Source organism: Muscardinus avellanarius (assembly GCF_963383645.1).
Source record: "Muscardinus avellanarius genome assembly, chromosome: 1".
Lineage (NCBI taxonomy): Eukaryota > Metazoa > Chordata > Mammalia > Rodentia > Gliridae > Muscardinus > Muscardinus avellanarius.
The window spans coordinates 28,964,058-29,540,773 of NC_137786.1; the positions used below are offsets into that span (position 1 = coordinate 28,964,058).

At 38.4% G+C, this 576,716-nt stretch overlaps 1 protein-coding gene across 4 annotated transcripts in view; it reads left to right on the top strand.

Annotated features, from left to right (window-relative positions):
- The window catches only part of NPR3 (natriuretic peptide receptor 3), a gene marked incomplete at its 3' end in the record, with an annotated part of 96,365 nt that extends 74,577 nt beyond the window's left edge, over positions 1–21,788 (top strand). For 2 of the 4 annotated variants that reach the window (XM_080700992.1, XM_080700990.1), the window contains exons 4-8: positions 9,964–10,099; positions 16,270–16,364; positions 18,790–18,925; positions 20,616–20,703; positions 21,677–21,788. In XM_080700992.1, coding sequence (XP_080557118.1) covers positions 9,964–10,099; positions 16,270–16,364; positions 18,790–18,925; positions 20,616–20,703; positions 21,677–21,788 — 567 coding nt within the window. The remainder of the gene's footprint in view (positions 1–9,963; positions 10,100–16,269; positions 16,365–18,789; positions 18,926–20,615; positions 20,704–21,676) is intronic. The other 2 variants (XM_080700993.1, XM_080700991.1) reach the window with 1 other exon arrangement.
- Positions 21,789–576,716: the final 554,928 nt, after the last annotated feature.

Sequence of the window (576,716 nt, forward strand, 5' to 3'; positions counted from 1 at the left end):
GGCGCATCTCTAGGATGGTGCTGGGACAGTAAGTCCAAGGAAGGACATCACTGACCTGCTCATCTGAAAGCCAGGGACAATTATGTCATGAGGTATGTGCCTTCTCAACTAAGCCTTCAAGCAGGACGAGTGAGGAGAAGCATCCATAAATGACGTGCGAGTGACACATTCAAAGGGCAAAGGCATCAGATGATTGAACTCCCTGAGTGAGCATTATAGAATTTCATAAAAGTCCTTCTCATTTGCTTTTGTGTCATACCCACCCATTGCCAAAGTGCAGTGTGGGGTCTCCCCCACTGCTCCCCTCCAGGAGTCTCTGGTGGTTTTTTTTTGCTGAGGGTTCTTGTGTCAATGGATTCCCTGCATGAGCCCAGTGGATGGTGTCCTCAGCTTGTCATAGGAGAAGAATGAGAGGCTTATTACTTTACTTAATGGTCTTCCTAAGATGGATTTTGTTTAATAAGCCATTCTATTACAGGCAATGAAGGAGGGAGGGAGGGAGGGAGGGAGGGAGGGAGGGAGAGAGAGAGAGAGAGAGAGAGAGAGAGAGAGAGAGAGAGAGAGAGAGAGAGAGAGATCTCCTATCTGCAGGCAGCTGCCCCTGGGCTATAAGATAAATGTGCTAACCCAGGGCATTGCTGGGAGAGTGGAGCTGAGCCCAGAACAGAGACAATTGTTTGGAAAATTTAGGCCAAATTCCCACCTTGAGGAAGAGATAACTTCAACTTTAAGAGGAAGGCATCTGATAGGCAGGACAGCAAGGTCTGGGCCACACACAAGGATAGGTGGAGACTTCAGCCCTCTCTCTGTCTGCTGCTTGACTGTCCCTTGCATTTCCTCAGAGTTCAACTAGGATGAGTGGCACATGTTCAGCTGAACTTCCCCGAAGGCTTAAATAAGTCAGCAGGTGTCCAAGTGTGCATTCCATGATGGTGGGCCCAGTACAGAGGAGCAGATATGGGGGCATCTGTCAGGAAGGGTGGGCCCCTCTGTTTGGTGCTGAGGATTAGGGGATGTCACATGGTACAGGGCAGTGGCTGCTGTTACCCTCAATTGCAGACACTGGATTTTTATGATTTAAAAGGAAATTGAATAAAAATAAATACTATTATCTTAGGATATAGAAGTCACATGTAAAGTTCATCAAATACAGAATATTCTTTGACCTTTGGGCCACCCCTACACAATTCCCGGATCCTTTTGCTATCTTCCATCTCCAGTAGCCTGGGAGGTTAGGACAAAGTTCATTTGCAGATTTCCAGAGTCATCGTCTCCTCCTCCTCCTCCTCCTCCTCCTCCTCTTCCTCTTCCTCTTCCTCTTCCTCCTCCTCCCCTCCTTCTCCTCTCCTCCTCCTCTTCCTCCTCCTTCTCTTCCTCCTCCTCCTCCTCCTCCTCCTCCTTCTTCTTCTCTCTTTTGCTTCTTCTTCCTCTTCCTTTTCTTCTTTTTTTTTCTGGTACTAGGGATTGAGCCCAGGGGCATTCTGCATCTGAGCTACACCCCCAGCCCTATTTTATTTTTTATTTTGAGACAGGGTCTCACTAAATTGCAGAGGGCCTAAGTTGCTGAGGCTGGCCACAAACTTGAGATTCTTCTGTCTCAGCTTCCCAAATATGGGGACTATAGGCAGGCACCACCACCCCTGGCTTGCAGGGTCTTCTTACTAAATGGACCAGGTGATACTGTCATTGTCAGCTATTAAGGGGAAAGGGCAGGTCATGGGCTTATATCTTTTCTTTCCCGCTCTCCAAGAGAATTTCACTTTATTCCATCTGCCCTTCAACCAAAGGGGAGATTAAAAAAAGGCACTTCTTTTTCAAAAGACTCTTGAGAAGTTGTGCCAGTACCCTCAGCTTCTCTTATTTGTGTTGGGAACCATTGGTCTGTGGTGAGGAAGACAGAACCATTGTGCAACATGCTTGAGTTCATATGCACACCGCCAGCGAAACCTCAGGATGGCCTTGCCTTTCCTTGAACTTGGGTTGCTGTCTTCCAGCAGCCTCTACCTGGGAGTTTTCCAGGCTTCCTCTGATCTCCAGGCGTCCTCACATGGTTCTCTGCTTTACAGGACACCTGAGGCATGGCCACTCTGCTTGTTTGCAACCTAAACAATGAGGAATTCACCTAAACATGAATTGGTCCCTACCCCAGAGAAATGGGAAAGATACCGTCCACAGTTGCAGACAGGAGCCATGTCGCAAAGGCCAACTCTCTATGCTCAGATAAAAAAAAAAAATTAAACTCCAAGATTTCTATTCACCTTTCTTTGTGACAGAGGATTTAAAAAATTACTAATAACAAAAGTTGGGCATGGTGGCGCATGTTTGTAATCTCAGTACTTGGGAGTCTGAGACAGAAGGATCACAGGCAGGTTCAAGACCGGCCTCAGCAACTTAAAAGGACTCTCAGCAACCTAGAGAGACCCTCTTTCAGAACAAAAAAATAAAATAAGTCTGGAGGAGTAGCTCATTAATCGCATTAATAAGGAGATGTGGCTGGCAGCTGCTGTCAAAGAGGAAGGCCCCCATGGTGGCCCACGTCCTGACTCCCGTGTCTCTGGCCCATGTACTGTGCCTTTGGAGTGGTGGTGTGTCTTGTGGAGATCGTAACCTGTACTGTCTGTTAATCCAGCTCGCTCAGTGTCTATCGGGGGGAATGGCTGCATTTAGGAATTCAGTTGAGATGTGTGGCTAGTGATGGTATGGAAGAATTTGCTGGCTAAAAAGGATGCTAAGTTCTAGAACAAGTATCTCAGTGACAACATACGCCTCCCTCCTTTCCTTCTTCCCATTTTTGTACTGTGGATTGAACCCAGGGGCATTCTGCCTTGGAGCTCTACCCCCAGACTTCCTGATTTTATTTATTTTTAAATTTTGAAAGAGTCTCACTAGTTGCTGAGAGCCTCAGTAAGTTGCTGAAGCTGATTGCAAACTTGCAATCCTTCTGTCTCAGCCTCCTCAGTAGTGGGATTACAGGCGTGTGCCACCACACTCAGCGGGCACCCCATTTTCTGTGTCTGGTAACAACATGATTCGTGTCATCAGGACTTTGAGGGTCAAGTTTTGTTTTGTCTGGAGGCAGGGGGAAGAACAGACCCAATGACCTGGTTCCTGTCAGCCCAGAAGTACAGTGGAAAGTGTTTCTAACACAACTCATTACTCTGCCCCCCCCCCCTTTTAATTTGCACTTTCAATTTTCAGTATCTATAATGTGCGAATGGGCTTTCCTCCCATTAAAAAACACGTGTGGAGGTGAGAATGTTCTCTAGGGGTTTGCTTCTGGCTCCAGGTCCTATGAGGTAGGTGTTATGAAACCTCCTCCGCAGCGGGGAGGGGTGCCAGTGAACCCAGGATCAACAGCTCTCCTGCTAATTTTGGCAGGAGAGGGAGACACGGCCACAGTGAGAGGAGAGATGGCAAATGTGTGACCCATTTGCAAATCAAGATAGGATGAGTTTTCAGACCTGGGCATGTGTCCAGAGCCCATCGATCCTCTTCTATCATGCAACCCATGTTCATCCTTTAGGGCTAGATGATTCTTCTTCGTATTTTGGCTTATAGCAGATATATATAAGATAGAGCATATCAAGAAGGAAAGAAGAAGAAAGGCCCTTCGGGTGGTGCCAGGCCAGTGGCCAGTGCTTCAGGTGGCTAATGTCAGTCGGTGGCTCTGGCTTAGGATTGAGAAGGAAATAGAAGCAGGAGGAGCAGAGGTGGACCTGCGAGGCATAGCAATGTGTACTTTACAATTTAGGCAAGATGTTCTGGGTACTGCACTCAAAATTAGACCTCAGAAAGGCAGAGGAGAAATGCTCTCTGGGTCTTTAGAGTAAGGAGGATTAAGCGAGGGCTTTTCTAAGGCGCCTGCACTTCCCTCATTCTACAACCCTGGATCCTGTGACTTCCTGTGTCACAAGGTTTCCATACAATTATCAGAGAAGACATTTGAAAAAATTTTATTGTGGCTTGAGAATTAAATGACACAGTGAAAGTCTACTTATTAAAGTTACCAGCACAGTTTTCTCACGCTGTGATGACTTCGTGGCCTGAGTGAAAACTTCATATTCTTTTAGAAAACGGAATTAGCAAGGTCAAAGCAGCAGAAAATGATCTTTGGTTAGTAGATATTATTTCTACATCATTCTTTGCCCAAGAAAATAATGGTTCTGAGACTTTAGCTCGATAGTCTTAGATTGAGAGCTGGCATCTGTCTACCATTTGGTCCCAGGAACTGTTTTAGGTGTTTTGCATGCATTTGTTCACTTAATCCCCAGGAAGGCTCTACAGGGTGATTTACTCTAAGCCCCTGTTTCACAAATGAGGAAGTTGAAGCCTGAAGAGAGGAAGCAGTGCCTCAGGGCTGGGGCTGGACTGGATCCAGCGGTAAATGTAGAGCTCTCCTGTGAACCAGCTCTCCTTCCTCCCCGCATCCTCTCCCTGAGGGACTGGTCAGCTGGGGCTGCACCCATCACACTGGGCAGAACCAAGGTCTTTGTGGGAGTGATCTGTCTGGCATACCAGAGCAAGAATGAGGAGACTTAGTTTCTATTAAATAACGAGTCAGTAAGATATGCTATATCTGTAAGTAGAATTGTTTTCTGAGTGCTGCTAGTAGGAATTAGAAGGCAAGCAGGCTTCCAAGACATGTAAATCTTCATTTCTAGGCAATTGCAACAAAAGCTAACAAAATGAGTGCTGATTCTCTTAGACACTATTCAAAATCATACATTTAATAATTCATTTAAGCCTAACATCCACCCATGAAATTGATACTATTATTTTCTTCATTTTCTGAAAGAGAAAACTGAGGCCTAGAATGTGCAGAAACAGCTAGAAAGTGGCAGAGCTGCAAAGGCTCTTTTGAAATATATTTTTAGCACCAAGTGATGTGTGCATGTATGTCCCTACCACTCTGGACTATAGTATGACGGAAAACTATAATGCACCAATAATAGTATATAAAAAATTATTCATTTTTATTGTTGCTTTGTCATGGCAGAGGATAGTGAGATTCATAGTGATATATTCACGTACGAACATGACATTACCTGGTCTGTTTCCTTCCCCAATCCTCTTTCCTCTTCCCTCCTTTCTCCCATGATCCTTTTCTATTACTTTACTGGTCTCCTAAATTTTTACAGGTTCCCTTTTCTTTTCTCTCTTTCTCTGGATTCCACGTATGCCAGAAAGCCCACAGGGGCCTGGGCTCTTTCCCCATTATTCTCACTGCTTTTCAGTGAGACTTTGGCCAACAGGCTTCTGTTAACTATAAGCAGGACTCACCATCCTGAGGGCGGCCTGAGCCGAGCCTCCTGTGAGTGTGTGGGAAGCAGGCGCTCCAGGGCCAGTGCGCTGCCTCCAGTTGGGGTTCTCTCTGGAGATGGTGCAGGCAGTGCCTCAGGCAGGAGCCCCGCGGTGGTTCTTTGGGAACACACTGTTTCTTCTGCCGCCTTGGCATTCTGTCGTTGATACTTTTTCCTGAAATAAGAAGGCCTGGAATTTTTTTTTTTTGTACTTTCTTTATGAAATTTGTTAGTAAATTATTCATTATTTCAAGATTGTATTTGCTCATTTCATGTCCACTAACTATTATAATAGTGATAAATGTGGTCTCAAGACTCACCAAAAGTGCTTATTGTTTAGCTAGGAGGGGAAATAGAGTCAAAGTGATCAAAGGCCTGCTGAAGATAGCCCAAGCTCCTCAGGATGGCCTCCTGGTCCTCAAAGACCGGCCTCTCCATACCTCCCTATCAGGTGTCTCAGCGTGGCCGGCCTCTCTGCCCCCAGCTAGCAGAACATTTTCAGTTCTTAGCACACCAGCCTATCAGGCTATGCGGTGACCCTATGCTTTGCTCCTATCACTCCAACTGCAGTGTTTCCCACCATCTTCCACCCTATAAAACATCTCTTCGTTTAAAAACTCAGTTTGAATCTGTAGATCAGTTTTGGCAGAATGGACATTTTGATGATATTTATTCTGCCTATCCACGAGCACGGGAGGTCTTTCCATCTTCCAAGGTCTTCTTCAATTTCTTTCTTTAATGTTTTATAGTTTTTGTTGTAGAGGTCTTTTACATCTTTGGTTAGGTTTATTCCTAGGTATTTTATTGGTTTAGAGGTTATAGTGAATGGAATTGATTATTTTATTTCTTTCATTGTGGATTCATTGTTGGTATAAAGAAAAGCCTCTGATTTCTTTAAGTTGGTTTTGTATCCTGCAACTTTGCTGAATTTGTTAATTAACTCCAGAAGTCTTTTGGTTGAGTTCGTAGGGTCTTCTAGGTAAAGGATCATGTCATCTGCAAATAAGGATAATTTTAATTCCTCTCTTCCTATCTGAATTCCTTTGATTTCCTTCTTTTGTCTTATTGCTGTGGCAAGAGTCTCAAGGACTATATTGAAGAGGAGTGGTGATAGTGGACATCCTTGTCTTGTTCCCGATTTTAGGGGGAATTCTTGCAGTTTTTCCCCATTCAGTATAATGTTGGCTTTGTGTTTGTTGTATATTGCCTAAATGATTTATAGATTCAATGCAATTCCCATCAAAATACCAACTACATTCTTCACAGACCTAGAAAAAGCAATCATGTACTTTATATGGAGAAAGAAAAGACCCAGAATAGCCAAAGCAATTCTCAGCAACAAGAATCACACAGGAGGCATCACAATCCCAGACTTCAAACTATACTATAGATCAATAGTAGTAAAAACAGCATGGTACTGGCACAATAACAGGTACACTGACCAGTGGAACAGAATAGAAGATACAGAAACAAATCCACACACCTACAGTCAATTAATCTTTGACAAAGGGGCCAAACTCATACGCTGGAGAAAAGACAGCCTTTTCAACAAATGGTGCTGGGAGAACTGGCTAACCATTTGTAGAAAGATGGAACTAAACCCCTATATCTCACCATGCACAGGAATCAACTCGAGATGGATCAAAGACTTAGAAATCAGACCAGAAGTTATTAGAATGTGAAGTTATTAGAGGAGAACATAGGCTCATCACTACAACATACTGGCACAGGCAGTAACTTTCTCAACAAAACCTCCAAAGCTCAGGAAATTAAAGCAAGAATCAACAAGTGGGATAGCATCAAACTAAAAAGTTTCTTCTCATCAAAGGAAACCATCAAGAACCTAAAGAGGAAGCCTACAGAGTGGGAAAAGATCTTTACCAGTCACCACTCCAATAGGGTGCTAATAACCAGTATATACAAAGAGCTCAAAAGACTCTGCACTAGCAAAACAAACAACCCAATCAAGAAATGGGCAACTGAAATGAATAGACACTTTACAAAAGAGGAGATACAAATGGCCAATAGATTCATGAAAAGATGTTCTTCATCATTAGCCATCAGGGAGATGCAAATCAGAACTACGCTGAGATTCCATCTAACCCCAGTCAGATTGACAAGCATAAAGAAATCAAACAATAATAAATGTTGGCGAGGATGTGGGGAAAGAGGAACTCTTTTACATTGTTGGTGGAAGTACAAACTAGTTCAGCCACTATGGAGATCTGTGTGGAGATTCCTTAGAAAACTGGGAATATATCCACCATATGATCCAGCTTTACCACTCCTGGGTATTTTTCCAAAGGGGTTCAAAACAGAGAAATACAGTAACATATGCATACCTATGTTCATAGCAGCACAATTTGTAATAGACAAAATTTGGAAACAACCTAGGCCCCCATCAACAGATGAATGGTTTGCAAAGTTATGGGAAATACACACAATGGAATTCTATTCAGCCATAAAGAAGAACAAAATCACATCATTTGTAAGAAGATGGAAAGGTCTGGAAAGCATTATGTTAAGTGAGATCAGCCAAACACAGAAAGAGAAGGGACATATGTTTCCTCTAATATGCCCAAACGAGTGAGCATTGGGGATACCAGAGGGACTCCAGATAATGGAAGGGAAATCTCAGCAAAGTTTGAATGGAAAACTAAGAGAGGAAGGAGGCTGAACTTGACTGATGAGCGGCTGTTTCCAAATAGGTGTAAAAGTACAAATATAGCAAGGTTAGCCTGGGTATTAAGTATCGGGAGGGGGGAAGGGAAACGAGGGGGTGGAGAGGGCACCAAATACAGATTAAATGTATAACATTTACTTTCTTTTTTTTTTTTTTTTTGGTGGTACTGGGGTTCCTGGAAGCCCTTCTTCCTCCAGGCTACACTCCCAGACCTATTTTATATTTTTGAAACAGGGTCTCTTACGCCAGCACGGCTGGCTTCGAACCTGCGCGATCCTCCTGTCTCCGCCTCCCAAGCGCGGGGATTACAAGCGTGTGCCACCACGCCCGGCTTATAACATTTACTTTCAATAAAATAAATTAAAAAAATAAAAAATAAAAAAAATAAAAACTTATTTTGATATAGCCAAAATATGGAACCAATCTAGGTCTCCACAAACAGATGAATGGATTACAAAATTATGGGAAATATACACAATGGAATTCTATTTAGCTCTAAAGAAGAATAAAATCATAGCATTCGCAAGAAGATGGAAAGACCTGGAGAACATTATGTTAAGTGAGATCACCCAAGCACAAAAAGAGAAGGGACATATGTTTTTTCTAATATGCCCAAACTAGGGAGTATTGGGAATATCAGAGGGACTCCAGATAATGGAGGGTAAATCTCAGCAAAGCTAGAATGGAAGGATAGGAGAGGAAGAAGGCTGAGGTTGATTAATGGAGGAGCTACATCTGAATATGTGTGTAAGTGTGAATGTAGCATGGTTAACCTGGACACTCATTGTTGGGAGAGGGAGAAGGGGAACTGGGTTGGGGGGGGGAGAGGGCACCAAGCACAGTCTAAATGTATACCATTTTTGATATGTTCCACATATAAATAAAATAAAAAAATAAAATAAAAAACCAAGGTGTGTTAAAGAAGTAATGAAAGACAAATGCACAAAAAAACCCTCAGTTTAACTTTTGCCACCACTGTTAAGCATTTCTTACCCACCTTCTTCAACCCATAATAGTGCGCTGTCTCTTTTTTATAGTCTCACTACTTCATGAGCATTTCTCTTAACACAGCACTGATAACACTTTGGAGTCCATAACATAGTCATAAGAGCATCGGCTTATATCCATTGGGTGCTTGATATGTGCTTGGCATTATGATACTAAACCTTTTTTTGCTCCTTGTGTCATGATTCTGGCAACTACCTGTTGGAGCAAGTACTAGTCTCATGGTCAGTATTCAGATGATAGAAACAAAACTCAGTGTGATTAAGCAACTTCCCTAAGTTCACACCGGTGTTTCTTTTAATGAAACTATATAGTTTTGGAGGGCAAAGCTTTCTTCTTTGATCCAGAGCTCAACTGGGACAGCCCATCCCCACATTCCATTCCTATTCTTGGAGCTTGGCAGGGGCATTACTGCTAATAGAGGAGGGACACAAACACTGGCATAGACAGGCAGAAGACACAGTGTCCACTCTTCTTTGTATCTTCAGCACTAGCACGTAAGTGGACCTTGGACGTAAGTACCAATGAGTGGATCTCTACTGTTTTAGTATATCCCACATTCAGAGCAGGAAGAGATCCTGAGGCTGTCAAAGGCTCAGAAGAGACCTCAAGGGGGAGAGTTGACACATGTTGTCTTGAAGTAGAGGGCAGGCATGGAAAGGAGGGCACCTCTGTGGACAGATCTGTGGGCCAAGGACAATGCATCTGGAACACTTGATCTGGCCACGGTACAGTTTTCTTGGCTTCTGTAACATCTTGTCTGTTCTATAACTTCCCAGCTGGTGAGGCGTTTCATTCACTAAATTGGTGCCAGGGAAACCATGACTTGACTCTTATTAGTTACCCTTCTGCCTGCCTCTGCCACTGAGCACAGACCTCTGGCCTCATATTCTTTAATCCTTTTTTCTGCTTATATTACTCACAAATGTGAGTCATTTGGTGACTGTGCTCACCCAGCTGGGGTTTTCTTTACAGGTTAACATGTTCGTTGAAGGATTCCATGATGCCATCCTCCTCTATGTCTTGGCTTTACACGAAGTCCTCAGAGCTGGTTATAGCAAGAAGGATGGAGGGAAGATCATCCAGCAGACTTGGAACAGAACATTTGAAGGTGGGGATTTGGTCTGCAAGCCGGCATTGCAGCCAATCAGCGGCTTCCTCTTTGGTTCTCTTTCTCTCTGTTGCAGCTGTGGGACCTTTTCAGTGTTTTGCTTTCCCTAGTTTTAAAGTATATATAATAAATCAAGATGAACCCACCTCCTAGGTTTCTGGGGAAAAATTAAATGAGACAATGCATGTAAATATGCTTTGAAAAAGTCCCAGCAATATAGGAAATATCTTGTTTGCTTTCTGATTAATTAGGTAACAATTAAATGCTTCTTCAAATGACACCCAACATAAACCCCATCTATATCAGAACAACCTATTTGGGAAGAGATCTGTGATCAGTTTTAAAATAGGTGTAAACCTAAGCCGGGCGTGGTGGCGCACGCTTTTAATCCCAGCTCTTGGGAGGCTGAGACAGGAGGATCACGCATGTTCGAAGCCAGCCTCAGCTACTTAGTGAGGCTCTCAGCAACTTAGTGAGACCCTGTTTGCAAGTAAAATATAAAATAGGTCTGGGAGGGTAGCCTGGAGGTAGAAATCCCCTGGGTTCAACCCCCAGTACCACACAAAAAAGTGTAAACCGCAGATATACCTTTCTTTGTTAGGCCTATCCTGGTTTCTCTGAATCTCAGAAGATACCTGTGTCAGTTAGCTTTTTGTAGCTGTGACCAAGATACCTGATTAGAACAACTTAGAGGAGTAAGAGATTATTTTGGATCATGGTTTCAGAGATCCAGTCTATGATCAGTAAGTTCCAAGGCACAAACATGGTGGCAGGACCCGGTAGAGGATAGCTACTCAGTGCTTGGCAGCGGAGAAGCAGAAAGAGGGAGAGGAGGGGACCAGGGATAGACATAGTCCACAGGGTGACAGTACAGTGACCTACGTCCAACCACATTCCACTGGCCCACAGTTACTGCCAAGTAGATTAATCCATTCCAGTGATTAATCCTGAGGGAAGTGAGAGGAGTCACGTAGGTATTTAGGACGGAGCAGCAAATGCAGGGAGCCTGAGTGCATTTGTTGGGAAAGCGCAGTGTCCTCTGAGCTGCTTGCTGGGAGAGCTGTGTCGCTGACTTCCACAGTTGAGGGGGCAGTGGGAGAGAAGCAAGGCCAGAGAGCAGTGGGGGCCAGGCCCAGTGGAACCGGGAGCCTTGCTGAGGAAATGGGCTCCACCTGGGTGCCATGAAAAGCCACCTGAGGGTTCAGTGATGTTCTCTGTCTCATGGCTGCTCTGTGGGAAAAAAAACCCATAGTATGTGGATGGGCATCTTTTGAGTACCATTCACAAGGAGCATGAATGGCTAGGCCAGCAGGAACCGACATCCTAGCCACGATATCCAATCTCAGTCCTCTGAGCTGCTCTTTCTTCACCTGTGGGGGAAGGAGGTTGGACTTGTTGATGACTGGTGAGGACTCTTTTAGTTTTGCCTCATGCTAGCTTTCCTTGTGAGCCCTCGTGTGGATTGGGGCATGCCAACATTTACCTTTGTAATCACACTGGCGAAAATGTGCAGTGACAAGAACAAGTGCTGCAAAGTCTAGATTTGGGGCACACTTATTTTTTTTCTCCCCAGGAGCGCCTTCTAGCCACTCCACTGTCTTGGTTTATCTTCAGTGATTAGAAAGGTCAGGACAGAGGAGAGATTTTTTTTTTTTTTTTTTGTGGTACTGGGGTTCCTGGAAACCCTTCTACCTCTGGGCTACACTCCCAGACCTATTTTTAAATTTTTATTTGGAAACAGGGTCTCCTAAGCCAGCGCGCGTGGCTGGCTTCGAACCTGCACAATCCTCCTGTCTCTGCCTCCCAAGCGCGGGTATTACAAGCATGCGCCACCACGCCCGGCCTCAGAGGAGAGATGTTTTAGTCAGCTTTTCTATCGCTGTGACCCAAATACCCAACCCAAACAACCTAGAGGAGAAAAGGCTTTTGGGGATAACGGTTTCTGAGGTACCATCCATAGTTGCCAGGCTCCAAGGCAGACATCATGGTGGCATGATGTGTGGCAGAGGACAGCAGCTCATATCATGACAGCTGGAAAGTAGAGAGAGACCGAAGTGAGCAGGGACAGATGTAGTTCCCAAGGCCACCCCCAGTGACCCACCTCCTGCAGCCACACTCCACCTGTCTAAGCTGCCATCCAGTAAATCCGTTCCAATTACTAACCCTTTGGTGGACCTATCTACTGATGAGGTCAGAGCCCTGATTCAATTCTATTGCCTCTGGACATTTTTGCTTCACTGATACGTGGGTTTTCCCAGGGACATTCTGTGTTCAAGTCATGACAGGAGGGGTCAAGCTCAGCTAGACTTGTCTGGGTAGTAGCTACAATGGCCATTGGTGGATTTCATTTCTTCTTGGAGGTTTCAGTGGATGCCATGTCTTACCCCATACTACAATAACACCTTTAACTTTAGACAGTAGGATGTGGGTGAGTGAGCCTCCATGGTTATCTTACTAGACTTCTGACTACTTTAGCCAAGGAGCTGGAGTCAAATAGGGTAATTCAGGGGGCATATTAGGACGAGGTCAAATTTCCCAGAAGTTGTGCACAATACGCTGAGAAACCAGTGTGTGGGGACACAACCTTGGTCGGCTACATCCCATTCTTAGCTATTACTCACTGTGTGGTCTGGTCATTTGTTCTTGGTCTTTTGACAGAGGGACAGGAGCCAGAATTGGAGATGCTGGAGGGCGCCACTGAGGGAGGTTGTTAAGGGCAGGGCAGGTGCCCACAATGGTTGGAATGAAGTTTTGTTTAGCGCCAGGGCATGGGGTAAATTTTCCCATCGGCCATCTTGATGTTTCTATTCCAGGGCCAGGTCTACATAGTCAGTATGAAATGGATCCTGAAGCAATCCACTTTATAGTTCAGTCTAAAATTAGAATTTCATTTGTCTACATCTAAAGCTATTTGAAGCCAGTGTAAGTTTGGGGTTTGAATGGTTTGGAGAACCCATTTTATTTGCTAAACAATGATCTATGCAAGGGTAGGGCTCCAACGAACTTAAAGATATCGACATGAAAGAAAACCATAACCTTTCTAAAATTAAAAGCAGTTTTAATTTTGGTGGTTACCCTAAGTGACCATTAAGTTGTCAAGGTAAAAAAATATTCTGGATGTAATTTGACAAATTTGGATTTTATTGCTGTGAAACCTGTGATCATCTCCCAAGACTTTCAATAAATGGCCTGGGAAGAAGCTGAGCTTCCTCTGTGTGAGAGGTCAGAGTGACAAGGTAAATAGGACTGTGGCTCAGACCTTGAGCTGCTCTACAGGCAAATAGAAACCAGTGTGGAAAGTCTCCTTTCTTATGTGCAGGAAAATTCTGTCAGCCCAACAGTCTCACCTTAGGTACGATACTCTCAGGTGAAGTCTCACTTTGCTAATCAGCCACCCTGAAGGTTCTCACCCCCTTTTTTGGCAGAATTGTCACCACTTAAAGGTGTAATGAGGTCTTGGATTACTAGGGCTGCGCTGTCTTATACTTTCTAAAACACTTAGCTGGATGCATCATCCCAAACATCTCTGAAAGGGATGAAACATGGTTTGGGGTAGCCAGTATGTTTGGAGATAAATATTTACATCTCTATATTTTAGCATTCATCACTTAAACTTTTATAGGCTGTCAAGGATATACAAGTTGGACATAGGTGTATCCTTTGTAACTAGTACACATAAAGAAAACAAAAAAAAATCAAGATGAATGGTAGTTCCATTCTGTTTCCAGAAAAGTAGACCAAAGTCTGGAAAAATCAGTGGGCCCTCAAACCACAGCCCAAAGGACAGTAAACCCAAATACCTGCCGGCTCCAAACCACTAGGGGATGGAACTTTCCCTTGGGATGCTTCTTCCTAGTCATTTTACTACGGGAGTCAGTACTTCTGGAGAGAACCAGATCAATAGAGAAACTAATTAAGAATTACTCTCAACTCCCCCCACAAAGAAAACAAATAGCTTTAGTTAATTAGAATGTGGTTGCTGTGTGCATTCTCCTACTTAGTGGATGAGAATGAAACTGTAGATGTGTTTATCAACCAGTGGGATGTGGTTCTTCCATAGGTTTTCTGCCACTGTTGGCCAAAGCAAGTGGGCACTCAAGGCCCTTCATATTTTGGCCACGCTGTTCCAGGCTTATATCTGTCTCACCATGTCCCTTCATACACCTGAGCCATATCCCCAAGAACCTCATGGTTCCTCAGGTTCCTTTGGGCTGGTGTGCCTTTGTAAAGACAAAGGGCCAACTTTTCTGTCTAGTCATACTTCCTTTTTTAAAAAAAATATTTTGGTATTGGGGATGGTACCCAGGGGCATTCTACCTCTGAGTTACACCTACAGACCTATTTTTTATTCTTGATTTTGAAACAGGGTATCATTGAGTTGCAAAGGACCTCACTAAGTAGTAGCTGAGGATGTCCATGAACCGGTAATCCTCCTGTCTCAGCCTCCCAAATGCTGGGATTACAAGCGTGCGCCACCACGCCTGGCTGGATATACGTCTTGATTGCTGCTTGTCAGAACACAGTATTCCTCCACTGTACCTATGAAATCTCAGGTCTTTCAGGATCCCTCTCATTCTCCAGCTTGGTGTACTGCCGTCCCCTCTGAATAGCTGGGCACAGCCCGGTGTCCTCCACCAGACTTCAGGCATAGCAGCAATAAGAGTAATTTTAAAACAAATACAGAAGAAACATCCCTAGCCCAAACATCTGAAACTCAAAGTGCTCCAAAATCTGAAACTTTGAGTATTAAAGTGACAGAAGTGGAAAATTCCTCAGCATGAAGTTTGTTTCATCCATGAACTTATTTAAAATGTATAAAATTACCTCCAGGCTATTTTTATATTTCTTATATGAAACACAAATCAGATTTTGTGTTTAGACATGGGTACTGACCCCAAGATAACCTTATTATATATGCAAATATTCCAAAATCTCAAAGTATTTGAAATCCCGGGCATTTTTCAAACATTTTGGAAAAGGGATACTCAACCTATAGTAATAACAATAGTAGCAGTACTATTAACAAAAAGAGGAAACAACTAACTTCTCTTGTTAGCACTAGAAGCGCTTTACCTGTTTCTTCTATTGCAATCACCTCCACAGCCTCTCGGGAGGGAGGTATTATGATACCCATTTTGCAGTCATGGCACCTTGCCTCAGATCATAACGGTAGTAAATGTCAAAGGTGGAATTCAACACAGTCAGATTCCCATGTGAACAAGCTAACTCCCCAGCCCAGGTCATCCCGCTCTGGAGCAGGGAATGTGTCTCATTCATCCTAGTCTCAGCTGCCATACTAATTCAGCACCTAGGAATCTTCCAGACAAGGTTTGAATAAATACTGAATGAACACAGCTGGAGCCGGGCGTGGTGGCGCACGCTTGTAATCCCAGCATTCGGGAGGCTGAGACCGGAGAATCGCGGTTCGTGGACAGCCTCAGCTACTTAGTGAGGCCCTCTGCAACTCAGTGAGACCTGGTTTCAAAATAGAGAATAAAAAATAGGGCAGGGGGTATAGCTTGGAGGTCGAATGCTCCTGGGTTCCATCCCCAGACCTGCACAAAACCAAAACCAACCAACCAGCCAACCAACCAACCAAACAAACAAACAAAAAAAGCAACCCCCAAAAACAGCCGGGATAGAGAAGAATAGCTTTTCTTTAATTTAATTTTGGTGACCTGTAAAGCTCCCCCTGCTCTCCTGTGATTAACACGGCTTGTGTCCTGCACGTTTACTGAGCCTGGGCCTCGACTGATGTTTTAAAATAATATTTGGCCGGATAATGTGCATCTATGACAAGGCAATAAATGTGCACCTCCTCCACTTCTCTCTCTGCCATGTCTTAAGAAAAGTTAATACAAAACTAGAATAAACATAGGGCTTTCAGTGTTAGCCTTAGTCTTTTTTTTTTAAATTTATTCCCCAAGGATGATCATTTATTTCTTTTTCTTTTCATCTTCCAATGGAGAAATGTTAGGAGTTTAGGAATGCAGACACAGATGAAATTGCCATGTCTTCCCAAATGCCAACAAAAACGCTCCAAGTCTGATGAGATTCCCTGTGGCATGAGTTTGTTTAAAACAATCCTGTCAATTCATTTTCTTATTTTCCTTGGCAGAAAGAGGGATTTGAAGTAACTGACATGGGGTTCTTCCATTCTTGTCCTGCAGGTATCGCTGGGCAGGTCTCTATAGATGCCAACGGAGACCGGTATGGGGACTTCTCTGTGATCGCTATGACCGACACTGAAGCAGGCACCCAGGAGGTGAGCGAACGGGACTTCGCATCCGTTACTCCTTTGGCTGGTGGGAACTCCCAGAGTTTGTCTTGGTGTCCAAGGAGCTGTTTCTTCAAATAAAAATGAGTTGAGAGCATAGGAGTAAGTAGGCATAGCTTACTTACTTACCATTGGTTACGGGGGTCAGGGACAACATCAGGAAATGGTTCTGTGTCTATTCTCCCCGGGGACTCCTGTCAAACAGTCAAGAATTACACCATCATCCTGTGCAGCTAACTGTACTGGATCAGAGGTAAAGGGAGAGGGCACCAAGTACTGTCTGAATAAAAAAAAAAGAAAAAGGAAAGAAAGGGGCAAAGGGAAATGGTGTCCCTTAGCTTTGGGGAGTTTTTTGGAGGTGGTTGATTACAAACTCTACACATGCTAATATTTCAAAGATGGTGTAAGGAGAGCATCGCAGAGACACTTGTGTCCGGGACACCAGGATGAATCTCTGACGCTTGCCTGGCTTGCAAGCTCTCCATCTCAGTCTCCAAAGCTAGAACATGGAAATTATAATGTCTTCCTTGGTGACCTCACATAACTATTGTGAGGACCAATTAAAAGAACTCTACAAACATTGTGACGACTGTGTGTATGTGAATTACACAGATCTGCAGCGTTTCAGCAAATAAGGCCGCCTCCCCTCTGTTTCTCTGGTCATTTCTCATCTTGGCACTTCTGCATCCTGACACACGAGGCTTGCTGCTTTTCTCCTCCTACAACTATGCCTGACCTTTGGGTGGGGGGCAAGGCAGCAGGAGTCACCCCCACGGTTTACAATGGACCGGACCTCATCTGTAGTCAAGTCTTCCCCTCTGCAAAAGGCGGGAAGTGTTAGTCCTTCGGAGCATACAGTGAGGTTGCCCATGTGAAGGTGTGTAAGACTCCTGGTGACTGCTCCCTGCACATCAGCGATTGCCATTTTTTTTTTTTTTTTTTTTTGGTACTGGGGATGGAACTCAGGGACCTTCTACCTTTGAGCTATTCTTTTAAACAGGGTCTCACTGAGTTGCAAAGGGCCTCACTAAGTAGCTGAGGCTGTCCGTGAACCACGATCCTCTTGCCTCAGTCTCCCACATGCTGAGATTACAAGCGTGCGTCACCACGCACAGCTAGCAATTGCCATATCTATATATCTCTATCTATCATCTATCTATCATCTATCTATCTATCTATCTATCTATCTATCTATCTATCTATCTATCTATCATTTTTTTGGTGGTCCTGGGGTTCCTGGAAATCCTTCTACCTCTGGGCTACACTTCCAGACACCTATTTTTTAATATTTTTTATTTGGAAACAGGGTCTCTTAAACCAGCAGAGGCTGGCTTCAAATCTGTGCGATCCTCCTGTCTCCGCCTTCCAAGCGCGGGGATTACAAGTGTGCTACATCAACCCGGCAGCAATTACCATATTTTGATGAAGACCTAGAATTCCTTTTACTCTGCCCTGACAGATCCTGTGAGAGCCTGCCAGGCTCCAGTCAGGAGCGGGAGAGGCGATGTCACAGGCCACCAGACGAGAGGTAGATGAGGCCTGAGCACCTGGTTGAAGGGTGCTCCCAGATCCTGACTCAGGCAGCTGAAACTGAGGGGTGACTGAACCTGATCATAAAGAGTAATGATTTTCCAGGGGCCTCAGGAGGAAACTGAGAGAGTCAGCCTGGTAATAAGGATACAAAATGAGTGAATTTCCCAGAGAGGAGCGTGTAATCTCCAACAGAATGGTGTATTAATTAAAGAGGTAAAACAGGAAGTTCTTAAAAGACGCAGTTTAATGCTTTAATTAGATGCTGAGCCACCTGAGGGTGTGAGGACCTGCCATAACCTGGGTGTTCAGGAGACCCTGGCCCTCCCTCACACGATCCTGATAGCAAGATGAGTCTTCAAAATGGCTAACCCAAATGGCTGCTCTGTGACTGGTGGGTGGGGCAGTGCCTTAGCTGATGAACAAGGGAAAAGCTATGAATCCCAAGATTATGAATTTCATAGGGAAAAAGCTCCTTTTCTGGTAGGTAGCAGCAACTTAACACCCAGGGAGAACACTGCTGGACTGAGCCTCCAGCGTGGACCGGTCCTTGGTGGCACCATCTTGCCTTGTCCATACCTTCTGAGGCTGTGTGACCTCTTTCCTGCCGTGGGGAGCCTTGGTTCTCCACCTTGATGGCAACATTAGTGACTTTGAAGCTTGATTTACCAAGGCCTCAGGAGCATCTGGCTGTGGTGATTGCACCTGGCAGGGGCAGCCCGTGCCCTGCGCGGGATGAGCTGGAGGTTGAGCCGCTGGGGGTGGCCGTGGCTGCCTTCCTCATTGCGTGGTGCATTTTGTAAGACCCTAAGCTTTGTTCCCCCTTTCAAAACAGATACCTTTGTCCCTTCCTGTTGTAAATCTGTCTTTCGCCTTTCTGTAGGTTATTGGCGATTACTTTGGAAAAGAAGGTCGTTTTGAGATGCGGCCCAATGTCAAATACCCGTGGGGTCCTTTGAAACTGCGAATAGATGAAACCAGAATCGTGGAGCATGGCGGTGGCTCTCCTTGCAAATCATGTAAGTTCAGAGACTTAATTTGCTGTGTGTCTTCTCATCTCTAGGCTTGAGGTCCTGCGAGTCCTCAAAGAAGGACCTGTTCAGAAAGCTCCCACTTCCTTTTCTGATGTGGTAAAAACAAGGGACAAGTCACAGACTGCGCCACTTTGACCCAAGGCTTCTGGGTCTTCTTTTCCATCCTTTTCTCCCAAAATGGCAGAGGGCTTTTCCTGGGTTTTATACTCCTAATATAACCTCTGAGTTATCGGATATTTTGACTTGTAGGGGAAAATATCAATTGCTACATGTCACCCACTTATTCATCTCTCCTGGCAAGTCTTATTGTGATTTTCAGTTTTAGCCATCTTCTGAATTGGCAGAGTCAAAAGGATAATGCCTTTTAAACATCTGAAAAATTTAACAAATTGGCAAATAAATGCACAATATGTTATTTATGATCAGCCTCTATACATTAATAGAAAAGTAAAGGTACACTCTTGTAACTAGCATATGAATAGGAAAATTGTTAGAAATAGTTATTTTAGAGAGACTTTTACAAACCATTAAGGAAGAAGAAAATGAGTATCAGTCTTTCAGGGCAGTGGATCATTTTAGGTGAATATGCACATGCTCATTATATTTTGGGACCATTTTTCAAATTATAAAATTTTTATGCCCATGCAAGAATTATGGGAAGGAATGAGGAATGTGTTAAGAATATAGTTTCTGGAGTTATTGGACTTGGATTTGAAATATTGCACCTGTCACTTGCTGATTTTGTAGCTCTACGAGTGTTTCTTTAACTCTTCAAAAGCCCCAGTTTCTGTGTAGATAAAATGAAAATAATGTACTCAACTCTTAAGTCCTTGGTTTTGAGAAAGTAGATAGTACACTGATGGCCGTATACTAAACTCTGTATATACAAGTTAGCTATTTATCATTTTTACATAACTGGGACACTACCAAATATTGTTGCAAATTGTTATTCACATTTTCACAAAGCTATATAGGACATTTTGACATGGAACTATGGCTTTGGTGAGAGAACATCTAAAAACAGAACACTGACCCAGTGAATTTTTCACCAGATTTCTAGCACCTTGAAGTGTCACCACCCATCCGTGATAGGCAGAAGTGCTGGGTCAATGCTTTGATCCCTCTAGGTGTCTTCTTTGATTATACACTCAAAAGCATGTGGATCTATCTGAAATCCTTAGTTTCTAGTTCTCCTCAAATTCTTCTTGAATCTATGTCTCTTCCCATTCCATTCCTTCTGTTATTGGGGTGTGTTTATCTAGTACTCTCTCAAATGCTTTTCTTAAGCTTTGCACTAGGAAAGAGAAAATATTTTCTAGAAAGTATTTATTAACTAGAAATGAGAAAGAAAGGAGCTAGGCATGGTGACACAAACCTGTAATCCCAGTACTTGGGAGACTGAGACAGGGGGGTCATAGGTTCAAAGCCAGCCTCAACAACTTAGTGAGGCTCTCAGCAACTTAGTGAGACCCTGCTTGCAAATAAAAAATAAAATGCAGTTGAGGATGTAGTTTGGAGGTTGAATACTCCTGGGTTCAATCCCTGGCACCCTACCCTGAAAATAAAGAAAGGAAGATTTGCTTTAAGTGGGAGATTAAGAGACACAATGAATGAAACGTGGTATTTCTCCTTATTTCCCCAAATGAACTCTGATTACCTGTGTTTCTTTTTTAAGCAGGTGGCCTAGAGGAATCAGCCGTGACGGGCATTGTTGTGGGGGCCTTACTAGGAGCTGGTTTGCTGATGGCCTTCTACTTTTTCAGGTGGGGACCACTCATAAAATTAAAATTCTCTCTACGGCCTTTGCCATGTGTCTGCAAGGTGCTATGATTTGTCCACACCTTTCCTTTACCCAAGAAGCCTGGTGGTTAAAAGACCCAGGCCATTGCTTTGGCATGGTGTTGGGTTTGGTGATTGTAGGCTAGCATAGTGGGTATTTGGGTGAGGAGTTTTTATTGTATTTCACTGTGGGTCAGAGAGCTGATGAGAGCCTTCAGTCTCAAACATTGTGACAAGAAATCCTGCCACACACCAAATGCATAAGTAGAGAGGGACTCTGGTTAGAGTGTACAGTGAATTTCCCTGTTCTCAGGCTTCCTCGAATTCAAAACAGGTGCCCGTGTTCACCTTAAGGAGGAAGAGGGAGGTCAGAGCTCTGCACACTCTGACTGACCCATGGTCTGTATTGAGAATTCACATGCTTAGTGTAAAGCTATAATACATGTGTGTTCGAGGTACCGGGCACTGTGAGGGAGGTCCATTTCTTTGTAATCTTTGGTGGTTGAGTTTGTGGCTGATTTTTAAGTTACCCAAGATTTCTTTACTTGTACTTGGAAATGTAACTCTGGGCATCTGTGACCCTTTGTGCGAACACTTGTATTCCTGTTCCTTCGGTCACACTGCTCTTCCTCTGATCTTTAATCGAGAGCATGTCCCAGGAGTAGGCAGAGCTTCTATAACAGAAGAGACAAGACTTAACCCACAAAGCACCCAAGGAAGAGGGGGAGGCTTGTTCTGTGGCATTTTGGAAAGCATGCCAATTTCCCTCCTTGAATAAGAACATAAAGCCTGGGGGCACGCCACTTTAATCTCTGACCACGGCTTCATATTCTGTCACTTCTCATTTATCAAACCAAACCCAGATGTCCCTCGAGGGCATTCTTTGTAAGGGAAACCATAGTATTTTGTAACCAAGCTGAGTTTTCATGACTACATTCACTTTCCCTTTAAACCCAGGAAGAAATACAGAATCACCATTGAGAGGCGAAACCAGCAAGAAGAAAGTAACATCGGGAAGCATCGGGAGTTACGGGAAGATTCCATCAGATCTCATTTTTCGGTGGCTTAAAAGAAGCTTTTTTCTTTTTTTCTGTCTGAGATTCCTCAAGGAGATAGATGGGATGAAAGACATCAAGGGAACAGAAGGGGCGTTCTGGAAGAATTCATTCTTTTAAGCAGTTAGTAATTTTGTTTTAAAATTTCTTTAGAAACTCAGGAACTAGTATTCATCACCATCAGCCTCCTAGCCTTTGATTTCACAACGAACAAATATAAGGATAAATGGCACTCTGCTAAATGTTCATGCTGCTTGGAGGGCATATAATTGGACTTAACCATTTTAAAATCTGATGTCTCCATATCTGAATGGCTTTGGGGGACATTGCACACAAGGGTAAAAAATGTGGTTTTCATAAATGAAATGTTTTGTAGCTAGAATAAAATCATTTTTACAAGGAGAATATTCTTGGAAAGAATTCAGCACCCAATAGAGGAAAATGTAATCAAAACTCTCAAGGTTGGAAATTACACATTCCTCCTCTCTCTGGAGCTGCCGGAAAGGTTTGTGTTTGCGGGATTTTCTGTCCAACGTCTACAGTCAAATCTGACTTTCTATCTCAAGAAAGGTTCCTCCCTGTCTCTTTCAGTGTCTCATAAAAGCTACTCTGGAAAGTTGTAAATATTAGTGAGGCTGGAGGATTTTTACAAGAAAAGCAACTCTAAAGTTTCTCTCTCTCTCTCTCTCTCTCTCTCTCTCTCTCTCTCTCTCTCTCTCAATATTTTTTTTTGATGCAAAAAAGAAAAGCCCATTTCACACTAACATTTTATTTTTAAGTATTTTAATCTTGTATTTTGGTATTAGAAAAATGTGTCTATTTTTTCATTTTGAAGATAGAATTCACTTATATTTTAAAAGCATGGGAAAAGTGTACAACAAATCAATGGCGATTCATTGTCAGCTTTAAGAAACTTCTGTGTCTCCCTATCTTCCTCCCCCCCTTGTTTGTAGTCAGATGCTAAATGTTGCCTTAATTACAGGGATTTAGAAATGTGTTCATATCATAAACTCCATGGGAGTCATTTATTTTAAACCATTTTGCATTTTTAGCTGTTTTCTGTAAAATAATACAAATTATTTTAGGGTTATAGCCCTTCTACTTCTATCCAGATGATGAGTTGCAAGACTGGTAATGAAAAGTTACTAAAATTAAGCAGAATTCCCTAAAAGGAGGTAGCCCTCTGTCCTCAAGAACAACTAAATAGAATTTGACAATAAGCATCGAAATGTTAAATTTAAAAACACATTCATGACATTTACCAAAATTCACAGGGATGATTTTTGGCTAAAAGAGGACATCTAAATATCTACTATGCCCTCTTTGTGTTAGCTTCACAGAGCTCTGTAGCCATCCACCAGTCACCTGTGTTAATGGTGCAGGAGGTGCAGGTACAAGGTATTTGGGCAAGGTTGCCGAGTATTTACTGGGTATCATCTTTGCACCCAGTACTGTTCACAGAGGTTTAAACTCAGAATGCTGCTTTCACTTATCATTTGCGGAAAGACACCGAGGGAAGGATGGGAAGCTGTCCCATGAGTGTGCTGTTTTGCGATTGTGCTGCCTGGGTCTTTGCTCAGAAAGACTAAGCACCTGAATCATGCTTTAGAAGAACATCTTCATGCCTACAAAGGAACATGAGCAGGGAAGAACACGGGAGAGTCTGAGCAATTCCTTGGTGGATATGGTGTTTGAAGTGCACAGAGATGAGGGAAGCCCAGTGAATGCAGTATGTCCTTGATGTTGTCTCAGATGTTGTCCTGGACATGCTTCCTGAGAGGGGACTGTGTCTGATACTCCCACTTTAGCCAAAGTGAGCAGATGATTTCTGTGTGGGCCTGTTTACACTCAATTGTAGAAAATAGGATGCAGGCTACTGGGAAGGTGTGATAAAGAATTAACCATGATCAACAGAAACACTTTTCCAAGATGGATGCAAAAGAAACCATGCTGAATTCCAAAAAGAATGGAAAAAGAAGGCAAGAAAGGTAAATACCAGAAGTTCTAATGGCGGAAGAGAGTTTAAGAAGTAAAAATCAATGAAAACAAAGTGTTTGATGGCTTGAGACTTCTCAAAGGGAACAAAGAATAGGGGGATTGCATCCATCTTAGTTACAGGTATCAGAGAGCTTATTTCTCTCTTATTCTTATTTTTCAATGATTGTTACCACATATTTTAGAGATACTAATTTTCTGTTATCTTGTGCTTGTAAATAATATTTAAATTTAAGCCTTTTTGCTCACTAAAGGGAGAAATGCATTCTACTTGATTGCAGTCATTGGTTAAAAACACATATGACCTTTTAAGGATTTACACAGTGGTTCATTAACTTCAACATTTTTTAGAGCAAATATCTTTTATTTCTACTTCACATAGAGACATAGTTCTAAATGTAATATTACATCCCTATATAAGATCTCAAAGATAAGTGAAAATATAGCTTTTTTTAAAATGGCAGGACAAATCGTAAGGTTTCTGGTATGAGGATGTCATTCTTTTCTAATTTTAAAGAATTCTAGTGTTCTAAAGATTGCTTATTTATATTGCTACTGTCTATTTTTTTCTTTCTTGAAATCTTCATATGGGTTAACAAAATGCCATTGAATGTTGAAAACACCACTACGATGGGAAACCTTTGCTAAAAGTGTAGATGTTTGACCCAAGGTTGTCCTGGATTAAGACCTCTGGAGATTATATTTTGGGATTTAGGTTTCTAATTGCTAAGCCACATGTCAACAAGTAGTCATTTATGCTCTGCCAGTAGCTATATATTATTTAGTAAAATAAACAGTGCTTTAGTTCTTAAATCATTTTGTAAAAGGGATATTTTATCAGTATTTCCTCATGTGGTTAAACATTGATACATGCCAGATTGTGCACAGACTTTTTGGTGTTGGAAATAAGTATAGGCTTGATGGTCATTATTATTGTCTTAGATTTGGGAGAAGAGGGGAGGAACTCAGAAATAAAAACTTCCCCAGGTGCTAACTGCTACCTGGGAAGAATATTCATACCGAGTCTGTATCTCCCCCAGCCTGACCACCGGCTTTGTGAGGAAGCTTCTGTAAATATGGCACTTGCTGAAATGCCATCAACCTGTTCTTTCTAGAGCTTCAAACATGACTCCAAAGGCCTTACAACAATTCTTTACATTTCAGAAGCCACATTGGGTGGAGGGAGGGGAGAGATGTATGAAAGAGAACAAATACCTTCTTTTCTCCTCTTAACTTCAACAGTTTTTGCTTTAGAATGACAGGTAACTTCTCCCTACTCACAGGCTTATTGGATTGTTAATTTGTTCAAGGCACGCATATGTTCTTTGCCCCTGACTTACCATTTTTCTTCTGATTGGAATAATTTGGAGTCCTGTGCTGAGCAATGGGTAGGGAAAGTCAGGGCCATGGTGCCTCTTCCAGAGAGCTGTGGGTTAGAAGCTGTCTCTCGTTGCATCGTCTTGTAAGTGAGCACATGCTAATGATTTATGACCCTCTCTCCAGGAGACCAAATAGAATAGTATGCCCCTGGTATTAAGAGAGTGTTTATGACCTGGAAGGAACAAGTGCCTATGTTTCATGAGACACAAAGAACTCCAATCCCCAGTGGCTTCAGTCATAAACACAAACACCAACCTAAATTAGGCCCCTTGATCTATGTGTCATGGGTTTTGTTTAGTTACACCCTGTGGTTCAGGGCTTCCTAAGGAAGCTGGTAATGAGCTGAGTTTCTTGTTGAGTGGAAAAAACTGAAACTGTCTAAAAACACAGGATCTGTTTTAGGGGGCTGCTTGGAAGCAGAAGGAAAAAGATAATGATATCCAGAAGAGTAAGTTTCTTTTTCAGTGGGACTTTAGAACTGAAGGATAACCAATAATTTGGTCCCTCTTCAACAGCTAGACTCTGCAGGAAGGATCAGGAGGTAATCCTCTAAAAGAAATGGAAGAGGGAAGTTTTGCAGGCTGTCTTTACCACTCCATTCTTCTCAGTACTCATTATGGTTTCAAAGATGCAGGTGAGAATTTGTGAGCAGGCTTCCGCCATTTCCTCTGAGGGAAAAAGATGAAACAGTTCTGATCGTAAGAAGGTTGTTGGCTTGTTCTGGTCATAAGAAGGTTGTTGGCTTTTAATCAGAATGCTTATACTAGCGTGACCACCTGTACCAAGGGGACAGTTCAAGCCTGTGCTGTGCACCAACTCCAGTGAGCCAGGCTGGTTTTCGTGTGCAGATTTCACAAATGGCCCTTGCAGGCATACCCCATGGCTAGGCTGCAGGATTATAATGGCTTCCAAACGGTATTCCAAATTTCTCATTAACCACTATGCTAATTCATATCAAAGGCAGAGCATTTAAAACCAACCAGTGCAGTTTATGTTGACATTTTAAGCTACTTCAAACAAAAGGAAAGGGTTTCAATGGGAGCCAAGGCTCAGAAGTAAAAATTCCATATGTTATGACAGCTCTTTGATATGTCAGGTCAGGTGTGGGATGATTTCTAGTGGAGAGAGATGAATGAGTAGAATTAAGTTAGTAAAAATGCTACATGGCTTTGACTCATGTTTAAAGATCTTAATGTCTATGCACAAGGAATAAAGGTCCCACTTACCAAGTGTCAATCACAGAATAGGCTACCAAATTTTTTATTTGCTGAGAGAATAAAGCTGTCATAGCACATAATTGATATTGGACAGAGAAGGCGGAGAAAGGGGGATATTTGGATTTCAAAACAGGGTGTCTCATTTACTACCCCAGGCCAAGATCTGAAGATATTCAGTGTGCTCTACCTTACAAGGCAGAAGTAAGTGTCCCTCAACAGCATGAAGATGCTGTAAATTTGCCAGTTTTTGTGTTGGTCCTGGAAATTGAAACTTTGTTCCTTGTGCAAAACTGAAACCAAGAAGACATGGAATGGACATTGTCGAAGATAAATTCTGTGGTCCTTGTCTTCTGGGACATATTATTCATTGCCAACTTAAACATAGGATTACAGATCAATACTGATCTACCACAAGTCTGGTAGAAAAGTAAAAGTAAAAGCTGCACAAGCTACATACAGTTTATTATTCTAATGTAAGTAGAACTATCTGCATATAATGTGATTTTATTTATTGTTTTGTGTAGAAAATGAGAATTAATGACTGTGGATATAACCCCTGTTTTGTATAATATATTTTATTTCTGGTGCAAACTGGTCCTTTATCTACTTCATTTGGTGTTTGGATATAAATGTGTATGTGTTCTGTAAATGTTTCTATTAAGCAAGAATGCTACATACTTGGTGTATAACAATGTGTTCTCATTAAAAAAAAATACATCCCACAGACGCCTTTTCCTGTTTATAATTCAACCAACATCCATTGCTCATATCCATATTCTCTGAGATCAGTTGGTGGCCATGATGAATTGTGATACTTTGATGATACTCACAGGAAGACTCAAGAGTTTCTGCCCAGCAAAGGGAAATTTACAGAAAAAAATATATTATTAAAACAAGGAACGAACTTTGAATTGGCAGGTCAAGGAAGAAACCTTCACGAATGATCACGGCTGTCTTGAGTTTCTGCAGCTGGAGAATATACTGGTTCCATCAACCATGATGTCCTGGCCCCACTGTCTCCTTATTGTGCCCCCAGAGATACTAGCTCCATTTTGTCACTCTTAAAAGCTCCCCAGAGTCCAGGGGAACCAGCCTGAACCAGCCTCCGGTGTCTTCACTTTGCCTCTGAGATGTGAAAGTCGGCTTCACTCTTTGGAAAGTTACTCATAATCTCTCTCTTTTTTTTTTCAGTACTGGGGATTAAACCTGGGGGCATTCTATCTCTGAGCTACACCCTTAGCATGATTTTTTATTTTTTATTTTGAAACAGAGTCTCACTAAGTTGTGGAGGGCCTCAGCTACTAAGTAGCTGAGGCTGGCTGTGATCCTCCTGTCTCAGCCTCCCAACTACTGAAATTACAAGTGTGCATCACAGTGCCCAGCCTCATAATCTCTCTCTCTCTCTCTCTCTCTCTCTCTCTCTCTCTCTCTCTCTCTCTCTCTCTTATTTATTTTTGCAGTACTAGGGAAGGAACTCAGGGCGGGGGGTGGGGGGGATCTACATCTGAGTAATATCCCCAGCACTATTTTTTATTCTTTATTTTGAAACAGGGTCTCACTGAGTTGCAAAGGGCCTCACTAAGTAGTAGCTGAGGCTGTCCGCAATTGTCATCCTCAGTCTCCCAAATGCTAGGATTACAAGGCTGCGCCACCACGCCTGGCCCTCATAATCTCTTAAATTTTTTGCTGGTACTGGGGATGAAACCCAGGGACATTGTACCTCTAAGCTACACCCCCAGCCCTATTTTTTTGGTCATTTAATTTATTTATGTATTTATGTATTCATTTTTTGGTGGTACTGGGGTTCCTGGAAACCCTTCTACCTCCGGGCCACACTCCCAGACACCTATATTTTGTATTTTTATTTGGAAACAGGGTCTCTTAAGCCAGCAAGGCTGGCTTCAAACCTGCGTGATCCTCCTGTCTCCGCCTCCCAAGCGTGGGGATTACAAGCGTGCGCCACCATGTCCGGCCCTTCATAATCTCTTTTAAGCCTGAAAAACACACGAGGATTCCAATGGTTGGGACAATGTTGCCCTGGCCCTGCTGCTGCTGCTGCCAGTGAGGGCCCTGGAAAACACCACAGTGGACACTTACCTGAGGGTCTGTGTTGGAGGACACTGCACCAGGATGCTGATTGGGGCTGAGAGAGGGTGTGAGAAGGTGTTGCAGGAATAGAAAATAGAGCTGGAAAGCCTCTTTCAGGAAGCAGCTTTCTTGCTTTCTTCCCATCTCTCCCTGAGGACCACGGCCTCCTATCTACCCATTTCTACCTCCCAACCTTCTCTAAGCTTCATATACACCCAACACCTTATGCTTGGCTAAAGATGCCTCAGGACCATGGGACACTGGGGCTATGTCCTGTGAAGGAGGCCCCAGGGAGTTCTAAATGCTATTTATTACAATCCTAAATCATGAGGTTCTGGTATTGACTTAAATAGCGGCTACTGTCATGAGAAGTATCAATGGCTGCATGTCTTTAAAAATGTAGCAATTTGATTAACAAAAATTAGAGCCAGGAGAAAGAATTCCTTTTGCAGGCCTTGTGCAACTGTCATGATCATTAGCTGCAGAAGCTCTGGAGGAGAAAATGAGTAAGGGGGTGAGCAGGAAGGGCTCTCTGCTTTGTGTTAGCTACACCATTTGCTCCCCATGACTCTTACACTGTTCCTGTTGCACAGATGAGTACACTCTGGACTCAGGGTTTATAGCCTGGCTCTGCTGGTAGCTTGTAAGAAAATAAGGATAGGACTGGCCCCAACCTTGCTGGGCTGCTGTGAGGACGTCAGACTTAGATCCCTGTCTGGTGCTTTTGTGAAACATTCAATAGAATTATTATACTTGCTTGTCTCCTCGGAGAAGGATAGAAGCTTCCCTGTTGGTGATTTTTGAGACAAGAAGAGTCCCCACTGTTGAAATTCCAGAGCCTCAAATTCCTCTCTTTTCAATTTGTCTCGATGACAAGTAGCCTCTGCTTCTTAGAGGAGGAGATGAAAGACAAGAGCCCCTTTTCTGTGAAACTGACCCCTGCAGAAGGTGTGGACAAGGACTGAGAGGAGGACAGTGATAGCCACAAGCTCTCAAAGGACCATCTGTTTTCTCCTGGAGCCAGGTGTCAACCCTGGACAAGTGGGTCATGATGCCTCTTCCCACCTCCCCTCCTGTCCCTCTGGCTGAGATGGCCCAATATATGGCTCCCTGAGTTCACCCCGAGGGCAGCGGTGATAGGCTAGAGCACAACCCCTTTCCCAAGTGTCCCAGAGAACAGCCTTCCCACCAGCAGCCGCCTTCAGCCCAGGTACTCCTTGAGAATACGGCCAGGCCACTTTGTTCCCAAGGCGATGGCAGCACCTCATTAAGGGCAATAGGGAGTGGTGAACTTCCCAGTATAGACAGAAGGTCACATTTCACCACTACTCCAATGGGCCAAGAGAGGCCATGTGTCAGGCAGACTGGTGAGGAACACCACCTCAGAGTGACCTCCCTGGATCAGAGGCCATGTGGTTCCCAGAGTCCAGGACAGAGATGACATTTCTCCTCCAGAAGGGCCCTTGACAGTTCAGCATGAGGCTGCATTCCCATCCACATCACCCCTGCTGTCACTGAGCAGTGGCCAGTGCCAGGCGCCTTCTGATGGTTTATAGATGACTCTGTGGGGTGCTTGAGCAGGACCCACCGTGCAGGAAGAGGGCCATGTCTCCTCAGCAGGAACGTCTTGAGTGGTACTGAAGATGTTTAGTGCTTTCAGGCAAACATTCAGCAAAAGACCATATCTAAATAGAACTTGCAACCTTGTATCTCAATGATGTACTATTTTATGACTATTCTTTTTCTTGTGTGTGTGGTACTGGGGATGGAACCCAGGAGCTTTCTACCCTGGGCTACACTCCCAGACCTACTTTCTATTTTATTTGGAAATAGGGTCTCACTAAGTTGCTGAGAGCCTCACTAAGTAGCTGAGGCTGGCTTCGAACCTATGCGATCCTCCCAAACGCTGGGATTACAAGTGTGCACCACCACGCCCGGCTATGATTATTCTTATCATTGTATTCCAAAGAAAAATAAAGAATGAAAGCTGACATGGGAGGATCAGAGGTTCCTGGCCAGTCTCAGCAATTTAGTGAGGATATCTGCTAAGACTCTGTTTCAAAATTAAAAATAAAATAGGTCTGGGAGTGTAACTCAGAGTAGAATGCCCTGGGTTAAATTCCCAGTAAAACACACACACACACACACACACACACACACACACACACACACGAGCCCGAGTGCATGTCATTCTGAATTCAATGCTAATTATTTATTTATTTTATTGGTGCATTGTAGTCATACATCTTAATGAAGTATAAGATGTTAGAGGCATTTATACACACATCACTTTAGCCTTTTCCCAATTCCCACACCATTCCCTCCCCTTGTTTGGCTTAGTGATTGACACTGATATGTTTGTAAATGTACATCATGTACATCAGGGAGTTTCCCTTTCCCCCACCCTATCACCCCCAGTTAGGCCTCCTTATTTGCTCATCTGTGGTTTCTCCTTCTTCGTCTAGAGTTCTTCCTATGACCCGTTTACTCCCTAGCTTCCACGTATTAGGGAGAGCATCTGATTTCTTACTTTTTGTGATTGACTAATCTCACTTAGCATAATGTTCTACAGTTCCATCCATTTTCTTGTAAATGATGTAATTTTGTTCTGGCTGAGTAAAATTCCATTGTGTACATGTCCCATAGTTTTGTAATCCATTCATCTGTTGATGGACATCTTGGCTGGTTCCATACTTTGGCAATGGTAGATTCTGCAATGCTAATTACTGAGAGCCTCCTACAGGCCAAAATTAGGCCAAGGAGCTTACACGTGTTCATTTATTTAACTCGCAACATTCTTTTGAGGTAGGACCATAATTTTCCTTTTTTAAAAAAAATCAATTAATTTATTTTTTAAATTGGTGCATTGTAGTCATATATCAATCACATTGGAGTACAAGACTTGAGAGAATATACAAGCACACATCATCCACTTAGCCCTCATCCAACCCCCATCCCATTCCCTCCCCCTCTCTCGATCCCATGCTTGTTTGGTGATTAACTTTGTTACATTTGTTTGTGTACCTCCTACATTTTAGAGGCTCCGTCTTCCACTATTCCATACCCTCTGATTGGTCACCTTAGTTGCTTCACTATAGGGCCCTTTTTATAGCTCAACCTCTTCCTGTTGCCCCTTTCCTCCTAGTTATTGCTGATTAGGGAAGCATCTGATTTATATTTTCTGGGATATTTCTCTGTGCATGCTGCGTTGCAAGTACTGATCCCACTCTTGACGGCCCCAGTAGTGGCCTGGCTACTCAGTGGACTGATCCAGACCTCGCTGGCTCAAGCAGCGGCCTTGCCTCATGGGAGGCCCCAGTTCTGGTCTCGCTGGTCCCCACACCAGCCTAACCCCTCAGCTGGCTTCGATCCCGACCTCGGAGGCCGCACTAGTGGCCTTGCCTCACGGCAGGCTCCGATACTGGCCATTGGCCCCGGCACCAGCCTAACCCCTTGGCAGGATTCCGGTCCCAGCCTCAGAGGCCCCAGCACCGGCCATACCTCACGGCAGGCTCCGATGCCGGCCGTGCTGGCCCCAGCACCAGCCTAACCCCTCGGCAGGCTCTGATACCAGCGTCAGAGGCCCCAGTACAGGCCTTGCCTCACAGCAGGCTCCGATGCCGGCCTCGCTGGCCCCAGCACCGGCCTAACCCCTCGGCAGGCTCTTATCCTGGCCTCAGAGGCCCCAGTACTGGCCTTGCCTCACGGCAGGCTCCGATGCCAGCCTCGCTGGCCCCAGCACCCGCCTAACCCCTTGGCAGGCTCTTATCCTGGCCTCGGAGGCCCCAGTACCGGCCTTGCCTCACAGCAGGCTCCGATGCCGGCCTCTCTGGCCCCAGCACTGGCCTAACCCCTCCGCAGGCTCCAATCCTGGCCTTGGAGGCCCCAGCACCGGCCTTGCCTTACGGCAGGCTCCGATGCCGGCCTTGCTGGCCCAGCACTGGCCTTACCCCTCAGCAGGCTCTTATCCTGGCCTCGGAGGCCCCATAATTTTCCTTTTTACCATAGAGATATGTACACTGAAGTACGGGGAGGTAAATAACTTGTCCAAAGCTCTACTAAGTGACAGATCTGTGATTTGAAGTCAGGCTTTTGGATCTAGACAATGGCTACCCCATACACGCCATACTGCTTAATCCAATAGATGGTCATTTTCCAGTCTTTTCTACATTGACCTCTTTTCCTTTTTATCACCTTCTATGGTCAACCTCATCCCATCACTCTCAATTTTTATCACCTAGTTTCCTAATTAAGGTCTCCAGGCCAGAAATGGTGTTGTATGCCCATAATCCTAGTACTTGGGACAAGAGGATTGCAAGTTCGAGGCTAGCCTCAGCAACTAAATAAGCTTTCCAACACCTTACCCCAAATAAGCAGGAAACAGGTTTACTCTTCTAAGTTCCCTTCTTTTCTCACATAACTGCCATCTCAGCCAGCCTAAAATATTTGATTCTACTCCATAGTATTCTTTCTTGCTTCATAACCTCTAATGCCCCCTATTCCTCAAAGGTCAGACTCCATACACACTCTGTGCTGGTGTCCACAGGTCCATACCTTCTAGGTCTACTAGTCACTAATCCTTTAATCCAGTTAAATTGTGCTGGATTTGACTTACGCAAATTGATTCATTTTTCACCCATGAAACATTCCCTGCATGTCGGTGCCTAAACTTGTTATTCTTACTGTTGTTTCTGCCTGGAAAACCCTTAATCATCTAATCAAGTCCATCTCTTATCTGTAGTTCAAATCTTATTTCTTCTCTAAGCTTCTCTTTGCATCCTAGCTTTGAAAGAGCTCTACCTTATTTGTAAGCATTTGTCATCTCAGGGGACATGAATGGGTGGGTGGTCTGTAGATGTGTTTGAGGGTAGTCAGTATTTGGAAAAAAATGAAATTTGAACACCTTTGGATGGAGCAAATACTTTCCACTTGCCTGAGTCTCTGCTCTCCCAGTGTTTTACATCCAGTTTTCTTTGCTGATTTATATGAGGCTTCAGGGCTTGCGGCCTCTGAGAGTACAGCTAAGTGGGCGAATACATAGCTTTGTACCATCTCTCTTCTTGCCACCTTATTTATCCTTTGAACAACATAGCTTCCAGCTGCTGGTTTCCAAAGAATTCCCTGACACTATAGATTTGTTTCTCTCCCTTCAGCTTCTTTGTCAAGTACTGATTTCAAAACCAAATAATTCTTGCACCTGGAGGATTATTGCTCGAAGCAACTCCATAGAGTTTTTGCAATGTCAACACTTGCTTCAAAATGTTTCTGCTTGCAAAGTCAGACTTTCTTCAAACTGGAATATTCTTCAATGGCATTCCATAAGAAAATGTTTAGAGCTTGAATCCTGCCCTTATTTACCTTACTTAGCAGCTGTGTGGCCTCTGCAGATCACAGGACGCTTTCAAGGATCAGTTTCCTCCTTTGTATGACCAGAAGAACATTAGCATTTTTGTGGGGGGTTTCAAGCAGTGCTTGATGTAAACCAAAGGCTCTGCAAGAGAAAGCCATTCATATTGTCTTGAGATAAGTCTTACTAAGTGCCCCTCAAGTTCCGGGGCTCTGATAACCAATCTTTATTCTCATTGCACAGCTGAGGACGCTAGGCATACACAGGATTGCGGGTGGGAGCCCCTGGCTCAGAGCTCAGCTGTATGGCACAGATTTTCTGCCATGTTCTAAGTGCTGTATCCCATGCCGTTGTTACCACAGTCCCATGAGGTTGGGACTGGAGTCATCTCTGAGATACAGAGGAGCTAGACGGCAGGCCCCAGTCAGTCATCTAGAAAATGACTGAGTCATCATACGACAGTGGGGAATCTGGTCATGAAACCCAAGAGCTTGTAAGTGCTGAAATATGCCCCTTTCCCCTTGTTTTGTATCCCAGGCACACAGAGATATCTGTTGCTAAATCCCTGCTGCCTGGTTCTTTTAAGGCCCACACAAAACCTCTGTCCCAACTCGGATTCCAAATAGTTGATCTCTGTCCTCCTTTGAGAAATCCCTCACTATCTGACAGTTAGTGGAGTGACTAATAAGTGACTCTCAAATCAGAACAGTTGGCAAAACAAACAACTCTTTCCTTGGAAGTTTTCGTAGCTGTTTCTCAAAATGAAGTTTTAAATACAATTACAAGCAGATTCTATGGTGAAACAGACCAGGACTTATCCGCTTATTTTAATAACAGCAATAATGATAGTGATAATATGCCAACACTTTAGATAATTTTCTACATGGACTCTACTAAACTATGACACCAAAATCTTTTTATCTTACTTTATGCTTTTTTAAAACTTAGTTGCTGTGACTTAAGAGAAAAAAGAAAACGTTCCTGACTCCAAATTTTGCATATCAGTATGGCTGCTTTTTTGCATTTGATTATCATTTCTATTCATCCAAGATTCTGTATCTTCTCATTCAAGTAAGTCTTGGCTCAAACCTACTTTAGATTTTATTTAAGAATTAACTGGCATGCTCTGTTTCCTTTTGATCATATAAAAGAAACCACATTCACTGATGGTTTGATGGAGTTGACTCACAGTGGCTTAAGAGAACAAATGATTAAATTCTCAGGGATTTTGTGAGCTGGTTAGTAGACAAGCCTTTCTTAAAAAAACAAAATTACACAAACTAACAGTTAAATATTTGAAAACAAAGATAATTAAAAAACTTAAAACACAGTCTGGCATGGTGGTGTATCCCTGTAATCTTAGTACTTAGCAGGCTGAGACAGAAGGATTGCAGGTACGAAGCCAGCCTCAGCAACTTAGTGGTCTCTCAGCAGCTTAGTGAGACTCTGTTTCCAAATAAAAAGTAAAATCTGGCTTCTGGTGTAGCTCAGAGGTAGAATACCCCCGGGTTTAATCCCCAATACCTCTTCTTCCCCCCAAAAAAGAAAATAAAAATTCTAAAAATATTAATTGATAATTATTTGACTAAAGTTTCCTATGCTGTTGAGATTGTTTATATCTGTTCTATCTGAATGGTGGAAATCATGGCACATAGCCCCCAGACCTCATGATTAGGAACTGACCAGCATATGGCTGTCTACCATTCTCTTCTGCTGACTAGGTGGACCCAGACACTTCTCTTTCACAGATAAAGAAATTGATGTTCTGGGAAGTTAAATGATGTCTTCAAAGTCTCACATCTTATAAACAGTAACCCTAGGACTAGAGCACAGGGCTGCAAAAGCCTATCTGGTGTTCTTTAGGCTAGAGAATGAGGGATACTTCAGATCCTAAAAAGAATCTTGAATTTTAGGAGAAATTTCTCAGAGTCATACTGGCCCTGAAGAAAATCTGCTAAAAGATTAAATATTTTAATTCCCATAACAGACTTCTTTAAAAGACCAAGTTACTTATAGGATCTCAGCTGAAAGTTGCATACTGTTGTTCCATCAGAAGGCCTCAGTATTTTAGTGAGGTTTATGTGTGCCCTGCAGACTGGAGGATGGCTGGGAAGGGAAGGATGGGAATTACTAGGAATCTGATAACAGGAAGGTTTGCTGTTCAATCTTCCAGGCCTCCTACCTGCTCCTAAATTTACAGTCCCCACCCCACACCACATATACACCTGATACAAATGGTAAAATTGCAAACATGATAGAAAACACAGAAAAACAAAATTTAGTTTAAAATGATTGAGATACATTGATTCTTTCAACAACTGAGACATAGTGGGCCTTCCAAGTAAAACCTCAGTCTCTACCTCTGCATAATATTATCTCTTGTGACATTTTAAATATGATATTTATAAGGTAGAACAAATAAAAACATACTCATACTAAGCACAAGTTTTTTTTCTTTTTTTAATTAATTAATTAATTTTTTTAAATTGGTGCATTGTAGTCATATATCAATCACATTGGAGTACAAGACTTGAGAGGATATATAAGCACACATCATCCAATTAGCCCTCCTCCAGCCCCCATCCCATTCCCTCCCCCTCCCTCCATCCCACTTTGATACATTTGTTTATGTACCTCCTGCGTTTTAAAGAGGCTCCGTCCTCCAGCATTATATACCCTCTGATTGGTTGCATTAGTTGCTTCACTATAGGGCCTTTTCTATAGCTCAACCTCTTCCTGTTGCCCCTTTCCTCCTAGTTATTCCTGATCAAGAGGAGCATCTGATTTATATTTTCTGAGATATTTCTCTGTGCATGCTGCGTTGCAAGTACCGATCCCACTCTTGATGGCCCCAGTAGTGGCCTGGCTACTCGGTGGACTGATCCAGGCCTCGCTGGCTCAAGCAGTGGCCTTGCCTCATGGGAGGCCCCAGTTCTGGTCTCGCTGGCCCCTGCACTGGTCTAACCCCTCAGCTGGCTTCGGTCCCAGCCTTGGAGGCCGCAGGAGTGGCCTTGCCTCACGGCAGGCTCCGATGCTGGCCATTGGCCCCTGCACCAGCCTAACCCCTTGCCAGGATTCCAATCCCGGCCTCAAGGCCCCAGCACCGGCCTAGCCTCATGGCAGGCTCCAATGCCGGCCTCGTTGGCCCCAGCACCGGCCTAACCCCTCGGCAGGTTCCGTTCCCGGCCTAGGAGGCCCCAGCACTAGCCATGCCTCATGGCAGGTTCTGATGCTGGTCTCGCTGGCCCCAGCACTGGTCTAACCCCTCGGCAGGCTCTTATCCTGGCCTCGGAGGCCCCAGTACCGGCCTTGCCTCAGGGTAGGCTCCGATCCCGGCCTCGGACGCCTCAGCACCGGCCTTGCCTCATGGCAGGCTCTGATGCCGTCCTCACTGGCCCCAGCTCCGGCCTAATCCCTCGGCAGGCTCTTATCCCGGCCTCGGAGGCCCCAGTACTGGCCTTGCCTCATTGCAGGCTCCGGTGCTGGCCTCGCTGGCCCCAGCACTGGCCTAACCCTTCGGCAGGCTCTTATCCTGGCCTCGGAGGCCCCAGTACCGGCCTTGCCTCATGGCAGGCTCCGGTGCTGGCCTCGCTGGCCCCAGCACTGGCCTAACCCCTCAGCAGGCTCCGATCCTGGCCTCGGAGGCCCCAGCACCGGCCATGCCTCACGGCAGGCTCTGATGCTGGCCTCCTGGCCCCAGCACCAGCCTAACCCTTCGGCAGGCTCTTATCCTGCCTCAGAGGCCCCAGCACCGGCCATGCCTCATGGCAGGCTCCGGTGCCAGCCATGCTGACCCCAGCACCGGCCTAACCCCTCGGCAGGCTCCGATCCTGGCCTCGGAGGCCCCAGCACCGGCCATGCCTCACGGCAGGCTGCAATGCCAGCCTCACTGGCCCCAGCACCGGCCTAACCCCTTGGCAGGCTCTTATCCTGGCCTTGGAGGCCCCAGTATCGGCCTTGCCTCACGGCAGGCTCCGATGCCGGCCTCGCTGGCCCCAGCACTGGCCTAACCCCTCGGCAGGCTCTTATCCCAGCCTCGGAGGCCCCAGTACCAGCCTTGCCTCAAGGCAGGCTCCGATCCCGGCCTTGGAGGCCCCAGCACCGGCCTTGCCTCATGGCAGGCTCCAATGCCCGCCTCTCTGGCCCCAGCACTGGCCTAACCCCTCGGCAGGCTCTTATCCTGGCCTAGGAGGCCCCAGTACCGGCCTTGCCTCATGGTAGGCTCCGATGCTGGCCTCACTGGCCCCAGCTCCGGTCTAACCCTTCGGCAGGCTCCAATCCCAGCCTCGGAGGCCCCAGTACCGTCCTTGCCTCATGGCAGGCTCTGGTACTGGCCTTGCTGGCCCCAGCACTGGCCTAACCCCTCAGCAGGCTCTTATCCTGGCCTCGGAGGCCCCAGCACCGGCCTTGCCTCACGGCAGGCTCCGATGCCGGCCTCACTGGCCCCAGCACTGGCCTAACCCCTCAGCAGGCTCCGGTTCCGTCCTTGGAGGCCCCAGCACCAGCCTTGCCTCATGGCAGGCTCCAATGCCGACCTCGCTGGCCCCAGCATCGGTCTAACCCCTTGGCAGGCTCTTATTCTGGCCTCAGAGGCCCCAGTACCGGCCTTGCCTCATGGCAGGCTCCGATGCTGGCCTCGGTGGCCCCAGCATCGGCCTAACCCCTCAGCAGGTTCCGGACCCGACCTCGGAGGCCCCAGCACCAGCCTTGCCTCATGGCAGGCTCCAATGCCGGCCTCGCTGGCCCCAGCATCGGTCTAACCCCTCGGCAGGCTCCAATCCCGGCCACGGAGGCCTCAGTAGTGGCCTTGCCTCACAGCAAGCTCCGATGTCGGCCACTGGCCCCGGCACCTGCCTAACCCCTCAGCAGGTTCCGATCACTGTCTCTGTGGTTATTATTTCAAAGGTTCCAGGTGTAATGTATCAGATGTCTGCCTCCCCTGAGAACTGGCCACTGGCATTGCCACTGCCTCCACCATTTCAAAGACTTCCCAGGCTCTTTTTCCACTCTGAATGTTGTCCAGTGTTTCTAAGCTTGCGTGATGGTAGCATTCGACATTTGGTGTAATTTCTCCAAAAAATAAGGTTGGTAGGATCCGGTTTCTGCTTCTCCTGAATACAAGTCTCCACCACCATCGCGGAGAACTCTTTCAACACTGCCTTTGTCCTTGGTCTCCACTAAACTCTCTCCTTACAGGTGATGTCTGAGATTCTTAACAATATAGAGAAATAGTCCCCTTTCACGGGGAATTTTTCCATAAGTTCCAGTGCATTTAGATAAGTTTTGTCTGCATCTCCAGTGTCCTGGCATCCATAACGGCTTTCTTACCTCCTCTCCGATATTTTTCTTTTTCTTTTTCTGTTCCTTTTTTTTTTTTTTAATAAGAGAAGACAGTATATGTGGTTTGAAGAGGTAGTGGGATCAGGCACTCAGTAGCACTGTAACCCTGTTGGTTTCCCCATGGGTCCAGAGTGATCTGCACTACTCCGCTTTGGGCCCAGGGTCCCATGACCCGGGCCCCAGCTGGCGTGGTCCGCGCGACCCCTGCCCGGAACCCAGGGTACTGAGCCCAGTTTCTCCAGGGGTCTGGCGTGTTACGCGCATTTCGGCCCGGGGCCCACAGTCTCGTGACCAGGGCCCTGGCTGGCATGCCCCGCCTGACCCCCGCCCGGGTCCCAGGGTACTGGGCCCGGTTTCTCCAGGGGTCTGGCGTGCTACGCGTGTTCTGGCCTGGGCCCGGAGTCCCGCGACCCGGGCCCCAGCTGGCGTGCCCCGCGCGACCCCCGCCCGGAACCCAGCGTCTTACTGGGCTTGGTTTCTCCAGGGGTCTGGCGTGCTATGCGCAGTTCGGCCGGGACCCGGGCCCTGGCTGGCGTGCGCCGCGCGCAACCCCCGCCCAGAACCCAGCGTCTTACTGGGCCCGGTTTCTCCAGGGGTCTGGCGTAAGCACAAGTTTTTTAAAATAGGTTTCCTTGGGAGTAAGAACTATAATTTCCTTACAAAATTTAGAATTTAGTCTTAGCCTCCATTTTGAAAATCATTTTCTAAATCCTAGGAGGCCAGCCACTGTGTTTTTGTCCTTTTATTTAACAAACTTTTTTATTGGTACATTGTATTCATACATCTTAATGGATGCAAGATGGTAGAGACATATATGCACACATCACCCAGTTAGCCCTTACCCAATTCCCACCCATTCCCTCCCTCTCCTCCTTCACATGTTTGGTTTGGTGGCTGATATTGATATGTTTGTTAAGGTACATCATGTGCATTAGAGAATTTCCCCTTTCCCCCCTCCTTCCCCTTCAGTTCTCCTTATTTGTTCATCTATAGACTCTCCTTCTTTGTCTAGAGTTCCTCCTATGACCCACTTTCTCCTTAGCTTTCACATATTAGGAAGAGCATCTGATTTCTTACTTCTTGTAACTGACCAATCTAACTTAGTATAATGCCTTCCAGTTACATTCATTTTCCTGTAAATGACCTAATTATGTTTTTCTTTATGGCTGAGTGAAATTCCATTGTATACATATACCATAGTTTTGTAATCCATTCATCTGTTGATGGACATCTTGGCTGGGTCCATAGTTTGGCAATGGTGAACTGTGCAGCTATGAACATAGAAAGGCATGCATTAGTTTAGTAGTTTGGTTTCCTTTCTTTTGGGTAGATACCCAGGAGTGGTATTGCTGGATCATATGGTAAGTTTCCATTCTTTTGAGGATTCTCCATACTGGTTTCTAAAGTGGTTGCACTAATTTGCAGTTCCACCAACAATGTATTAGAGTTCCCACTTCTTCACATCCTTGCCAGCATTTGTTGTTGTTTGTGTTTTAAATGATTGCCATTCTAGTTGGAGTTAGGTGGAATCTCAGGGTGTTTTTGATTTGCATCTCTCTGATTGCTAATGACATTGAGCATTTTTTCACACATTTGAATCTCTTACTTCATGAAATGTCTATTTGGTTCCCTTGCCAATTTTTTCATTGGGTTGTTTGTTTTCTTAGTGCTGAGTTTCTTGAGTTCTCTGTATATTCTAGATATTAGTCCTTTATCATAGGAGTAGTTGGCAAAAATCTCCCATTCTGCAGGGCGTGGTGGCACATGCTTGTAATCCCCGTGCTTGGGAGGTGGAGACAGGAGGATCGCGTAGGTTTGAAGCCAGCTGTGCTGGCTTAAGAGTCCCTGTTTCCAAAAACAAAAAAAGTATAAAATAGGTCTGAGAGTGTAGCCCAGAGGTAGAAGGGCTTCCGAAGAGGAACCCCAGTACCACCAAAAAAAAAAAAAAAAAAAAAAAAAATCTCCCATTCTGTTGGCTCTTGGTTGAGGTTTTTGATAGTTTCATTTGCTGTACAGAAGCTCTTCTGTTTCATGCAATCCACATATTGATTTGCTGTTTAGTTTCTTGTGCCTTTGGGGTCTTGTTGAGAAAGTTTTTTATCTGTGCCTCTGTGTTGCAGTGTTGGACCTATGCGCTCTTCAAGGAGCCTCAAGGTCTCTGGTCTAATTTTTAAGCCTTTGAGCCATCTTGAATTGACTCTTGTGGAGCATGAGAAAGTAGGATTTATTTTCATTTTTCTGAATATCGTTAACCAGTTTTGCCAACACCATTTGTTGAACAGGCTATCTTTTTTCCACTGTATGTTTTTGGACCCTTTGTCAAAAAGTAATTGGTTTCATGTGTGTGGATTTGTTTTTTAGTCTTCTATCTGTTCCAATGGTCTATGTATCTGCTTTTGTGAGAGTACCATGGTGGTTTTTTTTTTTTATTACTATAGCTTTGTAGTATAGTTTAAAGTCAGGTATTTTAATTCCTCCTATGTGGTTTTTGTTGCTGAGAATGATGTTGGCTATTCTGTTTTTTTTTTTTTTTTCCAAATGAATTTAAGGATTGATTTTTTTATGTCTGTGAGGAATGATCTTGGTGGTTTAATGGGTATTGTGTTGAATCTGTAGATCACTTTTGGAAGTATGGCCATTTTGATGATGTTTATTCTTTCTATCCATAAACATGAAAGATTTTTCTATCTTCTAAGGTCTTCAATTTCTTTTTTCAATGTTTTATAATTTTCTTTGTAGAGGTCTTTTACCTCCTTGGTTAAATTTATTCCTAAGTATTTTATTATTTTGTAGGAAATCCTGAGTGGAAGTGTTTTCTGGATTTCTTTTACAGTGGATTTATGGTTGGTATACAAAAAAGCTTTGATTTTTTAAGATTGATTTGGTATCTAGACACTTTGCTGAATTTGTTGATCAGTTCTATAAGCCTTTTGGTTGAGTTTGTTGGGTCTTCTAAGTATAGTATCATGTTATCTGTAAATAGTGGAAATTTGAGTTCTTTTCCTATTTGTACTTCTTTGATTTTCTTTCCTTGCCTTATTGCTCTGGTTAGAGTCTCAAGTACTATATTGAAAAGAAGTGGTGATAATGGACAACAACAACAAAAAGAACCTCAAAACAACATCAACAACAAATTAATGCAACTCTACAAATATATAAATACTCAGCAGACTGGGCCTCTGCAGTCTTTCTCTGTGCAGACACTGAGTGCTACCAGGACCTTTTCTGCTGCAAGCCTGTTTCTTTGAGTCTTTTTAAGTCTATGCAGATGGCCTATATCAATGGGGCTAGATCTAGTGTTAAGCGCAGGTCACCCTCCACATTTTCCACTGATATGGAGTCTCGGGTTCTCCCTGCCTCTATAGGTGACAGATGCCTCTGAGACCAAACTCATTGTAAGAGTCTATTCTCCATAGCTAGGGCTGGTCTCGTCTGGATTCTCCCCATTCACATGATTGGGTGTTCTGTGGTGATCCTTGAGATCCTACTAGTTGGCTCAAGTGTTAAGAGTAGGTCCCCCCCCCACACTTTCCACTGATGTAGAGCTTGAGTCTGTCTGAGCCTCTGCTATGTCCAACAGCAGACTCCAGCCTCACCTTTTTTGAATTGAACTGCAAAGTCTCAGTCCCAGGGAGTTTATCGCGGCTGCATGAGTCCTTGGGGGCACTATGCTGAGTTGTTCTCCTGTGGAAGAATGGCAGCTTCACTTACGGTATTTTTGTGTACCAGTCTGAATCTCTTGAGGGCTTGGTGGTCTTGGTTGCCACTGCTGCAAGTTATAGCCGATATTTGCGCAGGAGGAATGAATGACTCATAGTTCTGATGATCCACAGATGCCCACTTCAGGTCCCTGGTTCCATCTTCTGTTCATCCCTGGAGTCTGGTAAAGGGAGGCAAGATGGTGCTGGTGTGGTGCCCCTGGCCCCAAGGTGGGTGGATTTCCTCTCCGGTGCTCTGGATCCCTGGAAGCTTCAGCAGGTGTTTGCACAGGAAGAACTGATGGCTTACAACTCTGATGGTCTGCAACGGCTCACTCCAAGCCCTTGGGTGCTTTCCTGTTTGTCTCTGGAGTTGGGTGCTGTGAGGCAAGATGGCATCGGTGCAGCGCTTGTGGCCACAAGGTGGGTGGGTTTCTTTTTAGCTCTCTGATCAGTCTTCTAACCTTTCTTTTCCTCCAGCCTTGTACCTATCTTTTTATTCCTCTACTGGTAGTATTCTCTGGCTATGTAGAATTCTGTTTCCGAGGCAATGGAGATCACATGTCAGCAGGACTGGTATGTGCTGCTTCCTTTGGTTGCCATCTTCCTGGAAGTCTCCCAGCCACTATGTTTTTAAACAGATCATACGTTTTTAATATGCTTAATTTTATTCCTATAAAATTAATAAACTGGGTGTGGTAATACATGCCTAAAATTCCAATACTTGGGAGGATAAGATGGGAGGATCAGAGGTTCAAGGCCAGCCTCAGTAACTTAGCAAGACCCTAGGCAACTTAGTGAAACCCTGTTTCAAAATTAAAAAAAGGGCTGGGGTATAGTTCATAGGTAGGCTGTTCCTGGATTCAATCCCCAGTACTGCCAGCATCTCCCACAAAATTAATAAATTTAATAAAATGAATTAATAATTGATTAATGACTTGCCTCATATTTTCAGGATATCATTTTTTTAGTACTGGGGATTGAACCCAGGGGTATTCTACCTCTGAGCTACACCCCCAAGCCCTAGTTTTTATTCTTTATTTTTTTGGTGGTATTGGGGTTCCCGGAAGCCCTTCTACCTCCGGGCTACACTCCCAGACCTATTTTTTTTAATATGTTTTAATTTGGAAACAGGGTCTCTTAAGCCAGCAAGGCTGGCTTCGAACCTGTGTGATCGTCCTGTCTCTGCCTCCCAAGCGCGGGGGTTACAAGCGTGTGCCACCACGCCCAGCTTTATTCTTTATTTTGAAACAAGGTCTCACTAGGTAGCTGAGGCTGGCCATGAACCTGCAATCCTCCTGTTTCAAACTCCCAAGTACTGGGATTGCAAGCATGTGCCAGCACGCCCAGCTTTCTGGATATTATCTGCACATCTCAGTTATTACTCTCAAAAGATCAATGTTTTTCTCTCTCGTCTCACTGGTCAGGCATACTTAGTGTCTCCATAGGCATCTTATGTAGGCTTTCATCATGGTATTTCTGATTCATATACAATATTCCACAACTCAGATGTTATTTTATTTTTTATTTTTGGAACTCAGGTATTATGAATGTTTTTCTTAATAACCACAATATAGGCACCGGGCGTGGTAGCACATGCTTGTAATCCCCGCACTTGGGAGGCGGAGACAGGAGGATCACGCAGGTTTGAAGCCAACTTCGCTGGCTTAAGAGACCCTGTTTCCAAATAAAAAATATAAAAAATAGGTCTGGGAGTGTAGCCTGGAGGTAGAAGGGTTTCCAGGAACCCCAGTACCACCACCACCAAAAAAAATAATAACCACAATATAGTGTTAATAATAGTGTCTAGATGCCATATCATGCTAGATAAAAAAGGGCAGAAAATTTTCTCCATGCCAAGCTACAGATTAGGATATTCAAATTGCAATAATCCTTGAACTTCTAAAACTATGAGAGATGCTCTCTTGTATACAAATGAAGGACTGGGAGTAAGAAAGAAATGGAAGACTAGTTCATCCAGGAGTTCATTGGCAGATTGGGGTCCTTTAGATGTTCACATGATTTTCCTCCTATCATTTTACCCCCAATGGATACTAGGTGGCGTAGAAAGCTTATACTGTTTAGTTTATCACAGAACATGGGATGAAGAAGAGATCTCTCTAGGTAACCTAGATAGGTTTCATATTACCCTGCTCATTAATCATGTGGAAGATATAAAGTCTAGGCATGTCCCATCTCACCGAAAGCCACACTCTCACGCTACACTCCGTTTAGTAAGGATTCCCGATGTGACCCGGACGTCTCACCCTTTGCCTGAAAACCCCGTGGTAACTTAACTGTGCAGCTAGGTCCCCACGGGCTTCATTCTTTACGCCCCTTTCGAACACGCATTGAAGACATTCCTGCAGCCTACTTAGGAAACTATTTCTTGAGGAATGGTCATCGCATTTCTGAAAAATTATGGTGGCAGCTGATCCAAAATCTTGGTCTTGAACTCCGGCCAATGTTTTCTTGACTCTGAAGTGTCCTGCCAAAACAAAGTAATTGCACAGCTGACAGAACCTCTCTTGTTACCTCTCAGGAATGACCATAATTTACAGCCGGCAGTGCTGATTGGGGGGTCTCCCGGTGAACATACAGCTACTCTGGTGCGTTTCAGTGAGTCATCTCAGGGCTGACCTTCTCATATTTACCTTCTCAGGGAAACACGGAATTCCTTGTTGGTGGAGTATGAAACTGCTGATAAGGAGCTCTGTTTTTACTGTGAGCATGCACTCTTTTTCCCTTCCCAGTGCCTGCCAGTTCCTTGCCCTAACAGTTTGGTGCCATTTCCTGCGACCTTTAATTCTCCCAGGTGCTGATCAGTATGAGCATTCATTAAAGAAAAGACATCGTATTTGGCTTTAACAAAAGGCAAAGTCATTCCATCTAAAAGGAAGAATTCTCTGAACCAGCATTCTAAGATTGACTATTCTTTTTAAGTCAAGTTAGATTGTGGGCTCAGAGTCTACCAGGTTGTAGATTCTGGGATCTAGAAGCCTTGAAATGGGAGTATAAAGGAACTGTAAAAGATGTATTTCTTTTATTTTTCTCATCAAGTTAGATTGTGGACTCAGAGTCTACGCGGTTTTGGTTCTGGGATCTAGAAGCCTTTAAATGGGAGCATAAAGGACTTGTAGATATATTTCTTTTATTTTCTCATATTTTCTTTTGTTTCTATTATATATCTATCATCTATCTATCTAATCTATCTATCATCTATCATCTATCTATCATCTATCATCTATTTATCATCTATCTATCATCTATCTATCATCTATCTATCATCTATCTATCTATCTATCTATCTATCTATCTATCTATCTATCTATCTATCATCTATCTAATCTACCTGTGAAGAAAGAGAGAGAAAGAGAAGAATAAAAGATATATATTGTACTGGGAGTTGAGTTGAACCCAGGAGCATTATATCTTCAAAATACTATACCCCAGACATTTTAATTTTTAACTTTTAAAAAGAGTTTCCTGCTGGGCGTGGTGGCACACGCTTGTAATCCCCGCACTTGGGAGGCGGAGACAGGAGGATTGCACTGGTTCAGAGCCAGCCTTGCTGGCTTAAGAGACCCTGTTTCCAAATAAAAAAATATAAAATAGGTCTGGGTGTGTAGCCTGGAGGTAGAAGGGCTTCCAGGAGCCCCAGTACCACCAAAAATAAAAATAAAAATAAAAGTAAATAGAGTTTCCCTAAATTGCTGAGGCTCGCCTCAAACCTGCAATCTTCCTATCTCAGTCTCTCAAATCCTGGGATTCAAGCGTGTGCCACCATGCCTGGTTGAGGAGATGTACTTCTCAACTTTGTGAGCCTGGGTGAGTAGATGATTGTTGAAGACTCTTACTTAGCTCAGGAAATGCTGGCAAGGCTAGAGGCCTCAGAGTCTCTAGGACCTGTGATTATAATTATGTGTCCACCTTCTAATATTGATGGATGAATCCAAAAGAAGCACAGAGGTAAATTCATTGTTTTCTTCCTTAGGACCAGCCAATAAGAAGCTGGAAGTCATCCAAGGTCACCCAAGACAGGCATCTCATCATGGCACATGTCCTCTGAAATATTCACTCTCTCTTCTAGCATGGCTGTTAAACACTGCCTACCCTTGTGCCTATGGTAGTGGCCTGTTGGCTCACACTCCTTCTGTTCATATGCTCAGATAGCTCCTCCTGCATTCAGGCCCATGAAGCTTTCCTTTAACTTTGGTGAGTACAGTTATATGCATTTACAAGAATGTTTGTTAATGTTTATCCAGTGTTTCTAGCTGTTCTCCAGTGGACATTTCCAGGTAATCTTATTCTATGCACTGCAAGAAATGAAGTCTACCCACTCTGATCTCTGATGTAATCTGAAGATCATCAGCAACAGATGCCCTTCCTTACCATCAGCAGGACATGTCACACCTTTTTTTTCTTCTTTTTTGCAGTACTGGGGATGGAACCAAGGGGCATTCTACTTCCGAGCTATACCCCCAGCTCTATTTTTTATTCTTCATTTTTAAACAGAGTCTCACTGAGTTGTAAAGGGCTTCACTAAGTAGCTGAGGCTATTTGTGATCTACAATTCTACCAAAGTCTCAGCCTCCCAAATGCTGAGATCACACGCATGTGCCATCATGCCTGGCTTATTTTCTTGAATTAGAGTAGCACTATGGAGATCCTGATCTTAGGTCTTGGTATTTTCTCAACCTGAACTGGCTGACTTCTTTGGGAAGTCACAAAGACCACTTTGACTACTCCTAAGGAATGACCACAAGCATCATATCATTAAATTACCTTCTTGCTCATAAATTTCACTTGCAATTAATTTTGAATCAGAACCTGGTATGCTTAGCTTGGCAGTTGTGTGTTCCAATCAGCATCATGTCATTTCCAAGGAGTGAAAGGGAGGTACCTTGGGTATCTCATGCTGCCTTTCAGTCCAGTATACCTACCCTTTAAAATAAGAAATATTTATTATTTCTAAAATAAGAAACTATGCTTCTTTTTTTTCAGTACTGGGGACAAAATTATACTTCTTATGTTCTTTTTTATTATCTCTTGATCAACATAGCAAAGTTTATAGCAAGGAAAAATATATGACCCATGAATGATGAATATTTTATTAGGAAACAGCCCACAGGCAAACATCATATCAATATACACTTATCCAAACACAAACATTTTAATCAGATGCAACTAAATGCTTCTGATCTTGATCTTCATTGACTTTTGGTGCTTTGCAAATAAGGTGGTATGCGATTAGGACACATTTTGGTCATGTGAACAGGGTTGTAGTTCCCAAAACTGTACACACTGGTGAGGCAGCAGATCCTATGAACATTGTCTTCTCACACTTGAAAATTCCTTACAAAAATATCCTTGCTATAGACAGGCATGGTAGCGCATGCTTGTAATCCCTGCACTTGGGAGGCAGAGACAGGAGGATCATGCAGGTTTGAAGCCAGCCTCGCTGGTTTAAGAGACCCTGTTTCCAAATAAATATATAAAATAGGTCTGGGAGTGTAGCCCAGAGGTAGAAGGGTTTCCAGGAACCCCAGTACCACCAAAAAAATAAAAATTATATACATATATCCTCACTATTTCTTTTTTTTTTTTTTGGTGGTACTGGGGTTCCTGGAAGCCCTTCTACCTCCGGGCTACACTCCCAGACCTATTTTATATTTTTGAAACAGGGTCTCCTAAGCCAGCGCGCGCAGCTGGCTTCGAACCTGCGCGATCCTCCTGTCTCTGCCTCCCAAGCGTGGGAATTACAAGCGTGTGCCACCACGCCTGGCATTATCCTCACTATTTCTAAGAGAAAAAATGAGGGTACTTCAATAAAGAATTGACATAGAAATATTTTTTATAACCTAAATTGAAATGAGCATAAACCAGAAATTTTTACTTACTTTTTTATTTTTTAAAATTGGTGCATTGTAGTAATACATCTTAATGGAGTACAAGATGGTGGAGACATTCATATACAAATCACCCAATTAGCCCTTACCCAATTCTTGCCCCATTCCCTCCCCATCCCTCCTTCCCATGGTTGGTTTAGTGATTGACTTTGATATGTTTGTTTAAGTACATCATGTGTTTTAGAGAGTTTCCCTCTTCCCCCCTCCCATTCCCTCAGTTAGGTCGCCTTATTTGCTCCTCTCTAGAATCTCCTTCATCTAGAGTTTCTCATGTTACCCATTTCTCTCTAGCGTTCACATATTAGGGAAAGCATCTGATTTCTTATTTTTTTGTGACTGACTAATCTCACTTAGCATAATGTCCTCCAATTCCATCCATTTTCCTGTAAATGATGTAATTGTCTTTTTCTTTATGGAGCCAGCCAAGATGTCCATCAACAGATGAATGGGTTATAAAACTATGGGATATGTGCACAATGGAATTTTACTCAGCCATAAAGAACACAATTGCATCATTTACAGGGAAATGGATGGAACTGGAGGACATTATGCTAAGTGAGATTAGTCAGTCACAAAAAAATAAGAAATCAGATGCTTTTCCTAATATGCAAAAGCTAGAGAGAAATGGGTAACAGGAGGAACTCTAGATGAAGAAGGAGATTCTATAGAGGAGCAAATAAGGAGACCTAACTGAAGGGATGGGATGAAGGAAAAAGGGAAATTCTCTAATGCACATGTACTTTAACAATATATCAATATCAATCACTAAGCCAAACATGAGAAGGAGGGAGGGGGAGGCAATGGGGTGGGGACTGGGTAAGTTCTAATTGGGTGATGTGTGAATGTATGTCTGAATCATCTTTTATCCCATTAAGATGTATGACTACAATGCACCAATAAAAAATAAAAACAATCTAAGAATTGGTCCACTAATATTTGATTGGTCCACTATTCCTATGAGACAACTGAATAAAGTACAGAATGAAATATGAAATTAAATCTACATTGATTAAAATCTTCTATTTTCTGGACTCTTAAATATTGTTATTTCATTCAATCGGATAGATGTGCACATTTTTATTTTATCTATATGCTTGTATGTAATTAAAACTGATTATTAGACCATTTACAATGATCAATTTAATGTCAAGAATTAAATGATTTTCAGTCCTAGGTTTTTAAGAAATCTAAACTGCCTTTTCTGTTTTCACACATCCAACAGTCCCTCAAAATTCCCTTTTCTTCAGCCAGCAACCATTAAGTTACTCTTAAACCCACACTAAGTACTATTTCACACAGGGGACAGAAAGCCAGATAGGTCTGGTTTTTGGTATCAGTGGTGTCTTTGTTGTGGAAAGATGTCGGTTCCCAAATTCTCGCTATGCTGTACAGACGTGTGTACCTCAGGCAACTTTATAGCTCAAGCCCTACTCCTTGGGGACGTATAGCAACTTGTAAATCCATGAGGAATTTTTCAGCAAAGTTCTATTTCTTAGTTTATTCATGGATTAGGTTTGTAAGAGTAGATTCATTCTAAGACTCTAATGAGCAAGGCTTTTTTTTTCACACTGGAAAGAACACTTGCTTCTCTTTTTCCAACATTCAGCTTACGATGGTTTTAGGATTTATGTTCTCAGTTCTATCCCCCATTGACTTTGAAAATGTAGAAAATACTTACCATGGTACTTCCAAGAATCCAGTACTATTCAAAGCCTTTCTTTATATAGCATTAGAAAATGGAGACCCACAAAACGGTTGCACACAAGTTTGTTGCTCTGGTTTACTTCTAAGAACATTGGCTCCACTCTGCCACCTAACCAGAAGTTAAGACAGCGGTTTAATAACCAAGCGCTGTCTGTTATTAGGGGTGGAGAGCGTGAAGAGGATATCCATGGTAAGATTCTCAGAGTTGGGCTAAGTGTAAGTTCTTTTATCTTTCACTGGAAAAAACCTTGAGTTAGATATTGATCAGTATGAGGTCTCCCAATAGTATCCCTGGAGATTAATTTCATGTTAGCCTTCAATACTTGCTTATTTCTGTCCTATTACTTCCAGTAATTGAAAATTATTTTACTTAATTCCTTTCTGCTTCACTTCAGTTAAGGTAAATTTCAAGGATACCTTTCTGCTTTTGGACCAGAGGACATCGTTCTTTTCCCTAAAAGTTCCCTTGGAGTTCCCCAAGTACAGTGTCTTCATTCACAGACGTGATAACTTAGGCACAATGAAAGGAAAGGAACTACAGGTCATGAAAATACTTACTCAGATTTGCCCAGTTCCTAGGTCTTCTGAGTACTGGTTCAGTCAACTGACAAAGAACCAGGACACATGTTGAGAGGTTTGTTTCCTCACTGTGTGACCCTGTATGAGTATCCCATGCTGTGCAATGATTGTCAGACATGGCGACTTAAAACAACATATGTTTACATCTCATAATTTCTAAGGGTCAGACATATTACCCAGGCTTAGCTGAAGCCTCTGGATCCAGGCTGCAGCAATCAAAGTCAGACTGTGTTCTCATCTGGAGGCTCGACAGAAGCTTCCCCTTTCAAGCTCTTGAAGGTGGATGGCAGAATTTATTTCCTTGTGGGTGTGAGGGCCCTGGATTCCTTCTGGCTGTTGACTAGAGACTGTCCCCAGGTCCTGGAGGTCATTTTCACCTCCTTGCCATTCATACCTCCTAACATGTCCACTTCCTTCTTCCAAGCCAGTAGTGGACAAAGCCTTCAGCAAGAAGGAGTCTTATGAGATTTAACATAATCCTGGGAGAGATTTTGCATTACTTTTGCTATATTCTATCAGTTAGAAGCATGTCACAAGCAGCTCTCAAACGCAAGGGGAGAAGATTACATAAGGTCCCCCAAACCAGAAATGGGGATTATCATGAATCACTTTAGGTTTTGCCTACAACCACCCCAAACAAAGGGTTTGCTTGGGCTAACATGTTGAATAAAATCCAGGTGAATAATATTTTCACTGTAGATCACTATTAATTTGAAAATAGTGCTGTATCAGAGCTCTGCCTCCTCTGCCATTAAATAATTATATTCTTTTAATCAATAATTCTATAAGGATACAAAAGATGAATATTTCAAATTTATAGGCGAATGAGATCAGAGCATTAGCAAATAATTTGTATGACACAATTGGTTCTAGTTTTACTTGTATGCTAATGTGATGGACATAGAAATTTTGATGCATAATAACTTAATTTTTTTGTATTTGAAGCTTCCTGACCTGGGCTAGGTGGCATACACTTGTAATACAAGTACTTGCTGAGACAGGAGATTGCAAGTTCGAGACCAGTCTCACCAACTGAGTGAGACCCTGTTTCAAAGTAAAATATAGATGTGTTTGTGTTGTCTGATTAGGTGATCTATGCTGTCTTGCTACAATATTTGAAAATTACTGTACAGGACAGTCACAGCAAAGAAAGCAGTGTGACTTTCATGTGTGTCATGTTTAACTCAAATGTGGGTTATGACATTTTTTTTTGCAATACTCCTGGATTGAACCCAGGAGTATTCTACCTCCAAGCTACACCCTAGCCCTATTTTTTGTTCTTCATTTTGAAACGTGGTCTCATTAAGTTGCAGAGGGCCTCTAAGTAGCTGAGGTTGTCCTCGAACCCATGATCCTCCTGTTTCAGCCTCCCAAGTGCCAGGATTACAAGGTTATGACTTCCTTTTTTCTTGGTTCTGGTCTGGAAACTTTATATATGGCCGTTGGTGTGTGTTACTGAGAAACACCAATCTGATGCTCATCTGGGGCTGCTGAGGCTTTGCTTTTGTAAGTTTTCCTCATAGGCCCAAGAGCAGTCTCACAACAACTTGCACAGGTGTCCTCTGAACTTCTCTTCTTCAGAGAGCATTATGTCCTCAGTTGAGTCTTGTTTTCACCCCTCTAGTGTTTGCTATGGGAGCTCCTTCTATGATTTAATTGGGTATTAGTAAATTTTCCTTCACTGACAGTTATTTCCCTCATAGAACTCTTCTTTCCCACCTCTTTCTGCATCTAATTCCTAATTCTTATTTTTGGGTCATAAATGTAGCTAGTCACAAATATGTAAATGTTAATTTTAAGGTTGGAATCTTTTGTTTCTTGTAGTTTAAGGTAATAGATATTGTAAGCTTATCTGAATTTTACTCACTCTTATTCTCATAACTTCTGAAGTTTCTTCAGAATGTGGTATATTTTCTTGTGTTTTTATGTAAGATTAAAATTATATTTTCAACATTAAAATATTGGGCTGGGGGTGTAGCTTGGAGGTAGGATACCCCCGAATTCCATCTCCAGTGCCACTAAATAAGTAAGTAAATAAACAGTAAGTAAATAAATATAATTCCCTGTATATAACTTTCTCTTAATCAACCAGAGACAGAATCCTTTTGCCTTAGAGCAAATTAGGGTTATTGCAGTAGAAATGCAAAGATAAAGAAAAAGCTTTTATATTCCATGATGGAAGTTTTGAGTTTACAAATTAATCATATTTTGAAACGCAGGGTTTGGTGAGAGGACATAGGCTGTCTAAACTTTTTTAGTGCTCAATAATATTTTTAATCATTGATTTTTAATGTAAGTCACCGGGGAAAGAGAACTTAGGTATAATGTCACAGAACTTAGGTGTGATACCTGTTTCTAAATGGAGATAAAGTTAACCCCCTGAGTCCCAGTAGACTGTAGGAAGGAGAAAGCAGTCACAAGGAAGAGACGGAGATCAGATGCTAAAGTCCTTAGGTATCTACTTCAAGGTCAAAAGTTTAAGGGCTGCTGAAATGTACAGATAGGGTTATGGAAGCTCAGTCATACTGGGGCTGATTGGCCGGTTTCCTAGTTGTAGCCAAGATAATCTGCAAACTTCAGGGTCTGCCTTCATAATCTGCTTCACAGACATCATTTTCAACACGGTGTATCAGGCAAATTGAGATATGGCCCTAAGGTGCCACTCCCAGCCTCCTAGGATCTGTGTGTATTATTCTCACGACCCAGAAATTCCTCATGACCCAGGGAGGGCACGAGGAAGTGCTGAGCACTCAGAATCAAGGTTGACAGTGATGGTGCTGAATCTAACCTGGGCCCCATGTTCCCAGATAACAAGTAAGAGTAAAGAAATCCCATGTCACAGTAAAATCCATTCTTCTTTTTTTTTTTTTTTCCTGAGTACTGGTTATGGAACCCAAAGGCATTCTACATCTGAGCTACACCCCCAGCCCTATTTTTATTCCTTTTATTGAAACAGGGTTTCACTGTGTTGCAAAGGGCCTCACTAAGTAGTAGCCGAGGCTGCCCACAAACCATGATCCTCCTGTCTCAGCCTCCCAAATACTGGAATTACAAGTGTGTGCCACCATGCCCAGCTTGAAATCCATTATTCTTTATATTTAAAATGCAGTAGCTGGGTGTTATGATGCACACTTGTAACCCCAGTACTTGGGAGTTTGAGACAGGAGAATCACAGGTTTGAGGCCAACCGCAACAACTTAGCAAAATAAAAATAAAAAATAAAAAAAATAAGAATGGTGTGTAGCTCAGAGGTAGAATATCCCTAGGTTCAACCCCTGATAAAACACACACACACACACACACACACACACACACACACACACACACATACGAATAAAAGAACTCCCTTCAGCCCTATGTATTCTGAGAAAGGACTTACTGCAAAGAACCATTCTTCCACTTATGGCTTAGATAAGACTCATGGCTACTATCTGTTTATCGATGACAATACCACACACAGACCCTCCAAACTCTCATTCTCATCATAAATGACCAGCCAAACTGTATGTGTCCACTGATGAATCTAATCACTCTTTGGTTAGGAGTTCCTCCTTTCCACAGGTCTCCAGGGCAGCATCAGCCCCTCCTAAGAACAAGCCAGCTATGAGACAGATGACCTCTGATTCATTCCATCCCTCTACCCTGTCATTCCACCTCCACATACCTGGATCTTTTCTGCCTTGTTTATTCCTCTCTTTAAAAAACACCCTTTCACCTAACTCTTGAGCCTTGTAGAACTTATGGTCACACTATTATCCTTATCTCTATGGTTCCTTTCCCTTCTTGTAATAAATCTTTGGAAGAAAGTCTTCTTACTAAGTCTAGACTTGTCTTGGACAACAGCATATAGTGAGTTTATGCCCAGAGACAAATGGCCAAGACCACTGTCTCTGGCCAGGTGTGAGAGAGTGTGATGCACAAGGTCTAGATAGGGCTATTTCTGGGGTTAAAGTTTAAGAAGTTGCCCCCTTGTATATGGACCAGTGAGGACCAGAGAATGTCACTTAGATTTGGAATTCCTTTTCTGTTTCCACTAGGTCTTATGAGTCCCTCTCTTAACCACATGACATTTTGGAGAACATGGGTTGATGTGCTCCAAAGGACTGATAATTTACTAAAAATAAACCAAGTCACTTTCTTCCAGCTTAAAAGTCCTTTTTGGCTGGGTGTGGTGGTGCACCCTTGTAATCCAAATACTTGGGAGGCTGAGACAGGAGGATCACAGGCTTAAGGACAGCTTTATCTTTATCTCTATAGTGAGATTCTCAGCAACCTAATGAAACCCTGTTTAAAACTAAAAAATGAAACAGTGATGAGGATGTGGCTCAGAGGCAAAACTCCCCTGGTTCAATCTCCAATGCCACAAATAAATAAATAAATAAATAGTCTTTTTTGAAGGAGATACTGTTACTGATTTTCCCCCTTGCTACTCAGCAACTAGCTATTACTAAAAATTGACAAAAGCCATATTTCCTTAGCAAAATGGACAGTAGTGTGTACAGATTTGTGACCAGATACCCTAAAGTTCTGAATCAAGTAAAGCAAGGTGACATTCCAAAGCAGTAAATGTACAAAGACGTGTAAGTACAGGATGCGAATATTTAGTTTAGGAACAACACAGCCCTACTGAGGAAGAAAAAATTAAGGGTTGTATTAGTCAGAAATTTTTTGGTTGCAACTTACAGAAACCCAGCTGGGATTAGGCAAAAAGGCAAAAAGAGAATTTATTGGGTCTTGGAATCCAAGAACAACCAGACCTAGAGAAGGCTTGGTTTCAGGGGTAAATGAGCAAGGGACACCAAAGCCCTGGGGCGCTCTCCATCTCTAGTCTTGGCTGGCCTCTCTTTGGGTGGTGCTCTTGTTTTAGGGGTTTATTCTCTCTCACTACAGACTAGCCTTCTGCACAAGGAAGGATTATGGTCCTTAAATGCCTCTGGGTTTCACTTCTTCTGACTTTTTCTATTGAACTTGTGAGAGGGTAGTGGTTACAAATATAGCCAGCAAAACATCATGGGGGTATTTCTGATAGGAAACCTTGTAAGGGACCCCTTGTAGTCAGGAGGAGAGAACTATGACCCAAAAAATGAGGAAGAAAAGGAAGAAGAAGGAGGAGGAGAAGAAAAAGAAGAAAAGAGGGAGGAGGAAGAGGAGGAGGAGGTAGAGAAGAAGAAGAAGAAGAAGAAGAAGAAGAAGAAGAAGAAGAAGAAGAAGAAGAAGAAGAAGAAGAAGAAGAAGAAGACAGTTCTAAAAATGTCTATTTAAATAAAAATATTTGTAGGGATGGTTGTTTCAAAATTTCAAGAAGTAAAGAGTTTCCTGAACAAAGAACTTCATAAAATCCACTCTTCAGTGTGTGGTTAGTGGTAGTAGGAAGCCAATCACAGTGTGTTTTCTGGAGATGCTGATATGGTTAAAGGCTGTATCTGTGGGCATATGGAGTTTAGAGTGTAGCTGTGTTTTTATTTTGGGGGTCACTCTTTTTTATTGGCACTGGGGAATGAATCCAAAGACATTCTATATCTGAATACACCACTCCATCTCAGCCCCCCTTTTTATTTTTATTTTACTTTTTAAGTGGTGCTAGGGATTGAACCTAGGGTATTCTACCTCTGAAGTATACTGCAAGACTGATTTTATTTTTTTGTTTGGAAGTGGGTCTGGCTAAAATTGTTGAGGGTCTCTCTAAGTTGCTGAAGTTTCCTCAAACCTGTGATCCTCCTATCTCAGCCTCCCAAGTACTGGGATTACAGGCGTGCACAACCACATCTGGCTGGGGTTCACTCTTGAAAGAGATTATAGGCCACATCAAGGGTGTTGTGAAGAAAGCAACTAGACTGGAGGGACAATTAAAATCATCCCATACATTTGTTTATGTTGCTATGTCAAGGTTCCCCTAAAGAACCAGGGACACTTAGACGGAGAGAAGGCCTGGGACATAGGAGTCCAAGGAGCTGCCAGCAGCTGCTTCTCCTCCTAATGCAGAAACTTCAGAGCAGAAGACTAATTCTACATGAGGACGTTCTCATGCCTAAGTCCACACTGGGCTGGATGGGCCTGCTTGATGAGACCATGAGATAGCAATGTATGGCAGCAGAGGATAGACTCACTTACCCATTCCTTCCTCCCTTCCAGCTGGTATTTATTCCCTGACGAATGGACAGCATTATCCAGTAGCCAAGTTCTCTAAGAGCAGCTCCTCCCCATCTTCTCCACATTGGCACAGGACCTGACATTTACTAGCATGTATTAATATTTGTGAGTAAATACATCAAAATATTAATATTTGTGAATGAGGCGTGTGGCCCCTGTGCTGTGTGCTGGAGGTGACTGTAGGAACCTCAAGAAACTAAGACTCTTCTACTCTGAGGCAGCCAATTAAACCATGGCTGTGTTCTGCCTGTGCTGCTCTGGTGGAAGGATGGAGTGGACTCCTATGCTATTGCTGAGAGGTCCGGCAGAGTTGAGAGCTTCTTGTTGGAAAAGGTGTCCAACTTGAGAAGAATGGAAAGAACGTTCCTGGGGGTTAGGGGGTTGAGGGGAGAGGGCAGAAATGAAAAAGTGGTATGATCATCCTTCCATTTCCACAAAGCAATTCCCAGATATGTACAGAGTGGGACTGCCAGGAAACTCTGGGTGGGTGAGGAGGCCTTCAGCCGGGGTGCCGTCCTCCTACATGTGGGAAGCAGCAAACCTAGGATCTCTGAGGTGCCCTGACATCCTCAGGAGAACCCTTGCCCCACTTCTTCCTCAGAGCCTTCCTCTCACATCAGCACATCCCTGTGCGGTGATGTGCTGATGTGAGTGGTAATATAACACATCACAGGGTAGACTCAACTTCAGAAAGGTCTGCTTGCTGGACCAGTTTTACCCTTCAGTGTTCATTTACATTTCAATGAGGGAGCATTTTTGGCCAAAGCAATGACATCCTCAATAGAGATGGGAGAATGTGGAAGACATATGGGTCATGGGTTGGAAAATCAAATTTGTGAGTCACTATAGTGTTTTTTGTTTGCTTGTTTGCTGGGCTAGGGATTAAATTCTGGGCCTTGTACATACTAGGCAAGCACTGTGCTGTTAAGATACACTCCAAGCTCACAACTAGTTTTTTTTTTTAAATAATTAAATAGAAACGAATAGAATGGAATAGAAAAGACAAAATATCAGAGTTCATAGTATATAGTAAGAGTAGTTATATTTTATGAAACCTTAAAATGTGTTTATATCTGGGTCACATATGTAAAATATATATCTTTTGCTTTGGGTTGTAAAGCAACCATTTGAAAACCCTATCATAAATTTACCCTCTCAAAAAGTGCCATTTGGCATTGGCCTGAATAATTTGTCTTTTCTTAGAATCAGGACAGTTCTAGAAGGTCCAGTTCATTCTGTGGTGAGTTCTAAGTCACTTGAACTTTTCTGTGTCCTGGATCAGAGGAGTGGAAGTCACTCATGTTTTCCAAGTGCTCTCAGGAAACATAACAAAACAAAGTATTAACAATTATTTCCTACCTACCTTAGCAAGTAATTTTTGCTGAGATTTCTGTTGTAACTAGAGCAGATGAAAACCTAACTCTGTGTTCCTGAGTACTTTGAGGATGAGAGTCATTAATGATGCATATCTGCCATCTGCAAGAGCAAACACGGATTTCCTACTGGACTTTCCCTTTTGCTGACGGCAGAAGGCTTGTTTAAATTACATAAGATCACCATTTGAAGAATTCATCTCATGGAAGAGAAACAAAGGCTCTGAGTAGTGTTAGAAACCTTGACCTTTTCCCCGGGGCAAGCTGAGCAGTCCTTGAGTCCGGAATACCCAATGATTGAGCAGAGGCGTGTACCGGAGTGGGTTTAGTGATAATTCCTTTGAGAACAGTAGTCCTAGAGGAACAGCTGTGTGCCACGATAGCCTCAAGATCTGGAGAAAGGCCTGGGAAATTACATTTCATCTAGCCAAGAAGATGACTGCAAAGGCCAGATCTACCAGGTTCAAGATGAGACAGATTCTCTGTAAATTCAGGATGGGCTTGAGAGTTTCTGCCCTAGGGAAACCACCCAGGATTATAAACTAGATAATGATATGATGAAATCTGCCCTGAGTCTATGCCACCCAGACGCAAACCAAACCAAACAAAATCACCCCCGAAACCCACAACCATTCTTTGGCCAAACTGACAATGAGTAATGACTAACACAATGTTCTTGTCCTTGGCTGGATGCCTGGGAGAAAGATTCTGCTTCTCCTAGGTGGCTTAAGGAGGACTTTGTGTGTTCTCTTCCTTTCAAGAGAGGTGAAAGTGGAGCTACTGCCTTCTGCTAGAGAAATCCTGGGTTCTAGGTGGTCCTACACATCAAGCTGCCTCCTAGGTCCATCCTGATCACTTCAAAAGTGAAACTCCAGGAAGTAGTGGAGCAAGGGGAAGTTCCTCCCATGTCTCAGAGTCCTCAGACCCAAGGTAGTTGGTGGCCATTAGAGTGTATTCCAAGAACTTCAGAACGTATGCTTGGTTCTTTCTCCAAGTCATGAGATTCCACATGACTTGAGTCACAACTACATTGCAGCATTCTGGAAGGAGTCACCTCTAAGCTTTATCTGGTATCTAAATTTTAACTAACTAATTTATTTATTTTGGTCCTTGAGACTGAGCCCAGGGGTGTTTTACCTCCAAAATATACCCCCAACCCTTTTTTATTTTTATTTTGAAACAGGGTTTCACTAAGTTGCTGAGGGACTTTGCTAAATTGCTGATGTGGCCTTCAACCTGTGATCTTCCTGTCTCAGTTTCCCAAGTACTGGGATTATAGGGGTGAACCATCATGTCTGACTCTTTAGATAAATTTTAATATAAAAGATTTTTGTCTGCAAAGGTGTGGATGGGAATGGCTGGGGATACCCAATATTATCAGTGCTGAGTTGTTCAGAGAGGTTGGCTTCAAAATGAATAATCTGTCTCAGATCCCTGCAAATTACAGGAATCACATCAAATATGATACAACTCTCACTGGAATGGTTTATGGACCAGAGAAGTATGTTTGGAGATACAGTTGAAGAAAATTTAGTAAAAGTTATGAAATATAAACATAATTCTGGTTCCATCTCTCATCATTTTGACCTACTGTGAATCTCTCTTCTATGTGTCCAGGGCATTTTTGTGTGTTCTGTATCCTTGAATCTCAACAATGATTAGGAGTATGAATAAGATTTTTAGATAACTGTTTGCAAGATGGGAGAAAAAAATTAAAGAGAAGGAAAAGGGAAGGATATAAAGGTAAAAATATAAATAAATAAAAGAGGGGAAAAGGAAGAAAAATGAAGAAAGAAAGAAGGAAGGAAAGAGAAGAAAAAATAATTTCAACTACAGTCTGGAAAACAGAACTCAATCAGAAGGAATTGGGTTTCATTCATCCTTTTGCACAATCTGGCTGAGGCTAGAACTACAATCTGGCTGAGGCTAGAAGTGGTGTCTGCTTCCTTGTTCTAGGAGCTGGGGACAGCTCTTGTCTCGAGGCCTTGGAGTTATGACCAAGCATGGGATTCTAGAATAATCAGGGTCCAGAGGGCTTTTTTAGAGAAACGGTCAATTGGAATGAGTCTTAGAGAAGTAAGAAAGAGCAAGTGAGGAGGCCCAGAGGGTATGGTGTGGGGATGGAGGTGAGAAGATTACTGATCATCATGGCAAATGCTCTGCAGTTGTGCTAATAGTCAATACGTAAGGTTGTAAGCATCTCATATTGAAGGTTAACCAGAAGTAGCAGGGTACAGTCTGATTACAGAGTCTGGCAGTAGCAGAGAAGCAGGTGCTAAAAGGCTTAAGAAAATAAATTAGTTTCAAGTATTTAGGTTTCAAATTGATGTGCCAATTATAAATCTTTTTTTTTGTTTTTGTTTTAACAAAGCTGATCACTTAAGGATGTTGTTGGCAAAATGTCTTTTTGTTTGTTTGTGGTGTTGTTCCATGGTGGTCATGGTATGGACAACTTTTAAATTCAAAACTCAGGTATTTTAATTGTTTTGGTACTGGGGATTGAACCCAGGGGCGAATTCAAGCCATACCCTCAGCCATTTTTATTTTATATTTCAAAACAGAGTCTCACTAAATTGCTGAGAGTCTTGCTAAATTGATGAGGCTGGCCTCAAACCTATAATCCTCCTGTCTCATGCTCCCAAGTACTGGAATTATAGCATGTGCCACCCTGCCTGGCTTTCAAGTACTTTCTTTTTGTGATTTAGAGGCCAAGACAGAGACTTAGCTCCCTCCCTGATGGCATCACTGCTCCTGGGAGGGCTTACCTTTCCCCCTCCTCATTTCCACTGTCAACCAGCAAGGAACAGGTAGAATGTGGGCTCCTGATACAGCTTGACCACACTCATGGGAGACCTGCTTTTTGCCACGGCATCATCCAGAATCTCTCCATAGCCCTCCTATCCTCTTTTCTGGTCCTGTCTCATTGCCAAGAGTCCTGCTGACCACCATGGCTGGATCAGAGAGAACAAAAGGCAGCCCCAGTAACCACATCCTAGAGTTCCCAGTTGGGACTTAGTTTTACTTCCAAAAGCAAAATTGAAAGTGGTGATGAGATTTCAAGGTACTATTAGTGTAGCACTATAGTTCAGGCCCAAAAATGAGTTCAGAAGGCATCTGAGGGTTGGCTCAGAATCTGACCACAATGTTTCTATGGGAAATTGGTTACTAATTTGCCAATAATCAACTTAGAAAAGACCATTAGAATCAAGATGTATTTGCTTAGAACTAAAGGAATTGAATATGGCCTAATGATTTCACATTTTGAATTCTGCACAAAATTCAGATGGCTCTAAGTTGTCTGAATTAAGGCCTTCAAATAGTCTATTGAATACATCCTATTTTGACAGCTTTGCCCTCATCCCGGGCAGCTCCGCCCACAGAGAAAGAGGCAATAAAGTCTAATATGCTGGTGGTACTAACACCTTCATGATGTTTGTAGAAAGAGCAATCTTGGGCCAAGTGCACAAAAAAGAGGAAGTTCCCGAACCACTTCCAAAGGTTTGAGGCTGAAGAGCAGATGTCTACGGGCTGCCCACATGTCTGCCACATGGCCCAGCAGTGCTACCACGGCTGAAACCCCAAGTCTACAACTCAGGGTGGTCTGGAAAGGAAGGATTGTTTTCCCGAGAGTGGTTTCAAGAATGTAGCTCCTCACCTAATAAAAGGAATGTACAACGATTAACTGGGTCTAATATTAGTATCTGCAAACTAAAAAGCAATTGGGCCCAGTATGAGAGAGAACAAACCTTGCATGCACCCGCTGCCAGGTAAAATCTGTTCTTGTTCAGTCATAAATCTTTCCTGGACACCAGAGAAGAATTTCACTTCCGTCAGAAACACTGAATGAACCAAAGAGAAAGAACATGTTGTTTTGGAGATGAAAGCATCCTGAGTTTAAAGCTCTCGGTGTCTTTTCTGCCTGTTTTGCTGGCTTCTCCCTCACGTTGTCCTTGGCTTGGCCACCACTGTATTGTTTTGCATAGGAGGGAAGCGCAGTGAGCAGAGGTCAGAATGGGCCTCCTGCTCCTAACTCTGGCTATAGTCAGAGAACTTGCACTTGACATGAGACCTCACTGCTCTCCAGTTGGGCCACTGGTTAGGCCTCTTTGAATACCAAACCTTTGATAATTATGCAGACAACATAAATAAACTTTAGGACATTCTGAACTCAGGAACACCACTAACTGCAATGCAGAAGTAGAACTGCCTTCATCAAATAAGGTTACCAGTGTCATTGAATTGAGATTCAGTAGCCATTTTACTTATATTACCTAATCTGCCTTCAGGAATCCCTTTGATATAGGTCACTGTTTCTTAAAGTATGGTCCTTAAAACATTGGCATCACCTGAGAACTTGCTGGAAATGTACATCCTTGGATCCAGACTAATTAGGCCAGCAAATTATGTTTTAGCAAGCACTGTAAAGTGTACTGTAAAGTGATTCCAATGCACACTGAAGGTCGGGAACTACGAGAGTAGGAAAAACTATCTCCATAGGATTTATTTTTTGCCATTGTGCCCTGAATCTTTGAAGTTCCTTAAAGTAAAGCATTCAGTGTTAAATTTTGAATTTCCAAAGATTTTTAGCAGCAGGCACTCAATAGACAATCAATAAATATTCTATATACATGTATACCTTCTTTCCTTCATTTCTTTCTTCCTGTCTGCTTCATGTCACTTAGAGAATATCTTCTTTATGTATATTTTAGGCAGGGTTGATAATCAAGTAGATCTTGCCCCACCTTCTACTTGGCAGCCACTTAACCTATAAATCAAAGCGACCAAGTCCTGGGACGGAGTGATTGGCTCAGAGACCACAGAGGGTCACAGGATCTTCGGGGATGAAGAGCATGTGAACTCTATGATAGGAAGACTCTCCACATTCCTAAACTCGTGAGCACCAGATGAACTCAAAACTTCAGAGAGCACATTCAGTTCCCCGTGAGGAAAGTCTGCCCAGAATTGAAGCCAACTCAGAGAAAAGCACTCTTGAGAATCTGTCTTCCCTGTGCCCTTGATACCAGCATCGGCTTATTCCTTAAACTTCATATTCAACTCTACACTCTCTAGGAGTACTTTAAACAGGATCTTGGGTGCAATCATATTAGTGATATTTGTTTCTTGATTTTAAAAACAAAAAGTGAAAATGTGAACTTGTATTGTCCAAAATCAGAGTACCATGTAATTACCTACAGTACTATACAAAACAACTTTTGTATATATTCCCTTTGCTTTTCCTATCGATATGTGAATGACATGGGCTGTTAATTAAGAGTTCTCTTGCTACATCAGTTTTGCTCGAGACCCACAAAGCCAAGATCAAAATGTTAGGTACCAGCATCTACATTCTAGAGTGAGGTTAATAGACTTATGTGGGACTTGCAAAGTCAGCAATCTAGGACTGGATCTGCCATTGCTAACTCATGAAAGGGGGTATATAGACAAGGCTGAGATTTCATGAAGATGACACCAAGGCCAGTAGGAGAACATCTCTTGGAAACATTTTAGCATGGTGGGGATAAAACCCGTTCTTGGGATAGAGGCAGAGAATACTTTACTCTTATCTAAGTGACATGGGAGAGAGGTTTCAAAATTTGCTCAAGGATGTTACCTGTGTCTGCTGGAACCTGGGGGAAGGTGCAGTGTTGGTTGACTCATTCATTCCTAAAGCTGGCTGATATTGTCTATAGGTCAGAAGAGGGAAGAGATGAGACATAACTCATCTCTCTTCTGCCTGCTGATGTTTCCAATGTGGAGTCATTGCAAAACACAATGGTCAGGGCAGGAGGTATCTGTCTGGTTTAGCTGACACTTGGGAAACCTTTGATCACATTCAATCATGGATTTCTCTTCCAAGCCAAAGCCCTTTAATTTGTACTCTCCTGAGTTATTTCCCCATCCTGTATTACCTCTATACAACAAACTCAGACATAGAACAAACGAGTTACAATGAGCTACTGGAAATCTTTACAACAATTCCCAGGTCTGTGTACGAGCCAACACAAAACTTTGGAACTGCATGTCATTTTTTAAAAATTCAAGTCAGGGTCTTCCTAAGTTGCTTGAGGGTTTTGCTAAGTTGCTGAGGCTGGCCTGGAACTTGCAACCCTCCTGCCTCAGCCTCCCAGATACTTGGATTGAAGGTGTGCACCATCACACCCAAGCTGAATGTCTTTTCTGACTGTGTATTTATCAACCTTTCCATCCCCAGTTTCCTCTCGCAGAGCACAAATGAACTCTGCTACCTAAATCCCTGAGTTCTGTCATCTCCCCACACTGAATATCTCCTTTGAATATTGAATACCTGGGTTTCACTTTGTTATAAATATCATAAGAATATTTTATAACCTCTTATTAACTCTACTTACATGCATTTTCATCATGTAATCTCATTTATTCCTCACAGTATCCCTCTGAGGTATTATAGTCTCAATTTTGAAGATGGAGAGCTGGAAGCTCAGAGGGGTTGAGTGACTTGCTCAGTCACACAGCAAATTTTGAAATTTAGAAATCAGTCACAAAAAATAAGAAATCAGATGCTTTCCCTAATATGTGAGAGTTAGGGAGAAATGGGTCATAGGAGGAACTCTTGAAAGAGGAAATCCTATAGAGGAGCAAACAAGACAACCTAAAGGAGGAGAAAGGAGGGTGGAAGAGGAAAATCTCTAAAACACATAACGTACTTAAACATATCGAAGTCAATCACTAAGCCAAGCAAGGGAGGGAGGGATGGGGAGGGAATGGTGTGGGAATTGGGTAGGGGTTAAATCAGCGATGAGTACATGTTTGTACACACAAGTTTTTTACCCCAATAAGTTGTATGAATATAATGCACCAATAAAAAAAATAAGCTAAGAAATGTTTATTTACATATTAAAAAAAAGAAATCACTTCCAATTGCTGTCACACAGCAAATTAGAAGTGACGTCAGGATGAGAATTCAGATTTTCCCTGATTTGTAAAGTCTTTCTTTCCTTATATCATTTATAATATCACTTATAACATATTTCTTTTCTTATAACATCTTGAACTGTCTGCTCTCTGAAGCCCCAGGATTATACTCAGTTTCACCAACTTCAACTATTCCTTTTTGTCCCATATATTCATCATTTCCTTTTAAACTCCTTAGAATTACTACACATTTTTTAAAAAAGAAATTTCTAGCAGATGCATTATATTTCACTTTGACTCTGGTCATACTAAAGAATTCCACTATGCAAACAAATTTAGGAGAGTAATTTCTTTGACTGATCAATTCAGTTGGAATACTCGAAACTTCTTAACTTTTCCTTAAAGGTATTTTCTTTTCCTTCCTTCCTTCCTTCCTTCCTTCCTTCCTTCCTTCCTTCCTTCCTTCCTTCTTTTCTTTCTTTCTTTTTTTTTTTTTTTGCAGGTCTGGGGATGGAACCCAGAGGCATTTGACCTCCAAGCTACGTCCCCTGCCCTATTTTTTATTCTTTATTTTGAAACAGGGTCTCTCTAAGTTGCAGAGAGCCTCAGTAGGTAGCTGAGGCTGTCTGCAAACTGTGATCCTCCAGTTTCAGCCTCCCGAATGCTGGGATTACAAGCGTACACCACCATGCCCGGCTAGGTAGTTTCTTTTCTTTTTTTTTTTTTTTTCATTTTTCTTTTTTTATTGTGGGTCTGGGGATGGAACCCAGGGGGCATTCAACTTCTGAACTACATCCCTGCCCTATTTTTTATTCTTTATTTTGAAATGAGGTCTCATTAAGTTGCAGAGGGCCTCATTAAGTAGTAGCTGAGGCTGTCCACGAACCTCTGGTCTTAGCCTGCCAAATGCTGGGATCACAAGCGTGCGCCACCATGCCCAGCTTTCTTTTTTAAAATAAAAAAGATTCCTTCTGAACAGAAAAGAGTCGGAAATTCTCATTTGTGAGATAGGTGAGTTAGTTTCTTTCTTTCTCCTTCCTTCCTTCCTTCTTTCATTTTCAAGGAAACAAAACCAAAGCATAAAAAAGGATTTCTGTTTTTTTCTAAATAACTTGATGTAATATCTGAAATATGTTAGTAAGTTAAAATAATTTAAAAATTGTTTTAGTGTCATATGTATGTCGCATACTTTTCCTACTCCCATTTTATTTTTACCTGTTATCTGTTGTGGTATGATCTTTGCTCCATTTAATTGTTATTGATAATGTTGGAGTAAAAAAGGATGCAGTTCAATAAGATTTATTTTTTTGCTTTCGATAAGTGACATCACTTTTAAAAAGGTGACATTGCAAAACATTGGAAATAAAGAACTACGTAGCATGCATAAAGGGCTACTCTTGTTTGGATGTAACTACTTTAACAGATGCTAAGTGATTTTTACAACTGATTTCAAAATTCAAATAATCTTCTAAAAAATACACTTTCAAGCATATTCGTTTTAATCTTAATCTGTTTAAATATTAGACTTCCTGGTTTATATGTTCACTGCAAGTGGCTTGGATTAACAACATTTATTCTGGGTTTTTGGAAAAAAAGTGACATAACTTCTGAATTTCTTATGTCCAAAACGCAAGACTGAAAACAGCATTTACTGTAAATGTTTACATATGTAACCTCATTTGACCTTCAAAATAACCAAATGAAATATTATCATTATTTACAAGGTGAGAAGCTGAAGGTTAGAAGGCCCACATTCTGCAAATACAGTTAAGGTTTATAGGGCCTAGGAGAGGAAGGTGCAGTGGGGCCATTTGGTCCAACCTGGGAGCTAAAGAGGGATGTTCATTTTGGCTGTTGTTGACTGGAGATTTTGTCTCTGGAAACAGGGTCTGTCCTTGTTTCTGATGCCAGCTTCAACCCAGAATTACTCTTCTATCTTTCTCAAAAAGCCACACTGCTGTCACTTCAGAAACTGTGACAGTCACTCAGAGATGGCAAGCTGGCAGGGCTGCCAGATAAAATATAGGACACTCAGTTACATTTGAATTTAAGATAAAGAATGAATAGTTTTAATATAAGTATGTCCCAGGTGATAGTGGGGCATACTTACAATAAAAAATTTATTCACTGCTAATCTAAAACTAAATTTTAATAGGGTGTTCTGGATTTTTATTTGCTAAATCTGGCAACCTTACCAACTTGGCGTCCTCGGCAAGAAGCTTTGAGGCTCAAGCTTTAAGGACAGTGAACCCACTAATAACACGGGAGAAGGAGAAAAGCAGAGAGGCTGAAGCTGACTCTGGCTTGGGGTCTGTCTTCTGATTTCATGTTTACTAGCTTCCTGGCCTTCTTGAGCCTCAGTTTATTCCTGCACAAATTAGTGAGCAAAAGCAGTCCTTATTTCCTAAGGAATGTTGTGAGACTCAAATAAAATAATCCAGAATACCCATCATATGGTAAATACTTCAAAAATTATTTTAATGGATTTTATATAGTATTTGTTCTTTTCGGAGAATGTGGTAACAATAATCTTTGAGTTACTCAAAATCTCTCTCTCTCTCTCTCTCTCTCTCTCTCTCTCTCTCTATATATATATATATATATATATATATATATATATATAATCAGGAGTTACTTAACTAGGTAGGGCCCATGTATTTAGTAAATATTTATTTTACAAATGTTTATCCATTGTTAGAGTATTTTGTATTAAGTTATTTGTATTTATTATTGGTTTCAATTCAGGCTCATGAAAAGAGGAAGTATATTATATTGTTTAAAATGTGAGTATATATGTATTTAATTTTTTATGTTTTTTTATTGGTGCACTATAGTCCCACATCATAATGTGGATCATGTTGGCAATGGGATATATTCACACAGTACATTGGTAATCCCCTTCTGCCTCCACTTTTCCCTACCTCTCAATCAATACTGTGTCCAGGTTAACAATGTTATTATATTCACATGTATACACATAGTTGAATACAGCTTTTTCATTAGTTAACCTCAGCTTTCTTCCTCCCCTATCTTTCCTTTCTAGCTTTGCTGATGCTTCTCCTCCATTATCTGGAGTCCCACTGGCTCTCTCCTTCTTCTCCTTTCTTCTCCTTCTCCTTCTCCTTCTCCTTCTCCTTCTCCTTCTCCTTCTCCTTCTCCTTCTCCTTCTTCTTCTTCTCCTTCTTCTCCCTTCTTCTCCCTTCTTCTCCCTTCTTCTCCCTTCTTCTCCCTTCTTCTCCCTTCTTCTCCCTTCTTCTCCCTTCTTCTCCCTTCTTCTCCCTTCTTCTCCCTTCTTCTCCCTTCTTCTCCCTTCTTCTCCCTTCTTCTCCCTTCTTCTCCCTTCTTCTCCCTTCTTCTCCCTTCTTCTCCCTTCTTCTCCCTTCTCCTCCCTTCTCCTCCCTTCTCCTCCCTTCTCCTCCCTTCTCCTTCCTTCTCCTCCTTCTCCTCCTTCTCCTCCTCCTCCTCCTCCTCCTCCTCCTCCTCCTCCTCCTCCTCCTCCTCCTCCTCCTCCTCCTCCTCCTTCTTCTTCTTCTTCTTCTTCTTCTTCTTCTTCTTCTTCTTCTTCTTCTTCTTCTTCTTCTTCTCGGGTCTGGGGATGGAACCTAGGGTCATTTGACCTCTGAGTTACACTCCCTGCCCTATTTTTTATTCTTTATTTTGAAACTGGTCACACTGAGTTGCAGAGGGCCTCACTAAGTAGCTGAGGCTGTCAGTGAACCGCGATCCTCAGGTCTCAGCCTCACCATTGCTGGTATTACAGGCGTGCACCACCACACCCAGCTCCACTGGTTTTCTTAATAACCCTACCTTGAGCATATTAGAAAAAACATATGTCCCTTCTCTTTCTGTGCTTGGCTAATCTCACTTAACATAACGTTCTCCGTGTCTTTCCATCTTCTTGCAAATGACATGATTTTGTTCTTCTTTATCGCTGAGGAGAATTCCATTGTGTGTTTCCCATAATTTTGCAATCCATTCATCTGTTGATGGAGACCTAAGTTGGTTCTGTAATTTGGTTATTGCGAATTGTGCTGCTATGAACATGGTTATGTATATGTTACTGTAGTTCTTTGATTTCAACTCCTTTGGAAAGATAGTGAGGAGTGGAATAGCTGGATCCTATGGTGGATCCATTTCCAGTTTTCTAAGGAATCTCCACACTCATCTCCATAGCATCTGCACTAGTTTGCACTCCCATCAATAGTGTAGAAGAGTTTCTTTTTCCCCACATCACTGCCAGCATTTGTTGTTATTTGATTTCTTTATGCTTGCCACTCTGATTTGGGTTAGATGGAATTTCAGTGTAGTTTTGATTTGCATCTCCCTGATGGCTAACGATATTGAACATTTTTTCATGTATCTATTGGCCATTTGTATCTCTTCTTTTGTGACATGTGTATTGAATTCAGTTGTTCATTTTTTTAATCGACTTATTTGTTTTGCTAGTGTAGAGTCTTTTGAGATCTTTGTATATTCTGGATATTAGCCCTCTATCAGAGTGGTGGCTGCTAAAGATCTCCAATTATGTATGCTTTCTCTTTAGATTCTTGATGGTTTCCTTTGATGAGCAGAAACTTTTTAGTTTGATGCCATCACACTTATTAATTCTTGTTTAATATCCTGTGCTTTGTAGGTATTGTTGAGGAAGTTACTACCTGTGCTTATATGTTGGAATGTTGAACCTCTGCCCTCCTCTAATAGCTTCATAGTCTCTGGTCTGATTTCCAGCTCTTTGATCCATCTTGAGTTGATTGCTGCGCATGGTGAGAAGTAAGGATTTAGTTCCATCTTTCTACAAATGGATAGCCAGTTCTCCCAGCACCATTTGTTGAAAAGGCTTTCTTTTCTCCAGTGCATGAATTTGGCCCATTTGTTAAAGATCAATTGACTCTAAGTATGTGGTTTGTTTCTGTATTTCCTATTTTGTTCCATCCATCTGTGTGCCTGTTATTGTGTCAGTACCATGCTGTTTTAACTACTATTTCTCTATAGTATAACTTGAAGTCAAGGAGTGTGGTGCCTCCTGCATGGTTCCTATTGCTGAGAATTTCTTTGGCTATTCTGGGTCTTTTCTTTCTCCATAGGAAATTCATGACTGATTTTTCTAGGTCTATGAAGAATGTTATTGGTATTTTGATAGGAATTGTATTGAATCTTAGGTCACTTTTGGCAGAATGGCCAATTTGATGATATTTATTCTGCCTATCCGTGAGCAAGGGAGCTCTTTCCATCTTTCAAGGTCTTCTTCAATTTCTTTCTTAATGTTTTATAGTTTTCACTTCTTTGGTTAGGTTTATTCCTAGGTATCTTATTGGTTTTTTCTTTTTTGGTGATACGGGGGTTTCTGGAAGCCCTTCTACCTCTGGGCTACACTCCCAGACCTATTTTTATTTTTGGAAACAGGGTCTCTTAAGCCAGCACGGCTGGCTTCGAACCTGTGTGATCCTCCTGTCTCTGCCTACCAAGTGTGGGGATTAAAAGCGTGCACCACCACGCCCGGCATCTTATTGGTTTTAAGGATATTGTGAATGGAATTGTTTTTTTTTATTTCTTTCTTCGTGGATTCATTGTTGGCATATAGAAAAGCAACTGATTTCTTTAGGTTGAGTTTTGTATCTGTTACATTGCTGAGTTGGTTAATCAGGTCCAGTAGTCTTTTGGTTGAGTTCTTTGGGTATTCTAGATAAAGGAACATGTCATCTGCAAACAAGGATAATTTTAATTCCTCCTTTCCTATTTGGGTTTGTTTGATATCCTTCTCTTGTCTTATTGCTGTGGCAAGGGTCTCAAAGACAATTTTTAAGGGAAGTGGTGACAGTGGGTATCCTTGTCTCATTCCTGATTTTAGAGGAAATTCTTGCAGTTTTCCCCCATTCAATATGATGTTGGCTTTGGGTTTATTTTATATTGCCTTAATGATGTTGAGATACATTCCTTCTATTCCATTTTTCTGCAGAATGAAATGGGTGTTGAATGAATGGGTATTTTAGCATGAATGGGTGTTGGATATTGTCAAAGGCTTTATCAGTATCTACTGATATGATCATGTGGTTTTTGTTCTCAGTTCTATTTATGTTGTGAATAACATGTATTGATTTGTGTATGTTGATCCAGCCTTGCTTTTCTGGGATGAAACCAACTTAGTTGTGGTGTAAAATTCTCTTGGTATGGTTTTGAAAATGTACACCTAGTATTTTGTTTATATTTTTGCATCTATGTTTATCAAAGATATTGGTTTGTAATTTTCTTAAGTTATCTTCATTTGGTTTTGGTATTAATGTGATATTGACCACATAGAAGGAGTTTGGAAGCATTCCATCTCTTTCAGTTTCCCGGAACAAATTGTGAAGTATTGGGATTAGTTCTCTGAAAGTTTTTTAGAAACCAGTCTGGGTGGGCCTGGGTTTTTCTTTGATGTCAGAATTCTTATTGCTGTTTCTGTTTCTTTGCTATTGGTTGATTTAAGCTTGCTATATCATCTTGGTTCAATTTAGGTAGGTTATATGTGCTTAGAAATCTATTGATTTCTTTCATATTTTCCAGCCTATTGGAGTATACATTTTCAAAATAGTTTCTGATAATTTTTTGAATTTCTCCACTGTCTGTGGTAATGTCTCCTTTTTCATATCTGATTTTAATGCTTTGAGTTGATTCTCTCTTTCTTTTAGTTAGGTGGCCAGGGTTTTTCAATCTTATTAATCTTTTCAAAGAATAAACTTTTTGTTTTGCTGATTCTTTGAGTTGTTATTTTCTTCTCTATTTTATTTATTTCTGCTCTGGTTTTATTTTCTGTCTTCTGTTGGCTTTGGAATTAGACTGTTGCTGTTTTTCTAGGTCCTTAAGTTATGTCATTAGGTTGTTTACTTGGTGACTCACTGCTCTTCTTATGTGGGCACTCAGTGCTATACTTTCCTCTTAACACCACATTCAAAGTGTTCCATGGATTTTGGTATATTGTGTCTGTATTTTCACTTAATTACAGAAATTTCTTTATTTCTCCCCTTATTTCTGATCTTACCCACTTCTCATTCAATAGTGCATTATTCAATCTCCATGTATTTAAATAGTTTCTTTTGATATTCTTATTGTTGATTTCTATTTTCATTCCATTGTGATCTGAAAAGGTGCAAGGAAGTGTATTACATCTTTTGAATTTGCTGGTGCTTGCTTTGTGGTTCAGAATGTGATCTATTTTGGAGAAGGTTCCATGGGCAGCTGAGAAGAATTGTACTCTGCTGTTTCTGGTTGAAATATTCTCTATATGTCTATTAGGTCCATTTGGTTTATAGTTTTCTTCAGTTCTGAAGAGTCTTTACTCATCTTTTTTGCCTTGACTATCAATCTAGTGGCATGAGTGGTATTTTGAAGTCTCCCAATTTTATTGTATTTGGGTCTGTTTGAGATCTGATGTCATGAAGGGTTTGTTTTACAAATATGTGTGCACCCACATTTTGGGCATAAACATTTACTATCATTAAACCTTGTTGAATTGTTCCTTTAATAATATAAAGTGCCCTGCTTGGTCTCTTCAGATGTTTTTTAGCTTAAAGTTTATTTTATTGGATATCAGCCTTGTCACCCTTGCTCACTTTTGGTCTCCATTGGCATGATATATCTTTTCCATCCTTTCACTTTGGATATCTTTGGCTGTAAGGTGAGTTTCTTGCAAGCAGCTCATATTTAGAATATGCTTTTTAATCCACATTGGCAGTCTATGTCTTTTAATTGGTGAATTAAGTCTTTTGACATTCAGTGTTATTATTAGATATGTGCTGGAGACCCACTCCAGGCAGGCCAGGGGTCCTTGAAGGAGATGTGGAGTCAGTGGAATGAAGACACAAGAAACAGAGCTTCTACAGCAAGGCAGAAGGCACCTAAACACATTGACTGAAATATCAGATTACTTTCTATAAAACATTATAAGACTTTAAACATTCTAACCTTTGTAAGACTAGTGGTTAAGCCATGACCTCCTCCATCTTTTCTGAGAACTTAGGCACCTGCCTCCCTTCCTTTTAGTCTATTAGGTACTACTAATTTTAGGCCAGGTTTTATGTAACCTATTTCTGTTAATCATTAAACTTTCAATTTTCCTTCAACCTTTTACTGCCCCCTAATCTTAACAATACCTACTGCTAAGCTATTTACTCATAATCTCTAATACAATTCCTACAACATACTTTCCTATAGTAAGTATTTAACTGCCTACCGAGGCTATTTATCTGATGAATACTCTACAAATACAAAGGGGGCCCAACTTGAGCAAACCTATCCATGAAACTTAAAGTCTGTTCTCTAACCCATTTTCCTTTTATATATACAATCCATTGCCCCTATATAGGCAATAAACTCCTGCATATGGCAAAGGAGGGTCTGTAGGAGGGGGATGGTATAAACATTTGCTCTAGCTCTTTGAGGCTGATACCACATATGGCCACTGATTTTGTAAGTTACATGAAGTGTTTTTTAAACAGTAGGTACAACCAATCTTCCAGGAAGTTTAGTAATTCCCTTAACTGGCAATATCCTAGGCAAAACTGATAGTGTAACTGGTGGATCAGAAAATTCTAGCGCCCTTAATTTTTTCATGAATTCTCTATCAGTCATGTTTTTAGCATTTGGGATTTTACAAATTCGAGGATATTCTGTTTTTTTCCCCCTGAAGTTTCACCTTGTGTTATCCTATGATGGAAAGAACAATATTCTTCACTAAATCCTTTGGAACCAACATATATCTGAATGTTTAGACTCAGGCTCAAAATAATAAAAATAAACCCAGATGCATCAGGATCAGCACAATTATTATCCTTCTGCCTTGCAGGAGTAACATGGCCTTCACTACATATAATTTTTGTTTCCTGTTATTTTCTGTTCTATATTGTTTGATATAATGTTATTTTGTATTTTCTTAGTTGCCCCACTAATCAAAGTCATCTCTTCTCTGGTTCTGAAATTTGCATCTTTTTTCTTCTTTATGATTTATTTCTTTAAGTATTTTCTCTAGTGCTGGCTTAGTATTCATGAATTTTTTGAGATTCTGTTTATCTTGAAATACTTTTATTTATCCATCAATTTTGAATAATAAACTTGCTGGATATAGCAGTTTTTGTTGGAAGTTGTTTTCTTTCAGGGTCTGGATTACATCATACCAGTCTCTCCTGGCATTCATGACTTGGGTAGTAAAGTCTGGAGTGACTTTTATTGATTTGTTCCTGAATGTCACTTATTCTTTCATTCTCATTGCTTTTAAGATTATTTCCTTAGCCTCTATGTTGGACATTTTGATTATTACATGGCATGGAGAGCTCCTTTTTTGATCTTGTAATAACAGTGTTTTGTATGTCTCTTATATGTGGATGTCCAAGTCTCTTTCCATGTTAGTAAAATTCTCTGAAATTATTTCTCTGAAGAGATTATGGATACCCTTGTTCTGTGCTTCTATCCCTTCTTCAATGCCTTTTATACATAAGTTAGAACACTTAATATTGTCCCATAGTTGTTCAATGTTTAGGTTATATTGTTGTAATATCTTCTGTATACTGTTGACTGTCCTATCAGTTTTGAATGAACTGTCTTTTAACAGTGATATTCTATTTTCAATTCCATCTAATCTTCCAGAATTTCTTTCTATTGCTGTCTTCATTTATTTATTGACTCTTTCATTTTTTTTTTTTAGCAGAGGCTGATGGTAAACCTAGATCTTTTTCTCTTAGCCTCACAAAAGCTTGGATTACAAGCGTGTGTCACCATGTCCAGCTTAAGAAGTATTTATTTTTGATACTGGTATTTTTCAAATACATTTTTTACAAATGTTTTTCTCCCAATCTGGTTTCTTTACATTTCTTTAAACAGTTTATTTTGAAGAAAAAAATGTTTTAAATGTTAACGGAGTCCTTTTATCATTTTCTTTCTCATGAACTGTACTTAAAAAATATTTTTTTGGTGCATTATGTTCACATATCATATTGGGATAAAAAAATTGTGTGGACATACATGTATACATCACCCATTTAGCCCCTACCCAATTCCCACCCCATTCCCTCCCTATTCCTCCTTCCCATGCTCTGCTTAGTGGTTGACTTTGATATCTTTAAGTACTTTGTGTGTTTTAGGGAATTTCTTCCTTACTCCCTCCCATCCCCTCATTTAGGTTGTCCTGTTTGCTCCTCTATAGGATTTATTTTTTCATCTAGAGTTCCTCCGAAGACCCATTTATCCTTAGCTTTCACATATTAAGGAAAGCATCTGTTTTCTTATTTTTTGTGACTGACTAATCCCACAGTTTTGTAATCCATTTATCTGTTGATGGACATCTTGGCTGGTTCCATAGTTTGGCTACAATGAATTGTGCAGCTATGAACATAGGTACACATGCATTAGTTTGGTAGTTTGGTTTCCTTTCTTTTGGGTAGATACCCAGAAGTGGTATTGGTGAATCAAATGGTAGATTTGTTCCCATTCTTCTGAGGATTCTTCATACTGTTTTCCAAAGTGGTTGCACTAATTTGCAATCCCACCAACAATGTTTTAGAGTTTCCATTTTAACATATGCTCGCCAGCATTTGTTGTTGTTTGTGTTTTGAATGACTGCCATTCTAGTTGGAGTTAGGTAAAATATCAGGGTAGTTTTGATTTGCACCTCTCTGATTGCCAGTGATGTTGAACACTTTTTCATGCATTTATTGGCCATTTGAATTTTGTTCATAAAGTGTCTGTCTGCTTGCCCATTTTTTAAATTAAATTATTTGTTTTCTTAGTGTTGAGTGTCTTGAGTTCTCTGTATATTCTAGATATTAGTTTGCTATTGGAGGTATAGGTGGCAATAATCTTCTCCCATTATGTTGGCTCTCAGTTGAGGTTCTTGACAGTTTCCTTTGCTGAACAGAATCTCTTCAGTTTCATGCAATCCCACATATTGATTCGCCTTTTAATTTGTTGTGCCTTTGGGGTCTTGTTGAGAAAATGATTATCTGTGCCTATGTGTTGCAGTGTTGGACCTATACCCTCTTTAAGGAGCTTCAAGGTATCTGGTTTAATTTCCAAGTCTTTGATCCATCTTGAATTGACTCTTGTACAAGGTGAGAAAGTGGGATTAATTTCCAATTTTCTGCATATGGTTAATCAGTTTTGCCAACACCATTTGTTGAACAGGCGATCTTTTTTCCAGTGTATGTTTTTGGGCCCTTAGTCAAAAATCAATTGGCTGAAAGTGTGTGAACTTGTTTCTGGGCCTTCTATTCTGCTCCATTGGTTTATGTATATGTTTTTTTTTTTTTTTTTTTTTTTTTTTTTTGCCAGTACCATGCTGTTTTTATTACAATGGCTTTGTAGTATAGTTTAAAGTCAGGTATTGTGATACCTGCATGTTTTTTGTTGCTGAGAACTACTTTTGCTATTCTGGGCTTTTTTTATTCCTAATAAATTTAAGGACTGATTTTACTATATATGTGAGGAATGATATTGGTAGTTTAATGGGAATTGTGTTGAATCTGTAGAGCACTTTTAGAAGGATGACCATTTTAATAATATTTATTCTGACAATCCATGAACATGGAAGATCTTTCCATCTTCTAAGATCTTCAATTTCTTTTTTTATTGTTTTATAATTTTCTTTCTTTTAAATTTTTAAATTTTTTATTGATGCATTATATTCATACATCATATTGGGATAAAAAACTTGTGTGTACATACCTGTACACATCACTGATTTAACCCCTACCCAATTCCCACCCCATTCCCTCCATGTCCCTCATTCCTTTGGTTGGCTTAGTGGTTGACTTCGATATGTTTAAGTACATTGTGTGTTTTAGAGATTTTCCTCTTCCCCCTCCTTCAGAAAATGTTCTGGTATTACTTCCTTCAGAAAATGTTCTGGTATTACTTCCTTGAAGAAAATGTTCTGGTATTTCCTTGATGAAAATGTTCTGGTATTACTTCCTTGAAGAGATTATTGATCCCTTTGGTTTCACTTTCTTTTCCCTCTTCTATTCCGATTATTCTTAGGTTAGCTTGTTAAAGTGGACCCATATTTCTTCAATGTCAAATTCCTGCTGTCGAATTTTTTTCTAAGTTATAAATTATGTATTCATTTTTGGAGTGATCATCTTCTAGGAGCAAGATTCTATTCCCCATATGGTCTAACTGATTGTTTATAGTTTGAATTCATGCCTTTACTTTAATTATTGCATTCCTTATTTCTTTTATACTCTCTCTAAATTATTTTCAAAGGTCCTGTATTATTTCTACAGTTGTATTCCTGATTTGTTCTTCTGGAGATCTCTGCGTTATCAGGTTCTGATAATATGGGGTCATGGGCATTCATTGCTCCATTGTTGTTCCTCTTTTCCATGATTTCAGACGTTTGTGCCTTCTCTTTGTTCTTCCCCGGGTTACCACGACTTCACTTAGGTTATTCTGGATCTCAAGTTTGTGGTAATATCAGCCGCCACTACTCCTTTACTGGGTTGTATTGCAAAGTCTCAGACCCAGGGAGTTAATCAAGGCTGCGCGAGATTGCGGGGTTACTGGGCTTGGTGTTTTCCCATGGGAAGCTGCGACTAGGGTGTGGTATCTCTGCCACCACTACTCCTTCACTGGGTTGGACTTCAAAATCTCAGACCCAGGGAGATTATCAAAGCTGTGGAAGTCCCTGGGGTTGCAGTGCTGGGATTTCTCCTGTAGGGGCCACAATTTTACTTATGGTTGTGCGTGCTGATCTGGAGCTGTCAGGGCGTGGTGATCTCACCATCACTGCTGGCAATATGGAGCTGCTGCCACGCACTCAGATGTAAGGTTGGGGTATTTCTTTTCTGGTTTTGAGCTACATTCTGAGTCCCTAGAGGGCATGATGAGCTTGGACACTGGGAGTTTTAGATGTTCTTTGTGCTGAAGGAACTGCTGAATAATAATATGAATTATCTGCAGCTGCTCACTTCAGCTCCTTGTTTACCTTTCTGCTCTGGAGCCTGGTGTGTTGAGGCAAGATGGCACCGGTGTGGTTCACAGTTTTCTGATTCTGGATTAAGTTCATGTGAGGCCAAGATCTGAAGCTCAGGACATGGTGGCTGGAAGCCAAGAGATAGCACACAAAGCTCCACCCTAGCATCATGGAGGATCCAGAAGCAAGAACAAGCATAGCAAGGAGAGAACCTGATATAATCTCCAAGGACTTGCCCCCCAAACCCTCTCCTTAGCAACCAAACCTGGATTTTTACATTGTTACCTTGCTTCTGTGATGTCTAGGGGGATATTTTAAATCTAAACCCTTACACTATGACCATGACCCTCTAGATTAAATGGTCACCTCAAAGTGCAAAATGCATTTTGTTCATCTCCAAGACTTCCCACAATCTTAGCAGTTCAAGCATCACCCAAAAGTCCCAAAGTTCAAAATCTCCTTTGAGACTCAAATTCTATGAGTCCATGTAAGATAAAATAAAAATAAAAAGCAAGTTAAATGCATCTAATGTACAATGGCAAGGAGTAAACATTAGCATTTCAAAAGGGACAAATAGGGCTACAGAAAGAAGGAATGGGATCAAAACCATATCAAAATATAGCAAGGGAAGCTTTTGATTCTGCAGCTCCACTTTTGGCATCTGGGGCATTTGGTGGTGAGATCTAATATCCAAGGAGCCTTCTATATTTCTGGCATTTTAAAATCACATTGGCTTCACTCTCACACGTCCACAATTGCTCTGTTAGGACCTGCTTACAGGGATTCTGACCCTGTCATGCATTGTTTGGCTTCCAAGCTCTTACTTTGAATTCTGGGGACATAAGAAGGGGGAAGATTCCATGGTCCCTTTTTTTCCCCCATCAAAGCCAGAATTATCTGAGTGCCAAGATCGACCACCAGTAGGATAAGTGGTCATGCCTCTTTAATCACTGCTGCTGGGCCTTCCTCCATCTTGACCATGGCTGAGCCTATAACCAGGGAAGGAATCTGAGTGCCTTTTTTCAAAATCATTGCCCTTGTTTCTATGGTTACAAACTGCCCTGACCTCATTGCTTTCTTTTTATGGATCTTCAATTGCCCTGACTGAATTTCTCTCCCTCTTCTCCTTCTCCTTCTCCTTCTCCTTCTCCTTCTCCTTCTCCTCCTTTTTCTTTCTTTTGGTGGTACTGGGGTTTCTGGAAGCCCTTCTACCTCCGGGCTACACTCCCAGACCTATTTTTTTAAATATTTTTATTTGGAAACAGGGTCTCTTTAGCCAGCGAGCCTGGCTCTGAACCAGCGCAATCCTCCTGTCTCCGCCTCCCAAGCGTGGGGATTACAAGCGTGCACCACCATGCCCGGCTCTCTCTTTCTTTTTTAATCAAAGTATTGGGCCTCCCTTAAGTCATCTTACTTTCTGTTACAGAACTATTTCTCTGGGTCCCAGCTTTACACATGCCTTTCTGGCCAAACTGAAAGTTAATAAAGTCTCTCTACTTTGTCTTCTATTCCCCAAATTTGGTCTACAACTGGCTAAATGCAGACTTCAATGTCCATAATGCAGTTTGGATATTTTGCTATTTTGAGATTTCCTCTAGCAGCTTAATCAGTACCTCATCGTTATATATGGTCTCACAAAGTACCAGGACAGAGGCAAATTCTTTTAACTTTTTTTTTTTACCAGAATATAACATGTGTGGCCACCACTCCATTTTCCTATGGGGTATTCTTTGCCCTCCAAAATCTCCTGAGCACATTTTCTACATTTGGCCTTTCTACCTACATTCTGGCCTTTCAAATTTCCTCTCAGCATTTCCACAGACTCACAAAACACATGGTTAGACTTAGATATATAACAGCAACCCCACTTCTCTGGTGCCAATTTCTGTCTCAATCAACATTCTCTTTGTTGTAATTGAAAATACATGACCACACAGCTTAGAAGAAGGAAAGTTTGTTTGCTCATAGTTTCCTGAAAATTCTGGGTTCAGTCTATGTGAGACCAGGGTTTGATGCTCAATGCAAGGTTGTGGGAAGAAGAGAGAGAAGAGACAGAGAGGGAAAGAGAGAGAGAGAGAGAGAGAGAGAGAGAGAGAGAGAGAGAGAGAGAGAGAGAGAGAGAGAAAGGATACAAAGCTCTGCTCTCACATCATGGAGGCCAAGAATCAAGAGTAAGGAATTGGAGGAGAGAGCCTCATATAATCCCCAAGATCACACCCCCAGTGACTTCTCCTTAGCAACCATATCCTGCTTTCAATGTTGCTACCTTGTTTCTGTGAAGGCTAGGGGGACATTCTAAATGAAACCATTACAACTCTGAATAGTGTAGATATTACAGCTTTACCAAACATTATTTTCTCTCTGTGTATATCTACCTCTTTAACTTTAACTTTATTTACATGTATATAATATAAAGTGTTCTGGATCTATGTCTTTATCTTTAGTCTAAGATTACTTTTGTGTTTGGATAAGTGTTCCTCTCTCTGCTCCATGTAAAGGCTTGTCTTTTTAAAGCTTTGTTCCCAGATCTTGGGGCTATTGGGAGGTAATGGAACATTCAAAAGTTTGGGATGGGTGCAGGGGAACAAGCCTGTAATCCCAGTATTCTGGAGGCAGAGACAGGGGGATATCAAGTTCAAGTCCAGCATGTGGTAACTTAGCAAGACCCTGTTCAAAATAAAAAATAAAAAGGGTTAGTGGTTATAGTTTAGTGTTAGGATGACCCTGGGTTCAATCCCAAGTATACACATACACACAAAAAGGAATTCAGGCCCAATAGGAGGTCTTGAGTCATTAAAAGTGAGCCTTTGAAAGAGATAATAGAAACCCAGTCCCTCCTTCTCTTTTGCTTTCTAGCCATGAGGTAAATGATCTTGCCATGTACTCCTGCCATGATGCATCCACATCCAGAGGCCTGAAAACATCTGCATGGTCATGACCTGAACCCCTCAAAATTGTTTGCCAAAATAAACCTTTTAGCTTTATAAGTTGATTCACTTCAGGTATTTGTTATAGGAACAGAAAACTGACTAGCATAGTACCATATGATTCTGTCTGAATGTATCGATATAATAGTAGCTATAATAGTAGGAAAGTGAGAGAATAGGTTAAGAGACCTCAACATGTACAAGCTGTTTGAATTTTCCTGATTCTTTAGGTGATGATGCCTGTGAACCTGTCAACAGGGGAACATGCAAAGCTGAATGGAACCCAAGAAATTTATAATTTGTTTGCGGGTGGAGGGATGGAGAATAAAATATTTGCACATGTAACCAAGGTGCCAAGCAGCAAGTAATGAGGCCTGGTGATGAACACATAGGACATATGCTGTGGAACTAGATATATTTGCTCAGTATTGATGACAAGCGATAGATCCAGTTTCCACATTCAAAAATGATAAATTTAAGGTCAGATACTTTCTCATTGAAGCTTAAGTTTTCCATTTTTTAATCTGTTATGTCTTTTTCTGTTTGATACGGATTTTTCCATTAAGATCAACACAAAAGGTAACATTTAAAAAATAGTATCTGTTCCATGATATTACTAAACAACATGTTTAAGGTTTTAAAATTTTGATTGATTTACAAATTGCAAAACATTTTAGACATACAAGAATACATAAAATACTGTTTTGACTCAAGTGCAAATAAATTTTTTCCTTGTTAGCTGTTTTCTTCATATTAAATGAACCCTTTTACCAGTGTATAATGCAGTGCCCAAGGGGACATAGTCAACCTGTCCTGTTGGGATTTGCTGGTGCCACTGGAAGTTATTATACTTTTGTCTTTGTCAACATTTTCACTACTATAATCCAAGACAACTGATTAAACAACTTAGAGGAAGGAACATTTATTTGCTCACAGTATTTTGGAGATCTCAGAGTGTCGTCTCTATCAGGCTGGATCTTCAGAGCTCATGTCATGGCAATGGGAAGTAGAGCGAAAGGGAGAGGCTGAGGCTCTGATCGCTAATCATGGAGGTCCAAAGCGAGAGAGAAAGCAAGCAAGGGGACTCAAAGACAGAATCACAGTCCCCAAGGCCACACCTTCAGGGACCCACCTTCCCTGGCCACACTCCACTGGCCTAGGATACCTGCCAGTTAATCCATTAGGCTGGATTTATTTACTGATAAAAATACAACCCTATGACTTAAATTATATTGACTCTGAAGATTAATATATGAGCTCTTCAGGGGACATTCTATATCTATCCACAACAACTTTTCAGCCAAGTGTTTTGTTATTATGCATCAAGAGCCCCAGGAATGTTCATATCTTTGTCTCAGTCATCCAACATCTGAACAACTTGTCTAAGGAAACAATTTGAGCCAGTCACACACACATGTAAATGCATGTGTAGGCATAGCCATTTGTTTATCTAAATTTATATGTTTGGGGAAAACTTTTGCACTTGTCGTGCTTATATAGCATTTCTTGCATCAGGGAAAGCAAGACTGGCTTTGCAAGTGGGCCAACTTGCGCAGTGTATCCACTTGGAAGGGGATTCCATACTTGGGGTCTCATGTTCTGTGGCTGTCATCTTGTAGTGCTTAACAGTTTTGGCTTTGAATTTGTACTATATCAGTGAAGTCTGGTGAGACAAACGGGCATGTGCAGGGCCTCTGGATCCTTGATCTATGTGTATTCCTTTGTTCTGCTGTGACCACTGGATGGACCCTCTGCCTTCCTCTCCCATGAAACTATCCAGTTGCTGCTGTCCAGGTTGGGGCATGGCATGGATGAGGGAGGCTTCAGGCCACATGCCTGCTCCTCCACATGCTCTGACATTCCTGTTGCATTTGAGGAAGTGCAACATAAACGTCATAAAACAAAACCAAAGAAACAGAAAATAACACCCTGAAGAACCAAAAAAGAAAACACAGAAAAAAAAGAAACAATTTTCCTGCTTTTTTTTTGACAAGGATCCACATTTTCACTTTGTTTTGTGTCCCATAAATTGTTTAGTTGGTTCTGGAGAAAAATACTAGGAGGTGAAATTCAGAGTTCCTGTGGGTCCCAATATAGCCTTACCAAGAAGGTATTTAGATAGAGGAGGACAAAGGCAAACTCATTCCCTTTGCTTTAGACCCAGACTGGGGTTGCAGGAAGTCATCTGAGAATGCACAGAATGTGTAGAGAGTAGAGGACTTCCCAGGGTAGACCTGTCAGCTTCTTCCACGCTGGTAAGAAAGTTTCTTCCACTCTTGGTCCTGACAATCTTTACCCTTCTGGAGTGTGTGTGTGTGTGTGTGTGTGTGTGTGTGTGTGTGTGTGTAGCCAGCACTTCCTGAGTCATATTCTGCAATATTTCTTGTGGCTTTCTATTTTGTTTCCTTTTAAACTTCATTTAAAAGTTTTTTTCCATTAAAATTTTCCATTTTAAAAAATTTCCCATTCTCATTGGAAGAAATTCTAATGAGAATTTCTTAGGCATATAGATTTTTTAGTAAAAAAGGTGGGGGGAGGGCAGACTCAGTGTACCTGGCAGACCCATCAATCTTCTCTGTAATTGGGTCTGCCACTGGAAGTAGCCACTTGGGAGGAAATGCTCACCCATGTGGCATGAACGACATCTTTCAGGGTGCTGGCCTCCACGGAGGCCCCACCATGGCCTCCTGCCAACCTGGCACAGCTGCAGGCTCAAGTTCAGACCCCAGAGCAGTCTGTTCCTTGGGTCAAGTAGATAAGCATCTGTTTGCTCTTCCTCCCTCTTCCTGGTTCAGCAAGGACAGGGTCTTTTTAGAGAGGCATGGATGTTAAACGCCTGAGGGCTTTTGGTGGCAGGAATAGGGAAATGGGTGCAGTGAGGGCTTTGAGTGCCTTTGTTTGGCGAAGGGAAGAGCAGGCAACAGTGGTGTCCTGACGTCAAGGTGATGAGGCCATTCCTCCTTCCAGTCCATCAATTTCAGGGTCATTTGGAGCCAAATGTTTACAAAGAAATGCCAGCTCTCTTGGCAGTTTCTCTCTGATTGTTCTAAAGAGTTGGCATTACTTTTCTTTCCTCTAGATACTCCAGATAATGCTTTGCTGCCTATCCAAATCAACAATGTGAGAGGGTCCCCTTTATCCAGCAGAGGCATTGGAGATAAATAAATTGATAAGGAAGTAGAATTCCTGTGTTTATGCGTCCAGACGGTTTCACTGAAAGAACATTCAGCTGCCACTCCTTCCTGTTTTTCAAGAACCCCCTGTTTAAGAGGCCAGTGAGTTGGTTCATATCTTCAGTATTCTGCTCAAGATTCGTCAAGACAAAAGCCTCTTTCTCTAAAGTGAACCCTCTGGCACAGCCATGCATACACCTCACAGTTTCTGCTTAAAATGGCTTAGTACCCTGGAGAAATCTAATCATCTTTCTGAGAAGGAGACTATGGTAAAACAATAATAAAATAAAGAATTAATAGCATTAGGTAAAATATACTTGGGACTTTTTGAGCCCATCCAGGAGAGAGGATGGAGAGTAATGCTCTCTGGGAGAAAGAGCTGAGCTTAAAGGGCAGAATGAAGAGTCTAAGGCTAAACTGTTGAGATGAGCCCATCATTTAACTGAGGACAAGACGGTTGGAAAATATTCCAAGAGCACTTGGTTCCAAATCTCATAGCAATAATCACCTTGGATTATGGTTTTGTGTTGACTTGCTGATCTCTCCCATTTATCTAAGTCCTCTAGGCTTAGTGTCTGGAACAGAAGCAATCTTTAGAGGCTTAGTGAATGAAGGGAAGAGTGAAGAGACATTTCTTGATGCTGTGAGGTATAGAATGAGGAGGGGTGGTCCAGGTGTGGTGACACCTCTGAGTGAAGCTCATGAAATATTTCTAAGGTCACTACCTCAAACAAGCCAAGATGAAGACATTCAAGGGAACAAAATGCTCTCTGAAGGGAAGGGTACACTGGTAACACCCCAAAGTGTCTTGAGCAATATTAAACAACTTACAGCTCTTGAGAGATGAGCTAGGAATTTGGAGCATATATACCCCTGGGAAATCAGCCAAAAACACTCCATGACTATATATTTTTAAATCTATAGCAACAGCTTGGACAAATTGAGTTTTTTCTCAACTTTGACCCTTGCTGGGCTCCTCCCTAGCCCAAACTGCTTTTTTTTTTCCTTCTGTGTTCTCATTTTACTCCCTGGAAGAGAGCAGAATGTTCTGCCTGCTGTTTTATCTTTACCTTTTTGTGGCTGAGGCAGAGTCCAAGGGCATGCCTCAGAGAAATGGAAGGACCCAGGTATTCCGGCCTCTTCTTTTTCACAGCATCACATATTTGACAGATTAATAGCCTCAGTCATGCAAACTGAACTTGGAATCTTTATTTGACTTGGGGTAAATCACGTTTTGAAGAACAAATTCTGTGCAGTTAATCTCTACTCTAGCTGTCATAGCCAAATGCCTTAGTTGTATTTTTCATTCATCTTCTAAGTAAACTCCTGAAAAGCCCTGTTAGTTGCCTAGAGTAATGCTCTTGCACTGGCCAACCCAACAGGACAGGAACATTTATCAAGGGATGAAATTCACATCAGATCTGACTGTACTTGGCCACCTCTTTTGTTGCTGTTCTTTTTAGACCTGAGCTACACAGTTGGTCAGCTGCTACTGTAGGATCTGAACATCCTTCTGACTCCTTGGAGGCAGATTAAACTATCTTTCTCCAGTTTGTGTATCATACAGAGAAGAATAAAACTTGTTGGGTTTGGCTAGTGGCATGGAGGAGCAAAAGAGTAAGAATCAGGATACTTTTTCTTCTGGGAATGTTTAGTGGGACTGATTTACACCCATGATATTGAACATAATGGAATAATGGTTCCTCTAGAGCATCCTGTTCCTCCCAGATCTCAGAAGTCTGTGTTGGGCTTCAACCTGCAGCTATGCCCTAGGGTAGATACTGCATACTAGACTCCTCTGAAGATAGGATTTTAGTGAACAGCCCTTTGTTCAGAAGATTCCGACTCAATGAGGATATCCTTCAAAGCAGAGGAAAGGGAGGTCAGCAAAAGGGGGAAGGGTGTAAGTGCTTGTAGTGTCAACAGGACCTAGCCAAGAACTTGAAACTCCCTTGGCCAGGCCTTCCCTGCCATTGAAAACCCTCTGAAGAAAAGCCATGGCCCCAGTTGTTTGATGTGGCATTCAGAGTCTCCCTGGTAGGCTCTTGATTACTTTCTTGCCTAATCAGCCTGGAATTTTATGCATTAGCTACCTTTCTTTTTTAAGATATACTGAGTCAGATTTAGTCTCTGTTTTTGTTCACAATGCTCATAAGGCTCCTGCCCATCACATTTCTTTGTCTGGCTAGCATCTTCTTTAGCCTTTAGATTCAAATTGAACATTACCTTGTCCAGGTAATTTCTTCAAGACTCACAACTCTGAATCAGGTTGCCTTTCTGAGCACCCGTATACCCAATGCTGGCCAACCTGACGGTATTTTGCATAATTATCTGTCTCTTCTTCTCTTACTATAAGGGACTCTGACCCTCATCAGCATAAAAACAGGAAGTTTCCACCATCAAACCCAGATAAGTTTAAGTTTGAGAGCTCACCTGAGCTTCCGAACTCTGGGCAGAGTGGGCTGAGGCATCCACTGAGACTACATCATAGCTCAACTTCTCCTTGGAGTCCATCCTGCTTCCTTTCCGACTTTCCATGGGTGTTGGTTTCAAGAGAGACCTAGTAAATGCTGATCTCCATTTCAGAATCAGCTTCCAGGGGTTCTGTTGTGAGATACCTAACTTCTTCTGATCTGAGTAATGTGACGAAAGGGACTGCACCTTATTTACCTCTGTATTTTAGCACTCAGCAAAGTGCTTGGCATGATTATGGTCTCAATAAAGATTGACAGGCAGGTTGAATAAATTAGCCTGAGTGAGAGAGGCATTTGGTGTTGTTTAAAAAAGCTAAGGAGACAATCAGGTTTCCTCTAGGTGTGTAACTTTATCATCTGATAGCTCCAACCATTAAACAGGGGGAGAGGCCTGGACTTGGAAATCAACAGATGTGGGATCCATTGCTGCTCTTCCCCTTATTCAATAAGGGTGTGTATAGCTGGATACTGGCCATAAGTGGATGGTACACTCAAACCACGTGATCTGAGAAGAGTTTATTAAAGGGGCCACTGTGGTTTGAATATGTCCCTCAAAGTTCATGTGCTGAAAACTTAATCCCCAGTGTGACAATACTGAGAGGTGGGACCTATACGTGGTAACTAGGCCATTAAGACTCTGTGGTTGTGCATGAATTACTTCATTCATCACAGGAGTAGGTTAATTATTCCCAGAATGGGTTCTTGAGAAAAGGTTTAGTTTGGCGTCTTCTCCCTCTCTCTGATTTGCTCCTTCTTTTTCCCCCTTCCTCCCTCCTTCCTTCCCTATCTTTCCTGTTCTCTTGCCCTTCTGCCTCCTTCCATGGGATGAGGCAGCAAGAAGGTCCTTGCCAAAAAGGGGTCCTTTGGCCCTGTGCTTTTTAGCCTCCAGAACTGTAAGAAATACACTTCTGTCCTTTATAAATTATTCAGTCACATGATTTCTGTTAGAGCAGCACAAAACATAGTAAGATAGGGACTTTTTACAAAGTGAGGGCTGGGTTCCAGCAAGTGCCTGTGCAACAATGGAGCTGTCTTAGCAGGGGCGAAGGGAAGGGGCTGAATCTGAAACCCCAAAGGAGCCGCCCAAAAGGAACTGTGGCCTACAGAGCTATATAGCCCATGAACTAAGACCTGGCAGTAAGGCAACAGGGAATTAATTCCCCGGGATTTACTCTCCACTTTCTTCCCTTCTCCTACCTGTGCCTCCCATTTGCAGACCCAGGGATAAGACAGACACTTAGGGCATCCTAGTTGCATGCCAAAGAATCAGTCTCCCGGGCTTAGAGGAAGACTCAGATAGGGAGAGAGAATGAAAGGAGAATGTATTTCAACTGGCAAATAGGAGGCAGCCCAGGGACCATGGAAGACCCAAGAGTTTTAGTGATTCACCTCCTTCCTGGGGAGGGGAGCTCCGCTTAGATTCCAGGATATGCTAAATAACTAAAACATGTGCTGTAAGCTGCAGACTGAAATTTATGTATTGCATGTGGTTCACATGGAAATACTTATTGTTCCTGAAGGTGGGTCTGTATACAGTTCACCTCCTGCCCAAGTAAAAGGGGACAGTGTTTCTGATGTGGTAAATGGAGATCACTTCCATGCCTGCCTGCTGGCTGAGCTGCATTAGGATTAATGGGGACCAGGGCTTGGAAAGGCCACGTTTCTGAGTCCTGATCATGTGGCCTCAGATTTCAGTTCTCCAGTTCATACATAAGCAGGGAACATCTTTTCTTTTGGGAGGGGTTTAGCATCACAAGTCACTAAACGCTGCTAATGCACTTCAGCATTATTTGGAAGAATATTGCTGCTGTATTTATTTGGCCCAGATTCATTTATTTGCTAGTTTCTCATTCCTCCCATAGCCTTTACCGCCAGAGTAGCAGAAAGTGGCTGGATTTTAAACCTTTCAAAGAAAACGTACCCTGACTTTATATTATTTGTGAAAGATAACTACATAAGAGTTGAGTTTAGTTTTTTCAAAACCTAAAAGGTCATTTTTAAATTTGATTTTATTTTTAATTTTTATCCTTTCATTTTTCTTATAAACACATGTATGGATATAGAAGACCTAAAAATCTGGAAGGTTTGAATTTTCCCTCTCTCTTTCTCTGTCCCCCTCCTTCTCTCCCTCTTTCCTCTTTCTTTCACTTACAATTGAATTAATTTAATATGTATTTACTGAATACCTTTCACACATAAGCAGTCTTTTAGGTAGTAGAGATACAGTAGTGAACAGAGAAAATATGGCTGCTGCTTATATTAGAGGGGGAGGGCATAAAATAAGATATATCAATTAAAAGATGTATCCAATGTTTGCAGTTGCTTAGGAGAAACTAAGAAAGAGAAATTTGTAGAGCAGGGTTGCAATTTTTCAAAGGGTAACCAAGAATGTTCATAATTAATACTTTTGATAGCACCAAACCATTGCAATATGATGTTATACTATGTTTTGCAAACAATTAATTTTGGCTCTGAATACTTTTATCACCTTGGAGTAGCTCAGGGACATTTTCTGAGTCCTGCATTTCTGATATCCAATGGAAGAGGGGATAGGGGCCAAGGAGGTAGAAGTGCTCTACTGTAGTGAAGTGATCCAGTATAATATGCAAATGAGATATTCAGGGTTACTTTTACTCCTCCTGTTCTTTCCTGGTCCATCAGACAATGTTCTGCCATCAACACACGCCCAGAATTGGACACCGCTGCCACTTCCTTGGTATTGCCTGACAGTCATCTGCATCTTTGCAATAAGCTCCTGCCTTCTAGCCCTCCCATGTCAGCTAGAGAGGGCCTTGAGGGGTCAAGTCTCTTAGGCTGGGGATGTAGCTGAGGGGCAGAGGCGCTGGGTTCAATCACCAGTACAGCTATCACCACCACCACCACAAAAATTCAAACCCCCTCGACCCTTTCTGTGGTGGCCATCAGGGTCTTCCCTAGCCCTACCTACACTCCTGCTCCCACTCACTCTCACTCTTTTCTGACCTCACTGAGAATCTTTCTTGAATGTAACGGATCTTCCTGCCTTTGGTGCTTCTGCTTTATCTCCCCCTGGCCTGGATGACCCCCCCTACTTACCCTTGGCACATCTCCCCTCTGGCCTCTGCTCACTTCTCTCCTCAGTGAGGTCTGTGTTGAGCACCCTAATGATACCTTACAGCTCTCCCCTCACTATTCCAGCCCCGGAATGCTAGCTATTTTTAAACATCCAGTACAACTTGCTAAATAATTTACTCTGTTAATGTGAGTCTCCAGCTGCTAGAACATTAACTCCCTAGGACAGACACCTTTTCTGTTTTGTTCAAGATGTATCCATATGCTGGGTGTGGTGGTGCATGCTTGTAATCCCAGTATTTGGGAGGCTGAGACAGGAGGATTATGGTTCACCAATAGTCTCAGCTACTTAGTGAGGACCTTGCAACTCAGTGAGACCCTGTTTCAAAATAAGGAGTTAAAAAATAGGGCTAGGAGGTAGAATGCCCCTGGGTTCTATCCCCAGTACCACACACACACACACACACACACACACAAAGATGTATCCATATGCTTAGCCTAGGTGGGTACTCAATAAATATTTGCTTAGACGCTGAGACAAGAGGATCGTGCAGGTTTGAAGCCAGCCTCAGTTACTTAATGAGGTCCTTTGCAACTCAGTGAGACCCTGTTTCAAAATAAAGAATAAAAAAAGGGCTGGGGGTGTCACTTGAAGATAGAATGCCCCTGGGTTCCATCCCCAGTACCCCCCCAAAAAGAAATGACTAAGACCCTCTTGAGTTTGCATGTCTACTACATACACACATGCACTTATGCATGTACATTTACTTATACATGCACAACTCTCCTACCTCTGTTATCTCTCATGCTGTCTTTGGTCTGAAGCTTCCCTCACACTCTTTAGTCATACTTTACTGTTATGGGATGAGTATTTGTTTCCTTCCCAAATTCATACGTGGAAGCTATAATTTCAATGCAGCCATATTTGGAGATGGTGTTCTCTAAAGTAATTAAGGTCAAACCAGGTCATAAAGGCCTCGTTCTGAACTGACAATATTAGTGTCTGTAATAAAGGGACACCTGGGCTCATTTTCTGGCTTTCTCTCTCTCCACATGCAGCACTCAGGAAAGGCCATGAGAACAAAGAGTAAGAAAGTCGTCATCCACCAGCCAGGAAGAGAGCCCTCACTAGGGACAAGAATGGCCAGCCCTTGACCTGGGACTCCCAGCTTCCAGACCCATGAGCAGGTACATTCCCGTCACGTAAGGCACTTAACATATTTTGTCCTGGCAGCTCGAGCAGATGAACATACCTACCCATGTTCTTCATCTCTCCTTAAACTTCTCCTCCTCTAAGACACTGCCAACTATATTAGTCCGGGGATACCCATTTTCTGACTTTCTGCAGTATTTTTTGCTGCACAAGAATTTTTATAATTCAAGTCTAATTTGCTGCTTTGTTTATGTGTGTGCACTTCGTTACTCTGCATAAAGTGTAAACTATTTTATGGAGTCAGAGGCTGAGACAAATATAAGTCCATAGTGCCGGGTCTCATTTGAGGAAAGCAACTGTGTCTTATTTATACAGAGTATTTTAGAATTATTTTGTTAGGTCACACAAATGGTGTTGAAACAGAAGTGGACCCAGTTCTCCTAAACCTTAGTCCAGGACTCCACTTTTGAGCAAGTATAAGGCCTTGAAGACAGAAGTTACTAAAAAATGATGCTGTATTCATAAATAAGGGATATCTTAATAAAAATTGATTTATAACAAAATGTAGTTTATAAGGTCATCAGAGTATGTCTTCCTGACTCCTGGCTAATGAATAGAAATTGAGATGTCAGAAGCAAAATCCTGTTTTTTATTTCTCTATCTCTCAATTATCTGTATGGTCACACATCTCTCTTCATGCAATGTGCGCAAGCCATTAACTGGACTAAATAAAGGAGGGACAGGGGACAAAGGGAAGGAGGATGACTTGTGCCATTGTTGATCAAGTGGTCAGGCAATTAATTGAAAGAGATACAAAGATAAACATTTAAATGATTATCCTCATGGGAAAAAATTAGTGACGGCCTTAGGTGTAAAAGATTATGGAAAAATGAGACTTCTGTCCTGATTTAAACAGGATTGGATAGACTGACAGGAAAGCTTATCAATTTTAATGTTATACATTACAAGTGTTAATCATATAATTTTTCATATTTCATCCACAAGCTATGCAAACTATAAATAGGGATTTCAAAAATTTATTTTTCTGAGCTACCATCACATATTTGGTGGCTGAGTTCCCCGGTGAGCCTGAAAAGTTCTCTTTAACCAGTAATACATATTAAATATTGTAATTTTGGAATAAAAATTAATCCAAACAAAATGATACAATTCAATAAAAATTTCAAAAAAGAAAACTAGACTTCAGCGACCAAAAAAAGCAGCGTTTACGAGTCCTGTTAACATTCGATCTCTGTTGCCACAAAATCAGCACTTTTCATGGCCAGAAAACACTATCAGCAGAGAAACAAAAACTGTAAATACAAGGGACAGAGAAAAAGAAGACTAGAAGAACAACCAGAAGTCAGAAAAGAAACCAGCCCACGTTGTAGCACTGGATGCCATGCCGGCGCCATCTTCCCTCATAGAACCAGGTTCCAGAGAAGAAAGGTAAACAAAGGAGATGAAGTGAGAAGCTGCAGACCATTCAGGTGTAATCCAGCAGTTTTTTCAGTGCAAATAACGTCTAAAACTCCCAGTGGCCAAGCTCATCACGCCTGCCAAGGACTCAGAATGGAGCTCAAAACCAGAAAAGAAATATGACAGCATTATGGCCAAGGGCGTGGCAGTAGTGCCATATTGCCAGCAGTGCTGGTGAGTTCACTATGCCTGTGACAGCTCCAGATCAGCGTGCACAACAACTGTAAGTGAAATTGGGCCCAACAACCGTAAGTGAAATTGGGCCCCTAAAGGAGAAATCCTAGGACTGCACCACCAGGGACTTGAGCAACTTTGATAATCTCCCTGGGTCTGAGATTTTGCAGTTCAACCCAGTGAAGGAGTAGCAGTGGCAGAAATACCACACCCTAGTCACAGCTCCCTGTGGGAAAACACCCAGCCAGGCACCCCCACAGTCTCGCACAGACTTGATTAACTCCCTGGGTCTGAGACTTTGCGATACAACCCAGTAAAGTAGTAGTGGTGACTGAGATTACCACAGACTCGAGATCCAGAGTACCCTAAGTGAAGTCATAGTGACCCGGGGAAGAACCCAGAGAAGGCACAAACTTCTGAAACTATGGGAAAGAGGAATAACAATGGAGCAATGAACACCCACAATTCCACAATATCAGAACTTAATAACACAGAAATTCAGAGATCTCCAAAATATCAAATCAGGAATATAACTGTAGAAATAATACAGGACCTTCATAAAGAATTTAGAGAGCGTTTAAAAGAAATAAAGGCTGCAATCATTGAAGTAAAGGCATCAATTCAAACTACAAACCATCAATTAGACCACATGGAGAATATAATCTTGCTCCTAGAAGATGATCACTCCAAAAATGAATGCATAGTTTATAATTTAGAAAAAAAAAATCTGACAGCAGGAATTTGACATTGAAGAAATATGGGCCCACTTTAACAAGCTAACCTAAGAATAATTGGAATAGAAGAGGGAAAAGAAGGTGAAACCAAAGGGATCAGTAATCTCTTCAAGGAAGTAATAGCAGAACATTTTCCAAACATAGAGCAAGAGGTCGATACACAGGTCCAGGAAACTTATAGAACTCCCTTTAGACAGGATCAGAGAAGAACTTCCCCATGCCACATAATTGTCAAAATGACCAATGTGGAAACCAAGGAGAGAATCTTAAAGGCAACAAAAACAAAGGGCCAAGTGACATTCAGAGGCAAACCAATTAGCACCACTCCAGACTTCCCAAAACAAGTCATGAAAGCCAGAAGGGCTTGGAGTAACATATTCCAAACTCTGAAAGAAAACAACTTCCAGCCAAAAATTTCCTACCCAGCAAAACTATCTATCAAATTAGATGGGGAAATAAGAAGCTTCCCTGACAAAAAGAAACTGAAGGAATGTATGTCTTCAAAACCAGCGCTAGAGAAAATACTCAAGGAGATTAACTACAAACAAGAAATAGGTAACACACACCAGAACCAGAGAAACAAGATTTTCCATCCAGCAGACAACTAAGCAAAGAAGAATAAACAGTATCTCAAACAGAAATAAAATCTTAACATGTTAGGAATTAAAAATTACCTCTCAATAATCACACTGAATATAAATGGCCTCAACTCCCCAATAAAAGGACATAAAGTGGCAAAATGGATTAAAAACCAGAATCCATCCATCTGCTGCTTATAAGAAACACACCTTACAAATAAAGATAGGAACAAACTCAAGATAAAGGGCTGGAGCAAGGTAATTCATGCCAATGGAACTCGAAGACAAGCAGAAGTAGCAACTATGATATCAGACAAGTTAGACTTCAAACCCAAACTTGCTAGAAGAGACAAAGAAGGTCATGTTTTACTGGTAAAAGGAATAATCCAGAAAGAGGAAATAACAATAACCAACATCTTTGCCCCCAATATAGATGCAGCTACTTTCATAAAACAAACTCTTTGTGACATGAAGTCACACATAAATCCCAACACAATAATACTGGGAGACTTCAACACATCTCTCACAACATTAGACCGATATTCCAGAAAAAAGGTAAAAAAAGATGCCTTAGAACTAAAGAACACCATTAATCAAATGGACCTGTTGGATACATATAGAATATTTCACCCAAATACAGAGGAGTTTACATTTTTCTCAGCTGCTCATGGAACCTTCTCCAAAATAGATCACATCCTGGGACACAAAATGAGCACTAGCAAATTAAAAAAAATGTTACATACTTCCCTCTGTCATTTCAGACCATAATGAAATCAAATTAGAAATCAACTATAAGAAGACCCAGAGAAACCACATAAACATGTGGAGATTGAACACCACACTTCTGAATGAAGAATGGGTCATAGAAGACATAAGAGGCGAAAAAAAAATTTCTAGAAACAAATGAAAATGAACATACAACATATCAAAACCTCTGGAACACTTTTAAGGCAGTATTAAGAAAATTTATAGCACTGAGTGCTCATATGAGAAAAACAGAAAATCTTCAAATAAATAACCTAATGACGCATCTCAAAGCTCTTGAAAAACAGGAACATTCTAACACAAAAGCCAGCAGAAGACAGGGAATTATTAAAATTAGAGCAGAAATTAATGAAGTAGAGAATAAAAAACAATACAGAAAATCAACAAAACCAAAATTGGGTTTCTTGAAAAAATTATCAAGATAGATAAACCACTAGCCAACCTAACTAAAAAAAGAGAGAATCAACCCAAATTATGAAGACAAGCGATGAAAAAGAAGATATTACTACTGACAGTGTAGAAATCCAGAGGCTTATCAGAAACTACTTTGAAAAACTATACTCCAACAAACTGGAAAATCTGGAGGAAATTGACACCTTTCTAGATAAATACAACCTTCCTGAGTCACAAAGATATAAAACACTTAAAGCAACCAATAACAATAAAAGAGATTGAAACAGCAATAAAAAGCCTACCATCAAAGAAAAGCCTAGGACCAGATGGTTTTCCACATGAATTCTATAAAACCTTTATAAAAGAGCTAACCCCAATACTCCTCAAACTATTTGGTAAAACAGAAAAAAGTGGGACTCCTCCAAATACATTCTATGATTCCAACATCACACTAATACCCAAACAGAATAAATACAGTTTAAGTAAGGAAAACTACAGGTCTATATCTCTGATGAACTTGGATGCAAAACTATTAAACAAAATACTAACAGCATGCATTCAAAACCACATAAAGGAAATCATACACCATGACCAGGTAGGGTTCATCCCAGGAATGCAAGGCTGGTTCAACATATGAAAATCAATTCATGTAATTCATCATATAGACAGAATCAAAGAAAAAAATAACATGAACATTTTAATAGATGCTGAAAAAGCATTTGATAAAATCCAAGATACATTTATGATAAAAACACTGCAGAGAATTGGAATAGAAGGAACATATCTCAACATCATAAAGGCAATCTACAGTAAGCCCACTGCCAACATCATATTAAATGGGGAAAATCTTCAGAATCCCCCTAAAAACAGGAACAAGACAAGGACGTCTATTATCACCACTTATCTTCAATATAGCATTAGACACTCTAGCCAGAGAAATGAAGCAAGAAAAGGAAAACAAAGGAGTAAAATTGGAAAAGAAGAGATGTAACTTTCATTATTTGTAGATAACATGATACTATACTTAGAAGACCCAACAAACTCAACCAAAAGGCTTATAGAACTGATCAACAAATTCAGCAAAGTGTCTGGATACAAAATTAATCTTAAAAAATCAGAAGCTTTTCTGTACACCAACCAAAAATCCACTGAAAATGAAATTCAGAAAACACTTCCACTGAGGATCTCCCACAAGAAAATAAAATACTTAGGAATAAACTTAACCAAGGAGGTAAAAGATCTCTATAAAGAAAATTATAAAACATTGAAAAAAGAAATTGAAGAAGATCTTAGAAGATGGAAAGATCTTCCATGTTCATGGATTGGCAGAATAAATATCATTAAAATGGCCATTCTTCCAAAAGTGATCTACAGATTCAACGCAATGTCCATTAAACTACCAAGATCATTCTTCACATATGTAGTAATACCAGTACTTAAATTTATTTGGGATAACAAAAATACCAGAATAGCCAAAATAGTTCTCAGCAACAAAAACCATGCATGCAGAATCACAATACCTGACTTTATACTACAAATCATTGTAATAAAAACAGCATGGTACTGGCACAAAAACAGTACATAGACCAATGGAAAAGAATAGAAGACCCAGAAACAAGCTCACACACTTTCAGCCAATTGATTTTGACAAAGGGGCCAAAAACATACACTGGAAAAAAGATAGCCTGTTCAACAAATTGTGTTGGCAAAACTGGTTAGCCATATGCAGAAAATTGGAAATTAATCCCACTTTCTCACCCTGCACAAGAGTCAATTCAAGATGAATCAAAGACTTGGAAATTAAACCAGAGACCTTGAAGCTCCTTGAAGAGGGCATATGTCCAACACTGCAACACACAGGCACAGAGAAACACTTTCTCAACAAGACCCCACAGGCACAACAAATTAAAAGCCGAATCAATATGTGGGATTACATGAAACTGAAGAGCTCCTGTTCAGCAAAGGAAACTGTCAAAAACCTCAACCGAGAACCAAGAGAATGGGAGAAGATTTTTGCCACCTACACCTCTGATAGAGGACTAATATCTATAATATCCAGAGAACTCAAGACACTCAACACTAAGAAAACAAATCATCCAATAAAAAATGGGGAAGCAAACTGAATAGACACTTCACGAAAGGAAATTCAAATGGCCAAAAAATGCATAAAAATGCTCAACATCACTGGCAATCAGAGAGATGCAAATCAAAACTACCCTGATATTTCACCTAACTCCAACTAGAATGGCAACCATTCAAAACACAAACAGCAACAGATGCTGGCGAGGATGTGGAGAAGTGGGAACTCTAAGACATTGTTGGTGGGATTGCAAATTAGTGCAACCACTTTGGAAAACAGTATGGAGAATCCTCAGAAGAATGGGAACAAATCTACCATTTGATCCCGCAATACCACTTTTGGGTAAACTACCAAACTAATGCATGTATATCTATGTTCATAGCTGCATAGTTCACCATAGCCAAACTATGGAACTAGCCAAGATGTCCATCAACAGATGAATGGATTACAAAACTGTGGGATATGTACACAATGGAATTTTACTCAGCCATTAAAAAAACTCAATTACATCATTTTCAGGGAAATAGATGGAACTGGAGGACATTATGCTAAGCGAGATTAGTCAGTCACAAAAAATAAGAAATCAGATGCCTCCCCTAATATGTGAAAGCTAAGGAGAAATGGGTCATAGGAGGAACTCTAGATGAGAAAGGAAATCCTATAGAGAAGCAAACTAGATAACCTAAATGAGGGGATAGGAGGAGGGAAGAAGGAAAATCTCTAAAACATACAATGTACTTAAACATATCAAAGTCAATCACTAAGCCAAGCAAGGGAAGGAGGCATGGGGAGGGAATGTGGTGGGAATTGGGTAGGGGTTAAATGGGTGATGTGTACATGTATGTCCACACAAATTTTTTACCCCAATATGATGTATGAATATAATTCACTAATAAAAATTTTAAAAAGAAAAAAGAAAAAAAAAGAAAAACACCTAATTTTTACTGCTGTTCACTGATGGGGAAATATTTCATTGGAGGAGAATGAAAAAAGTTGATGCACAGTCTTATAGAAATTCAGGGGTGGAATTTTGGGTACCTCCAAAATTTTGAGTGGTCTAATCGTTTATGTTACCCTTTTTCACCTGAAAAAGCACTTTCTATTTCTTTTGACGACTGCCTGCCTATTACTACCCTTTAAGACATTGAACTATCAAACTGAACAAATAGGGGGAGAATGGATAGAAGTAGGAGAGGATTTTTTTTTTCATCAGGCAACCTAATAAGAAAAAGTAAAGAGGCTTGACAAAGTGTGGCTGTGTTCAAGAGTATGCATGATTATAAGCTAGTAATAATGCATAAAAGAAGAAGAGGAGGTGTGGATAAGTCAGTGAAGGTTAATGGCCAGCTCAATACTTTCCCAATACTGGGGAGGCTGAAACAGGAGGATTGTAGGTTTGAAACCAGCCTCAGCAACTCAGCAAGACCCTATTTCCAAATTTTAAATAAAGGGCTGGGGGTGTAGCTTGGAGGTAGATGCCCCTGTGTTTAATCTCCAGCAACACCACCAAGGGGGGGGGGAGAAAGAAGTTCAATGCTTTGGAAGCCAATGAGACTTGGATTTGTGCAAAATAAAGACAGTCTTGGTGTCCTCGGATGGGTGTGAGGACCAAGTGAGAGAACAGAGCTGAGATGGAGAGTAGAGGAATCCCTATGGATTCACCATCTGACTCACCTACCAGCATGGTGGGTCAGCAGTGTGTGTGTGTGTGTGTGTGTGTGTGTGTGTGTGATCTGGAATACACTGAAGCAGGAAGGTGGGTCATCTTGGAGAAGGCATGGGAAAAGAGTGGAAGAAGAGTAGGTGCATGTATGAGCTTTTCCCATGTTAGATGCCTGTGTGAAGGGAATAAATGAATAATGAATGCATTCTACTATGCTCTGTTCTGCAGTGGAATTTAGCAGAGTCTCAAGTCCCCTTTATTCCATTGAGAAAGTAGCACAATATCTCTGGGGTCTTTATCTGCAAGCACTATTATGCTGTGCATGTTGAAAAGAAGTGAGGGTTGCAGCCTCAGGGTACTGCTTCTGAGGGCCTTTGTGATGTAGGGAACAGTAGGAACATTGCTCAGTAGAGCATGTATTTATCGTCTCTCCAGGCAATGTAACCGACTCATAGGAGGTGGTAAACAATAGGGATCATTTTACTTTTCCTCTATGAAAAGTAAAAAGTCTTTGCTTTGTGTCTGGTTTGTTCAGCCCACAATTCTGCTAGCCTAGCATGGCTTTTTAATCTTGCTTCTTTTAGCATGGGAGTTTTCAACTGGTCACTCCAGCGGGAAGCCTATCAGAAAGAGCAGAGTAGCTTTTCCCAAATATGCCTGTCAGAAGCTCACCCATGGGGCCGAGTAGCTGCTTCTCATTGGGCTAAACAGCAGGTCATACCCAGACTTTGCCTTTCCTTTTACGGCTCATAGCCACTGCTCAGACTCAGGAATGCCTCATCTTCTACCTGGACTTGTGGAACTTCCATTTGAGGCTTGACCTCCAGCCCTATTTTTTTTTTATTCTTTATTTTGAAACAGGGTCTCGCTGAGTTGCATAGGGCCTCACTAAGTAGTAGCTGAGTGTCCGCGAACCGTGATCCTCCTGTGTCAGCCTCTCAAGTGCTGGGATTACAAGCATGCACCACCACCCCCGGCTTGTCAGCCCTTAATCTAACTTCCCTAATTAATCTGAGCAAGTGATTGGTATTCAAAGGAGCAGTGTGGGTTTATTGTTTAGCTATTTATATTTTCAAGAGGCAATTGCACGTAACTTTGCAACTATTTGAAAACTTCACTGAAAAAGAACTGCAGATTCACCACACAGCACGATTCCATACTCCAGCTTTTTCCTGAAGCTATGATCTATGGGTAGGAGGGAGGAATTAGCCTGTGACTTCGCAGTGTCTCTGGCACTGTTCCCTGCAAAGGGAAGAAGAGATCAATTCATGAAGGACAAAGGGACTTGCCAGGCTACCGGAAGCCCCTCTCTGGGGCACAAGAGTCATGTCTGTTTTCCACTCACTGTAATGAAGAGCTCACAGGCCAAGGCATGACCCAGATATATTGTTTCAAGGCAAGAAAAACCTACCGGGGTGTTGGACAGAACATTCTAAGAATCTTTAGAGTCAACAGCTCTGTCTCTTGACTAGAGGAATGTGCCCTCCCCGGGGATGCCAGGAGAAGGGAATGTGCACTAGGCTCCTCCATTCTCCACTGGCCCTCACTCCACACCCTTGGGCTGGTCCTCGAGCTGGCTGTTTGATCTGGCTCTTTGAGCTTTCTACATCTGCACGGGTGAAACTGCGAAGTGGACTAAAAGTGCCTTTCATTTCAATCTTTTTCTCTTCCAAAGAATGACAATATGCACCCTTGTGCTGCCCCCTGGCTGCTCAAAATTTGTTTTGGGGGAGGCATGGTATCTATGTTTGCAGTCGGATGGTCCATTTATCGATGTTTGATCACAAGGATCTTTTTCTAATACTGGGTATTGAACTTAGGGGTGTTCTACATCTGAACGACATCCACGGCCCTATTTTATTTATTTTTTGAAACAGTGTTGCTAAATTGCTGAGGGCCTTGCTAAGCTAAGGTTTTCCTTGAACCTGTGATTCTCTTGTTTCAGCCTCCCAGTTACTGGGATCACAGGCATGCACCAACACTCCTTCTTGTCCTTCTTTTTTTAATTACAACTGGTTACCAATATTTGGAATTCAGGAGAATAAAATTCCAGATTCTCATCTCTTAGAAACATCCACAGTGGTAGCCTTAGTACATCACATTTTCCCATGTCATGAAGTATCTCCTTTAGACAGGGTCGGCCTGTAGAGTTTGCTATAGTTTTTGCTTCTCTCTCATATATTAAGCCATATATATATATATATATATATATGTATATATATATCATATATCATATATAATATATAATATATATATAATCGTGTATATATACATATATTGTGTGTGTATATATATGTGTGTATGCATGTGTCTGTATATATATGTATTTTTTGTGGCATTGGGTGTATGTATATATATATGTATTTTTGTGGCATTGGGTTGAACTCAGGAGATTCTACCTCTGAGCTACACCCTGAATTCTATTTTATACACTTTTTTTTGGTTTGTTTTTAAACAGGGTATTGCAAGGTTGCTGAGAGTCTTAACTTCATTGTTGAAGCCGCCCTCAATCCTGTGATCCTCCTATCTCAGCCTTCCAAGTATTGGGATTACAGGCATGTGCCACCACACCCATCTATCCCTCATGTACTAAAGGAATCTACTTCATTAAATGATTATTATTACCTTTTTTCTATATGCCCACAGATATTATGGCTTGCTATTTCCCATGTAGGGATGTGGTTAAGCACACATGCATTCATTAGATTTGAACTCAGCTTGTGCCTCATCTTCAAAATGAGGATATTAACACCTTTTAAATAAGTTATTATGGGGATTATATGAAAACATTTCTGGATTCCACATGAATGGTTCCTGGCTGATAGAAAATTAATTCCCAATTAAGGACAGCTATTTTAATTCATGTAAGAGGGCACTTCTGTCAAAACAATTATGTGTTACATCTTTTCTACCCCTTTCTTTTAGTTTCCCTTCCCCTCTGCTTGTCTCCAAGTCATTAAAGAAAGGCAAAATTATTTTATCATGCATTCCAACAAATTTAAGATTATATATCAAGTGAGTGTCGCAGGGCGTGGTGGCGCATGCTTGTAATCCCCGCGCTTGGGAGTCAGAGACAGGAGGATCGCACCAGCCGCGCGTGCTGGCTTAGGAGACCCTGTTTCCAAATAAAAATGTAAAAATAGGTATGGGAGTATAGCCTGGAGGTAGAAGGGTAGAAGGGTTTCCAGGAACCCCAGTACCACCAATATATATATATATATATTCAAGTGAGTGTCAATGTGTTAGGTACTGGAGGAAGTAGGATGCAGGGGAGATTCATCTCCATGGATATCAATTTCATGTCATGTCTCCAGGGGTTCACGACTTATTGTAGAATTATGTTATATTTGAGCTCTACATAAGCCATGGAAGGACCAAGGAAGACAAATAAAAAGTTGTAATGACTACTTCTGTTTGCAAATGGTGCACTATAAACTAGCTCTCAAAAAATAATAAGAAGTTCCAGTAGCATTTGCCAGTATCTGTGATGTAAATACTTCTACCATGGCCAATTTTGAGCTACCAATGGCTTAACAATTGGCTCTTGTGAGACAACAGGAGTTAAGCTACAGCACAAACTATTCGTGGGCTTTCACCATATAAACCCCTTCCTATGTACTCTTCTATACACATCTCTAAGCAGGCATAGCTAGATTACTCTCCAGTTCATAAAAAGAAACTGAGGCTCAGAAAGTTCTTTGGCTTTCCCAAGATTCCAGAGAAGGTTAATATAGTACCAGAGAAGAAGGCTTCTGGGTTGAGCAGAGCACGCCTACTAAAATATGGCTTGTAAAGGACCTTTCCACTTTTTCATATGCTCAAGGATTCCAAAAGTTTACTATCTACACATCTATTGTGGAATGCTCCGAGAGAACATGCTTCACTAAAGTGAGAGAATTACAAAAAAGGAAGAAACTGATACTGGGAATAGGGATTCTATGGAAGAGAGAGGTGAAGGTAATACAAAGGATATTTAGCATCTCACCAAGAAGTCATCTTATGGGGATAGCCTAGAAACTGTTCTCACATTCAACAATTAGAGACTGAAATATGTCAGAGGCTCTAGGAGAGAGTTTCTCAAGAAAAAAAAGTTAAGAATTAAGTAAAGGGATATAAACATATCCAGATGAAATTTATCAAATTGGGGAAGGGTCTGTAAATAATAAGCAGATAGGAAAATAAGCAGATGAAAGCATGAGAGAACTATTAACTCCAGGAAAAATAAAAAGCAGTACAAATAAAGAAAAAGTATTATAGCAATCTATAGCTCAAATTTGGATAGCATTTACAATAGTCAGAATTATGTAAACAATATTTATTGAATGAATATGATGATTTTTAAAAATCTTTTTGAACTAGGGATCAGACCCAGGGCAGTGCACTTGCCAGGTAAGCTCTTTGCCGCTGAGCTATATTCTGGCCCATGAATATGATATTTAACTATACAGGGAGAAGAGAAAGTAAGGGTATATCTAAATGGTAGAAATGAGGTAGGGGGGAAGGAAAGAAAGGGGGTAGAAAAAATTTTAAATATTTATTTATTTATTTTTAAGTTTTGCAGTATTGGGGATGGAACCCAAGGGCATTCTACCTCCGAGCTATACCGCAAACCATAATTTTAGTCTTTTAAATGTTTGTTTGTTTGTTTATTTATTTATTTATTTATTTATTTATTTATTTATTTAGTGGGTCTGGGGATGGAACCCAGGGGCATTCGACCTCTGAGTTACACTCCCTGCCCTAGTTTTTATTCTTTATTTTGAAACAGGGTCTTACTAAGTTGCAGAGGGCTTCACAAAGCAGCTGAGACTGTCCATGAACCACTATCCTCAGGTCTCAGCCCCTCTAACGCTGAGATTACAAGCATGTGCCACCATGCCCAGATTTTTAAAATTTTTTTGAAACAGGGTCTCACTGAGTTGCAAAGGGCCTCACTAAGTAGCTGAGGCTGTCCACGAACCGATCCTCCACTCTCAGCCTCCCAAATGCTGGGGTTTATTTTTAATATTTAAAGCTAAAATTAAAAAATCATAGGATAATGCTATCCTATGAATGCATCAATGAATGATAATTAAAGGTATTGATTACCTTTGGATGATAATTAAAGGTCTTTGGTACTATAAAATCATGTCTGTGTAGTAGAAGAGTTTAAGTCTTTAAGAGCAGAGGGCAGCCTTTTTTTTTTTTTTTTTTTCTGATAGCCAGCAAAAAGCTGGGCCAACAGTTCTACCATCACAGGAAATGAATTCTCCAGTAACCTCAATGATACTGGACACATGTTCTTACCCCTGGTTAAGCTTCCAAAGGAGAGCACCGCTCCCTGACACTTTGATGGCAACCTTGTGAGGCCTTTGGTATGATCTAGAAAACTCAAACTAATTTGTGAACAAGCTGTTAGAATTAATAGAGAAATATCGTGAATTTGAAAACAAGTTAAACACATAAAAAGACAGTACCTGTCAGCAGTAGTCAAGTCAATTCTTAAATTTGACACAAAAATAAAAGTAATTACACACCAATATGCAAAAACCCCACCTAAAACCATAAACAGAAAATACAGGGGAACACACTTGTACCAAGATGTGGAAAATATTTTCTTAAACAAGACTCAAATGAACTGGTCATAAAGAAAATAAATATGTATCCCACTATGATGTATGAATACAGTGCACCAATAAAATAAAATTAAAAAAAAAGTTATATAAAAATTCATCATAATGTCAAATGACATGGGAAATATTGGAAGAAATATTTTCAATACCTGTAACATAAAAATTACTTTACAGATTTTATATTTAAAAATTCTATGTTTAATAAAGGGAAATATACAACCAAAAGAAAAACGGGCCAAAGCTATGTACAGGGAATACAGAGATGAGCTAAAACTGGTATTTATATATAAAAATGTATATATAAATGGCATTTAATTTCATTAGTGATCTGACAACTAAAGCAACAAGATACAGTTTTCCATTTATAGATGGGTAACTAAAATATTCTTTTATTGTAAAATTTTCAATTGTGGTTAAAAACACATAAAACATAAAAACATAATATTTACCATCTTAACCATTTGAAGTATATAATTCCATATTATTAATTATATTTACAGTGTTGTGCAAAAGATCTCTGCAACATTTTCACCTTGAAAATCTGAAATTCTATGCCCACTAAACCACAATCTCTCTCTATCCCCTTCTCCAGCCCCTGGTACCACTGTTCTACTTTCTGTTTCTATGAATTTGAGTGATTTAGAGTCTTTATGAAAGTGGAAATGTATAGTATTTGTCTTTTTGGTGCCTACCTTATTTCACTTTGTATAATGTTTCAAGATTTCTTCATGTTGTCAGAGGTGATGGGATTTTCTTTCTTTTTAAGGCTGAGTAATGCATACCATTGTCCTGAGCATTATCTATACTCTCTGGTTATTGTAAACAGTGTGACTATGAACATGAGTATGCAAACATCTTTGGAAGATGCTGATTTCAGTGTCTTTTGTATATATCAAAGAGCAGGATTGCATGTTCTATTTTTAGCTTTTTTGTGGAACGTCCATATTGTTTGACATAGAGGTTGCACCATTTTACATCCCCCTGATATGGTACAGAAGTTCCCATTTATTCCACATCTTTGTCAACAGTTTTTGTCTATTTTTTCATAATAATCATCCTAATAGGTATGACAGGGATATTTCATTGTAGTTTTGACTGATGATTCTCTGATGATTAATGATATTATGCATTGTATCAATGTTTTATAGGTTTATTGGTCATTTGTATATCTTCCTTGAAAAAAATGTCTATTTAATGTTTGAGAAAGTACTACAAGATTATCCAAGACACCAGGGAGGGACAGTAAAAATAAAGGTTGAGCTGGGTGTGGTGGCACATGCCTGAAATCCCAGTACTTGGGAGGCTGAGACAGGAGGAGCACAGATTTTTGTCCAGACTCAATGACTTAGTGAGGCCCTCCACAACTTAGTGAGACTCTGTTTCAAAATTTAAAATAAATAAACAAACAAAAAAACAAACAAACAAATAAATAATAGAAATTAGGGTGGTGTAGCTTAGAGGTAGAACACCCCTGGGTTCAGTCCCCAATATCACACATACAAAATAAATAAATGTTGAGTCTGTGAGTGGGAATATAGAAAATCCTTGTGCTATATGAGAAGGTATTTAACATATCTTTTCATGTCTTTGTTGAAAGTTTGATGCTTTGTAGATTAAAGAACAGAATTTGAGCACTGTGAGCTGACATGGCATGCTTTTATTTTGGTCATTGATATGTGAGATACATAAAGGTGAATATTTTCTTGATACTAAGATACAAGTGGGCATAGAAGAGAGCAGAGTTCCTGAGAGCCAGCATCTAGAATATAAACCCTTCCCCAGGAGGCCAGTTCTATCTCTGACTGGGATTCAAATCACCCTGAGAGGAGGGAAGAAAATACAATTTTGAAAATAAGGATATAGCTCAGAGAAAAGAAATGCCTTGAATGTTAATAGTTAAAGATGGAAGGTGGAAAGTGATGGAAATGTATTTCTTTTTCAAAGATTCAAGAGTTTGATTCATAGTATAGAGTAATTTATTGACAGCTCTGATTGAGGAATCTGTCACAAAGTATGATCAGAAATAGTAAAGATTTTCTTTCTTTGTATTTCATTCACTTATCTGGAATTTTGAAAAACAAAGAAATGAGCAGTTGCAAAATATTTTTTCTTTGCAATTTTTGTTAGCCATTAACTCAGACTTTCAAAGGATACAAAAATGTAAATATGGTATTGAACATTTGTGAAGTTATTACATGTCTTCACTAATTTGCACAAACCCATTGGAAACAAAAAAAAGAACAATTTGTTTTGTTTTGGCCATGAGAAAATTCATTGGGAGATCCACTGTGGGCAACATATCACACAGCAATTCATAAACTGTGAAGAAAACAATGCCCCAGCTGTGTAAATGATTTCAATAGACAATATAATTCAATTCTTAAGTTCAATTACTATATCAATACTGAAAAGTAATAGTAATTTGGGCACATTTCTTAGGAAAAATACAAAAATTTAATTTAGAATTATTGTGATTTCTCCACTTCTGTCTCATTTTCATATCAAATCTAATATTTGAACTTTAAAGGATGGATCATGATAAATATTTTCAATATATTCACTCATTCATTTAGTCATTCATTCACTTATTCAGTCCACCACCCAAGAGATTAATCTATCATCTCTCATAGGCCAGGAACTATCCTGAGTACTGAGGATATAGTAGTGAAGAAGTAGAAAAGGACTCTGATCCCATGTAGTTTAGAGCCAATGACCCTGGACAAATAAATCAGAACCACAGATTGGTTTGACAAATCTGTGAGACATGCACGCAAATCCCAAGGCTTCTTAAGCATCCTTGTGAAGAGGACTTGGTTTCTGAAATCACAGAGGAAGACGGTTTAAGACTGTTATTGTTCATTCACAGGAATGCAGTTTCTCTTGAAGGTAGGTGACCTTGGAAACACCCATTACACTTATTTTAAAAGGAAAAATAAACATTTCTACCAATTCAGGTTGGCCTTTAATTTAAAGGAAGAGAGTTGAGATGGCTGCAAATTGTGCCATCCTGGCCCAAACCTGTGACACTTACCCAACATCAAAGAACTTAACATGCTAAAATTAAAGTGTCCCTGCCCAACACCAGGACGAAAATATCCCTGCTCAATTCATGAATGGTTATGTGTGTTTAATACCAGGCAAGAGGAATTTTAAAATGCATCATAAAGGACCTTGGAAAATTCTGTTAAAGTTTAACTATCAGTTACATATCTTTAAAAAATCTTGTGACTTTACAATTATATTTAACTTGGAACCAACGGACTATTGATTCTCTTACCTTAAAAGAAGATGAATGTCTTAACTCTGTTCTTTTGGTCAAGTGCAGTGACAAAGTACACATAAAGAACTATTGGCTATTGAAAAACCAAGTGACACCAATTGCAAAATACTGAAAAATAGAAATTGAGCAATAATAAAGGGTTCTTTGACACTTATTTTGTATAAAACATAGGAATTTTTAAAGTTCAAAATGGGAGAAAAAATGGAGATGGAGTATATGCAAATATAAAGGCTGTTACACAATTTTCTTGAAACATGATCATGGTTTTCTTCAAATACATGTGTTGCAAATAAATCTGTGTTGTATCTAGGCATGAGAAAGTCAGAAATTTCAAAATTTATGTCTCTCATGGTATTAACCTCCTATAACAGCCTTATTAATCTAAATCTACAAGATGCCAGTAGCTGGGTTTAAGAGACATCATCACACTGAAAGGTGGACTCTGTTGTAACCACTTATTAAAAACAAACCAAGCCAAACTTGTGGTTTACAAATTGAGAACAGATGAGGCTTGATAAGCGTGAAATGCTTTTGGTGTTACAAACGAGAACCAGGTGTGGAGATAGAGGGCCCAGGGCTGAACAGGGCCACCTACAAGCAGACTCATCTTCCTCCCAAAGAGTGAGTTGGTGACCAGCTATACTGCCTGGCCACAGCCTTGTCTTCCTGGGATGAGATGTTTATCTTCAAAGCAAAAATGGGACGTTAGAAAGTGGAGGAGACCATGAAGGCTGTTTCTTTAAAAACATAGGTGTGTTGAAATCAAACCAAACAATAGAAGACAGGGAGGGAATGAATGACTCTCTCAATAGCAAAGCAATTAAGTGAGCTTCTGGATAGAGTGGCGGATTCCCACATATTCAGTAGCCAGCTGCCTAATCATGAAGTGAGCCATCAGCAAGGTGATTCTAACTTTTACCTTAAAAAGCATTCTCCCTCCCCTCTGCTTCCCTCCCATGTCCTCCCCTCTCCTTCTCTCTTTCTGTCTCTTTGTCTATTTTGAGGTATTGGGGATTGAACCCAGAGATGTTTTACCAGAGATATCCCTAGCCCTTTTTATTTTGAAACAGGGTCTTGCTGTTTCTGTGTGCTGGCCTCAAACCTGTGATCCTCCTGTCCCAGCCTCCGAAGTGCTGGAATTAAAGGCCTGTGCCACTGCACTTTTCTCTTTAATGAACCCTGGGGGATAATTTGGGAACTTTGAGTAGATCAGTTCATCTCTCGGGGCCTTAGTTTTCTCATTTGTAAAAAGTGGGGATGGAACGTCTTTATCCAAATTTACTTTCAGTGATAGGATTCTATAGTATTATCTCCAAAACTGTATGTACACGGCAGCAATTCAAATAATACTTGTTTATTTCAGACAGATGTCAATCTTTAGCCACCACAGCCCTTTATATTACTGGCTCCGATTTCAAAGGATCAAAATAAACAAAACCATTGCTCAAGAAAAGAAATTAGTTCAACTCTCTCCCCCTGTATTTATACAAGCCCATTAAAGAAATGCTCTCCAAGCTCAAATATCTTCCAGTTGTCTTTCAGTGTGTATCTACAGTAAATAATCCATGCCTAGTTGGGAAACAGTAGAAGGAAGAAAATAATCAGGAGACATGGACCCAGTTCTCGAGGGTTGCCATAGCCAGGCATGGTGGCGCACACTTGTAATCCCAGCATTCGGGAGGCTGAGACCGGAGGATCGCAGTTCGCAGACAGCCTCAGCTACTCAGTGAGGCCCTCTGCAAGTTAGTGAGACCCTGTTTCAAAATAAAGAATAAAAAATAGGGCAGGAGGTGTAGCTCAGAGGTCAAATGCCCTTGGGTTCTATCCCCAGATCCGCAAAAAAAAAAAAAAAAAAAAAAAAAGGGTTGTCATGACCTAGTAGTCGCCAATTTTCAGCACATACCAAAATAATCTAAGGGTTTATTATAACACAGATAACTGGGCTCACCTTTATAGTAGTCTCTGATTCAGTAAGTCATGTGGAGACAAAGAGTTCGAAGTTCTAACCAGTTCCCAGGTGATGCTAATAATGCAGGTTCAGGGCTTCCGGTTTAAGAATGAGTGCACACTGAACCTCAGGGTGCCAGTAGTCTAGGTGACAAAATATGACACTTTTCTCTTGGCACCATGATTACTTCTATTGTCATAGAACACTTCACTCTGCTAGATGTACAAAAATAACTTCCTGTATGAAGACATCTTAAATGTATGCTGATCGCCATACACAACTCTGTACTTAGAACGACCATAAATCATAAAAGTGGTGGGGCACCTTGTTCAACAATTAAGAGTCAAGGTGGTGAGCCCAGCATACTAAATGAATCATGGGGCCCTTCTGACCAGGTAACAGGAACATGAAAGTAGCTCCTGCTTATTTTTGCATTTAAGATTATAAAGTTGAGTTCTATAAGAAACAGCTGTTAGGAGTAAGAGAAAGTACTTGAAAGGCAACTGACGAGACAAGGACAGTACAGCTTCCACTTGGGACCCGAGATCATTTATCATCATAGCAGAACTTAATTACCAACTAAGTCCAGCCCAGTTTATCATTTAAAGGGAATTAAGACTCAGCTCCTGCCCTAGAAATATTCAATTTTTGTTGGGAAAAAAGAATATGTGTTTAGTGTGGTATGGTGGCCCATGCCTGTAAGACCAGTACTTGAAACTCTGGCTGAGACAGGAGGATTGTAGGTTCATGGCCAGCCTCAGCAGCTTAGTGAGATTCTCTGAAACTTAGACTCTATTCCCAAGTTAAATAAAATAGAACTGGGAGTGTAGCTAGGAGGTGGAATGCCTCTGGAACTTAATTTCACTTTTTGTTATGACACGATGCATGTATCTCTATTTCATTTATTTTAGTATGTTTTTCTTGCTGTGTTGTAGTCTCATGGTATAATGTAGCGCTTGGTGATGGTGACATACATGAACACAGCACTTGCTGCGCTTCCCTCCAACTTCTTCCCCACCTTCTTCCCTTCCCCTTACAAAACACCGAGAATGGCACTGACATGTACACATCATGAGTGAATGTATTTTCTTTGTTAATCCCCCCTACCCTGGACTGCCTCCCTCACTCTACTGGGATTTCTCTTCCATTATATAAAACCCTCTTGTACCCTGATTACTCCCTAGTTTCTGAATATGAGAGAAAACACATGACCTTTCATTTTCTATGACTGACTAATCTCACTTAACATAATGTTTTCCAGGTTCATCCCTTTTCCTAAAAATGACATAATTTTGTTCTTCTTTATTGCTGAGTAGAATTCTGTTGTGTGTTTATTCCATAATTTTTAATCTATTCATTTATTAATGGGCACCTGGGTTGGTTCCATAAATTGGCCATTGTGAATTATGCTGCTATAAACATGGATATGTTCATGTATCACTATAATATTCGTCCAGTCACTATTTGTGAGAATAAATATTTGTGAAGCCTCACTCTTAGCCTCCTGTCTCAGCCTCCCAAATGCTGGGATTACAAGTGTGCACCACCACACCCACTGGGATCTCAATTTTTAAATGCTGGAAGCTAACATAGAATTTGAAAAACACTATAAGGTTGAGTAAAAGGTAATCGTGGACACATCTAGCCTGTGGGATGCCTGTTTGTCCTCTGTGGCTTAGAAGGAAGGATGAATGTGTACTAGTTGGGCTTGGTGACACTGGGGAAGTATGTCATTAACAGAGAGGAAGAGTCAGAGTCTGAAGGAAATTGAGTGGCAGGCCCTACTGGACATCAGGGAGCTCACTGGCTTTGTTTGATTGGATTTCTTTTTGTGGTATTGTGGATGGAACCCAGAGGCCTTCTACCTCCATGCTATACCTCCAGATCTATTTTATATTTTATTTGGAAACAGGGTCTCACTAAGTTGTTGAGAGTCTCACTAAGCTGCTGAGGCTGGCTTTGAACCTACAATCCTCCTGTCTCAGCCTCCCAAGTGCTGGGAGTACAAGCATGTATCACTATGCCTGATTCTGAAGTTAATTTTTTTTTTTTTTTTTTTTTTTTTTGGTGGTACTGGGGTTCCTGGAAGCCCTTCTACCTCCGGGCTACACTCCCAGACCTATTTTATATTTTTGAAACAGGGTCTCTTACGTCAGCGCGGCTGGCTTTGAACATGCACGATCCTCCTGTCTCCGCCTCCCAAGCGCAAGGATTACAAGCGTGCGCCACCACGCCCGGCTTTCTGAAGTTAATTTTAACACATAGCACACACACATATTCATCCGTTCATTTGGAAAATATTTAGGATTTTCTATGATGTGTCAGGCACTATGCTAAGCATGGCATATGTATAATGAGTCTTCTTCAGAGGTTCAGACTGCCATAAAAAAAAAAAAACACCATAGGCTTGGTGGTTTCATTTCTCAGGGTGCCAGCATGGTAGTATTTTGGTGAGGGTCTTTACCTGGCTGCATATGGCTATCTTCTCGCTGTATGCTCATGTGACCTCCTCTCTGTGCACACTTGGGGACAGAGAAAGAGTAAGGTTTCTAGTATCACTTCTTTTAACTCCAACATGCGGACTTCCCCCTAATGACCTCATCTAACCCTAATTACCTTTCAGAAACCCTAATTGCAAATGCTATCATCACCATCATCACTTTGGGAGTTAATACTTCAATATATGGACTTTGGGGGAACCCAAGTACTTAGTCCATAACAATGAGTAAGATACTGTTTTAGTTCATTTTCTGTTGCTAGTAACAATCCCACAGACTGTGTAAGTTGTAAAGAAAAGAGGGTTGTTTGGGCTCACAATTCTGGGCCAGGGTTGAAGGGCTGCATCTGTCAATGCCTTCTTCCTGGCAGAATTCCAGAGTGCACAGGCCATCACATGATGGGAGATGAAGCAGGTGAGAGCTCACCTGAGGACGCAAGGGAGCTAGCCAAGGAAGCTGCACTTGCTCTGTGATGACCCATTCTCCTAACAGCTAATGCAGTCCCACAGGATGTGAGCCGCTTCCAGGAGAGGGCAGGTATCTCTTGGAGGGTGGGGCATGCATGACCTAGTCACCTTCTACTAGGCTTCACCTCTTAAAGACGCCTTTGCCAACTTCTAGCAGAAGAAGCCTTAGGGGATACACTCAGACCATATCCAAACCATAGTAGTGAATTTCTGCCAAGTCTTTAAAAGTCTGTAAACTTGAACACAAATAGTTGGGGGAGGGGTGAGGAGATTTGAGATAGTGGAAACAGCATATAAAAATATAAATATTAATGGAAAATATTTATAGGGGATATTGGAAAGTTTCATTTGGCTGAACACAGTATGGCCAGTGGCCAGATCCCAGGGTGATTTTAATTGTAGGCTAAAGAGTTTGGACTTTATTGTAGAGGCAGGGAGGCCATTGATTTTTGTGGTGAAGAGTAATATAATCAAAACTGTATGGGATGATTAATCTGATTGTAATGCATGGGATAGGTGGCCAATAAGAGGAAGAGAGCCATGGTATTCTTAGAGATCCTAGTAATACTCTTGAAGGGAACAACAGAAGCTTGATCAGCTCAGCAGCAGAGGGAAGGAGGAAGGAAAGAATTTCACAAGACATTTAGAGCATCAGATGACTTTGTTAACTGTCTCCTGTGATAGGGTCCGAGAGAAAAGAGTGAAGAATGCTTCTGGGGTATTAAGTGTGTCTGGTTAGACAGATGCTGGTGATCCAGACACAACCCCGGAACGCAAGAGCGGGAGCAGGTCTGAAAGCTGGAATTCAGGAGAGAAGAGGACACATATGTTAAGTTCTGTTGTGCACATGCTGATTTTGAGGTTACACTATGAAATTGGGTTGAGATGAGAAAGAAAGGAGTTACAAAAGCAGGACCAGGGCCAGAGATGTCTACTCGAGAGTCTTTCACATGATGGGGATCCTTGAAGTGCTGGGAGGGAGCTAAGTGTCTCCAGATGGAACAGGAAAAATAAAAAGAAGACACCTGAAGATGTGGTCACACTGATCAGGGAATTTGGTTGTTTGTGAAGTAAAAGAGAATGAAGACCAAGGAATACATGGCCAGAAAGATCAGAAAGAACCATGGTGGTGCAGGGACTGCTTTACTTTTGTTCAAAGAAACAAAAAAGAGTTCAAAGAAAAGGGGGTGGTGTAATTAATGGTATGGAATACCGCCAGATCATCAGGAGACTGGGGACTGAAACACAGCACTGACTTTGCCAATTAGAAACTAACTGGTGACTTTTGGGAGTGGTGTTAGCAGAGGCTGAGTTGCAGTATTTTTCTGCATTCTTAGAGAGGTCCAGCTTTAACCAGCCCCACTCTGTTGATGTGAATGCGTGTGTACTGGATACATACACATGCATTCACATCAACAGCAATACACATGCAACAAATTCAACACCAGTGCACAAGGCAGCCACAAATGCTTTATATAATTTCTCTTCTCACCTTAGGCAAGAGGGATACACAATGCTTTGCTATTCGGAGTGGAAAGACTGAACACTGGCACTTAAAACTAATCAATAAATAGTTAAAAATTCTTACAATTTCTTTGCAATTCAGAAGACCTATGCATCTGAAAGAGGGACCTAAACCTGCAAGTAGAACCCTCAGGTTGAACAAATGCTCAGTGAGTGCCCACATTTCTGTGAGCTGTCTGGCAGCTGAACATATTTATGAGCTTTTTTTCAGAAAGCCTGCAAAGGTATAAAGGCATGCAGAAAGGGCATGCATTTACCATGTAGTGTCATCATGGAAATCTCACTCCCAGTGTCCCAGGCCTCCTTGCTTCAGCACAGGGCACAGGAAACTCAGAACCAGAGTTGCAAATGCAAACAATTGGCCAGGCTTTTCTGCATAAAGCTTTGTTTTTAAACATTGCAGAAAGTGTTAACACACCCCAAAGCTGCCAAGGGCAGCCTCCTGATGGATGAATTCTGTGCCAGGAGAGAGGGGTTGGATTTTTTATTCAGTTGGTAATTATACAGCAGTGGCTATTTCATGCATTTTTAGAAGTGGAGAGTGGGGCGAGGAGAGAGAGGCAGCCACTTAGTGCAGGGAAAGCTCTGGTTGCATGGCTTGGCCTCACGGGCACCACCGCAGTCTCTTTGGGGGCAGCCTGTCCGGCACTGGCCCTGGCTGGCACGAGGTCTGAGAAGAAATGAGAGGGCAACCTGGCATTTTCTTATTTGTTTATTTTAACCTCTCAGGCCTGCTGAAAACAACTGGCATCTTCTGAGTCGCTAAAAGCACATAGGCTTCTTTGACGGAGCTCTTGGCCCCTGCCACCCTAAAGCCACAGGGATTCATTGATTAAGTCGTTGGGTGGACTATGCCCTCTGTGAATTCAGGTCAGACCAGAGGCAGTGGTTAATAGCTGGCAGGTAACTGTCCCTAATGCGATCTTTACTATAGCCTTCAAAGCTCAACATGAAAGAGGATTCCACTGAAATCCAGGCTGCAGATTGGGAAATGTTTTGAGTCAGGGCATCTGCCTGTGGAAATGCTGGGAAAGCAAGATAAAAAGGTAGAGAGCAATGATTCACCACAGCTGGAGAGGATCCATGCAGATAATCAAGGACCTTGTGAGGAAGGGGGTCAAAGGGAAATTCAGAGCTTAATTATTTTTTAAAAGGATTAGAAGTGTATCAGGCTGTGGGATGGTGGATTTTCAGGACTAGTTCACACCAGTTGGAGGTTATCTTTTGTGATGGCCCGTGGTGGGCCAGCCAATCCTCACTGGACTGCCTTTTGTGCTTCTGTTTTTCCTCCAAAAGGAAAGAAAGAAGGGCCTACAGAGTGAGCTATTAACCTGTGGGCTTGTTAGGTTGGTTTGGCTTTGACTGAGTCTTAGGACCAAAAGGAAGGCTTTGTATAGATCTGCACCCCTCAGCCTCCCAAGTTCTTTGTAGTTCCCATTAATGAATTAAACCAAATATTACAGAACTCATCAGGCTCCCGAGAAGTTTGTCAGATCCGTTTTTATTTTTACTACTGAGAAAACATAATGGGCTTGGATTTGGGGAAAATCTGAGAATTTCAGTATTCAAACACTATTGGAAAGCTGAACTAATAATTAGCCATGTGGCCTAGCAAGGCAGTCCCCTTTTCTCAGTGATAAAGACCTACTAAACACTGAGCACTTGCTACCTATGAAGCACTGTGGCTTGGGATCTTCTGGTGTTACCCATGTTTGTCTTTACATACTCCTGTGACAAAGGTACCCAGTGGATCTCCAGTCCACAATTTTATAGAAATGATGTGAATACAAGAATCAACTTCTCTTTTGTAAATTGAGAAATTAGAGTAGAATACTTAAAAAAAAACTTTCCAAGTCTGCTATTTAGCTGGGCCTTTAAGCTTTAGAAGAGTTCCAACCAATTGTTTTCTAGAAGTTGGAAAGAATCAGGAGAAAACAAAAACACAGAAAGTGATCTAAATAACTTGAAAACATTTGCAGAATATAAATAAAAGCTACTTTGCTGTCAAATGCAAACACATGCATGTATGTCTTTAGTAGCTAATAGCTTTTCCATAACAAATTACCAGTAACTGGGTGGCTTAAATAATACAAATGTACTTTTCCATAGTTTTAGGGTCTGGGAGTCCAGCTAAAAAAAATCAGCAGGTTGGTTTCACCTAAAACCTCTCTCCTTGGAGTTTAGATGCCACCCCCTTTTTGCTCTGTCCTCTTATGTTCTATTCTCTGTGTCCATATATCCCTGGTGTCTTTTTATGTGTCCAAATTTGGAGGGGACAGAATTCAGTTCATAACAAATATATTGATCATTAACACAACACTTTAGACCAGCAAGTCAAGAGTACTTTTGACCTTACTTTACAGGTGAGAAAAATAAAAGTTAGTAGTGTTAAGTAACAAGTCTAACTTTACTCAGCAAGTGTAAGTGTCAGGGCTGAGACTGGGATTGGGTTTCTAGAACCTAGTAGCCTTTGCAGAAGGAGGATAACCTTATTTTAGTCTCCTTCACACTGAGAGATTTTCAATTTGAAAGAGTCTGAGAGTATTTTTCTCTCTTCCTAATTGGGGAGAAGTACTGCTAACTCCCAACTGAAGAAAGAAAGATTTAGAAAATCTGGATATTTTAGACCAAAATATGCATCATTAAAACCCTTTAAATCCCGAGGATATAGCTTCTGGATGAAGAATGTTTTAGACCATCTATTTTTTTCTTTCTTTCTTTGGTACTGGAGGTGGAACCCATGGGCATTCTAACTCTAAGCTACATCCCCAGCTCTATTTTTCATTCTTTATTTTGAAACAAAGTCTCACTGAGTTGCAAAGGGCCTCACTAAGTAGCTGAGGCTGTCTGTGAATTGCGATCCTCCTGTCTCAGCCTCCCAAATGCTTGGATTATAAGTGTGTGCCACCATGCATGGAAAATCATCTATTCTTGAACCACAAGAACTTCTTTTTCAAACCTGCCAATTGTCTCAGAGGTCTATATACACCAAGTGTTCTCTCCTGATTTTCAATTTGACTTGTCCAATGGATTCCTGCTGCTTTTCTCAAGCTGCAGATTATGGCCTTCCCCATCCCAGGCCAGGCCAAAGAGCCTGCCTCCTTCTCTCAGGGGACGTTTGTCTCTGACCCATCCAAACCTGGTCCTGTTGGATCTTCCATATCCCTCAAACAAGCACCAAAATCTGTTGAGTCTCATGTTCAGGTCCTAGAGATACTCAGAGTCTTGCCTCTGCAAGCTTGCCAAATCCTATCAGTTTATGCTCTACCTCTGAGGTTTAGAGGTGAGTTTAATTTGTCAAAGTTTAGATAATTCAAAATTTCTTGAAGTAGTCATCAGCAATTAAAATGTTTACATATCACACACACACAGGAGTAGCTCTGTAAACCAATTCATATATCTGTCTCCCTGAATTAGCCTCATCTCTTCCCATTCCCGGGCTGAGGTGTACTGTCTGATGTGTGAGTGTCCAGGCCTGGCAGGCTGCACTCTAGCATGCAAGCAACTCCTCTGATGCCTGCCAAGTGCCTGCTTAGTTCAATTGAAAATGCCATTGAAATGACGCCAGTTACATATTCTCTAAATTGATGAAATAGGAAGGTGAAAAGAGAGTTTCTAAATGGAATACATAGGGAAAACAAGATGAACACAAACTTGTAAGATGGTTCTATTAAATCAACATGGGCAAGACAATTTGCCAAAGACTGAAAAACACTATAAAATATAGAAGAAATCTGCCCTCATGTTTTCACTTTAAAGAAGCTGAAACTAAAAATTGCAGATGATTTATTGGAAGGAAAGCATATTGGAGAGCAGTGGTGATAATAGACATCCTTGTCTTGTTCCTGTTTTTAGGGGGAATTCTCGAAGTTTTTCCCCATTTAATTTGATGTTGGCTGTGGGCTTACTGTAGATTGCCTTTATGATGTTGAGGTATGTTTCTTCTATTCAGATTCTCTGCAGTGCTTTTATCATAAATGGATGCTGGATTTTATCAAATGCTTTTTCAGAGTCTATTGAAATGATCGTGTGATTTCTGTCTTTGGTTCTGTTTATTTGATGAATTATATGGATTCATTTTTTTATGTTGAACCAGCCTTGCATCCCTGGGATGAACCCTACCTGGTCACGGTGTATGATTTTCTTGATGTGGATTTGAATGCATGTTGCTAGTATTTTGTTTAGCAGTGTTGCCTCTAGGTTCATCAAAGATATAGGCCTGTAGTTTTCCTTCCTTGAACTGTCTTTATTTGGTTTTGGTATTAATGTGATGTTGGCTTCATAGAATGTATTTGGGAGAGTTCTGTTTTTTTCCCTATTTCATGGAAAGCATATGCAGAAAAAAATGTGTAGAACTCTAACTGGGGAATTCATATTTCATTTATTATGGGTAGTAGTTCCTGATAAAATATATGGTCTAAAATATTTTTGTCCACTTTTTTTATAGTTCTGGGGATGGAACCCAGAGGCTTTCTACCTTCGGAGTACACTCCCAGACCTATTTTCTATTTTATTTAGCAACAGGGTCTCACCAAGTTGCTGAGAGCCTTACTAAGTAGCTGAGGCTGGCTTTGAACCTGTGCATCCCTCCTGTCTCAGCCTCCCAAGTACTGGGATTACAAGCATGCGCCACCATGCCCAGCCTTGTCCATATTTTAGGATGCTGTTTTTTACATATATCCTTTGATATATAAAAAAAGTTAATTATTTTTTGCAGTACTGAGGATGGAACTCAGGAGCATTCTATCTCTGAGCTGCACCTTAGCCCTATTTTTAAATTCTCTCTATATTTTTTTAATCCTATCATAATAGAATTTTAATGTATGTATTTTTTTAACAATTTTTTATTGAACATAAATAGTATACATTTACACTATATTTGGTGCCCTCTCCCCCCCTCCCGCCCCCGTTTTCTCTTCCCCCCTCCCACCAATGGTTGTCCAGGTTAACCATGTCTTATTCATAATTTTACACATGTTCAGGTGTAGACCCTCATTAATCAAGATCGGCCTTTCTCCTCTCCTATCTTTCCATTAAAACTTAGCTAGTATTTCCCTTCTAATATCTGGAGTCCCACTGGTATCCTTTGTGTTTTCTAGTTTGGGCATATTAGAGGAAACATGTGTATCTTCTCCTTCTGTGCTTGGCTGATCTCACTTAACATGATGCTCTCCTGGGCTTTCCATCTTCTTGCAAATGATATAATTTTGTTCTTCTTTATGGCTGAATAGAATTCCATTGTGTGTATTTCTCAGTTTTGCTATCCATTCATCTGTTGATGGTGATCTGGGTTGGTTCCATATTTTGGCTATTACAAATTGTGCTGCTATGAACATAGGTCTGCATATGTTGCTATATTTCTCTGAATTCAACCCCTTTGGAAAGATACCCAGGAGTGGTATAGCTGGATCATATGGTGGATCTATTCCCACCTTTCTTAGGAATCTCCACACAGATCTCCATAGTGGCTGAACTAGTTTGTACTCCCACCAACAGTGTAAAAGAGTTCCTCTTTCCCCACATCCTAAATTCTATATTTTGAAACGGTCTCACTGAGTTGCAAGGACCTCACTAAGTAGCTGAGGCTGACCACAACCTGGATCCTCCTGTCCTAGACTCCTGAATTACAAGCATGGACCACTATGCCAGGCAAAAGTTGTTAATTTTGATGAATTTCAATTTATCTTTTTTTTTTTTTTGCTTGTTGTTATAGTGTTGTCTAAAAAGAAAATCATTGCCAAACCCAAGGTCATGAAGAGGTTAGCCCTATATTTTCTCTTAAGAAATTTATAAAGTTAAGAATTTTATAGTCTTAGCTTTTACATTTTGGTCATTGATCCATTTTGAGTTAATGTTTTTATTAGTCTGTTTTTGTTGCCTTAACAAAATACCATAGGCTAGTGAAAGACAATAGACATTTATGTCTCACAATTCTGAAAGTCAGTAAGCCTAGTTAGTATCAAGCTGCCACCATGGCTGGTGTGTCTTAGTGCCCTCTTCCTGCCTTACATATGGTTTCCTTCTTGCTGTGTCCTCAGAGGAGAGAGAGAAAGCTTTCTGATCTCTTCTAAGGTACTAATCCTATCATAACCACACTACCATTTAACTTCATTTAACTTCAATGACCTCTCAAAAGACCTATCTCAAATATCACTACTTTGGGATTAGAGCTTCAGCATATGAATGGAGAGGTGCACAAACATTACAATGTTTGTATAGGTTGAGGGTGTGGGTACAAATTTCATTTCTTTGTCATGTAGATATCCAGTTTCCTCAGGACTATTTATAGAAGAAACTATTTTTTCTTCCTGAATAGTTTGGGCATGTTTGTTGAAAATCAATTGACCATAAATGTTTGAGTTTCTTTTTGGACTTTAAATTTTATCCCATTGATTTATAATTCTATCTTTATGCCAATACCACACCGTTTTGTTTACTGTTTTTTTTTTTTTTTTGCAGTAGTTGGAATGGAACCCAGGGGCATTCTACCTTTGAGCTACACCCCCAGCCCTATATTTTATTCTTTATTTTGAAACAGGGTCTCACTGAGTTGCAAAGGGCCTCACTAAGTAACCGAGGCTGGCCATGAACCTCAATCCTCCTGTCTCAGCCTCCCAAATGTTGGGATTACAAGCTTTAGAATAAGCTTTAAAATTGAGAAGTGTGAATAATTCAACTTTATCTTTCTCAAGATTTTTTTGGGGGGGTACCATGCAATTCTAAATAAAATTTTTCATTTCTGCAAAAGCAGGCTGTTAGGATATTTTTTAGAGTTTGTGTCGAATTTGTAGGTTGCTTTGAAGAGTTGCCATTCTAACAAAATGAAGACTTTTCACTCATGAACATAAAATTTTTTAAACGATTCATCAATTAAAAGTATGTTTATATATTGTGTTCATGAGTACTTACATAAGTATATATGAGAAGCAGGCAGTTTACTGTTTTTTTTTTTTTTTTTTTTTTTTGCAGTGCTGGGGATGGAACCCAGAGGCATTCTACCTTTGAGCTACACCCCCAGTCCTGTATTTTATTCTTTATTTTGAAACAGGGTCTCACTGAGTTGCAAAGGGCCTCACTAAGTAACCGAGGCTGGCCATGAACCTCAATCCTCCTGTCTCAGCCTCTCAAATGCTAGGATTACAAACTTTAGAGTAAGATTTAAATTTGAGAAGTGTGAATAATTCAATTTTATTTTCCTCAAGACTTTTTTTTTGGGTACCATGCAATTCTAAATAATTTTTTTCATTTCTGCAAAAGCAGGCTGTTAAGGATATTTTTGAGGTCACGTTGAATTTATAGGTTGCTTTGGAGAGTTGCCATCCTAACAAAAATGAAGTCTTCTCACTCATGAACATAAGATTTCTTAAAGTATTCATCAATTAAAAGTATGTTTATATATTGTGTTCACAAGTACTTACATATGTATGCATGAGAAGCAGGCTGTTTTCCTGTTTAGTTTGGCCTTTCTTTAGTTGGCTATTTTACCATTGATTTCATTCTTTAATTTCTTTCAGCAATGTTTTACGGTCTCAGTGTAGAAGTTTCATATCAGCTTGGCTAAACTCATTCCTAAGAATTTTATTCTTTTAAATGCTACTATAAATAAATTTTTGTAAACTTCTTTTTCAGATTGTTAATTGCTACTGTGCTAGAACCAGTAATTTAACAAAGGCTTTGGACAGACATGAAAAACTTGTGAAAATATTTATTAAAACTTTAAGATGAGTAAACATGATGTTTAATGAATATCTGCTCCAAAGTGATTTTCAACTAACCAGCCAACCAATTAATCACATTAAATGGAATAATTTCATTGTATATTATAATAATTTGCATTTCTAGGATATATGTACATTCTAAAAATATAACCAGCACACTAGTTAGAATGTTGTTTGTTACTATTGATAGGAGTAGATGATCAAGACTTCACTGGGCTAAATTATATTTACTAGTAACTCATATAGACAAATTGCTGCGGAAGTCATTTTTAGCCTGCATTTTCTGCCTTTAATATTCAAAGAAGACACTTTGTAGATATTAACTGTGGCCTTCTCCTCTCTCCCAGGATTTAAGAAGCAGAAAATAGGATGAGAAGATGTTCAGGACCTGGGTTCAGGCTCTAACTCTGGAGTTACTACCTACATGATTTCAGCTAGAGGGGTCATTTTGTGGTTCTGAACTTTAATTTTTCTTATCTCTTAAGTGGGGGGAAACAAAAAGTGCTTTGCAGAGTTATGAGAATAAAATGGGTACTCTTCTACAAAAATGTCTGTTGCATAGATGCACAGGTGTACAGAGTGGACGATATATGGAATGCCTACCATGTTTCCCTTTCCTCAAGAAGAGTAGTTTTGAGAGATTTACTTTGTTATGATTATTTTTTCACCTGTTCACTCTTGTCAAGTCCAAGTTAGGACCAAAAGCCAATTTCCAACAATTGCTGTATATATCCTATATATAAAGTATGTACTAAACAAATATTGCTGTTCATGTGATTAATAAGGAGTCAGCTTTCCTCATTTTGGCCATGGAACCCAGGAAAATTAACTGGCCTGAGCAGAGATCAGGCATCTAGTATTGGCTCCATAATTACTGCTCTGTCAAACAGAAATAATTGATGGAGTTTGTGATGAAGTAAAAGGAAGAGACCTTCTAGGCTTATGACACACTTTCCTATATGCACATGGCTAATCAATTACGTCAGAAACCACTCATGAACTTGATACTTGTTATGATTCTTCAATAATTATTGTTCCGCATGAACTGAGAATTTTAATAACTGGTATATATCTTGGTTACCCACTATCCCTTCAATATGTCCAAGTCTTAGGACATGAAACCCAAAGAAAACGGGGAAGATACTCTTGTTTTATGTCTGTTTCATAGATGCAGAACTTTTTGAACAGCTCTGCTACAACATGGGACTTTATTTGAATTTTCAAAATATGAAAATATATTTGAAAAGATTATGTGTGATTGAGGTGAGTAGCTCCAATAAGATGTCCAGGACATGGTTCAGAGGGTGAAAATGTGTACCATATGACGTGTGAGCCTCACTGAATATAAGGAATCCAGGGGCTTTAACAGATGCTTTGGTAAAGCAAATCTCTTAGATGGAGCCAAAATCCCCAGGTAATATTAGTCCAGTCTGTTTGATCAGAATGTTGTGCCTGTATGAAGAGTGTGAGCCAAGAAGGACATTTGAAAGAAATTAAGCTTTTCTGAGATGTGTTGGTTGGAATTCCCATTTACAAAATATCCCTGCCAGAAGCATCAGGCTGCCATGTAGCATAGATAAAGAAGATTTTCTTTCCTGATAGGGATCTTTGAACAAATACAATGAATGTAATGAACCTTAGGGAATTAGTACAGATTAGCTGTGTACCCTTGTGTATGGATGGTTTGGAGAGGGAAAACATGCAAGATAATTCCATTGACCTTCTCGGGGGCTACGTATTGTTTTCAGTATAGAAATGGAGTTGACATTTCTATGCCCTACTCCCCTTCCTGAAATTCTTCCCAACATCTGGATGGCAGCAGTTTGTGAACAAGATAACTCCCCTCCTCACCAAACTTAAACAATGAACTACACTCTTTTCACATGAATTTCATTTCATAAACATTAGTTTCTTGATTTATTAACAAGTAGTGGCAACCCTGAGCCTCCCAGTGACTGGAGGTGGGAGAAGAAATGAAGAGAACTCTTCAGAGAATCTGAAGATCAAAAAGAACAATGGCTTCATTTATACTGTGGGGACATTTAGCAGTGGCGATCAAAGTGATTTGAGTTGACTGGCAACAATTCAGGGCAGAGTTTATTTTTCACTGAAGAATATTTTGGAGGCATATTGATCAGAAGAATGTAGGCTATGTTCTGTTAAGTAAAAACCCTCAAATCTCAGTGGTTTCAGACAAAAGTGTTTCATGTCGTGCACCCATTTGTATTTACCCAAGGACCCACTCTGATGAGGGCTTTGTCATTTTACAAGCTAAGCTTCGTTTGGGCAGGAAGAAGCTGCAGGTCTCACATTGGCATTAAAGGCTCTCACTCAGAAGTGACTCACAACCCATTGGCCAGCACTGGTCATAATTCTCCTATGTTTTCATAAGGAGAGACATACCCAGTATAGAGAAACTTCACTGTGGGAAGGAAGAGAATAAGAAAGAAGTGAAGGAAATAAAATTTTTATATGGTAAAAAGCCTTGGAATGTTTTACTTTCATACTTGGGATAAGATCCATGCTAATTATCATAGTCTAGATAAATGTAAGATCTGGCTCCTACTCACTCTTACCCTCATCTCATTCTCTCACCCTTTCCCACCTGAATTTCTTGATGTTCCTAACATATGCCAAGCTTGTTCTTTCCTCAGGGACCTTGCATTGACTTTTCTTCCTGCCTTAAATTCTCTCCCCACAAATGTCTTTATTCTGGTTATATAGAATTATGCTGCAATAGCCTCAAATAGATGTTGTTGGTCACACAACCTAAGTAAACCAGCTATTTTAATTTTCATTTTAGTATTTATTATCTTATTTACCTCTTTTGACTGTTTATTTTCTTCCACTAGAATATGTTCCATGAGACTAAGAATCTTGATTGTCTTGTTTAGCATTGAAACCCTGATACACAGTAAGCATTTAACAAATTTTGTACAATGAACAAATTCAAAGTGGGCTGAGAATCATATATAGGCTAGAACCACCAGATAATGCTATAATGTTTATAGAAATATGCATTTTCAACATGAATTTCATACATCATCTGAAACCAAGGAAGAAGAAACATGTTTGTAAGGCCAAAGAGAAGAAAGAGCTACTCAGCTTGGGTGAGAAATAACCACAAACTTTAAAAGATCAAATATCCCATAAACCTTGGATTCAACAAGTAACTTAGCTCTCTACAAATATGTTGCCTACACAAGTATGATAGCCATCTACTCAGATGGGCCCTAACAAGCTTACCCTCCTGTTATTCATGTAGTTTTGAGATCTCCCCTCACATGGAATCAGGGCTGGCCTGCTGTGATCAATGCAGTGCAGCAAGGTGAAGGCATGTGACTCCCAAAGCTAGAGCACAGAAGGCACCAGAGCTTCAGTCTCACTCTCTTGGATCACTTGTTCTTGGGGGAGCTAGCAGACATGCTGTGAGAACACTCAAGCAGCGCTTTGGAGAGGAGTTGAGACCCCAGTCAAAAGCCAGCGTCAATTTGCCAGCAAAGTATTTTCCTGCCCTTTCCAACCCTTCAGAGAACTTGGACCACCTGAGAGAACCTAATCCTAGGTGGCTTCACTGAGCAGAATTTCCATTCTGCAGAGACCATGAGAAATAACAGTTATCATTTGTTTAGCTGTTTAATTTTGGGATGATTTGTTACACACTCACACTAACTGGAACACTGAGGTTTCCTTAAAAATTTTTAAAAAATACTGCTTTCAAGGATGTCCATCCTTTTTGAGAATGAGAAAGAATATATAGAGAGGTACAGTATTGCAAGTGTGATGGGCCTGGTCAGTCCCATGAACCAAATCAACTCTGCCCACTGAGGACATGATGATATCTCAGACAGATGGTTCATCACATATTCCTACCTTTTGTGGCCTTGCAAAGTAACTGTAAGCATAAGTTATGCCACCATAATGCAAAAATAATAGATGAAAATATGTTGAATATGTTACAGGTTGTGTCAACACAGTGGATGATTTTAAATTTTATTTTTGTTAGAAATGATAGTTTCTTTAATGTGTAAGACATCCTTGGGCTAAAAAATTTCAAGCTAGCCCCCACCCGGAAGGCCCCAGAGGTCAGGGCTGCATGGCCCATACCCCAGGAGGGTGGGCTGCGCAGGCGGGGCACCCTTAGGAGATCCCCCACCCGGGGCGGCATGGCCCCGACCCCGGGAGGGCATGGGCAGGGCACCCTTAGGTGACCCCCACACCTGGAAGGCCCTGGAGGTCCAGGCCGCATGGCCCAACCCTGGGCGTGGCACCCTTAGGAGAACCCCCTCCCAACCGGAAAAAAAAAATTTTTTTCATTGCTACTGAGTGCCTGATCCCACATCCTCCCCAAACCACACATACTCTCTTCTCTTATTATTATTTTTTTTTTTTAAGAAGAAGGTAAACGAAAAAAGAAAAATATTCAAGAGGGGTTAAGATGGTCCCGGCGGCAGCTAGAATATTGGAGATGCAGACAAAATATATCCATATGAACTGGAACTTTTGGAAAAATTCCCCGCGAAGGAGGACTGCTGCTTCTCTACATCGTTAAGCATCCTGGACATCACATGTAAGGAGAGAATCTAGCGGAGACCTAGGAGGAAGGGGGTGGCGGCAGCAGTTGCCGAGATGGCGGTAGAGACTTGGATTTGGGAGAGGCAGACATCTGATCCAACCCACCCTGATCCTCTGAAGAAATTACCCCAAAGGTCGAATGTTACTGTCACGCATGCTTAGGGACACTGGACATTATGTGGTATAGGAAAAGAGCTTGGGAAAGATTTGAAATGATGGAGACAGTCGCTTTGGCAGTGGCTAGTACTCAGGGGAGGCAGAGATCTAACATAATACACCTGGAACTTTTGAAGAAATTACCTCGGAGGCAGAATACTACCACCACGCACCCTTGGGAACGTGGGACAACCTGCTGGGTGAAGAGGGTGCTTGGATCGAAACCAGCCGAGGGGTGAGGCCAGTGCCGGGGCCAGCGAGGCTGGGATCGGAGCCTGCTGAGGGGTTAGGCCAGTCCCGGGGTCAGTCAGGCCGGGATCAGAGCCTGCCATGAGGCAAGGCCGGTGCTGGGATCTCCAAGGCCGGCATTGGAGACTGCCGAGGGTTTGGGCCGGTGCCAGGGCCAGTGAGGCCCGGATCGGAGCCTGCCATGAGACAAGGCCGGTGGTGGGGCCTCCGAGGCCAGGATTGGAGCCTGCCAAGGGGTTAGGCCAGTGCCAGGGCCAAGGAGGCTGGGATCGGAGCCTGCCATGAGGCAAGGCTACTACTGAGGCCTCTGAGGCAGAGATCGGCGCCAGCCAAGGGGTTAGGCTGGTGCCGAGGCCAGCAAGGTTGGGGTCAGAGCCTGCCATGAGGCAAGACCAGTGCTGGGACCTACGATGCTGGGATCGGACTCTGCTGAGGGGTAAGGCTTGTGCCAGGGCCAGAGAGGCTGGGATAGGAAACTGCTGTGAGGCGAGGACAGAGCTGGGACTTGCGAGACCAGGAAAGGAGCCTGACGAGGGGTTAGGCTGGTGCCAGGGTCAGCGAGGCCGGGATCGGAGCCTGTTGTGAGGCTAGGCCGGTGCTGGGGCCTCTGAGGCTGGGAGAGGAGCCAGCCGAGGGGTTAGTTTGGTGCGGGGGCCAGCGAGGCCAGGATCGAGGCCTCCCATGAGGCAAGGCCGGTGCTGGAGCCAGCGAGGTCGGAATCAGAGTCCTCCAGGTGGCCAGGCCACTACTGGGGCCATCAAGAGTGGGATCGGAACTTGCAATGCGGCATGCACAGAGAAATAGCACAGAAAATAAAATCCAGATGCTTCCCCTAATTAGCAAGAACTAGGAGGAAAGGGGTAACAGGAGGAGGTCGAGTAGTAGAAAGGGCCCTTTTGAGAAGCAATTAAGGTGGACAATCAGAGGGAAGGGGGTGGGGGAAGATGGAATCTCTTTAAAACTCATGAGGTATGTAAACAATTATATCAAGGATAATCACCAATTAAGCATGGGATAGAGGGAGGGAGAGGGAATGGGATGGGGATTGGATGAGGGCTTATTGGATGATATGTGCTTGTATATCCTCTCAAGTCTTGTATTCCAAAGTGATGTATGATTACCAAAAATAATAATAAATAATTGCCACACAAAAAATTTTCAAGCTAAAAAATAAAAAAAAAATCTAGATTTTCTGGTGTGAGAAAGAGATCCCAGTTTTAAGGGTTTTTTGGGTAAGGCTTTCAGAAGTGTGATTTGCAATTCCAAGCTTTTCTGACTTTCATAAAACATCTGATGATGGATCTGGTGACAGGTTACATGTGTCACTTTTAGGGTTGAAAGCTGGAACTTAAAATGTCTCTCTTAGCTGGGTAGGTGGTGCTCGCTTGTAATCTCAGTACTTGGGAGTCTGAGACAAGAGGATCCTGGTTCATGGACAGCCTTAGTTATTTAGTGAGACCCTCCACAACTTAGTGAGAGCTTGTTTCAAAATAAAGAATAAAAAATTGGGCTGGAAGTATAGCTCAGAGGTAGAATGCTCCTGGGTTCAATCCCCAGGACCACAAAATAAAAAATTAAAAAATGCTTCTTTTGACGATTTTCCCATCACTTGAAAAGCTGACCTATTGCTTATATACATACATTTATGGCCTTTGGCTGCCCTATGAAGTGATCTTCCAGTTCTTCTCCAGGCTTTGGGGGAGTAAAAATGTATATTTCTTGAAGTTCTCTGAAGTTCTGGTTCCCATGCTTGCCTTTGATATTTTCTCCTCCACCCTGATATGCTTATCTTAGTGTATTTTTGCAAGAGTTTTTAGACGTCCGTAGGAAGGAGATTTAATCTCACCAGTTTTCACCAACAGAGTGTGGTTCTTGCAGGAATTACTCTTCTGTGTGGCTATGAACATGGCTTCCTATTGGGTGGTCTAGCCTTCCGACCTATTAGGTCAGAGAATCAGAAAACGGCCTTGCCTCCACTTGCATTTTCAAGGTATTCCTCAGACTCCTATAACCTCTTAATGAAACCATTCTTTTCATGCACAGAAGCTCTTTTGACCTCTTTTGGGCACCTACTCTAATATTCTGTGGCTCTTGTTCATGTGAACATTCTTTTTCCTAATATCTAGTCTAAACTTTTCCTTCCTTGGCTGAAGGCTTTTTGTTCCCCAATTTTGGAAACTACAAGTGATTCCCTTTCCTCACTGAAGACTAAACTTTATACCTAATGGCTAAATGTCAAACAAACATTAATCTTGTCTCCTGCCTCTTTACAGATGGAGGGATGCCCAAGAGCAATTAAGCTTTAGACAGCAGAAGTATTTGTGTAGTGTTCTTTAACCTCTGATGCATCTGCTCAAATCATCTTGGCTTAAATATTATTTCTCAAGGATGCCAACAGTATAAGAATCTACCTTGAAACTTGATAATCATTCCATACTCCTACATTTCATTTTAAATTATGGCTCTCGCTTACATAAACTACCTACTGTAAAAAGGATACTTACACATTTGCAAAGGACCATTTATGCCTTAGCGATACACGTATCGGGTTTGAAATTTTCCCGTCATAGATAGGGTCCACTCTAAGACCACTTAATATGCGAAACATTCATAATTTCCAAAGAGCTATGTAAGGGGCAGTTGTCTACATCCAGACAAACTTCCCCACTTTTCTCCACTCCAAACACACATACGCATGGGCCAGTTACACTGAAATTCCGCCTTTGGGAATGTAACCTTTAGGGATAACTAGCTCAAGAGTTTTAATGTACATCCTTGAGGAGGACACTGGAAGTTCTTGATATTCTCTGTTCGTACTTCTATTATCACACCAAGGGGAGGAATGCCAATGTGAAGAGCTGAAAATGGAATGAGCTAGTTCCGAGAGCCAGCAGTCATTTATTCTCTTTAATGTGAACTCATTCGACCTGCTCTTTATTCTTAAGATAGGTCATTGAAATCTCATTCTTAGGCTAATGAGAAATTTAATGGGTAAGATAATGGTGGAGGACTTGAGTAGGAGGTAGTAATGATGAGCACAGGGCAATTTGTGAGTAAAAGGTCTGACCAGTAAAAGATGCTTTGATAAGGAGTCAGGTGGAAGAATTGCCAGGAAGGGCATCTGTCCTTTTCCCCAGCTTGAATCTGTTATGTTCTTCATTATTCCTACTGCATGCGCTTGAAACTTTAAAAACAATTATGTGAAGGCTGCTGGCTTTCCCCTGTAGTGAATTTCTCAAGGACAAGAAGAAATATGCAGTGTTGGGGAGGAGTGAGGCAATACGAATGGGACCGGAGCAGAGAGGCCTGGAGGACTAGAGCGTGTGTACTTGTATCACTTTGAACCTCACCAGCACAGATCATTACAATTCCCCAATACAAGTGTAAAAAACCAAAATGTAAATAAGTTCTGTAATAACAGCTACAGAAAGTAAAGTCAGATAAAAATCCCAATGACATACCTCATTAGCCAAGAAGATTTTCTGTGGTGTTGATGGTAGCACATCAGAACATGGACTGCACTGTGGGAAGTTTTTTGCTCATAGAAATGGGGATTGAAGGCCGGGTATGGTGGCGCACGCTTGTAATCCCCGCGCTTGGGAGGCGGAGACAGGAGGATCGCACTGGTTTGGAGCCAGCCTCACTGGCTTAAGAGACCGTTTCCAAGTAAAAAATATAAAATAGGTCTGGGAGTGTAGCCCAGAGGTAGAAGGGCTTCCAGTACCACAAAAAATAAATAGATAAATAAATAAATAAATAAATAGGGATTGAAGAGTGGAGAAAAACTGCTCCAGATGTTGGGACTAACTTTATGGTTGAAAAAGAAAAGTTAAATGCTTTAGAGAAAATGGACAGTTTGGATGGTCTGTTGAAATGGTGAGGATGAAGACAACGACGAGGCTGGCAGAAGCACCATCATTTTCTAAGCATTGATTTGCTGTGTGTCCTGAACAGGGCTGAATTCATTCATGAATTAGTATTTAATCCTCACAACAACCCTGTGAGGTTGACGCTATTATTATTATTCCCACTCTTCAGATAAGAATAGCGCTGAGGCTTAGGAGGATGAAGTGAATTGTCCAAGATGACAGAAGTAGAAAACAGAAGAGGCAGAAATTTCAACCAGGCATCTTAATTTGAAAAAGGGGTTTATTTTTTCCCTTTATTCCATTGCAGAGGGCTTATATAGGTAATAGCTGTGCCATCAACACCTCCCTGTATAACCTCTTTAAGGGCAACAGCACAGCTTGTGACATGTCTACCTATGGCTAAAAGTACATAGATTGCAACTATAAATGTTTGTAGTGTTTGTCTGCAGCAGCACACTGCCACCCTGAGACTTCATATCTGTATCTCCAGCTCACCACAGTGATCCAAGTCAGCTGGTACCTTGCCAGAGATAACCTGTTACTAATTATCAGAATTATTGCAGGCAAATGGAGATGATTTTGAGGGTTTTTTTTTTAAGTAGTACTAGGGATTGAAGCCAAGGACATTCCACCTCTGACCTCCATCTGTACCTTTTATATTTTTTATTTGAAACAGGATCTTGCTAAGTTACTGTGGACTGGTTTTGAACCTGCGATCCTCCTATCTCAGCCTCCCTAGTACAGGATTATAGGCATGTTCCAACACGCATGATTTTGAGGAAATTTTTGGCAACACTGGATATAGTATAAAATCTAACTACTGATTTCCCAAGACTATGTTGCCATGTGAAAACTTTAAATATAAAAGAAAAAAAAAGAAAAATCCCAAGAGCAGGAAAAACATTCTTGAACAATTTTTTTCAAGTGTCTTTAAAATAGTTTGGCATTTCTTCATGGGTGTCTGTTAGACATTCCTCACATAAGATCGACTTCTTTCCATATACTGAATGAAATTAAAGCAGCTGTCACAAACATATTTTTATAGTTTAATAATTTCTAATTTTATATTAAATACAGTTTTATGCTTTGTTTACTGTTTTGGCTAATTCTATAAAGTTTGCTTAAAATATTTTCTATGAAAAAATGAACACCTGGACCTTGAAATGGAGAAAGCTGACAAACCAGGTTTCATGTATATAATTGTTACTTTGGGCATATTTTCCATAAATACCCTATAATATATCAAGTTCCGCTTGTACTCACTACCAGAAACTCACTACTATTAGAACTATAATAAGAATGTAGTTAATGTTTCTGAGGATGGTGCTGTAGCTAGGATTCCTCTAAAAGCAGAGATCAAGGCTCACATGTGGATGGATTATTTGGAATCTGAGTCCAGGGAAGGACAGTGGAAAAAATAAGAGAAGGAAGGAAAGATTTTCTTTCAATCTGAAGAACTTCTTTTAGTAATTTTTTTTTTTTTTTTTTTGGTACTGGAGATGAAACCCAGGGGGATTCTACCTCCGAGCACAACCCCAGCCCTATTTTTTTATTCTTTATTTTGTTTTTTTTTTTTTTTTTTTTATTTATTTTTTATTGGTGCACTGTATTCATACATCATAGTGGGATACATACTTTTGTAGACATACATGCACACTTTTCCCAGTCAGCCCCCACCCAATCCCCACCCCATTCTCTCCCTATCCCTCCCTCCCATGCTTGGCTTAGTAGTTGACATCTAGTATTATGGCAATTTATCTAAAATTAAAAATGATAATCTCACATAACAGTTTCATTTGTCTGATACCAAGCTTTTGATGACTTAAATATAACATTTCAATATTTCTTTTTGCTTTCTTTCTTACCAGAGAATATTTTTTTCTATTTTTTTTAGGTGAAACTATCATATATTTATATATTTATTTTTCATAAAAAATCTATCCTAATATGGAATATGGACTCTAGGTACCCAAAACGATCTTGAAAAAGAACAAAGCTAGAAGATATATATTTTCTGATTTCAAACCATATAAAGCTACAATAATTGAAACAGTGTAGTACTGTTCTAAAGGCAGATATATAAACCATTGGAGTTAAATAAAAGCCTAGAGCTAAATTCTTCCCTATATTGTCAAGTTATTTTTGACAAGGTTTCCACGAACATTTGGTGGTGGAAATAATAATCTTTTAACTAAATATTGTTGAAAAATAATACTTACATGGAAAAGAATAAAATTGGACCCTTACCTAATCCCATATACAAATATTAACTCAAAATAGATAATAGACCTAAATATAAATCTTAAGACTATAAACTTTTAGGAGAAAATCTGGGTCATAAAACCTCACAACATTGAAATTGGCAGTGATTTCTTGGTTATGATTTCAATGGCACAGGCAACAGAGGAGTATACAAACTCCCTAAAAAATAAAAAAAAAATGTATATCCAAAGACAATGTAAACAGAGTTAACAGTTACTAATAGAATGGGATAAAATATTTCCAAATGCTATATCTGAAGGTATATTAATATTCCAACTAGAAATGCTAAAAATTAACAACAATAAAGGCAAACAATACCCTTTAGAGATAGGTAAAAGACTAACATAAATAATGAATCTCCACAGATAACCAATCTTAGTTGTCTGTTGGATGGAAAATCTTGTTTCTCTAGTTCTGGAGTGTGTTACCTATTTCTTCTTTGTAGTTAATCTCTTTGAGTATTTTCTCTAGTGCTGGTTTTGAAGACATAAATTCCTTCAGTTTCTGTTTGTCATGGAAGCTTCTTATTTCTCCATCTAATTTGATAGAAAGTTTTGCTGGGTAGGAAATTTTTGGCTGGATGTTGTTTTCTTTCAGAATTGGGAATATGTTACTCCAAGCCCTTCTGGCTCTCATAACTTGGTTTGGGAAGTCTGGAGTGATTCTAATTGGTTTGCCTCTGAATGTCACTTGGTCCTTTGTTTTTGTTGCCTTTAAGATTCTCTGCTTGGCTTCCACATTGGTCATTTTGACAATTATGTGGCGTGGGGATCCTCTTCTCTGATCCTGTCTAAAGGGAGTTCTATAAGTTTCCTGGACCTTTGTATCAACCTCTTGCTCTATGTTTGGAAAATTTTCTGCTATTACTTCCTTGAAGAGATTGTTGATCCCTTTGGTTTCACTTTCTTTTCCCTCCTCTATTCCAATAATTCTTAGGTTAGCTCTCTTAAAATGGGCCCATATTTCTTCAATATCAGATTCCTGCTGTCGGATATTTTTTTCTAGATTAGAAACTATGAGTTCATTTTTGGATTGCTCATCTTCTAAGAGCGAGATTCTGTTCTCCATGTGTTCTAATCGGTTGTTTGTGCTTTGAATTGAGGCCTTTACTTCATTAATTGCATCCTTTATCTCTTTTTGGCTCTCTCTGAGTTCTTTTCAAAGCACCTCTACTATTTCTACAGTTATTTTCCTGATTTGATCTTCTAGAAATCTCTGATTTTCTGTTTTATCGGGTTCTGATGTTGTGGGGTTGTGGGCATTAATTGCTCCAGTATTATTCCTCTTTCCCATGATTTCGGATGTTTGTGCCTTCTCTGGGTTCTTCCCTTGGGTCACTATGACTTCCCTTAAGGTGTTCTGGATCTCGAGTCAGTAGTATCTCAGACCCCACTACTCCTTTACTGGGTTTTATCACAGAGTCTCCGACCCAGAGAGTCGATAGAGGCTGCTTTAGACTGTGGGGGGTGCCAGGTTGCACATTCTCCTATGGTGTGATATCTCTGCCACCGCCCCTCCCCCACTGGGTCAAGTCCCAGGGATTTCTCCTCTGTGGCCCGCAATTTGACTCACTGTTCTTGAGTGCGCAGATGTAGCTGTACTGGCCTCGCTGAATTCGCTGCTGCCTCCGCCGGTAGCAATATGGCGCTGCTGCTACGCCCTCGGCTGTGGGGCTGGCGTTTTTCTTCTTGATTTTGATTTCTACTCTGAATCCCTGCAGCGTGTGCTGAGCTCGGCCACTGGGAGCTGTAGATGCTCTCTGCGCGGAGAAATCTCGCCTAGCTGTTCCGCAGTGGCTCACCTCGGCTTGCTGTGGCCGTTTGGTGAATTCACCGCTGCCGCCGGCAGTATGGCGCTGCTGCTGCGTCTGCCGCGTCCTCGGGCGTGAGGCCGGTGTATCTCCTCTGTGGCTCTGTTCTCAGTCCACTTTCTCTCTGGAGCCTGGTGATTTTTTGTTTCACTGGTGATGGTGTTTTCTGGCTATGAAAGGCGCTGATTTTGTGGTAATGGAGATTTGTTGTTAGCGGGGCTCTTAAGCCCCGCTTTTCTCGGTCGCCATCTTCCCGGAAGTCCTCTCTTTATTTTGAAACAGAGTCTCACTGAGTTGCATAGGGCCTCACTAAGCAGCTGAGGCTGTCTGTGAACCATCACCCTCCTGTCTCAGCCTTTCAAATGCTGGGATCACAAGTGTGTGCCACTACGCCCGGATTAGTAATTCTTATAATGAGTTTGTTGGTATTAAATTTGTTCAATTTTGTTTGTCTTGGAGCATCTATATTTCAACTTAAATTGAAGACTATTTTTACTGGGTGTAGGGTAACTACACTGGCAACATTTTTTGTCTCTTAAAAGATGTCATTCTATTGTCTGCTGACTTCCATTGTTTTGGTTGAGAAATCAACTCTAGTATTTATATTTATTCCTCTGGGGGAAGATAATAGGTTTTTCTTTTCCTTTTTCTCTTTTAAAATAAATGTCATTGGAATATAAAGTTTATACCATAAAATTCCCGTTCTGAGCTTCTTTACCTACCTAGGAATTTTGCCTTGAGTGCTAGACATAATAAATATTTTGCACATTGTTATATTCTGCAGTTAGAATTCCTTGTGTATCACTTTGATCTTGCCCAAGATTGTTTTCAGGTTTTGTTTTGGAAAATCAGTTTCAATGTTTGCCTAGTGCTTGACTGTATTCCCATTTCATGGTTCATGATTTTTGGGGGATCTCAACACAGTACTCACCAAAGCCTCACCCCTCTGGCTCAGCCAGATGACTACCATCTCTGAAATATTTTTTCAATTCTCAGTATCCCATTAACTGTTCTTTAATAGGCCTCCTGGAATCTTCCCTTGCACATATGTAACTCAGCACTCAACTATAGGGAATTTCCATGCAATCTTTTGGCGCTCCTTCTCAGTGACTCCCTTATCTTGGTTACCTTCCCCACCCTCACTTCTAGCCACTTTAGCCATCCTTCCTTCCTTCCTTCCTTCCTTCCTTCCTTCCTTCCTTCCTTCCTTCCTTTTTGGTGGTACTGGGGATTGAATCTAGAGGTATTCTACCTCTGAGGTACACCCCAGCCCTATTTTTTGTTGTTGTTGTTTTGAAACAAGGTCTTGCTAGGTTCCTGAGAGTCTCATTAGTTAGTGAGGATATCCTTGTGATTTTTCTGTCTCAGCCTCCCAAATACTGGGGTTACAGGTGTGTATCTCTACACCCCATTCCAGTTTGGCCTTTCTTAGTTCTTATCCTTTATTTTTTTTTCTTCCTAACAAACTACAACTCTGAAAAGTGCATTCAGGGAAAAGGTGGGGCTCACCTCATATGGTTTCTTTTTCTCAAGTTTGTAGGCTAAAGTTGATTTCTGTTTTGGATTGTAAAATAACATTTTCTGTATTTTATCTAGTTTTATGATTGCTTACAGCATGAGAGTAATTCCAATACTAGCTACTTCATTATGGCTAGAGCAACAATTCCTGGCTTAGGTATCGAAGATATTGCTTTCACTTTTTTCTTGAGAAGTGATTGAATGGGAGCCAGAGAAGAGTGAGATGAATTGGTGACGATTTCAGTGATCCATATGAGAGATGGCAGTGGCATTTCCAGAGTGTCAGCAGAGATGTGGCAAATACTGAGCATAATTGAAATGAATATTTGACCAGAAATGTCATAAATTTGGGAAATGGTCAAATATTGAACATTTTGCAGATGAAGATGAAAGGGTTTTGATGGACCTGATAAGGGCTGTGAGAAAATAATGGGTGTGTAATGGCACACAGAATTTTAGTCATTGCTCCAAGGAAAATGAGGCTGATATTTATTGAGATGGGAAGACAGCAGCAGCTGGTAGTTGAGAGGAAATTATGAGCACCTGGAACTGGGCCTATTAAAGATGAGATGCCTGTTCCACGTCCAAGTGTGTAGTCAGATAGACAGTAGTACATACATGTGGTTGAGGAGTTCAGGAGAGGATGAGCTGGTGACACAAATTTGGGAGTCATCAGCATATAGATTGCATTTGAAGTCATGGGATTAGATATGGTCACTAAAGAAGTAGACATATAAAAAGTTCAGCTGAGCTTGGTAGTATATGTCTATAATCCTAGTACTTGGGAGAATGAGATTGGAGGATCAAAGGCTCAAGGTCAGCCTCTGAAATCTAGCAAGCCCTTGTTTCAAACTAAAAAAATAAATAGGGCTGGGGGTATAGCTCAGAGGTGGAATGCCCCTGGGTTCAATTCCTCGTACCTCTCCCCCTAAAAAAAAAATGTTTAAGGGTTAAGCCTTGGTGAAACATTAGCAACTTAATTATAGATTTTATAAAGTCTGATTTAATTTAATCAAAGTCATCTTAAAAGTGGCCTAATAAGGAGTGGTGAATCCTCATTTGGGAGGATCCTCTGATAAAAGAATTCGTATTTATTCAAAAATTTTTAATTTTGTGTACATATAGAGACTACAAACTGACTGCGTGCTTGAACAAATTGCTCCCTAGTTCCAGGTTTCTACCCAGGCATGAGACTGTGATTAGAAATTAGCGGTAACATTTCAAAATAATGAAAACCTATTTGGAATCAGTTTAATAAATGTAGAAGGCATTTTGTTTGAAAGTGTTTAGCAAATCACAGGGATACACATGTGGAAAAAGAATAAAAATAATTTATGACTCCAAAGACACCGAATTTTATAAAATGGCACAAACTCAGTAGGACTGAAAAGAATTCATGAAATTCCATTCAGTCCAAATTTTAAAGAAATTCCTTACTAATCATATGCATAATTTGATCCTTCTGAGAACTGGACATTTTCTCTTTTGGAAGAGCATATTTGGGCTCAGTCAACTGTATGTTTAAAAACAACGCATAAAGTGAGAAATGCAGTTTTCGCAATTTGGAAGGCTGAGCTTCAGCATCTTAGTTTATGAAATCAATCCAGTTGCTTGCATATTTCAGAGTGTGACTTTTTCCACTCTTAGTTCTGTTCTTCATCTCTTGCAGTTGTTAAGGGACAATAATCTGAAACTGTAGCCAAAAACCTGACACAGCCAATAATGAAATGGCTTGTTTTTTTTTCCTTAAATACATTGTCTGATTTTTCTCTAAGGATAATGAGATGGATTTTGGACCAATTGCTTCAAGTGACCCAGTAAAGTAAGAACTTTCAGTGACCACCCCCATGTTCTGCATTATCACCGCCCAGTCATTAGAAAGAGTCTGGTAGAGGGGATGATGGAAACTCAGCAGGGCCAAGGGCCTGTAGGAAAAACTTGGTGTAATACTGAAAGTTTTATACACAACAGTAAATCACGCCGAAGAACGCCGAAGGTCAGAAGAACAACCCTGAAGACATTAATCAAATGAGAAGTGGTCATCTTAATGGGGGAATGAGGCCAAGATAGGCGCAAGTCACCATGGGAAAGCTGTAGGAATTAGGAAACTTCAAGCTTTAGCAACTGTGGTTATGTTAGGGAATGTCTATACTCTTAGACATACACTGACATATAGAGCCTGATGCCGCCTCCTCCTCCTCCTCCTCCTCCATATCCTCCTCCTCCTCCTCTAGAATAAAAGATGTCCAGTAAGCATATGATATATGCAATTTACTTTTAAATGATTAAAACCAGGGACAGTAGGAAAGGGGGGGGAGAGAGAAAGGAAAATAGAAGTGCACGTTCAGGTAGATGGGGACAACATGCTATCAATAGGTGACAGTCTTGCAGCTTTCCTGAGTACTTGAAGTTACTTCCACAAAGTTGAAATAAGAACACATACACGTACATGCACACACAGATTGAGAACAATTCCTGTTGAAGATTGCTGTTCCTCTCGGATGAAGAGTTCCCTTGAGGATGTCTGGCATCTATCTGATGCCCAAGCTCCTCCCACTTCTTTAGAGACTTTAAAGAACATCAATCTTCTTCGTCATTCCTGATTCTTTCTCTGAAGGCCACGACTCCTATGAAACTTGATAATGCAAATCTGGAGGTAAAGATCTGGTGCTGATGTACCGTCAGCGTTTTGCTGGGGCACTGGGCGCTTACATGCTCACATCCCCCAAATTTTCAGGATCCCGCTGTAGGTCTTTCTTGCCTGGCCAGGTGTCTCTGCTAATGGCCCACAGAATGGAAATGGTCTTTCTGTTTCCTCTCTCTAGAGTTCAGTTTGAATTGCATGGGATGGGCCATCTATTATGTTTTCCAGCAGAAGAAAATTTGTGTCAGAGTTTAAGTTTCCAAACACAGATATCAAGTTATATTAGTTTGTTGATTTGCAAATTTGCTTTAAAAAAGGAACATTTAAATGTCACAAAGAAAGAGATGCCAATGAGGTGGTATAGAAGAGCAGAAGAAGCTCAGTTTAGAATGATAGGGGAGTCTCTCAGACTTTAAAGTGCATGCAGTTTTCCTACAATGTCGCTACATACTGCTGCAAGTGGTAGACAGAAGTGGAGCCAGACATTCTGCACTTCTAAGCACCTTCCAGGTGATCTTTGCTGCTGCTCCTTAGATGGCACTGGGTAGTAGGAGATATGTTGCCCCAGAGGAGGGAAGGCTTTGTTACTTGGAAAGCTTCATGGAAGAGGAAGAGTCCAAATGGGCAGTGGGAAAAGATCAGAGTTTACATAGAGGAACAGGGGAGATGGCATTTCGGGTACACGGATTGACTGAAGAAAGCTCTGGGTCAGAATGAGCTTTGCCTGCTAGGAGAGCTCTCAGCAGGAGCCTGCTAGAACAGAGGTCTTGTGTGGTGGAGAGAAGGAGCAAATTTAGGTTGGATGCATGACATACCAGAATAAAAAACATGCACTTTATATTCTAAACAATGGAAAGACAAGAAGATGTTAGAGAAGAGGATGATATGACAAAGTCTGTTTGGACAAGGCTACCCCAGATATTTATACCTCCAAGGGATATCGTAATTATAATCCCTTTGCTGTGAGTGGCATGTTTGAAAACCAGTAGATGCTGTGAAATCATTAAAAGCGATCTTTCTTCTAGATAAATAGTTATCTGGCTCCCAACTTTTTTCTCAGATCATGCCAGATAGATAATTGTTGGGGACAGGGTTTAAATGAACTATGCTGAAGTTAAACTAGATAAGTGATCAGTGTTTGGTTGTAAATGAACTCAAATCAGAGTCTGAATATCTATAAGATGGGATGGAAGAAAGCAAGATCCAGAATTCTTCATAAAGATAGGCTTAATAGGAATCAGTTGTGCAGAGCTATGGTTATTAATTCCAAGACAATAAAATCTGCCACTCAGGCATATAAATAGGAGTATATCCTAAACAATTCGTAAATTGTTCTAATAGCCCTCTAACTACTCTTGGAAACCAGGTCTTTTGAATGAAAAAATAGATAACATAATATTAACACCATAGTTACAGCTGTAAAAGCAGAGATTGATATTTAATGATATTTTCTGTCTTTCCTTGCTGGAGCCAGCTGGCAAAAGTCTGGGTTCTGAAGAGAGGCGTGAGGATAAAGAATTCAACTCTTAAAAATTTGATTCTCAGAATATTTAATTCTAATGTGGGGGGAGGGGTGCCAGCCTACTATCTCTACTGGCTGACCCCTGCTCCTGGGTCAATATCTCTACTGGTCAACAACTACTCCTGGGTCAGTATTCTCTTTTGGGCTGACCTAGTGGCCAACGTCTACTTCTGGATCAATATAATCTCTCCTCATCGACCCCTACTCCTGGGGTATTTATACAGCTACAGGTCAATCAGTATTCTTGTTCTATCACCACTGGAATACAATACAGACCAGTCCAAAGCACATACATTACAGGTAGGTTAATCAATACCCTCGTGCCATCACCACCTGATTTTCTCTCAGACTTTTTACTTTGAACTTTCCATGACCCCAAACCTTGTTGACTCTGGGCGAAGGACAGTCAGCTGAGTCAGAAATATTCTTTAGGGGAAAACCTTAATGGCTTCCCACATTTCCCAGTTTTCCTTGTTCTCTCTCCAGATTTCTCCATGTGTCATAAAGGTGGGTGTCAAGTCCTTCGTAGGTGCCTCCCCTGTAGAGAGCATCTGTTATGTCTTCCATATCTTGAGGCAGCTTAGTACTCAGGATGTATTTGGAGATAGGGCCTTTAATGAGGTAATTAAGTTAAAAGTCATTAGCGTGGGGCCTATAGAATATAACAGGTATCCTCATAAGAAGATGAAATCTGGACAGAGCTGCAGATGGTAGATTGTGTGAAGATACAAGGGGAAGATAACCAGCTATTAGTCAAAGAATGGGGCCTCTATGGACACAAATCCTAAAGACACCTTGACAATGGGCATCTTACCTCTAGAACTACAAGAAAATTAATGTTTGTTGCTTAAATTATCCGATCTGTTGCACTTTGTTATGCCAGCCTAGCAAATGAAAACAGTGTCATCTGTTCTTTTTCTCTCCCTTTGGTCAATTTTGAAACATCTGTCAGGAATAGGTAGACATACCTATACTAGGCATGGAGGGTGATAGATTAATAGGATAAAGTAAATTATAGGACACAGGTTTGTATTAAGAAGGCGCCATTCTATTAAAGGATACAAGCTATACACTTACTTTAATAGGTATGTATTTTTAATAGCTAACAATAATAGCTATAATTACTCTATTCATTCATCTACACATTTGGCCAGTCTTTTAGGAGCATTCAGTGTACTAGCTTCTGGGATAATGGCAATGGATAAAATGGACAAAAAATGAGTTTATACTTGAGGCTATTTATATAACATAAGTTACATATAATAAATTATATTATAAGTTATATAATATAAATCATATATAATTTATCAGTTGGTGTGAAGTATTTGGGGAAAAATATAAAGCAGATTAAAAAGAGAGAGATAGCTGGGTGTGGTGGCACATGCTTGTAATCCCAGGACTTTGGAGGCTGAGACAGGAGGATTGCGCAGGTTCGAAGTCAGCCTCAGCTTCTTAGTGAGGCTCTTAGAAGCTTAGTGAGACCTTGTTTCCAAATAAAATATAAAATGGGTCTGGGAGTATAGCCTGGCGGTAGAAGGCCCCTGGGTTTCATCTGCAGTACCACACACACACACACACACAAAAAAAAAAAAAAAAAAGAGGGAGAAAGAGTAAAGGGAGTAAGATTTGAGGTAGGTTGGCCCGTGAGGACCTATGAGGTGGCATTTGAGCAGAAACAAGTAGATATATTTGAAAACTGAACATACATTATGCTCTAAATTCTGGGGCTGGGGATACAGCTCGGTGGTACAGCACTTGTCTAGGAATGTACAAAGCCCTGGTTCCAATCCCCAGGACTGCAAAACAAATAAATGAAAAAATCAAAATAAAATAAAACATCCCAAGTTCTGTGTAGGATCAGGAAAATCAAGGAAGAAACCCTGGTCCATGGGAAAGTGGATGTTTAATCTGAGAATTTCAACATATGTAGGTAGGTGTTATAATCAGGTCAAACCTAATAAAATGCCAGATAGTCATAGTTGGCACTCACTAAACATTGGGTGAATGAGTGACAGATGGCTGAATGTTAAACACAGTGAGTATTAGGGGCCCAGAGAGAGGAGGGCAGTGCTTTTGAGTTTCATCACTGAGCTTTGATTGCCCTGGGGGTTCCATGAGGCCCTGTCTTAGGTGGTTGTGGGGTAATGGGGGGGAACTGGAGATGACAGATCAAGTGGGGCTCTGAGCATTTGACCTATGTTTCAACGGACATTTTTCCTGCTTTACCTGTTGGGTGCCAAGAGAAGATTGTAAGTGAAGGGAATTGCAACTTACAAACATTTGAAAAGCATTCAGCTGGGGATTGGGTCCCCCCCCCCCCAGAACATTGAAGCGGAATAGAATTTGAATAAGAAGTCCGGTGCCAGGACAGAGAGCAGCATTGCGGTACTGCAATACAAAATGGGGGTGTCCATACCACTACTGCCATTTTATCCAAAGCTTAACTTGAAAAGAGCAAGGTTTCAGGAAGCACTGGAACAAAAGAGGTGTAAATATACCTTGCTTACTTGCCTCAAATCTCACAAAACCAACAAGCCCTGGTCAGTTTTGGGTTTAGAAAGCTAATGTAGTGTAAAGCAGTGACTGTGCTTCTCCATTGTAGCTGTTAACACTTATGCGAGAGTTGTAGACAGCGAGACTGATCAGAGGCCTGTAAACATTCTTCCCACAGCTTTTTATCTTAAAGGAAAGTGGTTTGTTTTATAAGATGGGGAAGGGGGCCAAAAGGGAAGTTGATTGTGGACAGTGTTAGTACAAGCATTCTGAGAAGCCCAGAATGAACTTGTTACCCAAGCAATAATGGCTTTTCATATCTCCTCAGCTTTGCTTGGTTAGTGCATTTTAAGGAATATTTTCAGAATATCTTTTTATTATCTTGTCTGTTAGAGAGAAGATACAACAAAACTCAAGTCAGATGTGGTCATGTAATTGGTCTGATTTTCAGATAAATAGTCATATTTGGATCTGATTTTTTTCTTTTGTGGTACTAGAGATTGAACCCAAAGGCATTCTACCTCTGAGCTATATCCCCAGTCTGTTTTTAAGTTTTTGTTTGTTTTTGAAACAGAGTCTCACTAGGTTTCTGAGTATTGATAAGTTGCTCAGATTGGCCCTCAACTGGTGATCCTCCTGTCTCAGCCTCCCAAGAATTATAAGCATTTACCACCACATCTGGCTTTGGGTCAGATCTTTAGGGTAAATATAGAATTTAAAAAATCAGAACAAGATCATATATTTTACATACCTAATTTCTCACTATCAGTATTAGGAAGGAGGAACATTAGTCAACACTGATGAGTAACCTTATGGTTCCAGGAATCGCAGAGAGATGTAGCAGAAAGTCTCTGTGTTTCTATGAACAAGACTGCATTCAAGTGCCCAGGGCAGATAGGCTCTTTGAACTCTGAGGTCTGAATATTCTCATACTTGGAATAAATTCTGCCTAGTGATCAGCCTAAATCCCTTACAGACATAAACATTCTGTCTCATTAAAAGAACACAATTAGCCGGGCTTGGTGGCGCATGCTTGTAATCCCCGCACTTGGGAGGTGGAGACGGGAGGATCGCAAAGGTTTGAAGTCAGCCTCGCTGGCTTAAGAGACCCTGTTTGCAAATAAAAATATAAAATAGGTCCGGGAGTGTAGCCTGGAGGTAGAAGGGTTTCCAGGAACCCCAGTACCACCCCCCCAAAAAAAAAACCCCAAAACTTCAACAACTCTACAGTAAAACGTGTATCAACTTAACATGATGTTAAGAGAATATCTGGCCAAATAAGTTACTTTTGTTACCAACAAGACATGTGTCTTTATTTTCCTCATGAATTCTGATCATACCTCAATTAGTTGGTAGGATCTCATATAACATTAATCCCTAAAATGACATTCATTCCTAGACTATTTTAGTCCTAATTTTCTCTTGTCTGTAAAAACTGTGAGCCGACAATAAAGTTTTAGGTAACCATGAAAATAGTTACTACTTAAATAAGATACACAGTTAAGTAGGTCTCTACTTAAATAAAATACATAGATATTACTGAAAAAAAGTTTAGGTTTATATACTGTAGGAGTGTGTTATAGCAGCTGTAAAATGTTAAAGAAAAATGTCATAGAGAAAGTGAAAGGTGGCAGGCACTTCTATCTGGGCTCTTTTTTATTCCTTCAGATTTTAGATTTAGGTTAAATAGCTTAAGAAAGAAACTCTAGGCAGGGTGTGGTGACACACACCTGTAATCTCAATACTTGGTAGGACAAGATAGGAGAATCATAGATTTGAGACCAGCCTCCACAAATAGTGAAACTTTCAGCCACCTAGTGAGATCCTGTTTCAAAATAATAAATAAAAAGGACTGAAGGTATCGCTCAGAGGTAGAATAATGTCTCAGAGTTCAATCCCCAGTACCAAACATACACAAACACTGAAGCTAGTAAGCAACTCTCGCCAAAAGCTATTTCAGGTAGAGGGGTGTTGCTCACAGAGAGATTTTCAGCAAAATCATGACTGTTAAGTGGATATGGGTGGGATTTAATGATTAATCCCATTGAATTTCCTTGCTTTACAGAGGAGGAAGTTGGGCATATAGGGAATAGACCCATTTACTGCAGATCACATGGCCTGATAAAACCAGGGAAGAAATACAAACCAAAGTGTCTCCAAGACTCCCAAACCAATGTTTTTGTGTGTTTCACCATGGGGGCTATTTGGAATTCTTATTTTACGACTTTATTGGGAAACTTAAGACAGGAGGCTTAAAAATACTATTGATATTATTTGTGAACACACTGCAGAAACATTTGCTTGATGAATGAGACTAGTGATCATTCTTCCAAAGCCTCTTGAGAACCTAGATAACCTCTTTGCAACCAAGATCCATTTCTATGCTTGGGTCTTCAGTTTGGAAGCACATAAATAAAATGCCGATTGGCAAAGCATATGTCAAAAGGCACCTACAATATAGTCAGAGGATTCCTTAGCTGAACCAGAAAATCGCGTACCAGGCAGCTGTGTCCTGATCATCTGATGTCTTTGCTCACTCAGGAAGATTCCAGAGCTTCCTCACTAACTTGCTAGGTAACACTGTTCAAGTCGGCAGACTTTTCCATGCTACCCCTACCCATGTGTAAAATCAGGCACCAGGTAGAGTAGTTCGTGGCTACGATCTATATAACTTAGGCTATAAATGATCTAATGCAACCGTTTTGAGATTGCCTTAAAAAAAACTGGAGCAACTCTCATTGTAGATTCCACCCACAGGCAACATTCCATCATTGTCCCAAGTCCATTTCTTTTCGCTTCTCTCACTGTATCTGTGTCAATGGAATGCGTGACAAAGGATTATGCCCTCAGGAAGCTTTGTTTCAACAGATCCAAGGCTGAGTTGCCAAGGGTCCCTCACCTCTTCCTTTACCTCTTAGAGACAGCTGAATGCTGCAACAAGGTGAGGCAGAAAGAGCACCAGTGCCACCACCTGGATGCAGGGAGAATGAGGCCCACACAGGAGACACCCGAGGTGTCCAAGGGTGGTCCTGGACTTGCTTGATATCTTGCCCTTCCCTTTCCAGCTCCTAGGAGTGATTGTCTTTTTATTCATCATCACTTTCCTACGTGTTTATGCCAACGCTTCCTCAGTTTTATCTACCATCCCTCTGTTTAAGAAGAGGTCCCAAGAATGTTGAGGGGCCCACTCTAAAGGGGGAGAAGAGGAACTGGAGTTAGGTACCCTTTGGAGAACGTATCCAAGGAGCTTAGAGGTCTGTTTGCACGTTCCCGTGGTCACTCAGTTTTCTGGCCTTGATTAAATCTGTCTTCTGCCACCTAAGCTTTAGTTATGCTCTGTCAGAGCCTTCACCCTGAAATTGATGGAATAGTATCAGACATTATCTTGTTCTGTGAGGACAGAAAGACAATGTGCATCACCGTCTCATCTGCTCTGTGACCTGTGAGTTATGTAGAGCTCCGTGCTACAAGCTTTGCCTCTATGTAACTTGATTCTGTGGATTGTTCTAACCAGTGGTTTAGGGCAATTGGCTACAGCTATTCCGTATGTAAGAAGTAGGTAGCGACAAAACCTTCCCAAGTGGACTTTCTTAGTTACTCAGAGGCTTTTCCCTAGACACTTGGTTCTAAACATCTCTAACTCTGATGGTTATCCAAGTCATCATGGATCACCCACCAGAAGTCAGGTGCTGTTCTTGGCACTAATGTAGAAAGCAGAGAGAAGGGACCAGCTCAAGCTTTCTAAATCAAGGTTAGGTTTTAGGTTGATAGTTTAGGTAGCCATTTCTGTTGCAGAATATTCCTTTTTATTAATTCTACTTCAGACCTGTATTCCCAGGGTGTCTTGGAGATAACCATGGGCCATGGAGGGATGGTGGGGGAGTCTGGGGGCTTCTCAATTAGAGGAGCTGGACTCCTATCTTTTTTCTGCATTGATATTCTGAGATTTATTGATTTTTGAAGAAGTTTTCTGAGGACTTTATAAAATTAAGTATAGGCAATTATGCTTGGTGGAATTAACCCTTAAAATGACAAAAATACCCAACAAAGGTCATGGGATTGATCCAACAATTTAGCCTTTGACAATCAGTGGCAATCCATTTTTAGCATCAATCAGCACATGTGGGTCCAGTTCTCTTTATTTTAACTGGCTTATTTGGTATGTTTTGTTTACATTTTAAAAAGTCCAGGTTGGATTAAGGGTTAACTTCTATCAGGCTGAAAGTTTTTTGAATAAATTTAGTTGCATCTCTTTTGGAGGAATTATAATAAAATCTGTGCACTTTCTTTAATCTTTATATTTTAAAGCTCAAGATATAAAAATTGAATGAATGAGCTCTAAATATTTTTACTTTGACTTAGACTCCCTCTTTTGAATCTTTCATAAGCGTACTACAAAGATGGGTGTGTAATATATGTTTAACACATATAGTAGTTGGGTTGAGCTGAAAATTATAGACTCTAAAAATGAAGAGCATTAAAAGTGAATAATTTTAGAAATAACAAATACTATAGAAGCCCATAATGTTCACCTTTGTAAATTTGTTTAGATTATTACTGATTGTGAGAAGTCCATGGCAAAATTCTGGGGGAATTCTCCTCTCCTCCTCCTCCTCCTCCTCCTCCTCCTCCTCCTTTTCCTCATCCTCTTCCTCCTCCTCCTCCTCCTCCTCCTCCTCCTCCTCCTCCTCCTCCTCCTCCTCCTCCTCCTCCTCCTTCCTCTCATCAATCAAAAAGCGATGTGGTAGGCCGGGTGTGGTAGTGCACACTTGTAATCCCAGCATTTGGGAAGCTGAGTCAGGAGAATTGCAATTCATGGACAGCCTCAGCTACTACTTAGTGGAGCCCTTCACAACTCAGTGAGAACTTGTTTCAAAATAAAGAATAAAAAATAGGACTAGGGGTGTAACTCGGAGGTAGAATACCCCTGAGGTATTCAGGTAGAAATGTTTGCAGTGATAACAGTGTCCTGTATCTTGATTGTGATGATGGTTTGCACTGATTGTACATCATTGCCAATATTTATGTCAAACTGTATTCTTAAAATAAGTGGATCTTATTATTTGGGAATTATATCTCAATAAACATGAGGAAGGTGATAAAGAATGATACTTTGCAAAGTGTGGCTTAGTGGTTACTTATGCAGCATAGGAGTGAAAAGAAGAAGAGTAGCTTCTCTTTTTTGTCCTTTTTTATTGGTGCATTATAATCATACATCTTGATGAAGTTCAGGGTGATAGAGGCATAATCCTTTTTCAGAATTGTTGAAATTTATTTTGGCAAACATGTTACTTTTGTTATTATAAAACTAGTATTATGGTTATAGAAAGAATAAGATTTTGAACTCAGTTCCAAGTAAAATTTTCAGAAAAGACCACATTTTTTTTTTTTTTTTTTTTTTTTGTACTGGTGATGGAACCCAGAGGCATTCTACCTCTGAGGTACACCCGCAGCCCTATTTTTTTTCTCTTTCTTGCGGGTCTGGGGGTGGAACCCAGGGGCATTTGATCTCTGAGCTACACCCTCTGCCCTATATTTTTATTCTTTATTTGAAACAGAGTCTCACTAAGTTGTGTAGGGAGGGTCTCACTAAGTAGCTGAGGCTGTCTGTGATCTGTAATCCTCTAGTTTCAGCCTCTGGAATGCTAGGATTACAAGTGTGCACCACCATGCTCCCAGCCCTATTTTTTATTCTTTATTTGAAATGGGGTTTCACTGAATTGCAAAGGGCCTCACTAAGTAGCTGAGGCTGGTCACGAACTTGGCTCCTCCTGTCTCAGCCTCCTAAATGCTGGGATTACAAGTGTGTGCCACCATGCCTGCATTTTATTTTTTATTTTGAAACAGGGTCTCAGTAAGTTGCTGAGGGCCTCGTTAAGTTGACAAGATTGATCTCAAACCTGTGATCTTCCTGTCTCAACCTCTCAAATACCGAGGTTATAAGCGTGTACCACCATGCCCAGTTAGGAGTATTTTTTTTTAATATTTGTCTTCTTTCACATGGATGATATTTTTGAGATTCTTCCACATTGTTGTATGTATCAATAGTTTATTTTTTTATTGCTGGTTAGCAAGCATATCAAAATTTGCTTAGTCATATACCGATTGGTGAATATTTGGGTATTTTTGGTTCAGAGCTATTATGAATAATACTGTTGTAACATGCATATTCAGGGTTTGTGGACATTTGTTTTTATTTCTCTTTAAAATCTTATGCTGTGGGATTACTAAACCATTTTCCAAAGTAGATACACCATTTTGCATTTCCACCAGAAATTTGTGAGAGTTGGAGCTGCTCTACGTTCTTGTTAACACTTGTTATTGTCAGCGTTTCTAATTAGCCATCCTGGTGGGTTTCTGTGGTGTTTTATTGTGGTTTAATTTTGCATATCCCCAGTGACTAATGATGTTAAGTATCATTAGCTGGGCTTTGTTGGTCATTTGTCTACCTTTTTTCGATGTGACTGTTGAAACATTTTTCACATTTTTATTGAATTGACTTATTACTGAGTTGTAGGAATTCTTTATATAATTAGAATGTAAGCACTTTGCCAGATACATGCTTTGCAAATATTTCTGTCCAGCTTGTGACTGGAGAAAGGGTCTTGCTAAATTGCCTAGGTTGTCCTCAAAATTGCGATCCTTCTGCCTCAGACTTGCATGTATCTATGATTACAGGTGTGCTCCATTGTGCCCTGCCCAGCCCATTTCACATATTTTTTGTTCCATCTATAATACATTTTATGTATACATTTATGTATATAGGCTTTATCATGTTGAAATAATACTTCACAGATTTAAGAAATCTTCATCTGATCAAATAGTCTCCTAGAAATGTTCTAGCTGTAGGTTTTGTCTAATATTTATGCTTCAATTTGAGTGAATGTGTGTGTGTGTGTGTGTGTGTGTGTGTGTGTGTCTGTGTGTGTGTGTGTCTGTGTGTCTGTGTGGTACTGGGATTGAACCTAGGGTTACTCTATACCCCCTTTAAACTACATTCCCAGACCTTTTTATTTTTAATTTTGAAACAGGGTCTTGCTAAGTTGCCCAGGCTGGCTTTGAACTTGTGCGTCTAGGTCGGTCTCCTAAGTGCAAGGATTACAGGCATGCCTTAGCATGTTCTGTTATATGTGGTAAAGGTATGTATCAGAGTTCTATTTTATTATTTCCATATAAATATATACTTGTTTCAGCACTGTCTGTTGACTGCTTTAATTAACCCTTAATTGCGTTTGCATCTCTTTAACAAATTGACCAGATATGTATGGGCCTATATCTTTGTTCTATTTCATTGATCCATATATTTATTTATTTATTTTATTTTATTTTGCGGTGCTGGGGATAGAACCCAGAGATTTTCTACCTCTGGGCTACACTCCCAGATCTATTTTATATCTTGTTTGGAAATGGGGTTTCATTAAGTTGCTGAGAGCCTCACTAAGTAGCTGAGGCTGGCTTCAAACCTGTGCGATCCTCCTGTCTCAGCCTCCCAAGCACTGGAATTACAAGCGTACACCACCATGCCTGGCCTCATTGACTCACCTTTTCTATCTTGATACCAAGAGTATACTTTCTTAATTATTGTGGCCCTTCAAATGAGGTAGTGCAAGAATCCCAGTTTTGTTTTTCCTTTTCAAAATGATTAGGTTTTTCTAGAACCTTTATTTTTAATATAAAATTTAGAACCAGTTTTTCAATTTCTATGCTAGGATTTTGATTGATACTATATTAAAATATATACCACTCTTGGAGAAATTTGACATTTTAATTTGATGAACTCTTTATCTGAGAAGATAAAGAGTGGGTCTATTTCCTTCACAATCAGAGTAAAAATATACATATTTTAAAAACCACCAAAAAGGTAGTGTACAAGTTTTCAAAATTAGAAGAAATCAAGTCTGCACTTTACTTGGAATTAGTCATGTCCAGCCAGAGCACTAAAGAACTGAAACTCAAAGAACCTAGAATTATGGGGTCATATTAGAGTTTATTAAAAAAATCCACAGCAGAGAGACTGGAGGGGAGTGGAGTGTGAGAGAAAAGAGGGAAAGGCAGGGTGGCCCATGGTTGGGAAAGGATCTTGCTGAAGACATTTGCCAGTCTTTCTAGTAATAATATTATTGTTTTCCCTGATAATCGTTCTGTTTCTGCCAGTGTCATTGTTCCTCAGTGACATGGGAGATAAAAGGTGGACAGATACGGGACACATGGTAATGTGGGAAATCTGTCCCTTGTCACAGAAGAACAGTCTTACCTCTTGAGACATAAGAGCTTTGACTCATGTCTCTTCAGAGGAGCAGGGTCTACATTTAATTTTTATTTTGGGGGGGTTGGTTAAGTCAATTTATATTTTTATCAAAGTTTAATTTTATTAATATACAATGAAACATAAAGTTCTTAGGTATCTAGTTTGATTGTAATCAGATTTAGAATGAGAAAAGTCCTCTTTGCTGTCTTTCCCCCAAATTCCCCTGACCTCTTCCTCAATTGCTTTCTGATTTCCGCCACACAGATGGACTTTGTCCTCTTTTTATTTCCTTCTAAAAGGAATCCAATAGTGGTACAGAGCAAAGAGTGATGACTTAGAAGTCAAGTTTGAAATTTGTTGCTTAGGCAAGAGTTCTGGGGTGTTGCCAAGTACTTCATGCAAACAAGTATGTATTTCACTAAAACAACAATTACAATGAACTTAGAATTGCTTTTTTCTTTTTGATCAGTTTTCCTACATGGGAACTTCTGACCCTTAAGGTACCAACCACTTTCAGGATGATGGAAGCTGGATGTAAAATCAGTTACTTGGATTCTATTCCTGTAGATTTTGTTAACTAGTTTCACAGTCCTGCTCAAGTAATTTGCTTAATATCTGTTCTCGTTATTTCTTTTACGGTTAAAAATGCATAAGTCTAATAGAACAGAGATTAAGCAAATAACTTGAGCAGGACTGTGAAACTAGTTAACAGTGTTGTTATAGGCCTTCCTCTGACCTATCTAGAAATGGTGGTGAGTTTGTTTGGTTTGGGCTACTCCTGCGTGTTGACCCACACCTTCCCTTCAGCTCCCAACAGTCACCCCAGACCTCTGCTTCACTTTCCTCTGGTCAACTTCATAACAAGATTCCACAGGACATTGTCACAACTACACACTTGTGCCAAGTATGGACTCAATCTCCTTTAATTCTCTCCAGGAATAGTCACAACAAAGCTGCAATATTGAACAGAACTGCTGACTGCCTGGTGGTAACAAAAGTACTGCAGGGGTTATTTTAGAATCAGGACACATTTAGATTCTTTGGGGAAGGAAGTTTATATAATTTGGTGCCTTCTGTAAGAAAAAAAGAACACATAAGTGTCTTGTCTTTGCAAAATTTTAAACCACAACCATGCGCATAAATTTCTAAGTCTCCTCTCAAGACCTTTGAAGGGGCTTGATAAAGTGAAGAAATTTGGAGATTAGGCCTCATTTGCTCCATAGTGAATCATCTCTGCTTGTAATGGTGCCTAGAAATTTTTAGACTCAAACTCTCAGCATATTTAAGAACTATCACAAGTTATGATGGCAAGATACTACTTTTCTTCAAGGAAATGCTACCCCACACCTCCAAGATGCAGCCTGTTCCAAATAGTATAGACATGGCAATCCCAGCTATTTATCAAATAGGTACCAAAGCCTGTGGCCTGGGTAATGAAGCTCTTCTTGACACCATATTTTGGGAAGTCATTGGTTTAACCAGTGTACTCCACACATGAGCTGAGTGCATTTTATAGACTTTTTAGGGTGATGTAAATCTCAGGATCAACCTTATTTGCAGCCATTTACCTCTTTCCCATGAGCTAGTGTTTAGGTAAGGACATTGACACTGTCTCAAGGAAATACGATATTTTTCAACACAAGAAATTTAAAACAAGTATACAAAGTTGTCTAAATCTTTGGAGTTAGTTCCAGTCTTAGACTCATTTTACATTCTGCAGCCAGATTCTTTACATTTTAATCTATCAGGATTTCCAAAGAACTGTTTATAAAGTACCGCCTTTTATCTGCTTGACAGTGCTCCCCAAGAACAAAGGCAGGCCCCTTTCTAAAGATAAAACGCACTTTCTCCTAAAATGCACCAGCTGCTTTCAAATGCCCCATGTCCTAAAAGATAACACTGCAAGTTCAAAATCAAAATTACAATTCTCCTAGTACACTTGCACACACTGTATAACCACATCTTATTTATTTACAAAGCAATGTGATGTTTAAACTAAAAGGTGTCTATAAAAGTGCTTTGCAACTTTTAAAGACTTTACAGATATAACCTATATTACTATCAGGGAGTGGTAGCCAAATTATTTGGGGTTAAATTAAACTACTAGAAATTCTCCATTACTTGTATTTGTGACCTTAGGAAAGGTTAAATTAACATCCACAGGTGATCGCATATTAAAACTGCAGCCAGCCCCCTCTCACTGATTTTATTCCCTCCCTGCACTCTCTGCCCCAAGGTCCACAGACATGACCTATCCTAACATGGCCTGAATCCTCCAGGGCGGTGAACAAGTAAGTCTTCCTTCCTCTAAGTTGTGGTCGTCAGGTATTTGGGGTCAGAGTAGTGAGAATGTTGACTGAGACTAAAGGGCACAGGTTCAACCTGAAATCAACAGTCTAAACTTGGTAGTTTCAGAGTGACAATGTATTGAATACACAAAGTGAGTCTTTGAAAAAAACCTCATGTAAATATATAAAAGTAACTATTAAGTATGCCTAGATAACACTTGACATAGTTTTTGCAAAAATGTAAGGTATAAATAACTCAATACCTTTAAAACCATTATTAGTTTATAAGGTTGGCATTAGTCCCAAACCTACTTTAGAATTATAAGGGAGCATCCCTGTATTTACTGTCTGCCCACAGGGTGCAGAGCAGTGTCCAGCAATTGAAATACATGCTTCTTGTTGTGAAATAAGGTTTTCTTTAATTTATTACCTGGCTTAAGGTCTTTTAAACCTGTCTTTTGTCAGCTACCTTCAAAATATTTTTGACACATTCTAGTGTAATTCATAACATTATTCCCCAAATACATTTTTAAAAAGTCGACTCTCTTTAAAAAGCTTAAATGATTTTAGTTCTATTTCAAGCAATATATCCATGAAATTTGGGGTTTGAAAACTGTACTGGTCTTCTATTTTTAAAATATGCATTAAATTAAATAACATCCGAATATGTGTAAAATTATGAATATGGCATGGCTACCCTGGACAATCATTGGTGGGAGGGGGGAAGGGAAAACGGGGGCGGGGGTAGAGGGCACCAAGTATAGTTTAATGTATACCATATATGTTCAATAAAAATTTGTATTAATAAAAAAATTAATTAATTAAATAACAGTAAACTATACATATATTTTAAATACACATTAAATGAAATCTGAACAGTTTATCAGAGTGTTAAGGAAAAGCATTCTGCCATGTGGCATTCATAACAACACTGGTGCTATCATTAGTTTATGTACCAGTGTGGGAGACACTAAATAAGAGACAGTAGTGGAACTTGACTGGATAGAATTACAAGGATAACTGGAAATCATTGAACCTAGCCTCCATGAAAACTGAAAAAAAAAAACAATAAAAAATTAAAAATAACCCACCATGATGGGAAATCTCTAATATATATATATATATTCTTCATAATTGATAGAAGAAGCAACAAAAGACTTTGGAGCCTTAGACATTTCAGCAACATAGTTTTAAAAACCTAATTATGTGACCATATTACAAGTACGCATCCAGTAACTGCAGAATATGCATTCTTTTAAAGTGCATATGGTATATCTTCAAAAACCCAAAAACCCAATCAGGTACTGAGCTAATGTAATTCTTCACCAATTCCAAAGGATAGAAGCTGTACACAGAGAGCATGTTTCTTGACACAAAGCAATTAAGCCAGAAATTAATGACTATATATATATATATATATATATATATATATATATATATATAACATTTTTTGAGATATTATTAAAATGATGAAACATTTTAAATAAACTAAAGTTTCTGGTTAAAACAAGAGAATGTGTTTGCTCCTGAGTCAAGGCTGATATTTAGCCAATGCCCATCTACCATTTTGCCTGACATCTACCCTTACTGTTCAATGTAGTCTGTTTGACTGCTCAGGAACAGGGTTGGTTGGTTGCTGATGTTCCAAATGTTATTCCATCTTTACAAACTAACATGGGGGAGAAGTTCATTTGGCCAGAGCAGAAGGTTGGGGCAAGGAGACAGTTGGCAAATCTCATGCTTGGAATGATCCTATTTTGTAAAATAGAGGACTGTGTATATTCCTAAAAATAATGACCAACCTTTAGCCATACCAAGTGGGTGTCTTACTTGATCTTCAAAATATCTCTGTGAGGTAGGCATTATAATTACTCCCATTTTATGGACCGGGAAACTGACACTTAGGTTAAAGAACGTGGCCAAGTTGTGTAGCTGGGAAATGATGGAGCTGGGAGACAGACTAGGTTTTCTGGCCTCCTGAATATTGTTAATCATCACTTTTGTGGTTGCCTAAAAGGGCAAAGAAGAAACTGGACAGTGTTTGGTGCTGGTAAATTTGATTGTGGGCACCTGGGATGGGTGGCCACAATATGGAGGAAGGATTATTCTCTTTTCACTCTGTGAGTTCTTCACTCTGTACTATTTGATTATCTACTCTTCTTTCTTGAGGAGGATGCTGTGCTTTTTTTTTTCCCAGAGAAAAATTAACAAAGAAAATGAAGGATCCATAATTAAGCCCAGTTCCAATAGTCGGTACTTGTGACAGTCTCCCATGGAGAGAAGATGGCTATGAAGTAGCTCTACCCAGTGATCAGAGGACTCAGGAATACTATGTGGTTTTGAGAAAACAAATCCCCCATCTGTACTAGAAAGGCTTTGTATTTCTTTAACACCTAATCTGAGTTCTCCCAAAGACTGAATAAACACACATTTATCCTCAGAGCACCCTGTGAGTTCCCTGGTGTGGTCTAGGAGGGTGTGGGGTTGAGTGGTGATAGCCCAAGATTAGCTGCTGCCCACACTCAGGGATTCCAGCCCCTGGAGGGAGATTACTTGAACTCTGTGTGCCTGCGAATGCCATCAGCCAAAAGCACCATCAGCTTCATAATAATAATTTCCAGCCTCAAAAGGATGCTATTAATTAGCCTGAAATTTTAAAGGGCCTAAGACCTGCTAGATGCTAAGTGTTGAATGAACAGTAATTTTTAACCAAATCACATAGTTGGGGGTTACAGGAGGGAGAAGGTGAGGTGACTTGCAGTCAGTCACACGAGGAGGCTACGGGCAGAAAGAACAGAATGGCCACTGTCCTGTGCCGAGTTCTCTCCTTTAACCACACCAGACCACTGCTCCCTGCCTCCAGTAATTAGAAATTACTTCAGCACATAAACAGGCACTTTACAATGTTTTCTTTTTATGACAGGCAGCACGCTTCTCCTTTCTACTGGAGGAAGGGAACCGGCTCTGGCTTCCCACTGCCCCCACCTCCTTCTCAGCCTTGTCCCTTCTGCACCCACAGAGAAAGCAGCAGTCACACGGGAACATCTGCTCTGAACATGGCCCCCTTCCAGTGGCCCCGGCTCAAAGCACGCTGGTAAAATGGCCTCCTTCAACCTAAATCCCCGCGGTCTCGGGATGGCCTGGCATTCTCAGCCACCAGCCACAGTGCTCCCCCTTTTCCCTCTCCCGTCCTCCCATCAACATGTTTCAGAAAGTTCTCTGCACAGAAAGCCTCATTATTGACACGGACACTCTGGCTCAGAACACCCTCACCATACACCACTCCATCCAGCGGTGAGTGATAACGACTCTGTTTGTGTTTAATTAGCTCTTGGTTTAGGGGGAGTTTGTGTTGAGGGTGTGGCTGTTTTAGTTGGTTATGCAGTTGACAGAAATATATGTGTATAGATGTGGGTCCTGTGTATGCCCTCTCAACGCATTGGCCCGAAAGCTCCAGGGGCCGCAGTGCATTAGAGAAAGGAGCGAAACTCTGGGGCATAATGCTTCGATTTTGTCCCATAAAACTGGAATGATAATGTGTGTTCTTCATCTGTCTCTAGATCTCATCTGGGCAAAGGTCCACGTTCTTCTCCTGAGGGCCTCCTAGGCTTGCCGCTGCTGTGTCTCATCCTGCTGGAGGGAGTGCAGCTCCGGCGACTACTCCCGGGCCGCTGGCGACACACCCTGACCCCGAGTGTCATCTGTTTATTTCTCTTATTTTTAAAAGCATGTTCCTCATAGGATCCATGTCATGACTTATATTCACAAAAATATCTAAAATAGAAGCATGATTATAAAGTAGTGATTATTTTTTAAAGCAAACATGACAGAATGTACTCATCTAAATGTGTGTTGTTCCTTTCGGAGCAATCCCTTCTGAAAGTTGTGCCCATATTTCCCAAATGGTAATATTAGGTAACATATTTTAAAAAATTCTCTGTAATTAATTGAAGCAAGGTATATAAAAATAAAGGATAATTTGCTTAATTTCAAAGTAGTACATATTCATATTGAAAGCTTTGGGTTTTGTCTCATTCCTGTAGCTCAGGGATAAGCATTGTTAATATCATATATATGTATATTTATTTTCAGTCTTTTTTACCCTGAATTATGCCCTACTGAATAGACTTGCTGGTAATGGATTTTCATTCTCTGGGAGTAATTTAGAGCTTTGGAACTTAATTCTATTACACCAAATTTAGCAAATATTTATTAAGTGTCTCTACATGCAAGAAATTAAGTGGAATAAAAAGATTAACATGACATGTTCAGATTGATTTTTTTTTTAAAGGCCATTAGCTGATTCAGAGGGCAATGCCAAATAGAATTACGAAAATATTTTGAACAATTGCAACATCATTGGGATAGGTGTTGTCTCTTAGGAGGATACATTGAAAGGGACAGTACAAATAGTTGTGCAATTCCTGAAATGTTAAACAAACAAATGTAATCCACATCATATGCTGAATAAATCTATTTGGGGTAACCAATAACAGTCACCACAGCTCAGAAACTAAAACTGGCCTGATGCTAAGGTAAAAAATAGGTAAGGTGACTCTACATCCCAGCATGTCAGGGATAGCCTTGGTTTATACCTGTTGTCTTCGTGGAATTAGTAACAGTGCTCTCTTTCTTCTCTGAAGAGGACTGGCACAAAGGGTCAATTAATGACCACTCTAATGAGATAGTTGATGTTGGCGTCCACATCTCCTGTCTTCTTGGGCAGCACTTTAGTTATTTTAGTTAGTTAGATCTATTGATCTACCCTGAACTCTTTCTATTTGCTTTATTTCTTAGTCATTTTTTCTTTCCTTCACCTACATGTTCTAATTTTCTAAAGAAATACAAGGGGCAAATGCATAATGATGCAATATCCAGTCTCATCTTCTTATCAAAGAAAGGCAGGTTAAAATAATAAATTACCAATAATAAAAAGGCAATAAGAGTGTAGTGACGTGGCTTTTCTGTGAGGGGTGAGATTATTAAGACCTGTAAAGGTAATTTGGTTGTAGGTCTCATACTATTTGGAGGTGAAGATTCGGGAATCTGGAGTCAGGCTGCCAAGAATGAATTCTGGCTGCATCCCTTAACAAAAGTCAATTTATCTACCTTCTTGGTATTTTCTCATCAATCAATGGAGATAATAATCATATTTCTTTCATAGGGTGGTTTTTTAAGATTAAATGATGTCATATCTGTTATATCCAACATACATACTATACCAGTTCACTCTTGATGAGTGGAATGATTATTTACCAAATAGTTATGAGGCAATATTAAAAGAATAGCACTACCCATAGATTCAATCATTTAGCAAACAGGTTTAAGAATGGGTATGTCTGACTTCACTCAGGCACTCTTCAGGCACAGCAGGTATCATAATACAAAAAAAAAAAGACTGATTTATTTTCTGCCCTGTTCTTGCCTGGAGGGGAGTAAAAACACGAAATGCCTGGTTACATCCAAAGGCTAATGAGTTGTTATCAGGGGACACATACTTGAGAGTCTTACTTCAGGACATGCATGGGGTCAGGAAAGCCCTCTGCTGAAGCAACTTGTGTGTCTGGGATAGAAAGGTATATGGAAAGCCCAGGCTGGTTAAAACATAAGTCATACCTCAGCATATTCTAGTTTGCTTAAATAAAGTCAGATTACTGTGAAGAATTCTAATACAACAGCCCTATAAAAATACAGCTAAATCCTATACAGAGGTAGGGCAGTCTTCAGTTCAGGCTGAAGGCTGAGCAGGGCCCCTAATCCACTGGTTCTTGATCATCTGATCTTCAAAGCTTTAGGACTCATTCCCAGGGGAGAAGCCCAGCCTGCTGGGTCTTAAGACTGAAAGACTTCTTCAGTTGTCTTTCGGCAGCTGAGCCGGGAGAAGTGGAGTTCTGGGTAGGTTATTAAGACACACGTCTTTCTTTTCTCTCAGCACTTGGAAATCTTCCTTTGGATCAACTGTATTTTGGAAATGGTCTCAGTGTTTTCTAATATCCTGCACACTCAGAGCATTCTTTCTAATATCATACAAACAAGTTTTTCTTTAATCTTATATCCTTAGCATTTTATTAAAAGCTACCATCAAACATAGCCATCTGAAATCTACTTCTTAATTTGCTGTACATACATTGAAGATTTTGTTCATCAACTATGGTGTTTCTTATGGAAAGCCCATGTGCCATTTTGTTTAGAATTAGTACTAAGACTTATTTTTTAATCTCTTTTCCACATATTGGCATACTTCTTCTTTTCCAGTGAGAACTATGGCCCCGAGAGGCCCAGCCACAGCAACCACATATGGACCTTGATATCAGGTGTGCTTATTTTCTTTGGTCCTGGTTTTCTTCTTTCAGGCTAATAAAAAATTGTCCCGTCCCTAAGGCTCCGACCTGCAGAGCCCCAGGAAAGAAGACACAAACGCCAAGTCTGCTGATGATACTTCTTCTTTAATGGTGCTTCTTCAATCTCTCTCAATGCGTACAGCAAACAAATATATATTAGCATCATAACCCCTCCCTGGGCATGCACATTTCTAACACTCTCATAGGCAGGCTGGTGGTAGCACGAGGCACTGCGTCACTGATCTTTCTTCAGGCATGTAATATGACACACTGCGCATGCTCAAGGAGACATCAATCTTGTGAGTCTTATGACTTGGCAGCAATCCAAAGTGCCATCTTGAGTCAACGCTGGCAACAAGCCTAGATGCCATCTTGGTCCAGCCGAGTGGACCCCGACATCTCCCCCTTTTTGTTTTATTAAAAATAAGGCTCGGGACCGTGCCTGTCTTAGCTTGTCGAACCTCAAGGATCATTCTTACCCGTCATTGGGAAAGCAATAGCATGATTACTCCCCTGTCTTAGGTTGATATGATCCCGGGGACGATCATACCCGTCTTTGACTACTGATCCAGCATATTGAGCCATACGTGAGGAGATGAGCCGGCTTCAAGGGCAGCCAGAGCTTGCACCAGCATGTGCTGTTGTTGCACAGTTTGTTGTCGAATACGCCTGATATATCCAACCAGGACACAGCATACTACCACCAGCAAAAAATGCCCAGAATGCCATGCCACCCCAATCTCTTAAGAAGCCCACTGTCCCCTGTATCAGGTCCATCCATTGTTGTACTGAGGCAATCTCCACGCGGGTAGATTTGATCGCGACAATGGACGCTCGAAGTTCTGTCATAGTCTGTTCAAATTTATGGTTCCAAACTCCCAGAAGCATTCTGCCTATCTGTCAGGATAGCTTGCCTGCATGGGAAAAATTATGATACTGCACAGAGGTTATGCATAATCCAGACAATTTTTGAATACATGGTACCATGGCCATCTGTCCCAAGATGTCGACCTGTTCTTGTAATAGGTCCACTCTTTGATTTACCATCATTATGCCTGCTTTAAGCTGCCCATTTATTCGAGCTTGTTATGCTATGGCAGTAGCTGTACTTGAGGATATCGTATTTACAGCAGCAGCCGTATTAATTGATGTTGCTAAGGCCACAGCAGCAGTTGCTGCTGCAGCCACGGAGGCCATAATTATTAACAGTGTTAAGAAAATTTTCGATGGTGGCTGCTTTCACTTTCACTCCTCCCTTAAAAAGAATCTTACAGAGAGCCTCTTTGACTTTCATAGTAGTAACCTTAGACCCCATGATAAGTCTTGCTTCGTCGCAATCCGCGAGCTTTCTACTTCGTCACTAAATCCTGCGAACCTACACAGCGCTGTCCCTTTGTTGCTTACCTGCGAACTTACCCCACGGCTTTCCCGGGTCTCGGCACCACTTGTCCCGTCCCTAAGGCTCCGACCTGCAGAGCCCCAGGAAAGAAGACACAAACGCCGAGTCTGTTGATGATGCTTCCTCTTTAATGCTTCCCCTTCAATGTGCACAGCAGGCAAATATATATCAGCATCATAACCCCTCCCTCATCACTCCACCAACCCCAAGCTTCCCACAGCTAGGGCATGCACATTTCTAATCCTCTCATAGGCGGGCTAGTGGTAGCACGAGGCGCTGCATCACTGATCATCCATAGGGCGCCTGATAGGGCTCACTGCGCAGGCTCAGGGCACCGCCAGCCTCATGAGCCTCGTGACTTGGCAACATGCCTAGGCGCCATCTTGAGCCACCGCCCCATCCCGGTCTAGCCGAGTGGGCCCCGACAAAAAATTTTTGATAAAAGCTATCCCAATCCTTTGTGATAAAAGAATGTAAACAAACTAAATATACTGGTGCTGTAAATCAACATATATAAATAGAATAAGCATATTCTTGGGCAGTTCTAATTCTTGTTTAAAAAGAAAACTAGCAATGCATAAATAAACAACTGAGAGAATGGGATTCAATGCTCTTAGTTATAGTTGATGAGTCAGAGGCAGCTAGAAGCCTGTCAAACCTGCAAGTTTGTGCCCTCAGCCTGGGGGGCTCCACAGCAGACTGTGGAGTTGCGCCCACAGGCAGTGCTGACCTCCACCCTCGGCTTTGTAACTTCACTGTCCTAGAAGGAGATGGGAAAGGCCCCAAGTCAGGAAAACTGAAGAAGCACCACTCACTGCCATATGCATCGTGCTTTCAGAGCCCACAACTTAAAAATAGATGCCCGTAAGGCAGAATCCTTAAAACTGCTGTGTCTCCACTCCACACACCTAGTGCTTTCATCTGTTTAAACACTAGTAGAAGCAAAGTGAGTGGCCTCTGGGCATGTGAAGCATAGACATACTTATTGGGTGTTGTGCAGCGGCATAGAGAATTATAGAGTAGAGGGCATTTAGAACTTTCAGGATTCAGGATTATCATGAGGATTGTCTGGTAATCCATTTGTCAAAGAGAGAAAGAAAGGAGAAAGAGACACATTTGCCAGAGGCACTGTACTTTTATAACTATTTCCTTGAAATGATCATGGCAGACATTCTCTTTGAGAAAAACAAAGGCTTTTACATTCTATTTTCTTCTTCTTTCTCCTCCTCTTTTTTCTCTTCCTCCTCCTCCTCCTTCCTATCCCCTCCCCTCCCCCCTCTTCCCCTCCTCCTCCTCCTCCTCCTCTTCTTCTTCTTCTTCTTCTTCTTCTTCTTCTTCTTCTTCTTCTTCTTCTCCTTCTTCCTCTCTCTTTCTTTCTCTCCCTCCCACCCCCCCTCCTTTCCCCTCACTGTGCATTGAACCTAGGGGCATTCTGCCTCTGAGCCACACCCCTAGTCCTTTTTATTTTGAAACAGTGTCTCACTACATTATTAAGTACTAGCCTCAAAACTGTGAGCCTCCTGTCTCAGCTTCCTAAGTACTACAATTACAGGCAGGTACCCCATGCCCTGCTTCACATGCTTTCTCTTTAAGAAATGGGAAATCCTACCTTATGCTTTTTTTTTTTCTATCAGAGTACTATTTTTCCCTGTTGTGCAGATTTCATGCACTTATGACTCTTAATCTAATTTTAATTAATATCTTACAATACAACTAAGAGATGAACTGTTCTTAAAGTTAATTAAAAGGGATATCCCTAGAAGAATAATATTGAATTTAGTTTTAAAAAAGGTCTTAAATCAATCTTAGAGTTGTCAAGCTCTAGATGATTAGGTTCTGGGGATTGGGTACAATTTGAAATGTGAAAAATAAGGGAAGGACTGGATCCATTTGGGCTTTTTAATATTTCTTCTCTTTCCTTCCTTCTTTCCTTCTTTCCTCCCTCCCTTTTTCTTTTCTATTTTTGTGGTAGTGGGGATTGAACCTAATAGTATTCTACCTCTGAGATGCACCCTCAGCCCTATTTTATTTTATTTTTATTTTGAAACAAGGTCTTGCTAAGTTATCATGCACTGCTAACTGAAACTTGTGATCCTCCTGTCTCAGCCCAAGTACCAGGATTATAGGTGTGTGCCACTGCTCCCAGTTGAAACTACCTTTCTTCAAGGATGAAATCTGTCTTAAGGTCTGACACTAGCAGTCACATTAAGTTACATAATTATGTTTGCTCATACTCACTTGTCTGGTCTTTCTATAATAAATTATTTACCTATACATTCATAAATAAAATAATATATCTCCCCATATTGTAATCTGGTAAGTAGAGAAATGCTTTTCAAGGTAAAACAGATTTTGTAACTCTCTCACCAAAATTCCAAGTGCCACTCTATAGTGATCTGTTTTCAAAGAAATAAAAACTTTCCCAAAGTATATGCCAGGCAAACAGACTTTCTGTAATCATAGAAAATGAATCATAAGACCTCAGAGAAAGAAGGCAGGTTAGCGGTGATCTTGATTTTATAGGTGAAGAAACAAAGGTGTAAAGCAGAAGGGGATTCTTGAAAACGAGATTCCAGGGTTTTCACCATGTCAAGTGTCCTTGAGGCCCAAACACCACATATACCAGTGCTCCTACTTATTTTCTAGATGGAATGACATTGTAGGACTTAAAAAAATTTCTGAGATTATCTAAATCCAAACCGTTCATTTAGAAATGAGAGGTGAATGTCCAAAGTCACACAGCTAATGAGTGGCAGGGCTGGACCTGGCATCCATCTTCCCTAAGGCTAAGGCCAAGTTTTTCCCATTCCAGCAAGGGGATGTTAGTCCAGGAAACAGACAGCCTAATGAAGTTGTTCCCAAGCATAAAAGGCTGTGAAGGAAGGAATGGAGAAAGGTGTTGCTTCAACAACAAGGGTGCATCATCAAAGCCCGCAGCAGCCAAGGATTAGCAGGGCTAATTTTACTTGTTATTTATTAGTCCAGGATTAGAGGCTCCTCTTGGAATGTGCAGTTCAGCATTAGCATTGGGCTTTCTGCTTTGTGTGCCACAGTTACACTGGGTCAGGCTAGATCACACACTCAGATAGCTTTCCTCAAGGTTACACAATATGTCATCCACACAAATAGAACTCAAGGTGCTTTTGCTAAAGTTCAATTCAAGGTATGATGATAGCACAGAGAACACTTCATTTTTAGTATCTCCTATTTTTCCCTTTGTGCCTTCCTCTTCCTTCTGTTATTTTAACATGTGAGCACTGGGATACATAGAACAGGTTATATGAGAAAGGAAAATCAAGAATTAGGGTTTAAGTTAGATGTTGGTATCAGGGAAAGAGTGAGATGCCAAGACATCCATGGGCTCATTGCTAGTCTAAAATATTAAGTCAGGGGCTAGCCAGGTATTCTGGCAAGTAAATAAGCAAAGCATGGGTGCAAAGGTCTAGGGAGATATTGGGAAGCAAAAACAACAAAACAAAACAAAACAAAACAAAAAGACAGCCAGCAAGAACTAAAGGGACAAACCAAGATGAACTGGGATGACTAATGGCACATAAATTATATCTCAGTAAAGCTACAAAGCAAAAGAAAAATAATGGGGTCTTAAAAGTGACAACAGCCCATTGCTTGAAATAAGGACATAATCACATGCTCTTGTTAAGCATAAAAAAAGGTTTCCTGGTGGTTACTTTGGGATTCACAGGTAGAAGTCAGTAGTAAACACTTGGCTGAAGTAGGGAGTATGAAGGTGGGAGAAGGCAGGTTCCGGTGCTAGGCACCCTGCATTCTCACTTTCACTCTTTCAAGAAACATATGTTAGCTGGGTTTGGTGGCACACATCTGTAATCTCAGTGCTCGAGAGGTTGAGACAGAAGGATCACAGGTTCGAGGACAACCTCAGCAAGTGGCTAGACTCTCAGCAACCTAGTGAAACCCTGTTTCAAAACAAAACAAAACAAAAATAACAAGGGCAGGAGATATGGCTGGCAGGTAGAATGTCCCTAGGTTCAGTATCCACCCAGAAAGTAGAAACCAACTTGAGTATCAACAGCAGGGCCCCTAATAGGGAACTAGATACAAAGTGAGGGAGAAGCAGAGAACAGCCAAGCTGAGCCACACAGGCGACAGTGAGCCAGCATAAGGCTAACCATCACTCTCCTTGATCAGGAAGAAAGTGGCAATAACCATGTGTAGAGGGCTACAGCATCTAACCAGAGCAGGAATCATGGGGAGCAGTCTGCTAGGAGGTGACACCACGAAGAAAATGCAGGGATGGGGAGAGGTGAGTGAAATGCTTTGAATTCTCCTTGAAACCCCTACCTTTTAACCAACATAGTATTTCTGATGAGTGAAACCCAGCCAGAAGCCTGGGGATATGGAAACCAGATGGAGATTACAAGGGTTGTGATCTGTACAGTAGAGGGAAGAAGAGGGTGAGGTAGAGATGTGGGAGCATGTGGGTTCAGACCTGTGAGAGGAGATGTAAAAATGTACTTTTAAATGTCTATAAGTACTTCCCATGATACCAATCCCTGTGTTAGGTTCTGTCACAAACATATTCTCAATCATTGCAAAGCTCATTCCTTAAAGGCAGGAATAATCATCTTATTAAAGGTGAAAATTCTGAGTCAAAATACTTTGGGATTTTCTCATGGCAAGACACTTAAGTATAGTGAAGTCGGTCTTCAGATCCATCTTTGCCTAATTACTAGCCTTTCCTTTCTACTGTATTCTTGGCCTCTCTGGAGACTGGCACATCTCTTTCTGTTGACTTTCCCTTTTCATTCCTCCTGCCCAGTCAACTTGTACACAGTACAAAGTCTCTGTATTCCATCCTAAACTTGAATACATGAATGTATAACCTCTGATTCTGATTTAATCTCATTTCAGATATGGTTGTTGAGGTTAGAAAAAAACCACAGTGTTTTTCTTGAGTAGATTTCAACTGTCTTGAGTAGCTTTCAACAGTAATCCTTATTTTCTTTCCTATACTGCAAAGATGAGCATACATACCTCAGGCCACATGTTCAGACACCAAGAATGACTTTCAGGGTGGAGGTGTTTGCTCCAGGCAATGAGGTAAGAGACTAAAAGAGCCAGGGTGGGGCTTTTCCTCCCAGATCTCAGGTGGAGCTTCTATGATGACAGCAAAGTCCTCCTTTTATTTATAAATGGACTATGTTTTCTCTAGAAGCATCTGAGAGGATAAATATGGGATCCCACAGAAACCACAATGTTATTTTTGTAGTGTCTTTTCTCATTATAACTTCAGCTCAAGTCTACTTTTTCTTTTCTCAGCCTCTTTTTCTCTGGGGAGAAGGGATTCTCATGTGTGAAATGCATGCACATATATGATTGAGCATATATATGTATATGCACAAAGAGCTGGAAAGATTTCTAATTAGAATTTTGAAAAAATGTAAAGACTGTCCCTCTGAATAATCTTTAGTAAGAAAAAAAAGATACTTGTAGCATTACTTTTCTTAAATTTTTCCCCTTAGTTGATGAGACTGTCCTAAAATGTCATTCTGATGTGATATGATCAAAATCTATCTTGGGGCCGGGTGTGGTGGTGCACGCTTGTAATCCCTGCGCTTGGGAGGCGGAGACAGGAGGATCGCACAGGTTTGAAGCCAGCCGCACTGGCGTAAGAGACCCTGTTTCAAAAATATAAAATAGGTCTGGGAGTGTAGCCCGGAGGTAGAAGGGCTTCCAGGAACCCCAGTACCACCAAAAAAAAAAAAAAAAAAATCTAAAAAATCTAAAAAAAAAAAAATTGGAAAAATAGTGAACTCTCAAGAATGTACAAATTAAATAATGATTATTTGATGCTAGAAACATTTATCCTTAATTATTTTAAATGACATTTCACGCCGAGGGGTTAGGCCGGTGCCAGGGCTAGCAAGGCTGGGATCAGAGCTCACCATGAGGCAAGGCCAGTGCTGGGGCCTCCGAGGCCAGGATCGGAGCCTGCCGAGGGGTTAGGCCGATGCCAGGGCCAACGGCTGGTATTGGAGCCTGCCGTGAGGCAAGGCCGCTACTGGGGCCTCGAGGCCGGGATCGGAGCCAGCTGAAGGGTTAGGCTGGTGTCGGGGCTAGCGAGACCAGAATCGGGACCTCCCATGAGGCAAGGCTGCTGCTTGAGCCAGCGAGGTCTGGATCAGTTCACTGGGTAGCCAGGCCACTACTGGGGCTGTCAAGAGTGGGATCGGTACTTGCAATGCGGCATGCACAGAGAAATATCACAGAAAATAAAAATCAGATGCTTCCCCTAATCAGCAAAAACTAGGAGGAAAGGGGCAACAGGAAGAGGTTGAGCTATAGAAAGGGCCCTATAGTAAAGCAACTAAGGTGACCAATCAGAGGGTATGGAATAGGGGAGGATGGAGCCTATTTGAAACACAGGAGGTACATAAACAAATGTATCAAAGTTAATCACCAAACAAGCATGGGATCGAGGGAGGGGGAGGGAATGGGATGGGGGCTGGATGAGGGCTAATTGGATGATGTGTGCTTGTATATCCTCTCAAGTCTTGTACTCCAGTGTGATATATGATTACAATGCACCAATTTAAAAAAATGGAAAAAAATAAAGAAAAGTTGAGTTTTTGTAAAAAAAAATATGTACAATGCAGTAAAAGCAGTGTTTAGAAAAAAATATATAGCATTGAATGCAGATGCTTGGACATATTGTATGCATTTGGAAATTACTAGCTAAAAACTGAGTTTTTGTATTCTGCATGGCTTTATCTTGTCACTTTTGACAAAATCTTCATATAAACATTTTTATCAGCAGTCTCAATCAATCAAGATGATGTTTACTGTCAGATATGATCCTAGTGATGTCAGGAATAAGGAATTAAAATTCATTTTTATTTGAAAAAAAATAAGTGACATTTTACAGCAAGTATCATTGTAGCATTTTTAAGATGCATACTAATTTTCTAATAAGCAATAGTAGAGATATAAGAACATTATTGAGATTGGGCAAAGATGCTCATTATCAATTTAAGGTTAAATTATAACTTTTTTGTGTGGTACTGGGGATGAAACCCAGGGGCATTTTACCTCCAAGATACACTCCAGCCCTTTTTTTATTCTTTATTTTGAAACAGGGTCTCACTGAATTGCAAAGAGCCTCACTAAGTAGAAGCTGAGGTTGTCCTTGAACCATGATCCTCCTTTATCAGCCTTCCAAATGCTAGAATTACAAGGGTGCACCACCACACCTGGCTAAGTAATACCTTAATGAACAATATCTCAGGAATTCTTCATTAGCAGACAGAATAATGGATCCATGGAGGTGTCTGTGTTCTAATCCTCTAAACCTGTGTCTATATCAGAACATAAAAAAGGGAAAATAAGGTTGCAGATGGAATTAAGAGTGATAATTAACACAACTTTGAAATGAGAGTGTTCTGGTGAGCCCAGTGCCATCATAGGGCCTCATATAAACATCCAAGAAAGAGGAAGTGTCACGTTGGTGACATTGTGCCACAAGAGCCTTGATTGGCCATTGATAGCTTTGGAGATGAAAGCAGGCGACAAGTCAAAAAATGTGGGAAGACTGTAGAAGCTGGAAAAGGGGGGAAAACAGATTCTCCTTTACTGACTCCAGAAAAGGATGCCTTTATTTTGCCTTAGTGAGACCCAGGTTGGACTTCTGTTCTGCAGAACTATAAGAAAATAAATTTGTGCTGTTTTAAGCTACCATGTCTGAGGTAATTCATTACAGTATCTACAGAAAAGTAATATTTAAAGGAATAATAAGGATCACAGGTCCCAGGCTGCTTAACTCAGGCTATGCTTGCCGAACACCAGCAAAAGCAGCTTAAAAATAAGCATCAGTATATTAGGTAAGACAAGTGATATCAGTTGCTATGACATAAAAGTCTAAAACTGTCATGGTTTAATATAATTTAAACTTATCACTTGCCCCAGAGAATTCAGAGAGATGTTTCTAGTCTGGTCACTTTCTATATGATCATTTTAAATTCATTCTTCTTCACTCTTGTGGCTCCAACTTCTTCCAAGATCTTTACCATTTCTCCCATTATCCCAGATATGGAGCACCACTAAGAAACTTAAACTGAGAACAAATAGACCACTTATGGCAACTTTGAAATACTTATCAGTGTTTTAGAAATATATATGTGTACACACACACACACACACACACACACACACACACACACACACACTGGGATGTGTATGTATAAATATACTGGGGATTGAACCTAGGGGAATTCTTTCTCTGAGCTCTGAGATATACTCTCAGCCCTTGTTTTAATTTTTATTTTGAAATATGGTCTTGTTAAATTGTTGAGGCTTTGATCCTCCTATCTCTGCCTCTCAAGTACTGGATTTACAGGCATTTACAGGCATTTCTTTTGATAAAAATAATAAGTAAATGAGCAGAGCATTTGAAAAGTATATATAAGTAGGTCCAAAGTATAAATAAGCTCTAGATTATGATTTTCAACTTGTTTTAATGCATTTGTTTCATTTTTTTAACTATTTATGGAACTGAAAACTTGGGACTTAGTGGGCTAGAATTCTATTTACTGATAGATACAGAAAGATAAAATGTGTGGAGGGCTGTGTGGAAGGACTGACTAAACCTGGCCTGGAAATGGTATATCATTTCCACCCATAGAGCACAGGTGAACGAACACAGCAATTGCAAGGGAGCCATGAAATGTAGTCTAGCTGTCCAGTTGTGTGTCCTTGAGGGAAAGGAAATTTGGAACTTGACTAACACATGGCAGTCTTAGCCACAATTGAGCAAGGCCATCTATGTGTGTGTGAGTTTTGGGGGTTATTGGGGATTGAAACCAGGTTTTTTTCCCTTTCAGCTATATCCTTTGCTCTATGATCCTTTTGTCGCAGCCTCCTGAGTAGTTGGGATTACAAGTACGTGCCACTGTACCTGATTGCTATCTTTTGATAAAATATAAAAACACAGAAGCAAGGAAAAAATAATTGGCAAATTCCATTTTGGAATAGAGTCAAATAATAGTAAAATACATGTTAGATGAACAGTTGTTAGGTCTAGTCTGAATCATTTGCTAAATCGTTAAATGATTTCTAAAAACTCTATGTTGTAGATTTCTGTGTTCTCGTTTACAAAAGGCTTGTTCTGCCTCTAGTATTTTCTTCTTGTTCTACCCTTTACTACTTTACAGGTTTTTAGTAAAAGATGGGAAGACAACAAATATCAGGCTTGTGTGTTATTTGCATTTGCATGTCTAAAGAATGATTATTTTATTTTATTTTTACTTTTTGTGGTACTGGGGATTGAACTCAAGGGCTTTCTACCTCCAAGCTACATCCCAAGCCCTATGTTTTGTTCTTTATTTTGAAACAGGGTCTCACTACGTTGTGGGGGCCTCACTAAATAGCTGAGGCTGGCTTCAAACCTGTGATCCTCCTGTCTCAGCCTCCCAAGTACTGGGATTACAAATATGCATCACCATACCCAGTCAGAATATAATTATTTTAAAATGACTTTTTACTACTTTTCTCAGCATAGTTTCTTTTTATTACATTGCCCATATGAACTATTTTTATAGCTTATGTATGACCAAATATTGGTAATTTCATATAGATGAGCTTAACATATCACATTAATGTTTTATCTTTTTTGTATAGCCAAGAAATGATGTAGGATTACTGTTTCTGAATATTTTCAGTATTCCCTGTTACTCTCCATCATAGTATTTTGTTTATTTCCTTATTAGTATTTTGCAATTTGTAATTTATATGCATATTTATTTAATATCACTATTTCCAGAATACTGTAAACTTCAGGAGGGTAGATACTTCATACATCCACAGTATATCCAACACCTAAAACACAGTCCTGAATTATAGGCTTCGTACCTATTTGCTGTCTGTGAAAATAGAGTCCCTAGAGTGAATTAGAAATCTGAGGTGTACCTTTTATACCATGTACCCCTTATAGGACATTGGTGTTATGGTTTAAGATGTTATGGTTTGGGGAATAAGTGTTACCGTTTAGGGGAACTGTTCCCAGGGACCTTTGTTAGCCTCCTGGAAACAACTCCCATAAAACTGCGGGTTCTTGTCCTGAGCTAAGGATAAATATGCAATAGCCCGGACTCTTCCTGAAGATTTAAAGGAATTTATTAAAAAGATAGAAATACAAAAGACAGTTATAGCCCCATGCTAAAGCATGAGTGGGTGGCTCAAACGAATTCACCAAAATACAAAACACGGAACAGCCTTTTTATAGACATGACATCCTCCATCTTGTTCTGCGTAATTCAGACATAGGTCAAGTTCGTCCCCTTAACACCCCGCAGCACATGGCTAACTTGGTCTACGCCCAGGTTTCTCCTTTCATGAAGGTCATCCCCTCCTCCCATCCTAACTAGATTTCAATTATTATGTACACCTATCATTAGAATGAGGAAGTCCTAGCTCCCCTTCTCTTTCTACTTGCTAATTACTTTTAGCTAGGATGTTTTACATTATAATAGCTGCTTGTTTCCTGGCCCTGGCTGAAACCAAGTCCTTCCACAGGTCTGCCCACAAAATGATTTTTGAAATATGTTTATTAATAATCAGAGCTTTCTCAAATCTTCCTAGGCCATTCCCAATACTGGTACAATTGGAAATATACTGTTGTATATATTACATATAATATTTCTCACTTGTTTTACTTAATTTTAATAAAATCCAAAATTACTTCCCTGAGTTTTGAGTGCCAACTAAAAACACCATTGTATTTGAATACCACAAAAATCCCCCAGTACCTATACTACTATAAGTGCTTTATACTGAATTACATTAAAAAGATAGAAGAGTATTCAAGACTTCCGGGAAAATGGCGACCGAGAAAAGAGGGGCTTAAGAGCCCCGCTAACAACAAATCTCCATTACCACAAAATCAGCACCTTTCATAGCCAGAAAACACCATCACCAGTGAAACAAAAAATCACCAGGCTCCAGAGAGAAAGCGGACTGAGAACAGAGCCACAGAGGAGATCCTCACGCCCGAGGACGCGGCAGACGCGGCAGCAGCGCCATACTGCCGGAGGTACCGGCGAATTCACGGGATGGCTACAGCAAGCCGAGGTGAGCCACTGCGGAACAGCTAGGCGGGATTTCTCCGTGCAGAGAGCATCTAAAGCTCCCAGTAGCCGAGCTCAGCACACGCTGCAGGGATTCAGAGTAGAAATCAAAATCAAGAAGAAAAACGCCAGCCCCATAGCCGAGGGCGTAGCAGTGGCGCCATATTGTCACTGGTAGCAGCAGCAGCGAATTCAGCGAGGCCAGTACAGCTACATCTGCGTACTCAAGAACAGTGAGTCAAATTGCGGGCCACAGAGGAGAAATCCCAGTACTGTACTCCCTGGGACTTGACCCAGTGGGGGAGGGGCGGTGGCACACCATAGGAGAACGTGCAACCTGGCACCCCCCACAGTCTAAAGCAGCCTCTATCGACTCTCTGGGTCGGAGACTCTGTGATAAAACCCAGTAAAGGAGTAGTGGGGTCCGAGATACTACTGACTCGAGATCCAGAACACCTTAAGGGAAGTCATAGTGACCCAAGGGAAGAACCCAGAGAAGGCACAAACATCCGAAATCATGGGAAAGAGGAATAATACTGGAGCAATTAATGCCCACAACCCCACAACATCAGAACCCGATAAAACAGAAAATCAGAGATTTCTAGAAGATCAAATCAGGAAAATAACTGTAGAAATAATAGAGGTGCTTCGAAAAGAACTCAGAGAGAGCCAAAAAGAGATAAAGGATGCAATTAATGAAGTAAAGGCCTCAATTCAAAGCACAAACAACCGATTAGAACACATGGAGAACAGAATCTCGCTCTTAGAAGATGAGCAATCCAAAAATGAACGCATAGTTTCTAATCTAGAAAAAAATATCCGACAGCAGGAATCTGACATTGAAGAAATATGGGCCCATTTTAAGAGAGCTAACCTAAGAATAATTGGAATAGAGGAGGGAAAAGAAAGTGAAACCAAAGGGATCAACAATCTCTTCAAGGAAGTAATAGCAGAAAATTTTCCAAACATAGAGCAAGAGGTTGATACACAGGTCCAGGAAACTTATAGAACTCCCTTTAGACAGGATCGAAGAAGAGGATCCCCATGCCACATAATTGTCAAAATGACCAATGTGGAAGCCAAGCAGAGAATCTTAAAGGCAACAAAAACAAAGGGCCAAGTGACATTCAGAGGCAAACCAATTAGAATCACTCCAGACTTCCCAAACCAAGTCATGAGAGCCAGAAGGGCTTGGAGTAACATATTCCAAACTCTGAAAGAAAACAACTTCCAGCCAAAAATTTCCTACCCAGCAAAACTTTCTATCAAATTAGATGGAAAAATAAGAAGTTTCCATGACAAACAGAAACTGAAGGAATTGATGTCTTCAAAACCAGCACTAGAGAAAATACTCAAAGAGATTAACTACAAAGAAGAAATAGGTAACACACACCAGAACCAGAGAAACAAGAGTTTCCATCCAACAGACAATTAAGATTGGTTATCTGTGGAGATTCATTATTTATGTTAGTCTTTTACCTATCTCTAAATGGTATTGTTTGCCTTTATTGTTGTTAATTTTTAGGATTTCTAGTTGGAATATTAATATACCTTCAGATATAGCAATTGGAAATATTTTATCCCATTCTATTAGTAACTGTTAACTCTGTTTACACTGTCTTTGGATATACAATTTTTTTTTTAGGGAGTCTGTATACTCCTCTGTTGCCTGTGCCATTGAAATCATAACCAAGAAATCACTGCCAATTTCAATGCTGTGAGGTTTTATGACCCAGATTTTCTCCTAAAAGTTTATAGTCTTAAGATTTATATTTAGGTCTATTATCTATTTTGAGTTAATATTTGTATATGGGATTAGGTAAGGGTCCAATTTTATTCTTTTCCATGTAATTATTATTTTTTAACAATATTTAGTTAAAAGATTATCATTTCCACCACCAAATGTTCATGGAAACCTTGTCAAAAATAACTTGACAATATATGGAAGAATTTAGCTCTAGGCTTTTATTTAACTCCAATGGTTTATATATCTGCCTTTAGAATAGTACTACACTGTTTCAATTATTGTAGCTTTATATGGTTTGAAATCAGAAAAATATATATCTTCTAGCTTTGTTCTTTTTCAAGATCGTTTTGGGTACCTAGACTCCATATTCCATATTAGGATAGATTTTTTTCCGAAAAATAAATATATAAATATATGATAGTTTCACCTAAAAAATAGAAAAAAATATTCTCTGGTAAGAAAGAAAGCAAAAAGAAATATTGAAATGTTATCTTTAAGTCATCAAAAGCTTGGTATCAGACAAATGAAACTGTTATGTGAGATTATCATTTTTAATTTTAGATAAATTGCCATAATACTAGATGTCAACTACTAAGCCAAGCATGGGAGGGAGGGATAGGGAGAGAATGGGGTGGGGATTGGGTGGGGGCTGACTGGGAAAAGTGTGCATGTATGTCTACAAAAGTATGTATCCTACTATGATGTATGAATACAGTGCACCAATAAAAAAAAATAAATAAAAAAATAAAAAGATAAAGATTAAGATCTTGAAGATCAGTATTACTGTGAGTTGCCTATTTGAGAAAGGAGATAGATCCTAACTCAACCACTCTTTAACCAAACTCTCCCAAACGGATGCAAATTTGTTCAATGTCTAACATCTTCCTAGAAGAAGATTCTACATCCAACTTTTGGAACCACTTCCAACATTTTTCTTATAGAGCGTTCACCGTCACTTACAATTTACAATTCAAACCCTTTTCTTAGGTCTGTTTCACCTTGTTGGGAAGTGAAAATAGTGAATGGCTCTCATCTTCTGGGTGATAATTATTCTATGCCTAGAAAACCCTTATTTTAGTCACCACTAGTCTGCATTATTCCATGTTCATGTTGTTTTGAGATGTTTTACACCGATCTCTAAAAACATCCCATCTCCAGGGAAAATTGGCAGTAGAATAGCAACCTTGATGTTGGTGTGCATGTTAAAACATTGCTCTGACTCAAAGAATTGGAATGGAATTTACTATTGAGGACAAACTGTTAAACACTTTCATGATCAAATTAAAAGATAAAAAAACAAGTGTCCTGGGGCCTCAGGGAAAGAATCAGATCTGATAGTATCTGGTGCAGCTTGCAAATGTGAACATTTCTGAGGACAATAATAGGATAAGAATAAAGTAGCCAAGAGATAATTGTACTTGAAAATGTTCCTTACTCCATTCATCTGTTGTTGGACACTGGGTTGGTTAGCAATAAAGAATAAAATGATGTCATTTGCAGACAAATGGATGGACCTGAAGACCATTATGTTAAGTCAGATTAGTCACAGAAAGTGAAGGGTCATATGTTTTCTTTCATATGTGAAAATTAGGGAATAGTTGGAATACCAGAGGGACTTTATTTGGTAAAGAAACCCTATTGGAGCCAGGAAAGTTGTTTTTGGGAGGGTGATGTATGAGAGCTAGAATTAATGAAGGAAACAATTCCATTGACATGTATATATGTGAGAATACCAATGCTAATCTTAATATCTTGTATGAGGAAGAGGGGAGTGCAGCGGAGACTTCCCAACTGCTGTGTGCATGTATGTCACCATCACTATGAAGTATGTTATGATGTGAGACTATAATGCACGAATAAAAGTATAAATAAATAAAACATCTTTAAGACAAAAAAAAAGAGAAAACGTCCCTGCCCATTTGGCTCAAATCAATAATTGAAAAATACTAAGACATTGATTACAGTTTTTATTTATATTAATCACCCATTTCTTTCTGAACTTTACTTTTGCTTTTCTTTTTACTTATTAATATAAACATTCTCTGGCTGCTCCCATACCAGATGCTGCCACTGGGCATTCAGATGTTAGAAAACAACTGGCCAAAGTCAAGAGGAAGAAGGAATTCCCTGAGCCTCATTTATCTATGACTCAGTGAAGCTTGCCATAATATTTGCAACAGAAGACTGTCTGCCAAACTAATTCAGAAAAGGTGGTGACAATGCTTTCTACTATAAGAGACAATGCCATGTTAATACAGCACTGGGTGCAACATAAATCAGAAGTTCCTTAGGAGATACAGGCAATTGGGGTGGGCCATGGAGCGGCTCTGGTAATACAAAGGAAGCAGGATAACACTGAATATGCTCAGAAAGAAACAAGCTTTCTGTGCCCTTTTGTCATTTTAAATTTTTTATTGGTGCATTATAGTCATACATCTTAATGGGGCACAAGATGGTAGAGGCACACACACACACACACACACACACACATCACTTTTAAATATACTTTTATTGGTGCATTCTAATTATACATCATAATGAGGTTCAGAGTGATACATACACACAGCATTTGATGTGTTTCCCTCTGGGTCCCACCGCCTCCCTCCCTGTCCCCTTACATATGAGAATGGAATTGGTAAGTTCATAAATGTGCCTCACATAGAATTTCATGTATTTTTATGGAATCTAAATATAAGTAAATAGCATTATTTGAACTTTTCCCCCTCAAGTCTCCCTTTTCTGCCAACCCTCTCCAACTCCCTCCCACTATTCCACTGGTATTTAATTTATCTGAAGTCCCTTTTGAAAAAATAAGCTTTCTTGATGCATCTTTCCCCAAACACTCTCCATTTTCTGTGACATTACTTTTTCTGAGGTAGTGGGCTTTTCTGCCTATGCTATTTAAATCTATGGTTAATCTACCTCCAGTCTTCTGAGACTCTGGCCTAAGGTCTTCTGCTCACCTCTCTTCTTGAGCTGTGTACAGTCTCACTCTGAGAAAATGAACCACTTTCTAGTGTCCTGCTATCATCTCAACTACAGATCTGATATTTCCAATTGCTGCTTAGAAACCTCCATAAGATCTACATGGTAATTCCTCGTAGGATGGAATAGAATCTAGCTACACCAACTAGAGAAAAACAAACAGAATGCACTGGTAACAATCCTGTGCCTCAGGTAGAAGTTCATGTATCTTTTATGGAATCTAAATATAAGTACAGCATTCTGTTTGCAGAGAGTCCTCTATGTAAATTATCAACTGTCCGCTATGTATTCATATGAAGGAATACAGGCAAAACTTTATATTATAGATTATAGGGGATGATTACTAATATTTTTATAAATATTTTATATTTTTATAAGTATTTCATATTTTAACAAACTAGTTAGAGTCACTAGCACTACTCCCACCTTTTTTTTTTATCTTCTTAGGGATTGCTCTGCCTATGTTCCTGCACCAGTCAGTCATTGTCTAAGTGCTGCCTGAGGGACTTCTAGCTCCCTGACAGCAAGGGCAAAGGCCCAGGAGCACTCTGTAATCCTCCAAAGAAAGTACTTAGTATGAGTTCTTGCAAGAAAGAGCAAAGAGGGGCCAGGGGAGAGTCCTATGGGAAGGGCAGGCAGGACACTGGCAGTATCCTCTGCACTAAGAAAAAAAATTAGCATCTCATAAAGCATAGCATTAATATAACTCTACGACTGTCTTCTTGGAAATGCCAGAAATATTTGAAATAAACTGCTTCCAGAGCGACACTGTCATGGTTTAAGACTTAGCTCTTACTTTAGCTTAAAAAAAAAACAACAACTCTAGTTCAAACAGTGCTATGTTCATATATGGAATTATCAAAGCCAGTTTGGATAATACATGTGGGGTGGAGGAAAGAAGCGGGGTAGGATGGGAAGAGGTATACCGATGCATGCATGTGTGTTTCTATCACTGAAACTCATTATGATTTGTAAATACAATGCACCAATAAAATTAAACAACAATAATAACAGTAAAAAATCTCATTTCTATCAAACCCTTCTCCAAGCTCCACAGCAATGTAGCTTGGGCATTTCACTGGAGACAAGGTTGACATTAGAGTAAGCATCCTAAGGAGCATTTGGGGCAAGGGACATTACACTGGAAGGATATTTGGAAACTGGAGCCAGTAGAATCTTACCCTCCCTTCCTCCTCTTAGAATACTGTTTCTAACTGTGCCTTTCTGACACTACAAGGTGATGATTGCAAGAAATGCCAGAAAAATTCTTAGCCAAAACCAATCAGATCTACTTTCGTGTAAAAAAGCTAGGAAGACATATGGCCAAAGAGTAAAACAAAAACAAAAACAAAAACAAAAAACAACTTTGTTTGTTCTAAAACAAGATTATTGAAAAGCATCAACAATATTGCCCTTCAAAGTAGTACTCTTAGATACTTATCCCAGCAAAACTGCCATTCTCTCAACTGCCTCCCAGGAGAGCTTTGAGCCAGATAAGACAATATTATTAATATTATACCTTGATTCAATCTCAGAAGTGTGAAATCAACTCAGTTATTTTACTTATCAGAATTCATTCTGAATGACTTTAATTATTTACAAAACATTTAAAAAATGACCTTTAAAGAATGTGAAAAACTCCACCATCAAAGGCATTATTTAGAAGGCACGGTGTTGGATGTGCCATTATTGTAGATATAGAAGGCCCCAAGACATAAAATTCGAATTTCTTGGATAGTTCATGTAAATGTTGATTTCTTCCCCCTCAAGTCATCCAGGTAATTTACTGATGTTGTTCTATAGTGTATATTATGGTCTGGCTTAGGGTGTCTTAGTAGGTATTAATTTCTTTTCACATTGTAGTCTAAAGATAAGTGCCTAAATTATATAATCACAAGATCCCAAGTTCTTGATGAGCCTGACAAAAGAACACATCTAAGTCAGAGTTCCCTTCAAAGTCTGTATCTTTATGTTTATGGATTAAAAAGACTGTTTTTGGAGTGCTGTGGCTAAATAACTAAAGCTAGGAACAGACTGAGGGCCCAATGTTCTTATGGCCCGTGATTAGGATACCATTTATAGAAGGTCTTTGCTTAAGGGTGCAAGAAAGAATGCACAGAGTTTTTCAAAATGTAAGTAGTTTTCTTCAATTTCTGTTACCAGGTTCTTGAGAGAATTAATCATAGCTTGGGGGAACAGAAAAACTTCATAACTAAAGGAAAACTCTGATGCGGTACTATAAAACATTTCAGAATTTTATTTTTATTGATTGATTGATTGATTGATTGATTGATTGCAGTACTAGGGATAGAAACCAGGGGTATTCTACCTCCGAGCTATACCCCCAGCTGTATTTTTTATTCTTTATTTTGAAACAGGGTCTCACTGAGTTGCAAAGGGCCTCACTAAGTAGCTGAGGCTAGCGGTGAACCCTGATCATCCCGTCTCAGCCTCCCAAATGCTGGGATCACTATCATGTGCCACCACACCCTGCTCCACTTCAGAATTTTAGAGGTGAGTATTAGCGAGCTTATCTATTTTCTTCCTTTGATTCAAGAGCAGCCATTCTTGAATCCTTCCTAAGTTAGGCAAGTATGTTTCATATCAAACTATTTGCTCTAGAGCAGAGGATTCTAAAACTTCTTTGGTAATACAGTTTGATCCTAGAAAACTAAGAAATGATAAGCCATTCAAATGTCTATTAAAACTCATTGCCTTTTATTACTAATGGGATTGATAATCAGTTACTCATTGTTGTCTGAACAATTCTCCTACTTAAAAAAACCCCATCTTAAGCCATTCTTCACTTTTCTTTTCTCCAGGCTAACTATACCTTTTACTTTAAATTTATTCTTTAGGCTTGAAATTCTCAGCCTTTTAACAATTATTTTTAATCTTTCCCAATTTTCATGCATGTTAAAGCAAATCTGGTTTTAGCTGGTATGCTCTAAATTGTTGGTGACAGACAGAGGTGGCATTTCTGGTGGCAACTCTGGTGGCATTTCCTAGAAAGTTGAGCAAGATAAGGAAGTGCATTGTGTCCTTCATCCAATGAAAAAATAATTAACTAAAGCAGGGACCAAATTCTCAATTGTGGTTTTATTTCTATGGTGTCTAATAAGGTAGTATGCATGAAACAGGGGTTTGAGAATGGAAGAGGAGGAATGAGGTCACAGAGTTTATGGAAGAATCTATGAGGGAATAGATGTTAAGCTCTTATTCCCACCTGTGGGACTGAGGCTCTGAAAAGTTAACGGGAGGCATCAGAGTGTGTCTCTGTGCTGATGAAAGTGCTTGTTAGAGGGAGGGATAATAACAGAAACAACATGACTGAGGGGGAGAGAGGGTCAGGGACCTGGGTGGAGGGACTGGATTTGGGTAAAGCAACGTTGCTAACGTCATTGTAACAGAAGAGATGCAGAGTGTGGATGTTGGATGCAGGTGTAACTGGATAGATTTGATGCTGCTGGGGAGCTAAATGGTGACTCTCCTTTACTTCTCAGTCCTCACTGAGAATAATGGGAAAGCTAGGGGAATAGGAACTGCAGGGTAGAGAAAAAGATGCAAACTAATAATTTAGAAGAATAGGAAAGTAAACTGGGTATGTGTGGTAGAATTGCCTTTGAAGTAAGTGGTCATGAATTTGAAGTGAGATCCATCAGCACAGTTCTTGGGCAGCTGGGGAAATCTTAGTGTTAGTTGTTAATGTTTCTTATGCTATCATTTGAGAGAGATTTCTCTTTGTTCATTAGCTGTTTGGATAACCTCTGGATGTACTAGAAGTATAAGGGAATGCTCAAGCTGCTTGCCTTCTGGAATCACAACCTTGGACAGTGTCATTGCTGATAAGAGATAATAGAGACAGGAGGAGGTGCCTGGAGAAAAGAGCAGTGGTTTTCCTCTTAGCTTATGTTCCCTACAAGCTGGAGATAAGAGACTGCAGGGAGGCCAGTTCAGAGGTCAAGAAGCAGGAAGGAAGGACTGCAGGATGGATAGTGAACCCCATCTTATCCTAGACAGCAAGGCTCCATCCTATTGTTGATTCTGGGAGTCAAATGGTTTCTCTGGTGACCAGAGCCTGTTTTTTCAGTCAGGCCAAAGCAGCAAGTGTGTTCATGCCATGGCAAGTGGAAACCGAGCTTCTCCTAACATCGCTGTGTCTTCGCCTTCTCTGGTCCTTCTCATTTAGCTTTTATCATTTCTTTTCTTCCAGGGTTGCTTATTTTCTTCTACATCTATTCCTGAACATGGGGGTCTTCTCTAATGCCCATCCTTATTTCTTCCCTATGGTCAGCTCACTTCTAAAAAGATTAGTCATTTTCTGTGCTCTGGCTCTTTTTTTTTTTTTTTTTTGACATTCCAACCTTGTGTTTCTAAATAACATCTGGTAATTTACATAGATTTAAATATCAAAACTTCAAATTCAACACATTTAAAATAAAAACATTTGCTTTCTGTCCTTCTGGGCTCAGTACACTGGATAGTAGAGCACCACTCTCACAACTTTCTAAACTGGAAACTTTGGGATTTTATTATTTGATACTTTTTCCTCTCCATTAGGTCCAATCTAACCCCAACCCCCATCCATTCTACTTAGGCAATGTCATTTTTATTCATCTTCTCTTCTCCATCCCCTCTGCCATTTTCCTCAGTACCTACTGCATGTCTTCAAGGACAAATTAGTAGCCTCCTAATCTCTCTCCCTAGCTCTCATCTCTGCTCTAGGGCTTAACGGCCACCACCCATCCTATCATCCATGATTAAGACTAGACTCCTTAACATGGCACTTCTGGTGTTCAGTCACCTGTCTCTGGTCTTTTAAGCCTCATTCCTATAATATATGTGTGTCTTTATCACATTAGTGGTGTGATAACTGTATCTCTTACAAGTATACCCTACTCTGTTTTTCTTTCCATAGTTCATCCCTATAACAAAAGCTCCCTTCTTCCCTCAGAGTCTATCCCCAATTAAACATTTCCAACCTCTTGGATAAACTGTAAGATGGCATTAACACATATTGCTTTCATCTATATGTATAATAGAAATGCATAAAGCATGAAAAATAAAATGCAACTAGCTCAAAAACATCATATATATAATAACATAGGAATATAAATACATTTTCAAATTAATTACATTTAAATTTTTTACTATAAAACAAATACTAGCACACTGAAATTTTTTTGAGATTTGGACAGAAGTAAGGAATATATAACTTATGGAATAATCAGCATAATACAACCCCAAATAGGATATTAGTAATTTCTTTCTTGCAGTGTTTCTGGTTGAAATCATCATGCCTGTCATTCCATTCCTAGCATAGGATTGAATGAATCAATAATTTTCCCACCAGTAAGGTGATTTTTGTTTTATTTCAACTTTTATAGGATTCAAAATTGTGCTATCTTATTAGTACTCTGATATTATTTCTGTAAAAAGACTGTTATTTTTATTAAAATCAACAATCTATAACAGATAAGCCTGGTCAAAGGCTTGAAAGCTTTACTCCCTCACCTTTCTTTAAGATGATGTTTTTGATTCTTACATTTGTCAGTTAGGGCTGCCATAACAAAATATCAGTGTCTAAATGGGCTTAAAAACAGAAATTTATTCCTCATAGATTTTGAGGCTGGAAGTTCAAGATCAAGTTGTTGGCAGGTGTGTGTGTGTGTGTGTGTGTGTGTGTGTGTGTGTGCGTACGCGTGCGTGTGCATGTTTCTTGAGGTCTCTTTCCTTGGATACCAGACATTCACCTGTCACTATGTCCTCAGTGGTCCTTTTTTATGCACAAGCATCCCTGTTGTTCCCCTTCCTTATAAAGACATCAATCATTCTGGATTAGGGCCATAGCCTTATGGTCTCATGTAACATTTATTACTTCCTTAATGGTTTTATCTCCAAATAGGCATACAGGGGTTTAGGATTTTCATATATGAACTGGGGAGGCACACAATTCAGTCCATGGTATTAACTTTCACCAGGACCCTTTAACACATAACCAAATATACTAAGAGGGATCCCATATTTTCATTACTTTGCTAAAAATAGGAGATTTGGAATAAGAAAATATAAACTCACCACAGGTTTATGTAAGTGTCAAACAAAAAAGTTCATTTCTGAACCATTTCACATGGATGAACATTCACAGTTATATTTTGTCCCAGACATAGCTGTAAAAATTGTTCCCCTCTCCATTTTTAAGAAAAGGGACATCAAAGAATACCAGTTAGTTCATTGACTGTGGCCATAAATTGCATTGATACAAAAGGGAGGCAAAGTGTAGGGTCTCAGGGTGGCAGCTGCAGTCACAGCTTTTCCCATGTCTAGTCCACCGAGGAAAGCAATCCCTTGGGTCCAAAAGATAATTTTATAGTGGATTTAACATAGAAGGAAAATCCTGTTCTGGTATGTGTAAGATGTTGATGTTTCCAGAAGAAAGTCACAGTATGTACTTTCCCAGGGTCACCAAAAGCTGCTTACTCTGGTGTACAGCAGGGCATCTGTTTGCCTCTCTTCTGACTTCTAAAGAGTAAAGCAAGGCCTCTACCTAAGAGGCTTGGCGGATGCACTTTGTCATCAAAGGGGACATGTTGATTATAACATGAGAGAAGCAAATCCATGAGCTGTCTGCTGTTGGGAGGGGGGAGCCAGCCAAGAGTCCAGATAACAAAACCTCTCCAAGAGGCAAGCCAGAAAATAAATCAAACATTCATGATCACACTGGAAAAGATAAATTGTAGAGCATTCTATTTGGTTCTTGCATTTGTCATTTTGTTCTGTGAATGCCTTCAAATTAGAAGCTTGTTCTATAAGAGCCCCTCAAAGATGACACCAGGAAGGACCAAATATGGGTTGGATCATTTATCCACTGTTTACCATGGACCAATCTTAAGCTCTTAGACAAAGTATATACAGTTGATTGTACCAGCAGGGAATTGGGGGCCACTCCCACATCTCAAAATCTGTGGGTGCCTAAGTTTTTACTTAAATGGTGAAGTATTTACATATTACCCACACACATCTCCCTGTATAATTTAGAGCATCTCTAGAATTCTTATAATACCCAAAACAATGTAAATAGTTACTATATAGTATTATTGGGGGACTAAAGACAAAAAAGTCTATAAATGTTCAGTGAGATGTAGTCATTATAGGACTAACTCCATTTCAGTCCTTGGTTGAATCTGCAGATGTGGAACATACACAGGGCAACCATATATCAGAAGCCCTGATATATTTTTCAGCACTGTGAAATTGATTGGAGAGTTTAATAAAGGTGCTTATAATAAAGATGGTCAACATGCACTTGCACTTGCTATGGGATAAGGACGGGATATGCCATTAGACTTTACAGAGGTCTTCAAACCTCATTTAATAGTTATTTCCAAGCATTTTTCCTTCAAAAACCTTCTATGAATCTAAAACCACAAATTTATTGGATTTTTTAGGTCTCATCACATTGTTTCCTGTCAGCTTTCTTGGAGAGATGATAAGGAGCAATAAAATGGTCCTTAAGCAGGCATTTGGAAAGAGAAGGAAGAAACACTAGGACTCAGGACAACCCAATGTCAGATAACCACCCAGAACGAACTGTAAGTTGCTGTAGCTGTCTTCAATGGGCTGTCTGCAATATCATGTTTCTCAAGCTACTCATCAGTTGGCATTGGAATGTTGCATAATCACTATTCATTCCTCAGAAGAACATTTTCTAGGCAACAGCTCTTCTTTTTCTTTTCATAAAAAACTCACAGAATTTATGTTTTCCCTATAAGATAAACATGCGATTCATTTACCACTGTGCTGTCTTTAAAATAACACTTGTCTGGGGGTGTGGATACCATCCAACCTGTTACCATCACAATATTCTTTAATTAGCAGCCAAGTCAAGTGGAGGGTTTTTTTTTTTTGTGGTACTGGGGTTCCTGGAAGCCTTTCTACCACATGTCTCTTAATGATGTGTTCAATAATAGTGGATGTTGAAGCACTTTTGGTTCTAGGACAAGGCCAGGTTTCACACTAAGAGAATAAATAATTGAGATGAATATTTTTTAAAATAGGAATTGAGCACATAGAAATGATATGCTTTCTAATTGCTCTCAAGACCTGGCTTTATGTTCCCTCCTCATCTGCTTAGACAGAAGGTGAAAGAAGTTGTGGGGACTCTGGAATTTGTTGAGTCTTAGGAATTTCTCTGTAGGCCAGTTTTGTGCAAACCAATAGCTTGTATTCCACAAAATTTCATTATGATATAAAATTAAACTTATTTACTACTGACTTTTTTTTGGTGGTACTGGGGTTCCTGGAAGCTATACCTCTGGGCTATACTCCCAGACCTATTTTATTTTTGGAAACAGGGTCTCTTAAGCCAGCACAGCTGGCTTCGAACTTGCACAATCCTCCTGTCTCCGTCTCCCAAGCATAGGGATTACAAGCGTGCGTCACCACGCCCGGCGCTTTACTACTGACTTTTATAGACCATTGAATTCTGACTCCAAATTCCCTTTGATTTCACTATGACACTAGTGGGTGCTTGGCCAAGAAAGGTTGGTTAAAGCCAGCCCACTCTTAGAAAAAGAATTGTAGATGGGACATCTCTCCTGTCATTCTTCATCATGAAACTAGAATGAAAAATAAAGTTCCAGAGGAGCTGGAACTATCCAGATGTGGGGAGAAGGCTACACACTAGTTCTCAACACAGTAATGGAGGCACAGTTATGCATCTCTAAATCATTACTCTCAATTTGGGGAAAGTTCTGAAATCTTTGTACAAGTCAAACTATTAGCTAAAAGAAGCCCTATTGAATTATCATTTGTCCTTCAAAATTCTGCTCAGGTAGCTCTTTTATTGTTTGGGTATTTCCTCCTTTTCTGCATTGAAGCATTTCTTTCATTCCATGCTCATTAGCTCTACACAAAATTTTATTAGAGAACTCATCCTGCTTTAAAAAAAATAAACAAATCACTATGTGTTGGTCAACATTCTCATGACTATAATCCAAATGGCTGACCTCACAACTAAGAGAAAGGAAGCTTTACTTGCTCATAGTTTTTGTAGGTTTTAGAGGGTTAGGTTCTGCAGAACTCTAGGCATAGTGGTGGGAGGGGGGGGAGAGAGAGAGAGAGAGAGAGAGAGAGAGAGAGAGAGAGAGAGAGAGAGAGAGAGAGAGAGAGAGAGAAAGAACACAAGACTGCCCTTACAGAGACTGGAAGGAGAGAAAGGGAGAGAGAGAGAGAGGGTGAGAGAGAGCTTTCAAGGCTAAAAAGGTTATACCCCAGGGATCTCTCCAGAGCACCAAGCCCAACTTTCAGCTACTTTCTTTTTTTGTTACCTTTTTTCCATGAGAGTGAGGGGAGTATTCTAAATCCAAACCATTACCACTATGTGTTCACTTGTGTGTCTCTTCCACTAGGCTGGTGTTTTCCTATTTGTTTTTGTTACTCCAGGATCTAGTACTGAGCCACAGGCTTTTGAAGACTAATTGAAGTTTGATGCTGATGACACATTCTTGGATATCTTTCCCGAAGATGCTGAATGCTGTGAATTTATAACACTTTCATATACATCACTGTCATATACCAACTATTAATTATAACAAAGACTCATCTGGAACTTAAGGAAAAGGAGTGTACCAATCATGGCATAACAAAATAATGCATGAAATTTTAGATGTGGGGGCCAGTGAGTGATATTCTTTAAGCAGGTATTCTTGATATTGAGGGTGAAATGTGCCTACATGGATTTTTTGTGTTACAGATTTGGCAGGTGATTATGAATATCTAGAAGTGGCTGGTCTCTAAGAAATCCAGCCACTCTTTCAGTTTACTAGGCCCCTGGTTATCCTGTCATCTTAGAAGAATTTAGCTATTCATAAATTAAAAGAGCTCTTGTGAATTCTTAGTATAATTTTTAAAATCCCATACCTAAAATAAACATAACCATGTAGCTGTCTACTGAGCAGCAGTGAGAGAGTGGGCTCATTTCACCCAATTTAGGAATCTAGCTGTTTACACTTGCTTGAATTCATTGGTCCATTTAGAATTAAGATGCAGCAGTGATCAAGGAGAAGACTTTGAGTGAGATGAACACAGGAGGATGGGCTGTAGATAAAAAGGCTGTCAGGAAGAAGGAAATTCTCTAATGTCCATGACGTTCATTAACAAACATATCAATGTCAGTCACTAAACCAAACATGAGAAGGAGGGAGGAGGAAGAACTGGGGCAGTAATTGGGGAAGGGCTAATTGATGATGTGTCCGTGTATGCCTCCACCATCTTGTACTCCATTAAGATGTATGACTACAATGCACCAATAAAAAATTTAAAAAAGAGGATGTCAAAGAACCAGAGTACATCTGTAGAAGCTATGAAACTATTGTAGCAAAAAAAATAGAAGTAAAGAATAACTAACAGTACCTCATTCAGGAAATAATATCATTTGTTGCTAGAGTTCTTATTTTATTTTTGTAAAAGAACTATGTAGAGAAGATGAGGCCTATTCTATTTTTAAAATATTTTTCATCTGAAACACTATTCCCTAAATACATTATATTTTACTGTTGTGAACTGTTGGCCCTTGGATATACAAAAATAACTTATATTTAACATCTTGCATTTGAATATAAACTTTGTGAGGCAGGGAATCTGGTCTGTCTTGCTTACTGCTATTTTTCTCATACTTCACAAAGTAGGCAGTCTAAGTACTTCATAGCAGATACACACATCTTACCCATTTTTATTTATCTATAAGTCATCCTAAGTGCTACCATCAGACTGATATATCTAGAACATAAAACATATTCTATTACTGCCCAAATTAAATCCTTCAATGGTACATCATCTTTCTTAGATGCAAACTGAAGTTTCTTAGTATACAACATAAAGATTTTTCTTATATGTGCCTTGCTTCACTCTCCAGTAATCTCACTTTTTATTCATTCATTCAAAATAATAATTAAGTATATCCATTATTATAACAGTGTGTACCATGTTTCAGGCATTTTGCTAGACACTTAGAACACAATGACATGCAAAAGAAAACAGTCCCTTCATTTCTCATTATACCATGATGGAAGAAAGTGTTACTGAGTTTAAAAGTGAATATGAAAGCCAGGCTTGGCGGCACACACTTGTAATCCCAGCATTCAGGAAGCAGAGACAGGAGGATTGCAGCTCTCTGTCAGCCTCAGCTACTTAGTGAGGTTCTTTGCAACTCAGTGAGTTCCTGTTTAAAAAAAAATAATTAAAAACTAGGACTGGGGGTGTATCTCAGAGGTAGAATGCCCCTGGGTTCTATCCCCAGTACCAAAAACAAGTGAATGTGACATAAGTAGAAAATGACAAAAAAAGAAAATTTAGGAAGTATTTTGGAACTGACTGAAAATAAAGATATGAACACTTGTTGGATACAGCTAAAGTAGGTCTTGAAGGAAAATTTGTAGCTTTAAAAATACATATATTGAAGAAGTGGAAAAACAATTTCATCAGTGTTTAGGGAGATGAGAATTAAACACATAAGATGTATTTCATACTCAACAGTACAAAAGTACCCAGTGTTGGTAACAGTGTGGAGCAACTCTAACACACTATTGCTGGAAATCTAACTTGCTTTAACCACTCTAGCAAACTGTACTGAGTATTCACTTTTGGTATAATCAGTGGCCAACTACTGTGACCAACATTTCACAACTGTTCACTTCTTACCCGCTGCTTTGGCTTGATAAGACTGTAGACAGGTTTATCTTCTCACTATAACCTTCTAATCTTGGTTCACCTTCCTTAAGCAATCACTAATATCCTAAGGTGCAGGACATGCCCTCCCACTTAACAGCTCATTCATAGAATCTGCTGATCACAGAGAAAACACATCTTGCTCAAGCATCCTGGTTTGTCCACCTGCTCACTTACCTTATCTCCTGCTCCCTCATAAGGGTTCTCCCGGTCCTTTTTCTTTCATATAAAAGAAAAGCCTTTCTTATTTGATCCTGAGACATTTGAAGGTTGTTGAGATTAAAGAATTCTCCCTATTGCAATAGTCTTTCTGGATAAAGTTTTTCCGTGTGTAAGTCTGGCTTTATTTTATTTGATGTCATAAAACAGAATATTATATAGAAATGGGAATAAATAAACATAACTATATACAACAATATGGATACTCATTAAATAAAATGTAATCTATTATATTCAAATGCAACATACAGCAAAAAAGCAAGACATAAATGTGAATATACTATATTATTTTATTTATATAAAATTTTAATCTATGTTGTTGGAAATCTGTATGGCAGTTTCATTTAGGAGGATAGTTGATGGAAGGATACAAGATGGCCCCAGGGAACTGATAATATCATCCTTCTTGAAATGAATGCTCATTACATGGGATATATTCAATGTGTGAAGAGTCACCTGGTGATAGATGTATCATTTGGGAGATTTTTTTGTGTTTTACTCCAATAAAAATTCACTTAATAGATCATTTAGAATCTTGTGATTCTATAAGCCTTTTGGTTGAGTTTCTTGAATCTTCTAAGTATAGTATTATGTCATCTGAAAATAGCAGCAGTCTTAGTTCTTCTTTTCCTATTTGTACTCCTTTGATTTCCTTTTCTTGCCTTACTGCTCTGGCTTTAGTTCCAAGTACTCTATTGAAAAAAAGTGGTGATAATGTACATCCTTGTCTTGTTTCTGTTTTTAAGGGGAATTCTTCCAGTTTTTCTGCATTTAATATGATTTTGGCTTTATGATGCTGAGGTATCTCTCTTCTATTCTGATTCTCTCTAGGGCTTTTAGCATAATTAGATATTGATTTTGTCAAATGCTTTTTCAGTGTTAATTGAAATAATCATGTGATTTTTATTTGGTTCCATTTATTTGATGAATTACATAGGTTGATTTTTATATGATGAACCAGCATTACATCCTTGAAACTACTTAGTCATGGTGTATGATTTTCTTGATGCGGTTTTGAATGCATGTTGCTGGTATTTTGTTTAGCAGTTTTGCATCTAAGTTCATCAAAAATATATGCCTATAGCTTTCTTTCCTTGAGCTACCTTTACTTAATTTTGGTATTAATGTGATATTGGTTTCCTAGAATGTATTTGTGAGAGTCCTGTTTCTTTCTGTTTCACAAAAAAGATTGAGGAGTATTGGGATTAGCTCTTCTATAAAGGTTTTATAAACTTCACTTGGGAAATCACCTGATCCTGGGTTTTTCTTTGGTGGTAGGCTCCTTATAGCTGCTTCAATCTCTTTGATTGCTATTGGTTGGCTTAAATTTTCTATATATTCTTGACTCAGTTTAGGAAGGTTTATTTATCTAGAAAATTATCAATTCTTCTCTACTTCTCTATTTCATTGATTTCTGCTCTGATTTTAATATTTTTCTTTTACTGGCTTTGGGTTTAGACTCTGGCTTTGAGGTGTGTCATTAGGTTATTTATGTGGTAATTTTCTGTTTTTATGTGGGCACTCAGTGCTATAAATTTTTTTCTTAATACTGCCTTCAAGTTGTTCCAGAGGTTTTGATATATTGTATCTCCATTTTTATTTGTTTCTAGGAATTTCTTTTTTTTTTCTTTTTTTTTTGTGGTACTAGGGTTCCTGGAAACCCTTCTACCTCCAGGCTACACTCACAGACCTATTTTTATATTTTTACTTGGAAACAGGGTCTCTTAAGCCAGCGAGGCTGGCTTCGAACATGCGCGATCCTCCTGCCTCTGCTTCCCAAGCACGGGGATTACAAGTGTGCGCCACCATGCCTGGAGTGTTTCTAGGAATTTCTTTATTTCATTCCTTAATACTTCTATTACATTCTTCATTCAGCAGTGTGATTTTCAGTCTTCATATGTTTATGTAGTTCCTCTGTCTTCTTATAGTTGATTTTTAAGTTTCAATACATTGTGGTCTGAAAAGACACAGGGAAGTGTCACATTTTTAAAATTTGCTAGTGCTCACTTCTATGTGTCTAATAAGTCTGTTTGGTTTATGGTGTTCTTTAGGTCTGAGGCATCTTAGTGACCTTTTACTTAGAAGATCAGTCTAGCAGTGTGATAAGGGTGTTGAAGTTTCCTAGTATTATTGTATTAGCATTTATATGTGACTTAATGTCACAAACAGTTTGTTTTATGAAAGTAGCTGCATCTATGTTTGGGGAATAAATGTTGACTATTGTTATTTCTTCTTTCTGGATTGTTCCTTTTACCAGTAAACACTGACCTGCTTCAATTCTTCTGATAATCTTAGGCTTGAAGTCTAAATTGTCTGATATCATAGTTGCTACTCTTGCTTCTCTTCAAGTTTTGTTGGCAAAGATTACCTTGCTCCAGCACTTTACCTTTAGTTTGTCACTATCTTTACTTGTAAGGTGTGTTTCTTGCAGGCAGCAGATAGATGGATTCTGTCTTTTAGTCCATTTTGCTACTTCATGATTTTTATTTGGGGAATTGGGGCCAATTATGTTCAGTGTGATTATTGAGAGATGGTTTTTAATTCCTAACATTTTGAGTTTTAACTTCTGTCTGAGGTAGTGTTTGTTCTTTGGTTCATTGTTCGCTTGATGGAAATTATTGTATCTCTGGTTCTGGTGTGCATTATTTATTTCTTCTTTGCAGTTAATCTTTTTGAGTATTTTCTCTAGTGCTGGTTTGGAAGATATAAATTCTTCAGCTTTTGTTTGTCATGGAAGATTTTTATTTCCCCATCTACTTTGAAAGATAGTTTTGCTGGATAGGAAATTTTGGGCTGCAAGTTGTTTTCTTTCAGATCTTAGAATATGTTACTCCAGACCCTCTGGCTTTCATGACTTGGTTTGGGAAGTCTGGAGCAATTCTAATTGGTTTTCTTCTGAATGTCACTTGGTGTTTTGTTTTTGTTGCCTTTAAGATTATCTTTCTGGCTTCTATGTTTGTCAGTTTGACTATTATGTGGCATGGTGAACTTTTTCTCTGATCTTGTCTAAAGGGGATAATATAAGTTTTCTGTACTTGCATATCAACCACTTTTACTATGTTTGGAAAATTCTCTGTTATTATTTCTTTGAAAATATCATTGATCTTTTTGTTTTCATTTTCTATTCCCTCTTTTATGCCTACATTTTTAGGTTAGCTCTTTTAAGATGGACCATATCTCTTCAGTGTCCAATTCATGTGGTCAAATTGCTTTGTCTAAATTATTCACTATTTTTGAGTGGTCATCTTCTAAGAGTGAGAGTGGTCCAATCTGTTGTTTATAGTTTGTATTGATGCCTTCACTTCAATGATGGCATCCTTTATTTCTTTTGGACTCTCTATAAATTCTTTTTAAAAATCCTGTATCATTTCTACTGTTAAATTTCTGGCTTGTCTTTCTGGAGATCTCTGCAATTCTGTGTTATCAGGTTCTGTTATTGTGGATTTGTGGGATATCATTATTTCCTTGTAATTCTTCCTTCTCATGATTCAGAAGTTTGCATTTGTTGCTTTTGATAGATTTCTCTTAGTCTTTGGGTGTCAGGTGGTATATAAAAGGGCAAGTTGTATTGTATTCAACAGTGAAGGTTGAATGGGGATGAAAGTAAAGTCATAAATGCAGGAATAAAGTAAAGCCACAGATAGGATCAAATAGATTGAAAGCATGAATTTGATAAAGTAGTATATAGTAGAGATTAGAAATAGTAAATGATGTAGTAGTATTCTAGTAATCAATGTAGAATATTCATTCTAGTGGTATGAAGTAGATTTAATACAAAAGAAAAAAGAAAAGAAAAAAAGAAAAGGGATGGAGAGAAGTGAGTAGGTGTGTACAAGGGAAGTAGGCTTGTGAAAGGGCTGGGGAAGAGAGCAAACAAATAAGCAGGCAAACACAAAAACAAAACAAAACAAAAAACAAAACAACAACAAAGTAATGCAACTCTACAAATATATATGAGTCATCAGTAGACTTGGTCTCTGCAGTCTCTCTGTGCACATGCTGAGTGCCACCAACACCTTCCCTGTTGAAAGCCTTGTTCTCTGAGTCTCAGTCTTTGTAGATGGCTGGTACCAATGGGGCTAAATCAATTGTTACATATAGGTCTCCATCCATGCTTTCCATCCACGAGGATCCTGAGTCTCTCCCTGCCTTTGTAAGTGGCAGGTGCCTCTAAATCCAAACCCAATGTATATATGAGAGTCCCTGTTCTCCAAGATAGGGCTGGGTTGGTCTGACTTCTTCCTGTTTACCATGATTGTGTGGTCTGTGGTGACCTTCAAGGTCCTACTAGTGCTCTGAGACCTTGGGTCAGAGCCTTTTTGCCTGACTGTCGTGGGTGCTGTCTGCTAATTCTGCCTCTGCTATGTCCAATAGCAGATTCCATCTGGACCTTTGCTAGGTTGAACTACAAAGTCTCATATTCTGTGAGTTTATTGTTAGCTGTGTAAGACCTGGCAGCCACACTGGGTGGTCTCCCTCAGGGATGGTGGGTTCACTTATAGTGTTGTTGGCCACAGCTCTGGATCTCTGGAGAGCTTGGTGAGCATGACTGCCACTGCTGCAAGTCATAGCTGGTGTTTGCACAGGAGGAACTGAGAGCTTATAATTCCAAGTAGCTGCAGTTGCTTACTTCATTTCAAGTCATTGGCTTTTTCCTGATGGTCTCTTGCAGTCTGCCGTGGTGAAGCAAGATGACACCACCAAGGTGCCCAGAGTTGCAGCCACTGGAGGCGGGCAGGGTCCTTTTCTGCAATCTGATATGTCTTCTAGCTTTTTTTTCTGCCACATTAAATTTATGCTGTTTTCTTTTGTCAAAATACTGTTTTCATGGCAATAGAGACCAAGTGTCAGCACAACTGATATGTGCTGCTTCCCTTGGTTGCCATTTTCTGAGAACTAGGTTGGTTCCATGGTTTGGTTATTATGAAATCTGCTACTATAAACAGAGATATGCATGTGTGATGATAGTATTCTGATTTCAATTCCTTTGAAAAGATACCTAGGAGTGTTATAGCTGGGTCATATGGCGGTTCCATTCCTAGTTTTCTGAGGAACTTCCACGCTGATCTCTATAGTGACTGTACTAATTTATAATCTCACCAACAGTGTAGAAGAGTTTCTATTTCACCACACCTTTACCAGAATTATTGTTGTTTGGCTTCTTGATGATTGACACTCTAATTGGGTCAGATGGACTCTCAGTGTAGTTTTAATTTGCATCTCCTTGATGGCTATGATGTTCATGTATTTATTGCCTTTTTTTTTTTTAGTAAAGTGTCTATTTAGTTTAATTGTCCATTTCTTGTTATGAATATTTTAACATTAAAGTCTTTTAGGTTCTTTGTATATTTTAGATATTATTCCTTTATCAGAGGGATTGCTATCAAAGATCTCTCATTCTGTTGGCACACACTCTCTCTCTTTAGATTTAATTTAAATGTATTATTCATCTCACTTTTCTGATATTTGTGCTTTTTGGTCAAAGAAATATAAATATCCATATCTATAGACTTTTAAAAAAATCTTGAGTGGTAACAAAGAAAAATAATTAGGGTAGTTAAAATTTTAGAAGATTTGTCTAAAATATGTGCTTATTATCTTTTCACTAAATTATGTTTTGACTTAGGGTTTAGTTTAAGGTTTTAGCTGCAATTTTAACCGAAGCTTTACAATTTTCTATTCCCACATATTCTAGAAGGACCAGAAAGAGTAAAATAGCAAAGACTTAAAAGAATGGCTGCAACTCTGGGCACCATGGTGGTGTAAGTAGAATTGGACTTTTTTCTCAAGTGTTTGTGCTACTTGGACAAAAGGAAATAAGATTTAGCCTCTTAGACCAATTGATGTGAGCTTTAAGAGAAGAGAATAAATGTCATTGGCTCTCCAAAGCTTTCAAGCAGAATGTTTTTAAAAACTATATTATAGTTTATTGGGACAAAATTGTTTTCTGAATATCAAGAAAAGTGCAGCTTTTTTGGGGGGTGGGGGTGGGTCTGGGGATGGAATCCAGAGGCATTCTACCTCTGAGCTACACCTCCTGCCCTATTTTTTTAATCTTTATTTTGAAACAAGGTCTCACTAAGTTACAGAGGGCCTCACTACATAGCCCAGTCTGTCTGTGAACCATGATCCTCTAGTCTCAAGCCTCCTGAATGCTGGGATAAAAGTGTTCACACCACGTCTAGCTGAAAAGTGCAGCTTTAGCTCATTTAATTTTCAAAAATGGTGAAAAATGTACTGTCACTTCCTTTTACTAATATAAAAAATGTTCTCAGACAAGCCACATAAATTGCTCAGTTGCATTTTGAAAGTGGCAAACTTAGAATTTAAACATATCTTACTGTCTCAATAACTCATGCTATTTACATTAGCTAAAAGGAATTTTGGCTAATATCTCTCAAGTAGAAGATACTATTAGAAGATTTATTAGTACATGCCCCTGGGTCCAATTACTAGTACCACACACAATAAAAGATTTATTAGTGATAATGCCTCTCAACAATTATAAATATATGTTTGTAAAAAAATTTTTAGAAAGTCTTTTATAGAAGTCTTTTACTTAACTATCACATAGTGAAACTGAGTTCCCTAAGTATTTTGATTCACAGTTTTATAATTTCTTATACTGGTTAGCAATGAGTATTTTATAAAATAATGGCATTTATTATAAAGGTTAAATTAAATCTAAAATATTCTTAAGGCAAGCCTTCTCCCATCTCACCTCAGGCCCAGAGCAATGAGAGCAGCCCATCATGGACTAAGACCTCTGAAACCATGAGCCAAATGAAATCTTTTCTTTTTAAAATGGTTTTTGTTAAGCCAGGCATGATGGCACATGCTTGTAATCCCAGTACTTAAGAGGCTGAGACAGGAGGATCACAGGCTCAAAGCCAGCCTAGGCAATTTAGCAAGGCCCTCCACAATTTAGTGAGACCCTGTTTCCAAGTAAGAAATAATAATAAAAAAATCTGGCTGGGGTATAACTTGGAGGTTGAATGCTTCTGAGTTCAATCCCCAGCACACACACACACACACACACACACACACACACACACACACACACGGTTCTTGTTAGGCATTTTGGTCACAGCAAGGAAAAGTTGATTAATGCAGGTGGTTACCAGAACCTGGGGTTGAAGTTGAGAGATGCTGATCAAAGGACACTACATTTCAGCTAGACAGGAGTAGTTCAAAAGAACTATTGTACAACATGGTGTCTATGGTTAATAATACATTATATTCCTTAAAAATGCTTAGTGGATAGTAAATGTTCTCAACACAAAATGATAACTATGTGAGGTAATACATATGGTAATTAGGTAGATCTAGTCATTCTTACAATGAAATACACTTCAAGACATCATGTTGTACAATGTAAATACAGTTAATCTTACCTGTCAATTGAAAAAATGAGCTTCAATTTTTTATTTTCCTTACTGCTATTTCTTATCCAGGACTCATTTTAAAGAAACTAGGTATTACTTCAAATATTATTTATTACCCATTAAAATTTACTATGAAACAATGAATTCCTTTCCATAAAGCCATATAACTATTAAATTAAACCATATGCTATATGTCTTTTAGGGTTTTGTGTGTATGCTTGTAGTACTAGGATGCTAGGAAAACTGAGCTACGTCTCCTTAGGAATGTCATGTTTTGGAAATCCACCTAGATCTTCAGTCAAAACACACACACGCGCGCGCACACACACACACACACACACACACACACACACACACACACACCATTGTATATAGATGATTAAGCTCTAAAATATTACTTAGTACTGAAGAAAAGTTTTTTCCTTACAAAACATATCTTATCTAGAAAAACAACTTCTCTGCCTATTTTCACTGATAAGAAACTCAAATATTTTCCTAGAAACTCAAATATTTTCCTAGCAGAGAGATCAGAATATTGCCATCTGCATCTGCAAAAATGAGATTAAGTTAAAGTTGAAGTTAATAGTTTAAAAAGTAAAATAGCTAAAGCTAAAGAGGATGAATTTCTTTAATAAAATGGATTATGACCTCATGGCCCGAGAACCAGGTTTTCTGAGGATACTGAAGCATTTTTTCATCATGAATGCCTGAGAAACAACTGGTCAGTAGGTAGACTTGACTTTTTCTCAGATGTTAGTGTCACTTGGGAGAAAAGGAAGTAAGAGGGAGCCTAGTAGGGAAATTGATGTAGGCTTTAAAGGGAAGAATAAATGGAATGTGGTTTAAGGTTTCTTTCTCTTGAAACCCTAAATCAAATGAGACAGTGTGTCTCACCAGAGTAGAGAGATAGAGCATTGGATCAGGGTTCCAGAGATGACTAAAGTGTGTTTCAAAGTAAGCAACTGTGTTATATATATTAGAGGCAAGCTCTGTTCTTAGTGGTTGGAGAAGAAAAAAAGACATGTTCTTTGAAGTGATGATAAATCCTGCACTCAGAGGAGGAGGGTGGAGCAGTGATGTCCTAGAACTCAGTTTAACAAGTGCTGGATCTCTTGGACAGAGACAGAAGTTCAGTCAGTACAAAGCCGCCTTCTGTGTTTTTCCTGATTTCAAGTACCAAGTGTACAGGAGAGGAAAATGAAGATGGGTTTTATGAGCCAGAGCCTTCAATGACCACAAAGACATCCCTCCTTAGTTGACCTTTAGTCCAGCTGCATATTTCTTGAATTCTAGAAGCTTATGATGATAAAGAAGAAAAAATATAGGCTTCACTGGAGCAATGTGCCCTTTTGGGGACACAAATCTGGGGATGCAATGGTGACCCTTTTGGAAGAGAGCTGGCCTAGAGTCTGCTTTAATTGGAGTTTTCCCAGAGGTGAGCCAGTGGGGCCCATCGGAGAGCAGCTATGTGACTTTTAAAGTCCTATGGTCTTAGTGCTGATGCTGTCACCTACCCAGATTTACAACATTCTAAGAATTGCCATTTATGTTCTTAGTGGGAGAATTTTGGAGAATCCCAGAAAACTGCCCAGGAGAAAAGCATCACTATTGGCAATCTGTCACATCTGCAGGGCACTGGTATTAGATTGTCTCTTTTATTCCAATAAGAACTCTCCCCTTGCTATGACCATGGGCTCTAACCCTGGGGGCTTTGGGGTAGATGGTTAGGAAAATAGAGCAAGGCAGGGAAGTAGATGAGGACATTATTTTTTTGTTTGATACTGTAGGTTTCTCAGTTGAAATTAGACTGAACCAGAAGAACCAAGCAAGCACTGGACCAAGGCTACTCTGGGTGGCATTCAGAAGATTCCTAAAGTCGAGGAGGTTTTCAAAGCCAGCTGCTCCTCTTCTTCTGTCTGTGCCTTCTCTCTTTTTACCCTCTTTGGGCCCTGAGTGAGGCTCTCAACCACTGCCTCAGAAGGTATGGTAGGCTGAAAATTGGCCCCAGGTTATCCATATTCGCATCTCTGTAACCTGTGAACATTATCTTCTATGTGTCGCGTCCCTCGACCAGCGATTAAGACACGACACGAAGCTCTTCTTGCAAGCCGTTTATTCAGGATACTCGTAATGGCGGAATGGCGAAGATCTGCCTCGCGCAGGGCATTATAAACATTAACTCACCCAATCACTTCTTGCCACATCTCACTCACTCACTGGCTCACGCTCGTCAGGTCACCACCACGTCATGTGTTACGCAACCCTAGCCTCCAAATATGGAGTTGCTTCCTGCACAGCCATGTGCCTAATCAAGCTCAGAGGCAGGAAGCCGGCGCCATCTTTCAATGGCGGCTCACCACATCTATGATACAGGTTCTTTGCATATTTGATTAAAAGGATCAGATTAGACTGAGATGGAGAGAGTAGGCCCTGAATACAATTATATATATTATTGTGAAAGGGAGACCGAGTGAGATTTGATGCAGATGAGAAGGACCTGTGAAAATAGAGATTGGAAGATGCTGACCTCAGAGTGAAGTCATCACAGACTAAGCAGAGCCCAGAAACCACCAGAAGTTGTAAGAGTCAGGGAAGGAATCTACTTGGAGACCCTGGAGGGATGGCCCATACCTTAACCCATATCTTGACTTCAGCTCAGTGAAGCTGATCCCAGGCTGGGGCCTCCAGAACTGAAGAAAAGTAGCCTCACTCAGGCTAAGGAAGCTATTTCATTCTTGTAATCATTTGTCCTTTACACAGTTTTTAAAATGAATTAAGAAGTCTTAGAGGTCAGCTGCTGAGTAAAGAAGATCACTTCTTTTAAAAAGTGATTTAAGAAAAAAAACCTAAAAAGTTCCTCACATTTTGGAAAAAAAAATTGTCAGGGGAAAAAAATCCCAGTGAGAGAAAAAATGCAAAATGAAAATATTAGAATAGAGTCTTTCCATAAATCGAATGTGTCTGCATTTGCTGAAGTTCATGAGATTTTGCAGAATGACAGATAATTTAGAACTGTTTATTCTAAGAGAAGAGGAGGTTGTAAGATGTCCTCAAAATAATTCCATATGTTAACATGTGAGTTCTTGGAAAACTTAGTCTGCTCTATCACGCAAAAGCAACCCCACTGGGCAATGGTCTCCCAGGGCATAAAAGAAAAAGACACTAATGAAAGAAAAAAGCTGTTTATTTTTAAACATGGAAATCCAAAGATTAATAAAAAGCAAAGTAGGCGTTTAAATATACATATTTTTTCTCACCAAGGACTAAAAATATACACTTTGGGAGTGAGTGTATGTGTAAAAATCAGTCTATATTCCCCAGAAGAAAAATTTCTCAAACAATTATAAATGAAAGATAAGTAAAGGCGGATGTTAGAGTCAAAAGAATTAGATCTACTCCTGATTGCATCAAATATAATATATATGCTATACTTTCCTCAACTTCTACATTCATGAAAGGGATATGGCAGAACTGCCACTCCCCTATTACATGTGCGTCATCATCGGCTTTCCGCCTATTTCTGTGGAGTGATATGTACCCGCCTCCTATGGATACAGCATGACATTCTGTTTGTTTACTAATGAATCACACCTAACCCAGCACAGGCTGGAGAGAGTGGCAGAGAGATTGAAGACAACAGAGAGTGTAAAGGAGGTGTTTTCTTAAATATTCCCTAATTATTCTGAAAAGAACATATAAGTGGATGAGGGTTATCTCTGAAAGTAGACACTAAAGAAGAAATTACCAGTGAGTAGTAGTTGGTCTGGGGGGGTGTCGTCTTCTACCACTCTGTGAATCTTTCATGGGCCAGAATTCTGAAGCAAATGTCTGATATACACATATACACATATATACATTTCACACACAAGCATGTGTGTATATGTATTACACATACATAAACATGTAATTATATATGTGCATAAACACATTTACACAGATACAAACACACATAACTGTGAATGTCTGACAACAATTACACTCAGGATTTAGCAGAACACTAATTGGCACATAAGTTTAAGAGGACTACAGAAGACAGGGAGAACTGTCTCCAGATCTCACACTTGAAATAGTTTATGTCTAAATGAGGCAAGTGCATATCTTTCTAATTCACAAGCAATGGATATATTATTCAGAAGGTTACAAATCTGTAATAGAGAAGAATTAGCTCTAGGATGAAGGCTATTGTGCGACTATATAAGCAAGCTTGAAAGCAAGCCTTGAAGGGATCCAACTATTTGCATGAGACTTAACTAGATTTCAGAACAAGTCTCAATAATATTTATAAAAATGAAAAAAAGTCAGAAGATGGGGATGTAGCTCAGTGGCAGAGCACCTGCCCAGCACACATGAGGTCTTGGATTTCATTCAGGTTTTTCCAGCACTGGAAAAACAAAGAATAAAAAAAATCAGTCACAGAACAAAAGAAGATTTATAATGTTGGGCATCCAATAAATAATTACTAGAATTATAAAGAATAATAAAAATATAATTCATGATAATCAGAAAATATATACAAATCTAAAACAAAACTGAATATATAATTAATAGACAAGGACTCAATAAGGTAAGGATTTGAGCCTATGTAGAGACATAAAAGATAGAAAATAGACCCAAATAAAACTTTGAACTCATGAGCTCTTTACCACTGAACTATACTCTCAGCTCTTTTTAAATTTTTATTTTGAAAGAGGGTCTCACTAAGTTACCAAGGCTGTCTTTGAATTTTTGGTCCTCTTACCTTAGCATTCCAAGTAGCTGGCCCAAAGTAAACTTCTAATCGTGAAAATGTATGATCTGAAATGAAAACATATGAAAGAGAACTAATAATAGATTAGATGCAGCAGAAGAACAAAATTGGTGAATGTAAAGATAAAAATGATCCATAAAGAAATACAAAGTAAAAAGACTGAAAAAAGAAAACAGAACAATCCTAAACTGTGGGACAGTTCCAAACATCTTACATGCATGTGATTGAAGAGAAAAAAGATGAAACAAAAATTTCAAAAATATCCAAAAAATTCTCAAATTGATGAAAATCTCAACGAATTCAACAAAATCTAAGTAGAAGTGAAAAGAAAATACATCAAGAAACATCCTAAATATTTAATGAAGAAAATATATCTTTATTTTTTATGGTACTGGGGATGGAACGCATGGGCCTTTTACTAGAACTCTTGGCTACATTCCCAAACCTATTTTATTTTATTTTGAAACAGGGTCTCACTAAGTTGATAAGAGCCTTATTAAGTTGCTGAGGATTGGCAAATGACCTATGATCCTCCTGTTTCAATCTCACAAGTACTGGGAATACAAGTATGTGCCACCGCACCTGGCTACAGAGTATCTTAAAAGAAGTCAGAGAAAGCAGAAATGTGTTCAGACCAAAAAAAGAAAAACTGACAAGAATGTTAGCATACTTATCAGAAATAATAAAAGCCAGAAGAAAATGGAGCACCTTTAAAGTGCTAAAACCAAATGAACAAAAACCAACCAAGCAAAAAACAAACCTAGAAGATTAAAACCAGTGAACCAGAGAGGGTCATTTTATAATGACAAAGCATCAGCTCATAACAAAGGCATAATGATTATATATATTTAGCTAGCAATAGTGTGACAAAATATATGGGCCAATAAGTGACAGAATTAAAGAAAATCTGACAGAAAAGACTTTGAACTTTCAATAATGAATAGAACAATGAAGCAGAAGATTATGAGAAAACAGAAGGACTGAGAGACAATATAATATTTGGCAACAGAAGAATATAGAGTTTTTACAAATAAAAATGGACCATTTGCCAGAATATACCATATGTTAGGACATAAAAATAAGCCTCAATAAATTTAAAATAATTTAAATAATATAACATGTGTTCTCTGGATATAAATAATTCAATTAGATGTCAACAATAGAGAGAAATTTTGGAAACTCATAAGCATGGAAATCACATAGCACATTACTAAACAACAAGTGGTTCAAAGGGTAACAGTATAGAAAACTAAAAGAGACTCTGAGGTGAGTGAAAATCAAAACATAGCCTACCAGAACATGTGGTAAGAAGCTAAAGCAGTGCTCAGAGGGAAATTTTTAAGCTATAAGTGCTTATATTTAAAAAAAGAACAAGCCAGATATGGTGGTACACTCTTGTAATTCCAGTACTTGGAGGCTGAGACAGGAGGATTTCAGGTTTGCAGTCAACCTCAGCTACTTAGTGAGACCCTCTGCAATTTAGTGAGACCCTGTTTCAAAATAAAGAATAAAAAAGGATGGTGGTGGAGCTTGGAGGTAGAATGGCCCAGGGTTTAATCCCCAGTATGACAAAAAAAGCAAGCAAGAAAAGAAAGAAAGAAAGAAAGAAAGAAAGAAAGAAAGAAAGAAAGAAAGACCTAAGATGGGTGTGATATATGCTTGTAATCCCAGTACTTGGGAAGCTAAAACAGGAGGATTGCAGGTTTATTGCTGATAGCTTCAGCAATTCAGTAAGCCCTGTTTCAAAATTTACAAAAAGGTCTGGGGGTATAGCTCAGAAGTAGAATGCTTCTGGGTTCAATTCTTAGCACCCCCCCCACACAACACAAAATATAATCCCAAATAAGTAACCTAACATTTTATCTAAGAAATTAAAAAGGAAGCGCAAAACAAGTAGGAAGGAGGAAATAATAAAGATTACAGTAAAAATAGAAAAGCAACAGAAAAATTAAAATGAAAATTGGTTCTTTTAAAAAATCAAAATTGACAAATCTCCAACTAGACTGGCCAAGAAAAAAAGAGAAGACTAACATACCAAAAACAGGAATAAAAGAGGGCTTCTCTACTGTTCTAACAGAAATAAAGATAATTACAAGAAAATACTGTGAATAAATGTTTGCCAACAAATTAGATAACCTAGATAAACTGGGTAAATTCCTAAAAGTCACAAACTGACTCAAGAAAAAATAGAAAATCTGAATAGATTTATTACAATGAGTCACTAAAAACCTCCCTTAAATCCAGCTCCAGATGGGCTTCACCAGTGAATACTGCCAAACTTTTAAAGAGGATTCATTTAATATGAATCTTTCAGAATTTTTTCCAAAAATATAAAGAAGGCAAAAGTTATTTACTTATTCCATAAGTTCAGAGCTCCTTTAATGTCAAAACCAAGAAGAGATATTACAAGACAACCATGGGCTGATGTCCCATGGTGTCTGTGACAAGACATAAAAGTCTTCAACAAAAACTAGCAGGCCTGATCTAATAACATGTAAAGACATTCTATACCACAACCAAGTGTGGTTTACAACAGAGAATGCAAGATTAGTTTAACATTTGAAACATCACAAGTCAACAAAGGCTAGATACTGTATTGATAGAATAAGGAGAAACACATATAAAAATCTAATAATAAAGAAAAAGCATTAAGCAAATCCAGATCGCTCATGAAAAACACTTATCAAAATAAATAGAATGAAAAGAAAAAGAAATTGAAAAATACTTCAACCCGATAAAGAAAATCTCAAAAATTCCACGGTTGAAGAATTGGAAACACTTCCCAATTCATTCTATGAAGCCATCATTCCTTTGATGGCAAAACTAAGGACAATAGAAGAAAATAAAGCCACAGATCAAGATCACTCATATGTACAGATGTAAATATTCTTAACATAATTTAATAAATCAAACACAATATGTTAAAAGAGTAATATCATGTGATCAAGTAAAGTCTCTCCGTGGAATGCAGGCTTTATTTAATATTTGGAAATTAGTCTCTGTAATTCACCAGGTTAAAAGATCATATGAATATAATGCACCAATAAAAAAATTTAAAAGAAAAAAAATCATATGATAATCTCAATAGTTGCAGATAAAACATTAGATAGCATCTAATATCTATTCTTGATAAATTTCTCAGTAGTTTTGCTAAAATGAAAGTAAACTTTCTCCATGCCATGTAGGGAATCTGTGAATAATCTACAGATAATATACTTAATGGTAAAAGAGAGAAGGTTTGTTCCAGCACAGCTATTCAACAGTGAACTGGGGGCTCTAGTCACTCAATAAAGCAAGAAAAAGAACACTTTTTTGTGGTAATAGAAATTGAACCCAGAGACCTTCTACCTCTGAGCTACACCCCAGCCCTATTTTTAAATTTTTTTATTGGTGCATTATAGTCATACATCTTACTGGAGTACAAGATGATGGATGCAAACATTCATACATCACTCAGTTAGCCCTTACCCAATTCCCACTCCATTCCCTCCCTCTTCTTTTTTCTCTTGTTTGGCTAGTGATTGATATATTGTGCATGTGCATCATGTACATTAGGGAATTTTCCTCTCCCTCTCTCATCCCTCTCAGTTAAGTCACCTTATTTGATCATCTATAGTTCCTCCTTCTTTGTGTAGAGTTTTTCCAATGACTCATTTTCTCCCTAGCTTCTGCATATTCAAGAGAGCATCTGATTTCTTTTTTTTTTTTGTGACTGACTAATATCACTTAGCATAATGTTCTCCAGATCCATTCATTTCCCTGTAAATGACATACTTGTGTTTTTCTTTATGGCTAAGTAAAATTCCATTGTATACATATCCCATAGTTTTGTATTTCATTTATCTGTTGATGGACACCTTGGCTGGTTCCATAGTTTGGCAATTGTGAATTGTACAGCTATGGACATAAATACACATGTATTAGTTTGGTAGTTTGGTTTTCATTGTTTTGGGTAGATACCCAGAAGTGGTATTGCTGGATCATATGATAGGTTAATTCCCATTTTTCTGAGGATTCTCCATACTGTTTTCCAAAGTGGTTGCACTAATTTGCAATCCCACCAACAATGTATTAGAATTTCTACTTCTTCACATCCTTGTGAGCATTCATTGTTATTTGTATTTTGAATGATTGCCATTCTAGTTGGTTAGGTGAAATATCAGGATAGTTTTTATTTGTATCTCTCTAATTGCTAATGATGTTGAACATTTTTATACATTTATTTACCATTTGAATTTATTATCTTGTTAAGTGTCTATTTAATTCACTTGACCATTTTTTGATTGGGCTATTTGTTTTAGTGCTGAGTTTCTTGAGCTCTCTTTATATTCTAGATGTTAGTCCTCTATCAGAGGAATTGTTGGCAATTTTTTTTCTTCCATTCTGTCAGTTCTCTGTTGAGGTTCTTGATAGATTCTTTTGCTGTAAAGAAGCTCTTCAGTTTAATGCAATACCAGGTATTGATATACCTTTTAGTTTCTTGTGTCTTTGGGGTCTTGTTGAGAAAATGTTTACTTGTGCCTATGTGTTGCAATGTTGTACCTGTGTCCTCTTCACGGAGCCTCAAGGTCTCTGGTCTAATTTCTAAGTCTTTTATCCATCTTGAGTTGACCCTTGTGCAGGATTAGAAAGCGGGGTTTATTTCCATTTTTCTGTATATGGTTAACCAGTTTTGCCAACACCATTTGTTGAACAGGCTATCTTTTATTCAGTGTATGTTTTGGGCCCTTTTGTAAAAAAAATCAATTGACTACATACACAGATTTTCTCTGAGTCTTCTATTCTGCTCCATTGGTCTATGTGTCTATTTTTTGTGCCAGTACCAATTGTATTTATTATTAATACTTTATGTCATAGTTTACAGTCAGGTAATGCAATATCTCATGCCAGCTCTATTTTTTATTTTTATTTTGAAACAGGGTTTCACTAAGCTCATGAGACTCTCACTAATTGCTGAGGCTATCCTTGAACCTGTGATTCTTCTGTCTCATCCTCCCAAGTACTGGGACTACTAGCATGTGCCACCCCACCTGGATGAAGTAGAACACTTTCAAATTAGAAAGAAAAAGGTAAAACTGACTTTATTTTGCAGGTGATTGCAATCATGTATGTAGAAAATTCCATGGAATCTACAAAAAAATTTTGGAACTACCAAGTAAGTTAGTAAGATTTCAAGACACAAGGAGAATACTCCCAAATAAATTATTTCTATATAATATCAGCAAGTAATAAAAATAAGAATAAATACCATCTCTACTCTGATAAAAATAAAATATCATAGCATGAATTTGAGAAAACATATATAAGATTTATATATTAAAAATTATAACATTCCTAACCAGAGAGAAATATATTGTATTTATGTGCTAGAAAAAGTTACTATTATTATTACTCTTAAACTGACATATACATTCAAATAAACATCCATTTTTCCATATTCAAATAAATTATGCATTTTTTCTGCATATGGTTTTGCTAACACTATTTGTTGAACAGGCTTTTTCCCAGAGTATATTTTTGGACCCTTTGTCAAAAATCAATTGGCTGTAATCACAGTTGCCAAACTATGGAATCAGCCAATATGTCCATCAACAGATGAATGGGTCATAAAACTCTGGGATATGTACACAATGGAATTTTACTCAGCCATAAAGAAAAATAAAATCACTTCATTTACAGGGAAATGGATGGAACTGGAGAACATTATGCTAAGTGATATTTGTCAGTCACAAAATAAGAAATTTGATGTTCTCCCTAATATGTTGAAGCTAGGGAGAAAATAGGTCATTGGAGGAACTCTAGACAAAGAAAGAAATACTATAGATGAGCAAATTAGGTGACCTAACTGAAGAGGATGGGAGGGAGAAGATGTAAATTCTCTAATGTACATGATGTTCATTAACAAACATCAAAGTGAATCACTAAGCAAAACATGAGACAAAAGAAGAGGGAAGGAAAAGGGGTGGGACTTGGATAAGGGGTAATAGGATGCTGTGTGCATGTATGCCTCTACCATCTTGTACTCCATTAAGATGTATGACTACAATGCACCAATAAAAATAAAAAGAAGTCAAACAACAATACATGCTGGCAAGGACATGGGGAAATAGGGACTCTTCTACACTGTTGCTAGGATTGCAAATTAGTACTGCAACTATGTAGATGAATGTGGAGATTCCTTAGAAAATTGGGAATGGCTCCACTATATGATCCAGCTATACCACTCCTGGGTATCTTTTCCAGGGGACCAAAATCAGAATATTATAGTAACATATGCATGTTCATGTTTATAGCAGCACAACTCACAATAGCCAAATTATGGAACCAATGTAGGTGTCCATAAACAGATGAATAGATAACAAAATTATGAGATATACAATGTAATTTTACTCAGTAATAAAGAACAAAATTAAGTCATTTACAGGAAAACTGATGGACCTGGAGAACATTATATTATGTGAGATTAGCCAGTCTCACAAAGTAAAGGGTCATTTATTTTCTCTCATCTGCAGAAGCTAATTGGGATACCAGAGGGAATTCAGACAATGAAGAAGAAACTGCCGTGAAGCCAGAGCAGTGGTCTAAGTAGAAGGAACATGTGGAGAGGGAAAATCAATGAAGTGATCACTTCCATTGATATCCTATTCATATGTGAGAATACCAATGTCAATTTCAGTATCCTATATAGGGAAGGGGAGAGTGGGAGGGAGCCAGGGAAAGCCCGCCAAGTGCTGTGTGCACGTATGTCATGATCACAATGACTTACAGTATGATGTGAGACTGTAATGCACCAATAAAACTATACAAAAAGAATTTATTTAAAAAAGGAAATGAGTATATTATTATCTCAGCAAACATATGACAGTTTAAGGGAAAATATGGGCCTCCCCAAACAGGAAAAAGCCTGTCAGCCTGTCAGGGTGTGTTTTCAGGGTCTATTCCAAGAAATAAAACATGCTATCACTGTGAGGTGTGTGTGTTTGTGTGTGTGTGTGTGTGTGTGTGTGTGTGTGTGTGTGTGTATTACTGAGGATTGAACCCAAAGGTATTCTTCCCCTTTTGCACCCCCAGTCCTTTTATTTTTTGTTTAGAAACAGAGTCACACTAAGTTATCATGCACTGGCATCAAACCTCTGATCCTCCTGTCTCAGCCTCCCAAGTTCTGAGATTACAGGCCTGGGCCACCACGGCTGGCTGCCAGCACTCTCTGTACAGCTCACTTGCTTTGTGCCAGACTTTCTGAGGTCAGAGCTTACAAAGATAAGAGGTGACTCTTGTCCTTAATGACTTTTGGTATGTAAAAAAAAATGGTATACAAAGTAACTCCTTAGGAAATAATAAATGATCAAAATATGTTGTAAAATTATATTTAACAATTCTAATTAAATCTGACTGAATCTAATCTAATCTATTGTGACATCATAGTTACATCTATTAGAGCACTTTGTTTGCTATGGTTAAGCATATAATTATAACAGATTACAGACAGTATAAATCAGGATACTGATGTTTTAATTTCTACTTAGCAATTTTTCAAAGTTCCAAGTTAAACAACAACAACTTAGGTACTATAGATACCTGGACCAGGTATTTTTAGCTAAGTACTGCAGTCAAATTTTAAGTGTGCAGAATAGGCAGGGTCATCTTGGATGATACTATTACAGAAAGAAACACTAGTCAGGTTTTTTTGTGGGGGTGGGTGATGATTTAAGACCAACAGTGTTAAATGTTTTCTATTCCCTGGACTCTATTTTCATTGAAGACAGAAAGAATGTCTTTTATCTCTGAAGTTATACTGTTCGAACCTTAGACACCCAATAGGCAGACCAAACAAGTGTGTAGGGAACAAGAAAAATGAAAACACCCACAAATGGGAAGAAAAAGACTCTAAAGAATTTAATATTTGATATTTCATAACAGTATCAGATTATCTGATAATGAGGGTGTGGAAAATAATTCTTATAATTTTCTTACACATTTCATGTTTTAGCATTGTTTTTATTTTAAATGGTCTATGGAGACTACATATTGGGGGAGAAAGTACACAGAATAAATTTTTCAATGTTTAGGGACTGTAAAGGCTTTAATTCAACTACAATGGTCACTATAGCATCCAGTGGATAGTAAATGCTCATTAAAAATGTGAGTGAGCTGGGCATGGTGCCACACAGCTGTCATTGCAGTACTTGAGAAGCTGAGATAGGAGCACAAGTTTGAGGCTAGCTTCACAAATTAGAGAGATACTCAGTAACCTAGCAAGACCTGTTTCAAAAGAAGCGGTGGGGAGTGTACCCTGGAGGTAAAATACCCCTAAATTTCAATCCCTAGTGAATAAACAAATAAATAAATAAATAAATAACAAAATAATCTTCCAACAAAACAAAGGCAAATTTTTGAGATGGGTATGGTGCATTCCTTTAATCTCAGTACTCAGGAGGCTGATACAGGAGTCTTGCAGGTTCAAGGCCAGCCTCAGCAACTTAGTGATACCCTGTTTCAAAATAAAAAATAAAAATAAAAAAATTATGGGAGTGTAGCTAGGAGGTAGAATGCCCCTGAGTTCAGTCCCTACTACCACACATGCAATAGTGATTGAAATCATTTTATCTGTGTCTATGAGGTCAATACTATGATGAACAATGTGTCAACAGATGTATTCTATTGGGTGAGCCATTACTGAATGTGTACTGTTTTAAATTGAAAACAGATAATAGATATTTAAGTGTGTGTGTGTGTGTGTGTGTGTGTGTGTGTGTGTGTACAGTACTTGGTTGAACCCAGGGGAATTTTACCTCTGAGATATACTCCAAATCTTTTTTTTATTTTGAAAGAGTGTTTCACTAAATCACTGAAAATCGCTCCAAACTTGTGATCTTCCTGTCTCAGCTTCCCAAGTATTGTGATTACAGGCATGTTTGACCACACCCATCTAAATATTTTAATTTAATGTAATTTCTTAGAAAAGTAATAAAATCAATATACAAATAATCAGATCCCTCATTCTTTGTTAAGTACCAAGTTATAGTTAACCCAATTCCAAGTATGAAACAATATCACCTAATAGAATTATCATTAATTTGATAAAAATTGCTCCTAAAAAACAGAGATAGTGACATTATCTACTGATGGAGGACTTTACTTTAAAAATCTTAGCAATAACAATAAGTTTAAAACTGCAACCACTTTGGAAAACAGTGTGGAGGATCCTGAGAAGAATGGGAACAAACTTACCATATGATCCAGCAATACCACTTCTGGGTATCTACCCAAAAGAATAGAAACCAAACTATCAAACTAATGCATGTGTATCTATGTTCATAGCTGCACAATTCACCATAGCCAAACTATGGAACCAGCCAAGATGTCCATCAAAAGATGGATGGATTACAAAACTGTGGGATATGTACACAATGGATTTTACTCAGCCATAAAGAACACAATTGCATCATTTACAGGGAAATGGATGAAACTGGAGGACATTATGCTAAGTGAGATTAGTCAGTTGCAAAAAATAAGAAATGGAATGCAAGGGAGAAATAAGTCATAGGAAGAACTCTAGTTGAAGTAAGAGATTCTATGATGAGCAAATAACGTGACCTGAGGGGATGGGAGGGGGGAAGAGGGAAATTCTCTAATGCACATAATATATTTAACAAACATATCAAAGTCAATCGCTAAGCCAAACATGAGAAGGAGGGAGGGGGAGGGAATGGGGTGGGAACTGGGGAAGGGCTAATTAAGTGCTGTGTACATGTATGTCTTCACCATCTTGTACTCCCTTAAGATATATGACTACAATGCACCAATAAAAAATTAAAACAAAACAAAACTGACTTCAACCTCATTTCTTGCATCCCTGAGTACTTCCTAGTCATTTTATTAATTCACAAGCAAATAGGAGACATAAATTTATAACATTTATCACTTTGACAGATTTGAAGAGTCTGTTCAGGCAGGAACCAATTCTCCACTTTTAAAATGATTGGGTTGGCTTGAGTGACAAGACTGAATAGACCTCTGTTCTTGCATTGTTTATACACTGCCTTGTTTTTCCTATTTTGCAGGAGAGCAAAATGTTTAAAAAACTGCTTGCAGCTGGGCATGGTGGTACATGCTTATAATCCCAGCATTTCAGAGGCTAAGACAGGAAGATCATGGTTTGTGGACAGTCTCATCTACTACTTAGTGAGGCTCTTTGCAACTCAGTGAGATTCTGTTTCAAAATAAAAAATAAGTAAAAATAGGGCTGGGGGTGTATCTTGGAGGTAGAATGCCTGTGGGTTCCAGCCCCAGTCCCCCCCCCGCAAAAAAAACAAAACAAAACAAAATGAGAACTGCTTACAGCATGCCTCATGGAAAAAGTAGTGTTAAAGCACCAACCATAACCCAGGTGTTTAATTTACAGCCTCCTAGAACATTATATTTCAAACAGTAGCTTATAATGTGTTAGATCAAGAGGTCAGTTTTGCAGCTAGTACCATCACTAAAAAAAGTAAGAAAGATTAGAGTGTTTTATATGTAGTAAAGGTATTATTTTGTAAAATGGTTAAGTGTGTGTGCACACAAGCGTGCATGTGCATTTTTCTTTTGCAGATTGTAGTCCAAAAAGGTTGAAAAGCACTGTACTAAAAGCTTCTTCTTTCCAAGGGTATATATATATATATATATATACTTAGTTCAGATCAGGGGCAAAAAACTAATACTTAATGTGTACTTATTGAATACTGCCCAATAAAGGTAATGTCTTAAGTGGTGCTCTGGAAGAGCCAATTCAAAAGACATCAGGGTATTATGATCTCATTGCAGACCTGTTAATCTTTTGTGACAGTCAACATCTTGATGGAAACTGAAATATTCATCCATAAAACCCCAAATATGTAATAGTCAGTATATACTGTGACTAAATTTTTGAATAGCTGATTAAATTGTTCTATTTTCATCTGAACATTTGTTTCATGCAGCAAAGATATTGCCAGAGATAAAATGAAATTCAGTAAAAAATTGCCTTTTCATTCCAAATAATGCTAGAGTTTCATTATTTTTCTCTTAGATTTTCAAAAGACATTTGTTCTAATTTTCCTGGGCTCATTTATAAACTAGAATGTGTTATTTATGAATGATCAGAAATAATTATATATTTGGAATTAACTCAGCACCATCTTTCTGCCAACTCACCTTGACTTGCAGGAAAATACTAAAAAACTAGAGAGATGTGGGAACCTGCCTTCAAGGGGATAATTAATTCCTTATTTTTTACTCCTAATCTTCTGCTCTTAATCAAGGTAGAGAAAACACTCTTGGGTGTTGAAGGCACCCAATGCATACTCCACATGTGAGCTCATGCTTCTAATTAACCTTCAAAAAGCCTTAACAGATTTCTTTGCCAGGGAAGACATCATGCTAAATTTGTCTTCTGGAAAGTTCTCTTCCCTTCTCATAATCTTATTCATGTTAGCCATATCATTTTCAAACTTCAGTACCTTCACTGGCCCAAGAGTGTTCCAGAAACTCTATCAAAGTTTCTCCATCACCTGCTCTTCTTTACAATATAAGATTCCCTAGCTGGGTGTGGTAGTGCATATTTGTAATCACAGTACTTGGGAGGCTGAGACAGGAGAATCACAGTTTCACAGCCAGCCACATAGCCAGCTACTTAGTGACACCCTCCACAACTTAGTGAGACCCTGTTTCAAAATAAAAGTAAAAATAGGGCTGGGGGTTATAGATCATAGGTAGTATGCCTTTCGGTTCAATCCTCAGTACCACTAAAAAAAAAAAAAAAAAAAATCCTAGAAATCTTTTCCTCTTGCCTTAACACTGACCTGTGAACCATTATTCTTACGTTTTGGTTTTCTGCTATGTGATAAGTTTTCTGCTATGTGATAATTGGTTTTCTGGATAAATAAAGCTTGAATGAATATGCCAGTTAAAAATGGTAGGCCCGATTATTGCATGAGTACTAATTCAAGTGATGGGTGATATTATCTTATACAGTTATTATCTACTAGTTCTTCAACACGGTGAACTGAAAATGTCCCTATCATCATACCTGGCAGACAATGTTAACATTTTCCTGGGAGGGTAGGAGGAACATTGATGCTAGAATGGAAGGTAACTGGACCCTGATATTCTCTCCTTTGGAACCCTCTTCTCTCAGCTGATAGTTGTGGTTCAGAAACTATCAAAGGGAAACTCTGATGTAGTCATGCCAGGCAGCATGGAGCCTGCTCCTTATGTTGTAAAGGGCTAATGGTGTCTTTCTAGGTGTTAGTCAATTTGCTGTCACTGTGAAAAAATGCCTGAGAGAATGATCTGAAGGAGAGAAAGTTTATTCTGGCCACTGGTTTCAGGGGTCTCAAGTCTAAGATCAATTGGCTCTGTTGTGTTTGGTCCTGTGGTGGAAAGTATGTGCTGGAGCAAAGCTGATCACTTTGTGGTACCAGGGACGCAAAGAGAGAGATAGGAAGGAGCCAGAGTCCCACTATCCTTTGTGGGGACACTCCCCAAATGACCTATTTTCCTGCACTAAGCCCCACCTCCTGGAAGGTTCCCCAGCTCCCAATACCACCATCAATCAGGAACAATTCTTTAACATGTGGTCTTAGGGGGACATTTAAGAGCCAAACCATAACAGTTTATGAAAAACATGATTCCTTGCTTTGTTTTTAAATATTTCCATCTATTCTTTCAGTAATTATGACCTTATAATTTGCTTAGGAAAAAATATCAGAAAAATAGTGTATCACATAAAAATGTTCTTCTCATTTATGCTTCAGAAATGTGACTGGCAGAGGGCCCAGGTGTGCCCCTCTGGGTTCTCAGCCAGGCCACACTTCCCAGGGGCCGTGTCTAGTCCCTGACTCCTCGCAGCAGGAGTGATAAGGAGGCCTGCCTGCTCTGGCAACCGGTGGCTGGCTGACACTTTCTTGGAACCAAACTGCACTGAGACTCTTCCTACCCACCCCCTCTTCCTTCCCACTCATTCGCAGGAGCCAGACTTGCATTTCAGTCCGAGGGTTCCCCACACGTTCTGCTCACTCCCTTTCACCCCTTATAAAAACTTGTTCCTATTTTTATAGGGTAAACCCTGCCGAGGTATCCATTAGAGGATCTAAACTAACACAAAGTTCGCTCTAACCTTCTACTTTATTTGCTTGTGTCTCAAACCAGCACTGGGAAAACCAGAGTTGGGCAGAGTTAGACACAGAATGCCCCCTGAGGAGCTCATGTATTGATGTTCAGAATTCATGCAATTAAGACAGGAGGGCTGTAACCTCATCAGTGTGTAAACCCATTGTACTGGGTTTACTGGGTGGTAACCTAGGCCAGTGGAGTGTGGCTTGAGAAGGTGGGTCCCTGGGGATGTGGCCTTAGGGACTGTGCATTTGTCTTCAAATCACCTTGTTTGTTTGCTTTCCGTGATTTCAGCTTCCAAGATGTAAGAGCAGGGCCCTTGCTCTCTCCCTCTCTCTACTTCCTGCCACCATGCCCTGGGGTCACATGGACTCAAATGGACTGGACCCCAAAATCTCTAAAAAAAAGACTCTGAAAAAAAATCTTCCTTTGTAAAAGTTGTGTGACCAGTTGTTTTGGATTATTCAGTGAGAATGTTGACTGAGACACATCCCAAAGCTTCTTAGAATGACAAGCCAGAAATTCTGATTTCTAGACTAATCTTTCCATTGTATTGCATGATTTCTCCCGAAGCAGGAGAATGCCAAATATCTTGTGTGAGAAAAGATCTATGTTATAAGTATTCCTGTGAGTTTTCCAATAAAAATTGCCAAGTATTGTTCCATCTCTCCTAACTAGTGATTTTCAGATGTTTTTTAAGCCACTGACATCTTTTTTCAAGTTAAATCAACAGACAGCAACAGAGGTGGGACTGAAGCATGACTGGGTGGGAGGTGAAGGGGCCATGGAGACCTGATGTCAACTACTGGGTGTCCTGTCTCCCCTCGCCACTAAATGTGGCTGAAATGCCTTGTCCAAGAATTCCTGAGCTGTACTAAGCATGGTAATGAAATTCCTGCTCAAATCACTGACTTGTAAATACTATTTCAGGGAGAAGCCTCCTCAGTGAACTCTCATGACCAGAAAGACAATGAGGCTGTAGGGTTCTGGCTTCCATGCTATCTCAGAGAGCTACTTCATGTTTATCTGTTAAGTCTATGATTGTAATTCCTCATAAAAAGTTTTTTGAAGAAAGTATTCTATAGAAAAATATTAAAAATTTTTGAAAAGCCCCCCGATCCAGGTCAGTTACAGAGATGACCTCACATAGAATGCAGTGTTTCATGTCTATGGGTATCTGAAACGAATGTTCTGGTGCACAACCCTCCAAAATTGATCCATCCCAGTGTGGTCCTACTAAACTGACAGTGAAGTTATCTAGTTCAGCTCTTTTATGTCCCATAGTAATTCATTCAGGTGTTCAAAAATACATTTTTAGCATCTACAATAAGGTAAGCATTAGCTAGTTACTAAGAGGGCCATATTCTTCTGAAAAAATGAAATGCATAAATAAATGCTTAAAAGTATGGGTCAAGTGCAAGAAAAAACAAAAAGAAGGGCACTCATCTAAGCAAGCAGGGTTGGGAGGGGGTAGCTACAGAGAGAATTATTGTAGAAAAAAGAATACCTTGAAAGATTCGGGTTTTCAATGCCTGGTGTTTGCTCTCTTCTGGTTTATGCTCTGCTCCACATGCCTGACTTCTAAGAACTCCTTCATGCCTCACACAACTCTGAGATAGACATTATTGTCACCCCCATTTTAGAGACCAGGAAACTGAGGCACAGAATGGACAGGTAAGAGGCCTAAGGTAACACATCAATAAATGGAAGAACCAGGAGTGCACCATCCTGTGGCCATCCTTTTAACTGCTGTGTGTTCTGCTACTTTGATGTTGCCAAATTTACTTGGCTGAACTCCAACAAGTCAGGATTGAATCAAGGTGTCCTGGTTCCAGACTCACATTAAAGTCGAACTCCCAAGACCCTAGAGTGAGTGTCTGTTTTTCTTAGTGGTCTGTCAGAGGTTGAAGACTCTCAAAGTAGCATCTTAAAAAAAGGTTAAGACATTCACTAGAATAGAAACTTCGGGGTCCTTGTTTAGCAGTGCTTGGGAATATTGCAAATATAAAACTGCACTTCCATTAAACAAAAACGTACTGTGAGAAAAGGCCTGGTGTGTTCGGGTGAATAGTGAGTTTCTACCACATGCAAGGTATAATAATAATCAGGCTTTCAAAATACTCAGCCAGACTCTGCTGGCCTCTCTAAGATAGAAATGCACAGACAGATAAAAGACTGTGTTCAGATTTTATTTTAATCTTTGCCTCCCTGCTTGTGGTCTTAAAGGCTTTACTTCTGAAAGCAAATGATATTTCTACCTCCTTCCCAAAGCAGGAATTTGCATTTTAATTTTGGAACACTTAGGGAAAAAAATCAAAGGAAATACTTTATTTACTTTTTTGAGACTTTTTTTCTTCTTTCCAGGAATAAAGCCTTTTGCTTACTGAGTTGTAGACTAAATATCATGAATTCCAAGGCAGACTGGTTACTGGAGATACAGCAAATGTGTTTATATTTCACTTAGGAGCTTCAGGGGTTCCAGACTAGAATTGATTTCCATTGAAGTATAAGAGTTGGGTTTTCCTTGAACTGAACTTTAAATCAGAACTTTACACATAAATAAGCAGGAAATAAACTTTAATAAAAAAAATTCTGAGAACCCTGTGTTGGTAAGTTAATGTCAAATGCAACTTGTCATTTTACACAGCAATTCTGAAGGGCTCTAAACCATGACAGTAGACGATAATGACATTGTTTCTAGGATAATCTTCAAGCTGGCCAAGGCAGCCTAGTTGTTACTCACCAAGCATGCCACTGATCATCTAAAATGGGCCTTAGGAACAAAATGTGATTGCTACTATTAATTTTACTGAGACAATGGATATAAAATAACATAACCAGGTAGACGAGCATGAACAATTAGCCTAATCAGGGGTCAAATTCCCTTTTCAAGCACAGAAATTGCATCAGGGTTAAGTTTGTAGGTAGAGTCTAATGTCAGGTGCAAGGTTAAATCAGTGAAGGGTGAAGAAAAGGAAGTACTCCACATAGGACTACTTTGAACACAGAAATTTAGCACTAGAAGGGATGATGAAACCATTTGATTCAGTCAGATGAGGAAATAAAGAGGAATTGGTGTATTATCATTTGAATCTGGTGTGTCCCCCAGAGTCTCATGTGTTAAAGGGTTGGTAGCTGGCCTGTGGCATTGATAGGAGGTGAGGCCTAGTGGGAAATCATGGGGGTATATCCTTGAAGGTAATATCAAGATTTCACCTCTTCCCTTTCTGTCTCCCAGCCACCACAAGGCAAACAGTATTGTTCTACCATGCTTTCCTTGCCATGATGTCTGGATCACCACAATCCTGAAAACAACAGAACCATGGACTGAGACCTTTGCAATGGTGAGACAAATAAACCTTTATTCCTTTTAGATTTTTTATATCAGGTATTTTGTCACAATCACAGAAAGCTGACCAACACAAACTAAGCTCACTATAACTATTTTTTATTCTTAGATTTTGTCCCTCCTTGCCTTTTCTGATATTAAGACATTCTTTTATTTCTCAATAAAGTGAAATAAATACTAGAGAATAGCAATATTTTATAATTCTTTTAACCTGCCAAATTTGTCGGCATCTAGCTGGGCATCCACTTTAATATCTATAGTAGTGGATTCCCAGTACTTGGGAGACTGAGATAGGAGATTCTGTACCTCAGCAACGTAGAGAGATCCTCTTTTAAAATAAAAAGTATTGGGGGCATAGCTGAGAGATAGAATACCCCTAGGTTCAATCCTCAGTACTAAAAAAAAAAAAAAAAAAAAAAAAAAAAAAAGAGGGAGGCATCTCTGTGGAGATCCTAACACATTCAATTGGTTAAGTATTGGTTAGGTCAAAGAGATAAAGATTCATAGCTCTAAGAGAATTGCAAACCATAAAGCACAGTCCTAATGGGAAAAATGGTTTATTGCTAAGTTTTGCTTGTTTGTTTTGTTCTCAGGATAAAAGAAAAATAATCAGTACTAAACATTCATAGGCACTGCGGTTCGGTGTTGGCCAAGGACCCCCAAGCTCTCAGAGGTCTGAGGAATTTGAAGGGGTTGCCTTCAGTTGGTCTGTCACAGCCCTCGGCTCCTGCACACCGACCCTTTGGTCTGTTCCCTGCAGCTGGTCTCTGTGACTCTGTTCCTTGCAAATCTCTACTCAGACTCCATGGAGGAGAGCCAGTGAGTATGCACGCATAAGGATAATCTCATGAAAACTGCCGAGTCCAGTTCTTTTCTATACTTTTAGAAGAAGAGAAAAGCCTGGTGTTTCAGGGGCGATGGCTGAAATTAACTAAACTGATTTCATTTCTCTGTTTTGTGTGCATGTCTATCAGCTCTGAAACATAAGGGAAGAAATGATGCAGAGAAATGCTTTGGCCACTGAATTACAACTTGCCAGGAAAAATCAATGAGAACTCAATTTTACTAATGCAGTATTCTTTTACCAACTCCCCGGCATTGGATTTTAGAATTAAAAAACCCATTCAGGAATATATTTTTTTTTCATATTTCATGATAAGGTAGCTAAGGAACAAGTTTTTCTAAGTACACTGGTACTCAGCAAGCCCAGGCATATTTCTGCTTAAGGAAAGGAAAAAAAAAATCAACCTCTGCTCTTATAAATGCACATATCTGTATTTTAACATGACAGCATTACCAAGGATTAGTAATTAGTCTGAAGTATCTGGTCAAAATCAAATAGACTTGAGTCAACCAGCTCCCGTGCATTCATTTAGTCTCCTTCAGATCTTATGATATTAAATTGCTTATGCAAAGTTGCTCATAATAAAATAAAATAAAGGATGGGTTGAGGATACCTTGTCAGACTTCAATTGTTGTGGATTAATTATGTTTTCCAGAAACAAAACACATTGTTTGAGATGTTTCCAAGCTTGGCAACACTTGGCTAGTGTGTCAAGAGGAAGATTGGTTTGGGCAGGTAAATGTTTTCAGATTACTTGTGGTTGAAGGGTTGCCAGGCTCCGTTCTCAGTAAATAGAAACTCTGATTTGTGGGTCCAACACAGCCCTTCTGGGAGGAAGGTACTGACAGATACCATCAACAGGTAAGTTTGTGTAAAGATGCAGAAAGCCGTTAGGGAAATACTTCTAAGTGTTTACCTACAAAATTTTACTTGGCACTGCCAAGCTGCTAGTCAGCAACCATTTCTGGGCAGGATACTATGCATTTTGGGGATGGTATAGCTTAGATTTTTCTCTCTTTTAGCAACTCGGTGGAAGGAGATGAGGGCATCACAGAGAAATTTTGAAAGCCACATCTCAGGGGCATATTTAAGTATCCATGACTGATAATGTGTAAACCAACCACAGATTAATGATACTTATATAAGTAAATTCTTTAGAAATATAATTTGAACATGGGCATATATTCACTTTTTCTCAGAGAAAATGTGTGGAGAGGTTATAGGCAAGTTAAAGAAAGTACCGACATGTAAAGCACCTATGTAAACATGTGGAAGCTATTACTCAAAGAGTTAGAATGGGAAGCAATATAAACAAACTAGGGATAATTTAGATTCATGTTCAAGGAAGTGATTAACATTCAGATTTCTTTTCAACTTTTTAGTATGGGATCCAAAGGCACCAGACAGGGAGGAGAAAATGACAAGCAGCGGTGGAGCTTTGCAAAGATACAGGAGAGAGACACTACAGAACAGCATTTTTCCAAAAAATGTCTTTCATGTCCAAGTAATGGCACAAATCCAAAACCATTGATTTCATAGAACCTCAGTGATGATTATCCTTAGAGAATATATAAGAGCAAGTACTTCCTTTAGCCACTTGGATTGTGGGTAGAACACATAAGATGTGGAAGAGTGTATGGCCTATGAATGTTTTTGAAAGAAAAACACCACATTTTTTCACAACTCTAAAGAAAATTTAACTTTTCCTTATGTTATCTATGCAGGCAGCAAAACACATTAGAATTATGGATACTTGTGACTTTTCATTAGTGGAAATAAGAAATACTTTCATATCATATTTTGGTAGGTATCCGGAACTGTCATTTATTTTCATCACGCTTCATGATAGGTAACAGGCCTATTACTAGACCTTGTATTTCATAGTATTTTATGGATTTAGTTACTATATGGTATATTTTTAACTATTTTGATAACTGTATTCCAACACAGTTGTTTCCTATGTGATAGAAATTAAAGCATAATACCATATTTCAGTAGAACTTATATCTCTTGTAATCTTTTGTCTTTTATATAGCTATGTTTCACTAGATGAAGCCAAAGGTTTCCATTACACAAATTAAAAAAAAAAAAAACCTCAGCATTTATGTCAAATCAAGAGGACTGAATTTACCTTCATAGTAAGTTGTTAACTAATTAAAAAATCTTAATACTTTAGAATAATTTTAAATTTACAGAAAAATTGTCAAGATAATTCAGATTTCTCACATATTCAGCACCAAGTTACACCTATAAATAATGTCTAATATTAATATGGTATATTTGTTATAGTTAGACCAATACTGATAAATTATTAACTGAAGTACAGACTTGATTCATATTCTTTATTTTTTTCTAGTGTCTTTTATTTTCTGTTTTAGGACACCATTCAGGATATTACATTACATTTAGCTATTATTCTCTTCTTGGCTGTGATCTCACTTTTTATTTAACCTAAGTTACTTAAAGTTTGGTTCTCAATTTTCAATTCTAGCTTTCATTTATACAATATCACTAAAGTGACATATCTCAAGCCTTTTTGAGTTATCATACCCAGTTTTCAGTAGAAAGACTTTGTTTTGTTTTTGTACAGGTAGTTTTTTTGTGTGTGCCAGGTCCAGGTAAGTGGCTGGTAGACCTGTTTCAAACATGCTCTGCTCTCCCATAGATGATAAAGGCCTATACTGGTTATAACTTCATGTTGTCACTTTCATCCACCCCTTGGTTTGGAGCAACTCTTCATGTTAAATTTCTTGACTTATATATAAACAATGGCTAATATGTAAAAATACCTTAAAAAAGAAACTTTTATGATAAGAATCTCTTGGCTCTACACTGAAGAAAAATTACTGTTTTGGTCAGCATTCTCATTGCTGATAACTATTCTCACCACTATAATCTAAAACACCTCATAACTACAATTAAGAGGAAATAAGATTTGTTTGCTCACAGTTCTGGAGATTTCAGGGGTTCAGGCCATGTTAGATCGCTTACATCTGTGGAGCTCAAGGATTAGCAGCAGAAGGCAGAGAGATTGTGGAAGGGCTCTACTCTCACATCATGGACTGGAAGCAAAAGAGAGAGAGAAAATAAGTGGAAGAGGAATTATACATAATCCACAAGGCCCACACCCCCAGGAACTTCTCTTCCTCAACCAAGTTCTGCCTCCAACATGGCTGACTTATCTACGTGAAGTCTAAAGGGGCATTCTAAATCCAAATAATAAGAACTTACATTGTTCAGTCAGCAATCATTACTAACATTAGCTTGCTGACTTCCAATGTAACCTTATTTATCACCTTCAACATGTAGCTTCTTTGAGTTCCCTTTGTATCGCCAACCAGAAGATTCAGAGAAGAGCAAATAAATACAGAAGAGATAAATTCTTGATATTTTCCACTTCTACTCATTCTGTAAGAATTGGTTATGTAGTCTAGAATGTAAAGAGTTTGTGACATGTAATTTAGCTATGTTTCCAGGAAGAGCAACAGGTTTGGTGAGTATCTGGTCAGTCTCTATTAGACATTTTTATTTAAGAAAGTATAAGAATATACCTCATATATAATATGAAGCACTGCTTTGCCTCAGCAGTCTTTCAATAAAGTACTTCTCTCCCTTAAGGGAATCAGTATTTTGAAGTATTTTGAGTTTGAAATTGTGTCTGAATAAGTTTAGTAGACTTATAAAAACTCAGGGAAATGCTGAGTAAGGAGAAATTTTTTCTAAGAAGATCTGTAAGGATTACAGATACATTTTCTCATAAAGTTTGAAAGTGTTGTAAAGCAAGTATGCGTCTATCCAGAACTACCTCTCTCTAAATCACAAGGGAAGTGACATTGCTCAGTGTTTCTCTTTACACATTGCACTTCTCTCTCTCTTTACAAATATGTGCTACGGCTGTTTTTTTTATTTTACAGATAATAACTTCTCAAAAATAACATGATTAATAAATGGCAGGCCCACAATTTCAGCCCTATGTCTGAGTCTCAGCTTGAAGCCTGATTCTTAAAATGAATGCTCTTCCTGTGAAAACCCATAATCTGTAGGTAGGTTCTTATATAGTGTAAAATCTAGCCTCTTCCTTGGACTCTTGGAGTTCTCTTTGAGAGCATCAGAAACCTGTGATTAAGAAATCAGAGCCTGAACTGGGAGCAGTGACACAAGCTTGTAATCCTAGTAATTGGGAGGCTGAGACAGGAGGACCACAGGCTCGGGGCCAAGTCTCTGCTACTTAGTGAGGCCCTCTGCAGAATAGTAAAACCCTCTTTCAAAATAAAGAATAAAAAATAGGGCTGGGGGATTAGCTTGGCAATAGAATGCCCCCACGTTTAATCTTCAGTACAGCAAAAAAAAAGAAAAGAAAAGAAATCAGAGAGGGCTAAGTAGGCCTTATGATGGGGCCCCATCTTGTTCTTTTAGTAATTTTGTGGCTCACTTGTCAAACATCTTTTATAGGTTCTGAAGTAGCTTCTATAAACAATAACTTAGACTCCTAACTCCACTAAAGAGAGGCCACACTCCCAAAGTACCACCTTTTCCAGCCACACCCCATCTTCTTAGGTTACTACCCAGTAAATCCAACACAATGGGTTTACACACTAATGAGATTACAACCTTCATGACTTAATTACATCAATTTTGAACATTAATGCATGAACTTTTCAGGAGATATTCTACATCTAATCATAATACCCCCTCCCCCACACACAACAAATAACTTTGATGGAAAAGGTAGAAGAAAGAAAAAGCAAAGTGAACAAAATAGGCTAGAGGCAAAAATTCTAAAAAGCCTTGAGGGCAAATTTGTAAAACAGTGCACTGAAATCATAGCTGTTCAAAAACATTTAAAGTAAATAGAGCTATGATTGGTATGCTTTAGTTCAAAAGCCATCTTACTGAATTTTCATCAAACAGATTAAGTTAAAATTTGGGACAGGATCACTAGGATATGCTGAAAGGAATAGATATCTCTGTTCCTCTATCTGGGATGAGACTAGGGTGAGGAGACAGTGCAAAATTAAGGGGGGGCTCTTCATTTGTAGTCCTCTAGAAAGCCTTGAGTTTCTACAGAAAGTAAGCAGCTGTTTCTGTGGCCTCACTGGGTTTCTACATATTCTCCACTCTTTTACTAATGGCGTATCCAGCATGCATACTAAAATCAAGATACTTTGAAAGCGGAGAGCCTCTTTTAGCAATATTAGGGGATACTGATTCTTTACAACACAACTCATCAGAGAAGATCAAATATTATGTGGGTCCAGGGAGTATTACATCATAGGCCCTCCAACAGTGAGGCCACAATGCTTATTAAATCCACAATGATGGAAAAGACTCACATCTAAAAAGGAAACCAAGTACCATCACAGTGCTTGATTATAAGAATATCAGGTATCTCACCTACTGCTTTAAAAGTCATTGAATGCTGAAGGGGACTACCTTTAGTTGTGCCTATAAGTGATACAAAAGGTTCACCAGAAGTGTTTTAATGAGTAAATTTTTAGGTTGTTTTTGCCTTTGTGGATTTTGATTCTCTTAAAAAGAAATCTACAAGGAAATCTAAAAAGGAAAATACAAGTGGATTTTTAGAATACATTTATCAATTTCTACATAAAAGCCTGCTAGGATTTTGATTTGGATCTTATCAAATGACTAGGTTAATTGCAGAAAACTGGTATCATTTTTGTGGTACAGAGGATTGAACCCAGGGGCATTCTACCTCTAAGCCACACCCCAGCCCTATTTTTTATTCTTTATTTTGAAACTAGGTCTCACTGAGTTGTGGAGGGCCTCACCAAGTAGCTGAGGCTGACTGTGAAACTGTGATCCTTCTGTCTCAGCCTCCCAAGTACTGGGATTACAAGCTTAGATTGCCACATTCAGCAAAACTGGTATCTTAACAATGTGTTATCTCAGCTGGTACTATAACAATCCTCTGACTTATCAAGAAGATATATATTTAGGTTTCCTTCAGTTTATATCAGTTTTACAGTTTTCAGCATCTTTCTTATTTTATATTTTAATGTTATTATAAATGGTAATATTAAAACATCAAATTATTCATTGCTAGTATATAGAAATATAATGAATTTTTACTTTTTGGCCATGTATCCTGCAATTTTGTTGAATTAACTTACTGGTTCTAATAGTCTTTTTGTAAATTACTTTGGATTTTCTATGTAAGTAATCGTTTCTCTATGACTAGAGACAATTTTACTTATTCCTTTAAAAATGCATGGATTTTTCTCTTCTATTGCACTGGTCAGATCCTTCAGTATAATGTTGAATAACAAGATGAAAGTCTCATACCTAATCTCAGATGAAATTATTTAGTTCTTCATCATTAAAGTGTGATGTTAGCAATAATTGTTTTTGTAGATACCTTTTATCAGAATGAGGACTCCTTTCTCATAGGTTTTTTTTTGGGGGAGGTCAATAATGGATGTTGGATTTGTTCAATGCATCTATTTAGATGGTAAGTTGCTTTTATTTTTAATTTTCTAATATAGTGAATTGCATTCATATCCAAATGCTAAGTTTACTGTGTACTTATAGGGTAAACACACTTGGTCATTATTTGATTTGCTAAGCATGTATCAATTTTGTTGCATCAATATTCAGGAGGGATATTATTCTAAAGTTTTATTTTCTTAAGATGTTTTACTCGGTTTGAGTATCAGGGTTTCATAGAATGATGTGGGAAAGAGTCTATATTTTATGTTTTTGGAAGCCTTGGTATGAAATTGATATTATTTCTTCCATAAAAGTTTAGTAAAATTCTCCAGTGAGTTGTAATTTGTAGTTTTTTTTGTGGAAAGGTTTTTAACTAACTACAAATTCAGTTTTCTTTATAGTCTGGGTGATTCAGATTATTTCTTTATTAAACTTTCATAGTACGTGCTTTCAAGTTATTAGCCTATGTTGGAGAATAATGTCTTTAAAGTCTGAATTTGTATTTATTTCATTAATTTTATTGGTCCTTTCAAAGAACCAGTTCTAGGTTTCTTTGATAATTATTTGTTGCTTTTATTTTAATTTATTTGTACTCTAATCTTTATTGTTTCCTTCCTTGGCGTTTAGTATGCTTTTCTGCATTCTTAAAGCAGAAGCTGTGGTGACTAAGGCCTTTACTATAATATAGCCACTTAGTACTATAAGTTCCCCTTTAAATAGATGCTTTAATAACAGTCCATGATCATGTTCCTTTTCTTGAATTCAATTCAAAGTACGAATTTCTCTTTTGATTTATTCTTTGATTTCAAAGAATGGTGTTTTTAGGTTCTAAATATTAGGAGATTTTTCAGATCTTTGTATTTTATTGATTTTCAGTTCCCAATTTGTTTCTATTGTGGGCATAAGGCATACATTGATTTTAATCTTTCTAAAATTATCAAGACTTGTGTTTTATGGGCTGGAACATGGTCTATCTTGGTAAATTCTCTGGGTGGACTTAAAAAGAATTCATGTTCTGCTGTTTCTGAGTAGAATGTTTAAAAATTCTAAGGCAAACTAGTTGTTAATGTTATTCTCTGGCATTATTCTATGAGCATTTTAGTTGGGAGAATTAATGCATAAAATAAAGCATGATGCAAAGTATATTCATCTAAATGACTGATATTTGAGTAAAAAGAGAAGTAATTAAAGTTGATTCAGTTTCCCACATAAATACATTTGACATCGTGTAATTTAAATATTCAGTTCTATGGCCAGTTTCTCTGCTTTGCTTGAAGATGTTAGGCATAATATTATGTAAGGTGATAACCTCAAATACTAGGTACCATGTTTCAAACATATGCATTGAATTAAAAATAAATTTCTGGTTGTGAATGCTGGTAAAATCTTGTTTTTATCAAATAACAAAATTAGTAATATTAATTTTGGAGAATAAGTATATGAAAATAATTTCCATAGATGTAATAATCTTCTTACTATATCTGTAAGCTGGTTATTGAAAAATAAAAATGCATTACCTTTGAAATCAGAAGAAGGAGAGGCCCTGCTTTTTTTTAAGGTGTTATTCTCCAAGGAGCATGTGAGTAACAGGGAAGGTATGTGACTCTTGGGGCATCCCTGCAGGAACAGTGAATGAGCAAATTCTTAGTGGCATTATGACATCACCAGGGAGCGTGACTTGGGTCAAGAGCTTGGCAGGAGGCTTTGGGAACAGTAGAATGAACAGTGATCAAGGCCGGCAAGCCAACATACTGGCCACCATTAACCTGAAGAGAGAGCTTATTGTACCTCATGCACAGCAGCAGGTTTAACAGAAAATTAGACATGTTTATAGTCCCAGATTTACAGCACGCCTTATAAACACCTTATTACTTAGAATCCAGTCTGCTGTCCTAGAAACTAAGAATGTGACTTTGTTAAGCAGTAGGATTTGTTGACATAAATGTCTTGACTAAGTTTGCCATTGTGGTTAACCAAAACGCATTTACTCCTGGGAAAGTAAACACAAGCAAACAAAATGCCTCTTATACTACAATACAGTAAGTTTCAAATTGACCAAACTTAATGCTATGACATAAATATGCTTAATGTTTATGGAATTTTTTAGAAACCTTTTGCCATGTTGGGCTTACCATCCTGTATAAGTCTCATTGAATGGGAATGTGTTTTCAGAATTGCATGTTCCTAAAGACTTCATCAGAAATATTCAGAAAACCTGCCATGAATACCGAGGCTGACCACGCAGCAAATAAAATGGGCCATGGTCTCCTTAGACATTAATGTGGATAAATCCATTCTGCACCATGTAATAGCTACACACTGAAATGGTTACCAACAATTAAAATTAGAGAACTAATGGAAATAATGTTGAATAAATATTATAAAACCACATGAAAATATGTTGAAGGAAGGCGAAGTTTCTGGCTGAAACCCACAAAGTTGAGAAAATTCCTTAAGAAAAATGAAAATTCAGACTGATCTTCTAATGCTTTAAAATTCATTGGTTTAATAGTAGATAAGAGTGCTTCTCATTTGGGGTAGATTTTTGAAATTATAGACAGAACCAGTTGAGCAAAACCAAATCAACTCAGCATCTTTCAATCCTTCAGGCTTCTAGTGAACCCTCTTTCAGTCTCATAAATTCCATAGTAGGAAAGGTCTTTGTTAGATACAAATGACTAGACATGATTACATAGTTTGGATGTGAGCAATCACCATTTTTTTCCAATGTAATTTGTATCTATATAGATCTAGAGGAGATAAAGAAGAGGGTATCTGGGCAATGGACAGAAATTTTTAAAACGTGAAAAAATATACATTTATTGACTAAATCCCACAAACAAGGTTTTACAAATGATAAGAACCTGGGAATTTTTCTAACAGAACTATGTGGCTGACTTTATGGGACAGAGCAAAGGAAAATGACCACATGAAGCCATAAAAAGCAATTTTATAAGTTAATAATATGGGAGATGTGGTTCTGCAGTAGCCCATTTAAGAATAATATTGGAGATTTAGTTGACTATGATCCATAAGTATCACCTCCCAACAAATATAATTAAAGGTAGAATCTTCAAAGATAAATATTTTGATGGTTATAGTCAATATAGGAATTGCCATTTATACTTACTGACACACAAATGAAATCTGATGCTGACAAGCAAACAAGCCCAAAGGAAAGCAGTTAGAATAAGCAAATTAGATCCATATATCCTCATATTATGAGAAAGTTAAAAAAAAAAGAATGTTTATGATTTTTTCAGAGGAGCATTAACATTGACTAAAATACATGGCATAGATAACAGTCTAGTTTTTCTTTGACAACAACAAACAAAATCTATAAGGAAACCTTCAACAGAATAAACTTTCTAACAAATAATTAAAGCTTTCCAAAAATAAGATGGCCTTCCTTGGGAGGATGGGTATCATTGGAAATGTCGAAAGGATAAATAAGCCAATGATGGTTATTGTAGAGGGAACTGATACAAGGGTGTGGGGATGAGACTGAGGGAGGGGGAACTGGTCTACATAGAGTGTTCTCCAAATGTATCAGTGAGCCTGAAAATCTGCAAAGAAAGAGACTAAGCAAAGCCAGGCATAGTTGTAATCCAAGTACTTGGCAGGCTGAGACAGGAGTGTGGTTCACGGACAGCCTCAGCTACTGAGTGAGTTCCTCTGCAACTTAGTGAGATCTTGTTTTAAAATAAAAGGTAAAAAAATAGGGCTGGGTCGTATAGCTCAGAGGTAGAATGACCCTGGATTTACCACTAGTATTGCAAAAAAAAAAAAAAAAGACTTAATCAAAATCACTATGGTTAAAGGAGGTATAGCTCTAATTTTTTTCTTAGTCTCTCTCTCTTCTTTTTTAGGTACTGAGGGTGGAACTACCAGCTACAGCCTCATCCTTACTTTTATTCTTTATTTTGAAACAAGGTCTCACAAAGTTGCAGAAGGCTACACTAAGTAGCTGAAGCTGTCAGCAAATTGTAATACTCCTACATCAGCCTCCCAAGTACTGGGATTACAAGCATGCCTCACCATATCTAGTTTAATTCTATTTTATATATAGAGCTCTAGCAAATGTCTTACTTACAAAAAGCATGGTGTATTAAAAAAGCTTGCAAAAAATTATAAAAGATTATTTCTGAAGTCAATTTTGATGTTACTATAGATTCATATCTTCTGGTAGAATTCAGTCTTTTTGATGTCACCCATTATTTTCAAGGTTCTAGGCTAAAAAATATCTGTTTAATGAAATTCTTGTGTGTGTGTGTGTGTGTGTGTGTGTGTGTGTGTGTGTGTGTGTGGTGCTGGAGATTGAACTCAGGGGAATTCTACCTCTGAGCTATACCCCAGCCTGATTTTTTATTTATCTTTTAATTTTGAAACAGGGTCTCATTAAGTTTCAGAGGGCCTACTAGCTGAGGCTGGCTGTGAACCCAGATCCTCCTGTCTCAGCCTCCCAAATACTAGGATTACAAGCATGTGCCACAATGCCAGCTTAATGAAATTCTGATACTCAGAAGTCTCAGTGTATCACCTGTGAAGGAGCAGCAATGGACATAATAGTTACTACCAAGCGTCTGACTTGGGCAGGAGAATATAATAGTAGGAAGATGGGCAAGATAACATCTAAAGCAAAAGGAAAAGAAAGCTGCAGGTTTAAGTTGTGAGGCACATACATTTGCAAGAATGTATGTTGTTTATAGCATCATAAAAGGAAAAATGCCCTGGCCTCCAAGAAGCTTCTAAATTCAGATATTCCTTAAGTCAGATTTCTTTTTCAGTGGAGTGCTAATTTTATGAGTTACATGCAGAAACCCTAAGTCTCCGAGGACATGGAAGAAAGCTGATTTCATTTTTTAGGTATCTTAGCATTCTAAGACCTCTGGCATGAATCCAGAGAAAGAGTGCATCCTTCTTTAGTAAGAACAGTAGTTGATAATCTAGAAATATTTTCCTAGACATGACCTCATTTTTGTCTCTCTGTTGAGAGACTAACGATTATACAAGGGTATGTATTTTTGCCCTTATTTCCTGGATAATGGAAATGAACGTGAGAAACATTAAGTGACCAACCCAAATCACACAGCTACTAAGATCAGGGGCAGGATAAAATCTGTTGCTTGATATTAGGTTTAAAACTTGTTTGCAATATACTCAGCACATGATTTCTTTAACTAAGTTGCTCTGATAAAGCTTAGAATTCTTTTAAGTTTATTCTCTTTCCCATGTTATGTGTGTGTGAGTGTGTGTGTGAGACATAAAGCTAAATGCAGTTTGACACAGATTTAGCCTTGGCTATATAAGTGGACGAGAGCCCCTTGGATTCAAATAGCAACATCTCTATTAAAAATCAACAGTCCTCTAGAAATAAACAGGTCTACTAAAAAAAATAAACCTTAATTCAGTGACTCAGCAAATCGTGCTGTGATAGCTTGTAGTAATTACTTTTTATTTTTGTTTTTGTTTTTTCAAGTGTCTATGGTAAGAGAAGCATGCAGAAAAACATGAGGCTGTGCATGCTCTTTTATTTTCATTACCTCTTCTGCTACTTGAGAATGTCTGGCCTTCTCCAACATGCTGAATGTCTGGCAGGTTAACCAGTGTTGGCAAAACACCTTGGATTATATTGCTAAAAAACAAATGTAAAGAGCTCAATAAAAGGTAGATGTCTCCAAAATGGTGCTCTAAAATTGGGTTATTTTTTCTTCATTTTAAAATCTCTACTTAGATTCTTCAAAGTCCAGTATGCCAGGGTCTTGGGTACAAATGTTCTGAGTGAAAAAAATAAATTTCACAATGGTTATACAACTTGAATATTTTTAAATCTAAAATTCTTGGGTGAGGGGAGGTGTTTCATGTTTGATATTTTTAAAATTTAATAGATTTGCATGAACTTTACCATCTAAATGCTGATATAGTACAATGTTTGAGATTTAGGAGCACTTTGGATTTGGGGTTTTGGGATTAAGAATACTCAACCTGTATATGAGATAACCCATTTATGTTCAAGGTAATTACTGATAGGTAAAAACTTTATAGTGCCACTTGGTTAATTATTTATGTTTTTTTCTAGATTTTTTATTCCTTTCCTGGTCTCTTGATGTTCTTCTTATGATTATATTGTTTTCTGTAGTGGTATGCTTTGATTCTTTTATATTTTGTATATCTATTATAGATTTTTGCTTTTTAATTACCATGAGACTTTCATAAAATATAGTTATAACAGTTTTTTTTAAAAAATTTATAGCCGCCGGGCGTGGTGGCGCACGCTTGTAATCCCCACACTTGGGAGGCAGAGACAGGAGGATCGCGCAGGTTCGAAGCCAGGCGCATGCGCTGGCATAGGAGACCCTGTTTCCAAATAGAAAAATGTAAAAATAGGTCTGGGAGTGTAGCCCAGAGATAGAAGGGCTTCCAGGAACCCCAGTACCACCAAAAAAAATAATAATAAAAATTAAAAAATAAAAAATTTATAGCCTAACCTAAGCCAGGCATGGTGGTGCATTCTTGTAATCCCAGCATTCGGGAGGCAGAGACTGGAGGATTGTGGTTCACAGACAGCCTTAGCTACTTAACAAGGCCCTTTGCAACTCAGTGAGATACTGTTTCAAAAAATAAGAGGGCTAAAATATAGGGAAGGGGTGTAGCTTGGAGGTAGGATGCCTCTGGGTTCCATCCCCAGTACTATAAAAAAATTTTATAGCTTAATTTCAATCACATACAAAACTCTACACATTTATACCTCCTCTTATTTTATATTTTTAATGGTATAATTTATCTTTTTATGTTATATATACATTAACAAATTATAGCTATAGTTATTTCTATTTTCTTTTTAACCTTTATGCTGGAGTTATAACTAATTTATATACTACTATCATATTATTAGAGTGACTTCTGGGAAGATGGTGACAAAAGATAGCATCACATATCAGTCCTGCTGACACTTGGTCTTCATTGCTGTAAAACAGCATTCTGACCAAAAAAAAAAGCACCATAACTTTAAAAAGAGCACAATAAGTGGAAGGCAGCAGGAAAAGCTAGAAGGCTGATCTGAGAGCAGAAAAGAACCCTGTCACATCCAACAGCTGTGGCTATGGGCACTTCAGGGTTGCCATCTTGCCTCACCATGCCCAACTGACAGAGACTCACAGGAAAAGAACCAACTACTTGAAATGAAGTAAGTTGCTGAAGCTCATAGGAATTGTAAGCTCTCAGTTCCTCCTATACAAATACTGCTACAACTTGTAGCAGTGGTGACAAAGTTCACCACACCCACCAAAGATTCAGAGCAGAGCTCAACAACACTATAAGTAAACTCACTGTCGCCGTGGGGGAACACCCAGAGCAGTACCCAGAGCAGCTCCTGTAGGGACTCATGCAGCTGCAATAAACTCACTAGGTGTGAAACTCTGTGGTTCAACCCTGTGAAGGTAGAGGTGGAATCTGCTGTTGGACATAGAGGCTCAGAGAGTCAGGCTCTGTATCATCTGCATCATCTGCCCATCAAATTGAATGGGTAAAACTGCAAGATTTCCTCTAGAAAAAGGATGCCCATTATCACCACTCCTTTTCAGTATAATCCTCGGGACTCTTGTAACAGCAGTAAGACAAGAGAAGGAAATCAAAGGAATTTAAATAGAAAAAGAGAAATTAAAATTATCCTGTTTGCAGATGACATGATTCTTTATCTAGAAGACCCAAGGAACTCACCCAAAAGACTAGTGGAGCTGATTAACCAATTTTGCAAAGTTGCAGAATACAAAATCAACCTAAGGAAATCAGTTGTTTTTATTTATGCTAACAATGAATTCACAATTAAAGAAATAAAGAAAACAATTCCATTCACCATAACCTCAAAACCAATAAAATATCTAGGAATAAACCTAATCAAAGATGCAAAAGAACTCTACAATGAAAACTATAAAACATTAATGAAAGCAATTGAAGAAGACATTGGAATATGGAAAAATCTCCCTTGCTCATGGATAGGCAGAATAAATATCATCAAAATGGTTATTTTGCCAAAAGTGATCTACAGATTCAATGCAAATCTTATCAAAATACCAATGATATTCTTCATAGACCTAGAAAAATCAGTCGTAAATTTTATATGGAGAAAAAAAAAACCCAGAATAGCCAAAGCAGTTCTCAGCAATAAGAACCATGCAGGAGGCATTACAATCTTTGACTTCAAGTTATACTACAGAGCAATAGTAGTTAAAACAGCATGATATTGGAATAACAACAATAGGCATACAGACCAATGGAATAGAAGAGAAGATACAGAAACAAATCAACATACTTATAGTCAATTAATCTTTGACAAAGGGCCAAACTCATACGCTGGAGAAAAGACAGCCTTTTCCACAAATGGTGCAGGGAAAATTGACTATTGATTTGTAGAAAGATGGAACTAAATCCTTACCTCTCACCATGCACAGGAATCAATGTGAGATGGATCAAAAACTTGGTAAGAGTTTTTTTCAAAATAAAGACAAAAGAATAGGGCTGGTGGTGTAGCTTGGAGGTAGAATACCCCTGAGCTCTATGTACATGATGAACATTTACAAACATATCAAAGTCAATCAGTAAGCTAAACATGAGAAGGAAGGAGGGGGGGAAGGAATGAGGTGGGAATTGGGGAAGGGCTAAATGAGTGATGTGTTCATGTAGGCCTCTACCATCTTGTATCCCATTAAGATGTATGACTATATGCACCAATAAAAATTGTTAGGGTATTCAAAATTAGACTCTATGCTTGTTTTTACCAGTGAGTTTTATTTTTAATATGTTTTCATGTTACTACGTCATATCCTTTCATTTCAACTTGAAAAACTCCCTTTAGCATTACTCATAAGACAATTCTAATGGTGATAAATTCTCTCAGCTTTTGTTTGCTTAGGAAAGTCTTTATCTGGCCTTTGTTTCCAAAGCACAGCTTTTCTGGGTAAAATATTCTTGGTTGGCATTTGTTTGCTTTAGCATGCTGACTATATCAACCTACTATCTCCTGGCTATCATAGTTTTTGCTAAGAAATCTGCTGAGAGCCCCATGGGAATTTTCTCGAGGAACCATTTTTTCTCTGCTACATTTAAAATATTTTCTTTGTCTTTGTTTAACAGTTTGATTATATTTGTCTTGGTAAAGTCTTCTTTTGGTTGAATATTATTTGAACTTCATTTACCTGGAAACCCCTATGTCTTCCCAGATTTGCTAGTGAGCCATTTTTTTTTAAGTTCTTGCTCTTCTCCATTTTTTCCCTTCTTCTGAAATGCTTGCTTTCTTGATACTGTCCCATAAATTCCATAGCTTTATTCCTTTCCATTCTTTTTTATCCTCTGGTATTTTTGGATGATCTCCCTTTGACATCACTGATTCTTTTCTTTGCTCGATACTCTCTATTGTATTATTATTATTATTATTATTATTATTATTATTATTATTATTATTATTATTGGTGGTACTGGGGATAGAACCCTTCTACCTCCGGCCTGTACCCCCAGACCTATTTTATATTTTTTTATTTGGAAGCAGGGTCTCTTAAGCCAGTGAGGCTGGCTTCAAACCTGTGTGATCTTCCTGTCTCTGCCTCCCAAGCACAGGGATTACCAGCGTGTGCCACCATGTGTGGCTTTCTATTGTATTTTTTAGTTTTATTCATTGTATTTTTCAGTTACAGAATTTCGTTCTTTTTAAGTATTCATATTTCTTCATCCAACTTCTTATTTTCTTTATGTATTATTTTTTCTGATTTCATTGGATTGTTTATCTGTGTCCTCTTGATAGCTCACTGAGCTAACTTAAAATAATTGTTTCAAATTCTTTTTTGGGCACTTCATAGATTATTTCATTGGAGATGGTTATTGAAATGTTAGTTGATATCAGGTTGTATTCTGTGAAGTCTTACACTGATGTCTTTTCATTAGAAGAGACATTTATCTTCTCTAGTTTTCACTGACTGGCTTCAGAGAGACATGTCTTCTGTAGCCTGACAAGTGCATATGAAACTCTTAGAACTTTTCCATGGATACACCTGCTCTGTGTCTCCTTCTCCTTACAGGGTGAGAACTTTCAATATTATGTATCTTCTTTAAGTTCTGCAAAACCAGAACAGGTATTAAGAGCCTCCCATTTGTTTTGTCTTGAAATTTCAAGTGTATGTGCCCTCTCCCAGTCCCATAGAGCAGAGCCTTCTGTACAGGGTGGTTATGTTAGCTATCTCCAGAGATGTGTTTGGAAAGCTAGCCTAACAACTGTAGAGAAGATGTGGAGTGTTTGAAGGGCCCAAAGTTCATTTGGGAGGGGTTTATGGACCAGCCTCCCCAAACAGCTCATGGGTAGGCTCCCTGATGGTGTCTATGGAGTGGTTAGTAGGATCTGTGGCTCTCCTCTCTGCTCCTAGCCTCTCCTAATGACTCAGCCATGCTGATCATCAGAGTATTCTGTGTGGGATGAGAAAGAAGTACTTTTAAAAGTGAAGCCTCAAAGGGTAGGAGCCAGGGCAGAAATCAGAGAAAAAAATAAAAGAAAAAAAAGGACAATCACAATTGACACATCAATTTCCCCATCCTTCCTCCTGATCTCTTCCTTTTTATTTCTCTGATTTAGATTCTTTCTCATCTCAGCTTTTTGTTTCTCCTTATATTGCTTCTCTCTTTTTAATACATTGTTGCATCCCTAGGGCTCTGACCAGCAGAGCCTAGGGAAGAAACACACGAACGCCGACTCTGTTGATGAAGCTCCTTCCTCTTTAATGCTCTCTCAATGCCCTCTCAGGTAAAAAAACAACATCAGTCTTCTATCCCCTCCCTCATCACTCCACCAACCTTCCTCACTTCCCCGCTAGGGCATGCGCATTTTCAACCTTCTCCAGGGCGGGCAGGTGGTAGCACGAGGCGCTGCGTCACTAAACATCCGTAAGGCGCCTGATAGGGCTCACTGCGCAGGCTCACTCAGGGCACCGCCAGCCTTGTGAGCCTCGTGACTTGGCTGCAAGCCCAGGCGCCATCTTGAGTCCACGCTGGCAACAAGCCTGGGTGCCACCTCGGTCCAGCCGAGTGGGCCCCGACAATACATCATACATCTTGCCTTTTTGTTTAATCTTTATTTTTATTGGTGCATTGTAATTAAATATCATGCTGAGGTTCAGCATCACATAAACAAGCATGCACAGAGGTCTCTCTGTGTTTCCATCCAGGTCCCACCCTGCCATACAGCTCCCCATACATATTAGTGAAATTTTACCTTCTTTCTAAATTTCAGGTTTGTGCTTGCTACAAACACATGAGAACTCTGCAATCAGAGACACAGCTGATGGTTCTAGCTATTGCTCCTTCAGGGTCACAGAAAAAGTCGAGTATTCCCAGGAAAACACACTGGTTAGACAGGCATGAGTCATGTGCCAAAATTGTAGGATAATGTAAGAAAATTGAGGATGCTATTTGGACCTTGTGTTACTTCAGTGAACAAATGAGATGAAGTGGGGGTAATCTCTAGAAGAATAATGTGAAAGGCATGTTGCCGATACAATAAATGTCCATTTGAGCTTGCTGGATATTTTTATTTTTATTTTTTTAAATTTTTTTATTGAACATAAATAGTATACATTTACACAATATTTGGTGCCCTCCCCCCCCCCGTTTTCTCTTCCCCCCTCCCACCAATGGTTGTCCAGGTTAACCATGTCTTATTCATGATTTTATACATGTTCAGGTGTAGACCCTCATTAATCAAGATCGGCCTTTCTCCTCTCCTATCTTTCCATTAAAACTCAGCTAGTATTTCCCCTCTAATATCTGGAGTCCCACTGGTATCCTTTGTGTTTTCTAGTTTGGGCATATTAGAGGAAACGTATGTATCTTCTCCTTCTGTGCTTGGCTGATCTCACTTAACATGATGTTCTCCAGGGCTTTCCATCTTCTTGCAAATGATATAATTTTGTTCTTCTTTATGGCTGAATAGAATTCCATTGTGTGTATTTCCCACAGTTTTGCTATCCATTCATCTGTTGATGGTGATTTGGGTTGGTTCCATATTTTGGCTATTACAAATTGTGCTGCTATGAACATAGGTATGCATATGTTGCTGTATTTCTCTGAATTCAACCCCTTTGGAAAGATACCCAGGAGTGGTATAGCTGGATCATATGGTGGATCTATTCCCACCTTTCTTAGGAATCTCCACACAGATCTCCATAGTGGCTGAACTAGTTTGCACTCCCACCAACAGTGTAAAAGACTTCCTCTTTCCCCACATCCTCGCCAGCATTTGTTGTTGTTTGATTTCTTTATGCTTGCTACTCTGACTAGGGTTAGATGGAATCTCAATGTAGTTTTGATTTGCATCTCCCTGATGGCCAGTGATGAAGAACATCTTTTCATGTATCTATTAGCCCTTTGTATCTCTTCTTTTGTGAAGTTTCAATTTAGTTCATTTGCCCATTTCTTGATTGGGTTGTTTGTTTGCTAATGTAGAGTCTTTTGAGCTCTTTGTATATTCTGGATATTAGCCCCCTATTAGAATGGTTGTTGGTAAAGATCTTTTCCCATTCTGTAGGCTTCCTCTTTAGGTTATTGATAGTTTCCTTTGATGAGAAGAAACTTTTTAGTTTGATGTTATCCCACTGGTTTATTCTTGCTTTAATTTCCTGAGCTTTGGAGGTTTTGTTGAGAAAGTTACTGCCTGTGCCAATATGTTGTAGTGTTGAACCTATGTTCTCCTCAACTAACTTCATAGTCTCAGGTCTAATTTCTAAGTCTTTGATCCATCTTGAGTTGATTCCTGTGTTTGGTGAGATATAGGGGTTTAGATTCATCTTTTTACAAATGGTTAGCCATTTCTCCCAGCACCACTTGTTGAAAAGGCTGTCTTTGCTCCAGCGTATGTGTTTGGCCCCTTTGTCAAAGATTAATTGACTAAAGATTTGTGGGTTTGTTTCTGTATCTTCTATTCTAATCCACTGGTCAGTATATCTGTTTTTGTGCCAGTACCATGCTGTTTTTTACTACTATTGCTCTATAGTATAGTTTGAAGTCTGGGATTGTAATGCCTCCTGCGTGTTTCTTGTTATTGAGAATTGCTTTGGCTATTCTAGGTCTTTTCTTTCTCCATATGAAGTTCATGATTGATTTTTCTAGGTCTCTGAAGAATGTCACTGGTATTTTAATGGAAATTGCATTGAACCTATAGATCAGTTTTGGCAGAATGGCCATTTTGATGATATTTATTCTGCCTATCCATGAGCACAGGAGATCTTTCAATCTTCCAAGGTCTTCTTCTATTTCTTTCTTTAATGTTTTATAGTTTTTGTTGTAGAGGTCTTTTACATCTTGGGTTAGGTTTATTCCTAGGTATTTTATTGGTTTTGAGGTTATAGTGAATGGAATTGTTGTTTTTGTTTCTTTCATTGTGGATTCGTTGTTGGCATAAAGAAAGGCCACTGATTTCTTTAGGTTGATTTTGTAACCTGCGACTTTGCTGAATTTGTCAATCAGCTCTAGAAGTCTTTTGGTTGAGTTCTTTGGGTCTTCCAGATAAAGGATCATGTCATCTGCGAATAAGGATAATTTTAATTCCTCTCTTCCTATGTGGATTCCTTTGATTTCCTTCTCTTGTCTGATTGCTGCAGCAAGAGTCTCAAGGACTATATTGAAAAGGAGTGGTGATAGTGGGCATCCTAGTCTTGTTCCTGAGTGTAGTGGAAATTCTTGCAGTTTTTCCCCATTCAATATAATGTTGGCTTTGGGTTTGTAGTATATTGCCTTGATGATGTTGAAGTACTTTCCTTCTATCCCAGTTTTTTTGCAGTGTTTTTAACATAAATGGGTGTTGGATTTTGTCGAATGCTTTTTCAGCATCTATTGCTATGATGATGTGGTTTTTGTTCTTGGTTCTATTTATGTGGTGAATAACATGTATTGATTTGCGTATGTTGAACCAGCCTTGTTTTTCTGGGATGAAACTGACTTGGTAATGATGTATTATTCTCTTGATACAGTTTTGAATATGTATAGCTCGTATTTGGTTTAGAATTTTTTCATCTATGTTCATTAAGGATATTGGTCTGTAGTTTTCCTTTCTTGAGGTATCTTTATTGGTTTTGGGGATTAATGTGATACTGGCCTCATAGAAGGAATTTGGAAGAGTTCCAACTCTTTCAATTTCCCGGAACATGTTATGAAGTATTGGTATTAGTTGTTCACTGAAGGTTTTGTAGAATTCAGCTGGGAACCCATCTGGGCCTGGGCTTTTCTTTGGTGGAAGAATTTTTATTGCCATTTCTATTTCTTTGGTTGTTATTGGTTGGTTTAGGCTTGCTCTGTCCTCTTGGCTGAATGTAGGAAGGTTAACTGTGCTTAGAAATCTATCAATTTCATTCAGGTTTTCAAGAGTATAAATTTTTAAAGTAGTTTCTGATAATATTTTGAATTTCTTCACTATCTGTGGTGATATCTCCTTTTTCATTTCTAATTTTGATAATTTGAGTTGATTCTCTTTTTCTTTTGGTTAGGTTGGCCAGGGGTTTATCAATTCTATTAATCTTTTCAAAGAACCAACTTTTTATTTTATTGATTCTTTGAATTGTTTTTTTGTTCTCTATTTCATTTATTTCTGCTCTAATTTTGATGATTTCTTGCCTTCTGCTGGGTTTGGGAATAGACTGTTGCAGAATTTCTAGATCCTTGAGTTGTGTCATTAGGTTCTTTACTTGGTGGTTCTCCATCCTTTTTATGTGGGCACTCAATGCAATAAACTTTCCTCTTAGTACTGCCTTCATGGTGTCCCATAGGTTTTGGTAGGTTGTGTCTCTGTTTTCGTTTGTTTCCATAAATTTCTTTATTTCTTCCCTAATTTCTGCTCTTACGCATTCGTCATTCAATAGTGTATTATTCATTCTCCATGAATTTGAATACTTTCTTTGGAGTTTCCTGTTGTTGATTTCTACTTTTATTCCGTTGTGGTCTGAAAAAATGCATGGAATTTTATTACATTTTTTGAATTTGCTGGTATTTTCTTTGTGTCCCAGGATGTGATCTCTTTTGGAGAAGGTTCCATGGGCTGCTGAGAAGAAAGTGTATTCTGTAGTTCCTGGTTGAAATACTCTGAAAACGTCTATTAGGTCCATTTGTTTTATGGTTTCCTTTAGTTCTAAAGCGTCTTTACTCATCTTTTGCCTTGAAGATCGATCCAGTGGTGTGAGAGGCGTATTAAAGTCTCCCAGAATTATTGTATTTGGGTCTACTTGGGATCTTATGTCCAGAAGGGTTTGTTTTACAAATGTGGTTGCCCCCACATTTGGGGCATAAATATTTACTATCATTATATCTTCTTGGTGTATTGTTCCTTTTAATAAAAGGAAGTGCCCTGATTTGTCTCTTTTGATGTGTTTTAGTTTAAAGTCTGTTTTGTTGGATATCAGGGTTGCTACCCCTGCTCTTTTTTGGTCACTGGTGGCATGGTATATCTTTTTCCATCCTTTCACCTTCAGCCTGTGAATGTCTTTGGCTGTGAGGTGAGTTTCTTGCAGACAGCATATATTTGGATTATGTTTCCTAATCCACATTGCCAGTCTATGTCTTTTGATTGGTGAGTTAAGTCCTTTGACATTAAGAGATATTATTGAAATATGATTTTTGTTTTCTGCCATTTTGTGTTCTGTCTACTCTTGGGTGGTTTGTTCTTTCTTCTTTACTTACAGGGCCCACTTATTAACTTCCTCTCTTCTCTGATTCTGAAGTCTGCTTCTTTTTTCTTCCTTATGGTTTATTTCTTTAAGAATTTTCTCTAGTGTTGGCTTTGAATTCATGAATTTTTTGAGATTCTGTTTATCCTGAAAGACTTTGGTTTCCCCATTGATCTTGAATAGTAGTTTTGCTGGATAGATGAGCCTTGGTTGGAAGTTATTTTCTTCCAGGGTCTGAATCACATCGTACCAGTCTCTCCTAGCATTCCTGACCTGGGTTGTATAGTCTGGGGTGATTCTTATTGTTTTGCCTCTATATGTCACCCATCCTTTTGTTCTCACTGCTTTTAAGATTCCTTCCTTGGCCTCTATGTTGGTCAATTTTGTTATTATGTGGCGTGGAGTGGTTTTTCTTTGGTCCTGTCTCAGTGGAGTTCTGTATGCCTCCTGGACTTGAAGGTTCAAGTCTCTTTCCATATTTGGAAAATTCTCTGAGATTATTTCCTTGAAGATATTACAGATGACCTTGGTCTGTACCTCTATCCCTTGCTCAATGCCTATTATCCGTAAATTAGGATGCTTCATATTATCCCATATTTGCTGGATGTTTAGGTTTTGTTGCTGTAAAGATTTCTGTATATCGCTGACTGTGTTTTCGGTTTGGGATGTACTGTCTTCTAATATTGATATTCTGTTTTCCATTTCATCTAATCTTCCAGAATTTCTTTCTATTGCTGTCTTCATTTCACTTATTGCCTCTTTCATTTCAATCCAGACCTCTTTCTGATTCTTTTTTAGTGTTTCTAATTCACCTTTAACCTCCTCTATACTTGTTTTAAATCCTTTCATCATATTGAACATCAAGATTCTGAACTCCCCTTCTTGCATTTTTTGTAGGTCAGTATTCGTGATTTCTGCTGTCTCTTTATAATTCCTGGTTCTCATATTCATAGCGTTCTCTGTCCTGTTTTTCTGATTTCTACCCATCGTTTCTGAGTATTGTGCTTAGTCAAATCTTAATATTAGGAGTTTAGGGGTATTGGCTAGTCAGCAGAGCCTTTTCAGTGTTGAGGGAGGGTTATGTGTGAGGAGCTGGGGTGACTGGTAAAGGAGTCAGATTAGGTAGAGGATATGTTTAGGTTGAGAAAGACTTTAAGTATGATAAGGTAATAACTTGCTAGGAATGAGAGAGAGTTAACTACTAGGACTCTTGTTGTTAGTAGAGTAATTATGGATATAAGAAATACTTTGAGTATTAAACCAGGAGGTATATTATGGGGAAAAGTTTTGGGGGAGAAAAGTATGTAGGTTAGTGTGCGAAGGTTTGTAAATAGGAGTGATGGAAGGAGTAGACAGACATAAAAAAATGAATCCACACAAGATACCAAGACTATTATGTAATCCAAGAAAAAGGAAGGAAAACCAATCAAAGGAGGAGAATGAAAAAAGGAAGGAAAGAGGAAGAAAGAGGAAAAAAGAACAAGAATAAAATAAAAGGAACTAGCAGCTGTGTGAAATAAAAAAATAAGGCAAGCTATCATATATATATATATATATATATATATATATATATATATATATGTTAAAGTAAAAGAAGTGTGGGTTAAAAGAAAAAATATAAAACAGCAATAACCATACCAAAACAAAAGCACTGTAAAAGCAAAATAAAACAAAACATCCACATTAAAAGTAAAACAATCAGTCCTACTTATTTACGCATATGGGGTCAGGTCTATATAATATGTGCGTATCTGATTGCTTTGGTAGCTTTCAGAATACCATACAATGTCTCTTAGTTTTCTTTGTACTCTATTTTTATCTTCTTAGGTCACTCTGGGTGTTTGGACACCTTTCTCTCCTTTAGCTGCCTTAGGTTTATGTGTCCGGATGTCTGGTTTCACTGTTATTTGATTCTGTACAATTCACAGGTTCTGCTAAATTCTAACCTGTGGTCAGCACCTCTGCACTCACCACCCTAGACTTCAGCCTGTGCTTCCCTACAGCAGGGGTGGAGGATGACCAAAGTATAATTGGAACCTCCCCCTGAGGTCCTGTGCAGATATTGTGGCCCGATGGATTTTCCTGTGTCCCTGGAAATTCCAGCTGGGCTAGCCAGTGTGGTCCCAAGATGTACCCTGGGCAAATGGATGCTGGTTCCTGGATGCCCACACTTACTGCCAGAGCTCTGCCTATTCCGAGAGTGCAGGCTGGGTGTGCTGCTAATACTGGACCCAAGTGTGAGTGGATGCAGCTGTCTATTGCTGGTGGTATGCTCTTCCAAGGTGTACTGAGCTGTGTTCTCTCTTAGAACTAAGCATCTGGCTACCAGGAGGGTGGGAACACCCAGCAGTGGGCCAGGGGTGCAGGGTAGGTGCTCAAGGGTCCAGCGCGGTGTCCAGCAATGGTCTCTGCCTCCCGCGGGACGTAGAAGCTGGGGTGCCCCAAGGAGATTTTCGGGTCATACAGGGCTTTCGCAGCCTGGAAGGCAGGCTCTGGCAAGGTGGCAGGGGCTAGACACACAAGCAGGCTCCAATTTAGGGGTGGCAGTGGCACAGGCACTGACTACTAGCAGGGGACTGTGGCGCAGACAAGGTGCACGAGGAGAGGGTTCGGTTCTGAGGCTTGGGCCCATGCTGGGGGGTTGGGGCTGCACACACTAGGACCCCAACTTACCAGGGCGCCCTCAGGTACCTGACTTGGTTCAGGATTCCGTGGGAGTCTCTATGCAGTTGTGATCTGGTCGCTGGTGAGCACACAGAATTCTGACGTGGGTGCTGCTCGCTGCTTAAGATGGGGTCCTAAGTCCGTTTTTAGTCCCGGATTATCTTGCCGCAGTAATATTGGGCAGGCAGCTCCTCAGGCAGCTGCAAAAGCAGCCCGCCAATTGGCATTCTGATCAGCGTTCCGATTGTATCTGTAGCAGGTCCCGTGTCCGATCTTTGTTCTTCTTCTTCAAGTTCAGGGTTCCGCCGAGGTACCTGGATGTGTTTTGGTTCCTGGTATGTATTTATTTTGTTGATTAAGACATTGCTTTCTAAGTATTTGAACTTTATTTGCTTCAGCTACTGAGAAGTGCTGTGTCTCTCAGTCGTCATTTTGAAAAGCTCATTCTCGCTGGATATTTTTAAAGACCAGAGTGGACCTATGGTTGATGGCACAGATAATTTTCCCTCATATAGAAAAACTTTCAGTCTGACTTTCAGAAATCTTCATACAGTAAGATTAGAAAAATTGAAATCTTAAATTACAGAGGTCTTAAATTTGCAGACACACACACACACACACACACACACACACACACACGTGTGTACATAAATAAAAATATCACTAGGTTCAAGACCAGCCTCAGCAATATCATAAGACTTCCAGTAACCACTGAGCATTTCAGCATTTTCTGATTACTTATTACACATGGGAAATGGGTAGAGAAACTGTTTAAATTCCAAGATTTAGTGAGAGATAGAGACAGAGATAGAGACAGAGAGAGAGAATGCTACATGCTATGGCTGGATTTCTTCATTAACTCAATAAGCTCCAGTGAGATGGAGAAAGCTTAATGGATTTGCCACCATGCACTTTCTGTTCTCTAAAACACATTAGTTCTCTAAGACAACTAATACTAGAATAAAGGATTTTTACAAATTGAGTATATATCCTAGAAGACTTTTGGAAAAGGACAGGATGGTCTGGTAAGGGTTCTCTAAATAACAACCATTTTGTTAATTTGTTGTTAATTATCATTATAGGACTACTGAAAAATATATTCAATTACAAAAAGTACTCTCTATCAGGGAAAACTGTGTGTACTTAGAATAATTTTTAATTATTATTAAAATTATAATTTTTAATAATATGTATAATGACATACATAGTTTTTATGTTCATGGCTACTTGATTTTTTATTTGTATTCAAATCTTAACAGTGGGGAGAGACCAATATGTAATAAAATTAAAAATTAAAAATTTCTATTTGATAATAGTATATTTTGATTAAAAAATAAGGGGGATAGCTGGGCCTGGTGCATGCTTGTAATCCCCGCTTGGGAGGCAGAGCGAAGACAGGAGGATCGCGCAGGTTCGAAGCCAGCCTCGCTGGCTTAAGAGACCCTGTTTCCAAATAAAATATAAAAAAGAAATAGGTCTGGGTGTGTGGCCCGGACATAGAAGGGTTCCATCCCCAGTACCACCAAAAAATAAAAAATAAATAAGGGGGATAAATATTCTGAAAAAACAAACTCCCACTAAAAATAACTATAGAGTGCTGAAAGAAATATTTTACAGATTTTTTTTTTTTTTTTTTTTGGTGGTACTGGGGTTCCTGGAAGCCCTTCTACCTCTGGGCTACACTCCCAGACCTATTTTTTACTCTTTTATTTTTGGAAACAGGGTCTCTTAAACCAGCGCCGCTGGCTTCAAACCTGCGCAATCCTCCTGTCTCCGCCTCCCAAGCGCGGGGATTACAAGAGTGCGCCACCACGCCCTGATTTACAGATCTGTTTAAAAGTATGAACCATTTAAATTCACAAAGAAAGTAGAGTTGGAAAAGTTGAACAAATCTTTAGCTGTCTTCAGGCCATTTGACAATCTATAACTCAGAGGCTTGGGTTTGTGAGGCAGAATCAAGATGTGGAATTAGATCAGAGACTCCCAGATAAAAAGAGGGATCTCTAAAGGCATTCACATTTGGGAAAAATTTGCTATGTTATTCTTTATGCATTTTGTATGTCTTTTATATTATATATATCATATGTTAATCTATATTATATATAAAGTTCTAGAAAGCATTTTAAGGATGAGAAACTACATTGAGGATGATATACACTACTTATCATACACTTAGCTACATATTAGGGTAAATTTTTTATTTTAATCATTTTAGTCTCTTTTTAATTTAAAAATTTTTATACATAGGGATATAATCAACATCTGATAATCAATTCTGAAGGATGGTAAGTGTGACATGCCAAAATACTGGGTATCTAATAGTAATCTTTCTAGTTTTTGACAGTTTTATGGTCTCTTAATACAACCAAAATAAGTGGGGATGCAAGCCAACCTAAGTAATCAAATACACAGAGTGTATGGGTTGAAGCCATTGCCTACACATGCCAACATCTTTGTGTTGATATTAAATAAGATTCCTTTGTCTCTTTTTCATAGTGAGATGAACCCCAACCAGTGCAGATGGCCCTGCAGGGAACACACAAGCACATAAATGACTGGATTCTTGGATTCTGGCTTACATGCTCTTCCTCAGATCTGCCAGAGGGAGAGCTTGCCCTTTGTAGTGAAGCCACTTAGCAAAATGAGATACATGTTTTCAGGTCTAGTGTTTTCTTGGAGCCTAATCTGAAATAAGTAAGAATTAGCACCAAAATATTAACATTCCTGAGAAGATTAGATGTGCATTTTTTTTTATTCTTCCTAAGAGTAACAACCCTCATTATATACCAGGAAAAATTCCAAACACTTTCAGTTTCTCTTGTTGAATCTTCAAAACATTCCAGAAAGAAGATAAAATATTTTCCATTTTAGAGATGAAGAAGCTGAGATCCAGGGGTGTTTAGCATCTTGCCAACATGTGAAGATGTCAATAGTTATAGAGCTAGGATCTGGACCAAGGTGGTTTATTTCCTACAATACAGGGTTCTAGGCTTTTCTTTATCTTTTTCTATTATCAAGGAAGGTGGCTTTGACAAACCAGTATGGGAAGATTGATTTTTTTTAAATCTCAACTAACCTCAGGGTTAAGTGCTAGGGGAATACCTAGCTTATATGAAAAGAATCTTTTTGTCCTGGTTTTGATCTCATTCCCTGGAAGACTGATTAAGATTTGTCTTAAAATGTACATTTCACTTGCCAAAGCACACGTGGTATGTTTGGACATATGGTCCTATTTTTATGATCTTTTAACCTTTACATATTTCAAATACCTCATGGTGGGGTTAATCATTTGTGGCAACCAAGACTGGCAGCTGTGCTGATGGGGCCATGTCTGGAATCTCTAAGGAATGATAGGATTGATACTCTGTGGAACATACTTTCAAAGATAAATATATAAACATAAAGGTAAATTTTTTTTTAATTAATTTATTTTTTAAATTGGTGCATTGTAGTCATATATCAATCACATTGGAGTACAAGACTTGAGAGGATATACAAGCACACATCATCCAATTAGCCCTCCTCCAGCCCCCGTCCCATTCCCTCCCCCTCCCTCCGTCCCACACTTCTTTGGTGATTTACTTTGATACATTTGTTTATGTACCTCCTGCGTTTTAAAGAGGCTCCGTCCTCCAGTATTACATACCCTCTGATTGGTCACATTAGTTGCTTCACTATAGGGCCCTTTCTATAGCTCAACCTCTTCCTGTTGCCCTTTTCCTCCTAGTTATTGCTGATTAAGAGAAGCGTCTGATTTATATTTTCTGCGATATTTCTCTGTGTATGCTGCGTTGCAAGTACCAATCCCACTCTTGATGGTCCCAGTAGTGGCCTGGCTACTCAGTGGACTGATCCAGACCTCGCTGGCTCAAGCAGCGGCCTTGCCTCATGGGAGGACCCAGTTCTGGTCTCGCTGGCCCCTGAACCGGTCAAACCCCTAAGCTGGCTTTGGTCCCGACCTTGGAGGCCCCAACACTGGTAATGTCTCACAGCAGGCTCCGATGACGGCCTCCCTGGCCCCAGCACCGGCTTAACCCCTTGGCAGGCTCTTATCCTGGCCTCAGAGGCCCCAGTACCGGCCTTGCCTCAAGGCAGGCTCCGATGCTGGCCAAGCTGGCCCCAGCACCGGCCTAATCCCTCGGCAGGCTCTAATCCCGGCCTCGGAGGCCCCAGCACTGGTCATGCCTCAAGGCAGGCTCCGATGCCGGCCTCGCTGGCCCCAGCACCGGCCTAACCCCTAGGCAGGCTCATATCCTGGCCTCAGAGGCCCCAGTACCGGCCTTGCCTCACGGCAGGCTCCGATGCCGGCCTCGCTGGCCCCAGTACCGGCCTAACCCCTCGGCATGCTCCGATCCCGGCCTCGGAGGCCCCAGCACTGGTCATGCCTCACGGCAGGCTCCGCTGCCGGCCTCGCTGGCCCCAGCACCGGCCTAACCCCTCGGCAGGCTCTTATCCTGGCCTAGAGGCCCCAGTACCAGCCTTGCCTCAAGGCAGGCTCCGATGCCGGCCTCACTGGCCCCAGCACTGGCCTAACCCCTCGGCAGGCTCTTATCCTGGCCTCGGAAGCCCCAGTACCGGCCTTGCCTCACGGCAGGCTCCGATGCCGGCCTCGCTGGCCCCAGCACCGGCCTAACCCCTTGGCAGGCTCCGATCCCGGCCTCGGAGGCCCCAGCACTGGTCATGCCTCAAGGCAGGCTCCGATGCCGGCCTCGCTGGCCCCAGCACCGGCCTAACCCCTCAGGAGGCTCTTATCCTGGCCTCGGAGGCCCCAGTACCGGCCTTGCCTCACGGCAGGCTCCGATGCCGGCCTCGCTGGCCCCAGCACCGGCCTAACCCCTCGGCAAGCTCTTATCCTGGCCTTGGTGGCCCCAGTACCGGCCTTGCCAAACGGCAGGCTACGATGCCGGCCTCGCTGGCCCCAGCAGCGGCCTAACCCCTCGGCAGGCTCTTATCCTGGCCTCGAGGCCCCAGTACTGGCCTTGCCTCAAGGCAGGCTCCGATGTCGGCCTCGCTGGCCCCAGCACCGGCCTAACCCCTCGGCAGGCTCTTATCCTGGCCTCGGAGGTCCCAGTACCGGCCTTGCCTCACGGCAGGCTTCGATGCCGGCCTCACTGGCCCCAGCAGCGGCCTAACCCCTCGGCAGGCTCCGATCCCGGCCTCTGAGGCCCCAGTACCGGTCTTGCCTCAAGGCAGGCTCCGATGCCGGCCTCGCTGGCCCCAGGACCGGCCTAACCCCTCGGCAGGCTCTTATCCTGGCCTCGAGGCCCCAGTACCGGCCTTGCCTCAAGGCAGGCTCCGATGCCGGCCTCGCTGGCCCCAGCACCGGCCTAACCCCTCGGCAAGCTCTTATCCTGGCCTTGGAGGCCCCAGTACCGGCCTTGCCTCACGGCAGGCTCCGATGCCGGCCTTGCTGGCCCCAGCACCGGCCTAACCCCTCGGCAGGCTCTTATCCTGGCCTCGAGGCGCCAGTACCGGCCTTGCCTCAAGGCAGGCTCCGATGCCGGCCTCGCTGGCCCCAGCACCGGCCTAACCCCTCGGCAGGCTCCGATCCCGGCCTCGGAGGCCCCAGCACTGGTCATGCCTCAAGGCAGGCTCCGATGCCGGCCTCTCTGGCCCCAGCACCGGCCTAACCCCTCGGCAGGCTCTTATCCTGGCCTCGGAGGCCCCAGTACCGGCCTTGCCTCACGGCAGGCTCCGATGCCGGCCTCACTGGCCCCAGCAGCGGCCTAACCCCTCGGCAGGCTCTTATCCTGGCCTCGGAGGCCCCAGTACCGGCCTTGCCTCACGGCAGGCTCCGATGCCGGCCTCGCTGGCCCCAGCACCGGCCTAACCCCTCGGCAGGCTCCGCTGCCGGCCTCGTTGGCCCCAGCACCGGCCTAACCCCTCGGCAAGCTCTTATCCTGGCCTTGGAGGCCCCAGTACCGGCCTTGCCTCATGGCAGGCTCCGATGCCGGCCTCGCTGGCCCCAGCACCGGCCTAGCCCCTCGGCAGGGTCTTATCCTGGCCTCGAGGCCCCAGTACCGGCCTTGCCTCAAGGCAGGCTCCGATGCCGGCCTCACTGGCCCCAGCAGCGGCCTAACCCCTCGGCAGGCTCCGATCCCGGCCTCTGAGGCCCCAGTACCGGCCTTGCCTCAAGGCAGGCTCCGATGCCGGCCTCGCTGGCCCCAGCACTGGCCTAACCCCTCAGCAGGCTCTTATCCTGGCCTCGGAGGCCCCAGTACCGGCCTTGCCTCACGGCAGGCTCCGATCCTGGCCTCGGAGGCCCCAGCACTGGTCATGCCTCAAGGCAGGCTCCGATGCCGGCCTTGCTGGCCCCAGCACCGGCCTAACCCCTCGGCAAGCTCTTATCCTGGCCTTGGAGGCCCCAGTACCGGCCTTGCCTCACGGCAGGCTCCGATGCCGGCCTCGCTGGCCCCAGCACCGGCCTAACCCCTCGGCAGGCTCTTATCCTGGCCTCGAGGCCCCAGTACCGGCCTTGCCTCACGGCAGGCTCCGATGCCGGCCTCGCTGGCCCCAGCACCGGCCTAACCTCTCGGCATGCTCCGATCCCGGCCTCGGAGGCCCCAGCACTGGTCATGCCTCACGGCAGGCTCCGCTGCCGGCCTCACTGGCCCCAGCACCGGCCTAACCCCTCGGCAGGCTCTTATCCTGGCCTAGAGGCCCCAGTACCGGCCTTGCCTCACGGCAGGCTCCGATGCCGGCCTCACTGGCCCCAGCACCGGCCTAACCCCTCGGCAGGCTCTTATCCTGGCCTCGGAGGCCCCAGTACCGGCCTTGCCTCACGGCAGGCTCCGATGCCGGCCTCGCTGGCCCCAGCACCGGCCTAACCCCTTGGCAGGCTCCGATCCCGGCCTCGGAGGCCCCAGCACTGGTCATGCCTCAAGGCAGGCTCCGATGCCGGCCTCGCTGGCCCCAGCACCGGCCTAACCCCTCAGCAGGCTCTTATCCTGGCCTCGGAGGCCCCAGTACCGGCCTTGCCTCACGGCAGGCTCCGATGCCGGCCTCGCTGGCCCCAGCACCGGCCTAACCCCTCGGCAAGCTCTTATCCTGGCCTTGGCGGCCCCAGTACCGGCCTTGCCTCACGGCAGGCTCCGATGCCGGCCTCACTGGCCCCAGCAGCGGCCTAACCCCTCGGCAGGCTCCGATCCCGGCCTCTGAGGCCCCAGTACCGGCCTTGCCTCACGGCAGGCTCCGATGCCGGCCTCCCTAGCCCCAGCACCAGCCTAACCCCTCGGCAGGCTCTTATCCTGGCCTCGGAGGCCCCAGTACCGGCCTTGCCTCAAGGCAGGCTCCGATGCTGGCCTTGGTGGCCCCAGCACCAGCCTAACCCCTCGGCAGGCTCTTATCCTGGCCTCGGAGGCCCAAGTACCGGCCTTGCCTCATGGCAGGCTCTGATGCCAGCCTCGCTGGCCCCAGCACCGGCCTAACCCCTCAGCAGGCTCCGGTCCCGTCCTCGGGGTCCCCAACACTGGCCTTGCCTCACGGCAGGCTCCGATGCCGGCCTCGCTGACCCCAGCACCGGCCTAACCCCTCAGCAAGTTCCGGACCCGACGTCGGAGGCCCTAGCACAAGCCTTGCATCATGGCAGGCTCCAATGCCGGCCTCGCTGGCCCCAGCATCGGTCTAACCCCTCTGCAGGTTCCAATCCCGGCCACGGAGGCCTCAGTAGTGGCCTTGCCTCACAGCAAGCTCCGATGTCGGCCACTGGCCCCGGCGCCCCCCTAACCCCTCAGCAGGTTCCGATCACTGTCTCTGTGGTTATTATTTCAAAGGTTCCAGTTGTAATGTATCAGATCTCTGCCTCCCCCGAATATTGGCCACTGGCATTGCCACTGCCTCCACCGTTTCAAATCCTTCTCAGGCTCTTTTTCCACTCTGAATGTTGTCCAGTGTTCCGAAGCATGCGTGATGGTAGCATTCGACATTTGGTGTAATTTCTCCAAAAAAATAAAGTTGGTAAGATCCGGTTTCTGCTTCTCCTGAATACAAGTCTCCACCACCATAGCGAAGAACTCTTTCAACACCGCATTTCTCCTTGGTCTCCGCTAAACTCTCTCCTTATATGTGATGTCTGAGATTCTTAACAATATAGAGAAATAGCAGTCCTCTTTCACGGCGAATTTTTCCATAAGTTCCAGTGCATTTAGATAAGTTTTTTCTGCATCTCCAGTGTCCTGGCATCCATGACGGCTTTCTTACCACCTCTCCGATGTTTTTCTTTATCTTTTTCTGTTCTGGGCCCGGTTTCTCCAGGGGTCTGACGTGCTACTCACAGTTCAGCCGGGACCCAGAGTCCCGCGATCTGGGCCCCAGCTGGCGTGCCCTGTGCTCGACCCCCGCCCAGAACCCAGCATCTTACTGGGCCTGGTTTCTCCAGGGGTCTGGCGTGCTACTTGCAGTTCTGCCTGGGGCCCAGAGTCCCGCGACCCGGGCCCCATCTGGCGTGCCCAGCCCGCGACCCCCGCCCGGAACCCAGCGTCTTACTGGGTCTGGTTTCTCCAGGGGTCTGGCGTGCTATGCGCAGTTCGGCCGGAGCCCAGAGTCCCGCGACCCGGGCCCCATCTGGCGTGCCCAGCCCGCGACCCCCGCCCAGAACCCAGCGTCTTACTGGGTCCGGTTTCTCCAGGAGTCTGGCGTGCTACGCGCAGTTCGGCCGGGGCCCAGAGTCCCGCGACCCGGGCCCCATCTGGCGTGCCCCGCCCGCGACCCCCGCCCAGAACCCAGCGTCTTACTGGGCCTGGTTTCTGCAGGGGTCTGGCGTGCTACTCGCAGTTCTGCCTGGGGCCCAGAGTCCCGCGACCCGGGCCCCATCTGGTGTGCCCAGCCCGCGACCCCCGCCCAGAACCCAGCGTCTTACTGGGCCTGGTTTCTCCAGGGGTCTGGCGTGCTATAAAGGTAAATTTTTTGACACACTCATTAGTGAGCATGGACTAGTGATGTCTTTTAGTAACTTTGTAAATTTACTCTGAGACCTGGTTTTGCATTCGGCTTTATTGTGCATCCATTTCTAAAATAGAAAAACACTAGGAAATAACTTAGAATCACTTAGAAAATGATCATTTAACTTTTGTTTGTTTTTATGTGTTCTGAATAGGGAGTGGGGCTAGAATGATTAAAACAGAAAACATTAAGACTGGCTAAAGTACTTCAACCTTCTTATTAAGCATTAAAATATGCCTCAGGCAACTTGATGGTATATTGTTCACTTGCCTACAATTAGAAACAACTTTAAAGCAGTTTTGAATACAATATATGATGGTAAACCAAGTTATTATTCTTCTAATAACCCTTTGACAGTGTTGTTAAAATCTTGGAAAAGATGGTTAAAATAAGATAGACCAAATTTTTGAGGCATGAAGAAAAGCCAAAATCAGAAGAGAGGTGTGCCTCCAAAGGCCTTATACAATGTAAAACAAACATGGTAGATGTACAGGATATAGTTACCATTGCTTCAACTTCTTAGCTTCAACAAATCATGGCAGTAGCCTTGCATGAGCCTTTAGAAGTAGAGGCCAGATTCCGAGGTACCATTCCTTGAATTTGACTCCTGCAAATGAGATTTTGGCCCTAACATCTTGGCTATCTGGAAAGTGTGTTTACCTATTCTATAGACATGGGGCATTTTTCCTCTGAAAGGAATGTCTGGATACATTGTTTTTCCCTGTCAAAACTGGAGAAAGGGATGTCACTGTCCTTTAGAGAACAAAGGCCAAGAATGCTGCCAAACACTTAACAATGCAGAGGAAAGTGACTCCACCAAAGAATTTCCCAGCCCACAGTTGTTATAGTCATTCTGTAGAGAATAAGAAGGGGTAGACAGGTAACAATTTGCTTAATGGTGATGCTAGAGCCAAGACATGGATGGAAGAACCCAGCAAGAACCCAGATGTGGAAGACATGAAAAGTGGTGTTTCAAGTAGAGGTCCAGGCTCATGCCAAGAATTTTGGGATTTGGGGCAGGATCTTTGTGCCCTTGCAGCAGTTTTGTTTTGTTTTGTGTTTTGAGCACATACTCATTCCCAGTGGAATTAAAATGCAGAATCCAGAATCTTTTTCAACATACAGCTTCAGAGAGCAACTACCAAAAGTCATGCTTGAGTTTTAGAAATAAAAGCAGTCATTACTCTAGGAGTGATGGCATTTCAGGGGTAACAGAAAATACCCAGTACTCATGCTGGGACTTCCCTCTGCCCTTCCACAGTAAAGGTTCCTTTATCCCCACTTCTCAATATGTCCTGTCTTTGACAGGCAACACAACCATTCCTTCAACAATAAGAGTATAAACCGATGCTTAGACATCCTTTCCAGCTTTCTCCCTATCTGTTCCCTATTCATGTTCCCTGTGTCATTCCCTTCTGCTTCTGTCTCCTCTAGGACATGTACCTGGAAGGCACTCCTACTCAAACCCTTACTTGCATGACCCACCCTCTGACCTTTCTGGCTTATTAAGGTGAGGTCTAGGCTGCTGAATTAACGTATGACCACCTATTACCTTATTTATCCTTAGCCATCTGATGTCTATCCTGTCTGTACTGTCCTGTGGCTGCTGCTATTTCCTCTTATCAAGGACTAACAGTGGCCCAGGATTTGTAGTAAGATAAAAATATACAACTTATATGCATGAAATAAATAGAATTTTAATACTTAAAAAGGAATGTCAGGAGGTAAATAACAGAAACTAGGTATAAAGAGATTAAATGACTTGTGGAAGACACTGGGACAGAAAAGTGAAAGCAAAGAATTAAGCCTGATTGAACCCTAGAGCAGATGATGCCGTTAAGTCTCCAGAGAGACCACCTTCATGCAAACTTTTCTCCAGTCTTTGTATTCTTCAACTCAACACTGAGAGAACTGTCATGATGGATTTGTTCTGTAGCTGTACTGTCTTTTCTGGAAGCCACTTGCCACAGAGCACAGTAGGTCCTGGGGGCTGGAGGTAGTCAGTGAGTCCAAGGGCTGGAGAGGACAAATGGCAGAAACCCAGGCACCTACAGGGAGAGGGGCCAGAGAGCAGGCCAAAGGCAAGCAAGGCTCTGACTGTGCAGGACTGTGTATTGTGGAAATTGTACTTTACTCTTAGTGCCAGTGTGAAGGAGACCAACCCGGTCTTCTGAGGACTCCCTTGCTTTCAGTTCTACTAAGATCATACCCTTGATAGGTTTTCAAGCCTGTGAGAGAGGCTATGCCCTGGCTCTACTGTGTGAATTACCTGAACTGGCAATGAGTAAAAATTATTAGAAGAGAACAGACAGGTGAAATAAAATGTTCAAAACTGGTTCAGTGCCCCAGGAACAGGCTGGACAATCAGATACACAATTGTGAAAGACTGGCCATTTCCCAGATTTGATTCCAAAACTAGGGCTGGTAGAACTTGGTTATCTTAGCAGTGTCTATAATAGAAGTTGGAAAACTTTCACTCTTTTTTCTTACGCCAATTTTTTTTTTTTTTTGGTAGTGCTGAGGATCGAACCGAGGAGACACCTATCTTTGAGCTATACCCCAGCCCTATTTTTACTTTTTATTTAAAAATGCGTTGCTGAGGACTTTACTAAGTTGCGGAGGCTGGCCTCCAACCTGTAGATCCTGCTGTCGCAGTCTCATAAGTATGGGGATTATATGCATGAGTCACCATGCCAGGCTGGACTAGAAGTTTTATCTAAGGTATTTCACAGAGTGTTGGCTTTGGAGCAAGCTTCTTAGATTCAAATAATAGTTCTCTATTTTCTAAAGACATTGAACAAGTTATTTTATATTTTTCTGCTTTAGTGTTCTCATAGCTAAAGTATGGTTAACAGTACTTACCTCCCAGGGTTGCTATGGGACTAAGTGAGGGCATGCAATTTAGGACAGATTCCTAGAGTGGTGCTGGACCCCCAGTAATAAGCTAGCTGTGTTTTATCAGTGCTATTGATTAGAACCACACTTTCACACTCATACTATCTTTTGAATATTGGAGTTTATTTTCTTTTGCTTTATAAAGCATTTATATTAGGGACTAAATATAAAATTTGATTCTTCTCTTATAACTCTAAAGGCAGATGGATCTTTTTGAATCTGAGGGAAGTTTTGGGCAGAGTATAATTGTAACTATTTGAAATGGCCCAAGAAATAGTTTTCTCTGCAGTAAGATCTCAAACTCTTAGGTGATAGGGAACTTGTGTTGCAGAGAAATGACTAGTACTTCTGAAGGCCCTACCTCTCCTATGTTACTTCATCTAGAGTGACAGTAATAAATGGGAGACTAAAATATATTGTCAGGATTACAAGGTTCTAGTCTATATTCTGTTTTCAACTAGCTGTGTGACCTCAGACAACTGGTCATGGATAAGATTGGGGGTGTTAATTGGATCATCTCTGAAGCATCTTCTCATATTAGTGTAGAATACATTTACTACAAATCCTTTCTTTAGGCAAGGATTCTAACTATAGAGAAAGGATGATGATGATGATGATGATGATGATGATGATGATGATGATAATGAATCCAGGTATGGTGTGCATACCTGTAATTCCATATGTGGGAGGCTGAGACAAGGATCGCAAGTTTGAGGATAGCCTCAGTAACTTAGTGAGATTCTGTTTCAAAATAAAAAAAATAGAGCTGAGGATGTAGCTTAAAGGTAGAATACTCCTGGGTTCAAGCCCCAGTACCATACACACATATACATGCACACATACATATATATATACATACATATTTGGAAACAAAAACAAAAGAGGAAAGGAGAAGAGTGGGGCTTAGAAGGTAAGGAAGGCAGTGGTAGTGGTAGTGAGCTCTGTGCTGATTTTTGCTCTTTAATTGAGCACCCAGAATAAGCCAGGCACTGGCTAAATGACAGAGAGCAAGCCCTTGTAGAATTTAGATCATTGTGGGGAATGTTAACAGATAGGCAGAAAGAGGATGTAAGCAGCTCACATCACCTGGTAGCTATGGGAAGCTTTTCTAAGGAATAGTGGTGAACACTGGGGGCAGAACATTCTGGGAGAGTAAGGCCATGGGGATTTCATGCATGGCTGCATTCAGGAAGAAAATGAAGCAAGAAAGGATAAGCATATCCTCTGAAGATGGCCAAGGGCTGCTCTGAATGCTGTCTCATTCCCCTGTGTCTTCTCTGTGTGAGATAAAGCACCCATGGAATATGAGCCTCCCCCAGTGCTAGCAATCATTCTGTAATAAGCAATAACACAAATCTTAGCCTGGTCATCCCCAGAGAATCATTTCCAGGCCACCTTAGGGCAAAAGAGAACACTGTGTTTTGACAGGGGTAAATTCTTTAGTAGAGAAAAGAAGTGAGGAGACAATGTTAACTATGCGTCCATATGTTTCCCTTTTGCCCTCATTTCTGTGCTCATGAAAAGTGTTCTTTTAGCTTAGATTTTATCTCCCTTCATCAGAAAAAAAATTTACCTTTTTTTCTCTTTTTCTTTTTTTTCTTTTCTTTCTCTATTCTCCTTTGGCCCAAATCATAGTTCTGAAAATGTAAAACCTGCAGTTTTGGGTATGTTACCAAAGGAAACAGTTTTACTTAAAATCTTGTTTTTGCCAACATATTTTCAAAGTAGCTGGAGAGCTGTCAAACCACAGTGGCTCTCAGCTGCGTTTCCTTCTAGCATTCCCCTAGGTTCTCCCAGCACAGCACTCAGTAACTGGATATTATTTGAGGAGGAGGGAAAAAAAATGCTGCACGAGACAGTTTGTAGATTTAAGAATTATCCTCTGGGTGCCGAAGGCCAGAGATCCAGCAGTGCTCAGCTGCCAAGCTCTGGGGCTGCGTGACTGTGTATCATTCCTAGATGTAGCTTTCAGCAAAGAGACCTAGGGGAAACACGCTGGGAACTGTCAATATTTACACTGTCATTCCAACGTCTTCAGATTCTTTTCTGCCTTCAGTCATGTGACTCCAACCAAAAGAATCTATTCAATCACCCCCACCCCCCAAAAAAAAGACTGGACACAGCTTGAAATGAGAAGCATGTTGGCATTGTGGGTACTGATGACCTTCTCCCATGCATTCCTGGCTCTTCTAACTTTAGCTAGTATTTGTGGGCTTTAGGTCCCAGTTTGTACCTTCAGATAATTTGAAAGTAGGAAATCAAAAAACAACATTTTTTTGCAGGACCTTGAAAGAGGTACTGACTTACTGACTTGTTATTTACATTTTTTTTTTAATAGGGTCTTGCTAAGTTACCACACACTAGCCTGGAACCTGCCATCTACCTGTCTCAGCCTTCCAACTACTGGGATTACAGGTATGTGCCAACACATCCAGCTGATTATTTACTATTACTATTATGGTGGTGAGAGTCACCATGTCCTCTTAACTCACCCCAAAATTGATCTTTAGGACAGTGACACGAGTTTCCCAAGGTCCCAAGACAGTTCAAATTTCTTATCCCTCACAATATGCTTCTAATTCATTTGGTTATAAGACAGAATAAGCAAATTCAATAATGAAATAATTTCAGTAACTATGTAGAAATTATGATAATTGCCAATTATCTAGATGATGATCAATAAGTGATAACAGTTTTGGCCTCAAGGTTCAAGTGCTACTACCTCCCAACTATTGTTACCAGCTCTACTATTATGTGCTTAGGATCCTGATGGGAGACAAGTGGCATATTCTGAGCCAATACTTAAGAGAATTAAATGGAGTGGAGAGGACTGAGAGACCCAGTGAGTAATGATTAAGCAGCCAGGCCTGGTGATAGTGAGATGCCATTGTTACTTCACTATTCCCAGGGAGCAGCGGCTAGAAACCAGTGGAAGCTCTTGTTGCAGGGAATGAACTGCCAGACTTGAACTGGGGAGGAAACCCCAACTTTGCTTTTCTCTCCTCTCTGCTCTCCCTCCTGGAAGTATGTTCCCTTGGTCCAAACCAACAATGAGCCAGATGATATGAGGATAGAGGGGCCTAGAGCATGATGCTGGAGGGCTGGGCCTCATCTCTTTCCTGAAAATACCATATATGTGCTGACAATTGTCAGGGCTTCCATCTCTAGTCTTGAATTTTGGGCTTGAATTCCAATTTCTTACTCAGTATCTCCTACTTAAGCCCCTGACCATTCCTCACAGTTTGTTCTTCCCATAAATCTCAGTGATGACCCCTTTTCTACAAGATGAAAGACAAAAATTTTAGAGCTGTCACTAATTTCTGACCAACATCCTCCCTTTCAGCAAATTTGCTGATTCCCCTTAATGTCCTGCCACTTCTTTTTTCTCTCCTCTTTCTTTCTTTCTTTCTTTCTTTCTTTCTTTCTTTCTTTCTTTCTTTCTTTCTTTCTTCTTTCCTTCTCTCTTTATTTCCTTCCTTCTTTATTTCTCTCTTTTTTCTGCCTTTCTCTCTCTCTCCTTCTCTTGCCCTGCCTCCCACCCCCTCTTTCTTTTTGTGGTACTGGGAATTAAACTCAGGGGCATACCACTTCTGAACTACACCCCTAATTCTATTTTATTTTTTAATTTTAAAACAAGGCCTCACTAAGTTTCAGAGAGTCTCCCTAAGTTGCTGAGGGCATCTGTGAACCTGTAATCCTTCTATCTCAGCCTTACAGGTACTGGGATTACAGACATGTGACACTGCGCCTAGCTTCTCCCTACTTTCAATACTACTCCCATGATATGAGTCTATCTCTTGCCATCAATGTTAGGTTAGATAACACGGATTTCATCCTTACCATTTCCTAATATAATCTCAACACATAAATAAAAGCCATCCTTTGAAAGAGCCCAAGGAAAGTCATGTTGGACCTTTATTCAGAAAGTCTAAGAACCTCCCATTTCACTCAAACTAGGATAAGTTAAATCTTTCTGATGGCCTATAGGATGCTACAAGATGTGTCCATCCATCTTCTCAGTTCTTCCTCACCATTTCCTATTACCTCCCCCTCTCTTATCCTTCCTGCTAACACTCCACTACTTTTTTGTGCTTAAAACAAACCAAATGCATTATTACTTCTATAAAGTGTTTGCACTTAACTGCTTGCTCTGCCTGGTACCTTCCTCCCCACATAGCTGCATGGCTCAGTCCTAAATCTCCTTCAAATGTTTGCTCTAATGTTATCTCCTCAGCCAGACCTTACTCAACTACTTTATTTTAAAATTCAAGAGAGATATTCAGAAATAAGGGTAACATCAGATAGATGAGCAGAGACTCTAGGGGAGTGACTAAGGGTGTTTAGGGAAGGGGGGTTATGAAGTCGTAAAAGTGGAAATAATGCTATGAACATACAAAATTTTCAATTCTAATCTCAAAGATCTGAGAGGTGAGGGTGATGGAGGGGGAGAAACCTGGTGGGGAAGACAAGAGTTGTGTCATATTTTTCTAATATTCTATAACCCAATATGATGTAAGATTACAATGCACCCAATAAAAAATAATGCAAACCTCCCTTACCCTAGAATTCCCAACTTATTTTCCTATTTCACTTGATCCCATAGTACTTATGGCCTTCTGGTACATTTTATATTTTGTTTAGTTGTTTGTGTATTGCATTCCCTGCTTGCACCTCTTTCCTCACTGTAAGTAAAGAGCTGTGAGCCTGACACACTTATAGAATCACAAAAGATATAAGCAATGGCCAAAGTTTATTGTATGAAATATTTTTTAATGAACTTGATACAGGGATGCACAAATGCTTGAGCCAGATGATTGAACCAGATGAGTTTAAAATGCATTGTATTAGGGAAGCAAGAAGGGGCTTAAATTTCAAAATCCAGCAGTGCTGGAACCTTTTCTTTAGACACAAGTTAATGGATTCTAGAGATCTACTTGGAAGCTAGGAGAATTACAGAGAAATCTTTTTCATAAAAATTTCATCAATAGATTATTTGAAATCACTCAGGGCCAGAATTTTTGCTGAGAACAAAGTACATGTGATAGCACTGATGAAATCTGAGCCAGGGTAGCAGGTTAAGAGTTCAAGAAGCACAAGAAAATGACAAAAGTCTAGTGAGATTGAGCTTTGGGAGAATTCAGTATGTTTTATGCAGTTCAGATAAATGCTGATAAAAAAATTCCCCAGGCTATATTTACACTCCAACTTTAAATATTTTAAGGTATAGGACCTTAAAAACTAGTAAGGTATTCAGGCATGGTGGTACATACCTATAATGCCAGTATATGGGCGGCTGAGACAGAAAGGACTGCAGGTTCAAGTCCAGCCTCAGCAATTTACTGAGATGCTCAGTAACTTAGTGAGTCCTTGTTTCAAAATTAAAAAAAAAATTATAAAGGGGCTGAGGATGTAGATCAGAGGTAGAATTTCTCTGAGTTCAATCCCTAGCACCAAAGGAAATAAAACAAACAAAATCAAAACAAAAACAAGAAACAACACAACAGAGCAAAAATAAATCCCCAAAGTAGGAAAGTATATAAAGATTTTCATAACCAGGAGATAAAAATAAGTAAAATTATAAAGTTGTTAAAAAGATGTTAAACATATTTTTGGTGTTTCTTCTGCTGCATTCAACAAATATCAATAAGCTGACATAAGGTGATATTTGCTAAATGTATACACAAATATTTGTCCAATTTCACCAGAATGGAACATACCTCAATATCCTAAAGGCAATCTACAATAGACCCACAGCCAAAATCATATTAAATGGGGAAAACCAGTGAGAATTTCTCCTAAAAACATGAACCAGATAAGTATGTCCATTATCACCACTTCCTTACAATATATACTTGAGACTCTAGCCAGAGCAATAAGGCAAAAAAAAAAAAAATCATCAAAGTAGTACAAATAGGGAAAGAAGAACTCAAAATTTCACTATTTGCAGATGACATAATACTGTACTTAGAAGACCCAACAAACTCAACCAAAAGGCTTATAGAACTGATCAACAAATTCAGAAAAGTGACTGGATACAAAAGCAATCTTAAAAAGATAGGAAGATTTTCTGTATACCAACTGTAAATCCACTGAAAAATCCAGAAAACACTTCCACTCAGAATTCCCCCCCAAAAATAAAATATTTAGGAATAAACTTAACCAAGGAGATGAAAAACCTCTTCAAGGAAAATTATCAAACATTGAAAAAAGAAGCCAAAGAAGACCTTAGAAGATGGAAAGATCTTTTATGTTCATGAATAGGCAGAATAAATATCATCAAAATGACCTTACTTCCAAGGTGATCTACAGATTCAATGCAATACCTATTAAGTAACCAAGATCATTCTTCGAAGACTTAGAAAAATCAGTCCTTAAATTCATTTAAAAAAACAAAAAAATATAGAATAGCCAAAGTAATTCTCAGAAACAAAAACCATGCAGGAAGAATCGCAATACCTGACTTTAAACTATACTACAAAACTATAGTAATAAAAACAGCATGGTACTGGCACAAAAACAAACACATAGACCAGTGGAGTAGACTAGAAGACTTAGTAACAAATTCACACACTTTTAGCCAATTGATTTTTGACAAAGGGGAAAAAGCATACACTGGAAAAAAGATATCCTGTTCAACAAATGGTGTTGGCAAAACTTGTTAACCTTATGCAAAAAAATGGAAATAAACCCCACTTTCTCACCCTGTACAAGAGTCAACTCAAGATGGATAAAAGACTTGGAAATTAGACCAGAGACCTTGAGGCTCCTTGAAGAGGGCATAGGTCCAACATTTTAACACATAGGCACAGGTAAAAACTTTCTCAACAAGACCACAAAGGCACATGAAACTAAAAGGTTAATCTATACATGGGATTATATTAAACTGAAGAGCTTCTGTATAGTAAAGGAAACTATGAAGAGCCTCAATAGAGAGCCAACAGAATGGGAGAAGATTTTTGCCAACTACTCCTTTGATAGAGGACTAATATCTAGACTATACAGAGAACTCAAAAAATTCAGTACTAAGAAAACAAATAGCTGGGCGTGGTGGCGCACGCTTGTAATCCCCGCGCTTGGGAGGCTGAGACAGGAGGATCCCACAGGTTCAAAGCCAGCCATGCTGGCTTAAGAGACCCTGTTTCCAAATAAAAAAATATATAAAATAGGTCTTGGAGTATAGCCCAGAGGTAGGAGGGCTTCCAGAAACCCCAGTGCCACACACACAAAAAAAGAAAACAAATAACCCAATCAAAAAATGAGCAAGTGAACTAAATAGACACTTCATGAAGGAAAAAATTCAAATGGCCAATAAATGCATAAAAAATGCTCAACAACAGTAGCAATCAGACAGATGCAAATCAAAACTACCCTGAGATTTCACCTAACTTCAACTAGAATGGCCATCATTCGAAACACAAACAACAACAAATGTTGGCGAGCATGTGGAGAAGTGGGAACTCTGATATTTGTTGGGTGGGATTGCAAATTAGTGCAACAACTTTGGAAAATGATATGGAGAATCCTCAGAAGAATGGGAACAAACTTACCATATGATCCAGCAATACCACTTTTGGGTATTTACCCAAAATAAAGGAACCAAACTACCAAACTAATATATGTGTACCTGTGTTCATAGCTGCATAATTCATGACTGCCAAACTATGGAACCAGCCATTATGTCCATCAACAGATGAATGGATTATAAAACTATGGGATATGTACATAATGGAATTTTACTCAGCCATAAAGAAAAACCACAGTTACATCATTTACAGGGAAATGGATGGATCTGGAGGACATTATGCTAAGTGAGATTAGTCAGTAACAAAAAATAAGAAATTGGATATTCTCCCTAATATGCAGAAACTAGAGAGAAAATGGGTAACAGGAGGAACTCTAGATGAAGGAGGAGATACTATAGATGAGCAAATAAGGTGACCTAACTGAGAGGATGGGAGCGGGGAGAAGAAAATTCTCTAATGCACATGATGTGCTTTAACAAACATATCAGTATCAATCACTAAGCCAAACATAAGAAGGAGGGAGGGGGAGGGAATGGGGTGAGAATTGGGTAAGGGCTAATTGGTGATGTGTGCATGTATGTCTTCACCATCTTGTATCTCATTAAGATGTATGACTACAATGCACCAATAAAAATTTTAAAAACTCCCCAAAGTAGTAATGTATGTAAAGATTTCCATAATCTGGAGATCAAAATAAGTAAAGTATACAGATGTTAAAAGATGTTAAAGAAGTTTTTGCTGTTTCCCCCTACTGCATTAAGCAAATACCAATAAGCTGACATAAGGTGATATTTGCTAAGTGTATAACAAATCTTTGTCAAATTTCAGCAGAATGGAAAATCTATTCTGTATTTTTATGCAAAGACTAGAATACACATTAGCCAAGTGATGCAATTTCAGCAGCATAAGAGGCCCCACAGTAAAATGAAATTTAAAAAATCCTTCTTTTTAAACTTGTTGAAACCTAAAATTCCACATTTGGCAATCTCTTTTACCTAATAATTTGCCTCCTGGTGAGATATCTCATCAGTTAATTATTCCTTAGAGTGAAAAAAATTGAGTATAGATTTTTTAATCATTAAAAACAATAAATGCTTTTGAGGGTGTGGGACAACTCTTCTACACTGTTATTGAAATTGTAAATTAGCAGAGCTGCTATGGAGATCAGAGTGGATATTCCTCAGAAAATTGGGAATGGATTTACAATATGATCCAGCTATACCCCTCCTAGGTATCTTTCCAAAGGGACTGAAATTAGGATATTAAAGTAATATGTGCATATTCATGTTTATAGCAGCACAAGTCACAATAGCCAAATTATGAAACTTAGGTATACATAAAAATGAGTGGATTACAAAATTATGGGATATACACACAATGAAATTCTACTCAGCAATAAAGAACAATTATGTCATTTGCAGGAAAATGGCTAGATCTGGAGAACATTATGGTAAGTGAAATGAGCTAATCACAGAAAGCGAAGGGTCATATATTTTCTCTCATATGCAGAAGCTAGGGAGTAGTTGAGATACCAGAGGGACTCAAGATAATGGAGGCAACATTTTAGTAGAGCCAGGGAAGCAGTTTTGGAGAGTAAGGAAGAATTAATGAATGAATCACTTCCACTGACTTTATGTTCATATGTGAGAATATCAATGACAATCTCAATATCATGTATGGGGAGGGGGATGGAGCAGAGGGAGCTGGGGGAAAGCCCACCAAGGGCTGAGTGCATGTGTGTCACTATCACTGATGTGAGACTATAATGTACCAGTAAAAGTATAAAAGTCTTTAAGAAAAAGATAACAAATTACATTAAAAGAATTATGAGGAAATAAGACAGAGTAAAATAATTCTAAAACTCTCTGAAACTAAACTAATGAAAATAAGAAGTAAAGTGAACAACAAAACATACATATATAAATAACCCTTTTATAATAAATGAGAGTGAATAAGCAGGGCTTGTACTGCTATGCTACTGGGAAGGGAGCAGATCTAAATCCTGACGTCTCCTGATGGCTCACCAAAGAAGACTGAAGAGGAGGCAAATGAGCAACTGGAAGAACTAAAAATAGTCATGATTTTGCCTATCCTGGCTTAGAGGAACTTTACCTCAGGAAGAATTATCCAGAATTAATTATCTATTATAAAAAAGTTTGGCAGACTAGAAAACAAGAATGAAAGGAAAATACCACTTCTCAACGTGCTAGATACATTTCCCTAGAAACCAAAAAGGCTAACACTGATTGGAGTATAGCAATTAAACTTTGAGTCTTTCTCCAATATAACCACAGTGAGAAGGAGGAACAATGGCTGGGAATAGTGAGTTAAGTAGTGGTTGTTCTATATGTCCAAAGACAGTGGAGCTAAACTAGTAGATTTACACTAAAATTGGGGAATGGGGAATCTAATACCTTCATGGACCTGGAGGTACCACACAACTAGACAGAGTAAAATCTGATAAAAGTGGTATAATAAAATTCCAAAGAAAAATATTAATAATATAATCCTTGAATGGAATCCATGTGTACATTTAGCTATTTCTTCATGATACCACTGCCCTCTTCTAGGTAATTAAAAAGCCAAATATAGAGTCCAGCCAACAATTAAGGGAGATTTTAAGATAGGCTAGGTATAATAGAAAGTTAGGCAAAGATAATTTACCCTTCTTTCTGTGAAATAAGAATTAGAAAAGGCAGAGCAATGATAATAAATGCATCAAAACAAAATAAAAAAACCCAGGTAAATAAAATGTAAGTGTATATTTTACAACCTATAAAAATAATTCATGCTGGATAAAGATCAATAATAAAATAAAAAAGACAATTTTCTCATCATAATCAGAAAGGCACTTAGCTTAGAAAAAAAATTCCTAATGTAATGTGAGGCAGATAAACGGATTGCAGTCAATTCAAGAAGATATAACATATTTTCTCAGTAGTTTATAATGTTTAGTTTATAGAACTATATGGACATATAGAACAACCAGTACTTAACTCACTAGTCCCGGCCATTGTTCCTCCTTCTCACTGTGATTATATTGAAGAAAGACTCAAAGTTTAGTTGCTAAACTCCAATAAATGTTAGGCTTTTTGGTTTCTAGGGAAATGTATCTAGCACATTGGGAAGTGGTATTTTCCTTTCATTCTTGTTTTCTAGTCTGCCAACTTGGTAGTTTATAATGTTCTTTATTGGGTAGCATATAATATTTTCCTACTCACTTTTATTAATCTTTGCCATCTTAAAAAATAAAAATTATCTGGAAATTTAAGAAAAATATCTCTCTACTATATAATTTGTAATATTTTGAAAGATGGAAATATTTAGAATTTTATTTTTTTGCAGTGACAACATATAGAGATGAGAGAGAGAGAAAAAGGGAAAAGAGAGAAAGAGAGAGAGAGAGAGAAATGTAGATAGGGAGACAAGGAGAGAGAGAAAACAAAAGGAAATAAGGATGAGTTTTCCTCACATCTATATTTCTATAAAAGTTAAACACCCAATATGTTTTATTAAAAATAAGTTATAATGTATGCAAAAACTAAAAATATTTCATCTATAACCAGGTAGTACATTATGCTATTAAAATACAATTATATTCTAAGAAATACCAAGAACTCCATCTTGGAGCAGAAGTCATCATGTGAACTTTGATACTAAAAATTTAGATGCTAAAATGACAATACCAACCAGAATCTGAGAGTGTGAAAGATCAGAGATATAATAACTTAAAACTAAAGAGGTCCAAGCCAATCGCTGGAGGGTTTATTTTCTCATTGTGGCTTCATATTGTGGTAAGCAGCCCATAGAGCCTGATGATGAGTTTTTATGGAAAATTTAGAAGGTAGCCAACTTTATCTTTGAAACCCCATCTCTACCTTTTGACTCCCCTCTCTTCTTTTCTGCTAAAAATTTAGTTCAGGCTTAACCATTCAGCATATTGTTCTCAGAAGTTGAAAAATATTTATAGAAGTTATTCCTATGGTAGTGAGAGGCAAGTGATGGTGAATCTATATACTGACTGACTTCAAGAGAGGTTGTGCATTCAGCAGAAAGCAATTCTTCTTTGTATGACCTTTAGTGTTCCAGATCTAGTACATTTTTTTTCCATACTGAGGGTAGAACCCAGGGATATTCTATCTCCAAGTGATACCCCCAGTCCTACTTTTTATTATTTATTTTGAAAACAGTGTCTCACTAAGTTGTGGAGGACCTCACTAAATAGTGGAGGCTGGCAGAGAATCGAGATCTTCCTGTCTCAGCCTCCCAAATACTAGGATTACAAACCTGCACCAGTACATTTTATTCTAACACTTTAGTTATGGTTAAAACTGCAGGAAGGCTAAGCCCCACTTCCATGTTGGTTGTTGAGGATTGGAGAACTAGACTCTGAAGCTCACTTGCCACAGACATTTTAAAAAACTCAAAGTTGCATAAATTAATGAAATTTTTTTGGTGGTACTGGGGTTCCTGGAAGCCCTTCCACCTTGGGGCTACACTCCCAGCCCTATTTTTACATTTTTTAAAATTTGGAAACAGGGTCTCTTAAACCAGCAAGGCTGGCTTCGAACCTGCAGGATCCTCCTGTCTCTGCCTCCCAAGGGCGGGGATTACAAGCATGTGCCACCACGCCCAGCTAAATTAATGATTTTTTTAAATGATGAGATTTTAGTTATCTCAAGTAAATGTTCAAGAAATGGGGAAATATTTCTATTTGTATTTTCTTTTCTAGTATTCCTAAAAATTTCTTCCCACTTGAATGTTAGTAACATTTTGTAAGATTTTTGTTTTCTCTCTCTCTCTCTCTCTCTCTCTCTCTCTCTCTCTCTCTCTCTCTCTCTCTCTCTCTCTCTTTGGTGGTACTGGGGTTCCTGGAAGCCCTTCTACCTTGTGGCTACACTCCCAGCCCTATTTTTATATTTTTTATTTGGAGACAGGGTCTCTTAAGCCAGCTCTGCTGGCTTTGAACCAGCGTGATCCTCCTGTCTCCACCTCCCAAGCGCCGGGATTACAAGCGTGCACCACCACGCCTGGCTGTCCTTTATTTTTTTTTTTAAAGAAAAATCTTATCTTACCTTTCTGATATTGTCTTTTCTTCTTCATCTCCACCCCATATCTGCACCAGTCCCCATTTTTATCTTCAGGTGTGTATTATGTAGTAGATAGCATGAAAAGAATTGATAGTGTCTTCTCTCTCCCTATGAATACTAATCATAAAAATAACCACTGATTTATGTGTTCGAAGTAAAAATCAGACATGAATACGAGATAATAAAACCAATAAAAATTAGATCTAAAAATGATTTAAAATCTATTTCTTCTTCTTTTTTTTTGGTCTTCATGGATATTTGTTTCATAGGAACAGTTTTGAGTGGATTTGCTTGAATAAATCATTAATGTCTATGTTTTTAGACCTGTCATGTGAGAAACATTAGAGATGGAAAAAGCAATGGGAAAATAGGTCAGGTTGAACATAAATGTAATAAGCTGAGTATAAATTCTTGGATTCTGAAGAAAATATTTATAGAAGTTAGAAGAATTGGATGTGTTCATCCTAAATACCAGTGATTTAACTTGAATCCAGATTCAGATCTATAATGTACAGCATATGGTTTGTCTTCAAACACCTATCACAAGGTGTTTGAAACCAGACAAAATCTCAAATGAGGGAAAAACATTATTTTTCATTAATTGATTTTAATGTCACATCTGTGAGTTGAGAAATTTTATATCCTAAAAATCTGATGTTGAAAATTAAAATAAAAAATTACTGCAGAATAGAAAATAGATACAAATTTGGAGGACGTGAGATCTTAGCATTTTTGCTTGACATGTCTATTGAAAACTGATTGAGCTTTCAGCTCTTAACAAAGTCAAAGAGGTCCTTTCGCATAGGATATAATTCCTCTAAACACCAAACTTGGAGGAATCTATGCCAAGTTGGTAAATTTCACGGTTATTTTTTCTATTTTTTCAACTATATCTTGTCAATTGTTAATGGGCTCCATTATACTAATAAAAAACAAAAATTAACTCGATATAAATAGAAGTCCAAATGTAGGATGCAAAACTATAAAACTACTAAAAGCAAACGTAGGGAAATACTTTCGGACATTATTAGGCAATGATTTTTTTGGATAAGACCTTAAAGCACAAGAGACATAAGCAAATATTGACAAATTATACCAAAATAAGAAACTTCTACATAGCAAAAGATGTAATAATATAATACCTAAATAAATCTAACCAAAAAGGTCAAAGAACTATACAATAAAGAATTTAGAACACTAAAAAAGAGCTAAAGAAGATCTTAAAAATTGGAAAGACCTCTCATGCTCTTGGATAGGTAGAATAAATATTATCAAAATGGCCATTCTACCAAAAGTGATCTACAGGGTCAATGCATTCCTATTAAAATACCAATACCATTATCCACAGATCTAGAGAAATCAGTCCTAAAATTTACATGAAAAACAAAAGACCCAGAATAGCCAAAGCAATTTTTAGTAATAAGAAACACAGGAGTCATCACAATGCCGACTTTCAAATTATAAAAAAGAGCTAAAGTAATAAAAAAGGTATAAAGGATTGAAACAAAAAACAGACATGCAGAACAGAATAAAAGATACAGATCTACATATTTATAACCCATTTATTTTTACAAAAGTACCAAAAATATATCTGGAGAAAAGATAACCTTTTCAACAAATGGTGTTGGGAAAACAGGTTATCATTTGTAGAAAAATAGAATTAAATTCCTTCCTCTCACCCTGCACCACAAAATTCAACTGAAAATGGATCAAAGACATAAAAATTAGACAAGAGATTTTAAATTACTAGAGGAGAACATAGAACCAATGTCCCAACATATAAGCTCTGTTAGAAAATTCCTCAGTAAGACCCCTAGGCATAAAAAATTAAAATGAGAATTAACAAGAATTAACAAATGGGATGACATTAAACTAAAAAGCTTCTACGCAGCAAAGGAAACTATCAAGAAGTTTAAGAAAGAGTTGACAGAATGGAAGAAGATCTTTGCCAGCTGCTACTCTGATAAAGTACTAATATCTACAATATACAAAGGACTAAAAAACCCAAATAATACAATCAGAAATGGTCAACTGCACTAACTAGATATTTCACAAAAGAAGAAATATAAGTGGCCAATAAATATATAAAAATATTCAACATCATAGCTATCAGGGTGATGCAAATCAAAACTACAATGAGGTTTCATCTAACCCCATTCAGAATGTCAACCATCAAGAATATAATTAAGGGCGATGGAGAAAAGCAGGGCTTAAGAGCCCCGCTAACAACAAATCTCCATTACCACAAAATCAGCGCCTTTCAAAGCCAGAAAACAACATCACCAGAGAAACAAAAAAAAATCACCAGGCTCCAGAGAGAAAGCGGACTGAGAACAGAGCCACAGAGGAGATCCTCACGCCCGAGGACGCAGCTTCACGCCCGAGGACGCGGCAGCAGCGACATACTGCCGGCGGCACCGGCGAATTCACGGGCGGCTAGAGCAAGCCGAGGGGAGCCGCTGCAGAACAGCCAGACGGGATTTCTCGGCGCAGAGGGCATCTAAAGCTCCCAGTGGCTGAGCTCAGCACACGCTGCAGGGATTCAGAGTGGAAATCAAAACCAAGAAAAAAAAACGCCAGCCCCATAGCCGAGGGCGTAGCAGCGGCGCCATATTGCCACCGGCAGCAACAGCACCGAATTCACCGAATTCAGTACAGCTACATCTGCGTACTCAAGAACAGTGAGTCAAATTGTGGGCCACAGAGGAGAAATCCCAGTACTGTACTCACTGGGACTTGACCCAGTGGGAGAGGGGCGGTGGCAGTGATATCACACCATAGGAGAACGTGCAACCTGGCACCCCCCACAGTCTAAAGCAGCCTCTATCGACTCTCTGGGTCAGAGACTTTGTGATACAACCCAGTAAAGGAGTAGTGGGGTCTGAGATACTACTGACTCGAGATCCAGAGCACCTTAAGTGAAGTCGTAGTGACCCAAGGGAAGAACCCAGAGAAGGCACAAACTTCCGAAATCATGGGAAAGAGGAATAATACTGGAGCAATGAATGCTCACAACCCCACAACATCAGAACCCGATAAAACAGAAAACTAGAGATTTCTAGAAGATCAAATCAGGAAAATAACTGTAGAAATAATAGAGGTGCTTCGAAAAGAACTCAGAGAGAGCCAAAAAGAGATAAAGGATGCAATTAATGAAGTAAAGGCCTCAATTCAAAGCACAAACAACCAATTAGACCACATGGAGAACAGAATCTCACTCTTAGAAGATGATCATTCCAAAAATGAATGCATAGTTTCTAAACTAGGAAAAAATATCTGACAGCAGGAATCTGACATTGAAGAAATATGGGCCCATTAAAGAGAGCTAACCTAAGAATAATTGGAATAGAGGAGGGAAAAGAAAGTGATACAAAAGGGATCAACAATCTCTTCAAGGAAGTAATAGCAGAAAATTTTCCTAACATAGAGCAAGAGGTTGATACACAGGTCCAGGAAACTTATACAACTCCATTTAGACAGGATCAGAGAAGAGGATCCCCACGCCACATAATTGTCAAAATGACCACTGTGGAAGCCAAGCAGAGAATCTTAAAGGCAACAAAAACAAAGGACCAAGTGACATTCAGCGGCAAACCAATTAGAATCACTCAAGACTTCCCAAACCAAGTCATGAGAGCCAGAAGGGCTTGGAGTAACATATTCCAAACTCTGAAAGAAAACAAATTCCAGCCAAAAATTTTCTACCCAGCAAAACTTTCTATCAAATTAGATGGGGAAATAAGAAGCTTCCATGACAAACAGAAACTGAAGGAATTGATGTCTTCAAAACCAGCGCTAGAGAAAATACTCAAAGAGATTAACTACAAAGAAGAAATAGGTAACACACACCAGAACCAGAGAAACAAGATTTTCCATCCAACAGACAACTAAGATTGGATATCTGTGGAAATTCATTATTTATGTTAGTCTTTTACCTACCTCTAAATTGTATTGTTTGCATTTATTGTTGTTAATTTTTAGGATTTCTATTTGGAATATTAATATACCTTCAGATATAGCATTTGGAAATATTTTATCTCATTCTATCAGTAACTTTTAACTCTGTTTACATTGTCTTTGGATATACAATTTTTTTTTTATTTTTTAGGGAGTTTGTATACTCTTCTGTTGCCTGTGACATTGAAATCATATCCAAGAAATCACTGCCAATTTCAATGTTGTGAGGTTTTATGACCTTGATTTTCTTCTAAAAGTTTATAGTCTTAAGATTTATATTTAGGTCTTTTATCTATTTTGAGTTAATACTTGTATATGGGATTAGGTAAGGGTCCAATTTTATTATTTTCCATGTAATTATTATTTTTCAACAATATTTAGTTAAAAGATTATTATTTCCGCCACCAAATGTTCGTGGAAACCTTGTCAAAAATAACTTGATAATACAGGAAAGAATTTAGCTCTAGGCTTGTATTTAACTCCAAAGGTTTATATATCTGCCTTTAGAACAGTACTACACTGTTTCAATTATTGTAGCTTTATATGGTTTGAAATCAGAAAATAAATATCTTCTAGCTTTGTTCTTTTTCAAGATCATTTTGGGTATCTAGAATCCATATTCCATATTAGGATAGATTTTTTTCTGAAAAATAAATATATAAATATATGATAGTTTCACCTAAAAAAAATATTCTCTGGTAAGAAAGAAAGCAAAAAGAAATATTGAAATGTTATCTTTAAGTCATCAAAAGCTTGGTATCAGACAAATGAAACTGTTACGTGAGATTATCATTTTTAATTTTGTATAAATTGCTATAATACTAGATGTCAACCACTAAGCCAAGCATGGGAAGGAGGGATGGGGAGGGAATGGGGTGGGGATCGGGTGGGGCTGACTGGGCGATGTGTGCATGTATGTCTACAAAAGTTTGTATCCCACTATGATGTATCAATACAGTGCACCAATAAAATAAATAAATAATAAATAAATAAATAAATAAATAAAATTAAAAAAAAAACAATAACAACAACAATGAAACAACAACAACAACAAAACTTTAGATAAAGGAGGAAAAACTCCAGTGGAGCAATACAAGGGGTCTAAGGAAGATTGGTAGTAGGGGAGGCAGAATTACTGAAAATAACATTTCTGTTGATGTTATGTGCACATATAATATTATTGATGCCAATCTCAATATCAGCTATGGGAAAGAGGAAGGTGAAGAGGGAGCTGGGGAGAAGCTCACCAAGTACTGTGTGCATATATGTCTTTATCACTCTGAACTTCATTTTTATGTGAGACTACAATGCGTCAATAACACTGTATTAAAAGACACAAAAATCCAAGCATGGTGGAACATACCCTTAATCCCTGTACTTGGGAGACTGAGACAAGATGATTGCAGGGTCAAGTCAGCCTCAGCAACTTAGTGAAATTCTCAGAAACTTAGTGAGACCCTGTTTCAAAATAAAATATAAAATAAAATAAAATAAAATAAGAAAAGGTTGGAGCTAGAATGTCCCCGGTTTCTATCCAGTACCAAAAGAAAAGGAGAAAAAAACTGAGTGAAGAGACAACCTACAGAATGTAATTATTTTTGTTTTGCAAACTATTCATTTCACAAAGGCTTATTATCCATAATATATAAGGCACTTTAAAAACTAAACAGTGAAGATTAGAAACAATCTGATTAGAAATGGACAAAGGATTTGAATAGACATTTCTCAAAAGAAGAAATTCAAATGGCTAAAAATTTATAAAAAATGTTCTTATTCATTAGATGTCAGGGAAGTACGAGTCAAAACCACAGAGATATAATCTCACTCCAGTTAAAATGGCTATTATAACAAAGAGAAAAAATAAATCCTGGAGTGTATTAAAAAAAATAAGGGATTTTTTATCCTGTTGATGGGAATGTAAATTAATGCAGCCGTTATTGAGTACAGTATGAAGGTTCCTCAAAAAGGTAAAACTAGAACTACCATATGACCCAGTTATCCTATTTCTCTATATATAATTTTTTATATCAGACTGGGTGTGGTGGTGCACACTTGTAATCCCTGCACTTGGGAGGCTGAGACAAGAGGATTGAACAGGTTTGAAGCCAGCCTCAGCTACTTAGTGAGGCTCTCAGCAACTTAGTGAGATTCTGTTTTCAAATAAAATATAAAATAGGTCTGGGAGTATAGCCTGGAGGTAGAAAGCCCCTTGGGTTCCAACCCCAGTACCACCACCAAAAAGAAAAATTATATCAGTATTAGAGACACATGCATGTTCATATTTATTATTTTTATTATTTATTCTATTTATTATTATTATTTATTCACAACAGCATCGATCTAGGTGCCTCTCAACAGATGAATGGACAAAGAAGACACACACACACACACACACACACACACACACATACACATACACACACACAATGGGATTTTGTTCAACCATAAACAGGATGATATCCTATAATTTGCATAAAATGGAAGAAACTATATTGTGTTCCATGAAATTAGTGAGACACTGATAAATATCACAATTCTCACTCATATATTAAAAACATTGATTGAAATGTAAAATAGTGATTAATAGAGGCTGGGAAGTGTCAGGGAAGGAAGGAAAGGAATCTGGGTAATGGATACCAAAACACAGATAGAAATAATAAGTTCCAGTGTACTAATTTATTTATTTTTACTGGTGCATTGTAGTCAGTCATACATCTTAATGGGATACAAGATGGTAGAGGCACATATACACACATTACTCATTTATCCCTTCCCCAATTTTCACCCATTCCTTCTTCCATACCTCCTTCTCCTGTTCATCTTAGTGATTGACTTTGAGGTTTTTTTTTTTTTTTTCCGATATTGGGAATGGAACCCAGGTGCATTCTACCTCTGAGCTACACCCCTAGCCCTATTTTTTATTCTTTATTTTGACACAGGGTCTCAATGAATTCCAAAGGGCCTCACTCAGTAGTAGCTGAAGCTATCCTCATACTGCAATCCTCCCATCTCAGCCTCCCAAATGCTGGGATTACAAGTGTGCACCACCACGCCCAGCTGACTTTGATATCGTTTTGAGTGTATATCATGTGCATTAGTGAGTTTTCCTCTTTCCCCTGACCATAACCTTCAGTTAGATTGCCTTATTTGCTCTTGTAAGGTTTCTCTTTCTTTGTCTAGAGTTTCTCCTATGACCCATTTTTCCATAGCTTCTGCATATTAGGGAGAATATTCAATTTTTTAAATGTTTTGTGACTAATCTTACTTAGCATGATGTTCTCCAGTTCCATCCATTTCCTTGCAAATGACATAATTTTTTTTCTTTTTTATGTCTGAGTATAATTTCATTGTATATATCCCATAGTTTTAAATTCATTCATCTGATTATGAACATTTTGGCTGGTTCCATAGTTTGGCAATTGTGAATTGTTCAGCTATAAACATAGATACATATAAATTAATTTAATTTTTGGTTTATATCCTTTTGGATAGATACCCAGAAGTATTATTGCTGGATCATATGATAGGTTCATTCTCATTCTTCTGAGGATGTTTATATTTTCCAAAACGTATTTTCCAAAATGGTTGCACTAATTTGCAATCCCACCAAAAATGTTTTAGAATTCCCACTTCTCCATACCCGACAGCATTTGTTGTTATTTGTGTTTTAATGATTGCCATTTTAATTGGAGTTAGGTGAAATCTCAGGGTAGCTTTGATTTGCAGCTCACTGATTGCTAATAATGTTGAACACTTTTTATATATTTATTGGCTATTTGATTTTATTATTTTGTAAAGTGTTTTTTTAGTACACCTGCCTGTTTTTCATTAGGTTATTTGTTTTCTTAGTGGTGAATTTCTTGAGTTATCTATTTTAGATATTAGTCTTTTATCAGAGGACTAATTGGCAAATAATTTTTTCCATTCTTCTGGCTCTCTGATGAGATTCTTGAAAGTTTCCTTTACCATGAAAAGTTCTTCAGGTTAATGCTATCCCATATATTTATCCTTCTTTTAATTTTTTTTGTGCATTTGGAGTCTTATTAAGAATGTTTTTAACCTGTGACTACGTGTTTCCATATTGGAGCTATGCTCTCTTCAAGGGGATGCAAGGTCTTTGATCTGATTTCCAAGTCTTTGATACATTTTTTTTGTGGTACTTGGGATGGAACCCTTCTACCTCTGGGCTACACTCCCAGACCTATTTTATATATTTTTATCTGGAAACAGGGTCTCTTAAGCCAGAGAGACTGGCTTCGAACCTGCACGATCCTTCTGTCTCTGCCTCCCAAGCATGGGGATTATAAGCGTACACAACCATGCCCAGCAATACATCTTGAATTAACTCTTAGGCATTATGAGAAAGTGGCATTTATATTCATTTTTCTGCATATGGTTAGACAGTTTTGCCAACACCATTGGTTAAAGAGGTTATCTTTTTTCCAATGTATGTTTTTGGCCACTTTGTCATAAATTGAGTGGCTGTAAATGTGTGTATTTGTTTCTGAGTTTTTTTATTCTGCTTCATTGGTCTATATGTCTGTTTCTATGCCAATATCATCCTGCTTTTTTTTTTAATTACTATGGCTTTATAGTATAATTTAAAGTCAGGTATTGCAATGCCTGCTGCGTGGTATTGTTGCTTAGAACTATTTTGGTTATTCTTGGCTTTTTGTTGTTCAAAATGAATTTAAGAACTGTAATTTTTATATCTGTGAGGAATGGTCTTAGTAATTTAATGGGTATTGCATTGAATATGTACATCGCTTTTGGAAGAACGACCATTTTGATGATATTTATTCTGCCTATCCAAAAGCATAAAAAATCTTTCCATCTTTTAAGGACTTGTTAAAAATTTTTCAGTGTTATATAATTTTCTTTGTAGAAATATTTTACAATCTTTATTAGGTTTATTCCTAAATATTTTTTTGTGGGATATATTGAGTGAAAGGGTTTTCTAGATTTTTTCACTGATTTATGGTTGGCATGCAGGAAAGCTTCTGATTTTCTCAGGTTGATTTTGATAAATTTATTGATCATTTCTATGCATCTTTTGGCTGAGTTAGTTGGGTATTCTAAGTATAGTACCATGCCATCACAAACAGAGATAGTCCTAGTCTTCTTTTACTATTATTTGTACTTTTAAAATTTTCTTCTCCTGCCTTATTGCTCTGGCTATAGTGTCAAGAAATATATTGAAAAGAAATGGTGATAATGGACATTCTTGTCTTGTTCCTGTTTTTAGGGAACATTTTTTTCAGTTTTTACTCATTTAATATGATGTTGTCTGTGGGCCTATTGTGTATTGCTTTTGTAATGTTGAAGTATGTTCTTTTATTCCAATTCTCTGTATTGCTTTTAGCATAAATGGGTGTTGGATTTTATCAAATGATTTTTCAATGTCTATTGAAATGTTCTTGTGATTTTTGTCTTTGGTTTTGTTTATGTGATGAATTAACATGGATTGATTTTCATATGTTGAACTAGTCTTGCATCCTTGGGATGAACCCCACTTGGTCATCGTGTATAATTTTTTTGATGCAGTTTTGAATGGATGTTGCTAGTATTTTGTTTAGGAGTTTTGCATCTATGTTCATCAACAATATAGGCCTATAGTTTTTTAAAATCTTGAACTGTCTTAACTTGGTCTTGGTATTAATGTGATATTGACCTCATAAAATGGTGTTCTTTAGGTCTGAGGCATCTTTACTGACCTCTTGTCTAGGAGATTGGTCTAATGGTATGAGAAGAGTGTTGAAATCTCCCAATATTATTCCATTGGGATTTCTGTGTGACTTAATATCATGAATTTATTTTATGAAAGTGGCTTCATCTATGTTTGGGTCATAAATGTCAACTATTGTTATTTCCTTTTGTTGTATTCTTCCTTTTATCAATAAATAAGTGAAGTATAATTTGCCTGAAATCATAGTTGTTATTCCTCCTTGTCTTCATGTTCCATTGGATGTAGATTAGCTTATTTTAACCCTTCACCTTTACTTTGTGAGCATCTTTACTTCTAAGTTATGTTTCTTGTAGGCAGAAGATGGATGGATTCTGGCTATTAATCTGCTTTGCCACCTTATGTCCTTTTTATTGAGGAGTTAAGGCCATTTATATACAGCATGATTATTGAGAGATTTTTTTTTCCTGCGAGTCTGAGGATGAAACCCAGGGGCATTTGACCTCCGAGCTACACCCTCTGTCCTATTATTTATTCTTTATTTTGAAACCGAGTCTCACTGAATTGCAGAGGGCCTCACTAAGTAGCTGAGGCTGTCCGCAAACCACGATTCTCCAGTTTCAGCCTCCCAAATGCTGGGATTACAAGCGTGTAACACCATGCCTGGCTAGAGAGATGAATTTTTAATTCCTAACATTTTAAGTTTCATCTTCTGTTCAAGGTAGTGTTTGTACTTTGTTACTTAATTATTTGGTAGAAATTATTATTCATCTGGTTCTGGCACTTATTAATTATTTTTCTTTGCAATTAATCTCTTTGAGTATTTCTCTAGTGCTCATTTGAAAGACTTTTTAATTTGAAAGATTATTTTGTTTTCTGTTTGTCTTGAAATATTTTTATTTCCCCATTGAATTTGAGATATATTTTGCTGGGTAGAAAATTCATGGCTGCAAGTTGTTTTCTTTCAGAGTTTGGAACATATTGCTTTAGGACTTTTTGGCTTTTATCACTTGATTTGAGAGGTCTGGAGTGATTCTAATTGGTTTCTCTCTGAATTTTACTTGGTCTTTTACTTTTGTTGCCTTTAAGATTCTCTCCTTGGCCTCTTTATTAATCAGTTTAACTAGTATTTGTTATGGTGAACTTTTTCTCTGATCTTGTCTTTAGGGGGTTTTATATGCTTCCTGTACTTGTGTGTCAATCTCTTTTTTAATGTTTGGAAAATTTTCTGATATTACTTCTTTGAAAAGATTGTTGATACCTTTGGTTTCAACTTCTATTACCTTATATATGCCTATTATTCTTAGGTTAGCTTTTTAAGATTGGCTCAGATCCCTTTAATGTCCAATTCATGTTGTTGAATTGTTTTTATCTCAATTATATACTATGTGTTTGTTTTTAGAATGGTCATCTCTAAGAGTGAGATTCTATTTTCCATGTGTTCTAGTTACTGTTTATAGTTTTTATTGATGCCTTCACTTTAGCGATTGCATCTTTCACCTCATTCATGGCTTCTTGAAGGAAGCCTTGTTCAGGGTGTCAGATTCTTTGTTTATTTGCTCCTTCATTTATTTAGACTTTTTTTGAATTATTTTTGGAAGTTTTATATCATTTTTACTATTAAAGTTTTGAATTGTCCTTCTGACAATCTCTGCAATTCTGTGTGGTGGGTTTTCTTATTGTAGGGATGTGTGAGCTCATTGTCTCCTTGTTATTCTTTCTTTTCATGACTACTGGTTTATTAAGTTTATATCTTTGTTGCTTATAATAGCTTTTCCTCAGTCTGTAGGTTTCTTATGCTTATTTTCTCTTTCTTAGTAGTTTCTTATTATGAAGGTAGATACTTACCACTAGGTATGCCTTATAATTGAACAGCTTCTACTATACAGTTATTCTCTGTTATGTGTTGTGTGTTACCCTTTGATACTAACTTTGAAAACTGTGTCTACTATAACCTACTATTTTTCTACCTGTAGCTTGCCAATACTGGGTTGCAATTACTCTTAGGTTCCTTCTGCCTGATGCTATGTGTCTTTGATGGGTTTCAGGTGTTACAGTCCAGGGTGTTGTCTGTCACCTCTGTTATAGGGAGTCAGCTCACAGGTGTGAGCAGAAGTTTTTGACTTATGAGTTTTTATACCTCAATATGTGGGTTGTTGGGTATTTCCTTCTGTCAGATGTAATTAGTTTATCCTTAGTGCTTGCTATTTCTTTCTGGTGGTTCATCTTTTTGGTCCAATCTCAGCAGTAATGATTTATAGGTGTCTGTTGCTACATATAAGAGCAAGTTGTATTGCATTCAATAGTGACGGTTAGGTGAGGGGGGAGGAGCCAGAGTAATGGGTATAGGAATAGGGTATGATCAAATACTTGACCATAACAAATATGATCAAGTAGAATGAGATTTTGAGTGTAATAAGGTAAAAATGATAGATAGTGAATATATAGAAAGATTCTAGTAGTACAATATTTAGGTATAGTGATATGAAATGGATTTTCATACCCTGGGACATTATGGGTCTCTCCTGCACCTTTGTTGTGTTAGACAACATCCACCAACTCAACCTTCACAAAGTCTCAAACCCTGTGAGTCTATTTCTTGCCATATGAGTCCTTGAGACTGTGATGGGTGGTTTCCTGCTGAGCTGCACAGTTAATTTACAATCATACTGTAAATTAACTGAGAGATGGGCTGCATGCTGCCACAGCTATAGGTTCTAGCCAGGTGTTCAGGCTGTTGGATCTCTATTGAACATGGAGCGAGATGCTGACCATTTATAATGCTTAAGATCTATAGCTGATTACTTCACATTAAGTCATTGTCCTCTTTGTTGGGGATTTTATAGAGGTTACAGTGCTAGCAGTCACAATGTGGACTGTACAGGCCAAGATGTACAAGCCATATCTGACACTCCTGAAGACATTCCTCAGGTCAGGGACATGCAGGGCACTTGTTCCACCATACTTCAATTTTTATTTGCTTTGTTCAACTTTTTGCTGTTTTTTGATTTTGTAAGTACATGTTGTATATATGTACATAAACAGCATACCCCCATAAATATGTATACTTATATGCTAAAACTTTTTAAAACGATTAAGGAGCTGGAGCTGGAAATGTTAACTACTCTGATTTGATCATTATACACTGCATACGTGTATCAAAATATCACACTAAGCTCCAAACATTTGTACCACTAAAATAATAACTAAAAAGTCACAATAAAAATTTCAGGTGACAGTCATTTTAGTAATATGATTTAAAGTCTGAACATGACAACAAAATAAAAAATATCATTGTATTTGTCATCTTAGATAATTGTATATAATTTGATAAATTATACCTTCCAGTGAATTTTAATTATAGTAGGAATGGATCATATTTAAATATATGAGCTGTGGGCTTAAGGACATGGCATATCTCATAATTGTGGCAGGACAGAGAAAAAAATACAAGAGGAATAAATACCCCAACCTTTTGATCTTTTGATTTTCTACTGGTGCTGCCCATTATCAGAATTTAAAGAGAAGCTAGAATAAAGGGAATCCTGATTCAGTAATCAGTAGAAGTCACTTTTTCAGACGAGAACTGGGAAGAGGCAGTGGTCAATCCAAAATATTCTTAAAAAGAAACAAGTCATGCTCTAGATGTACTTGCCACCATTGTCATAGGTTGGGTGCTCCAAAAGAGGACTGTGGAATAAAAATTCATGCATAAATATAATCTGAGGGATATTCTCCTAGAAGACAAGGAAGGAAAAGAAACTAAGAAAGGTGTGTTTGGAGCAAAAGTCAGTGGAAGTGTGCTTCATTCTAACCCTGCAGGGTTGTGATTTATATCTTGTCCTTTGAAAAGGGTTTACCCTTGCCAACTTCCATGCACTTCTGGCTTCCTGTGTATTCAGATTAGTAACAAGTGGCTCTCCCTAATGGCGGCACTTTAAGAAAAAGTCATAGGGGCAAAATTTTGAAAAAAAGCACTCCAAAGCTGGGGAGGAGCACTGTGGTAATCTGAAGGCATTTCCACAAATTCTTCAACATTCTCCCCACATTAGAAGTCTAATTCTCAATCCTTTAAATGTTGGCTCACCTTAATGCTTTATTTTTAATTACTAGATTGCAACAGAAGTGACAACACAGGAATTCTCAGGCAAAGATAAAAATTGTGTCACTCTCCTTGATTTTTACTTCTTTTCACAGGCTAGTCTTACTCTCAGAATTCAGGTACTATATAATGAGGAAGCCCAGACCCACCTAAGGTCTAAGATAGGGTCAATTTCAGAAATGAGTGACATAGGACTTCCAATGATTTTATCCCTTAACTTGCAACTGATATTCCAGAAATTATGTTTTGGAGCCATTCTGTTCCTGCTGTCCCTGGTTTAAATTTCTGATCTGAAAACTCCAGGATAATAAGTGGTTGTTTTATGCAATGGTTTATTGTATGTGTAATGTGTTATCCATTAGCCATAGGATCTGAAATGGGCATATACAATGAAAGAATTTTTATAGAAAGCTTCTGAAATTTGTGAGATACTGGCATTTGTGGCACTTGTCAGTAGTATTTTTTGACCAAGGGATTGTGAATATCATTTTTGCCTCACAGATGATTGGGAAAACTCAGGGATGATAGATGTAATTTAGTGAAAAAACATTGGTCAGGGAGTCACAAGACCTGGTGTTCTGGTTTGGATCTGGAATGTCCCCCCAAAGTGTTGAAAATCTGGTCTCCCATGCAGCAAGGTTCATGGATGGGGCATGGTTGAAGGAGGTGCCTAATCTAAGATGTGACCTTTAGGACTATATCTGGCCCTCTTTCTTTGCTTCCCTGATGCTATGAGCTGAGCAGCTTTTTTTTTGCAATGCCCTGCTGCTGTGACGTTTCAGCCTTGGGGCTCAGTCAACCACAGAATGAGCCTCTGAGCCAAAATAAACCTTTCATCTTCTAAGTTGTTCTTGTCAGGTATTCTGGTCACAATGATGAAATGCTGGTGAACATGCCTGGGTTCAGACTGCAGTTTGGCCATAGGTCCCTGAATCTCTTATAATGAGTTTTCTAATTGCTAATATAGAGATAATTATACCTATATAACAGGGCTATTTTTCTAATTTTGGCACATTAGTTATACTGGATAATGAGCTTCATTGTGACATATTGGTGAATCCATGCAATTCCATCAATCTCACTTTCTAATACCTTCACTTACCTTTGTCTCATCTTCTACCTACCTTCCTCTACCCTGTTGGTCTCCCTTCTACTTTCATGATGCCTCCCAATCTATACTAATTTCCACATATGAGAGAAAATATGATAGTGCTGTTCCTGAGTCTGTTTCTATTTGCTTAACATGATCATCTCTCTTTCCAATCCTTTTGATGAGAATGTCATAATTTTATTCTTCTTCATTAGTGAATAAAACTCCATTATGTATATGTACAACATTTTCTTTATTCATTTGTTGATGAATACTTAGCCTGATTCCACAACTTGTATATTATTATCTGTGCTATATTATACATGGGTATTCAATTATCTCTAAATTATAATATCTTTTATTCTTTTGGATAGGTACTAAAGAGTGGTATAGCTATCTCATATGGCAGTTCCATTTTCAGTGTTTTGAGGAACCTCCATACTGATTTCCATGTGACTACAATAATTTATATTCTGAAGGATTGAATACAATAAAATATTTAAGAGTAAGCTGGGTGTGGTTGTCAATGCCAGTACTTGGGAGATTGAGACAGGAGGATTTCAGGTTCCAGGCCAGCCTCAGAAACTGAAGAATACTCAGCAACCTAGCCAGATTCTGTTTCAAAACAAAAGATAAAAAGGGTTGGGAATGTATCTCAGAGGTAGAATGCCTCTGGGCTTAATCCCCAATACCACACACTTACACAGACACACACACACACACACACACACTTAGGAGTATCTGAGACACTGTAGAGTTTCAGTGAGGCATTTACTTTTCTCATCATGCATGTGCCTGTGTCACACAGACCAATGCTATTTCACCCAACTGTTGCTTAGAGTTTTGTTTTGTTTTGTTTTTGCTATTAAGAAAGAGGCTGGGACCTTTGTTTTGATTTAGAACATTTTCTCTATTAGAAATATTTTTATACCTCATTAAAGATCTCAGAGGATACTTGTATAATCTTATTTTCTGATATAAATAAATGACTTGTGCAATTAATATCCCCAAAGAGCTTCTGCAGTTCTCCATTAGGGTACCGTTATTACATAACATGGCATACTCCATTCTAGAAACCATTTTGACTGTTGGAAATATTGTCAAAAATCATATTTGGTAAACCAGGAATGAAATGCATCTTTATTATGTTATTCAACAATTTTGAAGTATGCATTTGAAACTATTCATAGATTTCTTTTTAAGCTATTAATTTCACATGAGGCAAAACAGACATGTCTAGACAATTTTTTAAAGTATTTTGAAAGAAAGCCTTTTTCTGAAATGGCTATACAGTATTGTGCCCTGACATTTCACTTTGAACTCACTGAAATATTTGCTTTATTGAGAGCAAGCTAGTGTTCTGAAAATTAACCAGACTTCAGATATTTCTGATTTTTATAAAGAACAAAGTTTCTGAGGTATGAAAAATCTTGGTTTTGTTAGCATGAAGGCTTTTATAGGACATTTTGAAAATATTTTTTTAGCCGGGGGTGGTGGTGCATGCTTGTAATATCAGTGCTTGGAAGGCTGAGACAGGAGGATCGCATGGGTTAGAAGCCAGCCTCAGCTACTAGTGAGGCTCTCAGCAACTTAGTGAGACCCTGTTTCCAAAAAAAATATAAAAAATAGGTCTGGGAGTATAGCCCTAGGTAGAAAGCTTCTGGGTTCCACCCCCAGTACCACCAATATATAAATTATAATTTATGGACCTATAGACCTAAAAATGAAGAGAGTATGTTCTGATCTTATGAAGAACCCAATATTAATATACTAAAAAATTCAAAATAACATGTGTGAATTGTATAGACATATTATTTGGTTATTGGAAAATGACCTGTGGAAAAACATAAAATTAAAAATCTTATTTGGCCTCCACACTCTACAACCTTCCTCAAAGAGGAAGCCATGACCATATGGTATATGTTTTGATGACATAAAGTAATTAATTCAGTTGAAATCAAGATTGATGTATAACTGGATTCTGTTGGGTTTTTTGTTTTGTTTTGTTTTGTTTCTTATCCAGCACTGTCTCTGAAGCAAAAAACTAGGCAAGGTACCTTGACAGATCCTCCTATCATGGTCTAAAAAGTGATCCTAGAAGATGTCCCACTGTCATCACCCCACAGTGAAGTGAAGGATAATCACATGTAAGAACTGTTAGAAAATAAAGAGGTATTTCTTCTCTCTCTCTCTCTCTCTCTCTCTCTCTCTCTCTCTCTCTCTCTCTCTCTCTCCCCACTCTGTAGATATTTACTAATGATCATTATTTAACAAATCTCTACTGAGTTACTCCTGAGTGCCAGCCATAATTTTAAGCACTGAGAATTTAGCAGTGAACAGAGCAGATAAATATCCTTCCTTTAATAAAGTTCATATTACTGAATGGGGAAATAGATGATAAACAAAATAAAATTTATAGCATATCAAATTATGTTAAGGAAAACACATAGCAGGAAAGTGAGTGTAACAAGTAAGAATTACTATTTTACATGGGTTGGTATGAAAACGTCTCCAATATAAGGCAGTAGTTGAACAGAGGCCTGAAGAAAATGAGGAAACAAGTCACTCAGCTACTTTGGGAAGCACAGTTTATGTATAGAAAGCATAAAGTGCCAAACCTCCAGAGTAGACCTGTCAAATAAAATAGCCAGAGGCCTATAGTAGCTGGAAGAGAGGGAAGAACAGAACCAGCAGCGGTCACAGAGGCAGCAGACCAAAACTCATGGTCACATTCCTACAGTGAGTTAAAAATTAAGGAATTCTCTGGAGGGAAATAAAACTATATCAAGAATAGAATCTGTGGAAAATTCCTCCATTTATGGGATGAAAAAAGAGAAGGAGAAAGTACAGAAATTAAAAAAAGTTGAGAAAGAGATCTCAGGAGGCAAGGGTCACAAAATCCTGGAAAGACAAATTAATAAAAGAGGAGCTGTCTGACAGTGTCCTTGTTGCAGAGTATAAATGGTTTTATATTTTGCATGAAGACATGGACAGAGTCACAGCCTTTTAATTACTTTGGAGTTAAAAGAGATCCTTGGGAAGATGGTTTTTACCCCTGAGTGGTGGGGGTGACCATCATCTAAGAGGAGTGAGTAATGAAGAAAAAGAGGTAGCACACATAGACTGTTCTAGCTTTTGTTATTGTTTGGGCTTCTTTTTGGATAAATTTGGCCACAAATTGAAAAAAAGAGGATTAAGACTTTTAAAGAATAGAAGGTACCTGCAAAAACAGCTTTCCATCCTTGTGGATGCATGACTGAAGAACTCAAAATCAACCTGTTACTCACATATATTTCTGCTAGGGGTTGTAGAGTCACCTACAACTATCCACATCAAAAGACTTACCTAGATGAGAGTGGTGGTCCAGGCCTATAATCCAGCTACTTGGGATGCTGAGGCAGAAGGATTGCAAGTTCAAGACAAGTCTGGGAAATTTAGTAGCACTATTAAAAAAAAAAAAAAGGAAAGGACTCTGGAGATTGGAAATATTGGTGGTATTGGAAAGCTAATATATTTATTTAAATAGCAAATAACCTAAAATATTTTGAAGACTGGCAAGGCATTTATAAATGTGTGAAATAATTATCTTTTAAATGTTTTAGGGAAATAACTTTTAAAGTTACAAAATATTTGTTAATTTTTTCTTTTCTTTTTTCTCATTAGTTTCTTTAGTTACTGTTTTCTATTTTTGTTTTTTAATGAAGACATTTTATGTAAAATGTTATAAAGCCCTATTTCTATTTCATTTACTTAGTTTATATAAAATGATCTTGACTTGTTGATTTGTCTAATTAAAAAAAAAATCAAGCTACAAAAAAGGCTGAGGAAGTTAATGAGTGGCAGAGCATCATTGAGTTCAATGACCAGTACTGCAAACACACAAACAAATAAACAAAAAAGAACTTCCTGTGATGAAACATAATTTCTTTTGTCAGCTCTTAAGACAAAATTAGTTTTTGTTAGGGTTGTTTGTCCAGCCATCTTAAGTGCTCTTTGGCAGGAAAATTCCAGTCTATTTTGGCACATTTATAAAGATAATGTAAGTAATATTTCTTATTTAGTACTATTAAAATGGATAAATGATAATGGATTTTGGTGAGAGAAATAGGCCAAATCTTTTAGTTAAGTTTCATTTTGCAGTAGTGGGTACTTATTATTATTATCATTATTTTTATTACTGCTTTAAAAATTAGCTGAATATATATATATATATATATATATATATATATATATATATATATATATATATACACACACACACACACACACACACACTAAGCTGACTTGTAGGCACTCAATTTTGTGCTCTGCCCAATTCTAACACTGGAATTCAATGAATGCTATATATTAATATTAATACTTTTCATGTTACCTTCATTCAGTATTTTTACCTTAATTAAATGATTACATTGGAAGACTCTAAAATACCTCAACCTTAAAGTCAAAGATCAACATGTTAAAAATCCAAACTTTTAAAAAGCACATTTATGGCATCACATATAAGGTGTGATTTGCATTCCTCTCCATAAAGTAGGGGGGAAATGAACATCCAATGATGTTTTTGGCTGTTTGGACTTCCCAGGATGTGCTATTAGAATATCTTTTGGTCAGCCACATTTTACTCTCATATGAACAGTAAGAGGCTAAGTTTGAAACCCCCTCAGAAAATTTTATAATGGACAGTAGGATCCAGTTCACTGGTGCTACAGTTGTCTCAGCCACTACCTTATATATAAAGTAGATCACAGAACATTAAAAGAGGAAGATGAATGCCAAATAGATCAATCATGTTAGTGAAGTTCTTTAGGGTGGAAGGCTAGTGAAACTTGTGTACTACTAGAAAGGTCTGCTTATAGAAAGGGGAGCTTTTCCATTCTGAGTCATCTAATCAGTAATGAGTGTGGGCAAAGGTTGGGGTGATCAGAGGAAAGAAGAGTTTATATTATAAAATTCAGAGGAAGACCAAAGGCCAACCTTAAAACATCAACCATTAAAAATATCCCTCTAAGTTTTCTCACTCTTTTAGAGAAAATTATGTCTTTACTGGCTTACATTTTGTTTTGTGATTCATCAGAGCATTAATTATGTTTTTCAAACACTAGTTTTCAAAAGATATTTTGTATTAAAACATCAAGCTTGGTGTTCTCTACTTAAAACTATGTGGTTAGAACAACCATCTAAAATACAGGTGTTTTACCATTAAGTAGGGATGACATAAGATCTTTATGACCCAGCAAAATTTTATTACAAAATGTATTACATATTTACTATAAATGAATTAATTATCTAACATTTGGTTGGTAGCAGAAAATCAGAAACATTCCCAAACAGAGAAGGCATATTTATTTCAAAGTCTAATGTTTAGGTGGGAAAGAAAAACAGCTATGGTTGGGAGAAATTTGCTATATGGATACAAAATGTTTATAAGCTAGGAATGTCAGACTGATCACCATTATGAAAAAGGGATGGATCTTCAGGGAGATATTTGTGTAAGGGGTGGGAAATAGTATTGCATTCATTCACTTCCCTTCTTCCTTTAGTAGATTTTTATTTCTTGTTTCTTTAAGTAAGCTCATATGCCAGAAACTGTTAGTTGAAAAATGATCTGGGGTTTCAAATACACCCAGCTATAATATTGATGGTATCTTTGATATACAAGCTTCAGATTCTCTTTTTATTTTTTCTAAACATTTCCTACTCTGTTTAACATTTAAAAATTAACAATATTTATGAGTAATAATTACTATTTTCTCTTCTTTAAATTAGCTTGATTATATTATAGTTTCATTCTCATTCTTCTAAGTATCCTCCACAATGTTTTCCCACAGTGGTTGCACTAATTTGCAATCACTTCAACAATGTATTAGTTCCTACTTCTCCACATCCTCAACAGCATTTGTTGTTTGTGTTTTTAATGACTGCCACTTTAATTGGGGGTAGGTGAAATCTTGGAGTAGTTTTGATTTGCATCTATTTGACTGCTAATGATGTTGAACCATATGATCTAGCTATACCACTCCTGGGTATCTACTCAAAAGAATGTAAACCAAACTATCAGAGTAATGCATGCATATCTATGTTTATAGCAGCACAATTCACAATTGTCAAACTATGGAACCAGCCCAGATGTCCATCAACAAATGAATGGATTACAAAACTATGGGATAGATACACAGGGAATTTTACTCAGCCATAAGGAACAAAACTATGACATTTGCAGGGAAATGGATAGAACTGGAGAACATTATAATAAGTGGGATTAGTCAGTCACAAAAAGTGAAAAATCAGATGTTCTCCCTAATATGTGGATGCTAGGGAGAAAATGGGACATAGAATGGACTCCAGACAAAGGAGGAGAAACCTTAGATGAATAAAAAGGACCCAACTGAGGAAGATGGGAGGTGGGGGGAGGGAAACACCTCAATGGACATAATGCACATGCAAAAACTTGTCAAACACTGTGCTGAGCACAGGAAGGAGGGAGGAAGGAATAAGATGGGACCCGGGGGAGGGTAAAATGAGTGCTGTATGCATACATACTTTTATTTCCTTGAAATTCCCCAAGATGTATGATTTATAATGTACCAATAAAATAAAAATAATGTTACAACAACAACAAAAATAAATAAATTAGTTTGAAGATTCAGGACTTAATGTAATTTTTCTATTAAACTGTGATAATTAAGATGTTAAATTTACAAAGATTGGTTCCCTTGCAATAAAATAACTTTGGCCTATTTGTATTCTCTAATTTCAAGTAGCCATTTTTTTTACATGTTCTAAAAGACTAGCAATTTTTTTGGAACAGGCAAAAATTATGGATATTTTACATGTTGTTTTTTTAAAACAATATTTTCTCTGTTTTAAAATATTATTTTCAGAAACATTCACTATCTTTAGTTTGGGTTTTTCTATTAGTTTAAAATGTGTCATAGTTTTAGCTCTGTGGGAGCTTCAGGTACAAGTGCAGTTTGCAAGTGTTTGACTATAACTAGTTAATAAAGAGACTATTCCTTTTTAATAAATTACCTTCTACCTCAACTACTTGTAGTTGGTAAAGGAAAAGACAATCACAGAAGTTTCAGCAGGCAAGTATGGTTGCCATGAGGTTAGAAAGTTTCTCCTTCTTCAAGATGTCATCTGTGAGCACACTGTGGATAACAAATTCTCTTCTGATCAATCACTTCCCCGAGAAAAGTCCACATACTAAAGTTCTCAATTCCAGACATTCTTTCTTCAATGCCTTCTGAAGTTGATTCTGGTACCAAACCATAAAAGATTGTGGGTTCAAACTACTAGGAAGCAATTAGGCGTTGATGGGCTGTACTGCTGGCATTTTGGAGGATGCAGGCCTTGAAGCTGAAATCTTAAGTCCAAAATTCGGCATGGCAGACCACCCACAAGATCAGTGTTCTGACAATTCTCAGGAAAATACCTACTGCAAAAGACCAGGAGCCATGGAACAAACTTGACCTGGCAGAATTTGCCTTAAAAGAAAATCTTTCTCTCCCTACACACACACACACACACACACACACACACACACACACACACACTTTATAATTCCTTTAATATCATTTATTTTGATTCCAAATATCACCAAGCTAACACAATACAACCTGATTATCACATTGGTTTCAGAGAACTGGTTTCAGAGAACAAGCCAAATGCTAGCATCATGGAGAAAAATGTACCATTCTATTAAAAGGAGGCCAGAATGAATGAGGATCATGCTCTGCTATCAAGCACTTAGGACCTGCCAATACAAATATTTTTATGCACAGGTAAAGATGATATTATATAATCCAAAATATAATTGAAATAATCACCACAAAAGAAGCATGAAGTGTTAAAAAGACTTAAAGTTGGTTGTGAGATGTTTCTTTGGTTTTATCAGCCTTATGGATACAGCATATATAACATGACCTCCAAGCATGATAAGGCAAAACAAAACCCAATGAAGAAATGGGTGACTGAACTGAATAGACACTTCAGAAAAGAAGAGATACAAATGGCCAGTAGATACATGAAAAGATGTTCAACATCATTAGCCATCAGGAAGATGCTAATCAGAACTACGCTGAGATTCTATCTAACCCCAATCAGAGTGGCAAGCATACAGAAATCAAATAACAATAAATGCTGGCGAGGATATGAGAAAAGAGGAAATATTTTACACTCTTTGTGGGAGTACAAACTAGTTCAGCCACTATGGAGATCAGTGTGGAGATTCCTTAGAAAACTTGGAATAGATCCACCATATGACCCAGCTATACCACTCCTGGGTGTTTGTCCAAAGGGGTTGAAATCAGAGAACTACAGGGTAGTAAATGCATACCCATGTTCATAGCAGCATAATTCATAATAGCCAAAATATGGAAACAACTTAGATCTACATCAGCAGATGAATGGATTGCAAAATTATGGGAAATACATACAATGGAATTCTACTCAGCTATAAAGAACAACAAAATCATATCATTCGCAAGAAGATCTAAAGACCTGGAGAATATTATGTTAAGTGAGATAAGCCAAGCACAGAAAAAGAAGGGACATATGTTTTCTCTAATATGCCCAAACTAGGGAATATTAGGAATACCAGAGGGGCTCTAGATAATGGAGGGGAAACCTCAGCAAAGCTAGAATGGAAGGATAGGGTAGGAAGAAGGCTGAGGTTGATTAATGGAGGAGCTACCTACAAATATGTATAAAAGTATGAATATAGTATGGTTAACCTGGACACTAATTGTCGGGAGGGGAAAAGGAGAAATAGGAGGGAAGGGGGAGAGAACACCAAGCACAGTCTGAATATGCCATTTTTAATATGTTCCACATAAAAATAAAAAGAAAATAAATGAAATAAAATACAATTTGATTAGTAAAAACATTTGGTTTGCATATGTATATAATATTTCATTAAATGATTCTATTAGTAAACATTACTACTACTATAATAATACTTTCCATGTACTGAATATCCTTGTATGTATATTAGACATTTTATTTTTATTAGACAATTAGCTATTTTTGAATGAATAGCTGAAAATATAATGAACAACTAAGGAAGGGGCTGATTCTAAAACCCTTGCTCCTTTTATTATAACATTCTACCTTTAAAATTAGTAGTCTTAACCTTGGCTCCATATTAGAATTATTTAGGGAGCCAGAAGTATTAATGCCTTCATAGTGTGTTATAGTTAGATTTAGAAGGTTCCCTGAAGAGCCTACACACCAAAGTTTTTTAAAGTTCCCCAGGTGATTCTAATGTGCAGAGAACTAAATATACACTTTTAAGATAAAAATAAACTCCTGTTTTCTAGATAAGAGCTTTGACAATGTTTCAGGGTAAATCTAGACAGACCATCAATATACAATTACCCACTTTTCACCATGAAGGATTTGCAAACACAGAGTGCATTTAGATAATACAGTTAGAACATGCTTTAATGTTAAAAGGTAGTACCTTACCCTAAAGCTTGGGACATATATAAGTGAATATAACCAGCATTGACTAATTATAATTACTCAGAATGGCTTCCTATATGAAAAGGAACATGGTAATTTGTCACAAAAAGAACCTTCTATTATTTCTTTAAATAACTTTTCAAATGTCTTAAGCCCTGTGTTTGTCAGACTTGAAATAGTTGCATCTAAATTCTAGGGTCTTCTAGCCATACCTGAGTTTGTTCTAGAAATTCCCAGACCTATCCACAGTGACTCCCTTTTACCCACTGCAACACGTTTGGATCAAATATGTAGTAACTTCATATAATAGATTTATTGTCCAACCTACAAAAAAGCCACATGAAAGGAGGGAAAATCTAAGATCTGCAACGTGGTTGCTGCCAACTCAGCCAAAACTAACTCTTTGATATCTTTATGTTCTTAACATCTGCAGTTTGCTCATTCTCCAGTGTAGCAGGAGAGGTAATAGAGGAGACAGATGAGAAAAAATGGAGGAAAAATAGCCCTCCAAAAACAGTATAATAAATTATTATAATGTATCTTCATTAATCATGCTCAGCTATGGTTTCAATTATTTATTTTTCAGTGGAGGTTTCAGGGCGAGTGAGTGAGGCTTTCTTTCAAGCTGTTTTATGATTCTTTAAAAATCTGGGATGGAAAATATTCTTAGACCTTAGTACTTAGATCCTAATTGAAGCCTCATTCCTAATGAAGCCCTTAAGAGGAAGAAGCACACAGGGATCCCACCTTGGAACGTATCAGTTCATTTCCATGGGGAGAAAGGAGCAGGCCATCGTCTCCTTCCCTCCGCCAGTAAACTAACTCTGCTGCAGCTTCCCTCACATTCGGAAAGTGATAAGAATTATAAGGTACCCAAATGACTTAAATAAATTCTTCCATAGGATTGTACTTCGGTAGTAAAAATGTTATTTTTCTGGACTGTCTAAATCAAAGGGAAGCAGTAAGTTGCTTATTCTAGGATCAGTGCAAATGATCTCTTCAGTGTTCATGATTTTGCACCAGACTTCAACTTCTAGTCACAACATGACTTAAATAGTTTGAAAATGAGCTCTCTCTTCTGTGCCAGCTGAGGGTGGCCTTTTCTGGAAGCCCACAAAAGATGGAATGTCTGAGATCCTGAAGGTTTCTCTGTGGAGTTTTAAGACAGTCCACACTTCTCAAAGGTGTTGCCAAATTCACCAAACTTCATAAGTCTGACCCAAATTGTAGACTGCACAGGGCCAATCACCAAGCCAAACTCATCTGGTTCAAATGTATAATTTCATTTGTAAAACTGGATGTATCTGGCAGAGAGAATAGTAGAGCTGGGCACTGAAGTACAGGATGTGAGAACAGAAACTAGGGACAGGCACAGGCTTAGCTGAAAGGAGACCGACCTGGGCCCGCCAGCCCGGAACAGCTAAGGAGAAGGAAACCAAGTAATAGCTGGTAAAGCTCACATATATTTTTATGAAATTGTCTATTTTACTCAAGTTTGAAAAATTGGAATAAATCACAATGAATGTATATACACACAAATACCTCACTGCTATTGTAAATGAGAGTTTTATTTCAAGTGGCTGAAATAACAAAAGGTAAAAGGTATGGCCATGAATCTTGAGTCATGGCCTTGGACATGCAGTGTGAGTGTGTGTGTGTGTGTGTGTGTGTGTGTGTGACTGTTCAATCTCTGGGTTGGGGGCACCATGAAGAGACCTTATGGTAAGGGACAGTGAGGCTCTAAAGTTCTATTTCATCACATCTGGTAACCACATGTTTCCTTTATACTCTGGGATATGAAAGCAATAGCTTTTCTTTATCTCTACTTATTGAGAATGTTCAGTGTTTCTAAATTTCACATTTTTCATGACAATGTCCACAAGCAAAACAAAACAAAACAAGGACCCCAGAATCTTGAGACAGAGAATTCTCTTCTATGCACGTCTCCGTTTTTATTTATTTTTAATCATGATAATCTGAGCCATTGGCTTAGTGCAGATGAAGGGGATAAAGTCAGAAAGCTAAAATGCAAAGAAATACATTAAAAACTAAAGGTCCATCAGCTGTAAGAGCAGAAAATCATAAGCCAATGAGTGAACTATAGTACTACAAGAAATGGTCAGAATAAGCAAAAGTACCCTTAAAACTTGAATAAGACTAAATAATGTTTAGGTTAAATCAGGAAATTAATAAATTGTCATACCAGATGTGAGAAAAAGGAGTGTGGTAGTAGTCCTGATCAGTGATGTGAGAGACAAAAGCATTTATTCAACAAAGAAATTTTACATTTTATATGCCTGTCCTCAAGGCATTTGAATTAATCAGATAGTGAGCTTTTACTTTTATGAAGGTAAAAATTTCTCAAATAGTAGAAATAACTTGCAATAGAAGTAATAAAAATGCTGAATTTAGCAAACTATGACAGATAAAAAACAAGTTCTATTAGAGAGAAAGAGAATCATACTGAGAGAAAGATATTGAGAGAAATATAGTGAAAGAATGATCAGGGAAATTTTTTATGGATATTATGGATTTAGGCTTAATTATAAAGGATGAATAAGATTATACATGGTAGGAGGGAAAGGCCTTTTGCCCTGAGGAAAATGACCCAAGTGATAAAAGGGGAGTGAAAATTCACACAGGCATTTGAAGAATATCAAGAAGACTACTATGGCTAAAAAATAAAAATAAAATAAAATAAATAGTAGACTATAAGACTACTATGGCTAAGAGTGATACTGAAGGTACAGAAAAACAGGTTGTGAGAAACAAAGGTATCATAATGAGGAGTTTGGACATTATCTTTTAAATGAACAGATTCCCTTGAAAGATTTAAATAATTAAACATTAGGTTATTATTTTATGAAAACTAATTTGACATTATAAAGTGGAATGTAGGAAGATGAACAAGAAACAGTCATTTCTAGGGAAAATCTTAGAGTCTGACAGAAAATATACAAATTAATTTTAACAAAATACAGACATTTTTAAAATGTACAGAATCATAATGGAAAATTGAATTTGGAAGATCAGTAGTTTCTAGGGGATAGAATGTAAAAGGTCACAAGATGATATGAATAACCACTCAGAGATAGAATGGTTATTTCTCTCAAATACTGAGACAAATTTGGATGGTTTTGAAGAGTTGGGAATGATAGGAATAGATATGTAAGTAAAATGCAAGATGTTAAGTAGTTCAAACTATACTGAAGGCAATGAAGACCTAACAAAGAACTTTAAGTAAGGGAATAACATACTAAGGCAGGCAATTTAGAAAGTTAACTCTGCTAAGCAGTAGGAAGTGGCTTGATTAGAAATACATCAACTAATGGGACTAGTGAACAGATTATCAGAACCACTCAGGTAAGAAACAATGACAGATAAATTAAGGCAGCCACATGAAAATAAAAATTAAGGAATGGAATCAATCACTATTAAAGAGAAAAAATAAAGAATTTAGGGATGGATTAGGTATGATTTGAAGAGAGAAAACAAGAGAAAATGATGCCTTAAAGACTCCCAGCCTGGGCGACTGGGTGGATGATGGAGAGAAAGGGAAGCCTTGGGAATTGGGGTAGGGAATTGAGAAGTGAGTTCAATTTGAGACATGCTGTATTTCAGGTGTCTGTGAGCCAACCAAGTAAAGAAGACTATCAGACAGTGGCACATATGATGAGGAGCTCAGGGGAGAGGTTTGGATAGGCTCTGTGAGTCATCAGCTTACAGGTGACTACTGAAATTGGGCATCATGCATGGAAAGATTAAAGAACAAGAAGAAAAACCTGCAGAAAACCTAATCCTAGGAGACCTAGGACCTCAAGACCAAGAGTCAGGATGCTACCAGAATAGCTGAAAGAGATTTAAAAAAAAAACAAGAGGAAAAGAAGAATCCAGAGTTTGATGAAAATAATTGAGACATTCTATGGGAAGACAGTGAGGTCAGGGTGAATTAACATTGACAAAATCTGAAGAAAATTCAAGTCTGATAATGCCTAAAACCACTGGAAATTTGACTTTCTCTGGGGACTTTGCCAATAGCAGTTTTCACAATATGGTAGGGCCTGTACCTGTTTCTTTGCTGAATGGACAAGTCCTTGGGTATGAAACAGTAGAAATATCTGCTCTCTGACCAACTCTCTTAATAATTAGTATTTAGGTAGGAGCAGGAGTCAGTTATTGGACAGACAAAAGGATAGAGGGAGAATTTGAAGGTAAAAGAAATTTTAACCAAATGAAAGGTCCTCTTGTAAGAAGTAGGCAACCCAGACACTTTCTGAGAGCAAGGGTAGTAGGACAGGAGGTTTGTGAATGTGTATCAGACAGTAGAAAGACCAGTGCTGGAAATGGGGAGCAATGCATTAGTTGTAAGCAAAAGGGCTTCTTTGTAGTGAGTCCCTAGATGATATTAGAAAATATAAGATTTAGCCGGGCGTGGTGGTGCACGCTTGTAATCCCCGCGCTTGGGAGGCAGAGACAGGAGGATCGCGCAGGTTCGAAGCCAGCCACGGGTGCTGGCTTAGGAGACCCTGTTTCCAAATAAAAAATGTAAAAATAGGTCTGGGAGTGTAGCCCGAAGGTAGAAGGGCTTCCAGGAACCCCAGTACCACCAAAAAACAAAAAACAAACAAACAACAAAAAAAGAAAATGTAAGATTTAATAGAGCCAAGAAACGTTTTCCTCCAAACACTTGGCAGTCTAATAGTAAAGAAGGGAGATGTTTAGGATTTATGGAACAGGTAGGCCAAAAAGACAAAGCTATTCAGAGTACTGGCAAGAAAAGAGAGAAAAGGGGTAATGTCTTAACAGTCTAACCTGGCAAATTCATTTGAGGGAGAGAACTAGGGCTGTTCTAAGTTTAAAACCTCTAATCATCTCTAAACTTTTACTCAAAAAATACCTTTCCTCTATGTCTCATCTTTAACCCAACAATTTTACTCCCAGAAATTTATCTGATAAACATTCCCATGCAGATGCAAAAGTATATCACTGCAGTAACAACATGAATGCTAACCAATAGAAATTTGGCAAATAAGTTATAGTACAATACAGTAATGGATCACTAAGCAGCAAATTAATGGAAAGAGCCAGATTTACGTGGACTAATAGGAAGTAACTCCAAGATATAGTAAATGAAAAACAAGACATAAAAGATGTGTATTGTGTATCACTATTTTTGTAAATTTAAAGCAGTATGTATTTGCACGCACACACATACACATGCGCCACTCATATATATGCATAATATATCTGGAAGAATAAGGTTTGGGTATTATAATTGCCTCTGGAGATGGGTCTATGCATAGGGGTAGCAGTTGAAAAGAAAGATTTAGGATAGCTGTGGTAGCACATGCCTGTAATTCCAGTAATTGGAAAGTTGAGACTGGAGGATCACAGGTTTGAGGATAACCTTGGCAATATAGTGTGACTCTTTCAAAAACAAAAAAGTAAAAAAGGCTAAGAGAATTGCTTGGAGGTAGAATATCTTTGTGTTCAATCCCCAGCAGAAAGAAAGAAAGAAAGAAAGAGAGAAAGAAAGAGAATAACTGATTTACTCTCGTGCCATATATTTTTGTTGTTGTTTTTGCTATATACACATGTAATTATCTCAACAAAAGAGATAAAATAAATTTTATCTGCTATCATTATATGCTGTCTTCAGTAGTGCTAGGGGGCAGCTCCAATTAGTGGCCATGCTTAAATACATTTGTGCTGGCTTATATCTGAATCCATGCAGACTCATCAAATTTAATTATATTAGATAAAATGAGATATTTTAGTTGAGGTTATGAAAAAATGTTTTTTCTGATAATGCCATTTAAAAATTATATTCAAGTTGTCTTACTGACAAATGCTAAGCTCAAAGAACACTGTATAGAAACACATGTCCACCTTCTTCAGAGCTTAAGGGAATAGAAGGAATTAATACATATTTAGGTATAATTCTATTGAAACTTAAGTATAATGTTTTAAGTACCTTTAATTACTTTTGTCTTGTATAATAAGATTTTTATGGTTTATGAACAAACCTTTTCACTTAAACTTCTCTGAGCATATACTTAGTCACAAGAGAGTACACCTCATGAGTGAAATTATTAGTACTTTGCTGCATTTAAAGAATGCTGAAGACAGTTTTTGGCTGCTCTATGAATAGACAGCATGTACATTTTAGACTTATTTCTGAAGAAATATAATCAAGATTCTTTAACTTGCTAAATGAGTATGTATAGAATCAACACTTAAATTATTTGGTGAAATAACTCCCAAATTCTATGAAAAGCCATATGATATAGGCCATAAGATGAAAACAGCACAAATATACTTAGGGATATTCTGAAAAAAGTATAATATACCACACAAGCAGCTCCTGTAATGCCCAAGTCTGGTATGTATTCATCATTCAAAACTAATAGTGATTACTGCCAAAGGCCACATTGTTTTCTGTGCTGATTTATACTGTGGTTGGGGTGGGGATTGCAAGGGGGAGTATGAGAGAGAGAAAACTAGAGAACAAGAGAGAGACTGAAGTTTTATATCAATGCTGTGCCCGAGTGTTCCCTTGCCTAGTTTATGATAAATAGGGTTATTTTGAACCTTTCAGCAGGGTCACAGCCAGGCCCACTATTTTAGCACACAGGAGCCAGAGTTCAAACTTGAGCTATGAGTTCATGTAGGCAGAACTGCTTCTCTTTGTAGCAGGAACTCCTGTTCCTATCACCTAAGATTCCTACTGACTGGAATGTCATTTCTTCCCCTTATCCCTGGAGAGCTACATGTCCTTCAAGTCTCATTCAAATGATTTTCTGGCTTCTCCAGGCATCATTGTTTGTGTTGCTAAAGTTCTATGTTCACATATCGATTACAGCACATCTCACAGGATTCTGTTATGATTATTCTATGTCTCTAATTATAACCATGAACAACTGAAGTCTGTGTGGTCAGGGAACTTGTGTCTTCATCTTTGAATTTCCAATAGATGACAGTACCTTGGGAAACTCTCAATCTTAGTTTTCTCGTGTGCAATGCAGGAAGAATAATGCCAGTCTTGCAGTGTCAAGGAGAAGGGAGATCAAAAAGGATTCAAAACCAAGAAAACAGAATAGCCATTTTTCTACTCTGGGAAGCCACATTTTGTCAGGTAGCTTTTGGATCCGAGAGCATCTCTAGAGAGATCGAGCAAGATGCGTGGTGGAAGATAGGATGGGAGATGGAGTGAAGTCATCCGTGGATCTCCCTGCAGGTTCCCAATTCCAAGTTCCACTTTTCCTGAGGTTCAATTGCATCCTTTGGCATTAAAGTAAATGGGCTTGAGGTTTAAAATCCCCAAGAAAAAATGTTTTTATTATTTGTGAAGTATAAAATAGCTCCACATGAGAACAGAAAGACAAGTAACAAATTGCGCGGGGGTTGGGGACTTACATTATATCGTACCTTTTTGGTGCATTGAGATTGCTTGCTCTGAGACCGCTAAGGTTTCCTAAAACATATACAGAGTCATAAACATCCTGGTATTGTCTGCCATTTAGATTGTACATCATTATGACCTCTAGTACCCTGCATATAAATATACCCTGACTTGCACCAAGACTACAGGCTCCTAGAGTGGGGGAATATATCTTCTTCCTTTCCACTCCTCATAAAGCCTAGACTACTCTGGAACTCATAATTGATATTCAATAACTCAATAAATATTGTCCTCCAGTACCCATGGATGACTGGTTCTAGAACCCCCCCCCAAACACAGTTCTCTTATGTAAAATGACATAGTGTTTGCATGTAGCTTATGTGATCCTCTCAAGGTTACCCTCTTTAATCCTATGTAAGTCATCCTTAGATTACTTATACCTAATACAATGTAAAGTCTGTATCAGTACAGTATTATTTAGGAGGTATTGGCAAGGATAAAATCTGAATATGTTCAGTACATATGAATTTTCCCCTACTGTTTTTGATCTACACATATGGAGGGCCAGTTGTTAAATGAATGCATCTGTGTATTGGATTCTTAGATAAGAAAGAGAGGAGGAATCTAAGACCCAGTGAATTAAAGATACAACCTCCAGCCTCTACCTTCTCTCTCTCTCTCTCTGGATGATTTAATACATACCCAAAGTTTCAAGCACTCCATAGGTAATGATGTTGTTCACACCTTTATCTCTAACCCAGGCCTGCAGTTCGGGCTTCAGTTTCTCATCTTCACTGTTCACAGTAGCTGGACATAGTGGCCTATGGGCATTTCTGTCTCAGTGTCATCAAATACTGATCATCAATCACATAAAATATCATGCTGTCCTCCAAACCCGCCCTTCTAGCTGTGTTATGAGTCTCAGAATATGGGCTTCACTTCTTCCACTCCGTCTGCCAGTCTGGGAGCCTGAGGGCCATTCTTGACTTCTTCATTTCTTTCCTTCCACAGCATAGAATGGGAAAGAACAATGTGGACATAAAAAGTGGAATCAATTTAAAGGTCAGACAAAGTTTGGATTTTTGTTTTGCCACTCAATTGTATGACTTTGAAAAAATTACTTCCCTGTCACTTTTTATCTTTGTGAAATGAGAATACTATGGTTTATCTTAAAGGGATACTTTACAACTAGAGATAATATGTATAGTGATGCAGACTCCAATCTCCATTTAGTGTCCTAGACATGCTTTTCATGTGTCACAGATAACACAATGGGTGGGTTATTTTTAAGTGTCCATGAAGCTCTAAACAAGTTGTGACAGGATCTCTATTACTTCTCTATAATACTCTGAATTTAATGAATAATAGCATGATTTTCTAAAAATCTTTGAATTTCAATGTCAAATGAAAGGATACAAAAAATAGTGAGAGTGTAAATAAGTACATTTTTGGGCTTTATCTATAAAGATCATTACATCGTGTGTGTGTATGTATGTGTGTGTGTGTGTATGTGTGTGTGTGTGTGTGTGCGTGTGTGTGTGTGTATTTTTCCTGTATTGACACAGGAAAATGCCATTTTTCAAAAACAGTTGTGAAATTGAAGGCTCAAAACATCTTGATGAACAATCTAAATCAGACTGAAATCCCTTAGACAATCAAAAACATGGGCAATACGGAATGTTTGGTCTGGCTAGCGGGGGAACTGGATGGTGGGAGAAGGCACAGCCAAGAATTGCATTTCACTGACTCATTGCTCCTACAAAAACGGTGGCTTCTGAGAAATTTAGAAGAAAATGCCTATAATAAACTATGTGATGCCAGCCCCAAAATAACATTCATATAGAGGTGGTAAGCCCTTCATTAATTTCACTTACAAAATAGGACTTCCACAGAAATCGCTGAGAATCTATCTACCTATCTTGGGAGGTCTCTATGAGCTTACTTGTTCATTACTGGTTCATTCATTCGCTCATTGGACATATATTTATCATTTCCATCAACATGCCTAGGCTGTGATCGGTATGGTGGGGAATAAGGCAGGCAGAGTTGTTCTTGTACTGAAATGGTTACATTTTAATAGGAAAAAATAGCCAATTCAACAATAGAATGTGACTGAGTGCTCCTCTGTAGACAGAAAGAGCATTTCACTGATTAGTACAGGAATTCCTTTAAAGAAACTCTTTCCTCAAGGTGAATTAGTAGAAAGATTATCAGGTAATGGGGATATTATATGCAAGATTCTTTTAAATAATTTTTACTGCTGCATTGTTATTCCATATAATAGTGATATTTATAGTACCATGTTTTGGTCTGTTTCATTCCTTAAACCTCTTCATTTCTTCCATTTCTTCCTCTCTTCCTTCCTGAACTCCCTTCCACCATTTACTGATTGCTCTCCTAATTTTCATGAAATTTTCTTTCTCTCCTTTTTTATCTCTAGCTTCCACATATGAGAGAAAACAAAAAGTCACTAAGTTTTTGAGTCTGGCTAGTCTCACTGAGCATGGAATTCTCCAGTTCCACTCATTTTCCTGAACATGATATAATTATGTTCTTCTTTATGGCTGAATAAAATTTCATTTTATGTGCATACCACCTCTTCTTTATTCATTCATCTGCTGGTGGACACCTAGGTTAGTTCCAAAACTTGTCTATCATGAAATGTGCTGCTTTACAAACATGAGTATGCATGTATCACTGTCATATTTTTACTTTAATTCTTCCGGGAAAATGCCTGGGTCATATGGTGGTTCTATTCTTATCCTTTTGAGGAACCTCCATACTTATTTCCATAGTAGTTGTACTAATTTACAATCCCACTGTTGTATAAGTCTTCCTTTTCCTCCACATCCTCACAAGATAATATTCTCAAGTTCAACCCATTTATCAGTATTCTTGATGACTGTCATTCTAACTGTAGTGAGATAAAATCTCAGTGTAGTTTGTATCTGCATTTCTTTTATTATATTCAAGACCTTGAAAATAAGAAATGAAGAGAAATACAAAAAGGGGAAAACTTGATGTGGAAGATGAAACAGCTAGAGATTAGGCTGCAGAGCGGGGAATAAATCAGATTATAATAGTCTTAATTTTTAAAATTAAGCTGAATGGAGGTACAAGTTATATTCAATTAATGAACACCTTAAGGTCAAATATATTTTGACAAATGTATACTCATGTAACCTGCAACTCAATTACGATGTGGAACATTTCTATCTTTTGATAAAACTTGTCACTGCCTCTCTACCTTCATCTCCCTCCACCCACCACTGTCTGATCCAGCTAAACACTACTCTGTTTTCTATGACCGTGGATTGGTTATTTAATTTAGAAATAGTTGTTCTGTCTGAATTATTTGTTCATGTGAGATGCCTACATGTTGTTTCGTGTATCAGTAGTTTATTCCTTTTTACGGTTGAGTAATATTTGACTTTAGGATACACTATAATTTGTTTATAGTCATAATTATGTGGGTCAATTCCAGGCTTTGACTACTCTAAGTAATGCCTCTAGAATATCCATGTACAAAGCTTTTGGCGGGTATGAGTTTTGTGACACTGTGAGAGAAACTGAAGCTGCACTGGGGATCCCAAGAACTAAGAGACTTCAGGAATGTGGACTGCCTACTGAACAAAACTGCAGCAGTAAGCAGGCTAGTCAGCCCAGAAGAGAGGCCATCTGAGTTGCAAAGGCAAGGCCATCAGGGTAAAGATGCTCAAGCCCTTGGGGCCCACATCGCATCATCACTTGCCCTGAATGCAACAGGACTTAATGTTTGCCCTGTTTTGTCTTGCTTTTGCCCCATATCTTTTTTCCATTCCTGTATTTCTCTTTTTGAGCATGGGAATATTTACTTTGTACAACCGTGCACTGAAAACATGTAACTTGCCGGGCGTGGTGGCGCACGCTTGTAATCCTCACGCTTGGGAGGCAGAGACAGGAGGATCGAGCAGGTTCGAAGCCAGCTGCGCGCGCTGGCTTAGGAGACCCTGTTTCCAAATAAAAAATGTAAAAATAGGTCTGGGAGTGTAGCCCAGAGGTAGAAGGGCTTGCAGGAACCCCAGTGCCACCAAAAAAAAAAAAAAAAAAAAAAAAAAAAAAAAAAACATGTAACAAGAAATTTTGGATTTGGACTTTTGAGCAATAATGAAACCATTAAGGTTATGGGGACTCCTGGAGATGAGCTGATTGCATGTTGCCTTGTGAAATGGGCATGAGCCTTTGGGGGCCAGAGTCTGAGTATTACGGTTTGGATATAGGATGTTCCCAAAAAGGCGCATGTGCTGGCAATGAAGCCAGAATCTGAAGTATGGCTGGCTAGATTAGGTAGGGTTACTAGAAGCATGGCTTTGAGAACTATTTCCTTCCTTGGATTCTTCCTATCTCCTATTTTGCTTATCCTCAGTTGCCATCAGCTGAGGGTAGCTTTCCTCCACCATGCCAATGTAATGAGTTTGCTAATTGACCTTGAGCGGAAATTCTGAGCTCAGTAAAACCTTTTGTGTTCTCAGTTGTTCTTGTCGGGTAGTTTGGTCACAGAAATGAAAAATCGAACTATTTAATTTTTGAAGAAGCCTAATTTATCAATATTTTCTTTCCTGGATATTCTTTCCCTTCTTCCTAAGCTTGTTTCTAGGGGCTTTATAGTCAGAGTCTGCATTTAGTTCTATACTTCATTTAAAATTGATTTTGAATGTGGCATAAGATAGAGGTTGAAGTAAATTGCTTTTCACATAGAGATCAGATTCTAATTGTTTTAGCATTATTTGTTGAAAAGGGTATAATTTATTTATTGGGTTACCTTTTAAGTTTTTTGTTTATACTGGCTTTAATTTCTTGACTATACTACTTTTTTGATTCTGTGTTAAATATTTTGTATAATATGTTGTATATAATCAAGATTCTGTTATCTTTCTTACTTATTATTTAAGAAAAAGCACTAAAATTTGTTTACCTCTAAAATTTGTGCATTTTGATTTTATAAGTAAAGAATTAAAACTCCCAGGCATTTTTGCAAATCTCTCTTACTTGGTGGGCCTCGGGCTCAAAACTCTGTCTCTCTATGGCTGTTGTTAGAGTCTAGTGTTAGGTTTTCTTAGGGCAATACTCTAGTAGGTGTTACTGTAAAGCATGGTCCTTAATCCTACAACAAAGTCTTTTAGGTGTCCCAATGAGATGCTAACAGTGTTAAAGAAGATTTCAGCAATTCTTGTGACTCTAATCCAACGGCCATAGATTTTGCTTATCCTCCTGTATGTTTACTTCCCATTGTCATAGCAGCTGCTAGCTGTTATGCCTCTGACTATATGATTGGCCCTAAATATACACAGATTACCCGTTACAGACTCGAGGTGGTCAGTTACCTAAAATGGATTTCCGAGACTCCTCCCTTTTCCATCATACCCTATTTATCATATTCTAGTTGCTTTAGCTACCCAGAACTCTGATTTCTGCCTCCTCATCTTCATGGGGCCACTGTACTCTGCTTAACTAGCTCTCTGTGCTATAGTCAGAAAAATTTTCCCAGACAAATGGGAAATTGTTAGGCTTATTTTATTATTTTATGTGTTTTTCTCTCCTTGAACACAGCATGCTTAAACTCTCTGTTGCCCATTGCCTGAGATGTTTATGGCAAGAAGTCTGGTTGGGCACCATTTACTCCATGATTCTAGAGTCTAGATTTCCCTCTATTATGTTTTTAAAATAGAAAAGTAAAGTGTCTTATTTGAACTCTGGTTCCAATGATAAGTGAATTGGTAGGGAAGATGACTGAGGCAGACAACCAACTTAGGGCATTAGTACTAGTCCTGGAAAACAATTACTTATTTAACAATTATATATTTAGTGCTTGACATGTCCTAGGCATGATTCTCATCCTAAAATCCTAGGATCAATGCCCTTAATAATCACCAATCCTGTGATACAAGCACTATTGTTCTTAATTTATGGATTGGAAAAAATGAGGGACAGAGAGGTTAAAGAAGTTGACCAAGAAATAGAACTATAATTGAACCCGGGTTGCCTGATTTCGGAGTCTGTGATCTTCAGAACCATGCAATGTCATGGTAATCATGGTAATAATAGCTTACAGTGGTGAAAATGAGCAAGCTTTGCTTCATGTTTCTGAAGAGGATGAATTTCCCCTTCTGGACAACATGATCAGAAAACACACTGTGCTTCAGTGTACACAGAACAACAATCCAGGCATTTTTAAAAATAAGAAAAGGGAGGGATTTAAGGTAGAAATGATTCTCCACCTACATCTAGATAAAGACCCTAAGTAAGACTTAAAATAATAAAAATTTTGTTAAGTTAATATATTGTAGAGCAACTCCCAAAGTTCTAAGCAGATGCTAAGAGAAGCGATAATTGGAAGGACAGGAAAGAATATCTGTAATTTAGAAGATTATTAGTCTATTTTTATATGGGTGATATTTGACAAGAGAAAGTCAGTCATGGCCCTGAGAGCAATGGCCAGGAAGTCTCTGATAATAATTTACTTTCCTCTAACCTATAAAATGTCATTTACCTTTGAACCCACTTCCCCAGCTATAAAATGATACCAAAGTTAGAACATTCAAAAGCACACATCATTAGATTCATTTTCATTTTTAAAATGAACACAAAATTTTTCTGTTAAAATGTACTTTGGTGCAATTGCTTAGGGCAAGAGCTAAAATTAATTGGAGAGAGGATAAACTTAGAATGTAATAACAAACAAATATAAAAGCTGCCATTTTTGGAATGAACAATGAAACAAAATATCTGTTATTACGAAATAATCCCATTTAAGAGGTCAGGATGAATGGTCACTGAAGCTAAAATAAAAATACCCAGATAGGCTGTGAACTCCACACATCTTGGTCTAGTTCAATATGTCATGTGTATCAAGTTAAGGATGTCTTCTGAATTTTGGTGATAAACAACCACTAAGATTAAAACATGCCATAAAAGTCATGTTTTAAAACAGCTCTGTTTACATTTATCTGTGGAAACTTTTGTCCTGCTGATAACCCAAATATATGATTTCAGCCATCTGTCTTTTTCTGCTGATGTTAAAAGGAATGATGTAAATGTTGTTTATAGCAGTGAGTTGGTTTGCTGGGAAGTTGCTATTTTTCATTAGCATTTAATATGGAATAACTGAGAAAACTATGCTTGAGACACATTTCAGTAAGAGTCCCACAGGTATCTCTTCTGCTGAGGGTGGGAGTACCTGAGGGAAATAAGAGTAGCTATTCTTATTCTCTCAAGGAGTACCTGAGAGAATAAGAGTCGCATGTATCAGTGTAAAAACATCAAACTCTACTTAAGATGCACATGCAACCAGAGTTTTTACACAACAGAGTGATAGAAGCATCAAAAATTTGGTGAGAGATTAATCTAGATCAAAGTCTGCCTTTTTTGGTTAAGTTATGTGAATTCTCTGAAGCTTAGTTTCTTTATCCATAAAATGAACTAAAATTACTGCCATGGGTTGAATGATGGTTCCCACATGACTACATCTTAAACCCCTGAAACTATGAAAAAGGGTCTTTGCAAATGAAATTGAGTTAATGATTTTGAGAAGTGACAATTCTGGATTTTCTGGGTCAGCCCTAAATCCAATGACAAATGTCCCCATTAAAGTTTCATAGAGCTGGATATGGTGATATGTACCTTTCTTTTTTTTTTTTTTTTTTTTTTGGTGGTACTGGGGTTCCTGGAAGCCCTTCTACCTCCGGGCTACACTCCCAGACCTATTTTTACATTTTTTTAAAAATTTGGAAACAGGGTCTCCTAAGCCAATGCACGTGGCTGGCTTCGAACGATCCTCCTGTCTTTGCCTCCCAAGCGCGGGGATTACAAGCATGCGCCACCACGCCTGGCTGTACCTTTCATCTCAGTGCTGAAAAAGCTTAGTCAGAAGGATCACAATATTATAATCAGCCTCAGCGACTTAGGAAGACTCTGTCTCAAAATAAAAAAAGGCCTGGGGGTCTAGCTCAGGGGGACACACATACACACAAAGAGATACACAGAGGAGAGCTCCACCTGGAGAAGAGAAAGCTGTGTGAATATGACAGTAGAGTGGAATTATGCAGCCACAGCTCAGGAGTATTCAAAGCTACCAGAAGCTGGAAGAAGCATGGAAATACTCCCCCACCCCCTTGGGTCTTCAGCAAGAACAGTGCCCTGTAGACAATTCCTTGATTTTTTACTTCTGGCTTCCAAAACTGTGAGAAAATAGATCTATGCTGTGTTAAGCCACCAAGCTTTTGATAATTTGTTACAGCAGTTCTAGAGACAAATATAATGTATAATGACCTTACAAAGTCCTTGTAGAAATTACAGGTAGACTAGTCCATAGCCCAAATAAACATTTAATTGTTATATACTCAGGTAATATACATGATACTTCAAACACATGGCCACAGAAAATCTCAGTAGCTGGGAACCAAGAGTCTCTTATTTCAGTATAGAAATTAAAAGGTTGGGTCCCTGAGGAGCAAGCCTGAATGAGAACTCATGCACCTGCCATGTAAATTATACTCAGCATCCACTTATAAAATGGGATAAAAGTATGAATGGAAGCCACAGGACCACTCAAGGAGACAGAGGGGTTAATAATAGGAGGTATAGTCTCTGATGTACTTAGAATCATGAGCAAAGGACTAAACTGTGCTAGTGCTAAACTGAGAAACAGAAAAACATTTAAAAATTAAAATGCATTCCCCTCTTAGGTTTAAATTTTTGCCTGAGTGGGTAGATTGGTTAGTCTGGACCCTTTGGAGACTGTTAAGCATTCCAAAGTGCCTCCAATGAATTTAGAATGCCAAGAATGTGCACAAATTTGGTATTTAAAATTCTAGACTTGCATTTGCTAATCCAATTAAGTCTAACTTTGCCAGGCACAGGGGCTGAACTCCATTTCAAATTATGTAGCTGAAACAGAAAGACTCAAAGAATTCGTGTGAAGAAAAACTCATTTTAAGTCCGCAATACCTGTTTCTAAAATGACTATAATTAAAGTGACTAACATTTCTTTCAAATTGATGATTGCTACTACCTTCAAATGTTCCCTCTTTCACCTAGATAAAACCTTATATGAAATAGAAAAAATAAGCAGGAAAATGTTAGTATTACAAGTATTGTTTTATTTCTAAAACTTTTATATTTAAACTGCCTTTATTTTTCATTATGATATTCCTATTCTTCTTAGAAACACCTATCTTAAATATATTCCACTTAAGCCATCCAATTTGTTCAACTTCTATTTTTTCAAATAATTTTGATGAAGTCTTTAATTCTCTTATACTAATAGTATGTACATTTTATCTTATCATCCCAAGAAGATGGTAAGGTTCTTGAATGGAGAGATCATATTACAATTTTTTATATATCCCAGATCCCCAATACTGCTATAGACTCTCACTTAGCATGAGTTGATCTGATTTTCATTAATTCAACTCCAATCTACCATTTTTATATTAGCAAATGTTATTCTGAACTATCATGGAATTTATCCTCTAGTAGATTTCATATGAAAATTGGGTTTTTAAAAATGAAACAGTATACAAAGGTGGAAAGATGGATTTATATCTTAAAATTGTGAAATCCTTAATTTCTTGTGAACATAATTTTTACTGAACATATAGATAGTTCTCCAATGTTAAGAGATCAACCCAAAGAAAAAATTTGAAAAGTAAAACTTCACACTAAAAAGAATGGAATCAATGTAAAAGATTAAAAATTTAAACATAATTTTTAAAGGTGGATGATAGATTACTGAGTCATACATAACTTAAAAGAGCAACCAAAGTTAAAACTTGAGTGCTAAAAAAAATAACACCAACTAGGAGTAGGATAATTTCCATAGCAAAACCAAGAAAGGGTCAGAAATTATAGGCCCCAGGTAGATATGTAACAGAGGTGATGGGAGGCCATAAAACAGGAGAATTGAGGATGTGAATAAAGAGTTTTCCTTAGATTATCCTCCCTTACCTCATACAGAAGGATAAACAATACCACAAAGTTAAGAATAAAAGCATCAGACTTCTCAACAAACATAACAAGTTAGAGAAAAACAAAGGGGAACAGTCTGTAATCCAGAATTCAACATTAAATTATCAATGATATATAAAGAGGAACTTAATACATTTCTAGGAATTTAAAGTAAAAATATTTACCTCTACTTCTTTTTGAGGAAGTTATTAGAGGAAATATATCATGGATAAATGGAAGGAAGAAAAGAAGAGAGAAAAAAGAAAGGAAAGAAGGAAGAAAGGAAGGGTGAGCTCAAGAAATAGGGGATCTAGTGTAGAAAAAGGTTACAGAACAATCCTGAGATGATTGTAAACTGCCAGGATTGAAAGAAATATCAGGATAATAGATAAGCAAAAGAGCAAGAGGATGGCACAACAGACAGGAGCCTGAGGACAGAGGGCTTCAAGAGAGATAGCTTTTTGAAGAAACAAAATAAAACAATAAAAACCCAAAGCCTACAGATGACCTGAAGCATTTGATCATATAGACACATAAGTATGATTGGTTTTATAGCTTTTGGACAGTTTGGGAAGAACTAATAATAGATGGACAAAGAACTACAAAAACAAACAGGAATTCTTAAAAAATAATACAAAATATATGAGGAAAATAATCACAGCATGTAATACAGTTCAGCATTATTTGCATGGCTATAATAAGATACTGACCCATTCAGAAACTATTATAAGGAAAAAAATAGAACATAAATGTGGTTGGTAGGGGAGGTACAAACCTCCTATTGTACCCTTACATTCTCCAGTAGAGAATAAATAGCAGGTGAATATTATTTAGCAATTCCGTAGAAAATAGTTAAAAGTAGTTTGTACTAGGTGTGCAATTCACAGGTGAAAAGGAAGAGGAAAAAAGTGTAATTTATTTTTCAAACTTACAGCAATATTTGCCTCTTAACCTATTTATATTATTTAAAAAATAAAACTATTATAAAACAGTAACTTAAAGCAGAATGATATTAAGAAAGGAATAGTTAAAAATTTAAATCTCCAAATGTGAACAGTACTGTAATTTGAATTAGTTTGTAGTAAAATAATTCACAGAATAGATGTGCTTAAATAAAGTAGGGTTTTACTAGTTTTGAGATTCTTGATGATTTTACTTATGTCCAGAGCATCTCTTAGAATAAACACCAGGTAACTCCAAGTCTGACTTAACACATAAGTCAGTGCCCTCTGGTGCAATGTTCTTCTGTCTCACAGAGTCTTGTCAGAGTCCTTAGAGTAACTGTTTCCCTTCCATGAGATTGGAACGTTCTGATCTCATCTTCTATCTGTGCTTATTCTGCCATGAGCCCTGCAGTGCTCTTTGCTGATTCTTCACTGCTCCAAGCACAGCCTGTTTCAGGGACTTGGCACCTGACTTTTCCTCTGCCAGGAATTATCTTCTTCCAGGTCATTTGTTTATCTGATTTCTTTCAGTTCTTTGATCATTTCTGTCCTGTGACCACTGGATATAAAAATGCCCCTGCCAAATATCTTCTCTTAATACTATTTTATTTTTCTTCAAAGCCCTTTTATCATAACTTAGATTGATAAGAGGGGGAGTTTGGCTCATTTTAAAATGGAGTTATATTCTTATCCTTGAATTTTTAAGAGTTTCCTTTCTTTTTATAACAGTTCTTTATCAGCTATGCAAGTACCTCCTCATTCTATTGACTGTTTTAATTTTTTGGTAGAAGAGAAGTATTTGCTGTAATTTGAATATAATATACCAAGGTGTTGGTGTTTTTTTGTTTATTTGTTTACACTTATCCTTCTTGGAGTTTACTAAGGTTCCTCGACCTGGGGTTTGATGTCTGATATTAATTTGGGAGAAATTATCAGTCATTATTATTTCAAATATTTCTTCGTTTTTCTGTTCTCTTGTTATTTCCATTACATATAATAATACCTTTGTGTAGTTTGTCCCAGTCTTGGCTATTCTACTACATAGTGTTTTTAATTTTTACAATTTCTTTTTGGTTCTTAGGAAAGCCATTTCTGCTTATATTGCCCATCTGATACCTACTTTATTCAGTCGACCCCTTTGCATATTAATCTTAGTTGTTTTTTACTCCCTGTCTGATGCCTGCAGCATCCCTACCATGTCTAGCTCTAATGTTTGCTCTGTCTCTTGAAACTGTATGCTTTTGTCATTTTTGCCTTCTAGTATTCCATGTAATTTTTCTTGATAGATGATGTGATATAGTGAGTAAAAGGATCTGTTGTAAACAGGCCTTCAGTATTGTTTTGGAATGAAATAAGGACGACGAGAAGCATTTTACAATCCTGTGGCTAGTCCCCAGTCTTTTAGTGAACCTACTAGGCTTATGTTCTATAAACCTTGTTTTTTTTTTTCTTCCCCTTAGGTGGGACAGGATGGCTAACATAGACCAGAGCTGGGCATTTAACTTCTCTTACATGAAGAATAGTGTGGACTAGAAGTGGGCATTTCCATTCTCCAATGTGGAAGGCTAAACATGGATAGGGTTAGGTATTTTCTTTTTCCCAGGTCAGTTTGGTTGTAATAAAGCTCCAGAAGCTTAGACTCTGGTTAGCTAGTTTCTCTAGAGCACTCTGGTATATTTCAAAATGGCCCTTCTTGTTCTCTCTATGTTGAAAGCATGGGGAGATTTTTCTCTGATATTCATTATGAAAACTTAATAAAGGTCTTAGAAGTAAAACACAGAAGTGTGTGTGTGTGTGTGTGTGTGTGTGTGTGTGTGTGTGTGTGTGTGTGTTTTGGGGGAAGGAGATTGGGCCTATTGAGAGCTTTTAACTCTCAGCTCTGTCCACATCTAGCCTCCATCAATTCATCCCTGTTCAAGTCTTTCTCCATGGACCTGGATCCTCAGGAAGTTACTGCTTTGGTACATTGTGCCTGTCTCTAGTTTTGGAGGTAGCATTTCTGCCTGTGAACTCACTTCTCTTATAGACAGATAATAATAATTTATTTTTCAAAATTTCAAGTTCAACATTTTTCTTGTTGTTAAGGTGGACTAGTGGTGCCCATGTTCTTGACTAGTAGTACTGGAAATTTGCCATTTTTCTATAAAAAATGTTGAATATGTAGTTCTGGTTCTAACTCTATTTTGTGATGGTATTAAAGCTTTTAAGAGTAATTTATTAACTGGCACATAGAAATGCAAACAAACAAAAAAGGACTATAAATACAGTTAGGGGAAATTTGTTAGAAATCATACTTATAAGAGAAGAAAACTTCTGGAAAAGACCACAGAAAGTAGAATTATTCAGATGGCATCTTGAAAAATGTTTACATTCAGAAATGAAGGGGAGGAAAAAGTCAAGAAGACAGAGAAGAAATTGTTGGATAAGTGACTGGAAAAATAAGCCATTGTAATGCTATGAAATTAAGAAAAAAGAAGCATTTTCTAAAAGTGATGTTATATGGTTTCAAATGCTGCATAAAAATCAGAGAATTACTAGGAAAGATTTGGGAAATTGGGGTTTCAGATTTTAACTCATTCTAAATAGCAGCAGACTTTTAACATAGTCTAACAAAAATTCTCAAGTTTCAATGATAACATATTAATATTAATTATCAATTCTAAAATTTGAGGATTTTAATATCTATCTGATAGAACTCTTACAGGAAGTAAATAAATTGTGAAATCTCAACACAGATTTGCCATTTTAATAAATTAACTTAATAGATCTGACTTGTTATATTCTGAACAACTGGCTAGATATTCACTAAATAAGTGTTCTGCTTTTCTATTACTGTGCAATAAGTCACCCAAAACTCAGGGACCTAAGCAACCACGATTGCTTCATTATTATTATCTGTGATGGGCCTGGTGACTGTGATCGGCTATGGGATTTTTGCTCAGCATCTCTCATATGTTTGCAGTTAGTATCAGCAGCTGGAGCCATCTTATAGGTCTGGCAGTTAATTCTGGATTTTGGATGAGACCTCAGTTAGTGTATTAACTGGGATACCTCACATGACCTCTCCAGGTGATCTGGGATAACACATCTCAGGATGGTTTCTGGGTTTAAGAGAAAGTATCTCCCGCAAAAAAAGGCAGAAGTCATATAATCTTACAGGATCAGTCTTCAGATATAACATGGTGTTATTTCTGCTGTATTCTCTTTTTATTAAGAATATTATGAAGGCTAGCTTGTATTCAGAGAAGAATTAGATTCTATCTCTTCATGGAAAGAGTGGCAAGGAGTTTACAGTCATGCTTAACACCACCTTAAGAGAACTTCTTTTGAACACAGCCCTACATATTTAAGTCTGAAGTCATGCCTCAGAAAAATTAAGGTCTACAGAGAGAACTTAGGGAATTTCTGTGAATATCCTAATATGTGATTATTAAATCTATATATCCCAAAAGTTTACTATATTTTTAAAATGTAATACTAAGAAGTCACTGAAGCTTCCCTCTTCCTTTTTATCCCCTTCTCTTCTTTATCTTTGGATTCAGTGGTGACACTGAGATGTGAGAGGGCAGCCTGTCCAAAGGCCAAGGCAGTGCCAGTGGGGTTAGGGGTTAAGAAAGTAGATATCATGGTTGGATGAATAGTTAGATATCGGGGGAAGTAAGCATGTTAACAAATATTCTGAGGGCCTTTTCACCATTAGAGAAGGGATTTACAAATATGGAAAAGGGGACTATTTTAATAAAGCATTCTTAGGTGAATGTTGGTATAAGTGCTGGGCTGTAATTGAGAATATCAATGTGTTGGTGGAAATTTATGGTTCTTGTAAAAACATGCACAGATGAATCTAAAAACACATGAATCTAAAATTTGTGAATACATATATGGGGAAAGTGCAAAGTGTGTGTGTGTGTGTGTGTGTGTGTGTGTGTGTGTGTGTGCATGCCAGAAAGGCCATAAAGAAAAATACAGGCATGTCAAAGAAACTGGTTTGAAGTGGCTGTCATTATGCCAAACTGGGGGATTTTGAGCATTACGATAACTGTAATAATGGATATAACCCATTAAATACAACAACAATCCTTGAGTGCATTCATACTGATATAAATTACTGACTGAGTAAAAAAGAGAAAGGTAGGAGAGCTAATTTCATGTGTTGACTGACTGGACTATAAGATGCTTAGCTATTTGTCTAATACTTATTCTGAGTTTGTCTATGAGGGTGTTTCCAGATGAGTCTAATATATTGAATCAGTAGCATGAGTAAAAAAGATTGCCATCCCCATGGGTGTACATTATTTAATTCATTTATTATATTCTATAATAGAATAAAAAAATGGAATAAGGAAAAATGTATTCTTTGCCTCTCTTTAAGCTGGGATATTGGTCTCTTTCCTTTGGACCAAGACTTCAACTTGAACCTATAACATCAGCTCTCCTATGTCTTAACTTATGTTTTCTGAATTGTTCCTGGAATTTCTGGAGCTGGCTCTTTAATCAGAGTCTACTTAAAGATGCTAATAACTCTATTTCCAGTAAAATAGTAAAGAGAAGACTGATAACCTATGGCATCATCTGGCAATAAATATATGCAGAATATTTTCACCGAATACTCCACCTAACATTGCTGTTCTAAGGGGTAAAAGAAAGAATGAGCTTAGGGATTCAGATTCTTAGCTTGTGCACACATAAGTGACCTAATAACTTTTGTCTGTGTGTACGGTTCTGGGGATTGAGCCACATACTCAGTCTTTTATTTTATTTTTTATTTGAAACAGAAATTCACTAATTTACTGGTACCCTGGTCATGAACCTGAAATCTTCTTGTCTCAGTTTCCCAAGTTCTAGGATTATAGGTGTGCACTGCTATATCCAGTTGAAAACTTTTATGTAAGCTCTAAAGGAGATCTTTGTCACTTGCAAACACAGGTCTGAGATGGCTAAAAATCAAAGACAGAACTGCATCCTTTAAACTGGTTGAATTACAGTGCAATTTCCAGCCTTGTAAGGTGTCTACTATTTAAGTGATGGCGTTGGTTATGAAAGAATGGATTCCCACATGATGGATTAGTGATATGTGAGCAGATGCTAATAAAGCTGAGGACATTGGACTGCTAAATTCTGATAAATTTTCTTTGCCAGTGAAAATGGCTTCTCATTCCCAGAGGCAGCAGCTTTCCTACCTTTAGTAGTAGTGACTTCTCTACCCACATCTAAGGGAATTAAGTTGTGTAGCCCAAGGAAATTGTAGTAGTTTCCCCTGAAATAGTGGCCATGTAGGACAATACTGATTTTCTTCAGAACTCACCCCAATGACTCCTTTTTGTTTCTATGTCTATAACTAGATTCAAATACCAATAGACCCCTAAAGGCGAAGTGCAAAATGTGACCCAGTAAACAGTTATGATTTGGGTCTTGGGTACTGTATATTGGTGCACTTCCTCCACTTGTACTCTTTGCTTCTGGATGCCATGATGTGAGAGCAATGTCCTTCCATCGTGCCTTGCCATCATGGTTTTTGCCTTGGAGCTGGATGACTACGAATCTTTGAAACTGTGAGTCTAAATAAATCTTTTTTCCTTTAAGTTGTTGTCAGGTGTTTTAGTTATCAGGACAAAAAGGTGGATTAACATAGAAATTGGTACTGAGGAACAGGATTGTTGTGGTGACTAACCAGACCATGTAGTTTAAAAAGCCTTTAGAACTGGTATGGGAAGGAATTTGGAAAAGTCAGGCAAAAGATGTCTTAGAATATTGTACCCAGGGCTTAATGAGTAATTCTGGTAGGCACTCAGAAAATCACTATGTGGCTGTGTTAAGTCTTTTAAGTACTTTGTATATTTTAGATATTAGTCCTCTGACAGAGGAATAGCTGGCAAAGATCTTCCATTCTCTAGGCTCTTTTAAATTCTTGATTATTTCCTTTGATTAATGAAAACTTTTTAGTTTAATGCCATCCCATTTACTAATTGTTTCAATTTCCTGAGCTTTGGGGATCTTATTGAAGATGTTTCTACTTGTGCCTATAATTTGTAGTGTTGGACCTATGTCCTCCTCTAGTAATTTAAAAGTCTCTGGTGAAATTTCCAGGTCTTTGATCCATCTTGTGTCGACTTCTGTGCAGTTTGAGAGGTAAAGATTTGTCAGTTTTCTACAAATGGATAACCAACAACACCATTTGTTGAAAATGCTATTATTTCTCCAGGGTATGTTTTTGGAAACTTTGAACAAAATCAGTTAGATATAAGTGTATAGATTTGTTTCTGTATCTTCTGTTCTACTGGTCTATGTGTCTGTTTTTGTGTCAGTTACATGCTGTTTTTATTACTATAGCTTTCTAGTATAACTTATAACCAGATATTGTGATGACTCCTATGTGGGTTGTATTGTCTATAATTGCTTTAGCTATTCTGGGTCTTTTGTTTTTCAATATAAAATTTAGGACTGATTTATTTTAGCTTTATAAAGAATGTCATTAATATTTTGATAGGTATTGCATTTCAATCTGTATATTACTTTTGTTAGAGTGGTCTTTTAATAATGTAATATTTATTCTGCCTATCCAAAAGCATCAGTGATCTTTCCATGTTCTAAGATCTTTTTCAGTTTCTTTATTTACCATTTTATAATTTTCATTGTAGAGGTCTTTTACCTCCTTGGTTAGATTTATTCCTAGGTGAGTTTTTTTTTGAGGTTATTGTGAATGGAATTTTTCTGGATTTATTTTTAAGTAGATTTATGGTTGGCATATAGATAAGATACTGTTTCATGATATATATTACATCCTAAAACTTGATAAAGTTGTTGATCAGCTCTCTAGAAATTTTGATTACATTTTTTTTCTAAGTAAAGGATCATGCCATCTGCAAATAGGGATAATTTCAGTTCCTCTTTCTAAATATTATTATTTTGATTTCTTCTTCTGCTGAAACAAACTTGCTCAGTCCTGGGGGCAATAAATCTGAAACTGAGTCCGTTTGGGACAGAGATCCTCAGAAAGATGGACAAGGGTCAGTTGCTGTTCTGCAGCCACTTATCTGCAGCGATTTTTTCCCTTTTATGAAATAAACTCCTTTAAGTTCCTGTTCACGGTGCTAAAAGTGGAGATTCCTCTCCAGGAAAAAACCTGGAATAATAATTGACATGGACAACTGCCTTCTGTGCAATTGACAAAGTTTTAATTTTCATCACCAGTATTTATACTCTATACCCCGTGTAAGCACCAAAGGACAATAGTGAGACATTAAGTGTAAACAAGATAAGATTCGTCTGGGGCTATGTGATTGAAGTCAGCCCCCTTGGCCTTTGTCATTGGAATCAGGTTTCTGGCCTCACAGGTGAGTCCTAGGGGGCAAGGTCCCGGAAGGACATCCAGGACAGGCAGGTGTCAGTAAAGGGGGGGGGGTGTCACACCCAAAGTCCATTTTGGGGAAATTCAGTCTTTTAGGATCTCCTTTGATCCTTCCAGAGTCTTTTTGTCTCTAGGGCTTAGTCCAGGCCCTCCTTTATCAAGATCCATGGGCTGCGTTGCAGATTTGTCCGGTCCTGTCTGCTCTGCCATTCCCTATGAGGCAATACTTATATTACAGTTAGTGAAACAGGGCAAAAACATTATAACACAGGTGATTGTATTTCTGTAATTGTTTTTTAATGCATGATTTTGGGGCAGACTTTTGAGTTTTTTACTGTCCTGCTTCTGAGTCCTAAAGATAGGCTTGTTAAGGCCAGATAAGAGCTTATTAGCATCTCTTAAGATGGCCCAGGTTCCAGAGACAGTTTTACATCTCTTTGGGAAATGGGGCAAGAGGTGGGTTTGCAGCTTCCCCTGCTGGCAGAGAGGTGCTGGGAGCTAATCTTTAGATCAAAGGACTGGCCTGCGGGGGGGAAAAGACCGAAAGGAATTTTGCAGCCCCTGAATTCTGGCTGCCCTTTACTAGAAAATTTATCTTTCATGGACTCAATTTCTTCCACAGTCCGAATTCTTGGGATCCTGTTTTAGATCATCGGAGCTTATTAGTGTAGAAATCTAAGAGCAGGGAGTATTTCTGCCAGAGATGATGCCTCCTTCCTCGGGGCGTGGCCTCCTTGGACCTTGCCAATTGATATAAGCGTTTGTCATGCTCCTATATGCCGAGGGGGGCGGTGGCATTCTTCTTTCCTTATTGCTGTGTTTAGAGTCTCAAGTTCTATACTGAAAATAAGTGGTAACAGTGGCCATCCTGCAGTTTTTCCTCATTCAATATAATTTTGTCTTTGGGTTTATTGCCTTTATAATGCTCGAGTAAGTTCCTTCTATTCTGATTTTCTGCAGTGTTTTTAACATGAATGGGTGATGAACTTTGTCAAATGTTTTTTCAGCATTTATTGAGGTGATCATATGATTTTTGTCCTTAGTTTTATTTATGTGATAAATAACATGTATTGTTTTGCATATGTAGGACCAGCTTTGCATTCCTGGAATGACCCCAAGTTGGTCATGAAGTACCACTCTCTTGATATGGTTTTGAATGTATATTGCTAGCATTTGGATTAGAATTTTGCACCTATGTTCATCAAGGATATTGATCTGCAATTTTCTTTTCTTGAATTATCTTTATTTGCTTTTGGTACTAAGGTAGTTGTGGCCTTGTAAAAAACAAAGTTTGGAAGAATTCTATCTCTTTCTACTTTATGGAATAATGTGTGAAGATTGACCTTGTTCTTCTATAAATGTATTGTAGAACTCAGCTGAGAATCCATATGGACCTGCACTTTTCTTTGATGGAAGGCTTTTTATTGCCATTTCTATCTTTTTGCATAATTTTGGTCAGCTTAGGTTTTCTATATCCTCTTGATTCAATGTATGTAGACTATATGTTTCTAAAAATCTTTCAATCTTATCTATTTTCCAGTTTATTTGGGCATAACATTTCAAAATAGTTTCTGATGATCCTCTGGATTTCTCAACTTTCTGTGTTGATGTCTCCTTTTCATTTCTTATTTTAATAAGTTAGATCCATTTTGTCTTTGTTTGGTTAAATTGGCTAAGGATTTATCAGTCTTGTTTATCTTTTTAAAGAATGGGTTCTAGTGTTTTTTCTGTTCTGTATTTCATTGATTTCTTCTCTGATTTTAATTATTTTCCTCCTACTAGTGGCTTTGGGATTAGTCTGTTCCTGTTTTTTGAGGGCCTTCAGGTATGTCATTAGATTGTCTATTTGGTGACTTTCTGATTTTCTTATGGGGGCATTTGGTGCTATAAATTTTCTTCTTAAAACTGTCTTTAAAGTGTCCCAGAGATTTTGGTATGCTGTGTCCATTTAGGTTTAATTCTAGGAGCTTTTGAAAAATGCCCTCCCTTATTTCTCCTATTATCCAGTCCTCATTAAAAAGCATATCATTAAATCTCCATATATTCATGTATTTTGTTTGGGTCTTCCAGTTGTAAATTTCTACATTGTTTCATTATGACCTGGTAAGATGCAAGGAATTATATTACATTTTATACTTGTAAGTTATACTTGCTTAAAGTTTCAGCTTACTTAGCATGAAGTAAAGCTGATACTTGTTTTGTGGCCTAGAATGTGGTCTATTTTGGAGAGGATTTATGAGCAGCTAAAAAGAATGTGTGTTCAGCTGTTGTTGGTTGGAATAGTCTGTATATGTGTATTGTATATTTGTATTATAGTGTTCTTTGGGTCTAAAGAGTCTTTACTGATCCTTTGTTTGGAAGATCGCTCCAGTTGTAGGAGAGATGTGTTGAAGTTTCCTAGTATTACTGTAATGGCATCTGAGTGTTCACACTCTAAAGAATTTGTTTTATAAAAATGGGTGTGTTCACATTTGAGGCATAAATATTTACTATCATTATATTTCTTGTTATATTTTTCCTTTTATCAGTAAAGATGACCTATATTGTCTCTTCTGATAAGTTTAATCTAGAATTCTGCTTTGTCAGATATGAGAGCTGCTACTTCTCCTAGTTTTTGCTCTCCATTTGCATGGAATACATTTTTCCATCTTTTCAACTTTAGCCTATGAATATATTTGCCTGTAAGTTGAGTTTCTTTCAAGCAACATATAGTTGCATTGTGTCCTTTAATCCATATAGCCAGTCTATGCCTTTAGTTGGGAAGTTTATACCATTGAAATTTGATGCAATAATTGAAAAGTGATTTTTGCTTCCTGTCATTTTGAGTTATATTTCTGTTGATACAGTATTATTTCTCCTTTGCTCATTTGGTATCTGGTGGATAGCAACTTCTCTGGTTCTGGCATTTATTTCTTTTTTCTTCTTCATGTTTTATCTCCTGAAGTATTTTTTCTAGTCTGGCTTGATAGTCATAAATTATTTTAGTTTTTGCTTGTATTGGAAGGTTTTTATTTCTCCATTAATTTCAGATGATACCTTTGCTGGATATAGCATTATTGTTTGGAAGTTGTTTTCTTTCAGAGTTGGGAGTCCATCATATCAGTCCCTCCTTGATTTCATGATTTGAAGTGAATAGTCTAGAGTGGGTTTTATGGTTTTGACCCTAATGTTACCCATTCCTTTTATCTTGATGCATTTACTATTCTGTCTTTGATTTCTATGTTAGTCATTTTGATTTGTATATGGCGTGGAAAAGTTTTTCTTCAATCTCATCTTATTGGGGTTCTAAATGTCTCCTGTAAGTGTATGTCTCTCTCATTTTCCATGTTTGGAAATTCTCAAATATTATTTCTATGAAGGTGTTTTTAATGCTCTTTATTTGTGCTTCTCAAACTTTTTCAATGTTTATTATCTGTAAGTTAGGTCGTTTTGTATTATCCCATATATCTTAAATATTCTGGTCATATTGGCATTTTTGTCTCTCTATATTGTGGACTGTTTTAAATGTGCTGCCCTCTAAGAGTGAGACTCTATTTTCCATTTGTTCTAATCTGCCAGAGGTGGTTTCTATTGAGGTTTTTGTTTTACTTATTGTCTCTTAAATTGCTCAGAGCCTCTTTTGGGTTCTAATTTAGGGTCTCAATCTCTCTATTCAGGATATGGTTTTTCATGTTCTCTGACTTCATTTCTAATGTCTTGGATTATAATAAAAATCAAAATTTTAAACTATCCTTCTGGCATTTTCTTCAATTCAGTATCAGTGATATTCATTATTTTTGAGTTGTAGAAATTTATTGTTTCTTTATTGGTCTTCAATTTTGTGTTTTTAGAATTCTCAGGTTTGTATCTCTGTTTTATTTGCACCCTCTTTTTCCTTGTGTGGGAGTCCTATGCCTATTTGTTGTTCCTTTATAATAAGGTCTGCCCTGAGGACATCTATTTGCCTCAATGAGTCTGTCTCATATAATGAGATGTTTTGAGTTAGTCTCCCAGAATCTCTTTAACAGCATAAAGTTATTAGTTGGTGCTGACAAATATCAGTCTCTGATTGGCTGCAGGTCTTCATTCTCTCTGGCCCAAACTCAGTAGGGATGTTTACTATAATGCTCTTTTCAGAGCCTAAAGTCACCTGGCTAAAAATTAATGTCCCAGAGATACCACCACTGCTCTGATGTTGTAAATATGTAAACACTTCAAACTACTGGCCTCTGGTCTCTGTGGTTGCTGGCACTAAGCTCATCAGGGCTAGAGTATGACTTTCCAAACTTGAGTCTGGTTGGCTGAGCTTTGATACCCCCAAAATACCACCACTGATTTGCTGGTTGTGATCACATGGTGCATTGTCATTCACACCAGTGAATCTCTGATCACCAGGCCCAAATTCTGCTGGTCAACAGTGTGTTGCATTCTCAGGCTGTGGTGTGGCAATCTGAGTCAAGTCTTCCCCCAAAACACTGCTGCTCTGCCAACTGCAATTATGTGAAAGTCTGTTGGCCCCTGGCCTACCCACTTTGGGGCTCAAACTGCCAAGGAAAGATTGTACTGTTCTGAGCCTGGGTATTTGGAAGTTGAGTTATTTATCTTCAGGGAGACTATTTCTATTCTGGGTAGCTGCGATCACATGAGACCTTGGTTGTCACCAGCCTTGTTACTTGTGGTTCCTAAAAATTTTCCTGTGAGAGTTTATAGACTTGTGAGCCTGAGGCAAAGTGGGCAGACTTATTTCATCTCATAGATATCATTGCTGGCAGTCCTGTGGTTATCATTAGAGACTCATAAGGGTGGGACAGACTGTCAACCCTAGATCTCACCCTAATATCCATAGGCACTATCTGCTGATTCAAGTTTCTGCTGTGTCTGCTTGTTGCCTCCACCTTCACCTCCTCAGGGATGGTTTGCAAACTCACAGACCTCACAAGTTTGGTCATTGCTATATGTATCCCCAGCCACACAGCATCCTTCTGGGATGATTTGTAAACTCATGTTCTTGAAGAGCTCTACTTTAACCAGTTAGTTTCCTTCAGGAAAAGTCTAGTAGTTTCTCAATTCTCAGTCCCCCAAAATTCAGCTGCAGCCACAGAATTTGCTGGATGATTTGGATAAGTTGTCTGGAGAGTCACAGTCTTGAGGTATTTAAGGATGGAGAGAAGAATTATTTTTGGTGTTGGATCTCTGTAGTCACTGGCTCAGCAAGATTTAGCTTCTTCTATGTTGAGTTGGTCTCTGAGAGTGTCTTGGTCTGAGCATCCATCATATCTCACTCATGAAGGTCCACCAAGATGGTGTCAACCTCCTTTGCTCACCAGTTGAGATGCATAGAGATTTTTTTGTCCTTTGCTCTCTGTGCTACCTCTAATACAACATGTTTTTTATTTCTTGGTACCAAGGATGGAACCCAGGAACATTCTATCTCTGAGCTATAACCATAGCCTTATTTTTTATTCTCTATTTGGAAACAATGTCTCACTAAGTTTCAGAGGGCCTCACTAAGTAGCTGAGACTGTTGGTGAACCTAAAATCCTCTTGTCTCAGCCTCCCAAGTACTGAAGATTACAAGCATGCACCACCATGCTTCGCACAGCCATGTTTTTACTGTCTTTCTTCTGTTAAGACCACATTTCTTTTCTTGCCAAGAAGTAGTCTTCTCGGTAGTTGAATTCTGAGTCTTGGAGCAGCTGAACATAGTGCCTTCCTCTATTCTGCCATCTTTAATCTGAAATTTTACATGTAATGTTGTAGTTTGATTAGTTATAAAGGGTTCTCACCGTTTGGTTGTTTGTCTGAAACTTGGATGAATTGGTGGTCCATACTGAGTGAACTGTACATGCTGGGCTTACCTTGGTATATAGGAGAAGAGATTAAAAGTCTTAATTAGGTTGAAATATTAGAGAGGATTTGTTATTTAAGACATACTCAGAAATACTGAGAGTTTTCCAACCCCCCAAATACATTCTAGTCATTAAAACTGTGAGACATAAATTTATGATGGGAGCCTCATAATCTTCAAAAAACTCCATGATTGCTCTTCTTTGAGAATCAGACTTTAAGGTAGAGTTTAATCTTGTTATAATGCAAATGAGAGTAAATTAATACCAGTATGGCAGCAGTAAAATAAAATTTTTAGTTATAGAGCTGTATGAGACATGTTGAAATATCCCTTCTAAGATGAAGGATAAATGATTATATCTGCCTTCTCTTAAACAAAAACAAACAAAAAAAGCACAATGTTTAGTTGGCCCTCTTTCAGTTTTGGACGTGCCACTCCAGTACATTTTACAAGTAATCTGAAAAGATGCTAATTTTGAATGCTCTCAGAGAAAGCAAAAGCTCTGCAGAGTCTAGACTTCTTTGCAAGCCACTCTACCACTTGTAATATATAAGATCCAGTGATGCTTGGTCACTGTCAGATAAGGATGATGCTTGAATCCTTTGTCACGTCTTTATCTGTAATAGTGAGTGCAGCTGTAGAGCTTTGAAATAAAGGAATGTCCTCTTCCATAGATACATATTTCTCCTTTGAGAAATAGTTCTTAGCCTATTACTCAGCTTGAGAAAAGACTAAGTGCTTCAGCATGTTTGCTTAGCCTATTTTACACTGTTATTAAAATATCATTGTATAATTCATAAACTGACATTTATTTGCATTATGGTTCTAGAGGCTGGGAAGTTTGAGAACATCATGCCAACGTTTAATGAATGCCTTCAGCTGCACTGTAACATGCCAGAATGGCAAACTAGCACACGAGAGAGAGAATGGAATTGCACTGAACTCATCCTTTTTATCGGAAAAGGACTCTCATGATAACCAACCCACTCCTGTGGTAATAGTGTTAATCCATTAATGAGGTCAGAGCCCAATGACCTAATGATCTCTTAAAGATTTTACCTATTTTTTATTAAAGCATATTAGTTGTACACATTAATAGGGTTCAGTGTGATATTTCTACACATTATACAGTATACACTGGTCAAATCCAATCATCCCTTTTCATCCTTCTCTGTGCCCTACTTATTCTGTAGTGATCACTATTCTTTCAGATCAACTATTTTTAGTTTCCACATAAGCACTTCACATCTTAATACTGTTACAATGACAATCATATTTCAATATCAGTTTTGGAGGGGACAATTGAACCATAACACATGGCCCATCAAGTTGCCATGGAAAGTGAGCTCCTGTCTAAAGTGAATGTTATGTGACTTTCAAGCCAAAAGTTGGGCATACACAGCACAGCACCCCATCATCTAATGTAAGTGGCATGTATGAGTTTTGGAAAGACACCAGTAAATTATATGAAGAAATAATCCAAATGCTTACAATCCCCATTCCTGATATACTGCCTTCTTTTTCTCAGCTTCAACCTATGATTTCCTGAGGAGTTCCCTGTAAGTTGATATAGAAAGAAAAGAGTCAGGATTGGCACATGGATAGTTTTGTATGACATGCAACAAATTAACAGGTTGAAAGGTTGCGGCCTTCTAGCCCCTTTCTGGGTTATCCCTGATAGACAAAAGTGAAAGGGAATCCTCCATTGTCTAAAGTGGGCAGCTTTAAACAATGCACCTTATTTTTGCTTGGAAAGAGAAATAGGCAGACAGGCATTTATACACTGGTTTTAGGCTTCAGTCAAGAGTTTGGGTGGAAGGAACTTGGAAATCATACAATTAAAAGCTGGTAACAAGGATATTTTGAGAAAAATCTCCTTGGATAGATCTTTATGAAAAGTCAAAACAGTAACTACATCTGTATCTCACATTTATTTTCAACTAGGTTGATCTCAGTAGAGGACGATTTTAATCAGATGAACTGGAAGACCCGTTCTGTGGATACAAATGAGAACCTTTTCTCAGCCACTCTTATTATCACTTTATGGGCTGGTTAAAAAAGTATCTGTGGTATCAGAGATGAAAAGTTATGCATAGGGTCAGCTACATAAACTTCCACTCATCAAGACCAATTCAACCACAGCCACTGTTAAGTAGGCAATCTGCCAATGGCAGAGAAAGACCGAGTCCCTGGCATGGCATAATTCTCTGACATTGTAACGCTTGATTACATCTGACTGGTTTTATAATGAAAGAGACAGAAACAGAGAATAAATAAACCATAAATAAATACATATTTACTCTAATATGGACTTAGCTACACGTAAGCCTTCTGCAAAAATGGTCAGATGTGGACTTATAGAATGCCCTGTTAACCTCCATTGTATTACACACAATATTGCTACTGATCAAGTAACTCAATTACCTCATAACAAAAGTGTAGCAATGGACCAAGTTCATGGTATTAATTGGTATCACCGTGTTTCAGATCCTAAAGCAGCTAGTTTGATAGACTGGTGGGATACCTTTAAGAGACTCAGTTGTTGCACCAGCTAGCAGAGAATATACTTAAGGGCTTCAATAAGATTCTCCAGAAGGATATCTATGCTCTGAACTAGTCCCCAATATATGGTGTGATTCCTTTCTTAGGCGGAATTTATGAATCCAGAGCTGAGTATTAGAAAGAGAATGGGACTGTTCACTATTATTCTTATTAGCTCAATAGCAATATATACATATATTTTTTTGCTGGCTGCTCCCATAACCTTATTCTCTGCTTGCCTAGATGTATTATTTCCAGTGGAAAAAATTAATTCACATTAAAATGGAAGTTCAAACTTCAGCCTGTGGCTGTGGACTTTTTATACCTCTGAATCAAGAAGGAAAGAAGCAGGTTACTGTACTGAATGGAATAAATGCTACTACAAAATGGAATAAGAAAGGACATTTCTGGGATACAGAAACTCTTTCAGGGTCTCTATTAGTATTATTATTCCCTGTCTGAAAAATTACTACTTAATCTAGGCAGAATTTATAATGGCTTAGATTCTTCAGGAATAAATGTTTCAGTCACTAAGACAGGTATAGAATCAAGACCAGCTGAGGTATTCATTAAAGGTAGTAATAATACAAAAAAGGAAGCAGAAGAGCATAGCTATAAATACCACTAGGATTATATGATCAATTATAGAAATGAGGACTATAATTGTTATATTTGTAGGCAAATATTCTTGTTTTTTTCCCTCCATTATTTACTTATCACATAAAATATATTGACTTTATATCCTTGTTTTTAAGTATTATTAACTTCATATTATAGTATATTATTACACGGTATAGTTATAAAGTATCAGGGAGAATAATAAACATCATTCGAGATCTTTACCACTACTTTTAGGGAAGAGATTAGTGTTTTGGGTTGTTTGCAGGATTGTTGTATCTGTTGGGAAAAAATATAACTGTGTTATTATCTTTATTTGGAGATAAAGTATAGTTTAAGATGTTGCATATGGGTGCTATGTTGACAGAGGATAGATTTGTAATGATAAAGTTTATGGGTCACTTTATTGGACTATAGGTTATCCAGATATTTGTTTAAATATTATTCTAAATATACCTGCAAGAGTTTTCTGGATGAGACTAATGTTTGAATAATCAAAATTAGTAAAATGGATTGCCTTTGTCAATGTAGATAGGCCTCATCCAATTTGGTGGGAGGCCTGAATAGAAGAAAAACAGGCAGAATCAGGAGGAATTCATTCTTTTTCCCTGTGTTTATGGTGGAGCATTATTATTTTCCTGTCTTCAGACTCAGATGTAGGTTAGAACTCACATAATTGGTTTGCTTGGCCTTGGGACTTTGACTGAAACTTACACTATCATCTCTCCTCATTTTAAGAACTTCAGACTTGGACTGGAACACAATATCAGCTCTCCTGGGTCTCCAGCTGGCTGACTGCATACCATGGTGCTTCTCAGTCTCCGTAGTCCATGGACCAATTTTAACCAATTCCTTATTATAAATCTCTTTTGATATATCTATATCTTTAAGTAGATATAGATTATACACATCTAATAGATAGATTATATTGTTTGTATTTATCTTAAGAACTCAGACAAATAGGAGAAATTTTTTTACTGTCAAATTCCAATGAATAAATAAAGGCTGGTTGGAGCTTTGGCATAGAAAAGTATATTAGTGTGATCTTCGAATGGGATCTTCTAAATACTTAGCAGTTACAAAGACAAAAATGGCATCTTTATAGTAGAGAAACCTGGTAGACATGAACCTGGTGACCAAGGTTGGCTTCAATAGCAGTGAGAAGCAGTCATTATACATCCATGTATTATCATGAATTAAGAAGAATCCATACGCCGGGCGTGGTGGAGCACGCTTGTAATCCCCGCACTTGGGAGGCGGAGACAGGAGGATCGCGCAGGTTCGAAGTCAGCCGCGCTGGCTTAAGAGACCCTGTTTCCAAATAAAAGTATAAAATAGGTCTGGGAGTGTAGCCCAGAGGTAGAAGGGCTTCCAGGAACCCCAGTACCATCAAAAAATAAAAAAAAAAGAAGAATCCATTACTTCTGTAGAATTACTGTCAAGAAACCATAACCTGAGAGGAGCTCCAAGGAAACATCAGATAGATTCAGGTTGAGAAGCACCCTTCAAAATTAACATCCTCAATACTTTATATTAAACTGGCAAGATCATGGGAGCCAGAGAACACCTTACAAGTTGAGAGAAGATACAGCTGAAGAAGAGGTATAAGTACAAAACGTAACTCATTAACTGCATTAGATGTTGGAACAGAAATAAATCGCAGATGGGACAGTTGATAAAATCTAGCTGGGTATATAGACTGGATAGTCATATTATCTACTGACATTAATTTCTTTGGATGGGCACATTTGGTCATGTAGGAATATATTCAACACACACTGGAAGATTTAGGCTAGACAAAGAGTGAACAAAATGGCTTACTGTTAATAGAGAACTTGAGTGAGAGATTCTTAATTGTACTGTTGTAATTTTTCTATTAGAAATTACCTCAAAATAAGATAAAATCGATTATTAGAAACATATATTTCCTACCAAATTGTAATGATCCATCATCTATCATAAATTAATGTCTCTATTTACATCATAGTTTTCTCCTTATTCTTTAACTAAATTACTCATACTTCAATGCAGTTTCTATATATCTATTTTACAAAAATTCTGAGGTTCTCTGAACCAAAATTAGAAAAAAGACACGGCTTTATTCTCGGTAAATTACACACACACACACACACACACACACACATCTTTATACACATCTTCCTTTTGCCTCCTTCTTAACTTTGAGCAATGGCTAAATCTAAATAGAAACTCAAATACATCTGCATCTAATTTCTTATTCTTAGTTACAGACTCTAGATTCATTATAAACACCTAACATAGGAAGTTTCTGAATACTGGGGGATGAAGTATGATTAGATGTGTCTATAATCACAAAATTGAAAAAAAAATGTTCCAGTTGAAAAGCATGCCACTAAATTAAAGAACTTAGCTTCAAAAAGCAAGACGCTAAATTATGGGAAAATATCACATTCTTCTCAGATGCCCCTAAGTCTAACACTGGTGATGTCCAGTGGCATCTGAAACGACCACAAAAAATGTTTCTTCCTTCCAGAAATGCACATTCATTTGATCCTTATGAAACTGCAACTCTCCAATCCAAATCAGAACCCAGACCGTGGGCTTAGGAGACTGTTTTGATAACAGCCAAAAAATTCAGAATGTTTTACAGACACCATGCTGGGAAGAATCCAGTAAAGGAAATAACTTTATTCAACAGAAGATCCCCCAGGAGGACCCATATTATGATTTAGTCAATACCAATCAAGAACTTTGGTGGTAATAAATGAGGTTCTTTACCCAGAAGCCAATTGTGCAGAGGTAAAGCAAACAGTTAAAACAGATTAGAAGTTAGACAAATTCACAGTTATATTTTGTCACTGGATCATATTCTACCTAAGGCTGCACCAAATATTTTTAATTCCTAGCCCTTAAAAAAATAAGAAAGTAAGAGAAGAAAAGAGATGTTGGCATAGAATATAAAACATTCTTTCTCTAAGCAAATGGTGCACATTTTCTTCATATTTTCTCTAGCATTTTTACAATTGGGAAAACACCCCAGCAGGCTAACAAATATTTATGTATAATCTAACCTCTCCTAGTGTTTTCCAATGACTTGCTTGCTTAATGCTTCATATTATGTGATGAGTTGGTGGTGGCTGATCAAAGTCATGAGTCGTGGCAAGAAGTAAAAATGCATTGTTTTTCTTTTTGAAATTAAGTATCAAATCTCACTAGTGACTTATAGTTAAATGGAGCATTATATCTACCAACCTTACAGCATATTACTACAGGACAGAACGACATGGTTAACCAAAAAATTAAAAAAAGAAAAGCACTAAATGCATCTTCTACCTATTAGCATATAAGTTAATAATGATGGGACCATGTGGCACATAGCTTGAGATCAACTTAGAACTCTCCTACATATTTTGAATGTCATTCATTAAGAGACTTTTCATTTTTGGCATTTGAATAGGTTACAAGGAACAGTGTCAGAATTTCAGTTTTAGTATATCCTATATAATAGTTACAGTATGTAACCAGGTTCATCCAGAGCATTCATAAAAATGGCAGCAGACTACTTCTTTTTGTGCATAGGGCAAATCTGAGTCATTACAGTAAAAAGTGTTATTAAATTATAAATAGAGTGTCAGAGGGAAAAGATAGGAAATAAAATGGAATATTGATTATGCTTTTAAGTTATCCTCAATGACTCAATGATCAATGAAAGTTTTTAGTTTTTATTGAACATATGTCAGCATCTATTGCTTTTGCTTAGCAATCTCAGTGATGTTGGGAGTGAGTGTGTATTCATGCTGAAAGAAATATAAATCATCAAGAAGATTGATAATAGCAATCATGATGTGGTCATGGTGAAAATGAATATAAAACTTGAATATTAGGCAGATAAACAGAAACACACAGCTACACTTGCTCCCTACCCATTTTTCAGAAAGACTAGACATTTATGGAAATATTATCTTTATATATAGAAATTCATTTTTCTATGATCAAGGGAAGAAGTAAAGCTAACCTAGCTTTACTCCCCTACAATGACACAAGCCACCTTTGATGAGGCACACTAATGAAATAAAGTATACAAATGTATAAACATTCCTTAAGAGAACTAGAGTTAACATAAGTTTTTCTTATAAGTTATAGAGTACATTTTTAGGGGTAAGTAATTAAAGTGATCTCCCTACCACACCCCTCTATATACCTTTGTAACATCAACATCATTAAAAGCATTGTTTTTTTTTTTTTTTCAGTTCTTGATTACACAGGGCTCTTGGTTATGTGCAGAGTTATAGAGTCAGTTACTTTTCCTTAGGAGTTTCAAATCTAAAAACATGTTTGAATTCAGGGATTGTAATGCCTCCTGAATGGTTATTATTGCTAAAAATTGCTTTGGCTATTCTGGGTCTTTTCTTTCTCCATGTAAAATTCATGACTGATTTTTCTAGGTCTATGAAGAATGTCATTGGTATTTTGATAGTGACTGGATTGACTCTTTAGATCACTTTTGGCAGAATGGCCATTTTGATGATATTTATTCTGCTTATCCATGAACAAGGGGTCTTTCCATCTTCCAAGGTCTTCTTGAATTTCATTCTTTAATGTTTTATAGTTTTTATTGTAGAAGTCTTTTACATCTTTGGTTAGGTTTATTCTTGGTATTTTATTGGTTTTGAGGTTATTGTGAATGGGATTGTTTTATTTCTTTCTTCATTGTTGTCATATAGAAAAGCAACTGATTTCTTTAGGTTGATTTTATATCCTGCCACTTTGCTGAATTGGTTAATCAGCCCAAGTAGTTTTTTTGTTGAGTTCTTTGGGTCTTCTAGATAAAAGATCATGTCATCTGCAAACAGGATAAATTTAATTCCTCTTTTCCTATTTGAATTGCTTTGATATCTTTCTCTTGTCTTATTGCTGTGCCAAGAGTCTTGAGGACTATAGTGAAAAGTAGTGATGATAGTGGGCATCCTTGTCTTGTTCTTGATTTTAGAGGAAATTCTTGCAGTTTTTCCTTGTTCAATATGATGATGGCTTTGGGTTTATTGTATATTACATTAATGATGTTGATATATGTTCCTTCTATTCCAATTTTCTACAGTATTTTTAACATGAATAGGTCTTGGATTTTGTCAAATGCTTTTTCAGCATCTATTGATATGATCTACTACAGAGCAATAGTAGTAAAAACAGCATGGTATTGGCACAACAAGAGGCATACTGACCAGTGGACCAAAATAGAAGATACAAAAACAAACCCACACACTTATAGTCAATTGATCTTTGATAAAGGGGCCAAACTTATATGCTGGAGAAAAGACAGACTTTTTAATAAATGGTGCTGAGAGAACTGGCTATCCATTTATAGAAAAAGGGAACTAAATTCTTACCTCTCACCATGTACAGGAATCAACTGGAGACAGAGCAAAGACTTGGAAATTAGACCAGAGACTGTGAAGCTATTAGAGGAGGGCATAGGCTCAATACTCCAACCTACAGGCACAGATAGTAACTTTCTCAACAAGACCTCCAAAGCATAAGAAATTAAAATAATTAACAAGTGGGATGGCATCAAACTAAAATGTTTCTACTCCTTGAAGAGGGCATAGGTCCAAAACTGCAACACATAGGCACAGATAAAAAAACTTTCTCAAAGGCACAAAAAATAAAAAAATAAATCAATATGTGGGATCGCATGAAACTGAAGAGCTTCTATGCAGGAAAGGAAACTGTCAAGAACCTAATCGAGAGCCAACAGAATGGGAGATTTTTGCAACCTACTCCTCTGATAGAGGACTAATATCTAGAATATATAGAGAACTCAAGGAACTCAGCATTAAGAAAACAAATAATCCAATCAAAAAATGGTCAAGTGAATTAAATAGACACTTCATGAAAGAACAAATTCAAATGGCCAATAAATGCATGAAAAAATGCTCAACATTATTGACAATCAGAGAGATGGAAATCAAAACTACCCTGCCAAAAGTAAAAAAAAAAATAAACTACCCTGAGATTTCACCTAACCCCAACTAGAATGGAAATCATTCAGAACACAAACAACAACAAATGCTGGTGAGGATGTGGAGAATTAGGAAATCTAAAACATTGTTGGTGGGATTGCAAATTTGTGCAACCACTTTGGAAAACAGTATGGAGGATCCTCAGAAGAATGGGAATAAATTTACCATTTGATCCAGCAATACCACTTTTGGGTATCTACCCAAAAGAAAGGAAACGAAACTAACAAACCAATGTGTGCATATCTATGTTAATAGCTGCATGATTCATAATTGCCAAACTATGGAACCAGCCAAGATGTCCATCAACAGATGAATGGGGTACAAAACTGTTGGATATGTACACAATGGAATTTTACTCAGCCATAAAGAAAAGCACTATTACATCATTTACAGGGAAATGGATGGAACTGGAGGACATTATGCTAAGTGAGATTAGTCACAAAAAGTAAGAAATCAGATGTTTTCCCTAATAAGAAAAAGCTAGAGGGAAATGGGTAACAGGAGAAACTCTAGATGAAGGAGATCCTTCAAAGGAGCAAATAAGGTGACCTAACTGAGGGGATGGTAGGGGGAAAGAGGGAAATTTTCTAAAGCACATGATGTACTTAAACACACATTACAAAGTCAATCACTAAGCCAAGCATGAGAAGGAGGAATGGGGAGGGAATTGGATGGGGATTGGGTAAGGGCTAATTGGGTGATTTGTGCATGTATGCATCCACAAGTCTTTTATCCCATTAAGATATATGACTACAGTGCACCAATAAAAAAATTAAAAAATAAGAAACAATAGAAAATGAAATAAAAGAAGAAAGTTGAAGGTTCGTTTGGGCAAAGATTCCTAGGGCTGTTTGATTGGATGAATGAATTTTTGTAGATAAGTAGTAAAAATAAGCCATAAGAAGAGTTGTAGTAATGTCAATTAAAGAGTTTGAACTTTATCCTTTGATGAATGTCACCATAAGAGACATTTCAGTGACAGTTGAAGAAAACCATATTTCATGGTGAATTTACCAAAGCTGTTAGCTACCTTGGGCCACCTTTTCATATGATATATATGTAGAACTATCTCCCCCACTAGTCAGAATCCCGTTCTGTGTTTCACAACTGGATAGCGATAGAGCTGCCACTTGTGGCAAGGCCTCTAGGGCATGGCATTTGAGCACTCAAGTTGGTAATCTCTGTGCAGACATTCCAGGCACTTAGAGGAAAACCAAAGCAGTCATAAAAAGCACCAATTCAATTTGCATAGCACCTTTCCTCCAAAATACTTTAAGTGCTAAAGAGAGCCTCGCTCTTCACAACAGGGGCCTGCCAAAACTCAATAAACAAGCTGCTTGCTTAAGGGGGATAAAATCCTTGAACAAATGCATCTGCAAACTTCCTACCTCCCTATTATGGCTTGCACATGGTGATGCCTCAGACCTAGAAAGTGGCCTGAGGTAGAATATCTCCAGCTCAGAAGAGGAAGCAAAAAGGTGGCCTGTGCCAAGTGCTGCCCTTGAGGTCTCTACAATGCTGCTGCTACCCATAATGTGTTCCATTGACTCTTGGCTGGCATCTCTGACTCAAAGAAACCAACTCCTATCTTTTTAAAAAAAATGCTACCATTAGTAATTATATATATTTATGAAGTACAGAATGATATTATCAACATAAAATAAAATAATTAACATCTGTCCTTTCAAATACATTTTTATATTGGGAACATTTAAAATTTATTCTTAGCAGTTTCACAGTATGAAATACATTATTGTTAACTATATTTATCATGCTGTGTAGATCTCAAAAAAAACTTTCTCCTCCTGTCTAAAGCTTTGTATCCTTTGAATATTACCTCTTTATTCCATTCACCCAACAGGCCCTGTAACCACTGTTCCTACTCTCAGCTTCTATAGAAAAATCACACAATAAAGAAGGTACTTCAATTTTCTAGTGTATTTTTATCCTAAAGGAATATTGAATTTCATTCAAGTTTTTCATCTTTTGCCTTTTTTCATTTATTGAGATGATCCTGCAGTTGTCCTCTATCCTATTAATATCATGTATTATCTGTCATGGGGTGAAATATGCTTGGTGTGTGTGGGGAGAAGTAATTCACCCACCACCACCACACAAACAGACAAACAGAAAAACTGTGGATTCTTGTCCTAAGCTAAGAATAAGTATTAATTACTTGGACTGTTGCTGAAGATTTAAAGGAGTTTATTAGAAAGATAGAAATACAGAAAATAGAAATACAGCCCCATGCCAAGATGGCATGAGGGGATGACTTGAATGAGTACACCAAAGGAATTACACGTGGACTTGGCCTTTTATATCCATGACCTCCATCTTGTTTGCGTGACTCTGAAGTAGTGAACATCCCTGTAAGGTACCTCCCCTAGCAAGGTGTGGTGAGGTGTCTCCTTTCATGAAGGGCAAGGTCAAACCCTGCCCCATCCTGCCTAGCTCATCATGTAGATCTGTCTTTAGAAAGAGGAAGCCCTAGCTCTCCTCTATTGACTTGTTAATTACTTTGAGCTAGGTTGATTTACATTGGAATAGCTGCCTGTTTTAGGCAGAAACCAAGTCCTTTATTTATCCATGTCTGCTGCCATTCTGATACAACTATTTTGAAATATACCAATTATTTTCTTTTTAAATATATTAATAATCAGAGCTTTCCCAAGTCTTCCTAGGCCATTCCAATACTGGTACATTATCCATCCAGTTTTGGAAGTTTAACAAGCTTCTCATTCCTAGATTTGGTTTCCCAGTATTTTGTTTAGGATTTTCGCATCTATATTCAAAAGCACAGTTGATCGGGGGTCTTTTTCATCTTGTGATATCTTTAATTAAATTGAGTATTAGGGTAATAATGACCTCATAGCATGAATTGAAAAGTGTTCTATTTTTAATATTTTAGAAGAGTTGTGAAGAATTTTTATTAATTATAATTTAAATCTTGTTAGAATTTACCATTGCATCCATCTGCACTTGTGATCTTCCTGCCTCAACTTCTTGAGTTGCTGGGATTACAGAGATGAGCCACTATGTCTGGTTTATGATTGGCTTTGCCAGTGGAACAGACTTAGAAGAAATATGCCTTCTTTCCAAACCTGGACAGTAATACCCTCCCAGTCACGAGTCCCTGTGTTCTTTTCCCCGGTCACTGCCTGGAATGGAGACAGGAGAATACTTTTGGTATTCTTTGGCTGGATTTGTCTGAAACACAGGTTGAGAGAAACAACAGAAAGGAAACCAGAAAACACTTATTTTGAATCACATTTGGATGTAAACATAAGAAATATATATTTTTTAAAACCCGGTGGACTTCTGGGAAGATGGCAACAGAGAAAAGCAGGGCTTATGAGCCCCACTAACAACCAATCTCTATTACCACAAAATCAGTGCCTTTCATAGCCAGAAAACACCATCAGCAGAGAAACAAAAAAATTAATTCCAAGGGACAGAGAAAAAGAGGGCTGGAAAAACGAGACACCAGAAAGAAACCAGACCGCAGTGCTGCAGCCAGAGCCGTGGCGTGAAGCAGTGGGTGCCATCTTCCCTTGCAGCACCAGGTTCCAGAGAGGAGGGGAACTCAGAACAGAGCTCAGAACCAGAGAGAAGATACGCTGGCCTCATGCCCGCGGATGCGACAGCAGCACCTTACTGCCGGTGGCAGCGGTGAGCTCATCGGACGGCACCAGACCAACACACTCAACAGCCCACCAGGCTCCAGAGAGGAGCAGCAGACAGCGAGCCGAGGTGAGCCACTGTGGATAAACCGGGAGGAATTCAGCAGATTTCTCGGCACAGGGAGTATCTAAAGCTCCCAGGGGCCGGGATCAGCACACCCTGAAGGGACTCAGAGTGGAGCTCAAAAACAGAAAAGAAATACACCAGCCTCACAGCCGAGGGCATGGCAGCGGTGCCATATTGCCACCGGCAGCAGCAGCAGCGAATTCATTGAGTCCACTACAGCTCCATCTGCACACTCAACAACAGTGAGTCAAATTGTAGCCCCTAGAGGAAAAATCCCAGTACTGTACTCCCAGGGACGTGACCTAGTGGGGAGTGGCGGTGGCAGAGATATCACACTATAGGAGAACGCACAACCTGGCAACCCCCATGGTCTAAAGTACCCTCGATTGACTCCCAGGGTCTGAGACTTTGCAATACAACCCAGTAAAGGAGTAGTAGGGACCGAGATACCACAGACTCGAGATCCAGAGCACCTTAAGTTAAGTCATAGTGACCCAAGGGAAGAACCCAGAGAAGGCACAAACTTCTGAAATCATGGGAAAGAGGAATAACAATGGAGCAATGAATGCCCACAATCCCACAACATCAGAACCTGAAAAAACAGAAATGCAGAGATTTATAGAAGATCAAATCAGGAAAATAACTGTAGAAATAATAGAGGTGTTTCGAAAAGAATTCAGAGAGAGCCAAAAAGAGATAAAGGATGCAATTAATTAAATAAAGGCCTCAATTCAAAGTACAAACAACCGATTAAACCACATGGAGAAAGAATCTCACTCTTAGATGATGATCATTCAAAAAATGAACGCATAGTTTCTAATCTAGAAAAAAAAAGAATTTGACATTGAAGAAATATGGGCCCATTTTAAGAGAGCTAACCTAAGAATAATTGGAATAGAGGAGGGAAAAGAAAGTGAAACCAAATGGATCAACAATCTCTTCAAGGAAGTAATAACAGAAAATTTTCCAAACATAGAGCAAGAGGTCAAAACACAGGTCCAGGAAACTTATAGAACTCCCTTTAGACAGGATCGGAGAAGAGGATCCCCACAGCACATAATTGTCAAAATGACCACTGTGGAAGCCAATCAGAGAATCTTAAAGGCAACAAAAACAAAGGGCCAAGTGACATTCAGAGGCAAACCGATTAGAATTACTCCAGACTTCCCAAACCAAGTCATGAGAGCCAGAAGGGCTTGGAGTAACATATTCCAAACTCTGAAAGAAAACAACTTCCAGCCAAAAATTTCCTACCCAGCAAAACTTTCTATCAAATTAGATGGGGAAATAAGAAGCTTCCATGACAAACAGAAACTGAAGGAATTGATGTCTTCAAAATCAGCGCTAGAGAAAATACTCAAAGAGATTAACTACAAAAAAGAAATAGGTAACACACACCAGAACCAAAGAAACAAGAGTTTTCATCCAACAGACAACTAAGATTGGTTATCTGTGGAGATTCATTATTTATGTTAGTCTTTTACCTATCTCTAAAATGTATTGTTTGCTTTTATTGTTGCTAATTTTTAGGATTTCTAGTTGGGATATTAATATACTTTCAGATAGAGCATTTGGAAATATCTTATCCCATTCTATCAGTAACTTTTAACTCTGTTTACATTGTCTTTGGATATACAATATTTTTTTTGTTTTTTAGGGAGTTTGTTTATTCTTCTGTTGCCTGTGCCATTGAAATCATATCCAAGAAATCAGTGCCAATTTCAATGTTGTGAGGTTTTATGACCCAGATTTTCTTCTAAAAGTTTATAGTATTAAGACTTATATTTAGGTCTTTTATCTATTTTGAGTTAATATTTGTATATGTGTTAGGTAAGGGTCCAATTTTATTCTTTTTCATGTAATTATTATTTTTCAGCAATATTTAGTTAAAAGATTATTATTTCCTCCACCAAATGTTCGTGGAAACCTTGTCAAAAATAACTTGACAATATATGGAAGAATTTATCTCTAGGCTTTTATTTAACTCCAATGGTTTATATATCTGCCTTTAGAACAGTACTACACTGTTTCAATTATTGTAGCTTTATATGGTTTGAAATCAGAAAATATACATCTTCTAGCTTTGTTCTTCTTCGAGATTGTTTTGGGTATCTAGAGTCCATATTCCATATCAGGATAGATTTTCTCTGAAAAATAAATAAATATATGATAGTTTCACCTAAAAAAAAAAACATTCTCTGGTAAGAAAGAAAGCAAAAAGAAATATTGAAATGTTATCTTTAAGTCATCAAAAGCTTGGTATCAGACAAATGAAACTGTCATGTGAGATTATCATCGTTAATATTGGATAAACTGCAATAAAACTAGATGTCAACCACTAAGCCAGCATGGGAAGGAGGGATGGGGAGGGAATGGGGTGGGGATCGGGTAGGGGCTAACTGGGCGATATGTGCATGTATGTCTACAAAAGTATTTTCTCTATACCATTATGATGTATAAATGCAGTGCACCAATAAAAGAAAAATTGCAAAAAAAATAAATAAAAATTTGTATCTAGGAAAAAAAAAGAAATATATTTTTCTTTAAACCATGGAGTTATGAAGATTTATTTGTATACTGCATCTAAAACTACCTGAAGTACAGTGAGCAGCCACCATTTCAGTTATTATTAGGAGACCCTCTTATACTTTGTATATCTCTCTACTCTCTAATTCTTTGGAGGGTGTACTTTACTTGCTCTGTAAGATCTAATAGAAATAACATTTTGTTTCCCATCTCTGGCTAGTTTGAACATCCAGGCCAAAATTATATGAAAGAAAGCTAAGTTAATGACTATCCATTCAATGTGTTCGTCCATGAAAAGATTCATGGTGTTGTTAATTATCATCTAATTGTACTGGCAAGCTTAGGTTTATTCCATAGATTATTTTATTAATTTACCAATAATCATCAAAATGTTTAGGAATATATGATTATTTCTTTGTCGGATTTGTTAAACAGATAGTTTTCCCAAAAAGAGATAGAATCCACAGGAAAACCCATGCTGAGTTCAGCAGGTCAAGCTACATTAAATGCATATAAACCCAGGAAGTGCGGGGGAAAGTTACAGGTTTTAACTCTCCTGACATTTTCTCAATGAGCTTGGCTGCTGGCTCCAAATTCTTCTTTCATTTAATCTCATATTCTCTTCATAGGAAGTGTAATTTAAGAACATGGTGGAAACTAGCATATTAAAATGGCTCAAAAAATGTTTTTATCCCTTCAATGATAGCACTTTGGGGAAAACAATTAGCATTATCCCGCAGGAGACTCTCCTGGGAGTGCTCTGCATTCCAGACTAATTACTCAACCTTTGGTCATGAACTGAGAGCCTCCTGTCTCTTGGCCAACTTTTCAATTTTCAGCGCAATTTTTCTTGCATCAGCAAATATTTATTAAGAAACTGAGTTTCAAACCCATATTAGACACAACACTAAGAATTAAAAAATGACAAGGTTTCTCTGTTCCAAGTACAAAACACACATTTGTAAAGAATTTTACAAGAACACAGAAGAAAGAACAATGGATTCTGAGAGTGAGAACAGCTCAGTAAGAGCAGGTAAGACTTCACCATTTGGAGACCTGTGATCCAGCCCTCAGACTTTTTGGACTCTTGTTATTTAGAGGCGAGAGAAGAATCTAAATGGAGGTAGTATTCTCTGAAAAATCACCAGAGAATAAAAAAATGTCTTTAAGAAATGGTGAGGAGTTTAGCATAACTGAGTCTATCAGGAGGCATGAAGAAGGAAATTAGAGAAAAATGAAGCAATGCAGAAAGGTCCTCTATGTAAATTGTAACATGGTGGAGAGGAGGCCATTTGTCACCCCTTACTGAGGGAGGCAGAGGGAGTTGATGTAAGTATAGGAGATATGAGATTTAGGGCTTTCGTGCTAAAGGAGTTAATAAAAAAAGTCATCAAATGGAGGGAAACAAACCAAATAAATGCCAATAAAATTATATTTAAAAGGTCCTAGCCAGGCATAGTGGTACATGCTTTTAATCCCAGTACTCAGGAGGCTGAGACAGAAGGATCCAGGTTTGCAGAAAGCCTCAGCTACTTAGTAAGGCCTCTGAAACTTAGTGAGATCCTGTTTCAAAATAAAGAATAAAAAACAGGGCTGGGGGTGTAGATTAGAGGTAGAATGCCCCTGGGTTCAATCCCCAGTTCCACAAAAAAAAGGTCCCCAAATGGCCACATAGCTGAAAAAACTGAAAGAGAATGCCAATGTGTGGTGATGATTTAATGAAATGCTTGCTGAAAAATTAGTGTCTTCTGTTTCTCCAATAAAATTATAGGTAATCTCTACATTGCTGCTAATGTTTTGGTGTGATTGGATTACATATTGAAGAAATCAAAGAAGTGCTGAGCTCACCTAGGACTTAAGACTTGTTCTGGATGAAAACAGATGCTATTTACATGAAATCACATATGTATGTTAAATTTCACATAAACTATTAGATAACCACATTAAACTCTTAAGAATAAATTTTAAGAGGGCGGATAACATCACATTGGATTTTCAGGACTAATAACTCTAGATTAAAGTACATTAAACAAGTGGTAGTAAGGCAGAGATGGAGATATCTCTTCATCTTATTGTAAGTCTTTTCTGTTTGTCCTTGTAAATTATGAGCCCCTTTTTTAATGTTTGTTTAACTTTTGGCAGAATACATGACCCATAGTACATAGAAAATAAATGTGTTTTTGAATGACATTTTGAAAATTTAGATCAATGTTTTCCTTTTAAATCATGATTAGTCACTGATTATAGTTTCCTTTTTTTTTTTTTTTTGTGGGTCTGGGGTGGAAACCAGGGTCATTCGACCTCCAAGATACACCTCCTGTCCAATTCTTTATTCTTTATTTTGAAACAGGGTCTCACTGAGTTGCAGAGGGCCTCACTAAGTAGCTGAGGCTCTCCACAAACCACGATCCTCTGGTCTCAGCCTCCCGAATGCTGGGATTACAAGCATGCGCCACCACGCCTGGCTTATAGTTTCCTTTTTAATGATTTAAAACATCTAACCCCAATCAGAGTGGCAAACATAAACAAATCAAACAACAACAATTGCTGGCGAGGATGTGGGGAAAGAGGAACTCTTTTACACTGTTGGTGGGAATGCAAAGTAGTTCAGCCACTATGGAGATCAGTATGGAGATTCCTTACAAAACTGGGAATAGATCCACCATTTGATCCAGCTATACCACTCCTGGGTATCTTTCCAAAGGGGTTGAAATCAGAGAACTACGTTAACATATGCATACCCATGTTCATAGCAGCACAGTTTGTAATAGCCAAAATATGGAACCAACCTAGACCTCCATCAACAGATGAGTGAATTGCAAAATTATGGGAAATACACACAATGGAATTCTATTCAGCAATAAAGAAAAATAAAATAATAGCATTTGCAAGAAAATGGAAGAAACTAGAGAACATTATGTTAAGTGAGATTAGTCAAGCACAGAAAGAGAAGGGACATATGTTTTTTCTAATATGCCCAAGCTAGGGAGTAGTGGTAATACCAGAGGGACTCCAGATGATGGAGAAGAAATCTCAGCCAAGCTTGGATGGAAGGATAGGAGAGGAAGAAAGCTGAGGTTGTTCAATGGAGGAGCTACATATGAATATGTGTAATAGCATAAATACAACATGATTAAGCTGGACACTCTCTATTGGGAGGGGGGAAGGGAAATGGAGGGGGAAGGGCACAAAGCACAATGTAAATGTACACCACTCTCAATATGTTCCACTTATAAAAATAAAAATTAAAATAAAATAAAATAAATAAAAAATAAAATAAAATATATTTTAAATATTAGATGGGATATAAAAACAAAGGACAATAGAAAAGTTAGTAACAACAGAAACAAGAAATAGCAAAAAAATATCCTTCCTTCTGTTGTTTCACAAGTTTGGGTTTTTTTGGGCTGAAGGGGTTAGAAAACGATTTCCATCTAGAACCCTTTGGTCCCTGATGGATTGTGTTTTCTCCATTGGTGCTGAATTTTGGTTCTGAACTTAAAGTATCACACTCTTTCTAAACTACTCATTATGAGACTCCCAACCAAGCTGTTCACTGACAGATTAATTAAATTTTAAAAATCTGGTCTATATATACAATGGAATACTATTCACTCCTGAAAAGAATGGAGTCCTGTCATCTGAAGTAACATGGATGGAAGTGGAGGACCTTATGGTAAGTGGAGTGAGCCAGGCACCAAGACAACTACCCAGGTTCTCCTTGGTGGAAGTAGAGAGAGAGAGAGACATCACTGGAGGCTATGAAAGGGAGGTGGTTAGTAAGAGGGCAGGTGATGGGCACTCAGAAACTGTCAGATGGAGGGAAGTGGTTCTAATGTTTTATCGCACATCAGGGAGACTATAATCCAGAATTATATGTTTCAGAATAACTAGAGGACAAGAGTCTGAAGATTCTCAACTCATAGAAATGACAACCCTTGAGGAGATGGAAATGCTTATTTCCCTGATTGCATATTTGTACCTTCAATACATGTATCCAATTATGATACCACATAAATTAAATATAAATATTATTTATCAATTTATAAAGGACTTCCCTCTATGTTTATTTGCCAAAATGAGACAGTCAAAGCTTTTGTATCGGCCAGGCATGGTGGTGCATGCTTGTAATCCCCATGCTTGGAAGGCTGAGACAGGAGGATCACACAGGTTCGAAGCCAGCCTCAGCTACTTAGTGAGGCTCTCAGCAACTTAGTGGGACCCTGTTTCCAAACAAAATATAAAATAGGCCTGGGAGTATAGCCCAGATGTAAAAGGCCTCTGGGTTCCACAACCACTACCCCCCCCCACACACACATGAAGCTTTTGCATCAACTACATAAGATCCCTCTTTTTTATAATCCATCTTTTGCCTAAAGAAGAATTATTGAAGGGGTAAGCTGCCACAATTCCATGAGAATCCAAACTTCTTTTAGAGTGATATGAATTTGGAATGGTAAATAACATAATTTAGAGGCATGATTATCAACTCTAGCTGAGGGAAGTTGTAGTCACTCTCTCTTGCTCAGATTCTACAGTTTGAACTAAGAATCTTAATCTCGCTTCTTTTTAGGTACTCTATCCATTTCCAGTCATCGGGGCTTAGGTTTCTTGAAGGGGTCTCAGATACTTTCCAAGAACAGGTGTTAACTTAAAAAAGAGAGGGAAAGAAATGGCCAGATAATAATTACTCAACTTATGGAAGATATAAAAAGGGAAGCCAACTTTATCAGATTGGAAGGTTTGTCCATGGCAGGCTGAAAATTTTCAAAGTCAATAGTCACATTTCAAATAAGTTGTAATTGAGGTGCTGCTGATATTTGTTTTATAGAACTAGAGGAATATATTTTTTCAAATCCTTTGATAGGACAACCAGTTATAATAGTCAAAAACTATATCCATAGAGATAAAGTTAGCAAAGTGAGTAAGTCATATTACTATCACCAGTCTGCCCTGATCAAAATCAGAAGAGATTTTTTTTCAAAATGGCGACTGAGGGACACAGCACTTCTCAGTAGCTGAAGCAAATAAAGTTCAAATACTTAGAAAGCAGTGTCTTAATCAACAAAATATATACATACCAGGAACCAAAACAGATCCAGGTACCTCGGCAGAACCCTGAACTTGAAGAAGAAGAAGAACAAAGATCGGACACCGGACCTGCTGCATATACAATCGGAACGCCCATCGGGGGGCTGCTTGCCGCGGCAAGATAATCCGGGACTGAAAATGGACTTAGGACCTCATCTTAAGCAGCGAGCACCACCCATGTCAGAACTCTGTGTGTCACCAGCGACTGGATCACAACAGCTCAGAGACCTCCACGGAAGCCTGAACCAAGGACGCCAGGTACCTGAGTGAGTCCGCCCAGGGAAAGTATGGGTCCCAGCGTGCGCTGCAGCCCCAAACCCCCAGCACTGGCCCAAGCCTCAGAACACAGCACTCTCCTCGTGCACCTTGTCTGCGCCACAGTCCCCTGCTAGTAGTCAGTGCCTGTGCCACTGCCACCCCTAAATCGGAGTTTGCATGTGTGTCTAGCCCCCGCCACCTTGCCAGAGCCTGCCTTTCAGGCTGCAAAAGCCCTGTATGCCCTGGAAATCTCCTTGGGGCACCCCCAGCTTCTACGTCCCGCGGGAGGCAGAGACCATTGCTGGACACCGCGCACTGCCTGTGCACCTGGACCCGTGAGCACCTATCCTGCACCCCTGGCCCACCGCTGGGTGTTCCCACCTGCCTGGTAGCCAGATGCTTAGTTCTAAGCGAGAACACAGCTCAATACACCTTGGAAGAGCATACCAGCAGCAATAGGCAGCTGCATCCACACACAACTGGGTCCAGTAATAGCAGCGCACCCAGCCTGCACTCTCGAAATAGGCAGAGCTCTGGCAGTAAGTGTGGGCATCCAGGAACCAGCATCCATTTGACCAGGGTACATCTTGGGACCACACCGGCTAGTCCAGCTGGAATTTCCAGAGACACAGGAAAATCCATCGGGCCACAATATCTGCACAGGACCTCAGGGGGAGGTTCCAATTATACTTTGGTCATCCTCCACCCCTGCTGTAGGGAAGCACAGGCAGGAGTCTAGGGTGGTGAGTGCAGAGGTGTTGACTACAGGTTGGAATTTCGCAGAACCTGTGAATTGTACAGAATCAAATAACAGTGAAACCAGACATCCGGACACATAAACCTAAAGCAGTTAAAGGAGAGAAAGGTGTCCAAACACCCAGAGTGACCTAAGAAGATAAAAATAGAGTACAAAGAAAACTAAGAGATATTGGATTATATTCTGAAAGCTACCAAAGCAATCAGATACGCACATATTATATGGACCTGACCCCATATGCGTAAATAAGTAGGACTATTTGTTTTACTTTTAATGTGGATGTTTTGTTTTATTTTGCTTTTATAGTGCTTTTGTTTTGATATGGTTATTGCTGTTTTATTTTTTTTCTCTTAACCCACACTTCTTTTACTTTAACTTGATATATATATATATATATATATATATATATATATATATGATAGTTTACCTTATTTTCTGATTTCAAACAGCTGCTAGTTCCTTCTATTTTATTGTAGTTCTTTTATCCTCTTTCTTCCTCTTTCCCTCCTTTTTTCATTCTCCTCCTTTGATTGGTTTTTCCTTTCTTTTTCTTGGATTACACAATAGTCTTGGTATCTTGTGTGGATTTTTTTTTATGTTTGTCTGCTCCTTCAATCACACCTATTTACAAACCTTCCCACACTAACCTACATACTTTTTTCCCCAAAACTTTTCCCCATAATATACCTCCTGGTTTAATACTCAAAGTATTACTTATATCCATAATTACTCTACTAATGACAAGAGTCCTACTAGTTAACTCTCTCTCATTCCTAGCAAGATACTACCTTATACTTAAAGTCTTTCTCAATCTAAACATATCCTCTACCTAATCCGACTCCTTTACCAATCACCCCAGCTCCTCCCACATCACTCACCCTCAACACTGGAAAGGCTCTGCTGACTTGCCGATACCCCTAATTTCCTAATATTAAGATTAGACTAAGCATAATACTCACAAACAATGGGTAGAAATCAGAAAAACAGGACAGAGAATGCTATGAATATGAGAACCAGGAATTATGAAGAGACAGCAGAAATCACGAATACTGACCTACTAGAAATGCAAGAAGGGGAGTTCAGAATCTTGATGTTCAATATGATGAAAGGATTTAAAACAAGTATAGAGGAGGTTAAAGGTGAATTAGAAACACTAAAAAAGAATCAGAAAGAGGTCTGGAATGAAATGAAAGAGGCAATAAGTGAAATGAAGACAGCAATAGAAAGAAATTCTGGAAGATTAGATGAAATGGAAAACAGAATATCAATATTAGAAGACAGTACATCCCAAACCGAAAACACAGTCAGCGATATACAGAAATCTTTACAGCAACAAAACCTAAACATCCAGCAAATATGGGATAATATGAAGCGTCCTAATTTATGGATAATAGGCATTGAGGAAGGGATAGAGGTACAGACCAAGGGCATCTGTAATATCTTCAAGGAAATACTCTCAGAGAATTTTCCAAATATGGAAAGAGACTTGAACCTTCAAGTCCAGGAGGCATACAGAACTCCACTGAGACAGGACCAAAGAAAAACCACTCCACACCACATAATAACCAAATTGACCAACATAGAGGCTAAGGAAGGAATCTTAAAAGCAGTGAGAACAAAAGGACGGGTGACATATAGAGGCAAAACAATAAGAATCACCCCAGACTATACAACCCAGGTCAGGAATGCTAGGAGAGACTGGTACGATGTGATTCAGACCCTGGAAGAAAATAACTTATAACCAAGGCTCATCTATCCAGCAAAACTACTATTCAAGATCAATGGGGAAACCAAAGTCTTTCAGGATAAACAGAATCTCAAAAAATTCATGAATTCAAAGCCAACACTAGAGAAAATTCTTAAAGAAATAAACCATAAGGAAGAAAAAAGAAGCAGACTTCAGAATCAGAGAAGAGAGGAAGTTAATAAGTGGGCCCTGTAAGTAAAGAAGAAAGAACAAACCACCCAAGAGTAGACAGAACACAAAATGGCAGAAAACAAAAATCATATTTCAATAATATCTCTTAATGTCAAAGGACTTAACTCACCAATCAAAAGACATAGACTGGCAATGTGGATTAGGAAACATAATCCAAATATATGCTGTCTGCAAGAAACTCACCTCACAGCCAAAGACATTCACAGGCTGAAGGTGAAAGGATGGAAAAAGATATACCATGCCATCAGTGACCAAAAAAGAGCAGGGGTAGCAACCCTGATATCCAACAAAACAGACTTTAAACTAAAACACATCAAAAGAGACAAATCAGGGCACTTCTTTTATTAAAAAGAACAATACACCAAGAAGATATAATGATAGTAAATATTTATGCCCCAAATGTGGGGGCAACCACATTTGTAAAACAAACCCTTCTGGACATAAGATTCCAAGTAGACCCAAATACAATAATTCTGGGAGACTTTAATACGCCTCTCACACCACTGAATCAATCTTCAAGGCAAAAGATGAGTAAAGATGCTCTAGAACTAAAGGAAACCATAAACCAAATGGACGTAATAGACATTTTCAGGTTATTTCAACCAGGAACTACAGAATACACTTTCTTCTCAGCAGCCCATAGAACCTTCTCCAAAATAGATCACATCCTGGGACACAAAGAAAATACCAGCAAATTCAAAAAATGTAATATAATTCCTTGCATCTTTTCAGACCACAACGGAATAAAAATAGAAATCAACAACAGGAAACTCGAAAGAAAGTATTAAAATTCATGGAGAATGAATGATACACTATTGAATGACGAATGGGTAAGAGCAGAAATTAGGGAAGAAATAAAGAAATTTATGGAATCAAACGAAAACAGAGACACAACCTACCAAAACCTATGGGACACCATGAAGGCAGTACTAAGAGGAAAGTTTATTGCATTGAGTGCCCACATAAAAAGGACGGAGAACCACCAAGTAAAGAACCTAATGACACAACTCATGGATCTAGAAATTCTGCAACAGTCTATTCCCAAACCCAGCAGAAGACAAGAAATCATCAAAATTAGAGCAGAAATAAATGAAATAGAGAATAAAAAAACAATTCAAAGAATCAATAAAACAAAAAGTTGGTTCTTTGAAAAGATTAATAGAATTGATAAACCCCTGGCCAACCTAACCAAAAGAAAAAGAGAATCAACTCAAATTATCAAAATTAGAAATGAAAAAGGAGATATCACCACAGATAGTGAAGAAATTCAAAATATTATCAGAAACTACTTTAAAAATTTATACTCCAATAGACTTGAAAACCTGAATAAAATTGATAGATTTCTAAGCACAGTTAACCTTCCTACACTCAGCCAAGAGGACATAGCAAGCCTAAACCAACCAATAACAACCAAAGAAATAGAAATGGCAATAAAAATTCTTCCACCAAAGAAAAGTCCAGGCCCAGATGGGTTCCCAGCTGAATTATACAAAACCTTCAGTGAGCAACTAATACCAATACTTCACAACATGTTCCGGGAAAATGAAAGAGATGGAACTCTTCCAAATTTCTTCTATGAGGCCAGTATCACATTAATCCCCAAACCAAACAAAGACACCTCAAGAAAGGAAAACTACAGACCAATATCCTTAATGAACATAGATGCAAAAATTCTAAACAAAATACTAGCTATACGCATTCAAAACTATATCAAGAGAATAATACATCATGACCAAGTCGGTTTCATCCCAGAAAAACAAGGCTGGTTCAACATATGCAAATCAATACATGTTATTCACCACATAAATAGAACCAAGAACAAAAACCACATCATCATAGCAATAGATGCTGAAAAAGCATTTGACAAAATCCAACATCCATTTATGTTAAAAACACTGCAAAAAATTGGGATAGAAGGAAAGTACTTCAACATCATTTAGGCAATATACTTCTAACCCAAAGCCACCATTATATTGAATGGGGAAAAACTGCAAGAATTTCCGCTACAGTCAGGAACAAGACAAGGATGCCCACTATCACCACTCCTTTTCAATATAGTCCTTGAGACTCTCGCTGCAGCAATCAGACAAGAGAAGGAAATCAAAGGAATTCACATAGGAAGAGAGAAATTAAAATTATCCTTATTTGCAGATGACATGATCCTTTATCTGGAAGACCCAAAGCACTCAACCAAAAGACTTCTAGAGCTGATTGACAAATTCAGCAAAGTCGCAGGTTACAAAATCAACCTAAAGAAATCAGTGGCTTTTCTTTATGCCAACAACGAATCCACAATGAAAGAAACAAAAACAACAATTCCATTCACTATAACCTCAAAACCAATAAAATACCTAGGAATAAACCTAACCCAAAATGTAAAAGACCTCTACAACAAAAACTATAAAATATTAAAGAAAGAAATAGAAGAAGACCTTGGAAGATGGAAAGATCTCCCATGCTCATGGATAGGCAGAATAAATATCATCAAAACGGCCATTCTGCCAAAACTGATCTATAGGTTTAATGCAATTCCAATTAAAATACCAGTGACATTCTTCAGAGACCTAGAAAAATCAATCATGAACTTCATATGGAGAAAGAAAAGACCTAGAATAGCCAAAGCAATCCCCAATAATAAGAAACACGCAGGAGGCATTACAATCCCAGACTTCAAACTATACTATAGAGCAATAGTTGTAAAAACAGCATGGTACTGGCACAAAAACAGATATACTGACCAGTGGATTAGAATAGAAGATACAGAAACAAACCCACACATCTTTAGTCAATTAATATTTGACAAAGGGGCCAAACACATATGCTGGAGAAAAGACAGCCTTTTCAACAAGTGGTGCTGGGAGAAATGGCTAACCATTTGTAAAAAGATGAATCTAAACCCCTATATCTCACCAAACACAGGAATCAACTCAAGATGGATCAAAGACTTAGAAATTAGACCTGAGACTATGAAGTTAGTTGAGGAGAACATAGGTTCAACACTACAACATATTGGCACAGGCAGTAACTTTCTCAACAAAACCTCCGAAGCTCAGGAAATTAAAGCAAGAATAAACAAGTGGGATAACATCAAACTAAAAAGTTTCTTCTCATCAAAGGAAACTATCAATAACCTAAAGAAGAAGCCTACAGTATGGGAAAGGATCTTTACCAGCCGCCATTCTGATAGGGGGCTAATATCCAGAATATACAAAGAGCTCAAAAGACTCTACACTAGCAAAACAAACAACCCAATCAAGAAATGGGCAAATGAACTAAATAGACACTTCACAAAAGAAGAGATACAAAGGGCCAGTAGATATATGAAAAGATGTTCTTCATCACTGGCCATCAGGGAGATGCAAATCAAAACTACACTGAGATTCCATCTAACCCCAGTCAGAGTAGCAAGCATAAAGAAATCAAACAACAACAAATGCTGGAGAGGATGTGGGGAAAGAGGAACTCTTTTACACTGTTGGTGGGAATGCAAACTAGTTCAACCACTATGGAGATCTGTGTGGAGATTCCTAAGAAAGGTGGGAATAGATCCACCATATGATCCAGCTATACCACTCCTGGGTATCTTTCCAAAGGGGCTGAATTCAGAGAAATACAGCAACATATGCATACCTATGTTCATAGCAGCACAATTTGTAATAGCCAAAATATGGAACCAACCCAAATCACCATCAACAGATGAATGGATAGCAAAACTGTGGGAAATACACACAATGGAATTCTATTCAGCCATAAAGAAGAACAAAATTATATCATTTTCAAGAAGATGGAAAGCCCTGGAGAACATTATGTTAAGTGAGATCAGCCAAGCACAGAAGGAGAAGATACATATGTTTCCTCTAATATGCCCAAACTAGGAAACACAAAGGATATCAGTGGGACTCCAGATATTAGAGGGGAAATACTAGCTAAGTTTTAATGGAAAGATAGGAGAGGAGAAAGGCCGATCTTGATTAATGAGGGTCTACACCTGAACATGTGTAAAATTATGAATAAGACACGTTTAACTTGGACAACCATTGGTGGGAGGGGGAAGGGAAAACGGGGGCGGGTGGAAGAGGGCACCAAATATAGTTTAAATGTATACTATTTATGTTCAATAAAAAAAATTGTTAAAAAAATCAGAAGAGAGCCAGGCATGGTAGCACATGCCTTTAATACTAGTACTTGGGAGGCTGAGACAGGAGGATTTCAGGTTCGATCCCAGCCTCAGAAACCTAGCAAGACCTTATTTTAAAAAATGGGTTGATAGTGTAGCTTGGAGGTAGAATGCCCCTGGATTCAATCCTCAGTACAAAGAGATGGGGGGGGGGGCTTGTAACACATTTCTGTGATGCCTCTAGAGTACATTGAGATTCTAAGAGGGAACCGTCCCACACTAATTGAAAATATAACTTCAATCAGATAAAACAGCTTTAATCTTAGATATATTTCATCTTATGTATTCCCAAGTGACAGAAAATTTACCTCCCTGCACAATACCAGGGAAAGCTGATTCTTTCTATTAAGATATAGTACTTGTATCTGATACAAATATGAATTAATATTATAAACTAAATGCATAAGTTAAGTAAAACTATTATACTGACTTTGATTTAGAAAATTTATTCCTGTGATTATATCATATATATGCCACAACAAGTTTATTTTCTTAATCAAATAAATTGCTTGCTATAATAATTGACTGTTTTTTTAAGTAAATATTTGCTTCTTTTTTATATTTTTTATTGGTGTATTACTGTTGCACTTTATAGTGAGATTCAAATTGGTACATGGATAAGTGCACACAGCATTTGGTGTATTTTCCTTAATTTCCCTCTTGCTTTCTCCTCTCTGTGTATGTTAGTGAGATTGGTAGCGATACTTTCATATATGAACTATTTCCTTGCTCAGTCCTCCTTTTCCCCTCCCCCCTCTCCCTACAACCCCTTTCCACTATTCTACTCGTCTCTCTCTTCATTAATCCGAAGTCCTCTTGCTCCTAAGAAGAACTAGAATATATTGAAAGATTGATGCTTTTTTCTTTGGCGTAGACTTTAACATAAAAAAGGTGATGCCAGAAATGATCTTTTCCATGAAGCATGTGGAACATGACTATCTTTCAAATTATTTGAGAAGGGAAAAAAAAAGCCTAATAAGCTAACACTGTGGGAAAGCCATTCTTACGGCAATCAAGGTATCAGAAAACTCAAAGAATACAGATTCTTTCTCTAGCTAGTTTATGTAGTTTTACTTTTATTTCCTTGCTTTGGGCAATCAAAATTAACAGGAGCTTAAGTTATCCAAGCAAAAGTTTAGTTTAAAAAATGCCAAGAAATAAATCATGGTCCAGTAATAATTTTTTGAAAAGATGTTCATTAATCCCCTGAGAGAGAAGAGGAGAAATGAAGAGATGAAAGGGCTGTTTACAGAGTGCTTCAGGCAAAAGGGCAGTGAAGATGAAGGAGGTACATCCTGACTCCTCAATTATGCTTAACAAACATTTTCTGACTGCCAAATATTTAGGGAGCACCGAGATATAATGGAAATCTGGCCTAGATCTAAAAAAACCCAGAACTTACTACAGAAGAAAATCCTCCTCCATCCTTGTAAAACCCATGATGGGATCAGACTCATGTCAGGGGTGGGGACACAGAGGAGCAGCACATATCTTCTTTAGGTGGGCTGTGAGTTGCCAGAAAAGTAAAGCCTATGCTGGCTTTCGAGGATGAACCAGAGCTGGATATTCAGTTAGGATGGAAAGGGCACAGAGGAGATGAGGACAGGTGGGTAGACAAGGAAAGGAGAGTTTTTTTGGGGGGACAACTCCAGGCAGCTGGCTGTGTCTGACTTCAGTGGGGAGAACAAAGTGGCCAGGGCTGAGACTGGACAGAAAGTAAAAGAGTCAGCAGAGGTCTTGTGACTTTGGATTCATCTATGTCACTTGTCTGTGAAGAGTTTCAAATTGCCTCACTTGACAATGGTAAAAGTATAAGAAATGACAGTGATACCTGGAGCGAATGATACCTTTATAATAGCATCTGGCTTCATCTTTATCTGTGAGATACAGTCTACTATTCTCTTTGGTGATACAGTTGTTTGGCAGATTTATCAACTTTCGGAATTCCTCTTGGAAATGCTCCATACTTGTTTCCTTAAACTCCTTAGCTATGAAGGAAAAGGAGAAACCTGAATTGCTAGGGAATATTGTGCTTTTCTGATTAAAATAAAGGGAATCGATGGTGACTGCTGCTATTTTCATCTTTTTCCTCACTTGAATGTAATAAAATGTCGGTATCTTTGGCAATCCAGTTGTTACTGTGAGGTAGTAGAACTGAGAAATGACCCAGAGAAAGTCCGAAGAGCAAGTCCTGAAATAATCCAGTAGCTGCACCTGAACCCGCAGCTTCTTTCTTTCACACCACGCAGTGGGTGAAGAAGACAAGCCCACTCATAGTTGAGAGTCTGCCATATATGGCTATACATATTCCCAAGAAATATACCTGTTTTATAAAAGATAAAGTAAAGTTTTGAGTCATTAATTAATAACTTTCCCAAGAGTTTGCTTTTAGTAAATGAAAGCATCAGAATGCCAAAGCAAGCTTGACTTAAAAACTCAGGCCATGAAAAACCTTGACATATCAGTACTTTTTCCTTTCTGTTTGCATGAAAAGGAGAAAAGGAGAAGGTAAATCATTCCCAGGAGAAAGAAATAGAATATTCATGATAGAGAAAAAATTCAATAGAAAATAATATTTGCATTATTAATAACCAAAGAGTTGTTGGCTCCATTGAAAGGGAAAATGGAAAAAAAGTAGGTGAGGAATCTTTTGCCTTCCACAGTGTTTTCTCTCAGACAGCCAAAGCTTTTACTCCAGCCTTCCCTCCCTTTTCACAATGAGATATGTGGAATTAGTGGAACTACTAATTAAAGGATTGCTCTAGTTTAGGAAGTAAACTGAAAGAGTAGTTGACAATGTTGTATGCCTATGACACAAAACTACAATCTTGATGCTTCAGTAAGTATTCACTCATTTGAATACTTACTGAATTCTCTTTTGTCTCTCTGTTTTATGCTGAGAGAGGAAAAAGTAAGTTGAAGGATCATGAGAGTTTTCATATTACCTCACATTAACACACACACACACACACACACACACACACACACACACACACTTACCCTACTACTCCTGTGGTCAACTGACTGTAGCTTGCTGGGCTAAGAGCTGAACCACACAAGTAACTCTAATTCACAAGCTCTATGCATTACATTATGATGCAATGAAGTACCTGTGGTGGTAAAGGGTGGGCAAGGGAGTCAGTTATGATTGGAATCACAACTTACTAACTGTGTGACTTTGGGGAAAGTGTACTTCAGTTGCCACATCTTTAACATGGGAAATAATAATAGTATTTACCTTATAATTATTTTGAGGTAGCTTAAGAGAGGATCCATTTACAGAACTTCCAACTGCCTGGGTGTAATAGGTACTCAATACATTTTAGCTACTATCATCTCATTTGTTGTTTGAATTTCTACCTACACTTCCTTAGGGCCTTCAAATCCTTTTCAAATCCATCTGCCATTCCAATGATTTGACCTTCTCGCCAATCTCCATCAACAAAATTTACTTTTAGGATATATTTTTAACACAGTATCTTACATATATGTGTGCTGCTTCATCTAGGGGCTTTTGTACCTGAAGCTTTTTATCTAATTATGGAATGAGTCATTTATCAGTATACCAATAAATATTTAGAAAAAATATATATAGGCAGAAATCCCATGAAGCATTTAAAATCCCAAGTAGGGGCTAGAACTATAGCTCATTGGTGAAGTACTTTCTTAATATGAACAGGTCTCAGGTTCAATTTCTATAACACATACACACAAAATCCTAGTGGGCAGCTTTTTAATTAGAGGTAAATCTCTATGTTCAGCATTTTTTTGAAATTCATCAGAGTATTTTACACTATAATGTGATAGACTACTTTACTATGACATTATCTCTATGACTCTAAGATGGCTACCATTCTTAGATGGGAAATGTGCCCTTCCCTACTGCTTTTAAGTGGTTTTTTTTTCCCTTAATTTAATTGTTTTTTTTTGGAGTAAAAAAGAAAGACCAAAAAGATAACACTCTGCTTAAGAGACATGGAAAGTATCTGAGAAAATACCAGTAATATTTCTGAAATGGTATGTGTTAGGTTTTCAACACCTACTTTCACTTCACTGCAAGGAAATCCCTATTTGTTAGGAGAAAGGTAACCATCACATCTTTAATAAATGTGCAAGCTGATTTTTACATTTCCAAGTTTAATTTAGCCTATGTAACATATACATATAATCTCCCAAATTTACTTCACATAATCGCCCAAGTTTACTTCAGTTTAAGTCTTTTCATAAATATTATTAGGAATCCAAATGTATTTCATTAGAACATTATATAAAATTAAGGTGAAGAATTAGCATTCTAAAGGAGAAAATATTATAAAAATAGTAAATATTATTTCTATCTTGAAAAAAATAATTACAATTAACAAAACTTTACTCTTTTTCACTAGCATTAGGCCTGATCAACACAAGGCTCCTTTAAGTTATAGTTCTACTGTAGCGTGTCTATGTAGCTAAATTTCAAAACTGAATTGAATATTCATTTTAAGTCAATCTGCCACATGATAAAATACTTAGAAGAAGAAAATAATTACCAACATCAGTACCTGATCTGGAAAGGAAGATTATAGTAATTTAGTATATTATTGTTCTGGAAAGATTAAGATTTATCCTTAAAATGCCTCTTGAAAAAAGTCTTATTGCCACTAATCTCCTTTGTTATATTTTGAGTAGAACTAAACAGCTCTGCATGGCCCTATAGAATAAAAATAAACTATTGCTTTGTTATTTTTACTTTTATTGATAAATAAAACATTGCATGTTTTAATGTCCAATGTGTTTTGGTACATGTATACCCTGTGGAATAATTAAGCCAAGTCTAGTTAAGATATCTATCACCTCACATATGTCTTTTTTATAACATTGAAACTATACTGTTTCAATGTTATAATATTCAATATTCAAGCATATCATACATTCTTACTTACTATAGTGTAGAGTGCAGCAGCTGCCTGCCTGTCAAACCACCCTCCCCCACTCCCCCTCTGCCTCCCTGCACTGAGAATTGCAGTCATGGAGAACAACAACCAGCTCCCAAGCAGTCTACACCCCGGGTACCATCTTTATTTTTCCTTCCCTGAAAGTCTTATCTTCTTCTTGATTATCACTGGAACTCATATTCATCTTATATATTTCAATTGCTGCTATAGCTTAGATATGGAATGTATTTCAAATGCCTTTGTGTTCTAGGATTGGTCCCCAGGTTGGTAGGATTGGAAGGTCTTTAGGAAAACGTCTTTAGGACATTGGGGTTGGGTCCTTGGAGGGCATAGGGGGACTAAGATCTTCCCCTTCATTTTTCTTCCCTTTGTCTTCTACTCCTGAGATGAGTGGCTTTTTGTTCCTCTATATGTCCTGTACCATGATATGCTGCATTTTTACAGGCCCAAAAGCAATGGGCCAACTGACCACAGATGAAACCTTCAAAACCATGAACCCTTTCTCTTTATTAATTGATTTATCTTAGGTATTTGATATAGGAAGGGAAACTGGCTGACACAATTATAATACTTCTTCCTCAAAGAAAGGTTCCCTCAGGGATTCAGATAATTGTCTCCAGCAACATACATAGAAAAGAAAGATACACATTTACACACAAGATTCCTCTAGTCTCATGCAAGTACTCAGAAGGACGCGCTCATGTTCCAAGAATGATGTGCCTTAAATAAATTCCTAAATTTGTGGCCAATTTTGTATCTCCTCAAAATTACCTTGGGTGAGTCTAGATTCTCCTATAACAGTGGCAGAGATATTTCCAGTTCACTAAATAGCCATATGGGCCTCACGTTTCTCTGCAGTGCTAGAGTCTAAGGGATGACACATGATGAGTTCACTCCAATGAACTACACAGAGAAATAACCTTCAACATTTCTAAGACATAACAGATGGAATGGGTTCTTCATTTGCTCACCACATCTGATGTGGAAATTATGGAGATGCTGTAGAACTCTGGGACCCCCAGTGACTATGTGGATCAGAGGGTCTCTGCTGACCAATACTAACATAGCTGGAGTGAAAAATGCAACTTTATTGTATTAAGCCTCTAACATTTCAGGTTAGCTAAGCATGATGTTGTATACCTGTAATCTCAGTACTTATGAGGCTGACAAAGGAGTATTGTAGATTCAAGTCCAGCCTCAGAAATGTAACAAGGCTCTCAGTAAATAAGCTAGACTCTGTTTCCAAATAAAAAATAAAATAGGGCTGAGTGTGTAGCTCAAAGGTGGAATGCCCCTGGATTTAATCTCCAGCAAAACACACACACACACACACACACACACACACACACACACACACACACGATTTCAGGCTAATTTGTTGTCACAGCATAATATAGTAAATTCCCAAATAATAATATAGCACTGTTCTGTCTTATGGGTGAAATATTTGAAGATAAAAGATTTTATTATTTTTAATTAATTCTTTTTAATTAATTAAAAATAATAAAATCTTAGTAAGTTCCATTGAGCTACTAAAACACTAGTGAAATAGAGATAAAATATTGTTAATGTGTTTAGAAACATAACTACTTTTTCTACAGTCACCTCCCTTTAATAGTTGTTAACCCTGTGAAAGATGCCAAAATACCTAAGACAAAGGTCTGTGTGTACCACAAATTTTTTTTTAATGTAAACTAATAAACGTCTTGCTTTTTACATTATAACTGCAAGCAGATACAGGTCTCTGCATTTAATTTGTTCCTAATAATGTCATCCAGTTTTCATTTTCTCCTTTACTCAGGCTTCTTAATGATTATTATGTGTGCTTAAAACAAGAAACTGTGAAAAATGTTATTAGAAATATGAAAGCAGCCAGCAATTTTTCTGGCTATTTGATGACCAGAAGGTTCTACTTTTTATTCATAACTCAGTACTTACATTTAACCAGGATCCACAAATTTCCTGTAATTCTCTATCTGTAACAAACCTTTACAAGTCTCCTGTTGTGGAATCATAAAGTATTAGATAAAATTGGAGGAACTGGAAAGGAGGGAGAAGAGTAATCAAAATTAGCAAGTAATATTTTCATTGCATCAAAGAAAAGTTAATAAACTTATACCTTTCACTCTATAGTGGAAGAAACTGAAACTGAGAGAGGTTCAGGTAGCTTCCTTACAGCTCACAAGTAGCAGATTGAGATTTGAACCAGTTTTTCTTATCTCATCTTTTTCTTTTGAAACTATATGGTTTGTATAAAAAACAGATATTGATAACAAACCTGGGAGGATTTCAAGAAAAGAGGTGGAAGGAAAAAGAATCAGCAGAGCATAATATTAGATGGGTAAAAAATTAAATTTATAAATGGTTATGCTTCAAAAACTAGATTGAGAGTATGTTACTGAAAACTTAGAATGCTTTCCTTGTGAGTGTAAAGGATTTGTAGTAGTCACTAGAGAACTGTTAGAATGGGCAGAGAGAAAGAATACATGATTTAACCTGATATCTGCATATATTATTGGCTTCACAGCATCACCCTTGCCTGCATCCACACTACTTACTCTGAGTTCATCGTACTAGTGGGTGAACTCTTGACTCTGACTTTGGTCACACAATCTCCTTCATAGAATAAGATGGTTATGACAATTTGTAAGCCAGGCCTTAAGAGACCTTCGATGTGTCTGCATGTCTACTCGTACCTCAGCCACTGGTCTTGATCATTCACTGGTCTAAGGAAGATAAAAGACATGTGGCATAGAACTGTCCCAGCTGAGCCAGGTCTAGAGCAAACCCCAGGCAACTTGCCAGCATATGGGTTTTAGAAAGCTACGATTTCATTGTGATAGAAGAAGCAAACGATTTCTGAATTTTAATTAAGAACTGAAATTTTATCTTTTTTGCAAAATTTTATGCATATATACCTGTGATTAAGAAGTTAATTATATACATCAAGAAAGGGAAACTGATCTCAACTCAAAAAGAGGCATATAAGCTGGGCTTTGTGGCGCACACTTATAATCCCAGCATTTGGGAGGCTGAGACTGGAGGATCGCAGTTCACAGACAGCCTCAGCTACTTAGTGAGGCCCTCTGCAACTTAGTGAGACCCTGTTTCAAATTAAAGAATAAAAAATAGGGCAGGGGGTGTGGCTCAGAGGTTGAATGCTCTTGGGTTCCATACCCAAACTCTCTCTCACACACACACACACACACACACACACACACACACACACACACACACACAAGAGGCATATAAAGTGGAAGAAATGGGAAAAATCAGTACAATACTGTGATACTGTGATCAATTAAAATGCAGGTTTGGGAGGGGGAAGAAAGAAATTCTCTAAAACACATAATATACTTAAACATATCGAAGTCAACCACTAAGCCAAGCAAGGGAAAGAGGGATGGGGAGGGAAGGGGGTGGGAATTGGGTTAGGAGTTAAATAGGTGATGTGTACATACATGTATGTCCACACAGTTTTTTACCCCAGTATGATGTATGAATATACTATACCAATAAAATATTTTTTAAAATGCAGGTTTATTGTTAACAATTGGGGGATTTTAAAAATTAATTTTTTAAACTCTTAACATACGTTCCCAGATAATTGAATATGATGCTTACAATTCTACCTTTTAGAGATATTTTTTGCAGAATTATAGAGACTATTCAATAGATTAGATTGCACATGAAGTGGTCAATCTGATAATTTTTGACATATGTATACACCTTCCTCAAAATTAAGATAGCAAACATATACATTACTCCCTAGAGCTCTTTGTGCCCTTCTGTGGTACATTCTTCTCTTCATCCACCACAACAACTGATGTAGTTTTGGTCACCATAGACTTTTTCCCTAGAATTTTGCATAAGTAAAGGCAACATTGCTTTCTTTCTGGACTCTCACTCAGGGACATTTTAACTCCAGACAATGGAGGGGAAACCTCAGCAAAGCTGGAAAGGAAGGGTAGGAGAGGGGAAAGGCTGAGGTTGATTAATGGAGGAGCTACATTTGAATATGTGTATAACTTGAATGTAGCATGGCTAACTGGACACTCATCCTTGGGAGGGCAGGAAGAGGAAGGGGGGAGGGCACCAAGAACTGTGTGAAGGCATTCCATTGTCAATATGATCCGCAGTATGATATGAAACTGCAGTGCACCAATAAAAAATTTATTGTTTCATTAAAACTGTAAAATTTATTATATTTGATGAAACATAATTTGTTCTTTTTTGGTTTTTTAGCTTATACTTACATTTCATTTATAAGTCTTTCTCATTCTATAGTTATTAAAATTTTTAGTAGTGAGACTCATCAACATAGTGAGACTCGTTTCACAATAAACAAAAAATAGGGCTGGGTTGTAGCTGGGGATATGGGTTTAATCCCCAGTGTCACAATTCTTTTAAATTTTCTTCTAGAAGTTTATAGTTTTAGATTTTACTATTAGCTTTTTATCTATCTTGAGTTAATTTTTGTGTATGGTCTGTGGTATAAGTTAAAGATTTTTATTTTATTTTATATCCAATAAATTGGCATGGTATAATTTTATGAAAAGATCACACATTTTCCACTAAATACTTCAGCAATTTTGTTGAAAAACAACTATTGAAAAATCAATTAACCACATACTTCATAGCCACTATTTCTTGAATCTAACTTTTGTTTCATTGATCTATAATTTTGTTTTTATACTAATACATTTTCTATAAAACAAATAACTCCATAACTCCATTATAAAGAACAAGTTAAATTTTATTAATAAGTTTTTTATTGTTTAAAAATGTTGAATTTACAGAAAAGTTGATAGTTCAGAGAAATTCTATATTCACCTAGATTTTTTTTTATTTGTTAATGGCTAACACTTCGCTGATAAATTTTTCAAAAATTAAGAAAATGAGCCGGGCGTGGTGGCGCACGCTTGTAATCCCGGCGCTTGGGAGGCAGAGACAGGAGGATCGCGCAGGTTCGAAGCCAGCCGCGCGCGCTGGCTTAGGAGACCCTGTTTCCAAATAAAAATGTAAAAATAGGTCTGGGAGTATAGCCCGGAGGTAGAAGGGCTTCCAGGAACCCCAGTACCACCAACAATAAAAAAAATAAAAAATAAAAAAATAAAAAAATTAAGAAAATGATATTGGTACCTTATTATTAACTGAGCTCCTCATTTTATTTGCACATCACAAATTTTTTTTCATTGATACTTTCTTTCTGTTCCATGATCTAGTTGAGGGTGCCACAATGACTTTATCTGTGTCACTCTTCTAGACTATAACTGTTTCTCAATCTTTTCTTGTTTTTCGGTTGGTTATTAGCAACTTCGCTTTGTAAATGCTCTTCACTTTACATTTTTATTATTAATTTTTATTATAAGACTAAAGTTAATGGACATTTTTTTTTGTGGGTGGTACTGGGGATGGAACCCAATGACTTTATACCTCTGGGCTACATTCCCAGACATATTTTATATTTTATTTGGAAACAGGGTCTCACTAAGTTACTGAGAGCCTCACTAAGTAGCTGAAGCTGGCTTCAAACCCGTGTGATTCTCTGTCTTAACCTCCCAAGCACTGGAATTACAAGCATGTGCCACCACGCCCAGTTCAAGTTAATGAACATTTGAAAATAACACCACAGAGATAATGTGCCCTTCTTCCCTTCATATTAGCTCATATCCATGTGGCGATACTAGCTTCAAAACTTTGTGTGATGCTTGACAGGCTTCTCCACTATAAAAGTTACTAGTTTTTCCTTTTCTCTAGTCTTCTTTGGGAGCAAGTCACTAAGTCAACCCACCTTCCTTCAAGGAAAGGAGAATAGATATTAAAGTCTACCATATGGAGGGAGATGTTTCTACAAATATCATCAGAAATACTTCTATAAGGATTTGTCTCTTCTAATTTATTTATCCATTCATTTAGTTTAATAATCTATTATATCCATATGAGCGTATGTTTATTTTATATGTTGGGTAAAGATCCAATACTATTACTTAATTTGTTTTTCAAATTATTTCACTTTTAGACACTGGGAGCTCTTGCAGGTTCCTATGTCCCTGTTTTCCTATCCTTGTGGATTTTTTTTTAGCACTTTCTAACTTTCTGGTAGTATTAAATTTCCCAGGGCAATCATATTTTTTGCCACATACCCCCAGATCAGCCTTTGAAATGCTGAATCTGCCAGTGCCTTAGCCCCATTGGAGGCTGAACCTACCAGTACCGTGATCTTCTCTGCCTCCAGACTGTAAAAAATTCCGTTTTCTATAAGTCACCTAATTTATAGCATTTTGTTATAGAAACTTGAAAAGACTAAGCTATAAGTGTTGAGTAAAATATAATGAATGAATAAGAAAAAATGACTAGATATATCATCAGAGTTTAATTCCTTATACTGATTACATATATCCCAAAAGCAGAATTTTCATACCCAACAAATATTTTGATTTTTACAATTCCTTTAAAGCTTCCCAGGCAATACACAGAACTTGAATGCTAACATTGAATGGTAAGCTCATTTCAGATACACTGGTATAGAACACTCCAATGCCTTAGAGGAGGACTCTGACTCTGAACCCAGAACACACATACGCTCATGAACATTCCCTACTGGGGAAAAAAAAAAAAAAAAAAAAACCATCCTTCTTTGCTCCCTACTTTCCTTCCCAGCTCTGACCAACATGTGGCTTCTCTAATTATTAAATAGGCCTAACGGTTGGAGCTGCTTATCCAGGGAAGTGTGGGCTCTTCATACACAGGGCTAAAGTTGGCTGACACCATCTTCTACTGGTCCTGTAGAACAAGAGACTGTATTCATCTTCAGTTTCTAGCAACACATTCACAAGTTGGCCCCATAATTAACTAAATAGGCCCCTTCATTTAGAAGTGCCCCAGTCCTGAAGCCTCATTGTTGTTAGAGTCATCTCCTCTGGCCTATTTACTAGGGAGAGAAGGACTGTTTACAAAGGCAAACTCATCTTTGCAGTGAATCAGCACATTAACGTGTATTTCAAATTAACATGAGTAGACTACCTTCTGTCTTCTGAGCTCCACTGGCTCTGGGAAGCTCACCAAGTCCATACTGTTTCATTCTTATTCCATTGCCTACTGTAGGAACTAGCTCTTAAAGGGAGATCCCTGCTGGCTCCCCAATTCTCAAACCAAGAGATGCAGTAAGTCAGCTCCAAGATTACCTGGGCACAGTTTGATGATTCAAGAATGCTTCTCTCCCCTATGTGTACTGTGTTATGGTGGTGAGAGTGAAGTTGGAAGACTGTTAACTCCCATTAGGGAGCAGCAGAAATGTCTTTATATCCAGCCTAGTTAATTAAAAATTTATCGATGTTCATTTAGTTGTCAAGTGCTATGCAGCAGTAAAATCAAGGAAACAAATACAATTTCTGCATTTAAATGTTTATGATCTAGAGAGAAAGCAGACTCATAAAATAATATGCAAAGCAGTCCTTCAAACTACCTCCAAATAAATATGTCTTTTTCTTTTCTGTTCCTTTTTAATTACCAGTTCCTATATATATTCTCATGGGGAAAGGGAGAATCTTTACTAAAACCTTGAAATCAAGAGATCTTGGATCACATGAAATTTTTGATTCCCATCAAATAACAAAGTCCTAATGTAGCTTTAGCCACATTTAAACCCTAATGTGCCTAAAGTTTGATATCCTGATGAACCAGAGTCATATAGGTGTCTAAGAGCAACCAAAAAACTTAATATCCCAAGTTGAATAAACTTTTTTCAAAGATGCTGAAGATATGATAGGCCTCATACTATGATTATTCTAATATACATAGTATTCTTCTAATTCAATCCTTAGAATAATTCTATTGTTGGGGATAGAGGGCCCCACTAAAGTTCACAAGAGTTAAAATACATTTTCCTTGGTTAATAAGGCATAATAAGATACTTGTAGGTAGAGGCTTAATGGATTAGGATGTACAGGAAGGCAAATTGATGTCACTATATTCTTGACATTTTCTAGGTATACATTTTTCTCTTGCTGAAGCAGTAGTTCAGAATTCCCTATAGAGTTTTGGAGTAGATAGGATGCACAGTCTCTATTACTCGATCTCTGTATAATTTTCCTCACAAAGTTATCCAGTTGTAGATATTTTTCTATTTTCAAACAAAAGGTCAAATGCAAAGTTGTTAATATTCAGTTATCTACTTCACACATTTCCGGGTGCTGGGTAGGCATACAGGCCTTATCCTTGAAGACACAATTCTAGTAAGAGCAAGAACAAATTAATAGCAAATAAATAACAGATTATATGAAATGAAGAACTGTGTAGACAACTGAAGTAAAAAAAAAAAAAAAAGAGGATAAATTCAGTAGCCAGCTTTCCAAGTAGCCCCAAGTGGTCCAAATCTTCCTTGCCGGTGGGTATTTATGCTCTTATTCAGTTTTCTTTCCTACTGAGTAGGATGAATCATGTGATTAATAGGATATTACAGAAATGATAAAACAGAAGTCATAAAACACTTTGGGGCTTTCTTTTGCATTCATTCAGGAGACTCACTCATGTCAGGGGGAAAAAAAGCAAACAATCCTGTGGAATCTTCTACACAGAGATAAATGGGGAGCACCAGCAAAACACTAGCAATAACTTTCTAGGACTGTGATCAAGCCACTTTGAAAATTGAGTCTTGTATATTCTTCAGATGACCCAATTTCCAGCTGACTTCCTGTTTACAACTTCTCTAGAGGTTCTGAGCTGATCTACTCAACTGAACTACTTCTAAATTGATCCACAGAATTGGAGACAATACATATGCATGTTTATTGAGGGTGCCTCTGAGTATGAGGTAATTTGTTATTTACATATAAACAGGTAGTATAGGGGATAAGAGAGCAAATATAGTAAAAGGGAATATATATTACCACATATTACCATAAAATATATATAAATATATATTTACCATAAATATATATAAAATATATATGTATATATACATATACCATACATACACATACACACACACATATAAAAGATGGTCAGTGAAACAGATCTGATAAAAGTGACACAGCAAAGAACTAAAAGGAGTTAAGTGATACGGGCATCCGAAAGATGTATATTTTATGGAAAGTAATTAAGGAAAAATACTCTGGAATATGAGAGTGGGAGACTTTTTAAGTAAAGAGTAGAAGAGAAGAGGCTAGAATGTTAGTGTGACAGAGGGGATGATCTCTGTGGAGACTTTGGCTTTAATTTCTGTGAGATGGAAAGATATTAGTGGCTTTTGAACAGAAGACTCACATGTCCGACTTCAACCATTATGGCTGCCATGGTAAGAACAGTTTATAGGAAAACAGTAGTAAAAGTAACAAGGTCAATTCAGAGGATTTTGCAATAATTCAATTAAGAGGTGATGGTAGATAGGACTGAGGTAAGAGAGGTGGGAGTTGTAAAAAGTGTTTAGATTTTGGATACATATATTGTTTGGTAATTGGCTTCTAAGTTCTGCACAAGCCATGCGTTCTCAACTGGGGAAGACTAACATTCTTATTTTATGGGAAAGTGGAGAGAAATCAAGAAGAGAGTGAGGTCAGGCAGAGAAATAGCAGTCAGCTAGCTTTAAGAAGCAGGGAGGCAAAGAGTGGGTGCCAAATCTCAAATAGCCTCTAGTTTTATTTTATTAAGTTTTGGTCAAAGACTAAGAAGACAGACATCCAAAGATTTCTGAAGCTGATGTTCCTGTCCTTGAAATCCCAGAAAAACTGAGAATCTAGAATGTTCCCTATATAGGATATGTAAGGGTATATAAACTAATGCATAGTTTATATAGTCATATAGTTCCCTGTAGAGCATATGGAGGTATACACACTAATATGAAAAACTGCCCCCAGCTTCTGTAGTTTGGATCTAGAGTGTCCCCAGGCTCACATATTAAAGGCTTGGTCCCCAGCCAGTGGCACTCTGGCTGATGGGACCTTTCAGGAGGTGATGGGACCTTTAGGAGGTGGGGTCTACTGGAAGGAAGTTAGGTCTCTGGAGCATGCTACTGAAGAGGGGATTGGGATCCTGACGTGTTCCTGTCTTTTTAACTTTTGCTTTCCATCTTCCATGAGGTGAGCAGACTCTGTCACCATACACTCAGTTATCTCTTTATTTAGATAAAGCCCATCCTCTAGTAGACTCTGTTTTTCTATCGTCTTAAGATCTTGATTCAAAATTCCCAGTTGACAATATCTCCCCCTTTTTTTCCCTTAAATTTTATATTGTTACTCAACTGCTCTCTTATGTTATATGATATTTTTTATAAATTTAACTTTTTAAATTATTTTCTAGACTTTGAAATCTCAGTTTTTCAGGCTCTGCCTCCACATTGACCACCCAAGTCCATTATTTTCAAGTACCTAACCAAGCCCTTTTTATATATATATTACAATCTTTGTTTCTGAAATGTTCCTGGATTACAGTTCTGAATATTAGTTGTGATCTGTAACTTTCTTTTTCTGCTTCAAGGGCTCCAGTTGATACATGCTTTTTCGTCTCTTCCTGTCTTCCATTTCAGCCATTTTCTCTTTTCCTTTTTACTTATTTCTTTGTGTCACTTCATTACCTTTTCTGTTTTCCTACTTTGATGTGTTATATAAAATTTTCATTTGAGTCCTTTCTCCCTTGGGCATTGTGTAATTTAGTCTTCATATCTGTGATAATTTTCTCTATTTCCCGAGTTTCATCACTTTTGATCTTTACTGCTTTTTGTCCATTTCATTTTTAATGATTTCCTGCTAGCAAATGCTGAAGAATTCTAAATCCGATTTGGAGGTATTTTTATACTTTTCTATCTACTTTATTATGCTTTCTGGGGACAAATTTTATTAGATAAATTTTGATTCTGATTTTGTTATCTTTAGCAACTTTTCATAGATTTATTCACTTTTGTTTAACTCACCTTATGAGTTTATCGTGGGTTACAAAATATTTAGTTCAATGGTGCCCTCTTCTGTCAGTGTAACACAGTCCACTTTTTAAATGGATTTTGTAATGGGGGGAGGTATAATTTAATTTTTTCCCTAGAAATAATTGTAAATATTCCTCTACTAGCACATGACATGCTTCCATGCTTATTATTTTTTACATAATTTCTAATTATATGGCTGTTTTTATTTAGTCCCTTTTGGTGAAAATTTAAATCAAATACTTATTGCTAAATTTCTCTCTACAGAATCTATACTAAAATATACTCCTCCCAAAAAGTGAATGAAAAGGTTTGGTTCCTCACAGTCTCACTCATATGATGTGCTAATTAATATATTTAATTTTAAATCTTTAACAGTTTTACAGGTAAAAGGGAATTATGGGCCAGGTGTGGTTTTGCATGCCTGTAATCCCAGTACTTGGGAGGCTGAGACAAGAGGATGGCAGGTTTAAGGCTAGCAAACACAGTAATTTAACAAGAACTTGTTTCAAAACAAAAAAGTAAAATAGGGCTTGGATTGTAGATCAGAGATAGAATACAGCTGGGTTGAATCCCCAGACACACACACACACACACACACACACACACACACACACACACACTGAGCATTTTATTGTTTTATTGTAGTTTTACTTTATATTTGTCTTATAAAGGAGTTGAGCATTTTTCATATATTTATTAACAATATGTATTTCCATTTGGTTAAGTATATTTTCATAACGTTCACCTGAGTCTGGTCCATATTTAAATTGTTATTTAAGCCTAATTGAATTAGGGGTTTGAAATGAATGTTGGCCCTCACCTATACGTATGTAAGGATTGGGGTGAACACTGACCCAGAGACAGAATATTCGTAGGCAAAACCAACAGAAGCAGATTCTCTCACCCTCTGGTTCTGGACTAAATCCCTTACATGTTCATCAGGTCTCACAATAAAATATATGTGGGGATGGGATGTCATTTTCTGCTGAAACTGGTATCATAATAAGCCAAAGCGATCTTACAACTGACATTGTTAGTGAAATGATAGAGAAATATGGTTTTCAAGAATAAACACAGGAAAACTATTCAGTGATAAATAGAAATGAGAGAAGATATGATCCTGAAAGATGTGAACAAGAGGCTTTTAGAGCCTTATTTTGCTTCAAATGGATGGGAATTTTCTTTTTACCAATGTCTTTGAGATTGCCTACGGTAGCATTTTTCAAGGAATAAAAATTATTGTTTACTTTGAAATAATTTGTGTGGATTTTTTTTCCTTAATTAGAATACTTTCCTTATGGAAGACATTAATTTTGTTCTCTATTGTTCCAAAGGGGCACAAGTAGAGCCAGTTGATGGAAGATATAAGAAATCAGAGTGTGGCTTCAACTTCTAATATGTACCATCTCAGGTAGGGAAATGTTTTCTTTTATTGAAACCATTTCACCACACACTGGACAAGTCAGGCAGGATGCCAAAGAGAGGATACTACAATCCAATAAATGAGTGATTTAGATGTTATTTAAGCTTTGTTTTATAATCAAAACTTTAAGGTTCTCTATCTAGGTCTTATCAATTTAAGGCTGAATTAAAGATTGTAAATTAAAATACTTTTATTATAATAAAACATCTGCTATAAGTGAAAGAAACAGTTAGCAAATCATTACAGAACATCTAGAAAACAAATTTCATGTTAGGGAAAAAGAAATCAGCTTATGACATCTGGGAACTGGCCTGATCTGTATAGCCAGGCATCACTGTGGTTAAGAAGTTGGTCTTGTGCTTAATAGGAAGCCATATAACCCCCCAGTTGTCCAGAAAGAAACTTACATGACACCAATATCAGATAAGGTCACTCTAAAATCATGATAAAGTGAGAAAAAAGAAGGTCACTTGAAAATTTTATTTAAGTACATACAAATCAAGGTAACTATATTGCTCACAAAATACTAGATATCCCTCTCTCCTGGATAATATGAGCAACTGATTCTGTGTTAACAATGACAGCTTTGGCCTCTTCCTCTTAATCCTTCTTTATTGACATACACAGTTATAGAACTGTCTCCATTTTCTGACAATCCTTAGTCCTCAATAAACACCTGCTGTCCTGGGTCCTTCCTCAAATCCTCCAATAAAAGCTCAAATGCTCTAATGGGTTCTGTCCTACATCCATGGAAAGCCTGTTTGGGCTCCATTAAACTTCCATGGAATGGGTGGCTTAAATAACAAAGGTTTATTTTCTCACATTTCTGGAAGCTTGAAGTCTGAAACCAAGGTTCCATCATGGCCAATTTCTGGTGAGAGCTCTCTTCTTGACTTGCAGACGCCCACTGCTTTCTCATTGAGTCTGCACCTGGTGATAGTTGGGAAAAAGCCAACTCCCTGGCATCTGTTCTTATGAAGACACTAATCCCAGCATAAGGGTTCTACTCTCATAGTTTTATCTAACCTATTGGCCTCCCTAAGGCCCATTACCATTAGGGTTATACTTATATTAGCTTTGGGTAGACACAGCATTTGATTTAAACATCTTTTATGAAAATGCCCCATAATTCCATGCTACTTACTCTCACCTTATTGATACAGTAAAAAATAATCAATATGTTCAATTAAGAGTATGTTCCTGGTGTTACTTGGCTAGGGAGCATTCACAATACTACCTTTGGCAAAAAAATTATTGCCACATTTTTTGCTTCGTTGTCCTATGGTTTAAAGTATTAGAAAAGTGTTTGGCAGAAAGTAGGTATTCTTTGGAAAAAAATTAAATTAGCATGTTGAGCATATAGCTTAAATTGTACTTTTAAGACCAAGGCCTCAATACTTGCATTTTATCTATTTTTCTCTTTTCCCCTCAAACTGTAAAGAAGATGAGTTTCCAGAAGTAAGCTGTCCTTTAATTAATAAAATAAATAAAAAATTTATTTATTTATTTATTTATTTATTTATTTATTTATTTATTTATTTGGTTGTACTGGGGTTCCTGGAAACCCTTCTACCTCTGGGCTACACTCCCAGACCTATTTTTTTTTTAATATACTTTCTATTTGGTAACAGGGTCTCTTAAGCCAGTGCGGCTCGCTTTGAACCTGTGAGATCCTCCTGTTTCTGCCTTCCAAGCACAGTGATTACAAGCATACGCCACCATGCCCGGCTCAATAAACCATTTATTGTGATACAAATTACATCAATAAATTCAAGTTGTTAGCTATATATAGCATAGTGACATCATCTGTCTGCTGATATTTGTTCATAATATTTAAGTTCATATTCTTTCTATGGTCTTGAATTTAATGGTTATTATACTTTTGAAATATATCAACAGTTTTTTTAACATCCTCAAACAATGATAATAGAATGCTAAATTCTCAAACACTCTCTAAACACAATTTAAAGATTTTTATCTTAAAATTAATTTTTTTTTTTGGTGGTACTGGGGATGGAACCCTTCTACCTCTGGGATACACTCCCAGACCTATTTTATATTTTTATTTGGAAACAGGGTCTCTTAAGCCAGCGCGGCTGGCTTCGAACATGCGTGATCCTCCTGTCTGAGCCTCCCAAGCACGGGGATTATAAGCGTTCGCCACCACACCCGGCTAAAATTCATTTTTTCTACTATGAATTTATATTAAACCATACCAGCAGAAGAGTCTCATATAGTCCAAGTACATATGCTTGAGGCCACAAATGTTCCTTTGAGCCAAAGATGCAAAAATTTCTAAAAGAATCTCTCTCTCTCCCTAGGCAGATAACATCCTCATTCTCTAAAGACAAATGTCTGTAAAAACTGACTTCCCCAAGATCCATTTGAAACTACATAAAGATTTTTTATGCCCAGAAATCATAATAACAAGCTGTATCCATTATTCAACAAATTTAAATTACTTCATAATGTTTCATTAAAATGTTGGCTCAATTACATATGGAATAAATATCATTTCTAAGTTTAGTTTTAGAGGAAATATAGGTCCTGGGTACCGTATACCTTTCCTCTTTACCTGGTAATTACTCAGAAGTCCTGTGCTTTTGTAGCTTAAGGCTTGAAACCTTTAACCTAAATGTAAACACTGAGTTATTACACTTTAAGGCTAGTACCCAGTACCTACAAGAATACCATTAATATATAAATACTGCCAGGAAAATGTACCTTAACAGGGGCTACTCAAACTTAAACATATATGGAAATCACATGATTTTGTTAAAAATGCACACTCTGATTCAGTAGGTCTGAGGTGAGTATCTGACATTATATATTTCAAAGAAGCTCAGTGATGCACAGGCTGGTGGCCACTCACCAATTCTTCTTTGATAGTGATTTTTTTTTTTTTTTTTTTTGGTGGTACTGGGGTTCCTGGAAACCCTTCTACCTCTGGTCTACACTCCCAGACCTATTTTTTTAAATATTTTTATTTGGAAACAGGGTCTCTTAAGCTAGCGTGGCTGTCTTCAAACCTGCGCCATCCTCCTGTCTCCGCCTCCCAAGCGCTGGGATTACAAGCATGCGCCACCATGCCCAACAATAGTAAATTTTCTTAAGTCTGCCATTTTCATGTTAAAATAAAAATATTGCCTTCAGATTTTCTTTCTTTCCCCTTCTCATCTACTCCATCCTCAGGTTAAGCTCATATTTATAGTATAAAGCACAATTTAGGTATGGTATGTCAAGTGTGTGTGTGTGTGTGTGTGTGTGTGTGTGTGTGTGTGTGGTGTATGCCAAAATTGTGTGTATGACAAAGTAATATGCTTCTTATTAATTTCCTCAGACCATTAAAATTAAAAACAACTTGTCTGATGTTTAAAATCTAAATATATGTTTACCATAAAAACAAATATTTTATAAATATTGAATAACACAAAGATTTCTGAATTGTGTTCAACTAACCACTATTACTCATCAAATAGGATTTCCTCCATAACAATTTGCTATGTTGCTTTTTATCTATTATATAAAAAAACAGAAATTATGATCAGTAGCACACATAAAAGTATTTTTACAATTCTTGTCATTTTTTTACAGGCTGGAACAATTGTTATTTAGACTTATTCTTCAACTCAAACTCTGACTCTAATAATAGGCTGATTTTTAGGACAAAAGATGACGAATTATCCAAAGCTTCATGGAACAAAAACCTTAGTCTATGAAACCAATACAGTAATCTGAAAAGATTAAAATTCAATTTATGCCAAATAACTGGTTTGTTTTTCTCCTTGAATTGATCAAATCAACCAAGGGTGTTGGCATTATACTAGGCTCCTTCTAAAGAATTTTTAATTGAATTTTAAATAAATTTTTGGAGATTTTTTTCCCCAAGATGACATTTTTGTCTACTATTTTCCAATTCTAGGGATAATAAGGATAGGATTCCTCAAAATTACCCTGCCAAAAAAGTTAATACGACCTTTAATTTCAATTAATCTTGCTATTTAATCACTGACTGAGAAAGCCTCGGGGCCCTATATTTTTCCTTTCAATTGTATTGTTGTTTCTTCAAGGAAATTCACTTTTCTATAGCATGGTTTTTTAACTAGAATAAAGCATGAGTGTTTCACAGAACAAATGTTTCTGTTGAAAATTCAGTGGCTGTTACAACTACGAGGGCTAACTAATGGAGAAAACAAAAAGCTCAGTGGGCCACTTGTCACATATTGTGAGCCTCATGGTGCTTACCTGTGCCCTCTACCTGTAACCACCATCACTAAAATGAAATAGCATCAAATGCACAACACCTTTATTTTGGCACTGGTGTAGGGTACCACATTATTGCCATGTATCATTCCTAATTTTTCATCACCATTGGTGGCCATTTTCTACTCTCCTTTCAGCTTCCATACACTCTTATCTTTAAGAAGTTTACCAATAATTAAAGTAACATTGTTAAGCATAACAAAGAAAGCCACTGTATATTACTCCAAAATATCATCAATAAATCATTTCTTAATATAATTATACACATCTTAAAATTTTTTTGAGAGTTTCATACTGCAGCATATATTAGAGATGGGTCTAAAGATACTTAGGATTGTCTGAGTGATATCAATTAACTTCAACTGAGTAAGTGAATTAGTTAAAACAGTGAAAAAACAAAATAATTTTCCAATATACATGAACATAAGAGACTCTCATTCAAAGATATTTTCTTTCTTGTATTATGTTGCCTTTTATTTTTTTATCTATGAACATCATTATATCATGGTTATTTCAGGGGAAAATTATACATCAGAAAATTAAAGGTAGAGTATTTCATTTTGAAGAAAACTCATTTGTACCACATTAATTGATTTTGAATTCTAAAACCAATCTTATACTCCTGAGATACATTTTACTTGGCTATGTATAATTTATTATTGTTATTATAGCTTTGCTGGGTTCACTTCCTTAGTGTTTGTTTTTTGAGAATTTTTCCATCCATATGCATACAAATTTTGATTTGTTGTTTAGTTATGATACATCTGTCTGGTTTGGTATGAAGTTGTATAAAGTCCAAAGTTTTCTATAAGCCTTAAGGGAAACTCTTGGCTGTGAGCCCTTGTAAAAACAAAAAGCAAGTTATATACATCCATTGTGCAATGGCACGGTGTAAATATTTACATTCCAAAATGGAGAAAATAGAACCAGAGAGAGAAAGAATAAGATCAAAGCAATATCAAAATCCAGCAAGGAATCTACTGAATCTTGCAGCTCCATTTCTGGCATCTAGGGCACATGGTGGTGAGATGAGATCTCCAAGGGGCTCTGGCAGCCCTGCCCCTGGGACCTGGATGATTGCAATGGGAAGCATACTGGCTCTTCCAGCCTGGCTCCATGGCTTGCAGCTTGTAGCCTGTCATGAGCAATGGGCCACAAGATCCTAAGACCAATAAGTCATGCCACACATGATCTGTGTCTTTTCACAGTGCTATAAGGCTTATTCAACACTCAAAGGTGTAGAAAATTTATTAGGAAATTCTCTAAGGCAGAATTCTCTAATCAGATGATGGCCAGCTGTTTTGCCAAGGCCAAATAGCTATGAATGAACACCAAACAATACACTTCACCCTAGCAAATCTAACAATTTCGGTCAAACAAGTATGCTAGAAAAACATACAAATCCTATCATTCAAGCATGTAAATTAATTAGCAAATAACTAGCTATAAACAAGCAGGGAGGAAATGATATAATAAACAAAGTCCAGGAATGAAAGAAGAGATTCTGAAGTTGGTCCATGCACCAAGAAGGCTGAAGAGTTGCACTGATCCTCAGTAAGCAAAAAGCACTGCATAAACAAAGTCACTGGGTCAGAGTCGTACACATGGTAGACTCATTGTAAGCAAAACTCAGTACACTATGTGTCAGAAACACTGCTTTCTTTATAGGGTTCTTGTCAAGTGTCTGTGGTAGGCTTATTGAGCTTTACCAGACACTTGTCATTTTTACAAATGTATTGATGGTGTAAGTCCATCAGATGCAGGAAGAGATTTATGATCCAGGCATGATGCTCTGAGTCATATGCGGGCATGTCCAAACAGGTTGTTTTGTGAGTTAAGTTGTTTATGTACCAGACTCCTATACAATTGGCATGTCCGAACAAGTTTCTTATGAGTTCCTAAAGTTGTTTTACGTCCCCTGCTCTACACATAGTCCTTTCTTACAGTCATTACAAGTTTCTGGTATTTCTACATCACAATTTTTTTTCTTGAAACCTTGGCTTTACCCTTACAGCTTCACAAATTGCCCCATTTGAACCTGCTTGCAAGGATTACTATCCTGCCACACATTGCCTGGCTTTTGAGTCCATCCTTTAAAATCTGGGGGAAGGCTTCCATACTTCTTTTTCCAGCAAAGCCAACTTTACGTGAGCACTGATATCAACTGCAGCAGGTAATGTAGTCATGGTTCTTTTCAATAAAAGCAGCTTTGTCTGCCTCCATCATGACCTTCATTGAGCCAGTCTTCTTTATGGGTGGTGCTGGTCCTGCCTCCATCAAGGCCATCCATAGGGGAGGAACCAGTGCCTTTCTTCAAAATCACTGCCTTTATTTCCATGGTTACAAATGTCCCTGACTGCACCCCTTTCTTTATTTTTAACTAAAGTATTCCATATTCTGTCATCCATTTTATTTTCTTTCACAGTACCACCTCTCTGGGCACCAGCTTTATATACCCGTTCTGGCCAAACTGAAAACCTAAAGTCTCTCTACTTTGCTTTTTGTTTCCAAAATTCGGTGTGCAATTCTTTGAACATGAATATGCATAATCTGCATTGTTTGCTTTTCAGTTAATGAATTCTTTCTTCTGACAGCTCAAATCTATTCCTAAACCTTTCTATGGAAATTTACATTTAATTAGCATACTTATCAACTCTAAAGTTTGCAACTGCTTCTTTCAAATATCTTGGTCACATTGATTGTCTCTATGTCATGTGATACTCTCACATTTTTTCTATTTATTAATCACAACTTTAATTCATTGAACATATCCTCAATGGATATTCAAAGTTTTATCTATTTATTATAAATTTTTTTTTGGTATTGGGGGTGAAACCCAAGGGCTTTCTACCTCTGGGCTATACTCCCAGACCTATTTTATATTTCATTTGGAAACAGGGTCTCACTAAGTTGCTAAGAGCCTCACTAAGTAGGTGAGGCTGGCTTTGAACCTGTGCAATCCTCCTGTCTCAGCCTCCCAAGTGCTGGGATTACAAGCATGCACTACCACGCCCAGCCAAACTTTTATCTATTTAATATGGCATTTGGTTTCTCTCATTGACAATTTCTGTAGCTTGCTCTTTTTGTAGTGTTTCTTTTCTGTTTCATTGCATGTGTTGAGTTTTTCTTGGAAACTGGATATTTTAGATAATATATTGCAGCAACTCTGGGTACTGGTTCCCCCTTTGGGGCTTGATATTGTTATTTTATTGTTTATTTGTTTAGTAACTGGTTGAGTTATTTTAGCTAAGTCTGTTCACTCCCACACAATGTGAAGCCTCTGATGTTGCTCCTCAGGGGGTAAATTCTTTATCCTGTTCAGACTCACCCTGGGGACAGTGTTTTTGGAAGGGCTCTCTTTGTCTTTGTCCCTGAACATATTCTGTTATTCAGCTCCACTGACAGCTGAGTGCTCTGTTCCCTACCCCCAATAATGTCCTGATAGACAAATGACTTCACAGACTAACACAATCAAATGCAGGTTCCTCCCAGGGAGTGAGTGGTCTCCATGGTCAGGATACCTGTAAAGGCTCTGCTCAGGTATCATTTTCCTTGACTTCTCCCAGCAACCTAGCCTTTTTACATTTTATATCTTCAGTGAACCCATCCAGATTGTTTTTCATTAGTTTTTAAGAGTGGTTTAGGTTTGAAATATTCTACCATTTTTTGAAGTGAATTCAGTTAATTTGGAAAGGATTGGAGTCATATATTCTACCTGCTTCCTCTTTTCTCCTCTGAGAAAAATTCTGATCTATGGTTCTGCTGCTAGAAATAGAGACAATGGTGATTGTTTTTCTAAATGATGCTCCCTTTGTAGAGCTGAACACTAAGTTGATGGAGGCAGTTCAAAGATGTCTTGGACTTGCCTTCCTGTGTGAAATCTCCAGACCGTAAGGTGAGACACGGGCAAAGAGAATGCTAGTGTTCTCAATAGCACCATACCGAAGGCAGAATCTCCTTCCTCTGAGTAGGGGTTAAATGTAAGAAGAGACCTACATATCTTCTTCATATACATATTTTCTTCAAAATGGTCAGGTAGTTGTATATTCACTGCTTATTTTTAAATGTCCTTTTGGGTTAGAAATTCAAAATGGTGACGCAGGAAACAGCACTACTGGAGCTGATTCAACTTCAACCAGTTCAGCAGTGTTGCAGGATTTGCAGGATATTATCTGGGTGTGGTGGTGCACGCTTGTAATCCAAGACAGGAGGATCGCAGTTCATGGACAGCCTCAGCTACTTAGTAAGGCCCTCTGCAAATAGTGGACCTTGTTTCAAAATAAAGAATAAAAAATAGGTCTGGGGGTGGAGCTCTGATGGAGAATGCCCCAGGGTTCCGTTCCAGTACCTCAAAAACAAACTAAGTAAACAGAGGAACCTACTGCTCTGAGAAACATTTACCCAGAATTTAGACTCAGCAATAGTTAAGAGAGAGAAGGAATAAGAAATGAGAACACTGCTCCTTTAGGAAAGGCAGACCTTTACCAGGGAGCCCAGGTAAAAGAGAGCCCTGTGTTCTTGATTGTACTAATCTGCTTATGGTTTCTATATTGTGAAACAGGGAGAACTAAGAAAGGACATGAGTCTTTGTTCAAATATCATAAACTCTCACAGTTTAATAGATCTTTTTCAATAAATGTTTTTTTTTAGTGTCTTTATGTCCTTAGGGCCATTTCCAGAAATTTTAGATGATTCTTTTTATAGGTAATATTTATAAGATTCATTGGTGAGCACATCTTTAAAGCTCTTCACATTATCATACTAGAAGTAGAAACTTAGTATTTATTTTTGTTTTTATTTATTTGAGGTCAGGGTTAAAATTATTTTCTTCAAAATGGTCAGGTAGTTTTATATTCACTACTTATTTTTCAATATCCTTTGGGGTTAGAGATTCAAAATGGCGATGCAGGACACAGCACTACTGGAGTTGATTCAACTTCAACCAGTTCAGCAACTTTGCAGGATTTTCAGGATATAAAGTCAATCTAAAGAAATCAGTTACATTTTTATATGTTACAATGAATCCACAATGAAAGAAATAAAGAAAACAATTCCACTCACAATAACCTCAAAACTAATAAAATACCTAGGAATAAACCTAACCAAAGATGTAAAAGATCTCTACAATGAAAACTATAAAACATTAAAGTAAGTGTAACACCATTATGTAAAGTTAAATGCAAGTCCATATACAATGTAAAAACGTGAGAGAGGTCCAGTACACGTGGTATCAGCTTTTAATGGAACGGTTCTCCCGGGGATGGGGGCTGAGCAGTCCTGGAGACTCGTGGCCCATCCGAGGCTGGAAGGGAGGGACCTCCCTTTTTAAGGTTTGCATCTCGGGGGGTTGGGATTTACTCGTGAGGCCATCCTCCTCTCACGAGATACAGCTCGTGGGGCAGAGTCTGGAAGGGACCCCAATTTATCAGAAAGAAATTGAAGAAGACCTTAGAAGATGAAAAGATCTCTCTTGCTTATGGATAGGCAGGATAAATATCATCAAAATGGCCATTTTGCCAAAAATGATCTACAGATTCAATGCAATTCCTATCAAAATACCAAACACATTCTTCATAGAACTATAAAAATCAGTCATGAATTTTACAAAGATCCAGAATAGCCAAAGCAATACTCAGAAATAAGAAACATGTAGGAGGCATCACAATCCCTGACTTCAAATTATACTACAGAAGAACAGTAGTTAAAACAGTAGTTAAAACAGCATGGTATTGGCACAACAACAGGCATGAAGACAAATGGAACCAAATAGAAGTTACAGAGACAAACCCACATTTTTATAGCCAATTGATCTTTGACAAAGGGACTAAACTCCTTTGCTGGAGAAAAGACAGCCTTTTCAACAAATAGTGCTGGGAGAACTGGCTATCCATTTGTAGAAAGATGGATCTAAATCTTTACCTCTAACTGTGCACAGGAATCAACTCAAAGACTTGGAAATTAGACCAGAGACTGTGAAGCTATTAGAGGAGGGCACAGGTTCAACACTCCAACATATAGGCACAGGTAGTAACTTCCTCAACAAGACCTCCAAAGCACAGGAAATTAAAGCAAGAATTAACAAGTGGGATGGCATCAAACTAAAAAGTTTCTTCTCATCAAAGGAAATTATCAATAACCTAAAGAGAAAGCCTACAGAATGGAGGAAGATCTTTACCAGCTACCATTCTTATAGAGGGCTAATGTCCAGAATATACAAAGTGCTCTAAAGACTCTACACTACCAAAACTCAATCAAGAAGTAAACAATTGAATTGAATACACACTTCACAAAAGAAGAGATACAAATGGCCAATAGATACATGAAAAAATGTTCAACATCATTAGCCATCAGTAAGATGCAAATCAAAACTAAGCTGAGATTCTATCTAACCCCAATCAGAATGACAAGCATAAAGAAATCAAATCATAACCAATGCTGGTGAGGATGTGGGGAAAGATGAACTCTTTTACTCCGTTAATGGGGTTACAAACTAGTTCAGCTGCTATGAAGATCAATGTGGAGATTCCTTAGAAAACTGGAAATTGATCCATCATATGATCCTCTTATACTACTCCTGGGTATCTTTCCAAAGGGGTTAAAATCAAAGAACTACAGTAACATATGCATATCCATGTTCATAGCAGCACAATTCATAATAATAGCCAAAATATGGAACCAATCTAGGTCTCCATCAACAGATGAATGGATTGTAAAATTATGGGAAATACACACAATGGAATTCTATTCAGCAATAAAGAAGAACAAAATCATGTCATTTTCAAGAAGATGGAAAGACCTGGAGAATATTATGTTAAGTGAGATCAGCCAAGCACAGAAAGAAAAGGGACATATGTTTTCTCTAATATGCCCAAACTAGGGAGTATTAGGGATACCAGAGGGGCTCCAGATAATGAAGGGGAAACTTCAGCAAAGCTAGAATGGAAGGATAGGGGAAGAAGAAGGCTGATGCTGATTAATGGAGGAGCTACATTTGAATATGTGTAAAAGTTTGAATGTAGCATGCTCAACCTGGACACTCATTGTTGGGAGGAATAGGGAAAAGGGAAGCTGGATGGGAGGTCACCAAGCACTGTTTGAAACTATGCCATTTTCAATATGATCCACATAAAATTAAATTAAATTAAATTATAAAATAACCTTTTCCAATGAAGTAAAATATGAACTTTTTAAATAAAATAAATTCTGATTTAGACAATAATGTGCTTTCTTTTCTAATTATTGTTAATAGTATATCATAAGCAAGCAAGGTATGACATTAACATAGATCAAGCATGTTTGTGCCTTTCCACAATGCTGGATTTTTTTTGGGGGGGAGGGGTCTGGGATTGGAACCCAGAGGCATTTGACCTCTGAGCTACACCCCTGCCCTATTTTTTTATTCTTTATTTTTTGAAACAGGGTCTCACTGAGTTGCAGAGGGCCTCACTAAGTAGCTGAGGCTGTCCACGAACCACAATCCTCTGGTCTCAGCCTCCCAAATGCTAGGACTACAAGTGTGTACCACCATGCCTGGCTTGGAATTTTTGAGAAAGTGCAAATTAACAAGCTACACTACTTCCATTGGTTGTTCTTCACTGAATACTTGTGAGGTCACCTGGAAGGTGTAGATCAGGCAACCACAAATTCTTTTATTCTAACCTTAGTTTTTATAAGTTATAGAAAGGCAAAGAAAGGATTGATGTGATTACAAGGGCTCAGAAGTCTATGCCAAGAGAAGAGCAGAGAGCAGATAGGGATGCAAAGAGTCACAGTAGGTAGTCAGATAAAAGTTGTAACACACCAGTTCAGGCAGAGCTGTGATAGTGAGGGACAGCAGTATCATCATGTCTGCTTTAAGGGGCTTTGCATCCTCCTCATCATCGTGGTCATCATCATGGACCAAGAAACCACACTGAGTTAAAGTCCAGGGACAGAAAATGTGAGGTTCTTCACTGTGGCAATTTTCCTGGACCTGGCTCATAAAATGTTACCAATGGCTCAGTGTGCCATTGTAACTAGTCTTGGGGTACACCTCCTTCTAGGGGTCTTGGGTAGGGGTTACTTCAGTTCACAGGACTTTTTTCTGACTGAGGATTGATTGCCCATGTATCCATGTGCTACCTGTTTAATTTGATAAGTTCACATGTTACTTTGATAAGTTCTAATTTTTATTAGCAGAATTAATTTGTTAGTTTGTGCACTGTGGTTGTGCTGTACAGATGGTGATTGTACTCTAACATTTAACAAATTCACTTACCAAATCTAGTAGAGTTTGTTTTTCTTTTTTCTTTTAACTAGATTCTAGCTATTAACTCAAGTCATCAGAAAAACATTTTAGCAGGGAATGGTGGTGCACGCTTGTAATCCCAGCATTTGGGAGGTGGAGACAGGAGGATCGTGGTTCGTGGACAGGTACTTAGTGACGCCCTTTGAAACTCAGTGAGACCCTGTTTCAAATTAAAGACTAAAAAATAGGGCTGGGGGTGTAGCTTAGAGGTAGAATGCCCCTGGGTTCCATCCCCAGTACTGCAAAAAAAAAAAGTAAAACATTTTATTTCTTCTGTTAATCATACTGATTATTTCTTTCCTTGTACTATTGTATCTTCTAGGAACTTTAAAAAAAACTTTGAAAAATAATGTGAGTAGCAGGCATCTATATATAATTGTTAGATATAGTGATCAAATCTTAGAGATTTGCCAGAGAGAATAATGTTGACTGTTAGGTTTTGTTAAATATTGATAAAGACTCTTTTTTGACCAAACTTAATCATGTTCCACTGAGTCCTCTTTCTGACATGACCATGAACTCTGTTTCTGATTTCTGATCTTGAGATTTGTCTTTGGCTCATTTGGTTGAATTTTATCAAAAATTATGTTAATGAAAATCTACTTGGATTGATATCTGATTAAATTATATTTTCTCTCCAACTCATCATAAATTACTACCCTGGCCAGATTTCATCACACACACAGCTTGTTTTGTTTTGTTTTGTTTTGTGGTACTGGGGATGGAACCTAGGGACATACCTCTGGACTACACTCCTAGACCTATTTTATTTATATTTTATTTGGAAACAGGGTCTCACTAAGTAGCTGAGGCTAGCTTTAAACCTTCAAACCTAAGCCATCCTTCTGTCTCAGCCTCCCAAATACTGGGATTACAACCATGCAACACTATTCCCGGCAGACACAGTTGACTCTTAATGAACATTTTGGGGAATGAAATGACTGAAGATAAATTATTCAATGGATTAATATACCTATAATGCTTACCATGTTTATCCTCTTGACCCACCTCTTTTAGAAATCTTGTCCTTCTAATAATTCTCTTAGTGATTGATATTACTCTCATTGTTCTTTGCATTTTAAGGAAATTACTAGAGATGCAAAACTTAAACCTGAAAATCTCAATTTCAAGGAATAAAATTGGCTGCTGATGGGAATTTCTTTGGTAAAGGGAACCTTTGTAGAATGCTTCAAAATTAACTATCTTCTCTACAAAAAAGAAATTCCTGGTTCTTAAAGTCTAATTTCAAATTTTCTTCTTTCAAACAACATATACTTTACCATTACTGCCCAAAGTAGAATTATTATGACCTGGAATGAATGTTCCACAAGTAAATCTCAGTTTTTGTTCTAGTTCCAAGAATAGAGGGCTGTTCATTTGTTCACAAACCTTCAGCTAAAAGAATAAAATAGAATTTCAGACATGCTGAAAATTCCAAAATATTTTTGTCCCAAATCAGCAGAAACCATGTCAGAAAGGAGGCACTTGATCCTTAGTAACAGGATGAAAAAATATCTTAGAAAGGTAATCTTATATAGATAGCAATCACTAAAGAAGAAGAGGAAAAGAAAAAAATCTAGCCATTTATTTAGAAAAATTATCTGATTTTTCTTGAAAACAAATATTTGAAGAATGATATGTCTACTTTTTTCCATTATTCCACCTCTACCCTATCACTTGAAAGCATGAACAATGAGAAAGAGAAACAAAAGATATATCATGACAGATAAAGATAGAAAATCCTTAATTCCCAGGAGCTAATCGGTGAGAAAATTAGGTCTGTTCTGATGTATTTCAGGACAGTCTTGGGGACAACACCTGCGACTAATTTTCACTCTGGTGTGTTGGTGCAGAAGTAGGGGCATACTCAGCCAAGAGTCATGCCAGGAAGAGTGGAATGATTTGAATAAATGGTATTTCACAGACTGACTATTCATAAAACTCTTGTTAACTACATTAAATGCTTGAATTTTTATCCTTTCTCTTTCCCAGGGAAATGTAACTCATAAAAGAGCTGTTGGAAATATTAGAACAAATATAGTGAAAATTGAGTATTCCAGAACCCTTAACCAGGCATTCAGACCTGGAGTAAACAAAAATTGATTTTGAAAAATCACTTTCCTTAAAGTTGTTTGTCCTAATCTATTGTTAAATCGCTCTCCCTCTTAAAGAATCTTTAAACATAGACCTACATATTGAACAAAATCAAGTACTCTCTTAAAGTAATGCATTTACTATGTGAAATCCTCATAATATTCCATGTTAATCTTCACTCCGAGAAAACTTATCAAATTCTGTTTCCATTGAGACTAATCAGAAAAAATGAATTCTTATTTACATATATATGCATATGAACAATATATTTGTTTAGACATATTTAACAAATTTAAAAGGTAGGTCTGGGGTACTGCTAAGTAGCTTCTTTGAAATTACTGAAATAAAAAAGTGGTGTTCAGCATAATTCATATTCTTTTCTTATTCCTGGTTACACAGCTAGAACACATTTTCTAGGCACCACTGCAGTTAGGCGAAATCATGTAACTGAGTTAAGATCAACACATGCGAATGAAGAGTTGTGCACACTTCTAGGCCCACCTCATCGGGTCGCACCTCATGTGGTTCTCTATTCCTGAACAGACAGGACTCCGAGGAATGAGACTCAGCCACAGATGAAAGGAATCTGGCTTTGGAAAGGGATGGCTTAGCACCTGGGAAACTGCAATGATGCATATAAGCAAGAAATAAGACTTCATTGTGGTTTGCCACTGAGATTTTAGACATTGTTAGAACACCTAGAATTAGTAAAATTGACTGAAATGAGTTTTGCTTTTTTTTTTAATACATAAGAAGTAGCACAGCAAAGATCCCAATGTTTAGAAACTATTGTTTGAGTCAGGCTCCAATTTTATAGATCAGAGTCAAAAATTCTCATTAATTCCTCATGATACAAATGACTCATAATCATAGTTTCATGTAAATAAGAGCTAAATTGGAAGGGTAAGAACAAATATTAAAAAAAAACTTTAAAAAAGATATTTTTAAATTGTGTGATGGGGTACTGGGGGTTGAACCCAGAGGCATTCAACCTCTAAGCTACACCTCAGCCCTATTTTTATTTTTATTTAGTGATAGAGTCTCACTAAGTTGTGAAGGGCCTCACTAAGTTGCTGAGGCTGGTTGCAATCTTGCAATCCTCCCGTCTTAGCCTCCCAAGCACTGGGATTACAAGTATGCATCCCCACACCTAGCTGGGAAAATGCTTATTTGAAGTCCAGTCTAAAGAGATGGGTTGTTCTAAGAGTGAGTAAAGTGATGTTTTATATGAAGAACGTTTAGGATACTACTGAAAGAAGTATACTCTCAAAGGGCAAACAATATCAAAACCCAAAAGTAAATGAAATGTGGGCAACCAGCAAGACAAACATTAACTTTTTGTTTTGTTTTTGTCTTACAATGCTGGGGATTGAATAAACTTCCACAAGCTGGCGTTCCACAGATAGGCAAATATTATTCTATTAAGCCACATCTCCAGGTCAAGACATTAACTTTTAAGAGAGTCATATCCAAGAAATAATATGATGTGACTACCTTTACAAAGGCAGCTGAGGCCAAAGTCCAGCTCCAGGTACGTTTCGTTGCCAATTCAAAGAAATGTATCGAAAGAATTCGGATGTTATAGACAAATCAAGGATGCTTTCAAAATAAGAAATTCAGTCTGCAAAAGAAATTCACCATCTGCTAAATGTCCTCAGTTTGTCAATCCTGAAGACAGAATGGTGAACCTAAAATTATACATAATACTGTTACATCATGTCAGAACATTTAAAGCTGGCATTAATGTGACAAGATCCAGCACTCAGAGATTTGAAAACAATAGCAGAACCTGTAATTATGTTTTATAGAGATTTAATAAGAATTTACTTACTCTGCTAGAGAGAATCTTACTCCTGAATGTCTACCTTCTTTTATTTTCATGGGTCATCAGTGTCCCCTGAGCATCGGCTCCATGGCCCTTAATAAATCACACGATTAATCTCTGAAATACCAATATAGTTTTGCAATTGAACTGCTTCTTGCATGAGCACTGATTCTAAAACACATTTTTCCATGTTTTAAAATTTCTGAAATCATAATCTTATAGGTCTATAATCATGTCTTATAGCTCTATTATGTCATATAATCATATGTCTTATAGGTGGTACCTTAAAATCGCTGTCTGCAGTTAACTTGTAGTTGTCGCTGCAGAGTGAAGTAGGTTTATATTCCTAAACATGACCAGACATGTGCAATGCCTTCATCTTTATGTCTACAACTATATTTATTTATTTATTTATTTATTTATTTATTTATTTGCGGGTCTGGGGATGGAACCCAGGGGCATTTGACCTCTGAGCTACACCCCCCCCGCCCAATTTTTTATTCTTAATTTTGAAACAGGGTCTCACTGAGTTGCAGAGGGCCTCACTAAGTAGCTGAGGCTGTCCGTGAACCACGATCCTCCGGTCTCAGCCTCTCAAATACTGGGATTACAAGCGTGCACCACCACGCCCAGCTTACAACTATATTTAAACATAATGTGAGGAAGAAATATGAAGATTGGATGTTGTCTAGAAGCCTTTCAATGAAATCTTCTGGAAGACTAGAAAGTGCCAACTTCAAAACTGGTAGACTGGGTGTGTCAGTAACTAGGAAGAAAATACTAGACATGATCCTGGAGTACTATTTTAAGAAAGTGCTTAAAGTTTAATTAAGAATCAAAGTTCTTGATTACCAAAAATATGACATGTACAGAAAAAAGACATTGATAACTTTGAGATTAAAAGCAAGTCCCAAGTATTGGACTTTGTAAAGATATTTGAAGAGTGCAGTAAATTTATTTTGTTTAAACTTTCTTTTCCATAAAATGCCCAAAATAAATAGAAAATCCATGCGAATGAGTCTAAAATAACTCTTTTAGGAAGTATAAAATAAAAATACTAAATGGTAAGAAAGTATTAGTGTAATAATTTGATTAGAATATTTTATAGTATTCATAAAGTGAATCTTCTAATAAAAGCCTTACTTCAAAAGCCAGGCGTGGTGACTCACACTTGTAATCCCAGCATTCGGGAGGCTGAGACCGGAGGATTGTGGTTCGTGGACAGCCTCAGCTACTACTTAGTGAGGCCCTCTGCTACTTAGTGAGACCCTGTTTCAAAATAAATAATAAAAAATAGGGCAGGGGGTGTAGTTTGGAGGTCGAAGGCCCCTGGGTTCCATCCCCAGACCCATACACACAAAAAAAGCCTTACTTAAAAAATGTAATGATAAAGTTACTTCTTCAATATAATAGACTAGGTTAGCTCATTGGCTAGTAAATTTTTACTAAAATTTTCTTTGCAGAATTATGGGAAATAAGCCAGGTGTGGTGGTGCATGCTTGTAATCCCAGCATTCAGGAGGCTGAGACCTGAGGATCGCAGTTCGTGAACAGCCTCAGTTACTTAGTGAGGCCCTCTGCAACTCAGTGAGACCCAGTTTCAAAATAAAGAATAAAAAATAGGGCAGGGGTTGTAGCTCGGAGGTCGAATGCCCCTGGGTTCTATCTCCAGACCCACACACACACAAAAAAAAAATTATGGGAAATACACACAATGGAATTCTCTTCAACAATAAAGAACAAAATCATGTCATTCACAAGAAGATGGAAAGACCTGGACAACATTATGTTAAGTAAGATCAACCAAGCACAGAAAGAGAAGGGACATATGTTTTCTCTAATATGCCTAAAGTAGGGAGTATTAGGGATACCAGAGGGACTCCAAATAATGGAGGGGAAACCTCAGCAAAGCTAGAAAGGAAGGGTAGGAGAGGAAGAAGGCTGAGATTGATTAATGGAGGAGCTACATTTGAATATGTGTAAGTGTGAATATAGCATGATCAACCTGGACTCTCATTGTTGGGGGGTCAGGAGGGAGTGGAGGAGGAAGGCACTAAGCACTGTGTGAATGTCTGCCATTTTCAATATGATCCACATAAAAATAAAAAAATGAAATAAAATAAAAATTTCTACAGTTTAAAATTCATATTTAATTTATTATCCATGTGATCTCTATAACATAAGAGATTGAACAATTCTAAAATTGGTATGATTACTTTATAGTCATAATGAATCTGTGTTGATTCATTCTACTTACTTTTATGAAAAATAACCTTTAGAATTGTGGACAGAATATCCCCAGCTTTTTCTCAACACAAAAATCAATGAATCACCTAATTTTTATTCTTGTGTTTATGTGTAAACAGTCACAAAATAACCAATTATTCAACAGCATTATGTTTGTGTAGTTTGCACTGAAATATCCATAGTTCTAACAAAATAATTTGCTAAATAGTACTAATTGTAATGTTCACAGAAATCACTGATCAAACAGAACTCAACACAAAATTATTTTTCACAAATACAATAAATGATTGATGAGTTATATTTTCACCATATGCAAGAGTTGAAAAAGCACTTGAAAAATAATATAAAAGTAAAATTTGAGCCGGGCGTGGTGGCACACGCTTGTAATCCCGGCGCTTGGGAGGCGGAGACAGGAGGATCGCGCAGGTTCGAAGCCAGCCGCGCTGGCGTAAGAGACCCTGTTTCAAAAATATAAAATACGTCTGGGAGCATAGCCCGGAGGTAGAAGGGCTTCCAGGAACCCCAGTACCACCAAAAAAAAAAAAAAAAAAAAAAGTAAAATTTGATTTTAATGGCAAGAATTTGAGATTTTTCACATTATATGGAATAAACTGGTTCATGCAAAAACATGGCAATATGTTTAGAATATTCATAAAACCAACCAACCCATGAATGGGGTGCATGTGTAAGTCACTATTGGAAAAATTAAAAATGGTTTGGTTGTTTTACAAAATCAACTATAATGAGGTGAAAATTATGTTTACAACTACAGGAAAGAGTTATCTAAAACTAAAAATCATGTTCAATCTAGAAAAAATGTCAAGCCAGCTTTATACACTAACTAAAATTAAATATTTTAAGTATGTTATTTCTCTATATTCTGTATTAAAATAAACATAACAGCTCAGCTCTGAGAAACAACTGCATTATTATCCCATAACCTATAATACATATATATGGTCTATATATTAATAATAATAATTAATAATACATATTTAACATTACATAATAATACATATTTAATAAATTTAGTTACAGTGGTTTGGATCTGAAATGTTCTTCAAAAGCCTATGTGTTAAAAGTTTGGTCCCCAGAACACAGCATTACTGGGAGATGATGGAACTTTTAAGAGGAAGGACTAGCTTGGAGGAAGTTATTTGGGGCATGTTCTTAAGAGGATATTGAGACATTGGTCCCTAGCTATAAAGATGCTTAGAATACTCTTCACAGTGTCAAAGGGCTTCTATCCATGTATAAAAGCCTGCTGGCAGGGTGTGGTGGCAAACACTTGTAATCACAGCATTGGGGAGGCAGAGACTGGAGGATCACAGTTTGCAGACAGTCTCAGCTACTTAGTGAGGCCCCTTGCAACTCAGTGAGACCCTGTTTAAAAAATAAAGAATAAAAAGTTAGAGCTGGGAGTGTCTCTCAGAGGTAGAATGCCCCTGGGTTCCATCTCCAGTACCATGACAAATATTAAAAATTAATACATAAATAAAGGCCTGCTGAGCTTTGTAATTAGAGTCTTGTAAACTTTCTTTTGGTTACTCTTAGCTTCAGCTAATAAAAGTTTCATTTTCATTAGTAAGAGCATATTCTTCTTTAGTGTTCTTATACTTCTAGCCAAATTACTTGTATGCTTTTGATTGTGTATTATGGACAAAAACTCTTCATCTAAACATGAATAAAGGGCAAAAAGAAAGATGACAGATCATTCTGAGGTTAAAAAAAAAAGACTTAATAACAAAAAAGGAAATGTATTGGTTCAGGAGCCATCATGAAAGCTGAAGAAAGCATGGGATAAAACACTAGTATTTATTAAACTAAAATTAGAGAAAAATAAAGATCGGTCATTCTTATTACCTATTAACCTTTGTTTGGGCTCTTGGAATTCTACTGGATGACCCATTATGAGAAAAATACATATATTATATGCTATGGTCTGAGTATTTGTGACCTACTGCCCCCCAACATATACACAAAATTATATGTTGAAGTCTAATTCCCAGTGTGCAAATATTTGGAGGTGGGACTTTGGGAGGTGATGATATGAAAGCAAAGCTCTCATGAGAGGGATTAGTGCCCCTATAAAAGGACTCAGAAAGATCTCTTTCCATTATACCACATGAAGACTACTGTCTATGAGTCAGGAAATAGACCTTCTACAGACACCAGATCTACCAATATCTTGATCTCAGACTTCTCAGCCTCTATAACTATAAGAAATACATTTCTGTTGTTTATAAGTCACTCAGTCTCTAATATTCTTTCATAGCTGCCATAGTGACTAAGACAATGTAATTTTTGGTACTGCATTGGCCCTATATAGATAGCTACTAAGCCCCTGGTAAATGACCAACTTCATAAACAATGTAAAAATAATCAGACTGGTCTGGTTATTGTAAACTTCTTAATAATTAACTCATTTTAATTGTGCAATAAATTGCTTAGCTACTTGGCTAATAGTCCTTATAATGCCCCCAAAACTAATTAACCATCTTTTGGGAAAAGTTACACATATACTCCACTGATAGGTGCAGAAGCTAGGGATTTAGACAGAGATTACTTCTCCCTACCACCAAACTTAATTATTTTGGCATTAAATATCTCCAATTAAAAGTAAACACATTTAGGGGACTTCCCGCTCGGGACCCCCTCCCCTTTTGGGGAGCTGTTCTCTCTCTCGCAGGTCGTGTTGGCCCTGAGAGAAGGCAGAGTGCATCTGAGGGCACGTGGCTCGGGCGACTCTCGAGTAGTGACCTGAAGGCCTCTGCTGGACATCATGGCTGACCAGGCCCCTAGGGGTGACCTGTACCTCTTTTCTGGCAGATTGCGTGGACTCTGGGAGAAAGTAGTTTGCAACTGATGGGCACTTGGCTCGGGCCACACTCGGGTAGTGACCCTGAAGGCAGCTACTGGACCCCGGAGTTCCGACCGCCCCTATGGGGTGTTCGGCCACTTTTCTCTATTCTCTTCTGGCAGATCGTGTGGACTCTGGAAGAAAGCAGCCTGCACCTGAAGGCAATTGGCTTGGGCTACTCTCAAGTATTGTCCTGAAGGCAGCTGCTGGACCCAGAGTTCCAGCCCCTTTGGGGTGTTCAGCCACCCTTGCCCCATTCCCTGCTGCTTCCAATAAACCTTTTACTCCCCTTCCTGAGGTCTGCGGGTGTCATTCTTCGCTCTCCGTAGACAAGAACTCGCCGGGGTTTTCTCGCAAGAAACCCCCGTTTCAATTTGAGTCATCCCCTCGTGCCATTTTGGCATGGGGTTGTATTTCTATTTTCTGTATTTCTATCTTTCTAATAAACTTCTTTAAATCTTCAAAAAAAAAAAGTAAACACATTTATAACCCATTGCTGAGTCAATAAAACATATCTTCTACCACTGAGTGTTTCATAGCAGATATACTTCAAAATAATATTCTGCTACCATTCAGTCATCTTTCCTCACAATAATTCTGGTTTTGTATTTGTTTATAATAAAATACATGCAAGCAAATTCACCATGAAAATCACCTATTTTATATCAAGTCAAATGAGAAAAAAACAAGTCTATGAAGGAGACTTGTTACCTGCTAAACACTCACCAAATTTGCTTACTTTTCATCTTATGGCTCCTAGATTTGTTAGAGAAGAGATCTACAAAACTATTAGCTACGGTTAAGCTTAAAATGTTCCCTAATGTATTAGATGACAGAAAACATAAAAGCAAAGACATGTTCACTACTGCCAATTTTGGGAGAGTAGCAGATATTTACACACTGAGTACTGGATCAGAAGGGTGATCAAGTTCATATGGAAGCAAAAAGCAGAAAAAATGAATTATTCTACCTGGAGTAAAGATAAGGGGAGACAAGTCATATAAAAGCCCCAGAATAGATACCACTTAAACTAGAACTTACCTTTCAAGATAACAAAAATTTTACTAGGGGGAGAGAGAATAAAATAGCATTTCAAACAAAGAAGACAATAAGAAAATAAACATGTATAATTATATGATATGTTCACAGAATTCCAAGTGAAGAGTCAATATGTATTCATAACAGTGCTATATTAGAAGAAATGGTGGAGCTCTTTCTGGGAAGTATTCAATCCATCATTAGAGTCATCAGTGTTTTATGTGATCTTTCTCTGATTGGTCATTATGCACCAATGGACTTGACAAAGGCAGAAATGAGACAGAGAACAGAACTAGAGCAGGAGGCACCTGTGAATACACTGAGTGCTCTAAGGTGAACCAAGAGACTAGTGGAGGACACTCTGACAGAAGGCCTGTGGAGGCAATGGAGGGGGGAAACAAAAAAGAGAAAGCAAAGTAGATATTAGATTCTGTGGAAGGTAACACAAGCAGGCTCATGGCCATTTGCTCTACTGAAAATAGCAGCATCACCAGAGACATTTGGCAGAATACCGATGACCCTGAGCTCAGAGTTCAGGGAAGAATTCTTCAGATAGAAATATTTGGAGTCAAGAGTAATGATTTGATTCTGATGAGAGACACTACAATTTAGTGGTTAAGAGTTCAGGCCGTGTAACTTAACTGCCTTGTTTATAGCCCATCACTTTCTATTGGACTTTGGACAATCGATTTAATTTCTATTTACTTTGGTTTCCTTGTTTCTAAACGGGGAAGAATAATGCCTACCTCCTAGAATTGTCATATGAATTAGAGAGGTAATATATGCTGGATACTTAGAACAATCAGGTAGAGGCAAAAAATAAATTAAATAAATAAGTGTTGGGGAGCTATTTTCCAATATGTTGGAAATGTTGGAGGTTAAATGGAATGTGATGAAGAAATCCAGAGATTAACAAGAGCAGGGAGTCTCTATCATTCCATATGTCTGGAATTCAAAAGAAAGAAATTGTTGTAATCAAGTACAGAATCCAAAAATTTCTGGAAGAAGATGGAACCATGAAAAAGGCAGCCAATTTTGGAGGTAAAACTAAAAGTATATAAAGATGGGAAGATTTATGCTGGCTCCATCCCTCTAATCTGCCAATACCTCTATTCTCTGAAACTTTCTAGGAATCACTAGGTAAAGGAATCTGGGAAATATAGTTTGCTATTCAAGAGGAAGGGCAGAGAGTAAATTTGATGCCTAACAGACAGATTACGGGCAGATCTCTCAGTAAATGTTAGCAGTCATTAAGTATTTTATATTAACTTTGGGATATGGAAGTCACTTTTTTCTCCACAATTCCAAGAAATGGTGATTTTGAACTGATTACACATTATTCTTTGAGAAGTTTCTCTACTGGAGCAAGGAATTATGGCTAGCTATATTATTCTTAAACCATTTAGAGTTGCCTGTTTCTATCTGAAATTATTACTATAATTTATGTATATTATGTAGTATAAGGGCCCTTTCTTTCAGGCCATCATATTTTCTGAATGTGTACCTGGTTGACATTAGGGATTAAAGTTTGGATCCTTTTTCTCTATTATTTATGCATAGCTGGTGGAAAATACAAATTAATTCAATAAGCTTGTGTTGTATATATATGACTTTATCATCTTGTACTCCATTAAGATGTATGATTAAAATTTACCAATAAAGAAAAAAATACTTAAATATAGGATATAACTTCTAATAGCCACAGACTGCATGGGCACACTATCAACAAACTTTCCTGACTACCATGGCCTATATTTACTTACTTTCTCTCTAAAAAGAAAGTGAAAGAGAAGAAATAGTAACTGTGTATACTTGATCAGCAACATTAAAAATATATATTTAAATGTTTTAAGTAGATAGTGTTATTTAATGCTATTTTGTAACTTTATATTGTAGAAGGAAAGAAATTTCCTATGTACTTAGAAAAAACTTCTTTTTCTTAATTTCGAGTACATTTTATTAATATAGAAACAGGTGAAATTCTAAGGAAGCAAACACAACATAATAAACCGAATTTTCAACTTTTGCCACTAGAGTCATTATTATTACAAACCACATTATCCAGAAAACAACTGTACTATCCCTAAGCCTCCGGTGGCCACCTCAATCCATGAAGCTCACTTCTGATTTCAGCCACAGCTGTTGTGGACAGATCCAGGCAAACTCAGGCTCAGCTTACACTGACAGGGCCCCACTTAAGAGTACATATGCATCTTTCCCGTTTCTTCCCCAAGATCTTCTCTGGAGTATGACATCCCACTCAATCCACCTGTAATCACAGTCTGCATGTATGAGGCAGGTAAGCATTCCTCAGCCTATGAGGCATTGTGGTTGCTGAGTAAATGCTAACCGCCTCCATCCCTCTTGGAACAATTCAGGGAGATATCTTGGATGTTCCTCAGAAAGTCTTGGAATCTTGCCTCCTCTACCAACAGCAACAACGTCAATGATGCCCTCTGCAGTGGTTTGGATATGGTTTGCCCCAGTTTCATGTGGAGCAAGATTGGTCCCAAGGTGGTGGTGTTGTGTTAAGGTGGTGGAACCCTTACAAGGCTGGGCTTAGTGACAGGTAATTAGGTAATAGGGACTCCCCCTCATGAACGGATTAATGCTATCTCTCAGAAGTGAGTCCGGCCTGGTAGGAGCAGAAAATTCCCCAAGAGAGCAGGTAATTATAGAAAGAGAGCCTGATCCTTCTAGGTGTCTTGTCTCCTTGCTTGTATACATGTACGTTCTGCACATAATTGATTTCTTTTGATTCTCTGCCAATTGCAATGTAGACAGAAGGCCCTCATAAGAGGCCAAATAGGTAGGGCTGCCTGATCCTGGACTTTCAGTCTCCAAAATTGTGAGCTCCACTTTTTTTTTTTTTTTTTTATAAAACAGCCTAGACATTTTCTTACGACAGCACAAAATGGACTAAGACCCCTTTGTGGATTTTTCCTTTTCTCTGTCTCTCTACTTCTTCACTCTTTCTTTCGTTATCCAGGATTTTGTCTTGAGATATGCTTCAGAGGATTCAAAACTAAGGCAGCATTGTTAAACAGTGTCAAAAATATGATCTTTACTTAACCCAGAGTTTTTTAAACTAAAAATTGTTGCTATTTGGGGCTGGTTAGTTGTTAATTGTGGAAGTCTCTCCTGTTCATTATTAGACATTTTGCCACAATCCTGTCCCTTTCTGTGTGTCAGTAATATAATTTTCTGTGACAAATAAAAATGCTTCCAGATATCATCAAATGTCCCTTAGGAGACAAGATTGTCCCTGATTGAGAAAAAGTGACCTAAATCCTCAAGCATTCCCAAATCAGCTACTTTGTAAGTAAAAACCATATTTCAGTGGACACAAAAGCAGATGCATTTTACTATGTCTAGTCATGATGGGATCCAAGTATCAAATCACAAATAAAAGTCCAGAAAGAAGCGTTTAGAAATAGTGATAACATGGACAAAGTATACTTTTTATTGTTTGTTCACTTTAACCAAGCTGTATTAACTCTTGCTAAATTACTAGTGTAAGCTTATGACATGGAAAAATTGTCCTTAATGACTTTGCTGTTTTCTCTCTCAACACTGCATACCTGGTTCTCAATAAATGTTTATCTCACTGAATGGATGGCCCTGAACACAATGACATCATGTATGTACACAAGTCCTCACCCTGAAGGCAGAGGACAAATCCTGTCTTTGCATCTCAGAACCTGAGTCAACAGCTCTTGGCCTCCTCATTTGTCACAACTCACAAACTTTCCCATTGTGACCTAACCTGGAGCTTGGCCTTGGTAATTCTGCAATTAGGTGAAAAAGCAAGTGACTACATCTCCCCGGGGCGGTTGGAAAGCTGCCAGTGTATGGCTATTGTTCCCAAATAATCATTAATGGTCTCCCCTTTCATTTTCAAAAGTGTCCAAGTTTGGATAATAAATTATATGGTCACACACTATTAATAAGTGTCTCAGAGGCAGAAACCGTTTGCCTTCTCTGATAATGCTGTGCCTAGAATCTTATAAACAAAGTTCCATACAAATGTAAACTATTGTTATCATTTTCTATGCAATATCCTGGTATTAGTTTTATCTGTAGGAAAATAGAACAGAGTGGAGGAATTCCCTATCTTACTTGCCACAGGAGGGCTGAGATCCGCTCAAGAAATATAACATTCTAAGTCTCAGTTTCCTTAGCTGCAAAATGAGGGAGTTGGATTAAATTACCTCCTAAGGTCCTTTCTAACAAAACAAAACAAAACAAAACAAAAACCCCTGCCGTTCACATTTTCCTGTTTCCTATACAGCACCTCTGACACAGCATAATCTCTCCAGAGATATTACTTCCTTCCAAATTGCTTGATTATTCACTCCAATACTCTTGACATTTACCCCAAAGGGCCCCTCTCTACACTGAGGGATTTTGGGATCTTGACCACAAAACGCACATTCTAATAAATATAAAATGAGCAATTTTCCCAGAAGCATTTATATTTCAAAAGATTTTATAAAGAGAAAAATGTTTAGTGCTAAAACACTTACTAAAATTGAAGATTTTATTATGTTAGCTCCCAAAGTTCTTTGTACATAGTAGGTTCTTAGTAAACACTAGTTGATATTCAAGTGAGAATATCAGAAAAAAAAAAAAACTTGTCGGGGCCCACTCGGCTGGACCGAGATGGCACCCAGGCTTGTTGCCAGCGTGGACTCAAGATGGCGCCTAGGCATGTTGCCAAGTCACGAGGCTCACGAGGCTGGCGGTGCCCTGAGCCTGCGCAGTGAGCCCCATCAGGCGCCTTACGGATGATTAGTGACACAGAGCCTCGTGCTACCACCTGCCTGCCCAGGAGAAGGTTGAAAATGCGCATGCTCGAGCGGAGAAGCGAGGAGGGTTGGTGGAGTGATGAGGGAGGGGATAGAAGACTGATGGTTTTACCTGAGAGGGCGTTGAGAGAGCATTAAAGAGGAAGGAGCTTCATCAACAGAGTTGGCGTTCGTGTGTTTCTTCCCTAGGCTCTGCTGGTCAGAGCCCTAGGGACGCGACAAAAACTCATAAGAATTCAGATATGTTTTCTAAGCAAAGGAAAGTTGGCACTTTCTAAGCAGAAATTCCTTTAGCTTTATATGTCTAAAGATCCCAAGGTAATAAAAAGAGATGGTGCATTCACTAATAGTAGTAAGTTCTGTGTAGCTTTAAGTTTAAGAGAAAGGTAGTGGAAGAAGTTGGAGAGGTAACTTGGGAGTGCATTTGGAAGTAAATTTCATGCTCTTTTATGTCTGAGATTAAGCAATTAAACAATTTTAGGAATAAAAGTTAGATGTAGATTACCATGGCATCTTAGTGAGGGACATACTTAAAGTCCAAGGCATGGTACCCAGAATTTCTATTTATTTATTATTTATTTATTTATTTATTTATTTATTTATTTATTTATTTATTTGGTGGTACTGGGGTTCCTGGAAGCCCTTCTATCTTAGGACTACACTCTCAGACCTATTTTATATTTTTATTTGGAAACAGGGTCTCTTAAAGCCAGCGCGGCTGGCTTCGAACCTGCGCGATCCTCCTGTCTCCGCCTCCCAAGCATGGGGATTACAAGCGTGCGCCACCATGCTGGGCTCTGCCTTAGGTTTTTAAATAGAAATTCTGGCCGGCCATGTTGGCGCACGCTTGTAATCCCCGCGCTTGGGAGGCAGAGACAGGAGGATCGCGCAGGTTCGAAGCCAGCCTCAGCTACTTAGTGAGGCTCTCAGCAACTTAGTGAGTCACTGTTTCCAAATAAAATATAAAATAGGTCTGGGAGTATAGCCCGGAGGTAGAAAGCCTCTGGGTTCCACCCCCAATACCACAAAAAAATAAAAAATAAAAAACCTAAGGCAGTTATCTGGGGCCTACAATAGACACCCACATGGGAACAGGAAATAGGGCTGGATTTGAAAACTATTTCAAAGATTAACTTCACATGATTTTATGAACAATAGATATTTGGAACAGGTAAAGAAGATAAGAGGGAAGGAATAGATACTGAATCTTATTTTTTTAATGTGAGAAACTATTTAAGCATTAAATTCATTCACCAAGATAAGGAAGAGAAGAGGTTGAAGAGGGGGGTTTCAAAAATGAGTTTTATTTTAAAAATACTAAATTAGATTTAGAAACTGTCAGTTATAATTAGAAGTAAAACTCGGGCTAGAAATCAGAGCTAGCAGTATTAGGCAGTACCTAACATCATGAGCTCCCCACGAAATATGGTATGCTGAGGCGGCGACGAGGACACGAGAATGGAGCTTTAGAGAAAACAGACACGTGAAGACTGGCTGCATCTTGGCCATTCCTTGCCTGAGCTCCTTTACATTTATATATGGACCTAAACAAATTTGCTGTTTTTAATATTTTCAGATATACTAGTTGTGTTCCCAGATTTAAGTCTTGCTGGACTGAACCTTATATTTATTTTATAATCTGTAACCTTTGTCCTTTAGCCAGTACATATTTAGCAATTGTTGCATAACTTAGGAGTGATTTTAGGAACCTCCAAAGAAGGAAATATCCATTTCCCTTGTTAACTCAATAACAGACCTAACAATTCCTAAGCATATCATACAGGCATCACAGGATTCCCAACTATTCTCCCTTTTCTTTCCAACCCTGAAGTTAACATCATCTTTGCTTTCTACTCCCTACTTAATTCAGTCTACTTACTTCTTGTTTTTCACCTGTGGAGGTCATTAAAATGGAAGAATAGCCAGGCATGGTGGCACACACCTGTAATCCTAGTAATTGAGAGGCTAAGACAGGAGGATTGCAGGTTCACTGCCAGCCTCAGCACCTTAGTGACCCTCAGCAACCCAGTGAGACCCTGTTTCAAAATAAATAAAATAGGTCTGGAGGTATACCTCAGAGGCAGAATGTTCCTGGGTTCAGTCCCCAGTATCACATAAAAAACAAAAACAAAACTAAAAAATAGGGATGAAGCAGAATTAGGCAGCAATGAGCAACTATGTTCCTTAACTTGAGTCCCTAGCTTCTCAAGTTTAGAGAGTCTCAATTACATCCTGATTAAATCTACTCCTGTGATTTTCAATCACTGCCTATATTTCAACTGTCAGGAGAATCCTATTTATAGATATCTATGTTAACAGTCCAATTATTTCTCTATTTAGAAAATGGTGTGGGATATGATCAGCACAGACTGGGTTTCAAGTTATATTTCTGTCACTGACTAGCTGAATGACCTTATATTAGTTTTCTAGCAAGAGATACCATAACAAATTACTACAAACTGAGTGACTTAAAGCAACAATAATTGATCATCTCATAATTATGGAGAATAGAAATCCCAAACCAGGGTATAAGCAGAGACACACTCCCTCTGAAAACTGAAGGTAGGGGATCCTTCCTTGTCTCTTCTTAGCATATCATGGTTTTCTGGCAATTCTTTATGTTTCCTAGCTCAAACCTGCATAACTCCAACCCCCTTACATTATCATCATACAGAAATCTCTTTATGCATCTCTGATGTACATGACAGACTTTTATTAAGAACATCAATCATATAAGATGTAGAACCTATCTGCGCAAACATGGCCTTATCTTAAAAATTATATCTACAGGCAGGCTTGGTGGCACATGCCTGTAATTCCAGTATTTGGGAGGCTGAAACAGGAGGGTCACAGGTTCAAGGACAGCCTCAGCCAGTAGTGAGACTCTCATCAACCTAGTGAGATCCTGTTTTAAATTAAAAGAAAAATAGGGCTGGGGCTATAGTTCAGAGTAGAATGTCCCTGGGTTCAAGCTCAAGTACCAAAAATAAAATATATCTACAATTATCCTATTTCTAAATCAGGTCACATTCTGAGGTATTGAGGATAGGACTTCAACACATTCTTTGGGAGAAACTATTCAACTTGTAGGAATTACCTTGGAAAAATTATTACCTCTGAGATTCATTTTTCTCATTATAAAAAGAACATTAAAATAGTCTAGATTTACTATAAGAATAAATCATGAGTTGTAAAACGTTATTTTTATAATTGAAACATATGATAAAAACTTGTATCCAAAAATGTAAAAGACCTTTTAAACTCCATAATTTAGAAAAACAAATTAGCCAATTAAAAAATAGCAAAATATCCGGACATAGAGCTCAAAGATAACAACTAAACATATGAAAAATGCTAAAAAACTATTTTCCATGAGAGCATTGACAGTTAAAATAGTAATAGGATGCTATTATGTAATTTGTTGGAAAATGAATGGAATTAGAAAATATTATGCTTATCAAAGAAAAGCATCAAGAGTCTAAAGAGAGTGAACCTAAGCCGGGTGTGGTGGTGCACGCTTGTAATCTCAGCACTCGGGGGGCTGAGACTGGAGGATTGAGGTTCGCAGACAGCCTCAGGTACTTAGAGAGGCCCTTTGCAACTCAGTGAGACCCGGTTTCAAAATAAACAATAAAAAATAGGGCAGGAGGTGTAGCTCAGAGGTTGAATGCCCCTGGGTTCCATCCCCAGGCCCATAAATAAATAAATAAATAAATAAATAAATAAATAAATAAAGTGAACCTACAAAATGGGAGATCTTTGCCAGCAACTTCTTAGATAGAGGACTAATATCTAGACTATACAAAAAACTTAAAACACTTAACACTAAAAAAACAAATAGCCCTAAGTGAGAGTAGTCAAGCACAGAAAGAGAAGGGACATATGTTTTCCCTAATATGTTCAAGCTAGGGAGTAGTGGTAATACCAGAGGGAGTCCAGATGATGGAGGGGAAATCTCAGCAAAGCTTGAACAGAAGGATAGGAGAGGAAGACAGCTGAGGTTGTTCAATGGAGGAGCTACATATGAATATGTGTAATAGCATAAATACAACATGATTAACCTGGACATCCTCTATTGGAGGAGAGGGAGGGGGAAGGGCATGAAGCACAATGTAAATGTACACCACTCTCAATATGTTCCACTTATAAAAAAATAAAAACTAAACTAAAAAAAAACAAATAGCCCAATCAAGAAATGAGAAATTGAACTAAATATATACTTGACAAAAGAAGAAATATAGATGGCCAAAACATACATGAAAAAAAAGTTTAACATCAATCAGAGAAATGCAAATCAAAACTAAATTTAACTCAATTAGAATTGCAATCATCAAGAATCTAAACAACAATACCTGCTGGTCAGGATGTAGGGAGAGAGGAACTCTTCTATACCTTAGACAAGATTGCAAATTAGTGCAGCCACTATAGAGATCAGTGTAGAGATCCTTCGAAAACTGGGAATAGATCCATCATGTGATCCAGTTATACCACTGCTGGGTGTCTTTCAAAGGGACTGACATCAGAATATTAAAGTGATAAATATATATCCATGTTTATAGCAGCCCAATTCACAATAGCCAAATCATGGAAGCAACCTAGGTGTCCATCGACAGATGACAGATTGTGTATAGGATATATACACAATGTAATTCTACTCGGCAATAAAGAAAACACTCATTTGTAGGAAAATGGGTGAATATGGGTTAACTTTTCTAAAACAATTACATATGTATATTGGAATTTAACAATTAAGTAAATGCATGACTTGATGGTGGGAGCCAGTTTCTCGGTATTGGACTGAAAGATTATTAAGTAAGAAAAGAAATGATCCATTATTAATGAATGCTGCCTAGAGATAGCAATATGAATTCATGTTTAGCTTAAAAGATGATGAATATTATGTTAAGAGAAAATTATAAATAAAAACAAGTGGCATGTACATAAAGGTAGGGGAAAGGAGGCAAAGGAAGATAAGTCTCTCCAATTTTGTTAACCAAATCTATTCATCACATGCCCAATCTATTATTGGCCTTATGTTCATCTAATATTAATGTTAATTGCCATTGATATATTTACCCATAATGGTTCCCATTTATGGATCACTTGTGGGTTAAGTGCTTTATACAACTTACTTCATTTAATTCTTAAAAACCCCATGGATTTATGCTATTATTATTATTCCAACTTTGCAGATGAATAATAGATGTCAGTTAATGAGGCAAAGAAATTTGCCCCAACTCTTCAGCTATTAAGTAGAAATTTTGCACCCATGGAGTCTCAACCAGTTTGCACCACTCAAGTGTCCCCTAGTTGTGTGGATATGCTCACTTCCACACACATGTTTACTGGGTTATTCATCTGCCTCCCTTTTTCTACCACTTTCAGAACCAAGCTTCTGGTCTAACCACATCTTTCTTACCCACAACTACTCATATAAATCCAGGATGGTCTGCACCAGATCATCCCAATGGGCTTTGCCAAAGCCCTTTGCTGTGTGACTCAAATCCATTTCATTATTATTATATAGAGTTACTACAAATGTTATTTAAACTTACTCAAATTCACTACCATTGCCTCCCCCCCGCCCCCTTGGAAGGAATACACTGAAAGCAGAAGCTTCTCTCCAGGTTAAAAGCAGTGTAGTCAGCAGAGCTACTGCTGAGCCCACCCTTGGGTTGCACCTGCATTTCCCACTCTTTCTTCTCACTCACAGAAACAAAGGCTAGAGAGAGGAAGCAGTCATTTCCTCAGTGTGGAGCTGAGTTCACTGTCTGTCTTAATGTTAAAACTAGGGCACAGGTTATGGGAAGGCAAGGGGTTTCTCTTCTTGTGCTGCAAGAGAACCTTATAGTTTTTACACATCTAAACCAATCTTGTTTTATTCTCTATCATAAGGCCATAACCCAGTCCATGCCAATTCACTCAGCTACCTGTGTGCTGTGGCTGGAGAGTCACTGTTCCAGACTTGGGGTACCAGTGCCTTTGTGCCTTTGGCCTCAGCAGAACAAAGGAAAAAAACTTGTCTGAGGAAAAAAAGCCTTAAAAGCCAAGGAATGAAAACCTTTCTCACATTGTGGGGTGGGGGTGGGGAGTAACAAGCCCGCAAAGGAACTCATGTTCTTTCTCAGGCTTTCCTGTCTTCAAAGGGCTCCAGAGCCCATGTGAATTCCTTCCCAGGCACCGCCTCACAATGTTAGAATTACCCAGCATGCTCCTCTTGCTATGAGAGAGTTAGCCAGGTTTACTTCCTGAGTAGATAAGAAATGCTCTAACCGAGTACTTTTCCCCTCCTATATTTAACTATGAGTAGCCTTGTAAAGTGTTTAGAGGGCTTTGCATATCCTCTGGGGAAATAGATTCCCAAAGTGGGCAAAACTAGCCCCAAGCTGTGTGTGTGTGTGTGTGTGTGTGTGTGTGTGTGTGTGTGTGTGTGTGTCTGTGTGTGTGTGTGTGTGTGTGTATGGGAATACTGGACAATAGCTTTGGGTACAACTGAGGGGCACTAAATAAAAGTAAGGGGGAGATAGAAGCTCACAGGGGGACACTCAGTAATTTTATTTCTCTGAAAAAGGTGAAGTATCCTAAGCCAAAGAAGTTTGGAAACTCTGCCTGGGGTTACTCCTTATTTATTATTTATTTTAATGATTTTTAAACGCTTTGATTGGTTCATTATAATTACACAGGAACATGTAATTCAGAATGATAGGACATGGACACAACACTTGGTTTATTTCTTTCCACAACCCAGCCCAGTCCCTGCTCTTTCTTTTCCACACATTAGTGAGGTAGGTAGTGATATTTTCATATAAAGACATAACATTGTTTGAACTGTTTTCCTCCTCAGTTCTCCATTTCCCCCTCCCCACTTCCATCCCTTAGCCCCCTTCCACTATTCTTCTGGCTTCTTTCCTCATTTACTTAAATCCCTTTGTCTCCTACTTTCTCTCTAGTGTCCACATATGGAAGCTCTAAGCCTAGCGGATCCCCTTAGCATAATATTCTCTAGTTCCATCCATTTTCCCGCAAATGACACAATTCTGTTCTTTGTGTGTGTGTGTGTGGGGGGGGGGTCTGGGGACGGAACCCAGGGGCATTCAACCTCCAAGCTACACCCCCTGCCCTGTTTTTTCTTCTTTATTTAGAAACAGGATCTCACTGAGTTGCAAAGAGCCTCACTAAGTAGCTGAGGCTGTCTGAAAATCACGATCCTCCGGTCTCAGCCTCCCAAATGCTGAGATTACAAGCGTGTGCCACCACGCCCGGCTCTGTTCTTTATAATAACAAAGTAAAATTCCATCTGGGTATATATCACATTTTCTTCATCCATTCATCAAATGGCATACATCTAGGTTGGCTCCATTATTTGGTTATTGTGAATTGTGCTGCTATAAACATAGGTACGTGTGCACCTGATGAAGTGTCTGACTCTCAGAAAGTAATGTATGTGTGAAGTAGACACTCTCCTCTCTATACTGAGTGAAGGCTGAATCTTCCTCTCTGAATTAGTAGTCATCTCTTGTCTCTTGTACTTAATTCTCTCTTTATTTACTTTGAAAGCCCTTTTGCTTTCCTATTACAGCACTTGGTACCCTCAGTCTTAAAGAATTGCTCAAGGTGAACATATAAGCCTGTATCTCTCAGCAGACTGTAAAACTCTATCAAGAATTCTGTGCCTGCTAACCCCAAACCACAGCACCTTGCATCTTCCTCCAAAGTACTGTTGAGCCCAAATTTTGGCTATATTTTTCTTTGGCTTGTTTGTTTATTTGATTTTATATTGAGTATTAAGCCCTGTATTAAACCCATAGCTAAATCCCTAGCCACTTTCCCCCCCATCCCTTTTTAATTTTCATTTTATTTTATTTTATTTATTTATTTATTTATTTATTTATTTATTTATTTTGGTGGTACTGGGGGTGGAACCCAGAGGCTTTCTACCTCCGGGCTATACTCCCAGACCTTTTTTATATTTTATTTGAAAACAGGGTCTCACTAAGTTGCTTAAAGCCTCACTAAGTAGCTGAGGCTGGCTTCGAACCCGTGAAATCCTCCTGTCTCAGCCTCCCAAGCGCGGGATTACAAGTGTGCACCACCACACCCGGCTTAATTTTCATTTTGAAACAGGGTCTTGCTAAGTTGTTGAGGCTGCATGGACAACCCTTCCCTTGCTGCTATACCAGCATTCTCCTGCTCTGTTGTGTTTGATTATCTCTCTTCTCCTCAACCTCTTCCATGGCTTCTTCTTCCTCTACGTGTGTGTGTGTGTGTGTGTGTGTGTGTGTGTGTGTGTGTGTGTTACTGGGGATTGAACTCAGAGCACACTACCACTGAATTACACCTCCAGATCTTTTTATTTTGGAACACATTCTAAGTTACTGCACAACTGGCCTAGAATTTATGATTCTCCTGCCTCAGGTTCCCAAGTGCTGGTATTACAGTTGTGCAACAATGCACCTGGTTTCCTCTACCTACTCTTTAACAATGGTATAGCTCAATCTTCTAGAGAGTCTTCTACCACTAAACCTTCCCCTTGGCAAGGCTATCCATTTCCACTGCTTCTTTCTCCCATTCAACAAACTATCCTTTAGATAACTCACTTGACATGCATCTCCTATTAAATATGTCCCCAAATCTACTAGCTACTACATCTCACAGGTGCTCAGACTAGAAACCTCAAAGTGGGCTCCTTTCTCATCCACTGCATCTATCATCGCATCCCATGCATTCTATCCCTAAGCATCTCTCTTGCACCCGCTTTTCTATCTCCACTATCACTTTCTTTTGTGTGCGTGTGTTGGGGGGGTGGTGTTAGGGATGGAACCCAGGGCCTCATCCATGCTAGGCAAGTGCTCTATCACTGAGCTACATCCGCAGCCCCTGCTGTCTTCTGATTCTCCTCATCTATGGCCATAATTACTTGCAAGCCCTTCTGACTGGGTTCCTTCATTCTTTCCCCTTCAACACAGGCACACTGCTCTCTCAGAAATCTTCCTAAATTCCAAATCTTTCCATGTTTCCTTCATCTAATCCCAGTCTTTCTTTTCATTTTCCTTTCCTAACCCAACTACCTCATACTATTTACCAAACCGTAGACCTCACACTAGTTTTAGTGGCTATTCCATAAATATACTAGGCACTCCACACTTTTATCCATACTTTACCAGAAATACTCTCCCTAGTACTGCTTACTCATTCTATATATCTCAAACTTTTCTGTAACTATATGCATTCAGTAACATTCTTATGCATATTCTATCCCCATCGAAGAATTAATCTTTTCTCTTCTATGCTTATCAGGGACTTTGCATATGTCATTATGATAGTCCTATATTTTATCTTAGTGTGTTTATTATATAATTCTCTTCCCAGATAATATGTGAGTTTTTTAAGATCATAAATATGTACTCTTCATTTTTACATGCCAAGTACTTAGCAGAAAAATATTATATATACTGCTTTGTAGAACTAAGAAAATCACTTAAAATATAAAAAGGCAGCTGAAAATACCCTCTATGCCTCTGTGGTTTAGTGCAGATGCACTGAACGCTACACAGGGAGCACTGGGCTGTAATACTGGCTCTGCCGACCTTAATCAAGGAGTCATTTCACCTTTAGAGCCTCAGTTGCTGCATCTGGAAATCAGGAATCTGACCAGATCAGTGGTTTCCAAACCTCAGCTGACACCTAAACTATCTGGGAGCATTATAAAATAGAATGGTCTAGACTCTACCAGATAAGCACCAGAAATTCGTATTTTTAAATAAAAAAAAAATTTTAAGAATTGAGGGTGAAACCCAGGGGCATTCAAACTCCTAGATATACCTCTAGCACTATATTTTATCTTTTATTTAGAAACAAGTTCTCACTAAGTTGCAGAGGGCCTCACTAAGTAGCTGAGGCTGTCCAAGAACCATAATCCTTCTGTCTCAGTCTCTCAAGTACTGGGATTACAGGCTTGAGCCACCATGCCCAGCCATCCATATTTTTAAATGTTCTTTAGGTGACTCTAATCAGCAGGCAAAATCTTGAGGTCTGGAAATCTCAAGGCAGATAATGTTTTAAGTCCCTTCTGGCTCTGAACATATGAATAAGCTGTGCTTCTCTGTATTCATTGCTGTTGGTACAAATCTGTCTGTAGACCCAGACACTGGGTTCTTCTATGTGGCATAGAGAAAACAGACTTGGGATGGTGAGTCTTGCAAGACCTCAGAATTAATGGCTTTGTCCATATTCTAGGCCAACAGGACCACATGAGAGCATGGTTTTCTTTTCTTTATTTTCCAGCAGTAGCTTCCTAAGTGAAAGAACTCACATATTTTCCAAGTGTCTGACTCTTCTCAACAATGTAAGGGTTTATTATTATTTTCATCTGCTAACATTTCCTGTTGGACTTCAAAAGCCATTTAAAAAATACTTGAGGAAATTCCGTCTTATGTCTTATTTGACAAAAATGCATTAAATAAAAACAGAAAATTAAGACCTGTAGTTTTCAGATTACTGTTGTTCAGATGGTGTTAAATAGAAAACAACAAGCAAGGAGAGAGACATTTCACTGTTATAAGTTTAAAACCTTTAGTTTTATGACTGTTTTCTTTTCCTTTTTCTTTTTAGTTTGCCTCTGGAATTTCAAACCTCTGGAAAACAAAATTAATAATACAAATTTAAAAAAGAGAATAAAAATGCATAATCCACAAGGGTAATTTATTGTTGATATGATGAAAGGCATGGTATACTTTGTGAACTGTTGACCTTTAAAACTTTAATGAAAATCAGGATTTGAATAAATGCAACTAATCTATTCTAATCTACTTTTTTATTATTAAAGTCACTGATTATGCAGCATAGGATTAAATTTAATAAAATGTCTTAAAATATTTCACTGGAAATTTATCTAGATTCATAGTGACCCTCTAGTCTAGTGAAGGTCAACCAAAAACCCACTGTTAAATAATCCATCCTGCAGTTCTTTATCTCATTTACAATTCTCCTAATAAGAAAATCATATGCTTTTCTGAAATCATGACAATTGACATTTGTTTGTTTAACAAGAATGTACTGAATACTTACTATGAATTAGGAACATAAAAAGATGACCATGATAGACTGTGCCTGTTTTGAACAGTCTATAAGGGAAGACACATAAACAAGTAATTTTGACAGTGCAATTAGTGAAATAAAAAGAACAATTTTGCAGAATGTTGGAAAAGTTTCATGGCAAAAGGATATTTGAAATGAGATTTGAAGAATAAGTAGGAATTTGACAGCTCCTCTGGCTAGAAGAGAAAGAGCCTATGAGCAGAGAAAACATCAAGCAAAAAGGTACTTGATGTTAGAAAGGAAACTTTTAAGTAGTTTGTTATGGCTTGGGCATGGGAGCTTTGGGAGGTGTGGTGGGAGACATGAAGAAATGATATAAGCCAGTCCATGTCTTAGATTAGCTTGACAGCATTTCCATTATAGCTCTTTCTATATTACACTCATGATATCTTTTTTTTTTCAATCTGGCCTCCTCTCAAGAACCATTTTAAAGCTTCTAAGACATTAGAAACCCCCCTGATAATAATTTTCTTCTTGTTCTATCAGAAATATTTTATCACTTTCTATTGCTTGGTGTTCTAGTCAAATGCCAGAAAGTCAAATCTTTTTTAAAATTAATTCCTCTATGATCCAGCTATACCACTCCTGGGTATTTTTCCAAAGAAACTGAAATCAGAATATTATAGTAATACATGCATATCTATGTTTATAGAGCATAATTCATAATAGCTAAATTATGAAACCAACTCAGATGTCCACCAACAAATGAATGGATTACAAAATTATGGAATATATACACAATAGAATTTTACTCAGCAATAAAGAACAAAATTATGTCATTTGAGGGAAAAATGGATGGACCTGAAGAACATTATGTTATATGAGACTAGCCAGTCACAGAAAGTGATGGGTCATAATTTTCCTTGCAGAAGCTAGAACGTAATCAAGACAGAAGAAGGACTTTATATAATTGAGGGAAAACTCCAGTAAATTGAGAGAAGTGGTCTTGGGGAGAATAGAAAAGGGAAAATCAATAAAGAAAATACTTCCACTGACATTAGGTACACAGGTGAGAATACCTATGATAATCTCAATATCATGTATGGGGAAGGATGAGGGAATTGGGAGGAAGCCAAGGGAAAGCCCACCCAGTGCTGTGCGCACGTATTTCACCATCAATATGAACTACATTATGCTGTGAGACTATGGTACACCAATAAAAGTATACAAAAAAATTAATTCTTCTATATAATCACTCTCCATATCCTATGTCTTTCTGAATGAGTGAATTCCAATGTGAACTAAAATACATTTTAGGTTCCTTATAAGTCTATATTAGTATACTGAGGAGAATCATTGCCAACTAGGTAGATTTAATGAATGTTAAGTTTTAAACACATATGCAGTAGTAATTATGTTTAGTACTCAAAGTTACAATTTTAATAGAAAAAAAATCAAGTAAAAAATATACTTTATACGGGGTGTGGTGGCGCATGCTTGTAATCCCCGCGCTTGGGAGGCGGAAACAGGAGGATCGCGCTGGTTCGAAGCCAGCCTTGCTGGCTTAAGAGAACCTGTTTCCAAATAAAAATATAAAATAGGTCTGGGAGTGTAGCCTGGAGGTAGAGGAACCCCATTACCATATATATATATATATTTAAGTTGGTTATGTCTCTCGGGGTTGTTCCTATTCAGACCTTAAGGCCTTAGCACAGGTATCATCAACTTGTAGCCATCTGTAGGACTCAGAACCTGGCAGGCCCATGCATGAGAGCACATTCATTTCTGGACCCTCATATATACTTATATTTATAAAAGTACCCCAGACTCTTCTCCTTTCACAAACTTAAGAATAATTGAGGCCAAACACGGGCATCACCTAGTATAGATGTGAAAATTCTATATTCTGAAACTCTGCTTGTGCCACTTTTCATGGCAAGAATCAGGAAAACAGAGAAAGCCTCTCCACAAAGGCAAGGGGATGGTTAGGCCCAGGTTCACTTTGCTTCTGACCTTCATTTGGTCTGGCATGCTGCCTTCTTTGAGATCATCTATTTGTACGTGTGTTTTAATAATCTTCCTCTGATGGAGCAGCCAAAAAGTCTTAGCCAAGGGCACCTATAAAATTCAAATGTACATTTGAATAATGTTCTCATTTTTAATTCAAAAGCTAATCACAGGAGTTCTGGAATTTTTTATTTGAAAATGAGTAAATGTCTTGTTTGTTTCCTAGCACTCTGGCTCATAACAGGTCTCTGCTGCCAATAAAGAATGATCACATCATAACCAAATCCATCTATCCTCAAGTAACAGACATTGGCAGACACACTACATTCTGGGACTGTTTGTCAGTCTTTGGCTGGTAATGTTTAAATTCTGATGCACATTGGTGGCTCCAGAGATAAGACTTAGCATTCCACAATCACTGAGATGAGCTCTGATTCCTATAATGTAGACTGATGGAGAAATGGGAGATAGGGTGGAGTGGGAAAGATGGTTTAAAATTCAATAGGAAGGTAAGAGATTAATTCCATTTTTTCTAAAAATTGATAACCACTTTCCCCAACACCATTTATTAAAAAGTTATCTTTTCTCCAATTTATGTGTTTGTCGCCTATGTTGAAAATCAGTTGACTATAAGTGTGTGGATTTGTTTCTATATCTTTTATTCTGTTCCTTTGGTCTATGTGTCTGGTTTTTGTGCCAGTACCATGCTGTTTTTATTACTATGGTTAGTATAATTTGAAGTCAGAAATTGTGAGGCCTCCTGCATGGTTCTTATTGCTGTGAATTGCTTTGGCTATTCTGGGTCTTTTGTTTCTGCATATGAAACTTATGACTGATATTTCTAAGCCTAAATTTCTAAATGCGTTGGTATTTTGATAGGGATTTCATTGACTTTGCCAATCACTTTTGGTAGAACGGCCATTTTAATAATATTTATTCTGTCTATCCAAGAGCAAGGAAGAGCTTTGCATCTTCTCAGAACTTCATTTTTTTTTTTTAGTGTTTCATAGTTTTCATTGTAAAGGTCTTTTACCTCCTTGACTACATCTATTCAAAGGTATTTTCTTGTTTTTGAGGTTATTGTGAATGAAGGTGTTTCCTAGATATCTTTCTCATTAAATTTATGGTTGCACATAGAAAAGTTACTTATGGTTTAGATTTATTTTTCTATCCCATTACCTTGATGAATTTGTTAATCATCTCCAGAAGTCTTTGGTTGAGGTTTTTTAGGTTTTCTAAATATAGAATCATATCATCTTCAAATAGAGTTAATTTCAGTCCTTTTCCTATTTTAATTCCTTTGATAGTTTTCTCTTGCTTTATTGCTCTGCCAAGTGTCTCACAAACTATATCAAAAATGAGTGGTGATAGTGGGCATCCTTGACCTGTTCTTCATTTTAAAGGAAATTTATGCAGTTTTTCCTCATTCAATATGATGTTGGCTTTGAGTTTACTGAAATTGTCTCAACTCAAGATGAATCAAAGATCTGGAATTTAGACCAGAGACTTGGAAGTTACTAGAGGAGGTCATAGGTCCAAAACTCCAACATACAGACACAGGTAGAAACTTCCTAAATAAAATCCCCAAAGCTCAAGAAATTAAAAGAATTAATTAATAGAACATTAAACTAAGAAGCTTCTGCTTATCAAAGGAAACCATCAAGAGTCTAAAGAGAGCTCACAGAATAGGAGATCTTTGTCAGCTATCCCTCTGATAAAGGACTAATATCTAGAATATAGAAATACTTAAAAGACTCAACACTAAAATTACAAATAACCCAATCAAGAAATGGGCAACTGAACTAAATAAACACATCATTAAAAAGACATACAAATGGCCAATAAATATAAGAAAAAAATGCTCAATAGCATTAGCAAACAGGAATATGTAAATCAAAACTACAATGAGATTTCATCTAACCCCAATCAGAATGGCAATAATCAAGAAGACAAAAAAACAATAAATGCTGGAAAGGATGTGGAGAAAAAGGAACACCTATACACTGTTGGTGGGATCGGAGATCACTATGGAAATTAATATGGAGTTTCTCTAAAACACTATTGATAGAACCACCATGTGAGCCTCGTGGAGCACATTTGAGCAAATGCTGAGTATGCATGCCAGAGTGCATGCTCTGGGTGCACTGTCCATGAATGAGGTGGTTTAAAGTTCAAGGGCCTACTCCTGAACTAAGAGAAACTGGCCCACTTCATCCTCTTCTTGTATTACACCCTGAAACTTTAGCTGTCCTTTTATTTTCCCCTGTATCCCTTAGAAACTTTCTTAAAACAAACAATATAAAATTCACAAAAGATGAAAAGTCAAAACAAGAGTCTTTTTATTGGTAGGAGAGATTGAAACCAGGGGCATTCTCCCTTTGAGCTACACCTGCAGCAGCCCTATTTTTTTTATTTTGAATCGCAGTCTTACTAAGTTGCTGAGGGCTTTACTAAGCTGCTGAGGCTGTCCTCAGACCCACAATCTTCCTGTCTCAGCCTCCCAAGTACAGGGATTACAGGCATGCACCACAATGCCCAGCTCCAAAAATAGTTTCAGTGGTACTAGATGAAGACTCCTCTAGTCAAAAATGAGACTATGCTTAAAAGTGCTAGATCTGGGATCACTACGACCTCTCTACTGGCTTCTCACTTCAGTCTATGTCTGATCCCAGATATCTCACTGGACATTTAAAATACAGCTAGGTGCCGGGTGTGGTGGTGCACGCTTGTAATCCCAGCATTTGGGAGGCTGAGACAGGAGGATCGTGGTTCGCAGACAGCCTCAGCTACTTAATGAGGCCCTGCACAACTTAGTGAGACCTTGTTCCAAAATAAAGAATAAAAAATAGGGCTGGGGGTGTAGCTTGGAGGTAGAATGCCCCTTGGTTCCATCCCCAGACCCACATAAAAAAATACACAGCTAGGTGAAGAATTACTCCACTCTCTAAAAACGTCCTTCCCCTTGCCCCATGCCTTTCACCATTCCCTCGTCTCCACTAAGTACCACAGTTAGCCCTGTTCAGTACTCCAGGCCTTTACTCTAAGGCTCTGTCCTATTTGAATTTAAATAATTCTCTCCTCACTCTGCAACCTTCTCTTTGTTTTTAAGTCCTGGCCTTATCTGTCAAAGTCAATTTTCTATATAATTTGAAAGTGTCATTTGTTGGCAATCAAATTTTAAAATGACCTTAGGATCTTCTCCTTCTCTGGAATTAATTCTGTCTTAATTCTAGATGCAAAACTCAATTACCTTTTGCACATTCTGAGTCTTTTGTTTGACGAGACAGTCTCTAGTTAGTTTCGATGGCTAGTCAGGTATAGTCAAGATATGTCAAAACTTATCATTATTCTGGGTTCTGATTCTTAAAGAGTCACATAGTCAGGACTCCACTGTGCCTCTTGTACGTCTACCTTTTCTCTTTCATACATGGCAGCTTCCTCTAATGCCTCCTCCAAAAATCACAAATTCTCTTCCATGTAACTGACTTATTCCTTGTTACAAATCGAATGAGTTTTCTCAAAATGCATATGTTGAAATCCTAACATCCAGTATGACAACATTTGGATGCAGGGCCTTTGTGAGATAATTTAGGTCTGATCAGGTCATAAGGGTGGGGCTTCCACAATGAGATTAATGCCCTAATAATAACAAGAAGAGGAAACCAAGGCTGCTCTTTCTGAGCACACACAAGAGGTCATGTGAGCACACTGCATGATGGTGGTCACCTATGAGCCAAGAGAAGAGGCCTCAGAACGAAACCTACCTATCAGAACCTTGACCTGGGAATTCCCCCTCCAGATGAAGAAAGCACATGTTGTTTACACCACCCATTCTAATGTATTGTTATATCAGCCCACACAAAGATACTCCCTCTATCCTCTTCATTAAGAAATCCTAAATGACTCTTTCCTCTGCCTTATCACTACTGGTTATCAGGAATGCAAACTCTCTGCGCAGTGTCTGTGTATTAGGGGGGGATGAAGAAGGAGAGACATTCCAGTATCACCTCAATACCTTTACTGGTTGTCTATCTGAACACTTTGTTTTGCTTTAATGTATAAATCCTCCTATGGGGAGGTTTGAGGCAGTCATGCATCCCCACTACCCTGATAGTTCTTTTCTTTTAATCTCTCCATTTTCTAAACTCCTTTCATTAATGTCTGGATGACTGCTTTAGAAATTAAACAAGCTCATACATTCTCATACCTCTTTGGACTTCCTGGTAATCCTGAGCTCACCCCAGTGTTAGTAATCTACCACGACCCACTATTATGTTCTTCAAGCTTTATACCCTGCATATATAAATATATCTCTACAATCTTTGATTTCTGGACACTTCTTCCATTTACCAAAGATATTTTAGGGTCTAGGTACTTTTTTATTCTACTCAGCATTTGCTAACTTTAGTAAAACAAGGAATTTAAAACTGTCCCTTCAACTAGGCTGTTAGTTTTATTCTTACATAGACCGATTGTGAGAGAATTTTGTAGAATCTGTGTCACCCAAGGGCCTTTAATACAGTTCCTGATTACCTACTTTATTTTTCTGTTTTAGAAGGAGTGAGAATGTGGGAACAAAAAATAGCAAGGGTTCTCTGGAGTACATTGTGCCTACTCAGAAGTAAGAAAACAAAGAAAGGAAGGATCAGTGAGCCAAGTGCCTCTTGTGCCATTGTCCTTGTGCCCTTTCTAGAGCTGGTTCAGGGGGTAAAGCAGCAGCCTCTATTCCCAGGCCTATTATCCTAAAACTACAAGTGTTTCCCTTGAGCATTTGGTATAGGGTTTACCTGGTCATCAGGAAGAACAATGGTTTTCTTAATTAGCTTTGGGAAGACTGAATGAAAAGCATTTATTTTCACCACAAATGTTTATTTTGTTTTGTAAGATCATTTTATAGACTCCAACCTGTTAAGGTGGGAACAAGGAGCAAGAGTTTCTCCTGTTAAAATATATGTTCTGAATGTGCTAAATCACACAATAAATATACACATAAAATACAACAGAGGTCCACAAAAAATTTTCACTTGCTGTATACTTTCTAAGCATGCAAAGAGAGCGTCATGCTAATCAGGGAGAGCATACACTTGAATTCAACCAGTGAAAGTTCATTACTAGGCTTGGGAAGCCTCAGTATAACAAATGCACACTACATGCCCAGTCTTTTATAATGATCCCTGTTCTTGGAAATATTATAAAGAAGTTTTATAGTCTCACAGATATGGGAGTTATACACGAGATGCACTATGAGGGAGTAAAAATGCAGGGCAGGAACAAAGGGAGATTAAGCTCTTCTCTGTAGCTTTCTAGGTCTGAATTGCATACTGCTGACATAGGGCGCAGTATGCAGTGTGTAGGGGAAAGCTACAGATGGCTTCTATGTAGCCTTGGAATGCATGCAATAGAGGATTCCCTTTCTTGCCTTTTTTCCCTTGAGTCAACTCAAGACAGCATTCCAAAAGTTTGTATCAAGTTATCATGGATGGGGTGGGGTGTGAAGAACACATCAAGTATCTGAGGAAAGCTGGATGGAGAGTCAATATTAGCAGATGATTTGAAATTCATAGTTTGCTTTTTATGACACTTTTACAAATTCAAATATCCTTTCAGTCATGCTAACAACCCTTCAGTGTGCACAGTGTAGGTAGTATCCTATTTTTGTAGATGAAGAAAATTAAAAAAAAAAGATTATCTGACTTGTCTAAGAAACTGGGTATCTCTTTGGGAGCCTGATAGGAAACAAATGGCATATCTGGAGAGTCTGACTAAAAATGATTGAAGGTCAAGAAGAAGAAGACCAGAAAGGATGGTAAATCACTGTGAGAATAAAAGTGGAAGCAGGGCAACAACTTATGGCCTGAAAAAGAGAGAACATTGTTCCCAGAGCCTGGTGAGAGCTGTTACTGTGAAAGACAGGCTGTGTGACAAAAGCTGTGGCCTTGGAGAGTAGGCACAGATACTTTAAGAAGTATAGCAAAATAGAGTAAAGCTAGTGAAGAAATATTCTGGATCCTTCCCTCCTGTCACCCTCCAATCTCCTGCCAGTGCCTCCCACGGGCCATAACAGACCAGAAGCCAAAAAGTAATACTCCAAGATGATGCAATTAAAAGAGGGCTGCTTCCCAGGGCACAGAGCCTCTGGGGAATGGTGGAGTAGACCTAATGGACCCGGAGGAGGCAGAGGGGAGCAGCATGCTCAGTCAGTGATCTAGTTTCATGTCTACAATCCTGATGCTCGTTTCTTTATAAGTAATGCTAAGACATGCTCCAGATGGAAAACCAAGAGTTAAAAAAAAAAACTAAGCAAGAAACTTCAGCCTCATTGAGCTAGATCTTTGCTTCAGGAGAGGCTGCCTCTGCATTCCCTGATGCCTTGTGGCTACAGCGGAACCCTTTTCACCTGGGCAAAAGTCACGCTTTGGAAACCGATCCTCTTTAGTATATATTTCCATCTCTTCAAAACAGATGCAAACCCCAGAGATCAGACTCTTGTTTCAGCACAATCCTAAGGTCAAAAAACAAAACTTGACAAAGATGATGGAAGACTGCTAGGGTACTGTATGTGACAAGCATTGCCAGAAAGAGTAAGTTCATACTTTGGTGGGGCATGTGGTCTTAGAGATAGCATACATTTTTTTCTGGGAAGGATCCAAATACAAAGAGATATAATGAGGTTGTAATTCAGTCACTTTCATAGTAATTCTTTGTTAAAACTGAAGACACATATTTGGAACCCAACATTTTCAATTCTCTTGTCATCTCCTGCTCAGTGTCATTCCCTCAGCTAATCTTTTGCTTAAGTGCTTGCTCATATCTGCTCCTCAGGTGTCTGAAAATCGCTTATGTTAAGCACAGTCATTTAGCACAAAGATTCCTAGGTAAGAGTAAAAATTATTTTTCTTAGATGCAAATATTATCTTCATATGAATTTGGTTTTTGCCAAACTACTGTCCCCCATCTTTTTTTTTCTTTTCAGTACTGGGGATGGAACCCCAAGGACATTCTACCTCCAAGCTACACCCCCAGCCCAATTTTTTATTCTTTATTTTGAAACATGGTCTCACTGAGTTGCAAAGGGCCTCACTAAGGAGCTGAGGCTGAACACGGACCAGAGTCCTCCTGTCTCAGCCTCCCAAATGCTGGGATTGCAAGCGTGCACCACCACACCCGACTTTTATTTCCTCTTTCAATTAGAGATTTATTTATTTATCTATTTTGCAGCACTGGAGAGGGAACCCCCAGGGCCATTCTATATCCAAGCTACACTCTCAGTCCTATTGTTTATTCTTTATTTTGAAACAGGGTCTCACTGAGTTGCAGAGGACCTCATTAAGTAGCTGAGGTTGTCCATGAACTGTGATCCTCCTGTCTCCACCTCCCGAATGCTGGGGTTACAAGTGTGTGCCATCATGCCTGGCTATGAAAACTTTAAACTACAGAAGAAACACATGAAATGCTATAACAATTTTTTTAAGTAATTAAAATACCTAAAGCCTTTGGAAAGGAGAAAAATAGAAACTCTGGGATGAGAAGAGGTTGCAGAAGGAGGTGGTGGGGCTGGGGGCAGAGCTGAAGGCAAGCTTCCTCCCTTCCTTGCTTAAGGCAGGCCTCCCCAGAGCTGCCCATGATACTGGTGAACTCCCACCTGCCCTGCCAGTTGCTCTCGCCCTGCTCACTAGTATTTGTGATCAGCAAACGATACGCAAACTGTCACCAAGTGTCTCACCTTCTCCTCACAACATTCCAGCATTAATTTCTTCAAGGAATTAATATAGTTTTCTAAGGAAAGACCTTCTCTACACTTAAACTACACTTCTCTCCACTGTTTGAACTGATGCTCTGGCTTACTCTAATTTTTGATCATTTTTTTTAGCAAAATAGTGAAGATGACAGTGAGTTCTGACTAATGGACCTGAACAACTGAAATACCCTTTGCCAATTATACCACTTGGCAGGCTCAAAAGGAGCAACAGATGCTATCCTTTTTTAGAAGAAAGTTAAAAGAAGAAAGATTATCAATAGTATTTAGTGAAAATAATAAAGTAATTAAAAGTTAAAATTATTCAAGTTTATAGTGACTTAGACAAAATAATACCAAGACCTGCTTGCCAACTAGCACCGAGTCACAGCTCCTGGAATAGAAGAGGGATTTGGCCAATATATTTACAACTTATTTGCTTTTTCTGTACTAGTTTGTTTTTTAGTATACCAGAGTACAGCAGGGCACTTAGTTGGAGGCTCCATGTGTGGGTCTCTAGGGATGAGGGCTTTTTCCCTTCTGTCTATGATGTGCATGATAAATCATTACTATCAACCTACCTATCATCCAGACTGAACTCCTGAGCTTGTTACTTTAACCTGGGAAGATCTTTGTGAAAATACTGTTACATAATTTGATTAAGTATTGCTCAATCTGGTAACCGAACCTATTCTGTCACAGTGTACTTCAGTTATCAAATATTTCCTATCTATAAATTCCTCTAAAAAGATTTGACCATCTCTAGGCTCTAAACAATAATGATGATGTTTAAGCAATGTTTTTTTTAATTTTAAAAAGGTATATAGCATTTTCAGCCTTTTCACAATTCAGAAAGTCTTATGCTTACACATTAATAGGTATCTAACATGTTTTATATTTGCATTTAATCATTAAAAGGCACAGAATATATTATTTAAATTAATATTAATGGATTTCTATGCATTATTTTTTCAATAACTCCCATGTTCCATGTGTTAGGTACAATCTCATGTATTTTTTTAAATTTATCATAGAAATTCTGAGTAAATTATATTACTTTCAAGAAAGCTTGCTTCCTATGGGTACCAGGGACAGTTTTAAGATGCAGGCTCTGTTGTGTATGAATACAATGAAATAAAATTGGATTCCTAAAAATAGACAAATCTTAATATCACTTCAAAATGTATTTGTAATTTTTTAATAAAATCAAAATTGCTCTACTATTGTGCCTTTTAAACTCTTTCTGAAAAAATCACATGCCTGTAGCAAATCCGTTCCAGAGCACACTTACTTTTAGTAAAAAAAAAAAAATCTTATAAATATATGCTCTTTGTCATAAGATTAAAATACATTAGATGACTTGACCCAGATTTGTCACTTTTAATGAAAACAATTTGATGTACACAGCATAGTGATACTAAGACTGTTATGTCACTTTTACCAAAGAAGACCACTTTTCAATTTCATAAGTCAGTCTGTTCCATCAACTTCCAAAAGCAAAGTTATAGCAGTATTTTTCAGCATTTCCTTGGCAATTTTAAGGGCTATAAATGAGCTGAGCTGATCTAAGTCATAGAGTCTATTTGAAGGTTAATGAGAAAGAACTTTCAAGTGCTAAAAAGCAAATGACAAAAAGGAAATCACGAGGTTATATAATGCTAATATATCCAAAGCCATAGGCAGTATTAATTGGCAGAGGCCAAAATGTACTGCAGTTGTACCACTGCCAATATTTAAGAGCTAATAATTTTGCTCCAAACTTCTTTCTACAGGAATAATATCAAATCAGACACAGTGGAGACTCAGCTTAACTCAATAGCACTGCCAGGTAAATTTAGATGATTCACCTGGTTATGTCCTGATATGTGGGCCATTATTATTACCTGGGCCTCAGAAATCTTTTTATTTTTACTAGAGAAAGTTCTTTTGGGGTTTTCTGAAAGTTTAAGAAAACTCATTCAGGCTACGTCCTTCTACATAACAAAATATTGGTTCATTCTTTTTTATATACAAATCCCCTTCTCCCCTAAAAAAGGAGACTCTCTAGACAATGAGATTTCTTCTTCCTCTTCAGATCCATGCTTTTTATCTTTGTAGATCTGACATACCTGCATAAGTCCCTTTAAATGAAGTGTGATTTTTAACATTTTGGTTCAGATTTGTGGCAGAACATACTTTATTCACTCATAAAAAAGCAAACTAAATACTTGTAGCTATCAAGCCTAAAGATTTTGGCAATGGCAGCTAGGTATATTCTTTAGTGTCTCTTTAAATCTTTCTTAATGTATAAATGACATTTAAAAGCTGCCTTTTCATTGCAGTTGGCAGAGTACCTAAGTCCGTAACAAGTTGCTTCCCCAGTAAATGTCATTTTTCCTTAACCACAGGGCTGTAATTCAAAAACTAGATTTTTTTTTTCAAAGAGAAGTGTTAAAAGAAAAAAAAAATCTCTGGGAATGAAGCCTAGGATTTCCCATCTCTGAAAAGGGAGCTGTTACAGAGTGGGGGCTGGCTAGAGGCCAGAGCCCTGAGTTACTGCTTTCAAAATGACTTTTCAGACCAACCATACTAGAAGGAGAAGTCCTATGTCTAGCCTAACCATGGCAAGGAGGGGGAAACAAAGGAAACCAGGTGGCAGGATCTTAGCATAATGTAATGGTTAAATATAAACCCTATAGAGAAAGAAACCAGGTTCAAATACAAGTTCTAGCACTGTTTCACGGCTATAAATAGAGGTATTGATTGTACCAGTATTAATTTTCTATAACTGCATAATGAATTACAAAAATAAGGCAGTTTCCGTTTCTGTCAACATTCCCGTGCTGTAATCCAAAACACCTGACCACCACAACTTAGAAGACGGAAGATATATTTACTCTCAGTTCTGGAGATTTCAGAGGTTCATTCCGTGGTAGGCTGGGTGAAGTCTGCAGAGCTCAAGGCATGGCATGTAAAAGAGAGAGGGAGGAAGAGAGGAAGAGAGGGGAGAAAGAGAAGAGGGGTGAGAGGAAGAGAGAGAGAGACTAACTGACATCACAGAGGCTGGAAACAAAGATTAAGGGGAGGAGGGTTTATATATAATCCCCAAGGCTACAAACCCAGAGACACCTCCTCAGCAATTAAACCCCACCTCCAGTATGACTGCCTTGTCTTAATGAAGTCTAGGGGGACATTGTAAATCCAAACCATAACACTGTGGGTACAAATTTAGTGGCTTAAAGCAACACAAATATATTATCTTACAGATTCCATGGGTCATATCCAGTCATTTTTAGTGTCTATGGGGATTTCACAACCTGGAATCAAGGTATTATCCAGGTGTATCCTTATCTGAAGGCTTGACTAAAGATCTACTTCCAGGCTTCTCCAAGTCATTTCCTTGTGACTGTTATGACTATGGATAATGCTTGCTTGTTGAGAGCAAACAGAAGTTTGGTTTTCAATACCTGAAACCTTCTTGCTCTTCCCTGCCAGGTGGCCCTCTTCACAACACAGCTGTTGCCAGAAAGAGTCTCTATTATACCCCAAATATATTCCTTCAAGATCGAATCAATCCCCTTTAATGCCTCACCTGGTTAAATCAGTCCCACATGGGATAAGCTCTCTTTTGATTAACTCAGAGCCAACTGATTAGGCGCCTTAATTACATCCATAAAACGCTGTCATAGAGTAACCCAAATAGGGTGATAGCCTTCATGTTTGTAAGTCTGTTTCACATTCAAGTGAGGTAATGAGAGGGCATAGACGGGGCAGACACAAGAGGCAGGAATCTTGGGGGTCATTTTAGAGTTCTGCCTAAGACAACAAGCTTCAAAGACCATTTGGGAAAATTAGCTGGGTTATGATAAAAAGTGTTTAACTTGAGGTAAGTTTTACGTAAATTTTTGCCCTAATTATTTTCTACAGACTGGATTTCTTAGGCAGAGACGCTGGTCCTACGCAAGCATCATGGTCTATCTACTCATCATGCTCCTGTGCTAGAAGTTGGAATTAAACCCAGGCCTCTCCTGATCTGCTCAAGCTTTTCATCTTCATACTACATTCCCCAAAAAATTTAGCCTAGGATGACCTTCCTGGAAAATACTTCTCTCTGCAGCTGTTTCTTCTACCTTGAAACTAGCTATTTCTGAAGAAGCAGTACCCATTTCCCTTCACCTTCAACCAAAAAGTAACAGATCCCTTCACAGGGCCATTTTGATCCAGTCCCCAAGGTGTGCATGGTGGTGGGAGAAGGGAGTTGCGCATGCTGTCTAGGGTATAGACTTTTTCTATATAAGTCTGCATACATACACTGTTGCCTTAGAAGCAGCCAGCCAATCAGATAGTAGAAACAGATAGTAGAAAAGAGATTGGCATTCACAAAGTCACATTTCCTGCCCCCTAAAGTATAAAACACAGTTTGAGCCTGTAGGTTAGATGGCTCATTCAGCTGACCTGATTCACTTGAATAAATATACAAAACTCCCACAGTCAATTTGAGAAAGAAAATACTTTGATTTTATATCTAATTAGATTTTGGGGGGTTGTATTTTGCATTCTGAAGACTGAGACATGCTTACAATGACGTACCAGATCTCTCTTTTGTGCACATCTCAGCAGGATGTCTCTAAACAGAATGTTAATAATAATAATGATCAGTAATCCCTCTTCTACCAGCTGCTCTCCTCTTCAGGGAGGCACTGATAGACTGGGCAGACATATACTGGCAGCCCCTGGAAAATCTGGGACGACAGGGCATAGAGTTGCTGGGTGTTGTTCCTAATGCCAAGAGCAGAAAGCATGGATGACGTGAAGAGGGCTGGGAGTATATTAGCCTTGTGTCTACATAATGAGATATTTTGAAATCCCATTGCACTAAGTGTCCTATACTACATGTGTTAATTGCCAGAACTATCTTAAAAAAAACCAAATGGCTTCAACAACAGAAACCATTTATTCACATTGGAGACAAAAGTCGTAGATCAAGGTGTTAGTAGGGTTGGTTTCTTCTGAGGTCTGAGCTGTTCATGGCTTGCAGATGGTACCTTCTCCCTGTGTCCTCATATGGCCATTCCTTTGTGCATTTATGTCCTTGGTGTCTTTCCCTTTTATAAAAAACAAGTCATATAGAATTAGGGCACATTCAGATGACTTCATTTTACCTAAATTACCTCTCTTCATGCTCTGTCTCCAAATATAATCATATCCTGAGCAGCTAGAAGTTTAGTGTCGTGCGCAGTGACGACTCTTACACGATCTTCCTCAAGCAGTTTTATTACCCCAGGTTCTTATACAGTTCCCGTAGATCTTCTCCATCTTTCCCCTATCACTCCACCAACCCTCTTCCGTGGCACTCTACGTCTCTGCTGCAGCACACACCGGTCACAGTGGTGGCTTTGTGAACATGTCCGTCCCAGCTCGGAGCCCAGAGCAGTCCGCCAAGAACCTGCTCTTCCTGTCCACCAACCCTCTTCGCTCCGCCCGCTAGGGCATGCGTGCTTTTTAACCTTCTCCTGGGCGGGCAGGTGGTAGCACGAGGCGCTGCGTCACTAATCATCCGTAAGGCGCCTGATAGGGCTCACTGCGCAGGCTCAGGGCACCGCCAGCCTCGTGAGCCTCGTGACTTGGCTGCAAGCCCAGGCGCCATCTTGAGTCCATGCTGGCAACAAGCCTGGGTGCCACCTCGGTCCTGCTGAGTGGGCCCCGACATATCTCCCTTTTTGTTTTATTAAAATAAGGCTCGGGATCGTGCCTGTCTTAGGTTGCCGACCCTCAAGGACCATTCTTACCCGTCATTGGGAGAACAATAGCATGATTGTTTCCCTGTCTTAGGTTGAAAGGTCCCGGGGACGATCTTACCCGTCACTGACTACCGATCCAGCATACTGAGCCATACATGGGGAGATGAGCCAGCTTCTAGGGCTGCCAGAGCTTGCACCAATATGCGCTGTTGTTGCAGTGTGCGTTGTCGAGTTCGCCTGATATATCCAACCATGAAACATCATGCTACCACCAGCAAGAATGCCCAGAACGCCATGCCACCCCAGTCTTTTAAAAAACCCAATGTTCCATGTATCAAGTCCATCCATTGTTGTACTGCGGCGACTTCTACGCGGGTAGGATTAATTGCAGCGATGGACGCTCGTAGCTTAATCATGGTGTGTTCAAATTCACGGCTCCAAGTCCCCAGAAGCGTCTTGCTTAATTGACGAAACAAATTGCCTGCATGGGAGAAATTCTGATACTGCACATACGTTATACATATAGTCCAGATAATTGAGCTTGCTGAGCCATGCCAGCAGCCACATGTGAGGATAGAGCATTCATAGTGGCTGCAATAACTGCCATGGCCACAGAGGCCACAATTACAGCAATAAGAGCAGAAATTCCAAAGTCTCCAAGGGTGCATAGAAGCATAGCAGAAAGTCAGAAAACAGGTATCAATAAAACAACCTAAACTATCATTAACCAAGGTAAAGGAAGAGGGAAAGTAGAAATAATTCCCCAAAGATCTTAAAGAAAACAACTCATCTCTACGGTACCGAGCAGCAGTTTACAACTCTTACGTTAGGAACTAATCTTCTGACCTATCCTTTACACATTAGGCGCCTTTTCCAACTAACCTCAGGTGTCTTCCATCTATGGTGGCGGATTAGGAGAGGGAGGGGGAGGAGCGGAAGGTTTAGGGCGTTTCATTTTTTCTATGAATTCTAACAGAGCTTCTTCCTTCTTAGAAATCTCTTTCGCTTTCAAATTTTCTAAAATGGCTGCTTTCACTTTAGCAACCTTAGACCTTTTCGTCGCAACACCTGCGAACCTTCACAGCGCTGTCCCTCGCTTATCCGCGAGCCTCGCTTATCCGCGAGCCTTATTTACTTCTGTCCCTCGCTTATCCGCGAGCCTCGCTTATCCGCGAGCCTTATTTACTTCTATCTTGTATCCTCCTTAATGGAGCCCCCTTTGATCGGGGAAAATAACTTGCTTACACTAAAAAATATCCTCCTTAATGGAGCCCCCTTTGATTGGGGAAAATAACCCTCCGTAAACGGAGCCTCCTCCTCCCTTTTCGGAGTCAAAGGAGTACTTACCAGCCAGCACTTACCAGCCAGCTGCCCTGGACTGCCGAGGTTCTGATCAAAGCGAAGGTCCCCGTACGGGCCACCACTTGTCGTGCGCAGGCTCAGGGCACCGCCAGCCTCGTGAGCCTCGTGACTTGGCTGCAAGCCCAGGCGCCATCTTGAGTCCATGCTGGCAACAAGCCTGGGTGCCACCTCGGTCCTGCCGAGTGGGCCCCGACAGTTTAGAACTTTAACACATGAATTTTGAGGGGATAAATCGAGCCCACAACACCGTGTACTTACAAAACATATCCAACTCCTATTTTACCGTTGAGACGCAGAGATATGAATGTTCCCAGAATGTTGTCTGAAATTCACTCTTCCCATCCTTGGTCAGGCTCAACATGTTATTCACCCTGTGAAACAAATAACTGTGGAAATCACAAGTGGGTGCATACTGATTCACGTTACAGCAAGCAATTACGAGGTAACCTCTGGTGAGGTGGACTCGCTTCAGAATTTAATAATGAAAAACAAAATGCAGATTCAAGTCACTAATCACTTTGTCCCTTTTGCTCATAATAATTCTTTTTATCTTCTTCTTTCCTGTTGCCATTATCTTTTCTTGAAAACAAAGAATCGTAGTCCCTACAGTGCTCCTGTACAATTCACTTGTGTTTGTGACTACCTAATCATGACTTTATTAAATCATGTGACAAAGACATCCAGTCCCCTATCAGCACAAAAGTCTTTCTCACAGCATTCCTAAGAAAAAGTCAATAGATATTTCTTCTTGAATAGTGCTAGTGATGGGAGTTGCTGCCCTGAAAACCACTATCTTCTACCCCATCACTGAATCAGTCTTTCAGAAAAGATTTTCTATTCATTGTACTTACATCACCTATAATATCTACCCAGTGATCTTGATGATGCCCCTTGTTATCATAGCAAAGTTAAATTTATTCTCAAACTTTCCATATTTTGAACATTCTAGAGGTTTTTCTCAGAAAATGTCCATCTACAGTTTTCTCTTTTATGCTCTACATTGTTATTTGTTGTTATTAGTTTTATAGGTCACAGTTTAGAAAAACTGACAATATTTTATATAAAAAACTGCAAAATTTTTGAAGCAAAGAGTAAGATAATTGAGTCCAAACATTGTAATTATCATAGGGAAAAGGAGTCCCAGAGAGCTAAAACATACACACAAAATTAAAGCCTTCAAAATTTTGGACTGGGATTAAAATTAATGACTGGTCTTCTTTCCAATGTGTCAGATGACTTTCAATTTGTAGTGCTGTATGTTTTCAAATGCATATACTAATTTTATTCTCACAGTCACTGTGTGAGATAAGTAGATTTCTTATCATTATTTAATAGATGAAGGACTAAGGTTCAAAAAAATTGCATAAGGAAAGAACTTTATTTAACAGAAGAACTAGAACAAGAGTCCAAGTGTTTCCAGCCTCCAGTTCAATATTAATGGAATATTTTACTTAAAAAATTAAAAAATCCCCTAAAAACTTGATATATACTGCATCATTGAGAATTCTACCATAAAACGAATGGCCAGCTAAGGAAGGCATTTCTGGCCTCCACCTATCAGGAGATATCAGTAGCTTTGCCCTAGTTGTGACCAGCAAAAAATGTCTACTGATTGCCAAATGTCCCCGAGGGATCAAACAGTTTCTGTTTGAGAACAATCTCTGAAGATGCTGGAGAAAGGAAACCTGAAGTCCAGATGGATCTGGACGCACCTAAGCTCCTCCAGCTGCTTTGTGTTTGCGACGACCCAAGCGAGGCCAATCAAATCCAAAGAAAATGAGGCAAAGATCACACATAAGCTGTTTAAAGGAGAGAAATTAATTGAACCCCATTTTGTTTTGCCAGCCAGAAAGAGAAAAACCCACATCCAGGTGCTTGCTTAAGGCCAAAAAATAAATAAGTAAATAAATAAATCATATACACCAAACCCCACAAACTCTAAAATAAGTCTTTATGAGGTGTCAGATTGTGAACTGACTTTCCCTCACTACAATCCCTACCCAATGGTTTAATGTGGCTTGTAACCCAAATGTTTAGTCTGAAGGAGTGAGAGAAGGACTGAATCCTCACCAGCATTAATCACTGGGCTGCATCTAAGCACAAACTGGACCCTGCCCACAAAGAGGAAGCAAAGACCTTCAAGGGATTATGTGAAGGAGACTGTAAGGGGAAGTAGTACAAGGACATTTGTGTTTTCAAAATCTTATAAAGCTTTTTTTTTCCTCCCCAAGGGCATTGTTTTAATTTATCTCTGTATTGTAGGCACTCTTCCTAACTGAAAATTCTAGGGATAACTAAGTTTCAAAATGTTTTATCTCCAAAAGAGTTTAGCTGGGCAAAATACCCTTGAATGAACATCTTTTTTCCTGGGGGAAGGAGAGTTTTTACTTTCTTACTTTTTACTTTTACTTTTTATTTTTAAATTTTTACTTTTAGGAGATTAAAGGGTAGAAAGAAATCTTAGAGAGATACTTAGTGTAATAGTGTAGTTTCCAAATGTTTTTTAAAAAAGCAAAAACATATTCCAGGGCACCACCATAAAAATTGTGATTCAAAGGGGGGAAAGGTGAGTCCAAAATTTTTCATTTAACGCTTAATCTTTATTTCTCAGCCTGATGCGCATATCAAAAAGACCCTGACCAGACACACTAACCTTAGTCCAACTTTTCCATTTTATAAATAAGAAAACAGGCCCAGGAAAGTAACACCAGCAAATTAGAAAAAGATCTTAAATGAAAACATAGATCTCTTAATTTTCTTGTTCAATGTTGCTTCCTCTGCCTTACCATGAGTATATTATTTATATAACATAGTATGATAAATAGCATCACAACTCAGATATACTGTATCATTACAGTATAAATTTATATTTCAACAGAAACTGTGGGGAACAACACTGCCATATCTTTCTTCTTTTTTGTCAAGACATAAAACATATGACTTTCGCAACAACTTCCTAAAAGAAAAGGCATTTAACTCCCATCAATAGAAAAAAACATTATTTTTTAAAATTAGTCTTCTAAAAAATTTGCTATCGTGTCTCATTTCTTTTTTCAGGCAGAAAGAATTTAAGAACAAAACACAATGTTTTAGACTAAGTACATTTGTGGCCTCAACATGGCCACAGATTTGGCCATACTGACTAAATGACTTCATAAATGGACCTTGCTGGCTAGTAATACACACCCTTGCATAACTGTCCCTTGCATCCAGTTTGTTTGTTTGTTTAACCAGGTATGCCACAGCTGCCTTATTCGATGACTCCACGGAATTTAAGATGGTATTTCCCAGAAACCAAAGCTGCTGTTCTGGGTTGCAAAAAGGTCACACATTTTTTTTTCTCAAGAGAAAATGATCTCTTTGGTGTTATATTCTCCTTGTTCCTCTGTCAAGGTATAGAATGACTTTAAAAAAGAAAAATTAAAATTTTTAAAAATTAAAAAAATAAAAAATAACAAAATAACAAAACAGAAATGATGAGTGATACCAACTTCTACACAATAAGAACTTTCTATCAATGCCCTCTCACTCCAGGGAATAATGTGTATTCTCTTAATTTTGATTTTGAAAGCATTCATTAAGTCTGTATGGCCTCAATGCACAAAGAAATAAGATGCTTCCAATTTCTCATTATGTCAGTTTCAGTGGAAGTAGCATGGTGATAATAAAGTTTAATATTGATTATCTTACATGTAGAAGTTGCTGTTGTCCACTGAGAAGTAAGTGTGGTAAGAAAAGCTGTTTTCAGCTCATAAAGTTGTGGTTTTAATTTCATATTTTTATAGAAATAATAACTACCAACATGCACAGGGTGTTGACAATATTTGAAGTGGGGCCAAGCAAATCAAATTCCAGGTCCAAAGCAGGCAGAATCCAAAGGCAGATCCAATCCAAGATCAAACCAATGACTCAAAATAAACACGGTACAGCTCAGACCCATTGCAAAGGGATGCTGGGGAAGGGGAAATAGTTTCAGGGTAAAGAAAATAGGGGATCCCCTAAATATCATAAAATAATGGAAACCCTTTGAATAAGCCCTGGAACTTTAAAATAAGTTCTCCAAACCAGTATTTTCTTTAAGAGGCCTTCACCATCTACTTTCCCAAAAGAGGAAACCAAATCCTTCCTGGACAATACATTAGATGTCAAGTGTAGTCAAATACAATACACCTAGATGTGGGGCATTGATTCCTGGACACAAAGCCACTCTACCCTCATCAGTTACTGAGCTGAAATCCTGGAAAATGCCCTTAGTTAAAGGTGAAAATAATGTCTTTCTCCTGGAGCAAAAGGACAAACCCTCTAACTGTCAGAGGTTCTTTGAACCTTATTAATAAATCAATCCAAGAACGAGAACCTTCTGTGTACAACATGATCAATCGAAAAGCATACAGAAAATGGGAAGAAAAAAAATCTTCCAGACAGTGCCAGGGGCCTTATCACAATTGCTTCCTGACAGAAAGAGTAGATAAACAAGCTCAGGACAAGGTCAAAAATGAAAGACCTTGCTTCTTGTTGCTCTAGGTATCCAAATAGGAAGTAAACAGCCCCGAAACAGTTCTGAGAATTGTCTGGAGGAAGTGCTGCTTCCTTTCCCTACACTTGCGGAGTCTCCTTATCGTGCGTCCTCCCAGCACAGCCTTCTGCAAGCTGGCTAATCCCTGAGCAAAGACCATCTTTTCCCATCTGCCTCTGACATGGTGCCGTTCAGCTGACCCAATACATTCCCTCTCCTCCCTTTTCAACAAAATGTGTCAGGGAATGAAAGCACAAACAAACCCCACCGATTTCCATGCAATGTGTTCCCTAAACAAATACAAAGCAAACCTCCGGTGCTTGGAAATACCCAGCATGCTGTGGGAGATAAAGGGCACCGGGGCTGGGTTGGTTTCTAGCACCACCCACGCAGCATCTCAGTGTGACTGAACTACTTTATCAGACACCTCAGCAGTAACCAATAAACAGCTCTGGAGTTCATTAACTGTCCACCCCAGTGTTGGTTCCTACCAAGAAAAACATGTAAGCTTATTTTACAAGGAGCTTGGATTTGTGTTACCACCTATCAGGTGATTTTAATACACCATCATCACTGGCCTGGCACCTGACACTTACATAAGGCTTTTCATGCATGTGTGCCCACAGAGCGTTAATACATCTGGCTGTCCAAGTCCTTCTGTGAGCCAAAGAAAGCTCATGTATCCCCTCTGCTTGGCTTTGCACATCCTATTTCTAATTCATGTAAAGGTGTTATTACAGTCTTCCTAGGTCATCCGAATTTCATATAACCCGAGACTTTTGATATAAAACACGAATTCTTTAAGAAGGCAACTAATTGTTTGGAATTATCTCAGAGAACTGGGATAGCTCCTGGGGTGGATACAATACCTACCTTGGTTTCTACCTTAGCCTTCAACTCTCCAACATCTACAAAATATTTGACACTGGATTGTCTTTGAAATGACTGTATGTTTTAAAACTGCGTATGCTTTAAAACTACAGGAAATCTGGATTTTTAAGAGGTGTCCAATTATGCTGGGTTTTTATAGTATTAAGAAGACAAATTGTTGGATACCGAACTTGTTTTTAATTTTCTTTTCCAACCCAGCAAATCCTTCTGTAACAGAATGACCAAAGAATAAAGCTTTATCATTTCTTTAGGTATCTTTTAAGGCATAAATGAGAAAACCATTTCTTTGCTTTCTATAGAGCACTTATATGATTTACAGTCCCCAGGGTATAACCTTTATAGTGTTGATCATATAAATATTATTTTTTATTATTGGCTTTACAGAGAACTAATTAATCTAACATCACATTAAGGAAGTTATTTTAGTAGGAGTTTTATTTATGGAGAAAATTTCAGCCAAAGTGTACGCAGAAAAATTATTGATATTATGATTTGGTTGGAGAAGTGAAAACACAGGCTAAAAAAGCCTCCATTTCATAAATGCTGCTCTATGGGAGAACGAGAGATTTCATTTGAGTAGTACATTTTATTTTCTACATTAAACTGTTAAGGATTTGTTCTTTCTTCTCTACATGCTGCATAGACGTATAGGAGCTTTCCAGAAACAAATTATCTTTTGCAAGAAAACTGAACTTACTGGAAGCTAAAAGACTGGAAAAAAAAATATGAGTCTGTAACAAGAACCACTACTGAGGATGTGGTGTCTGCCTTTATCCTTCAAACTACTGCATGTGAGCAGTGACCAAAGGATCCAGCAGGAGGAAGAAAGTGACAGCTCACAGGCCAGTCCCGAACATACTCAGTATCTGTTTAAGCAAAATCTCTGTCTTTCTCCTCTTCAATTGTTTCCTACGCTTTCTTTCTATAAAACTCATTCCCATTGTTCAGAGCTCAATCAAGAGAATAGAAATGTGGAAAATTAATAGAAATTTTATTACAAGTGATACAAAAGACAAGAAACAAAACAGAAGAATGTATTAACCAAAGGAAGAAGCTACCACCACCCTCGGTGGAAAGATCAAGTATATATTTACTTGATTTAAACAGCTAGACTGATTCAGTGATATTTATTCCAAATTTTGTAATAAAAACCATGTAATATTTGCTAATTTTATATATAATCTCCCACCATCTCACTCTGATGAATATTTTATTGCTTAAGGAGGAAGATGAATTTTAAAAGTAATTTCTTTATGAAGGAATAGTACTTTATCCTAACTAATTTAAAACCCCTAACACATAAAAGCATATTTCCCTCAGAAGGATGCTGGAACTATCAATCAGTGGTGTCTTTCTGAAGCTTTAAGGACAAACTGAAGAAACAAGTGACTTGTACTTTCATTTACTTCCATTCAGTCAAAATATACAATAAAGATTTGCACATCTGCAATTTTTTCTTTAGAGTTCTTTCCAAGTTCAAACCACCATTACAAGTTTCTTTCACCTTTGAAAAGGTAATACATTTCAATCTCTGAATTAACAATGTTGGTCCTTCTTCAATTCTGGAGCCTATATTCCAATATGTCATAAACTCATACCAAGAGCAATTACAATAGTACAATAAAGCCTATCAACCTTATAGACATATCAGCCAACCCTTAGCAAATATATCAACAGGCCTGCTACACCAGGTGTTGGATGGTAAGAAAATATTTTAACATTCAATTTTAATGTACAAGTTAAAATGATCACTCCATTACAATGTAGTGGAATAACATAATATTTTCAACTATATTCCAGTGAATCCAATTGAGATTTCTGAGTGATCTCTACCCAAAAAACTAGCTTGAATTTTCTACTCGGGTCAGATTCCAAAAGATATCATAATTAGATCCCAGAAGAACACATTGTACTTGAAGAGAATGTCCCCTGTAGAATTATGTAGGAGAAAGGAGCCCGATGTAATGTTCACATTCATACAATTATCCAGTTAATTCACAAGGTGAATGGAATTATTATAATTATAGCTAAATTCATACTAGGATTAGGCTAGTCTTAAAAAAATAGTGTATTTTCAGAAAGAATGTAATTCTGAGGCAGACCTTCCATCAGCGTGACATGCTTCGTTTCCGTCTGCATCACTCAAGTAAAAGTTCACTGAAACAAAAGTGTTAGCAGATCTCAAAGCAGAAGAGGAAAAGAGGCCAAGTGTAGGATACAACATGTTCCGGTCAACGTCACTCTACCTCTCATTAGCTCTTGATAGTCTTATTATAAAGACTGTTCATAGGGCTCCAATTAAACGCACTTGCACTTTAGTCCAAGAAACAAAAAGCCTGGGATTTTAAATAAAAGAGTTCAACAGCAGATTTCTGTAGCAAAGGTCCAAAGTACAGGAAATATTCAGGAGTAGGACAGGGCAGAAAAGTCACCATTATTGTGTTTCTTCTGAACTGGGCTTTGTGCCACCTGTTTTTGCTGTTGTTGTTTATTTTTGTATATTCTCATCTGGTACCTTATTAAGTTTTTAGACAAACTAATGAAAACATTTACTGAGTGCTTTTTATTTGCTAGCTCCAGCAAGATAGCAAATATTAGTTAATATAAATTCTTGGCCAATATTTTAAAATAAAAAAATTTAAAGATTACAAAAAATAAGTCCATATTCTCATATACATATTTATTCTTTCAAAATTAACAAAATTTCAGTTGTGGAGGTGCAAGGAAAAATCTAATATTATTTCAGTAAACTTGAAAATAACTCATTTTTTATCATTTGGATCTTCTAATTTTAGCATTTAGTTTTAGTTTTTCTTTGTTCAATCATCTGAATATGTGTAAAAGTATGAATATAGCATGGTTAACCTGGACACTCATTGTTGGAGTGGGGGTAACTGGGGTGGGAGGGAGAGGACACAAAGCACAGTCTAAATGTATACCATTTTCAATATGTTCCACATATAAATAAAATTTTAAAAAGAAAAAAGTTATTTAATTTCATATACAGTTGTTACATTTACATAAAGTATATGGTAACTCATAGTAAGGTCTTTAGCTTTTGAGGGAAAAAGTGGCATTATTTTATGCACAAGACATAATGCTTGGGACATACAATAAAATAAAATAAAATACATAGCTTCTTCCCTCTAAGAGATTACAAGCGGGAGATAAAAAGTTTAACCTAAAACTATATTCAACAAAATTTAATCACATTGTAAAAGATATTTTACAGTATCCTAAAGTATGTATTTAAAACAACTGTTTTAAGTGTGAAACAAAGGAGTACCAATAAAAAAATTATTGACTAATAAATATTTAGGAAACTAAAGAGGCATCATTTGTGTTGAACAGTCTAACTGGGAAACCAAGTCAAAAGGACTTGAATAATTACATCCTTAGTCTTGGTAAGAATTTTTTTTGGTGGGTATGAAAACTAGTTAATTATAATGAGAAAATCATTCAATAGGATGATACATATATGCTTATTTTATCCCACAAGGTTGTAAATTCTCTCAATATAAGCAGCATGTGTCTATATATATATATATATATATATATATATTTCTCCACCAAACACAATACAGTTCTGGGGAAACCTAACTGCAAAATTTAAAAAATGGCAAGGAAATAGCTGTTTCTTTGTCATTTTTGAAAAAGAGAGGACTATCCTGATTTTAATCAGGATAAACTGACTATATACCCAACAAATATATTCTTATGTTTTATGGAAAATATGTTTTCTATAGTATGGAAATAAGTTTCTACATTCCTTCCAGAAACAGTTGTCTTTCAGAAATACAGCTCTAAGAAATAACTATAATTTGCCAACACTATGTTATCGTTGCCTCTATAATCCTAACAAACATACCTAGGACTGAAAATATAAATGATGTGTTTGTTTCAAATTATTATTGGCACTGGCCGAAATATTTAACAATAACACCACGTCAGATTTGTATGATTACTTACACATTTTATTTCATTCTTATTTTCAGTACTATTATAAAATAGGGATGATCACATAATTCCTATTTTATTTTCCTACTTGACTGCAGCATAAAAAGATTAAATAAAATCTCAAAGTCTCAAGGCTATTTTTTAAAAAGTCTGGATTCTAGTCCTAGATTTTACTTCTGATTCCCAGTCAAGCCAGGACTTATTCTAATGTCACAATAATAACAAAACTTATCCTTTTACCTTCTTGAAATACAGTTGTGCTGTGATCAATGAATTTTATACTTCGGAAAAGTCTAGTTGATATTTAAGTTTGGCTTGCTTTACCAATATCTAATGTAGCTACTGAATATAGAAGCTTATATTTAGGATGTGTCTAAAGAAACTACCTTCTTATTTAATTGTAACACCGGTCACATTTATGGGTTATAACAAAGTGAAAACAGGATTTCCTTCAAGTGTATCCAAACTTTGAATATTCAATATTGTCACAAATACTATAACAAATGAGCTGATTCCAGAATTTCTGGTCAATAAGCTGTTCTAACTGGAAGCAGAAACATTATTTCTGCCTCACAGGAATAATTTTTTTTATAGTCCTTCCTTTTCTTTCTTCTTTCTTTCTTTCTTTCTTTCTTTCTTTCTTTCTTTCTTTCTTTCTTTCTTTCTTTCTTTCCTTCTTTCTTTCTTTCTTCTTTCCCAGGGACATTCTACCTCCGAGTTATACTCCCAGCCCTATTTTTTATTTTAATTAATTAATTTATTTATTTATTTATTTTGCAGGTCTGAGGATGGAACGTAGGTGCACATGACCTCCAAGCTACACCCCCTGCCCTATTCTTTTTTAATTTTTTATTTTGAAGCAGGGTCTCACTAAATTGTGAAGGGCCTCACTAAGTAGCTGAGGCTGTCCTCGAGCCACGATTTCTGGTCTCAGCCTCCCAAATGCTGAGATTACAAGCATGCACCACCATGCCCGGCTTTTAGTCTGTGCTCTTTAAAACTGCTCAGATTTATTAAGTAGCCATTTTTAAGTAAAAATGGTTAGATCCTGTATACACATTCTTAGTACTTCTAACAAAAATGTTTAAGTTATTCTTCAAGTCCTTTTAATGTTCATGCCTACCAAAACACAATCTAATACACATAAAAAAGCACTTCAATATACCCAGTAAAACTATTTCAGAATCAAGACTTCAGTTATTTGATCCTAAACTTAGCTTATGCTCTTCTCCTTAGTTAACCTGATTTTCTTGAGTGCTTTCAAAATTTATTTTCATTGATTCAACCAATTTCTTTGAATCTTCCCAAAGTGCAGTTTTATGTAATTCTCAGGGAAGATTGGGGATAGGAGGAGGAAAAATATGACAAGACATATTGCAAAAATGGAGTGAGGCTTTAACAGAAATTTTTTTCAGAAAGGCAGTAATCGATGAAAAGTGAACTCTTTCCAGAAGAGTTTTCTATGTGTCAGCTGACCTCTCTTTCTCCCTATAACTCAGTTCAATGGGTTATAATTAATGCCTATGTCTGGAATGATTAGGAATGAGGGATAAGTTTAATTGCCTTTTTCACTTTCTTTTCCTTTATATCCATATTTTTAAGCATTCAGATTTAAGAATTCATAAAATCTCTCACTTATAAAGTTAAAATTTAATCTTAAAACTTAAAAGTTAAAATTTGCTCATGAAATATATTATCCATTCTTTTCAATTTTTTACTGAAATAGAAAAAGGCAGTAAATCACCAGATGTTTCTTCATTCCATGGATTTTATGAAAATGGTAAAGTTGGAAGCTAAGGCCTTTTATACAAGTTAAAACTAGATTTTCAAATATTAAATTTTCTAAAAGACTAATGATAATATTAAACAAAGGAGGCTAATTTGTGATTCCTGGCAGATCTAAGAGCACATAAATAAACAGCTTTGCAGTGTTTTGGTCACTCATTTAAGTACTCATCAATATTAGTTTTGCTAATTTTAAGCATCACCTGTGTGTTGAGGACAATTTAAGGTGCTGGAGGTATAACAGTAAACAAAAATGAACCTACTTTGAAAGATAAGCTCCTTTAGAAGAAGTAGCCAAGAATGGTTATAACTTCCCAATAATGCATTTTCAAAGAAAACCACTCCAAAGGGAATCATAAACTTTCAGTATCAAGAGTTTACAAGTGATGTGCTCCAGTGACTAATTCAAAGATTTATGACGTCAGGTGCAAAACCAGAAAACACTCATTTACTTTTATTTTCTTTTTTATAGTTATCACTTTATTCACACATACAAGCTGAAGGAATCAAATCTCTTGTCTGCTCTTTCTGCCTTTTTCTAGTTTCCAGTTAGTCTTTTTTAAAGACTATCTTTTATTGGTGCCTTGTAATTCAACAGCATAGTGAGGCTCATTGTGATACAAATATACTTGTACACAGAATTTGGTGTGATTCCCTCTGATTCAACCCCACTTACCCAAATGCCGTACATGCTAGTGAGATTGAAAGTGGCATTATTTGAACTGTCACTTTTATCAAACCACACTTCCATCTCCTCAAATCCCTTCTTCTATTCTACTAGTCTAAAAAGTACACCATGATAGTAGCCAGGAGACTAAAACATAGCACAGTTAAATATTTGTATTGGGGGAAGATTCAGGAGATAGTAGAAATATAGTTAAAACAAGTATTAAGTTACTTGTCTAGGCCTGGCGTAGTGCTGCACATTTGTAATCCCAGCGTTTGGGAGGCGAGACCGAAGGATTGTGGTAGAGAGGCCCTTCGCAACTCATTGAGACCCTGTTTCAAAAAATAAAAATACTAAGAAAAATGACTAGAGGTGTAGCTCAGGGGTACAATGCCCCTGGGTTCCACCCCCAGTACCGCAAAACAAACAAACAAACAAAAAACTACTTGTCTAATTAATCCCATTTTATTCTTTCATTACCAGCGAGAAGTTAAGATCTGAAAAGCCATTTCCCCTGAAGCTAAATGTGTCTTGCCCACTGCACTTAAGGTTGTGTTCTAGAGGCAAGGTGCCCACGATTTTATTAAACAAGCAAAAGAGACAATTCACAAAATTGTCTTAAAATAAATTTTATAGTTAAAAAAGTCAAGTACTTTTATTCTTTTTAGTGTGTGTGTGTATGTGTGTGTGTGTGAATGTGTGTTTGTGTGGTGTGAGTGATAGGCTGGGAACTCAGGCCCTTGTGCACACCAAGCACACATTCTATCACCAAGCTCCTCCTTCAGTCTATTTTTAATAAATCAAGCATGACATATAGTTATGTGAAGACATAAGTACAGAAAAGGATGGACTTTTACATATGCAGATGTTTGTGAAACATCACTCAGATTAAGATACAGAACATTATTCTCCTCGTTCCATAAAGCCTTGATTTCTCCCCCCAAATACAAAATACATATCTGATGATCATTTCCATGATCAACTACTTTTATAAATTAAGAAGGCTCTGGAGTAAATGCAGAAAGAACTAGGTCTTAAAACAAGTTTTATAAGTAACTGCAGTAGAGTAAACTCCACTTGACCTCTTCCAAGAAAGGAACTGAAGAAATTTAATATTTATCACACACTGCACTAAGCACTTGCTACACCCATTAAGCATAGTGCCAATTAAATTGATAAATCAGTGGAAGACTTAAGAAGTGAAGTTAAAGCTGATTTGCAAGGAAACCAAGAATTAGAAGATGCCAGAAAAGTATCATGCAGGCAAGGGATGGAATGAAGGAAGATAAATGCATGCATAAGAGCACAGAGGCAGCTGGGTACAGTAATTAATGCCTATAGTTCCAGTACTTGGGAAACTGAGACAGAAAGATCATGGGGTTGAGGGCAGCCATAGCAACTCAGCAAGACCGTATTTCAAAATGAAAAATTAAAAAGGCTGTGGATGTGGCTTGGAGGTAAAAAGGACCTGGATTTGATCAACAGTAACCTCCTTCCCCCAAAAGGAGCATGGAAGAATAGAACAACATAACAAATTTAGAGAGCTCTATTTGTGTGGCGAAGGTAAAGGATTTAGGTGGGGAGGTAGTAAGATATAAACTACAGAGGAAGGAAGAGAGTAATTGGTAGGGTTGTGAGTATTAAAGTAAAAAATTAAATTTCATTGTGTGGAAACAGGGTCTCTTAAGCCAGCGCGGCTGGCTTCGAACCTGTGCGATCCTCCTGTCTCTGCCTCCCAAGCGTGGGGATTACAAGTGTGCGCCACCATGCCCGGCTATCAGATATATATTTTAAGAAAGACCAGAGTGTACAAGATGGGATAGTCCCTGGGGAAGTTGAAGTGATGCAGTTACAGGCAAGAGGACTGCATCAATCTGGGCCAGCAGAGTAGGGAATGAGAGAATTAACAGAATGATATTGAAGGGGTAAAATCTATAGGAAAAATAGGCTGAATGGGATTTGGAAGTAAGAGGCTGCTGGGATTTCTGGCTTGGGCAATGTGGTACCCTGCACTGATACAAGGCGCCCTTATTATTAGCTTGGAGGAATGATGGCAACTTCAGTTTAGACATGGCACATTCTAAGTGCCATTTGGATATTTCAATGTCCAAAGGCATTTCGCTAATGATGGCTACTACTTAGAAACTACTTGTACTGTCAAAAGGATCACACTGTATAAAACAAGAAAAGATTTATAAATTTACTAGATCTATATTTGGGTCCAAAAACAGGTATTTTTATAACCCCTATGAAGATTCTGATTTTGAGAGACCACACTTTGAAAAAGTCCACCATGCCTAAATACCTCTATAATAAGGATAGGGACATAGAGATTTTTCCAGCTCTGCAAGGCCCCTTTGAAAAGAGAGGGTCTGGAATTCATTTACATTTGGCAAAGTGTAACTTTCTAAGAACCAAATGCTAGTGGGAAAGGTCTTTTTGGACACTAAGTGATTCTTACCCAACTCTAGCTTGATGAGATGTCTAAATGAATATAAAACACATGGATTAAAATATGTGGGACATTTTAAAGTAAGGAGAAGAACACTTGACAAAACTCTTTGGGAAAGTTTAATGAAACCCAGGGCACTACAAGATGTTAGACAAACCCAAGTAATAACAGTCTCCTCTGTTTTCTAAAGGGCATGTTTTCCCGCAAACCATGTGGGTGTTACCCTAAGAGAAGCAAGTGTAGGGCAAGAACCTCAACTTGATAGGTTGGGAGTTGACCTTTTAAATTTGTTTGGATAGGCATTTTTTGTTTAATATACCTCATGTTCTTTTCCAGGTTCTAAAGGGCAGTCATGACACTCAAAAAGTTCAGTAAAAGAGGGGTGTGTGTGTGTGTGTGTGTGTGTGTGTGTGTAACACTAAAAGATGTAAACTCAATCAAATGTCAAATACTGGCCAATTTGTTGGATGATATTTAGATGTTACAGTGCTGAATAAATTGTATATGTTGACTATTTTTGCTCTGCCTTAAAGCCTTTGGCAGTTTTTTGTCCAAGAATAATCTAGCTTTTATTACTCAAAAATTTTTTGGTGAAGTACATTCTTTTTGCAGTAGCAGTTCCTCTGAGAAAAACTGAGGATAGAAATTCTAATTAATACTTGTAAATTAAGGAATTCCCTAAAGGGAATGTTAACAAATGAAAAACTTTCTGTTTTGTCAATCATTAGTTTAATTCTGTCTAAAGAAAAAAAAAGACACACAATCAGGAAAAATTAAAATGGATTTATGTGATTGACACAAAAGATATCTTGTTGGTGTGAACACCTCAGACTCTTACATGGATAGAGATTATCATTAGAGTATAGACTTCTCAAAAATAGCAATGACTGTCTTTCATATTTTATAAACATCCTTAGTATTTTAGACATTTACCCTTTATTTTTATGCAACTTATCTTTAATGATCTTTTTAAAAAATTTTATTAAAATTTTTTAAAAATTTTTATTGGTGCATTGTAGTTTCTTAATGATCTTAATGTAAAAAATTTTACTTTAAAATGCTGAAGAGGAGCTTCCTACATAAAGGAAAGGCTTTGATTTTAAAGAAAAATGTCTAAAATATGATCAATTTATTATCTGGTTTGCAAATTTTCCTCTTGGAAAAACAGATTTCCTTGGATTATTACATTCCTTTTTATTAATTATTATTTGTATTAATAGATTAATGGATTAATGGATTAATGTAAACCTTAAGTGAGATAGAAGTAAAGTTCAACATATTTATGGGTAATCAATTGGTATCCCTCTATTATACAATTATAGATCATGAGTTTAGTCACATTTGAGGATCAGATAAAGTAGTTGAATCATCACTCTTTAAAATATTTGGACTATGCCACCATAAAGTTTAAAATGTCAGTGGTTTCTCCTTATGCGCAACATCAAGTGCCAGCCAGCTATTTTGCACGAGATGAGATCCCTATGCAATCTCACCTTTCCTACTCTTTGATGTTATCTCCCCTAACTTCTCTGCTTTAACTTAAGGCTGTGGTACATTGCAATCCTATTCACAGTGTTTAGGTGTTCCTTTTCCCCCACATTCTCACCAGCATTTTTTATCATTCATATTCTCAATGATTTCCATGTTAACTGGGATTAGATGGAATTTCAGTGTATTTTTGATCAGCAGTTCTCTGATAGCTAAAGATGATAAATACTTTTTATACATTTGTTGGCCATTTGTATTTTTTAGAAGTTTTAGTCAGTTGAATTGCGAATTTTTAGTTAGAATGTGTTTTGGTGTTAAGTTTTTTAAATTCTTCATCTATTCTAGAAATTAGTCTTCAATCAGAGAAGTAGCTGGACAAGGTCTTCTCCATTCTGTAGGCTCTCTCTTCATGTTCTTGATTATTTACTCTGATGTGAGGATTTTTAATTTGATAGCATCACATTTATTGATTTTCAGTTTTATTTTCAAGAACCTGTTTGGCAGATAATTCCTGAACAACTGCTATTTTCAAAACATCAGGCTAGACATTAAATTATGTTGGTACTGCAAAATTGCTCTGGTATTGATTTCCAATAAAAATGTAAAAGAGCCTGGATGCTACACAAGTACTCAGGCAAGGAAAAATAAAGCTTTGTCTGTTATACTTCAAAACTCCCCTCCTCTCTCCTCTGCCTTGATGGCAATTTATATTAAGAACATAGAGTCAATAAGCCTTTAGCCCTAAAAATATATAGAAGCAATTAGAAGCCCTAGAATCAGGTAGTGACTCTGCCTGACACATTTTAAAGTCATAAAGGAAGAGCCTTGTGCCTTGCTCTTAGGGATTATACACAGCCGGACTGCTTGCAATTAGTACCTCTGTTTTTCTCCTCTTCCTTATGACCCAGCCTTGGTATATGGAATGCAAACTTCATGTGTTACTTCAAAGGACCCACAATTGATAGGCAGCCGATATAGCCCAATACAACAGAGTAAAAAAAAGATAGATTATTAACCCCTGTACTTCTTAGTAAGTACACTGTTCAGAGCCAAGATAGAACCACCTGCCTAAGAAATAAGTTACTAGCCTGTTGTCTTATAATGTTGATACGAACATACAAATAAGAAAACTTTATTTAAGGGTTGAGCTCAGGAATGGGAGGCAGAGTTTCATTTTGGAGCCCTCTGGCATGTCTTCCAGAAATGCTGCTCTTTTGTTTTTTCTTTTTTCTTTTCTTTTTCCCTTTTTTCTTTTCCTTTTATTTTTTCAGTAGCGGGGATGGAAGCTAGGGGCATTCTACCTTTGAGCTACACCCCCAGCCCTATTTTTTTATTTTTTATTTTGAAACAAGGACTCACTGGGTTGCAAAAGACCTCACCAAGTAGTAGCTGAGGCTATCTTCGAACCACGATCTTCCTATCTCAGTCTCCCAAATTCTGGGATTATAAGCATGCATCACCACACCAAGCTTCTTTTTTTTTTCTATTTACTACTAACTTTGTGATAAAGATTTGTTGAAGCTGCAACCGAGCTATTTGTTTTAATTTCCCATTTCAACATATTTATTAATTTTTTAGAGGAAGAAAAATTTCAAAATCTTTATTTAAATTGAGGAAAAGAACCCACAGCTCCATTACAACTGTAAAAATTGGCATTTAAATATGAATAATATTTAGACTGTGCTCTCAGTAATTTATAAACTTATAGGACATAAAGTACCCAGATGTTCATATCTGCAGCAGCATGCAGAATTACGTGGAGAAACACACTGGAGTTGGCTGGGCCCACTTCATTACTAAATAGTAATTTATTGTTGGTACATAAAAGCTGACATAAGGAACACATTAAAATTCAAGCTCTCCTACTTATTAGATGGGAGGCCTTGATGATTTCAGCTTAACTATTACTTAACCTGCATCATCATGTTCACTACATAGATGAAATAATAAAGTTAAAGTGTGATTCTAATATAGAGTATAGGTTAGATACCTAAAAATGATGATAATAATGCCTGGAATTGATTAAGTACTTACTACATACCACATGCTCTTCATATTTTAACTCATTTAATCTTAAAAATGACTCTTTACAAAAGTAATATTGACTATTAATTCTATAATATAGATATTGTGTTTTAGGTGGGGAAAGAGAAGAAAAGTAGCAAAGTAATTTTCCAGAGAATACCCAGCTGTATTGAAACTAGAATGCAGATCCAGTGAGAGTGGCTCCAGGGCCTATGTTCAAAAATGTTTGTTAAATTCATTCCTCAAGATCTCTATTAGAGCCGGGTATGGTAGCACACACTTGTAATCCCTGGGGTTGGGAGGCAGAGACAGGAGGATTGCACAGGTTCAAAGCCAGCTGTGCTGGCTTAAGAGACCCTATTTCCAAATATAAAAAAGTATAAAATAGGTCTGGGAGTGTAGCCCAGAAGTAGAAGGGCTTCCAGGAAGCCCAATACCAGTACCACCACCAAAAAAAAAAAAAAATCTCTATTAGAAAAGAGTTAGAAAAACTATAACTGTTACAAATGTGACTTTGAATTGATACTTTTCAATTTAACATTAATTATAGAGTGGGAAAGCATGACCATTATAAATTCCAAAACAAGGTTTTTGGGACAAATATTCTAGCTGAGTGAGATGAGGGCTCTTGATAAAAAAAGGTGAATGTTATTAATTTAAAATCTTATTTTAGAGTTAAAGAAGATTTTGAAAACTATTTCATGGTAAACAGGTATCCTAGGAAAGATTTCACAATTAGAGAGAAAGATTTGAGGCTTTCATATTTTTACTTGATTTCAGTAAAGGCAAAGACATTCAGTTCTATCAAAACACAATTTATCAAAAAACAACTTTAGTAACTGAAAGATACAATAATTTTATTGCAAATGTGTTTATGAATATATTTTCAGTTTCTCTATTTTTACATAAATGTGGAATAACTAATTTTAATACAAAAGCTTGCCCACTCTTGATCATCAAAATAGAAAAAAAAAAAAGAATGGCTGGCTTGGTGAATCTCAGTTTGGTATCACCATTCCTCAAACCAATTCAATTACTATGATTCACCAAAGTTTTGGAAATTATATAGGAAGAATGTCGTGGTTTCAAGAGCTCAAAAATGGGGATTAAAGATTGCAGAATAGAGGTAAAGAGCATGTTTCAGGCACTTCGTGACTTGGAACTAGACCAGGAGGACAACTCCTTTTGACAAGGAAAGAAAAAAACAACCAAAAATCAACAAAACAGGGCAGCCAAATATGTTACAGAATTTAAGGCAGAAGAGAGAGAAAAGGTATGGTGACACCATCTTGGCCAGGAAGCACCAGACTGGGGCTTCCAGAGGCCTCCAGCAACAAAGCAGCAGATTCTTGTGATGCCAGTGACTATAGACCATCAAAAGCTGTTAACTTTTCTCTCTATATTTGACAAAGGCCTGAATACACAGACAGCCCAAGCTAGATCCTGTGATGACAACTGAACTCATCTCAACCTACAGGGAACCAAGCAGCACTTATCAGAACTATGAGTTAGCAAGCCACCCCAGGGAAGAAAGCCCTGTGTGGCCATAGGGACTTGTATGACAACAGACTCACTAACCTATGAGTTTTCAAATTACCTTTGCAGATGTGGGAGTGGGGACTATAGTCAGACATAGCAGAACATGAGTTAGCAAATATTCTGTGGGGACATTCAGGCAGAAGGAATATAGAGCTGCAGTTTGCTGTACCCTCTAAGGATCACTACAGAACAAGGAGCAGTGGTGTCTATAGAGGGAAATAATTCAGCCCAATGAGTTGTTGGCTCAGAAAGCTATAAACTCACATCTGGCTGTATTTGAGCACTGCAAGCACCAATGTCAGAGGCCAACAATGGATCACATGATCACAGTGACCAGAGCAGCAGTGGTATACCTGGGGCTAAAGAACTGAGCCAACCAACCCCGAAATTTAGAACTTTACAATATTTACCTGTCAGAGCTTGGCCAGTAGGAGTTCACATGATCACATCTACAGGCTGGGAACTCAATACTCTGCCAGCAGAATTTGTGCCTGACATGTATACATGCCAGTGACTGACAGTGCTTAATGTGATCATAACCAGCAGATCAGCAGCAGTATTCCTGGGCCATCAAAGCTCAGTGATCCAGACCACAAACTCAGAACATAGCAAATGTTGAGCTTAGGCTGGCTGACTAGAGAGGCTGAAGGCAAGTACTCTGCAGTTTCATGGGCTTACCATCAGAAGAGCAGCAGCAATGTCTGTGGGGCATTAAGTTCCAACCAGCAGGCTGGAAGCTCAGAAGAGAATATCATAATTTCTGGCCGTATCAAGTCTGAGCCTAGAAAGCAAGGAGGCCTGCAGCCAATCAGAGGATCCTCTCTGCCTACACTAAAAATTATATCTAGTTAAAGAGGCTCTGGGAGATGAACTCAAAAGATTGATTATATGAGAAAGATTGGTAGACACAAATATGTACCCCCAAAATAGACCTTATTATAAAGTAATAATAAATAGACACAGGACTGACTCATGAAGAAGAAGATGCCAAGACAACAGAAATACAAATGAGAACACTAAAAAATAGGAGAATGAAGAACAGCGAAGAAACAATAAACTCACATGACTCAAAAATGGGAGGATACCAATAATGATCTTCAGAAAACGCCACAAGGAGAATTCTGGATTTTGATCTTCAATATAATGAAAGCCTCAAGGAAGTGTACAGAAGATGAAAGAGCATATCAATAGAAAAATCAAATCCCTAAGAAAGAACCAAAAAAGGCTTTGAGCAAAATGGAGTCAATAAATGAATTAAAGATTAGAATAGAAACCACCTCTGGCAGGCTAGACCAATTGGGAAATAGAGCATCACTCTTAGAAGACAATACAACAATATGACCTGAACATCCAAAAAATAGGGGACAATATGAAATGTTCTAACTTATGAGTAATAGGCATTGAAGAAGGTCTAGAACCATGAACCAAGGATATCAAACACCTATTTAGATAAATAATTTTAGATAATTGTCCAAACATAGAAAAAGACTTAGACCTCTACCTACAGGATACATTCAGAACACCATCAAGACAAGGTTAAAGAAGGACTGCCCCACACCACTTAATAATTAAAATGACTAACATAGAGGTCAAGGGGAAAAAATCTTAAAAGCAGCAAGAAGAAAAGAATGTGTGACATTCAATAGCAAAATAATAAAACTTACTCTAGACTTCTTAACCCAAATCAAGAATGCCAGGAGAGGCTGGTATGATGTACTCCAGACATTAGTAGAAAACAACTTCCAATCAAGACTATTATATCCAGCAGATATATCATTCAAAATAAATGGAGAAATAAAAATATTCCAATATTAGCAGAAACTAAAATAATTCATGACTATCAATCCAGAGGTAGAGAAAATATTAAAGAGATAAAATACAAAAAAGGGAAATACTAAGATACTAGAAGGAGATAAAGGATGAACTTTACCAGATGAACAACTAAACAAAGGGAAAATAACCCTTCATAAAACAGAAAATATAACAGGAAACAAAACTCAAATCTTAATAATAACACTGAATGTCAAAAATTTTAACTCCTCAATTAAAAGACATAGACTGGCAATGTGGATTAAAAAAAACACCATTCAACTATATGCTGATTGCAAGAAACTCACCTTCCAGCCAAAGATATTCATATGCTAAAGGTAAAAGGACAGAAAAAGATGTGACATGCAAGTAGAGAACAAAAACAAGCAGGGGTAGCAACACTCATTTCTGACAAAGCAGACTTTAAGCTAGAACCTATCAGAAGAGACAAAGTTTGTAATTTATTATTAATAAAAGTAACAATACAACAAGAAGATATAATGATAGATATAATGATTTTTAAACAATACAACCTACCTAAATTGAACCAAGAAGATATAGAAAACCTAAACCTACCAATAGCAAACAAAAAGATATAAAGAACAATAAAAAGCCTTCAATCAAAGAAAAGTCCAGGTCCAAACAGAGTCCCAGCTTAATTCTACAAAACACTTATAGAAGAACTAATTCTAATACTTGGCAAATTATTCCATGAAATCAAAATATATGGAGTTTTTCAAACTTCTTCTGAGGCCAGTACCACATTATTACCAAAGCCAAATAAAGAATCCTCAAGAAAAGAAAATACAGACCAATATGACTGATGCCAAAATTCTAAACAAAATACTAACCTTGAGCATATAGAACCATATAAAAAAATTGTACACCATGGCCAACTTGGTTTTATTCCAGAAAAGCAAGGCTAGTTCAACATAGGCAAATCAATACATGTAGTTCAGCACATAAATAGAGCTAAGGACAGAAATCACACAATCATCTCATAAGACACTGAAAAAGTGTTTGACAAAATTCAACAGCCATTAGTGTTAAAAAAAACTGCAGAAAATAAAAATAGAAAGAATATACATCAATGTCATTAAGACAATATACAACAACATTATATTGAACAGGAAAAAACTGTGGGAATTTCCTTAAAAATTAGAAATGACAAGGATGCCCACTATCACCACTCCTTTTCAATAGAGTCCTCAAGACTCTTGCCAGAGCAATAAGACAAGAGAAGGCTATTAAAAGAATTCAAATAGGAAAATAAGAACTGAAATGATCTCTATTTTCAGATAACATGATTCTATATTTAGAAGACCCAAGACTCAACCAAAAGGCTACTAGAAGTGATTAACAAATTCAGAAAAGTAGCAGAATATAAAATTAAACTAAAAATATAAGCAACTTTTCTATGGGCCAACCTTAAATTCACTGAAAAAGAAATCCAGAAAACAATTTCACTCACAATAACCTCAAAACCAATAAATTACCTAGGAATCCACCTAAACAGGAGGTAAAAGACCTCTACAGTGAAAATTATAAAGACACTAAAGAAAGAAATTGAAGATCTTAGAAGATGGAAAGATCTCCTTTTCTCTTGGATAGGCAGAATAAATATCAAAATAGCCATTCAACCAAAAGTGATCTGCTAGAGTGAATTCAATTCCTACCAAAATACCAATGCCATTCTTCATAGACCTAGAAAAATCAGTCATAAATTTTATATGGAAAAACAAAAGATTAAGAATAGCCAAAGCAATTCTCAAAAATAAGAACCATGCAGAAGGTATCACAATTTCTGACTTAAAATTAAACTACAGAAGATACAGTAGTAAAATCAATGTAATATTGGCATAAAACAGACACATAGACCAATGAAACAGAATAAAAGATAAAAACCAAATTCACATGCTCATAGCAGATTTTTTTTTCAGGTCTGGGGCTGGAACCCAGTGGTATTTGACCTCTGAGCTACAACCCCTGCCAAATTTTTTATTCTTTCTTTTGAAACAGGGTCTCACTGAGTTGTAAAGAGCCTCACTAAGTAGCCAAGGCTGTCCACAAACCATGATCCTCTGGTCTCAGCCTCCCGAATGCTGGGATGACAAGCAAGCGCCACCATGCTCAGCTAGCAGATTGGTTTTTGACAAAGTTGCCAGACATATAAGTTGGAGAAAAGCCAGCCTTTTAAACAAGCCCCCAGAATGAGAGATCTCTGGCAGCTATCTCTCTCATAGAGGACTGATATTTAGAATATGCAAAGAAGTTAAAAGACTTTACACTAAAATGGTGTTGGGAATACTGGTTATCTATTTGTAGAAAAATGGAACTAAATCCTTACCTCTCCCCCTGCACAGGAATCAACTCAAGATGAATCAAAGATCTGGAAGTTAGACCAGAGACTGTGAAGCAACTAGAGGAGAGCATATGTCCAACACTCCAATATATATGCACAGGTAGAAACTTTCTCAACATGACCCCTAAAGCTTAGAAAATTAAAACAGAAATTAAAAATGAGATAGCATTCAATAAAAACTTTCTGCTTATCAAAGGAAGTCATCAAGTGTCTAAAGAAAAAGCCCCCAGAATGAGAGATTTCTGGCAGCTATCCCTCTCATAGAGGACTGATATTTAGAATATGCAAAGAAGTTAAAAGACTTTACACTAAAAAACAAATAACCCAACCAAAAAAATGGGAAATTGTTATGAAAAGACACTTCAAAAGAAGAAATACAAATGACCAATAAATACCTGAAAAAATATCCAACATCATTAGGAATCAGGGAGATGCAAATCAAAACTGCATTCAGATTCCATCTAACTCTAGTCAGAATAACAATCATCAAAAAGTCAAAATGTAATAAATTTTGGAGATGTCGGTGAATAGGAACTCTTCTAGACTGTTGGTGGTATTGCAAATTAGTTTAGCTGCTATGAATCAGTGTGGAGATTCCTCAGAAAACTGAAGATGGATCTTCCATATAATCCAGCTATACCACTCCTGGTATCTTTGAAAGGGGTTGAAACCACACAACTACAGCACCATATGCATACTCATGTTCATAGCAGCACAATTCACAATAGCCAAATTATGCAGCCAACCTAGGTGTCCAGCAACAGATGAATGGATTACAAAATTATGGTAAATACATACAATGGAATTCTACTCAGCAATAAAAAAGAAAAAAATATGTAAGAACCTGGAGAAGATTATGTTCAATGGGATTAGCCAATCACAGAAAATAAAAGATCATATGTGTTCCCTAATATGTGGAAACTAAGGTGTAATGGAGATGCCAGAGAAACTTCCGATAGTGGGGGAGAAACCTCAGTTGAGCCAGGGAGGTGGTTTAAGGGAAGGGGAAGGAGAAGAGCTAAGTGAAAGAACTGCTACCATCATCTCTATGTGCATATGTGAAAATACCAATGTCCGTCTCAGTACTGTGTATGGGAAAAGGGGGAGATGGGGAGGCAGGGCAAAGCGGGGAGGGTGCCACCAAGTGTTATGTGTATGTATGTCACTGTCAATATGATTTAAATTATATGAGACCATAATGCCCCAATAAAAGCATATCAAAAAGACCCAAGAGCAAAGACACCATGACCCATCTGATCTTGTCATAGATCCCTCTGTGTTAGGCCTGGAATTAATTCTAAAGACTTTACCCCACAGTGAGTTGTGCAGTATGATGGTACACTGGAATCACCAGGGAGTTCATTTTTAGCTTTTTTTAAAATTAATCTTACAGAAAGTTTGAGAACAGTATGATCTTTACCCAAGTTGACCGGATATTAAGTATTTTGCCAATGTGAGCTCTCTTCTGCCTTTCTGCAATCTTGCTTTCATTCTCATTCTTACCTCATTATCATTGACTGAGTATTTTTGGAGTAAATTTCAGATATCCTAACCAAAGACACTATGTTCCTGACACTTATATCATTCCTCCTCCTTTAGGACAGACTATTAATTTTCTTTCTCTGCTGAGAATTTTGACAATGAACAATTTGCAGGAAAGTCCCTTTATGGAAATTTTCTTTGGCTAGAGAAACTCACCTTGATGAAGGTCAGGGCCTCTCCCCTGAGACAGCCAACACCCAATGATTTGTCAATGCAGTAATGTATAAGTCTGTTTCACTTGTCCCAAATTCAGGACAACGTCTTTAGGCAACCCCAGCTCCAGAGGTCCCTGTGCCATGAGATGAGTTTTTTTTTTTTTTATTATGATAACACCACAGCTCTCCTCTATACCTAATCTTGCTTCCTCAGTCCTCCACAATTTTTAATCACTCATAAAATTTCTGAGGAACCCAACCTATGATAATTCCTGTGATAATATAACTATCATCAGATCAATAATGTATATGATTGCAATGCATGTATTGCATGTACATGTAAATTGTATACAAATAATAATAAATATAATAAAAAGAACATCGATGTAATATTACAAACAAAAAGTCCATAAAATTTTTACCAGGTGTTATAGTACAGTTATTTATAGAATTTTTTTTGTACTTTTAAAATTCAGAGCCATGTGTGTTAGTGCACACTTGTAATCCTAGTACTTGTGAGGCTGAGACAGGAGGATCACAGGTTTGTGGTCAGCCTCGGCTAGTTAGTGAGGCCCTACACAACTTAGTGAGACCCTGCTTCAAAATAAAGAATAAAAATGGGGCTGTGTGTGTAGCTCAGAGGTTCAATATCCCTGTGTTTAACCCCTAATACTACCAAAAAAATCAGATTATTGTTGAGAAGATTACACTTTAACCCGTTGTTAACTTATGTCCTGTTCATTATAAATAGTTCCTCAATTTTGCTTTTCTTTTCTGATACTGACATTTTTTAATGAATACACATCAATTATTTTGTAGTTTGCCCCTTGATTTAGGTTTATGTGATTGTTTCCCCCAGGATAGCCTTTCTCTAATAGAAGTTTTATAATTCAAATTCTGAACTTAAAATTTCCATTGTCTCAACAGTACTGGTACCAATAAACAAATTCCTGATACTGTGTCAACAATTCGAAGGACAAAAATCAAACAATAAAAACATACCATATTTCAAGACTAAAAATCATTTACAAATGCAAATAAAAATACAAATTACCATTAAAGTATTACAGTGTACATGTCTGTCCTGTAGAAGTTCAGAGAAGGAATCACCTTATCTAGAATAATTACTGAAGACTATAATCAAATTGCCTCAAAGAAGTTCTGATTACTATGCAACTAGTTATTTGATGGTCTTGCTAATGTGGACAACTGATAGCATAAGAAATTTAAATTTTCTAATGTACATGATGTACATTTACAAACATAGCAAAGTCAATAAGTAAGCCGAACATGAGAAGGAAGGAGGGGAGAGGAAATGGGGTGGGAAAAAGGAAAAGCTAAATGAGTGATGTGTACACGTATATCTCCACCATCTTGGAATCCATTAAGATGTATGACCACAATGCACAAATACAAGTAAATAAAATTCCCTTGAAGGGGAAAAGTAAAATTTATTGAACTAAAGTTGTCATTTTAGGGAAACTAGAGATCTGGAAAGAAAGAAAAAGACATTTACATTCAATTATGGGCTTGCTTGTGTGTTCCCACTCTCCAAATCATATACTGAGATCCTAACCTCCGATACCTCACAATGTGATTATATTTGGAGATGAAACCTTTAAAGAGGTAAATAAGTTAAAATAAGGTCATTAGGATAGGCCCTAATCCATTAAGTCTGGTGTTCTTTTAAGAAGACACAAACAGAGGGAAGACGGTGTCAAGACACTGGGAGGAGATGCCATCTTCAAGCCTGAACACATCCTTCCCTCAGAGCCCTGGGAATCAACCTGGCCTTGGACTTCTACCTTCCAGCTCTGTGTGGCAACGCAGTTCTTGTTATTATGCCACTTCATCTATGGTGATCTGTTACAGCTGCCCTAGAAAACTAATACATCTTCCTCATCAAGTTCAGATTTTGCTAACTAAAATGTGTATGTGAGGGTAATAGAAGAAATGCTGATATATTTATTTAAGGATTTTTCCCCAGACAAATTCCAACTAGACAATAATGTCTAATACACTGTCTGGTGAATCGGAAAATCTTCTGAATGAAATAAGAGCCTTCAATACCCAGAAGGGATAAAGTGAGTCATCGCCGCTGCCTGTGAATGAAAAATAACTACTCTGAGAAAACACTTGTGAAAAATGACACTGTGTGGTTTGAACAGGGAAACACAAGGATTCACGGATACATTGAGTCTTTCCCCTGTACCAATTAGAGCTTTTCTGTAAGTCCTAAATTATAAATCTTTGCTTTTTTTTTCTTGATATGGGTGTATTGGTGACAGCTTTTATTTTTATCAGCATTATTTATTCTTTCTCATGACTTCATAAAGTGATCTCATTCTACATTAAAAAATAACTTTAGACATTCTTTTCTATTTGTTTGAAAAAATAGGTTTAGCCTAACAGAAGCAGAAACAACAATATTTTAAGTACTTCAAGGAAAACCTCAGAACTTTAGCCTATTCCTTGCTCTATTCCCAGTGACATATGACAAATCAGTCATTCAGTAACCACTTTTCATTAGTCAATTCATTGATTGATTATTTATTGACTACATTCCAGGAGATATTCTAGAAACTAAGAACTCAAGAATAAACACAACAAAGTCCTTCCTCTTGTGGGACTCAGCATTCTACAAAGGGGAGCAATAAATTAAAAAATGATCTTGTTTTATATAACTTCAGATAGTGACATAGGTATTCAATTGCTGTTTCTGAAATTGAATAGAACGTATACTTATTTCATTATTCAAAAATATTTTTGGAGAGACTTACTTTTCTCAAATGTAGTTATGTTTTCCAAAAATAAAAGTATGAAATGATTTATCTTTGGAAAATTAAATCAATAAGAGAAAAAACATGTAAAAGAAAGCATCACAACATAATATCTCTTTGGTAATAAAAATTTATATGCTTAAGTGTATTAGATAAAACAAGAAAGCAAAATAAAGTTTCATTATAAGCATCATATAAAGAAGCAGCATTTTCATGAAGCATACATTATCACACCAGAAATATCTGCTAGAAAGCTTTGATTAATGCTTTTAATATTGTACATACATATAAAGGCATATAATTTGGAAGATCATTTATAACATGTGTTATCATTGCTTAATAAGAGTTATAGTTGGTTATACGTTACTTGAAAATCCATGAATGCAAGCTATGTTAATAATTGGTAGGGCCTGTGTATACATTGTATTGGTAGATCACTTACCTAGCACATATGAAACTTTGGTTTGATCCACAATATCACAAAGTAGGGAGGGAGGGAGGACAGGAGGGAAGGAAGGAAAAAAGGAAGGAAGAATATAAGGAAGGGAAAAGAGGAAGGAAGGGAGGGAGTGAGGAAGGAAGGAAAAATCCACATACTTTTTACTATCTTTGAAAATCCAAGGTTTTCTGTGGCATTATTTGGCACCTGCTCTGTCAACCTGTGTATTTGCTGTTCTTTAGAATTGGAAATCTGGTCTTTTTTATGGCTCAATGTATATTTAGTTACATTTAAGATTTTAAATAAGAAAATTCTCTCATATGACCTATTACCTTGAAGGACTCCATTTCTGGTTAGTTTGGACAAAGGATATAAAGATCCACCTGCAGAGGCATAGTTTCTGAGAATGTGGGTTCATAACTCAAATCTTGACCTCATTATTAATAAGATATAGCCTTGGTTTTCAAAGGGGAAAGATACTAGTAGGGACTAATAAGTCACCAAGTATTTTGGTGGAATATTAAAATTTAAGTGTATTAGCAATTTTTCCATTGATATCACAAAATACCCAAGTCTGGGTAGTTTGTAAAAAAAAAAAAAAGTTGTTTCTTTGGTTTCCAGTTGTGGAGGCTAAAAGTCCAAATAGCACAGTGCCAGTTCTGGTTTGTGTCCCTTGGCCACATCTCATCATGGTGAACAGCATCATGACAGGAGATGAGAGAGAGGGAGAAGCTACATGGCAAGGCAGGAACTCAGAGAGATCGAGGAGGGGCAAGTATTGCTCTTTTGTGACAGTAATTTCACAAGATCTAACTGGGTTTGCATAAATACTACCTTAAGCCTTCCCAAGGGCAGCAACCTCAATCATGTAATGCTTCCCATTAGGCTCCATGTCTTACAAATGCCAATCTCAGTATCTTGTATGGAGAAGGGAGAGATGGTGGAGGAAGCTGGGGAAAGCCCATCCAAACTACATTCTGATGTAAAACTATAATGCACCAATAAATGTACTTAAAAAAAACTTTCATAGCAGAGAGCAGAGAACAGAATTTTAATTTTGGATGTGAGTGACTTTCTATTAAGAAAACATTCACTCATTCAATAAATATTTAATGAGCTCCTATTACATACTAGCCCCTATATTAGGACCTGAATTTATGGTAGTGGAAAAACAGCAAAAGCATGACATCTATCTGTTAGCACTGACTATTTAACAGAGAAGAATAATTCTGAATTTTACTGAGCAACCTAAAGGAAAAGAACTGCTGAAAGAAACAGATGCAAGACTTATTTTAGATTGCCTAATGAGAAAGTCCTCTGTGAAAAAAACATTATGAACTGAGACCTAACAGAGAAGAATGAGGAAATGGGAAGAGAGTCACAGGCAAAAATAATTTGATCTTTAAGAAATTAAAGCAGGTATGGCCAAATAGTACAAGAAAGGGGGAATTTTATTTAGTTACTTATTATAGAATTCATTTATTCTACTTATTCTCTAGATTGAATACATGAGGAAAAATAAGACCCTTGACTTTCTAAGACTGGCTGATCTCATTTGGGATAATATTATATAGTTCTATTCATTTTCTGCAAATGACACAATTTTGTTCTTTATAGCTGAGTAAAATTTTATCATGTGTATATACCACATTTTTATCCATTCATCTGTTGATGGACACCTAGGTTGCCTCTGTAATTTACCTATTGTGAATTGTGCTATAAATATGGGTATGCATATATCATTATACTATTTTAACTTTAATTCTCTTAGAAAGTTACTGAGGAGTGGTACAATTGTTGGTCCATTCACAGTCTTTGAGGAGCCTCCATACTGATCTCCATAGTGTTTATACATATTACACTACCACCAACAGTGTATAGCTGTTACAGGTGTTCCTCTTCCCACATACCCTGGCCAGAATTCATTATTGCTTCTATTTTTTTTTTTTTTTTTTTTTTGGTGGTACTGGGGTTCCTGGAAACCCTTCTACCTCCGGGCTACACTCCCAGACCTATTTTTATACTTTTTTTTAAATCTGGAAACAGGGTCTCTTAAGCCAGCATGGCTGGCTTCGAACCTGCATGATCCTCCTGTCTCTGCCTCCCAAGCACGGGGATTACAAGCGTGCGCCACCACGCCCGGCTCAACTTGCTTCAATTCTAGATGATTGACATTCTAACTGGAGTTAAATAAAATCTCAGGGTAGTTTTTATCTTTATTTCCTGGATTACTAATGATGTTGAATAATAATAATAATAATAATAATAATAATAATAATAATAATAATGTTGATTTCTTTATATATTTATTGGCCATTTGTATTTCTTATATTTAGAAAGTGTCTATTCAATTCAACTGCCTGTATTTTGATTGGGCTATTTGCTTTTAAATTGTTAAGTTTATTCATTCTTTATGTATTCTAGATATTATTACTCTATCAGGGGAAGACCTAGAAAGGATTTTATCCCGTTTTGTAAGGCTCTCTCATCAGACTCATTTCTTTTGCTGCACAAAAGCTTAATTTGATGACATTCCTTTTAATGACTTTTGGTTTTATTTCCTGAGCTTTGAGTGACATTTTGTGAAAGTTTTTACCAGAGCCTATATGTTGGAGAGTTTATCTTACGTTTTCTTTTAATAATTGCAAAGTTTCTGGTCTAATTTCTAGTTCTTTGAAAATTTTTTCATTGATTCTTCTTCAGGACGAGAAATAGGGCTCTAATTTCATTATTCTATATATGGGTGTCCTGTTTTCCCAGCACCAGTTTTTTAAAAGGCTTCAAATAATGACATTGTTTTTATGAAAGAGACTGCATTGAATCTATAGGTTGCTTTTGGTAGTATAACCATTTTGACAATATCCTGCCCATCCAAGAATATGTGAAGTCTTTCCATCATCTACGGTCTTCTTCAATTTCTTTCTTTAGTGTTCCATAATTTTCTTGTAAACGTTTAATTTTACCTCTTTGGTTAGATTTATTCCTAAGTATTATATTTTTTTCTGGATTTGTTTTTCAGTGGATTTATGATTGGTGTATAGAAACAATATTGATTTTTGTATTCAGCTACTTTGTTGCATTTGCTTATCAGCTCTAGATGGCTTCTGGTTGAGTTTTTGAAATTTTATAAACGTAATATCATGTAACTTGCAAGGATAATTTCAGTTTTTCTTTTTCTACGTATATTTCTTTAATTTCCTTCTCTTACTTTATTTCTCTGGCTAGAATTTCAAATACTATATTGAACAGAAGTGGTCATAGTGGGAATCCCTTATTTTTTTCCGGATTTTAAAGAAATGTTTTCAGTTTTGCTCCACTCTGTATAATGTTGACTTTGGGCTTATTATAGATATCCTTTATGATGAAGCAAATTCCTAATTTCTTTAGTGTTTCTTAACATGAATATGTTATGTTAGATTTTGTCAAGTGCTTTCTCAGAGTCTATTGAGATGATCATGTGATTTTTGCCCTTAGTTCTATTTATGGGACAAATCACATTTATTGACATATATATTAATCTCACCTTTCATATCCAAAATGAAACCAACTAGGTCCTGGTGCACAATTTTCTTGATTTGGTTTTTAATGCAAATTCCTAGTATTTTATTTAAAAAGTTTATATTTATGTTCATCAAGGATATCTGTGTGTAATTTTCTTTCCATGAAGTATGTTTATTTGGTTTTGGTACAAGGGGACACTGGCTTCATAAAATGAGCTTTTGAGTACTCCCTCTCTTTCTGTTTCATGAAATAATTTGAAGATCATTGATTTAGTTGCTTTTCAAAGGTCTGTTAGAACTTGCCTGGGAATTCATCTGGTCCTGGACTTTTCTTTGCTGAAGGCTCTATTCCTGCTTCAGTCTCTGCTTGTCATTGGCTCTCTTTATGTGTTCTATATTCTCTTGGTTCAATTTAGGTAGGTTGTATGCATCTAGAAATTTGCCAGTTTCTTGTAGGTTTTCCGATAAGGGTTTATCAATTTTGTGTTTTCCTCCACATTCTTCTCTCTCTGTTTGATATATGTTTGTATAATTCGAAGTTATACATTCATACACAAAAATAACATTATTTGGTCTGTTTCTTTCCTCAGGCCTTATGTTTTCTTCTTCCCTTAATCCTCTTCCATTATTTGTTGGTCTCTCTTCTCATTTTAATGAAGTTTCTTTCATCTCCTATTTTTTCTCTAGCTTCCGTATATGAGAGAACACATGTGAATTTTTATATTCTTAGTCTGGTTTATTTTATTTAGCATGATGTTCTATAGTTTCATCCATTTTCCTGAAAATGACATGAATTAATTAATTAATTTTATTGGTGCACTATAGTCATACATCTTAATAGAGCACAAGATGGTAGAGGCACAGTATTTTAGCCCTTACCCAATTCCTACCCCATTTCCTTCCCCTCCCTCCTTCTCATGTTAGGCTTAGTGATTGACATTGATATGTTTGTGAACATACATCATGTTCATTAGGAAATTTCCCTCTCCCCCTCTCTCATTACCCACAGTTAGGCACCTTTATTTGCTCATCTATGGTTTATCCTCCTTTGTCTAGAGTCCTTCCTATAACCCATTTTCTCCCTAGCTTCCCCATATTAGAGAGAGCATCCTTTCTCTCACTTCTTGAGACTGACTAATCTCCCTTAGCATAATGTCCTTCAGTTCTATCCATTTCCCTGTAAATTAGATAATTTTGTTCTTCTTTATGGTTGGGTAAAATTCCATTGTGTATATATCCCAGTTTTGTAATCCATTCATCTGTTGATGGACATCTTGGCTGGTTCCATAGTTTGGCAATTGTAAATTGTGCAGCTGTAAACACAGATACATATGCATTGGTTTGGTAGTTTGGTTTCTCTTCTTTTGGGTAGATACCCAGAAGTGGTATGCTGGGTCATATGGTAACTTTGTTCTCATTCTTCCTAGGATCTTCCATAATGTTTTTCAAAGTGATTGCACTAATTTGCAACCCCACAGTGTGTTAGGATTCCTACTTCTCCCCATTTTTGCCAGCATTTGCTGTTATTTGTGTTTTGAATGATTGTCATTCTAGTTGGAGTTAGGTGAAATCTCAGAGTAGTTTATGATTTGCATTTCTCTGATTGCTAATGATGTTGAGCATTCTTTCATACATTTATTGACCATTTGAATTTCTTCTTTGTGAAGTGTCTATTTAGTATACTTGGCCACTTTTTGATTGGGTAATATATTTTCCTAAGTGGTGAGTTTCTTGAATTCTTTGTATATTCAAGATATTTTTGTTCTTTATGGCTGAGCAAAACTCCATTCTGTGTATATGCCATTTTTCTTTATCCTTTCGTCTGTTGATGGGCACCTAAGGAGACCTAACTGAGGTGATGGGAGGGAGGAAGATAAAAGAGGGAAACTATCTAAAGCACATGATGCACTTAAACAAACATACCAGAGTCCGTCACTAAGCCAAACATGGGAAAGAGGGATGGGGAGGGAACGGGATGGGAATTGGGTAAAGGCTACTTGGGTAATGTGTGCATGTATGTCTCCACAAGTCTTTTATCCCATTAAGATGTATGACTACAATGCACCAATAAAAAAAATTAAAAACAGAATGATAGATAATACCTAAACAAATTTATTTCAGGAATGCATATTTGTTTTCAATTTGAAAATAATTTTGTTATTATCAGAAAATAAAGCATGATCAATGATAATCTCACTAAATGCAAAAAAGCACCAACAAAATTTGCCATTCGATCATGATGTTTTTAGTAATATTACAATAAGACACATCCTTAATTTGATAACTATGTGCTCATAAAATAATAGCAAAAACCTAACGTAATAGTAAGGTACTGAAATTTTCTAGCCCTTACATTCATAAAGAAAATAAGGATAATCACTATTATCACTATCTAACACTATAACTTTTTACTGTTTTTTCTAGCCAATGAAATAAGACATGAAAAAGAATAATGGGGACACAAATTGAAATTAATGAGTTATTATTCAAATATGACATGTTAATGTGTGTAAAAATTCAAAAAATCCTCCAATATTTGCATTTGATATTATGCAATTATTATCCATCATAATACATCTGCATATGATATACATTTAGCAGAGTAGTTAGATCATTTATAAAATCAATTCTCTCTACTAGGAATAATCAAAAAATAAAAATTGTTAAATACTCATAATGCCATAAGGACAACTATTGTATTTTAAGTATTCTTTTAATATTTTCCTTTTGCCTTCCCTATTTTACCTAGAATAGTGTGTTGGATGTTGAATCAATACTTGATGAGTAAATGAATGAACAAAGAGTTTGTGGCTCCCTTTCGTTTTCTATCTTCCATTTATGTTTCACCACCTTTCTCCAAGCATTAAGTACTTCACCCTCCATAGCCAATGTTCTAGTTTTCCGTTATTTGCCTCTCCAATATGTCTTCATATTAGCTTAGGGCTATTTTTCTTAAAACATTATACTGATAATATTTTCCTACTCATATTTCTTCAATAGTTCATTATATTCTATAAGATAAGAGCCAAACTCTCAATAGTAGAATTTAAACTTTCCAAATTTTATCATCTTTCTGTCTTAATTTTCTAGTCTTATGTCCTTCTGTTCCCTTGAACAATCCCTCCCTAAAGTCAGAAATCTTGTTCTTTCATAAACCAAAATTGCTTTCTTCTTTGGATTGCCTTCCTTCACCAAACTAAATCCTACCCATCTCTCTCAAGATATAGCACAAGTCCTACTTCTTCCACAAAATTTTTCCTAATAATTAGTAAATACATTGTATCTTCTTTTAAACCAAAATAAATATAATCAATATTAAGTCTCTCATTTTTTTTCCAGCACTGGGGGTTGAACACAGGGACATTCTACCTCTGACCTATACTAACAGCCCTATTTTTTATTTTGAACCAGGGTCTCACTAAGCTGCAAAGGGTCTCACTAAGGTAGTTGAGGGTGGCCGAGAACCTGCCATCCTCCTGTCTCAGACTTCCATGTACTGGGATCCATAATTTCTTCATCATAGAACTTGACATTCTATTTGCCATACATGTTAAAGGCTAAACTTATAGCCCTAGTATAAATCCACAGGAGTAGAGATCTTTTAATAAATTCACAAAACTTTGTACAGTTGCATTTCAACATTTTGTTAAATAATTGTTTACTTTTATAGTCCATATGTTAGCATATAAATAGTTTCCCTTATGTAATTTCCTGAAAAAAATGCAGAAAATGTTTCACTAATTAATAGTCACAATAATTAGTAGTCCTTTTTTAAAAAAATTCAAGATAGCTTTTATTTTTATAAAAAAAAGATATGTGATAAGAAGGAAATGTCACTCAAAGAGAAAATATAACAAAAGAGTCTGACCCTAACTGAACAGTCAAGAAAAAAAAGAATGGCTATATATAGTTAACTTCAGAAAATAGGGTCAGCTACTCTTGGTTCAAATCTTCAGAGAACTGGCATGTGTTAACAACTACATGTTTGTTTCTCAAAATATATAGAAAATATATAGAGACAAGAGAAATACATACAAGAAAATATAAGGTTGTCCCATACCATGATTGGATGATCATGATTTTCATAATGCCAAGGCTCATGTTTGTCTTAAGAAACATTTAAACAAATTATTATTTTTGTTTAGTTTTACGTCTCTCTTCCAGATTTTTTTCTAAGCACACCAGACTAACTGGCTGGAACAAAGCAAAGATGAGCCCATTGTTCTCATACTTCAAAAGTTTCCTTGTACAGAGTGCTGAAAAGCTAATCCCTTTAGAGAAAACTAATCAGAAGCACAGCTGTTCAATAGGAATGTGAGGTTATGGAAAGCAGAGACCCAAGAATAACAGCAGCCAGAAAATTATGGATGATTTTCCAATGGAGCACTGCTCAAAAGTGAGGCCAAGAACATTTGGTGTACTGGTCAATTAAATGTCTCCTGTCACCTGTGACACTGGGCCTTTACAGAGCTATTATCACATTGTTGAGGATGTAGGGCTAGGTCCTGGAGGTAGTGTTTTGTCACTGTGGAATTAAGTGCTGATAAAAAATGGACCTAGCTGTCACTATGTCTTATTTGTAAGAAACAAGTGATAGGGATCCTAGAGGCTTAACTAAGAGCAAAAATGTAATAACTAAATCACGCATGTTTAAGCTGACTGACAACATTCTCATTCTCTCTCCTGGCCCCATCCAAATCCGAGCTTTGTGGGCCACATATAATGGAGCGTGATGGGGAAGGGCCTGGGAGAAAGACCCCATGGGACCATCTAGCCAAACACAGCTGCAGAAAACAAGCCCAACTCGCTGGAAAAAGCTGTGATGGACAGAGAATTGGAAGGGATGTTGAGAGAAATGGTGAATTCCTCACTAGAAACACTTGCTAGAGGGGCCACTCCAGTGCAGGAGAGGGGATAATGGGATTTTCCAGCAATGACTGATGCAGTCTTTAAGACCCCTCTTACACTTTTACCATGGGGGGAGGATAAGTCATTAGAGTCATTATTATTTTCATAGATTTTATCTCTGTTTTTTTTTTAATTAAGATTTTTCTGACACAAAATTGGCTTTACTCAAACTCTGACTGTCAACACAATTGAAAGGCTGGAAAGTGGAGAATCATCAGTATGTCAGTATAAGCCAGTTCTGTCACTTAAATTCAGCCCTGTCCTCAGTTAACATCAGATCAGCATCAAATAATCTCTAAATTTCTGTCCAGGCAAACCATAGTTTTTCCTTTCATCAATTTCAAGTAGAAGTAAAAAAAAAAAAAAAAAGACCACTAAAAACAATAATGTCATCATCTCCTTCGCCAAGAGCAAGTGTGAGAAACAGTATACAGTGACTCTAAAATCGGCACTGGACGCCCTGTGTGTTCACATTTTACACTGGTGTTTTAAGAAAACAGATAAGGACCATTTGCCAAGACAAAGATAGAATTTTCTTTGTCAATATTTTGTCTGAGTAGGGAAAAAACATATATGATACACATACAAATTAGAAAAGGAGCACCCCACTATATGAAAAGAAGAATCTGACTAGAGAGCAAGAGCGCTAAAATTCTAATTGTAGGGCCTGAGGATGAAGCTCTAATGTCCACTTATACCTGTGAAGGTGAGGATAGACTGAGAAGGAGCTAAGTGAGAAAATCAAAATGTGGAAACTGCTGGCCAAGACTTCCACCCACTCAAGCAATATTTTAGGAAAGATGTGTAAGTTAAATTCAAAACACTCATTATAAATATAAATAAAAATATATATATATTATGATGATGATGATGATATTATATATCATATATCATCAACATCACCATCATCATCATCATGAGCATTATTTACAATAAAAAGTTAAGTAAAATTTTGTTTCTAAAAATCACATTTCATTTGAGGCTGGGCGTGGTGGTGCACGCTTGTAATCCCCGCGCTTGGGAGGCGGAGACAGGAGGATCATGCAGGTTCGAAGCCAACGGCACTGGCTTAAGAGACCCTGTTTCCAAAAAAATAACATAGGTCTGGGAGTGTAGCCCGGAGGTAGAAGGGTTTCCAGGAACCCCAGTACCTCCAAAAAAAATCAAATTTCATTTGTACATTTTGTTAGTAGTCCTACTCACAGTTCATTTTAGTATGTATGTATGTATGTATGTATTTTATTTATTTATTTATTTATTTATTTATTTATTTATTTATTGGTACTGAGGATGGAACCCAGGAACATTCTACCTCCAACAAACACCCCCAGCTCTAGCTTTTATTCTTTATTTTGAAACTGGGTCTTATTGAGTTGAAAGGGGCCTCACAAAGTAGCTGAGGCTGTCCGTGAACTGCAATCCTCTGGTCTGTCTCCCAAATTCTGGGATTACAAGTGTGCACCACTACGCCCGGCTCACAGTTCACTTTAGTAGGACCCTGATCAGATGTCATCCTGAAAGGAAAGAATTTGGAATCACTAGAGCTGGTAAAATCTCAGAACTGCAATCCTCTGGTCTGTCTCCCAAATTCTGGGATTACAAGTGTGCACCACTACGCCCGGCTCACAGTTCACTTTAGTAGGACCCTGATCAGATGTCATCCTGAAAGGAAAGAATATGGAATCACTAGAGCTGGTAAAATCTCACCTGAATCATTTCTATGTAATAAGATTTTGTGTAATTCACTCATTTATGGCTTGCATTTTTCATTTGTTAAATAGAACTGGTATTGTACCTAGCCTACAGAATTCATTGAAATGGGATGTGTGAGGACCACAAAGCTACACATTGCTGCTGAGAATTGTACCTCAACCCAATATCTAACCATCCTGACTCTACCGTGCCTCTCCTTACACTGCCATCTAACCTCTCCATTTCCCTTCTTGTCTCTTTGCAGACTTTCCCTCTCATTAGCCTTTCTGGAACTCATAGCTCAAATTAACTCCTGCCCTTACGTTTCCTTGACCCTAACTTCACCTCTACAGAAAGATATGTTTCTATGCATTCCCACACCCACGTCTCACTCCTTGGACTATGAACTCAGAGCACATATGAACTGTTTCTTATGTATATTTGAACTGAGTAGTGGGGTTTTCTTTGTAGTGGTGATAAATTTAATCTTTATAACCCTGTCTTCTTTACAATCAATAGTATACAAACTAAGTTAAGAATACATTTTGTAGCCAGGTGCAGTGGTATAAACCTGTAATACCAGTACTTTGAGAGGCTAGGACAGACACATCACAGATTCAAAGTTAGCCTCAGCAACTTAGACCCTGTTTCCAAAAACAGGGGTAGGAGTGTAGTTTGGAGATAGGGTGCCCTTGATTCAATCCATAGTATTAAAAAAATTAAACTTTGTAACCATGAAAGAGAATGAACAACTTTCCTACACATTCCTCCTCAGGTTATTAGTAATGTATCCTACTTTCACTTTGGCCTGAGAGTATACTTTGGTAACTTCTGATGAACCTAAAATTATTTCAAAATAAAAAGCTAAATCATACAGAATTATATTTTTCATCTAGTCACCCTATAGCCTACATAAAAAGTTCCTAGGGATCAGATTATGTCCTTTGCCTCTCACCATTCCAAATGCTACATAGGACACTAGGGTTTAGAGTTCATATGCTTAGGATGAAATAGGATGCCTGCAGCCTCTGAATAGAAGAGACAATACCACAGTGAATAACAGACATAACAGTACTTCTCATCAGTTGCCAAAGAAAAGCCTAACTGCAATCAGCACTGGCAGAAATATTAGTTATCCTCAGAGAGTCCATCAGCTGGGTTTCTATGGATAATCAAGAATCATCTCAGGGCCAGTTGGAAGAAATTTGTATAGAACTTTGGAATAAATATTGTATCTTAGTCACGAGGCAGATATATGCTGCTCTCTGGTCACCCATATTTGTATGCTAGTAAATGCACCTTTACTGAGCTATGTATAAGACTATACAAACACAAGTACACACACACACACACACACACACACACACACACACACACACATCTGCCTGAGACAGAAAGAAAATAAAAAGTGCTTGTCCTAGGAGTTTTAATAATATATTTCTTAAGCAATCTGAAGGTAACGGTGGGATGAAGAGAGAAATACACCGAATGATGTATGCATGCACGAATCTATCACCTTGGATCTCATTATGATGGGTAAATAAACGGCACCAACAAAAGTAAACAATAAAAAAAATCTGAAGGTAAGCAGCAATTTTATTCTTTCTCCTACTCTATAAATTCCCTCACTGATTACAAATTAAAATTACTCACAGCTATATGTCAACCTAGACTCTGTATTTTTAAAAGTTAATCAGGGTCCCTACAGGAAATAGATGTAATTCTCAGAACAGGATTATTTGAGGATGTTTTGTTTACAAAGAGACTATAAACAGGAAGAGTGATTGAAGCTCTTAATATTAGAGGATCTTCTAATACTCCCAAACACAAAGAAGGAGGGGTGAGAAGACCAGGGCCCGAGAGGGAACCCATCATATTAGATAGATGCCTGTGGATGAGGGGTACACCCACTCAAAGTTAATTGAGAGAGAACATCCTGAAATATGGCCAAAACTCCACAATCTTGCATCAGCTGTTCTATTCTATCATCACATAAATTCAACCTTCCTATGCCTAAAAAACAGGAGAAAAGCAAGGAAAAGATCCAGTCTGCTTGATCAAAAAATCCACACCTGTATAATGCTATAAACCAGGAAGAACCAAAAGCTGTATGCAAAACTGCACAGATGAAAACTGTAAGGCTTCTTTTCTTACTACTATTTAATGACAAAGGCAACAGATTTAACAAAAACAACAAAAACAAAAAAACACAATTTGTACTTTCTGTCAGGATCTCCTCAAAAATATGTGGAGAAAAGATTGCTAAAATGCTTCCATGCTTAGCTGGGAAGAAAAAAAAATATGTACTTGAATCATGCTCAAATAGAACACCATGCACACATGGTGCCAGCATTTAGAGATGTGAGCCTGACATACTGCCATGGTGGCACTAAGTGGTGTCAAACTTCAAGAACTAAGAAATTACAAATACACTGCCAAAATCTGACCTGTGTGCAAAGGTGGAAGGTGGTATACTGTGGTATGAAGGGACCTCAAATATCCTGGCTGATACCAACTGGCCCTCACCAATGATGATTTCAGTGTTAATTGCAAACTCATATTGGAGAGCCCCCGAAGGTCTAACCATATCAAATATACTCAAATTCCTAACCATAGGTGGGGACATCTGAGTGGAAAAGTTACAGAGAATGAGATGGCAGCACTTCCAGACAAGTAAGTATATAGCTGTCTATCAAATCAAAATGTTTCCCCAAATGGAAAGGACTCCCAGACCTTGTATATTTGTGCTAAGCTTCTTCAATCTCACATTTTAGACAGGAAAGACATAGTCTAAAAGAAAACAGTAAACCCCTTTACTTTTTCCCCCAGCCCTTGATTTGTCTTTGCTCCCCAGGTGCCTGGTTCCATGCTGTGTGCCCCGTGTGTTCAGTGTACACGTATCTTTTCTGTGAAAGCACAGAAAGGCTTCTGCTGGGGCCTTTTGGCAGCAACTCTCCACAGAGAGACAGGGCTTGGGGAGGAAACCATAATGAGCTTACTTTTCTATATGTCTTTGTGATTTAAATGAAGAGACATAACTAATGTCATTAATATAGAGATGATACACTTGTTAGAAACAAATGTGTCAAGTGCTACCTTTGAGCATGATTCAAATACACATTTTCTTTCTCACCAGGCAGGTCTGAAAGCATTTATCCATCTTTCCTGCACATATTTTTTGGTAGAATCTGAAAAAAGAGCACAAGTTGTTTCTTTCATGCTGATTTTATTGCCTGTTTCACAAAACAGTAAATGGTAAGAAATAGAGTCTCGTAGTTTTAACTTATGCAACCTTGAGTGTGTCATTTATATGAAGCTTTGCTGTTTCACCTGTGAAGTAAATATTTAAAATATGTTTTATATGCTTTTATTGGTGTATCATAGTCCCACATCATAATGTAGTTCATAGTGGTGGTGATATACACACACACAGCACTGGTGAGTTTTTCCCTGGCTTTCTCCCATGCCCCTACATTCCCAAACATGATATTGAGATTGGCATTTGTATTTGCACATATGCACATAAAGTTAGTCAAAGTGCTTCCTTCATTAATTGTCCCCCTCTCTCCCTTTCCTACCCCAAACCACCTTCCTTGCTTCACTGGAGTCTCACTTTCACTATGTAAAGTCCCTTTTAAGCCGGGCGTGGTGGCGCACGCTTGTAATCCCCGTGCTTGGGAGGTAGAGACAGGAGGATAGCTCAGGTTCGAAGCCAGCCGTGCTGGCGTAAGAGACCCTGTTTCCAAAAGTAAAAAATATAAAAAAGGTCTGGGTGTGTGGTCCGAAGATAGAAGGGCCTCCAGGAACCCCAGTACCACCAAAAAATAAAAAATAAAAAAATAAAAGTCCCTTTTATATCCCAATTACTACCTAGCTTCCACATATGAGAAAAAAAAATGACTCCTTTCTGTGATGGGTTAATCTCAACATAATATCAGCCAAGTCTTTCCATTTTCTTGAAAATGACATAATTTTTATCTTTATTGCTGAGCAGAATTTCATTGTGTGTATATACCATAATTTTGTAATTCATTCATTTGTTAATGGACATCTAGGTTGATTCCATAATTTGGCTATTGTGAATTGTGCTGCTATAAACATAGATATATAATACTATAATATTCTGATTTCAGACCTTTTGGAAAAACACCTAAGGAATGATATATCTGTGTTATATAGTGGATCCATTTCAAGTTTTCTGGGGAATCTCTACATTGATCCCCATATTGCTGCAGTGATTTTTAATCCCACCAATAGTATAGAAGAGTTTCTATTTCCTTACTTTCTCATCAGCATTAATTGATGTTCAATTTCTTGATATTATCATTCTAATTAGGGTAAAGTATAATCTCATCATAGCTTTGATTTGCTGAGTCAAAGCAATCTCCTGACTGATAATAATAATCTCCCTGACTGATAATAACACTGAACATTTTTTTCATGTACACATGGGCCACTTGTAGTTATTCTTTGTGAAGTGTCTTTTAGTTTAATTGTCCATTTCTTGACTAAGTGGCCAATTGTTTTTGGCAAAGATGTCAAAAATATATGTTTTAGAAAAGATAGCCTTTTCAGCAAATGGTATTGGGAAAACTAGTTATCCATTTGTAAAGTATGGCCTATTACATCCAACAATTGATATGCAGAAATTAATTATTACTATTACTGATATTATTATCAAAGAACCAACATTATCTTAGAATGAAAAATTGACATCACAAATTTTCCTAAAAGCTTGCTTTAAATATATAAATGTTTGTTAAAAGGATAATAGAATAAAGTGATATTCCTATATTTTCAAGCAAAAGGTTCTTTTTCAAGTCAGCTTAGCAACCCTTCTTCCAAGAGATGTTTTTGCACAAGTCCATATATGTCTGAAGCAGCAGCTATTCATGGCAAGAGGTAGGCAGGTAGAAAGAGTTCCAGACCTTTCACCCTGACATCAGAGCATCTATTGGATAAATCAGGGCTTTCAAATTTGCAAACAGTCACAACAAACAAATTCAACCCAGAGTTATCCGGTGTGTCTCTATACTTGGATCCTGCCTGGTAAGTCTCTGTTGTAACCCAGCAACCCTTTATTACATCTCATTAAATATTTATGGGGAAATAGCACTGATTTTATAGTACAGCATACATCCTAAATCACACATAGGTCAAAGTCTGGTCATGAGAGTGAAGAATAAATATTCTGAAATTTTTAAAGATTCTGTAGACAGTCCTCAGCTTATAATAGTTTCTCTTTATGAGGACAGCATACTGACATAAGCATTCTGTTTTTCACTTTCAGTATTAATTTTTATCAGTAAAATCAATAAATTATATGATATATTCAACACTTTACTATGGAATAGGCTTGCCTTAGCAGAACACTCAACTGCATGCTGATGTTAAGTGTTCTGAGCACATCAAATTCTCTGTGACAGATTCTGCTTCTTTTTTTCTTGGTATCTCCTGTGCCTGTACTCATGGGCTATTGGAGGAGGCCAACAGAAAGAGTAGAAGGAGAACTGATGTGGGAATCAGCCCTGGGACAAACTTATGACATAGTCTGAGATGCTCTTAACTTCTAGATCCTTTATTTTTATTTTTTTTTTTACAAAAAACATGAACTTAAGATCTCTTCAGGCCCTTTGACTGTAAAAGCTCCATAATATGTGTATCAATAACATTGGTCAAGGCAGTTATCCTGGCACGTGAGCCTAGAAGACCATAGCTATAGAAAGGCTTAATTTTATTCCACAAGGCACACACGATATAAAATATGGTAACACTTCATAAACATACAGAAATGTTCTGATGGTTGGATCAAAGATTTATCAAGATGGCTACAGTTTGCTATGCTGCTCTTTCTTGGAATGTAGATCACAATAACATCATTTATCATTGAGTTGTTAAGAACAGTTTTGCTTTTTGAATGGAAAACTGGCTCCATTAAAAAGAAAAACTGTAGGATAGTGTCCTATTGTTTACCTAAAAATAATGAAATAATAAATACTCAAAAATACTATTTCTCTAAACCAATTCACAGAATTTCATTAAAATAAAGTTTAGCATTGATGTCTGAAAATACACAGATTTTCTCATCCTTCTTAAGAGTAATGAACCCAAACTAAACTCTATAAATATTATAAATATTTTGCTTTGCTATGTGCTTTATCTTTGCCCTAAAGAAAACCTTCATCTATTTATATTCAGTCAGTTCATATCATTTTGTTTATTTAGGTTCAGATAAAACAGTCCTTTGCCTGCCTGTTTCTACTACAGCTAACAAAAGCAAAATTGCTATCAGAAGCCCAAACTTCATCCATCCATTAATCTTTTGGCGCCACTTCCTGGGAGGTCATTATCTGGTCATGGACTTCAATTTCATATCATAAGCAATATTTGTATCACACAAATCCCATCTAAATAACTCAGATGTGGAAATCAGTAGAAAGAGGTCATTCGATTTACAAAAATACTACTTGGCCTCAGAATAAACACTAGCCCAGCACACAGGAACTAATGTTTATCCTTCATTTATCCTCCACCACCACCAAATCCCACAGACCTGACTATGAAAGAAAAAAATAGGTAGCATTATCAATACTTGGGATAGTAATTTTTTTTTTTACTCCAAAAGAATATTTCTCACTGCCTGTCTTCTTTGTATCTTGCATTCTTTTGAGTTTTAAAGGTTTTGGGCTCTTGAGGAATTTCCTGTTAAAGTTAAAATGCCAGAGAGAGAGACAAGGGTCAGTGGGGGACAGATCATTGTAGTAGCTCAAACATTGAAGAAAAATCAAAGAATCCAAGAAAGAAAAATATGTAAAAGGAATATGTGAGAAATCATTTCAAATCAAGATTGTCTATCTTCTCCTATTTTTCCCCAAAACCTGGCCTCTTGCTTGTCTTCAGGAAATACTAAAAAATCTATGTTCACAATATAAGCAAGATGTCATTAACTGATAAAATTTGAAGACACATCTTATTTTTTCCCAGTACTTTTCTGAAACAACAATAAAAACATTGTATCAGGTCATCTTTGGAGTTTTCCTCTGAAGTAGGACCACTAACAATACAAGAAAATTTGAATGGTAACAGCTTATGCTCATCCTTCCCCTGACCCTGTTTATTGGATGCTTCACTTGACAACCACAGTTGGTCCATTAAGCCAATGGAGTTCAAAATGACATTTTCAAATAATTATATTTCCAAGTCCTCAATTTTCATACAGCCATTTTACTAAACTGAGATATGCCTGTGGTACTCTTTTATAATTCTCATATTCCTCCTTACAAAAGACCCTTTGATCCACCTGGAATTTTACAAGGGTTTGTGGCTCATGAATGTCAAAATTTCTCTAGATACTAGACAAAAAAGCATTTCCAATGTAAGCATTGGTGTTAAGAAAATGAATTGTTCTAATGACAGTTCTAATAAAACCTTTTATAAACAGTTCTAATAAAACCTTTTATAAATAAGATGATTATTTTGCTTTTAGCAAAACTGAAGGACCAAATTAAACTCGTCATCTGATAGATCATTAAAATTAATCTTGGTAAAATTTTACTATGTAAATTTTGGCATTTATTATAACAAAGAAACTTAAAGAACTAAGGGAATAATGCTATGATATCATTCTGAATAACACTTTTATAACACACTTCTTTCATTTTTACCTGCTTATTTGTCTAAGTTAAATTTACTAGCATGTACACATTTAAAAATAAATAGAAACTGGACATGGTGGTTCACATCTAAGTACTTGGAATGCTAAGAGAGGACGATTGCAAGTTCAAGGTCTGTAGTGCAGTAACATAGCAAGATCTTGTTCCAAAATTGAAAAGGGCTGGGAGTGTAGCTCAGTGGCAGGGCACCCCCAGTTCAATCCTCAGGACTAAGCACATAAAAAAGACATTAGTTTTATTGAATATAGCAATAGTTATAATATACTGGCAAATGCACTTTTGCAACTCTTTCACTTAGAAAAATTAGGGATGTCAATTTAGAAATGGATAAGGAGGTTAATAATTTTCAAAATTCTCTTAGAAGTAAAAGAACAAAATTTATACTATTGTATTTTCCAAATGATGTGGCAAATCCATAGCACATTGATCAGGCTTCAGTCTGTGAAAGGAAGTAAATATTTGCCTTGCTACTTTACAGGAGTTTGGTAAGAGAAGATATTTTACTACTTGCTTGCTGGACTGTAAAGATCTATGTAAAATAAGTATTTTGTTATTTAATCAAAATGATTATTGATTATTTACTATGTCCTCAACACTATGCTAGACACTACTGGGACATTTTTTTAAATACAAGATCTCATTTTTATCTTTAAGGAGCTTCCAAACTGATTAGAGAATGAGATGGTGAGAAGGATGTTGGTACAGTGTGAATAAAATCACATAACATAGAAAGCAATATTGCTGACCTGACATTCATCTTGCCTATTTTATTCTTCAGTCAGGGAACATTGTATGGCTAGCACTCATTAAGCCCTAGGGAACACATCTCATGAACTTATGAATATTTTTCTGCTTTTCAGCAAAAATATAAACTTTAAGAAAAAGAAAGCTATGTACTCTCTTACCATCTCAATTTCCCCCAAAATTATAAGACTTAATTATAAGTCTAGGCTTCTATTTTTTAGGTTGGGCATATATTTTTATATTATTTGGAACCTTTTGCTTATTATGAAGAGAGAAACTATATGAAAATGAGGCAATGTTTATAGAGAGTGTCCTTCTAAAATAAAATACAAATAAAGTAAGATCACCTGCAATGCCAGCTTCTCAAGAGGCAGAAGGATCATACATTCAAGACCAGTCTGTGCAACTTAGTGAGAACCTATTTAAAAATAAAAAATTAAAGTCTGGGGATGTAGCTCACTGGTAAAGTACTTGGATAGTATGAGGAAGGTCTTGAGTTTGACGTATAGCAATGCAAAAAAAAAAAAAGGAAAATGAAATTTGCTCCACTCATGTATGTAACATCTTTAGTGAACAGCAGAGTCTATGATAGAACATGTCTCAGCTCTCATGGAGCTTATATTCTAGTGAGACAAGAGAAACAACCAACAAGGAAATAAAAAATATGTGTAGAGGGACAAAGGATCAGTGATTTACAAAGGACTAGGAAAAAAGTCAGTGCTCAGAGAGGAAATATAAAAAGCCCAAATTTCACAAGACAGGAATATACTTATGAAGGTCAAATCACAAGGAGAAAGGCTGTAGCAGAAGGTGAGAAAAGTAGGAGACAGAATAGGTCTCTGCCAGACCAAGCTGACCATCAAAGGCTGGGTACTGAGTGTGAATTTTATTTTAAATATATTGGGAAGCCATTGGGAAGGTTTAAGTAGGAAAGTGATATTATTTGATCCATGTTTGAAAAATATATTTCTGGCAGCTTTTTAGACAAGGAAATTGTGAGGCTATTCTGACTGATGTGTCCTAAATAAAGAATGGCTACAGCAAAAGGGAAGGTCAAGGTGAGAGATGGGAGGGAGAGTGAGGAAAGGGATGAGATGCCAAGAGAACCAGCACTGGAATAGGCTACAGAGGCAGTCCCTGGAGCAATCACAAAAGCTGTTAGAAATTAGTCTTTTTCTCTTTACTCCTTTCCCCCTTTTATCCTAGATTTCTTGAATACCCACCACCTTCATCTATCTTCTAGAGGTACAAATGCCCCACCTACTTGCACCCAATGTGCCAAATAAATAAACTATTCTCTTCATAATTTTTATTTAAAAAAAAATCCCTCCATGAGGCTCATTTCAGCTACCTGTTAGAAGGGAAGTAATTTGATTCTACCAACATCAAGATGACAGTCTAACAACTCCAGGTGTATGGATAGTTTTAATAACTTGTTAAAACATGTGGATAGCAACTGAGAAAGTTTATACAACGATGCTAAGAATTCTTGACAATACTGAAGAATTTTAGGAATGAGCAAGAGTATGAGGAAGTCACAACCTCTATGTATAATTCACTCCTCCGTATTACAGTGTCTAAAATACTTATCTAGTATATAGACATTTAGGAAAATGATTATTTTAATACAGTGGAGTAGCCTTCTTTTTGGAAAAATAAGATCACTCATTTTCCTTATAATGTGATCATTTGCCTCAGTATCAGTACTTTTGATCCCCCCAAACAGATAAAAGTATAATTAAAGAAGTTAACTATTCTCCTAAATAGCTAAGTATCAATAAGGACAAGTTCAGTTAGCCCTATTCTATGCCACTGAGAGCTGAACTTAGTGATTAGTATATCTCAGTTTTAAAATCTGAAAGCAAGCTACAGTACTACTACTTTTTAAGAGGTGAAGAAATAAACAGGAAGAGGAAACTGGATTAAAAATATTTAAATAAATGAGCACAGTAGTGTTCAATGTGCAAAGCACTGCAAGGAAAGAAGATACTCCAGATTCATTTGGAAATTAACTGTATGTTTAGTCAGCCCTGATCATCTTGCAATGACCTATTTGGGCAGTACTTACATTCTGAGACACGTAGACTCATATAACTACTTATCAGCCCATTTCTTTTCATAATTATAGACTCAGACCAGACACTTGTTATTCCTACTAAGATAATTTAAGATATCGCATGGTGCAAATCAACATTAGCTCACATGGAAATGTTTCCAAATATAAGATTCATTTTTAAGTATCAAATGGGAATAAGTAAAGTCTTATAAAGTTTGACATACCTGAACTTGTTTAAATACTGAAACATGCTTTACTTATTTTCTAACACATTAAACCATTTTGCTGCTCTCAAATAGAAGATATGGTCATAATTGGAGCTTTGGTTACTTAAATTATGATTATGAGTATCATTCATTTTATTGTAATAGCCACAATGATAAAGTATGAGGAGTGATTTGCCTCAGTACTCATGATGCCCAAAGTATAATTTCTCCTTATTTGACAGTAGCTGTAATGAGTAAGCTGTCCTTTTTCCCACCATTTAATCTTTCTGGGTTTATTTATTTTTTTTGGTATGTGATTTTTGCTTTTGCTTGTTTGTTTGTTGCAGTTCTGGAGATCAATCCCAGCTGTACTCTGTAAATGAGGATCGGGAAAATTACATCTTTATCATAACTTTTAGCTAAAATAAATCATTTCCTTTAATTATACATGTAAGTTAAAAACTAAAGAAATATTGGCAATACCAGAGATTATAATAATATATTTACTACCAATTCTAATATATACTATAAGCCAGACATGGTGGCACATACCTGTAATCCCAGTACCTGGGAGCTTGAGACAGGAGAATCACGGGCTCATAACCAGCCTTGGCAATTTATCAAGACTCTCAGCAACCTATAGACACCTGTTTCAAAATAAAAGTAATAAAAAAGGCTAGGGGTATAACTTGGACGTAGAATGTACATGGGTTAAATTTCTGGACACACACAAATACACACAAACACATAATACATACTATAAGTAAATATATTTATGTAATTTTCTATTTTTGTAATATATTATAAAACTTTTATTTCATAGCTGTGTGTTTACTAGACTATGCACTTATGAAAAAATCAAAACAAAGTGCAGTTATCCAACAGATATAAATTGAATTCTAGCTTCAATTTTTCCTGAGGTGGTAGCTTCTTTTTCTTAACTTTTTATTGGTACATTAAAGTCATACTTTTTAATGGAGTACAAGATGATAAAGGCATACATGCATACATCTCTCAGCCCTTCCCCACTTCCCACCCCATTCCTGACTGATGCCCCTTCTCATGTTTAGCTTAGTGATTGATATGTTTATGAATGTACATCATGTACATTTTACAGCATTTAATCCTCACAAAATCCAATGAGTCTAACAGAGGTTTAATAACTTTTCCATGATCACACAGTAAAGACAGAGTCAGAAATCAGGGTCTGATAGTTCTACTGTATCATGAAGCCAATATAGTAACATTCAAGAAGTGTTTGCACGTTCAGAGAGAAAGCCTAGAGTGAACAATGTTAGAGGAAAAGAAAAGGGGAGAGAATCCTATAATGGTAAAATTTCAGACAGAAGAAATGAGCAAGAGAGGATGTTCTTTTGAGATAAATCCTCTCTTTAAAACCCTTTGACTCAATTTACTACTCCACATCTGTGTAAAACCAGCCTCCTGTACCATTGCTGAATATCTTCCATGAAGTGACTTGTGTGTTGCCAACATTCTTAAAATATTGCAATCAAAGGACTTTAATATGTATAAAATAATGAGATAGTTTTTGATGCTATCTCATTGTCAGTGACATGTGACAACTACATTTATTTGCTAGGCTGTTTCTTACTGATGCATTAAAGTAAGGTTTCATATCGAGAACTTAGAGGTCCCAAATGGTGAAACTTCAAGAGCCAGCATTATAAAGCATAGAACTGGAGAGGACAGACAGTATTAGGATATCATCCTGTCGTTAATCGCATCATCATCTCTTCCTGGTTTTAGCACACACTCTGACTCAGAGGCAGAAGCCCACAGCTCATGTTCCAGAAGTAAATGTCTGATGTAAACCTCTCGCCTGAGCAGCTGATCCAGTGCAGTACTAGATGATGTAGCTTCATCTTTGTCAAGCAATATCCACAACATCCCGCCCTTGGAGTCAGTTTGCCAAAATAATGTTGCTAATCCATTTTGTTAAAGCACCAAAGAGTTTATTTAGTTTGTAGAATCCTATAGTCTTCATTTTCTCGTTGCTTATAGCATTATTTTAGCAGCCAAAATGTTTGCATAATAGGTATTTTGCAGACTGCTTCAATTCGTATTTGAATTTTTTTAGTCCATGGGGTAATTATCATGGGAAAATATTTTTGTCCCAGCTGATTATGTATCCAGGCTGAATTGAAGCCTGTCGATTGCAGCTTTGCTTACAATAAGGGAAATACTCCAGGAGTTCTGTCTGTTTCTATCCATTGTCCAAGTCAAAGTGAGCAGTCCCTGGTAATGGCTAATGTCATTCCAGGAAGTTTCCCTGCCAAGTGCTTCACACTCATCTTGAGTTTGTGCCAGGACACAAACCCCTATGTCAGCAGCTCATCCTGCTCCTCCTCTTCAGCATTTCACCTCTGTCCTCTGTGGTGGGTAGTGTATTTGCAGAGATCTTCCTACTGTGACTTTGCTCCTCTTCCATTCAGTCTACTTCTCCACCATTAGAATTTGACCTGAATCTGGGAATTGTAAGAATGACGTTGTGTAACTTCAAAGGTGAGGCCACCAGAAGCTTTATAGTCTCCCCCTTTCTGTCTTTTGGAGCCTTGAAAACACCAGGCGGGCAGTGAGCCCAGTCTTTGATTTGATATGGAGAGAATGAGAGGCCAGTGGAGAAAAATCAAGGTGCCCCCGGCTGACTGCCATCATCAACTGACAGAAGCGATATAAAGGACACCTTGGGCCTCTAGCTATAAGCATGTCATCATGTGACTGCAAGCATGCAATCCTGGGAAATATCCAATCAGAGAACTGTGATAGATACTTGTGGTTTTTATACTACTAATTGTTGGAATCATTTGTTATACAGCAATAGTTAACAAAAAAATCATTTTTATCAGTCTTTCCTCAGAGTTGTCACACATTTTATCTTAATCTTTTTTGTTCAAGAGCGGGAAAATTCAGTCTTTAATGATATTTTACACACTTTTTTTTACACAGTTGTTGCATTGTATGGCAAGTTTTAAATTTGACATTCCTGAACTATCAAATGTAACAATATGGTCACTGCATGATTGGGAAATGCTTCTGACTGCTGATCTGTTAATAAAAAATTAGAAAATATTTACTGAGTGCCTAGAATGTGATATTGAAAAATGGAGTGCAGACATTGAAGTAAGGAAGACCTTGTTGAAATGGTAGTCAAACTTTTAAGAACTGGCTTACTAGCAATTGACAGAAGCTCTTTCCAGTATGGAGAAGAGTCATCTTTCTATGTAGGCTAAGCAAATAGACTTTTGTAGAGCAGAACTATGGAGATTGCCCCACCTAAGTTATAGGAGGATCCCTGAGTCCTGTATTTCATGATCAGTTTTTCTTTACTATTCTTGGTGGTTTTTCAGCTTTGAAGCTGATATGTTACCTATACTTAGGACAGGGATTATTTACCAGGGCTCTACATGCTATCTATGAACCTCTTACAGAGTAAAAAAATTTAGAACAAGTTATATTACTCTGATCAAATTCTTAAAGTCTTTGGCACCTCAAAACCAAGAGAATGCTTTATATACCCCTTTTTGAATGCTTTACTTGAAAAATAGTAACTCAAAATTCTGAAGAAAATTAACTTTTAAAGGGAAAAACTGGTATAAAAAAGCATCTTTTGCACAAATAATAAGTACAGATTGAGTATCCCTAATCTGAATGCTTTAGCCAAGATGTATTTCAGATTTTGGAATTTTTCAGACTTTGTAATTTCCACTTGGACTTGGGGCAAATTATACAACTTCAAATTAATTCTGCCTCTTAAGTCTACTTTGAATAAAAAAATACTAATCAATTTATGACAGATATTAGAAATTCCATGTCAGAAAGCAGTTGAGTTGAGGGTCCTGAACAGTATTCTCCTGGTTTATGTCCTCCCATAGTCTCTGTTTAAAAACAATAACAACAGTAACAGTGACAATTACATCGCAGGCCAGCTATATCTGCCATATCAACTCTTAGTGCAAGCCAGTACCACCCCCAGAAAGTGGGCCCAAAGTCATCAGATGAGCCCAATTCCCTACCGTCAAACTTAGCCACTGAGTTTGAAAATAATTTATTCATCCATCCCCCACTCAATAAAACCTTTAGCAGCTTTCCACCTACAGAAAAAAGATATAAGCCAGGTGTGGTGGTGCACGCTTGTAATCCTGGTACTTGGGAGGCTGAGACAGGAGGATCACTCAGGCTCGAAGCCAGCCTCAGATACTTAGTGAGTCTCTCAGCAGCTTAGTGAGACCCTGTTTCAAAATATAATGTAAAATAGGTCTGAGGGTGTAGCCAGGAGGTAGAAAACCCCTGGATTCCATTCCCAGTACCACACACAAAAAAAGATATAAACATTTTAGTCTAGTACCTAAGTCCGCTACCTGGTCCCCACTTGTTTCTCCAATTGGCGAACTTGTCTTCCAAAAGATACTCCACCCTAGCTGGAATGGTCTGTTCAGTGATCCCAAACTTCAGTTATCACCTCTCTGTCTTTTAATCACACCATTGTTTCTACCTGGAAAGCTTCCTGCTCCTCCTCTCTGCTTTACAAAATTCTCCTCTTCATTTGAGACCCACCTCCATTCAGAAGCCCGTCTTAGAGACATATTTCTCCAGTAATCTTTTTGTTCTACCACCGCTCATTTCTCTAACCTAGAATAAGTTACTTGTATTTTTTATATTGTTCTGCTTAAGTTCTATCTTCCTATTCAAATGGCAGCTACTCAATAGGTCTTTAATCTCTATAGATCTCTGGACACAGAACAAAAAGTTAGTGTTAACGATAATAAGGATTTTAATATTAGATTTTGTACAAACATAAATTTTCTCTTTTTCTACATGTCAAATATAAAATAAGAAAGGGAAATTAGACCAGTGGTTCTTAACCCAGGATATACATTAAACTCATCTGGGACCATCTTTGAAAATATGTATGTCTAACTAAGTCCATGTGCTTCCTCTACCCCATTTAGTATGTCTACAGTGGATTCAGGGAATCTCAATTTGAATGTCACATAAACATCTCCCTGCTCTTACCACAGTATGGGATGATCTCTGAAGACCCTTCCAGATTTAGTATATAATTTGGTAGACTGATTGATTGATTGATGTACTTTTGTGGTACTGGGAATTGAACCCAGAAGCATTCTGCCTCTGAGCTACACTCCAGCCCTATTTTTTATTCTTTATTTTGAAAGAGTCTCAATAAATTACAAAAAGCCTCACTAAGTAGCTAAGGCTGGCCACAAATCTGCGATCCTCCTATTTCAGCCTAGCAAGTACTGAGATTACTTTAATAAAATATTTAATAAAATTCCCAGTTGATAGTTTATTAAAATGTAGTTCTCTTCCAGTACCATTAAATTGGTAGCCTATCTCTTTTTTAGCTCTAACTGTCTGTCTGACACAAGCATAAGAATCAGAAATTTGTTGATGGCTATAATACGTCATATTGATCCCTCAAGTGAAAAACGAATTTCAATTCAGTGAGGGAAAAGGCAATGTTATGTTTACTATAATAACCATAATAATTTTTCAAACCAAGACTCAGATCTCCAATCTACTTCTTAGCTTAAGTTACTCAAAAAAGTGACATAAACCCTCTAAATCTCTCTCTGCATGTATAAAATGGAGACAAAGGTAGTGTCTACCTCAAAGCAGTTGTGAGAATTAATTAATGTGTATTAAGCAATTTTTCATAGTCCCTGGAACATATTAATTTACCAATGTGCTTCAGCTGCTAATTAATATTAATTGTTAAAACTTGATTCACTTCAAATATTTATCATCCTGGAGCAAAGACTCTCAACTCTCAGAACTCTTAGAGTTCTGACAAAGTTACACAGAAATTGTATCTAAATTCCTCTGTGTATCTAATAATTGATAACTGACAAATCATGTTTTACTTACAAAAATCCTACACAAATACACAAATTTTAAAATCCGTGTATTTTTGTGACTAATAGCAATGAGTATACACAGTTACTGAGTTCATATTTGCTTCTTATAATTATATATTTCATAGTTGATTTAAATTATAAATACAATTATTATCATGTACATTTCCTTCAATTTATTTTTTAAAGGTTTCAAACAGCCTGGGAAACTCTAGCCCCAGAATATCAAATTATTATCAGTATCATTTCCTCAAACTCTTCACTATCCTTATCTCAGTGTTCTGTGTAAAGTGATGTTAGGTCATCATATATTAATACAGGGACTTAAATGTTTATTAGTAAAACCATAATAGTAAAAAGTATAAACTACTTAATATTTAATTTTTATTTTGAATGAGATAAATTTGAAAAATTGAGAGAAAATATTTAACTATAGATAATGAGCTGGCCAATTAAATGCTAGTCTTTCAAGCAAATTTCTAAAATCCTAGCCTTCTTGGAATTCACAATTCAGTAACCAAACACTTGAAGAAAAAAAAATTAGAAATATGTCAATGTAAAACTCCTTCCATAACAATTGTGCCAGCATAGATGACGTGAACACAGCTGAATGGACAATCTTTTTCCAGTTAGGCCAACAGAGGTAAGGCAAGGGAAGAGGAGATGGTTAAGTACACTCTTCTAGCATCTTACAAACTGAAAAAAAAAAAACATTCTAAATAATTAAGACCTAAATTTAAATGAAGAAAAACTCCTCAAACAAAAATAAGAATGAGCTAACTTCTTGCATATAGCACTGGTCTAGAAAATGCCAAATTTTTACACTCTTTAATTTGTACCTGGTTTTTCAGTTTAATATTATAAGGCATGCAAAACACATGTTACTCCTGTTATTCAAAGCACCCTCATTCTAAAGCCCATTGGTGTTAAAGGACCTAGAAATCTCTCAGAATTCCATACTGCTTGCTAGGCTCAATTAACCTTTTGTGTTTTTATTTGTTTGGGGGGGGGTTTGTAAATGTGAAACAACCCTTAAAACTCCCATCTAGTTGTAGTGTCCAAGGCAGACCATCTATTTGGAGAGAGAGAGAGAGAGAGAGAGAGAGAGAGAGAGAGAGAGAGAGAGAGAGAGAGAGAGAGAGAAGAGACTATTATACATTGTTGGGGGGGGTAAACTTGAACAAATAACTTCACCTCTTTGGGTTTCATGTACCTAGCTTTAAAATGCAGATGTTGCCTTGCTCAGGGATTGCTAAAACTCTCTGATGCTGATCTAGAGATGTGATGTATAAGGAGGACTGTGCTTATTTATGGAGGCTCTGTCCTTACTACATTATATAATAATAATTAGGCTTATCAGAATGTCTCTTTTTATAAAATGAGGGCAAGCAAAACCTAAAGAATGATTATAATATAGTGATTCTACCCTATGCTAAAGACTAGCTTTGGGTTCTTCAAAAACTTCATGTTTATATATGCTGAATTTTCTATGAAGAGATCTATAGCATCTTAAAGCAATACAACTAAATTCATTTTAACCTGAAAGCCATACATTTTGACAAAAGCTATCACGGAAGCACAGCACATTCAACACCCACCGCAATTAGAGTTGAATTATTGAAACAGAAATGTCAGAGGTTGTGGTGCCATCTAGCTGCTACAATTGCAAGACATTGCTTACGCTCATAAACTTCTCTTAGAAAGCAAGTACTGTCATTTGCAGGAATATGGATGGAACTAGAGAATAAGTGAGACCAGCCAATATCAGAAAGCCAAGGGTATTGTGTTTTCTTTTTAATAAAAACATGCAAGTTTATTTTAAGTCAAGGAAACACAGAAAACAAAAACAGGCCCCCACCAATACAGAGGGGAAGGGTCACTGGAAAAGAGAAGCCCAGTGCTGTTTTCTTTCATATAAAAAAGCTAGAGAGAAAGTAGAAAACAAAAAGGACTTCGGGTAATGAGGGGAGAAACCAGTAAAATAGTGGAAGGGGATTGTGGCAAGGGGAAAAGGGAAGACTGAGGAGGAAAGCAGTTGAGTAGTTCAAACAATGGTGTATGTGGTTATGGGTGTGTGTGTGTGTGTGTGTGTGCGCATGCGTGTGCACGTGCATGTGTGTGTTAAGTCATCAATACCAATCTAGCTAAATATATAGCTGAGATGGTTGCAGATGGAAATATACCAAGTGCTGTGTGCATATACCTGTATCACTTTGAATTTCACTACCATGTAAAATTACAATGCATCAATAAAAGTATTAAATATCAAATCCTGTCATCATGTTATGTACACAGTGAAAGAAAGTTATTCTTTCTGATGACATATCACCAGGTAAAGACTTACTTTGTGACAATTCAATGAAGAGGTGTTAAAAAAATTTCCATTTTCCCTACTCAATTCCATGCTCTTGTAAAAAGCAGCCCTAATTTTCTATGTAAATTCTTGATAGTTTCATGCTTACACAAATATATGTAAAGCATGCATATTTACAGTGTTTTCATTATTGTTAACATGAAATCAGACTAACCATATTTTCCTAAAACTTTTTTCAATTATTAATGTATTGTGTGTTTTTTCAGGTTGATACATATACCTTTAACTTATTTGTTTCAATAGTCAAATAAGTCCAAAATAGAACTACAAATTTATTTTTGCCATAATGTACATTCAAGTTGTTTCTAATTATTTCCTCCTCACCCTTTTAAAGGAATATTAGTGCTTAGTACTGTTCTAGATGTAGAATTTTTAAAAATGATCAAAACAAGCAGTTTTGCCCTGATTGAGCTTAAGTTCAGTGGTGGTAGACAGTGAGTAAATAGCATGTCACATGGTGATAAATACCATGAGAAAGAGAGTTCAGGGAGCTGGGTTTGGTGGTGCATGCCTGTGATCCCAGTACTTGAAAGGCTAAGACAGAAGGATTGTAGGTTCAAGACTCAGAAACTTTTTAAAAATATAAATAAAGCCGGGCGTGGTGGTGCACACTGGTAATCCCCGTGCTCGGGAGGCAGAGACGGGAGGATCGTGCAGGTTCGAAGCCAGCCGCACGCGCTGTCTAGGAGACCCTGTTTCCAAATAAAAATGTAAAAATAGGTCTGGGAGTGTGTAGCCCGGAGGTAGAAGGGCTTCCAGGAACCTCAGTACCACCAAATATATGCATATATATATGGCTAAGTGTGTGGCTTGGAGGTAGAATATCCCTAGGCTCGATCCATATTGAGAGAGAGAGAGAGAGAGAGAGAGAGAGAGAGAGAGAGAGAGAGAGAGAGAGAGAAAAGAAGAAGAAGAAGAAGAAGAAGAAGAAGAAGAAGAGAAGAAGAAGAAGAAGAAGAAGAAGAAGAAGAAGAAGAAGAAGAAGAAGAAGAGAAGAAGAAGAAGATGATGATGATGATGATGATGATGATGATGGAGGAGTAGGAGGAAGAGGAGGAGGAGGAGGAGGAGGAGAAGGGGGAGAAGAAAAAGAAAAAGGATGAGGAGAAAGATGAAAAGGAAGAGGAAGAGCAAAGGAAGGAAGGGAGGAAGGGGCAGGGGAAGAGATGCAGTAATACCTGGAAGGAGAGAGTGAAGTTTTAAATTAGGTGATTTACATTGTGTTATGGTAATTCACCCTCCCATACCCCTGTCATCCTAACAATATATCCTATGAGGATATACAGTCATCTCTAAGTATCTGAGGTGGAGGTTGGTTACAGGACAACCTCCCCCCTCTATACACACAGCTGCCAAAGTCTGCAGGTGCTCAAGTTCCTTTAATAAAGAGGAATGGTGATTGCATATAACCTAAGCACATAATCTTATATTCTCTCTCTCTCTCTCTCTCTCTCTCTCTCTCTCTCTCTCGATAGGGATTGAACCCAGGCTAAGCAGGCACTCTTTACCACTGAGCTTCACCCCCATCCTTTGTAGACTTTAAGACTTTAAAATAATGACCAAGTTGCTTACAATGTCCAATACAATGTAAATGAGGTATATATGTGTTTTATATTGTATTGTTTCCAGAATAACAACAAGGAAAAACGTCTATAGCTGTTCAGTACAGACATGATTTTTCCCCCACGTGTTTTTGACCTTTGGTTGGTTGAATCCAAGGATGTGAAATCTTTGTGTTCAAATGGCCAGCTGCATTTATTGTATATTTACATGTTGAATGCTATTCTGTGAATTGCCTTTCAGGATAAAGTAAAATGTTGAAGACATATGCTCTCAATGTGAATTCTTCATAGGAAATTAATATAAATTTCTATAAAGTTGGTGAGAGAATATGATTCAAACATGCTACTTGAAAGAAGACAGACTAAAGTATAACAATTCAAAAGTTAAGGTTTTGAGTTAATACAATCATGTAGTGGTGTGGGGACATAGTTTAGGGAAACACAGAAGGACATTAGACATTCTGGGGTCAAGATGTCAGAAGGGAGGAAGGGCCATAAAGCTGCACATGGATAGCAGGACCACAAAAGCAAACCTTCAACTTCCTTAAAATTTTTTTATTATATTTTATAGTTGAAAGTGACTGATTTTATTAATTTTATAATTCTGAAATAATTGTTTTTCAAAAGAAGTTATCAGAGCTTCCACCTGCCTTCCTGACTCAGAGTAAAACTCCCATTCATCTTGCTACGGTTTAAAATGTAAACTTTTGAGTTTTACACGATGTATCCTTTTTTGCTAAGGTATATAACAGAAAATGCTTACGTTAGAGGGAAGTCTAGCACAAAGTCTGCTGGGTCTAAGGCTTCTGCCTTGCAAAGTTCTTCTGGATAAAATCCAGTGAACATGTATTAGCAAGTATGTACCACAGTTTATCTGTAGCTTGCCGTAAGTTTTCAGAAAATGCCATTCATGTCTCTTGGTCAGTTTAACAAATGCTTTATTATTTGGTGATATTTGAACTTCTGACATCTTTAGACCCCTGAAGTTGAAGTCAAAATGTTTTAAACAAAAAGCATTATTCAACTCATCCAAAGAGGCCTAAACAGCATTTTTCTCCTAATAAAGGGAAATTAGTGGTCCTTTCCTAACCCTTATTCTTAGCATATCATAAATTACAGCTTGTAGAAGACCTACTGACCAAATAATTGACAACGGACTATTCTCTTGGGCCTTTATCAGGAGACTCCTCTGAGAATCTTTGTAAATCAAAAGCTTAAGAATTCTCACAGTATTTCTAGTGGTCATTAGGTGGTGAAAAATACACCATTTTTTTCTGAAGAAAGAGCCACTTCCTGGGAATATTGTAGACATCCACAGAATAGAATTTACCCAACTAGACCTCCCAGGATCTTTTAATAAAATATTTCATCTGAGTTCTAAATATTTACAAGCTTCAAAGATGGGAAAGTATGTATTTGTAACACCCATCTGCATGCAAATCCACACCCCCACATTTGAACATCTAGCAAAGTATACTATTCTGTTGAAACTCAATAATTATTAATTTTTTCCTACTTAATATCTTTTATGAACAACCTTTCTAAAACATAGAAGGTATGTCTAAGTCTTTGGATGACAAAGTTAGAATAATTTGAATAAAAAATTAAAATTTAGTAAACTATGAACCCAATCTAATAAGGTAATATTAGATATGACTGAATACAAAGGCCTATGTTAAAGTCTAAAATATCAGTTGCAATGGTGGGGACTACAGGGGATCCAATTTAACATGGTCTGTATGAAAGAGGCATGTAAGCTGGCTGTGGTGGTACACACCTGTAATCTCAGTACTTGGAAGGCTGAAACTGAAGGATCACAGGTTCAAAGACAGCCTCAGAAATTCAGTGAGGTTCTCAACAACTTAATAAGACTGTTTCCATATTTAAAAGAAAATAAGGCTAGGCATAATTTTGTTCTTTTTTATTGCTGAGTAGAATTCCACTGTGTGTATATCATAATTTTGTATCTATTCAACTGCTGATGGACATTTAGGTTGGTTTCATAATTTGCCTACTGTGAATTATGCTGCTATAAACATGGATATGCATATATTACTATAATATTCTGATTTCAGATATCAATGTCAAACTCAGTATCCTGTACAGGGAAGTGGGAGGGAGACAAGGGAAAGACCACCAAGTGCTGTGAGCATGTATGTCAAGATCACTATGAGCTACATTATGATGTGATGCTATAATGCACCAATAAAAGTATAAACATTTTAAAAATTAAAGATAGGGCAGGGGGGTGGGTATCAGTTATGCCCTACCCCAACATTTTCTCTGAACTTCCTCAGCAGCCCACACATGACTCTTGACTTCCAGGTGTGCTTTGCTTTACCCACTCTCCCTGCTGCCAAGAGAATCTGAGCAAAATGCAAATGTTATCAAGTTGCTCCCCTACTTAAAAGATTCTGGTGACTCTTTACAGTATTCAGCATAAAAAAGTTCAAATTCTGTTAAACATACAAGACTCTTTATGACCCTTGGATATTAACTCGAATTTCCATTGGTGTTGAAAGCCTCTTTTGATAAGACTACTGACAGCTTATAGCACCTCCTCTAGTCTTCCCTGCCTTCGCTGCACACTGTTTTCACTCTTGATAAGGTTCACCTGAATTTATCACACTGCTCAATCCAAATAGCTCTTCTTCAAGTCTCAATGTGGGTGACTCTTTAAGAAAACAAAATGCCTTCGGTGTCTTTACTACACACTTGATGGCGTCTAGTATATACTTTTATTTGATGCTAATCATAGTATACTCTTACATTTCATTTACCTATCTTCCACATTAATGATCTGAAGTTTTCAAGCTTGTCTAGTGTCTAATTCTTTTATTTTCTTTTTTGGTGGTATTGGGGATGGAACCCAGGGACTTTTCTACCTCCAGGCTATACTCACAGACCTATTTTATACTTTATTTGGAAACAGGGTCTCACTAAGTTGCTGAGAGCCTCACTAAGTAGCTGAGGCTGACTTTAAACCTGTGTGATCCTCCTGTCTCAGCCTCCCAAGCGCTGGGATTACAAGTGTGCGTCACCACGCCTGGCCTAGTGTCTAATTCTTATCCACCATTTTAAGCTTGTTGGGCAGTACGATGCTGAATACAGATTGGTCCTCAAACAACTTGTGAGGATTGAAAAACTAACCATGAAGTTTTGCTCTATGAGGAGGAGACTTTGTGGGAATGATAACCATTCTTAAATGTTGAAAGTAAAGAAACATACCATTTGGTTATAGAAGATCATCTCAAATAAATGAGTAGAATCTATGGAAGATCTATTTTTGCTCAGTGTATCATTAGGAACTTTACAAATGGGATGTTTATCATGAGGTTGGATTTTCACTTTCAATAGAATTATTCAAGCAGAGTTTGTATTACTTCACTGAATGGGGCAAGGGTGGAGGAAAATAATTTCTAAGATTTTTTCCAACTTCAAAATGTCTTCATTTTAAAAATAAGTATTTAGTAATAATTTAATTTAGTGTGTGTGTGTGTGTGTGTGTGTGTGTGTGTGTGTTACTAAGGATTAAACTGAGGGGAATTCTACCTCTGAGATGCATCCATAGCCATTTTTTTAAATTTTTATTTTGTTTTGAAACAGGGTTTTGCTAAGTTTCTTATAGTCTCACTGCATGTGTTGCTGAGGCTAGTTGCAAACTTGTGATCCTCCTGCGTTAGCCACCCAAGTACTGGGATTACAGGCATGCAGTACCATGCCTGGCTTTAATTGACACTCAGATAACATTTTGCAATTAGAGGGACCACTGTCCAAGAAAAATGGAGACTAAAGCACATAGAAGCCAGCCATAAGAAAGCACACTACTGATTATCTGCTATTAAAATGAGAATATAAACTGAGTGATGATACACACACAATCCCAGTACCTGGGAGTCTGGGACAGGATGGCAGATTCAAGGCCAATGTGGTAACTTAGTCAGACCCTGTTTGAACATAAAAATACAATAGGACTGGGAGTGTAACTGAGAGGTAGAACACCCTGAGTTCAATCCCTAGTACTTAAGACAAACAAATAGTGAAGTAGAAGGACATAAAATACCTAGAAAAACATACACTGCTATTCCAAGCTGTCATTCAAATTTTATAAGTCTGATAAATTCTTAGAACAAGTGGATCAGAGAAAACAAATAGCTACTATTTATAGAAACCTCCTATCCCAAACCCTGAAAGCTTATGCAAGACAATGACTAATTAAGAGAACTGAAAAATCAAATCAATTATATGACAATTCTTTCACTGACCAAGAATAGCCATCTCTTGTAATGAAGGAAAATTCTACAATGAAGGAAAACTCAATAAATTACTTTTAGAGAAAGCAACTCAATCACTCACACAACTCCTGACTGCCACCAGAAAGATCAGAGGAAGCTATTATTAGAAACTTGGGAAAGGCACATTAGAAACCACAGCAAAGGCCTTGGATATTTAAAAACTGAAATAGTTTCCATCTGTGTTCAAAGCCATGGACAAATTTGCCCAACAGTGGACATACTGGGGAAAGAGGCAAATCAGACGCCAGATTAGTAAAGAAGTGATACGTGGAAATGGGGACGTGTGAGAAATGCAGAGAGACACTGAGGAAGCAGAAGCAAAGGGTGCAGAGAGCATTTCACCAGTGAAAACGGCGCAGCTCTTTTTCTTTTTTGTTTTTTAAGCTATGTGTGAATGTCTGCATTTCACACAGAAATTAAAGAACTTTCCTGGCAAATAAAGGGAAGGAGGAGCTAAAACTCAAAAAGGGACATTTTAAATAAGCAAATTGTGGAAACATTGCTATAGGTCCAAGGAGGATAAGGTCAGTGTACAGACGTCTGTGTCTCTTCACATTTGTGCTTGCCTTGACTCACAGGGGCATGTTACAAGCCCAGAAGCTCTCTCTCACAGGAGGAGTTTTTTCCCAAATTGTCAACACTGCCCCTTTGTTCTGAGAAGTGTAGCATTCCTGCAGTTCACTAAAATGTGCCCTACTGCAAAGCAGAGCACACAGCATGCTCTAGATAGAAATTTGCAGAGGAAATAAATGAATTCACCTTAGTTAAATAAATGTAATTAGACCCTCCCATGCCCATTCTTCCCTTCTTTTTCTCATGAAATGATTTTTTAAACAAATCTAAAATCCTTTAGATACAAATATGTTGGAATTCAAATTGGTGTCATCTAGCACACTACAGTCATGACATAGTCCCTGAAGTACTGCCATTCGTGTAGCCCTGAAAATGACTTCTGTGACCTTTCAAAACAGAAATCATTCAAATGGAGAGCTTCTTCTCTGTTCTCGTGATTGCTCCTGAATTTTATTGCAAATGTTAGTCTCAGCATCATAACAAATTCCCTTTAACTCGAGATAGTACTAGGGAGCCTATACATGTATGCATGCTTTTTCAAGTTACTTTCCCTTTGTTGAGATAATAAATTTTTAAAAATTCAAACATCCCCCCCCAGGATATGTTCTTCTGAGAATGAATAGGAGGCCCTTTAATTATTTTGGCCTTTAAATAAAGTCACAGTCTATGGCCATGAGTGGTCTTTTCTTCTAGTCAATATAACTGACCTTCAGAGTATGTTTTTACTAAATGAAACAGATTAAAAACCCCTACCCACTCCTGCAGTACCAATATTATCTATGGATCGATCCTCCTTTTCTGCACTGAGTTTCATCCCAGTACTAGCTCAATAATACATACACCTTAAGTAAATCAGGGGGAAAAGTAAAGATAATAAGCTACGTAGACCATATAGCTGCCTTTTAGGCTTCCAAACTGCTTTGCCTTATTTCCACTAGGGTTTCTGTTAGAGCCTGGCTGTTTTAAAATCTTCTGTTATAGATTTTGGAGTATGTCTTAAAATATAAATATTTGTGGTAAAGAAAAGCAAAGGCATAGTTTTATAATCAAAATTTCTCCCTACGCATTATAGGCATATTTTTTGCAAATGGAATTTTTCTTACACAAAGAAAAGAAGTAAGGGCATGGAAGTTTATTGCTAAAACATCTAAGGGTAAATAGCTCCTCTCTACATTATATTCACAGCCAACGAGCACTGCTGCTCAGGGACACTTTAGTCTCCACAGGCAGTTTGCTAATGACCCTTCTGTGTTACCTTTGTGAGAGCTCTATAAAACCCCAAACTATGATAGGATCCCCAGTTAGTTGGAGATTCAATGGAAATATACGAAAATGAACTATAAGTGAACTCCAAAGTGGTAGTCCCTCTGCTCTGTCCCTCTCTCAGACATTCTTTAACCATTGCCTTTAGTCATTGCCAAAGCTCTTAAGTTAAACTTTCATTGTCCAGACAACCTCATTCCCCGAGAAACTAGTCTGGACAATTTTGTCCTGTTCTGCCTCAGTAACCTCAGCTCTCAGCATTACTCACTAACCATTAAACTGTTCCTCTAATATCTCTTTAGGGGCCAACTCCAAGCTGCAAGCAATGTAAAGCCAGTCTACTGGAAAGAGTTGTATATAAGAAAATGCAAGCTGGCACAAGGTCAAGGAAAAAAAGAACAGAAAATAAGAGCTATAAAAGACAGCGCAATTATATTCATTTATTACTTTTGCAGTTATTTTCAGACTTCTCTCCCAAAATTGCAAAAAAAAAACACTGTATTTTAAACCATCCAGGCTATGGTTCCTTTTATCCTTTATTTATAATCCCAGCTCCATAGATTAAAAAACTATGACACAGTTATTAAATGTAAGGTAAGTATATATAATATATATTTACATATATATGTCTATTTAGAGACAGTATCCCTTAACCAAAATGCCTTGATTTTGCAATATTTGCATATACATAATTATAAATGTTGGGGATGAGACAAAAATCTAAATATTAAATTAATTTATGTTTCATCTATACATTATACATATAGTTTTGTTTTAGTTTTTTGTTTTTTACATATAGTTTAAGGACAATTTTACTTAACATTTTAATTTACTACAACCATCACACAAGGTCAGTTATAGAATTTTCCATTTGTGACAACATGTTTATGCTCAAAAAGTTTCAGATTCTGGAACATTTCAGATTTTAGATTTTTGGATTGCAGATGTTCAAGCTATATACTATATATAAATAATATGTGACAAATACATTTTAATGCCAAATACATTTTAAGAAATCTTATAGGCAAAAGACATATTAGTCATGCTTATTTAGACAAAAAGAATGTCCATGATAGAGTGTGTCGAATAAATAAATCATTGGCTTTTGGTTTGCCAAAGCTAAGAATAAATTGAGCCAACCATTGTGGTACATGTTTGTAATCCCAGTACTTGGGAGGCTGAGACAAGAAGATCACAGGTTTTAAGCCAGCCTCAGCAGCTTAGTGAGACCCTGTTTCCAAATAAAATATAAAATAGGTCTGGAAGTGTAGTACCACAAAAAAGAGATAAATTAGATATGCTAGGAAAAAGAGGATTTTCCTCTTATTAAACAGATACAGATACTACTGTATCCATATATAGAACTGAAATTCCAAATAAGTAATTATGTAATTATTCTTGAAGAATGAAAATAATAAAAAAAATCCTAGGCATATGAAAGAAACACTGATGACTGGACCGGGCACATGGCTCAGTGGTCCAGTACCTGCCTAGCCTGTGTGAGGCCTTGGGTTTGTCCCAACACCACAAGAAAAAAATGGAGGAAGGAAAAAGAAGAAAGGAAGGAAGGAAGGAAGGAAGGAAGGAAGGAAGGAAGGAAGGAAGATGTGGTTGTTATCTGCATTTTCCATCCTATTCTTTTCTCTTCTTCATCAATTTTTTCCCATTTCCAGTAAATCCTGACACTGATCAGACAGACCTCTTCCCCAGGGGAATTATGGTTGAATGGCCTGTGTGTAGTTCCAGTTTGTGTCACAGAGTTTTCAGATGTTTTCTCAGAGAGAAAAAATTTATATTTCTTTTGTGGACCATTTCTTTGTCCAGAATCTCACAGCTGAGTTAAAGACAAATATATGTTTTTATTTTAAAAGAGCTTGAGTAAAAACTACTGATGAGAGAGGGAATGGATGGGGGTTACATGAGAACATAAATACTGTCAGCATACTTTTCTGTAAATCTGCAATTATTCCAAGATGAAAAGTACGTTAAATAAAAAATGTTGAATCTTTTCATGCAAGTAGACCTGGAATCAATTTTTGTCCAATTTTACAGGACTGTGATGAGAGACATATTTATTTTTCTTTATTTTCCTTGACTATTTCTTTATCTTGTATAGAAACATCAGTCTCTTAAAAGGAGCTGGAAAACTTTGTCACATTCAATTATGAAACAATTTGTCATGACATTGTTAGATTTTTAAAAGTCTAATGAAGTGTTAATATATAATAATGTAAAGTATAAACTACAGTAATATGTATTATATGAGTATATTTAGTGGGCCAGCCTAATCTATCCAGGGTCTTAATGAAAACTGGAGCAACCCATAGTGATAAAAAATGACCAGAAAATCCTCATGTCTCAAGAATGAACACTCGATTTAATATTTTAATTATAAAAATTCATTCTTTCCAAACAGATGCAGTTCCTCCCCAGTCTGAAAGCATGAGAAGCTGGTGGAACATAGTGTCTTTTCTTCTAGTATTTAGTTGACACTACACTAGTTTACAAAATACTACAGAAGAGTATGAAGACAGCATTTACAACGTCAATCAAGTGTACTTCTGCAACTGCTGTTCCCTGGGGGGAGTCCTCTCGATCCCTGACCCCGCCACTCTCACGGGTATTCATGAATGTAGCTCTTGTACACGTCTTCAACTCTCTGCTCGCATCACCTTATCACCTAAGTCTTTCCTGGATACTTTATCCAGATGGTAATTCCACTTGTCACGCTCTTTGATTTTCCTCTAACACACTTATTGCCCTGTGAAATATTATATACTTTTTGCCCATATCTACTTACTTACATCCCCATGAAATCATGTGTCTTTTTCATTTACAATAGCCCATATACTAGCCCAATAAATAATGTATTTTTAAAAGGTATTTGATTTGGGCTGAAGACAGGCAAGTTACAGCAAACACAAAGAAGTCTGTCCTTTGAATTGAAGCAATGTACAAAGTATAATGCTATGATATATGTATTGCTTTATTTTAACACACTTACACCCAAACCCACACATCCAAATGTGTATTGCTCTGTTTCAGGTCTGTGAAATTGTGTCAACCATAGACTTATTTTTGTTAAGTTGCCAATACTTTGAATTTGTCAGAGCTTTATATTATTAATGACATCAGATCAGATTCTTTTAAATAGTCCCTATTCTAGAAAATACTCATCTTGTAAATGTGAATTTGATTTTATAAAATAAACCCAAATCACTCAGAGTCAGGGAAGGCAAGCTAAGTGGATCAGCAGGTTGTATCCAAGTATCAAGAATGACTATATGGTAATAATATCTTCATTATTCAGAAGCTGAATCTGAATACAATTCCTCCCTTAAAATATTTTTATCGTGGCTGTATCATTGTAATAAGTGCACCATTTTCAAGTAACCATACTAGGAGAACACTGCCAATTTAACACAAAAATTCTCACTTAAAAACCAACTCCTTTACTCCATCTCATATTCATGAGTCTCAGGTTTTCTTCTCTAAAGAGTTAAATAAATGTTTAAAATAAATAGTTTACATGAATCTCACTCCCTTTGAACTCTTAGCGGAAATATTTTTAAATGCACATCCTCACACTATGTTTTGAATTTATGAGACATTTGTTTTCCTTTTCCCGAGAAGCCTAAAGCTGTGTCAGGGGACTCATGATTAGGTGCAGCAGTGAGAACTATCAGAGAAAAACGTGTCCAATAAAATGATCTCTTGTGTTTATAGAAATTCACAGTTTACACAGGAACTTATAAAATGAACAAAAAGAAATGTTTCTTGACCCTAAAATGTTTCTGGGAAATATAAGCACTTAGATGAATTAAGCCAAAATGAAGCATTGCAGCTAGTCACAAGTGCACACCAGGCTGAACACAAAGTTAAAGTTTGAAAAGTCCATTAGGTAATGATAGCTAAAAATCTTGGCTTGGTTATTAAATATAGCACGGAAGTCTAACAATGTGTCCAGATAGTATACCCGTGAGATTAAGAAGCCACTGAGTCTTTTTCCCTCAAATTTACTACCAAATACAAACAACTTATGATAGATGTGGCCTGTAAAAGCAACTCTTGTAAAGAAGATGCTTTAAAAATAGGCCATTTGGGCTTTGTGGTGGGCTGGGTAATACACTCGAAGATATCAGGTACTAATCCCTGAAACTCATAAATGCAATTGTGTAAGTGTTAAATAAGCAGAAAGTCATCAGACTGCTGCTGTCTCTGTATTTTCAGTTCTTACAAGAACAAATGTCAACCTAACTTAGTGGTAAACAAACTAAAACCTAAATTAGGAATATATTTTGTATCAAACAGCTGAGCTTCTGCCCATTGCAAACAAATTTCAGCCAATCACAAGAAGTAAACTGATTAAAATATATACTAGCAAGGCAAAGGCTTCATCAACCATGCCGAAGTAAGGCGAACAGAGCTCTAGACAATTGAGTGGTTTTTCTACTTTGCTTCCATGTTCAACAGCTGAAAGCTGGAGCTTTCTGAATTTCTTCTGGTTCCCTGTGCTGTACAATTAATGAATTGTTCTTTGATCTGATAAACTTTATTAAATTTGCCTATATATTTTATTTTAACATAAGAAAAAGGGTCTTTGTAGGCATAGTTATGTTCAGGATTCTGAGATGGGGACATTATCCTGGTGGACCTTTAATGCAATCACATGTATCCTTATGAGCGAGCAGAGGAAGATTTAAGAATGAGACGCAAAGAAGAGATGGAGCAAGGTGGCCTTGGAAGCTGAGATTGGCGTGGTACAGCCACAAGCCAAGGAATGCTGGCATGCACCAGAAGGTGGAAGAGGTAAGGAACATACATTTACCCAGAGCCTCAGGGGAGTCCTTACTAACAGCCTTTACTGACACCCTAATTTCAGCCCAGTAAAACTGATTTTGGACTTTCTGGCTTCCATCTGTCTTTTTTAGGATAACCATCCTAATGGGTGTGCATTGTGTTTATACTTGCATTTCCATGCTGATTAATCGTGTTGACCATCTTTTCATGAGCTCATTGGGATTTGGAGAAGCATCTAGTCATATCTTTTGCCTGTTTTGATATTTGAATTGTCCTTTTATCCAAGTACCTTATTGTCGGGGCCCACTTGGCTGGACCGAGATGGCACCCAGGCTTGTTGCCAGCGTGGATTCAAGATGGCGCCTAGGCTTGCAGCCAAGTCATGAAACTCACAAGATGGACATCTCCTTGAGCATGCGCAGTGTGCCATGCTACGTGGCTGCAGAATGATCAGTGACGCAGCACCTTGTGCTACCACCAGCCTGCCTATTAGAAAGTCAGAAGTGTGCATGCCCTAGCTGTGGAAGCTTGGGGTTGGTAGGGAATAGAGGGAGGGATTTTGATGCTGATATATATTGTGCTTGCTGTACGCATAAAGAAGGAAGAAGAAGAGACATATTATTGAGACATATTAAGGATCCATTAAAGAAGAATTCATATTTCAGCTGAAGAGGTGTCTGTGTCGTTCTCTAAGCCCCTGCGGGTTGGAGTCTTAGGGGACGATACCTTATCAGATACAAGGTTTATAAATATTTCCTCTCATTCTGTTAGTTGTCTTTTTACTTTCTGGAAGGTATCTTTTGAAGCACAAAAGGTTTTAATTTTGGTGAAGTTCAATTTATCTATTTTGCTTTTGTTATTAATGATTTTGTTTTCTACAATGACTTTGTCTAATCTAAGGCCTTGAAGACTCCCATAATTTCCTTTTTATTATGATTATTAATTGAGAAAAATAACATGACATTTTATGCATGCACATAACATACTTTGATCTCTTTACCCTCTTTTACTCTCCCTGTCCTCTTCCCATTCCCTAATAGTCCCCAAGACTCCTATATTTTCTTCTAAGAGTTTTATGGATTTTACAGGTCTTCTGTTTAAGGCTAGTATACATTCTGGGTTAATCTCTGGTGTGTGGTATGAGTTAGAGCTCCATTTTATGCTTCAGTATGTGCATATCCAGTTATCATAGAAACATTTATTGAAAAAAAAATAATTCTTTCCACTGAATTGTTTGGTGTACTTGCCAAAAACCAGTTGACCATAAATGTGAGGGATATGTCTGGATTCTCAATTCTATTCCATCAATTTATGTTTCTACCTTTATGCTAGTAATATAATGTCTTAATTATGGTGGGTTTTTGGTAAGTCTCGAAATCAAGAGGCATCAGTTTTCAACTTTGTTAATTTTCAAGACTGTTTAGACTATTTAGCATTTTCTGATATCCTAGGGACTATGATATCAATTTCTGAAAAAAGATAGTTGGGGTTCTGATAGAGATTGCTCTGAATCTGTAGATTAAAGGATATTGCATTATCCTGTAGATTAAAGGAAAGTGTATTCAGTTTTCAGACCCATGAATATTTATAGACTTTAAACAAATTTTGAAAGTTTTTAATTCATCTAAGGTTTCTTCTTCTTTTTCTGGAGACCCTCCCATGGCCCATTTTCTCCCTAGATTCTGCATATTAGGGGACCTCTGATTTTTTACTTTTTGTGACTAACTAATCTCACTTAGATGAGTAAAGAAGTTGACCTAACTAAAGGAGATGGAAGGATGAAAGAGGGGAACACCCTAATGAACATAATGTATACTCACAAACTTACCAAAGTCAATCACTAAGCCAAATGAGGGGGGAGGGGGAGGGAATGTGGTAGGAATTGGGGAGGGGCTAAATGAGTTATGTATGCATGTATGCCTCTACCATCCTGTACCTCCTTAAGATGTATGACTACAGTGCACCAATAAATAAAAAAATGAGAAACCGGAAGAAAAAAAAAGGAAGCAAAGGATCCTATGTTTTCTCTAAAATTTGGAAGCTAGGAAGTAATTGGGATACTAGAGGGACTTCAGATAACGTAGGAGGAACTTCAGTGGAGCCAGGGAGGTGATCTAGGGAAAGGGGAGGGGGAAGCAGGAGAATCAATGAAAGAATCACTTCCATTGACATTATGCACTTATGTGAGTCTATCAATGCCAAACTCAATACTCTGTGTAAGGAGGAGGAGGAGAGTGGGGAAGGAGCCAGAGAAAGCTGAGCAAATACTGGGGCATGTATGTCACTATCACTCTCAACTACACTATGATGTGAGGCTATAATGCACCAATAAAGTATATTTACAAAGGTTAAAAAAAATCAATTAAGCCGGGCATAGTTGCATTCTCAGTACTTGGGAGGCTGAGATAAGAGGGTCACAAGTTTGTGGCCAGCCTCAGCTACTTAGTGAGGATCTCTGCAACTTAGTGAGACCTTGTTTCAAAATGAAGAATAAAAAAAGAGGATTGGGGTATAACTATGAGGTAGAATGCCCCTGAGTTCCATCCCCAGTATCACAAAAAATACATAAATTGATTTTGCATATTGATGTTTTACTCTGAACTTTTGCTGAACTCATTTGCTAGCTCTACAATTTTTGAGTGGATTTTAAGAGTTTCTATATACAATATCATTGCATCTTCAAATAGTGATAGTTTATTTTTCTTTCTAATCTGATGTCTTTTGTTTTATTCTTTCCTAATTAGCCTTTATTACAAGAGTAAATAGAAGTGAAAAAGCAAACATTTTTGTTTTGTTTATTAAGACAATAGGCATTTAGTCTTTCAATGTTAAAGATGATCTAAGCTATGCATTTTTGTTTGTTTATTTGTTTTTGGTACTGGGGATGAACCCCCTAAGCTACATCCCTACTTTATTTTTTATTTTTAAACAGGGTCTCAGTGTTGATAGCCTAAGTTTCTTAAGCTAGCTTCAAACCTTTTGTCTCAACCTCCCAGGTACTGGTATTACAGACGAACACCACCATGCCTAACAGCTATGCATTTTTTTTTTTTTTGGCAGGGGTCCTATATCAGATTTAAAATTTTCCATCTATTCCTATTTTGTTGTGCCTTTTTGTCATGAGGAGCACTGAATTTTGTCAAATGATTTTCTTTTTATTTTCTGCATCTATTGAGACAAGCATGTGGTTTTTACCATTACTCTGATGCTATTAATTAATTTTTGATGTTGAACCAAACTTGCATCCTTGGGGAAAAAAATCCCATTTATTATGGTGCATAAGTTTTTTCTATGTTATTGGGCTTGACTCAATAGTATTTGTTGAGAATTTTTTCTTTGTATTCATAGCAGATATTGCTCTGTAGTTTTCTTTTCTTGTGATACTTTTGTCTATCCTTCATTGCTCTTCAATTTTCTCTTACTAATTTTTATGTTTGGTAATATTTATTTATTTATTTATTTATTTATTTATTTATTTATTTGCGGGTCTGGGGATGGAACCTAGGGGCATTTGACCTCCGAGCTACACCCCCTGCCCAATATTTTATTCTTTATTTTGAAACAGGGTCTCACTGAGTTGCAGAGGGCCTCACTAAGTAGCTGAGGCTGTCCATAAACCTCGATCCTCTGGTCTCAGCCTCCCAAATGCTGGGATTACAAGCATGTGCCACCATGCCTGGTTATGTTTGGTAATATTTAAATGCTTGCTGCTGGGACCTTAATAACTAAGGGAATATATTTTCTTCCTCCTTGGAGTATAGAACTGATGAAAAGATAGGCACAAGTATCATTTAAGTAGAGTTCATCACAGGTATTAATTAGATAGAGATCATTTTTATAAGTAAAAACCCTCTGATGAAGGTATCTCTGTGTAAGGCCTAAGGGCTTGCAAATACTTCAATGAATCAGAACAACTTACCTCTGTCCACCCTCATCTTAGGAAAATACTGCTTTTATCTGTAGATAGAAAGCCTACTTCCAAAGAATAAACAATAACAAATTCCTTCTGTGGGCAGGAAGACTCTAAAGACAAGAGAAAGAAGGTAAAAATAAAATGTGTAAAATCCTGAGTCAAGAATCTAGAAATGTTACTGTAAAGAGAGCCCTTCACATGGAAATGCTAGGGAGTAAAAATTCTTCTGCCAGCTGGGCATGGTGGCACATGGTTATAATCCCAGCATTTGGGAGGCTGCGATAGAAGGATAGAGGTTTGCAATAGTCTCAGCTACTTAGTAAGGCCCTTTGCAACTCCGTGAGATCCTGTTTCAAAATAAAGAATAAAGAAACAGGGCTTGGAATGTAGCTCAGAGGTAGAATGCCCCTGGGTTCCATTCCCAGCTTAAAAAGTTTTTCTGCCAAATCTATGAAATGTTTTAGGTACTTTGCTAGGTCTTAGAGATAAAACATTAATATGATGCAATATATGCCCTCCAAGAACTTTTGAGCCAGTAAGTATGCCCACTACAGAAACTCATGAACATAGAATTGGTTGTTGGCAAGGTTAAGATTCTACAGAATGTGAGAGTTAAATATATGCTGGATATATGTCTGTTGATTCTCTACCTTCTCAATGACAGGTTATATTTGACTAAATATATACTAAATATACTAAAGTAAAAAATATACTAAATATAATAAAGTAAAAACAATTTAAGAATATACTATATTGGGACTGACATTTCTATTTCTTCACTTATTTAGCATTGGATTTAATGTGATGGTGAAAAACTAGAAAATAAGTTTTATCAGTGTAGAAAATGAGCTGTGTTCCTGTATCCTAGCAATAGACCAATGAAAAGTAACATTAAAACACAGCACCAGGACTTCCAGGAAGATGGTGACCGAGGGAAGTAGAACAAACCGTCCCGTTGACACCCAATCTCCATTGCCTCAAAAATAGCATTCTACAAAGTCAGAAAATACTATCAGTGGAGGAATAAAACAATAGGTAAAAGCAGCAGGAAAAGGGAACATTAGAAGAAAAATCAGAGAGCAGCACACACCTGTCTGCTGTGTGGCCACAGGCACCGCAACAGCACCATCTTACCTCACAACACCTGACTCCAGAGACAAACAGGAAAACAACCAATGAACTAAAGTGTGCTGCTGCAGACCATCGGAGTTGTAAGCCGTAAGTTCTTCCTGGGCAAACATTGGCTACAACATCCAGGAGTAGAAACGGAGCTCACCACGCCCTCCAGGGATCCAGAGCAGAGCTCAACACCAGAAAAAAAACAACGCCTGCCTTGTGGCCATGGGTGCCATAACAGCGCCATCTTGCCTTACTGCACCTGACTCCAGGATGATCAGAAAAACATACAAGGACCTGAAGTAAGCAGCTGCAGATCATCAGAATTGTGCATTATCAGTTCCTCCTGCTCAAACATTGACTACAGCTTGCAGCAGCAGCACCAGCTATGCTCACCACACACTCCAAGGATACAGATCGGCATGCAACAAAACCATAAGTGAAGCCGCAATCCTCACAGGAGAATGCCTGTCCCAGCATCCCAGACACAGCTTCAGTAAATACCCTGAGCCTAAGACTTTGCAGTTCAACCTGGCGAAGAACGGGTTAGAGTATACAACTTGCAGCAGTGGTGGCTGAGCTTACCACACCCTCCAGAGATCCAGAGCATCTCTCAATAACACCATAAGATAAGCCATGAGAATGCCCATTGTGGTGCCCCTAGGGAACCCCACAGCCACATTAAACTCCCTGGGTCTGAGACTTTGAGGTTCAAGCCATAGCAGGTGAGAAGAGAGTCTGCTGTTGGACTTAGCAGAGGCTCAGAAAGACTCAGGCTCTGATCAGAGGAAATTGGGATGGGGAGACCTATGCTTAATACTAGACCCAACAAGTAGGATCTCTAGTAGATCACCACAGACTACCCAATCATGGTGAATGGGAAGACGTTAGAACAGCCCAGAACAGATTGGAGAACAGAAACTTACATTGAGTTTGGACTCAGAGGCATACACCACCTGTGGAGGGATGGAGAGACTGAGACTCCAAATCTGTGGAGAGCATGGAGGGTGACCTGCACCTAACTCTAGATCTAGCCCCATTAATACAGGCCATCTCCATAGACTGAGAAAGACTCAGAGAACCAGGCTTACAGCAGGAACGGTACTAGTGGCCCAGTCTGCTGAATATTCATTTATTTGTAGAGTTACATTAATATGTTGCTGGGTTGTTTTGTTTTGTTTGTTTGTTTGTTTGTATGTGTGTGTATGCATTATATTTCTGTTTTCTTTAACCCTCTTCCCAAACCCTTCTCCCAAGCTTCTTCCCTTATACATACCTACTGTCTATCCCTTTTCTTTCTTTTTTTTTTCTCTCCTCTCTCTTCCTTGTCTTGTATTAAATCCACTTCATATCTCTATCAGAAAATGTACATTGGTTGCTAGAATACTACTACATTTTCACTATTTCTAATCTCTAATGTATACGACCTTACCAAACTCATACTCTCATTATTTTAAATCCTATCTGATGCTTTACACTATTCTTCCATTTATGATTTCACTTCCCTTTTCACTCAACCTTCACTTTTGAATACAATAAAACTTGCCCTTGGATACACCAGCTGACACCTAGAGACTGAGAGAAATTGATCAAAAGCAACAGATACGAACTTCTGAAATCATGAGAAGGAGGAATAACAAGGAAACAATGAGTTCCCACAGCACCACAGTAACAGAACCTGACAACACAGAATTGCAAGACATCTCCAGAAGATCAAATCAGTAATGTAACTGTAGAAGTAATATAGGACTTCCAAAAAGAATTTAAAAAGAGTCTGAAAAAAAAAATAAAGGATGCAATCATTGAAGTAAAGTCACCAATTCAAACTATAAACAATTAGACCACAGGGAGAATAGAATCTTACTCCTAGAAGATGATCACTCCAAAAAAATAAAAACATAGTATATAACTTAGAAAAAATAATTTGAAAGCATGAAGTAGTCATTGAAGAAATATGGGTCCATTTAAAAATATCTAACCTAAGAATAATTGGCATAGAAGAGTGAAAAGAAGGTGAAACCAAAGGAAATAACAATCTTTTCAAGAAGTAATACCAAAAAAATTTTCAAACATACAAGCTTAAGGAAAAGGGTTGGAGCAAGGTAATGCATGTCAATAGAACCTGAAGAAAAGCAGGAGCAGCAACTATGATATTAGACAAGTTAGACTTCAAGCCTAAGTTTATTAGAAGAGACCAAGCAGGTCATTTTTTACTGGTAAAAGGACAATACAGCAAGAGGAAATAACAGGTCAACATTTATGTCCCCAACATAGCTGCAGCTATATTCATAAAACAAACTCTTTGTGACATTAAGTAACACATAAATGCCAAAACAGTAATACTGGAGACTTCAATACCTCTCTCACACTGTTAGATCAGTCTTTTAGACAAAGGGTCAGTAAAGATGCCTCAGACCTAAAGAACACCAAAAACCAAATGGACCTATTAGATACATAGAGAATATTGCACCCAACAACAGCAGAGTTCACATTTTTCTCAGCAGCTCATGAAACCTACTACTAAAAAGACACATCCTGGGCCACAAACTGAGTGCTAGCAAATTTTAAAAAATGTGACATACTTCCCTATGTCTTTTCAGAACATAATGGAATGAAATGAGAAATCAACTATAAAAGTCCCAGAGAAACCACATAAAAATGTGGAGACTGAACACCACACTGCTGAATAAAGAATGCGTCATAAGCCAGGCATGGTGGCACATGCTTGTAATACCAGCACTTGGGAGGCTGAGGCCAGAGAATGGCAGTTCACGGACAGTCTCAGCTACTTAGTGAGGCCCTCTGCAACTTAGTGAGATCCTGTTTCAAAATAAAGAATAAAAAATAAGACAAACTGGGCCGTCGCCATCTCCAGAGAGGAAAGGTAAACCAGGCTCCAGAGAGGAAAGGTAAACAAGGAGCTGAAGTGAGCAGCTGCAGATCATTCAGGTATAATTCAGCAGTTCTTTCAGTTCAAAGAAGGCCTAAAACTCCCAGTGGCCAAGCTCATCACGCTGTCCAGGAACTCAGAACGAAGCTCAAAACCAGAAAAGAAATATGCCAGCCTCACGGCCGAGGTGTGGCAGCAGCACCATACTGCCAGCAGCACCAGCCTCATGGCCAAGGGCATTGTAGCAGCGCCATATTACCAGCAGTGGCAGTGAGTTCACACCGCCCCGCCACAGCTCCAGATCTGCGCCCACAATAACCGTGAGTGTAATTGTGGCCCCTAAAGGAGAAATCTCTGTACTGCACTCCCAGCTGCACTGTGCAGCTTTGATAATCTCTTTGGGTCGGATATTTTGCAGTCCAACCCAGTGAAGGAGGAGCAGTGGCAGAGATACCACACCCTAGTCGCAGCTCCCTGTGGGAAAACGCCCAGCCCAGCACCCCCATGGTCTTGTGCAGCCTCGATTAACTTCCTGGGTATGAGACTTTGCAATACAACCCAGTAAAGGAGTAGTGGCAGCTGAGAGTACAACAGACTCAAGATACAGAGCACCCTAAGTGAAATCGTAGTGACCCTCGGAAGGCATAGAATTCTGAAATCATGGGAAAGAGGAAAAACAATAGAGCAATGAATGCCCACAACCCCATATTATCAGAACCTGATAACAGAGAAATTCAGAGATCTCCAGAAGATCAAATCAGGAATATAACTGTAGAAATAATACAGGACTTCTGAAAAGAATTTAAAGAGAGTCTAAAAGAAATAAAGGAAGCAATCATTGAGGCAAAGGCCTCAATTCAAAGTAAAAACAATCAATTAGACCACATGGAGAATAGAATCTCACTCCTAGAAGATGATATTTCCAAAAACGAATGCATAATTTCTAACTTAGAAAAAAAAATCAGACAGCAGGAGTCTGATATTGAAGAAATATGGGCCAATTTTAAGAGAGCTAACCTAAGAATAATTGGAATAGAGGAGGGAAAAGAAGGTGAAACCAAAGGGATTAATAATCTCTTCAAAGAAATAATAGCAGAAAAATTTCCAAACATAGAGCAAGAGGTCGATACACAGGTCCAGGAAACTTATAAAACTCCCTTTAGACAGGATCGGAGGAGAGGATCCCCACGCCATATAATTGTCAAAATGACCAATGTGGAAGTTAAAAAGAGAATCTTAAAGGCAACAAAAACAAAGGGCCAAGTGACATTCAGAGGCAAACCAATTAGAATCACTCCAGACTTCCCAAACCAAGTCATGAAAGCCAGAAGGGCTTGGAGTAGCATATTCCAAACTCTGCAAGAAAACAATCTGCAGCCCAAATTTTCTTACCCAGCAAAACTATCTCCCAAACTAGATGGGGAAGTAAAATTTTTTCATGAAAAAAAAAGAAGCTCAGGAATTTATGTCTTCAAAACCAGCGCTAGAGAAAATACTCAAAGAGATTAACTACAAAGAAGAAATAGGTAACACACACCAGAACCAGAGAAACAAGATTTTCCATCCAGCAGACAACTAAGCAAAGAAGAATATATTCATGTGTTTATAAATTAAAATCTTTGGAGATTCATTATTTATTTCAGTCTTTTACCTGTTTCTAAATTGTATTTCTAAACTGTATTGTTTGCTTTTATTGTTGTTAATTTTTAGGGTCTTTATTTGGGATATTAATATACCTTCACATATATCATTTGTAAATATTATATCCCACTCTATCAATAACTTTTAACTCTGTTTACATTGTCTTTGGATGTACAATATTTTTTATTTTTTAGGAAGTTTATTTTTTTGTTGCCTGTGCCTTTGAAATCATATCCAATAAATCACTGCTAATTTCAATGTTGTAAAGTGTTATGACCCAGGTTTTCTTCTAAAAGTTTATAGTCTTAAGATTTATATTTAGGTCTTTTACCTATTTTGAGTTAATATTTGTATATGGTGTTAGATAAGGGTCCAATTTTATTATTTTTCATGTAATTATTATTTTCAACAATATTTAGTGAAAAGATTATTACTTCCTTCACCAAATGTTCTTGGAAACTTTGTTAAAAATAACTTAAGCATATATGGAAGAATTTATTTCTAGGCTTTTTATTTTACTCCACTGGTTTATATATCTGCTTTATAGCAGTATTATACTGTTTCAATTAATGTAGCTTTATAAGGTTTGAAATCAGAAAATGTACATCTTCTAGCTTTGTTCTTTTTTGAGATTGTTTTGGGTATTTAGAGTTCATATTTCATGTTAGGATAGACTATTTTCTGAAAAAAAAAATAAATGTACAATAGTTTTACCTTAAAAAAAAAATAAAACAATATGCTCTGGTTAGAAAGAAAGCAAAAGGAAATACTGAAATGTTACCTAAGTGATCAAAAGTTTGATATCAGACAAATGAATCTGTTATGTGAGATTATCATTGTTAATTTTTGATAAATTGCTATAATATTAGATGTCAACCACTAAGCCAAGCATGGGAAGGAGGGATGGGGAGGGAATGGGGTGGGGATTGGGTAGGGGCTAACTGGGCAATGTGTGCATGTATGTCTATACAGGTTTTTATCCCATTATGATTTATGAATACAGTGTACCAATAAAAAAATTAAAATAAAAAATGGGCAAGTGAACTAAATAGACACTTCACAAAGGAAGAAATTCAAATGGCCAATAAATGCATGAAAAAATACTCAACATCATTGTCAATCAGAGACATGCAAATCAAAACTACCCTGAGATTTCACCTAACTCCAACTAGAATGGCAATCATTCTAAACACAAACAACAACAAATGCTGGCAAGGATGCGGAGAAGTGGGAACTCTAATATATTGTTGATGGGATTGAAAATTAGGGTAGCCACTTTGTAAAACAGTATGGAGAATCCTCAGAAAAATGGGAATGAATTTACTATATGATCCACCAATACCGCTTCTGGGTATCTACCCAAAAGAAAGGAAACCAAACTACCAAACTAATGCATGCATATCTATGTTTATAGCTGCAAAATTCACCATTGCCAAACTATTGAACCAACCAAGATGTCCGTCAACAGATGAATATATTACAGAACTATGGGATATGTACATAATGGAATTTTACTCAGCCATAAAGAAAAACACAATTACATCATTTACAGGTAAATGTATGGAACTGGAAGACATTATGCTAAGTGAGATTAGTCAATCACAAAAATCAAGAAATCAAATGTTCTCACTAATATACAAAAGCTAGGGAGAAAATGGGTCATAGGAGGAACTCTAGGTGAAGAAGATTCTATAGATGAGCAAATAAGGTGACCTAACTGAGGGGATGGGAGGTGGGAAGAGGGAAATTCTCTAATGCACTGATGTACATTAACATACATATCAAAGTCAATCACTAAACCAAATATAGGAAGGAGGGAGGGAGAGAGAATGGGGTGGGAACTGGATAAGGCCTAATTGGGTGATGTGTGCATGATGTGTGCATAGTACCTTGGGTTAGGCAACAATTTCTTAAGAGAAAACCATAAGCAGAATCCATTTTTTAAATGTGGTAAATTGAGCTTCATCAAAAGTTTACATTTTTTTTTTATAAAAAAATTTTTTTTTTGCTTTATAAAAAATGTCATTAAGAGGATGAAAATATAAGTGACAGACTTGGGAGACAACATTTTCAGATCATATTTAAGAAAAAGGATTTAGACACAGAAGAAAACAAATCATAAAATTCAACAATAAGAAAATAATGCAACTTGTTAAAATGGTAATAATAACAAAAATTAAACTGACATTCACTGAAAAAGAGATTAAGTATAATAAATATGAATATGGAAAGATGTTAAACATAATTGGTTAGTAAGCAAATGTAGGCTGCAACACATGTCATTATTTACTTATTACAAAATCCACAATAAAAACATCAGACAAGACCAATTGTTTTCAAAGACAAGGATCAAAAAGAACGGTTCCAGTGGAAATACAAAATAATACAACTACATTGGAGAATAATTGACATTTTTTTATAAATTTTAACAAATACCATATGACTTATAAATATCACCCCTTGATATTTATCCAAATGAAATTAAAATCTCTTATGTTCATATACATAAGTTTGTATGTTGTTGTTATTATCATCATTATTATCATTATTATTGAACCTAGGACCTAGGGATATCCTACCTCTGAGCTATACCCCTAGTCCTATTTTATTTTTTATTTTGAAGCACAATCTTATAAGTTGCTGAGGTCCTTGCTAAATTTCTGAGGCTAGCCATAAACCTCTGATCCTCCTATCTCAACCTCCCAACTACTGGGATTATAGGCATGTGCCACCACACCTGGGTTAGTATAATTAGTGATAATTGCCAAATCCTCAAAATAATTCAAATGGCTCACAAATGTAGAAATGAATAAACTGTGGTCTAACCATACATTTGACTATTATTAAACAATAAGAAGGAACAAACTTTGATATACAGAATGGCATAGATGAATCTCAAATGCATTTTACTAAGTGACAGAAGCCAGACTCAAAAGGCTACGCATCTATGACTCTATATGGAGAACATAACAGTGATTGCTAGAAGTTTGGAGTGGAAAGAGCAGTGGGCACAATGAAATTTAAAGGGGATGATAGCACTCTTCTGTATCTATGCATTTGTTGAAACTCATATAACTACACACACACACACACACACACACACACACACAAGTGAAAACTAAATCTTAAAAAGTATGGGATGTAGTGTCAGGGATATTTATGAAAAATTTTTTCTGAAAATGTTTTAAGGAAAAAAAAAACAGGCATGGTGGCACACACAACTATAGTTCCAGTTCTTGGGAAGTTAAAACAGGAGGATCACAGGTTTGAGACCAGCCTCAGCCATGTAGCAAGACTCTCAGCAATGTAGTGAGATCTAATTTTTTTTAAAAAGGCATTCTTTTAGAAAAAGGCCTTGGGGTGTAGCTCCAAGGTACAATACCTCCCCAGTAACACACACACACACACACACACACACACACACACACACACCACAGATTAGTAGCAGCCCTGAATATTTGTTATGAATCCGCTGGCCTATGAAGCTCTTCAATTTAGCTCTTCATGATTTTTTGTTGGCCTTAAAAACACTAGTTAACAACAAGGATGTATCTCTGGTTTTCATTTTGTCCATGAAATTAAAGGTGTCAGCAAAGCCTTGTGAAAAGCATGTTTTCTTTTGCTTTATCTTAAACAAAGCCTGGTATAACAAAAGAGTTTCCATGGTAATGGCATTTTTTCAAATTAAACATCCAGACAAATAATTGTTTAAAAATCCATAGTCAGATAATGCAGAATGTGTTACTGCCAGGGATAAACCAGGCTTCTTGCCAAAGACTTGGCCACTTAAAAACTTTTTTTATTTTTCCAAGAGCTAAACCAATGTCTTGCTCTTGTTCTTACCTTCCCACAGTTTGGAACAGAAACTTTAAGGCCTTTCTTTTTTTTTTTTTTCCTGTATTGGAAACTTTATTGGTCCTAGAGAAGAGGGGCTAGCAGCCTTACTGTTTCCCATTGCCATTGATGGGGCGGTTCACATGGTCGGGGGAGGTCAGGAAGGCCTTGATCTTGGGCCGGGCGCTCAGGCACACCACATAGGCAGAGAGAAGGGGGAAGGCGTTTCTTAATGGAGAGAGGAGAGAGTATTTAAAACATGTAGTAGAGAAAGGGTATCACCAGTGCCCATGTTTGAACATTGAATGTATAAGTGGTTTTTGTATGTATGGGCATTTTTGAGGGAAGAGATGAAGGATAATTAAAGAAAAATAGTTAATGAGTTAATAAGTACTTGTCGGTGGATAGCTTTGTTTGCAGGGGAGGTTATGATGGTGAGCTCTTCAGCCAAGAGAAAGCATGCAGAGTTGCCTTCTGGAAGAGAATAGCATCAGCTTTATTTTACAGACCTGTCCCTTAGATAGGCTTCTGGGTAAAATGGCACATACTCATGCCAGTCTGATGTGTGCATTCATGTTCCATCTTGCCTAGTCATACTTATAAAACTATATACACATCTGCAGTTGCATTGGAGGAATACTTATCTGTGGCTGTGCTAGCAGAGAAGGTCCTTATCACCAGGCTATGCTTCATTTGAGCCTCACACTCCACTCTTTACAAGGTGGCAGTGACCCAAAGAGCATTACATTGGGCCCAAAGGCCACAACAGCAATGAAGGATGCAACTGGTCCAGCCACACAGGCAAAGATAGTCAATACCCATATCCAGGAGGAGCCCAGTGAGTTCTATCAGGTTGTAAGTGGGTCTTTCTGTAAGGCCTGAAAGGCTGTTTCTCTACATTCATCTCCACTTACACTTTCTGTATTTGCTGGTGGTGATTTAGAATCTATACATAGCACTCCACATGAAGAGCACATGTTCTACCCTGGACAGCAGTGAACATATCTAATGCCATCTAGAGTCAGTAATATTGGTCCTTGTATCTATCTTGCATCAGTACTAATGGTCCCTTGTATGTACAGCTTTCCTCAGATACACTTAGAGCCATATGGAAGAAAAGCAGTGGGCTTTATTTCTATTAGTTTCTGCCCATTCCACCTCCAGTGGATATCTGGTAAATGAATGATGTTCTGACATAGTTCTTGGAGAAACCATCCAGTATTTCAATTGGTCACAGACTGGTTCAACTATTCTACACAAAAAGGTACTATGCTTATAAGCTCTAAATGATCCCCAATTAGCCAGACCCACCTGTTTTCTAGCAAATCCCAACAAGGGAGGTGCATTATTACAGTTCTGGCATAACAAGTTTTCTATTTCTCAGCATTATTCATTCCATTCTGGGTTGCTGGGGTTCCAGGTTCTTAATGTAGTCCATTAGACTGTAGTAGCAGGGGCAAGTTGCCATGGGAGACTTGTGGTTGCTTACACTGGTAGCTTGATACAGTCTTGCAAAGGTATGTGCCCAGGAAAGTGGGGTATTTCTTGCCATTAACCTGGAAAGTAGGACAAAGCAGAAAGAGAGTCTTCCCCTTCTGGGAGAATATAGGCAACATGTTCACCTTGTGAGAACATAGTGGCTGAAATATTGGCCACCCCAGACTAATGGTACCACACCAAAGCACCCTGGGTAGAAGGTAAGGGTTTGGAACATTCTTTACACTGTGCAGTGGAATTGGCCATAGTCTCACGACCTGCATACCTTTCAAAATTGAGCCTTGTGCCTATGGGGGAAGCATGATCCGTAGCAGGTAGGGCCAGGAAGCTATCCAAGGTCCAAGATGTAACCCAGCCTTCTGTCTCAGGCCTCATGTCTCCAGGAGTGCAACCCATAGCTTCTGAGACATCTGCACAAGCAAGGGCCACTCCTGGACATTTTTCTTCCCCAGGGTCAAGAGTTTAGGTTCAGGGAATAAGAAAGCTCCCTCTTTTACCTCTGGTTGCAATCAGGTAACCAGGTTACCTCAGGATGCAATTAGGGCATTCTGTTACCTTCAAAGTATGGGACGTTCCTGCTACTGTATTACCCAAGGTGGCCTAAGCCATTGCAGTGAGGTTGCTCCTTCAAGCTCCACTGCCACAGGCATTTGTGCGTTCGACCTCTTCCAGTGAGGGGCCAAAGTCTTCATCTTTTTTTTTAGGAGTTCATTAAAATGTTCAATCATTCTAGCTGCTTAGGGCAAGTAAAACATATGCAACTGTCAATGCATATCATTGTCATTAGCCCAGATATGTACCTGTCATCCTGTAAAATGAAAACCTGTGGCACTTGCCACTGAAAACTGTTCAAGAGTGGTTACAGTGTGTTGCTGGTCAGCCTGCACTCCAGGGTGGACAAAACACAAACCTGTGGCCATAGTCACAGCTGTCAGAATATAGCAGAGTCCCTGATCCATCAGCAGTGGGCCAATATGTTCAACCTGCCATTCCTGGGAAGTTGAGTACCTTGGGGAACCTGTTCCAGGGTTGTAGAAACCCTTTGTCTCTGGGTGGTGTTGTGCACACCAAGGACACTGCCATACAGCATCTTGCACCTGAGCGTGGGTGAGAGGCAATCCCTACCACTGGGATGCAAGCCCCTTGGTGTGGGTGCCTATGTGTCCTAACTTCTTATGTAACCATGGTACTACTGACAAGGGCTCTGGGAGTAATAAAAGACCCCAAACTTTCTCTAAAGCATTGGCAGAAACATTACCAGGGGCCTGCCAATGCCTATCCTCCAGAACTTGGTGTATAGTAGCTCCTTCCCAGAGGTCCATAGATGTTCTCCCATATCCTTGCCCCACAACAGGTGGTGCCCAATTAACCAGTCTTGTGCTGCCCACCAGGACAACCACAGGTTATCCCTTGGTAGACTGCCCATATCTCTGTACAGACACGCAGTGGCCCAGTTTCCTTCATGAGAACTAACCAGACCACTTGGAGCTTGGCCCATTAGCTGGAGTGTCTGGCACTGGTCTCATATCAAAGTGTTTTCATAGAGGGTCTAAGGCCACAGTTGCCCACGTGCACAGCTGCTGATGACAGGAGCTATCAATATTCCATGCTTCTGCAGGTATAAGGGCTCTCCCTTCCTCATAAGAACTTGAGGTGTCTCCCATATCTGTGGGTTCTGAGGAATATTTTGCTTGAGAATGTACTGCCCTCAGCAGAGTATTTTCAGACAAAGAGCCACTAGAAAACTGTGCTCATTGTTCTAAGTATATACCCAACTTTGTTAGAGTGGGCACTTGGGCTATCCCTGTCCAGGGGGTCTAAGTCCAGGACCTCAGCCAGCCTTCAATAAGGTAGGTGGCCTGTACCACCACTGACCCATTATAGCACCATAATGGGTTTATGAAGTAAGAAGGCTGCATATACAGCCACTGTTTTCAGTGAGAGAATAGTACACCTCTGCCTCTTTCCATAAATGTGACCAAAACATCCAGTTGAGCTATTTGTAAAACCTTGCTTCTGCCATCATCCCCCCATCCAAAACCTGTGTCATCTACTTGGACTGTTACCAGGAAAGGAAGGACAGTGTTTACCCCCATAGAGTCTGCCTATGCCACCAACCTTTTGGTGACAGTAAATGCAGCTTTCAGGTCAGGGATCCAATCTCAAATTGCCACTTTATGGACAAGATGGTGTAAAGGGTGCATAAACACAGATAAGTGGGGTATAAACATTTGCCAAAACCCCCAAAGACCCAGATATATCTGTAAACGATTGTTTCCAGTCAAGGATAGGCTTGTTTCTTATCTATCAAAGCTTTGGGTATCCCCTTTGTCTTACCCAATTAGAAAATTCCCAAGAATTTGACAGCATATCTAGGTCCCTGGACCTTGTCCTCCTTGACAGCCCACCCCAATTTTTGGAGAGCAACTTGAGGTGCATATAGCTGCTTCTAACTTTGTAAGAGAATCAGAGGTTAGCATAATGTCATCAATATAATGGCACAACTGCACGGCCTTAGGCTTCTGCCAGGAATCCAAATCCTTTGCAACTAGACCATGACACAAGGTGGGACTATGCAGATATCTCTGGGGCAATACCAAAAAGGTTCATTGGCACCCTTCCCAGGTAAAAGTAAATTGTTCTTGGCTTTCCGGAATAATGTCAATGGAGAAAAAGACATTTGTCAAGTCTACCACATATTGGAAATGTCTCAGTTCATGCAACAGATGATCCATCAACTCTGAAATGTTGGATACCACTGCATACAAGGGCAGTATCACTTTAACTCCTGATAATCCACTGCCATGCAACAGGAACCATCAGGTTTTCCCATTGGCCACATGGGAGATTTGAATGGGCTACATGAGACAGGCAAATTACACTTGCCTCTTCTAGCTTTAATATCATCTAATTTTCTCATACCCCTGCCCCTGTAACTTATATTGCCATACATTTCATACATTTACAATCCTTGCGGCTTGGGGGAATTGTAAGGAGCATGATGGGGATGCCCTCTAGTGATAGTCTTTATCACATGCACCCACAGCTGAAATTCTCTAATATTTGTCTTCAGTCAATTTCTCTAACATGTTCATCCCCAGGATATACTCAGCTATGGGATATATATACACATCATACTGCTTAGGCAGCAGGTATTTGTTTTTTTGTTTTGTTTTGGTTTTTTTGGTGGTACTGGGGTTCTTGGAAGCCCTTCTACCTCCGGGCTACACTCCCAGACCTATTTTTCTTTTATTTTTGGAAACAGGGTCTCCTAAGCCAGCGTGGCTGGCTTCGAACCTGCACGATCCTCCTGTCTCCACCTCCCAAGCGCGGGGATTACAAGCGTGCGCCACCACGACTGGCTAGGCAGCAGGTATTTGATTCCCCAAATCACTGGACTTTAAACATCATTTTCTGCATATCCATCTCAAGTATGAGTTGCACCAAATCTATATTTGGAGTCCACTTACAGAGTTCAGCAACTCATTCCAATTCATTGGCATCATTCAAAATTTTGTGGGCTGTAGGGCTGCATGGTCAGCAGGTTATCCCGGTGCAGCTCAGCCAAGGAAGCGCTGCCTGCTGCTTGTACCTGAGACATTTATGCAGCTGCACCTCCTTCCCCTTCACACCAGGACCCCAGGAAGAGCTGCTATTCCCCAGCAATGGCAGCTGCAAATGAATGGGGCTGTGAGCTCAGACTCCCAGGCTTGCTTTGGAGCAGAACTTCCCAGCCCAAGACCACTTCATCAGCTCCTCTCCATTGTTCCTTCATGTGGAATGCTCTCACAGGTCACCACTTCATGTGCACTGGCACCCCAACCTTGTACCTGATCACTGCACTTCCTGAACTGCCTTTCTGACCACCCTGGAAGGAAGGGGTGTGGAGCCTGCATGCTTGGGATGCAAAGTTCCAGCTCCTGCCCTGCTGCTTCTTGGTGCACCACCAGAATGTTTGGCTCCAGAGCCTCCAGTGCCCTCCGTACCTTGTCTTGCTGGGTATGTGCATTGTCCCAATCCTCTAGTGCAGTCAAGTCCCCCAGATATTCTACTACCAGGAACCACAGGGAGGCCAGGGGTCACATTTCCTCTACCCTGAATTCTTCCTCCCAGGGATGCTTCTCCAGAGAGACACCGGGTGCACTCACCTCATCCTGCAAACTATGCCAATCTTCAGGGCCCCAGTCAGGGGCCAGCTGTGGTCACAGGGGGAATCTCCAGAAAGAAGAAAGAATGCAGAGTTGCCATCCAGAGAACAACAGCAGCTTTATTTTACAGATCTATTTCTTATATGGGGTTCTGGGGAAAATAGTGTATTTTCAAGCCAGTGTTACCTGTGCATGGGTGTTGAATCTTGCCTGGTCATATAACTATATACACATCTGTGACTGGACTGGATGAGTGCACATCTGCAGCTGCACAGGGTGAGCGGAGTCATGTCCTCACCACCATCCTGTACTTTGGGCCCTATAGTACTGTTTTCTTCATCTATACAAAATTTCAAATTCACTTGGTAATGGAAAGAATCTTAGAGACATCTTAAATCAGCTCTGCTTCAGAGGTGAAAAATACATAGCCCAGCAAGTGGTCACACAACTTACTCGGCTGTGGCCAAGCCATCACTAAAGTGTCATCTTCTGAACCCCAATCCTAAACCCAAGGCCAGCTTCACGGGTATGTGGCATGTGAAATTTCAGAAGACCTGGTGGGTCTAAGGGCCCTACTCTTGGCTTAATGTTCTCATGCTCCTGTCTTGAACTTATTAGTAATTTTTTAAACTAAGGGCCGCACATTTTCATTTTACTCTGGAACCACAAATTTTGTAGCTGATTCTGATCCTGTCCTCTCAAAGACCATTTCATGGAAGGAAAATGCCATACTACAGCCAGTGGGATAAAGAAGAACACAAGCAATAAGACAATTTCAAAAACAGGCCAATTTTATAAAAAAGAAAGGCTTTACAAAGGTTGCAGCCCATGGACACACAATCACTAAACAGATTGGCCTAGTCATATAGATGTACCCTCTCCTCTAACACCTGACTACCACACTTTACCACCACATTGATAAGGACTGTGTGTGTGTATGTGTGTGTGTGTATAGTATTGGAACTATTAGCAATCATTTCTTTTTTTCCAGAATATCATGTCTAATTTTCCCAAAACATTACAAAGCATAATAAGGGGAGGGGGGATGGCTTAAAGAGACACAGTAAGCATCAGAACTAGACTCAAATATGTCAAGAGATATTGGAATTACTTAGAAATTTAAAATAATAATAATGAATATGCTAAGAACTCCAGAGAATGAGAAGAAAAGCCATAGACTGAGAAAATGTATTTGTAAAAAGTATATCTTAAAAAGTATTATTAGCTGGGCGTGGTGGCACACATCTATAATCCTAGTACTTTGGAGCCTGAGACAGAAGGATTGCAGATTTAATATCAGCTTCAGCATCTTAGTGAGATAGTGTTTCTAAATAAAAAAAATAAAAATAAAGTAGGGCTGGGGGTATAGATCTGACATAGAATTTCACTGGTTTCAATTCCCAGTACCATACATACATAAACACACACACAAACACACACACACACACACACACACACACACACACACACACACTCACAAAGGATTGCTATCATATACAAATGCTATCCAAAATACACAACTCTTAAAACTTAACAATAGAAAACAAACCTACTTTCAAAATTGATAGGCAGGTGTGGCCATTTACACTTGTAATCCCACTACTTGGGAGACAGAAATAGGAGGATTGCAGGTTCATGAACAGCTTCAGCTACTTAGTAAGGACCTTTGTAACCTAGTGAGACCTTATTTCAAGATAAAAAAAATAATAAGGCTGGGGTGTAGCTTAGAGGTAGAATGCCTCGGGGTCCCACCCCTGTTGGGAGCCATTAAGGCCTTCCCCTAGCTAGATTGGTGTCTCTAACTCAGCTGATTGTTTGCCCAGAGTCAACATGGTTTGGGGTTATGGAAAGTTCAAAGAGGTCTGAGAGAGGATCAGGTGGTGATGACACGAGGGTACTGATTGACCTCTCTGTAATATGTGTTTTGTATTGGTCTTTATTGTATTCTGGTGGTGGTAGCACGAGAATGTTGATTGACCTGTAGCTGTGTATAAATACCTCTGGAAAAACAAACCCAAGGTCGGTCGGCACAATAAAGATGAGATTGACCCAGAAGCTGCATTGGCCAGGAGTATCCACGCAATAGAGAATCCGGACCCAGGCATAGTTGTCAACCCGTAGGAAATACTGACCCACGAACAGGGGTAGACCAGTAGAGATAGTAGGCTGGCAGCTCCCCCATGTTAGGGTTAAAAACTCTTCATCCTCACGCTTCACTTCAGAACCCCTACTCTTGCTGGCTGGCTCCGGCACACCCCCAAGACCACACACACACAAAAATTGGTCAGACATCAACTAATACCTCACCAAAGAATTTATGTAGATAGCAAATAAGTAAATGAAAAAATATTTAACATTATAGTTATTAGAAAATCTAAAATTTTGCAAAGACATTATAAACAGCAATGAAATACTACTATATACAAATGAGAACGTCAAAAATTACAAAACAGTGATACCATAAAATGCTGACAAGGATGCAAAGTAAGAATTTTCATTTGTTGCTAGTGGGAATGCAAATCATATTCTGGAAGATGTTTTTTTGATTTCTCACAAAACTAAACATGCTCTTGCCATAAGATCTAGCAATCAGGCTTCTTGGTGTTTTCCCAAACAAATTGCAAACGTATGCCCACACAAAAGCATGCACACAGATGTATATAACAGCTTTATTTATAATTGTTAAAACTTGAATCCAATCAAGATATCCTTCAGTAAATAAATAGTGCTACATCTGAAAAACAGACTATTATTTAGGATTAAAAACAGTCATCAAGCCACAAAAAGATAAAAGATGACTTTAAATTCCTATTGCTAAGAGAAAGAAGTCAATCTGCAGTGGCTACATACTGTATGATTCATTTATATGGCATTCTGCAGAAGGGACAACTATGGGGAGAGTAAAAGGACTAATGGTGACCAGGAGTAAGGTGGGAAGGAGAGATGAACCTGGGGAGCACTTTTAGGGGGAAAAAGGACTTTTAGGGCATTAAAACTATTATATATATATATATATATATATATATATATATATATGTCATTATGGATTTGTCAAAACGCATAGAGTATAAACAACATCAAGAGTGAAACTGACTGAGCTGGGCGTGGTGACGCACACTTGTAATTCCAGTCTTTGGGAGGCTGAGACAGGAGGATGGCACAGGTTTGAAGCCAGCCTCAGCTACTTAGTGAGGCTCTCAGCAATTTAGTGAGACCCTGTTTCCAAATAAAATATAAAATAGGTCTGGGAGTATAGCCCAAAGGTAGAAAAAGCCCCTGGATTCCACCCCCAGTACTACAAAAAAAAAAAAAGAGTGAAACTTAAACCAGGTGTGGTGGTGCATGCTTGTAATCCCAGAATTCAGGAGGCTGAGACAGGAGGATCACAGTTTGCAGCCTGCCTCAGCTACTTAGTGAGACCCTCAACAAATTATTGAGAACTTGTTTCAAAATGAAGAATAAAAAATAGGGCTAGGGGTGTATATCAGAGGTAGAATACTCCTGAGTTCCATCCCCAGTACAAAAAAACAAAACAAAACAAAACAAAAAATTGGAACTTACTATAAACTATGGACTTTGGGTGTTTGGATGATTATGATATATTACTATAGGTTCATCAATTGAAACAAAAGAGATATTGATAGTGGGAAAAGCTGTTCATATGTTGTGGAAGGAATTACTCTGTATATTTCTGTTCAATTTTGCTATGAATCTAGAACTTCTTTAAAGTTTTTTTCTTTTTTCTTTTTCTTTTTCTTTTTTCTTTTTTTTCTTTTTTTTTTCTTTTTTTCTTTTTTTCTTTTTTGGTGGTACTGGGGTTTCTGGAAACCCTTCTACCTCCGGGCTACACTCCCAGACCTATTTTATACTTTTTTAAAATTTGGAAACAGAATCTCTTAAGCCAGCACGGCTGGCTTCAAACCTGCACGATCCTTCTGTCTCTGCCTCCCAAGCGCGGGGATTACAAGCATGCGCCACCATGCCCGGCTTTAAAGTTTATTTTTAAAATATGCTAAGTACTCTAGTGGAAAAAGTAGACCACAAGAGCAGATGTAATGTAAGTACAGAGATCCTAAGAAATAAATTCTAGAAATAAAATAACTGTAAAAGAAATAAAGAATATTTCTGATTGGCTCATTAGTAGATTAAAAAAAAACAATGTTGGAAAGAATCAATGAACTGAAATATATATCAACAAAGACTTCCAGAACTGAAATGAAAAGATAAAAAAGACTAAAAAATATACTAATAAAAGCATTAAAAAGTTGAAATCAAATATCCAAGAACTTTGAGACAAATACAAAAGGTATAAGGTATGCATAATATGAATTCTAGAAGGAGAATAAAAGTAAAAAGCAACAAAAGAGTGCTGGAATGGCTAACTTTCTAAGATCAATGTCAAATGCCAAACCCCAGCTTGAAGAAGTGCAGAGAACATCAAGCATAAGAAGTATTCTATATCCATATGGAGAATGAAATTTGATCCCTTTCTTTTGCCTACACGAAAGTCAACTTAAGAGGAATCAAAGACCTAAGAATTAAACCAGAAACATTACAGTTATTACAAGAAAACATAGAACCACCTCTCCAACATATAGGTACTGGTAGAGACATCCCCAATAAAACCTCTTACTCTCAGAAAATAAAATTGAGATTCAATAAATGAGATGCCATCAAATTATGAAGTTTCTGTGCAGCAAAGTGTACAACCAAGAATCTGATAAGAGAACTTACAAACTAAGAATCTTTGCCAGTTATTCCTCTGATAAAAGACTATTATCTAAAATATAAAAAGAATTTGAAAAAATTATAACCCCCCAAAATAAAAATGGGATATTAAACAAAATAGACACTTCTCAAAAGAATAAATACAAATGTCTAATAAGTATATAAAAATGTTCAACATCATTAGCAATCATGGAAATTCAAATCATATTTGGACTCTAGAATTTATATTATGCATATTCATAGTATGCATATAATAAATTTTAGAATTCATATTATGCATATTACCCTTAGATTCCATCTAATTCCAATTAGAATGGCAATCATCAGGAATACAAAAAGTAATAAATTCTGACAAGGATATGAGAAAACATGAACTCTTAAATGCTGTTGGTGCCATTGAAAATTAGTACAACCACTATTAAGATCAGAAGTTTCCTTAAAAAACTAAAAATGCAGCTGGGCATGGTGGTGCACGCTTGTAATCCCTGTGCTGGGGAGGCTGAGACAGGAGGATTGAACAGGTTTGAAGCCAGCCTCAGCTACTTAGTGAGGCTCTCAGCAACTTAGTGAGACCCTGTTTCCAAATAAAGTATAAAATAACTGTGGGAATGTAGCCCGGAGGTAGAAAGCCTCTGGGTTCCAACCCCAGTACCACCAAAAAAAAAAAAAAAAAAAAGACTAAAAATGGAACCACCATAATATCCAACTTTACCAGTCCTTAGTATCTTTCCAAAATAATTAGAGTTAGAATGCTACAGTGATAAATGCATACTCATGTTTATAGCAGCACAATTCACAACAGCCAAGTTATGGAACCAACCTAGAAGTCTATGAACAAATGAATGAATAAAGAAAATGTAGGATATACACATAATAAAATACACTCAACCATGAAGAGCAAAATTATGTCATTTGCAGAAAAGTGGATGGAACTAAAGAATATTATGAGTCTCAGATTTAGTAAGACACTATTTCAATTTAAAAAAATAAAATTATGCTGGAAATTTAGCTCAGAAGTAGAATACCCCTAGGTTCAATCCCCCATATCAGAAAAAAGAGAGAACCCCAAATCTGCATAAAAAGTCTGCCTAAACCCTTGGCTGATCCCTGAAATGCACATGCTTGGGGCAGACTCTAAAGTTATCAGTGAACAGATAAAAGCCAACAGAACTTAGCAATTTAATTTGTTGTCCACCACAGTGGTGATGAAGTATAAAGTCTGAATGCAGCCAAATCAATTTCATACTAGAATAAAAATCAATAATTCTTAGAAAGATATATCAGAATACAGAATCTCTAACGATGTCATCCACCATATCCAAAATACATTGCTAGACATGCAAAACCAAGAATAGGAAACTGTGACTCATGGATGAGCAGCTCATTGAAAAGAAAAAAAGAAAATATAAAATAGCTATACTGTTGCAAGGTTCCTACATTTATGTAATATACACAATATTGACTCAAAGGAGGCTTCAATAGGACAAAGATGCATATTATGACCCTTAAAGAAGACAGTAAGCAACAACAATAAGACAAAAAAAAATTTAGTAAAAAAAACCAACAAATGAAACAAAATGATATTAAATTAAAAGAAATCCAGGAAGCCTAATATAAAAATATAAGGGAATTATTGTGAATTGAATTGTTTGCTACATTTCTTCTCAGTGAATTCCTGGATGACATATAGAAAAGCTACTGATTTTTTAGGTTGAATTTGTAACCTGCTACTTTGCTGAATTTGCTAATCAGCTCTGGTAGTTTTTAGGTTGAGTGTTTTGGGTCTTCTAGATTCAGAATCATGTCATCTGCAAATAAAGATAATTTTAATTTTTCTTTTCCTATTTAAATTCTTTTTATTTTCTTCTCCTGTTTTACTGCTCTGGCAAAAGTCTCGAGGACTATATTGAAAAAGAATGGTGATAGTAGGCATCTTTATCTTATTCCTGATTTTAAAGGGAATTCCCACTATTATATTCCTGTTCAATATATGTTGGCTGTGGGTTTATTGTATATTATCTTGATGATGTTGGGGAACATTCCTCCTATTCTGATTTTCTGCAGTGGTTTTAACATGAATGGGTGTTAAATTTTGTCAAATTTTTATCCTTTAGTTCTAGTTAAGTGGTGGATGGCATGTATTTATTTGCATATGTTGACCCTGACGTTGTTAGAAAGAGATCAAGTATATAAAGAGGCTAGAGCAGTGGGCAATGATTATTTTACTGCTTCCACAAATGAGGACTCAAATGTTAGATGATATGTTCCCACAGGAAAGCAGGCAGTACCACTCACTTACCCCAAGTGGGACCCCGACACCCCAAAAACATGAATGGGATAGAAATTATTATCTGTACCACATATAGGATGGATTAAAGTGAGCTAAGATAAGCCCCTCAATTACAACCAATTAGCAGTCATACATCAAATCCCCAGTAAGGCTCCTATGACCTTTTTAGAAAAATTAAAGAAGGCTATGATAAAATTTACTAACTTACCGGGCATGGTGGTGCACACTTGTAATCCCCGTGCTTGAGAGGTGGAGACAGGATGATCGTTCATGTTTGAAGCCAGCCTTTCTGGTTTAAGAGACCCTGTTTCCAAATAAAAAATATATAAATAGGTCTGGGAGTGTAGCCCGGAGGTAGAAGGGTTTCATCCCCAACACCACCAAAAAAAAAAAAAAAAAAAAAAAAATTACTAACTTAACTTCAGACTTGGTAGAAGGAGAGGCCATCCTCAAAGACAAGTTTTTAACCCAATCTGTGCCAGATGTAAGGAGGAAACTCCAAAAATTGACTTCAGATCTGGGAAAATACATGCTGGAACAGTTAGTACAGGCTACTAACTCTGTCTACTATAATAGAGATTTGGGAAAGAAAAAACGGAAGAAAAAAACACCATGGGAAAATCCTGACTGCCATGTGTCTAAATGCCAATTCCACAGGAACCCCCGTACAGGTACATGCCAATCCAACAGAATGGGAGAAGATTTTTGCCATCTACTCCTCTGATAGAGGACTACTATCTAGACTATATAGGACTATATCAAGAAGCTCAACACTAAGAAAACAAATAACCCAATCAAAAAATGGGCACGTGAACTAAGTAGATACTTCACAAAGGAAGAAATTCAAATGGCCAATAAACGCATGAAAAAATGCTAAACATCATTAGCAATCATAGAGATGAAAACCAAAAATACCCTGAGATTTCACCTAACTCCAACTAGAATGGCAATTATTCAAAACATAAACAACAACAAAAGCTGGAGAGGATGTGGAGAAGTGGGAACTCTAATACATTGTTTGTTGGATTGCAAATTAGTGCAACTACTTTGGAAAGTAGTATGGAGGATCCTCAGAAGAATGGGAATGAACTTACCATATGATCTAGCAATAACACTTATGGGTATCCACCCCAAAGAATGGAAACCAGACTACCCAATGAATGCATGCATATCTATGTTTATAGCCACAGAATGCACCATTGCCACACTATGAAATCAGCCAAGATGTCCATCAACAGATGAATGGATTTCAAAACTATGGGATATGTACACAATGGAATTTTACTCAGTTATAAAGAAGAACAAAATTATGTCATTTACTGGAAATAGATGGAACTGGAGAACATTGTGCTAAGTGAGATTAGTCAGTCACAAAAAATAAGAAAATAGATAATCTCCCTAATATGTGGAAGCTAGGGAGAAAATGGATCATAGGAGGAACTCTAGAAGAAGGAGATATTACAGATGAGCAAGTAAGGTGACCTAACTGAGGAGATGGGAAGGGAAAGAGAGAAATTCTCTAATGCACATGAGGTACTTTAACAAACATATCAATGTCAAATCACTAAGCCAAACATGAGAAGGAGGGAGGGAGAGGAAATGGGGTGGGAATAGAGTAAGGGCTAATTGGGTGATGTGTGGATGTATGTCTCTACCATCTTGTACCCCATTAAGATGAATACAATGCACCAATAAAAAATTAAAGAAAATAAAAATAAATACATTTTTTAAAAGCCAAAAGGAAATAAACAGAAAATCCCAAAGAAGAAAGCCAGCAAATCTACATATACCTCCACTGAGAGCAAGAAGTCTTGACTCTCTCACAGGACCCAGTGCAGATTTTATTCAGCATTGGTTATGATCTATTTTTCCCTATTTTTTTTTTGTTCTTTGTGTTTAATAAAGAATTCTACAACTCTGCCATTAGAGCATCATAAGTGATTCATAGTTTGAATGATTTTTTGCTCAGGAAGCTCTGATAGGGATCTCCTGGGTTGGATGAAAACTCTAACAAGCTAGGAAACAATTCAATGGACATATAAGCTGAAGGGAAAATTCTAGGATGGGAATCATATGAAATTTTAATTTCCCTGATGCTGAGTATGCTAACTTTCATGGATTTTAAGAAGTGTTGAGAATTTGTGGTTTTTTTTTTTTCTTATGGGTCTGGGGATGGAACCCAGGTGTATTTGACCCTCAAGCTATACCTCTAGCTCTATTTATATTTCTTTATTTTGAAATAGGGTCTCGACTATCAGTCGAGGAATAAAAACATCCAAGAACCTGAAGTGAGCAGCTGCAGACTATTGGAGTTGTAAGCCATCATTTCCTCCTGTGCAAACACCGGCTACACCTTGCAGCAGTGGGCCAAGCCCACCACGCTTTCCAGAGATCCAGACTGGCATGAAACAAAACTGTAAGTGAAACCGCAGTCCCTGTAGGAGAACACACATGGCACATACACTCCCAGGCACATTTGCAAGAACACTCTGTGTGTTACTTCTTCCAATAAGTCATAGGATAACTATGGCCCTAAAACTCTCAAGTGTTGATGGCTCATTATACATAGGAGTTCATCATGCTACTATGAGCCCCTTTCAACCTATTTCTGTATAGAAAAGCCAGCAAAAAGTTAAAATGAAGATCTTGTGGCTTACCCAAAGTCCTCTGCACAAATTTACCAATTTCTATCCATGCCATTTATTTTACCTAAATGCCTCCGCTTAGCTTCAGCTTTGAAAGTTCAGCTCACCCTAGCAACTTTGGTTCCTATTTGCCTCTTTCAATATGCATTTTTATTAATTACATAGTTGGAGACTTCCCCCCTGTTATCTCCAGAGATAGCCTGTGATATTTAAAAAAATCCTTTCTGTATATTTGTAGAGTCAAATAACATCCAGGTCAGTGTTTCACAAACTTTGCTTCTTCAATAAACCAAACCAAAACAAAACAAGAGTCCCTGGTTGAATAACATTAAAAAAAAAAACACCCTACATACTGTATTCTTCTCTTGGAAATTCAGTGCATATTAGCATAGTAAAGAATCTGGAATTCTACAGTGAAGAAATGTGTTTAATTTGGTTTGGTCCAGTATTTCCCAAACTTACTTGAACAAAATGTCCCTTTTATATATACCAATAAGTTTTTCTTAGAGAGCTACTTTTACATGGAACACAGCCTAGGATATATGGATATAATAAAATTTTTTCAAGGGAAGAGATAATAAAATTGAGATCTATAAAAGTGGAATAACTTAATAAAGACCACAAGCTAGTTGGTGGAAGAGCCAACAAGACCCTCACATCTCCTGCCTTTCAACTCAATGCTCCCACACTGTGACACTCTAATCAAATTATTTTATAGTGTGGAATTGCAGATTTAGGATATTTGTTACATCTCACCAAACTTGTTAGAACTAAAATACTTTTGGCAGGACTTTTGTTGAAATGTATTATAGGCACAAAATAAAGTCATTTTAACTCAATAAAGGACCCCTAAATACCATTTTGAACTACATTATGATGTAAAACTATTATGTGCCAATAAAAGTATAAACAAATAAATATAATAGAAAACTTAGTCAGCGAAGCTAATCTCTGTATAGTTTTCAAGGATCAGAATTCATACTAATAAACTTTATTTACATAAACCTAAAATCCTGTTATGTATTGTAGGTAAGGTGGTTAAAAAGGCAAGTTCAGTTTCACACTACATATTAGGTACAAATATTAAAACAAACAATTTTCCCCAAGGTTTGCTATATGGTATTTATTCCCCTATCCTGGGTCTTTACCTAAAAACAAAAACATTAGTAATGTTTTTGTTGAATGAGTTCTCCACTGGGGCCATCATTTATGGCAGATATTACTGATTTCCCATTAACAGCTTCCTCTCTTGTTTTTCCTTCCTCATTTGGACAAAGTGTGGGCAATCATGTGCTCAGAACACATGCTCAGAAAAGGTAAGCTCCTCTCCTATCTCCAAAAGATAAACTATCATTGGTCTGTATCAATCTTTATCATGATGACTGCATTTACCAGTGAATTTAAAAGTGGAGCCAGGTATATTAGTACATACCTGTAATCCCAGTAGTTGGGAGACTGAGACAGGAGGACCACAGGTTTTGTGGCCAGCCTCAGCAACTTAAGCAAACCCTCTGCCACTTAGTGAGAACCTGTTTCCACATAAAAATAAGCTAGGGTTGGGGATATAGCTCAAGCATAGAATGGCCCTAGGTTCTATCCCCAGTGCCACACCACAAAAGAAAAAAAAAAAAAGAAAAGAAAAGTGGAAATATGACCAATATATAAAGAAAATGTACTGGGTTTTCTGAAAATATTCACTCCCAATAAGGAGAAAGGGAGTCTATTAGGCCCACTTTTTATACCTTCCTATATCTGTATGCAGTTGTAGTGAAGAAGCCTGAGAACAAAAATAATAGGTTGAACAAAACTAATGGGCAGAACAGAAAAATGGGAAGGGCTGGCTTGCGCCCTTGATTCCATCACAGAAACACTGAATTAGCTGTGGTACCCCCTAATTCCAGGATTATAATAAAAAATAATAAAAAGCCCATTCTGACTTCTGAAACCCACAACCATGCTCCCTCATTCTCCTCACTGCACTCCAAGCAGCTTCATCTTCCTTTTGGTCGCTTATGGAACAGCGAGGTTTGTCCTGCTACCACCAGGCCATGAATCCATCCAGTTTCTTCATCTGTTCCTTGAAATCTCTGTGCTGAAGGTGTCTGACTTGGGATATGTCGAGCAAGTCCTTTAACTTTCTCTCAGTTATAAACACCCTGTCAATGTCCCTGTGCTTAGCTGTTCAACTCCACCAACCCCTTCTAGGACACTCTACATCCATTCAATGTGGTTTTCTCTCTTCCTTCTATGCTTCTGGACCACAGCTTTTCCTTCTTTGTATCTGCCTTCACCCCAGAAATAAATAGTTCTCTGAAAGTCCACTGGATAACCCTCATGCAAATATTTAAACACAAGATTAGCAATGCCCACTGCTCTTCTCCAACCTCTGAGGATGGAGCTCTTGCTCCTTCCCCAAAATCTTTAGGAAAGAATATTTTGAGATATGGTTTTTATTTATTAATTAATCAGTATTTATGGGTTACAATTGTACATGATAGTGAGATTCACAGTGACATAATCATGTATGTGCTCAATGTCACTTGGTCTACTTTTCTCCCCATACGTCCCCTTCCTCCCTGTACATGATATGGATACTCATGATGACGCATTCATATATGAACATAACATTACTTGGTCTGCTTCCTTTCTCAAACTTCCCTTTCCCTCCCTCCCTTCCTTCCCCATCCACTTCCTCTAGTCTACTGGTCTCATTTTCATGAGGCCCTTTTCTTTCCTATTTTATTTCTAGATTCTACAAATTTTTAAAAAAAAGCATTTGACCCTTAATTTTCTGAGTCTGGTTGATCTCAGCTTGAATTCTTCAGTTTCACACATTTTCCTGCAAATGACATCATTGTGTTCTTCTTTATGGCCGAGTAAAACTCTATTGTGTGTATATACCACATTTTCTTTATTCATCTGTTGATAAGCATGTAGGTTAGTTCTATAACTTGGCTCTTATGAAATGTGCTACTACAAATGTTAATATGTATGTATCACTATAGTATTCTGACTTTAATTATTTTGGAAAAATGACATGTAATGATATAGCTGGGTCACAATGAATAAGCATTCCTTTTCTCCCACATCCTTGCCAACATTTATTACTTTTTGTATTCTTGATGACTGCCATTCTAACTGGAGATAGAATCTCAGTGTAGTTTTGATTTGCATTTCTCTTGTTGATAAGAATATTGAACACTCTAAATATATTTGTTTGAAATTTGTATTTGTATTTATTATTTTGAAAAAGCATCTTTAGTTCAATTGCCCATTTATAGATTGAAGGTTTGTGTTAATTTTTTCAGTTTTTTATGTATTCTGGATATTAGTCCTCTTTCAGAAGAGTAGCTGACAGAGACTGTCTTCTATCCTGTGGGATTTCTCTTCATACTCTTAGTTGTTACCTTTGCTATGCAGATGCTTTTTAAATTTGATGTTGTTCCATTTATTATTAGTTTTATATCCTGATCTTTAGGGGTCTTATTGAGGAAGTGTCTGCCCATGCCTATACAATGGAAAAGTTGGTAGTATATTTTCTTCTAAACACTAAAAATTTTCTGATCTAATTTCTACATCTTTGACCCACTTTAAGTTGATTTTTGTGCAGGTTAAGAGATAGGGGCCCAGTTTCTTACTACTACAAGTGAATATTCAGTTTTCCAAGCACTTTTTGTTGAAAAGGCTGTCTTTTCTCCATGTTGTGAGCACATTTGTCTATGATCCACTGGCAATAACAGAATTTGTCTCTATCTTCTACTCTATTCCATTAGTCCAGGAGTCTGTTTCTATGCCAATACCATGCTGGATTTTGTTTGTTTAATTGTTTGTTCTTACTATGGTTCTGTAGTATAATTCTGGTCAGAATTACTTGAGCTATTCTGGGTTTATGTTCTTCCATATGAATTTTAGGACTGCTTTTTATAGTTTTGATCAAAATCATGAGGATTTTGATAAAAAATGCATTGATTCAGTAGATCACTTTTGGGAATATTTTGACACTATTTATTTTGCCTTCCCAAGAACATGGGAGTTCTTGAAAAGAATATTTTAATAAATGCAGCAAGGAAAACTCCACAGATTTATCCTGGGACATCTTGACTTCTTGAAACTCCTTAGTGAAAAAAGAGTTCCAAAATTTCTTTGAATCTGTAGAAGTTCTGAGTGGTATATTAATCAAGGCTCAATAAGTATTTTCTAATTAATTTACAAAATAGATTAACTTATTTCAAGAAAAAGAAAAAAGTCAAGAAAAGACATTTGGTTAGTTGAAAGACATTTTGGTTAATTTTCATAAACAGAGTGACAGAATTGCATTCTGTAGATGCAAGGGTATTCCATCAATGATTTCAGAACTGACTTGTTGAAAACAGGAAGACTTTGATTTTAACACCTAATATTTCTACAGTTTTCATTACTTAAGAACAGCCTTTGTGTCTATTACTCATCCAACTATTCCTCATATAATATAGCTTGTGCAAATTTGTACAATGACATTGGTAAGCAATTTGAAAAACAGAATATGATCAGAAGTCACTCATAAACACATATTTCAAGTATAAGTGTATCTGAAGTTTATAAAAAAACTGAATATGTAAAACAAACTCTCCAAAACAATCCAATGTCTTAGGCCAAATCTAGGACACTGTTTATTTCTGAGTATATTGCTGTTATAGGACATTGTCAAAACAATGTGTCCAGACAGAGGCAACCGAGATCATGTCTGGAAACTATCTCAAGTGACAAATGAGAGAAATGGGAATGTTTAACCTATAAAAGAAAAAATGTCAATGATGACATCATAGATGTCTTTAAATTCAACAGCTGTCAAGTTTAAAGGAGGCAGCATTCTTTCTTTTGTGCTTCTAAAGGCAGAGCTAGTGCCAATGAAAGAAATTAAAGAGAAAGAATCAACCTAAGACAGTAGAAAAATTTTCAATACCCACCTCCACCACTGATCTGTAATGTTCTATGCTAATCCACATAACAAACAAATCTTCTAAAAATTAAAACTGTCTAATAATAGAACAGGCTACCAGACAATTAAAAATAATTAGAGTTTCTGGTGCTCAACTTTAGGAATTCTGTGAGAGAAATTCTTACTTTGGCAAGAATCAACTCAAAATGCTTACAGCTCAAAGACGCAGAGATTTCACGCTTGGAGAACAGCCCAAGAACCAATGATCAAGTTACTTGTGTGATGGATTTTATCTTTTGAAGTATCAAGACAACTAAATATATATTTTATTAAAATAAGGGTAGATAAATAATTTATACCCAACAATGATTGTCATTGAGCATTTTCAGCCCCAGAACAATACCAGGCACAGAGCTAGAAAATCAATAAATATGTTGTTTAGTGAGTGATATAACTGCCTTAATGTTATATAATTTTGACATACTTCTAAACATTTTCATACATACAACTTGGCAAAACCCAATCAGGCAGGCTAGGCAGTCTGGTATGCTGGTTTTATTCATCCCGATTTGTTCCCCTCCCCCAAGAATGCTTTTCTATTTAATGTTAATGGCTTTAGATTTCATTAAAAGCCACTATCAGACCAATCCATCATAAGAATGTCTTAGGTAAAAATCCATGATTGAAGCAATCACTGTCCACAAGGCCCCTTTCACAAGAAATATTGAATTTCTCCAGCAATTAATGCCAGAAAGTTTTCCTTGCCACACTGTCTGCTCTTTCCTCCTTCCATCCTTCCATCCCTTCCTTTATTTCCTGAACAAGATGATGAAGACTCTATAAGCAAGTCTAATTCTTTCTCTATCCCCAGAAGTTACCAAGAAATTAACCAACTTTGTGTGTTTTCTCTGGATTTCACCCTGCTCCCAGTCACTGCCCATATTTGTTAGTTGGTAGTGAACATAGCTCATTTGAACTTTTCCTTCATCAATTCTTCTTTTTACCCTCACAAACTCCTTCCCAAGTCCCTTCCACTATCCTTCTGGTCTCTCTTATTTATCTGAAGTCTCTTTTGTTTCCCCTTCTCTCTCTAGCTTCCATTTATATAATCTTTGACTTTCTAGAACTAGATAAAATTATTCAAACTGAGTCACCTTAAAAAGCTAAAAGTGAGACACAAACAGAGACAAGGGAAAGTAGTTAAAGATTTGTCACTAACCCAGTCACCATCAGACCACATAAATACGGGCAAGTAGTAACTTTTTTAGCCCTGTTCCAGTCACTAAAATTTCAAAGAAATACTTTAAATTGCTTGTATGTCAAAATTCCAACTTCCACTGGACCTTTGGGGAAAATTTTGAGAAGCACTTATTGGCCCAGCCCAGAAAAACCATCCTCCAGCTCCTCTGTCAGACCTTCCAACAGGAAATCTTTAAAGCAATGTTTTAGCTCTACCACTGACATCTCCCTATAAATTAATGTGATCTTTGGCATGGAAGGTTGTTTATTTAGGTGTGTGAAAGTTCGGCTGTTAACTTGGAGGAAAAGTTATTTCTCTATCTCCCTTCAGAGACCATCCAAGTACTTGTTTAACAGAGTGAACACCCATTACACACAAAAGAGGGGCTGGGCCAGACTTTGCAAAACTAAGTGGTGAAGTTGTCTGTAACATTTCCCTCCAACCTCTATTGGCCATGAGCCCCATCCTTACCACCAGCTGTTTGCAGTCCTAAAAAATCCATGTAGCTACCCTGAGCTCTTTTTTAGGATTTTGTTGTCATCTAATTATATTTGTCAACTAATGGGTAATTTTTCTCTTTCTCTCATACTTTCAAGTAAAGTTCAACTGATAAGTGTTCCCAGAAATGTCTAAATTTTAGTCAATGCCTTATTAAGAATGGTTTTCAGAGCATAAAGGAATGAAACAACTGATAGCATCTGAGGTTCTATGATGGATCTGAAGATAATGTTTATAGGCTCACAGAAGTTAATCACCCCACAAAAGTCACCACCTACTCTCCCTTTATCTAAAGCTGACCTATGAAGAGGTAGACATTTCTCCAGAGGCACTTAGAAGAAGAAAATTATACAACCTATAATATATATTTCTATCTAATTATACTATATATTGGATGGATGTGTGTGTACATATATACACATGGAGAGAGAGAGAGAGGCAGACAGAGAAACAGAGAGACCAAAGAGAGACAGTGAGAGATATGGGAGTGTGCATGCGTGTGTTTCATGCACACTCAGACCCAGTAGTTTTCTTAAAATATTCATGGATAACTTTTGAAGGTCATACAACCTTTGAGAACATTTACATAATTCTATCTTGGCTACAGAGTCATTCTGCAACATCAATTAAGGCTGTTTGTTTTCTGCACTAATAGCTCATTCCCAGCAAGAATCTTGCAGGCAGCCAGGTGACCTCCAAAACAAAGACAAGTTTCCAAAAACAACAAATCACTGACTCTATGCTGCCCGCTTTTCCCTTTACCCTGAAAAGTGTAAGATATCCTATAGGATATAGCCACAGGGATACTTTAGAAATTGATTATCAGTTCAAATCACTTAAGTCCAGCAAAGTAAATGCCTTTAGTGAAGAAAGAAAATGTAACATTATGGGGAATTAAGAAGAGTGAATGAAAGATAGAATATGAAAAGAAAAATACACCAAGAACTTAGATGGAGAGAAAAAATACGCAATTCAAAATTTTTGTATGTAACTCTTACAAGAAGATGATGGCAGGTATTGTTTTAAAGTCTTAAAGTCAATGATTTTCAATCAGAACATCTGTGGAAATAAAAAATAGGGCAAAGAACTCAGAACCTTTCAATTGCCAACATCTCCACTTTGCTTCCCTCCCTCCTCAGTACTAGCAATGAGAAATACATTTAAAAGGTGTTTAGACTGTCAGGAAATAATGTGATTTTTTTTCTTCTTTGCTGTACAAGCCTGCTGCAAGCTGGAACAGAAACAAATGCTTTCCTCGCAACCAGATCTGGGTGAAACCTTGGCATTAATTTAACACCCATCAGGGGACAGCCTCATCTCTCCATGAAAACAGGGAGAGAAATCTATGTCTACAAAAAGGGTTTTGCCTTTCTGTATCCCCATTCCCTCCAGAACACACTGGAATCTCACTCAAGACTAAAAATCTTTACTGTGAAAAATTAACACAAATGGTCTACGTGCAGAACCAAAATGAAACAAAGAAACTTGAAAACCGAGAGGTAAGTATGCACCTATGAATAGTTATATAAATTTAATATGCAGAGCTTTTTATGCATGACCTCAACAAAGAGGTTTAAAAAAAAAAAAAGAAACATTAAGAACTGGATTACATGAGAACTGAGTGTCACGGGATGGAAACAAAACCTGACAGAGGTCATCAGTTTGGAATAAATGGAGCTACACCTTGTGCTGCTTTTCCATCCATCAAACTGACTGAATTAAACAGCCACCGAGGTAGAATCATTCATTGCTAACCTGGGAAAAGAAAGGCAGGAATTTGAATCGCATGCCAGAATTACAGATCAGGTGTCTTTTATTTTAATGTGGTTTGCAGATGGTAAAATGATTACCACTAAGTAGTCATAGAATTGGTTATTTAGGGTGGAAGATCACTGCTCAGCCTGTAGTTTTACCAGGAATAAAACTGTGAGAAAATGCCATTTTTCTGATAAAGGACAAAAAGGCCAGATGCAGCATAAACAGTTGCACAATATAAATTACTGAAGGTTCACATTATGCCAGTCTATGTTATTTGGGTTCTCTAAATCCATCAATGACTTGAAGTTGTTTTTTGGTTTTTTTTTTTTTGAAAGGGGAGTAGGGAGATTATTATAAAGAGAGTGGGAAAGAAGAAAAGAGACAGAACACCCTCACAGGCAGTCAGAACTCCGGTGTCTGGCAGCTGCCTTTTGGACACTACTTGCGAACAGCCCAAGCCAAGTGCTGTCAACTGCAGACTGCTTTCTCCCAAAAATCCATGCAATCTGCTGGAAGAGAGGTGCAGGTCAACCCTAGGGACCTTGGTCAGCCTTAATATCCAGCGGAGGCCTCTAGGTCACTACCCAAGTATAGCCCAGGCCCAGTGCCTTCAATTGCACACTGCTTTCTCTCAAAGTCAACACAGCCTACGTGAGTCAGAAGAGCTCCCAAAGGAAGGGGTTCCTGGAGTAGGTAACCCTGACTTAAAGTTTTTGAAGGACATTGTTAAGTTCCATATAAATAAAACAATAGTTCAATGTAAGCAGCACCTCCTAAAAACTTTTGCTGATGCTAAAATTACTTTTTTCTAAGTGTGTTACAGATTGTAGTTAGGTTAATGACAATTTCCTTATTGTTTTTCAAAGACTTTATAAGTTTAAATGGCATGAGATTTTTTTTTAAAGTGAAGAAGTTAGCCAGCATTTGGGAGACTGAGACAGGAATATCGCAGTTGGAGGACAGCCTCAGCTACTACTTAGTGAAAACCTTTGCATCTCAGTGAGACCCTGTTTCAAAATAAAGAATAAAAAATAGGGCTGGGAATGTAGCCTGGAGGCAGAATCCCCTGGGTTCTGTCCCCAGTACTGCAAAAAAAAAGGGGGGGATGGGAGAAAAATTTATTGATGTGCAGTATGGTTTATTACTTTTCTCTTGGGATGAAAATTGGATATAAAAAGGCTCTTACCTGAAGATTTTCCGGGACAGGCAAAATTTATGTCAGTTGTACCTTATCATAAATTTTCTGTCATTTTTGAGACCAAGGAACATCTGGAAGAAATATAAGTTCAAAGGGAGAAAGGACCCTCTGTGAATATTTGTACCTTGTGATCTGAGTGATTATCAAGATTCAGTTTTATTTCTAAAATATAATGGCTGAGACATTGCTATAGTTATATATAAATGTCCCCCCAAAGAGCTCATTAATGTTTAGAGCTGATGTAACTGAATCCTGAGGATTGTAATCCCACAAGCAAATAAATCCATTTTAATGGATTTACCTGGGTGGTACCTGGTAGACCACTAGGGTGTGGCCAGAGGAAATGGTAGTTGGGGGTGTGACCTTGGGGGATTATATAAATGTTTCCTTCTCACACTGCTCTCTCCTCTTGCTTCTGCCTCAGTGATGTAAACAGCATAGCCCATGTGCTCTCCCTCCACGTCCTGCCACCATGCCCTGAGATCTGTGGTCCCCAACCTCTTGTGGACTGAGCCTCAAAATAAAAGAAAATAAATCTTCTTTCTTCTAAGTTATGTGATAAGTCTTTAGGTTGTAGCTGCAAGAATGCTGATGGATACAGGCATGTTTCATCAGAGTCTATCGTTGCTCTTACATATTGTTTCTAGGTAAATGGCACTTGAGCAGAACTCCTGCTACCTCAGTTTCTTTTGGAAAAAGAAAAAAGAGAATCATTAAGCATTGGGTCTGCATTAGTTTCATAATTAAAAGAAGAAAAAGCTATTTTTTTTGTGGGTCTGGGGGTGGAACCCAGGGGCATTCGATCTCCAAGCTATACCCCCTGCCCTATTTTTTATTCTTTATTTTGAAACCGGGTCTCACTGAGTCGCAGAGGGCCTCACTAGGTAGCTGAGGCTGTCCGCGAACCGCGATCCTCCGGTCTCAGCCTCCCGAATGCTGGGATTACAAGTGTGTGCCACCACACCCGGCAAGAAAAAGCTATTCTAAGAGTCAAGAAAAAAATATTTTTGCTCTATTCTGTAGACAGTGAGAAGTGGATATTTTGTTACCTACTTGGGCAAAAAAAGAAGAGACCAAGATGGTTGTTGTTCATATACTCAGGATGATAGGCATTTTATTCATTCTAATCAGCCAACATAATATTATTGTTACCAAGCAAAGGCTTGCTGCGTGATGCTCCAAGAAGCCAATAACATGGCACCAGTTTTTGTAGAGTATTATGGGAAGTCACCTAAGAAGAGTACAGAGGCATGCTTGAATACACCTCTCCAGCTGGCCGGTGAGGAGGGTTGTAAAGGCTGTTGGCAGTTGATGGGTCTTACAGTGGCTTGGTTTTTTATTTGATGAAGCTGTGCCTTTCCTGTTTTTTACTATTTTAGGGCTATGTTTTAATTTCATGGTCAGCACCCTTCTAGCAGTAGAGGAAGGAGCTAATTCCACTCTGATTTGGATGTGTTAAAGACGGAGGTAGTAACAGGGCTCAGAAAAAGCAGAGAAGTAAAAATATAGGGTTGGTTGGTGTAAATGAGATTAAGGCAACTGTGTTTTCTGGATGGAAATGATCAAATTTAGGATTCTGTCTTCCTGTGGTGTCTGAAAAACAGAGGTCTTGCTATTTCAGGATACTATTCTTGGGCAGGCTTACAAGTGCTTGAGAGGAGATTTTGAGTTGCAAGAGATATTTATAAGTTCTTTATAGCAAATTTCTAGCAGGAGGTTGTGGCCTAACAATCAAGAGTCTGGCTTCGTTATGTACTAAATCAGGAAAAGATTTGCATTTTCTCTAGCAAATCTGTGACACACTAATCTTGTTTCCCTCTTTACTTCTGGAATAACTACCCTACTACAGTAGTCATTTAGCACATAAACATGACAACTCTGTCCCACTCACTGTGCAAAGAGCACAAGACACAAGTGGAGGATAGCTGCTTTCCATTTCCAAAAACGAAATTAATGCCCAAGTGTCCCTACTCTCATACTCATGAAAACTCAAGCACAATTTGATTGTGTCCATTGCCCAGACTCAGTCCCACTGGGATGCTAAAGAAGAGCACAGGACTACATCTGGTTCTACTCTTCCTCTTCAAATGTTCTTTCCCCTTGCCAATTCAATGAGATTTTACCTGGTCTGGAAAAAGGATGAGAAACCTGTTCAGTCTGACTTGATCACGTGACAGAATGTCTGGCATGCTGGAATTTGTGAATTTTCATTCATCTCTTTGAATTGAATTCAAGTCCTGACTTACAGATTCATAAAAGCTTTTTTTAAAATCATATCTACCACATATTACCATATATTCTTAGTGCAAAGCCAGTCACCATCCAAGTAACCTTGGCATGACCTTGCTTCTCCCCTAGATTTGATATTTATTATATGTTTTAACAGGATAACTTCTTGAAGAAGCAGGAATAATCTCTTTTTCCAACTATTCAGTCTTCCTCTTGAGTAAAAATGGGAAAAAACCCCAAAATAAATTCCTTGTCTTTTTATTACATTTCTCTGATATGAAATTGATAGTTAATATCTCAGATGCCTAGAAAGTAAACATCGAACCTGACATTTGACTGAAGAGTTTCCTGATTTTTTATGCATGTGCAGGGTTTTGCTGCAGTTATACTTCTGCTCATATACATTAGCCAATAACTCTCTGGTTGCTTGCATCATATCCCAGGTTTATTATTTTTGGCTCTACTTAAAAAGAAAAGCCTTAGGATATATAATCTGGGAAGGTTCATATCATTGGAAAACAAGATCAGTATACAAGAGTGACTTGATTATGGAAAATAAAGTTTAAACAAACAAATTTATTCACATGTAAACAAAAAAATGGGGAAAGCAAAGAATAACCATTAAGAAGCATTCAAGCAAGTAAGGTTCAGTGGGATTGAAGGGGTGGTAGAAATACTAAAAGCCCATGTTTCTACTAATGTAAATCGTGTTTATGACCCTATTCATGAGCCTTTAAAGACAGTTGTTAGCACTGGGCAATAAGTCGTGCCCTAGCCAAGGCCTGGCAGTAGAATAACTCTAACAGTTAATAAAATACACAGTGAGAACAGGATATGAATTATGCCCCCTGAGAATTACTGTATTTACATTGAGTTCATTGAAATGTTAATTGAAATGAACATTTCAGCAGGGCAGTTTTTTTTTGGCCACCTCTGAGGACAGAAAGCACCTGGAAACTAGTTTGAAAGAAGAAGGGCAATGCACCACTGACCAGGTAACTGACACAGATGAAGTACTTTCTTGGTGAAGCCGGAGGACCTTGGAAAAGCAAATTTTCTAGAGGTACCAGAAAATAACAGGAAAATAGAAAAACAGAAAAACAACTTTGTCATACAAAATATATAAACTAGCGAGACACAAAAGAACAATACAGACAAGAAAATCTCACCCATTTGTGAATAAGTAAAATCACCAACTTTTTGCTGTCTTCTTTAGAGTCTTTGGAGGTGACAGGGAGCTCAACAACCAAAGGTTTTTATATTTCTTTGCAGTGTATTTACTTCTGGTCAAATTCTGTCAGGAGTAATCATAAAACTCATAAAATGAGAACTCATAATATCCAGGGCTATTTAATAAAAAGATGAAAATAGAAAATGTTTTTGATACCAGGGAAAGCTGCAAAATACCAAACTGCTACCACCTCCTGTCTTAAGAGGCTAAATGCAGATCTCCTGACAAGAGTCAATCACCAGAGTGAGACTGTCCAGTCAACTGATGTGTACAGACTGAATCCACCTTGAGGCCAATACTGCGTTGAGTGCCCTGAGAGGCAATGAATGAATGACTTAGAGTCTATGTGGTCTGTTTTCAGAGAGTTTAAAGTATCTGCATAATCACAATTATAGTATATAAAATAATTTGGTTGCAAAATAAAACAGTGGATACATAAGTCTCAAACTAAATGGCACAAAACAAGGACTGGGAAATTTCAAGGCATGTTGATTAGGCCTGGGGTGAGAGAAAATGTTTTTGTTAAAAAAAAAAACAACAACAACTACAACTTATTAGATGTCAGGTACTATTCTAAGTGCATTCATATTAACCTTCTTACATCTTCACACCACCACCACAGGGATAGATATTCTTGTTTTTCGTTTGAAGAAACTGAGACACATAGGCTTAGTACTCTAGTATAGTGTTACTCTTGTCATAAATCATAACTTAATCTATTTTGTAGTGTATTTTATTTTCTCAGAAATTTTGCCTATGCTTGCATTAGTCTCACCCTATTATTAGTCATAATTATTAATTAGCCATAATTATTAGTGTTAAATTTCATATATCTAAGTTGGATGTGATAACCCACGTTTGTAATCCTAGCACTTGGGAGGTTGAGACAGGAGGATGGCAGATTCACAGCCAGCCTCAGAAACTTGGTGAAGTCTTTAGCAATTTAGTTTCAAAATATAAAATAAGATAGGTTTGGGGGTGTTTCTCAGAGGTAAAATGCCCCTGGGTTCAAGCACTAGTACCATACACACACACACACACACACACACACACACACACACACACACACACTTGCACACAAACAGAAAAAGCATCAAAGCCAAAATTTTTCTTAAAAAAAGAATCTGGTTTTAGAATTTTCTCTCTGAATCACTTTATTAGAATTTGAGGAAACAAGCCAGGCGTGGTGGTGCACGCTTGTAATCCCAGCATTTAGGAGGCTGAGACCGGAGGATCACGGTTTGCGGACAGCCTCAGCTACCTAGTGAGGCCCTCTGCGACTCAGTGAGAGCCTGTTTCAAAATAAAGAATAAAAAATAGAACAGGGGGTGTAGCTCGGAGGTTGAATGCCCCTGGGTTCCATCCCCAGACCCTCAAAAAAGAAGAAAAAAAAGGAATTTGAGGAAACAGAAAATTTGAAAGGGTAAGGAAGAAAAAAAGACTTTTGAGCAGAGTTTGTTTATACAAAGAATTCTAGGATTAATCTGACTTGATTCATCCACTTCTACAGCCATAAATTTTTAACTTCTGACCAATCTCTTTCTACTCTGGACCCCTAAAAAGTACAGAATTACCTGTCAGCTTTGTTGCTAACACTTTTCAAATATTTTAATTGATAGTAAGCTAATAAAAATATTCCTTCCTATGTCCTCTCCTTTTTCTTATTTTCTTAAATCCTTAGGGGGAAATCAACACATTTTAAGGCCCATCTGGATCTATAAGGCAAGATTTATTCACTTACATGGAAAAAGATCTTCAAGCTTTTCAAGAAAGACAGATTGAGAATTGAAATATAGTGAGTGGGCATGTTAAGAATGCAGTTGACAGCTGCTGGGTCTGGTGGGGTGCACTGTTGGATTTTAACTCTGCAGTCACACAGTCTCTGTTGCTTGCAACTAGCACCGAGTTTAGGAGAACAGCACAAATCTTGGCAAAGGAGAATTGGAGGGGAAAGAGAAAAAAGGGGAGAAAATGGTGACTGTGGAACATAGCATATCTCTCAGCTGTAACAAACAAAAATCAACTACCATGAAGGCAGCTCCTTGCCAAAAAATAAAGCAGCAAAGATACAAATGAACAAAAACACACAGAAGAGAACCACGGTGAAATAAAATCCAATAGTCAGAATGTGAGAGTCACAGCAAAGAGCCCGAGCGCACAACTGACCTGGTGTGGAGGCTGGCACCGTCTTGGGCCACTGGCTGAACCAGGCTCATGGCCCTAAGAAATTCTGGCAAGTAAACCAAAGACTTGAAGTAGAGTAAGCAGTGGCAGAGCTCCAACATCTTAAGTGATCAGCACCACGCTTCAGGGAGGGATTAAAAAGATCCCAAGGCCCATGTGCTCACCAAAAGCCAGCAACCGCAGCAGCGCACTGTGCCCTCCAGAGACCCTGGCCACAGAACAGTAAGGTAACTGAATTTCTGAGTGAATGACCACCCAGAGCAGCTGCAGGGACCCCAGCGGGCAAGGTCTGGTGGCTCAACCCTGTCGGATTAGAACCTACAGAAACAAGAAAGGCCCATAGTGCTTGGAGCATAGTACCGGCACAAGGTCACAGAGGGCCACTCTAAGATTACACTAGATACCCTCTGCCGGTGTGGGTAGGGAGGTGCAGGCACAAGGCGGAAGGATCAGAGCCCAAAGCTGGAAAGTACATAGCCCAGGATGGGAAAACGCAGAACTCTGTACTTACACGGAATTCATTTACAGTGATACCTGCCACCCTGAAACCTGAGCAAAAACAGTCAGAGGCTATTGTTATCTCCTTGTTTTATATCCAAACTTTTTTTATATCTCCATACCTAAACAATCTATACAAACTATAAGAATCCTACTATATCACTATCTCTCATCTCAATCAGACACTACCTTATTATACTTGAATTCTTACTCAATCATATCCTCTACTTTAACTTACGTGGTACGCATCACTCCAGCTCCTCCCCCCTCACCTAACCCTGACCATTGAAAAGAACACTGCTTACCCATGTATCAACCTGCTGTCACCTCTAAATCCCTAATGCTAAGATTGGGCCAGACAGGTAATCCACAGTAAAGGAGAATGAGACAATGAAGAAAAAGTAACCACAGCCAGCAGAATAAAGCACTCAATGACCACACATCAAACTTTAAAAAACGCATAGAACATAAGCTATTCTGCCTATACCACTGAATTGACTTTATAAAGGTAGTGGCAGAAAAAACACCTGATGTTAATACCTGAAAACCACCAATGCCATTATAACAGCAAGCAGAAGGTACTCCAGACCAATTTAGTTTTCACGAACTACAGGTAAAACAACAGTGAGGTGATAGTAGACACAACCCATATTATTAGGGTTAATATCAAAGTATGAGAAATAGCTGAAACCATCTCTCCCAATAGTAATCTGGAATAGCACCAATTAAAAATAAGACACACAAAGAGAAAGAAGATGCCAAGGCAACAGAAACACAAACCTAAGAATTCTGAAAATATGAGAATGATGAACAGAGAGGAAGTAAAGAAAGTGACAAATATTGAACTACAAAAAATGCAAGAAGGAGAATTCTGAATCTTGATTTTCAGTATATTAGAAGGCCCCACAGTAAGTGTACAGGAAATAACAAAGGAATTTGAGACATTAAGAGAGAATCAGAAAGAAACCTGGAATGAAATGAAAGAGTCAATAAATGAAATGAAGACAGCAATAAAAAGAAATACCAGAAGATTAGAAGAAATGGAAAACAAAATATTACTGTTAGAAGACAGTTCATTCAAAACCAAAAGCATAGTCAACAGTATGCAGAAGACATTACAACACAGAATCTAAACATCCAACAAACTATGGGACAATATGAAACATCCTAACTTACAGATAAAAGGCACTGAAGAAGGAATAGAGGCACAGAGCAAGGGTATCCATAATCTCTTCAGAGAAATAATTTCAGAGAATTTCCAAACATGGTAAGAGTCTTGGGCATCCATGTACAGGAGACATACAGAACACAATTAAGACAGGATCAAAAAAGGACCTCCACGGGCCATGTAATAATCAAAATGACCAACATAGAGTGTCGGGGCCCACTTGGCTGGACCGAGATGGCACCCAGGCTTGTTGCCAGCGTGGATTCAAGATGGCGCCTAGGCTTGCAGCCAAGTCATGAGACTCACAAGATGGACGTCTCCTTGAGCATGCGCAGTGTGCCATGCTACGTGCCTGCAGAATGATCAGTGACGCAGCACCTCGTGCTACCACCAGTCTGCCTATAAGAGAGTCAGAAATGTGCATGCCCTAGCTGTGGGAAGCTTGGGGTTGGTAGGGAATAGAGGGAGGGATTATGATGCTGATATATATTGTGCTTGTTGTACGCATTGTCAGACATATTAGACATATTGAGAGACATATTATTTTTTTTTTGTATTTTGTATTTTTTATTTTTATTTTTTTTATTTTTTTTTATTTTTTTTTATTTTTTTATTTTTTTTATTTATTTTATTTTATTTTATTTTATTTTATTTTTATTTATTTTTTTATTTATTTTTATTTTTTTTTATTTTATTTTATTTTTATTTTATTTTATTTTTTATTTTTTATTGAGAGACATATTATTGAGACATATTAGAAGAAGAATTAAGGATCCATTAAAGAAGAATTCATATTTCAGCTGAAGAGGTGTCTGTGTCGTTCTCTAAGCCCCTGCGGGTCGGAGTCTTAGGGGACGATAATAGAGGCTAGGAAAAAATCTTAAAAACAGTGAGAACAAAAGAATTGATGACACTGAGGGGCAAAACAAAAATCACTCCAGATTTTAAAATCCAAGTCATGAATGCCAAGAGAGATTGGTATGTAATCCAGACCCTGGAAGAAAACACTTCCAACCAAAACTGCTATATTGAGGGAGGTTATTATTCAAGATTGATGGAGAGATAAAAGTGTTTCAAGATAAGCAGAATCTCAAAAAATTCAAAAATACTAAGCCAACACTAGAAAAAATACTTAAAGAAGTAAATCATAAAGAAGAAAAATGAAGCAAATTTCAGAACCAGAGAAGAAAAGAATTCTATCAGTGGGGCAACTAAGCAAAGAAGAAATAACATTATATCAAACAGAATATAGAACATAAAATGATAGAAAACAAAAATCATATCTCAGTAATAACTCTGAACATCAAAGGACTTAACTCACCAATTAAAAGACATAAATAGGCAATGTGGATTAAAAAACATAATCCAAATATATAACGCTTGCAAGAAACTCACCTTACAGCCAAAGATATTCATAGGCAAAAAGTGAAAGGATGGAAAAAGATATATCATGCCAATGGAGACCAAAAATGATCAGGGGTGCACCCACGGTTATAAAACAAAACCTTCAAGACATCAGATCTCAAACCCAAATACAATACTATTGAGAGACTTCAACACACAACTAGGTCTATCTCTAAAGCAAAAGATGAGTAAAGACTTTTCAGAAGTAGAGAAAACTATAAACCAAATGGACCTAATAGACATATACAGAATATGTAAACTAGGAATAGCAGAGACATATTTTTATGTTTTAGAAGCATATTTTCTAAGCTGCCCATGGAACCACCTCCAAAATAGATCACATCCTGGGCCACAAACAAGCACCAACAAATTCAAAAGGTATAATTCCCTGTACCTTTTCAGATCACAAAAGAATGAAATAAATCAACAACAGGAAAACCAAAATAAACTATATAAATACATGGAAATTGAATGATACATTATTGAATGAGAAGTTGATAAGACTGAAAAAAGGGAAGAAATAAAGAAATTCCTGAAATTAAATGAAAATAGAGAAACAACATACCAAAATTTATGGGATACTTTGAAGGTGGTGTTAAGAGGAAAGTTTATAGCATTGAGTGCTCATATAAGAAGAACAGAGTCACCAAGTAAACAATCTAATGACACATCTCAAGGACCTAGAAAAACTGTAACAGTATAATCTCAAAGCCAGCAGAAGGCTGAAAGCATTCCCCATCATCGCTTTAACACCACTTATTCAAGGAAGTGCTAGGGAGTCAGCAAATGCAGGGGCCATATGCAATAAGCCTTTGAAGACTCTTCTAAAGAGAAAAGCCCTGAACTTTTGGAAACAGATTGCTCAGTTTAGTAATAAACGTCTATATCACTGAAGTGTTTGCCAGCATAACTTTTCTCAGATGATGCCTACGTGAACAAAATTAACTTAAAAAGCTGGCACTAGGGAAGGGCTATAACCATGAACTGAATGCACAATGCACAAGAATATGCTTTAAAGCAAAGGGATACATGACTGTTTCCAGATTCCATTGCTATGATTCATAAATTCCCAGGGCCTCACGCTTCTCCATATCACAATGTAGTTAGATTTCACAGGTCCCTGAAGAAAGGTAGAGAATTAATTCCTTGCAAACCTTAGGGAAAAAGCCATCAGTTTCAACTCGGTGAGAGATAAAGATGAGTTGGTACCCAAGCAGAAAAGTGAGAAAGAGCTTGTATTTCTTTTGCAGAACCTTTTTTTTTATTTTTTTAAGTACTGGGGATTGAACCAGAGGCATTCTATCTCTGAGCTATACCCCTGGCCTGGTTTAAATTTAAATATACCAAACAAAGAAAGAAATCCTAAAAATCAATGATACTTTTGACCCTGAAATCTGAAGTAATCAAGAGGAACAGTGAAAATGAATTGAGACCAGGAAGCTGAAAGGCCCTACTGAGAGCATGTTGGCTTTAGTAAAGAAACACCACAGAAAGAATTTTAACAATTCCAACCCGAGGTCCTGGGTACCTACTCCGCCTCTGCTCTGAGAAGTTCTTTATGTACATGAGCTTGAGTAAGTTAAATTCTCTCCATGGCTTTATTTTCACCATTTGATACTGGCATGCATTTATACTCAGATCAAGTAACTAAACTGCCACCCAAGTCAGCTATGTTATTAAATGATCCTGAGAGTTTTGAAAATTCTTTACCAAGAGAATTTTTAAAAATCAATTAGCAGTTATAAAAACCCTAACTAAGATCCAAATAGTCCCCTAACTTCCAAATAAAAAATGTAGAGCCAATTAACTAGGAATAAAATTCAGAGACAACAGTGAGAAAACATTCTATAACGAAACATGTTTAGGTATCTCGTCCTGCAGTCCACTGCTGGCAATTCTAATCATTAATACGTTTCCCATGCTGAGCTGGAACTCTCCTTGAAGTTCCCGTTTTAAGAGTAGAATGAAGATTCTACCCTCTGTATACATTGGATTTGGTTGAATCCCTTCTCTGCATTCTTAGAGGCAGGCAGGACATCGCCTCTCCATCTTTTCTTACTTAGGTAGAGCAGTCTCTTTCTTCAACAGTTTCTCACATTACAGTTTTCTTGACCCTTGACATTTTTGCTCACTTCAAAATTTTTGCTCATTTCACTTTCTTTCTGTCTCTTTTCTAGTATAATATAAAATCTGGATAGTTCTCGAATGGTCCAACCAATAAGGAGTGTCCTGGAACAACTAGAGAACATTACCCCTTTTGTTGTGGATGTTATTACTACAGCCTGAAATTGGTTGGTTTAGCTTTGGGGTGCCTTATAACACTCTCAGCTCCTTTATATTGAGCACTTAAGTCTTTTTTGCCCATACCCACATTCTGGATAAATGAATTTGAGGTCCTAAATATAAGACTTTGTGTTTACCTTAATAGAGTTTTATCTTACAAATCTTGAACAAATTCTAAACTGTCAAGATTGCCTTGTATTCTTTGCAAGCCAGAGACTGAGAGAGATGTTAGACCTCGGTCGTTTTTATTTGGTTTTGCTTTTCCATCTGCCACTTTGACCAGCAATATTCCAGATGGTGACTCCTTTGCCAACCTAGACCCCAGAGTAGAGGCAACTGTGTGGCATAGCAAAGCCTCTGTGACCGGGGAAAGCAAGAAATACTTTGTTATGTTAAGCCATCAGGTTTTAGTGTGGCTCATTACTCCTGTCTGGTTTAGCCAAGTGAATAAAAAGGCCTCTAAAGTTTATGATATAGCAGATGACTTGCTTGGCATCAATGCTAGTTTGGGCACTCCCTCTTAGATAATTTAAAAACTAAACAACAGAGTTCCCCTTCCCTTAATGTTATTAGGAAAGAGCCCTCCAGAACGGTTACTTTATATGCAAAATTTGCCACTACTGCCACCTGTACATTCTACACACACACACACACACACACACACACACACACACACACCATTCTCGGGTTCTTTTTTCTTTTCAAAAAGAGAATTCTTCCAGGGTAATTGGTTTTAAAGTCCAAGGATTTCTTCACTCCTGGATTGGTACAATGACTCCCAAGAGAGATGCAAGCAGTTCTTATCCAAGGACTATATTACAGCATCACGTAGACATCTAGATATTCAAATTAATATTTGTCATGATCTTTTGTTCTCTAAATGCCATCACCACACATGAAAAAAATTGTGTTGTTTTCTCTGGTGAGTGGCTAGGGTGGGATTACATTATTAGAAAAGGGAGGGAAATGTCCAAATAAATATTACAGATAGAATTTCTGATATGTGTGGAGGAATTTGACTTTTAAGTAAATAACTAGTTCAAGAAGAGATGGTGGAATGGTCATTTAATTTAACAACTCTATGAGGAACTACGAGATGGACACTTTCAGCTCATGCTAATTGATTCTTTACCCAAATAATGATTTTTGTATAATGTCATATTTCACTGAATCACCCTTCACTGTCTTCTCTTAATTCCATGCGCTTTTCTTTTGTTATGCTAGACAGTAACTAATTAAGGAGCAAAAATATCAGATCTTGCCAGGTGTGATAGTGCACGCTTATTATCCCAGCGCTTGGGAGGCCTGAGACAGGAGGATCGCACAGGTTCGAAGCCAGCCTCAGTTACTGAGTGAGGCTCTCAGAAACTTAGTGAGACTGTTTCCAAATAAAGTATAAAATAGGTCTGGGAGTATAGCCCGGAGGTAGAAAAGCCCCTGCATTCCACCCCCAGTACTACAAAAAAATAAATTGGATCTTATTTAATACAACTAAGTCTTCTGGCAACATTTAGAAAATGATCAATTAACATATTTTGGAATATTTTAATAATACTTTTCACACTACCAATTGATTTACAACACAATTAAATAAAAATATAACCAAATTTAAAGAGAAAGTTTCCATTTAGATAGCAAAAACAAATTTAATAAGAAAGCTTTAAAAATACCCCTTGTATTTTTTCTATTAGCTATTACTCAATTTAAAGCCCTTTATAAAGTCATTCATGACTGTCACATATTTAAATACATGCTTAGTTTTCCATTATTGGGAAAAATGAAAGTCATGATACATTTAAATTGTTCAAATATATCGAGAGAATATTCAAAAAAATTTCCACTCTACATTTAAAAGTCACCCAAATTAGGATTTCTGAGATCACTTACATGTATAGTATTAGTTTGATATAACAGAAATGTTATTTCTTTTTGTATTCCAAGTAATCATGGACAACCTATTTTTTATATATCTAGCTAGAATTCATCTTAAGACATGTCAAAATATAAGAACCTAAACTTATAAAACAAATAATTTGAAAGTTATAATTTATTTTGTAATAAGAATACATCTTTGAATGATGAGCTACTTTAAATTTTATTAAATTACTTGATATACTTCTATGTTAAATAATCTCTATCAGATTTCTAAAGTAATAGTATAAAATAATGACAGAATGGAAATGTAATCAGCCAGGAATCAAAATGTTTATGTTCCTTCTTTGTTTATACCAATTACCCTTAATATTTTGTGTGATGCAGGTTTACTCAGGAATCTGATGAATGCTATGAGCCACCTCTTCCTCCAAGAAGATACATACATACAAAGTTTACACATTGTTTTAAGTACAGTAACTCTCTGAGTTATGAACAGTAATAAAACAATCACAATCATCTAAAATCGAAAATTTCATTTTTATTCAGAGGGAAATTGGCAACTTAAAATGGGAACCATTTAATAAAAATAGTGATTAGACTTCCAAGATAGGCCACAAAAATCAATATCATGTGGTTAAAATCTATATAATTAGAAATTTTTAAATGGTAGAAGATAGTGTAGGCTAGCTGGAATAAATTGATAACAAACTAGTAGCATTTTTTTATATGCAAGTGGGGTAGGCATGGTAGATACACAGAAGAATGTGTAAGACTTGGTTATTCCTCTTTACATAAAGATTGCTGACTATCACCTCAACGGCCCTCTCCCTCCCTTCCCTAGTAAAGAGCCTTTGAATCGGTACCATGTACTAGGACACACAGAATAAGGAATGAATTTCCTAGTCTCTCTTGAAAACAAGTTCAAAGTCCAGGCCATCTAGAGAGAAGCAGAAGTGACTCTTCTCATAATGTCTTTCGAGTACGAGATTTGCCCTGTCCTGTCTTTGCTCTTCTTCCTGCTGCCACAATGTGGCCATCATGGATGGTGCTCTTAGACTCATCTATGTGATAACTATGAAAACAGATGATGCATGTGGCAGAATAACAAAATAGAATGAGTTCAGGCCCCTAACATTATGGAGAATCATATCAACCCCACCTCTCCCTCCTCTCAATTTATACATGAGAAAGACTGCCTGTCTTGTTCGAGCCATTGTTATTTGGGGTGCTTGATCACTTGCATCCAAACCTAATCTTTCTCAAAGGGCTTATAATGCTGCTGAGTATGAGAATTAGTTTAAATTAAACAGTGCATAAAGCAGCACAGCTGGGACCAAATTAAAAACCAGCTGGGTTCTAGGTGGACAGAAGGTTGCAGCTTGAAATTGTCCCATGGAAGCTGCTTAGTCTGGATCTAAATGTCCCACCAAAGATGATGTGTATTAAGGGATTGGTCCCTAGTACAGCAATTCTCAAAGGTGGGGCTTTGAGAAGGTGATTGGCTCATGAGAGCTCTGTGGATTCATCTATTAACAGACAAATGGACTACTGGGAGCCAGTGGAGGGAGGCTGTACCCTGAGGACTCTATCTTGTCCTTGGACCTTATTTCCTCTTTCTTCCTCTCCCCTCCCTCTCTCAATCTGTTTTCTCTCTCTCCCTTTCTCTCTCTCCCTTTTTCCTTCCTCTCTCTCTCTCTCTCTCTCTCTCTCTCTCTCTCTCTCTCTCTCCTCTCCCTCTCTCCCTCTCTCCCTCTCTCCTCTCTCCTTCCTGGCTGCCAGGAGATGAACAGTTTTTCTCTTCCATGCCCTTCCACTGTGATATTCGGCCTCACCCCAGGCACAGAGCAACACAAAGAGCCAACCATGGACTGAAACCACAGAAACTGTGAGCAAAATAAATCTTTTCTCCCCGAAGTTGTTCTTGTCAAGTATTTGTCACATTGACCAAAAGCTTACTAACACAGAAGCAATTTAATAAAATGATGCTAAGAGACTGGAGTCAGGCCACAAAAATCAACACCATCATGTAGTTAAAAAACTGCATGCTTAGAATTTTTTAAATATCAAGATAATAAATAAAGTATTTGATCAAAGAGAATCAATAAAATAGTTTTTAGAAAGGAATTTCACAACACTTTTCCAGTAAATAACAATATTAAAACTGGGAAAAGTAATGAAATAAAAGTTATAAAATTCATCATTAATGCCTTTTTAAAATACTGATTCCTGGATCCTGCCTTAAACTAAATCAGACTCCCGGGGTTGGGGTTAGAGCACAACATCAATAGATTTTAAAGCTCCTTGGGGTTTCCATTGTGCTGCCAGTTGAGAACCACCATTAAAATAAAAGAGATGGGCACATCTAAGTAGAATTTCTAGGTGCCTTCAAAGGTTTCCACAAGTGAATCTACTAGCTCTTAACTTTGTATCCAGTCATATTATGAAATAACTTGCATTTACATCTTTGTTTAACCAAACTACTGCCACATACTTACTACCCCTTATTCAAAATTAAGGTCACTTGGGGGATTATAAGTGGATGGAGCACTCCTTCTACTTTCAGTCTGAATACAAAATATTTTCCATAGCCAACAAAGTCCAACATCCCTCTTAATCAGCCTTTCTTCTAACTTAGAGCTGTCAGCTCCTGTCTCTTTCAGGCTTACTGCCTCTCTACTCTTCCTTTCCATGTTCTTCTCACCACTATCCTCATGTTTCCCTCCCCTTTCAGCTGCAAGAGAGGTAAGATTCTCCATCGCCTCTGTTGTCCATCTTCATGTCCATAGGCTGAGAGTAACCCACAAATGGGTCAGAGGCAAAAACTGAAACCCAGAAAGCAGGAAAGCGCTATCAACTAGGATCAATGCAGATGGGGGGTGGGTCAGATACAAAGAGAATTTCACAGTGCTGGAAGACACTTAATAGGAGTTACCTAATAGTATAAATTGGGCTGGAAATGTAGCTCACAAGCTAGAGCATGTGTCTAGCATGTTGAGACCCTGTGTTTCATCCCAGCACCACATAAAGAAGAATACAAATAAGAATTATCTTTCTATAAATATCAGTTACTTCCAACTTTACATTTTAAGAATGAACTTCCCAAGCTACTTTTATTATCTAAAAAAGCCAAACTGGAAATATGCCCTAAGATGAAGATGCACAAATTAACAAAAGTATCAAATTGTTTTACTTTAGACTGAACTCATGTCAAGCCATCATGTTGATTTTAGTTATCTTACATTGATTGTTCCATTTGATTAGTAGTTACATATGTCTTATTCTTCATCTATGATGATGATGATGATGGTGATACTGAGGACTGAATTTAGGAACTTTCTACCTTGGAGCTACACCTCCAGCCCTATTTCATGTTTCTATTTTGAAACAGGGTCTCACTAAGTTGCAAAGGGCTTATTTATGTAGCTGAGGCTAGCCTCAGACCTGCACTTCTCCTTTATTAGCCTCCCAAGTACTGGAATTATAGGTGTGCACCACCATGCCTGGCTTATATCTCAATTTTTAAATGGAGAAATGGCTTCTTTAGAATAAATGCATTTTTGCCTATTTTTCTGTTTAAATGTTGAGGTTTTAGAAAACTCATTTAAAAAGTTAGGGAAGAGAAACTAAAACTGATTAAAAGAAATTTTAAAAATACAGCAATCAGCCGGGCATGGTGGCTGATTTTAATCCCAGCATTTGGGAGGCTGAGACAGGAGGATCTCGGTTCTCAGACAGCCTCAGCTACTACTTAGTGAGGCCCTTTGCAATACAGTGAGACCCTGTTTCAAAAATAATAAAAAATAGGGCTGGGGATGTTGCTCAAAGGTAGAATGTCCCTGGGTTTCATCCCCAGTGAGAGAGAGAGAGAGAGAGAGAGAGAGAGAGAGAGAGGGAGGGAGGGAGGGAGGAGGGGGGGTAGCAATCAAATACAATAAGCAGGGTCCATGTGAGTCCTAATTAAAACACACTAATTAAAAAATACTTTCAGGGCAGGTATTATGGCTTAGTGATAGAGAGCTTGCCTTGCATACTGGAGGCCCAGGGTTTGATCCACAGCACTAAAATAAAAAAATTACAACAGGCAATCATGCAATTCTGAATATTGATTATTACATAATAAGAATTAATTATCATTATTCGGTATAAAGATTACCATTGTAGTTATAAGAAAAAATTTATTAGTTGAACATACATACAGAACAATTTATGTATGAAATTATATAATGTCTGGGGATTTGTTTAAAAATACTATGGCTAAAATAAAAGGGAATGAGGAGATGAATAAAACAAGGTTGACAAAACGCTGATAAATGTTAAAATTGGATAATTGATGCATGGATCTTATTTTACTACTTTTATATGTGTTTAAATTTTCATCATGAAAATATAGCTTTAAAATTATGCTTTCAACCACTGCATTCAGAGAGAAAATAACAGTTCTTTATAGGAAAAATATTAAAAACTTCACTTTAGAGAATTTGACACAGAGAATGTATAAATCAAGAGATTAAGGAGAAAAAGACCAGTGGTCTGAAATGATAAAAATTTGAATAAGGAGGTGAAAATGAACCGAGAACTTAAAGCCTCATAGTTGTTGACAATTAAAAATAAGATAGAGTTTTAATGCAAGAATAACTATCTAAACCTGAAGATTATGGCAGAAAATACCTAAGTTAATAAATGTGCATGAAAAATTATAACATAGGTATCAATAACAATTATAGTACAACTGGAATCACCTGAATGCTTCCCACCTGCAGGCATGACACAAACTAAAAAATATGAAAGTATGAAAATGCACATTTCTCACTTACATCCCACAGCAGTTCTATAGAGTAAGGGGCTATTAACCAACTCCCACCACTCTCATACGTGAAGAAACAGAGCTCAAAGAGATAAAAATATCTTGACCAAGTCTCATGCTAATAAAGTCATGAATATTTATGACTAGACCATTAATCAAGGTCTGCCTGAATCTAAATCCCAGATTTCTGGGCATAACATTATTTGTTCCCTCATGACATTGCACATTTCTCTACATATAAGGCAGACATGCAGTTGTTTGGGGCTGTGATTATAACCATTAGTGATTCATTCACTACTTTTGCCTGGAGTGTTTGAGAAGCAATCTAGTAGGGAAAAAACCTACAGAGAATCCCTCGGGGAAAGAGAATTCAATAACTAACCAAGCTAAGGGAGAGGAGTGCCAAAATGATCAGCAAAAGAAAAGTCAAGAATTATAGGAGCATGGTCACATTCTCCTGCTCTGCAATCCATTTCTATACTAAAAGCAACGCATCTCTTCTTCCCATTGTAGATTCCCAGATTGTCCTATGGTCTCCCTCATGAATCGTTTTTCACAAAGTCACGTTGACATTTACCTATTAGAATAGCCTCTCTCAAGTATTTATACCACAAGCCTTAATGCATTCCCACCACCTGCAGCAGCAGTCTCCAGGCAGGCAGGGAGGGCATGTGAACTAGAGGGCCAAGGAGTTCTCTCCTTTCTCCTGAAACATGCCTCGTCTGACTGATGGTCTCTTCATAATATGATACCAGTGACTTGATGCACTGTCTCTCTTGGTCCCAAATACATAGCCCATCTGAGAGTGGGAGGACCTGGACTCCTGTCGCGTCCCTAGGGCTCTGACCAGCAGAGCCTAGGGAAGAAACACACGAACGCCGACTCTGTTGATGAAGCTCCTTCCTCTTTAATGCTCTTTCAACGCCCTCTCAGGTAAAAACAACATCAGTCTTCTCTCCCCTCCTTCATCACTCCTCCAACCCTCGGCGCCCACCCGCTAGGGCATGCGCGCTTTTTAACCTTCTCCTGGGCGGGCTGGTGGTAGCACGAGGCGCTGCGTCACTAATCATCCGTAAGGCGCCTGATAGGGCTCACTGCGCAGACTCAGGGCACCACCAGCCTCGTGAGTCTCGTGACTTGGCTGCAAGCCCAGGCGCCATCTTGAGTCCACGCTGGCAACAAGCCTGGGTGCCACCTCGGTCCAACCGAGTGGGCCCCGACAGACTCCCACTTCTCCACTTGTGCTGCTAATCTACTATGCTACCTTTGGCAAGTCACTTCACATCTCTGGACTTCCAATTTATTTGTAATGGTCAGGGCTATAATAAAGAATTAGTTTTATAACTTATTTCTAGCTGCTGAATGCTTTCATCAAATAGTATCATTCAGGGAAACCTACAATGAATAACACTCAGTGAGGGCCAAGGGGACTTTTCCAGTGTCTTGTGAAAAATGTACCACATTCAGGAACTTCTCGGCTTAAACTTGCCCTGATCCCAAAAAACTCCCTGTAGCATGAGGAGGAAGCAGGTCATAAGCAGGCAGCTGCTCAGAGGACCCTCTGGCCCCCAGATGGCTGCCTACTTTTATCAGTGAACCTCTTCCTAAAGCAAATAAAGAAAGAAAGAAATCCCATAGAAACCAAGTCTGACGTGAGGACTCAGGGAACCCAAGGAATACTCAACTCCATCCAGACAAACCAAAAATGCACTCCAAGGAAGAGATAAGGTTCACGAAAAGGAAACCAACACAATCGCTTAAAAGAATTTCAAAACTCAACCTCGAGCCAGGCTGCTGGGAGACTTCAAAACATCCAGGGTTCACCCTGAAAGCAAATCCTTTGCAGGGACCCATGCCTTGATTCTCCTCTTTTGTTTCTCATTGGCCTAGGGTCACCTTCTCTCAGGCCAGTGTGTGGGGGAAGTGGCTGCAGCCCTGGACACAGTGCACGTTCCTCCTGGTGCTGAGTCCTGCACACCTCAGCCTTCTGAGGAAAGGGGTTTTGGAAAGAGTGACTACAAACTAATAAATCTGGAATTTTAAATATATCAAATAAAGTAGTCAATTTGATAATGTCATCAGATCAAAAAGAAGACTGGTTTGAATTTCAGGCAAATCTGACTTTCGGATAAACAAATATTCTTTAGAATGAGTATATTCCAAATATTGTGTACTTAAAAATTGTTATTTCTCAAATTTAATTGAGCATATTACAGTTCAATTTGCTAATCTGATAACCCTATTCTAGATAATAAAAATATAAAACTGTCATAATTCCCATACCCAAATCATTTTTTAAAATCCTTCCTTGGAAATGACTTCTCAAAAAGGAACAATTTTTCCCACTAGCCTCTAGAGAGTTAAAGAGTCACCCTTGAAGACTTGATTAAGTATGCTCCACCAATACCACTTCTGGGTATCTACCCAAAAGAATGGAAGCCAAACTACCAAACTAATGCATGCATATCTATGTTCATAGCCAAACAATTCACCATTGCCAAACTATGGAACCAGCTAAAACATACATCAACAGATGAATGGATTACAAAACTATGCGATATGCAGGCAATTGAACTTTACCCAGCCATAAAAAAGAATAAAATTATGTCATTTACAGGGAAATAAATGGAAACAGAGAAATTATACTGAGATTAGTCAGTCATAAAAAGTAAAAAAATTAGATGCTCTCTCTAATATGCGAAAGCTAGGGAGGAACAGGGTCATAGGAGGAACTATAGATGAATAAAGAGAAACCATAGATGAGCAAATAAGGCGACCTAACTGAGCGGGATGTGAGGAGGGAAGAGGGAAATCCCCTAATATACATGATGTACATTCACAATCATATCAAAGTCAATCACTAAGCCAAACCTGAGAAGAAGGGAGGAGGGAGGGAATGGGGTGGGAATTGGGTAAAGTGTGCATGTATGTTTCTACCATCTTGTAACCCATTAAGATGTATGAATACAATGCACCAATAAAATTTCTTTTAATTTCTGAAAACTGTCAAATGTCATGCATAATGTCTAATGACTAAGAATGATCAAGTAGTGACTCCACTTAAGGCCACATAATAGGTGTGGTTTGATGTTAATGAAATTGTTTTTTTTTATATCATACTAATCATCCTATGGACACCCTATGCCTATTAATTCAATTCTCAGTTTTGCAATACTGCATACAAGGCACCCATCTAAATCTATATCTCTGGCCTAGGTTTTCATCCCAGTCTCTGACCACACAAGGCTACCTGTTGAGGGATCATTTCATAGAAATAAAGAGAAAGACATTTCAAGAAAACTCTTTTCAAACTTACCTGACTGACACATATATGTCTTTCAGTATGCAGCTCATATGATACTTTTCAAAAGTCAATCTTAAATCATGTCTGAAATATGTGCAAGGAAGGCCAGGCATGGGGGTGTATAAGAAAGGGGAGAGAATAGATGGATGGATAGATAAACTAATAAAATTTCCTTGTAAAATATTCTAGTTCTCATTTTCAACCCCAAACTAGTGGTTAAAAACATTTTTAATTTTTCAAATATCAATTCTGTTTGAGTAGATATGTGACCTTGGACAAGAAATAATATCAATAAATTACAATCCACTTATTTAAAAACAAGAATGATAAAACAAGAATGATAATGCCTCTCCCACAAGGGGTTAAGGGAGTGATTAAGATAGGGCATAAAAGTACTTAGTTTAGTGCTTACCTCAAAGTGAATCTTTAATAAATGGAAGCCATTGTGAGCACTGCTGCTATCTTTGTGTCCTCTTAATGTCCCCAAGTTAGAGAACTCAAACCACTTCACTGAATTTAATTTTTTTTACAGTTCCCAGGCGAGGTTTGCTCCTTGTAAACCAAAGATAGACAGACAGACAGTCCAGTTCCTACCACAGTTTCTAAGGTACAGAAGAACAAAAAACCTAAAAGTGAGGGATTTGATATTTATTCAATCGACCTCTATGCTAAGCACCATGCAAAAGATTTTCATAGATTATTTAATCTTCAATCTGAGGTTTATGAAGTAGATAAAATTGTATCTCTTTAAGGAGTTGGGGTATAACTCAATGGTAGAGCACATGCTTATCATGTTGGAAGCCCTGGGTATTAAATACCCAGCACCATACATACATACATATAGCTTACCTATTTATATATGTCTTTATTCTATACATATAAATATGAGGGACATTTATATGTATAGAATATATATAAATTTATATGTATAGGATATACATACAGCAATATATGTATATACATATTTATATGTATAGAATATACATATAGCTATATGTGTATATATAGAGAGAGGAAAATAAATCCTAAAAGTTCAATATCTGTCTGTTCACGGTTCACAAGTAGCCTGTGAAGTGGGCAGGATTTGCCTGCAGGCCTGTGTTGCAGCATGCCTGGGTACTGCCTACACATATGCTTACAGAGATTACTCCCTTTACCTTGTGATTTCCAGATCTTGCCAAGGTCAGGGTGAATAAACACATGTGTGAAGAGGAGTAGAACATTTTCACTTAGTGGCAGGTAAAACAGGGACTGAGCCAAGAGCTAGGGGAAAGCATGAGAATGGACTGGGTACTGTGGCACCAAACAGAGAAAGTATCTTATTCCAGCCACCGCAAATTATCTTCTTCCTCTGGAAATCTATTACACATAATTTAATGTTCCTAATTCATTATTTTTAAGTTAATAACTAATATCATAAAATATAAATGAAACACTTGCCTTTAAAGAAAACTAGAATTGCAGATAAAAAAAAGTCCTTTCTGCCCACTTCTCCAATCATTCCCACTTCACTTCCTTCAAGGTATGATATTGGATAGCTTTGGGTCTTTAGGACAGTGAAAATTAATGTTTATTTATTTATTGGCACTAGGAGTTGAGCCTAGGAGCTTTCTACCTCTGAGCTACACCCCCAGTCCTATTTTATTATTATTTTTTTTGAAGCAGGGTTTTACTAACTTGCAGGGATCTCACTAAGTTTAAAAGGTGGACTATAAACCTGTGATCCTCCTATTTCAGCTTCCCAAGTACTGGGATTACAAGCATGTGCCACCATGCCCAGATGAAAATTACATTTTGTACAGAAATGTATAGCCACCATAAAAGATGGTTACATACTTATTTCTATCTTATATGGCTATATATTTGATATATTTATATTAGATAGCCATATAAAATAGCTATACTATGCTTTTATGTTTAATTAATGAATGATTTTACTATACACAGACACAAATAAAACCTTGAATTACTCTATGTAGATATTCTTTAACTCAATAAAAGTCTATGTAGACATTCTCCAACTCCAAAAGGGGTCTTCACCCTATTGTAGACATTCTCCAACTCCAAAAGAGATCTTTATGTAGATATCTAACTCTGAAAAGGATCTTTACTGTATGTAGACAATCTCTAACTCCAAAAGGCATCTTCCTAGGTATCAGGAGCCACCAAAGAGAACAGACTTCCAAAAGGTTATTTTTACTAAGGTCCACAGAAAGGAAGCACTTTTCCAAAAATTTACTTTGGCATCAAGAATAGGTGCTTTCTCCAGAGCAGTGTGGGAATCATTTCAGAGATTTCTTGACAGTGATGAAGTGAATTTAGTATTTAGTGTTTGTAAAGTCTACTAAAAATTGGATTGAGAGAGAGAGAGAGAGAGAGAGAGAGAGAGAGAGAGAGAGAGAGAAATTCTAAAAGCAAACTAAGTAAGAACTAGTAACAGACTCAAAAACTGACCACTTTTTTAATGAAATCCAAGCCAGATAGTTGCAAAATACTTAAAGTACCTTCAGGGATGAGCCCTGTAGAACATAGTTTGGAAACATTTGCCTGGCTATTCTCTAGGCCTTTCCTAGCATCGTATGTCTATAATTTTAGGTGACTGTGAGTAGCATATCTCCATATTTAATCCAGACTATGAGAAGAAGGACATGGTATGGGAAATCCTCATGGGCCTCTTGGCCTCAGTCAGGCTGAATTTAGTCCCACTTCTGACCTCAAGTTCCTCCCTGCAATGTAAACAATCCCACCTTACAGTTTTCCCTTCATGCACAGAGAGAGAGAGAGAGAGAGAGAGAGAGAGAGAGAGAGAGAGAGAGAGAGAGAGAGAGGATATGAATGTTATATCTTCAAGTGTCTATTTCCTCATTGAGATTAGGTCTCTGTTACAATGCCAGTGTTTTGTTGAGAACTATTTGTAGTAATTTCCTTGGGTAGTGGTAGACCTTCTATTTCTGGTAAGAGCAAGGGAATCCACAAACTTCTTCCGGGTAACCCTTTACTACTTACATATGAAAGTGACCTACAGAAAGAGGTCCTACAGAAGAGAGACAGTAGGGGAGAAGCCCGAAGAGTGGGAAGAAGCTGGGGTGATTTTGCTTTATTCTCTTGCAACCACATCAGTCTATTTCTCTATAGGAGAAGCAAAATACAGAGGTACCCCTCTGGTCTCCCCAGCTGGGTCACATGATGTCACCACAGTACTAAGGTAGAACTAACTACCTACTAAATAGTTGTAAACTGCTGCTTTTATTGGCTTGGACAGGGAGTGGTTTAGCTGCATGTAGCTGAGTGACTCTGTCGTTTGATGGTATACCACATCCTCTTGATCTACGATGCACTAGCTTTTACGATGGGTAGTTTCCTTAAAGATCCAGGGGAGTGGGGGAGGATATGGGGTGGGAAAGGGCCAAGGGTGAGGAGTAATCCAGTTACACAGAAGATCTGTCAGAGCTTGAGGCCTGCAACTTTCTTGTGGATCTTAATATATAATTAACTTTTTAAATATATGATTACAAACTAAGCATAATCCCAGTACTTGGGAAGCAGAGACAGGTTTGCAGCCAGCCTCAGTAAACCTGTGAGGCCTTCCACAACTTGGTGAGACCCTGTTTCCAAATAAAAATAATACATATATATATATATATATATATATATATATATATATAAATATTATCGCACATACATATGTGATAATGTATTTTATTCCCTGCCCTATTAGTCTCTGCTACATCTCTGGTGTCTTTGCTTTCCTAATTACATAAAAATATCCCAGACCAATAAAAAGTTTTAATAAATAAATAAAATATTAAAATGACTTCCTACTAAAAATAATCCCCAAAAGATACTTTATCATAGTGTTAAACCCTAGCAGACAGTATCTACATACCTTTCTCATACTAGCTACCATTTCATGAGCACTTTACATGTGCCAGACATTGGATACTTACAGTTACTCTATGAGATGAACATCATAATCCTCACTCTTCAAACGGCAAAACCCAAACTAACAAACCAGGAAGTGAGAGCTAACATCTCATCTCACATCTAACTTAAAATCCCATGCACTTTTTATTAATCTACACTTCTCATGGCATTTCCATCATAAAAATGTATAACTGTCTTTACCTATATGACTCTCACATCTCAGTGGCTCCTTTCCATTTTGTTAAAACTTTTTAGGATATCCTATAACACTGTCTGCCTTAGCAAGTCTCTTAGAATTGAGAACTGTTCCAATGACAAATGGCTAGATATTTTTAAAAAATTTTTTGCCAGATTTTTTTCTGCATCTTTCACCCAGCACTGTGTCCTTGGGGGTCAGCCTCAATGGACTACATCATTCAGTTCCCTACCCTCTGATTTGCAGTTGAGTTTATCCAAGAAGCAGTACTAGTGGGAGTCAAGGGTCAGAAAAAGAATATTGGCAATAATGATGTTTTTCTTGTTCTTATAATTTTGGCAGAGTTGGATGCTGAAAAGCTTCCTTGGGCTGGCTGGGACCCTCTGCAATGGCCACAACTCTAGTCTAGAATAGCAGCTATCCTCTTTGGGGCGAAACTCTTCCCTTTGCTTGCTCATTCAATTTTAGGGGTGCCAAAATTGTATATTCTTGCGGCTGCTAGCACCAGGGTACTTTACCATCCACTGTTACTTTTTACTTAAACCTAGTTATATCAATTCCCCAATCCAAAAGAATTGCTAAGACAGATAATGATACAGGATAGCTTGGAAAGTTTTAATCTAATAGAAATAAATCACCAAAGTTTGAGAATTATATAGGTAATGGTAGCTCCAAAAAATAATCCCTAATTTAAATTATCCTCAACTGCTTAATTTAAGAATCTCACTTACTTCCTGCAGGCATGCAAACTGGTTGGTATGACCTGAGCTTTGAAATCTATACTCTCAATCATTGAGAAAATATGCCTTTTTGCATATTTTTCATAATCATTGCACAAATATTTACTGAGCATCTATTGTGTGCTACATAAGGGGTTTATAATGGATAACACATGTGGCCACTGCTTTCCTACAACATAAAATAGAGCGAAATAGATAGATTAAACATATCATCATACAAACTAGTGGAAAACTACAATTGTGCCATGTACTTTGAATGAGATGCGTATGGCCTAAAGAGAGCTTATGAGGAGTCGACCCAGTCAGGCAGATCCAGCAAGGACAAATAGATGTTTTTGCATATAGAAGGAAAGAAAGACCATTCTTCCGGCAGAAGCTAATGACGTGAGAAGGTAGAAATGACCCTCAAAAGAGGAGTTCAGTTAGAATGGCTATTTACCAAATAGTACAGAGTGATTTTAATATTTTAATAAGCAGTGTGGCTGAACCAATGTATATCAAGTAATTGTAAACCTACCTATATTTTCAAACAGGGAAAAAGTGACTGACTTTTCTAGGATTATTAGTCTTTAAATGGCTAAGTTAGGATTCAAATCTGGTCATAAGGGTTCCAAATCCTCCACCATGTTCTCTCTGCCACCCACAGTCTTATCTTGTGCGTTCTTCTTTATATCTTAGGGACCTTCTTAGTTAGTGACTCAGACTACAGAAAAGATCATATTTTCTAACATAATATTTATGATCAAATCTTACTTCTGTTATTTATTAATTGTGAGACCTTGGTCAATTCACCTGATTCTACAAGACTTAGTTACTTCATTATAGAAATCAAGGAAATCACATCTATCTAGCAAGGCTGTCAGAGAAAGCCTGGTAAAATATTAAATGTTATTTGGATGCTTGCCATTCCCATCATTGGCATTTTCATCTTTAAAAATTTGAATGTTAGAACTGAAATTCTTTTCCCAGATGAAAAAACTCAGATGTCAGAGAGATTAAATTACTTGCCACAGGTCACACAGCCAGTGATGATGGAGCCAGGACTGATTTCAAAGTCCAACTCAGGGCTGTTTTCTGGGCCTTCCTACAAAAATGGAGATGTAAATGATCCAAATCACAGTCCCAGCACTGCTGGCAGGCACTGTCACCAGCTTCATTCAAGTCAGCAAGAAGAAGCCCTCCTGCTCTGGGCCCCACACGTATTCTGTAGTTTAAAGTGTTCCTCACCAAGTGCTAGATCACTCCAGCAACTCTGGGACTGGAAGATCGGAGAGTGATGCTAACGATGGTATTTCTGCTCCAGATAGAGTAGGCTGAACCCATCACGGACAAGTACCAGGTGCCACACCCTACCAGGGACTAATTTTCAACTCTCACCTACCACAGGACACAGAGATTATGCTCCCGTGATTGACAATCGAGAGGGAAGAATTACTCACAGATTCAGGGTAAAGACAGTGCTTAAGACAACCCTTACTGCTGATTCTTAGGTTTCTAGGCAAGTTGAAAAAAGCAATGTGGTCTGTGGAATAAATCTGGTTTTATGTTCTTTTGTTTGATTTTTTTGTGAGTGTGGTACTGAGAGAGGAACTCAGGGACTTTTGTACCTCCAGGCTATACTTCCAGACTTTGTTATATTTTATTTGGAAACAGGGTCTTACTAAGTTGCTGAGAGCCTCACTAAGTAACTGAGGCTGACTTTGAACCTGTGCAGTCCTCTGGAATAAAATAATAAATAATATAGGTAAAAGTCCTTGATATAATAGAGTTACCACTAAAAGGAATGGAGATTATAGGTGAAGTTGGTTTGGGGGAGAAATAAATTCTCTTTTGAATATTTTATTTGAGATATCTCTTGGACATTTAAGATAAGAAATCAAATAAGTCAGCCAAAAGAACAGATGTCGATGGAGGAAGAAAAATGAACCAAACTTAGTGAGCTGTGTGTGTTGGCACATGCCTGTAATCCCAGTACTTGAGAGGCTGAGACAGGAGGATCTCACAGGTTCGAAGCCAACCTCAGCTACTTAGCGAGGCTCTCAGCAACTTAATGAGGCCATTTCCAAATAAAGTATAAAATAGGTCTAGGAGTATAGCCCGGAGGTAGAAAAAGCTCCTGAGTTCAATCCTCAGTACCACAAAATAAATAAATAAATAAATAAATAAATAAATAAATAAATAGAAATAGGGCTGGGGCTGTAGCTCAGTAGTAGTCTGTACAAGTAGTCTGTACTGTTCAATTCCCAGTGCTACAAAACCAACAACAAAAGAAACGTTATTCTTCAATGTCACTGAGATTGGTGGCTGTTTATTATGCATTATTATTGTGGCACTAGACAACTGAAACATGATTACCACTTTTGTAACCCTCATCTATAAAAGGAAGATAATAATGGTATCTACTTGAAGGAGTGTCATGAACATTCATTAAGATAATGTGCATGGAGTTCTTTATACTGTGTATGGCATATAGCCTGCACTTCAAAAGTTTAGCAATATATACAGAGCAAGAAAGAGTGATATGAGGGGTAGGGGATAAATTATGATAAACGGAATAATTTATGGCACCACTCTGACCTCAGAGTGCGTTACTATTTGGGAGTTCAAATAGCATAACTTAGCCAAGATCAAGTTTAAGCATCTAAATAAAACTTTGCTAAGCCAGGTATGGTGGTGCACACTTGTAATCCCAGCATTCCGGAGGCCAAGACCAGAGGACTGCAGTTTGCTGGCAGCCTCAGCTACTCAGTGAGGCCCTTCACAACTTAGTGAGACCCTGTTTCAAAATAAAAGAATAAAAAAATAGGGCAGGGGGTGTTGGTTGGAGGTCGAACGCCCCTGAGTTCTAGCCCCAGACCTGCAAAAAAAGAAAAGAAAACATTGCTGAAGGGTCTCAGTCACCAAAGAAAAAATAACGTATTATGAATTAAGATAGCCGTGTGTGTGTGTGTGTGTGTGTGTGTGTGTGTGTGTGTGTGTGTGGTACTGGGGTTCCTGGAAGCCCTTCTACCTCTGGGCTACACTCCCAGACCTATTATATATATATATATATATTTTTTTTTTTTTTTAATTTGGAAACAGGGTCTCTTAAGCCAGAGCAGCTGGCTTCGAACCTGCGCGATCCTCCTGTCTCTGCCTCCCAAGCGCGGGGATTACAAGCGTGAGCCACCACGCCCAGTAAGATCATCTATTTTTTGGAATATCTTCAACTATGTTTTCAAAATATGTTCTTATAAGCCGGGCATGGTGGCGCACGCTTGTAATCTCAGTACTTGGGAGGCTGAGACAGGAGGATGGCACAGGTTCAAAGCCAGCCTTAGCTACTTAGTGAGGCTCTCAGCAACTTAGTGAGACCCTGTTTCCAAATAAAATAAAAAAAAATAGGTCTGGGAGTGTAGCCCAGAGGTAGAAAGTCCTTGGGTTCCATCTCCAGTACCAAAATAAAAAAACAAACAAACAAACAAATAAAAGTTCTTACAGGAGAATGCCTCTTAGTGTGCCTCTCTGTCCCCATGTAGAAGGCTCTCTCTCCCCATTCACTCATGTCCTCAATCCATCTCAAATTCTAGATTTACAAAGAGGTGAACTTTGTAAATGTCACCAAGCATGGTAGAGCACACTTGTAATCCCAGCATTTGAGAGGCTAAGACAAGAGGATCATGGTTCACAGACAGCCTCGACAAATTAGTGAGGCCCTTTGCAACTCAGTAAGACCCTGTTTCAAAATAAAGAATAAAAAAAATAGGGCTGGAGTGTAGCTCAGAGGTAGAATACCCCTGGGTTCCATCCTCAATTCTGCAAAAAATTAAAAAGAAAGAGGTGTTGTCTTCTTATACATACACCTGAGCAAGTGTACAAACAAGCAAGGGGCAATGAGAAATGAGCCCAGACAAAAGAGAACACAGTGCTCACCAGGCCTTTTTGTTCATTTAATCTTCCATCTGCTATGCACAGTCTCTTCTCTCCCTACTGTATTCACTGTTCAAATTCCAACTTGTGCTGTAGGCTCATCGTGTTTGGATTTCACTTCTCTGAAGCTTCATCCAATTATCATCCCAGTTGAAACCTCTGTAAGCATTTGTGCATAGTACATCCAACGGGTGGGTGGCACTGGAGAGTAAAACCTAAGCTTTTCACCTATCAGTCATAGTACCTTGGGCAAGTCATATAATCTCTCTGAAAATAGAGATGATGTTAATAACTATCTTAAACAATGAAAGCCTATTAAAACATAATACAGACCGACATATGGTAGGTATTAAAATATTACATATTTTCATTACTATTATTAGAAAATGTATTATTTTGTAGTATGTGAGAATACTATCACAGTAGTAAAATGTTATTTTTATTTGTAACATCTTACATATTAAATATGTGTATATATATTTACTATTCCCTTAAGACTTCTTAATTTACACTGAGAATGTTTTGTAGTCAATTACTTACTCATCTTATTTCCCTAGTGGGATTCTTGAAACCATGTTGTTCCAAAACGACTTGTCTGCAACTTTGTGAATACAGAGACATTTGAGGTATTCACTGTTTTTGTTTTATTTACTTTCTGGTCAAGGAATTGTTAAACTTTCAAAGAAATACTGGCCCCAATGCAAGCCTAGCTGTGCTGTTTTGCAGGGACAGAACACCCAGGGAGGACTCCTGGTCTCTGTTGCCGTTAGCAACCAGGAAGCATCTAAGTGACTATATCAGATCCCAAGCTTACAAAATGGGTTAGGCAGGCCAGAGAACTGAAAGAATGTGGTGAGATAGGTGATACCTCATGATCCCAGCATTTGGGAGACTGAGACCTGAGGATCGCAGTTTGAGGACAGCCTCAGCTCCTTAGTATAGCACTTTGCAACCCAGTGAAATCCTGTTTCAAAATAAAGAATAAAAAATAGGGCTGCGGTGTGGCTCAGAGGTGAAATGCCCCTCGGTTCCATTCCCAGTACCACAAAAAGAAAAAGAAATAGACGATATCTGAGAAAGCAGGACCTCCTTCCCGTAGCACTGATAAACCCCACACCACCTGGGTGCCTATGTCCTGGAGAGAATTTGATTTCGGACATTTTTATTTTCCAGAGAGTCATAATTGCCTTGGTTGTAACACCTGCCACTAGAAAAAAATCAAAATCAGTATAATCACCAGGGCAATTGCCTGGGGAACACATTCTTTCAGTAATTTGGTTGGAGAAAGTTCAAGAATGTCAGTGATGGGTTTCAAATGTGGAGTGCCTGGAATTGCCCTGAGTGCTGAGCTCTCTGAATTGAAGGAAGAAGAGGAAGGAGAGAGGAGTCTATTATTATTACCAACAGAAGGAAATCAAGTAATTGGAGTCTCATTCCATGGCAAATAAAATCGACTCTGATATTGACCATGGTAGTCTGCTTTAAAATATGAGAACAATTATTAAATTCCTGGACTACACCATCAGTGACTGGTTTAGCCTGGTAAACAGGTAAGAATTGACGGCCTACAGTAAAACTGTCTGAGATCACAGCTACCTGTTAAGATAAAATAAAAAAGAGACTCAGCCAAGGAAATGTCTTTGAACGCCAGGGCAGAGCTTCCAGTCCAGTAATGGTGACAGTGTTTTCTTATTCTCAATGCTATTAAATTCCTCAAAGGTCCCAGAGGCCATCTAGATGAAATTAAAACCACAAACCAGTGGTCTTATTCCTGGACCACCAACTCTGCTGTATCTGAAGCTAATAGTCCATTTCCTTGAGGAGACCATATACCTATTTTCTTTATTTTCTAAGAATGACAAAATGCATTATATATTTTATATTAACTGGCTCTATGTCTATTTCAAAAACAGAAGTAACTGTCCTTCCCTAAACACCAACATCTTTTCTGAAGTGCTATTAGGACTTAAGAGAGACAGTAAGATGACAGCCCATGTAAAACACTTAGCACACCATAATCAAAACCCAATCAATGCTAGCCATTAGTATTATATATGTATGTCTTTTATATATGATTATTAGATTAGCTATATTACCTCTGTTTGCATAAGTATGCAAAAAGGCCATATTTACAAAAATAAACTGAACTGACTCCAGGTTACCTGTGAACTAGAATATTGTTTAACAGGTACTTAAAAAGAAGGTATTAAATACATAAATACAGCTGGAGAACATGCACAAAGTTCTAAGTCATAATCAGAGCAAAAGTTAAAATAGATACTGTAGAGGCATATTAGAGCAAACCAAAGAATCCCTCAGGCGTGGGACTTTCTTCCAGACATGCACAACGTTCAGGGCGAGATAACAGGAACAATAAAGAAAAGGAAAGGTAACTACAATTTCCTACACCCAGGGTTGGCAAACAACAGCCCTCTGACCAGTTGCAGCACACTGCCTGTTTTTCTAAATAATGTTTTATGGAAATATAGCCATGCTGGTTCATTCATATATTGTCTCTGGCTGCTTTCTTTTTGCAACAATGGAGTTAAGGATTTGCAACAGAGACCATATGTTCCACAGAACCTAAAACAGTCATTATCTGATTATTATAAAAAAAAATCTGCCAACCCACGTCCTATGAAAACAGAAGGCTGCACAAGAAATAAGCCGTAAGAGTAACAGACCATCTGGATCTCCTGAGTATCAAGGCAAGCAATATTTACATTCTTATAGTCTAAACACTATTGTTTAGTTTTAAACTTTGGAACCAGCCAGTGTGGTGATACAAGCCTGTAATACGGTACTCCAGAGGCTGAAGCCAGAGGATGGCAAGTTCAAGGTCACTCTGGACAACTTAGTGAGACCCTGTCTCAAAATAAAAGGGATAAGGGATGTAGCTCAGTAGTACAGCACTGGCCTAGCATGTGTGCTACAAAAAAATTAAGTGACGCTATTGAAGAATATTTAATGATTCAGAGACATATATAATTATTTTAGGTAGATAACAAACCAGTATATAGTCTATTTTATAACCCATGAATGTTATTGTTACATGCATACATGAACATATGAATTTACATGCATATGCACATATATTTACATCTCTATTATTAGAAGGTTATATACAACTGTATTGGTTTTCTGACACTGTGAAAAATACTTAAACAATTAAGAAAGAAGCAAAGGTTTATTTTGACTCACAGTTTCAGAGGTTTCACCCACAGTCGCCTGGCTGTGTTGCTTTGGGCCTGTGGCAGGACAGAACATGGAGGGACATGTTGTGGGTGAGATTTGTTCACTTCATGGTGGCTGAGAATCAGAGAGCAAGAAGCTAGAGAAAGGAAGGGGACCTAGGTATCTCCTTCTATGGCACACCCCGGTGACCTAACTTCCTCCTAGTAGGCTCCGCCTCTTAAATGTTCCACCACTCCCCAAAAGTGTTGCAGGCTAGTGGCAAAGCCTTTAGCATATGGGCCTGTGGAGGACATATTCTATCTAACCCATAATAACCACATCTTAACTGGTTGTTTTCTCATTTTGCTCTTTTTTAAAATTTTCTACACATCTGATAATAAACATTCATTTCCTACGATGTAAGAAGAAAAAAACAATAAGAGTTCCCACTTTTAAGAAGATATACCTTTCCTTTGAAGCTTATAATACAGTTATGGAAAGAGATATGGAAATAATAGACATGGTAGAATGAAGTTAGCATCCTTAGAAGCAAAGGATGAGTGTTTGGGTCAAGTATAGTTTCACACCAAAGCTAAAATCACTATTGTCTCCAAAAGCTAGACCTTGATCAGGTTGTTCCCTCTGAAACTCTGGGCCCAACTTCTTCACTCATGATGATTTCTCCCAGGACTTCCCCGATCCCTGACTTGCACACAAGCCCAACCCCGGTGCACCAGACAAGAGCACTGATATTTGAACTTCAGTGAACTAAATTTAATTTCCCTCCCATAACAAGTCAAGATGTATCTAGACACCTGCTGCAGTGAGCTTAAACTGAAAGGCAAGGTTGATTTCTAGAGGTCCCCTGGAAAGTCCATGGTGGAGGATAACCTTCTAGGCTGGAGAAGAGCACCTCTAAAGGCACTGTATCCCCAGTTTCTGGCATGTAGCAGGTGCTCAATAAGTATCTGCTAGGTGTTTAATGGATATATTGAAAATAAAAACATGAATTAAAGACGATTTTGGTGTATTGTTTATTGCTAGGATATTTATAAATTAACCTATTTACAGTGTTTTACACTAGATTTTCCTTTGTTCCTGAGCAAGGCTTAACAAGCTAAGCAATAAGAACTTTCATACAAAGTCTCCAACTTTTCCCCAAATGCGTTCCTTCCTGGCAATTTTATTTTCCTTTCTCAGTTAGTTTCAACAAAATTGAATCCCTATGGCAGATCTGTTAATTTTCCACTCGATCCAAATGCCAGAACCATATAATGTTTATAGTTAAACGCCTCCAAAGGCTTATGTCTAATGAAACGATAGCATGGAATCCCACTTTACCCTCAAACAAACTCAAGTGAAATAAAAAGAACATGTGTGGATAGAGATGTATCCGATAATGAAATAGGTATAGGGACGTAGGATAATAAAATAGGAATAGGGATAGAAAAATGAGCACTGACTTAGGAGTGAGATGTCTTCATTAAGGCAGATCACTTGAGCTTCCTGGGCCTCAGTTTCCCCCTCTTTAATCTCAGAGAGATGGCTTTTTTTTTTTTTTTACTTGATCACTAAGTTCCTTTCGACTCCACCCTTCTGTGATTTTATAATGTTCTATTACAGATGCTCAGGGCCGTATCCCTTGGCAAGATGCCTCTTTGGTGCCTGCCTTGTCTCATCGCCTGTCAGTGCTCACAGCACTGAATAACCGGTTGCTTTCAGGAAAAATATGCTCTGGATCAAGCTGATGTGTCTGCTGCCTGCCCTCTGGAGAAGAGAGAGGAGGCTTTGATGTACGAATGGGTTCCACATTTTGACCTGAGGACCTCAAATTCCAAGCAAATCTCTTGCCAAATATACCAAATAATTGTTTACAATTAAAGAAGCATTCCATAGTTCTTTCAAAAATGCTAAAGTTGTTTGATTTTTAAAGGGATAAAAAAGCATAATCCCACAGTTCAAACTCCTGATCCTGAAAAATGGAGAGAAAAAAAGGGTGCATTAGAACTTCCTCTTCATACACTGTAGCTATTCAATAATAGGAAAGGGTCAGACTAAACAAGGGAGCCAGTCTACACACTAATAGGGAGCATCAGAGATTCCTAGTTTATCCATGGAAAGGGCCACATTAAGCACCTGCGTGGCCACTTATGGCACCCAACAGCCTGCTCAACACTGGTCTCCTAAGCAAATTTTTCTTAGACTGGAATTTCATGGTGGCCCATGAGATTGGTTATTTACAGGAGAATTACTACTTCCCTTCTCCTTCCCCAGTGTGATCCCAATAATTTCCAGGAGGTTATCTTTCTCCACATTCACTCCATTCCATACTCTAATCCTTCAAATATTTAAAGTGACACATATACTAATAAATTTAAAATGCAATGAATCTTAAATGTTTGATTTTTTATGTTACTTAGAATATAATAGACTTTTCTTGATGTTACTCAGAATATCAAAGATTCTATGGAGCCAGGCATGGTGATACACACCTATAATCCCAGTACTTGGGAGGCTGAGACAGAAGGATCTCGGGCTTGAGGCCAGCCTCTGTAACTTAATAAGATCCTTAGTAACTTAGTGAGACTCTATTTCAAAATAAAAACTCAACAGGGCCGGGTGTGGTGGTGCATGTTCTTAATCCCAACATTTGTGAGGCTGAGACAGTGGATTCAGTTCCCCACCAGCCTCAGCTACTTAGTAGGCCCTTTGGAAATCAATGAGACCCTGTTTCAAAATAAAGAATAAATAATAGGGCTGGGGCTGTAGATCTGAGGTAGAATGCCCCTGGGTTCCATCCCAAGTACCGCAAAAAAAAAAAAAAAAAAAAAAAAAAAAAAAAAAAATCAAAAGGGCTGGGATATAGAGATAGAAATGGCCCTCAGGTTTTTTTTTTTTTTTTTATCTTCTTCCAGGTCTGGGGATGGAACTCAGGAGCATTCGACCTCCGAGCTACACCCCCTGCCCTATTTTTTATTCTTTATTTTGAAATAGGGTCTCACTGACTTGCAGAGGGCCTATTTAGCTGAGACTGTCCACGAACCGCGATCCTCCAGTCTCAGCCTCCCAAATGCTAGGATTACAGGCATGTGCCACCACACCTGGCTCCCTAAGGTTTGTTGTTGTTGTTTTTAAAGCAAAAAAAAAAATGACTTGTGAAGCTCCTGGTACAATAAATGATGGTTTTGTTATTGTCCAGTACTATGGTTTGAATGTTGTTTGTTCCCAAAGGCTCTTCTGCTGGAGGCTTTGTCCCCAATGTGGTTTTATTAAAAGTGGGTGTGGCCTTTAAGGGGTGGAGTCTAGTGGAAGGAAATGAGGTCATAGGGCATCACTCTTAGAGAGATTGATGTAGTTCTCTTGGGACGCTAGGTAGTTTACATGAGACCAAATTGTTATAAAAGAACAGACCTGGCTTCAAAATCTCTCTTCCAGTCTCACCATGTGATATCTCTCTCTCTCTCTCTCTCTCTCTCTCTCTCTCTCTCTCTCTCTCTCTCTCTCTCTCTCACACACACACACACACACACACACACACACACACACACACACACTGCCACTGTGATGCTCTCTAGCATGCTTTGATAGAGGCAAGGAGGGCCTCACCAGAGGCCAAGCCAGTGGAGCTGCTTGATCATAAGCTTTCAGCCTCCAAAAGCATGAGCTGAATAGCTTTTCTACCTTCCTCTCTTCCTCCCTTCCATCCTTCTTCCTTCCATTTTTCGTGTGTGCATGTTTTTTGTGTGTATTTCTGTGTGTTTGTGTGTGTGTATGTATGTGTATGTATGTATGTGTGTGTGATGGTGACAGAGTTTGAACCCAGGTGGGTTCTACCTCTGGGCTACACTCTCAGCCCTGCTTTACTTTTTATTTTGAAATATAGTCCTGCTAAGTTACCACATGTTGGCCTCCAACCTGCAATCTTCCTGACTCAGCCTCCCAAGTACTAAACCTTTTTTCTTTATAAAGATATAGCTTTAGGTGCTTTTGTTATAGCAATACAAAACAAACTCATACAAACAGAAAGAGCAAAAATCTGCTATCTTTATCCAAAAACCGTTTATATCATTCGTATTCCTTAGTCTCAAACTTTTTCCCTGATTTTATCTCCCATATAAAAATCACTTGTTGGAAATCATCTTTCCTCTGAACTATGGTAGTTATTTATTTGCACCTGTCTAATAAACTTTTCAATTTCTTTTTTATGTCAGATATATGCACAGATTATGTCTTATCTGTCCTAATTGCCTGTGGACTGCTAGAGAACATAATCCTTATTCATCTATCATCACCTATCATAGACCTGGCACATGAGAGTAAGCTATACATGTTTGATTAACTGATTGATGGGTTGGATCAGTTAATCAATCTAGGAATCCAGCAGTTGTGCCATCATTGGCAATAATGGAACCAAAATCATTTTAAAAAACCTATCCTCAAAGCTAAAGTTGAGAAAATAAAAATACTCACAAGAAACATCAAAGTACCCACATTTCTCTTCTCTCTCTCTTTACTCACTGATTCAATTTCTGAGCAACAGGCTATCATTCATGACTCTTTCATCTTCATGTCCCAAAATATACTTCAATTATTCATGAAACTTGGCACAGTTAAACTTGACTTTAAGAAAAAAAATGTCGATTTCATAGAATTCAACATAGCAGAATTATATTATTACTTATGAATAACATTGCAGGCTATTTGCTATAGACTTTGATGCTCAAGTTTACTGCTTGGGATGGTGGTTGTTCTAGTTAGTTGGATATGCTAATTATTTAAAAATGCCAAATAAAAGCTAGCATAGATGGTCAATTTTAAAACAATTATAATTTCATAAAATGTATCTAACATTAACACTAGGCTGATAGAAGGAATGGTATCGATTTTTGGAAGATGTGATAAATGTTGATCCCCAGAAAACAAACATGAGCAAGAAGAATGGTATCCTCAATAGGAATACTATACTGGAGCATGTTTCAGCCTTGGCACTTTAAACATTTGGGGCCATATAATACTTTGCTGTAGGAGGCTATACATTGCAGAGTATTTAACAATATATCTAGTCCCTACCCTCGAGACACCAGGAGCATTTTCCAAGTTGTGACAATCAGAATGTCCGATCATTGCCACATCTATCTTCTGGAGGATAAAAACTGTCTCTCAGTTGTACAGGAAGAGATACTACAACTTTTATAGGGCTTCACCATCATCTTCTGACAACCATTCTCTCTCTCTCTCTCTCTCTCTCTCTCTCTCTCTCTCTCTCTCTCTCTCTCTTTTTGGTGGTACTAGGGTTTCTGGAAACCCTTCTACTTCCGGGCTATACTCCCAGACCTATTTTTATGTTTTTTTTATTTGGAAACAGGGTCTCTTAAGCCGGCGCGGCTGGCTTTGAACCTCTGTGATCCTCCTGTCTCTTCCTCCCAAGCGTGGGGATTACAAGTGTGTGCCACCACGCCCAGCTACCATTTCTCATCTTGTGGTCATACTGGATGTAGGAAATATAAGCAACCCTGGATTAATTTTGAACTGAGTCTGAAACATAACAATATATATTTAATAATAATTTCTCTGTTCATAGAAGAATAAAAGTATTTGCACTTTCTGACAGTTTGAATGAGCCACTAAGAGCCAGGCATTGTGGCACACGCTTGTAATCTCAGCACTTGGGAGGCTGAGACAGGAAGAACCAGGTTCGTAGCCAGCCTCAGCTACTTAGTGAGGCACTCTGCAACTCAGTGAGACCCTGTTTCAAAATAAAGAATAAAAATCAGTCTAGGAGTGTAGCTCAAAGGTCGAATGACCCTAGGTTCAATCCTCAGCACCGCAAGAAAATAAAATTTAAAAAAAGAAATAAAAAAATGAATCAGCCACTAAGTATCCACGTGTTGAGCTCTTCTTTGCTCCCAGTGAGACAGGGAAAAGACGGAAATGTCAGATGCGGTCCTACAGGCAATTCATAGCTACCTAAGCAGCAAAAGTAATGGGATTAAATTCAAGGCCATCTTAAAGATGCGCTGTCTAGAAAAGGCAGAACAGTGATAGGACCTAAAAGACATCTATTTTGTAAATAGTGTTTGGGCTAAAACAAATGTCTTAACTCTCACTCGATGACTTCAACCAATACCTGCTCACTGCCAAATAGTGTGAGACAGACAACAAGCTCTGGAGGTGTTCTGAGTGAAGGAAACTCACCGAGGGCTGGGGTCATTAGAGGGCAACAAGGGCGAGGAGAGACTCCAGCCCGGCCTTGAGGACCACAGGCAGCTGCGGGGAAAGGTTGGGAGGGCCATTCTGGTATCTTTCCCATGGTCCTGGTGCCAAGTTGGGAATGACACAAGAGGAGACCAAGCAGCAGGAAAGTGCCTGACACAAGCCAGGGACTAAGTTCATATGGGGAAAGAATAAAAATAAAATATTGGATGATTCTCAAAATCATTCTGAGGAATACCAGATTACTTCCTTTCTTTCCTATGTACTTTCCCGACTTTTCAATCTTCGACTGCAGAGCTCCAAACTGGCCCAGCCAAGAATCTTGGGAGCAGCTTTCTTGAAGGCAAAAGGCACCCCAAGTCCTCAGTTACCATGGTATAGAGGAGCCCACCCTTGAATGCCATCATCTTAATGACTTAAATTATGAACTTTCACATCAAAGTCCTAGGAAGAGAAACAAGCATTGTGTTTCAAACTTAAACTTTCATCCCTTTAGTCTTTGACCCGGAATATCGAAATGGACCTGCTTCCTTCTATCTTGCACACATTAAATTTCCCTTCTGTATCGTGGGATTGTGTCTAGCATCAATAAATAGATTATGTAAATAAATAATAAGAAAAGTAAACATGACTAATGACTATCCCCTAAAGTGGAATATGGCAATTCAAAATATTGAATGAATCCAATGCCAAACAAATCTAAAACATGCACATTTCAGCAAAACCTGAAGATCTGGTGAGAATCGTTCAGGGAAGAACAGAGGGAAGTGAACATATAACATTATCTTCTGCATCTCAGAAAGAGTGCCTTGAAAAAAAATAGAAAAAGAGACTGATGGAGGTGTGTGTGTGTGTGTGTATGTGTGTGTGTGTGTGTGTCTAGAGAGAAACATTCTGGGATGAAGAATAAGCATTTATTTGGGGAGGGAAAATAAATAAGCAGCTAGATGCTACATTTGAGCTGAAGCTTAAAAAATAAATTTGCAGGGCTTGGGATATAGTTTAGTGGTACGGTGCTTACTCAGTATGTGTGAAGCCCTGGGTTTAGTTCCCTGGTATCACACACACACACACACACACACACACACACACACACACACACTTCAGAGAGGCATATACAGTCAGCTCGAATGCAGCAATTACTAACACTCTCACCACCATTATTTCAGGGCAAGTAAGATAATACTGTTGTCCTCCCACTTTCTCAGACATTTCTCAGGCAAAACACCTCATTGAGGTATTGGAATGCTTTGCCCACTCTTCACATGTTCCAGAAATATTTTCTGAGTGCCAACTATGTAATTCTTCTCCCCCTGCATAGCGAAATTTCATTTGTATGAAAATATTTGTAGGGAAAGGGAATAAGAGCACAAAACTGGGGGCGGCTGTACAGTGTCTACTTCAGATATGGTTCCCAACCCTGTGGACTCCTGAGTCCAGAAAAGAGGGGAGAAGACAGAAAAAAATGTTTTCAAAGGGACTCTGAGACATGGACACCTGCTTAGTGCATTGGCATTTTGGTTGGCAAAGTATGGGACAAACAGAGAAGTGGGGCTTTTCCCAGCCCTCCTTGAAGGATCTCCCCACTGGTGAGAGTTTTGGGAAGAGCACGAGGACACTGTACCCTCAATGGGACCACAGTGTGCCCAGGAAGAGCACCAGCGGGTGGGACACGGTTGTACATTTTATTTTATTATTTTTTTATTTTTTGGTGGTTGGTACTGGGGTTTCTGGAAACCCTTCTACCTCTGGGCTACACTCCCAGACCTATTTTATATTATTTTTATTTGGAAACAGGGTCTCTTAAGCCAGCGAGGCTGGCTTCAAACCTACGTGATCCTCCTTTCTCCGCCTCCCAAGCGCGGGGATTACAAGGGTGTGCCACCACGCCCAGCCTTATACATTTTATTTTTATTTGAGCACCTGAGTAAATATTTACTGAACATCTCTTTGTGTCAGCCTGAATGCTTGCTGCAGAGGATAGAGCACTGAACAAGAACCAAAGAGATAGTAAAACAATAAGAGAAATAGAGTGGTGCATGGACAAATTATTTATGAGCTCCTTTGGGACATCTCAGGGAGCCCACCAAAATAACTAGAGTGAATGGAGCTGGGGTTACAGCTAGGAACTAGAGCTATGCATGTGAGGTGGTAAGCCAGTTAAATTTTGATTGATATCTTTACCAGGATGCCACTGATATATACCTGCCAAAGAAGATATGCACAGATAAGGGCTGCAGGGGAATATATCAAAATGGTAATCAAGATTACTTATTACAGTAGGATTATCAATCATATATATATATATATATATATATTTGTGGTACTGGGGATAGAAACCAGAGGCCCTCTACCTCCGAGCTACACCCCCAGCCCTATTTTATTCTAATTATTCTTTATATTGAAACAGTGTCTCACTAAGTTGCAGAAGGCCTCACTAGGTAGCTAAGGCTGTCCTTGGACTGCATCCTCCTGTCTCAGCCTCCTGAGTACTGGGATTACAAGCATGCACCACCACACCCAGCTATCAACGATATTTTTATGAAACTTCATAGAATATGTCATCTATCAAATGTCCTAGAGTGAAATATGTTATGCTTATAACCATAAAAATTTGTTTTTTTGATTGAGAAGAAGGTTATGTTACTTTGTCCTTAGTTTGCTTTTTGGAGTACGATTCCCTAGGAAAAATGCTGGCCTAGTGATATATTTAGAGTAAATGCATTTGATGGTAAACAAACCAAACCAAAAGATCAAAATAAAATGTGTTTCTAAAAATCAATGTGGATAGAAGAATTGACAGATTTCTCTGTTGCTGGCTTATAATTAAATATTTAATCTTACTGCCTCTTTTTCTCTTTCCAATTAATTGAATTTTACCAGAAATGAGAAAGAAGATCATAATTATCTTTCTCTGGGAATAATCACAGAAATAAGATCTCTAGTTTCCTAGAATATCAATTCTAAAAAAGTAGATAATTAATCAAGCACTCCAGACAATTCAGGAACTCAAATGTCACATCTTTGCACCAGTGTCTGTACAAATGTAGCGAAATGGTTTACATGCGTATCTTGTTCTGTATCCTGCTAACATAAATGTGCTACCTTATTTGTAAGGACTTCCCCTTAAAACATCTGGTCTTTAAAAGTTTAATGGTATCCTTTATCTTATCATGTGCCCTAAAAGTATATATTCAATATCCTGGAGAACTATAATTCAACCTAATATCTGACACAGTATTTTTTTATTAGTTATGGGAGATAAAAACAAGAAATTTAATCTAATCTCCCCCCTTTACAATAAAAAAATTAATTTCCTAAACACAATGCAATGGGACAATTTTCTAAAAGAAGCAAGTATGTGCCCCAAGATTAGAGAAAGACATACAAGTCTGGAGAGGAGACCTAAGAAGATGAGCAATTAGCATGGGGACACCAGACTTGTAGCTCCTGGAAGTTAGAGTCCCAATATAGAAAGATGATATATTCTATGAAGTTTCATAAAAATACCATTGATAGCCGGGTGTGGTGGTGCTCACTTTTTTTTGTGTGTGTGTGTGGGTCTGGGGATGGAACCCAGGGGCATTCGACCTCCGAGCTACACCCCCTGCCCTATTTTTTATAATTTACTTTGAAACCGGGTCTCACTGAGTTGCAGAGGGCCTCACTAAGTAGCCGAGGCTGTCTGCGAACCGCGATCCTCCAGGTCTCAGCCTCCTGAATGCTGGGATTACAAGAGTGCGCCACCATGCCCGGCTGGTGCTCACTTTTAATCCCAGTACTCGGTGAATGGCAGTGGTGCCTGCTCTAGTGTTGTCCTCAGTAGGTCACTACTGCTTGATAATAATAATGTTAGTGGCAACTAAACATCTACATCACTACTCCCAGAAAACATACTACAAATGCTGTTTGGTTGACTCAGATCTTCAACAAAATAAATCCAGGAATTGTCAAGAAGACTAATTGTCCACAACACATTCATGGCTCCAATCCAGAAGTCTGGGCAAGCTCACCAAGCTTCAGGGGCCAAAATGTCCCCCATCATAAAAAATATCCCAGGTGTCTCACCCATACAGCTTCATGTTCATGGGTAGATGCTTTTATCCTGGAAGTCCAAAACTTAGAATCTGGTAATGTTTGAACTGAGAAATTTTAGGAATTTGATCAAGTTTATTTGGGAATCTTGGATGCATCACAGACCTCCCCCTGGATCTATGCTCCCTTTTAAAGTCTCTTTGGTAAGATCTACCGAGATATCTAAGAGAAGAGTTGGGAAGAACTTCAGATCATAAAAAAGCTTGACAATAAAAACACAGCAACCCTCCAGTCAATACTCTCCTATTTTCCCATTTAGTTTCAGCATACCCAGGGAGAGCCCATTGTAAGGCATGGGGTATAGGGTGCTTTTCCCTTGCTGATGGCAATAAGCCAGTTTGGATTCTCAGTATACTTCTAAGTTTCATAAATGAGCTGTTCTTCTCGAGTAACAATCCAATACTCTTACTGTAAAAATGCATTCACTTTTCCACTGACAAACACCACGCAGCTGAAGAAGATACAAGCACATCAGAGACTGTCAAATCATATGAGGATGGAAATGACATTCATGCTGAATTTTAATTCACCATCTCTGGGATCTTGCCAAGGCTATCTCATTGTTTACATTTTGAAAACACTGCTTTTTGTTTTTACTTTTTGGAGGCAGAAGGACAAAAAAAAATATGTTATGAGTTTTTCTCACTTAAAAAGAGGAACTTTGGAGCCAGGCATGATGGCGCATGCTTGTAATCCTAGTACTTGGGAGGCTGAGACAGGAGGACCACAGGTTCGCAGCCATCCTCAGCTGCTTAGTGAGTCCCTCTGCAATTTAGTAAGACCCCGTTTCCAAATAAAGAATAAAAAAATAGAGCTGGAGGTGTAGTTCATAGGTACACTGCCTCTGGGTTTGATCTCCAGTACTGCAAAAAAAAAAAAAAAAAAAGGAACTTGGGTGTAAATAAAAGTGCATCTTAATAGTTTTTCTCTTGTTTTCAAAGGAAGAAAAGCAAGTGGAATGGAAAAGTTACTAAATAATTTGGAGAAAAGGAGACTCCCACCTTTAAGCTAAAATATGGTTGAATACAGTAGCAAATTATTTAGAAACAAATTATTTTTTACCTATATTACCAAGATAGAGTCCAAGCATCACCTGGGAAATGTGTTCTGTGAAAACTATTCGGAATGCTAATGTACTGCACTCAGCAGTCGGAATTATTCAAATCTGTATCACATTTCCCAGTATTCATTACTAGCCTTTGCAGGTCTCTTGTGGAAGTGCTTAGGACTGCAAGTCTGTTTAAAGACAATTGCGGAGGAAGAGGGCTTGATGTCAAAATT